At 38.1% G+C, this 403,889-nt stretch overlaps 55 protein-coding genes and 2 pseudogenes across 67 annotated transcripts; 32 read left to right on the top strand and 25 right to left on the bottom strand.

Moving 5' to 3' along the window:
* Positions 1 to 5,306: 5,306 nt before the first annotated feature.
* On the top strand, positions 5,307 to 10,608 carry LOC114528595. The gene is made up of 5 exons (XM_028550261.1): positions 5,307 to 5,403; positions 7,161 to 7,427; positions 8,646 to 8,714; positions 9,056 to 9,222; positions 9,546 to 10,608. The coding sequence occupies exons 2-5, from the start codon at positions 7,260 to 7,262 to the stop codon at positions 9,754 to 9,756; spliced, it is 615 nt and encodes a 204-aa protein (XP_028406062.1). The 5' UTR covers positions 5,307 to 5,403; positions 7,161 to 7,259; the 3' UTR covers positions 9,757 to 10,608.
* A 217-nt stretch (positions 10,609 to 10,825) lies between these two features.
* On the bottom strand, positions 10,826 to 13,401 carry LOC114528488 (17-beta-hydroxysteroid dehydrogenase 13-like). The gene is made up of 6 exons (XM_028550137.1): positions 13,238 to 13,401; positions 12,690 to 12,773; positions 12,213 to 12,451; positions 11,875 to 12,119; positions 11,438 to 11,563; positions 10,826 to 11,143 (listed from the first exon to the last, which is right to left on the bottom strand). The coding sequence occupies exons 1-6, from the start codon at positions 13,362 to 13,364 to the stop codon at positions 11,014 to 11,016; spliced, it is 951 nt and encodes a 316-aa protein (XP_028405938.1). The 5' UTR covers positions 13,365 to 13,401; the 3' UTR covers positions 10,826 to 11,013.
* Positions 13,402 to 13,587: 186 nt separating this feature from the next.
* LOC114528544 (survival of motor neuron-related-splicing factor 30-like) lies at positions 13,588 to 16,368 on the top strand. Its single transcript, XM_028550204.1, has 10 exons — positions 13,588 to 13,652; positions 13,813 to 13,878; positions 14,246 to 14,287; positions 14,413 to 14,534; positions 14,690 to 14,780; positions 14,855 to 14,955; positions 15,039 to 15,105; positions 15,311 to 15,373; positions 15,444 to 15,512; positions 15,837 to 16,368. The coding sequence occupies exons 1-10, from the start codon at positions 13,593 to 13,595 to the stop codon at positions 15,915 to 15,917; spliced, it is 762 nt and encodes a 253-aa protein (XP_028406005.1). The 5' UTR covers positions 13,588 to 13,592; the 3' UTR covers positions 15,918 to 16,368.
* A 41-nt stretch (positions 16,369 to 16,409) lies between these two features.
* Positions 16,410 to 18,701, bottom strand: LOC114528545 (ras-related protein Rab-32-like). Its single transcript, XM_028550205.1, has 7 exons — positions 18,371 to 18,701; positions 17,722 to 17,853; positions 17,497 to 17,575; positions 17,382 to 17,410; positions 17,126 to 17,278; positions 16,906 to 17,040; positions 16,410 to 16,806 (listed from the first exon to the last, which is right to left on the bottom strand). Exons 1-7 carry the CDS (start codon positions 18,371 to 18,373, stop codon positions 16,669 to 16,671), a joined length of 669 nt encoding a protein of 222 aa, XP_028406006.1. The 5' UTR covers positions 18,374 to 18,701; the 3' UTR covers positions 16,410 to 16,668.
* Positions 18,702 to 25,369: 6,668 nt separating this feature from the next.
* On the bottom strand, positions 25,370 to 28,309 carry LOC114528539 (ras-related protein Rab-32-like). Its single transcript, XM_028550201.1, has 7 exons — positions 28,153 to 28,309; positions 27,943 to 28,065; positions 27,242 to 27,320; positions 26,786 to 26,814; positions 26,551 to 26,703; positions 26,258 to 26,401; positions 25,370 to 26,102 (listed from the first exon to the last, which is right to left on the bottom strand). The coding sequence occupies exons 1-7, from the start codon at positions 28,153 to 28,155 to the stop codon at positions 25,968 to 25,970; spliced, it is 666 nt and encodes a 221-aa protein (XP_028406002.1). The 5' UTR covers positions 28,156 to 28,309; the 3' UTR covers positions 25,370 to 25,967.
* Positions 28,310 to 28,403: 94 nt separating this feature from the next.
* LOC114528540 (transmembrane protein 234 homolog) lies at positions 28,404 to 29,926 on the bottom strand. Its single transcript, XM_028550202.1, has 5 exons — positions 29,753 to 29,926; positions 29,367 to 29,518; positions 29,204 to 29,270; positions 28,975 to 29,067; positions 28,404 to 28,861 (listed from the first exon to the last, which is right to left on the bottom strand). The coding sequence occupies exons 1-5, from the start codon at positions 29,778 to 29,780 to the stop codon at positions 28,797 to 28,799; spliced, it is 405 nt and encodes a 134-aa protein (XP_028406003.1). The 5' UTR covers positions 29,781 to 29,926; the 3' UTR covers positions 28,404 to 28,796.
* Positions 29,927 to 30,007: 81 nt separating this feature from the next.
* Positions 30,008 to 38,257, top strand: LOC114528597 (ADAM 17-like protease). The gene is made up of 18 exons (XM_028550263.1): positions 30,008 to 30,121; positions 30,616 to 30,739; positions 30,917 to 31,142; positions 31,226 to 31,314; positions 31,482 to 31,552; positions 31,654 to 31,793; positions 32,290 to 32,388; positions 32,532 to 32,615; positions 33,159 to 33,294; positions 33,590 to 33,685; positions 34,067 to 34,188; positions 34,489 to 34,558; positions 34,716 to 34,842; positions 35,295 to 35,465; positions 35,545 to 35,758; positions 36,229 to 36,399; positions 37,518 to 37,571; positions 37,925 to 38,257. The coding sequence occupies exons 1-18, from the start codon at positions 30,061 to 30,063 to the stop codon at positions 38,075 to 38,077; spliced, it is 2,208 nt and encodes a 735-aa protein (XP_028406064.1). The 5' UTR covers positions 30,008 to 30,060; the 3' UTR covers positions 38,078 to 38,257.
* Positions 38,258 to 40,276: 2,019 nt separating this feature from the next.
* Positions 40,277 to 42,382, top strand: LOC114528382. Its single transcript, XM_028549999.1, has 2 exons — positions 40,277 to 41,313; positions 41,724 to 42,382. The coding sequence occupies exons 1-2, from the start codon at positions 40,277 to 40,279 to the stop codon at positions 42,346 to 42,348; spliced, it is 1,662 nt and encodes a 553-aa protein (XP_028405800.1). The 3' UTR covers positions 42,349 to 42,382.
* A 1,277-nt stretch (positions 42,383 to 43,659) lies between these two features.
* Positions 43,660 to 45,016, bottom strand: LOC114528566 (peptidyl-prolyl cis-trans isomerase-like). The gene is made up of 6 exons (XM_028550231.1): positions 44,809 to 45,016; positions 44,658 to 44,688; positions 44,354 to 44,442; positions 44,149 to 44,242; positions 43,907 to 44,031; positions 43,660 to 43,806 (listed from the first exon to the last, which is right to left on the bottom strand). Exons 1-6 carry the CDS (start codon positions 44,875 to 44,877, stop codon positions 43,711 to 43,713), a joined length of 504 nt encoding a protein of 167 aa, XP_028406032.1. The 5' UTR covers positions 44,878 to 45,016; the 3' UTR covers positions 43,660 to 43,710.
* Positions 45,017 to 45,393: 377 nt separating this feature from the next.
* Positions 45,394 to 47,293, top strand: LOC114528565 (peptidyl-prolyl cis-trans isomerase). The gene is made up of 5 exons (XM_028550230.1): positions 45,394 to 45,559; positions 45,697 to 45,727; positions 46,259 to 46,347; positions 46,577 to 46,673; positions 46,993 to 47,293. Exons 1-5 carry the CDS (start codon positions 45,446 to 45,448, stop codon positions 47,199 to 47,201), a joined length of 540 nt encoding a protein of 179 aa, XP_028406031.1. The 5' UTR covers positions 45,394 to 45,445; the 3' UTR covers positions 47,202 to 47,293.
* A 95-nt stretch (positions 47,294 to 47,388) lies between these two features.
* Positions 47,389 to 49,135, bottom strand: LOC114528564 (inositol polyphosphate multikinase-like). The gene is given in 5 exon segments (XM_028550229.1): positions 47,389 to 47,933; positions 48,018 to 48,278; positions 48,394 to 48,483; positions 48,486 to 48,590; positions 48,972 to 49,135. Coding segments are annotated over 5 exon segments (1,044 nt in total). The 5' UTR covers positions 49,060 to 49,135; the 3' UTR covers positions 47,389 to 47,433.
* A 290-nt stretch (positions 49,136 to 49,425) lies between these two features.
* On the top strand, positions 49,426 to 63,259 carry LOC114528563 (Golgi-specific brefeldin A-resistance guanine nucleotide exchange factor 1-like). The gene is made up of 32 exons (XM_028550228.1): positions 49,426 to 49,710; positions 50,689 to 50,755; positions 50,864 to 50,995; positions 51,091 to 51,318; positions 51,612 to 51,672; positions 51,788 to 51,845; positions 51,942 to 52,255; positions 52,495 to 52,630; positions 52,807 to 53,002; positions 53,087 to 53,171; positions 53,464 to 53,599; positions 53,826 to 53,924; positions 54,092 to 54,286; positions 54,371 to 54,524; positions 54,957 to 55,204; positions 55,578 to 55,780; positions 56,097 to 56,220; positions 56,339 to 56,461; positions 56,636 to 56,718; positions 56,901 to 56,964; positions 57,055 to 57,227; positions 57,664 to 57,940; positions 58,359 to 58,423; positions 58,717 to 58,840; positions 58,979 to 59,050; positions 59,493 to 59,608; positions 59,710 to 59,784; positions 60,064 to 61,180; positions 61,334 to 61,435; positions 61,710 to 61,823; positions 61,989 to 62,328; positions 62,414 to 63,259. Exons 1-32 carry the CDS (start codon positions 49,603 to 49,605, stop codon positions 62,779 to 62,781), a joined length of 5,757 nt encoding a protein of 1,918 aa, XP_028406029.1. The 5' UTR covers positions 49,426 to 49,602; the 3' UTR covers positions 62,782 to 63,259.
* Positions 63,260 to 65,119: 1,860 nt separating this feature from the next.
* Positions 65,120 to 68,080, top strand: LOC114528465 (nuclear receptor coactivator 4-like). Its single transcript, XM_028550107.1, has 3 exons — positions 65,120 to 65,227; positions 66,346 to 67,054; positions 67,222 to 68,080. Exons 2-3 carry the CDS (start codon positions 66,365 to 66,367, stop codon positions 67,888 to 67,890), a joined length of 1,359 nt encoding a protein of 452 aa, XP_028405908.1. The 5' UTR covers positions 65,120 to 65,227; positions 66,346 to 66,364; the 3' UTR covers positions 67,891 to 68,080.
* An 18,776-nt stretch (positions 68,081 to 86,856) lies between these two features.
* On the bottom strand, positions 86,857 to 90,177 carry LOC114528459 (HCLS1-binding protein 3-like). Its single transcript, XM_028550100.1, has 6 exons — positions 90,060 to 90,177; positions 89,090 to 89,252; positions 88,469 to 88,738; positions 87,873 to 88,297; positions 87,176 to 87,640; positions 86,857 to 87,100 (listed from the first exon to the last, which is right to left on the bottom strand). Exons 1-6 carry the CDS (start codon positions 90,080 to 90,082, stop codon positions 86,902 to 86,904), a joined length of 1,545 nt encoding a protein of 514 aa, XP_028405901.1. The 5' UTR covers positions 90,083 to 90,177; the 3' UTR covers positions 86,857 to 86,901.
* A 410-nt stretch (positions 90,178 to 90,587) lies between these two features.
* LOC114528474 (60S ribosomal export protein NMD3-like) lies at positions 90,588 to 95,745 on the top strand. Its single transcript, XM_028550118.1, has 16 exons — positions 90,588 to 90,669; positions 91,033 to 91,167; positions 91,302 to 91,395; positions 91,483 to 91,563; positions 91,721 to 91,849; positions 91,948 to 92,038; positions 92,251 to 92,329; positions 92,413 to 92,509; positions 92,720 to 92,772; positions 92,993 to 93,057; positions 94,042 to 94,175; positions 94,392 to 94,507; positions 94,640 to 94,712; positions 94,811 to 94,923; positions 94,997 to 95,067; positions 95,402 to 95,745. Exons 1-16 carry the CDS (start codon positions 90,623 to 90,625, stop codon positions 95,500 to 95,502), a joined length of 1,479 nt encoding a protein of 492 aa, XP_028405919.1. The 5' UTR covers positions 90,588 to 90,622; the 3' UTR covers positions 95,503 to 95,745.
* Positions 95,746 to 95,922: 177 nt separating this feature from the next.
* Positions 95,923 to 96,848, bottom strand: LOC114528476 (chromatin accessibility complex protein 1-like). The gene is made up of 4 exons (XM_028550120.1): positions 96,706 to 96,848; positions 96,504 to 96,582; positions 96,362 to 96,403; positions 95,923 to 96,232 (listed from the first exon to the last, which is right to left on the bottom strand). The coding sequence occupies exons 1-4, from the start codon at positions 96,835 to 96,837 to the stop codon at positions 96,141 to 96,143; spliced, it is 345 nt and encodes a 114-aa protein (XP_028405921.1). The 5' UTR covers positions 96,838 to 96,848; the 3' UTR covers positions 95,923 to 96,140.
* Positions 96,849 to 97,509: 661 nt separating this feature from the next.
* Positions 97,510 to 99,120, bottom strand: LOC114528475 (programmed cell death protein 6-like). Its single transcript, XM_028550119.1, has 4 exons — positions 99,030 to 99,120; positions 98,345 to 98,710; positions 98,057 to 98,258; positions 97,510 to 97,933 (listed from the first exon to the last, which is right to left on the bottom strand). The coding sequence occupies exons 1-4, from the start codon at positions 99,082 to 99,084 to the stop codon at positions 97,765 to 97,767; spliced, it is 792 nt and encodes a 263-aa protein (XP_028405920.1). The 5' UTR covers positions 99,085 to 99,120; the 3' UTR covers positions 97,510 to 97,764.
* Positions 99,121 to 104,241: 5,121 nt separating this feature from the next.
* On the bottom strand, positions 104,242 to 108,604 carry LOC114528381 (proline-rich extensin-like protein EPR1; the record flags this gene model as incomplete). Its single annotated transcript, XM_028549998.1, has 5 exons — positions 104,242 to 104,794; positions 105,225 to 105,701; positions 105,932 to 106,141; positions 106,329 to 106,550; positions 106,666 to 108,604. Coding segments are annotated over 5 exons (3,081 nt in total), but the record flags the coding sequence as incomplete, so codon positions are not given.
* A 1,370-nt stretch (positions 108,605 to 109,974) lies between these two features.
* On the bottom strand, positions 109,975 to 112,207 carry LOC114528379 (extensin-like; the record flags this gene model as incomplete). The annotated part of the gene is made up of 3 exons (XM_028549997.1): positions 112,113 to 112,207; positions 110,410 to 110,961; positions 109,975 to 110,210 (listed from the first exon to the last, which is right to left on the bottom strand). Coding segments are annotated over exons 1-3 (882 nt in total), but the record flags the coding sequence as incomplete, so codon positions are not given.
* Positions 112,208 to 136,137: 23,930 nt separating this feature from the next.
* LOC114528537 lies at positions 136,138 to 139,573 on the bottom strand. Of its 2 annotated transcripts, XM_028550199.1 has the most exons (8): positions 139,491 to 139,573; positions 139,292 to 139,344; positions 138,601 to 138,675; positions 138,342 to 138,455; positions 138,147 to 138,269; positions 137,717 to 138,012; positions 136,773 to 137,373; positions 136,138 to 136,450 (listed from the first exon to the last, which is right to left on the bottom strand). In XM_028550199.1, exons 1-8 carry the CDS (start codon positions 139,499 to 139,501, stop codon positions 136,215 to 136,217), a joined length of 1,509 nt encoding a protein of 502 aa, XP_028406000.1. In that variant the 5' UTR covers positions 139,502 to 139,573; the 3' UTR covers positions 136,138 to 136,214. The 2 variants fall into 2 exon arrangements, with proteins under 2 accessions (XP_028406000.1, XP_028405999.1); XM_028550198.1 differs by lacking the exon at positions 139,491 to 139,573 and having other exon boundaries at positions 139,292 to 139,456.
* A 1,128-nt stretch (positions 139,574 to 140,701) lies between these two features.
* On the bottom strand, positions 140,702 to 146,462 carry LOC114528447. The gene is made up of 9 exons (XM_028550083.1): positions 146,369 to 146,462; positions 145,430 to 145,474; positions 144,972 to 145,203; positions 144,099 to 144,505; positions 143,297 to 143,650; positions 142,851 to 143,010; positions 142,013 to 142,392; positions 141,270 to 141,482; positions 140,702 to 140,902 (listed from the first exon to the last, which is right to left on the bottom strand). The coding sequence occupies exons 1-9, from the start codon at positions 146,457 to 146,459 to the stop codon at positions 140,883 to 140,885; spliced, it is 1,902 nt and encodes a 633-aa protein (XP_028405884.1). The 5' UTR covers positions 146,460 to 146,462; the 3' UTR covers positions 140,702 to 140,882.
* A 2,456-nt stretch (positions 146,463 to 148,918) lies between these two features.
* LOC114528378 lies at positions 148,919 to 152,187 on the top strand. Its single transcript, XM_028549996.1, has 6 exons — positions 148,919 to 149,142; positions 149,653 to 149,972; positions 150,407 to 150,584; positions 150,964 to 151,688; positions 151,886 to 152,098; positions 152,183 to 152,187. Exons 1-6 carry the CDS (start codon positions 148,919 to 148,921, stop codon positions 152,185 to 152,187), a joined length of 1,665 nt encoding a protein of 554 aa, XP_028405797.1.
* Positions 152,188 to 153,468: 1,281 nt separating this feature from the next.
* On the bottom strand, positions 153,469 to 154,263 carry LOC114528377 (tyrosinase-like). Its single transcript, XM_028549995.1, has one exon. It carries the CDS (start codon positions 154,261 to 154,263, stop codon positions 153,469 to 153,471), a length of 795 nt encoding a protein of 264 aa, XP_028405796.1.
* A 5,718-nt stretch (positions 154,264 to 159,981) lies between these two features.
* LOC114528376 lies at positions 159,982 to 167,078 on the bottom strand. The gene is made up of 6 exons (XM_028549994.1): positions 166,997 to 167,078; positions 164,184 to 164,412; positions 163,100 to 163,416; positions 161,488 to 162,381; positions 160,756 to 160,968; positions 159,982 to 160,058 (listed from the first exon to the last, which is right to left on the bottom strand). The coding sequence occupies exons 1-6, from the start codon at positions 167,076 to 167,078 to the stop codon at positions 159,982 to 159,984; spliced, it is 1,812 nt and encodes a 603-aa protein (XP_028405795.1).
* A 2,019-nt stretch (positions 167,079 to 169,097) lies between these two features.
* On the bottom strand, positions 169,098 to 169,946 carry LOC114528375 (tyrosinase-like). Its single transcript, XM_028549993.1, has one exon. It carries the CDS (start codon positions 169,944 to 169,946, stop codon positions 169,098 to 169,100), a length of 849 nt encoding a protein of 282 aa, XP_028405794.1.
* A 6,606-nt stretch (positions 169,947 to 176,552) lies between these two features.
* Positions 176,553 to 179,954, bottom strand: LOC114528374 (putative tyrosinase-like protein tyr-3). The gene is made up of 5 exons (XM_028549992.1): positions 179,870 to 179,954; positions 179,593 to 179,616; positions 178,040 to 178,858; positions 177,386 to 177,600; positions 176,553 to 176,759 (listed from the first exon to the last, which is right to left on the bottom strand). Exons 1-5 carry the CDS (start codon positions 179,952 to 179,954, stop codon positions 176,667 to 176,669), a joined length of 1,236 nt encoding a protein of 411 aa, XP_028405793.1. The 3' UTR covers positions 176,553 to 176,666.
* A 1,600-nt stretch (positions 179,955 to 181,554) lies between these two features.
* Positions 181,555 to 182,810, bottom strand: LOC114528568 (ubiquinol-cytochrome-c reductase complex assembly factor 2-like). Its single transcript, XM_028550233.1, has 4 exons — positions 182,625 to 182,810; positions 182,291 to 182,356; positions 182,123 to 182,198; positions 181,555 to 181,964 (listed from the first exon to the last, which is right to left on the bottom strand). The coding sequence occupies exons 1-4, from the start codon at positions 182,781 to 182,783 to the stop codon at positions 181,900 to 181,902; spliced, it is 366 nt and encodes a 121-aa protein (XP_028406034.1). The 5' UTR covers positions 182,784 to 182,810; the 3' UTR covers positions 181,555 to 181,899.
* Positions 182,811 to 183,034: 224 nt separating this feature from the next.
* On the top strand, positions 183,035 to 188,912 carry LOC114528426 (myotubularin-related protein 9-like). The gene is made up of 14 exons (XM_028550050.1): positions 183,035 to 183,275; positions 183,651 to 183,810; positions 184,063 to 184,220; positions 184,674 to 184,802; positions 184,989 to 185,145; positions 185,498 to 185,602; positions 185,806 to 185,928; positions 186,019 to 186,121; positions 186,336 to 186,474; positions 187,338 to 187,422; positions 187,910 to 187,979; positions 188,060 to 188,159; positions 188,291 to 188,418; positions 188,839 to 188,912. Exons 1-14 carry the CDS (start codon positions 183,129 to 183,131, stop codon positions 188,909 to 188,911), a joined length of 1,677 nt encoding a protein of 558 aa, XP_028405851.1. The 5' UTR covers positions 183,035 to 183,128; the 3' UTR covers position 188,912.
* A 6,205-nt stretch (positions 188,913 to 195,117) lies between these two features.
* LOC114528427 (potassium channel subfamily K member 3-like) lies at positions 195,118 to 201,419 on the top strand. The gene is made up of 2 exons (XM_028550051.1): positions 195,118 to 196,098; positions 199,088 to 201,419. Exons 1-2 carry the CDS (start codon positions 195,798 to 195,800, stop codon positions 199,747 to 199,749), a joined length of 963 nt encoding a protein of 320 aa, XP_028405852.1. The 5' UTR covers positions 195,118 to 195,797; the 3' UTR covers positions 199,750 to 201,419.
* Positions 201,420 to 206,185: 4,766 nt separating this feature from the next.
* On the top strand, positions 206,186 to 211,250 carry LOC114528409 (60S acidic ribosomal protein P0-like). Of its 4 annotated transcripts, none has more exons than XM_028550028.1 (7): positions 206,186 to 206,313; positions 206,424 to 206,599; positions 206,865 to 207,099; positions 207,212 to 207,320; positions 207,466 to 207,542; positions 207,632 to 207,718; positions 210,899 to 211,117. In XM_028550028.1, the coding sequence occupies exons 1-7, from the start codon at positions 206,260 to 206,262 to the stop codon at positions 211,100 to 211,102; spliced, it is 942 nt and encodes a 313-aa protein (XP_028405829.1). In that variant the 5' UTR covers positions 206,186 to 206,259; the 3' UTR covers positions 211,103 to 211,117. The 4 variants fall into 4 exon arrangements, with proteins under 4 accessions (XP_028405829.1, XP_028405827.1, XP_028405831.1 ...); XM_028550026.1 differs by lacking the exon at positions 210,899 to 211,117 and adding an exon at positions 207,855 to 208,121; XM_028550030.1 differs by lacking the exons at positions 206,186 to 206,313; positions 206,424 to 206,599; positions 206,865 to 207,099; ... (1 more) ...; positions 207,466 to 207,542; positions 207,632 to 207,718 and adding exons at positions 208,361 to 208,584; positions 209,338 to 209,513; positions 209,668 to 209,902; ... (1 more) ...; positions 210,210 to 210,286; positions 210,377 to 210,463 and having other exon boundaries at positions 210,899 to 211,250.
* A 418-nt stretch (positions 211,251 to 211,668) lies between these two features.
* On the top strand, positions 211,669 to 218,739 carry LOC114528408 (pseudouridine-metabolizing bifunctional protein C1861.05-like). The gene is given in 19 exon segments (XM_028550025.1): positions 211,669 to 211,780; positions 211,910 to 212,163; positions 212,716 to 212,801; positions 213,070 to 213,161; positions 213,404 to 213,515; positions 213,756 to 213,862; positions 213,943 to 214,023; positions 214,101 to 214,146; positions 214,249 to 214,369; positions 214,945 to 215,030; positions 215,321 to 215,418; positions 215,514 to 215,561; positions 215,921 to 215,977; positions 216,224 to 216,290; positions 216,426 to 216,529; positions 216,825 to 216,953; positions 217,255 to 217,369; positions 217,474 to 217,939; positions 218,167 to 218,739. Coding segments are annotated over 18 exon segments (2,211 nt in total). The 5' UTR covers positions 211,669 to 211,780; positions 211,910 to 211,972; the 3' UTR covers positions 218,372 to 218,739.
* Positions 218,740 to 220,024: 1,285 nt separating this feature from the next.
* Positions 220,025 to 221,566, top strand: LOC114528410. The gene has a single exon (XM_028550031.1). The coding sequence runs from the start codon at positions 220,528 to 220,530 to the stop codon at positions 221,302 to 221,304; it is 777 nt and encodes a 258-aa protein (XP_028405832.1). The 5' UTR covers positions 220,025 to 220,527; the 3' UTR covers positions 221,305 to 221,566.
* Positions 221,567 to 227,101: 5,535 nt separating this feature from the next.
* LOC114528452 (extracellular sulfatase Sulf-1-like) lies at positions 227,102 to 241,138 on the top strand. 2 transcript variants are annotated; one of them, XM_028550090.1, is made up of 11 exons: positions 227,102 to 227,265; positions 231,804 to 231,838; positions 233,422 to 233,830; positions 236,639 to 236,960; positions 237,460 to 237,783; positions 238,122 to 238,289; positions 238,466 to 238,725; positions 239,163 to 239,449; positions 239,854 to 240,100; positions 240,258 to 240,400; positions 240,484 to 241,138. In XM_028550090.1, exons 3-11 carry the CDS (start codon positions 233,449 to 233,451, stop codon positions 240,655 to 240,657), a joined length of 2,307 nt encoding a protein of 768 aa, XP_028405891.1. In that variant the 5' UTR covers positions 227,102 to 227,265; positions 231,804 to 231,838; positions 233,422 to 233,448; the 3' UTR covers positions 240,658 to 241,138. The 2 variants fall into 2 exon arrangements, with proteins under 2 accessions (XP_028405891.1, XP_028405892.1); XM_028550091.1 differs by having other exon boundaries at positions 231,804 to 231,853.
* LOC114528454 (BRCA1-associated protein-like) lies at positions 233,961 to 236,085 on the top strand. Its single transcript, XM_028550092.1, has 2 exons — positions 233,961 to 235,029; positions 235,254 to 236,085. The coding sequence occupies exons 1-2, from the start codon at positions 234,080 to 234,082 to the stop codon at positions 235,981 to 235,983; spliced, it is 1,680 nt and encodes a 559-aa protein (XP_028405893.1). The 5' UTR covers positions 233,961 to 234,079; the 3' UTR covers positions 235,984 to 236,085.
* A 1,088-nt stretch (positions 241,139 to 242,226) lies between the features above and the next one.
* LOC114528639 (anosmin-1-like) lies at positions 242,227 to 252,285 on the bottom strand. Its single transcript, XM_028550311.1, has 11 exons — positions 251,752 to 252,285; positions 251,568 to 251,603; positions 247,211 to 247,267; positions 246,250 to 246,322; positions 245,807 to 245,944; positions 245,548 to 245,711; positions 245,201 to 245,438; positions 244,541 to 244,777; positions 244,089 to 244,172; positions 243,855 to 243,896; positions 242,227 to 243,565 (listed from the first exon to the last, which is right to left on the bottom strand). The coding sequence occupies exons 1-11, from the start codon at positions 251,851 to 251,853 to the stop codon at positions 243,432 to 243,434; spliced, it is 1,305 nt and encodes a 434-aa protein (XP_028406112.1). The 5' UTR covers positions 251,854 to 252,285; the 3' UTR covers positions 242,227 to 243,431.
* A 3,770-nt stretch (positions 252,286 to 256,055) lies between these two features.
* Positions 256,056 to 270,167, top strand: LOC114528638 (serine-aspartate repeat-containing protein F-like). The gene is made up of 20 exons (XM_028550310.1): positions 256,056 to 256,350; positions 260,612 to 260,705; positions 261,142 to 261,267; positions 261,770 to 262,000; positions 262,106 to 262,303; positions 262,389 to 262,436; positions 262,859 to 263,018; positions 263,118 to 263,304; positions 263,720 to 263,825; positions 263,916 to 264,021; positions 264,175 to 264,551; positions 264,787 to 264,969; positions 265,175 to 266,173; positions 267,346 to 267,487; positions 267,576 to 267,851; positions 267,921 to 268,175; positions 268,304 to 268,497; positions 268,583 to 268,711; positions 268,938 to 269,029; positions 269,187 to 270,167. The coding sequence occupies exons 1-20, from the start codon at positions 256,331 to 256,333 to the stop codon at positions 269,725 to 269,727; spliced, it is 4,464 nt and encodes a 1,487-aa protein (XP_028406111.1). The 5' UTR covers positions 256,056 to 256,330; the 3' UTR covers positions 269,728 to 270,167.
* A 41-nt stretch (positions 270,168 to 270,208) lies between these two features.
* Positions 270,209 to 275,262, bottom strand: LOC114528640 (F-box only protein 9-like). Its single transcript, XM_028550313.1, has 14 exons — positions 275,109 to 275,262; positions 274,146 to 274,328; positions 273,676 to 273,733; positions 273,484 to 273,570; positions 273,277 to 273,361; positions 273,090 to 273,171; positions 272,784 to 272,885; positions 272,628 to 272,689; positions 272,321 to 272,409; positions 271,570 to 271,683; positions 271,286 to 271,401; positions 270,757 to 270,846; positions 270,600 to 270,679; positions 270,209 to 270,482 (listed from the first exon to the last, which is right to left on the bottom strand). Exons 1-14 carry the CDS (start codon positions 275,112 to 275,114, stop codon positions 270,356 to 270,358), a joined length of 1,281 nt encoding a protein of 426 aa, XP_028406114.1. The 5' UTR covers positions 275,115 to 275,262; the 3' UTR covers positions 270,209 to 270,355.
* Positions 275,263 to 277,763: 2,501 nt separating this feature from the next.
* On the top strand, positions 277,764 to 279,547 carry LOC114528373 (protein FAM111A-like). Its single transcript, XM_028549991.1, has one exon. The coding sequence runs from the start codon at positions 277,764 to 277,766 to the stop codon at positions 279,456 to 279,458; it is 1,695 nt and encodes a 564-aa protein (XP_028405792.1). The 3' UTR covers positions 279,459 to 279,547.
* Positions 279,548 to 281,304: 1,757 nt separating this feature from the next.
* On the top strand, positions 281,305 to 285,693 carry LOC114528633. 3 transcript variants are annotated; one of them, XM_028550301.1, is made up of 7 exons: positions 281,305 to 281,494; positions 282,460 to 282,639; positions 283,082 to 283,114; positions 283,270 to 283,317; positions 283,600 to 283,650; positions 283,764 to 283,814; positions 284,545 to 285,693. In XM_028550301.1, exons 1-7 carry the CDS (start codon positions 281,387 to 281,389, stop codon positions 285,676 to 285,678), a joined length of 1,605 nt encoding a protein of 534 aa, XP_028406102.1. In that variant the 5' UTR covers positions 281,305 to 281,386; the 3' UTR covers positions 285,679 to 285,693. The 3 variants fall into 3 exon arrangements, with proteins under 3 accessions (XP_028406102.1, XP_028406103.1, XP_028406104.1); XM_028550303.1 differs by lacking the exon at positions 281,305 to 281,494 and adding an exon at positions 282,193 to 282,367; XM_028550302.1 differs by lacking the exon at positions 283,270 to 283,317.
* A 6,067-nt stretch (positions 285,694 to 291,760) lies between these two features.
* On the top strand, positions 291,761 to 296,425 carry LOC114528457 (protein FAM111A-like). Of its 3 annotated transcripts, XM_028550097.1 has the most exons (4): positions 291,761 to 292,137; positions 293,607 to 293,797; positions 294,348 to 294,508; positions 295,240 to 296,425. In XM_028550097.1, the coding sequence occupies exons 3-4, from the start codon at positions 294,371 to 294,373 to the stop codon at positions 296,407 to 296,409; spliced, it is 1,308 nt and encodes a 435-aa protein (XP_028405898.1). In that variant the 5' UTR covers positions 291,761 to 292,137; positions 293,607 to 293,797; positions 294,348 to 294,370; the 3' UTR covers positions 296,410 to 296,425. The 3 variants fall into 3 exon arrangements, with proteins under 3 accessions (XP_028405898.1, XP_028405897.1, XP_028405899.1); XM_028550096.1 differs by lacking the exon at positions 291,761 to 292,137 and having other exon boundaries at positions 293,562 to 293,797; XM_028550098.1 differs by lacking the exons at positions 291,761 to 292,137; positions 293,607 to 293,797 and having other exon boundaries at positions 293,924 to 294,508.
* Positions 296,426 to 298,092: 1,667 nt separating this feature from the next.
* Positions 298,093 to 306,061, top strand: LOC114528634 (protein FAM111B-like). 2 transcript variants are annotated; one of them, XM_028550306.1, is made up of 3 exons: positions 298,093 to 298,140; positions 298,322 to 298,386; positions 304,221 to 306,061. In XM_028550306.1, exon 3 carries the CDS (start codon positions 304,230 to 304,232, stop codon positions 305,976 to 305,978), a length of 1,749 nt encoding a protein of 582 aa, XP_028406107.1. In that variant the 5' UTR covers positions 298,093 to 298,140; positions 298,322 to 298,386; positions 304,221 to 304,229; the 3' UTR covers positions 305,979 to 306,061. The 2 variants fall into 2 exon arrangements, with proteins under 2 accessions (XP_028406107.1, XP_028406106.1); XM_028550305.1 differs by lacking the exon at positions 298,093 to 298,140 and having other exon boundaries at positions 298,304 to 298,386.
* A 1,861-nt stretch (positions 306,062 to 307,922) lies between these two features.
* On the bottom strand, positions 307,923 to 310,596 carry LOC114528635. Its single transcript, XM_028550307.1, has 5 exons — positions 310,505 to 310,596; positions 310,323 to 310,422; positions 309,399 to 309,707; positions 308,472 to 308,784; positions 307,923 to 308,029 (listed from the first exon to the last, which is right to left on the bottom strand). Coding segments are annotated over exons 2-5 (720 nt in total). The 5' UTR covers positions 310,420 to 310,422; positions 310,505 to 310,596; the 3' UTR covers positions 307,923 to 308,028.
* Positions 310,597 to 312,803: 2,207 nt separating this feature from the next.
* LOC114528486 lies at positions 312,804 to 315,002 on the top strand. Its single transcript, XM_028550133.1, has 3 exons — positions 312,804 to 313,132; positions 313,560 to 313,769; positions 314,285 to 315,002. The coding sequence occupies exons 1-3, from the start codon at positions 312,856 to 312,858 to the stop codon at positions 314,602 to 314,604; spliced, it is 807 nt and encodes a 268-aa protein (XP_028405934.1). The 5' UTR covers positions 312,804 to 312,855; the 3' UTR covers positions 314,605 to 315,002.
* A 1,474-nt stretch (positions 315,003 to 316,476) lies between these two features.
* LOC114528538 (folliculin-interacting protein 2-like) lies at positions 316,477 to 326,609 on the top strand. The gene is made up of 25 exons (XM_028550200.1): positions 316,477 to 316,592; positions 316,701 to 316,742; positions 317,720 to 317,840; positions 317,928 to 318,055; positions 318,178 to 318,249; positions 318,399 to 318,487; positions 318,610 to 318,726; positions 320,069 to 320,205; positions 320,297 to 320,388; positions 320,700 to 320,835; positions 321,295 to 321,351; positions 321,425 to 321,540; positions 321,692 to 321,809; positions 321,887 to 321,939; positions 322,360 to 323,913; positions 324,049 to 324,090; positions 324,190 to 324,237; positions 324,314 to 324,407; positions 324,585 to 324,646; positions 324,779 to 324,823; positions 325,109 to 325,217; positions 325,313 to 325,363; positions 325,540 to 325,607; positions 325,946 to 326,040; positions 326,397 to 326,609. Exons 1-24 carry the CDS (start codon positions 316,528 to 316,530, stop codon positions 326,028 to 326,030), a joined length of 3,501 nt encoding a protein of 1,166 aa, XP_028406001.1. The 5' UTR covers positions 316,477 to 316,527; the 3' UTR covers positions 326,031 to 326,040; positions 326,397 to 326,609.
* A 229-nt stretch (positions 326,610 to 326,838) lies between these two features.
* Positions 326,839 to 329,808, top strand: LOC114528518. Its single transcript, XM_028550175.1, has 2 exons — positions 326,839 to 327,194; positions 328,443 to 329,808. The coding sequence occupies exon 2, from the start codon at positions 328,480 to 328,482 to the stop codon at positions 329,788 to 329,790; it is 1,311 nt and encodes a 436-aa protein (XP_028405976.1). The 5' UTR covers positions 326,839 to 327,194; positions 328,443 to 328,479; the 3' UTR covers positions 329,791 to 329,808.
* A 3,039-nt stretch (positions 329,809 to 332,847) lies between these two features.
* LOC114528542 lies at positions 332,848 to 334,043 on the top strand (annotated as a pseudogene).
* A 477-nt stretch (positions 334,044 to 334,520) lies between these two features.
* LOC114528505 lies at positions 334,521 to 335,822 on the bottom strand (annotated as a pseudogene).
* A 4,468-nt stretch (positions 335,823 to 340,290) lies between these two features.
* Positions 340,291 to 346,396, bottom strand: LOC114528585. The gene is made up of 8 exons (XM_028550251.1): positions 346,154 to 346,396; positions 344,261 to 344,617; positions 343,788 to 344,057; positions 343,020 to 343,151; positions 342,720 to 342,845; positions 342,122 to 342,391; positions 341,448 to 341,701; positions 340,291 to 341,099 (listed from the first exon to the last, which is right to left on the bottom strand). Exons 2-8 carry the CDS (start codon positions 344,495 to 344,497, stop codon positions 340,634 to 340,636), a joined length of 1,755 nt encoding a protein of 584 aa, XP_028406052.1. The 5' UTR covers positions 344,498 to 344,617; positions 346,154 to 346,396; the 3' UTR covers positions 340,291 to 340,633.
* Positions 346,397 to 347,466: 1,070 nt separating this feature from the next.
* LOC114528472 (chitinase domain-containing protein 1-like) lies at positions 347,467 to 352,519 on the top strand. The gene is made up of 14 exons (XM_028550114.1): positions 347,467 to 347,648; positions 347,771 to 347,911; positions 348,734 to 348,819; positions 348,931 to 348,977; positions 349,064 to 349,108; positions 349,426 to 349,532; positions 349,621 to 349,682; positions 349,796 to 349,894; positions 350,001 to 350,099; positions 350,582 to 350,721; positions 351,089 to 351,104; positions 351,210 to 351,293; positions 351,697 to 351,739; positions 351,873 to 352,519. Exons 1-14 carry the CDS (start codon positions 347,532 to 347,534, stop codon positions 351,969 to 351,971), a joined length of 1,185 nt encoding a protein of 394 aa, XP_028405915.1. The 5' UTR covers positions 347,467 to 347,531; the 3' UTR covers positions 351,972 to 352,519.
* Positions 352,520 to 352,927: 408 nt separating this feature from the next.
* Positions 352,928 to 355,434, top strand: LOC114528504 (transmembrane protein 18-like). The gene is made up of 5 exons (XM_028550161.1): positions 352,928 to 353,059; positions 353,426 to 353,543; positions 353,639 to 353,693; positions 354,029 to 354,122; positions 354,425 to 355,434. The coding sequence occupies exons 1-5, from the start codon at positions 352,970 to 352,972 to the stop codon at positions 354,560 to 354,562; spliced, it is 495 nt and encodes a 164-aa protein (XP_028405962.1). The 5' UTR covers positions 352,928 to 352,969; the 3' UTR covers positions 354,563 to 355,434.
* A 1,513-nt stretch (positions 355,435 to 356,947) lies between these two features.
* On the top strand, positions 356,948 to 365,823 carry LOC114528642. Of its 2 annotated transcripts, XM_028550316.1 has the most exons (7): positions 356,948 to 357,043; positions 357,539 to 359,215; positions 359,433 to 359,544; positions 361,984 to 362,044; positions 362,494 to 363,147; positions 363,498 to 363,811; positions 363,904 to 365,823. In XM_028550316.1, the coding sequence occupies exons 4-7, from the start codon at positions 362,032 to 362,034 to the stop codon at positions 364,750 to 364,752; spliced, it is 1,830 nt and encodes a 609-aa protein (XP_028406117.1). In that variant the 5' UTR covers positions 356,948 to 357,043; positions 357,539 to 359,215; positions 359,433 to 359,544; positions 361,984 to 362,031; the 3' UTR covers positions 364,753 to 365,823. The 2 variants fall into 2 exon arrangements, with proteins under 2 accessions (XP_028406117.1, XP_028406116.1); XM_028550315.1 differs by having other exon boundaries at positions 357,539 to 359,544.
* A 135-nt stretch (positions 365,824 to 365,958) lies between these two features.
* LOC114528643 (MFS-type transporter SLC18B1-like) lies at positions 365,959 to 371,878 on the top strand. Of its 2 annotated transcripts, none has more exons than XM_028550317.1 (16): positions 365,959 to 366,266; positions 367,389 to 367,484; positions 368,034 to 368,107; positions 368,225 to 368,372; positions 368,451 to 368,519; positions 368,627 to 368,720; positions 368,830 to 368,904; positions 369,042 to 369,115; positions 369,322 to 369,423; positions 370,227 to 370,315; positions 370,393 to 370,488; positions 370,742 to 370,816; positions 370,906 to 370,972; positions 371,077 to 371,103; positions 371,194 to 371,249; positions 371,324 to 371,878. In XM_028550317.1, exons 1-16 carry the CDS (start codon positions 366,066 to 366,068, stop codon positions 371,361 to 371,363), a joined length of 1,383 nt encoding a protein of 460 aa, XP_028406118.1. In that variant the 5' UTR covers positions 365,959 to 366,065; the 3' UTR covers positions 371,364 to 371,878. The 2 variants fall into 2 exon arrangements, with proteins under 2 accessions (XP_028406118.1, XP_028406119.1); XM_028550318.1 differs by lacking the exon at positions 365,959 to 366,266 and adding an exon at positions 366,804 to 367,268 and having other exon boundaries at positions 371,324 to 371,876.
* Positions 371,879 to 372,126: 248 nt separating this feature from the next.
* Positions 372,127 to 377,361, top strand: LOC114528641 (acyl-coenzyme A oxidase 3, peroxisomal-like). The gene is made up of 7 exons (XM_028550314.1): positions 372,127 to 372,262; positions 372,718 to 373,264; positions 373,621 to 373,845; positions 374,260 to 374,335; positions 374,876 to 375,642; positions 376,681 to 377,078; positions 377,159 to 377,361. Exons 2-6 carry the CDS (start codon positions 372,721 to 372,723, stop codon positions 377,064 to 377,066), a joined length of 1,998 nt encoding a protein of 665 aa, XP_028406115.1. The 5' UTR covers positions 372,127 to 372,262; positions 372,718 to 372,720; the 3' UTR covers positions 377,067 to 377,078; positions 377,159 to 377,361.
* A 4,262-nt stretch (positions 377,362 to 381,623) lies between these two features.
* LOC114528512 (class A basic helix-loop-helix protein 15-like) lies at positions 381,624 to 384,602 on the bottom strand. Its single transcript, XM_028550168.1, has 2 exons — positions 384,034 to 384,602; positions 381,624 to 382,172 (listed from the first exon to the last, which is right to left on the bottom strand). Exons 1-2 carry the CDS (start codon positions 384,560 to 384,562, stop codon positions 382,159 to 382,161), a joined length of 543 nt encoding a protein of 180 aa, XP_028405969.1. The 5' UTR covers positions 384,563 to 384,602; the 3' UTR covers positions 381,624 to 382,158.
* A 1,711-nt stretch (positions 384,603 to 386,313) lies between these two features.
* Positions 386,314 to 389,755, bottom strand: LOC114528602 (nucleoporin-like protein 2). The gene is made up of 8 exons (XM_028550267.1): positions 389,469 to 389,755; positions 388,891 to 389,345; positions 388,679 to 388,803; positions 388,093 to 388,187; positions 387,361 to 387,437; positions 387,196 to 387,273; positions 386,769 to 386,905; positions 386,314 to 386,665 (listed from the first exon to the last, which is right to left on the bottom strand). The coding sequence occupies exons 1-8, from the start codon at positions 389,542 to 389,544 to the stop codon at positions 386,371 to 386,373; spliced, it is 1,338 nt and encodes a 445-aa protein (XP_028406068.1). The 5' UTR covers positions 389,545 to 389,755; the 3' UTR covers positions 386,314 to 386,370.
* Positions 389,756 to 390,152: 397 nt separating this feature from the next.
* On the top strand, positions 390,153 to 396,617 carry LOC114528586 (serine/threonine-protein kinase 3-like). The gene is made up of 14 exons (XM_028550252.1): positions 390,153 to 390,281; positions 390,449 to 390,532; positions 391,526 to 391,654; positions 391,856 to 391,907; positions 392,040 to 392,102; positions 392,181 to 392,263; positions 392,826 to 392,907; positions 392,997 to 393,062; positions 393,284 to 393,385; positions 393,870 to 394,007; positions 394,260 to 394,391; positions 394,484 to 394,712; positions 395,188 to 395,390; positions 395,908 to 396,617. The coding sequence occupies exons 1-14, from the start codon at positions 390,268 to 390,270 to the stop codon at positions 396,064 to 396,066; spliced, it is 1,536 nt and encodes a 511-aa protein (XP_028406053.1). The 5' UTR covers positions 390,153 to 390,267; the 3' UTR covers positions 396,067 to 396,617.
* A 433-nt stretch (positions 396,618 to 397,050) lies between these two features.
* On the top strand, positions 397,051 to 402,839 carry LOC114528573 (myelin expression factor 2-like). Its single transcript, XM_028550237.1, has 12 exons — positions 397,051 to 397,414; positions 398,183 to 398,235; positions 398,992 to 398,999; positions 399,092 to 399,185; positions 399,287 to 399,478; positions 400,464 to 400,515; positions 400,597 to 400,698; positions 401,103 to 401,152; positions 401,338 to 401,898; positions 402,020 to 402,071; positions 402,228 to 402,329; positions 402,607 to 402,839. The coding sequence occupies exons 1-12, from the start codon at positions 397,102 to 397,104 to the stop codon at positions 402,666 to 402,668; spliced, it is 1,641 nt and encodes a 546-aa protein (XP_028406038.1). The 5' UTR covers positions 397,051 to 397,101; the 3' UTR covers positions 402,669 to 402,839.
* Positions 402,840 to 403,889: the final 1,050 nt, after the last annotated feature.

Below are 403,889 nucleotides of genomic sequence, written 5' to 3'. Positions count from 1 at the left end.
ATAGTTTATTGTTATGTTGAAATCAATCATTGAATACCGATGGTTGTTTCGCCTGCGTTTTAGTCGAAATCTAGGCGCTGAATTTTGTGATTTTGCTAATGCAAAGGTTTCACGTTACTTATTTTGATATTCTGCTCCATTTTACAGTGAAAATCGTCGAGGAAAAGCGACGAAATTGGAACAACTCGTGTCTCTTTGTCCAGCCTTAATTGCAATGAATTTGAACAAAGGTATTTGAACCACTTGCCTTCATTTTTGCTCGCGTTAATTTCGAAGTATAGGTCATTAGGTCCTTCGTTAAACAATCTGCCCTGTTGAAACTCGATGCTGTAAATGCTCTAATAAGTCCCAATAACTCAAATAAACCTATAATTCAAATATCAAGAATGTCTCATGATCTTAATTTTTCCTTTTAACAGATGAAGAAAGCGTTGTACAAGTCAAGTCATTCACTAAATCCGCGCAAATGCAAAATATACTAAAAATTTACGGTCAAGGTATATTAGACGTAGTTTAATCTCGTAAATCCTGCTATATTTCGCTTAGAATAAGAAAATTATTTGGCTTAAAATATGAAAATTAGTTCGCTTTAAAATAAGAAAATTATTTGGCTTAAAATATAAAAATTATTTGGCTTAAAATATGAAAATTATTTATACAATCATGCATGGACGTGTCGACCGCTATACACTCTTTTGTTCAGTCCTTATTTTTCCATTTTCGGTTCGTATTTGATTTGTGGCAGACCTTGAATTTGAACTGGTGGTTTGAGCACGGAAAATACAAATGATTGGGGCCCCTCGTTTGTATTTTCTAACGCTCAATTCAACCGGCGGAAAATAGGCGAAATTATGTCGCTTTTAGCGGCTGTTAAAGTGGCTCAGAATTTATTTCGTGATGCATGATAGAAACCAGAGGGAACGAACATTTGAGTGTTGTTGTTGTTGACACGAATGTTTGAAATGAACCTGGCAAAGCCTTGTAACTAAAACATAGCAAATTTGGCTGCATGCATTGGCAAAAATTATACAATTTGCGATAAATTGATTGTTGATCCATAAAAAATATTTAGTCTAAGAGGGTTGTATATATAGAGTCAATATATATGAGCTTTATAAAGACAAAAGGAAAAATGCATGTTGTTTTCGAAGCGGTTTTTTCGAAGTGATTATAATTCATTTGTTTATTTACTTGTTTGTTTGTTTACTTATTCAGTTTGGCAACACGAGAGATTAGAAAGAATGAGTTGAGGTGTTTTATTTCTGCATGTCTGCATGTTTTCCAATGAACAAAATGATACAAGAAAGTGCATGGAGCAATGCTTTTAAACATTGATCATTTGAGCTGCATGGCAACAATTCATGAAAAAAGTTGCGATTATGAATTTATGCTCACGCTTTTCGATGGGAAATTTTCGCCTAAAAGGCCAGCATAGGAACATTTTGCATTTGCGTGCGATGTGAGAATGACTTCGCGAGCTCTACAACCACCACGCCGCTGCCAGCCGGAGATAACTTACACGAGGAATGGATGATTTGGACATTGGTGGCTCATGGCGAGAGATGTATCAACCTGGACTTTACTCGGAGACACACGACAGCTTGAATCATGGAGTATATCTACGCCTATGTGGGCACTGCCTTGGATTGTAAAGATGCGATTAGAAAGATTCGTCGATAATCAAGTGGCCTCGCGTCAAACGAAGAGGAAGCTCATACAGGTTTATATTATAGGTACTATAGGTATTACAGATAGCATGAATCGACTTCAGAACTTTCATAGAAGTAGCTAAATGCATGAATGCATGATATATAGTTATAGTAGTTCTGGAGTCGAGATCGCCTGGTGGTCTAACTCGACCGTAGTTGCATGTTCTCGTGTATAGAATGAATGATACTCAACTAGTCAAGCAGAATGCTAGCGATAACGCGATGCGCGCGCATGATAGATCGGATCTAATCTAGTATCCGATGCAAGTTGCAAACTAAGGTGGTTATATATGTTATATATAAGCGCCCTAGGAAAAAAAATGGCGAAAATTTTGAAGGACATACTTTTATAGCATTGATTTTTTCATTCCCTGCCCATAACTATTATATATTACACTGAATCACATTTCTAGCATATTTTTAGCATATTTGTAGCATATTTATAGCATATGACATATTTATAGCATTGATTTTTTGATTCCCTGCTCATAACTATTATATTACACCGAATCACATTTCTGCTTGTTAGCACATAATTTTATAACACAATTAATACAAGAATACATATTTCAAATATAATTTCGATAAATTTTAAAGAACATTTCTGAATTCTAATCCTTTCAATGAACCAAAAATATTCCTGAATTGTTTGACGCAAAGGCTCGATACATTCTGTCTCTAATCTCCTCATCTTCGATATTCGTTAACGTTTTACTCCGATTTCCGTCAGTTGTTCCACCCTGTCATTTCAACTGATTGCTTCGAACATTGAGTAAACACAGGTATAATTTGGGCCCTCCATTTGTGGGTGTGGATACGGGTTTGGGAGGAAGGGGGGTGCATGTGAAAGACAATATGACTGGATATAAACAAAGACTAAGACACAACAATAACAACAACAACGTCTGACTGAGAACATGATACAGAACAACACAAAAAACTGATTACTTGGAACAAAAACTGCGGAAAAGTCAATTTAAACATACTAATTTTCTTTTGAGTCTTCAAAGGTTTTCAAGGTCAGGATGATGATGTTTGTGAATACAATTCAACTGGATTGTCAATTCAGTTAGTCGACAAGTTAATGGTCCTTACACAGCTTATGCACAAAATGACTGGCTCTCGCCTTTATCCATGGTATTTCATCAGACGAAAATCAAAAACTGTCAGTTGGCGAGTGGTCTAGAAATATGAAGAACGTTGGTTCAAGTGCTGCAGTTAAGTACTGAGGAGATTCCTCGTCCTCTTTTGTAACCAGAACACGAGTATTTTAAATGTATTTTAATTTTAAAGCCCTGCATGTCTATATTGGGTATTCACTTTCTGTGTTTCTTCAATGTTCAAAGCAGCTTATATACGTAAAATTGGCGGTCGCTTTTACAAGGTGGTGACAATTAAATTTGGCCGGAAATAGCTTTACGAGGAGTCTAAGTGATCTTGTCTAGGGCGTCTGTTTCAAATGAAAAAAAAAACGCAAACTAATTCATGATATCAAAACTACTTGTTGAGTAGAACCATGTTTATCTTTAGCTGCAAATTCTCGCTAGTTATCAGTGATTTGAGAATACACAATAAGTTTTCTTTCCAGTAGTATTATCCTCCCAGAAATCATTAGTTTTCGCTTGACAACAATTCACAATACAAGTTGCGATATTGAACAATCATGCATGTTCAGGTTCGATCAAAACTGTCTTCATTTGCTCAAAATTGCAACAGTTAAAAGTAATTGATTGCACATAAAACACAAATTATGAACTTTGTGAGTGATATGTAGATGCATAATATGCGTACCAGCATTTTAAATTAATTTCATCACAAGTTATCATAATTGCAACAGTTAAGAGTAATTGATTGCACATAAAACACAAAATACAAGTTATCATGAACTATATGAGTGATATGTAGATACATAATATGCATACAAGCATTTTAAATTAATTTCATCAACAAGAATCAAGTCGTGTTTCATTTAATCAGTCGCATACCTGTGATGATCTGATAAAAAAAAGTCCGTAGCATCAAAAGTCCTTCACAGCAGCAGCGCGCACGCAGTTTGAAATCAAAAGATATTCAGAGTAAAGTACAATTATATTAACCAAAAATCCAAACTAAAGACTCCACATTAGACCACCAGGATCGTCTGACAAGACCCAAGAATTGCCAAGAATTGCTACCCTCTCTGAATTTGCGAATTTGTTTGATTGCATGATTCCATACGAGAAAATGGCATATTGAGGGATTTGTCAGACGAATATTATTGAATAACCAAACATAAAATATATAAATAAACACCGGAATTCGATGAAAATATAAACCAGTTGAAAACCTGCATGAAGACGTGCGTTGAAACAAAATGGCGACTCAATATGGCGAATCAATAAAGCGACTCGAACGATGCATTAACAGCCGGCCAAAAATGAAGCGTTAAGCAATAAACCAGGAAAAAAAACACTGTCTCATTCCTTCTCACGATTGCGGAATTTCAAAATCAAAAATATCAAATTCGGACCGCCGTACGGTAGTCTGCGAGTTCGCAGACCACCAGGAGGGTTTTTCTCCGGGCACTCCGGTTTCCCTCCATTTCGTTTGGCTTTAAAAAACAGTGTCCATGTCTGGGGCCAAACAAAGATATCAAAATTCTATCCGTTAACTGCGAATAAAAGTTTGAATGCATGGTTTGGCTTCTGGGTTAAAATCCCGGAACACTGCTCCGTGCCAGAAACTTGAAAATCATCTTTGCAAATTGTTGACGCATCTTTGTTTTGAGTGCGGTTTAGACATTTCAACTATGGCTTGGACATATGTTCTGATTTTTATCCTTCCTGGGTTACCCTTTACGCACTTAGTTTTTAACTGTTTTGCTGTGATATTCTGCAGGCTCTCGCACCTTACAGCCACGAACTCCGTGGGTCGGGGCGTCCGGTCCGTCTGCTGCTGGTAAAAGCCTAGATCTGCTGCTGATCCGGGTGGTACTGCCTCGGATTCCCCTTCTGCTACTCTTTCATATCCTGCCCCGTCTCCTGCTACTCCTCCATGTCCTCCTCCATCTCCTGCTACTCCTCCATGTCCTGATCTGCCACCTGCTACTCCTCCAGATCCCTGCTCCATCTCCTGCTACTCCTCCATGTCCTGATCTGCCACCTGCTACTCCTCCAGATCCTGCTCCGTCTCCTGCTACTCCTCCAGATTCTGCTCCATCTCCTGCTACACCTCCAGATCAAGCTCCATCTCCTGCTACTCCTCCAGATCCTGCTTCGTCTGCTGGTACTCCTCCAGATCCTGCTCCATCTTCAACTACTCCTCCAGATTCTGTTCCGTCTCTTGCTACTCCTCCAGATCCTGCTTCGTCTGCTGGTACTCCTCCAGATCCTGCTCCATCTTCAACTACTCCTCCAGATCCTGTTCCGTCTCTTGCTACTCCTAGTGCTGCTCGCCTGCTCCTGTTCCTATCCTAGCCTCCATCGCACATTGGAAAGGAGCCAAACCATTGCATCTTGCGATGACCCTTGCGACCTTTTTCCTTTCATTTCACATTCCTAGCTCCGGCTCTGAGTTTCGCAATCCGCGTCTGATTATTTTCAGCCTGACATGCGGGTTTCCTCACGATTCAAGAATCGATATTCTGCCTAAACAATCTTCTGCCTCGTACTTCAAAGAGATTGGCTGCCGTTGTTTCTAACATCAATTAACTGAGGTGGGTAAAATGAATTTCTTTTAAAACGAATAAAAGGGAAGCAATGAACTAGCGATTTGTAAGACTTCAAATACATAGTGATAAAATCTATAGTGTACGAGTGTTTGGCAGTACTAAAGTTTGCGGGTAAATCGTTATAATCGAATGATAAATTCTTGTTTGAATTTAAGTTCTTTTTAAGGCATGATGAAGCCTTCGTCTTAGCGTTGTTTGGTAGAATATTATGTTAAGATATAAAAGATAATTCTTATTGTGTTTGTGTAGAACTTAAATGTAACCCTGGGAGAGGTAACTTAAATATATCGCAAAATAACAAACGAAGTGTACTTCGTATCACTATCAGTCTTTATTGCGTTAAATATAGTAACATTTGCATATAATGCGTATATTCTCTCTGTATATAAAAGCAATGCATCTTCAAGGCAAATTCTTTAGTTTTAAACTTGGGGAGAATAACTGCCGTGTTTGAATGCTGTGTTGGTATTTTATATCGAAAGAATTTTATGTTTATGTACGCCCGACTGTGGAATTTTAAGGTGCGAGGTATTTTGACCGCGTAACGAAGCGCATTATTACGTACGATTTCCTTGGATACCAAACGCATCTAGTTTATATAAACGCAGAGTATAAACGAAACGCATAAGAACCATCAATGCTGTCATGGTATTATTAGGAGGCGGCCGTATAGCGCTGTTGGAGTCGCTTGCCGCTGAGGGAAACGAATTTAAATAAAATAATTTAGTTGGAAATTTGAAACTAAACACGAATCATAGTCCACGCTTTCATAATGAAATCGTGTTCACATAAGAATGTAATATGACCGCAGGAGCGAAGCTATCAGCTTGAATATGCCGTTTTCAAATCGTATGAACTTGGAATATAAATCTTTGCACGCTTTCCCTCCTTTATATGGTAAAAACGACCAGACCGGTCTTGTTGTATTTCGGTACGGACAGATTACTGGTATTTTAGAGTGTTTTAAGAACTCTGCTTTTGAGTATATCGTTATTTACATCTGCCTAGCACAAGAAATGCAGTTTCACTGCGATATTCTTTAGACAGAATGAAATGGGAATGGAATGAAGTGGGAGATTTCCAGCTTTGACCTTGCGTCTTTTTTTAATCATTCGTTGCGTTCAAAAGATATCTTGCTTATTCGGAATTGCTTTTACTAAACTGTCGGCTGGGCATGGTTCCGTGCAAAGATTTATCTCACAACATTGACAACGCTTTTTGCTCTAAATCATAGAACAAAACATGCTTTTTTTGGACGGTCGTGGTGGTATATCCCAAACTAAAACCAAATGACATAAAACAACTCTATACTGTATATATAGTCTACGAAGTTATACTTAGTTACTCATCCATGGATCATTTCTTGTTAAACCAACTAGAAACTACCACAAAAAACCGTCAAATCAGCCCGAAAACTATTCTCAAACGAGAGAGAAACTTCCCAGGCGATGTCAAATTCCCGCAAAAACTTGTCCACACACGGAAAGTTTTTGGAGCCAACTCATTAATAATGTACATTTGTCTTTTATGCATACTAACCTCCCCCCACTCTTGAAACCCGTATTTCATTGGCGCTTACCACCAGAGCATGTTATTATATGCAAAATACAACATACTTTGAATAAATTCTTTAGTAAATAATTCTGCTAAAAGAACGCTCTCTTTAAGTATATATTTTATCGAATCGCGTCGTAAAACTGTGGCCTAAAATTGTTATATTTTCGCGTGTTTTTCGTTTGTAGCGACGGTGCAAACGCTTCGAAGGGTCGTAGCGAAGCAGTTAAAACAGACGACGGTTTAAGCTATCGTAGTGAACGCGATATACCTGTCACATATCAGCTATGATGAATCGAAGACGGACACAAGAAAGCGAAGGAATATCGCTTAGGATTCTCTTCATTTGTAGCATAATCGTGGGTCTTTTGATGATGGTTTTAGGAGTCGTCTTTCGTGTCTACGTGTGCCATTGGGTCGCGAGGATCTTGTTCGCTATATGGATCGGCATTTTCGTAAGTATCACGCCGTGTCGTGTGAATTATGTGTATGTGTGTAGGTATAGTTGTCTAGGCTTAAACGTTTGAATCCACAAAACCGGACAACTGGTTTGGGGTGTCTTTTAATAGTAAGTTTATCTGAAGTTGATCTGTGGTAAAGTTCTGATAGTGACGATGAAACACAACAAAATAATTCAAATCAATATTCTACCTCAAGCGATAAAGATTTCCTAACAATTTATCACCTTAGGATATGGCTCTTTCGGGTGACCTAGTTTAATAGTCACTTCACTTTACACCGCAAAGAAATATGCTTTTTGAAATTAACTTTTACCGTAAGTTTTAAGATAGTTTGGAAGTCTCTACACAAGAGTCTAAAGGTTTTCAAGGCAGTTTCAGTATGACTTAGACAAACTATGATCGATGTTTAGCAAGGAAATGTTTAAAAAACGCAATGTGCCTTTTAAGAGAAGCAATTTATACTAAGTGTCGCAATCATTTTAAATTCTGCGGTCATTTTCTTTTCTCGTATTCCTTTCGTTTTTCATTTGTGATATTTTCGTGAACATCGTTGTATAATCTTTCGTTTCAAATGCGTTGATATATAGCGAGGTATATACTTACAGTGAAACGCGTAATGATGAATGAATACTGCAAATATTTTCCGCGTAAAATAAATGTTAGCTTACTGCGAATGTCGTTAAATGGTGCGAATCCCTATTCATTGTACTTTATGAATTAACTTAGACTGCAGTTATTTTAATATTATTCAATTGGCTTACATATATCTGAAGCTGAGAGTTTGAATATATATTTCATTATATATAAGAGCGATTGCTCGTCAAGAAGACGACTTCTCGAATATGGTCAAAGATCCTTTAATCTCACATCATCTCAATACATCGTAATAGTCAAAAGAAAAACTACATATATAGATACAGCTATTCCGAATTCCTACGAGAGTACTTCATGGTGACTTATTCAAAATTACGTTTTGAGTTCGCGGAAACACAATGAAAACACCCGCTGTCAACAATATTTCGTATTTTCCAATCTCTTTTATTCCCGCTTTGTATATGTACACGACAAAAACGCTAAAATGAAGACGTTATTATGACATAGATCCTAGAATCGTAAACGAAACAATTCCTCTGTTAAAACACTCGGTTATATCCGTGATTCGCCTCGTATTCTGTGCTCTTATTAAAGTTTTTCTGTATTTTTATAATGCAGGTGATGGTAGCCGCTGGTGTTGGACTGTGCACTCGTGTTTCTCGTGATTATGGACCAAGATACGGAACTGTATGTTGGATGCATTTGTCAAAACCTATCTCGGGGGGACTTTGTTTTTGATTGAAACAGGGCTTTTCCTGATAAAATGATTTAATCATTCTTTTCCTGATGATGATGACTAAAGCTTAGTCGAAACGTCGAAAATCATATTTTTCAAAATGTTAACTCTACGGAGTTTCTATTGTTTTATATTTGATATACTTGTTTGGGGTTTTTAAAGACTTCCTTTTTAGCCGGTAGCCACGTCCAGTTAAACTAAGTTTGGTCTTCGACTTCGTTCAACTGGCATCTCCTCCTAGAAATTTACTTGCATTACCTTCTAATCTTTATTACTTATATATTTGTTATAGCCCTGCACATTCTCATTCGGACTTATAAGTTTTTTGCTCTGTCTTACGATGGTCATATGTTTGTGTTTCTCGATGAGAGATTTCGACGACGACAGGTGGTTTAGACCGGCCAAACCATATCTCGTGGTTGATCCTGACCACTGCGTCGTGGAACGTCACGTTAACGAGTATGTAATCCGTATTTACCATTTTTATTTATGCATTTTCAAACTGTCTTCAGTATAAAGATCATCCCTTATTGATCCAGTGTTACTACAGGAGGAAACCTAAACTAAACTAACTTTATTTATACTGGATAGCTCTATCAGTTCCAAACTGTTCTTCCTAGAGGTCTAGTAAGGATCATCTCTTATTGATCCAGTGTTACTACAGGAGGAAACCTAAACTAAACTAACTTTATACTGGATAGCTCTATCAGTTCTAAACTGTCTGTTATTTGCAGCTTGGGTATAAAGTATTACTAATATTTGGACGCATATTTTCTTGATAGATACTATTACTACGATCGAATCAAGAAACATGGACGAGATGGTCTGAAATTTGGCTCGGTCCTGATTGGTCTAAGTTGTTTGGAAATGGTTCTAATTCTTCTAAGAAGCCTCATCATTGGTCAAATGAAAGGGTATTTTGGTGCAACGGACAAACAGCAGAGACAAGTTAAAATGCGAGGAGAGAGACAGCGCAACGTTCAAAGCATTTAGAAGTTTTTGTTTACGACGGATTTAGAATAAGGTGTTTATATTTTGTGCTCTTTTTTATACAATGCGCATGACAAGAAACTAGATAATGCAAGGCATTATGTAAAGTAATCTGCATAATCGTAGACGTACTCGGCTTGAACGAGTCTACGCACTGACTACATATTTTGCTTAAATTGTACGTAATATATAAGTCTGAACTAAGGACTAACGGTTGTTAATAATATTAAACTAAGAGGAAGGAGAAATTATGTCCTTTTTGCTTTTTCAAACACTTGTTTTTGCTTTGTTTGCAAGCTTAGGTATCTGCTATCGTTCTTACCGACGAAAATGTCACTCATTTACATAGATTTGACTAAACTTAATGTAAACTTTGTCCATTACATCAACAACTATAGATCTGTAGTATTAAAAGGCAGGCAATCTGTTTGGGATTCTTCACTAAATTTATTTACCGAATCGTGTTAGTTTTTATAGAAGTGCATGTATAAGTTTGTAAAAGTGTTTGCTATATTTAAAACTCGTTCAATTGCCTCAATGATTATATTTAGACATGAACCATCATATATGCAATCCTAAGCTGGGAATCTTACTAATTTACTATTTACCCAATATCCAAAGAAAGGTTTGTTAAAGTTCCCCTCAGTTCTCAAAATACGGATTCATGAACGTTGCTCACTTTCGTCTCGTAAGATTAAGAGTTTAGAAAAATCATTTCAATGCCCGCAGTAAACATCCTGGACAATGTATATTTTCAAAAACCTGTAATAATTGTCGACTTCTTCCTAAATATAGTGTGCATTCATGTGAAATTTTGCAGATGTAATTGACATAAATATATATTTTACAAAATTAAATGAAAAAACAACGCAGAACTTACTAATCGTGTTTTTCACCCATCATGAAAAAATAGGTACGTAGAGCGTACGACCAAGCCATTTACTATGGTTTAGCAGGTAGCTGGTCTAAAGGGGTCTATCCCACCCTCTTCTCTCTTGCTCCCCACCTATTGCCAGAGGTCTGACTACCCCTTTGTTCAATCCCCTCAAAACGACAACGAAATTAAAAGATGTAACAAAATATTTTCATATAATTTAAAAGAAAACACACACCAATTTTGAATGTTAAAATATTGCCATTAATTACAAACTAGAGTCTATGGTGTTCCCTATACTGAAATCAAACGCATAATCATTTTAAAGTTGCCTTGTGAATTTCTCTACCCCCCCTCTTCTCTAAGCGATGCAATTCAGTCATTTCTTATCCAGATTTCTTTTCCTCGGCTGCAGCAGCTTGTTCTCGTCTTTGGAACATGGTCGCTGCCGTTTCTTCCTCGATTGATATGCGAAAAAAGTGAAACAGCAGTTTCATTGCATTCACCGGCATGAGCCTAAGAAGAATGAAGAAAAAAGTTGAAAAAGTTTTTGCTATAACATTAATTGGCAGCCCTTTAAATGTTTCACGAACGGCGATACAACTCTGATAATTCCGTAAACACACACGAACCTATTTCAAAATCTGTGGTTTAGTAAAATGCAAAAAAGTTTTGTTCATTTGTGGGGATTTTAAAGCTTTATTCCACCCAAGAAATCGGCAGTCCGAATAGTCAAATTATTGTTGTTTGTTCTGGTGTTGTTTTTGCACTATAACAACCGATTGTTCTGCAATATTTTTGTTGGCTTACATTTGGGATAACAAATGGGCGCTGAGCGATCTCGGCAAGACGATCATAAATTTGTCTCGCAGCATTCCGTCCACCATTTCTTTCGCGACATATTCGGGCTCCAATAGTGGGAACATCGATGGGAACCTGGATGGAATAGAAGAAAATAAGATAACGGCTACGTTACGCTTTCATAAAACTCTGGGAAGCGCCGGAAAAATGGTAAACCACATGGCCATCATAACTTGTTTGAACTTTGAAGTTGATCAAGCCGTTATAATATTGTTTACAAACATGTTTGTGTGATGGCTGCAGCATTAGGTTGTTTTTATCAAGCAGAAACAGTCTTGGAGAACAGCTGACTAGTTGCCACCAGCAGAATCACAAGTAATGCATAAAAACTGGTCTTTTCTCATCCACGTAAGTCGATGGCCTCGTAAAGTCAAGAATATCATTACCTTGCGGAAGATTTTCCAAGCAAAGGAGTTCTCACCATGTAAGGACAGAGACACGACGTCTTCACGCCGGTTTTTCCATTGGCCAGTAGTTCCAGGCTCAACGCTTTGTGAAATCCGACAGCTGCAAATTTCGAGGTGCAGTATCCGACAACATTGTGCAACCCAAATAAGCCTGCAACGGACGCAACAGTCACGATATGACCATGGTTAATTTCCAACATGTGAGGCAGGAAAGCTTTGCAGGTCTAAATATAACATTGTTCAGGTCACTGTTAACCTTACAAGACTACAAGTTGTGTTCAATTTTACATGAAATCTTTTCAAAAACAAATACTTGCCCAGAAATGTGAAACTGTGTTCACTTGCATCTGTTTGGCCAGCTCATCATCAGAGCATTTGAGCAAGTTTCTGGTAATCATAATACCAGCATTGTTAATCAGTATGGTGACATGGCCAACTTCTTCCTCGACTGTTTTTGCAACGCTGTAGACTTCGTCTTTGCTTGTCAGATCGCAGCGGTATGTGTGGACCTTACCACCTTGTTTTCGGAGATTACCAGCAACCCTGTCCATCGCCTCTGAAGATATCAATAGGGACATCAAGATAGCACTGACCAGCATACATCAAGGTGCACACAGGTTCTCATTGGGGATTTTTGGGATAAAATTTGACACACAAATTTTCTTCATGGGTATAAAGTATACCATGACTATATTGGTACCATTCCAACACTATGACTATATTGGTACCATTAATCACCACAAACTATAGTCACAAGCTATATTATGTTTAATTACACAGATTACTAAACTTACTTTCACTGACATCCCACAGAACAATTGTTACATCTTCCTTAATAAGTTCCGATGCAATGCATTCGCCAATTTTTCCACCACCACCTGGTCAAGTAATAAAAACATTATTACTTGTGGTGATTGCACATATCACTCACATGATGAATTTATGTGATGGTGCTAATGCTGAGTAGCACCATTTCTATTGGACTACCAAACCAAAGGTTTGATCTCAACCAAGTCAAGCTAGTTTTTCAACTTGTCAAGTTGGTAACTCAGATCTGAGATGTTAATGTTTAATACATTGGCTTGCACCACACCCTGATGCATTCTACTTCAGCATTTGTATTTTGTCTAATGCCAGATGATTTCAACAATATCCATTAGCCAGTTAACAAAACTATTTGCAATCATCTCTTGCTAGTTAGCTAGTTAGCTTACAATGACTAATGGCTGGGGACTTTACTTCACTTTAATGATCAAGTGTGCAACTTGCAAGTGAAAGTAGGCAATTAAACCATAAACGTTTTAAAGTTACGTTTTTATAGGTTAATGACCATATAATCTACCTGTGATTAATACGATCTCCCCATTTATCTTCTTACGTGGTACAGGAATGATCAACCTGTAAGCGCTCTCAAGGTAAGTCCAGAAAATCCGCAGAAGCAATTCGAAAATTTCGAAAGCAAGACCCATTGTTGTGATACTCTGCTTCAACACCACCACAATACCGATCGACAAGCCGATGTTGCAAAACGCGCGCGTGGAATCGCGTGAGTCACGCGAACGCGAATTTTGCAACATTTTGGCAAATTTCCTCTCGCTGTGCTTCCATTTCACAAAGAAAAACAATATTTCCCAAGTGGATGTTCCGTTCTCTTCTTGCAATGCATCATGGTACTTTCATCTCCGAAATCCTTCAAAATGGCGGAGGCAAAAGAGCTGCAATCCAACTTAGTCAACTATAAAGCACAACTTCAGCAGGTAAACGACGTTTAAGGAATCTAAAATCGTGTTGACCTTAAACTAGGGTTATTGTAGTTTTCTGTAACCTTGTTTAACTTAACCTCTGAGCGTGTTTTAGTGGTATAATATGCAATTTAAAAATGTCTGTATTTAGGATTTCTAATTCATTTTTTTTTAGGTGGAAGCGGCATTGACGACGGAGCCAGATAATGAAGAGCTTATAAAACTAAAGACTGATCTTGAGGTAATTATTAATAAAAAAAAAGCAGCTTATGTTTGTCTTAAAAAACACCAAGCTCAGTACTAAAGTTAGTAGTGACTGAGAACTGAACTGAGTCACTGAGATACATCATACAAAAGTTGTAAATTATAACACTGTATCGTTCGTACAGTACATGCCGTCATAAACAATGAAACAGGGGGAAAGAAGCCAAGCCCAGCCAAACTCACCCCCTCACTTTTTCTTGAACAAAGAAATTTTCTGATTAAATTCCGTCTTAACTGTTGAGTTAAAATTGGCATTCTGATTCTCAGATTCTGCCCCCACTTTTATTAAACAGGCTCTGCGGATCCTCTGCTATACAATGTAAAAATTCATATTTTCTTTGCAGGAAGTGATTGCTCTCACATCAGATCTAGTGCAACTAAATGAGGTTAGTTTGTCATTGTCAGGTAATTAGGTAATAAATTTTATTGCCTAAGAACTAAATGTGTGAATCATGGTTTGAGAAAATTACTTTGAGAGTTTAAGTGTTAACCAGTACTTGGTCATTTAAAGGGTAGCAGCAGCAGTACTGGGAAGGAATCCAAGGAACCGCCTGGAAAGGCGACATCATCTAAGCTATCATCAGGTTGGAAAGAAGGTGACTCATGCCAAGCCATTTGGAGCGAAGATGGACGGTAAGAAAATAACAAAATTTCTTTTTCCATGCAGACGGTTATCTACTCAACCTTCTTCATACAACTGGCCTTGGCATAATACCAGCCTTAATGTCGATTTCTATTAATCAACATCCCTATTCTATTGCACGTGTATAAGTCCTCTTTCTTTTTAGTTATTATGATGCAACGGTAGACAGAATATCTGATGATGGCGTGACATGTACTGTGACATTAGAACCATTTGGAAATACAGAAATAACAAAGGTATCTAAATATAAGCCCATTCTGATGTAGTTTTCATGCCAGAAATTTCAGTTCTCATCTTATTTTTCCTGTAGGTTGCAACGTTAAAGAAACCAGGTGAACTAGGGGTAAAACGAGCCGCGGCTGTGGAGTACGATACGAAAGGAGAAGGCAAACAAAATAAAGAATTAACAAAGTAGGAATATGAAAAAAAAAATAAAAGAAATTTCATAATTATGTGACTGAATATCTTAATCTTATTGTGCAATTTTTTTACAGAGGTGAACGTGAAAAACTTAGAGAAGTTAAAAAGAAAAAAGCATTAAAGAAGAAACAAAAGCGAAAGGTGCAAAGATATACAAGCTATAATAAATCAGGGTGATTGCCATTGACCTGAAGAAAATTTGTGCAATTAGCTTTTTTCGCAATGACAAATGTGCCACCATGTTTGAACTTTTTTGTATTTTTTTGTCTGCAAATTTTTTCCATTTTTTGTTTCGAGCCATAATGAATATTTAAATCTACATGTTTATTTCTTTCTTTGCTGTTAGGAACTTAACGAGGCAAGGGAAAAGGACAAAAGCAAGTGGCTGGATTTTTTCAATGGGCCAAAAGTGAGTACCTTATTAAACCCATGTCTATAAATCCTTGACTTATTCACAAAGCGGTTGTATATATTTGCAGTCTGGTGGAAAAAAGAAGGGAATTTCAAAGAAGAGTATTTTTGCATCCCCAGAAACTGTTGAGGGCAAGGTAAGGCAAGATCGGTTGAGAAAATATTAATAGTTTAATTTACTTTAGAGAATGCCATGTGGATTGTCCCAATTTGGGAAAGCTACAGACAAATTGTTGAAAAAATTGCAAAACATTACCAGTTTTGCAAAGCAGTATTTTTGGATTTTTTTGAAATTCTTTCATTGATTTGAGACAAGTGAAATTTGCAGCCAGGTTTGTAATTCAATGGTGGTTTGATTTTAGCATTTTTAATTCGGACAGTTGTTCATCGGAGAGATCAGAGATACAAGTCAATTTTTTAAAAATATTTTTTATGAATGTTATGTGTTCCCCTTCATCAAGGTTGGTATTGGTACATGTGGTATTGGTGGTCAACCTATGACGACTTTCACACAACCAGATAAACTGGTTTACAGAAGGTGATATCAAATGGACATGTATTATGGACCCCAGCATTCCAACCCCCCACAAAACATTTGCATTTTCTTGTCATGATAAGGCTGTAACCAATAACTGATCAGATAGCATTTGTTTATGCCAGTACTTTTAGCCGAACCAAAATGAAAGGACCGTTCATGAATGCCTCTCATGTAGTATGATTTGTTATATAGAAACAATGCAAAGCAATAAGTGTTTTCAGGGAGGGAGATTGATATAGCAGCCAAACATTGGGGGGGAGAAGACTGACATAGACACATATTACCTTGTTAAGTTATAATGCAAATAGGAATTGCCTTTAAAACTGTCAGCATTTTTTCTTTAGCTTGTTTTGGTTTGGGCTATTTTCATGCCCTTAATATGTACAATATTTAAATTGAAATGTATTGTGAAAGAAACAATTGAATTTACTATATTGAAGAATGTGCAAGTTAACTTCATTTTTTATTTTATTTATTCAATGCAAAATTTCTTTTTAATTTTTTTTTACAAAAATATCACTCTAATTTTCAGATCAATTTATGTACTTTATTATTTTGGGCTTTACTAAGTTTGTGCATAATTGTTGTGCCTTGCTAGGGTGCAAATCTGTGCTCTATATTGTAAATTATATTTGCTTACCAATATTTGTTGGGCTTAATTTTATGAAATGAACAAGCTTACCACAGCTAAATTAATCTACAATAAGTTATGTTCTGATAATATCTGTTAAATATATGATATATTTTCATTTACTTTATCCATCTGCATCCTTCAAAAGTGGTTTTGATTTTGGAAAGTGACATGCACAACAGTTTTGTTCAGGCAGTTGTTGATTGGGAAGTTCCAGACTGTTGGCGTGCCTGGTTGAGAGCGATTCTTCGTTTTCTAAAATCTATAAGAAACAATGTTCAAAAAATCATACCAGATATCCAGATCAAGCAATTAATACAAGTGTGACAATTGACTATAATTTTAATGTTTCTTAACCCACCTTAGTTACTATGAAACTGATTGCTTCGTCAATGCCAATATTTTCTTTTGCTGATGTGTCAAAACTGCACAGAAACCCAAGGTCGTCTCTCAGTTTGTCAATTCTTTCTTTTTTAATTATATATTCTTGATCACACTATATGAATTAAACAAATATTTTACACATAAGGGCTGTACATGTCATCAGTGCTATGTATCATTACCAACAATGTTTCACTTACTTTATTTGCCAATAAGACTGCTGGAATTGGTTGCCCATTAGCTAGGAACAGTTTGCTATCCAAGTCACTTTTCCACTGCTCTACAGCATCAAATGTTGCTGCCCTTGTCACGTCAAATGCAACAAATGCTGCAACAGCATCCCGGTAATACACCTTTACAAAATTGTTTTTGGTATTTATATATTTAAGTATTTTTTTTAGCAATATTTCTAAAATATATGTTAGAGAATTCAATTGATATTATTTACTTTATTACCCTGGTCATTGATGTGAATCGCTCTTGACCTAAAAGAAAATGTTAATGATATTATAGATCGATAGGTCTGTAACCTTAATAGGATTTTTATGAAATAGTTACTCAGTATATATACCTGCAATATCCCATAGTTGCAGTTTTATCTGACAATTTTCGTCCCAATCTATAACTTTCACTGCAAAATCACTGCCAATCTTATTTATGTTAAAGAGGAAATCAACTTGTACTTGAACATGTAAAAAACATAAACAACATAATTCAGTTATCAAAACTAAAAGATCAATTGGTATTCTATAGTTGTTAATAAGGTATCACTTTTGATCTCAAACTGCAAGGATACTGTAGCCTTATAGTTGATAAAGAATTTTTGACTAACATATCTCCGTATGAAACTAGTTTTCCCTGTGCCAACATCACCAAGGACCAAAACTTTAAATATCTTTTCCTTCTTCTTGTTTACTGCTGTGTTTTGCTGAAAGGTGAAATGCTTAATGTACATGTAAATCTATTTCCTTTATTAATATTGACATCACAATTGATTTAATTTAGAATTGTGCATACTGTATGATACATTATGACTCATCTGAATTCTATATAATTTCTACCCAAGTGATTTTATTATAGTATTTTGCAACCACAATTTTTTTTAACCGCACGACAAAGGCCTTTGCATTGAAGATTATTTCTTTGTATTTTTTTTGGTATTTATTTGAGGTTGCATAAAAAACAGGCTAGCCTGGTTGACTAGACTGCTACATTTTTTAGAAGAAAACAGACCACAAGCCATTAATAATGAAAGCAGACAACTACACTAAGTTTAAACTGAATGCAACACTAGAAACTGATCACCAATGAATTGAAGCATTCAGCCTCAGTCAAGCAGTTCCTGATCAAACATAATTCAATAATGATTATTCACATAATTGATAGTAACATTCAATAAATTTTAAAGTATGCATAATGAGATATCAAACGAACAGCTTACTTACCATATTTCTTTAATTTTAAAAAAGACAATATATGATCTCCTAAATAAACTTTCTGGGGAATATCAAACGGTTGACAAGTTGAAAGTCCACGCTGTTGCAGTTTCGCACTTTCGATGTTGAATCTAGATCAACTAGCGAAATACGAAATACGACGAAATACAACAGCGAAACACGACGTTATTTCAATTTTAGCAAATACTGTATTACAGAATACAAACGTGTTTTAGATGATTTATTTCAGCGCACGTTTGTAGGAGATTCTTCATTCTCCAACTATGATATTTACGAAAGTATGTTTATTTTTTAGTATTATGTCATTCATGATAGATACCCAACATGTACAATATGCTTTTGAGAGGTCGTGACACCCCTGTTTAGGTCAAGAGCAAAGAAAAAACGTTTTCAAACTCAATGAATTTCTCCGCTGTTAGGATATTTTTGTTTGCTACTAAAGGCTTCAGAGTTTAGTCTGCAGCAAAGTAATTCTAAAAAGAAATAGGCATAACAATGAAGGAAATTCTTCGAGAAAGATAACGTTAACCACCTTTACAGCATAGGAAAAACCGGGGTGCCTTAAAGAGTTAACGTTCCTAATCGTTTTAATTGTTTTTGCCTGGCATTAGCATGTGACTGTTCAAATATTGGCATGTGACTTTTAAAACTAAACATGATCGCCATTGAGAGTGATTGACCCCTTTGCCACCGGATGTTTAGTCGACGTTCAAAGCGGGAAAAAAATAGCTTGTGTTTTGGAAGTGATTTTAATCCTTATATGATATCTCTTATCTTTCTTTGCCAATAGGGCTTGATTTGGGGCAGTGAAAGTGAACGGGGGGGGGGCACATTTCGCCCTCCCCCCACACCAAATAATGAATGTGGACATTTACCATATAATAGAGAAATAAAGCGTAACTTTGTAGGCAGAATTTGACATAGACATGGCATGCACGTGGACATTGGTGCCTGATTGGTGTAGACTAGGGTCTGTTATACGGTTGTATTGTGACGGTGAGCACCTTGTATGGGACTGTGTGTCTCGTTCGTGCTTTGATTTAGCCGTTTCAGTTTCTACAAATTCCTACAAATGTGCTTATGTTGTTATCACGTAGTTGAGGTTCTGTTTGTCAGTGTTGTAATTGTTCTTACCAGTGTGTGTCTAATCATGTTCAGACTTTTAATAATAGATTTTGTAGAATACTCAATAAAAGGCCTTTGGAGAGCTACGGAGGCCTGTGGAGGCTCATGGAATGTTATGGAGGCTTATGGAGTGTTATGGATGCTTATGAAGGGCTATGGAGGCCTGTGGAGGAATATGGAGGCTTGTGGTCACATTGGTTATGCTTGATCTTAGTTCTGCATTTAACACCGTCGATAATGACATCTTGCTTGGTAGATTGAATCAAGAATTTGGAATAAAGGGACGAATTTTAGAGTGGTTTACTTCTTATGTAAATAAATTTTCTCAGTTTTAATATTTCTGTCAATGGTGGACGATCTAGACTTTTTAATTTATCATGTGGTGTCCCGCAGGGATCATGTTTGGGCCCTCTATTGTTTGTACTATATGTTAGTAGACTGTTCAGGATTGTGGAGAAACATCTACCTGATGCTCATATGCTTTTGCGGACCGCGGACGATTCACAACTCTATGTATCGTTCAAGCCAGATTCGGCCTGTGATCAATTAGCTGCGATTATTGCCTTGGAACAGACAGGAACACTGTATTGATGAGATAAAAGACTGGAATCACTGGATGCTTTCCGATAAACTAAAGGTTAATGCCCCCCAACGCATTTTAAACATTCAATTCAAGATTAAAACAAAAATGCAAAAAAAAGAATTTATATTATACATGAATCAGTAGCGAAGACAGCACGACTATTTGGTCCTGTTATGCAAATTGATAATTATTATCATTATTAAAGGCTAATTTCCACTCCGGAAAACAAGCAGCGGATCGGATCGGATTTTTTTCCGAGCTCGTCCGATCCATGAAGTGATTTCGGATCGGATCAAAAAAAGTTAAAACTATTTGAACTTTTTTTTATCCGGTCTCGGACGCTTTCGGATCAATATAATCCAAAAATTTCAACAGACGGCGCACGCGCGGATTATCTTTCGTTCCGATCCGATCCGATCCGCTGCTCGTTTTCCGGAGTGGAAATTAGCCTTAAAGCGTTGGGGCCCCGATTTGCGGGGCCTCGCTTTTTACATTTTGGGGTCTCGCATTTTCGGGGAGATTTGTACTCTTTGGGGCCGCGAGCTGAAACAGTGAAGTCAAGTCAAATTTTTTTAATAAGAGTAAGCGCAGGGCCCCAACATATCAAACTCTCGCTATACAAATAGTCTATATCGCGTTACAAGCGAGGATACCCCCAGCAGTGCGCAATACAAACTCGTCCAAAATAAGCGCTTTTTCTGTTCGTGTGCCTTAGAAACTGAAGCTATCTTTCACTTACACACGGATTACTAAATTTAAACCTATGCCGCACATTCTTTATTGTTTTTGGTAAAGATTCGTCGTATCCCGGAGTCGGACTTTGGGGGTTGAATGTTGCGGGCTATATAAGAATATTGGTCAAAAATCGCCGTTTAGAGCGGAAGTTGCGGGAAAACTCCTCGTACTGCTTCCACTATACAATATTTCTTTTCCTTACATTCGGAATTGAAATCTACATGTTTTGGCGCGTATTTTGATATGAATTTCGTACATATTCAACGTGAATTAGCTTCGGACCGATGGCCATGAACTGTAGGTATTTTGCGACATTGGTCGGCATTTGCATATGTTGTTCACACATTAATGCAGTCTCTGCTGTTGGTGATGTGAACACAATCAGAATGGAGGCCCGCCGTTTACTTACGAGATAAGCAGGCAAGAGAATTTTATATTTTCACCTTGTATGCTTTAATATAGTACTGTTTAATACCACAGTTGTGTATATTTTGCGTCGGCAATAAATAGCGTCGGCAATAGCCTGCGCTGCTGCAGTACACATTAATGATTTTCTTATTGATATATTGTGTATATATAATATATTATACATATAATATGCTGGAATAAGGGACATTAATATCGTTCACATCGGCTACCTGCGCGTGTAAGGGCGAATTTTAATCAAAAGGTTTTATTGTAATTGTTATTATCGGCTCTATCGTCTATATTGACGCGGCGGCCAAAACACAAGGCTTTTCATGCTGAAGAAACGGGAAATATATTATCTTTGCCATAGCCCATAGGGTCGCCATTCATCAAAACGCGAATCGTATCCTTCAAAATGCCTACGAACACGTTTATTTTCTTGATCAATCTCTTTAATCTCAACCTCGTAAAGGTTATTGTCTTTCGCCTCCCGTTTAAATGATTTTTTCCACATCGAACCGCAAATTCGTGGACAAAACGTTGAGGTTTGCATAATGTGCGCTTTGGTCTAGACACCATATTGTTTTACAAGGCGCGCATTTTGTAACAGAAAAAAACTGGACACTAGTTTGAGCAAATGTTCATCTCAATAGGGAAAGAGTTTGATATGAAAGCGCAGGGCCCGTGGCATATATATGCTGCTTCTGCCATATGCATGGCCGGCCCTGATATTCATTATAAACGTTGATTAAATGGTAAAGATAGTGTTCTTGATTGTTGAATGATTAGGTTATTGATTTTTACGTGGGTAATACTGCCAGTAATCCTTTTGGTAAGAAAGAAGTCAAAACCGTATAGTGTAAAACGAATCAAAACTAGTCATACATATAAACCACTTGGAGGTACCGATTGACTCTTTCCTCGTTTGTTAATTCTAGGTCTAACAAGACCATGTATGTTGATGCAGTGAGCGTGATAAATCTTTAGATAACTACAGGGATTGCGAAGGGTTCTCTTCATTCGGTGTTTTAACAGCCATAGCAATGCATTTTCCGCTCCATAGACATTCATCTCGTAATTCAACTCTGACAGAATAGAATCCTTTATTCGTTGTTTAAAAACAAATACATAGGCATCGTGTGAACCAATATACCTACGAGTTTCACAGTATCCAAGTCTTCCTGTCATATTACACTTTCGTTCCTGTCGCCCACTACGTGTTAAAACGTACGACAGGTTCCTTTCGACAAGATAAGTTTTATTCAATTTGTCAAATCCTTCCCCAAGGTAAATGTCCATATTCATCATTACCACAAGTTTTCCTTGAAGTTGGTCGTTCACGTATTCAAAAAAATCACGGTATTTAGGCATTTTTGCCTTGATGCGATGGGTATAAATTTTGTGCCGGTTTTGGAAGTTGAGTCTGTGCAATCTTTCCTTAGCTGCTGGCTGATTAACGAGCAGATGAACGCTTGAAATTAAAGGATGGTCAAGGTTTTTCTGCAATATTTCTTCTAATTCTTCCTGTCTTTGCGATAATCTAGTTTGGTTTGTCTCTGTTTGCCCCTCGTTCCAAGGTTTTTCGGTCATTATTGCATAGTTTGTAATCACATGAATTTCAGGTTGAGTATACAGATGTTCTTTAGTCAAGCGTCCTAACATAAATTTGAGACAAAAAATCGCAAATGATGCTGTAATGAAGAAGGACATGCATCTTTTCTTCGAATTTACGACGAGCATTTTTAGACGTGGACTGGCTGTCACAAGGGTTGAGGCTTGATTGAAGTGCAAGACTTTCACCGTTAAAGACTCAGGTGCGGTTAAGATATGGCGGAGTAATTAATTCTTGCCACGTAAATTTCACCCGTCGCCACTAGAGGGGGCATCAAAAACAATCTCGTTCCCCGAGCGCGAGATTTTTCTGGCAAGAAAACAAAGACTTTGGGATAATCAAAACCGGAAGCCAGAAACCGGCGATCGAAAAATCCCGCCTAGTGCCTAGTGGACAACCGGCTTTAACTCGGTTATAAGTAATTTAGCTTGTAGGTACACCACGTAAGTATTTAATACTGCAAAGCTTTCGGTCCGTTAACCCCCAGCCTTCATCAGTGCAATATCATGAAAGATATTATTAATATTATTGACACAGAGAAAACAATATTACAGAGCTGGGCCAGCCGGCATCACTGACTGAAATTCGAGGAGCACTGAGCACTCCCTCGAGGAATTATAATAATAGGGAGTTTGACCGACGTGGTTAGCTCGACGTCGCCAGTCAATTATTTTGCTTGAAATGAGCTACAGGAAATTGATTATGCTGCTAGGCTGAAATAATCATACAAACGTTTTAATTGTGCAAAGAACCTTCTGGGACTAGAAAGTTTACGATTCACGACGCAGGCAGCTCAACGACGCGCTTGCAAAACAAAGAAACTCCACACGTGAGACAATAGCTATGCATAATTTGTGGTCCCATGGCAGGGTTGTCATGCTTACGACGCCTCAAACGAAGCATTTTCACGGCCTCTCGATGAGATGAAAGCAGCGGCAACGCGATAGCTTAAATGAAACTGTAATATCAGCTAGATAAAGGAAGTTCTTTGCACAATTAAAACGTTCGTGTTATTATTTCAGAGTCCTAGCAACATATGAATTTCCTGTAGCTCATTCATTAGCGACGTCGAGCTAACCGCGCAGTAGATCGTAAACTTCCTCTTCAGCGCCCTTGGCGGATGCGGAAGAGAGACCCAACATTTTCTCTCCTTCCTGGGTGCGAAGCTGGCTGACCGAGAAAAATCAGTCTTCATCTATGGTGGTTAGCTGGTTACGTCGAAAGATCGCCTTTGCTTTGCTTAGTGCTCGCGTGGTGTGTGTTCGTGGCAGTCGAAGTTGGAGGACTGCGTCCATCACATCAACTAATGACATTACGTTGTCTGAATGAAACTCGAACATTATGGAGTCTAGTTAAGTTGTTTTTGTAAATAGTCTGTAGAACTGTTATACTTAGTTTTAATGCATCATCGATTATTGTAAATTTCCCTAGTACCATTTAAGGTGCTTGAACCGTTGAACGAACTATTCTGACCAGTTCCTAAAATATTCCTCAGAAAATCGATCTCCTTCTCCAAGCCAGCGATTCCTTCGGCGAGAAAGCAGGCTCTAACCCTATGGTCTAAAGGCTAGTTTCCACTCAGGAGAAATCTCCTTTGGATTGGAACGGACAGGAAAATTTCCTTTGTCGGTGAGTTCTCAGGCGGCATTTATACAAAGGAAACTTTCCTGTCCTGTCCGATCCAAGGAGAATTTTCCTGAGTGGAAACTAGCCTTAACGAACACTTGATAACACTTGGAAGAGGTGGAATTTTGTCTGGTATGCGCCAACAATAAGTGCGTGTACTATGTGGCTTGCGCGTGACACCAGTCCAGATGAAACTTTAACAATGCAAGTTCGCTGGTCTGAACTTCAAAATAAAATTGCCTGTTGAAAACAAATCTCAGCAAAATCTCGTTGACTTGCCACATTGAAATCAGCAAAAACCCACTTCCAAGTCAAAAAGAAGCTTTACACCTGCAATTTTTTGGCCAGCGCAGACAAAATTCCCTCCCGTCTTACACTTGGTTCCTTTTTAGTTACCACTAGGGCGTACCGCGATACAAAGTCAAAAACTGCGTTCGTCTCCCTCCTGGTTTCAACTGACCTCTATACAACAGCTGAATGCAACGTTATATATTTTACTATTAAAGTGCCTGGGCACGAGGCTGTACTTGTGGTATATATATTCGTTTTTATTGTTTTTGCTTTTTGCCTGGCATTAGCATGTGACTGTTCAAATATTGGCATGTGACTTTTAAAACTAAACATGATCGCCATTGAGAGTGATTGACCCCTTTGCCACCGGATGTTTAGTCGACGTTCAAAGCGGGAAAAAATTAACTTGTGTTTTGGAAGTGATTTTAATCCTCATATCTGTTATTTTTCTTTGCTGTAAGGGCCAGTGGGGCTTGATTTGGGCATAGTGATTTGGGGCAGTGAAAGTGAGCATTTCCCCCTGACAGACCCCCTCCCTCAATGCCATATATATTGATAATATTCCACACAAATACACAATTCCCAGTATAGTATCAGTAAAGATTTACAGGAATTCAAACATCCTGTTTTATCAATCACAATGTGAGCTTTATTTTAATTATTCATTAGTCACGTACAGACCTGCTTCAAACACCTTAATACAGTCATATGCTATGGTACACACATACTGATTAACCCATTAATGCTCTAACGACTTGTACCAATTATCAGCTAGTTTCAAAACCCATTGCTAAAACAATAAATAAGTTGCATACAGTAGCCCAGTCGCTTCATTTTGACAAAAAATTTACAAGAACCTTTGATTGTGAAATAAAAACCCTTCAAAATTTAGACTTATCATCGTTCAATTGCAAGTGACTGAACAATTAGGTAATATTACACCAAAATTGTTACAATAAAATGACAAGTTTTGCCAACTAGTTCATAAACTCAGAACTACTAAGAAATACCAGTGATTTTAACCAAATCATCTTATAGCCATATTGCAAGTCACAGTAAATTTTCCAGTGGGAACAACACATATGGTGTGATGATAAAATTGATGTCCAAAGTCATGCTAGCATGTATTTTGTATGTATGTCTTCAATAAAATACAACCAATTAAAGGTTCATGTGTAGAAAAAATTAAGATGAATGCAATAGATTCATGTGCAACAGCTATTGTTATCTGGCCTGCGCTGTCCATAAGTTGGTTTTCCTAGACCAGGTCTAATTATTCCATTATTCCCCGATTGTTCTCCTGATTGAGCAAGTTGATTTGTTGATTCATTTTCTAAAATCTAAAATAAAAACAAACAAACATTTCATTGAAATGAAATTGATTGACTGTTGTGTTTGACACACTGGAAAATGAAAGTTTTAAATTCTATAGGACACTTTAAATACACTTAAACAAGAGAAAAGTAATTTTAACTATGAAGCAAGCAAAACTTACCTTATTTACTAAGAATGAAGCTGCCTCATCGATTCCAATATTCTCTTTGGCGGAGGTCTCAAACCAACCAGCAAAACCTTTTTCAGCGCAGAACTCATTCATTTGAGATGTGTTACTATATAACCCTTCAGTAACTTGATCACACTATCACAGAATGATAAATAATTGTTAAGTTAGATGATAGGGTTTTTGAAATTCACAGAACTTTGTTTAAACATTAGGATTGAGTCAGTCAGCTTGGTGCCTGTCAGACCTTTGTTAAAAAGCTAACTAGACTTTTTATGGGCACTTACTTTGTTTGCTAGAAGTACAGCTGGAATTGGTGAACCATTTGGCAAAAACACTTTGCTATCTAAATCGCTTTTCCACTTCTCAACAGCCTCATACGTTGTGGCTCGGGTGACGTCAAACACAACAAATGCGCCGACAGCTTCTTTGTAATAAACCTAGCAAATAACAAAAATGAAAACGCTTTACTTAACTGATGTTATCCTGCAATATTATATGGGCTAAGAAAGCTTAGCATACCCTGGTCATATTTCCAAATCTTTCCTGCCCTATAAAGCAAAATTCAGTATGATTAAAGCTTTCCAAAAAGTTAGTAAAGTTCACATTACTTTTACTGGACCTCTAGGAATAACAGTTTAGAACTAATAGAGCTTATATCCAGTATAAATAAAGTTAGTTTAGTTTAGGTTTCCTTCTGTAGTAACACTGGATCAATAAGAGATGATCCTTACTGGACCTCTAGGAAGAACAATTGAGAACTGATAGAGCTATCCAGTATAAATAAAGTTAGTTTAGTTTAGGCTTCCTCCTGAGGTTATAAGAATATGATAAAGAAATCCACTATGAATAGAGTTAATCTAGGTTTCCTCCTATATATATATAGTATTTGCTCGATCCTTACAGCACCTCTGGAAAAACAGTTTGCAACTTAATTATAGTTGGCAAAACTTGATACTCCACACAAAACAAACATACCTGCAATATCCCACAACTGTAATCTGATCAAGGTATCATCATTCCAATTCAGCACTTTCAATGCAAAGTCAACACCAATCTTAGCTTTGTTAAGGAAACCAAGGGTGCAGTCAATCAAAAGTTATTAATTATAATTAAATTCATTCATGCAAGTGCTATAGTGTTTCTTAAAAGTCTCATTGATCCATAAGCAGTAGGGGATCAACCAGTTTAGTTGTTAAAGACCTTAAATATAATCCAGCAATGGCCTTGAACCAATAATGCATGTCAGTCTAATGTGTATATTTTAGACTTATTAATGTTGAAGATATTACAATTTATACAGCTCGTTTATTCGAGTAAATTGCAACAAATAGAGAATTTAAGATAGTTCAGATGATATTGCATTGGAATGCATACGTATCAAACTGTAATTAGTCTGTGTATATATTTTTGATTAGTTAGGTTTGATTTGAAATTCAATATACGTAATATACCTAACACTGTGGACCGCGTTTATTTACTTCACCTAAATCGTGTAATATGAAGAATTAATTCAGTCAAATGTCCAAGTATAATGCTTTACAAGTCAATTTTACATATTAACCTGTGTATATATTTATAAACAAATCATTAGTATAACAATTTTTCCAGCTGTAAATATTGCAAACATTCCCAAAGCCTGACCGTATTTAATTTACATAGTAATTTGCAAAGGATACCGTCGCTCTATAATGAATCGAAAAGAATTGATGAACATATCGCTTTATAATACTCGTTTTGCCCGTCCCTAGATCTCCGATGACTAATACTTTGAAAAGAAACTCTGTCTTTTCCTTCATCGACTAAAAAGAGCATCAAATCGAAATCAATCACTTTTTATAAAGTCCTCAGCGAAGGTCATTCATGTATGAAATCTGTGTAGATCTTACCATTGTAAAAATAAAGCTCCTGCGATGTTCAACCAGACATTAAGATTTTCTGTACTAGACCAAAGCGATGTTTATTTCTCTCGATTAAAACCGAACAGCAAGTTTATTTAGACCGAATGTGTTTGGTGTTGTAAAACGACAATTATTAAAGCACGTGACAGTCGTCTATGGTAGGTTCAAAATTCATTCAGGAAACCACGGGCGACTAATTTTATTTAAACGAATTCCGTAATGGTAAATTTACACAAATTTACATATTTATTCTTTTACTTCGCTACAGGGTTTGTATCGTCGATATAAACAAAAAACATACACAAAAAATAAGGTAGAACGAAACTATTTTTTAATTTTCGCAATATTACATCATGGAATATTTTAGTGATTACGAAAGTTGCAACTTTCCTGGAACACTTTTGCAACTTTTTGGAATGCTTTTGAAACTTTTCGGAATCTTTTTGCGACTTTCTGGAACTATTTGGAACATATTTGCAACTTTTTGCAACCCTTTTGCAACTTTTTGTAATCACTTCGGAACTTTTTGGAATGTTTCTGAAACATTGATATTCGAAACTTTTACGAACGTCTAGACCAACATGTTCAAATTGCCGTTTATAATCGTTTATAAGCGTTTATTATCGTAGGTATCACGATTTTCCAGCGACGCAAATTGCCACGCCGGTGGTCACAAATACCATACCAATATACGTTTCTGTGATAAAGAGAAAGAATGGTCTTTTTAATAATGTCAATTTACGAAACGTGAAAGATAGGGCAAGCTAAGAAACTCAATTACGTCTATAAAAAGATTAAGAACAGCCTTACCTTTGTTTTCTATACTTTCACCCAACAGTGTTCCAGCCAATATGGTGAACACAAATGTTAAAGAATTTGTGATAGGTACAGCTAAAGATAACTCTATGTGGTAAAAAAGATCACAATATATTTATACAACGGACCATTCCACTTGATGGTCAGGGAAGAATTGTAAATTGTTGCTCAAAGACAGTTGAATTGTTTCAAAGAAACAGGGCATCAAAAGGCTGTTCAATACCTGCGGAAGATAACGTTATGTAAAATACCACAGATCCAAGCTGATTGATGAAAAATGGTAGAAGATACTAAAATGTATCAAAATGGTTAGAAGAAACACATGGAAAGTATGGAAGTTAACAATCACATATAAAATGTACTTTATTTGTCTAAGGTTTTCTTACCTTCCAGTTTGTGAAAAGAAACTTCAATTCTGCAAAAAATTGGCTCACATGGTTTCCTTTCTTGATCGATTCAATGCCAGTTCCTGCTTGCTTTATGAAAGGGTTTGTGAAGCCCCAAAGGAAGGCAACTAGACACAGCCACATTGCATTTACTGGAATATTACAAGGGTGATATAATCTTAAGAGTATTGGTCTATTGGGGTGGTTGTCGGATTATGTGAGTGTCTGCATTAGAGAGACATATGTATTATGGGAGATAATTATATTTAAAGGGATGAAAATTGGACAAAAACATATTTCTAGAGATTTCTATTTCAGAGAGATGTTTGTAGTAGCATAAATAAATCATATATACAATGTCATAACTAATTATAAAGGTGATTTACCAAATTGTTCTGGCAGATGGGAGACCATGATTTGGTGGTGACGTCAAAAAATTACAGTGTCAACATCTAAGTTATAAAATGCATTATTTGTCAAAAAACATCAGTCATGCAAACAGTCCATTTTGTAACATTGTAATAAATAGCAACATTTATACTTCACCAATGCAACCAACAATGTTGCAAATTATAAAGATATCGTTCCAGGCTCCTCGATACATCCGGCCGTGGTGATTCCAATTTCCAAAACAATGCGAAAGTCTTGACTTGCAACATTTCTGTACAATTTTTGAAAAAATTTTGCTTTTGTTATGAAGCTTTTTAATGCTTATTTTGCGTATTTTGTGATGCAAATATGTCAATTGGCATCTGGTAAGTTATTTTGACTTTCTGATTCAAAGATCGACATTAGATATTCAGTATATTTTTCACTCTAATGTTTGGAATTTTAAACTCTGCTATATGTAATGAAGTTAGTTTATTATAAACCAATTCATCTGCCTTTATTTACATTTACTGACAGTTAAGTCTTCCCAAGGCACTCGAAAAGCTATATTTTTATTTATATTATTAAATGTATTGTATATAAAACATCGTGAATTGTATATAAAACTATTGTAGTGAAACTATGAGAGGTCAAATGGTCAATAAATAATATTTATAGAAAAAGATACGTCGTTTATAAATACTTATCAACAGTGAGTGTAGCAGAAATTCTTGACTTTTAATCAAGCAGTGATTCTGGTTAAGAACAGTTAAAATCATAGATTGCCATGTCACTTGGAGTTTAATATAGTCATTTTTTTACCAAGATTTTATAGTGTTGCTTGCTGTTTGTATAAAATTTATCGATTTCATGATTGTAGGTAATGTGAACAAAAAGTTGAAGTATTTTGAAGTCATTTATTCAGAAGATGTGAAACATGAAATTCAAAAACGAAGTCTAAACAAAGATGAAAACAAAGAGATGAAATTATCCATCCTTGGAAGGTAATAAATATTGCTTCAAATACAGCTTAAGCAATAGTTCTATATTTACAAAGTTAATAAAGCTTTCTTATAATCTTACAACTTCTTTTTTCTTTACAATAATGCTTTTAGATCACTTGTTTTGCTATATTTATTTACATGTTTGTGATCCCAGCTTAATTTGTTTTCATTAAACAGGACATTTCATCTGTCATTGGTTCCCAAGCCAGAGTTATTTTCAGATCGTTTTCAAGCTGTTGTCGTTGACGAAAAAGGCGTCCAAACGGAATTTGCTGTTAACAAAAAAGACTTCTATCGAGGGTTTGTCAAAGGTGAAGAAACAAACTCCTCTGTGACGATGGGAATTGATGAAGACATGATCACAGCAGCCATCCACTCTAAGGGTGATACATACCATGTAGAGGTAATGCATGCATATATTTAACCATTTTAATTGAAGTACAATTTAACTAGCTTTTTCATTCAAACTATTCTGTATTTTTTTAGCCTGCATCTGGGCAAATCAGTGGAAACACCAAAAACAAAATGATAGCGTATCGGGACTCTGATGTGATATGGAATGCTACCTTTGCAGGGTATTAAAATCAATGTTGTTTTTCAACATTTTATAGTATTTAAACCAATGGTTAGCTGGTTGTAAAAAACTACATTTTTGTGTAGTTATATCACAGTTGACCACAACAGGCAAGACTTAATGAATGTTTACAGTTAGAGTAACCGCTTCAACTTCAAATCTTTTCAGAAATCATACACAGAAAGATCGTTATTGTGGTTTAGCTGATGCCGGGAACAGAACAGATCATTCTCCTCCAAGTAATGAGAGCATTTATTAAACATACATTAAACTTTTATTTCCCTTGGAATTTCCCCTGTCACTTAGAAACAAAAGTAAGCAAGCACGTTTTCCTTGTCAGGTGAAGAGCGGGAACGAAGATCAACAAGATCACGTCGTGCTACAACAAAGAAACGTGATTGTAGTTTGGTGTTGGTTGCTGATTATACATATTATGAAACTATAGGACAGAAAAGCCGACAAAAAACATTATATGCTATGGTACGCAGCTTGCCTGCAATCGGAAAAGAGCTGCTCGTAATTGATAGAGCTATTCAGTATGAATGAAGTTCATTTAGTTTAGGTTTCCTTCTGTAGTAACACTGGATCAATAAGAGATGATCCTTACTGGAGCTCTAGGAAGAACAGTTTAGAACTGATAGAGCTATCCAATATAAATAAAGTTCGTTTAGTTTAGGTTTCCTCCTGTAGTAACACTTGATCAATAAGAGATGATCCTTACTGGTCCTCTAGGAAGAACAGTTTAGAACTGATAGAGCTATCCAGTATAAATAAAGTTAGTTTAGTTTAGGTTTCCTCCTGTAGTAACACAGGATCAATAAGAGATATTCCTTACTGGATCTCTAGGAAGAACAGTTTAGAGCTGGTGTTTTGCTGAATAAAAGCTCTGTTAGCTGATAAAGATCCTTAGCGAACTGTTTTTTAAATCAAGATATAATTTGTGGATGAATTTTATTATGAAATGTTGATCTTCTAGGTCAGTGTTATCAATCGTGTCGATGACATTTTCAGAGGAACGTATTGGTCAGACGAATCATCTGGGGCTTACAGAAACTTTGGTTTCGTCATCAAAAAGGTTGAACCTTAAGGCCCTGTTACACGGTGCAATTTTTCTTGCAACTTGCAATACAATTTTACTCTTGAGAGATTTGGTCACCACGATTAATAGACCCTGAAACAGCTCCCGTATTTCAATCCATACATACTCTAAACTTATAGATAAGAATCCACGATAAACCTTCAACCACGGGCGACTACAATACAGTTTATAAACCTGCTTGGAGAATTACGCCACTTCTTGAGGTACGATCCTAAATTATCCTCTATCTAAACAGAACAGTTTAGAACTGATAGAGCTATTCAGTATAAATAAAGTTAGTTTAGTTTAGGTTTCCTCTTGTAGTAACAATGGATTAATAAGAGATGATCCTTACTGGACCTCTATGAAGAACAGTTTAGAACTGATAGAACTATCCCGTATAAATAAAGTTAGTTTAGTTTAGGTTTCCTCCTGTAGTAACACTGGATCAATAAGAGATGATCCTTACTGGACCTCTAGGAAGAACAGTTTAGAACTGATAGTTATCCAGTATAAATAAAGTTAGTTTAGTTTAGGTTTCCTCCTGTAGTAACGCTGGTTAAATAAGAGATGATCCTTACTGGAACTCTAGAAAGAACAGTTTAGAACTGATAGAGCTATCCCGTATAAATAAAGTTAATTTAGTTTAGGTTTCCTCCTGTATAACACTGGATCAATAAGAGATGATCCTTACTGGACCTCTAGGAGGAACGTTTGTTTAAAACTGATAGAGCTATCCAGTATAAATAAATTCTTCATTACTTCAGGCATTCAGCCGGGTTGACTGGTCCGAATACTGCTTGGCTCATTTATTCACGTATCAAGATTTCCAAGATGGAGTGATTGGTCTGGCTTACGTGGCCCACCCGCAAGAAAACTCCAGAGGAGGCATATGTAGTGAAGGTATTGCAAGCATCCCAGCCACAATCCTGGCGCGCCAAAATGGTCAGACCGGTCATATTTTGAATGGAAATAGATAATTTCGTTAAGAATGTAGCGGTGAAACTGCATTTTCCGTGCTAGGAAGATTAAATAACAATATACTTGAATGCAGAGTTCTTAAAACACCCTAAAATACCAGTATTCTGTCTGTACTGAAATACAACAGGACCTGTCTGGCCGTTTTTACCGTATAAAGGAACCTAGTGTTCGTACGTCTTGATAAAATAAAAAACAAACTTTACAAATTCTTTGCCAGGTGATCGTGGAATGTGGCACAATACAGGGCTGAGTAGCTCTATCAATTGGGGAAGCAGATTATTGACGACAGAAGCTGATATTGTAACGGCACACGGTCAGTAAACTCTTCTCTTTACTCTGTAAACTGTTAAACTCGAGATAATTTACTTCAAGTCATGTAGATAATCGTCATTCAAGGATAGAGGCGAGAGTTAAGTTATTTTGGCCTGTCTTCATTGCTTTCACTACCATTACGGCTCGCTGATCTATTGCGTCCGTGATTGGTTCATCTGATAGAGTTCTCGTATTTGATTGGCTCATTTTTTCCCTCTCACTAATCTATTCCTCTCGTGATTGGTTCATCTGATAGAGTTCTCGTATTTGATTGGCTCATTTTTTCCCTCTCACTAATCTATTCCTCTCGTGATTGGTTCATCTGATAGAGTTCTCGTATTTGATTGGTTCATGTTCTTCCCTCGTAATTTCGTAAATGTAGAACTTGGACACAATTTTGGTAGCGAACACGACGTTCAGGACCACCCAAGATGCTCTCCCAACAGCGGAGGAAAGTATATCATGTACCCAGCGTCCGTTTCTGGCGAAAAACCCAACAATAATGTAAGCTCTTTGCCTTAATCTAATCCAACCTCTAAGCCAACTAATCTAAGCTAACTAATCTAATCTAAGCCAACCTCGTTCCGTATTGAGTTCATATTGAGTATACCTTGTTTTCAACGACAAAATAATATGGCAAGTTTTATGAGCCAACTTTATGAGTTAGAGTTTATGTTCAGAGAAGTGCAAAAGATGCGAAATTAGGGCAATTTCTACATCAGAGGGCCCTCGCGTTGTTATAAGCAGAACTAATAAATGCACAGAACGGAGTTGACTTTCACTTCAAGTTTTCTTTTCTTTCAGCATTTTTCCAAATGCAGTCGTAAAGCTATCAAAGCTGTTCTCGACTCAAAATCATATCTTTGTTTCAGTGGTAGGTTTCAGAGTCACAAATCAATTTGCTTTGTCAAAAATGTTACACAAATGATGAATGATACTCTAGCTACGCGCACGCCTGACGGGCCTATTTTTACATATCAGCAATCGACTACTACCGCTGACTACCACCGACTGTATTTTTAACCGCCTAGAGTTGAACAAAGGGGCATTCTGTGGAAACTACCGCGTGGATAAGGGGGAGATGTGTGATCCTGGGGATGATGAAAATGATCCATGTTGCGACAAAAATTGTAAACTTAAATCACACGCCAAATGCAGGTTAGGACTGACACATTAATGAGTGAAGCCTTTCTTGTAGGTATGATCCAGACCTCTAGCGCGTAAATTTCAAAGGTCAAATCATAATTGCCGCCATTTTACCTACGAAATTTCCGCGTGGAGGCCTGGATCATACCTACAAGAAAGGCTTCATATTCCGCCATCTTGGCTTCAAATTTTTCGCAGAGCTAGCGTTTCGATCCAGTCTTATTTCAGTTCACAGTTGTGCTATGACAGAGCCACTGTCCTGTATTTATTAGTATATTACTAATATATACACGCTGATCTCGTAATAAGACTGGACTGAATGTACCATTGCGCTGTGATGGAGCCACTGACCTTTATATATAGATATTTTCACTGATATAGTAATATATACAGGCGAGTAAATAAAAGTCCACGGGCGTTATGCAAAGCATAAATCATTAGTAACTGATTTCTCCCAATTTCAGTGACCGTAACGTCGACACTCAGTGCTGCACCAACTGTCAGTATTCTAGTAACGGCACTTTGTGCTCGCAGGCTCAACCTCTCTTGTGTAAGAAAGCTTCATACTGCAACGGGACTTCCAGCACTTGTCCGGAAGAGGAAAATGCCGATGAAGGCACAGCTTGTATCGAAAGGTATTGATCTAGAAACTGTACTCAATTACTGTACTTCATCATTGCAGTATTGCACAGTCTTTGCCCATTTTAATTTCAGAGGAAAGTGCAACAAAAAGGGAGAATGCGAGCCGTTCTGTAAGGGACTGGGACCTGGTATTGTTCCTTGTCTTTGTAAGAACGATGCGGATGCGTGTTACGTGTGTTGTGAAGACACAAGGTTGGATGAATCCTGCAAAGTCCATCGCAATGCTACGTCCGGTAGAATGGCCATGAGTGATGGACGCTTGTGTTACGATGGAGTGTGCAGCAATGTAAGTCGAACTTGTCCGAATTTCATTTCATCTTATTTAAACATTTTTAGGAGCGCCATGCATGTATATTTATTTGTTGTTTGCAAAGCTTTCAGTCCATCAACCCATAGCTTTCTCAATGCAAAAGAACCCGAACAATCCTAGCTTATCCACTTGTTAACATCAATATATCTGCATTACTCCTCAGTGAACAATCATATTTTATCCACTTGATCGCATTAATGTATTATCCATACTACTCCAGAACTATCCCATCTTATCCACTTGATCCACATCAATATATCTGCATCAATCCTAAACAATTCTATCATATCTACTCTCAAATCATTACTCAATTCGATCGTACCTAAAATTGCAGCGCAATTAACAATTTGCAAGTGTTAAAGAAATTAACAATTTGCAAGTGTTAACTGGCTTGCATCACTGGCTTGCATACAACGCTTTTATTGCAACTCCTTTTACTCTTACAGAAAGAGTGTAAGAAAGCAGCCCAAGATATCATAACCCGTCTTCAGGACTTTTTCGACACTCTTGGTGACGCGAGTAAATTTGGCGAGTTTTTGAAGGACAACATTGTTGGCACTTTGATATTCTTTTCTCTCGTTATTTGGATACCAGCTAGTATCGTCGTTAACAGAATAGTAAGTCTGTCTGTTCTCAGCCTTACATTGGGGCAAAAAAACTAGAACATTTGTAAAAAAGCATGGTTATATTGTTTAATGTTTGTATATGAGCAGGAAACATGGGAGCAGAATACATAGGACAAGCATTTGACCATTTAACCAGCGTGGTTATCCATATCAAAATATTTGACATCATAACCAAAGCATTGTTATATTGTTTAATGTTTGTATATGAGCGCCAAACATGCTGGAAACTTTACATAGGACAAGCATTTGACCATTAAAATAGCGTGGTTATCCATTTCAAAATATTTGACATCATAACCAAAGCATGGTTCTTATATTTAATGTTTGTATATGAGCACGAAACATGCTGGAAACTTTACATAGGACAAGCATTTGACCATTAAAACAGCGTGGTTATCCATATCAAAATATTTGACATCATAACTAAAGCATGGTTATTATATTTAATGTTTGTATATGAGCACGAAACATGCTGGAAACTTTACATAGGAGTATGGGACAAGCATTTGACCATTAAAACAGCGTGGTTATCCATGTCAAAATATTTGACATCATAACCAAAGCATGGTTATATTGTTTAATGTTTGTATATGAGCACGAAACATGCCTGCAACTTTACATAGGACAAACATTTGACCATTAAAACAGCGTGGTTATCCATATCAAAATATTTGACATCATAACCAAGCAAGGTTATATTGTTTAATGTTTGTATATGAGCGCCAAACATGCTGAAAACTTTACATAGGACAAGCATTTGACCATTAAAACAGCGTGGTTATCCATATCAAAATATTTGACATCATAACCAAAGCATGGTTATATTGTTTAATGTTTGTATATGAGCGCCAAACATGCTGGAAACTTTACATAGGACAAGCATTTGACCATTTAATGTTTGTATTTGAATATTTTTAGGAAAGGCACTGTTACACCATGCAATTTTCTTTGTGTGACAATGGTGTAACACCGCCTTCACACGAGAGCAAAAAAACTACGCTTTATAGGCTGCACGAGGCTTGTTCAAAGATTATGTAACTCAGCTTTGCCTTTGGTCACCGTTCCACCATAAATGAAATTGGTTAGAATTGAATTGGTTATTTTTTCAGGATAAAAGACGAGATAATCACGCCCGAGAATTAGCCAGATGGCAAGACAGAGGGGTAAGACAGTAATGCATGTTGATCGTTTTTATAACCTGAACTATTTCTCGGTCAACCAAAAAAGGCAAAAGGCAAAAACCAACAAGCGTTCCTTTTTCTCAACGAAGGTGTCCGTTAAATGTTTTAATTTTTCTTGTGAACTAAATTAAACTACTTCCAGTTTAATTTCCAAGACATTATTAAGTCATATTCTGGCTTGTGAAACAAAGTCAAAAAGTGTCGCTTTAATACATACCTTCTGGGTTTTTTAACTAAAACTTTGCCTTGGGAAAAACACAAATTCTCTGATCCATTCAAGCTTGAATTTGATTGTTTACAATTTCATTTACGTAATCTACCGTCTGTAATTGCAGAACCCAGATTTGATTCGCCGTCCGAGCAGACCACGAGATAACTTTGACGTCGTTTTCAAAAAAGATGCAGTTTTCTTACGAGATAGTCGAAAGGCAAAGCCCAGAGGCTCGGCGAGTCCTGCAAGTCATCGTGGACCGATGATGATCGAATAATGGCACCATAATTGGTTTTAGCATGCAAGGACCAGTTTTGTAAAACCCGAATTCTATTTATTAAGCGGCTCGGACTTTTCGCTAGAAATTGCCATTCGTCAGTTTAAGCAATTGGAATAGTGTTCGTTCCTTATATGTGACAAGTCATTGCTTTCTGGGACTAGAAAGTTCTACAATGTAAGTGGGTCCAGGGGCAGGGGGGGGGGTGCACACCGGCGTACACTCTATCCGATTTGGGGTCTTATATAAGTTGAGGGCTATTCCCTTAGATTAGAATACAACTCAATTGTCTGATAATTTGGTAGTTTGATAATTGTATTGCTTTGAAAAAATTAGTCTTTGGCACTTAACAGAAACGGTCACACAGCCATTTTAGATTTAGTTTTAACTTGTAACAATTTATATGTACATGTCTATATATTGTTTTAGTAACGTACTATATATCTAGTATTATTTAAGATAATAATTACGATGAAGAAAACGTATCTTGATCATTGTTTTATACTGTCATAAATTCTGATCTATTATCGGGTTTGTTTATATGTGTAATGACAGGTGGTTGCGGTTTTTTTTTGAGACACCCTGTAGACGTCTTCATTTCCATGCAAATGCATGAATAACGTTTGTTTTTGAAAGGTCAGCATTATACGACTATATTCGACTCTATAGCATATAATTAAACATCGTGCCTATTCTTTTAGCCGCTTGATCATTTCGCACAATATGTATCCTAAAATAAATAGGATATATCTGGTGTATGGCAACATGTGCACTCTTCTGATCGAGAGGCTCCAATACAGCATCATCGCATGGCTTTGACAATGAAACGTTGTTTATTAAAGTTACAAAATTAGTTTCCTGTCAGATTCATCGGACAGCAGAACATTAGAGGCCCAGGATAAAACATTCGCCATAATCACATACAGGCAAGCTTTAGGGCTGCTTATCATTGTAGCGTTTTTTGTGCGTACGTACGTATGCGTGCAGAGGATGATTTGCTGTGTTTTTCTGGCATAAAATTAATTATACAACAACTTTAACGTGTGTGTAGGTATTTTTTCGCGTGAAGCGACTTCATTCTTTTGTATTTGAGCAATTTGTTCCAGATGGTTGCAGTTGAGAGCTCTGAAACAAAAGTAAAATTCTTTTCTCTCCGAACATGTGCGTAGCTTAGCTTATAATTGCTATTTAATTAAAAGTTAAAAATCTTGAAAATATAAGATTGAACGGAAATTGGTCTGTTTCATATTTGTAGTTCCGCGCCTTTGTCAAAACCAATGCAAACATCATTGAGTAATTCCTGTTCTCACATATTGAAGAATGCAAAGGGAAAGTCCAGCATTGGTATTAGCATATTTAGGAGAAAGATTACTTCGCCACCGCAATCACAAATGATGCCTGGAGAGGCTGCTTTCCACTTACGCGTTTTATACGCACGGACAGGTACGGAAAATTTTAAATGCTTTTAAATTTTTATTATTTAAGGTCAACTAATGCATACGAAAAGATGCAGAAAACTAATGTATAAGGTTTAGACTTTTACGAGCGTATACGTGCGCCATGAAAAACGCGTAAGTGGAAATTAATATACCGGCTTGAAAGGGGAAAGCTAAAGCGGTTGGCATATTCAGTATATAAAAAAAAACACTTGAAAAGTAGTTTTGGTTAAAAGTATCATTATCGAAGGCTTGGTCTGTATTACATGTATTCGTTTAGGTTTTTAGAATCAAGATATCATTTTCTCAGAATTTTGTTTTAATTAAGCATCGCATACATGAAGAAATAGACGCGACATCAACATCAACATCAAACCAGCTTGTATATGCAGACAAAGGAAACAGCATGAGGATTCACTTCAAAATAAAGGATTCCGCATGTCTACGAGGTTGGACCTAAACCATGACACAACAAATTATTAGCAAACGTCATGTAACTAAGTCTGATCATGAAAATAGACTACTAAGCAAATTTTAAATTTAGAGTATCTAAAAGCCACGCTATTGGTTGTTGTAAAAAGTAAAGAATACTTTAGCATTTATATCTACCAATGGAATTACTTTAAAGCATTAAAAAATGTTAATATATTCAGTTGTGTTAGGTTCAACTGCGTGGCATATTTTATATATAGTTTATTTTTACTTCACCTCATCTATACATCACGACAGTTTCACAGCTCATGAAATTTTCTGTTGAATAAACATGTCGACGACAAACGTGTACTCTGAAGAAGAGTTGGGATACTTTAGATTGGCCAAAGGTGTCATCAACCATGCTACAACCGCACTAAGGAAATTATTTAGAAAGGAATGGAACAATGTTCACCGTCACAAGTCAGTTTGGCAAGATGATTACAGGAGTGGAACACAGTTGCTAGCCATGGAACAACCGTGTTCGCGTTTGCTTGACCCGAATTTCGCCAGCGATTATCAATCAATAAAAGATAAATTGCAACGAGGTGACACAGAAGATTGGGATGTTACAACGCTAGTTTTTGCTTTGCTTTACTCGGGTGCTTTGAGCGGCATACGGAATAATAGGGACCCTCACTGGAGAAGAATAAAAAGCGCAATATATGAAATAAAGGACATCAGAAACAAGGTTCTTTCCCATGTTGCTAAGGCGTCCGTCCCTCCGAGCGATTACAAGAGAATCTTTTTCAGGCTAGAAGACGCTGTGGAGGACTTACTCTCTCGTTCCGATCCTTTGGTTGAAAAATTGAAAACATTACGGTTAGAGACTGAATTCGTAACAGTCGATCTCATCAAGTACAAGAAGTTACTTCAAGACGACAACAAATCTTTGCTCAGACTGGAAAAAGATCTCGAAAGTTTGGAATACAAAATGAACATTTCTTCGGCGCCGGAGAAAAGGGAAACGAAACGCACGCTTGCTTCATTCGATAACGGCACAATTATTAAAAAAATCAGGCGTCGAGTTGATAGGATAGAGCGGGACTTGTCATCTGGTCCTGACGACTTAACGCCAGAGCGATTCAAACCATCCATTTTTCACAGCGCGAAATATATTCGTCTAATGGATAAGTCAAATTGCTTGGCAAGCAATTTTCGCTGGGAGGAGCTTGGTAATTTCCTGAAAGGTTTCAACGATGGTGAAGACATGGAAGCATTCGCAGGTATTCAAACAGCAGCGGCACTTAGTTACCGCTCAAGAAAAGGTGAATCCCTTAAGGTCCTCAACGATTTGATCCCAAAAGTCATATTTTGCAAACAGTACGGGTAAGTGTAGACTGTTATTTTGACTATATATTATTTGAAGGCCTGTTTCCCCTAAAACTTCCTGCGTAAGTAAGAAAACGATTTTGTTAAAAGCTGAGTAAAATAATTACCAAGACAATTCGACAATAGACAACGATAAACCAAGAATAAGTGCTGAAAACAAAGTAATTCCTGATAGAGTTGGCGATTTTTTTCGCGCCTTTTATATGCTTTCCTAAATAAACTCTATTGAATCTTCAGACGTATTTCTAATCTCCTTTCATTTAGCATGATAATGTTTTGTCAACCTACACGTTGATATAACAACCTATTGTCAATATTGATTTATCTACGCTTGTTCTCCCCGTTATGATTATATTAGGTGATTCATTAATCATTGATTGTTAAAATCATATGAAATTTGTTTGTAGAGTCGTATTGTTTGCCAGGATAAAGATATTCAAAGCGTATTACTTTCACGATTGTCTGGACGACGAATCGGCCATGAGGGAGGCAGACGAGGCTGAGATGATGCTTAGCCTTGGCGAATGTCATGAGGACATGGCTGAAATCCATTGCGCAAAAGCCAATATCATCTTATCGTCAAGGAAAAACAGTGAAGACGACCGGGAACGTATTCTGTATCATTTGGATAAATGCATTCATTTCTGTGAAAAAGCACCCGTTGATAAAAGCTCTGCATCCACTCAAGCCAAACTGCGCAAAGCTCTCTTTCAACTCGGCTATTATCAGCACGGGATTTTGGAAGAAGCGCCGAAACGCTCAGACGTAGACACTGCGAAGACCATTTTGGATCGTGTTGCCCAGCAGCCGGATATTCCAAAAAGAAGCGAGGTTTACTTGAAGTTTGGTCAAAGCCTACTTGCGTATCGTCAGGGGAACAAAGACAAGGCAACTAATATAGAAAAAACGCTAAGGCAAGAATGCAAGCACCTTGAGATCACTTTTGAAATAGAACAACTAGATATGCTAAAAACCTTAATACATGGTCGTACAGGAGGGGTGTCTGATACGGTTCACGGCCTGAAAAAGTGACGTATCATGAATCACAACGTAAAAAATGGCAAAAAATAGCAAAGATTAGGACGAATCAATAAAAACCAGCTATAGATACATATGAAATAAAACTACATATCCCTATCTAATATCAGTATATAAATTATATAACCGAAGATCGTATATTAGTCTATATTAAGACTATTAAAGACTATAAAAGAAATACGTGCTAGACAGACTAACAAAAGAGGATTTGTTCACGTAAAAGAAGTAGTGAAATCACGAATATCGGGGTTTAATTTAAGCTCTTCACGCGTCACGCAAAACGTAGCCGTTACGGATCACGAAAAGTATTTATTTGAAAACACGTTTCTCAGTAAATGAAATGATTAAATCACGTGTCACGAAAATACCCCTGTTAATATAGGAGCTTCGTACTGAAAAAGCTCGTAAACCGCTTCGCCGCATAACATTCGAATTTAGTTGCTAGGTTCAAGTTATTCCTAGTACCAAGGTAAAAAGAGTTTTTTTCGCAGAATTTCATTGACAAAAAGTTTCAACCAGGGCCGTTGCGCGCGTGGGGGGGTGTTGGAATGTGAGGGGTGTTAGCCCCCAGTTTTGGCAAGGTGTTGGGTTAGTAATTAAACCTGGTGTTTCATGTTCGTCGCCCCCCCCCAGCTAGTTAAGATAGCCACGCTACGCCCCCGGTTTCAACTGAGCAGTGAGCCCTGACGTGAAAATATTACAATCGTGTGATTTTTACTCAATGTCATTATCATTCGGCATGTCATCATTACTCATCAACTCGTAATCTTAGGGTGCTTTCCTTTATACGGTAAAAACGGCCAAACCGGTCCTGTTGTATTTTGGTACAGACAAATTACTGGTATTCTAGAGTGTTCCAAGAACTCTGCATTCAAGTATATCGTTATTTACATCTGACTAGCACAGAAAACGCAGTTTCACAATCACCGCTATATTCTTAACGAAATACTCTATTTCAATTCAAAATTGACCATTTTAGCTGTCTAAAGGAAAGCGCCCTTAGAAGGAACTATTGATTAGACATAATAATTGATATACCACCATTTTTCGGTTGAAAAAACTTGTATAATATCTCTAATCTCTTGATAAATTTAATAGTTCAAAAAGACAAAAAATATATATTTGGAAAGCAAGAAATGTAATTAAGAATACCAGGTTTAATTCAGGCTATTAAATCCAGTTTTAATTTCAGTATTTCAGTAATACCTTAATGAAAATTCTATATTACATGTCTATATATTATTCTAGTTACATACTATACATTTGTTATTATATTTATAATAATTAAGACATAAATATATTGCTTATAACTTGATTGACCACATCACTTTACAAAAGTTGTATTGAATCTGTGTTTTATGTAGATTTTTCTATTTCCCCGCAATTAACAATTTCCACTTTGGCTGATGCTCTCCCAGACTGAGAACCATATTCTTCCATTTTCCTGACAACCTATTTGAAGAGAAATGTTGAGTTAAGAGCTCTGCAAGCAGAACTTTTGCAACCACCAAGCATCAAGTCAAGATTCTTCATCTTCGCAACAGAAACTTGCCTTCATTCCTTCAACAACTTTACCAAAGACAACATGTCTACCATCCAGCCAGTGTGTCTTGATGGTGGTTATGAAAAACTGTGAGCAGTTTGTGTCCCCACCTGTGTTAGCCATGGAGAGTATACCTATGTACAAAAAGAGGTAAATTTTACCAATTTTACAGAAGATTGGGGTGGACCAGGTGACAACCATTAAGCAATGTTTCCTTGTTAGAATCCTTCAAACAGCAATGGACATTATACCTGGGCCAGTGTGCTTCAAAGTAAAATTCTCATCTGGAAACATTTTACCATAAATCGATTTGCTTTCACATTCATTTTCAACAATATCACCACCCTAAACAAATTCGCACAAGTTGTGTGTTGGTTACAATACCATACAATACCATGGTTGATGGGTTAAATGAGTGTACCCAGCTCAGGTTAAATTCAGGCTTTCAGCCGCTACCTGGATCATAAATCCTGGAATTATTTTGTGAAATGTTGATCCTTTGTAACCAAAACCCTTTTCTCCTGTGCAAAGAGCTCGGAAATTTTCTAGAAAAACAACACACTTTTATTCATTTGGATTCAAATTTTAGCTGCATTTGCATTCGGATTCTTAGCTCTTAATTCGTCATACACAGTTTGGCCCTAAAAATGTCACAACATGAGAAATGTGCCAGGGGGGCGCGTCCGGATCACGTTACTTCACCGTCCATCCCCCCCCGGAAAAATCCCGCCAAATTTGTCGCGAACTTCAAAACACTTACCAACAGTTTTCGGGACAATATCGGCGTGTAGCTAGAAAGTACAAGGATATTGGATCATTTTACTATTTTTACAGCGATGCCGACGAGTTACATTAAAACAATCGAGATAATGACGATACAATATCAATAAAAACAGTACAATATGGATTACCTCAAAGACGATCCGTCCTAACCGTTTGCCATCGCAATTAACGTCTAAAAAGCACCGTTTTTTAGACATTTCGATTCGAATGTCTCAAAATAAACGCAACTTGTGCTACAAACTGGCGCCCCAAAAGCTCAGAAAAAAATTCTTCTGCTTTTAGACATCAATGCTGAAACCATACGGTGGGATTTTAAGGAAGCCGGGCACTTCAAAATGTAAACAAAACCGCTAAAAACAAAGTTCGAATAAGGCGTGGCTTGTCCAAATTTGGATAGATTCTCTCTAATTTATGATAATTACCATCTCTAATTAATAATTCATTGCAAATTAGAACTTTCCAAGTAATGATGCGAGGAGAAACGCTCGTTTTTTCAAACAACACGAAAATATATCTTTTCTAAAAAGCTAACGTGGTCCACCGGTCGGGCGATGTTAATTCTTGGAAATATTCGGTAAAAATCTCTGAAAAATGTATTGATTATCATAAATTATTGTTTTGATCGCTCATCACTTTCCTACCCCCAGTGGGTAGACCGGGGCGGCCGGGTGTATCCCACAGGGATCGGTCGACCACGTGCTCTGGGAATAGCTTAAAAGGCGGAAACCTGACCCAATCTGTCTCTTGCCACTTGCTTTCATTTTGATGTTTATAAAGTTTCTGCAGTTTGTACGGCAAAATTCAACGATTATGTCTCGACCACGCGTATATTTCGACATGAGTGCTTCCGGGAACCCGTTAGGCCGCATTGTGATGGAGGTATGTACGAATATGTGCAGTATTTGAGTGTTTTTTGGGCGGCCATGTGGTTAAGAAATTATTCCAGCCGTTTCGCTCGCTTTCCGGTTCGTGTTGGTTTTAAAAACTTATTATTTGACTTTCTCTTTTTTAAACAGTTAAGAGCAGATGTGGTTCCCAAAACTGCAGGTATTTTAAAGCTATTTAATCTCGATTCTGTACAATTCTAAGTCAATATGTACTTAAAATTGTACTTTTATGGAATTGTCAATGATCGTCCTGCTAACGGGGGGAGGGGGGGGGGAGTGCATGAATCAAATCTAGGCTTGGTTTGAAAATATTTAGATCTCTTTTTGACAAGCAGAACTTTTAAGAATATCATAAACCTCAGATCTTCAAAATGGTTTACCAATGAACAGTTTTGAAGGGTTTCAAGGATATTACTAAAAAGTCCTTGCAAGATTATTCCTAATGAGTCGGGTTACTCAAGATTGAATGAAGAATTAGATGATTTTGAGGTATTAAAATGAGTCCAAAGACCAGAAAAACAGATACTGTTGTGAGGATGGCAACATGCCTGCCAAAACCATGTTGTATTCTGCTCATTTCAATACCTCAAAATCAGTTTATGCTTCCTTTAGTCTTAAGCTAAACAGGATCATATAAACAGCCCTTATTGGAAAATGTCTAAAATATAAGTAACCTTCTTTTCCCCAATAGAAAACTTCCGTGCTCTGTGCACTGGCGAAAAAGGATTTGGGTACAAGGGTTCTAGCTTCCATCGTGTTATTCCAAGTTTTATGTGTCAGGTATTGTAGAAATTTTTTATATCAGTAATGCCAAAATATTCTAAGAAGTGACTTGCTTTTGTTGAGGTCAATGCTTATTTCTTTCTACTCCTAGCTATTACAACAGATTTTATTTATTATAAGGTTCTTACTGATACAAAGTTCTGTTTCAATCAGCCACAATGTCAAGTAACAGTCATCCAAATTTGTATTTCAATTATTTATTTTAACAATTAAAAATATTCCACAGGGTGGTGATTTCACTCGTGGCAATGGAACTGGGGGCAAGTCTATCTATGGTGAGAAATTTGCGGATGAAAACTTCACATTGAAGCACACTGGACCAGGTATTTAATATTATTGCATTACTTTGAACTTGGTTAAGTTTCTAAGAAATGGGTCCTTGGAAGTGAATGTCGGTGGAACAGGGAAAATATGTCAAAAAAAGATTGTGTCAATATTTTGTAGTAAAAGTAAACTCTTCCAGGGTAAAACTATTCCCGAAATGAATATTTTATGAAATATTCCCGCATCCTGCATATGAATATTTTCAGAGAGTTATGCACCCCCCTGAATTTTGGCCACCCAAAAAATGGTAGAGCATATAAATCATTATTTTTGTTTGTTTGTTTCAATGTGTGATTCCCCTTAAAACCAATTTTATAGGTATTCTGTCGATGGCTAATGCTGGACCAGGTACAAATGGCTCGCAGTTCTTTATTTGCACAGCAAAGACAACTTGGCTGGATGGAAAACATGTTGTCTTTGGGTCTATAGTCGAAGGTATGGACGTGGTCAAGAAAATTGAATCGTACGGCAGCGATTCGGGAAAAACATCAAAGAAAATTGTGATTGATGATTGTGGACAATTGTAGACATTAGGAAATTTCTACCTCTTTTATTATATATGTGCATTAGTCTGTAAGTCTTTGCTTATTATGTTAATAAAACTCATTGTTTGAAAGAATTTGTCTCTGACTATGGAATTCTGGGTGATGGGATCCCATTCAATGTCAAGTATTAAAAACGATGTTGAAACTTTCGTATACTTGTAGGCACAAATTTAATGAAACTATCTAAACATTTCAATGAGATAATGATTAAACACTACCTAGTTCTAATAACTTCTTCGAAATAGTTAATAAGGTTACACAAGCCATAAATGTAATTTTCATCTGGGTCTTTGTGTTTCCCTATGTAAGTGTGAGCAAAGTCTACCAAATGTATGCTGACGTTTGGTTTTTTAAGCTTAATGCCAGTCTTATTACAAGAACTCTGCATGTCTCGACTTTCGTCTGAACCATTCACTTTCAATGGCCAATTCTGCATCAAATCATGTGTTTCTTCACCAATGTCGTTTTTCAGACTTTGGTTCTTTGAACTGTATGAATTTAGCATTTTATTGTCTTTCAAGGAGTTGTCAGGAGAATCTTCAATGCTTTCACCGATGCACCCTTCATCACCTTCATAAATAATTAGAACTGAGCTTGAATATAATCGAAGTATTCTTTGCTCAAAGGCCCAAAATTTAATAGTTTTTAGATGCTCTAGGATTTCCTCAAGATGAGCTGTTCCATATTCATCTGCCTGAAGGAATTCTTTAAGACCTACAAGATAATGTTAGCTTGCAAAGTTTGTCATATTTTATATTTATATTCATATAATTCATATGTTTCAGTGAAAAAAACTACCTGATAACACATCAGTGTGTGTCTTCAAATTCTTTCCAAATGACTTGTCATAGATCTTGTAATGCTTGCAAATTTTATTGAAAATTTTCATGCCAAGAATTCGGAAACCAAACATCTCTTGTTCAGGATATTTGCATATGGCCCGCTCTCGTTTAGCCTGCGTTGCCAAATGGTCTGTAATACATTTACCAATTTTGACATCAAGTATACAGGGCTTGTTAAAATGTCTTGTTAGGTTCTCCAAAACAATATATTTATCTGGTTGGAAATGTTACGGACATTATATTATTATATTTTTGTTGTATTTTCTTTGTCTTTATGGCTTTTAAAGTCAGTGGGATAAAATGGAAAAAAGATTTTAAGTTTTAAAGGATATCTCGGCCTTCCAATGGCATGTCTTGGGGAACTAGATGTTTAATGCCATAATATCTTGGAAGAAATTGTTGAAGTTTTGTTAATGTTGGATCTGGTGTTTATGTTCAAAGACAGTCTGATAGAAAACCACCTCTTGCTTGCCTCTCGGAGGTGCCTGGATTGGTTTGAGTAATTTCCCATCAGAATCGAGCAGCATGCCTGGAATTATATTAATACTTATGCAATCAAATATATTGATAGTGATCATAAATGGTGATTACTGATGAAACTGATCAATAATTAGAAGTAATATTGACAATAATTGATATGCTTAATTGATGATAGGTAACTGTTATCATTATAATCAATATTATGATCAATAATATTGATTGTGATAGAAAATAATTATATTCAATGTTATTAATTATTAATCAACATTAATTTAGAAATGAAAATGTGAAAATCTAGTTATTCTACAATGTTTATACAAATGAAAAAGTGAAAAGATATCCTATCGGATAATTTAATCGGACGTGCTGCTGTTTCAAAACAATAGGGTTAAATATACTTTATTAATATCAACTTAAAAGACTTTAATACCTTGATGTCCAGTCTCAAAACGATGGCCAGCAACCTGATGTCCATAGGCACTATAACCTTCGGGGATTTCTTTGCCATTTAAAAGCATTTTTTCTCTTAAAAACCTTTTAAAACATCTTCAAAATTCTCTTATTTCTTTCATAGACTTGGCTAATTATTTTCCAGCCGACTATCGCCAAAAAATGCCGGATATTTCTGTCTTTTGTCATAAATATCCGGATAAGAAAGACGACGGCTCCAATCAAAGTCTAGGAAATAAACGTGGCCGTAGTCAAGAAAGTATCTCCAGCCGGATTAACAGTGCTGTTGGGGTTTTTTGTACACAAAAACAAGCTAAGAAATAGATTTTAGAAAATAAACAGACTGCACAGACAAACAAACAAACATTTCCACGAAATAATCGCGCGTGCCACGCAAAATTGCCACGCAATTTGGCGCATGCTCACTCGGGAACCTTACGTAAGCAGCGAAGTGTTGGCGAAAATTTCTTAATAAATCCTGTCTCTTGCAAGCACAATTCGCGCAAGAAAATATGAAATTTTTAAGGTTATGGCAGGAAAAGGGCTAGGATCGGGAAAGGTCTATAAACTGCAAGTAAGCTTGAAGCTGTGAGAGGCGCCGATCGCGAAATATGAGCCAGGAACAGCCTCGAAATGGCGTCAACATCGTCCAAGGTGAAATGTCTTTGGTCGTGTCGGCTATGCGAAGAAACGCTCGCTGGGCTTCCCATAGCCATCAGGTATTCCTCTAAAGTTTTTTTTTACGTGTTTAATTCGGGTATCTAGTTTAGGTCTCTGTCGTCTTTGGGAAAATCGGTGAAATTCTAAACACTAAATTTGGTATTTTGTAAACAGCAACATCGAGAGAGCTTTAATTATATTTGCATCTCTTTAAATTAATGTTACTAATATTGTAGCATAAATGTTTTACCGTTAAGTTATTCCTCTATATTTATTTATACTTTTTGAAGCGATTTTTCTTGCATGTGATAGGAAGATTTCACGTTTTTTAAAGTAGATTATTGAATATGATCTAATAAGTGACAGCGTTCAATCATTTGAGCAGCTGTTGTATTTGAAAACTTTTCCAAAAAAAATCGCAGAAAAGGTCATAGGGCTAATGGCACAGAGGGCACTGATCTAGGAATGTCTTTCGAGATAATTCTAAGTATTCCAAGTATTGATCAATGGTCCATCCATGCTTATAGTACTAAGCTCTACTGTTATGATTCAATGCATTTAAAACACTATCTCTTACACTGGTGCATAAATCATTGTCTGCAAGGACATTTATTACATTTAATGGCCTTTAGAATTTGGTGAATTGCCCGCTAAAATAACTTGCTAAAATTTGTGCATGAAATTGTTTTGACTTTTTTTTTCATCTCATTTTCTTATGTTCATTACAATTGTTAAAATAAATTTATACATTATTACGAATGTAAAGTTCTGTTAGTCATTTTAATAGTAAGGTGTCATACACTCCAAGTCTCTTGTTGTTATTAAGTGTTTTGACTGTTATCTAGTCAAGAGGTCTAGTCCTGAAAATTGAGAGCATTTGTGCTTCTAAGCAAAGGCTAGCTCTCGACTGATCTATAAATTGTCTCAATTTAACAAGAGCTAGAACATTTGTTGAACGTAAATTCCCTCAGTGAAAATTGAGTTTTCACTGGGAAATTGAAACAAGCAAAATAATAGAGGTGTATTGTTTAAAACAGGATGAAGAGCAAGACCCATTACTTCACAGCTTCTCACAGCTCAAAGATGTCCTTAGTAGTATCTCAGGTAAACAATTTAATTGCCCTTTTAATGGCATTTATGTCAAACAGATCTGAACTATCTTTCTGTCCATTCAGCCTGACTTTCTTAAGAACAAAACCTGCTCTTGTCTAGATCTCCAAGAGGTTGATGTCATCGCCATTTTGGGGCCATTTCTTGATGTCATAAGATCCGAGGACACAACTGGACCGATCACTGGCTATGCACTCTCCGCTGTTAACAAGTTCCTATGCTATGGACTTATTGGTAAAGTTTGTTTAGAAAACTTCTGAGTACATTACATATGGAAGCATTTCTTAAATGACACTATGACAGTAAGTTCAACTCTACTCCATTCTCAGATCCAGCCTCCACAAGTACCCCATCTGGCATTGAGAGTCTTGCCGACGCTGTGACTCATGCAAGGTTTGTTGGTACTGACCCAAGCAGCGATGAAGTGGTCCTCATGAAAATACTTCAGGTTTTACGCACCCTGCTGTTGACACCTGTGGGCGCCCATCTGACGAACGAATCAGTCTGTGAGATAATGCAGTCTTGTTTTCGAATCTGTTTTGAACTGCGATTGAGTGGTAAGTGTTGGTACATCATTGTATTGGCTTATATTATTATTAAAGGAGCACTTTCCCCTCACATTTTACGATAAAATTTCAATGCGGGCTTCCTTTTGAATTTGTTTTGAACTGCAATTCAGTGGTAGATGGTACATTCCTGAATCTGCTTTAATAAAATATCCTACAGGCAGTGATTTCCTCTGACACTGGAAAATAGATTGTACGGTTTTCGGGATTGCAATTTGCCAAAGCAATTGGTATTGTCAATTACTTTTACGGATATCTAACCAACTGCATTGCTCCTCTTGTAGAATTGTTGCGTAGAACAGCTGAACAGACTTTAATGGACATGGTTCAGCTCCTGTCCTCAAGGTAATTTACAGTTTCCTGAAATATTCCTTGATTACTTAAGTGTTGTTGCAGCAGTTTCTATACCTCGTATACTTTCTAGATTATCTGTTTATGACATCTGTGAATCTTTATTTAGACTTCCTCAGTTGAAAGAAGAAGCTAAATCTGGCAATGTTCTTCCTAATATAAGACGGGTATGTATATTTTTAAAGCAATTTTATGGCAAGTCTCATACAAGTCTTTCTATGTCTGTGTAATACAGTAATGATCTATGATCTAATTTCATCTAGGTTTTTAAACGCTCTGGTGGCATATCGAAGCGGAGCAAAAAATCACCAAGACCCAAACGTGCAAGCTTTGCCGCCGCGGCCCCGGTCGACCCTCCAAACCCACCTACCGCTGAAGCCAGTCCCCCACCTACCACCGAGACTACCTTGTCAGCTTCTCCTCCAGGTGACAGAGTTCCAGCAACTCAACCTGAAGATGACATTGCAAAAGTGGAGGGGGGAGAGTGTCACCCTCCACCACCTGAGGACCCAGAGGGGAAATTGCCTCGTGAGGGATTGGCTCTTGATCTCACTGATCCTGGTGGAACCTCACAGAGGTGAAGAAGGGATATAGAGGGATGATAGGGAAGGGGTAGAAAGAGATGATAGGGAAGGGGTATAGAGGGATGATAGGGAAGGGATATAGAGGGATGATAGGGAGGAGTATAGAGGGATGATAGGCAAGGGGTATACAGGGATGATAGGGAAAGGATATATAGGGATGATAGGGAGGGGTATAGTTCATTGTTTAACGTGTTCCCTTCAAAGCATTCACCTCGAAATATTTCATCTCTAGCGCCGAGAACGATCCTTCAGGCGCAACGGAGACACCCAAGGATCTCTCGAGTCAGACTTGCGATTCCGTTGCGTCGCACTTGATGACAGATCCTCTTGAAGGGGAGCCTGGGACTGAGGATGACGTCATTGATAAGGTACGAAAACCCGGAAGGATTTCATTGGTCGAAGTAGGATGATCGCTAAAAGTCCAAAATGTCCGATCCAGTAGTGATGAATAAAATCATCCATCATGAGACAAAGTTGGGTTTAAAACTAACGAAAGTAGAAATGATTTCGCCTGATTATATTTGTCTATTGTTTTGGACTTCAGGAGGATCGAACTAGCAGCACTGTGACGGATGAAGACAGTGTGTTGGAACATGGTACATCAAGCGAGACAATCGACCAAGAAGAATCTGCGGAAACCAACCATGATGATGTGACTACTTCTGAATCCTTGACTGCGCACGAGGAATATATCAGTACCAAGGGAGTGAGGTTCACGCCAACTGAAGCACATAAGGAAGGTTTGTAATTGAATATCTCCGGCTTTAGTTGATCTACAGACATTGTAGAAAAGCCAAATGATGTCCTAAAACGTCTTATTTCAGGTCAGGGTCCTTTGGTTCCATACGGTTTGCCTTGTGTACGAGAACTGCTGAGATTTCTCATCTCTCTGATCAATCCTCACGACAGGTATAGTTCCTTAATAGTCTATGTTTTAGAAATAAGAATAGCACGAAAATATAAAGGGAAATCTCGGTCAGACATGAAAGTTTTGGAAAGGCGGAAAATCTTGGTGAGGCGGGAAAGCTCGACAAAGCGGGAAAACTTAGCTTGGCGGGAAAACGTCTGCTATAGTCGGGGAATTCCGTCAATCGGAAACATTCGGCTTAGGCGGGAAAGTTTGATTCAAATACTGAATGGGCCCAAATGAAAACCTCACTCCCCGTATTCCGTTTTTTCATTTGTTTTCTTTCCCTGGTAGACATAATTTGGAGCCTATGATTCATATTGGATTGTCATTACTTACTGTGGCGCTCGAGTCAGGAGCAGCTCATATCGGAGCGTTTCCATCACTCATGAATCTTGTCAGCGATGAAATGTGCAAGAACCTCTTCTTGGTAAGAACGGTACCGTTGCGTTTCGTGATTGGCTAATCTCTTTGATATAACGCATCTGATTGGTCCATTTTCCCTTAGCAGTTGTCGAGGTCAAATTTGAATAATACTGAACCAAAACATTTAGTTTTTATTAAAATTTTGAACAGAAGATAACGGATATCAATATAACCTTTTTTTCTCGCCTATAAACGTATTTTTTCGATCAATATCTTGTTTCATTTCCTAGTTACTTCAATGTGACGTTCACTCGTTATTTGCAATGGCTTTGCGGGTCTGTTTCTTGTTGTTCGAAGCGCTTCGAGGACATTTGAAACTACAGCTTGAGGTATGTTAAATTTCTCCGCAGTTCTATCATTTCGAAAGGCGGGAAAACTTGGCAAGGCGGGAAAACCTGCCTGGCGGGAAATTTGACAAAGCGGGAAAATTTGTCCAGGCGGGAAACTTGGCAGGGCGGGAAAAATTTTAATTTAAAATTCTTTTCGTTCTATTTAGTCGTATTTCAAGCGACTCTTGGAAATTTTGTCGTTGGATCATCAAGTTCTGCTCTTTGAAAAACGTGAATTAATCCTGGACAATATAAACCAGTTTTTCCACATTCAAAATTTGGTGTCGGAACTATACGTGAACTACGATTGTGATCTATATTGTGTTAATATATTTGAAGAATTGTGCAAAGCTCTTTCAAAGGTGAGCGGTTTATGATTGTATAAACTTCATGAATAACATTTGCTTGTTGTAAATTTGAGTAAGAGATACCATTCTTCGTTTCAGAATGCATTTCCTGCGGGGAGTTTGACAACTGCAAATGTTCCAGCTCTGGACGCATTACTTCAAGTTGTACATGTTATTGAGGCACATTGTCATCCTACCATACCTGTACCCAGTTCCCCCAAACCGGTTAAAGTGAAGCTGAGTAATAAAACAGGTATGATTGAGTTACTCTGGGATGAATTGTTTACGGATACTTGGGATCTTGTGAGGATAATGGCTGATGATAATGGTTGATTATAGTACATAGTTAATGGTAGCTGATTATAGTGATAAATGTTGATGATGGTGGTGGTTAGTGATAGTGGTGGATAATAGTGGTGGTTAATGATAGTGGTTGATAATGGTGGTGGTTAATGATAGTGGTGGATAATAGTGGTGGTTAATGATAGTGGTTGATAATGGTGGTGGTTAATGATAGTGGTTGATAATGGTGGTGGTTAATGATAGTGGTTGATAATGGTGGTGGTTAATGATAGTTGTTGATAATGGTGGTGGTTAATGGTGGTGGTTACTAGTGGTTGATAACGATGGTTGGTAATTGGTCATAATCCATCTGGGAACTAAAGCATGACCCCTACCCCTGCAGGTGATGATGACTCGGGTACGGATGAAAATGGTGACACTCCACCCTTCTCTCCAACCCCGCCACCCTCCTCCGGGTTTCTGATGGCGAGGAAAATGAAGGTTGGTTGCAGCAATGATTCTCACCCGCCGATCAGTGATGCAACATTTGATCAGGATGACGGTCTCACCCATTCCTCTGCGCTGGCGATAATGTTTGCTTCCTCCGTTCCAACACCCGATGATTTGGCACAGCTTAAACAGAAGAAGAAGGTATGTGGATAGATATGTGTATAGTTTAGTTTAGGTTTTCTCCTGTAGTAACACTGGATCAATAAGACACGATCTTTACTGGACCTCTAGGAAGAACAGTTTAGAACTGATAGAGTTATCCAGTATAAATAAAGTTAGTTTAGTTTAGGTTTCCTCCTGTAGTAACACTGGATCAATAAGAGATGATCCTTACTGGACCTCTAGGAAGAACAGTTTAGAACTGATAGAGCTATCCAGTATAAATAAAGTTAGTTTAGTTTAGGTTTCCTCCTGTAGTAACACTGGATCAATAAGAGATGATCCTTGGAGCTCTGGGAACGGGACCTCCAGGATAAACAGTTTTGATCTTATAGAGCTTCTTTATTTCTTACAGTTGTTACAGGCAGGTTCTGAACAATTTAATACAAAAGCAAAGAAAGGGCTGGAGTTTCTTCAGGAACATGGCTTCCTCAATAAACCAATACACCCAGAGGAACTCGCCAATCATCTTCGAGAGAACATAAGGCTGGATAAGAAAACGATAGGAGATTATATTGGGGACAGGAAGAATAGTAAAGTTCTACAAGCGTTTGTAAAGTGAGTGTATGGTGTTACAGTTTAACGTGGTGGTGTAAATGTTGCTGCAGCATGGTGTGGTGTGGTATGGTATGGTGTGGTATGGTATGGTATGGTATGGTATGGTATGGTATCGTATCGTATCGTATCGTATGGTGTGGTATGGCGTGGTATGGTATGGTATGGTGTGGTGTGGTATGCTATGGTATGCTATGCTATGGTATGGTATGGTATGGTATGGTATGGTATGGTATGGTATGGATTGAGTGGGATGATGGAATATGGTTTCATAGGATATTTTGGTTTGGTAAGTAAAAATGCTACTTGTTCATTTCAGCTCCTTCCACTTCAACGACATGAGAATCGACGAAGCTTTGCGAACATTTCTGGAAACGTTTCGACTTCCAGGAGAGGCACCGGTCATTCAACATATCTTGGAAGAATTCAGCGAAGGATATTTTGTAAGTTGTAATGCTAGACCGCAGCTGAACCTAGATAAAGGCAAATCACTTTACGATGACGAAAAGAACATCTGAGATGGTCTAGTTCAGGTCGTAATATATGTTTGTCTATCAACAGGCGTCTCATTCGGAAGTATTTGCAAATGCCGATGCAGCTTTCACACTGGCTTATGCTATCATCATGCTGAACGTCGACCAACACAACGCGAATATGAAGCAGCAGAAACCTATGACTGCCGAGGTATTTCATTTCAAAACAACTAAGCCTTAAGCAGTGAATGATAGGACGAGATTAATTAGGACTCTTTCGGCGGTCATTGTCAAAAGCTCCTAATATTGTTGTCTTACACTGAAATCCTCTGCAAGGCCGTGCTTCGAAAATACAAAACGTTTATTCTTTTCGAACGATGTGTAGGATTTCAAGCGAAATCTTCGTCGTTGCAATGGCCAGAGTGACTATCCCGCTGAATTGTTGGACGAAATCTATCAAGCTATCAGGTATTAAAATGGAGAATAGCATGTTCACTTGATTGTCACGCTTAATTGTACTATAAATGGGGAAAAAACAACGAGATATTTAAAAACTGTATAAAATATTTCAATTCTCGAATCCCTGACGAATGCCTTTTTCTCAATGCCCTTTGATTGGGAAATTGAGTTTCGTTTTTCGTCGATTTTAGAAATGAAGAGATAGTGATGCCATCGGAGCGCACAGGGCGCATTAAGGAGAATTACGACTGGAAGGTAAGTAAATAGGGACAAGGCTCTTTCTTGATTCGTATCTTTTTAGCATCTGACTGATTCTCGACCATCTCTCTTCACCGATGCGTTTAGGTTTTATTGCGACGTAGCACAAAGCCCGAGGGGAAATACCTGCTCGTGTCTGGCAGCACGTTCGATCAAGATCTCTTTGTTATGATCTGGGGTCCAACCGTCGCCGCTCTCTCCTCCGTCTATGATAACTGCCTGGAGAAAACCGTCGTACAGAAAGCAATCAGTGGCTTCAGGTTGGTTTTCCTGTATACGTGTTAGTTAACCCAGGGATGGGGGACCCCACGCCCCTAGGTGGTGTCCATTAGAGGGGGGGGCGGGGTGAAAGTGTGAACTAAACTTTGTTGGGTTTAAAGAGTCAAGAGTGAGTGTCAACAGTCATGTTTTGCATCGTTAAATAATGTTCAAATGCAGACCAGGAAATTCTTCCTATACAGAAAAAGCGATGCAAAAAGATTCTTCGGTGTAACTTCAGTAGAGACAAATTAAAATGAACAATCATTTCAATAGGATTATCGAGCTTTCGTATGGATGCAAAAACGACATTTGACTTGAATGCTCGATCATCAAAAATGGACGCGAAGTCGATTCAACCGTGCAAGGCATGAGAGTTTACATCTTGTAAAGATATTCAGAGTATTTCGTGATTTCCTTTATCCCGTTGTCCTTTAGAAAATGTGCTCTCATCTCTGCCCACTACGGGCTTAGCGATGTTTTCGATAATCTGGTCATATCGCTGTGCAAATTCACGACGCTTCTCAACGCCCCGGAGACTGGCGAGAACCTACCGCTGTCGTTTGGCGTGAACCTGAAGGCTCAGCTTGCAGCACGAACGATGTTCGCGCTCGCGTATCGCCATGGTGATATATTGCGTGAGGGATGGCAGAATATCCTCGACTGCATGCTGCAACTGTATCGGGCGAAGATGTTACCTACATCTATGGTCGAGGTAAATATCCTCTGGAAAGTTTTCGAAAGTTTCGCTTAGAGCTAGTTTGTTTTATAGGGAATTCTTTATGTTTATTTTGAATATAGTGTAACAAATTCTCTGATAGGGTGTTCACACTGCACAGACAGTCCTTGAGTTTCGTTTTGTAAAATCGAGTAATGAAATATATTCCTCCTATATCGTAAAATTTATCCTCAAAATTCTTGGAAAAAGTTCGAAAACTCATGTTGAAATTAGAAAAAGATCCACCCACAATCGTAGAATTGAACACTTAGTAGAATTCTGTACACTTCAGGATACAGTTTTATTCACAATTAGTACAAAATTCAGGTTGTTCTACCTTTGTTCTGAACACCAACGATTTGTGTCCCTCGTGTTCCGATATGTATCCCCAACATTTACATTTATCCCCTGCAAGGTTGAAGATTTTGTTGATCAAAGCGGGAAGATTTGTCTAATTCGCGAGGAGCTTCCCGTAGCGAGGTAAAAATGTAGACTAGTTATTCAAGGCGCTGGTACACCATGCAACTTCCTTGCAACTTGCAATGCAATTATATTTTGAGGAATGTTAATTTGTAAAGAGTGTTCGAAATGCTATGAAAACGTTAGCGGGTCGTAAGCAATGTACGTATTTGACAACTTTAGATACCTCAGGAGTAGAATTGCATTGCAAGGAAAGTTGCATAGTGTAACACCGACTTTAGACATTTCTGAGTACGTTTACCCGACGGGAATGTTTCACGTTTGACTTCTATATGTTTGTGATGGTTTCACAGACCCGATTCGTCAATTTTCTCGTCGTTCTACCAATATTTCCAAATGAATTCTGAACCGTCAAACGGCCGAAATCAGGGGGGCGAAGATAAAGAAGCCGAAGAAAAGGCGTACACTTGTATCAAGGTTGGTGAAAAAATATTTTTTGAATTTAAAGGGTTCTTCACCCATGCACATCTCTACGAAGTTTTAAGGCTATGTAAAAGGTAGACTCAGTCATTTTGTGGTCATACATGTCTCTTATCTTATTCCTCTGTGTTGCAGGATTGTCGCCCGGAACTGTTGATCATCGAGAGCAAGTTCTTACGTTCTGATTCGCTTCACGAGCTTGTTAAGGTAACTAACTTTATTTATACTAGATAGCTCTATCAGTTCTGTTCTTCCTAGAGGTCCAGTAAAGATCATCTCTTATTCATCCAGTGTTACTACAGGAGGAAACCTAAACTAAACTAACTTTATTTATACTGGATAGCTCTATCAGTTCTAAACTGTTCTTCCTAGAGATCCAGTAAGGATCATCTCTTATTGATCCAGTGTTACTACAGGAGGAAACCTAAACTAAACTAACTTTATTTATACTGGATACCTCTATCAGTTCTAAACTGTTCTTCCTAGAAGTCCAGTAAGGATCATCTCTTATTGATCCAGTGTTACTACAGAAGGAAACCTAAACTAAACTAACTTCATTGACACTGGATAACTCTATCAGTTCTAAACTGTTCTTCCAACGGATCATCACTTTCACAAATAACGATGCATCATTATTCACTTCCTCTAGGCTCTAATATTCGCCTCACAAGGCCCTGACAAACAAGACCACTTGACCAGTGTTTACGACGAAGACTCGGCGGTGTTCTTTCTCGAACAACTCATCAGTTTAACTTTACAGAATCGGTAAGCACCCTTTAGTTGTCCTTTTTTTACTCTTTAGTTGCCTTTGGTTCTACTACAGATGTTACATTATAAAAAGGAATATTCCCACCACGTTCTTTCAGCGACCGGGTTTCTCTGCTTTGGGCAAACGTTCGAGATCATCTGTCAAGCATTATAATCAACAGCACTAAATGCAGGTAAGATGTGGTTAGTATAATTCACTGTAGGAAAAGTAGAACCAACCCTAGCCCCGACCTCGACTAACTTTCCTAAATTACCCGGCAAAGGCCGGTTGTATAAAAGACTAGTTAACGTTTAACTGTAGTTAAAGCCAGAATTGGCTAATCAGGGTCGTGTATTTATGAGTTAACTAGGATTTAACTATGCAAAATGTAGTTAAAGAGTTTTATGTTTTATACAACCATCCCCTGTACTGTAGTTTTGATTTTAATTTTGTTTTTGTCTACTTTTTATAGCTTCCTACTCGAGCGCACCGTCGTTGGTCTTCTCCGTTTGGCCGTTCGTCTTCTCCGCAAGGAAGAAATCTCGGGCCAGGTCCTTGGCGCTTTGCGCGTCCTGCTCATGATGCCGCTGACCATACTCCAAGCATGCGGGCGTCACATCTCGTACGGCCTTCACGAGCTACTCCGGACGAACGCGGCGAGCATCCGAACCGCATGCGATTGGACGACCATTTTCACCCTCCTGGAATGCGTGGGGGCCGGAGTGTGCCCCCCAACTGTCGCCCCTGGTCCGTCTTCTTCGTTCGTGACCCTCAACAAGGACGGTGTTGAAGAGGACTTGGCTGAGCCGGTGACGTCATCGGATAATGACGAAACCAAAACGCTGTCTACGAGCAGCGATAGTCTTACTAATGGGACGAATGGGGATTCATGGCTACTCATAGGGAAAGATGGGGTGGAAGTGTCCTCGAAGAATCAATATAATTTAACTATAAATGAGACGTTGGGCAAACACGATAGCAGGTCTTTCGTGAAGTCGTGCCAGTCTCTCTCGTTCATACTGCGTGACGCGAAACACGTTTCCGCGGAGAACTTTTTGCGTTGCGTGCACGCGGTGCGCGTTTTCGGCGAGGCTCTTGTCGACGGTGGCCAGGGTAAGAGACTTCCCGAGCACCCGACGAAAGTCGTCGATCAACGCCGAGGAAGCTCGTCGAAGCCGGCGAAGCGAACTTCGAGTAAACTCAAAAAGCCGAGCCCTAGCCTGAGAACCCGAAAAGGCGGGAAATCCTTAAATTCGGGCGTCAGCGAAGATGAGGTGGAAATCTGTGAAACTATAAACCAAACCTACGACGCCATGTCTTTGCAATTGATTGAACTCATTTATACGTTACACACGAATGCCTCGTCGTATTTCCCCGAGACGAAAGAGGACGGTGAGGACGAGAACTTATTGGAGGCTTGTTTGCTCTGGACCAAATGCTGGTGTCCGCTGCTCCAAGGTATCGCGCAGCTCTGCTGCGATATCAGGAAGGAAGTGCGCATGTCTGCACTGACGTATCTGCAAAGAGCGTTACTGGTACGAGATCTGCACTCCCTCGGAGCGCTGGAGTGGGAGGCTTGTTTCAATAAGGTAACAGTGAATTGACATTTAAAATTGTGGACTGAGAAAATTGACATGATTCACCACAGTTAGCTTGATTAGACTAAATTATTTTATTCTTGTCCATATATCTATGTCCAGGATGTCCATCTTTAGTTCTTTCTAATTGTGATCTGTGTATAGGTGCTATTTCCAATGTTATCGAAGCTCCTGTGTGTGAGCAACCAGAACGATACGGTTGGTTTGGAAGAAACGAGAATGCGGGCTGCAACGTTGCTAAGCAAGGTAGTATTCAGTTACCCAGCACAAATCATTTAGTTCAGGTTTCCTCCTGTAGTTACACTGGATCAATAAGAGATGATCCTTACTGGACTTCTAAGAAGAACAGTTTAGAACTGATAGAGCTATCCATTATAAATAAAGTTAGTTTAGTTTAGGTTTTCTCCTTTAGTAACACGGAATCATTAAGAGATGATCCTTACTGGACCTCCAGGAAGAACATTTTAGAACTGAAAGAGCTGACACTCAAACTCTATTAACAAACGTTGTTTAATTTTAGGTTTTCCTTCAACATCTGAACGTGCTTTTATCACTGTCAACGTTTACTGCTCTGTGGCTGACCATCTTGGATTTTATGGACAAGTATATGCATTCTGATGAGAGCGATCTTTTGGTGAGATCTTTTGATAGTGTTACAAATAAGACAGATTGATGAGATATATGTATTACATCAGTCAATGTAAATTCAGTCTAGTTATGTCACGTCGGAGAGCTGCATGTTCACAGGAGATGCACTTTACTCAATGTTTTTTGGCTTTTAAATATTTGCCTTCACTAGTCCGAAGCTATTCCTGAGTCGCTCAAGAACATGCTTCTGGTGATGTCAACCGCTGGTATTTTCCACGACGACGATGCCGAGCCAAACGCCTCGACCGCTGACCGACATTATACCGCGCTGTGGCAAGTGACGTGGGAACGAATCGATTGCTTCTTGCCCAATCTAAAAACAGATTTGTTCTTAAACAGGGCGCGGCCATCCTCTCCCTCGCCCCCACCGGCTACTAGGGAAGACAAGGCGAGTGGGGAAGAGGAGGTTAAGAATCCAGTAACTGTTGAGAGTCCAGAGGAAACTGTAGCAACTATCACAGTTACTGCTGATGAGACGCAGGAGACTGAAGGTAGTAAATAATACCTGGAGTGTTGTTTTTTGTGAAAAATTTAGTCTGGGTTTGGTTTATATTTTTGAATTATTCTTTTATATAGCTGTGCCCACCCCTAAATCTCCCCCCACGCCCCGAGCAAGCTCTCCTCTGCTTGCAAATCACGAGGGTATTGGATCACCCTCCCAAGTTTGTGTCGTCCTGCAACCCCCACTGCCCTCCTTGGCTGGCAGTCGGAGTTCCTCCCCTACACAGAAGGGCTCTTTATCCGATGTGGCGCAAACCCCACCGGCATCTATGCCCATCATTCTCGCACCCAGTCCTCTCTCAAGGCTGCCGTTGTCACAGGAGACCGTAATCGGCGTATCCACGAATGAGAGCAGCATTCCTCTCACGGAACCTCTGACGAATTCCACCGAAGATGACAGCTCGGCAACTCTCGAGAAGACGTCGGATATTCGGGATGTTTAGTGAAAAATTCAACAAATTCAATGTTATTTAAATTCCAACAAGGTTTCACGGCTTGCGTTTAAGTCGTCGAACTAAATTCTAAAAATATATAAAAAATTTAAGAAATTTTGTCAAGTTTACCTATCGCTTCGAGATCACGCTAATTTTACAAAATTCTCATATAAATTCATAGAAATTGTACTCTTAAACTAATTTAACATTAATGTATGCACTATTTTCAGGAACTGATACGATACTTATGGTGCGTTTTAACCCAAATCCCGGTAGCATTCTTTCATCTTATGTTAAACTGTTTCCCCATTTGAGTGATTTGACCTGGAATAAGGAAGTTGACGAAACTCCATTGAAAACTCTCGCCTACCAACAAGAGCTTTACAATTTGGCTGCGTCGATTTTAAACCAGCCCAGCAGTAAGGTTAGGTAGAATTTGTGAATTTGAAAATACCTATTTTACTTCTGAGAAATAAACCGTTATTTTAACCACAAATTTGTTAGACTCTTTTTAAGTCGAAAAAACGACGTGTTAGACAGTCTATTTTGTACGATGGATGGTGGGTTTATGCACAGTTAATAGAGACGACATAAAACTACAATACCATTCATTAACTACGTTAAATGTATTTATTATTAAATAATAAAGGAAGTTAATGTTATACGGGTCTTCGTATCGTAGTGTCGCGGGTCCTAGGACGCTTGTCCGGTCGGCTACTTGCCCCCTCCGGTGAGTACAAATATGAGCCCAGTTTGCCTGATCGAGTTGTTAGTTGCTTGCGTGACCCATCCCGCCCCTTTCCCTAACGACTTCACGCGATGTTGTGAACTCTACGGGAGAAGCGTCTTATTAATCTCGCTGGGGTTTTTTTTTGTTAGTTTGTTTTGCAGGATTAAGCACAGTTCTTTTCACACCCGTTTTGGTCGTGGAATGGGTGTTTGGGGTAAAGGTAAATTCATTAATGATCGCCACATTTACAGGGGTTTTTTTTTTGTTTTGTGTGTGTGTGTACTTTGATGTTCGTATCGTTTATTCCACGGTTTCACTTCAGTGACTCACGTGTGACAGTTGATCACGGGATGGAGGAGGTACCGTTAAAATAGCATGGTTCGTTGAGTTATTATCTGCGCCGAAAACAGCAAACTCAAAAGAAACACCGTTTCACCCCTAGCCCGACCGTTTCGCTCGGATACCGTCTCCATCCCTACCGATCGGCAGCGGGCAAAAATATAGTGTAAGAGCTGGTGTGCTATCGTACTGATGTGAGCCTTAGGATCCGTTAGAACGTTAAGGTAGATTTATGCAAAAAATTGTTCCTTTGTCATCACATGCCCATTGTATTTTGCACACAATAAACACGTGACGAGAAAGGAACCATTTTTTGCATAAACCTGGACAACAACATAGTTAATGAGTTGTATTGTGCTTTTATTTAGTTTCCAAACCATGTATATTCTATTAACTGTGGTTTATTGAACAATTTGGTCCCTGCAGATTTGAATGATGATTTGAGAGTTGTGATAGAGAAACAGTTCACTGTAGAGAAGTATGCTCTATGTATGATCTGGGTAGACGTAGTGGTGAACCTAATATTTTTGATGATTTAATAATGCAACGCACGTACCACTGGCACGTACAGGAAGAACGAAATCAATCGAGTCTCGGTTCAACCATCACTGGAATCTACACGTCATACCAAAGCCAAAAATAGAAATAGGAACAAATTTGTTCCTTTATAACGTTCAATTACGTAGTTAGAAGTTCCTTAATCGCTGTTTTTTGCCGACATTTTCGTTCCGTATTTTGAAGAGCTCATTGAACTTCGCGATTAAATCTTCGTATTCAGAAATTGGGGTTCTCTTTTTAGCTTGATATTGAATTGATTTTCCAGCATTCTCGCAACTGTTGAAACTTGAAAGAGTCGCCATCTTTTGGATAGCGCAATCCAGTTTTCGTACAACCGGTTGTTTGACACATTACTTGACCCTGACCCTGACGAGGGTACTTCACTATGGCTGACGTATTGCAAGTTCCAGCACGCCATTTGACGTATAGTGACTTTATCGCCGTAATCAAAAGCCGCGAACAGCTTAATTTTTGCGTAATTTATAAGTTTCCTGGTGGTATATTTGTGGTTCAAAGTCAAACGGTATTACTTCATGTTTAGCATCACGTACAAAATCCGTGGGGTTTCGTACGCATGGTTAAACGCACGTCCGTACCGTATAACGATAGATAACACCTGCGAAATCAACCAATCAGCACATCGAGATCGCTTGGACCAATCAGAAGGCCCTCCAAGTCCAACCTCCTTCCGACCCACGCGATCCCTAACTAACAACACGTACTCACTAGTTCATTCACCGGCTGATAAGAAAAATATATTGAGATTTGATTCTCGCAAAATACTTGGTTTTCTTCGGCGAAATCTTTTGCGGATCGTTTATTTTAAAGGTATGACCGTGTAGTTTATTGCTTTGTGAATAAACTTTGGTAAAATCGAAGAGAAATGTGTTGATTTTATGTGTATATGTTGCGTGCGTGTTTGTGTGTCTATAAAGATTTTAAACCTCCATGCTGATAAACTTTACTATTAGCTACTGGTGATTTAAGTCGCTAAAAATGTCTTACAAAATTAAAATATTTAGCAAACGATGTAATCTTTCTTGTTGCTTTGATTAAACGTTTAGAACCGTTTATATATGCTTTTAGGTCAAATGCTTGCTACTTGAAAATTATTTGTATCATTTTCGTTGTTACATAATTCTAGTATCGGTCATTGGTTTGAATAAAAATAGTTTTATAAACGAAAAGATACGTTTTTCCAACGAGTCTTGGACGATTTAAGCATGAAACTTGCATGTAGATAGCTAAAATCTTTTGAACTTGTGACCAACATTATGGGATTGGATTACAACAATGACAATGATTATGATTATCTAGAGCAAGACAAAGGCCGGCACTGAGCATTTGGAAACTGATAAAAATATTCATGAAAATAAACTATCATGGTTTATTACCGCCGTTGAGTGGCTCTGTAAAATAAATTATCCACACTTTCTAGTTTAAAAATGCTCAATGCAACAGGTTGCCTGCATTGGGGTCATACAGACAGAGGTGTAATTATATCCCAAGTTTGCCCAGAATAATAATCGTGCTCACATACTTTGGAAGGACCCTTTCAAGAGAAATCAGTCATGCATTTATGATTAAACATTCCCACCATAGTTATTACTAAGCACGAAGGAATGACACTAGGGATGCAACAGGCATTATGATGTGAGTTTAGTTTGAAACATGGATAATTCAATCAAATGGTCAGGTTACATGAAATGTTTCAGCTAAGCTCCTGATGTAATCTGAAGCTGGTATAAATTGTCAAGTGGATCAATTTTAGCCAGAACCAGCTACAATAAAATTTGTCATGAGTGCGAAGTTAAACCTGTATCAAAATTTGTTTCGAAATACTGAAAATTTAAAACTTGGTGACCTTTTTAAAACTTTTACATCAAATGCTTTGAATGTCTGTATCAAGTGTTTACCATATTTTGATTGCATTTTTTTATTTTCAGAATTAATATCGACAAAAACATGCCTGAACTCAGCACAGATCTCCAGCAGGCCATAGATTCCATCAGGTCCGCATTAGGGAACACAATCTCTCAAAAGAAACTGTTTCAAAACAACGCCGTTATTGCCAAAAACCAAATCCAAGATGACATCAGCTTCCACTTAGAGCTGCTGAGAAACAGGGAAGTTTGGCTTCTCGAACAGGTGGACATCCATGCTCAGATTAAAGAAGAAGCATTCGAGAGCCACCTTAACAAGCTATGCGTTTTGCTTGCAAAGTTAGAAGCCTACCAGCAGCTTTTGGAAGCACAAGAATTGCGAGAAAACCTGGAGATCATCAGTCAGGCCGAGGAGATCATTTTAAGGTTAAAAAGCGAGGCCTCGTATTTTGATGAGACAACAGGAATTTGCTTTTCCGCCGGTAATTTTTCTCTCTCTGATGCGGTGAAGAAGTTTGGAAAGATATTGGATGCAGAGCCATGCGAGGAGACTGAAAAAACGCCGAAAGGTAACAAGAGGAGGAAAGACACAGCTCGTGAAATCCTTTTCATTCAAGAGCACTTCAAAAGAGTTGCTAATTCTCCGCAAAAGAATTGGCTTATGGCCGGTGCTGTGTGTCACGAGGCTAGAAAAGATTTTGGGACTGTTTGGAAGCACTATGAAGAGCTCAAGAAGTCAGATAAAAAAGAATGGTTGTACAAGAAACGCCAGGTCTGTTTTAATAAGCACCTTCCTTTAGTAATTTTCACCATCTTCGACTGTCCACATTCCTTTTCAACAGAAGCGTACATTCTTTTGAATGCAAAGTGAAAATTGTCCGGCTCAAAAACACTGTTCAGTAAAAACTAACATAGATCTTTTATTATTTTTTAATCTAGCCAATGGATTTGGAAACGGTTGGAAATCGCTTCGAGGCTCATTTTCAAGAAGTGAAATCCACTCCAGCCAATGACTGGCTGCAGAATATCCCGAGCAAAAGCGATGAAAGCGAGATTTCTTCTGGATTTTCCTACCGTAGCAAATTGGATACCTCTGAAAATATCAAAGCCTGGATATTGAGGCCGACGGAAGGTCTGTCGCGTTCGTCAAAAGACGACGACCTTCTCGACGAGGGAATCTCACTTTCCCGCCATTGTAGCGTTGAGCCGAAACTTGTTAGTGAAAAATACCACGGAAAAGCGTCTTGGTTGATGGATGAAAAGCTCTCGAAAAGATCTAAAGAAGATTCGCGGGAAATCTCCACGAGCGACCAGCTCGACGACGATTGGCTGATTGGCGGCTACACGTCATCGATGACGTCATATTCTCCATCCCAAACCGGAAGCTGGCTGCAACGTTTCCGAGACTCGAACGATAGTGGCACGAGCGATTGGCTGATCGTGTCGGAAAGCGAACCCGAGCCGGAGTATTGCGAATGGTTGACTCGGGAGTCCATTGAGCGATGCAAAAGCTGTTCAGCTGACTGCCCAAAGGAGACCTTTGGAGTGTTTCGAAATGTTCTGACCAGCTCGAAAAACGAGTGGTTGGCAACAGCAACAGATTGGTGAAAAAATTTGAACGAAATTTTGAATGAAATCTGCCTGACACGCAGCATATATTTTTCCTTTCTTTCTAGGATTTTGAAAACACGTTTCTCAAATTTACTTTAAAATGATCGGTGCAATTGGGACAAATAATATGTTAACCGGTTGGAAGTTATTTAACATAAAATAGGATTGAAAATACAAATAAAAGAAAAGGAACAAAAATAAAAATGATTACTTGCTTCTTTGGGATAATGTGGGTTAACAAGTTACAAGGTCACTTGTAAACTGGATTGGTAACTCGGTCAAATCGGGTACCAGTCCATTTCCATTGTTTTTGTCGACAAAACAGCCATTTATTTATAATTTCATAATAAAAATGCCATGTTCAGTGAGTCCTGAAATACACGAATTTAATCCTTGGGATTAAGATTAGGATTAGGTTTTAGATTAAGTTAATGGTTAATTAGGGTTAACCCTAATCCTAAATTTAATCCCAACGTAATCTCAAGAGTTAAGTCCGTGCATTTGGGATTTACTGAAAGTGGATTATTAGCAGCTATCGTTCCAGTATTTATAGAGTTCAGTGTTTATACCCTATACACACCCCCTGAACACCCATTTTTGGAGACGGGGTGTATGCAAGTGCTCTACATCAACAGCGGCTCCCCCACGGCCCACGTACTCATAGACTGAGAGTTCTAGGTGGAAGTAAACTAAAGGGTAAACTCGTCATCTACCCCTCGTGGAGAACCCTTCCTCTGTGGTATCGCAATGGTCTGTCCCTAGATCTCTCGATTCTTTTTTGACTTCGAATGATTACAAGACTATATTTACGTCTAATAGCAATATATTCACGTGTAATTGGAATTGCTCCAACCTGTCATTTATCGATTGCCTGGGTTTGGCCACCAAGGCGTTAATAACACACAATTATTGTTGTGTCATTTTGTGATGAAAACAAAATATTAACATTTTTCTTCCTCGAGTAATTGACAGTCATTCACCATCTGTTGACCACAAATCGCTTTGTGAATCGTTGCCAGATCTAAATAAAGAACTTATACCACACATTGATAATTACCGCGCGCCATTTCACAGCATTTGCAAGGTATTTAAACAATTTTCGCTATTTTACAGTCAAATTCATTCAACTATGATAAATTGTTTTATTTCATTTTCAACACGTTTAATGAACATTTTTACCTCTCATTTGTAACACATCAAATATTTGTGTACCATAATTAGCTATTTCGTGGGATGGACGTGTCGGAACGAGCAATCTTATTGGAGGCATTAATTGTTTTCATGTTTGCAACAGTAGGAGGTATATGAACGTAAATATTTCACGATGAAGTGTAGGATTTAGGTCTCTAACAGCATATTGCTTCGTATCATTTGTCAAGTAAATTTTGATCATTGACGGGTAATACATAACACATCCCATATGTGCATTGATTGTGCGTTTCTAATTGATAGAAATATCACTCTGAATAAGTTTAGTTTAGTTTAGGTTTCCTCCTGTAGTAACACTGGATCAATAAGAGATGATCGTTACTGGACCTCTAGGAAGAACAGTTTAGAACTGATAGAGCCATCCAGTATAAATAAAGTTAGTTTATTTCAAGTTTCCTCCTGTAGTAACACTAGATCACTAAGAGATGGTCCTTACTTGATCTCTAGGAAGAACAGTTCAGAACTGATAGAGCTATCCAGTATAAATAAAGTTATTTTAGTTTAGGTTTCCTCCTGTAGTAACACTGGATCAATAAGAGATGATCGTTACTGGATCTCTAGAAAGAATAGTTTAGAACTGACAGAGCTATTCAGTATAAATATTAAATAAAGTTAGTTTAGTTTAGGTTTCCTCATGTAGTAACACTGGATCAATAAGAGATGATCGTTACTGGACCTCTAGGAAGAACAGTTTAGAACTGACAGAGCTATTCAGTATAAATAAAGTTAGTTTAGTTTAGGTTTCCTCCTGTAGTAACACTGGATCAATAAGAGATGACCCCTACTGGCCTCTAGGAAGAACAGTCTGGAACTGGTAGAGCTATCCAATGTAAATAAAGCTAGATTAGTAGACTTCCTTCCTTGTTGACCTTACTGGACTTTTAGGAAGAGAAAATTAGAACTGGCAGAGCAATTCAGTATAATTAAATAAAATCTTGTTAATATTTCCTGTAGTAAAACTGGATCAATAAGAGATGATGCTCACTGCACCTCTGGGACGGAACAGTTTAGAATTGATAGAGGCATAGAGCTATCCAGTATAAATAAAGTTTTTTAACTTTAGTTTCCTGACTTTCCTTCTGTAGTAACACTGGATCAATGAGAGATGTCCTGTTTATAAAAATAGCCTTTAATGATAAATAAAGAGAAGGCGACCTTGATACCCACAGCCTGGTTTTCATATGTCAAAATCCATTAGCGAAATCTATTGTTAGTAGTCGGCACCGCTGATACATCAAATTGTTCTGCTTTGGCAATTTCTTTTTTTACGGATCACATGCAGAGGCTTGGCCGAATAAAATCGCTAAGAAATTGACATATAAAAACCAGGCTTTATATGAAAACAAGCCAAAGTTTACGTAGCCGAAAGGGCTCTCCCCATGCACAACAGGCCTGTCCTTACGGTAAACAAAGTAAGTTCATGTTTCCTCCAATAATTCCATCACTGAATGGCAATGTGATCCAGATGCTGGACCGTCAGTATTTTAGATATATCATTACTCGGCTGTTTTTGATCATGCAGGGGCTCCTAGTGCGTCACATGCAGGCATACGGCATTTGTGTAGACAAATGAACAATTTATGTATTCACCTCCTACATTGGGAAGCAATGAAGTAGCCGTGGACTATTTAGAGTAAACTTTTACACGTTGACAAATAGACGCGACAGGACATATTAAGTAATAGACTATTTGACCGGCATACCGATTATATCCCTTTTTAACCATCGACCTCGTTTGTGTATTCGTTGTGGTCCAAAATAAACTCTAGCGTGTTGCAGATATAGAGATTATATTTCTATGTTTTCGTGAATTAGTTTATTGTTGATCACATGCTTGAAAACAAAGTAATTCGTACACTTACTGAGCTCTCGAAATATGAGCAAGTTTTTGACACGGAAACGAGGCTATTGTCTGGAATGTAACAAATTAGTACCCGCGAAGATATAGCCGTAACGAAATCGTCTGATACCTGGACGATGAAGGTGCGTGTCCGTTGACAAACAGAACCGCACGTTTTGAATGCAATAATCTATTGACCCCCTATCATATCGAACAGGGATATTGCTCGTTTTGATATCGGGCGTTATTATTTGACACTACTGGTTGATGCGTGAAATCTGCGGGGATTTTCGTTCGAGTCGATCACCTCCAGTGGGATAGCGCATTCATACACTACAGCAACACGATAACAATTTAGTTTGACTGTTCAAGGGATGGTTTTCACATCACACTGCCGTCGCCTGTATCATGCGATGTTCAGTGAACGGTTCAGAGATGAAGCAGTCAAGTTATATGCGACAGAAACTCCTCTAGTACAGATATCTCTTTAATGCGGACGTTTTTGAAACACAGATTTTCGCTTATACATATAGATCCATCTCTAATATACAGATGCCTACCTAGTAGTGATCTCTTATACCTTATCAAACCCTCTACTAAAAACACCTCTATTATTCAGGCATCAGCCACAGCACGCTAATACAGATATGCACCTTTCTAATAGAGGAACCTCTATAATATAGGCTACGATACAAACGTCTCTTAATTTAGTGAACTCCCTAAAGGTGTTTACAGACATCACAGGAATACCGACCCCTCTTGAATATAGACTAATAGACATACGTCAAATACTGCTCTAGACAACTTCTTAATAACAAAGAATCCTACTACGGACATCTCTCTAATACAAACACTAAAGACGTCGTTTTGACAGTGAACGGTTCAAGTACCCTATTTGGTCAGCCCCCTTGTACGAAATTGACTTTCCCTTGGCGTGGTATATTCTAAAATTTCTATTCAAAGAAAAACAAAACTGTCAGTCTTGAAAGATTCAACAAGATAGGGACACAAGACCTTTATTGTTCGAAAAATTAGGTAAGGTACGCAACAAACATGTCTGTGTGTCGGGTATGTGACAGTAAGCATGGTCCACTTGAAGTGGCTTATTTATTAGATCAGATTCAGAACTCATGAACTTGACCTCCCGCTTGTGAAATGGTTTTTTTACCAAATATTGTTGCCAAAGAAACCTGTAAACTTATACAAACATTTACAGAGAACATGAGGGAAACTTATCGACGTTTTGCATGCAGAGAATCACGGCGTCCGGTTGAAATTTTCTGCCAAGGACGTAGATGCTGTGACGGAAATCGGATAAGAATGCCATCTGTCGATAACGGCTCATGCCTTTCATCATGGTTTTGAAATTATTCCACCCATCAGATATACGCTATCTGCGCTAGACTGGTAATACGATTAAGAATATGGAAATCAAAATTCATTTCTCTTAGAAGTCCTGAACTAAACTAACTTTATTTATACTGGAAAGCTCTATCAGTTCTAAACTGTTCTTTCTAGAGGTCCAGTAATATATATCAAATTTATTGAACAATGTTCAAACGGAGAAAATGCAACGGGACACGAGATCCCATGCGAGGCATTCTTCCGATCACATATTTACATATACAAAAACAAATAACACACAGAAGAAACATAAGTTATATAGCTACACGCATCGAAGAATAAACATATGCTATGCACAAGCTCGAAAATCCAAAGTTGTTGATTTGTTTTTTGTTTTTTTGTTTTTTTTTTTTTTTTTTGTTTTTTTTTTCATGGGAAATAAAATAAATTTATCAGAAAGAGATAGTTGCCTAAGATAATTTAAAAACCATAGTAATATTTAGAATCAGGCAATAGCATATGTTCTCTTCGCATGTTAATTAAGCTCTATGACATGAACAGGTTCTATGCAATGACCAAGTACAGGGCATGTCGACGTCGTAATAAGACTCGACGTAGTAAGGATCATCTCTTATTGATCCAGTGTTACTACAGGAGGAAACCTAAACTAAACTAACTTTATATATACTGGATAGCTGTATCAGTTCGAAACCGTTCTTCGATTCCTAGAGGTCCAGCAAGGATCATCTCTTATTGATCCAGCATTACCACAAGAGGAAACCTAAACTAACTTCAGTAAAGTCATGCAGGGAACCTAAACTAGGCTAACTTTAGTATAAATCAGTAGGTGGCTATATGGTTTTTCCAAACTGTTCTTTTAAAGACCTAAAGAGGATCAACACATATTGTTTGATCGTCGATTGTCATCACCACTGACTGCAAGAAATAAAAAAATTAGCCATGCAAATGACCATGAATAAGTCTCATTGCACTCCTTCAGATAGACAGATTACGACCGAAAATCCTTCGGCTTAAAATGTTAATATCATGTAATGTTGCTATCCAATTGTAAACATATTGAAAGCAAGCGTTAGCAACAAGACCAAGTTCAATTTATCGTTTTATTAAAACCCAACATGAACTCAATTCTTAAATATAAAACTTTGCACACATGTACATTATTAACATGACTAGACTACAAATTGAAATACGCGTATACGTATTGAAATGTACAAACGTCCCAGCGCATAAAATATATCAATGTTCTTTTTAAAAGCACCAAGGATAATCTTGGTTTGTCAACGTGAAGATTTTTACAAGCAAATGAATTCGCGAATTTAATCCCATACAATAAATTCCTCGAAAGGTTTTCACATCGTGAAAATATGTTGTCTTTAAAGAGTTTGTCCGCGAGTTATTTGAACAAAACTAGACTTAATTAAAAAACCTCATGCCTGTCACTCGCTGAGACGGGATAATTCGAACACTCCACCCACAAAATCTGCATTGAGTCTTTGGCATTCAGTTAAGATCCACAATTTGCGCAGTCGATCATTTTCGCGTGCGCAGTTTAGGATAGCGCACTTCAGGTGTGCAAAAGTAATTTTCCCAGCGTTTTTGAAGAATATTTCACTTTCGACATAGCCTGTGGCTATATGGCTATAATCAAACCACCCAAGTAAGGTAACATATTCGATACACCGAAAAATCTTTGCTTCAACAATTTACCCATAATTTCGTTCAAAGTTCAAGACTATAAAAATAACAGATCTATAGAGATATATGTTGAACTTAATTTGTGTTTTCCAAAATGCGAATTTGCGGCCCGGAAGATACGAAATCACTGTATGATTTATTAAAGCAGTTTTAAAAATCGAAACTGTCTGAAAAAAGATTACCATCTTAGTGTAATCTTTTATGGCCGGGGGACACAAGACATGATAAGATTTTATAGCAAAAATAAATAAAACACGCATTAACCGCGCTAAGGCTTGTTGATAAGACAGTTCACCGGTCGAGCAGATAGTTATACCTAGCCTCGTTTGCATGGGATTAAATGCGAGTCATTTGAGAGTAAACTCTTACAACTCACGCCAGTTTTCCTTCCTTGATACAAGGCAAGAGCTCGCTCATTGCCGGCAAAGCAGCTGTTGTAGTCTCGTGCGATTTCTCGACCGTCTGCAGCCAGCGTAAAATCATTGTATCTTTGCCATCATTCTCTTCGTTATCACTACAAACCTCTTCAAGCGATTCCGTGCTATTAGTTCGCTTTTGTAAGCCATAAACCTTCTCCAAGGAGCCGTCTTTCGCTTCTGAAGGCGGCCTCGGACTCCCATCTCTTCTCAACAACCTGGGACTCGGCGTGCTACTGGAAAAGCAGGAATCGCTGCTGCTATGACTGGTCTGTCGCCGTCTGCCCAACGACAAATTCCCAATCGAATTCCCCACTTCGACCAGAGGAACCAAATCAAGATTGATTCGATAGTTCTTCGGTAGACTTCTGGTCGATTGTTTGCGATTCGAGTTCACTACCAAAGGCGTCAAAGGACGATGCCTTTTCTCAGCACAATTGCTGGACCCTTTACCTTGGCCTTGTACGGATATCGGCGGTAGTTCTGGCTTGTATAACTCTGGCGCGCTGCTCAAACGCGGCAGAGACTTGTTGAGTCCATTCGCATTTCGTTGAAATAATCGTTCATCCTTCTCCGGGATCAAACGTCGTCCGTACTTTGTATAGCCGTTAAGCGGAATCATTTTTTCGTGAGTTTTAATTCCTTGTCCGTTTAAATAGCTGTGTATTCTACCAGCGTCTGGTTTACATGTCTGCAAATGCACTGCTGCTGCGTTGCCTCTGGCAAACATATTTATTCGAGGTGATAAAATAACACTCAAGGTCAGGCAGCAATTTTAAAAAAATATAACAACACTAGCAGGACACCGGTACTTCGTTTAAAACACCAGTTGATATATCGCTCCAAATTCAACCAAGATTTCAATTCTCACAGCGGAATTCTCTCAAAATGGTCGATGCCAAAGACTGAGTTTACATTCGCTACGGTGCCAATATGTAATCGTATTATATATAGCAAACTCGAATCTTGATCCTGTATATTTCGCAAGCAAAGCTCCGTTTTACGCTGGTAATGGTATCTCCAGGATCCTGTGTCGAATTCAAACAAAAATTTCAAACCAGTTGCAGTAAGATATCAAGGATTGTGCACTTAATCTAACCGAATAAAGCCCTGATCTCAAAACCAATAAACCTTTTTACCACGCTCTGTCATTTAAACGTCAAATGTTTTCAAAACAAAAGCAGGCAGACACGCGAACAAATCCGATGCCAAAATTTCGACTTGCACCAGCCAATTTTTAGAAATGCACAGTAATGACAATGTGTACTGTGTGAGGGGCTCTTAAGAGAGGACATTATACTAATACCTTCTAACTCTTCCCCTTTGTCCAATCAAATTTCAGTTCCGTACGGTGCGGTTGTGCACGTGTAAATTGCGTGCTCCTGACCCATTGCGTGATCGATATGTTTTCCGGATTAAGACGACTGAGTTGATAACATGATCTGGAGTGATCAACCTGGATCCACGTCTTCATCTTTGTCGTACTTTGTTTTATTAGCTCTAACCTCTATTCTTTCCTGATGGTACTACAGCGGGAAACCTGAACTAAACTAATTTGATTCATACTAGATAGCTCTATCATATCTAAAGTGTTCTTCCTAGAGATCCAGTAAGGATCATCTCTCATTGATCCAGTGTTTATACTACTGGAGGAAACCCAAACTAAACTAACTTTATTTATACTGAATAACTCTATCAGTTCTAAACTGTTCTTCCTAGAGGTCCAGTAAGGATCATCTCTTATTGATCCAGTGTTACTACAGGAGGAAACCTAAACTAAACGAATTGGATAGCTCTATTGGTTCTAAACCTCGTTCTAAACTGTTCTTCTTAGAGGTCAAGTAAGGATAATCACCTATTCATCCAACGTTACTTCCGGAAACCACCCGAACTAAACTAAATTTTGTCAGACTGGAAGCTCAAAGTCTTCTGAATTCTGCCTGCTCGACAGAAGAAAGGTCTATATCCTTATTGATTCGCCATACATCACCATCAAGGTGAAAACTATAACGGTATAACCTACACTAACTTTAGCGGTGAGGCTTTAAGTCTAGCCTTTCATGAAATATCATTACATATGAGTCCACGTTTCACATCCCAGTTTATATACAACTTATCGCCTAATCTTGCCCATAGCAGTGAATTAACTGATCTTTCTCACCGGAATTAAAGCAACGCACATTAAAATTCGCGAAATGCCACACAGGCACACAGCTTGTTTATTTTACACGTTCAAGTCATTTGTCACTCAGCAATTACCCGAGTTTATCTAAATATAACCATTTACCCAAAGATCTTGCAATGTTTGTAGTTGTATTTCCAAACAATGGGGGTTATCCACGGTCGTTTGTTCAGGGAAAACGCGTCTTTATAAAAGCAGACGAAGCCTATTAATGTATTACTCGGAGATTAGTATAAAGTACGTGTATAGCCGACATAAAAGAGCTTTTGTACACTTAAAACGGTGGCGTTTTATCACACAGAACGTGGGAAAAAAGCTAGTTGATTTTTGAAGACGTATGTAAATCCTGAATGTGTTAGGGTTCGTCTTCAAATCTTCATTCTTCTTCCCTTATTTCGTCACAGTACTAATGGAAAAGTAATCTCTGTAAAAAATCTCATTTGTCAGTATGCAATTTGGTTATCAATTCATTAATATAATCCCCTGGTTTACCCCGGAGCAAATATTGCCAGCGCACACACTATCGGTGACACGAGAAACCTCCAGATGGCATTTGCAAAGCGAACAGAGCTATCTTTTGAGTTTTCCAAAAGGGGTTTTTCAGATCAATTATTTTCCTGTGTGTCCCTTTGATAAAACGAATTTTTTGAGTCAGTTTTTTCATTGGACTACTGCCCTGGACGAATCTATAACCATGTTATTCGATCAAAAAACAAACTCAAAGTGAGGGCACTTGAAGTACTTCACCCACGCGAAGACTGAATATTCCTGTAGCCGACACTCACAGCCTGTGGCGATATAACGGCAGTTTTGAAATCAGGTTTATCGTTGTTCGTTTAAATGCATGCAGTAGTACACGAACACAGCATAAAATCTGATGAGAAAGACTCCAGGTAAAACACAGAGAGTGTTATTAAATCAAGCCATTGTCCAGGAAAACATATCTAAAGAAAACAGTGAAATTAAAACCGCGCTTTTTTCCCGATATTTCCGTGTAAGGCCAGGTCAAGGGTATTGTTCTCAAAGTCCCCGGAATGACCTCCAGCTGGGCTGTTTTCGTCGTTTCTCATCGCATGTTTCACTAATTTTTCATCGATTTCAAGATCTCATTGTCTTCCAGATCATCCCATCACAGTCCAGTTAAATGATATGTTCCATCGTCCTAAGACTACGTTCCAGGCGCCAATCAGCGCTCAAAAGACAAAAGACCAAACGTTTATCGAAATAGAAATCAATTCTGCAGTATTTAATCGATTATATCTTTTGTTATTTTTTATGAAACTTGTCGAAACTTTGCGATTACGTTTGGTTATAAGAACTATAACTCAGATATAAGTTTTAAACTGAAATAAAGTATATTTCAAGAGATATTAAGTTTTTTCAACCGAGAAATATCATCATCAAAGGATCATATCATCCTATGATTCTTTTACGTGTAATTACTTGTCCTGTGTGACACATGCATATCCATTGGCTGATCTCATCTCTCATCTTTATCCGTCATAAAAAGTCGCTAGACCGTTCTTTTTGTCAGTCGCCTGGAAACGAGTACAACAACATCAAGTTTTTTTATTCATCAAAATTTTTCATTCAATTTACAAATGTTCATTTAATTTCATCCTATCTGAAGTACATACAGTTCCAGAATATAGGATGTTTTACAAATTTTATTATGAATAGCTCTATTTCGTAACAAAGAACGAATCATTGAGAGATATGCGACGGAAACGTGTCGATCATCAGAAATTATATATGTCATGAGATCAAAGAAACATTGAACAGAAAAAACACTTGTGGCACCGTGGCTGAATCAAGCAAACAGTTGAAACAATTTGAGCCAAGAAAAATATGAAATAATTGTCAAGATACCAAATAATTTAGTTGTCATAGTTGTCAAAAAAAGAATTGTCAAGAAACCAGCAACCATTTCAGGAATCAAGAATTATGAGAGGGAAGTACACCAAACAACTGAACGAAACATGGATAACACGGAGTTGGAGTTCCGGAGCTTCGGAGTTGGAGTCCCGGAGTCAAAATTACGGAGTCTGACGTAATAATATTGGAAAACACGGAGTCACAAATTATGGAAAACACGGCTCCGGAGTCCGGAACTCCGTCTCCGTGTTATCCATGTTGTGATGTGCAACGTTGAATCAAACTAGATATTTATTTCACCCGCTCCTCGTGTTGCAAAATAAAGTCATCCTATTGGCTGAACAATCCCGACCTGACAGCTCAACATTGCTTCTGATTGGACGAGCATAGTAATTTGAATAATATGATTAATTCTTTCCTTTCATTTCTGATGTTCAGGCTCAGGAGAAGAGAATTAATCATATTATTTAAATTACTATGAACGTCCAATTAAAAGCGTTGTTGAGCTGTCAAGTCGGGAGTGTTCATCCAATAGGATGACTTTATTTTGCAGACACGAGGAGCGGGTGAAATGAATATGTGCTTTTGATTCCAGTTTGAGACATCACTTCAGCGCTGGTCTTCGAAGAATAAAGATGAGTCTCCTCCATGCCAAGAAAATTTCAACAGAAATTTTTCTCAGATGCTATCGTCTTCAGCAGAAGAGAAGTTTAATAGAAGTTTACTATCTCTGACATACTGTCGTTGGTCAGTATTATACCAGGTAATATGCCTTTCCCTTTGCGTGTTTTATCAGCTTGTTTCATCGTGAGCTTTTGGGCAGAGGTTCCACGTGTCTTTAGTTCACGTCTTGTAATGCCTTTTTCGTAGTGTTCGTGTTGTGTTCAGCTTCAAATACAAACTTGTATAAAACTAACGTTGCTTTTTATTCTTTTCATGCAGAATTTTGACGAATTAAAGCGAAGCTAAACCGTAAAAAATTGTGAACAAGAGATTGGCGACCGATGAATGGTGGCTGAACTGGCTCAAGATAACTCGCCTTTGAAGAGAAAGCACGTCTAGGCTTTTTCTGGGGACTTGTTGATGATATGAGAAAGGTAAAATACGCTAAATCTTACTGTTGAGCCGCTAACCTTCGCTCTAATCGCGCACAAATTACGTTTAGATTGAGTTCTAAAGATCTAAGCAGGGAACTAATGGTGCCTTTTATTCTTCCAGGTCTGGAGTTTGAGAGTTTAAAACCAAACTGAATGAATGAAGTGAAGTGGGCAAGAAGTCCGTTACCGTAGCTGAAATTACCCGAGATGACTCGAATTCAACGCGATGAATTGTGGCTGTAATGGCCCAAGATAACTCGTCTTTGAATGAGAGCACGTCTGCGCATTTTCTTGGGACTTGTTGATGATATGAGAAAGGTAATATACGCTAAATCTTGTGTGAGCCGCTAACCTTTGCTCCAATCGCAAGCAATTACCTTTGAATTGAGTTCTAAAGACCAACCAGTAAACTAACATTGCCTTTTGTTCTTCCAGGTGGAGTTTAAAAGCTAAAACCAAACCGAATATAGAAATAAGCTGGGAGGGAAAACCCATTGCTGAAATTCCCGGAGATGACTCGCATTTAAAGAGACGGCAAGTCCAAAGCTGCTCTTCAACACTTGTTGCTAAAATGAACAGGTAATTTTGGGTCTATTTTATTCAAAATAGGATGGGAAAACTTGAAACGCTTGATCAGGAATCATGCGTTCTCTCAACTGAATAGTCACCGCACGTTTTTTCCCGATATTTGAGCTCCCTTCAACGAAGGTAAATCCTTGAAATCGCTGTCTATAACAAGCATTCCTTTGGTTTTATTGCAGGTAGCGATTTAGCGGGTCAAGCCATTTGAAACGACGACAAAACCTGTTCATAATAAAACGTGAGTATTAAGCAATTGAACATTTTTAGATAAACCGAACAATAGGGAGTTTATGCTTCAGGTCAAGAACGACAACGGCCGCATGATAATTGAATATGAATATTAATAATGGCAAGAAAGGAAATATTTGAAATCCCAGAAGGGTTTTACTAGATGTTGTTGTTTTTACAATCCCGATTTTACGCGTGTTTCTCAATAAAAAATATAGTTTTCTCATTTCTGTAATCTTATTTCAGGTTGATGAGTAATAGCCAAAACGACGGCAAATCCACGCCTATAATGTAGGGCAACTTCGACGGCAAATCTACGCCTAATGTAGGCAACCTCGACGGCAAATCTACGCCTAATGTAGGCAACTTCGACGGCAAATCTACGCCTAATGTAGGCAACCTCGACGGCACTCTACGCCTAATGTAGGCAACCTCGACGGCACTCTACGCCTAATGTAGGCAACTTCGACGGCAAATCTACGCCTAATGTAGGCAACCTCGACGGCAAATCTACGCCTAATGTAGGCAACCTCGACGGCACTCTACGCCTAATGTAGGCAACCTCGACGGCACTCTACGCCTAATGTAGGCAACCTCGACGGCACTCTACGCCTAATGTAGGCAACCTCGACGGCACTCTACGCCTAATGTAGGCAACCTCGACGCCTAATATACGCCAAAACTACGCCAAATCGACGCCAAACAACAACGCATCAGCGATGCCCGAGCATCGACAGGTTAGAGTAGCCTGGTGGTCAAAAAATGTGCATGCAGGGGTTAGTCTGTGCATGATTAACTTAACGAAGTTAACTAATTTAGTTAACGAACTTAAGTTAAATTAGCGGTTTTACGTTCAGTTAACTAAGTTCTGGCCACCAGGAACATAGCTAATGCATGATGCATGTGAGCAAACGTTTCTTAAATTCGGTTAAAAATTTGAATCGGTTTTGCGCTTAGGAATGCTCGCTTGTGCTTAGGGCGGCGCTAAGGTTTAGGTTGATAATTTACCTGTTAAAACTAAAAACATATATCGCAATTGTTATACCCATGCATATTTCACATAAGAAATGGCTAAAAAGCCATGCACACTAACACAAATCACAGCCACAAATGGCAGACATAATCCCATAGGTTCTTTCTTCCATTTCTTAATTCTATCTTGTCCTGATTGAAATCATCTTCGGCTCTTGAAATCCGGTCAATTGCGGCTTTCGGAATTAAAATTGTAAAATGATAACTATAGGGTGACTATTCGGTCTGCCTGGGGTTGTAAAATTATTTGAATGTAATTACGTTTCTGATTTCTCAGCAAACATTGTAAATATACGATTATATCTTGCCTTACTATATTTTGTAATTGAACCTATAATATTGTGTATGTATTTATGAAAAAACATGATTTATATCAAAATATGAACAGATACAAAACATCATGCACTATACCTCATGATCTTGTAGCTGCACATAAAATAGACACGCACACGAGTTAATACATTGACGCAAACGGCTATGGCCTATATAATGGCTTCTAGTTTATATCTCTCTCATCTCTTGCATTCACCTAGGGCTACATGCAGTTAATATTCAAGCCAGATACATTGATTTTATACGGCATATCTTATACTGTCTTGCTATAATGCTATTCTGACTGAATACACGAATTTATGCAATCAAAGTTAACACACACATGCTCTCAATTTACTTACATTTACTTGAAGAAAATAATGGGAGGATGGGTGGGGGGTGCATGCTGTTATCTTGAAACGATATATGCCTTATTTCTACTATAGTTAGAAACCAATTACGAGACAAACATTGGCAGTGGCATTGTAACTTTATTATTTTTCCAAGGTCTCTGTGAGATTTCCAATCATTTAGCTTCGTCGAGCAGTGCTTATGAAAAGTAAGGCGCCACTTTTTGTCTGTACTGTTTGTACTTTGCTATGTGGTTCGAAGTGTTAGCAGGTATCTTGGGATATCTAATAACGTTGCAGTGTTATTTTCATTGCTGTTTCTATAAGAGCAGCTTGCTTTGGCTTTATGCCTTAGCTCTAAAAGTTTTTAAACCAGTTTTTCAAAGAAAAAAATGTACTCCTGGGGCTGTTTCTATAAGAGCAGCTTGCTTTGGCTATATGCCTTGGCTTTGAAAGTATTAGTCCAGTTTCTCTGGAAAAAATTGTACTCTTGGTGCTGTTTCTATAAGGGCAGCTTGCTTTGGGAAAATCCCTTGGTTCAAAGAAGGTTGACTGAATTTTTTTGAGAAGAAAATATTTACATTCGACGCTGCACTTGGTTTCGACACTTTGTTGCTTTGACTATATGCCTCAGCCTCAAAAATATATAGTCAATTTCTTGTATTTTTTTTAAACCTTGTTTTCTCCAAGGGCAGCATCAGTGCTCTGGCTACATGCCTCAGCTCTAAAATGTGCAATAAAGTTTTCAAGGACAATATTGTGTATACCTTCATGCTGTTTCTATAAGGGATCATGAAATATCTTCAAGTTAACTCAATCCTTGAAAATGCACAGTTTGACAGCTTAAAACGAAACTATTAGGAACACTGCCTATGATTTGTCAGCAGAATAATTTCAGTTTTTGGACGAACGTAACTTGAATCTAAGTGCTCTGAACTGAGGTATTTTTATGTATAACTATATATTAGGTCGTCGATCTCATAAGCTTTATTCAGCTCTGTACCAGAGTTAGTGGGTTAGGTCTAATAGAACAAAAAAAATACACGATAACTTAGAAACACTTACTTACATGAATGCATGCTTTACTGATCAGACTTGAGCATTAAGAAACACAATAGCACACTGTAAAAAGACATGCACAATTTCATACTAAAATATGCCAAACATTTAACCTGCACTGTTCTATAAATTTAAATGTCATGATCTTAAACGCACTTACTTTGTAACCGATTTTAGATATAATAGTTTAATGTCTCAATCGTATATTAATGATGTACTATATGTAAAGAAAACACACACGCTTTGTAATACATGTTTAGTGAAGTATTAATAAAAATAGGACCAAAATTGTCCGTCTCCTCTCTCTTGATTTCAATATCTTTAACACACACACACTTTGTTGTAATACATGACTTTGTTTTAATAAAATCTCAAACTTGTCTACTTTGTGTTTGATTTCGCGGCTTTCGGTGAGGGTTTTTCTCCAGGCACTCTGGTTTCCCTCGTAAAAAACAGTGTCCGTGTGTTCGGAACCGTGTTTACGGTTGGTTTTCCATACAAAAATTGAACTTTTAACGAGTAAAATTGCATGAAAGCTAAACATTTCTGTTGACAATTTATATCCGCATAATTGGTATGTCTCGTTATACTCGATAAAAAGCTTAGAATATTTTCGTAAAACGCCCTCAGAATACAAAACATAATGGTCTAATGGAAGCTGACTTGTACACACGGTTACTGGGTTCGATTCCCGGAACACTGTTCTTTGTCGCGATGAACTTCATGTTCTTCAATTAAAGCATGCAAAGCTTCGTCTTTAGACTATAATTTCACTTGACGAGTTGCTGATGAGCACTTTACTGATTTTGAAAGACGTGAAACAGCCAAATTGAAATGCAATACTTCCTCATCCTGCATGGTGCTTATAAAAGAACGACCAAATTCGCCAGATACAGTACGTGACTTTAAACGTGGAATATGTGTTCAAGACTTCAAGATGTTCTCTTAATCACCACCTCATCCGTATCATTTGGCTAATTCTCAAGATTAAGACGAGATAGTTAAATATCAATGCGAACGAAGAGACAATCCGATTACCTATAAAGTGATGCTGAAGATTCCTTAGCGACAAAATGATGCGAGCTTGTTAAATCCTTACCTTACCTCCTGAGCCTACTGTGAAGGGGCTTCCTTCTAGAACCAGCGCATGATGCACTGAGATTACATTTTAACTTTATTAAATAAATATTCTTTTTAGTCCGTTTTGTCAGATCAAATTTTGTCTTTATTTATGTTGTCAACTATGACCGCAGGAAAACTGGACGGTAATTGCATGATGTGATAATTTAAACTGATGATATTTGTACTGGTATATGGCATCTTATATATTTTCTTATGTTCACGATCTCTGTTGCTGCCATGCTGGTCTTCCTAGACGAAGTCTGTCATGCAGCCCAAGTTAATTCTGAAGAGTTTAGGATATCATGGTACAATAACACAGACCTTTCAACACAACATGCAGTGTTTTATTAGTGTAAGATAAGCGGTTCGAGACGTGAGAAGTGTTTGTGGTCATAGTATAAGAGTGTCGTAAACTCGCCTCCAAATCAGTATTTACAACACTCAAAAATCTCAATTCACAACACAAAATCTCAAATTCTCTCTCTCCTCTCCAAAATGTACAACCTCATGCTTTCTTGATTGACACATTTGGAAGTCTGTTAAAAATTTGGGAAACACGGAGTTAAAAATTATGGAAAACACGGAGTCTGTTAAAAATATGGAAAACACGGAGTATAAATGTTTGAAAGTCTGCAAAGCTCAGTGGTCAATGACTCAACGTGAATTATGCAAATTTGATAGCGTGTTTTAAACAACATGGCGTCAAATTCGCGAAACATTTTTGCTATTCCGCAAATGGTAAATAAACGACCGAAAAACTTATCCTTAAACATAAATAATATTCCTCAATTTAAATGGGAGGATATTGTAGACAAAGAGGAAATTGGATGTGGCAGTTTTGGTGTGATTTAAGGTGATATAAGGACACGTAATGTAGTTAGCTACAACCAATAATTTTATGACTTTGAGCAAGAGGCATTATAGCTATAATCTTTTGTTACTGTGTATTCTTTCTTTTATACTATTACTGTGGTATAAAAAATTAGTATAGACTTATGAGCGATCCTTCATTTATGAATATATGTATAATTTACGTTGACTCCGTGTTTTCCATGTTTTTGGCAGACTCCGTGTTTTCCAATATTATTACGTCAGACTCCGTAATTTTGAATCCGGGACTTCGGCTCCGGAACTCCGACTCCGTGTTATCCATGTTACAAATATTGCCAACGGACACACTTTCGGTGACACGAGAAACTTACAGATGGCATTTGCAAAGCGAACCAAACAATCTTTTCCAAAAGGTTCTTTTCAGATGAATTATTTTCCTATCGGTGTGTATTTGATGAAAATAATTTTTGAGTCAGTTTTTTCATTGGAATACTGCCCTGGACGAACCTATAACCACGTTATTCGATCAAAAAACAAACTCAAAGTGAGGGCACTTGAGGGCACTTGAAGTACTTCACCCACGCGAAGTACTATTTCTGTAGCCGACAATCACAGACTGTGGCGAAATAACGACAGTTTTGAAATCAGGTTTATCGTTGCTCGTTTAAATGCATGCAGTAGTACACGAACACAGCATAAAATCTGATGAGAAAGACTCCAGGTAAAACACAGAGAGTGTTATTAAATCAAGCCATGTGTCCAGGAAAACATATCTAAAGGAAACAGTGAAATTAAAACCGCGCTTTTTTCCCGATATTTCCGTGTAAGGCCAGGTCAAGGGTATTGTTCTTAAAGTTGCCGGAATGACCTCCAGCTGGGCTGTTTTCGTCGTTTCTCATCGCATGTTTCACTAATTTTTCATCGATTTCAAAATCTCATTGTCTTCCAGATTATCCTATCACAGTCCAGTTAAATGATATGTTCCATCGTCCTAAGACTACGTTCCAGGCGCCAATCAGCGCTGAGAAGACAGAAGGTTTATCAAGATAGAAATCAATTCTGCAGTATTTAATCGATTATAACTTTTGTTATTCTTTATGAAACTTGTCGATTACGTTTGGTTATAAGAACTATAACTCAGATATAAGTTTTAAACTGAAATAGGGTATATTTCAAGATATATTAAGTTGTTTCAACCGAGAAATATCATCATCAAAGAATCATGTTATCCGGCTGTGATTCTTTTACGTGTAAGTGCTTGTCCTGTGTGACACATATCCATTGGCTGATCTCGTCTCTCATCTTTATCCATCATAAAAAGTCGCTAGACCGTTCTTTTTGTCAGTCGCCTGGAAACGAGTACAACAACACCAAGTTTTTTTATTTATTAGCTTTATTTTATTCAATTTACAAATGTTCATGTAATTTCATCCTATCTGAAGTACATAAAGTTCCAGAATATAGGATGTTTTACAAATTTTATTATGAATAGCTCTATTTCGTAACAAAGAACGAATCATTGACAGATATGCGACGGAGACGTGTCGATCATCAGAAATTATATATGTCATGAGATCAAAGAAAACATTGAACAGAAAAAACACTTGTGGCACCGTGGCTGAATCAAGCAAACAGTTGAAACGATTTGAGCCAAGAAAAATAGGAAATAAGTTAATAGTTGTCAACAAACCAGCAACCATTGTAGGAATCAAGAATTATGAGAGAGAAGTACACCAAACAACTGAACAAAATAGATTCCCTGGATCAAGGACAGCAAAAGATTTGGTTAGTGAAAGGAAAATTGAACATGAAATCAAGAAAACAAATCCACTTCCTGACTGTCAACTTTTCCTATATTGCTTTCAATATATTTCGTGATATCGTCAATGTCTTCCACTTCAACGGCTGGCTTGAAAAGATCTTCTTCGTCATCATCAATTCCACTAAACAGATCTGCTTTTTTCGAAGAATTACCAAAAATATCATCAAGACCATCTGACTTTGTCTTCGACCTGAATGAGATAAAAATAGCAGTTTCACGGGTGCCTCAGAGAGACTTTGCTATAAAACGAGATTTTTCTAAATACCTTGAAGTAACGTCTTTAGTCTTCGGTGTTTCTTGAGCCTTTTCGTCTGAAGGAGCCTTTGGTCTATTTCTCGGCTTAGGCTTGGGTGGTGCGGCGGTTTTAACAGGTATGTCAGGTTTTTTCTGATCTGGTTTGACTGGTTTTTCAGGTTTGGCCGGTTTCTCAGGTTTGACTGGTTTTTCAGGTTTGGGAAAACTCTCAGGTTTTACCGCCTTTTCAGGTTTAACAGGTTTGACCGGTTTTCCAGGTTTAACCGGTTTGTCAGGTTTGACTGGTTTATCAGGTTTGACTGGTTTATCAGGTTTAGTCAGGAAATCAGTATCGTCGGTTGACTCAGCAAACCTGGGCTTCGGCGTAGGGCGCGGTTTAAGGTCGGGTTTCGTTGGCGCGCGGGGCTTGGGACTTGGTGGAACTTTCACTGGTTTCTTGGAAAAGTTTAGTAGCTTGTCAATATCATCGTCGATTCTAGGTATGAAACGAGATGAGGTTCGAATTGTATTTAGGATTGGAATGCCCAAAAGGTTTATCAAAGAAGAGTTGATACAAACACATATCTTCGGGCTAGTTTTTAGCATTCTGCTTCTCATGTGTCAAAGGCATTAACGACAGAAAATAACCAGGCAAGTCAACTGATTACTCATTGTTTTCAACGCGTTCGACACATGAAAGGCTCGACTTGTGAAGCTTCAGGGCTTACTGTAGCAAATCAGGATCATCATCGCTAACAAACAGCTTAACATCACCGGATATTTTCGCTTCGTCTGGGATAAACAAATCACTGATGACACTCTCGTTAGTATCATGACTACCAAAGGAAAACTTCCCGCCTGATTTTAGGAAGGCATCTGACGGTTGTTCTTTTTCAGGTGTTGTCGAATTTGCCGTCTGAGAATCGCTTGAACTCGGCTGTTGGTCAAAAGACGCTGATAATGGATCACTTGTCCCTGCTAAAGGGTCACTTGGTTTTGGTTTTTTATCAACGGGTCTTTTCATGTCCACAGTATCGAGATCTTCTTGGTCACTGCTTGAATCGCTCTCGTTATCAGACCCTTCGTATTGTGTCACGCCAAAAATATCGCGTTCATCTTCTGTTTTACCTGTAGTTTCTTCTTTCTCTTCTTCCTAAAACCAAGTTAAACTTCTCAAAACCAAACCAACAGGTTAAACGCGATGTTTACGCAAGTAATCACTGAACTACCAAGAAATACCTTGCAGATCAACTGAATGAATTCTGACTCAAATCAACTTTTCCGTTATTTCAAATTATCCATTTCTAGGAAATATTCCACAAACCTTTTTCTTATCCTGTTCCGGGACTTGCAGCTGATTCTGTTTTATGCTGATTTTGTTCACCTCGAGGAAATTCAAAACAGGCGAACTACTGCAGAGCTTTGGTGTGCGGGCGATCAGGCTGAGCAACTGTTCCAAGAATTTCTTTCGTTCGTTGAGCGTTTTTTCCGTCACGATGAGCGACATTTTTGGCAGGGAGGGGAAATTTACGCTGGGAAATTTGGCGGCGAGTTTTGTATGCAAGTCCTCGACTTCCTCGTACTTTTTTGCGACCTAGATTAGGAATACGAAATGTTGACTGGCACGTGAACAAGAAACACTCGCACGTGAACAAAAAAAATTCAAAACAAGAAAAACTTGCGAGTAAGATATATAACTGAATAAGCGGAAACACTAGCCTATTTTTCAAGTCTTCCAAAATTTAGTCATGCAAAGTGGCAACACGAACCAAATTATTTCAAGGATTTTTGAGTTTTCAATCTTGTGGAGTGGAATGTGGAAACACGTTTTAATTAAAGATGGTGCCATTTTAATATGAGCAGGTATAATTTTAGTTGAAAAAATTATTTAACAAAAATTTAATCTTTTGTGGTCTGTTGTTGAGCCCCATCATACCATACTTACCGCAAACTGTACCAAGTCGGACTCCTTGTGCTGCCTTGTTTTGAAATAAAAAAGCCGAGTGATCACAATGACATGATAGAGAACCGTGTTCACAATCTTTCCAGGAATGATCTGATATTCTGGCACAATGATGTCGATGCCAGTTGTTTTATTTTTCAATTCTCTGCAGTTAAAAGATATGACATTTTAAACCTATGGGGAAGATTTCTTCAGCACTAAATCTGGGTATATCTCAAATGCCATTATAATCCACAAATGGAGATTATTCCCCTGGTATGGAAATGTGTGTACAACTGAATAAATGCTAAGGCCCTAACATGACAAAAGCCTGGAGTCCTGGATGGGTGGCTCACTAAAGATGGGGAGAGGGATGGCTTGGTTGATATATCTCTCAAGCTATTTGGTAGTAATAACTAATTATGATATAACTCTAATCCACTATTGAGGGTACATCAACCAATTCAAGGTGATTAGTCTGTGAGAATGACCAATCACAATTAATGCAATATATATATCTAAGATAGACCAGATGACCATTGTGGTCAGTTAGTGCGGTCAAATATGTGATGTAAAGAAGCCAAATAAGGCACCATATCTTCGTTAGCTAGAGGGCCTTTCCCAGCTTCAGACTACAGCTTATATTGCATCAAACAGATTCAAACCAATTAAATAAATATTAACGTAGCCTTGCTTTAATAGAATGGTAAACAAAAATTGATTATCTTAATAGAGATGGTTGACATTGACAAACAACAGTTTCAGCATATATCCAAATACCAATAGTTCAAAACGTTAAACTATGAGTAAAACAGAATTGCGCATTTCATTCAAATTATTGGGTAATATCAGTTCGATCAACTAAAATGGTAATATTCAACACGAAGTAACCCATCCCAACAGATCGAAGCAGTATTAAGCACGCAAAAATCCTGATTTGCAAAACGCAAATCGGATCGAGTTATTTTATTACCTGTTCGTTAGCGTTGGCGGCATATTTACGTAGTTTTCAAGTCATTTCTCCGCAATCTTTTTCTGGAAATATTTGATTTGTAACAATGATTTTTTCTGATTGTTTCCAAGATACCGGGTGTAAGACCACTACCGGGTTTCTTTGACCCTCCGAACTATACACCCATAGTATACCTATATTCCTAGAAATAAATCTATTTTCAAGAATTTTACAAGTATTGAGGACCTCAATGGGTAACTAAACTAAATTTAGGTTCGCGTAATCAAATTTTTAAAGTCAAAACAGATTAATATTTAATGGCGCATGTCAATTTTCAAACTTGCATAATGTTTCATAATCAAATTCATTCAATTCATTCAATATTTTACGTATTAAACAATGAAAAATATCATTAAACGAGTAATGAATTGCTTTATTGATATTTGCAAACAAAAAAGAGATATTATTTGAAAAAATATTAATATTTTTCAGGTTCGTTTTGCCATACGGTCAAAAGACCGAGGGTGAAATCACCGGTGGTACTGGTTACATGCGGCCATTTTGAAAATTTAAAGGTGAACAGCATGGCGATGGAATATGTGGATTTTTTGTCGACAGGACAGCAAACTATGTGAGTTTAAGGCCTTTGAAATTGTTTTTAGAAACTCTTGATAGTATACTGTCAGTCGTATTGTTTGTATGTATATTAATATAATAAGTAATGGTTTATTGCAAGTCATTGTGAAACACTGGTGTGTCTCTCTAAATCTATATCGAGTACAATAGTTGTAGGACACTGAATATCTGCATTGTTCAACCTTGTTTGAAGGCCTTTGCATAAGAAAGCGGAAAAAATGCTTCCACAGTATTTGAATGTAGTTACAATATGCGCATGTGCAGTCAATTATACAAAAGGACACTCAGCTTATCAACCTGGACACGTTTATGCCTATGTATTGTTGAGAACAGAACTCTATTTTTACTCTATTTTTAGCCTGTGTTGTCAATGTGGTGCGGCTACGCAGCCAAATCCCTCGAACATGTGCGTAGCATGTTTGAGGACCCAAGTTGATATCACCGAGGGTATCCCCAAACAAGTTCACGTTAACTTCTGTAAAGCTTGCGAAAGGTCAGTGATGAAATATTTCATTAAATTCATGTTAAAACCAGTCATCATTACTATCACTTTGCTATCTTCACAATGACCATCTCAAGAGTCAAGACAACCATTTCTTGAACAACCTCTCCATGTTCAACCTACAGATACCTTCAACCTCCTGACACATGGGTTAGCTGTGCATTGGAGTCGAGAGAGCTCTTGGCATTATGTTTGAAGAAACTTAAAGGCTTATCAAAGGTTTTGACGCAGTATTTTAATTTCTTGAAATGTCTTATAGTTTATCATTGAAAAGCAAATTTTCAAAATTTTGTTCCATTATATTAGGTTAGACTTGTTGATGCTGGATTTATTTGGACCGAACCACATTCAAAACGACTCAAAGTTAAACTTACTATACAGAAAGAGGTGTGTGTATATCTAATTTTACTTTAATTACCCATTTAAAAAACATGAGGGAACTTTGAAGAACTTTAAATTGTGTATCAACAGATATTTCTGGTCGCTTTAAAAATATAGATTCCTGTGCTTAATTCTTTGCCAATTTTTCTTCAATTCTCCTCAGGTAATGAATGCAACGATTCTACAGCAAGTGTTTGTAGTAGAGTATGTTGTTCAAGGACAAATGTGTGGAGATTGCCATCGTAGAGAAGCAAAAGATTACTGGAAGGCACTTGTTCAAATACGACAAAAGGTTAGTTGCTGCAAATAATTTTTGAGCTCCCATTTAGGTCTCCCATATTTGAATTATTTTTAAATAAATTTGTTGTTTCATTCTCTTCCAATACTTAGACAAACCACAAGAAGACATTTTTCTACCTGGAGCAACTGATTATAAAACATCAGGCACACAACAATACATTGAGGATAAAACAACAGTCAGGTGGGTCTTTTGCATTTGTGATCGGCTTTGCCAAAGATGGCCTGAGTTATATTGTACGATTCATTGTATCCGTGGTGAACGTGCCATAAGCAATATCCAACTGTCTTGACAGTTGTATACATATGTACATAACACACCCTAATCATGCATAAGTGTTCTTACAGAAATGATGATTCTTTTGTCTGACTCCTTTTTCCAACTTCTGATTTCAGATGGCTTGGATTTCTTCTTTGCCACTCCACAAGATGCAAAAAAATTTGTCTCGTTCCTCCAATCAGTTGCACCTCTGAGGTAAACTTGTTAATTCATCGATCACCATCATCGTCATCAACATCACTTTGCTAACTCCTCTCACAAATTTCCCTCAAATTCAGGAGCAAATTATCCCAACGATTGATATCCCACGACGTTCACACAAGCTCCTACAATTACTCAAACACTCATTCGGTTGAGCTCATCCCAGTTTGCAAGGTAATTGAAAATCAAACTCAAATCTCAACTCTAAAGAGACTGATTTCCAGAGTGGTATAATTTTATCAAAGGGCATTGCATTGCCAAAGCCAGTTCATGGAAACTAGCTGGCCCGGTCGGTAGCCTTGTTTTGCAAAACACTTCCCAAGTAAGTCATGCAACCTGATTTGGAACTAACATATTTGATGGTGTATTATTTGTATTTTATAGGATGATGTTGTTTGCCTTCCACTAAAGCTTGCTCGGTCACTGGGCAATATCGGGTATGCATATCTAACATATAGAATAATAGTTATAATAATTTCATTCAACATTAGCCAGAAGTATTCTTCCGTTTCTTGGCAATAAATCACAAATCTTGTGAAAATTTAGAACTTGCAACTCGCAAAAACCTTTAACCTCCTTATGAGGTTGTTCACTCCTATTTCCTCCAGCCCTTGACAGCTAGTGGTACTATATATTGTCTTATATATAACGTTTTAGACAATTGGTGATTTGTAGTCGGGTTACCACAGGATTGAAGGTTCTTGATCCAACAACACTTAAAAGTAAGTTCTTCAACTAAAAAGTTGTGTAGATGTTTATATTACAAGCATGCGTATCAGCAGAGAAAAAGTAGCGTTATAAATGAAATATGTCAGAAATAGTTGGATTGTAAACACAATTTTGTGGCCCCCACTTTAATAACTTTTGTGGATAAATTTTTGTAGACTATGATAAATTTTGAAGTTTTGTATCAAATAGTGTGTTTCCCTCAATAACCAGCAAAGGAGATCATCTTGCATGTTTTTTGCAAAACTGTGTTTTTGTGGGATGGCTTGTAACAAAAACCGTAGTCGATTGAAATCAATTTGTTCATTTTGATCAGAAATAAAAAAAAAACGTTTTTCTTGCCTCTTTATTAACCGCGCATGCGCGGAATATGCACCCTAACAAACAGAGCTGATGTTGCAGTATATACAACACACAACAACTTGAAATACGACGTATTATAACAGTTACGTGGCAGCCTCTTCGAACAACTTTTCATGATGAACTTTGTTCGTCGATTGAATTTTTATCGGCTCCTCGTTTGGAGGAGCTTTTGAATTGTATTTAAATGTCAAATGTCTAAGTGAGGGACTAATGCCCGGTTTACACTATACCGGATTCATATATGGTCACGATAGTGGTATAAGTCGTTTTAACCGCATCTCTATGACTGTTCTCAGAACTTTTTCATTTAGCAGATCTTGTTAACCGTTACAACGCATGCGTGCGAATATTCACTTAAAAAATCAGGGGGGGAGTTGTATCAAAGACCGCTTAGCTTAAACGGTGGATAATTCAAAATTAATAAATAACACTCTTACAACTTACAACTCTCTTGAATGAGTCAACTTGAATATTATGCACTGAATATGAAAACCTTTCTAATCCTGCGATTTTAAAACCTTTGTGATTACACTATGTAATCGTGTTATATGAAATACATTCCGGCACAATTTCACACTTCGTGTTTGGGGACCCTAACCAAATCATCCCTTCTTTAGCTGCAGAGATATCAGCTAACATTTACTGGCGAACACCGTTCCATAGTTTGTTGAGTTACAAGCAGCTGACGGAGTTCATGGTCTTACAGTCTGAGCCAGTAGATCATTCCCAGCACACATCAACAATATCACAGGTATAGCTATGGACCTTACCTCTGATGCCAAGCTACCCTTGACACTGGGGTATATTTTGGGGAAAGGGGTTATCAAGTTCCCCACTTTTAAACTTTTCAAGATTGCTTGTGTTGTCAATGTTAGAAACTGCTCTTATTTGGGAGGAGTGGAAATTCGAATTGACAGTGAATGTGTTCAAAATGATGTTTCATTTGACCTGTGTTATTTCGTATTAGTTTTGTTTGGCTGATGTTTGGGTGACGCGAACCTCTGAGATTGGACTCAACGATGCGCAGTACCATTGTCGAACATATTTAGGTCACCTTTTGAAGGCTGGCGACTTAGTGATGGGGTAAGTTGGTTCATCGCAGTGAACTGGTTGATCTCAAGTATACCAGGAAAAAGACCAGTTTTAAAGTAGAAATCGCTTTAATTCATTGTGAAACTATTTTTATGACACTTTATACTATACCTTGCTTTTTAGAATTGATTTTACAACATCAAATTTGAATGACGAGAATTTGAACAAATTGGCCCCGGATAAAATACCCGATGTAGTGAGTCCTTCGAACCGCTTATTTTTCGTTATTTTTCGTTGTTGTTTTTTGACTTTCTTCGCTTTACTTGAACAAGCTTTTTTGCTTTCTCTTTTAAGATTTTGGTGAAGAAGGTTTACGGCGATAAGAAGGAACGTAAGAAAGCCAGAAAGTGGAAGTTGAAAACTTTGGAAAAGGACATGGAAGGAGAGAATTTGCAGCAAATTGAGAGGTTGACTTTGAGTCTAGTGTTGAATCAAATCTTCGCAATTCTTGTCGTCTAATTTTACTCTATTCCATGACAGAGATTACGATGATTTCTTGGAAGATTTGGAAGAAGACAAGACGTACCGACAGAATGTGAATATATATAAAGGTACTGAATATCGTGAGTTTTTCATGTCGACTTTAGCAGGGAAACAATGCTCATCAATATGAACCATGAGCCAATCAAAACGGAGAATCTAAAGTATCAAGATGGCACTGAACTATATGTGGATCAGTGGCACATTTAGCCAATCAGAACACAGAATTTAAAGTACGAAAATGGTATTTGACAAGTTTCTTAAAATTTTGACTTAGCACCGCTGAACGCCAACTCTTAACAACAGAAATGTTAAATTCAGTTAGATACATATGGATAGTGATATTGTGACGAGAGCCAGTTCTGTTTTTGTACCAATGCTTTTCTTTGTTTTATTTCCCTACAGATTCCAGCAAAGCAGGTGTATCCTCAAATACTGACGACCTGCCAGAGGTGAGCTTGGAAGAAATGCTGGATGATTTGAATCTTGATGACGTTGACATGTAAGCATCGTTGTGTGAACTGCCTGCACACAGGCTAGAAGGCAGATAAACGTTGTGTGAAGGCCTGGACCCCAGGGTATTGGTTATGTTTGGAATTTTAAATTTCAGCGTTGAAATGTTTGCCATAAGTTCACACCAGTACATTGACAAAGTACTAAACTATTCAAGAGAAACAACTTAGCATCAAATGTGGTATAACAACTGCCTAAAATAGACAAAGCACTTCTCAATGTTTTAACAAAACACTTCTCGGGACTTTGAGAAGCGTTTTGTCTATTTTAGGCAGTTGTTATACCACATTTGATGCTAAGTTGTTTGAAGACGCTGCCATGCTGCTCCCTGGTTATATTGGAACATATTCAAGAAATACAGGCCATTTTGTGTTTCTGAGAACATAAACCACTAATTCTGGGAAAAAGCGACTCTCAAGATGACAAATCTTGGACAAACATATTTCATTGAACATATGAATACAATGCTATTTACATTAGACAAAATGACCACAATGTCTGGTCAAATATTTCTATCCATTGTTGTTGAAGGAAAGAAAGACAGTAACAGTGAACTATGTTGAGATGGCTGTTAAGGTTTTGTGGTCTTGGTGGTTGGACTTGGTAGATTAGGCAGTAGATTGGTCTCTGGTTAGTCAATTTCTATGGTTTCTGTCTTTTTTTCTTGTGATTTCTTTAAGGATGCCAGGTAGTCTTTGGCGAGGACTTTAGCTGGAATAATATCTAGAGTAGTATTTGCATCAAGTTTAGCATGGAATCATCATTCACCCTCTTTCATATAGTATGTTATATTGGTGGTAATTTGAAATATTTGACAGAGATTTGGTAGTGTGTTAAAATTAATCAACCAACCTCCAAGGAATTGCAGACAGTCTTGTTCATCAACAATTTTGGCTAAAGCGTTCATGAGGGAAAGGATAGTTTAATAGGAGTCCTGCAGAAGTTAAAGTTTGCATGTATATTTGTAATTTGTGTTTTATCAAAGGCTTTGTACCTAAGGATTTATAGGAAACTTCAGGCTTCTTTCCCCCTTTCTTGTGTGCTTCTTTAGCGAGGTATTCAACAAACAGCTCCTGTAAATGCACAACAAACGGTCTGAAATGCATATTATACGAGTCACGAGTGTACTTATGACAGTGTCACTGTATCAGTATGTACTTGGGTAAAAAACTAGCACAAATCAGCGGTCCCCTTACGGTAGCTTTTGCAACCATAAATATAGACTCCTGTCCAGCATGATTCATCTCAGGCGAGCTTTTCATTATTGTTTTAATCCTTGCTAAAGGCAAATTCACTAGTTTCCCTTCTATATCACTTTTGTCCGCCATATTGGATTTTTTTCTGCACAAGTCGTGTTTCCACGATAAAACGTAGAAACTTCTTCATCTTTATTGTCGAAATTAGAGTTGGCAACAAGGTCACCCCCCGTGATATAGTACATTATAGTAGTTCAACAGGAGAGGGAGAAAAGAAGTTCGGTTCGACCTTCTAAACATGGCGAACTCAATGGAGTGTTCAAACTCTCCAGTTACAATAGAAGACAGCGCGTCGGACGAGGAAGCCAACCAAGAAAGTCGTGCGTTTTTGCGTGAGCGTTTTCTTCGTGCGTTATTTGCCGTGTCAAACAAACCGTGTACGTTTCGTATGTACGAGAGAACCGTGGTGACTGGAACGTTTCGTTCAACAGACATAGAGACGACCACGTTTCAAGTGTCGAATCTTGTCACACCCATGGGAGTGTTGCCTGAAGCAATGATCAGAGCTTCTGATGTTCTCACAATAACTGTGCCTACAAACTCTGGTGAACAGTTGGGTACCATGTACTAGTTCCTTGGTGGTTCTCGGATCCATACCTGGTTGAAAGGTTACCTGGATCGGTTAGGCCAACCATGAATTGGGACATCTATGAATCAAGGTCGACAGAGGTGATGAATTTACAAGGAAATACCAGGAGAAATAATACTGTTATTTGAATTTGAATTGTATTTTAAATATGGAGAAGTAGTTCAACTTGTTTCCTAAGATGTTTGTATATATGGAATATTACAATATTTATTGCTATTATTATTCAACTGACTGTCTGTTACTGTCTAGTAACATATAGTTATATATACCTATAGTAACATATGCTAAAAGAATTATGTCAACTATGAATTGTATGAAGGAATCTAATGAATTATACTTATACTAGGCTGTTTTTTTATTAGAATCCAAAGCATCAGCTAGACTAGACTAGCATTGTTCTTGTGCTGTGTTCACGCTTTGTTCTCAATCACCATACACATGAAGTCCTCGTAGCTGACGTTGATGACCCCATTTTGGTTGGCATCTCTCATACGGAACGCGTCAGTTAGCAGACGAAGCATTACGCAACATTGGATGAAGCTATCGAGTTTCATACTTCTGCGTGCTACGGTGTCAAACCTGCCAGAAAAGAGAAAGGAAGTTTATTTAGTTTATGTTTCCTAAAATATCACATCAAACTTGAATTGAGATTCACATGATTTTGTTTCTTAGCTGTCTTGGCAAAGTGAACTATCAACTGACCTTGTAATCAAGAGATGTACAAAATTTGGTGAAACTCTGTATCCCATCTCATTTAATGCTGTCTGAAGTTCATTCATTTCAATGGCACCTGATCGGTCTCTGTCGTAGCGATCAAACACCCCTTTCCATTGTTGTATGTACTTCCAAAGGTCGCAGAATTCGGTGAAACTTATCGTCCCTGATTGATCTCTGTCAAACATACCTGAAGTGATAAACTGTGTAGTTAATATGATTTACTTTGGTCTTTATTTGCTTCTGAAGAAGAAATTTGAAGTCAAAACAACTTACTTATCATCAATCGACATGTTTCGTCATTGAATTGTGTCCAATTTCCATTAATCAGAGCTTGCTTCAGCTCAATTGCTGTGATTTCTCCTGACTTGTCAACGTCGACGGTGATGAACCAATTCCAGAGGGTAGGGTCTGCACCAGGTGGTGGTGCTGGCATTCCATGTGGAAGTCCAGGAGGTGGACCTGTTGGGTAACCTGGTTGAGCCGGATATCCCTGCATACCTTGATGTCCGGGTGGTCGTTGTTGGTATCCTTGCGCCGCCGGAAAACCTTGACCGTATCCACCCGGAGCTGTGGGACCGGGCTGTCTTTGGTAACCGGGTTGGTAACCCGGTGCACTAGGCCTGGCTTGGTAGCCCTGCCCTAAATTGAGTCAAAGTTTACAGTAGTTTATGTGAACATTCAACTAACTTGTTTACAACTGCTCAGCATTATCAAAGTAGGGAGTTTTAGAGTTTAGCTATGACTACAATTATGAAACTTATGAAATCATTATTTTATGCTTGTGTCAAACGAAAAAACGTTTGATGTGAGAATGCGACACCGACCGACCCCAATATTGTCAGCCAGTCCCAGTCGACTATAAAATTGCAAATTACGAAATAATACACCGAAATTTTTAATTTTTATTTCTCTGTAGTGCAACTTTGCACTGCAATAAAAATCAATGAGTTCAACTTACCATAGGAAGGTTGATTATAACCAGGTTGACCGTAATTCCCAGGATAATTTGACATTGTTTTGAACGAGAAATTGGCACTTGTCAGTTTAATACAAACTGTTCTAATTATTCTAATGTATTATAATATATTCAAACTCTGATATCGAAACCGCTGATTTTGCGTAAGACGATGGCCGGCTCAAGCTGTTCCCAGTCTCCTGACTCTCTGAAAGAAAAATGGAAATCACACGCGCGGGTGGAGAGAGTTTTGCGCAACTTTTTGTGTTTAGTCAAATCAAATAATCTATTGTTAAATCAATTGTTGTTAAATTAAAATTTGACCCTTAAACGATGTAATAATGAGCTATGAACGTATATACACAATTGAGTCAAACTCTATGCAAGCATTAGCTATTTGTGCATTGTGCAATGCGCATATTTCCGTTAGAACTTTATTTTCATTGCAAATTCATATTTGAGTATTTTCCAACACGGCGTTACACATGAGCGATTTATTAGCTCGCAAAATGAAATGCAGAAAGCATCGAAGATATCGGATTTAATTTCCTGCGAAATATTCGAAACAACACTTATACCAAAATGAAAATAACTAGATTAATTGTGAAGGATGGTTAAAACGTCGAAAGATGTGAACTGTGGAGCTCCCAAAGGCGGAAATATCCGATTTCAAGAGTGGCAATGGCGTGCTTTGTCGTCTGTTTGCGTAGGACCGTTATGAAAAGCATTGTCACGGACAAGAAGGTATTGTTTGATAGCTAAGAGTTTGTATACAATAAGACAAACTATCTTTTCCTTCGGCTTTGCGCAGTTTAGTCAGTATTCAACATAAATCGTTTTTGTGCTAGATACTTGAAATTTACGGAAGTAAAGTGCGTACTAGTGTATTTAAGCTCCTTCCGACAGTACTTCGTAAGCAGTACTGCGATACTGCATCAGTGGGTATAGTTGATTTGTTGCTCATATACATCGTAAGTCAACAGACTATAAAACATCCATTAGAAGTGAATTAGACCCGACAAAATTTAGATTGTGTGAACACTCTTTAAGGCTACGGCCTAAGCGTTTTAACTTACGTTGTAAAATGGAGAGAATCAGTGCATCAAACAAAGCCTTTCTTGACGATGTTTAAAGTATTTAATTCAATTATGCGTTCATACATTAAATTGTAGAACATTCTTTTTTTTAATGTTTTCACCCTGAAGCGGCCATTTCTTTAACTTTCTTCATGCTAAAGCCTAACTTCTTATCAGCACCATGCAAAGTGTTTTTCTTCAAGAAAGTGCCTGGCTTGAATCGAAGATGAAGCTCTTTCAGTCGTTCCTGTTCGGCTGGTTTCATCTTAAAAAGCTTCACAACTTCCTTTCTCAGTTGTACCCAGTCCAATCTCGGGATTTTCTTAATCATATTTGGTAGAGCTAAAGGTAAAAAGTCCAATAATTTTAAAATGCTCACGTAGAAAGCTCTGAAGCTGATGATATATACCAAAAATCGAGTAAAGATAAACTTTGCAATCAAGAATTTGAGCAATTGAGTCAACTTTACCAGACTTACTTAATCCCTGTTCTTTTATACCGCGTTTTATATATATCCTGAATTTTTATATTAAAACGGAACTAACTGAGAAAGCTTATTCACACTGAAGTACTACGGTATATGATTGTGCAAAAGTTGAAGATCTCAAAGTGACCAACCTGAAAGTCGCTGAACCGTTGTAATGACCTCCTTCATTTTTTCATTCGGACCCGCATATCTCACCGCTGTACACCGTGGTTGCCGGCTCAGGTTGAGGAAATCACGCGAGTAGTACTCAGTCGCCGGCATCTTGCTGCTCTGATACAAAAACTCTGGAGAATACAAATGCCGTATACTCTTCTTCTGCCAGTCGTCCCAAATCTTGTCAACCATAGCGTGAAGAAGAAAGAATTCTGGAGCGGTTGCTGAGTCAAATCCGCTCATCGTTCCACCAAATCCGCCGATGAAAAAATGTATGTTATTGTGAAAATCGTTTCTCAGCATCAATTCGAAATCTCGCAAGTCATTTCCCGACGGGAACATGCCCAGAAACTGCTGCAGAGCAATTACATCTGGGAAAAATTCATCGCGAAGGAAATTTCGTTGTAAACATCCGCCCCCCGCTGATTGTATCAGGTTCCACACCCCCTGCCTAAATGGACCATTCTTGACACAAAGTCCTGGAAATCCCTCTCCGTCCCCTCCCAACCCCGCGTCGGTGTTGTTCCAAATCGCGCCCGTGAATGGCTCGCCAGCGGTCAGCGTGAAGTCCCAATAGGGTACGGTGACGCGGCAGCTCACTCGCCTCAGTAAATTCTCGTATTTCAGCAGAAACCATCGATGCCACGGGAGGAAGTATTCAAATTCGTGTATCTGCTGACTGAAGTATGTTTTATGGATGGTTAAGAGCTTCTCGTAGTCTGGTTTGAACCGTGGATGTGTCGAGACCAGTTTCACCGCGCGGACGTACGCCTTTCGGTCTTGTATCGACATCGTGGAGAACTCGCGTCTCACTCGGTGGCAATCGTACAGCCGGCCGTTCTTGCACTTGCATTCACGTCGGCAGTAGTCGTAAACGACCGGAGCACGACATCGTCGCGGGTAAATGTTACGCTTTGCTTTTAAGAATTGCTCTAAAATGAACAATCACATAATTATCAAATTTTATTTACCTATGACCGTATGAAAATAATTATTAACTACATTTTAGGTAGTTGAATCGTAACTACAAGTCCGGCACAAGTCTTGTAGGTTACGGCCCAGGAAACTATCTGTCAATATTTTTTTGTTTAGGCTGTACTTCGCTGTAATCCTCTCAGATGGGCCTACTTCGGTACTTTTTTTACTCCGTTTTACGAAAGACGAAATTTCTTAATAGGTCGCGTGCTAACGTCATTTAAAATGTCTCGACAAAGTTGAGAAATAAAATTGCTCTTGTTAAAATGTCTAAAAATGCTTTTTAAAAACCTTTTAATCCGTAACAAAAGACCACTTGCTTTGAAAAGAAAGACTTAATAATTGAGTAAATATTTCATAAAAGACCCACCTGATTCTGCATCATGTGTTCCATCAGTCGTCTGCCAAAAAAAGACCAACAGCACTGCTGGTGAAATCAGGGTCGCAAGTTTCACCATATTCCGAGTTTGATAACAAATTTCAGCTCAAAATACAGCAGTAATCATTATCTATACCAAATATCACACACAGAACAGTCAATATTTTCAGGTCTTTTATACATAAACCGCCCACGGTCGTTAAAATGTTGGACCAACTTCTTCCAACTCAATAAAGTCTTTCCTGTACGTAAAATAATTACACGGCTTAAAATCACTCAATCAAAGCGAATATCTTTAATCATATTTGCCAAGTTTAAGCACTTCCTTTCATCACTGCTATTTTAAAGTATTGTTGTGCAGTGGTTGGGCATCTTACTAGTGCTTGTTACTTGTAAACTATGCGTAAACTTTCATTATTGTAAACTTGTAAACAGGGGCGTGCTGGGTCTTAAAGAAGAACAACGAATGAGTAACATTTTAGGGGCCCAAGGGCGCGATCCAAACAAAAACAAACTAGACAAACTGTTTTCACTTTACGGTGACGCGATTCTGTAACGAGACGCTAACTTTGGCCACGTACTTGATATGCAAATAAAATAACTCTTAATAATACAGGTCTAGGACATCATGATTTAGCTAATATACAGCTCTTCTATAAAGGTTGCTTTTATAAACTGTTGTGTATTTAACACTTTTTCAAATTTCAATTTATAGTCTAAAGGGCCCATTATGCCAGGGGCCCACAACGAGTTCCCATTGTCTCGACCCTGGCCAGCACGCCCCTGCTTGTAAACTTTCATTATTCCAAGCAGACGTATCTGCAGTTCTAATATCGGCCGAACCGTTATTAGTGTAACTTTTGTGATCAACACTAATCTCCATGCAGATGGCTTGAATTTGGGTTATATTGAGTGGGTGTTTTTGAAATGAAGCAAATTTCATCAGGACCACAGACTTTTCGGAAAGAACTTTAAGTGATGCGGACACAGGTGCATCTGAAACGGCTTCAAATATGGTAATCTGTCCAATCCCCCGCGTCATTTGGAAAAATCTACTTGGCCTATATGACGATTCCTAGATAATGAGGTTATATTCACTTGTGTGTATCTTCGTATCATTTATTCTGTCCTACAAGGGTTTCTTTTTTATATTTGTTTTTTAATTTCAAAGTCTTGCAAATTCAAGGCAAGAGCACTTTCAGTTTATGGCCTTTGTCATTTGGATTTTGAATGCGGGGGCATTTTAAAGAATGGTGCGGTTGAACAGCTGTTGTTTCGGGTAGTGTTGAAGCTCCTCGCAAAAATGATTTTCATTGGCTGAAATTTACAATACATTTCTGTTTCAACCAATAGCATAGCTTCGTTCTTTAGGAAGCATAGAAAAGCATTATCCAATTGGACGAAAGCTTCCGAAAGCTGCGACATGTCCCGTTGTTTCAAAATGGTCAGATTTAAATGACCACCTTTTCTCAAACACCAGGGTTACAACGGCGTGCATGGGGGAAATCTGTAGGGAACCATTTAGATCGTTGATTTGAAAACCAGAGACATCTGCAATATGACACGAGCGAAGCTAACCGCTTGTTTGTAGTATCTGTGATCCAATTTCTACTTGTTCCTATGGATGGCTCATCCATACTTCTGCTACGCGGAATTATACTTGACTTAAGCTCATTTGAAGCCAAGTACTTTCTAAGTGGAGTTAACTGGATCTAGCTGTAGGTCAAGAATTGAATACTTTGAGTGTTAATAGCAGAGCTAAGAGCTCCAGATTACATGTCTGAAGTCACAATTCCTTAGTTTGTTAAAATGTACATCAAAATACTCGCTGGAAGAAATATGAAAATGACTTCTAAGCGATCCTGGCCTATTCTGTCAGCCTTCTCTAGTCTTAAGACTTCTTTTTCTGAATTACAAGGTCTTTGTTTAGGACAAGAGTATGCTAGTTAACGAAAGAGGTTACTTCATTCTAATGCTAGTCGCCATTAAGAGAGAACTTTCGAACCAATTCACAAGAAAAATACTTGAAGAGATTCAAAATTATTTCCGCAATTCCATGTTTGCAAGCGCAATAACACTTCACTTCAGTCATTTACAGCATCATTGATATTAATTTGTTTTGTGAAGAAATAAGCCCGAATTTTGGTGACATTTTTTCTGTAACTTTTACTAACTCCACCACAGAGGCCTGAGGCCGGCTGTGCGAAGCGCTATATATCCACTGGATAGTGATTTTTAGCCGGTGCAAAAATGCTTGAAAAGTAATGATAACAAAATTTAGATATTGAGCTAAGCGGAATAAATTGAGAAACATTAGTTCAAGAATACGAAGATTCGAGTGAAAAGTTCACAATATCCGGTGGGTATCGCAATACAGCCTTCGTACAAATGGCCCCAGACGTAGCTAAATTGTAAGTAAATTAGCTAAATAACTGAATTATTGTTAAAATAACACGTTCCTAATCCTATCCCCCTGTCTTCTCCTTCTGCGTAACTTCAGAGATATCTTTAGCCCTAACTCCCATCATTTTTTCCATTCCAGAGAGTTTTGCAGAAGAATCAAGCTTCTTTTTGGTCGAAAGTTCTTTCTGCATTTCCATCACTTCTGATTCTTCCTTTTCGCTAACACCAAATGCAGTCGCGTTCAATTTGGCCGACTCTTCCCGTGGAATTTTGTCCAATTCTTTGGGGTTCGTTACTGCGAATTGAGGAAGGTAAGGTATTACCTTTATTCAAAGTAATTAAACGTAACTAAACTAACTTTTTTTATACTGGATAGCTCTATTAGTTCAAAACTGTTCTTCCTAAAGGTCCAGCAAGGATCATCTCTTATTGATCCAGTGTTAGTACAAGAGGGAACCTAAACTAAACTAACTTTATTTATACTGGATAGCTCTGTCAGTTCTAAACTGTTCTTCCTAGAGGTTCAGTAAGGATCATCTCTTATTGATCCAGTGTTACTATAGGAGGAAACGTAAACTAAACTCAGCAACTTTATTTATACTGGATAGCTCTATCAGTTCTAAACTGTTCATCCAAAAGGTCTAGTAAGGATCACTTTTATTGATCCACTGTTAAAACTAAGCCTAAAGCAGCAACTTTACTTACAATAAGAATATAATACTTACCGGCCACTTTTTTCAAAATTTTTATAAGTCCCGTCCAGTTTCCGAGGTCAGGCGGCGCGTACCTGACTCGAACCCCACCGGGTAATCTATCGTTCCTTAACAAATCTCGCGGCCTGAGGTTTGTCCCCGGGAGCGTGCCGTTTTGCGAAACCATACTTTTCGGCAAAAGATAATCGTGGCCTTTCGCCTGCCACTCGGACCAGAGCTTATCAGTGAAAGCATGAGTCGGAATGAATTCGGGTGCCAGCGCGTTGTTGTCGGAAAGCATCGTGCCGCCGACGGCGAAGAATATGATGTTATTCAAATTCCCTCGAAGCATCAGTTCAAACTCTTTAAATTGCGAAGAATTCTTTGCCAAAACCTTGGCGACCGCAACAACATCTGGTATTATGCCCGGGAAATTTATGAAAACTCTTTGTAAACACTTCCCACCGGCATTTTGAGGTAGTTTCCAACCACTTTTAATGTCGAACGGACCTGTGAACATAGGTTAATTAATCGTTAGCAATTAGTGATGATATTTCATTGTAATCAGCCAAGAACCCCGTTTGAAGATCTTATTTCAAGAACACTGGATAGAATGTTTGTTGAAAATCATTAGCACTTAGTTCCCATTTCGCACAAGATTCTTTGTTCTGTTATTGTCATTGTCAGGGGTCTGCTAGGGCTGAAATTGACAGCATTGTTTTCACACGGTATCCGCTGACCTGTATTAACGCATGGCGGATCTCCTACGCCATTTCCGCCAAAACCGTACAACTTCCCACTCCAGAATTCGTTTGTAAACGGTTGCGCAGAGACTAGTGACCAGTCCCAGTATGGCACTGTCACCTTGCAGTCAAACTGACGAATCAGGTTTTCGTATCGTAGCAACAACCATCTGTGCCAGGGAAGGAAATATTTATCGGTATCAATACCTAGAAGAAAAAATATGATTCAAGGGTAAGCTTCTACTCAGTATTGCTAACCGTACATGCTAACTGAATTTCGTGGATAGACAATAAACCATTCGCTATTGGGTTTCATAGTGTTAAGATGAAATATATTACCCGTAAATAACAAACTTTTGCAGTTCAATTCACATAATTATGTCTTGTACTTTACCTGAACTTTGGAGATCTCGATGCATTTTCAGCAATGCCTCGTATTGCGTTTTCCAAGGTTCAGTCGTCGATACAAGACGAACCAATGCTAGATAACGCTCTCTGTCACTTTTAGACATGTGTAAAAATTCTCTACGGATTCGAGTGCAATTCTGAAGTTTTCCTTCGCGGCAGATACATACTTGTTTGCACTTGTCCAATAGCGTTTCACCATCTCGACACCCTGAAAGGTAGAAAGGTTTAATGTATCTATCTAATAGCAGACGGGAATGTAGAGTTGGCCAGTAGAGAAGAATATAGCAGGGTGCTGAAAGTCGAAGTCATGCATTTGTGCTTACCTGGTTTCTTGGTTGAACTGAAGGGTATAGTTGTGATTGGTTCTGTAGACGGTTCTGTGCTGGTGAGATTTGAAATCGGAGGTATGGTTGTAAATGGTTCTGTTGGGGGTTCTGTGCTGGTGAGATTGGTAATCGGAGGTATGGTTGTAAATGGTTCTGTTGGGGGTTCTGTGCTGGTAAGATTTGCATTCGGAGGTATGGTGGTAACTGGGCCTGTAGAGGGCTTTGTGCTGGAAGGATTTAAAGACTTGGTAGGACGTCGAGGCTGCACTATGCTTGTCTGGGAAGGTTCTATTATTTTGGTAGAAAATGAAGGCTGCACTATGGTTGAAACTGGTATTATCTTGGTAGAAAACGAAGGTTGCACTATGGTTGACGGTGGCTTTCTCCTGGTAGGAGATGGACGAGGTGGTTTCTTCGTGGTAGAAGATGGACGAGGTGGTTTCTTCGTGGTAGAAGATGGACGAGGTGGTTTCTTTGTGGTAGAAGATGGACGAGGTGGTTTCTTTGTGGTAGAAGATGGACGAGGTGGTTTCTTCGTGGTAGAAGATGGACGAGGTGGTTTCTTTGTGGTAGGAGATGGACGAGGTGGTTTCTTTGTGGTAGGAGATGGACGAAGTGGTTTCTTTGTGTTAGGAGATGGACGAGGTGGTTTCTTTGTGGTAAAAGATGGATGAGGTGGTTTCTTTGTGGTAGAAGATGGATGAGGTGGTTTCTTTGTGGTAGAAGATGGACGAGGTGGTTTCTTTGTGGTAGGAGATGGACGAGGTGGTTTCTTTGTGGTAGAAGATGGACGAGGTGGTTTCTTTGTGGTAGGAGATAGACGAGGTGGTTTCTTTGTGGTAGAAGATGGACGAGGTGGTTTCTTTGTGGTAGGAGATAGACGAGGTGGTTTCTTTGTGGTAGGAGATGGACGAGGTGGTTTCTTTGTGGTAGGAGATGGACGAGGTGGTTTCTTTGTGGTAGAAGATGGACGAGGTGGTTTCTTCGTGGTAGAAGATGGACGAGGTGGTTTCTTTATGGTTGGAGATAGACGAGGTGGTTTCTTTGTGGTAGGAGATAGACGAGGTGGTTTCTTTGTGGTAGGGGATGGACGAGGTGGTTTCTTCGTGGTAGAAGATGGGCGAGGTGGTTTCTTTGTGGTAGAAGATGGACGAGGTGGTTTCTTTGTGGTAGAAGATGGACGAGGTGGTCTCTTTGTGGTAGGAGATGGACGAGGTGGTTTCTTTGTGGTTGGAGATAGACGAGGTGGTTTCTTTGTGGTAGGAGATGGACGAGGTGGTTTCTTTGTGGTAGGGGATGGACGAGGTGGTTTCTTCGTGGTAGAAGATGGGCGAGGTGGTCTCTTTGTGGTAGAAGATGGACGAGGTGGTTTCTTTGTGGTTGGAGATAGACGAGGTGGTTTCTTTGTGGTAGGAGATGGACGAGGTGGTTTCTTTGTGGTAGGGGATGGACGAGGTGGTTTCGTCGTACTGGAAGACGAAGAAGGTGGGATTGTTGTACTGGAAGATGAGGAAGGTGGTATTGTGGTAGTGGAGGATGGGGAAGGTGGTATTGTTGTACTGGAAGATGGACGAGACACTATGCTTGAACTTGTTACTGGAGGTGTCATTGTCGTTGATGAGGAAGGTGGTATTGTTGTACTGGAAGATGGACGAGACACTATGCTTGAACTTCTTACTGGAGGTATTATTGTCGTTGATGAGGAAGGTGGTATTGTTGTACTGGAAGATGGACGAGACACTATGCTTGAATTTGTTACTGGAGGTATCATTGTCGTTGATGAGGAAGGTGGTATTGTTGTACTGGAAGATGGACGAGACACTATGCTTGAACTTGTTACTGGAGGTATCATTGTCGTTGATGAGGAAGGCGGTATTGTTGTACTGGAAGATGTTGATGAGGAAGGTCGTATTGTTGTACTGGAAGATGTTGATGAGGAAGGTGGTATTGTTGTACTGGGAAGGTGTATTGTTGTACTGGAAGATGTTGATGAGGAAGTGTATTGTTGAGGAAGGTGGTATTGTTGTACTGGGAGATGTTGATGAGGAAGGTGGTATTGTTGTACTGGAAGATGTTGATGAGGAAGGTGGTATTGTTGTACTGGATGATGTTGATGAGGAAGGTGGTATTGTTGTACTTGATGATGTTGATGAGGAAGGTGGTATTGTTGTACTGGAAGATGTTGATGAGGAAGGTGGTATTGTTGTACTGGAAGATGTTGATGAGGAAGGTCGTATTGTTGTACTGGAAGATGTTGATGAGGAGGGTGGTATTGTTGTACTGGAAGATGTTGATGAGGAAGGTGGTATTGTTGTACTGGAAGATGTTGATGAGGAAGGTGGTATTGTTGTACTGGAAGATGTTGATGAGGAAGGTGGTATTGTTGTACTGGAAGATGTTGATGAGGAAGGTGGTATTGTTGTACTGGAAGATGTTGATGAGGAAGGTGGTATTGTTGTACTGGAAGATGTTGATGAGGAAGGTGGTATTGTTGTACTGGAAGATGTTGATGAGGAAGGTGGTATTGTTGTACTGGAAGATGTTGATGAGGAAGGTGGTATTGTTGTACTGGAAGATGTTGATGAGGAAGGTCGTATTGTTGTACTGGAAGATGTTGATGAGGAAGGTCGTATTGTTGTACTGGAAGATGTTGATGAGGAGGGTGGTATTGTTGTACTGGAAGATGTTGATGAGGAGGGTGGTATTGTTGTACTGGAAGATGTTGATGAGGAAGGTGGTATTGTTGTACTGGAAGATGTTGATGAGGAAGGTGGTATTGTTGTACTGGAAGATGTTGATGAGGAAGGTGGTATTGTTGTACTGGAAGATGTTGATGAGGAAGGTGGTATTGTTGTACTGGAAGATGTTGATGAGGAAGGTGGTATTGTTGTACTGGAAGATGTTGATGAGGAAGGTGGTATTGTTGTACTGGAAGATGTTGATGAGGAAGGTGGTATTGTTGTACTGGAAGATGTTGATGAGGAAGGTGGTATTGTTGTACTGGATGATGTTGATGAGGAAGGTGGTATTGTTGTACTGGATGATGTTGATGAGGAAGGTGGTATTGTTGTACTGGAAGATGTTGATGAGGAAGGTGGTATTGTTGTACTGGAAGATGTTGATGAGGAAGGTGGTATTGTTGTACTGGAAGATGTTGATGAAGAAGGTGGTATTGTTGTACTGGAAGATGTTGATGAGGAAGGTGGTATTGTTGTACTGGAAGATGTTGATGAGGAAGGTGGTATTGTTGTACTGGAAGATGTTGATGAGGAAGGTGGTATTGTTGTACTGGAATGTTGATGAGGAAGGTGGTATTGTTGTACTGGAAGATGTTGATGAGGAAGGTGGTATTGTTGTACTGGAAGATGTTGATGAGGAAGGTGGTATTGTTGTACTGGATGATGTTGATGAGGAAGGTGATATTGTTGTACTGGAAGATGGACGGGACACTATGCTTGAACTTGTTACTGGAGGTGTCATTGTCGTTGAAGGAATTCTGGTTGTTGGTGTTGGTGTTGGCGTTGGTCTGCATGGTCTGTGACCTACAAAACGTTTGGTGTATAGTTTTATCAGAATTTAATTGCAATTTTAGCATGGATGATGCTCGCTAACAAAAAGACATCATTGTAAAGGCCAAAACGTCTGAAGTCTGAAGGAGTTTATCAATAACATTCCATACGTCAGAAGTTGATTGGGTTCGACAAAATTTGATTGTGTGAACAGATGTTTGATTTTGCTTACCGTGATAGCCATAATAGTACCCCCAGAAGTTTAGTTTGCAGGGGCGAGGTCGACGCCAGGGTTTCGGTCGTCTTCGGCCAGGCCTCGGTCGTGGACGCCAAATTTTCGGAATTTCGGGCGTTGGTTGTGTTGGGTTATATTCATTGGGATATAAAAAAGTTGGTATTGGTTTGTTATAGTTCGGATTCGGTTTATACGGGTTTAAATCTGGAATTATCGGGGCAGTAGGGTTGTACTGATCAGGGTATTGAAATGTCGGAATCGGTTTATTGTAGTTTAGATCCGGTTTATACTGGTTTACATCAGGAATGATCGGGGCAGTAGGGTTGTATTCGTGTGGGTATTGAAATGTCGGAATTGGTTTATTGTAGTTTGGATCCGGTTTATACTGGTTTACATCAGGAATGATGGGAGCAGTAGGGTTGTATTCGTGGGGGTATTGATATGTTGGAACCGGACCATACTGGTTTGAACCAGGGGGGTTTTCCCAGTCTTGTTTCTTGTCTAATTCTCGGTGATTTTGTCTTGTTTTATCCCATGATTTTAGGAAACCTAATTGTGGTTAAAACTAGTTAATATACGCGAATAAAGCTTGGCTCTGACTAGCTCAAGAAATATTTACTCGGTTTGAAATGGCGAGGGGTTTTTGGCATGAAGAGAGTTCATAGTATACGGGTCTTTCACACAGAAACCAAAGTGTTTTTGTTTGCTCTGGTTTACGTCAGTCGCTTGGCAAGTCAAGTGCCTTTCAAGTGGCTCCCATTTACAGTGCAGACAAAGAGGAAATAATCACAAAGGACAAACTCTACGAATAATTTGCTTCGGTTGCATTTGCTAAAGGCTTTTGTTTTGTGAATTTCTAGATTTTTCTTGGCCATGTTTTCAACCAGGCAAAGACTTTTGTCATATATTTCAAGGCCCGAATCTTAGTCAAATTAATTTTTCGACTGTTTTCATGGACTTTCTCTTCACTCCATGAGAATGATCTCAACATTGGAATTTAGGAAGCATACCATGTTGATAGGCTCTCTTTCAGTTATATATTACAAAGTACAAGCTAATATATTGATCGAATTACGTTAAAAACATGCAGTAAACATTAATCTAAAGCAACCAAGTATTTATTGATATACAGTTAGGTACTAATGATTTCTTTGATGATATGAATATACCTACGACCTCAGCTGAAAATTACCAACTTTTCAAACTGACTGAACTTAAGTCATTTGCACTAAACCCGGGCTGTTATCATTCTATACAAAACAGTTTTTCTCAAAATAAAACATCTTGATTGTTACTTAATGTGGCTTGAATCCCCTTGATTGGTGGTGGATAAAATATTGTAGCTATAGTCGTTCCTATTTATCCACCATTTAACGGGAAAGCGAGCGCCAAAACTTCGGCTCGATTCGCACTCCTAATATTTACCAACTTGTTATCAGAATGAATTTCTCCACACAAGGCTTCTTTGCGCCTGGTCGACAAGTTGTGAATGGCTTATCTCAAGCTCAAAGCCAGCTACAAGTCGAGGATATTGCTTACTCAAACTCAAGTTGTTCCGTCAACAACGACATGCAAGCTGTAAATGGCAACCTTCTTGCAACTCGTTTCGAAAGACCGCATTTACCAAGCATTTTAGAATACTGCAAGCAGAATACTGCTCACACGAAATGCTATTTTATACATTTGTTTTGTATGCGTACCTTTCCTTCTGACTGCCTTGGGTCTTCTTGCGTGTGTTTCCAAAACAAGACACAAAATTAAAACTAACACAAGGACGCCATATTTCTTCGTCATCTTTAACAGCATAGCATACCAAGCAACTTTACTGTTCTATTCGTCTCGAAAACCCGCAATATATTTTATTTCTATGCGTAAGACAAAGGTCCTTGGAGTGAAGTATAAGGCTTTACTATAGTTTTGTAGGTTCTTTGTATGTACCCGGGTGGTTTTATTATATACGACAAAAATGTATACTATTAGGGAAAAAATGTTGTTTGATCTTTGACCATTAGGAAATAGCGGTATGATAGCATGAAAGAGACAGTATAAAACATATGAATGAGGGAAGATAATTTTAGTTTATGCCAAAAAGTGTCGGATTTAAGACGACGAAACATGGCCATCAAGCCCATTTCTGAACGGTCGAATTTGGTCGGCTTAAGTCCTCTTCGTTTATCACTGCAAAGTCGACATAATTTTAACTATCAATTATTTTCATTCATTGCAAAACCTTTTATTTCCATGAGTTTTTGAATGAAGGGTTTTGACTTGAAAGATAAAAATAGCCGCGTTGTCTCGCCTTATTCTACTCTCAGAGAGGTCAACATATTGTTGACACTTCACAAAGTCTAAAGGTTCTCACCTACTTATCCCAAAAACCAACCCGCAAGCCCGCTGCGAGTAATTCCGTCCAACCACAATGCTTGACAGTTTATTTTAATTAGATGCAAACACTGGCAGCGAGCCCGCGAATTGATTTTGATTTAGAGCCTTTAAGTCTCCATGGTAACAACTTGTACAACTGGTTCAAAAGGTTTCCTCTAGGTAATATTCATAAAGAATTTCAAAAACTTCATTACATTTCGTTTTATTTATTTAAACACATCTTCGTTCTTAATTCCTGGTATTAGAAGCAAAATAATTATCCTCTACGGGCGATCACTTTCGATCAACCTAATATATCAATAGATTGTAAACAATTGTATTTATCATCCCCAGCTGTGGTAATACGTCGCTAATGATTTGAAGGTTTAATTTCACCTTGATTTTCATGAACTCTACCCGATGGATTTACTTTTATGTGACTCATGCCACGTCATTTGGTCTTATTGTAAATATTTGATTATAAATCTTGTGAATGACTAAACCTGCATCTTATACATTTAGTATCTACTTCCATTGAAAATAAAGCTATTTACATAGCAATATTTCAGCTCAGTTGTTCAATAAATATATCCTTTTGTTTTCCATTTTCAACTTATCCGCCGTTAATGTTTAATTTTAGCTATTTGCAGAGTCATGAAACTATTCACTTTGACACGTTAATAACCATAATTTCCAACAGAGCACAGCGGCGAACTCCACTGCTTCATTTAACCCTCGTGATCAAAACAAAATTAAACTTCGACTTTAGAATTTTACTGAGAAAGAAATGGCCCGTTTACTAAACATCGAGCAAAATTCCAGCCTAGGCCATTCACGAATGGCCACTGAGGAATATGCTCCGATTTTATTAACCGTTTTGCTGTTTTTGTTGTTTTACACTTAAACTCCGGGGTTTCTTCGACACAGTTGGATGCTTGTTAATCGGGTAACGGTGGGTGAACTCTATATAGTCTCGCTACAAATTCTTGCAACACAAGAATACGTGTTTGCGACTTGATTTTGCGATGACTAGAAAAGAGCCTAACGCTATCCAGCCTTCGTACAACTGCCCCCAGGTGATCTCGCCCGTATTTAGAAATGCATTCTACAGTATTTAACAGATTATATCTTTTGGTATTCTTTATTACATCTTGTGATCATGTTTATTGATAAGAACTTTGATATAAATTTGCCCCAATCCGATCAGCTGGATGAAGTTCTCATGACAATAATGGACTTGTACTAAGTCTGTCATCCAAATGGAAGCTATCAGCTTCATAATCACGTTCCATAATCGCTATCTTTTGTTCTCTCTGCCTTTTCTGCCCCAGTTGGTTTCCTGATGACGAACTAGCATAATTCGATGCATATAATGTATAATTATAAACCTTTTCCATGATGATTCTAACCAGACCTCCATTACTCAACTTACGATATTGACCCATTTTTATATTTACAGGCACGAGAAGAGCTTTCTTTGTACATTCGTCGTCTGGTGCGTCTTCTAGTATTTCATACAATGTTTTGTAAAACCGTTTTAGTTCGTCCTCGTAAGTTGTCTCAGTTACAAATATGACTTTTTCTACTATTTTCATCTTTCTCAAAGCAACTAATGGCTCTGTGACACATAACATGGCAACTTTATGGTTTTCGCCTCGCTTTGTTTTTAACTTGTAAATAGGAATCCTATTCGTTTCTATTGCCGTTTCCATTTCTATTTTTTCGATTTTTTCTTTTTCAATTGTTTCGTCGAAGGAAATTAAATCGTCAATGTTCGCAATGTCAGTTCCTGGTGCTAGAAGCAAAATAAGTCTATCACAAGATAGTTTTCTTAGTTTTAAGGATTGACGTGCCCTCAGAAGTTTATTAAAATATTCCAGTTTTTTCTTGAGAGTGTTGAAATAATAAGACCAGGCGAGTATATACCCAGGATACATCTGTTCCTTCTCAATTATTCTCGAAACGACAACTTCAGACGGTGTGTTAAGATCAAGCAACTGCGCGAAAAATGGGCCGACACCGATTCCGCCTACGACATATATGTAATCGGCAACTTTCAAAGGCGCTTTTCTCCCCCAAATACAACTTACTATAACGATGAAAGTGAGAGAAATTAGCGCTCGCGACGAGATGCCGCTAAAACACGATTTGATCAATTTTTTATAACTGTTGTTGTAACGACGTTTGAGTTGATCTCGTTCTTCTAAGACAAGGGAAATTCGATCAACCAGAACTCCGAGTATGATACCTAACAGCCCTAAACCAACATTGAAAAATACTGGATACGTAACTACGTCTTCTTTAGTGTAGAATATCACTTTTGTTTCGGTTGTTTTATTTCTTTCTTTATAGCGAGTAGTTTCTTTATTTATGACGCCATAAGCCAATATTCCAGCGCTACTTATCAAGCATACCGTATACGTCATCCACAATCTTATCTTCTTTTTCTTTGGTGTGTTTTCCCAGTCAGTATCATAACTAGACGTTGGTATCATAACTGGAACATTAAAACGTTTGTCTGGGCTTTTGATTTCGTCCTTGCTATCATTTGAATTATTCGAATAACCAGAAATATGTTTCATATCTTCTGGTTAATGGACTCTCTACCACTAAGTAATATATCAGCTCACAAATACTCTTTACTCTTTCTGTGTTGTCTCCAGAATTAGTCACGGTCATAAATTTTCTTTGCTTAGACTTGGTGATTTATTTAAATCATGTGGCCATAACACTGAGACCAATTTAATTGTGAATCACTTTCTATAAACCAGTATGCGGTGCATGCTGCGAATAACTTCATGTGTTTTTAAGACACAAATAAGAACTATAGTGAAAGTTGTCACTGTTGTAAGGCCTAGGACTTCGAAAGTCTCGCAACATCCCTCATGCGTAGAATGCTTTACGGTAAACCACTTGGATTCTTTAAATTATAAATTCTTGTTTCTAAGATACAAATTTGAAAAAAATATAGTAACAATGTCGCTGTATGTTGTCATGCCTATGTGTTTTTATTAATTTGCATTTTCACAAAACAAAAACGGGACCCACTCAGTAGACTGTTTTATCTTTTTGTTTTGGATTGAAATTTGACTCTCCTGGTGATCATTCGTCATTACAGACTTTGAATACTTCGTTTTATCTTCAGGTCAAAATATTTTAAATAAGTAGGGAAACAAAACATAATAGGTTGTGATAATGGATTAATATTAAGCCGAACAGCCAGCAAAATTAAAGAGGTAATATTTGTGTGTATCATGGTATCCAGCAAAATTTAATTAAGGTGGTTACAATCAAAGACCATAGTTATGTGTGGCATTATATTGCATTCTGTAGAGCTATTCAATCTATCAAAAGCCATAAATATAAGTAAACCAACTCATGCTTTAACGTTTCATCTTTATTATCTTCATCAAATGTGTATCGATGCTCCTGATTGGTCAGAAAGCACCAGCTAGTTTTCAATATTCTGTATTGATTACGCGTAATGTCCAATTTTTTAAACCAATTTTCTTGCAAAAATAAACAATTATTACCGACTCTCTCATGCGCTCTGACCTTGACGGACGAGAATAAAATAAACAAAATGGCTCAGCAGATGTACTCGTTTCGATGAAAACGAGTTTAATCGTTTTATACGTACATTCCTAATGTCTTGAAAATGTATAATAAAACATTTATTGAAGGCGGATAACATTTACCTTGGTCTGAATAACTCTTTATTTCATGCTCATCTTCATCCTATGTAGTATTTAAAAATCGACGCAATGGTCTCGCGTCTTTCGCTCAACCATTGCATTAAGATTGTTTAAAGCTACAGAAAACCTTTTCCTCTAACTCCTAAATTATAAATCCTAATTCTAAAAAAAAATTAAAAAATAAACTCTAATTATACATTTCGTGATAAATAATTGTGTTCTTGGTCATTATTCTATTACGTTTGTCTTGCGACCAAACGTCAGTCCATCATCATTCGGTTCCCGAAAGTTTTTTAATCTCTTTCATAATGATCTCAACCAGTTCTCCATCCGCTAACTCAGTATAATGTCGAATTTTTATATTTACAGGCACGAGAAGAGCTTTCTCTGTACATTCGTCGTCTGGTGCGTCTTCTAGTATTTCACACAATGTTTTGTAAAACCGTTTTAGTTCGTCGTCATAAGTTGTCTCAGTCACAAATATGACTTTTTCGACCCTTTTCATATTTCTCAAAGCAAATAATGGCTCTGTGACACATAACATGGCAACTTTATGGTTTTCGCCTCGCTTTGTTTTTAACGTGCAAATAGGAATCCTATTCTCTCCTATTCTCGTTTCGATTTCTATTTTTTCAATTGTTTCGTCGAAGGAAATTAAATCGTCAATGTTCGCAATGTCAGTTCCTGGCGCTAGAAGCAAAATAAGTCTATCACAAGATAGTTTTTTTAGTTTTAAGGATTGACGTGCCTTCAGAAGTTTATTAAAATATTCCAGTTCGTTCTTGAGAGTGTTGAAATAATAAGACCAGGCGAGTATATATCCAGGATACATCTGTTCCTTCTCAATTATTCTCGAAACGACAACTTCAGACGGTCTGTTAAGATTAAGCAACTGCACGAAAAATGGGACGACACCGATTCCGCCTACGACATATATATAATCGGCAGCCTTTAATGGCGTTCCTATCCGAATTAAAGGTATTAATCCCATTGTAACGAGTAGAAAGACAACAGCGATAATTTTCCACGAGATGCCGCTAAAACACGATTTGATCAATTTTTGATAACTGTTGTTGTAACGACGTTCGAGTTGATCTCGTTCTTCTAAGACAAGGGAAAAGCGATCAAGCAGAACTCCAAGTATGATACCTAACAGTCCTGAACAAATTTTTAAAAATACCGGATACGCAACTACCTCTTCTTTAGTGTACAATATATCTGTTTCGTTATTAGTTCCTTTCCCTTTATTTGAAAAAAAAATACATAGTTCCACTATATACCATCTATCCGTAAATTCTTTATACGTTGTTTCTTTATTCTCAACTGTGCCGTAAATTACCATTGTAAGTGTAGTTATAATGCTTACAATAAGCAATGGCATTCTTATTTTTTTTATTTTCCTTTTCTCTGGTAAGTTCTCCCAATCAATTCCATCACTAGATGCACCACTCTCCGGTCTCCGCACGAAACGATCATGATCATTATGAAAAAGGCGAAGAATATTGCCCATATATTTAATTTTTGGTTGTAATCTCTACCTAATATATCAGCTCACGAATACTCAGTTCTTGATTTTCTGTATCGTCTCCAGAATTAGTCACTTTCAATTCTGTTGAAGTTTCCTTGCTTAGAATTGGTTATTTAAATAATAATGTTGCCAACACATATTTCATGAGTCATTCTATAAATTAAATCACTTTCTATAAACCCAGTATGCGGCGGTACATGCTGCGAATAACTTTACTTGTTTTTAAGATGGCTAACTTAGTTTTTATTAATTTGCATTTTGACAGAGTAAAAAACACGGGACCCACTCAGTAGACTGTTTTATCTTTTTGTTTTGGATTGAAATTTGACTCTCCTGGTGATCATTCGTCATTACAGACTTTGAATACTTTGTTTTATCTTGCTTTGTTTTATCATGCATGTATTTGGTAATATAAGGTATACGTCAATGATAACTATTTTATGAAATTACTACAGTTAAACAACGGGTTAAATTAATACTCTGGTTTAGGGAACTTGCTTTTGATACATGTAGATGTTACCAGGAGTCGGTTGTATCAAGCCCGTTTAGCTTAAACGGCAGATAAGTCAAAATTAAATAACACTCTTACATCTCTCTTGAATGAGTCAACTTGAATATTATGCACTGAATATGTAGTTGAACAGTATCTTTGTATTAAGGTTAAAAACATTTAGTTTGCTTGTTGAATAAAACGATAGACTTGCTTTCTATTTTGAACTTATCCACCATTTAAGCTAAACGGGCTTGATACAACCGGCCCCTGTAAGTCTGTTGGATAAAAATATTAATCGATCTATTGTCACGAGTACGCAAGGCAAATTCCTCTCTTGAAAATTTGTATCTAATAGTACAAATCATGCCGTATAACAACGAAATACCCGGCTGATTTTAATTTTTGTGTTTGCACACAGTCCTGTTACGATCACATGCGGATATTCGTTAATTACAGCTCTCTGCCAACTGTGGAGTGATAATCGATCAAAAAAATGGACATGCAATGTATAAATTGAAATTCTTTGTGAATCTAAATAAATTTCGCAATTGAGCAATTTGTGGAATGTGGGACGCCACTGTGGTGCTTATTATATTGATAAAGCCTAAATGCAACATACGCTTGTTATTTTCACCCACGTCAGTAGTCCTGAGATGGCTTCGGCCTAATTAAGATCTTGGCAGTCGAACGAAATCTTTATCCAGCCTTTGACTCTCTGGCATTTAGGCATAATAAGTATCTAACGAAAAAGCTCAGTTCTAGGAATTAGCATCAGCTGAGATTGTAGCTACGATGTCGATTCGTTATACAAGCCAAACCCTTAACAAGTCAAGGAATTATTTTCCATTTTCACACATTTCTGTAGTTAAAAACTCCACAATTTTAGAAAAAAATATGCTGCGTATGATGCGAATGTGACTGTGTGGGTAGCTATAGTTCCTTCAAAATAACGTGCTGTGAATATTAAAGCCAAAAATATTATGTATGTGCTTTACACACTAAAGCCTGTATTCCAAAAGCTAAATTCTAAATTCGTTTGGTGGAAAAGATGTTGGGAAAATTTAAAATTTTCTTGCTTAGTCAGTGTGTTGAACAGGGACGATTCTGATCATACAAGCGGTTCATGTAACATGTGCACGACCGCTGACATTCGTCGACAACGGTGCTTCCCTCGAGGTATTCTGAATGTCAAAAAATTTCCGTATTTTGTTTTCCCGCTTATATATTTGATATAACAAGGCAAAAAGCTATAGTTTAAGCAAGCTACATATACTAAGTCATGCAGAGAACATGCAGCCTCGTACCCAGGCGCTTTAATAGTAAAATATATAACGTTGCATTCAGGTCTTATATAGAGGTCAGCTGAAAAAAGGCAAGCGCGCAGGGGTGCTTGGGGTTATATATTTTACTATTAAAGCGCCTGGGTACGAGGCTGGAGAACATGCATGATAACAAGATATCGTTACATGGAATTAGAAGCATATTTTTGGCTTTCATAAGCAATTCTGCGGCTAGGTAGAGACGTATATAAAGTCAATCAAGATTCAATTCTGGGCGAGCATTTTGGGAATAACTGAAACTGTCATATACGGACTCTTCGCGGGTCAATTCGCGGGTTATTGCGATGAGATATACAGATTCTATATACAGATTAATTCAGGAAAGTTTGCCGTTCATGCAAAGCGAGTTTACCAAATTGTTGAAGAAATGAAAATAGCTTTAATTATTTCATAAAAGTGACAGTGAATATAATATTAGAACGAAAGAAGACTAATTGGTAACATAAAAGACTACAAAAAGTGAAATATAGCTATATCGCTACTCAAAAACTAGGTATATAGATTACGCTGAGTTTAAACAGGGCCCAGCACTGATATATAAGAATACAAATAAAATACATTCAAAGAGGTTGAGAGATATTTGAAGATAAGTCTCTTCGGTTATTTTGTAATGTCTCAAAAACTAACGTGTTGGGTGATTCGATCCATTTGCTCGACCTCAAGCGTGCGAAATCATTCGCCTGAAGTTCGAAACGGTTTATTCTATAAGGTGCATTGATAACTAATTTGTGCAGTTTGATATATAGCGTGCAATTTGATATATAAGATTTGTGCATTGATAAGAGATTTTGTGCAGTGTTAAAATGCGATATTTATCATTATTTTTATACATACACTATATATTCACATTATGTATGAATATGCTGTATGTATGGATATAGCACATGTGCATTATCGCGCTGCATCAAGAGTTAGTTAATAACGCGTATATAACTGACTTTATATTGCAGAATCAGCCCATGTACTCATGCTGATGCAGGGCAGCCAGAGCTGTTCTGAGATGCCTTTTTTTTTACATAAATTTTACCATTTTTCGCACTTTTGTGCAGTGATAAAATTTCCCTGAAATATATCCTGCAATAAGACTGATATGATAACGCATGCAAAACCACGCCATCAAGATATTTAGTAATCGCCATTAAGTGGAAGGGGGGGGGGAGGGGCTCATATTCATGCTAGCAGATCATAGAACACTAAATTTCAAAAGAAACTAATATAGCTCAACATGAATATATGAATATTAGCTCCCCCCCCACTTAACGATCTTCTGCCATCTATGATATTGTGGTGCAGAATGCCATGAGCGGAAAGATTGATCGTTATTTAAAGGCTCAGATTCTTACATGCATTTTTAACGATGCAAATGATATGATAATATCATGCAGTTTTTCTTACTTGTTCTTTATACAGTTTTCATGAACATGTTTAATTATTTATGCTTGGTCGTCCATCCAGTGTTTGGGTCTGTGCCTGTGCACCTTGTAGGAGAGGTTGTCTTTCTGATGTACTTTCATATGTAGGAATCTTTCTTTTATTTTTGCGATTGACATCATTCGATTCCAATAAGCTATTATTAACTTCAGCCATGATGATTCCAACCAGTCCTCCATGATTCAACTTTTTGTAATTGCCAACTCTCACAGTAACAGGCACAACAAGGCCTTTTCTTGTGCATATGTCGTCTGGAGCATCTTCTAAAATCTCAGTCAATGTTTTGTAGAACCGTTTCAGTTCATCCGCATAACTCCTATCATCTACAAATGCAACCTTTTTCGATTCCTTCATTTTTCTTAAAGCAACTATTGGCTCTCGGACACATTTCATGACAAAACTATGTTCATAGGCATAACGTTTGAATTTGTAAATAGGAAACTCGTCGTTTTCATCACTTGTGTCCAATTTCTCAATCATCTCATCGTAGCGGATTAAATCGTCAACGTTAGTAATGTCAGTTCCAGGTACTAGAAGCAAAATCATTCGGTCAAGAAACAGTTCTTTGGATTTACCAGTCTGCAGTACTTTAGCACTAAAATTCTCAGCTTCTTTCATAAGGGTGTTGTAATAATAAGACCAGGCAAGCGTGTAACCAGGGTACATCTTTTTCCTTTCCAGGATTTTCGAAACGGTGATATTGGACTCGGTGTTGAGGTTAAGAAGGTGGATTAAAAGTGGACCCACACCGATTCCGCCCAAGATATATATTGCATCAGCAACCTTTATTTTCGTTTTTCTTCCTAAAAGACAAGCAGCGATGATGATGCAAGCAACAGTAACAACTGCCTTCCACGAGATTCCGCTGAAACTTGCTTTGAATGCCTCTGACCAGTTTCTTCTGTAACGCGTTTTAAACTGGCGTAGCTCTTCAAGGAACAGGCAACATCGATCAACAAGAATTCCAAGAATGATACCCAGCAGTCCTAAACCAAGGTTGAAAAACCCGGGGTAGGTGTCGTGTTCTTCTCTTGTGTATAATATAAATTCATTTTTGTGACTACATGTTGTGTTTCTTTCCTTGTACATATATTCTTTCTTTTCAATACTGCTATAAACGATTATGCCAATAGCAGTTAAAAGGCACACGATGAATGATGTTACATTAGTTTTTCTTTCACTTGGTATGTTTTTCCAATGAATATCCTCATGTGGCAGCGGTGTTTCAGGAATATCACCATCATTCGATGGTGATATTTCATCAATCCTTGACTCTTGTCTTGGGACTGCTACTCCTTTAGGACTTGGGTTTTGACTATTTTCAGGTTTATAAACATTCGCACATTCGTTGTCATCGCTCATTTCTTGAGACATAACCTCTAACTAGCTTTAAATGACGATGCTTTAAAGGGTCCTAGGTGGAAAAATTAAATTAAAATAGTAACCATATAAGTGCATACATGCTACACACGTATTATAGTTATACATATATGTGTGGAAAGTTGCTCTTGGTTAGTAAAAAACAGGATTGAACATTGCTTCGCTGCACCTTACAAACATGCATGTCGATAATTTAGGCCCTTCGCTATCCGTTGGGGCAATTTTTGTTGTAATTATTTCCCCACATATTCGCGTATACACTTCACCTCTTACCTACACTACACTTAAAAAACATAACATTAATGCTTATTAACTGCAAATAATATAACAACAGGTTGATGTTCGCGGGCATAAATGTGCTTTTGGACAGCTGTGTCAGCTATTACTGTCTGTACCAATTACTGTATTGTAGTACAAACAGTAATAGCTGACCGCGTGCGTAAACAATGCAGTCGCCGGAAGACTGAGTACAAACAGATTTCTGGAAACATGCCGTTTATACTTTTTCAAATTCGATAATATATAGTATTTTAGCGATGTAAATAGCCTTCAATGAAGTTTAATCTGTCCTAGTAAATCTTTGTTTTACACTTGTTCTCGATTAATTACTAAAACCTACTAAAATTTTGATCAAAATTAGCCAAAACCAAAAAGTCGCACTCGGCCGCCAAAATCATAGATTTCGCAATCGTCATGTTTTTCGCTCGAGTAAGCCGCGAAATTCGTGACTCGTCACGCGTGGTCATAAATTTCGCTTGACACCGACTCTGAACTTGCTCATCGTTACATATTGAAACAGATACCAATAATTTTTCACATAATATTATTGGGGAAGAAACTTATACCTATATTCCTTATTGGGGAAGAAATTTATACCTGTAACTTCGACCACAAATTTAGGTGTTACATGGGATAGCGACTTAAAGTACGATGAGCATATCACTAAATTGGTTTCCTCCCGTGTAGGAAGCCTTTAGCGCGACGCGAAGCGTAATCTGAAATCCGCTGATGTGATTGGTTTGCGAAAATATTCGCCGCAAGAAAGTAGAAACGCTTCCTACGCAGGAATAAATTCGCCTGGTATAAAACGAGCTTATGTCAAATTAACAGAGCAAAGCATATATATCTTCGATAAGAAAACACTACTTCGTATATATAATAAACCGAGATACCACCGGTATATAGAAACACCGTACTGGTTTTTAAATGTATTAGAGGCAGCCTCGTACCCAGGCGCTTTATTGGAAAACATAAAGGCTGCATTCAGCGTAATATAGAGATCTGTGGCTGAGATGTGCGAGCGCGCAAGGATTACGCTGAATGCAGCCTTTATGTTTTCCAATAAAGCGCCTGGGTACGAGGCTGTATTAGAGGTATATGACTCAATCATATTTGTGCTCTATGTTTGAGACAAGATCGCAGCTACATAACCTGACGACGACTAAAATCTACAAATACCCTGACGACGACTGGGCAACGTTCCTTTAGTTTAGATACCGTGCCGTATCTATATGGAATAGTTCACCAAATTTCGGTAAAAGAGTTTTTTGAATGGCATAGGAGGGTCGGTAACATCATATTATTCTGGCGATGAGTTAACAATTTCAGAATTGTGTTCTTTATGTTTAAAGAAGCGAGAGATGTGCAATGTATTTGAATTATCACTATCACATGAGTATACTGACAACGCCACCATTATTCACACAAATATTTGGCAATCGGACGGACTATAGCAATTACGTATACGAATTTAAAATCATGTGCGAGAACCAGTTTATTGTTATCGCAATGAGGGGTCTCAAACGAATCTCGAAGATATCAAAAGCTTGAAACTATGCTTTCCGAACAGTTAAAAGCAACAAAAAACAAAATTTGCAATTTTATTTCAAGTCGCCACAAACACAGCGCTGTGTTGTGTCAAGACTTCATACAGCTGTGATGACTTCACCGCGTGTTGATGACATAAAATACTTCAAAAAACACGACTAACACTGACAAAAACTTACCTTTTCAAATCATGAAAGCGATTGTTTCAATAAATGGCTAAAATTTCACAGAAATGTACCAAAATTCGCAGAAGAAGATCAAAGACGGAGACTGATTGTAATTTGAAACCTACAAGCACTCCGTAGAGAGATTGCATCACATACGTTCTTGGTTGACAGAACGTCATTGCTTCCGCAGCGAGGCAGCAAGGCAGCACTCCTAACCTATACATTAGGATTTAGGAAGGGAATCTTGATTCATCGCAATGACGAAATATTTTCTCTAGCCACGCAGCTATAAATTGTTATATGTAGTAGCAGGGTTTCAAACCAATATTGCTAATTTTTTATTGCATATATATATATAGTTTCACTTACAATCTGTAATTCTGGTCTAGTAATGTTTCTGTTACAAATATTGATTTCCAAGGTTACAACGTTCGAACCAACCACCAACGTACCTTCTTGAAGTTATACCTACATGGCTACATTAAAATACGCAATATATATTCCCGAGATTCTATAATACATATATTCCTTTTTATTTCATCTATAGTGTGCCTCATGTAAAGTTATAAAAATTAATCAGTATCCGCACGTATACACATGCGATGTTTAACATGAAGACATCGTTTAAAAAATAAAAATTCGCAATAACATTTATCGCCGCAATAAGCTCTCCAAAGAATGTCAAGTTATTCCATACATATATAAAAATAATCAAAAATAGAATAATCAAGAATATGGATCATATGAAAATAAGCTAATCTTACCTTATTTTGCACGAATTTTGTTTCCGTTGTTTGATGAGTATTGAGTAACTATTTATTGAAAGTATGCTTATACAGTAACGTTATCCCTTATATAGAGACTGTTAGTTGCCTTAGAGACTATAAATTCTATGATTATGTGTATAGTTATGGCGTTGCAGTGTCGCATCGTTAATATTTTGTTGCGGTCATGTGGTGAGCAGAAATATTCCACAACTTTTAAAACAAAGTCGACAAACATCGATTGCCAAGTCAGGGAGAGGGAAATTAAAGCTAATTAAAGCTGTAGAATTTGAAAACCAACCGTTGCGGCGGTCTTCTAACAATTTCAGTTGCATCAAATGTGTTAAAACAACTGCCTAAAATAGCCTGCATTTGTCAGGAGAATGTCAAACTCTAACGAGAAGTGTTTTTTATCTATTTTATTGCCGTTGTTTTAGCACATTTTTATACATTTAATGCGAAGTAATTCCGTTTTAAACCTTAATTGCCTGTTGTGTATGAACGTATATAATTGAGAATGCGTACGTGGAAATCATGTCGTAAAGCGTAATTGCGGATTTGCCCTAGCTCCACTGTTGATATTATTACTGGAAATTGATTTGATATTGTTCCCATTTTAAAACGTTCAAAAATTTATTCACATTACCCGCAATATATTTTATTTCTATGCGTAAGACAAAGGTCCTTGGAGTGAAGTAAAAGGTTTAACTATAGTTTTGTAGGTTCTTTGTATATACCCGGGTGGTTTTATTATGTACGACAAAAATGTATATTATTAGGGAAAAAATGTTGTTTCATCTTTGACCATTAGGAAATAGTGGTATGATAGCATGAAAGAGACTATAAAATATATGAGTGAGTGAAAATAATTTTAGTTTACGCCAGGAAGTGTCAGCTTTAAGACGATGAAACATGGCCATCAAGCCCATTTCTGAACGGTCGACTTTAATCGGGTTAAGTCGTCTTCGTTTATACTGCAAAGTCGACATAATTTTAATTATCAACTTTTTTCATTCATCGCAAAACCTTTTATTTCCATGAGTTTTTGAATGAAGGGTTTTGACTTGAAAGATAAAAATAGATTGTCTCACCTTATTCTACTCTCAGAGAGGTCAACATGTTGTTGACACTTCACAAAGCCGGCTAAAGGCCCTCCTCACTCACTCAACACCAAGCTGCTGCGAGTAATTCCGTCCAATCACAATGCTTGACAGTTTATTTAAATTAGATGCAAACACTCGCAGCGAGCCCGCGAGTTGATTTTGCGATGAATGGAAAAAAGCCTTTAAGTCCCCATGGCAACAAGTTGTGCAAAGGTTTTTTCTAGCCAATATTCATAAAGAATTTCAAAAACTTCATTCCATTTCATTTCAAGATCATTAACCTTATAAATAGGCCCCTAAAGGACTGTTTACACGATTCAATTTGGTATTATGGAATGTAGTCTGTTATTAATAAAGCAGTGCTGCGTTGGCTTTAGTTGATTTGATTTATTTTTCTCCGATATGTGGCAGAGTTGCTGTGAATATATTTTCTTGTGAATTGTGATATAAACAAAAATATCAATATTTCACAATTGCCGCAATGCCTGGCCATGACCTGACGTATTTCAATTTAGCCCAACAAACACTCGTTAATTGGATTTTTTTGTTTTGTTTTCTGTTCAATCCATTGGTCTCAAAAGGTTTCCGTTTAACTCTCTGGGCGATCGTTTATCGAATAACTCAAACTGTGATACGGACTGTAGATAAGTTTTATTTATGTGCCATAACAATATATCTTGTGAAGAATTTTTAAATTTTTTTAAGTCAAAGCCCAAACGTATTCAACATCTTACATTAAGTTGTATTTAGTAGAGTGATTTAATGATGTAGCATAATGTCCACTTAAATACTTCGAAAAGTAAAACTGAAAATAGCGTTAGTAAACTATAAGTTAATAACGAAGCCAAACAACTATCCAACCTCACACATTTTAATTTTTAACCATTTTTAACCATTGATTTCCCACTGAGTACTCATTTTAGCGAACTCATGCACTGCTACAAATACAATTATCCCCAGATCGAAATGGAAAAAATCGATCGACTCGATCAAATAAATTTTAAATGTTCTAAGAAAGATTGGAAATTGGCTCGTCGTTAAAAAGATCGAATATATCATCAATATACTAGTCTATAGGCTATACTCTTTTCACGATTTTAAAGGAATACATTATATGCTGCTTTGCTGTTGATTCAAACTGGGATTATTTTAACACATCTGCATGCTGATGTCATTAACGACGAAGCCTAATTATTTGGACTCATTCGAACCAACTCCAACTTTGTTTTCAATATGTTGTTTTCAGCAATGTTCTTCATAATTTTATCAGCGTTATTTCAAACGTGATCATGTGAGCCTTCATTCCAGGCCCATGAACCACTATTATGTGTAAATCCAGACGTATGCGCACCCGCGTCGATTGTGTCCTGCTCATCGTCAGACGAAATTTCAGTGACAGCGTTTAGAAGTTTTCGTTCGTCTGATTCTTGCTTGTTCATTTTGGATTTTTTCACGTTTTCTTTTATCTGGGTTTTTCTTTTATTTATGACGATCGGATTCATTCCTTTTTTGTCCCGGTGCAGCAGACCACCATCATTTGAAACGCTATTAACCTTTGCCATGATTATTTTAACTAATCCTCCATGCTTTAACTCGTGGTAATGACCGATTTTCACTGTGACAGGCACGACAAGACCTTTCCTTCTACATTTGTCATGAGGTGCTCCTTCTATAATTTTAGTCAATGTTTTGTAAAACCGTCTCAGTTCGTCCGTATAAGTGGACTCGTTCACAAAGGGCACCTTTTGTGTTTCTTTCATCTCACTCAAAGCAACTAATGGTTTTCTGACACATATCATAGCGAATGTTTGGGTTTCGCCTGATTGTAAGGTCAACTTGTAAAGAGGAAACTTACGATCATCATTTGGCTCTAGTTTCTCGATCTTTTTGTCGTAGCTAATTAAGTCATCAATATCTTCAATGTCAGTTCCTCGTGTTAGAAGAAAAATCATTCTATTGAGAGATAGTGGTGTGGGTTGATCTGATTTCAAGATTTTATCGTTAAAATCTTCCATTTTTTTTCTGAGAGTAACGAAATAATAAGACCAGGCGAGGATATAACCTGGACATATCTTTTTCTGCTCTAGAATCGTCGAAATAGTAATATCGGAACCTGAGTTTACCAATGAAATTAAAAGTGGTGTCAGGCCGACTCCGCCTAAAATATACACCATGTCGACTAACCTTAATGGCGTTTTTCTTCCCAAAATAAAACTTCCCGTAGATATTAAACAAATAAAAGCGACTGCTTTCCACGAGACGCCACTAAAGCTTGATTTTACCACGTTTAAAAACCTTCTGTTGTACCGGGTTTTAAACTGATATAACTCTTCAATTACCAGCAAAATGCAATCAACAAAAACTCCAAGTATTACACTGAGGAGTCCTACACTAAAGTATAAGAAAACTGGGTAAGTTACTTTTTCCACTTTTATGTATGTGTATAATGTAGCTGTTCGGTTGTCGTTAAGTGTTCTGTTGCTCTCTTTGAATATAGTGTCGGTATTCTCGATGGAGCCATAAGAAATTATTCCAGCAGCAATTAAGATGCATACTAGAAACGGTGCTTTCCTCGTTTTTCCTCGCTTCAGGATGCTTTCCCAATGGATGTCATCGTTTGGCAGTGGTTTTTCATGAATGTCTACACCGTCCGGATTTGACTCAGATCGAATTGGAAAACCACGAAGACTGTCTGAAGGAGGAATTTTGTCTCTTTCCTTATCTCGATTATTGTTTGAACCATTGGAAACAGTGCTCTTATTTTCCACGTCATAGCCTTTATTAACAGATGTCAAACAAGCTTGAACACTTTTTCTCTCAGGTTCTATACCCGAATTCATCTCTTTTAACACTGTCAATATTTCGTTGAAACACCTCTGGGCGTCACAAAATATACTGGAGAAACGAAAAAAATTCAGTCCCGGCTTAGCTATACAGGCCTAAATAAACAGGGTCTAGTTGTATAAAACGATTAACTGTATATAATAAAACGATTTATTATATGTACATATATATGAGTGTTATTTATATAGAGTTTTACGCCACCGAAAAAAATCGTATTCAAACACACGTAAAAATGCGATATTTTTACGTTTTAGCGTAACGTGTATAAATTTTTTTTTTATAAAATATCATTTCCAGCCGCATGCAGGCGTTTACTTTCTGTATATTTCAACGAGCGCTACCGATTTGTTACACTTATTTATTATGGCACTCGACGGATCTCTAAGGTTCATGTGTAATATAGATTTATAATTTTGAGGCGGGCGAATAATTAAGTGATTTATCTTAATTCCTTAATTAAACGTCAAATTTTTTTGGTTGGCCAAATTTAATAACATTAAAAGTGTATTAAAAGTGATTATATACATTATTATTAGGGGTTAAACATTGAATTAAACCCGTTTTAAAAGAAGTTACGAGAATAGTCGAAGATACATTTGATACATGAAGATACATTTCTATATTGATTATATAGTATATATAAATCTACTTAAAACAATTAGAGACCTTCGTTAGAAATCGGCGGTCGAATTGGTATATATATTATTCTAATGATTTTAAACGGTTTTTCGATTCGTATAAACAAAACAAATGGACACTCATTTCGGCTCGGGTAAAAATGTGTTTTGTCCAAGGCGAGCACCCAAAGTACAACGTATCTGCTTGATTAATCGTTATGAGTGTTTATACACTCATTGCTGTCATCACTCAGGCTGTGAGTATCAGTATATGATGTTATAGTTTTTTTTACTCTATTAATCATTCTATTGCCTGTCCATGCAGTATTAGATTTTATTTCTGTATGCTTGTGCTCGCACCACTATTCAGATCAAGATTGTTTCTGCATTGAGATTCTGGAGTTTGCTCCGGGGCTGATTGTTGTGATGAAGAGGTTGTTTTATTTGTCTCTTTCTGTGTTGCGCTTTCTCTTCTAAATTTATCAACCCGTTTCATGATTATTTTAACCAGTCCTCCATTTTCTAAATCCCCATAATGGCCGATTTTCACTGTAACAGGGACGACAAGACATTTCTTTGTACATATATCATCTGGTGCGTCCTCTAGAATTTCGTCCAATGTTTTGTAAAACCTTTTCACTTCGTTTTTGTAACTTTTCGCAGATACAAAGGGCACTTTTTGTGTTTCTTTCATCTCACTCAAAGCAACTAATGGTTCTCTGACACATATCATAGCGAATGTTTGGGTTTTGCCTGATTGTAAGGTCAACGTGTAAAGAGGAAACTTTTGATCATCCTTTTGATCATCCTTTTGATCATCCTTTTGCTCTAGTTTCATAATCGATATCTTTTTGTCGTAGCTAATTAAGTCGTCAATATCTTCAATGTCAGTTCCTCGTGTTAGAAGCAAAATCATTCTATTAAGAGATACTTGTGTGGATTGATCTGATTTCAAGATTTTATTGTTAAAAAGCTTTATTTGCTTTTTAAGAGTAACAAAGTAATAAGACCAGGCGAGCGTATAACCAGGATACAATTTTTTCGCCTCTAGAATTCTCGAGATAGTAATCTCTGACTCTGTGTGAAGGTTAAGCAGGTGGATCAAAAGCGGGCCAACTCCAATCCCTCCTAGCACATATATGTAATCGGCAACCTTCAATGGCGTATCTCGTCCAAAAATACAAAATGCTATAACCATTACAGTAACAACCACGACTGCTTTCCACGATATTCCGCTGAAGCTATCGGAAAACAACTTTTTACATTTTCTATCGTAGCGACTTTTAAACTGACATAGACACAGTTCTTCGAAAACCAGGCAAAACCGATCAAAAAAAACTCCAAGTATTATACCCAACAGTCCTAAACCAACGTTAAAAAGTACTGGGTAAGTTTTTTTTTCCTCCAATTTGTGAACTGTCATTGTTTCGTTGGAGTTAATTGTTATGTTGTGTTTTTCGCATTTTGTTTCTTTATTCTCGATGACGCCATAAGCTACTATTCCAACAGTCGTCAAAAGGCATACTACGAACGATGTTATCTTGCACTTTCTTTTCCTCGCTAGCATATCCCAATCAAAGTCATCGGAAGGGACTACCATTAATTGAGTGCCCTCAGTTTCCGAGTCAGCGGTATCGCCTTCGCTACCAGTTGGTACTTCACGTAGATTAGTTTGGTTTTCAAGGTCTGTATCAGAATTCATCTCTCTTAATACCGTTAATGTATTCCGTTGTTTAATTTAAAGCTGTTATGACTCAAATGCTAAAAGTAAAAACATACTGATCTTAAAATTTAACCGGGTATGTTCAAGGTACATGCTGTAAATAGTTTTTTTTTGTCAAAAAGCGATCAACTGGTTACACAATTGGCGCTGCATGTTGGCCAAGTTAATTAGATTTTCTTCTCGTGTTAAAACACCACCGTCTTATAGTCTTTGAGGGACGCTTTTTAACTCCCGGGTGATTATTTTTTTAATAAATAATTTTTTAACAAATGCTATGTAGGGGCGGATCTTGGATTCTTCGCACGTTATTCAAAATTATCGGAAGTGAAAACGGGGAGGTGGGTCAATTGCCGTCCCCCCCCCCGGAGTAATGAAATTTCAAAATTATCAACTTATCATCTGAACTCGAAATTTATACAAAAATTATGCGCGAAAAGTACTTGTTTGAAGGTTTACTGAGCCTTCAGTTTTAATAGCAGAAACATGTGTGTCGAAATAACGGGCAATAATAGGAAATTACATCTAGGGAATAAAAACATGAATGCGGTCAATTTGTAAGCCTGAATAATATTCATACCTGTTATAGCATAAGCTAGTATTGCTCCAAGCTATGCTACATGCCAAACATTATGTGCTTAATGCCGCTTACACTTTAGTTTACAGTATAAGAGTCACAGCAGGGCAATATTGTTTATAATGCGCTATAATTGCCATATTGGTTTGGTGGGTAATCATGATTACGTTGTACTGTTTGACATAAACATGGATTACATGATTTTACAATATATAAAATCTTTACGCACCTAGATCTAGTATTATGCATTGGCTGTTTGTTATTCTATTAACTGTGGTTCGTATAAATGGCGAGATCGAGCAGTAGAATCCAACAGATTTTTAAAATCACCCGCTGTCAAACATCCAGAAATTTTTCGATATTGCTTATTTACTTGAAAAAGATATATTTTTTCTTTTAAGACAAATAAAGCAAACCAATAAGAAATCAATATTTTTCTTTCACCAGCCAATCAGAAAGCTTAAATTTGGCGAATAAGTCAAACCCCCGCAAAGATAAGGCAAGTCAATGAAGAACCTGTAGTTAGCCTCCACCAGGCAATCGGAAACGCTTAAATTGCGCAGATGAGATTCGACCTGGAGTTGTGTAATTTTTGACTTAGTCGCGTGACTCATCTGACAACCCCTAGATCCACACCTGACTGATATCATACACAGGCATTACCGCTTGGAAGTGTTAGTGTGAAAATTCCGAAAATCTTAAATCAGCTTTCGCCCGACCATGAAGTGATAATCGATCAAAATTTGACATATGCAATTTATAACTTTCAGAAAAATATTCTGCACTAAAGTTTGTGTCTGTGTGACCGCGCTGTTGCTTCAAAATAGCAATTAACAAAATAAAAATATTATGTGATGAATTTTCAGCCACTCTATAGCTTAACATAACCGGGTCTTACTTGGCTGAAGCCAGTAATAAAACATCTTTTTAATTTTTTTTTTAATTTTCAAGAGCACATTCTCCAGTATTTGATGCGACACTGGGTTGCAATCTTGCTCACGGAAATATTACTTGACATATTACTGCACAGCGTACAATTAATCACTATATTACCTTATTTTGACTTCATTAACTGTGATATAATTAACCATATCATTTCTTGCACACTAATTGCTCTAAGCCACATATTTACAATTATTAAAATATTTGGCACAAAAATAGTTTATATTCCATACATAAATTGTTTTTTCCATCATATTCTTAATATCTGAGGCCTTCATTCCGATCATCTTTTCCATTCCTTCCAACCGTGTCAGAACAATTGAATGTTTCGTCTCCAGGTTTCTTTCCATTTTCCTTGCACGTGCTCTCTCCACCTTGCTCGCTTCGTTAGTCAAAAGCTCTACGCTCTTAAAACTCGTCCCAGGCATTGTTAAATTCTGCGCCAAATAGGACTCGTGAAAGCTGTACAAGTTGCCCTTCGCTTGCCATTCGTCCCAGATCTTATCCACGAAGGAGTGAATCGGAAAGAACTCGGGAGCTACCGCGCTTCGTGAATCCATACGAATAGCCTTACTCGCGGCCTGAGATTCTCACATGCATGTGTAACCATGCAAATAATATGATAATATCAGTTTTTCTTACTTGTTTTTTATACAGTTTTCATGAACATGTTTAATTATTTATGCTTGGTCGTCCTTCACGTGTTTGGTTCTGTGCCTGTGCACCTTGTAGAAGAGGTTCTCTTTCTGATGTACTTTTATATGTAGAAGTATTATATGTCTCACCTCTTCTATTTTGGACATCATTCAGTTTCAATAAGCTATTAACTTCAGACATTATGATTCTAACCAGTCCTCCATGATTCAACTGATGGTAATTTCCAACTTTCACGGTAACAGGCACAACAAGACCTTTTCTTGTGCATATGTCGTCTGGAGCATCTTCTAAAATCTCAGTCAATGTTTTTTAGAACCGTTCCAGTTCATCCGCATAACTCCTATCATCTACAAATACAACTTTTTTCGATTCCTTCATTTTTCTTAAAGCAACTATTGGCTATCTAACACATTTCATGACAAACTTATGTTCATCGCGTTTGAATTTGTAAATAGGAAACTCGCCGTTTTCATTACTTGGGTCTAATTTTTCAATCATGTCATCGTAGCTGATTAAATCGTCAACGTTAGTAATGTCAGTTACTAGAAGCAAAATCCTTCGGTCAAGAAACAGTTCGTTGGATTTATCTGTCTCCAGTACTTTGGCACTAAAATTTTCAGCTTCTTTAATAAGGCATATACTTTTCTCAAGCCCTCCTGTTCGTTTTTTAGATTACAAATGACTGTGTCCTACATTCACAGTACGTCATACATATATCCCTGAGACTCTATAATATTCTTTTATTTCATCTCTCGTGTGCCCAATGTGTATATATACATATAGGTTTTTAAAGGTTCTTAATTTCGAGTGGAATTATACACACTTCAAATTCAAGCTAGGAACAGTTGATAGAAAAATGAGTCAACTATAGGTCCTCCGGCAGGAATCGAACCTACGCTTTTGCGATGCCGGTGCAATGCTCTTGCCACCCTTGCCCTTTAAAAACCTCTAGAATTTACCTGCATCGAGTGAAGTGCCAAAGATCATAATCGATTATATATACTTAAGTCATATTTATCGTTGTCAAAAGAACTAATCAGTAAATGGCGTATCTATGCACGCATTTCATGTTTAAAAGGCATCGCTTAAATAAAAATACGCAATAACATTTATCGCTCCAATATGCATGCAATAAGCTCTTTAAAAAATATCAAGTTGTTGTAGTCATAAAAATAATCTAAAGTAAGATATTCAAAGATTTCGGTCATATAAAAATAAGCTAGACTTGCCTTTATTCCCCGCTTTATAGGAATATTGTTTCCGTTACGTTCTTTGATGAGTAACTTTTTACTGAAAATATGTCTATAGAGCTTTTGCATTGTTGATATTTTGTTACCTTAGAGACCTATCTATGAATATGTCTATATATAGTTATGGCATTGCAACAAACATGGATTGTAAAGTCTGGGGGGGGGATTATAGCTAGAATTATAGGAAAACATGCAGTTGTAGTCTTCCAACATTTTCTACGATTTAAACCTTACCTGTTGTGCATGAACGTATAAATAAAATGCCTGTATATGTGGAAATTATTCCTTAATGTGTAATTGGGATTGCCCCCACTGGCACTGTTGCTATTATAGGGACCAACTTATGTGTACATAGCGCCGAAGCAAATCAATTCTAAATGTAAAAAAAATGAAAGCCCCGCTTGAATTGTCGTATAAAAATCTCAAGCCCCTTTTATATTTTATCTTTTTCGTCACATGAAGATTCTGGAAATGACGAAGATTGTATTGTATCATGTTATAAAGCGGCCAATAGCCCGAAATAATGGGCAAATTAAAGTCTTCTTATTTGCACATAGATTAGCTCCATGAAAGCATATGAAATTTTGTTGAATTTTTTAATTAGTTTATGTAAAGGCTAGTTTAATTTTCCACTCTAAAATTTCCTTTGTCGGTGAGTTCTCATGCAGGTTGGTTTATACAGGTGGCGTTTATAAGGAAACTTTCCTGTCCTGTCCGATCCAGAGGGGATTTTTCCTGAGTGGAAACTATCGGGGAGACTGGCCCTGTATACACATAAATTTTGCATGCATGGTCCTTTATTACAGATAATTGATTTAGTATATTGTTTCCAATTTTAAGACGTTTAAAAATATTGAAATATTTCATTGTGACCCGGGAAAATTGCCTTGTTTAGCAAATTTTCACAGTAGTTTTAATGATACTATGCATTTCTTATATCTTATGGTAATGAAAAAATTCCTTTCACAGTAACCGATGAGCCAAGGAATAACTATTATTCTCCATTCTGATGCAGATGCAATTTGACCGGGATAATAACTACTCCAACGAAACTGACTTATGTACATTTCTTACGCCCAAATAATTGTCTATAATGACACAATCTATACACGAACAGTTTTTTCCATCATTTTCTTAATATCTGAGGCCTTCACTCCGATCATCTTTTCCATTCCTTCCAACTGTGTCGTATCCACTGGATGTTTCGTCTCCATGTCCAGCTCCATTCTCCTCGCACGTGCTCTCTCCTCCTTGCTCACGTGGAAAGCCTCGAATGTCTTCACGTTGATCTTTGCCATTGCCATGCGCGGTAGATCCCGGAGCTTGCCTGGATCATTTTCTGAAATGATGAAAAACATTTGAAGATTTCATAGTCAGCTCATGCAGGTCAAACGAGAACATGTAGGATGACAGTTGACTAAAACTCTTGCTTGTCTATTGTAAAACTGACTCGCTTGAAAAGTTTACATCTATTCCATCTATCTTTTTATTTTAGGCATATAATCTAGAATTCCATAATCTAAAATTTGTTTTGTCCTTAAAAAGTTTGAAATAGCTTAGCTCTGTCATATTTCCGAGTTCGACAATGACCCTTTAAAATGACTTGCTCAGGTTACACAATAAGATAAAATTTAGACCAGCCATCATAAAAAATTTCTTACCAGCCATCTTCTTCAGATCCTCAATAAGTCCTTCCCAGTTCCCTAGACCAGGCGGCGCGTATTTGACCTTGACGCACTCTGGTAACGCTTCGTTGTTCAAAAGCTCCACGCTCTTAAAACTCGTCCCAGGCATTGTAAAATTCTGCGCCAAATAGGACTCGTGAAATCTGTACAAGTTGCCCTTCGCCTGCCATTCGTCCCAGATCTTATCCACGAAGGAGTGAATCGGGAAGAACTCGGGAGCTACCGCGCTTTGCTCGCCGATCATCAAAGCTCCGATTGCAAAATGCACAACATCGTGGAGATTGACTCGAAGCATTAATTCAAAGTCGAAAAACTGCGTCAAATTTTTAGCCAAAGTTTGAGCGACCGCTACAATGTTTGGGACTACCCCCGGTGTTGGTATGAAGTTTCTTTGCAAGCACCCCCCGTATGGGATCGTCCAGTTGTTGAGAATACCGAAGGGTCCGGTTCTCACGCAGGGAGGGAAAGCGATACCGTTTCCGCCAAAGCCGTAGGTGTCGTTCCAGAAATCACTGTTGAACGGGTCTGCGGAGACTAGGGACCAGTCCCAATAAGGCACGGTCACTCTGCAATCGACCTGGATACAGAAAAAAGCTATTTTTAGAGAACGTCAAGAAGTGTATTTACACGAATGAATCTGCGTTTATATTTCAAGGAAGAACAGTTTAGAACTCATAGAGCTATCCAGTATAAATAAAGTTAGTTTAGTTTAGGTTTCCTCCTGTATTAACACTGGCTCAATAAGAGATGATCCTTACTGGACCTCTAGGAAGAACAGTTTAGAACTGATAGAGCTATCCAGTATAAATAAAGTTCGTTTAGTTTAGGTTTCCTCCTGTAGTAACACTGGATCAATAAGAGATGATCCTTACTGGACCTCTAGGAAGAACAGTTTAGAACTGATAGAGTAATATTATTACCTCACGTAAGAGATTCTCGTACTGTAAGACGAACCAGCGGTGCCAGGGTAAAAAATTCGGCGCCTTGTGAATGGGAGTGCGAAAAAATTCCAAATGTAACGCAAGCAATGCCTCGTACCTCCCCTTGTATTGCGCCTGAGTGGATATAGCCTGCACAGCCTGCAGGTAACGCAGGCGCTCCTCCTTTGGGATGTGGGTGAATTCACCACGAACTCGGTAACAGTCCTTCAACTTTCCCGCGTGGCATGTGCATGACCGCTGACATTCGTCGACAACGGTGCTACCTTCGAGGCATTCTGAATGCATAAAATCAGAGAGTGACTAACGACAAGCCATCGTTGTATGGAATTATAGATTATTAGCTTTCATTAGCAATTCTACAGCTAGGCTTATCTTTAACAAGCAATGACAGAAATGGTGGTCAACTTACGAGGTTTTGGTGTCGTTGTTGGTTGCGGGGTTGTCGTTGTTGGTTGTGGAGTTGTTGTTACTGGTTGCGGGGTTGTGCTTGGTTTCACGGCGGGCTTTCTGTATCTGTAATACTTCCTCCATCCTATGAAATCATCGGAAAATGTTTAATAAGTCGATATTCCAAGCATTATCTAAGCGACAATGTCTCGCTTACCGTTATAATAATAAGGGTAAGACGAGCGCCTGAAATAAGTTCTGATTTTCCTGTATTTTCTGTTGCCATAGCGACGACCACGACGCCACCAACCAGAGTATCCCCAGGTTCTCTCTGAACGAAATCACAACAAAATGTACTTCACGGAATAGGCATAGACTTAGGTTATCACTGTAAGCAAGACATCACTGGTCGTACTGGTTATTCTTTGGTTTTGGAACAGAGAGAAGCTCGAAAAATAAATGATAATTTAACCTACTTTCTTGTTTCTTTTCCATTTTATCATCGTCTTTATCTTTCTCGTCGTCCTTCCTTGATTCCGTCACATCAATTGCTAATGAGAAACGAAATGAGAAAATCACAATATCATATCTCCACACTCTTCGCTGGCCTCTATAAAATGCCCACCTAGACTAAAGTAAAACCGTATAACCAGAGTAAAATGGTTTAAGTTAAATGCTCGAAACTCTTCTTGGCTGCCAGGACAAATGAGTTCGCGAAAATATCGGACTGCCTTAGAAATGTCTGTCAAACTGACTTAGCAAATTAATATCACCGTTTAAATATCTTTCATCCGTGAACTTTAATCCACAGTCAAACTCTAGTATTTTCAACTTTCGTGCAAAGTCATTGATGACCGAAGCTTATATTATACATTATCGGAAACTGATTTTCACTGTAACGACTGTATCATATAAATTGTTTAATATATTGTACCACGGTGGGATAATTGTACAGTCTCCAATCGACTTTAAACATTCATGGTCCGTTAAAGTTAACTGCATAACAATTAATCAATTTGTCTATGATACACACGACCTATTAATATTGTGATTCTGCCTAAGGGCAGAACATGTGAATCTCAGTCTTATACCAGTCAGTTTCATGGACACTTTAGTAAAAAAAACACATATCAGTCTATGTGTACATTTAAAACAGTTTATTCGTACCGTCTGGATAAAGATCTAAATTCTCATCATCCTCATCAGCGTTAACAAGATTTCTATCAATTCCGTAAAATACAACGATTAAAACTCCAGCAAATAACAACTTTCGTATCATTTTTTTTATCGATTCTGAATGAATACAACTCGGTCTGAAGGAACGAGCCACTGTGGTTGTCAAATAATATACTTTCCGTTTTATTACATCGAATGCATTGTCAGTCGTTTCCAGAGAACAAAGAAGGTTTTCAATCTGTATTAGACTCTTGGCTTAATTTGAGTACCTCCGGTGCCACTCAGTGGATAAAGCGGCAACTCATAGTAATAATAATTGGACATCTTTATACAAGAATTGAGTTTGTAATTTGCTGTAATATTGTTGGCGATTCACTGATTCAGCTCTGTGTAGGTTGAAAGGAAAAGATATTTTCTTTGTCTATGGATGAGTTGAGAGCGGTGAAGATGACGAATAGTTAAATCTATTTTAAATTAAGGTTGTTATCAAATATACTGCGATTTAAACCAACAGCTATATGTGGATTCACGAATCATTATCGTAACCAATAAACAAGTGTTAATTGAGTTTCGATTGCCTTTCTTCAACTACGACATTAAATATTGGCTCTACCACGACGCATTGTTGTCCCCTTGGCATCAGGCTCAGTGTTGTATGCGACGGAAATATTCACTCTAACTTATGAAGGCAATTTCTAATAGTAACCAAAATTTCTACAATAATAATATCCTGAGTATACTATGGATAAATTATACTAAAACACGATTCTCTTAGTTTGCTAAAGAGGTGGAGCTTTTAGTTAACTTGGTAACCACTGTAGTAAAATTTCAATTCTTTTGATGCTGACGTCATTTGGTTTGGGCCTCGCCAGTCAGCCAATCGCTTTGCGTCTTTTATCCAACCCAGGCTCCTAGTCCAAGGTGGATTCATGACGTAACTATGCAGACGTGCGTATATAATAGTCTAAACCTAAAAATTGATATATTAAAATGCCCAGCAATTTCGCATGAAAACGAACAGCTTATCATCTGTCGACAATCATTTCAAATTTTGAAAAACAAATTTATGTCACCCAGGAAACGATTTCATTACGTGCAGTAAATATGTTGGAGGAAATGCGTTAGTGTAGGTATTTATAGGGTACAGACAAATAAGGTAGTTTTGCGTTCAAAAAGCACCACAGTCCACAGTCATTAATGAGACATTTCCTCGGCTTTATGACTAATTAAAACAGTCAATTAAAACATTCAAACATTGCAAAGTGCAATGCTTAAGGAAATATTCCTAATTTCAAATCAAAATAGAACTGAACTGACCACTTTGCAGAAATAAAAGATGGTTTTTAAATCCGCATGCATATACTTTAAAAGAACACACAGAACTAAACGAGTTAGCCACAGACTTATAGTCGTGTTTATTCATAAGAAACTATGCTTTCTCATTTACTTTAGTTTCTATGGAACACAGTGATTTGAATCTAGACTCTACTCAAGGAAATATACGATACATAGTTTCTTTAATGTTTCCTGAATATTTAAAAGAACCTTTCTTCTTTATTTAGGCCAATTTGGTTTCATCGCCTCAGGCTGTTTTCCCTTTATCTGAAAGACAGAAAGAAAGAAAGAGGTATGCTGAATTATTTGTTTGAATAATAACGTGGCTTGTCAATGTTGGACCAAGTCCCCATGCAAGAGTTATAACAATGACAAGTTGTAAATTACGTCGAACCCGCTCAAGCTGAGCAAAATCTATTGAAAATAAGCTAAAATATTAATTCAACTAATTGAGTTGAACTGAAATTCTAGCTCAAAAATAGAACAGCTTTTTTTAAACTTAATAAAGCAGCTTTGATTCAACCAATTTCACTAAACTGAAATCATAGCTCAAAACCAAAGCCTAAAACTGCTTTTTTCAACTTGATAAAGCAGTTCTGGCGAGTTTAGGAAAGGTATATTGAAAATTCTATACCTTTCTTCAAAATAGCAGCGGTCTCAAAACCAAGATTTTTATCTCTTCCGTGTAACGATGCTTTCTTTAACATCTCATGCGGTTCCATCTTTTTCAGGAGTCTGTGCAAACGATGCATCTCCTTGTCTGTGATTTTGAAAAGCTTCCTTGCACTCTCCGGGAATTTTGGCATAGGAAGTCGCTTGATACTTGCTAACTCTTTTCTACCGGCCTCTGAAAGGTAAAACGGATTTTTAAAACGGAAAAAGGATTTTTAAAACGGTAAAACGGATTTTTAAAACGGTAAAACGGAGTTTTAAAACGGTAAAACGGATTTTTAAAACGGTAAAACGGACTTTTAAAACGGTAAAACGGATTTTTAAAACGGTAAAACGGAGTTTTAAAACAGTAAAACGGATTTTTAAAACGGTAAAACGATTTTTAAAACGGTAAAACGGATTTTTAAAACGGATAAACGGATAAATTCGATAATATTCATTTGCTGATGAGGTTTTCTCGTGTCAACTTCCTGTACGAATTCGTCTTAATTTGCTCTTTAACTTTGAAACAGCCGTTTGAAAAAGCAAATAAACAATCAGTTTGAAGTTTTCCTTCGAAACTTCAAGCAAATATAAATCGAAATAAACATGCAGTTCTTGCAATATTTCAACGGTATAGAACGTGTCAAAAACTGTCGACCATCATGACTGTTTTATCGTAAAACTATGCTACAAAAACGTTTAAAACTATAAGCGTCAACTCACTTTGCAAAGCTGAATATATTTTGCTTCGCGATGGCACGTACTCGGCACAAACGCATCCTGGTTGGTTGTTTAAATCTAGGAAATCTTCAGACCTGTATATGGTCGATGGCATGCGTGTAGTTTGGCTAACGAAATACTCGTGGAACGTGTGATTCTTTCCTTGTTTTTCCCAGTCCCACCATATTTTATCCACGAAGCCGTGATGTAGGAAGAACTCGGGTGCAGACGCTGAGTCTATTGTGCACATCGTTCCGAAGATGACACAGTGAACCAGATCGTGGAACTCAGTTCGTAAGAGGAACTCGAAATTTTCAAAGTCGGACGGATTTGGGGTAAACATGATCAGCATCTTCACTGCCACTGCATTCGGTGTTCTTCCGCTGTAAAGAAAAACAAACGTGAAATTATAGGCAGGTCCAGTTCTCCGGCGTTATTCAAAAAACGTCGGGTTCTTAACATTGAACGCCTTCAGTAAACTGACTATATTAGCTTCTTGTCGTCTGCGCGTGAACTTTTTAAGATCTGACTGGAAAGAGTTGGAATTGTACTTTTGAATGAGGTCGCTGCCCGTAACTATCTTGGACACTGGTTAAAATACCTGCGGTAAATAATAATATATATAAAATACAGATCTATTATATCTGTATGAATATTTGCAATTGTAAATCCCATCCAGATTGTAAATCCCATCCAGCTTGTAAGATTCGTCATCAATTTATAATACTAACTATGCATTAACATTAGCAGAGCTAGATCATCCTACTCCTAGCTAGGATCTTATTGAAGATTAACCGTCGCGCGTTCACATGTTACGAAATTACTGCAATGATAAACGTACTTGAATTGTCTCCTAAGGCAGCCGCCTCCTGCGCTCTGGATCAGAGACCAGACCCCCTCTCTGAATGGACCAGTGTCCACGCAAATTCGCGAGCCGTTTCCATCGCCACCGAAACCGTGAGGGCCTGGATTCCACACATCACTCGAGAGAGGATCCGCACCTTGGTGGAAACAAATAATTAAACTGTCATACTCGGCTTGTTTTAACTGCATTTTAGTCGCATCTTTAGAAACGACATGACAGATAAAATCAAAGATTTTGAAGAATATGCATTAATTTATTTGTGAATTGTGGCCGCTCAATTGGACAACTGTTTACAGAGAGAATATGCTTTTAAGGCCAATAAATTGAAGATTTACCAGGAGATGTGCAAGAACAATTTTGAGCTTATTTTGAACATGATATATTCGCATCTTCGTCTTGTGAAAAAACTGTTTAGGAATTACCTGTTAAGCTCCAATCCCAGTATGGCACAGTTATATGACAATCAATTTCTCTCAAAAGGTTCTCGTATTGCAAAATAAACCAGCGATGCCATGGTAAGAAGTATTCAAGTTCGTGAATATTGCTGTCGAATATCACCCGATGTAACGTGAGCAGTTTCTCGTATCTTTCTTTATAAGCTGGATCCTTAGAGGCCTTCTTGACCGTGTTTATGTAACGAACTCTCTCAGCTGTTGTCATGTCGAGAAACTCTTTTCGTAAACGACAGCATTCGACCAGTCGGCCGTGAACACATTTGCACCTTCGTCCACACTCGTCGACGACATGCCCTTCAGAGTAGCACCTTGGTGGTCGCTCTGAAGAAAGAAAAACAATGAATAAGTTTGATCATAAAATAAGTTCCGATGCAAGCAAGAATAATACATTTCAAAACCACATCTAGACGAAGTATATATTCGAATGTGTAAAATTCCAAAGTTTCGTAGAGACAGAGGTATGTTTATACGATTTGGAAAATATAGTCTTGTGACTTCGCAAGTTTTGCACATTCAGTTTATATTATGCGAGGTAAAAGTATTAATCATTTTTGGAGCGATTGTGGTTATTTTTGCAATGGTAATATGTTATACCACTCTTTATTCTATATTCAATCGAATTTAACAGTTCTTGCGTGATTTACTCCATAACTTGAAGCTTTCGCCTGTTGAACGAGAGCTTGTTCAGTTCAAAACATACAGCGATAATATTTGTAAGTTCAGTTCCTGCTCAAGAATACTTAAATGAAAATAAAAAGGAATCCCTTACCTAAACGCAAAAGATCTCTCACTCTATTAACAATCCTGTACGAATGACCCGAGAGAAGGTACTGTGGCCCACTTGCTATCCTTCGCAGACCATACGATGCCCCCCAGTATCCATATCTGTGGTACCTGTATCGACCTCTGAACCTGCTTCTCTTACGGCCATTTCCGACCATGAAATTATCCCAAAAGCGTGATCTCGTTAAATCTAGAACGACGATCTTAACTCCTTTATACTTCAGTTTGTAAGCGAATTTTATGGCCTTCAGACTACTGCGGTAGTGTCGTCTGGTTATTAAAAGAAAAATGACTTTTTCTGCACCGGCTCGCGCTCCAGTGCTGTTGTTGTGTATGAGATCAGTACGAACAAACTCCAAAGCCTTTGCATAATCTGCGCGACCGCCTAGAGTACTGAGAAAATGAAAGATATTTTAGGAGTAATTTTGAATGGAGGATCCCGAAAATCAGAATGATTGCATATTGACTACTTTTAGTAAAAAATACATTATTTACTATATACCAGTTTAAAAATGTCAATATATCAGGGTAAAAATATACCAGGGTAAAAATATACCAGGGTAAGAATATACCAGGGTAAAAATATACCGGGTAAAAATATACCAGGGTAAAAATATACCAGGGTAAAAATATACCAGGGTAAAAATATATCAACTAAAGGCTAGTTTCCACTCAGAAAAAATCTGCTTTGGATCGGAACGGACAGGAAAATTTCCTTTGTCGGTGAGTTCTCAGGCGGCGTTTAAACAAAGAAATCTTTCCTGTCCTGTCCTGTCCGATCCAAAGGAGAATTTTCCTGAGTGGAAACTAGCCTTAAGACTATATGTATTTAGCGTTGTACTTTGAGCGTTGCACACACCTTAAGCTTTTGATTTTTTTCACCATGCATTCTTTGTTGACGTATCTTTTGAAATCAAAATCCACCGTCACATTGTTGTTGTATGAAACGACCGCCACTCGTGTGTTGGCGGAAAATACTGAAAAATACTCCAGAAGGCTTATCACGAATCCTTTTTCTCTTTTGAAATTGTACCGTCCAACATTGCTTGAGTCCAGTAAGAATACAAGATCAAATTTGGTGTTCCTAGGTCCTTGGAAAAGATAATATATTTCTTACATCGGATAACCAATGCAGTGTTTGCGACAATCAAACTGGACGCATGCGCAATACAGACGATTGAGAAAGATTTTCAACCATGAATAAAGACATTTACATTAACATCGATAAACAAACAAACATTGTATTCATTTACGAACTCATTTGCCGGAAAGAATCTTTCTCTGGTCAAAAGCTTTTGTTCTCTGATTAAAACTTACTTGGTTTTGGACGTTGGTACCAGGACTTTTTTGCCTTTGGTGCGACTAAAATGAGAGAAATTTACCAGTTTTTGCATGTAGAGATAAGAATTCTAGACGGATTCTTGCCTCGGGGTAATTAGATAAAAAAAACTGGTATACCACTTCACTTCCTGACGTTACTACCTCTTGTAACCGTGGAACAATATCGAATATTACATATAGAAAGTCTTTATACTGATATATATTTTCATGCCCTTCCTGCTAAAAATGAATTTTTATAAAGTCTGAATATTTATTAAAACAGACATGTAGACACTATAAATATATAGCTATACAGTTGTTTCCTTGTATACTTTTGCAAAGCCCTTTGGCCATTCCAAATGCAAAAAGATTTGAAGAGAAATTACTCAAGTTTGGGCGGTGAAAAATATACTTTGACCTATGCTTTAAAAGACACAAATACTTTGAAATATTTGTTAAATGGACGGGAATTCGAGCAAAGTACAATAACATTTTTTTCGATATTGATATATCAGGGTAGTTCTAGCATCTAGTTCTTCATGTAAGATTAAGGTGACTGCATTAAGACAAAGACGGTCTGATAAATTATATATATATATATATATATATATATATATATATATATATATATATATATATATATATATATATATATACACTGCAAGAACTAATGTGATTAGCCATGCATTTGCCAATAGAGCTACAAAACATATCAGTGTTGTCCAATATTTTCCTTCATCTAAATCTCCTGACGTTTTAGGTTGAACTGTTTTATATATATATATATATATGCTCATTAAACCTTTATTCATAACTCTACTAATAACTTGACCAATGTCTTCACTATAAATGTCTTCACTATACAAATAACTATAGATTCAGACAAAGTTAAAACATGCAACGATTGTAAAACTTTATTGCTTTATGGCTACTTACAGAAAAAATCATTCTGGACGCTTGCAGACCATCCAATTTCAATAAATACTGCGAGCAAAAAGCCCGCGACGAAAACAAATCCTTTCGTCATGGTGCTTCTGTGGAAATGTGTCCAACGTTGTGAACAATTCTCTTTTATTCTTCCAAAGCAAACTAAATGCATTCAAAAAGACTATATACAAAACCTTTTACTTGCACAAAAGATATCTTTGATAAATACAAAGGTTATTATTATATTATTACACAAGATTATTCTCGGAAGCTGCATGTCTCCAACTCCTCAGTCCTGACAGATCATTGCATGATAATATTTATAACGGGAATGAGTTTTTTACAGTTTTTTTACGTCAATATATATGGAGGGGAAATAACCACACTTTGTGTAGACAAAAATTTTAGAAGAAATTAGGTTGTTTTCAATCAGCTCTGGGGCCGGTTGTACCATGCAAGCCCGTTTAGCTTAAACGGTGGATAAGTTCAAAATAGAAAGCAATTCTATCGTTTTATTTAACAAGCAAACTAAATGTTTTTAACCTTAATACAAACATACTGTTTACAACTACATATTCAGTGCATAATATTCAAGTTGACTCATTCAAGAGAGATGTAAGAGTGTTATTTAATTTTGACTTATCCACCGTTCTCATACTAAACGAGCTTGATACAACCGACCCCAGTAATATATATTTTCTTAGTTATAGTTCATTCGATTAAAGAGGTAGTGATCCACCTTAACAACTATTATTCTAGCTGATCTGTGCTCTTAATAATTATATGTAAAGTGTGAAGTATAACTTTCTGCATGTACTCTTAACATGTTTTTTGAGACACATCACGATGAAGCTTGCTGCATGCAAACATTTCTTACAGGCGAATATACTGCAGCGCCTGCGGTCATTGTCCTGCGGTAAATTTTGTTGCCATTTATCCAATTAATTACCGGCTAACTTGACCAGGCAATCCACATCAGCCGGGTTTGTGCGTAGCCGTAATTAGCACACGTTTCAACTGAAAAAAATGCAAAGAATGAAGTTATTTATACAGGAAGAGATTAACGGTATTTGATTTCGTATCTTGCCAACCGTGATTGTCAACAACGCGTATGGATTTTATCAGTATATGAGCGCCTTTAATCAAATCACTAGTAATAATAATACTCGCCCACGATTGTAGGAAACATTTTCAGCTATAGTTGAATAGCTTTCTTTATATGAAAGATATATTTAGATGAAGGCAATTGATATAAAAATGGGTTTCAGATGTGTTATTTTAATCAAATTATACCTAACCTTCGAATAGAAGTTCTTAATCCAGAGCAAAATGAAATGCTGGCGACTAGGGGTGTTCATTTTTGTTTTCGTATGGAGTGTCCAAGAGCTAAACGCTATGGAAAAGGAAGGTATATATTTTAGTATATTTAGAATTTGGTTTAGCGTTCAATGTTTAACAGTGTTTATACCGAAAAGTTTCCTGACCCCCATGCATGTCTAAAATTCTCTTGAAATATCTCTTCTCGTTGAGTAGAGTGTTCCATGGGTTTTTAATGGCTTTGCACCAGCTCAAAAGCAGATTTTCCTAAGAAGATTAGTCCAGTAGCATCTCTTGTAGGAAGGAAACATTTGGTGTTTTCTCTCGTTAAACGGAAGGACATCGAACGGCAAACCGCAAGCCGCAAATTTCGAGTCACATTTGACATTTGACGGTAGTTTTTGATTTTTAGATGTCGTGTCACGGCCATAATTTGTAAAAGTAGTTAGACTACTTTATGTTTTAACACAGTACATCATTTTTGCGATGGAAACATAGTTTTGTTTTAAAAATACCGGAAATGAATTTTGCCGTTTGTGGTTTGATACTTAAGCCAAACTAAACGTCTCGTATTCAAAGCTCACATGCCTATGCACTAAATTTAACCACTTGTTCTATCATTCACTTGAAATGTATATTTCATATTTGCTTGCGCAGGGGGGCGGCATATATTCAAAAACTAAGGTGTTTGTTCTGTTCTTGTCTGAAAGATATGACACTCAAGTCAAGTACAAACTGCTTGAAGTCTAAGTCTTAGTTTGGAAAAAAAAGAACATAAAGCCTTTTATGATCTACGAACAATCTGATTTCCAACTAAGAACTGCTTGGATTCCATTCATACTTTATTTGCAACCATGTTCGTGATCCACAGAAATTTACAACGTGTGGATTTTCAGTTGCTATAAGCTTTAAGTTGATCTACTTAACACAAACCAAATCGCTGAATGAAGTTAAATCAACTCTTCCTTGAGTCGATCCTATAATATTTCTTTATAGAATCATGACTTATGCAAGTACTTAAAACATATTCAAAAATTCTTTATAGTCTATCTATCACAAGCCATTCTCTTTCATCTGAATCTCAACCGACTTAAAACCACAAAATAAATAATCGCCCCAGTTTGAACCATAGAAAACATGCATTTTTCTAATGGATAAAACCAACCTTTTAGTCCTTTTAAATAGTTTTGTTGTAGTCCTTAAATGATTTTAACATTGCCTTAATGAAATCCCGCAGATCCGATGAAAATTGACGTTGTATTTGTGATTGACAAGTCTGGAAGCATCGGCCGAAAGAATTTCGAGTTTGTTAAAAATTTCGTTAAGATGTTTATCGAATATTTTCCGGTATTTCCGTCTAAAACTCGTGTGGCGATTGTATCTTATTCCACGTATCGTCGCTTGGAGTTTAATTTCAACGAAAACAGGAATAGAAAATGCTTAAGAGGTGGAATTAAGAAAATGAGGTAAGATTACAAATGTTTTGCTATTTATTACAGGGACCGCGGAGCAGGGTGGCTCGCTGGGCTTTAGCCCCACCAATAATTTTCCGTAATTAGTCTTTAATTTTGAATATTTTTTAGTTAGCTCAAATTTACAAGCTAAAACTTACAAGCAATACAAGCGCCAAACATGCTGAAAACTGGCTTTACATTGGACAAGCATTTGACCATTAAAACAGCGTGGTTATCCATATCAAAATATTTGACATCATAACCAAAGCATGGTTATATCGTTTAATGTTTGTATATGAGCGCCAAACATGCTGGAAACTTTACATAGGACAAGCATTTGACCATTAAAACAGCGTGGTTATCCATGTCAAAATATTTTACATAATAACCAAAGCATGATTATTTTGATAAATGTTTGTATATGAGTGCCGAACATGCTGGAAACTTTACATAGGACAAGCGGTGATATAATTCGGTGATATAATTTATTCCGTGATAGATTTCCGTGATTTTACAATTAAGGTACACAAACGGACGCACGTCGACCGGAAACGCGTTGGAACTGGTCCGCACACGTCTCATCTACAACAGCAAGGCTGGTGCAAGGGAACAGGCAAAGAAGTTGATTTTTGTCATCACTGATGGTAAATCTAACCTTGGCATTGATCCCGGTGTTCCGGCGGGAAAACTGAAGCAAAATGATAACGTCAGCATTGTTGCTGTCGGAGTGACAAACAAGATTAACCAGACGGAATTGCAAAGCATCGCTAGTTCACCTTCACATGTAATTCATGTCAAAGATTTTGACGCGTTGAAGAAGCTAACACAGTCATTGAAAGATGGTAAGAGATGGTACACGGTCCTTGAAAGATGGTACTCCTCTAGTCTCAAAACTGTAGAAAATATTGGTAAAATTTAGGCCCGGTATCCTGAGTGTAAAAAGTAATCAAAAAGGAGTTCAAACTATAATTCCAGGACTGAATTAACTATAACTAAACCGTTTTAAGCATACCCACCTTTCGTATCAACTTTAGATATCTCAACGAAAATAAGTGTCATGAAATTACAAAGCTATGTACAAATCTTTTGCACTAGCTTACAAAACTCTTATTCCTAGTTCAGTTAAGATAGTAGAAAAGAAATCCTAAGTTTACCAGCAATTCATCAACGGCTTAAACAAAATTTTGGAATGTCGTGCCGTTAAAGCGTTGTGAAATTCTGTGTATTATTTACCGAATGCAGCGTCCAGTCTAACCTCGTCTTTCTTGTGACCTAGATCTTTCAAAGAAATGTGAAAATGGTAAAACGGTTTTGGACGAATGTGGACGACGTTGCAGATGTAAGGATGGACTGTTAGTTGACTGCTGTAGACTCCGAAAAGAATTCACTCAACTATCAAAAGAGGAATTAATACGATACATCAATGCTGTTAAGAAGGCTTCAACTGACCCGAGGTATGTTCAGAAGTTAACCTCCTTGCAACCGAATGTCCTATTTAATCACTTGAATTTTCATTAATCTACTCCTAATGCTCAACTAAGGTCCCCCAAAGTCGCCTAAATTGTCCCCAAATTGCCATAAATCACCTTATATTTCCCTAACGCTGCACACATATAAACAAAAAGAGTTTCACAACGTTTATTCATAGCTGTCCATGCGATCTTCTATGGCATGCTAATTCTTTTAAAATGGATCTCTGGAGGTTCATTGATTTTAGCTCTGCTTTGATTATCCAGTGTGTTATCAGATCAGTGGGCATGCATAGCTCGCCCAAGACCGCACACCGTCAACCTAAAGCAATCCGAAGGACTGATAAAGTGTGTTCCATCTTAGGTATAAAAGAAAATACGACCAGCTTTTGACGTTGCATGTGGAACTGTTTCGACGAATCCACAAGAAAGATTTCTTCCTAACTTGGCATCGCTGGTTTTTACTGCAGTACGAGAATTTGTTGCGAAAAATCGACTGTCGCGTCACCTTGCCGTATTGGGACTGGACGCTAGTGGCGGGAAAACCATTTACTTTTGGTGAAGGCGACTTTTGGGCCTCAGGCGAGGAAGGATTTGGCGGGAACGGTTCACCCCCCGGCGGTTGTGTTAAAACCGGTCCATTCCGGGAGGGGGAATGGTCGTTGATTCGCAGCGCCGGAGGGGGGTGTCTGAAGCGAAATTTCAACGGCCGGTTCCCAGATCTGATTTCGCTGGCGAGTTTGTTGAAATCAACCTCAAAACCGGAAGATTTTTCAAAATTTGAATCCCAATTGAGGGTCGTGTTTCACAACAACGTGGCTTGTGGAATCGGGGGTACGATGTGCACCAAGCACGGAGCTTCTGCCCCGGAGTTTTTCCCTCACCACGGCTTCATCGACAAGATCTGGTCAGACTGGCAGAAACAAAGCCCTGCGCACAAGTTTCATAAGTTTTTTAAATACCAGAAGGGAGATATGCCGGCGACCAGAGGGTATAGATCCAGGGACTTTCTAGACCTGAGCAATCAACCTGACTGTGTTTGTGTTGATTACGGCGAGGCCCGTAATAATGTCTCTAAACTTATCAAAGGTGGGTTTACTTACAATTGTTATCATTTACAATTTATTTACAACTGTTATATTACCAACTACAGTTGAGGGGACTAAATACAGACACAGACACTTAATTGTCAATAATTTTCGTGGACAAAATGATGAAATTGCAATATTTCCTCATAGTGTCAGTATCAATCGTTTTAAATGAAAAATTGTTCCTTCAATTTTCAGGTCTACCGCTGTCGACATTGCAGAATATACCTCGTCTTTCACTATCAGAACTGAATGCCAACGCTACGACATTATTTCAGACATCAGCGGATGAACTTGAAAAACTTTCTAAGCTTCGAGCGACCATTGCTCCGAAAGTGATTTTTAAAGGTTCTTTGAACGGTACTGATGCCTCGTTTGGCTTCAGAATCTCTGACGTTCTTAAAGCAAAGGGTAATTTCATATTCACGGAGTTGAATCTGAAAACTAAGTGTTTTTTCGCTCCATTCACATATTTTCTTTGCTTTTCTGTTTTAGGCTAAATCATATTTCCTTGCATTCTCCATCGTCGCCTGCTCAAACGAACAAAATAATTCCCAACACTTTTCCCATTTTAACTTTATTATATATCCCAACTACTTCAAGATTATTTCAAGATTAAAATAAAGTGTAGTTTCGTCTATAATTATACTTCACGCCTGATTAAAGCGTTATTCAGTACATTTAAATCATTGCTAAATTTGTGACCAATATGAGTTTTAATGCCCAACTATCAACTAGTTAGTTTACGAGTATATAAATATTTTACTATATCGTTCTTGGAATTATGTATTAGTTATTCGTATTAAAATTATTAAGGTTCGGAGAAATGGAACATGATTATATTTCGTAATTCGGATTGTTTTTATTCTTTATCAGCAAAATATAGTTGACTCTCCATGCCTGAAAAACGGGTCTGCAAAACAAGAGTAAAATTTGAGTCTTAAAATGGTAGAAAACGTACATTTTTATAGTCAATGACTAAACTTGACTTTAAAATAGGTGATCAATGTGTGACCAATAATTATCTTTTCCGGGATTAAAAACATCCCATCATTGTCGGCAATGAGATATTTAGTTTCTCTTTATATATTTACCATATTATAGGCTATCTTGTTAGCCGGAAGCCAAGTATTGCGTCTCTTCCATGTAAGCTACTCGTCGATACAAAACGTTTCGGCCCGATTTTAGCTTGGATTCTTGAAAGTTCCGTCATCTCTGCGCTTGTGACACCAAACAATCTCCTTGCGTCTGCCGATAACGGGGGGATTCGTAGTCGTGGTTTGTGTAAAAGGGTAAAGAAGGACGTAACTGTTTATATTATTAAATAAATATTTCAATTAATAATCTTGTAATTTTGCAAGACGAGATTTAGAACAATAGAAACTTCGTAAAATGCCACTCATTTTAAAAATTTCATTTCATGATAATCACTAAACCATAGCCACCATTATTAAGAAATGAATGATGTTCAAATAACATTATTATAACACCCTAAAGACATGATAGAATTCGTGATAAGTTGGGAAATTTGTACTCGAAAAATGGGATCTTTTTACTGAAATCATTCGTTCTTTCCAAAAATAAAAATTCAAGTTGAAGCAAGGTTAAGATGATATGTACATGTAATAAGAAGAGATGAAGGAGAGATGGTCAGAGATATTATGAAATGAAGAGATCAGAAGAAGATGTGAGGTGGTAGACAAAGAAAAGATTCCTTGGTGGTTGCTTGTATTAGAAATTTCTCTTTAATTATTGGAGTGGTATTTTTGAATTAGAGAGTATCAAAAGTATCCTTGAGACAAACCTTGAACGTTCCTATACGCGGCGCTCCTGGGGTTGACATATTCAGCACACACACAGCCGGGTTGGGCGTTCAAATCCAGCAAGTCTCGAGAATGATAAGACGTGGATGACATGGTCTCGGCTTGGTTTCGGAAGTAGTCGTGGAACTTGCGTGTGTCGCTCTTTTTCTGCCAATCCCACCAGATTTTATCGATGAATCCGTGGTGAAGGAAAAATTCAGGAGCCGTCGCTGAATTATCGGTGCACATCGTTCCGCCGATAGAGCAATGAACACGGTTATGGAGGTCAAGTCGCAATACAGTTTCGAAGTCGTGGAAATGTGACAAAATAGAAATTGCATTTGCAACGGTGATTGCGTCCCGTACGTTGTCATTAAAGTTTCTTCTTAAACAACTTCCACCAGCGCTTGCAGGAAGTGACCACACCTCACGCTTAAAAGGACCAGTATTAACACATCTTCCTTCTGGTACCCCGTTTCCACCAAAGCCACTGCCACCAGTGTTCCATATTGAGCTCGACCAAGGATCGCCAGCTACCAGGCTCCAATCCCAGTACGGAACAGTGACGCGACAATCGATCTGCCGAAGCAAATTTTCATATTGTAATAAGAACCAGCGATGCCAGGGAAGGAAGAAGTCTTTTGCGTGGATTTTATGGCCATAAAAGATCGTTTTGTGTAGTCTTAGAAGTTTGTCGTATCGTGGTTTGTATCCTGGGCTAGTGGAGGCTGTTTTTACAGTTTTGATGTAGCGAACCCGCTCAGCGTGACTCATATCCGTTAATTCTTTTCGAAGTCTGCAGCAATTGACCAATTTTCTATTATGGCATTTGCAACGTCTGCCGCATGCATCATACAGAGTCTGGCCATTTGTGCAAGATTTATGAAGATCTCGGTCTAAATAAATTATGACCAAAATTAGGGTATACGTGAGCAAGCACTATGGCAATTGTGTATACAGCACAACACGTGATAGACCTTTTTCATAATGACGTCAAACGCGAAAAGTCACATGTTACATGAAGTTTGATTGGCTCGATAGTTTGGTGGAGCTAATATAATTTCGTGTAACATCAAACTTTCCGCGTTTGACGTCATTATAAGAAAGGTCTATTGTATCCGACGTAGTCATCTTAGGTGCGATGGGTTGACACGTGAGGTGGTAGGCCAAATATCTAAATTGTGAGTTTTAAAGTATGCTTTAGTCGTAAACTGTCATGAAGACATAAAACTGACAAAGATAGAGAATGATTTGACTATTTCAAATGTAATTTCATGAACTTATTGCAAGGTCTTTTTTGAGAAACTGTTAGTGGGGGAGGTATATAATCCTAACAAGAAATTATGTTTTGAGGTTCCTCTGACTTTATTTCCTGTATTTTGGGGACACTTGCTCCAAATCTTAGAAAATGGCCATTTTCGGGTCTTACCACAGTTTTAGCGCATCATTTTTCATGAAAATTTTGATTATAGGTATCCTTGTTTGACTGCAACGTATATAGCAGCATTTTTTTACGTTACTATTTCATTCAGATCAAACCTGCTCACCTCCGTTTATTCGCTTTGTTATTTCACCCAACACAGAATAACTGGATACATGATGTACTCTGGACGAAGATCCGGCGATTGCCTCTAGCTCACTTTGCATTGTGCTAGAAGTGACTCCAATGACGGAAGATAGCACACCGCGGCTGCGCAACTGTGCTGCGGGTGTGACAGGATTGACTCCTCTGTTGGACTTGCCATCTGTGATCACGATGAGAACTTTTTTCGCACCCGCTCTAGCCCCAGCCGTTGTGTTGAAAATCAGGTTGTTATAAACATACTCCAGCGCTGTTCCTGTTGCTGTCATACCACCCGTGTACCTGAAAACCAATAGCAAAAAAATTGCAAAATGTGAGTGGTAAGGAAGTATTCAATGAGGTTTCTTTCTTTTTTCTCCCTTGTTAAATCCGAACTAGAGAAATTTATTTTTAGAATGATTAACGATTGAATTCACGATGGTAACAACAAGCTAATTTATGGTCATACGGTGTTTCTATACAGTTATAGAAACACGCTTCTCGACCAATCAGCACGCGCGTACTATAAATGTTATATTATAATCAATTTTAGTGCTGGTTCTATACATCATGGATAATAAAACCACAGTCTTTTAACTATCCATGTATACATTTTTTACAAGTTTAAAATAATTTATCGTACCTAATTGCTTCAATTCCTTTTCGTAGACATTCCTTGTTAATATATTTATTAAAATCGAACTCCAGCTTTAGAGACGTTGAATAGGTCAGTGCGGCAACCCGAGTCATGGACGGAAATTTTGGAAAGTACTCAGTCAAACTTTCGACAAATCTTTTTTCCAAGACAAAATCATCTGGCCCGATGCTGCCAGATTTATCCAAAACAAGAACAATATCTTGAATCGTCGTTATAGGAACTAAGAGACAAATATTTAAAATTAGTTCTGAAGTCATCCTCACAACTTCAAGCCTTACAAGCCTCAAAATTCAAAATATATTACTTCTTAAGTGATTACTTGACTTTACTCGTCGAATGAGAAATTCAAAAATACCTCCATTAGCCTCAAATTTAAAACTACTGAAAAAGGCTTGAGCTAAAGCTCTTTTAGAGATCCCTTTAGATTTGAGTCCCTCGCGCAATACGTCTTCCTTTTGGATTTCATCTGCAAACAAAATTCGAATTTAAGTATTAAGTATAGATTAGGACCCTCTCTTCATTTTCTTCACAAATTCGCCTTGTAAAAAACGAGCTTATGCTGTATAACACCCAATACGGTCTCGCTAAAACGAATGTCTTCTATACACTGCCTGTGTTAGCGCAATATTTTTCAAAACCGGTAACTAGCTCCTTAATAAATCTGAAAAACGCCAAGAAGAGGAAACAAAGACAAATTATTAGTTGATTTATGGGACTAAAAATCTTCTAAATCTAAAGCTAATCCCATTCAGCATGAACAATTACTAAATGGTTTCCGTGTTTGGATGCACTGATTTGGATGGCCTGAGCCAAACACGCGCGGGATTGTTGCGGGAGTCAAGAAATGCGCGCCACCCAAACACGGGAACTTCGTGTAACATCAGACTTTCCGCGTTTGACGTCATTATAAGAAAGGTCTATTAAGTAATTGTTTTATAAAATAACAACAACAAGTCAGTGTTCCAAGTTTGATTTCAAAAAGCGAATTAAATTTTCGTGTTTGGATAGCCTGATCCATGGTTTCGACCAATCAGAACAAACGTTATTTACATGTTACATTATACATTATAATACACTCTCCCTTACCTTCACTCTCGTTTACGTTCTTTCAAAAGATAAATTCTGTTAAAGTCATAAAACGACCAGAGCTAAATTCCCGCATCTTGCCATTTCGAAATCAAATAGCATTTTGAAAGTCCTTCGCTGAACGAAGTCACTTATTATGCAATTTTTGCCTCTGACTTCCTTTTCAGCAAAGCTATTGTTATATTGATGATTATATAATTATCCTCTTCGTTAATTATTTAATTTCCTAAAGTGTGGCAGAATCACGTCGGCGGATGTATACAGCATAACAAACTCAACAAAGTACTCTCGACGTTGTGTGTTTCAAACCATAGTTAAAATTCCAAATAACATTATAAATGCCACTCAACCACAGGCAGCACCAGAATGGGATGCTGTCGACCTGTAATTAGTTTGATCTTCCAAAACATGCTACCACTTCTTAAGCTTTTTAACCGATGCATATGCTGATTGTTGACTAGCTCAAAATCTCACGATTGTATTCAGACATACAAACATTTTCATATACACTAATTAGCAGAGAGGAATGCCATGATTAGTGACGCGATGATGCAAAGCGATGCGATATTTTTGTTTCGAGAAGCGAATAAATTTTGTACTGACATAGTATTCAACTCGCTTCGGGTTGTCGCATCGCGGGCATCCGTTTTTTGTCTGCTTTTATAGTAGCTTCTTCGCATCGGTTCTGCCCGTAACAATGTTAATCATAACAGATCGAAGATAATAAAACACAAAGCAAAAGATAATCTATTTCATTTTTGTTCATATTTCACTATATAGTATAACAGAGGCATTACAAGGAAATGGAAAAATGGTTGTTCAGTGTAAAATCCTTGCAATGATTAAAATGAAAAGTGTATAGTGTTATCTGTAGTTATCTTCGAAGCGCTGTGTTCTCATACGCGTAAAATGTGTGCATGTCCTGCATGAAGTATATCATAATATCTTTCATGGCCACGTCTTTTTATGCGCGACCGTTTAGAGCACAACTATAAGCTTACGAATATAATTAAGTTTCAACAAATGATTATATTACTCTGCTGTTTTCTGTTAACGCACTCACTAAAAACCAGCGGCACGTTAAAAAAACCTATAATCTAACTAAATACCAATCGCAAAGGATAAATTATATAATATTCCCGCCTTGCACAAACCGAGATGTTTCAACAGCTGGATGCATTACAAAAACTTTTATTACAAGTTTTCTCTACGAATGCACATGGTTATATGTGCATGAGAGAAAATTAAGAGAAAAATAAGATTGTGCAAAACTTTACCTGCCCCAAATCGGAACTAGTTACTGCGTTACTACTATTTAACGGGAAAGTTCTTGTTATTGTTCAATCGAGCTGAAAGCTGCTATAAGCGCTATGGTTATGGTCGAAATACGATAAACTAATGCCTTTTGCTCGATAAAAAGCGTTGAATATCGAATCACCATGACTATTTTTACGATTTCCAAATGCAACTTATGAGAGCAAAGAATTTTTATTAAGAATTTATTATGGAGAACCAACAGAGCTTCTTTTGATAACATATAAGATTCTCAAATACTGACCTTCATAACCTTCGTTCATGTTTACAAATTCTGTTAAAGCCAAGAGAAGAACCAGCGCAAAAATCTTGCATCTTTCCATCTTGATAGCACAGAGTCATCTGAAAATAGCGTCGCTGGAATAATATAGTTACCCCCTCAGTTTTTTTGAGGTTAATGAGTTACCATTTCTCACAACTTCCTTTTCCGTAAAATTTTACAAGTTTCAACCTGCAAGGTTAGATTGATGATGGACACTTGCTGAACGCACGTAACATTTGCGTTCGTAAAATTCCATCCACACAGCGTTTATTTATAAACCAACCAGCCCAATCACTGGACTGATTTTGAGGGTGAAAATTATTTTACGTTGAATAATGTTTTTCGCCTTTTATTATGCCTTATATTTTCCTTTTTGTGTAATTTATTTGCGCTGCACTTTTCGCAAAAACCTATCATATTTTCGCTTTTCTTATATTACAATGGGCGCCGAAACTTAAAACCAATTATGATAATGTAATATATGTTCATGCATGTTTATGCATATCAGAATTACTATTGTCCTGACCACTCGCGATGAACGAGTTTTTAATTGTTTTCATTAGTCGCTTTTTTTAAAAATATATTTCGAAGTGTCGACATAATTTGAATTCGTTTAAATGTTTCTTATGAAGAACCCAAATAGAAAAATGAACCTAATTTAGTGTAATGTGTACATTTATTTGAATAATGAAGAAGAATTTGAAAACGACGGCTGAGCGGATACAAGTCTTGTGGGTTATACTCAACCTTTTATTTCTATATTTGCGTCAAATAAGTCTTATTTAGGTTATTCTCATCGTGAGTGAAATCTTTACCAATCCTTTACAAATTGCGGAAGTATTTTACGCGAGAAACATGTCCAAAATGTCGGAGTTAAACACAATTTTTTATTCACGACATGCATTTAATAGATACTCAACAACAATATTCAGGAGTTTGTTAAAACAAAGTTCTCATTTTTGTTTTTTACTTTGGATTTGGTAGATCTTTGCTTTGAGTTCGACATCCAACCTATGACACGCAGGTGGAAAACATGAAGGTGTATTGCGGGATCAAATAACTTTAGCGTTTTTGGATCGTTTTTGTGTTTACCTGTGGACGCGGATAAATATTTTTGCGTTTTCAAATTTTACTGGCATCTTGTAGACAGGGCCTTAATCTAGCATACATTTGTTTACATGTTTTTAAGATATTTACAAATATGAAAGTTTTTATCTTGCGAAAGAATTCCCACACGGGGGTGATGAGTATCAGCTGTTAACACAAAATTAATTGTGAGAGCGCGAGAGGTTTGCACTTTTGCCAGCAGGAAAAATGATACATGCATGGATAGACTGTATATTTCTATTTTTATCACGAAGTAACAGGAGAAGTGGTGTTATAAAGTTGCATGGATATAGTCATATAGTTGTATATTTAGTTCCAAATTTTGATTGAATCATTATTCAAACTACAAATTATCAAAAAGTTGGCTGGGCAAATTGCATTTTCATTTCTATTGTATTCAAATTTTGCGACCTAAAAACATTCTATTTTTATATCTGCTACAGTATAGGCTATCGTGTTTCATTATCAAGAAAAATGTACCAATTCTCTGGGGTGTTTTAAGCGTTAATTTTCTTCGTCACCCGTACCAGGAGCACCTCTGAAACCCTGTTTTCCTTTCCGACCAATGGGATGACGTCGACCTGAAGAAATAATAGAAACCAAATAAGAAATGCTATGAAGTCTATGAAACACATGTATAGAATTTCACAATTATATTTTTATATACAGTTAAATCGGTTAGGATAGAGGTTCACCTTTGAATGTGCGTGGAATAATAGGATGTTGGAATGATAGGATGTTGTCTACGTCAGCGGCCCAGCAGGAGACGATAATTTAGGGGAAGTGCTTATTAGCTCCGAAAGGAAGTTCCTATTGAGATGTTTAGGTTTAATAAACCGGGTTTATTCATCTCAATGGGAGTTCACGACGTTGAGAGTCAAATTTGTCAACGGTTTATCATCCCAAGCACTCATTGAGATTTGTTATAAAGTCATTTCGAGAATGAGTCATATTTCTTTGACTCTTAAAATGAAATTTTTTTATTAACTGTTGCCGGTCACGAATCGTTTCGTTTTTATGAAACAACTCTCACTGAATTCTTCATTCGTCTGTGGAAGTGTAATAAATTCATTTCGCCGTCCATCTGGGATTTTACGTAATATTTCTTTACTTATATAAACAAAAATCGTTCGATCAGTTGGGTAGCACTGGCAGTTTGGCACTTACTTAGAAGTCTAAGAACAAAGGCATCCTGTAGTATCGCCTCGCCTTGAGAGGTCACCGGACGTAACCGCGTATGGGCTGCTTAAAAAATCTTTTAGGATTAAAAATATTTACCTGGCTGTCCCACTTGGCTCAATTTGAAACCAAGTTTAGCATCGGCTCCTCGTAAACCGCTCTTCAATACGGTACGTCTTGGTTGTATCTTAGCAATAAGCCTGGTGACTCTTCGTATTTCTGCTTGTGATGTTCCAAACAGTCTTGCGGCCTTGGCAGACAACGGTGGAAGGGGCAGTCGTGCCACGTTCTTAAGTTGGCTGCTTGACGCAGCTGGATAAAATATAATAGCAAAGGTAGTTGAACGAGGTCTTGATTTTAACCTTGATTTAAAACTGTGGATATCAGTTGTGGGCAAGGATCCGGACCCGATAGAGAAGAAAGACTAGGGAAGCAAGTCTGAGATGATATGAGCATGTAATAAGAAGAGATGAAGGAGAGCTGATAAAGAAGATATTATGAAATCGATCAGAAGAAGATGTGAGGTGGTAGAAATCGCAGAGAAGATGAGGGAAGCAAGGTTGAGATGATATGGACATGTAATAAGAAGAGATGAAGGAGAGCTGGTCAGAGATATTATGGAATGAAGAGATCAGAAGAAGATGTGAGGTGGTAGACATTGCAGAGAAGATGAGGGAAGCAAGGTTGAGATGATATGGACGGAATACAAAAGAGAATGAAAATATTTCTCACATGCAGACATTGAAAGCGAAAAAAATAAGTCAACTGCGCAATGATCTGCATTGCTATACGCCCAAATTGATATTATGTCATGCAGGACTTGGAACGTACCTTTAATGCGTCGATACGCGTTATTTTGAGGGTCAACATACTCGGCACACACACAATCTGGCTGGCTGTTCAAATCCAGAAATTCTTGGGATCGATAGGGTGTAGATGACATCAACCCAGTCTGCGTCGTGAAATACGTGTGGAACTTGTGTGCGTTGCTTTGTTTCTGCCAATCCCACCAGATCTTATCAACGAATGCATGATGTAAGAAGAATTCTGGCGCCGTCGCTGAATCTGTGGTGCACATTGTGCCATCAATCATACAATGAACATAGTCGTGAAACTGAAGTCGTAAAGCATCTTCGAAATTAATGAAATCCGCTGCATTTGCATTCGATGAAATCAAATTTTGAACAGCAATGGCGTCCGGAGCTGTACCAAGGAAATTTCGTGTCAGACATCCTCCCCCGGCGCTGGCCGGAAGCGACCACGGTGGCCGGAATGGACCGGTGTTTACGCAGCTCCCCCCTGGGACGCCGTTCCCGCCAAAACCGCCCGCGCCTGTGTTCCAGAAGGAGCTTGAGAACGGGTCTGCTCCGACCAAACTCCAGTCCCAGTAAGGCACCGTGACTCGGCAGTCGATCTGTCGAAGCAAATTTTCGTATTGCAGTATGAACCAGCGATGCCAAGGCAAAAAGAATTGTAAAGCGTGAATCCCATTACCGAAAAAGATCGTTTTGTGTAGCGTTAGAAGTGTATCGTATTGTGGTTTGTACGCTGGGTTTGTTGAGGCTGTTTTCACAGTATTGATGTAGCGGACACGTTCGGTGTAGCTCATGTCTGTGAACTCTTTTCGAAGTCGACAACACTTCACTAGTCGGCCGTATTGACACTGACATCGTCTACCACATTCGTCGTAAACGATCTGACCATTGTAGCAATTTCTGGAAAGATCTGTGGCAATAAATTACATATATTATTATGACTTGATGGACACATATATAAGGAAAACCCTCGCAAAACAAGGAACTGCAATACAGTTTGTGCTCAAACAAGGCAAAATATTTCTGTGATATTTTTCATTGGCATTTTCACTTTGCTGTCTTGAGATACTCTCGCCAGCTAAAAGGTGTTATTTTATCTGCAATGTTGGTGCATCTTTAAAGTGGAAGTCAAGTCCGTTCTGCGCATAGGTTCTGCTCATAACAAGTGTGGGCCCTCTGATGAGAAAATTCCCTAAATTTCGCATGTTTCTTATTTTTTCTTAACATAAACTCTAGTTCATATTAATTTACAAGCACAACGAACCTAAATAGTGTTAGATATTCAGACAGCACATCGTATTTTAAAAAATAGTGAAGTTCAAAATGTAAACAAACCGTTTGTTTACATACGGACTTGACTTCCACTTTAAGTAAAGTTAACGTGGAATTTAAAAGCCTGTTCTTTGTTGCCTAAAAGCCGGTTTATCCATCAACATAACATGACATGCAATATCTCGCGAAATCCTTCTTGTACCTCACTTTCAAAATTTAAGTATAGTTAATTTTAGAAAAGCTCCCGTTACTAAGTGTGATTGCAAAGTTTCAACCAGCTTTATAAATAATCATAAGAAACGCTGTCAAAAATATAATTGTTATCAATTCTACCGATCATTATATGGCCAACTAACCTCCACTGATTTGCGCAGTGACGCTCCTCAATGTCGCAAAACTTGCGACGTGAAACACGTGTGCAGGGGAAGATGCAATCGACAGGAGTTCGCTCTCCCGTACGCTGTTTGTAACACCAAGTGCAAACATGACAACCCTGCTTGCTTTCAGCTGGCCAGCAGGGACAGAAGGATTTATCCCAATGTTGGACCTGCCATCCGTCAGAACAAATACCACTTTCTTCGCCCCACTCCTCGCCCCAGCAGCCGCGCTAAAGATAAGATTGTTTCGAACATATTGTAATGCAGAACCAGTCGCTGTTCCACCGCCCGTGTACCTGAAAAAAGTTTAGATCCGCCTTTGAAAACACTAGATACTGAAAAGTTTATAGAACTCGGCCATGTTATTTGCCTATGGGACAGTGATTTATAACAGCGCCTGTTCTCTATTGCCAAGGTCGAATATATCATATAGCAGTGTATTCGACCTTAACTATTTATTTATTCCCAAGTTCTAATATACCATATAGCAGTACATTCAACCTTGACAGGTTTAATATACTGCCGGGTATATTCGACCTTGGTGGCAGAAAATTTAGTCAAAGCGTAACTATATTTTTAAATATTACGGTCCAATATACTATATTCCGGTATGATTTTTGGCACTTCACTTGATGCAGGTAAATTCTAGAGGTTTAAAGGGTCTTAATTTCGAGTGGAATTATACACACTTCAAATAGCTCAGTGCATTGCAAGAGCATTGCATCGCAAAAGCGTAGGTTCGCTTCCTGCCAGAGAACCTATAGTTGACTTATCTTTCCATCAACTGTTCCTGGCTTGAATTTGAAGTGTGTATAATTCCACTCGAAATTAAGACCCTTTAAACCTCTATGTTCCGGTATATTCGACCTTGACTATATTTTTTGCTACCAAGGTCGACTACACCATATACCTGATATATTCAACCATCACTAAGGTCCCCATGTGTATCGTTTTATTGCTCTTCAAGGCTTCAAGCATTGTAAAAATCAATATATCCCGTGGATAGCGCTATCCAACTTGCATGCTTACCCGGTTTCCTGATAAACGCGTGGGCTTACTGTACCTTATCTTCAAAATTCCTTTCCGTAAACACTCCTTATTGATGAACTTTTTGAAATTAAACTCGAGCTTCACAAAGTTTGAGTATGTTACAACAGCCACGCGAGTTTTGGCAGGAAAGATTGGAAAGTATTCTATTAAACTTTGCACAAATTTCTTTTCCAAAATGAAATTTCTTAGGCCGATGCTTCCAGACTTGTCCAGGACAAACACTATGTCGATTTTACTCGAACCTAAAAAAAAGAAATACTGGCTGAATTCTATATTTGTTCTTGAAATTCAAATCAAATCAAACCCACGTCAAATTTGGTAGGACTTAATTAAATGTAGTTTTAAGCAGCTTTCGAAAGCGGATTTTAGACAAGTGTAGCGGGAACTCGAAAACAAACTATACCTCGAGTTATCAATATCAATAAAAGGAAGGCATTATACCCACTTAAGATGAGATATTCGTATCACTTTCGGTGGTATTTAATTATAACTCTCGGTAGTGTAAATGCTTTTGTATATCCTCTCGTAACTTAGCACCATAAAAACGTTCCTAATATATATTGTTAAATAGTTTTTATTTTTATACGCGAGGTGGTAGGGAGCATCTTTACAATGAATTACTAATGTTCATTAATGCTCCTTTCTCTTCTGAATCGTATCTTCGTCGTTATACTGTTCTGTCTTCGTCTGTTCTGTATTGTTGAGCTTCTTTAACGTTTCATATGGCTTTTACTCTGTTATTCCGGAAAGGTTCGGGTGCTGTGTTTAATTAAGGGCGTTGAAGCACTAGTCGAATTGGTCTTTTGCTTAATAGATCATTGTTAAATCTCGTTCACAACTTAAAATATTTATCATGAACTTAAAGTACAATTACCAAATTATTACTCTGTGAACCATATCTCAAACTTATAAACTATTTTACTAAAAATTTCATCGAATTAAGTTTTTCGTGACGTAAGGCTTCAAGTGCTTAACCGAGCAAAATATAACAAAGAAACGATTGATACAAACTAGTATCCGCCTAGAACTTATGTTCTAGAATCATGACACTCGATCCTTGTACGGCATACTATTGTTTCGGAGGAAATCGTATGGGCTGTCACCTCTCATGACAGGAAAAGTAATTTTGTGATTCCAAAGGGTCATAATAATATTTACTTTACTTTCATTTTATGTGACATGTTCCCCAAGTAATTTCCTCATCGATATATTGACCTTCTATTTTTCACAATGTTAAATTACATTATATATGCGCATTTTGTAACATTATTTTAAAGTGCTCCTCCACTAAGTGTGGGTTGGAATAGAATACTTTGTTATATTCATCCAGGTAGTAACCCAATATATGAAGAGTCTATTTGTCCTTACTTTCCCAACCGAAGTTAAAGTCCTTGAAATAACATTCTAGCTAAATGCGAGGGTGTTTAATATTGGAATAATTTTTCTGGCACGTTCCTGTGTTTTTTGTTTAACTGGCGTGATTTATACCCAGCGAAACGGTGATTTGAAACATCCATTTCATTTATAGATCCGTACATTTTGTTTACCTGAAGAGAATCCTGGGCGTCCTGGTCTCCCGGGCCGTCCAGGCCTCCCGCGCCGTCCTGGGCTTCCCGTTAGTCCAATAAATGTTGCCTTTAATTTTCTGAAGGTTTTTCTTGCGCTTTGCAGCGCCCTTTTCGATATGTCGTCTGCTGTCATTTCATCATTTGAAATTTCTTTCGAACCGTCTTCTTGAAGAAGAAAAACATTTGAGTTACCACAATACATTCATTATTAGCGACTCGTTGTACAGGTGACTAAGAATGAAGTTCTTAAATAACTGAATGAATTGTTTTGTTAATTACAGTCGAGAAGAACTCTTAGGAAGTCTCATTATCTAACAAAAGAAGATTAGATTTCACATGCACTCAAATAGAGCAAAGTTTACCACCAAACTCACCTCTAAATTTTTCTTGCTTAGTATATAAACATAATTAATCTATTGATTAATTGTTCCTGCAGGAGGAAACCTTAACTAAACTAACTTTATTTATACTGCCGGATAGCTCTATCAGTTCCAAACTGTTCTTCCTAGAGGTCCAGTAAGGATCATCTCTTATTGATCCAGTGTTACTACAGGAGGAAACCTAAACTAAACTGACTTTATTTATACTGGATAGCTCTATCAGTTCTAAACTGTTCTTCCAAGAGGTCCAGTAAGGATCATCTCTTATTGATCCAGTGTTACTACAGGAGGAAACCTTAACTAAACTAACTTTATTTATACTGCCGGATAGCTCTATCAGTTCCAAACTGTTCTTCCTAGAGGTCCAGTAAGGATCATCTCTTATTGATTCAGTGTTACTACAGGAGGAAACCTAAACTAAACTAACTTTATTTATACTGGATAGCTCTATCAGTTCCAAACTGTTCTTCCTAGAGGTCCAGTAAGGATCATCTCTTATTGATTCAGTGTTACTACAGAAGGAAACCTAAACTAAACTAACTTTATTTATACTGCCGGATAACTCTATCAGTTCTAAACTGTTCTTCCTAGAGATCCAGTAAAGATCATCTCTTATTGATCCAGTGTTACTACAGGAGGAAACCTAAACTAAACTAACTTTATTTATACTGGATAGCTCTATCAGTTCCAAACTGTTCTTCCTAGAGGTCCAGTAAGGATCATCTCTTATTGATTCAGTGTTACTACAGAAGGAAACCTAAACTAAACTAACTTTATTTATACTGGATAGCTCTATCAGTTCCAAACTGTTCTTCCTAGAGGTCCAGTAAGGATCATCTCTTATTGATCCAGTGTTACTACAGGAGGCAATCACTAACCTGCGTTGGAACTTTCTTCACACAAAGAATATGTTGCAAAAATCACAAGCACAAATAGCACAATTAATCTTGGGTTTGCCATTTCGACTTAACGATGCCAATTAAATCTTGCTTTCTAAATCCGAGGTATTTATGTTCCCCCCACTTCACTAAAACGTTCGCTTGGTCATCATCCTATATTGGACAGGTCCTTGAGTAGTTCCTCTTTTGTAGTGTTACTACTTAAGTAGTTCCTGTTTTTTCGTTTGCCAGCGAGGCTTGACATTGAGTCGTCTTTGTATTGGAATCAAAGCGAACATTCGTATAGCAATGTGTCGCGCTGAATGGCTTAAATTTTTGCCGGAAAATGTGCCGGTAAAGAGTTTATCCTTACTGGACTTCTAGGAGGAACAGTTTAGAACTGATAGAGCTATCCAGTATAAATAAAGTTAGTTTAGTTTAGGTTTCCTCCTGTAGTAACACTGGATCAATAAGAGATGATCCTTACTGGACCTCTAGGAGGAACAGTTTAGAACTGATAGAGCTATCCAGTATAAATAAAGTTAGTTTAGTTTAGGTTTCCTCCTGTAGTAACACTGGATCAATAAGAGATGATCCTTACTAGACCTCTAGGAAGAACAGTTTAGAACTGATAGAGCTAACCAGTATAAATAAAGTCAATCTTAGTTTAGGTTTCCTCTCGTAGGAATACAAAAATAAAAAAATGATATTAGTTCAAACGGCAAGGATTCTGATTCGAATTGTGGATCGATTATCAACTTTATTTGAAATATAATGCTTACATCATTCAAAATTCTACTGCATGCTCTTTATTTGCTGTTTTCTTTCACAAAAAAACAATAAAACTAATCTAACCACACAGCCTTGAATACTTTCTAAAATCACTAACGTCTTTATATTTTAACTATTATCCCATAATCGCATTCTACAGCGTCGTTCCTGAAGTGCCACAGTTAGGCTAGACCATAGTGCTTTCCAGACTTCTTCTTCTTGCAGCTAAAATCAAAGTAAATACATAAAGCCATATTAGCTGCACTGTTTGTTATATCAATCTCAATTTGGTCGCAGAATGGAGTAAGTAGTTTTGGACCTTGTAAATCAACAGTGTGGCAATGCAACAGATTATTTGCACAAGCAAAAACACTCCTTTATGATTTAGCTCGAGAACGCTTAGCTTTCGTTTAAGGAGAGCAAATGATTTTGTTTAAAAAGAGCAAAGAACATCCCGTCCTGGCGTCTGGTGCAAAACAGCCTTTAATTAAGCCGTGATTCCAACAGCGTGTCTTCAACAGTTCCATAACGATTGCTTACCTTTGGCTTTTAGCACGGCGTTGTATTCAAAGCCCAACACAGCATCGCGACCTTTCAATTCACTTCTTGGCACGACATGGTTTGGTTGAAGTTCTTGGCGAAGATTTGCAACTTTGACAAGTTCACTGATAGGTACTTGAAACAATTTTATCCCTCTAAGCGAGATGTCGGGCAGGGGAGGCCCTGGGATGCCTTTCAGTTCTTTCGAAGTTAAATCTAAACAATTCAGAAGAAACTATTTTAAGTGGAATCCATCACTTCATTCAGTATAGAGCTATCCAGTATAGAAAATTAAAGTTTACTTCAGGTTTCCTCCTGTAGTAACAGGACCTTACTGGATCTCTAGGAAGAACAGTTTAAAATTGATAGAGCTAACCAATATAAATAAAGTTAGTTTAGTTTAGGTTTCCTCTTGTTGTGATACTAGATCAGTAAGAGATGATCCTTACTGGACCTCTAGGAAGAACAGTTTAAAATCGATAGAGCTATCCAGGGTAAATAAAGTTTGTTTAGTTTAGGTTTCCTTCTGTAGTAACACTGGATCAATAAGAGATGATCCTTAGAGGACCTCTAGGAAGAACAGTTTAGAACTGATAGAGCTATCCAGTATAAATAAAGTTAGTTTAGTTTAGGTTTCCTCCGTAGTAACACTGGATCAATAAGATATGATCCTTAGAGGACCTCTAGGAAGAACAGTTTAGAACTGATAGAGCTATCCAGTATAAATAACGTTATTTAGTTTAGGTTTCCTCTTGTAGTAACATGCAGTTACTAATAACTATAGTAAAAGCTAACCTTGCAGGTTTTTGAATACATCACTTTTCGGGTCCTCATATACCACGCAGACATTATCAGGCATTTTTTGCAGGTCCAAATATTCACGAGGAAGATACTTTGTGCCGGGCATTTTTGTATCTCTGTTCTTGAAAAACGTATTGAACTTGTACTCAGATCCTTTCTTCTGCCAGTCTGACCAAATTTTATCAATGAAACCGTGGTGCATAAAGAACTCTGGAGCCGAAGCAGAATTTTCGCCAGACATTGTGCCTCCTACGGCCATATGAAAATTGTCATGAAAGTCATCGCGCAAAGAAAATTCAAAATCCGTAAATTTTTCAGCAGTTTTGCGGAGCAGTTTCTGTACTTCAGCGGCGTTGTGGACTACGTTGTTGAATTTGCGTTTCAGGCAGCCCCTCCCTGCAGACTGGATTAGCGAGAACTTGTCTTTTTGAAAAGGACCAGTCTGGACACAATTCGACTTCAAAGGGTTACCATTTCCACCAAAACCACTTCCGCTTGTCGCCCAGAAATCACTTTCGAAAACTTTGTTGGCCACGAGGCTCCAATCCCAGTACGGCACGGTAATGTCGCTGTCGATTTCACGTAAAAGATTTTCATATTGGACTATGAACCGGCGATGCCAGGGGAGAAAATTGTCCTTCTCGTGAATACTTGTCAAAAATAATCTTTGATGAGTAGTTAAAAGTTCTTCGTATCTTGTTTTATAAGTTGTGGTGGTGGCTGCTATTTTGATAGTTTCGATGTAATGCGCTTTCTCTTTATCCGTCAGACCTGTGAGAAATTCCTTTCGTACACGACACTCTGAAATAAGATCCGTGCAAGCGACTGTGAGAAACATGACTTTGGAGAGGAAGCACAAAAATAACATACACTTAGGGGCTGTTTACATGAGCCCAGTTACCCGAGATTCAACAAAGCGTGAGATGATTTTGAGGTATTGAAATGAGCAGATAACATGATCCTGGCAGTCGTATAATCACCACAACAATAGTATGTGCTTGTTTGGTGTCATAAAGACTTATTTCAATACCTCAAAGTCCTCTCACGCTTCGTTGAATCTCGGGTAACCGGGCTCATGTAAACAGCCCCTAAATGCATGCTCCCAAGGGAAATAGTGAGTTTTGTTTTCCCAAGAGTCTGAATGTTTCCCGAGATGAAGTCAAGGGAAACATTGAGACTCGAGGGAAAACAAAACTCACTATTTCCTGAGGTGCAGCGAACATTAAGTGTTTTGTTATATAGGAACAAAAACATACATGTTACACGACAATTTCATTTCAAAAAACTTTGTTATGACAATATGCGGGCAACAATTTTTCACTTGTTTCCCTGGCGGGAAACATTGCATTTATTTAAAGTCATGTGACTACGAATGAACCAATCACTCATACATCATGCACACTCATACGAGTGTAAAGTGCCGATTTTTGTTGGTACCAACCTACCCCCGGCAATGAATAGAATACAATATTGCATTGAGATGAAATTTAAGTACGTATATGAAGCAGTTACGAGAATAGTTATGAGAATGCGTTTTCTCGAACGGTAAATGGCCCACTTGAATTACCTGCTGGTTTGCCAGTTGTAGTACTGTGACCTGTTAGGTAGGATAGATGGAAAAGTCACATTTATCATTAGGTTTCCTACTTAGCGTTTTCTAGCTAACCTTTCAAATTTTAAGTGAATATATTACGTCTAACATTTTTCAACGTGACCATGCTTCAATTTCATGGGCGAAGAGAAATGAAAGTTATAATTGCACTCTTAAGTCTAGGGTCACGAAAGGGGGGGGAGCTCTACACATATACATACGAGTGTAAAGTGCCAATTTTTGTTGGTACCACCCCCCGGCAATGAATGGAATACAATATTGCATTGAGATGAAATTTAAGTACGTATATGAAACGGTTACGAGAATAGTTATGAAAATGCGTTTTCTCGAACGGTAAATGGCTCGCTTGAATTACCTGCTGGTTTGCCAGTTGTAGTACTGTGACCTGTTAGGTAGGATAGATGGAAAAGTCACATTTATCATTAGGTTTCCTACTTAGCGTTTTCTAGCTAACCTTTCAACTTTTAAGTGAATATATTATTTCTAACATTTTTTTAACGTGACCATGCTGCAATTTCATGGGCCAAGAGAAATGAAAGTTATAATTGCACTCTTAAGTCTAATCCACTTAATATAAAACACTCTAGTATTTACAACCAACCAAATAAGTCAATCATTATTCAGGATAAAAAATGTGAATTCTAACACCAGCGGATCTGTTGATTGTTGATTGTTGATGATTACCTATACTTATTTATAATTATTTATCTATTCAAAACTGATCAAACGTATTCACAATTAATGCATGGATGAACTGTTCCTTCCATATCCAGTCGAATATTAAGTGAAACTACATTTAGGACACATAATCATTTTATCACAATGTTTGCTAGGGTTTTATGCAAGATCTTGTTCGTGAAATCCTTAAAACCTTCTCTTTACACGTATATCGTTTGCCGAAGTTCAACACTTAGTTGTAAAGACGAAATTCTTATGCAAGCACTAAAAAATTTTACCATCTATTAATACGACATATAGCAGTAAATATATATGTACCTGCAGGGGGACCAACGGATTTATTCTTTTTTATCGAATTTGTTATTATCTGCAGCAACCTCAAAATTTTATCTAGGATTGAATCTGCAAGAAAAAACATGGGAAATTAATGAAATGTCAACCGTCATGCAGTCTTAAGTTAATCCTATCCTACGATAATTTCTTCATGCAACTGTCCAGATGAAGGCCAGGTTTAACAGACCGGGAGCTTTGTTTACAACAAATGGAAGTAGTGTTTCTACAAGTTGGTGATCTTTCTTAATTTCTTTATTAAAACAGATAAATTCACGTCTTTTTTTACCTCTCTTAGAGATTTCTTTCCCAAAGCAATGTTCGGTTAACGCAATGAACACCAACAGCGCCAAGATTCTTTTTCGTCCTTCCATCTCGTCTTCCTTTTCGTCTTCTGAAAATGATTTCGAACGCAAGGCATTTTATAGAGTCATGCAGTCACGTTTTCTCATCCCAAACCTACTGATGACAAAAACAATTTTTCTAAATTTATCCATTCACAAAGAAAGTACTTAAGTGGACAAAGAAAGATCATTTATGGTTATCACGAATTATAGGAGGAAAAAATGAAATAGTTAAACTCCTGTAGTTTTGAGCCTTGATACAAAATACCCAACATAGATACGATTTTTAAACTTCCCTCTCTATGAAATCCAACTTTTTAGCCTCGTCCAAACGAGTGGTTCAGTTCATACCACCAAATTTATTTGAACGACACTTTCCGTGATATGGTGTGTGCTATATATGGAATTACAACCATCCTTTTAGGTTCTATGGAATATGTCACAATGGCATATCCGACATCGTCGAGCCGGATTTAGTGTGAACGTGCATGGCAAGTTGGCGAGGCACGATCTGGGAATATTATTCCGGAAAGCAATTTTAGGGCAGTGCCTTAATATAGTTGCTACCTTTAATCTATTGATATTCGACCAGGCAGCATTAGAGCATTGCTGATGGATTATTGCATGAATGATAGCCACATGTGAATGTTAGTTTCCTCCCCTCCTGCAATGTGTAATATGTGTTTGGACTATGTGTTTGGTTGCGTTGAGATGAATGAAAATGGTTTCACTCTCAATGGTTTGTTGACGTGAAGATACCTGCTCTGGCGTTAACACGTGACAGATTGAGCAAGTCGGCACTAGAAGTTGACGTCAGTGGATGATGAAAGATTGTTTATGCATGGTTACCTTGAATTATGAGGAAAAATTTAGCTGGACCTCTGTAGTTTTGAGTCGTGATAACGACTGTCAAACCCAACTTGGATACGATTAAAAAATTTCCCTCTCTATGTTCAATTTTTCACAATCCAATTTTTCAAAATCCAATTTTTCAAAATTCAATTTTCAGCCACTTCTAAACAAGTGGTCCCGTTAACACCACCAACTGAGATTTGGACGACACATTCGGCTGGTAGGGTGTACACTACATATACTGAATTACAATCGTTGTTCTATGTCCTATACTATGTCATGATGACTCTAATGGTATCTTCAGAGCCGTCTCTCGTGTAAACGTGGAAAGTGGCACGTTACAATCTGCGAATATTATTCCGGAAAAAAATTTAAGTGTGCAGTATATCCTTATTTTATTATATATATAGAGATTTATGCACAGCAGAATAATGAAATAAAACTCATATTTTTCTGTGTAAATTAATTTTATGTAATTTGATTGAACATGCGATGTTTTTCACGTGTGAAAAAATGCCATACACGGCTTTTGATTGGACGTACGATATTCTTCACATGTGAAAAATTGTCGTATGTCATTTTGGCGGCAATTTGTTGTTTACATTTTCTTTCAAGATGGCGTCGAAATATAGGAGTGAGATTCAAAACATAATTCTCATATTCAAGATATTTTCACATTCAGCACATTCTCAAATCTTTCGGAAAGAATATCTAACTTTTATTGAACAAAATTACAAAGAAACTGAACGGTAGTAAATATGTTTTGATGCATAAAATTTCGATTTTTGTTGCTCGCTGTGTTTTTGCATATTAAAAGCGTGTCGTTTTCAAATTGATCTCTATACACATTTAATAAACAAAATTACTTCATGGTTGGCTCGTTTGTACGATTTTTATCATAAACTCGTTGTGAAGGATCGCAAACTCACTCGTTCGCTACGCTCACTCGTTCGTTTTGCGATGCTTCACAATTCGTGCATAAAAATCGTACGTACTCGCCAACCATGAAGTAATCTCTGTATAGTTGTTACCTTTAATCTATTGATATTCGACCTGGCAGCATTAGGGCATTGCTGATCGATTGTTATACGAAATATATTTTTAGCCACACGTGAATTTTTAATGCCTCCCCTCGTCTAATGTCTAATATGCGTTTGGATTAGTTTGTTGACGTCAAGATACCTTCTTTAGCGTTAACTAAGACGTGCGTGCTATTTTAACCCATTGCAAAGATTACCTCGAGCTCTCTTACACAGGATATCCTAGGAATACTATTAATATACCACTATAATATACCCTGTTTGCCCTCCCAAAAGCCAATCAAATACAAACCAGTAGAACTTCACTTGCAATGTTTTGAAATGATATTCTGTATGAATTCTTATGATATACTATAAATAGAGATTACTACTTCATTATTGCCGAGTGCGTATAGATTTTTATGCACGAGTTGTGAACTTTACAACGAGTTTATAATAAAATCGTACAAACGAGCCAACCATAAAGTAATTTGTTTATTAAATGTGTATAGACTATAGAGATCAATTTGACAACGACACGCTTTTAATATACAAAAACACAGCGAGCAACAAAAATCGAAATTTTATGCATCAAAACATATTTATTACCGTTCAGTTTCTCTGTAATTTTGTTCAATAGAAGTTAGATATTCTTTCCGAAAGATTTGAGAATGTGCTGAATGTGAAAATATCTTGAATATGAGAATTATGTTTTGAATTTCACTCCTATATTTCGACGCCATCTTGAAAGAAAATGTAAACAAATTCCCGCCAAAATGACATACGACAATTTTTCACGTGTGAAGAATATCGTACGTCCAATCAAAAGCCGTGTATGGCATTTTTTCACACGTGATAAACATCGTACATCCAATCAAATTGCATGGAATTAATTTACACAGTGAAAGACGATTTTTTATTTCATTCTGCTGTACATAAATCTCTATACACATATAATAATACAATATATGTGTGTTTTGATATCAACCAAACTAGAAAAACCTTGGCGAGAGAGTATTTTTTATTTACATTAAGAGGTACAATTAAGCTTATATTGTACTGCCTGCTATTTTATACAGTGGAATGCTTTCAAATGCAATAATTATTATGACTTGCAGGACAGGATTGTATCAAATGAAATGAAAGATTTTGATATTGCAGGCCCTCTCTCTGAGCTATTTTATCTATATAATGTTAGCATGAGAGAATGAAACATTCAATGAAATCGTAAAACATGAAGACAGAAATGTTAACTGAACAAAATACAGTTATTCGCGTGTAAAATGAGAGCATATAAAGAAAAATGGAAATCTCAGATTGAATAATAAAGCGCATGCACTGGGTAACTCCGAACTTAAAGTTTCAAGCGAGACACACAATTGTTATCATCAATTTGACGATTTCTCATTCTGGTGCGAGAGATTATTGTTCAAGGTCATTGATTCAGGACTATTTACAACGCACTTTACGCATGTCAGATCGCGCAATTAAGTCATCACCGGAAGATGACGTAAGTGAATAAAGGAAGATTATTTATGGCTATCGTGAATTAGGGGAAAAAATTAAATAGCTGCTAGACTCCTGAAGTTTTGAGTCAGTCAAAATGCCCAACGTCATAGTTTTATACGATTCACAAACTTCTCTTTCCATGAAATCCAATTTTTCAACCTCTTTCAAACAAGTGCTTCCCGTTCACAACATCAGATTTAAACGACACTTTGCTGGTAGGCTATATAGGTTTGATAAAATATAGTTATGGCTATGCCAATCAAAACAGGTGGGCAAATATCGAAAGTTATGACAAGCAAAGTAATATGTCACAGTCACAAGCACGTATCAATCACATTATGTTAAAATTTGGGTTTCTGCATCAGGCAGTAATTTTGAGATGTTGTTCACAGAGGTAATCTTCAAAAATTTTACTAAAAGTTCAGGATAAATATTTTAAATTGTGAACATTTTTAAGTAGTGATGGATTGAGCAAAAGACCAACTCACATTGGGCATTGCTGATCGATTGTTGTACGAAACTATGAAACTAGCTTCGTTTAGGTTTCCTCCTGTAGTAACACTGGATAAATAAGAGATGATCCTTACTGGACCTCTAGGAAGAACAATTTAGAACTGATAGAGCTATCCAGTATAAATAAAGTTAGTTTAGTTTAGGTTTCCTCCTGTAGTAACACTGGATCAATAAGAGATGATCCTTACTGGATCGCTTATAGAGCTATCCAGCATAAATAAAGTTAGTTTAGTTTAGGTTTCCTCCTGTAGTAACACTGGATTAATAAGAGATGATTCTTACTGGACCTCTAGGAAGAACAGTTTAGAACTGATAGAGCTATCCAGCATAAATAAAGTTAGTTTAGTTTAGGTTTCTTCCTGACGTTCCTGTAGTAACACTGGATTAATAAGAGATGATTCTTACTGGACCTCTAGGAAGAACAGTTTAGAACTGATAGAGCTATCCAGTATAAATAAAGTTAGTTTAGTTTAGGTTTAATTCCTGTCGTAAGAATACAGGCATGAAAGAATTGTTTCACGTTCAGACGGCAAAGATTCTGATCCAAATTGTAGAATTGTAGCTTTATTTAAAATAAAATGCTTACATCATTCAGAAACCTACAGCATGCTTTTTATTCTGCTATCTCCATTCTTTAGAAAATCAACTATAGACTTATCTAACGATTCAACCTTTAATGCTTCCTAAAATCACTAAAACCTTTAGACTTTATCTGCCATCCCATTCTGCTGTGTTGTTTCTGACATGTCGCTTCTAGACTCATCCATGATGCTTTCCAGAAATCTTCTTTGCAGCTGAAAATGAAGTAAATAAGCAAACCATATCACCTGCATGTACTGCAGGGACCGCGGAGGGGGGGGGGCTGGGGGGCCCCATAATTTTCTAAATACATGTGATTCCTTTATAGCGATTTTTATCTGGCCATAATAATACGAATAAAAACTCCTTATAGTAAGTTGTGTAATCATAATTATGTGTTCACTATCCGTGTCGGTGAACAATGTTTTCATTAAAGTGTTTACAAGAAAAATATAAATAGATAAGTATGGACCCCCCCGAGCGTTCACTCTTTCGGCTTCGCTAGCCCCCCCCCCAATCCAAAAACTGCTCCGCGGTCCCTGTATTGTAAAGTCAATGCCAATTTGGTCGCAGAACACGAGCTATTCGCATTTGTGAGCGGATATTAACGGAGTTAACGTCAGAGCAGACGTCCTGTTATAAATTAGCCTTCAAGGCCTGCTTCTATGCAATAGCGTGTTATAGTTCATTACAATAAAAGTGGTTATCATACCACTTTCTTGTATCAAAAAACTTCTCTGAAATGAACACTTTCTATAGACAGCATATATAAGTTATGACACAAACGAGATTTTGCAGAATTTGTATATTAACTGCATGTAGAAATGATAATGGGCCATACCTTGACTTTCTTTAACGTACTGTATTCAAAGCCCATCACAGCATCTTGACCTTTCAATTCACTCTCTTCCACCACACGATTTGGTCGGAGCCTTTTGCCAAGATTAGAAACGTTGACAACTTCAGTGCAAGGTTCTTTGAACAATTTTATCGCTGGAGGCGAGAGGTCAGGCTGGCGTAGATTTGGGATATTCTCCAGTACTTTCAAAGATAAATCTAAACAATTTAGACGAACCAATTTTAATAGAAGTTCATTTCATTCACTATCTTGTGCTAACACCTTTATAAATAGTTAACATTTGCCCACTAGACCTCTAGGAAGAACAGTTTAGAACTGATAGAGCTATCCAGTTTAAATAAAGTCAGTTTAGTTTAGGTTTCCTCCTGTAGTAACACTGGATCAATAAGAGATGATCCTTACTGGACCTCTAGGAAGAACAGTTTAGAACTGATAGAACTATCCAGTTTAAATAAAGTTAGTTTAGTTTAGGTTTCCTCCTGTAGTAACACTGGATCAATAAGAGATGATCCTTACTGGACCTCTAGGAAGAACAGTTTAGAACTGATAGAGCTATCCAGTATAAATCAAACTAGTTTAGTTTAGGTTTCCTCTTATAGTAACATGCAGTTAATGATAACTATAAGAAAAGCTAACCTTGCAGGTTTTTGAATACATCACTTATCGGGTCCTCATATACCACGCAGACATTATCAGGCATTTTATGAAGGTCCAAATATTCACGAGGAAGATACTTTGTGGCGGGCATTTTTGTATCTATCTTCATGAAAAACGTATTAAACTTGTTCTCAGATCCTTTCTTCTGCCAGTCAGACCAAATTTTCTCAATGAAACCGTGGTGCATAAGGAACTCTGGAGCCGATGCAGCGTCTACGCTACACATCGTTTTCTCCACACAACAGTGAAAATTGTTGTGAAAAATCGTACGCAATAGTTTCTCAAAAGTCGAAAATTCTTCAGCAGAGTAGCGGAGCAGTTCCTGGACTTTGACAGCGTCCTGGACTCTACCGTTAAACCCGCGTTTCAGGCAGCCCCCTCCCGCAGACTGGATTAGCGAGAACGCGTCTTCTCGAAAAGGACCAGTCTGGACACAATTCGACTTCAAAGGGTCGCCATTTCCACCAAAACCACTGTCGTCTGGCGCCCAGAAATCATTTTCGAAAACCTCGTTGGCCACGAGACTCCAATCCCAGTACGGCACCGTAATGTCGCTGTCGATTTCACGTAGAATATTCTCATATTGGACTAGAAACCAGCGATGCCAGGGAAGAAAATATGTTTGCGTGTGAATACCTTTGTTAAAATAGTCTCTATGAACGGTTAACAGATTTTCGTATTTTGTTTTCTGAGGTTCGGTGGTAGCTGCCTTTTTCACAGTGCTTATGTAATGCGCTCTCTGTTCTTTCGTCAGACCTGTGAGAAATTCTTTTCGCACGCGACATTTTGCTGGTACCTCTGAAACAAGACGCAAAAAAGCCCCATTTACACTAAGCTCAATTTTTTGTACGGTACCGAAAAAAATGGTACGGATGAAATTTTAAACTGTCAAATATAGTTAGTCAAATTTCACCCGTACCAATTCTATCCGTTTACACTATGTTTGATTTCAGTTTTGGTACGGATGTGCTGAGAATGATGAGATTTGGACTGCCTGAATATAAATGGTCCAAATTTCATCAGTAACTATACCAAACCTTGAATTTCACGTGGTGTTAATGGGGCTAAAGATGACTGTAATTTAAGAGAGCAAGTGTGGGCCTTAAGTCGTGTGTGTTGCACCGAACTACCGGGAGACCAATGTTCTACAAATCATGTTGTTATATAGGTGCTGTGTATTTTAAACGTGCTTGGTTCATTCGTAGTCACATGACTTTAAATAAATGCAATGTTTCCCGCCAGGCTATACAGAAAGTTCCCAGAACGGGCGCGTAAAAAATGACTTATTACAAAGTTATTACAAATAATATGATGAGCATGCAAATATAAAATATTCAAAAATATACACTATTTACGATTTCTAAATAGTTCCATCTGTTTATTATCACAATAATAGGCTAATAGCGATAGGCTTTCATGTCTGCCATTATTTTATCAGCGTAAGGCGAAAAAATCAGTTTAACATTCAGTTAGTTTTGATCAGTAAATTAATCGAAGCAAAGTTACATATTAAGCGTGACTCATGCACTTACCTTCAGCATTTTCAACGGCTTTTTCTAAAAAAGAAGTAAATTAAAGAAGTGTCTTTTTTAATGATTTTAAATACTTACGCTTTATTGTATAGGTATAATAATGATGTTTAAATCATGTAAATAATCTAGTTTTGTAATTTATATGCATTGTAAAGTTGCACGTTTGTTACAACTCCATTATTGCAATGCAGTTTAAACAAAAACGTATACATAAATACATACACACATATCCTTAGCATAGGAGATTTATATAAAACTAAACGTCGAACTCAATTACCTTCCCAGAAACCTTCTTCGCAGGAAGAGTATGCTGTATAATATACGATCAAGGAAAGCACAACTATTCTTCTTAGACTTGCCATCTCCACCAAACCAAATGAAGCTAACCTCCTAAATGCGCAGTTTTTATACTCTCTCAAGTCTCACCTTATTAAACGCTCGCTAAATATTTCATCCTGCTTAATTAAGGCAGGCCCCAAACAGTGATAAGTGGATTACAGAAGGGCCACTCAGCAGTGCTAAGTGTGGTCGTTTGCTTATGCAAAAACATGCATTAAACTGTCCAGAAAGCCGGCAAGCGGCCACCACCAGTAGAGCATGTTCATTGGTCAAAAATATCATCAACTGGCTTGAAAGATGACAAAACACATGCACTGATGTAATGGGACTACATTCACATCAAATGGTTTAAATTCAACTCAAGTGGCGGTTCCAGTCCTGTCATTATTCTACATAAAGTAGCAGTTGTTTAGACGAGATGATTGACAGGGGGAATAAATTTCGAGTACCCTATCTTTTGCGCATGTTCCGTAAAGCAATACGGCGGCAACGTGACACGAATGTTGCAATAAGTCTCAGAGGTTTCTTGATATGTAGAAGATACAATGATAGATGTGGATTCACATGTGCACGCTCCTATATATGCAGTGAATTCTTAACCAATCTTTGCAAAATCAGTATTTGGCCTTCTCATTTCCAAACACTTTTTTTCTAATGCGTTTCTCGCAAATTCGCTATCCACAAGGGAAAATATTATACTTGTTTGTGAAATTTTCCTCTAAATTCGTGACGTCACGGTCGAGAAGGTCGCCGACCAATCAGCGTAGCCGTTTAGAAGTGCTCGTTCCAGGTCACACATTTTACCATTATTTACCTCGTATTGTAGATGATGAAAGTAATAAATAAAAATCTTCAAATTGTAAATAACTGAGCCTTATTTGATAATTCAACTTTGGGTTGTAGTTTTTAACCCGAAATTTTAGAGGAAAACGTGCATGAAACGAATATACGAAGAGTGTTTTCGTCTTAGTTCATTTTCTTTATCGTTTCGAGTACAGGAAATAACACTTGTTTATCTGCGTAGCCAGTGTTTGTCTAGAATAATTACATGTGTAGACGTGACTGAACAGTAAAGGAAATATCCTTGAAATGATTGACGGCAAAGCTGTAATGCTCATGCGCACTCTGAAGGTCAATAAACAAGCGGATAAAAACAGACCTCTTATCTTGTCAACGATAATGGAGTGATGATTGACATTTTTTCAGTCGATCAATCAAATCAATTTTTATCACTACTTGACATTGATTGTTGTTTGCGATGCAAAATAAATACGGATAACTTTATTTGCATTCCATTTACGATTGTACTCGGCCAAAATGAATCTATTGTAGCGAATGCCGGCTGGTTTAACAATCACTTTTTTATTTCATCTTCGGAAATCTTTTTGGATGTTTAATGACACTACAAGGCTGGTATAAGTTCTATCAATGAACATCCTTTTGTATCCTAGCGCCATGAAAGTGTTTAATGATGAGATAATCGACCTGGCGCCATCAACCGTGATTAATCCAACTTAAGTACAATATTCCTCAGGAGGAAAAAAATAAAACATCGGTGAATATTGTGTGAATTTGCCAGAAATGGTGCGCACATAGCATGGTGTTGATATAGAAGTTCTCGGAGATGTATTTAAAAAAGTCAATAGGTAGAGTATACATGGGCAAACAGTCATTTAATTTTATACATTTTTTGTATTAGTTCACATAGAAATATCTCAATATGACAAAAAATATACGGATGAGAAATTATTTTCCCAGTGTTCTCAAAAAACGCATATATATATCGTCATCATCTTCCATATCTTTCATATCAGATGTTGTTAATAAATAGAACACTTCAATTATACGCATATAGATTTATATACATGATGTACACAGATGTACATAGATGTCCATCAGGCCACGGAAGAATGCAATTATCAGCCATCTGGAAAATTGTATTTCAATACAAATTGCCAAGTTTTCTTTTCACTTTTTACCAGTAAGTCGAGCGAAAAATCCCGGTCGTTTTTCTTTCACCGTGTTTTGGAAATCTGCAAAGGAATATGAATATTCGTCGATTGTCACATCACTGGTTGCTCTATAGCTAGTTAAAAAACATATAAAGCTGTTTGTTTACATTGCATGATTTTTCAAAAAATTACTTGATTTTTTACTTTCTTGAATATATATGTATATATTTATGAGTTACCTGTGCTCAGAACATAGTTATATGCACCAGATTTTTGCGCTTCTTGTGTGAAAGCTGTTTCTCTGGCCCTGGGATACTACGAAACGAAGACATCACAACAATTCAGAACTGTTTTGTTTTGACCAAAACTGGTAGTCGATTGTAAACACATTTTTGCGATTCCAATACCTTGTTTCTGTAGTAATTTGAACTTATTTTTATCAAACTGTCTAACATCCTCGAAGCTTCTTTTTCCTAAAACATTAGTAGTGTCAAATCACATCAAAACAATGGCTGTGACCATTATTTATTTTCGATATTGTTTATTATTTAACTTTTGCTATTTGTACATTTACACGAATTATAAAACACTCAGCCAGATGGTCCTGACAAATGGTCCTGACTATGTTTTCGTGACAAAATTAGGACTTGGAAGAAAAAACTATCAACCAGACAACCACAAAATGCACAAATCGCTTGATCATTCCTCGATGAAATGTTTTCTCACAATTTCACCGTTTACCTCAATTTGTCTGTCCCTAAACTTTGTCTCAAGGTTTTCCTTGATATGTGATCCAAGGTCTCTGCCTTGTCGCGTAGAATCGATCGGCCATTGCTCGCAAATTTGTAGAAATCTTTGGTAAAGTTGGCTTGCCTGAGCGGCCGACTTTCGAGACGCCATCTTTGTTTTCAATGCTCAAGTTGTGCACCGCTGAACACAGGTATAGCAGTTGAGCCGATTCCAGGAACTCAGAAGAGTTTTCGGCCAGCCAATGACATTAGCTTACACTAACTGGAGAATTAACCAATTAGATTCGAGATTGTTATCCAATCAGAAGAAAACAAATAAAACTATTGTTTTCAGCCGGTTTTGGAATTTGGAGTCTCGTGTGCATCGCGGGATCTCCACGCGTGTGAATAACCTGCATTCAAAATGGCTGCCGCAAATGTCTGAGATTTTAATTTTGTGCAAGTTTGGACGCGAAATTCAACAAAGTGAAAGCGTTTGACGGTATATTATCGAACTATGGAGTTCGCAGAGTTCATAAAAATCCCAATGGTCGATAAAGTGACCCTTGTTCGGCCAGGATTCTCCCGTGTTGTAGGAACTTTGTGTATCACTGGACATCACCTGCTTTTCTCATCTCGTATGCAGGACAGCGAGGAACTGATGGTTGGTTAACTTGGTTTTGTATTTGCATAAAAAAAATGTAGATAGGCTATGCATTGTAACGACCTATTGCACAAGGTATTCTTTACAAGTACAGGATACGCTTTTAGAGTACTTGGTAAACGAAAATAACACCATTTGTGAGACAATTTGGATGATAATTTTCATACATTATTATACATCGGCCGATCGGCGATGGTTATTGCCATTGATCATTATTAATGCATGAAATCCTTTGCCTAACAAAGTTTTTTACTACATTGATTTCTGATGGATTGTATGACAAACCGAGGCCAGGCTTTGAGCCTCACTTTGATGCTTCGGCAAAGCAAAAATGCCAATGGCTCTATGATCCTCTTTTGTTTGTTGACACTATAGCTGCTACACAGCAATGTGGAAAGCGTTGATCGGAGGAGTTCTGGTCAAGAAGCCATTCTCGTGATTGGTTGCAAGAATTTTGATGTGTTTCAACTGATTTTTCCATTCCCTGAAGATGCTCAAAAAGTTCAGGCATCCATTGAACCTTTATCTGTTGTTGGTAAGCCTTATGAAGTCAATAACCCCCACCTAAAATTTTCATACCCCCTGGAAAATATATGCTATCCCTTTCCCTCAACTATATTCTTATCCCATCATAACTCTTCATACTCTCTCATGCCCTATCATATCCTCAAACTGATGTTTTTTAGCCCCCCAAAACTCTCAGTATAGCCTACTTTTTTATCCCATCATATCCTTTCATAGTCCCTGATACCCCTTTATATCCTTTAACTTATTTTTTACCCCTTAGAAACCCTCAGTGTAGCCTACCCATTCTTCTACCAAGCAACAACTGCCGAATCAAAAATGGAAAATGGCTGGGATCTTTTTGGTATAGACACATATTACATGAAAATTGTTCAGAAAACTGAAAACTGGCGATTGTCTTCGGTCAATAAGGATTACAAGGTGAATGATTTAAATAGCTTCATCAGTTCTAAACTGTTTTTCCTAGACGTCCAGTAAGGATGATCTCTTATTGATCCAGTGTTACTACAGAAGGAAACCTAAACTAAACTAACTTTATTTATACTGGATAGCTCTATCAGTTCTAAACTGTTCTTCCTAGAAGTCCAGTAAGGATCATCTCTTATTGATCCAGTGTTACTACAGGAGAAAACCTAAACTAAACTAACTTTATATATACTGGATAGCTCTATCAGTTCTAAACAGTTCTTCCTAGAGGTCCAGTAAGAATCATCTCCTTTTGATCAAAGGTTGGAGAGGGAATTTCACTAACTAGAAAAAGCATTTCATAGAAACAAGCTGGCAACCATTCTCAATTAAGACGAGACCTGTGTGTTGTTTACTAGTTGACAACTGCTAAGCCAATGTCCAATGACAGAATATTCTCGATTGCAGGTTTGTCCAACCTACCCTTCCAGGGTCTTAGTTCCAAGAAAAATCTCTGATGAAGTCCTGAAGAAGTCTGCAGCCTTTCGTCAGCATGGCCGCTTTCCCGTCTTATGCTATGTTCATGGTGTTAAGAAGGTAATTAATGTTATTGTTAAAATTATAGTTCTTATAATCGATCGTTCGACTTTTCTGGGAATTTTTTGAAGTCTGCACTGCGCACGCGCACTGATGCAAACATCAACTTACCAGCGCCACTTTAAATGAACGATTTCAGGCACCATGCGAAGATTTAAACTTCCGAATATCGACTTATTTTCCCAGAGTTGTTTGCTGCGGAGTTCCCAACCGGCGTCGGGCATAACGATGAGAAGGTGCAAAGAAGATGAAAAACTGTTGAATGAAACATTAAGTCCTGATAGCAAAGGTCTTATACTTGATACCAGGCCAGCCACATCGATATATAACAGCCGAAGTAAAGGTAGGTTTCTTTGTGACAGTACATAACAAAGTAAATGAGTGATAAACGATAGCTTCACGTCTTTGTCTTGACTTTTTGGACTAAGGCTTGGTAGCGCTATCCACTGGATAGGGTGTTTTTCAATCGCTCTAAAATCGCTCGACTTCGGTGCAATTTAAATTGAACTTTCTATTCCTGAAGTATTTTTTCTTTCTATTTATTCTTGGGTCAATATGTACAATTTTGTTACTTTTCAAGCACCTTTGCGTTACTTGAAAAAATCACTATCCGATTGATAAAGCTATCCAGCCGTACAATCCACCCCAGGGGTAGGGGCAGGGGCTGTCCTAAACCAAGTCATCATTTTCTGCAGGTTTTGGTATTGAACCAGATTCAAATTATCCACAATGGAGGAAATTTTACGGAAATCTGGCAAGGCACAAGGAATTTACGGATATGTTTCATAAATACGTGGAAGGTGAGAAACCATATTTGCAAACTTGGTCGATTTCAGTTGGACCATCCAGTGAAGTGTTAGAGATCAGGCACTGACCTCGAAATAATAAACTGGATAGCGCTTTCGAAGTCCAATTAGTGCAAAACAAGTCTAACACTTACAATGATGATCATTATGTTTACAAGTTTAGTGTTCTATACTTTCTAAATATCTTGTTTATTTAGCGTGTATTGACAGCGAATCATCAACGAGCACGTGGCTGTCGAAACTTGAGTCCAGCGGTTGGCTCAGACAGTTGCATCTGATTATCAGTGCTGGTAACGTTGTTGCTGCAAATCTACACAAAGGTTCGTCTCCTCTTAGACTTAGTCGAAAGTCGAAAATCTCGCCAAACCCTTGGCTGGGCCTCTCAACACGTTTTCTTTATCTATTTGAAGGTGCAACAGTTCTTATCCACGGTGGGAGTGGCAAAGACACCACCTTGATTGTCAGTTCCTTCGCCCAGGTACTCCTGGACCCACAATGCCGCACCGTGCAAGGGTAAGACTGTTGATCTCAATATGTATCTGGAGTGAGGACATCTAATGTTACTTCTTTACAAGTGAAAATAAACCCATAATTCCGGGTACACTCTAAATTCGAACCGATACCTGCCCTCCCCTTCGTCCTAGGTTAGGGGTGCACCCCCCCCCCTTCCGCAAACTCCCCGGAAACCCAATCCCTGCTCTAACTAGAAGTTTCTTCGCATTTCTAGTTTCAAAAGTTTAATAGTCCGTGAATGGCTATCGGCCGGGCACCCGTTCAGAGAACGCTGTATTAAACTGGGTACTTCTAACATGAAGTACAAGGGACAATCTCCGACCTTTCTCATGTTCCTTGACGCAGTTTACCAGGTCTGTACATTTCCCATCAAGTAATTCATCTTAATAAAAACATCACCACTTACTATTGAGTGTAGTGAGTTTTGTTTTCCCTAGAGTCGACTCACTATTTCCCGAGTAGCGAACATTAAGTATTTTGTTATATAGGAACAAAAACATACATGTTACACAACAATTTCATTTAAAAAAGAAAACCCCTTTACTTTGTTATGACAAGAAGCGGGCAGCAATTTTTCGCTTGTTTCCCTGGCGGGAAACATTGCATTTATTTAAAGTCATGTGACCACGAATGAACCAATCACATTTAAATACACAGCACCTATATAACAATGCTTTTTATACCCGAACTGTTTAAACCTCCCTCTACGCGTGGGAATTTTCTTCCGCGAATTTTCTGTGATGGGAAAAATTAGCATTCCACCTTTTGTCCAAATGCATTTACCGTGACAAATCGCCTTTATAAAATTACTCATTCTCACGAGAAAAATATGTTTGTGACGCGAAGTCAGCTGATCTGAGATCATGACGTTGTAAAGCGTCTCGACAAAACTTAGTTATCACGTTCCTGGTGTTATTTGTCCCTATTCTTCCAACTAATAGTATAAAAGGTAAAAAATTTAAATTCTAATTTACAGTTGGGAAAAATAAACGTGTTTTCACATAAATATAATAAAATTACTTGGGATATTCGAGTCTCGAAGTCATATGCAATGAAGGAAATGATAATTCAGTTTTGTCGAAGATCTGGCTTCTGATTGGTTGAGCTTTATACCCAGATCAGCTGGAGTTAGTTACAAAGAGTCGCTTGTTAATACGATGGTCTTTACCATAACAATCGACATCATTCAAAGATCTTGCTTTCTCTATATTTTCAGGTTATGCAACAGTACCAATGTTCGTTTGAGTTTAACGATAAATTCCTTCAAACACTTTTTGAAAATGCTTACAGTTCTAACTACGGTGAGATTGCTGAAGTCTTCGAATCAGTTTCAATTGACTTAAGGCGCTGTTACACCAATGATGCAACTTTTCTTGCAACTTGCAATGCAATCATAATTTTGAGGGATGTTAATTTGTAGGGAGTGTTCGAAATGCTAAGAAAACGTTAGCAGATCGTAAGAAATATTCGTATTTGACAACATTAGATACCTCAGGAGTAGAATTGCATTGCAAATTGCAAGGAAAGTTGCATAGTGTAACACTGCCTTAAAGGTCTGTTCACACGATCCAATTTTGTTGGATCCAATTCACTTCTGATGGATGCTTTATAGTCTGTTGTATTGCAATGTATGTGGACTGCAAATCAACTGAAGCCAAAACAGTACTGTCTCATCAATAACATACTACATTCCATACGTCAGAAGTGAATTGGATAGTTTGAATAGACCTTTACTAATACCCTAATTCTGCTGCAAGTATTCGACATTCTTTTCAATCTAATATTTAGGAACGTTTCTGGGAAACTGCGAACATGACCGGGAGAAAAATGGCGTTCGGGAGAAAACAGTCAGTCTATGGTAATATTTTAGCCCTTGGTTTTAAAAGCCTTTTGAAGTCCGCTTAATCGTCGTATTTTCCCTCTTTGACATACCTTTAGGAACTATTTGAATGATCCTGAGATATTGAAACCAATGCTGAATCCTGTTTATGAATTAAATGCGTCCGTTTTGAGCCCTTCGGCCGCCTCGCAAACGTTGGTACGTCATGTAATATATCATCCTATTCACTTCTTATGATTTATGTGGGTCACTCTAAAACAGCGTCTATTCGTCGCGATTTGACGCAATTTCTGCGCATGCTCCATCAAAATATTTGTTCTTTCTTCCAGTCAGTGTGGTCGGGCATATTCCTACGAGGTCAGGTCGATCCCAGGATTGATAGCGAAATTTGGGACGAAGTCAGGAAAATTCAAACACAGAATAAGGAATTGAAAACCAAAGCTCTCGAACTAAGAAGGTGCAGTTACTAACACACAAACTATTAAATGAAGCCCTGAAGGTAGTTTATTGGAAGCGCGGTTATTCGAAACCTTTTTACCAAGTGATCCAAAATGGCGGGATAGGACTGTGACTAGTTGTAAAAAGAAATTTCTTGGTTAAAAAGACTTTAATATCTCTTGAAATATACTTTATTTTTGCTTTAAATTTATGTCAGAGCTATAGTTCCTATAACTAAACATATTCACAGAATTTCGACTAGTTTCTTAAGGAATAACAAAATATATAATCGATTAAATACTGCAGAATGGATTTCTATTTCGGCAAGACTTTTGAGCGCTGTTGCCTAAAATATGATCAACTGTTTGGCTAAAAAGTGTAAAAGTTTAAAATATCAGATACAGCCGACTCCCAACTAATTTTACGATCAACATTCTAGACAATACGTTGAACTTCAAGCCAAGGTCAGAGCTAAGTTAAAAATGGATCGCAGACCACAAGCGACGGCTTGAAGAAAATTTACTCCGCCGCAACAAGAACTTCATGTAAGTACAATTTTTGCGATAACGTGTATATTTTGTGCACATTGTGTGAAGGCGCTGCTGCCACGTGATAGGTTAACGAAATAATCTGTCAGTTTGACGGTATCTTGTTAGATACTCATTATAATAAGCTCAATACGGGATTTTCTTTGCTATTTCATTCTGACTATTACCAGACAAAGTCGAAGTAAGGGTAATTCTACTCGTAGCGGATCTAAAAGAGTGCCAATATATCTCTGCAATAAGTATCTTGTTAGATACTCATTATAATTAGCCCAGTATGGGCCTTTCTTTGCTATTATTCTGACTATTACCAGACGATTTTATTCTTCAAAGTAAGGAAGGGTACTTCTACTCGTAGCGGATCTAAAGAGTGCCAATATATCTCTGCAATCAGTAAACACTGGTTTGCATACGCACCGCGCTAAAGAGAAATCGGTTTACACTATTTCATATCCACCACTTGTCGAGTTTAACTGCGGACTACGACCAGAGGCAAAAGATTTACGCTTTCACTCAATAACATGATTCCTCTTTTACATCTTGTCTCTGAGAGCATTTTAGAAGAGCTCTGGCATGCCACGTGCACAAAGTTTTATTGCCAATGTCACTGTATCCATGATCGAAAATAACAAGTAAATTACCATGAATTTAAATACCCGAAATTTATGGCATATCATTCCGCCAAACGGCAGATTTTACTCGTCAATAGAAGAGTCGTGCCACGTGAACAAAGCTTTATAACAATGTCTCTTAATTGTATCCATGCATTATCGCATATTTACAGTATCAATACAGCGAACTTGAAGCGCTCCGGTTTGAGTTACCCGGGCTGAAACTTAGTGTTGTTGTCATGTAATCGTAAATAAACTTAAACCCGGACAGAAAAATTCGCCTTCACAATGCTTTTTCGTTTGTTTATTTCATTTTTATGTGCAGTCATAGTCTCTTAAAGGTCAGGTTATTGTCATTCGGGATTTTAAAGCGCTCGAAGAATCGAAATAGGTCCACTACCAGCCTTTACAAACTCAGCCCGGGCTGAAATTTCAGCCCTGGTTTTAAAATAATTCTGACGTGTCATAACACAACCCGGGCTGAAACTTGCCATGTAATTGAAAAATACTTTGGCCCCGGTTTGCCGGGCTGAAAAGACGCCATGTAATCAGCCCCTTAATACAAAAAAATATGATAATTTCAGGCGCATGCAACGTTTACTACGCCACGCGCTCTCATACACACATTTACGTCTGTTTAAACAGATAAAGCAAGCTGTTTACTTTCGCCATTTTTTGTTTGTTATTCATATCAATCTGCCAAGAAATATTGACATAGCGGGCTATGCCTATGTCGATTCCAACGATTATAACATTAATAATCGTTAGCGCCGTATTTGCCCCGAAAATGCCAGATAAAATACAAATCACTGTTCTCGGGTAACTCTCTTCTAAGCCGAAGTTATGAGATTTTCCAAATTTCCGCGAAATACAATAATTACACCCAATCGAGCTATACCCAAACCGCGAAGAATCTATGGACTGTTTAGATGGGAATGAAATAATCATTTGTCCCTCCAAACAGTCCATAGGTGCTTTGCGGTTCGCGAGTCGACCCAGTACCCTGCTCGATTGGGAAATGGCTAATTCAGTTGTCGACAATTGCAGTGAATTTTTATATCCATGCAGCAGCAATTATATTTCATACATCAGTTAAATTGTTCAATTTTCCGGGAAATTATATTTTAGGCCCTTCAAAATACCCTTCAAAAAAATTGTTTACCAGGGGCCGGTTGTATCAAGCCCGTTTAGCTTAAACGGTGGATAAGTCAAAATTGAATAACACTTTTACATCTCTCTTGAATGAGTCAACTTGAATATTATGCACTGAATATGTAGTTGTAAACAGTAGCTTTGTATTAAGGTTGAAAACATTTAGTTTGCTTGTTGAATAAAACGATAGAGTTGCTTTCTATTTTGAACTTATCCACCGTTTAAGCTAAACGGGCTTGATACAACCGGCCCCAGATCCTAAAAATCTAAACCTCAATCTTAAAATGACTACTTTCAAAGTCACGACTATCTTATGCTTCGAGAATTTTCCATAACTTATTTTGCGATATTAAAAATCGGAAACTTTGATTATAAAAAAAAGTTAAATTGAGTGGAAAATTGTTCTTAACACCAGGGGCCAGTTGTATAAAAAACCGGGCTAGTTAACTTCTAACTGTAGTTAAGGGCAGAATTGTCCCGTCAGAGTTAAACTAAGATTTAACTATGCAAAATGTAGATATACGTTCCAATATAAATAGGGAGCAGCTTGCGGTGCAGCGTCTTCAAACAACTTAGCATCAAATGTGGTATAATAACAACTGGCTAAAATAGACAAAACACTTCTCGAACTAATAACATAGCTACTAACTCTCCTGACGAAGGCCCTCAGGTCGAAACGTCGAAAAGTGTTTTTGTTTATTTTATTTTAGGCCGTTGTGATACCACATCTGATGCTAAGTTATGCAAAATGTAGTAAAAAGGGTTTTATACAACCGGCCCCAGAATTTCCTATTCCTCACGGACAAGGTGAATGGTAAACACTCTTGCTCACTCCTATTTATGGATCATTATTTGCTTGAATGAAATGTTTCTGAGCACCTGCTTCAATATTATTTTAAAACGCTTTAATATTTAAGTGGAAATTTTACAAAGCATTTGCATGCATTCCTGTTTGTCACGAACGTTATATGAATTTTCGTAGTTCTACTAGAGTAAAATATGAATACTAACTTTATTTAAACTGGATATCTTATCAGTTCCTCCTTAAAGTCCAGGGGCCAGTTGTATATAAAACTCTTTAACTACATTTTGCATAGTTAATCTTAGTAAGCTCAGAAATACACGACTGATTGGCCAATTCTGTCCTTAACTACAGTTAAAAGTTAACTAGTCTTTTATATACAACTGGCCTCAGTTAAGATCATCTCTTATTGATCCAGTGTTACCACAAGAGGAGACCTAAACTAAACTAACTTTATTTATACTGGATAGCTCTATCAGTTCTAAACTGTTCTTCCTAGAGGTCCTGTAAGCATCATCTCTTATTAATCCAGTGTTACTATACAGTAGGAAACCTAAACTAAACTAACTTTATTAATAATGGATAACTCTATCAGGTCTAAACTGTTCTTTCTAGAGGTCCAGTAAGGATCATCTCTTATTGATCCAGTGTTACTACAGGAGGAAACCTAAACTAAACTAACTTTATTTATATTGGATAGCTCTATCAGTTCTAAACTGTTCTTTCTAGAGGTCCAGTAAGGATCATCTCTTATTAGTTAACATGCACCGAAGACCGTAAGCGACGTTATATTCAGTTATGCAAATGTACGAACGTAAAAGTTCTAATTGTGATTGGCTAGATGTATAATAATTGCAAATGAGACGATGTATGCATGTAAGCATGTTGATGTTCGTTAAAAGTAAATAGTCGATTGCAATGTTTTCAAAATTCGTTATATTTTCGGTATTTTCCATAAATTTTGTAGCATAAGATTGTCGAAAAAACATCCCATATACCTGCACCTGACACTATTAATTTTTATATGATGGTCGCGAAACAAGCACAAGATTGTGAAATGTTAGAAAACAATTATAACTCGCATGCAATGCCGGTGTAAATTTTCATGTCATAAGATAGATCAAGACTATTAGTCCTTTGGGACATGCTCTCTCAGCACAATAAATATAGAGATATAAAGCAATCTTTTACAAACAAACATTTATTTAGTTGAAATTACCAAGGTGCGAGAATAGATGAACTTTTAGTATAGAACTAAAAGTTTTACTGCCTTCAATGAGAGGACGCAGGGTAATCCATGAAGTCGAGCGAATTTTAGGGTCTACATAATGTCAAATGAACTTGAATGTACATGCATAAGCTATATAATTTTATAATGATCGATCAGTGTAAGGCCTGGATCACACTGGCTCCTAAGAATCGGGGATCCATTGTATTACTTTCCGATAGTCTCAGAAAAGCATTTTGCACACCAGCGGTCAACTTTGTCTGAGGACAAAGCCCAAAGGGAATCCCAGACATGTGTAAACTAGGCTTAAAGGCGTTTTAAGATTAGAATATATTTTAAGCATTCAACTTGCGTTGAAAGAACTTATGCCAAACAGAACTGCAAACTTATTTTCGATTATGAATATATCATACCTGACACTAAACGTTCAACCAATGAGGGCCTGGCATTTTACGGTAACGAACGAATTTGGCAGTCCCAGCCAATAGGGAACAATGATCTTAACGTAAGTTTCGTTCGTTAATGAGGTTATAAGTCCTTCGGTGCGTGTTAACTATTGATCCAGTGTTACTACAGGAGGAAACCTAAACTAAACTAACTTTATTTATACTGGATAGCTCTATCAGTTCTAAACTGTTCTTCCTAGAGGTCCAGTAAGGATCTCCTTTTTTTTTCTCGTTATTTTATGAATTCCAAAATTATAAGTCGCTCGTAGAGATAAAAAAAACAAGACTTTATTACTGACTATATTTGTATGACATGCAGTAATCCATTCACAAGAGACTTGACTACAATTGTCGCATCCCACGTTTTACTGAATCACATATTCACTAAACGCAAGCTGGTCTTTTCCCGCCTAATGCCTGTATATACAGCAGGAATCCAGCATTGAAAGCATAAAGCCACTTAGGCGGGAATTTTTATCTGTCTGAGTTTGCTCTTGAGACGTTCCGACTATAATAGACTATTACCTTGTCTAAATATCGACGGAATAAAGACCCTGCGTCAGTTAAGGATTCGACGGCAAGTGAAGCTAGCCGCATTGTTCTGTTCGAAAACACGAGAAAATGATTCCGAAAACGTGTCAGAGTTGCAAGGAGACCGCTCGCATAATCTTTTCAGGCAATATTTAAGCCTTAAGACACAAACAACGATTGCTATATTGAAATCCGTTATCTCAAATCACCATTATGTGAATAATTTGTAACGTTTTTTTATTGCCTCTAAAAGCCTTCCGCCAAAAACGTACAGCTGAAATACTCCGAAGGGCGGTTTTACTATAGCTATTCGCTGTCGTTTGATGTTTTCCCGAGCAAGTTACGATGCCCCACACTTCACACATATATCCCACCGTTTTGGGGTATTTGCCGTTGGGTGCCTCATACATTGGCAATAACTCGCATGCATGCGGCGAGTCTAGAAGTATTCCATAGCAGGCTACCTGTAAAAGACCTGTCGTTTCAATATCGCAAAGTGATGCCGTGCAGTTTAAATGCATTTACCTATCGTATCCCTGCTAACGTATTTATGACACTTCCTTAAAGAAATCATCCAAAGTAGATCCGTGTTTTCGTGGGAAAAGCCTATTAATTTGAGTAAACTAAGGGATAAATTATAGAATTCCTTAAAATGATTTCGGCTGTTCCTCAGTTTTCCTTCGAATTTCGTCCACTAGTTGGCAAGTCGCTTATAACTCTATAACTTATACTGTATTGCTGTATACCCAGTAAATAAAACCACAAAAAATGGCCGATTTTGCAAACGAAACACAACTTTTCAACACCACTATTTTAACTATTTTATATGCTTCTTTATTTGTTTTTGAAACGACGAAAATTTGCATTGAAGACTTGTTTTTCTCGTTTGGCTGTTGAAAATGCAAACGCTTCAACCCGGCTGGGAAAGCGTACTATTAAAAGTTGAGAATCGCTACGGAATGTTGTGAAAGTTTAGTTTCGAAGCTCGCGGCATCTGGACTTTGCCGGTATATTGGACGTTGAACTGTACCGCGCTTTCGGCTTCAAATGTGTTAATTATAAGTAAGATTTTTCGCACGTCGTACAAAAGTAAACTACAACCAAGAGCATAACTCTTCACAATAAAAACTTGACCGTACTTATGAATTTCAGCGTGCGCTCTTTAGCAATGAACGATTCACATTTTTATATATTATAAAATGATCCCAGAATGCAAATCGCCGGCACTTAACGATGTCAGGTTTCTGGCAGTAAATATGCAGTAAAATTTCCCGTTTTTCAAAATCATCTCAAAAATCATTCCGGTCTGAATGTTTTTGTATATTTTTGATACTGCATCTTTGTTAGGCAATATTTTAAAGCATTGAAGGTCTAAAGTAGTGCACATCTTATCTATCCATTTCCCAAGCTAATGGTTTAACGAGAGGCATTCGCGATGTTTTTGGAGCCATTAGCTTGCAATATATTTTTACCGATGTATGAATTAAACATCTCAGTGCATTACTCGCTAATGGCTTTGCAAGAGACGCTGCTTAAGGTCGGTGATGTTTTTTAAACCATCAGATGGCAGAAATCGTCAATATCTGATGAGAAATCGGCTGGTGTTAGACGGAGAATAATAGCAAGGTCACACGCGGGATCGTGCGAATTCGAGGTGCTCGCATTGTGCCCCTTCACATGATGATAGCAGATAAAATTTGCGTGGAATGTCATGCGTATATTCATAGGTAAAAAAACCCGAAAGCTTTCTCACAAGTCCTGCTATCGAGGATAATTTTTTTCGATGTCACTTGGCTGTCAGCAGCTGTTTTTAAAAGTAGCGCAACTCAGCAATGAGACGAAACAAATGACATGTCGATTGTTAATTGCTAGCCGACCTATCACGACGCGTTCAGCCAATGGGAGCGCTCCCTCGCGCTAGAAACCCCGTTGTCCCGCTTCGCATAACAAAGAACTACACTTGATAACTTGACTTTGAACGAGTGAGTGAATGTTGAAAATTTCGGGGTGACTAAACGGATCGTAGATTGCCGCCTGTACTGAACTAAATACTCGCTATGATAGTCTGTGATGATACGGGGTGATGGTGAAACGTTGTATTTCTGAGAACGGTACACGGACTGTCTTGCTTATAATATGCTCAATAAGCTATCTGCTCGTTGGCGCTGCGGTATTCAGCGCCTTAGAGTACGAGGAAGATCAGAAAAGACGTAAACATATTCGTCAACTTTTCGAAAGCTTCCAAGCGAAATACAACATCAGCAAAGATGATTTCGACAAGTGGGCCGAAGTCCAGCGATATCAGCGAAGCTACAATTCTAATGTCGAGCAATGGAGTTTCGCCGGTTCCGTGTACTTCGCTACGACTGTTATAACAACTATAGGTAAGCACCGAATTACAGCGAACGATAATTATGCAGATAGATATAGTGTTATGGCCGCTAAAATGCACTGCTAAGTGAATGGCATATTCGCGACAAACTAATAAACGTTGCAAGCGAACGTTTGTTTGTCTTGCTACGAGATAACGACAGTATTTGGACATTCAACGCTTGACAGCTTTCTGGAACTATGAACATGCATGTGAGAGTCGAATTCATATTCGGTTTGCCTTGGCTTGGATGCAAGACAGTGTAGTTCCAAAGATGTCTTGTCGAAACGAGTGTCTGTCTATACTTCATAACACTTAACACAACTTTCATTTCACGTCAAATTTGAACTTATAGTCTGATGGATCGGTCAGTCGCTTAGTGACATCAGCGACATGGCAATTTCCTAGCGTAACATATTATAAATTTATGTTCAGTAAAATTACTGTTTGTATACGATACAGTTTAACCATGGAAAACGTCGTACAGTGTCGTTCCTACTGTATATATTCTCTCACATACGTTTTTGTTGTCGTTATTGAGAATTACAGTTTGGGATGTTTGGAAATGCCTACGCGGCTTAGGTTGAAAAAATGTCAGAGTAAACGATTAGGCTATCTATAAACATAAAGAACATTGTACCGAAATTTGCATGCGTAGGCCGCACGTTGTAAATAGCGTTTGTGATCATTCTTCATGCGTTACTTATTCTCAGGAAAAGCGACGAACTTACGAAAGGATTATAAAATATTAAGGTATTAAAACTTTCAAATCAATCGTGCTTCGAGTTTTATACTACGTGGTTTTATCGGGTTTTTTTAAGAAGCACGTATTTTTCGTTAAGCACTTCCCAAGCGTCTTCAGCGCTGCGATTTCTATAAATTGCCGTTGCAAAAGTTGCAACATTTGGTGCAGGCAATGTTAATTTGCTACATCGAACCGAAAGGCTTTTGTGTCAAATAAATATGTTCGTATTTGTTTAACAGAGGTATATATATATACATATATATCCGCATTTTGCTACCACTAAACTGATTATATTCCTTTTAAGAATATAACACATGCAATTTGTTGATTTCACATTTAGGAAGCTCGCATAGTTTAATAAAAGATGCATCCTTTAAAGCCCTATTACTTTCAAAAATAAGAACAGTTTTTTAACATTAAAACGAGAACTTTGAAATGCCTCACTATTTGATTTCAGAAAGCTCTCAACCGGCACGGTCGTGTGAATATGTCGAACGATTATTGTGACTAATAAATGTTATTTGTTTTACGTGTTTTTTTCGAAGTTCTCATGCAAGCGACACAATTTTAACGCTGAAATCATTCTTCTACTGCGACAGGCTTGCCGTGTAATCATTCATAATCATACCCGCGTTGTTAATGTTGTATATAGCATGTGAAATATCAGCCGTTCCGTGCATTTTTTGAACGCAAATAGGAAGGGAAATCAAGATAAGAGGACAAAGAGCTCTATTTTTGCTTCGTGAGATTTACCGAGTCTATTTTATGCAATAACGTTTATATTCCAAAGCTTATTCTCAAATGCACAGGAATCATTGGAACAGGAACAGCTGATGCAAGCTATGAAACAGTAATTTGCAAGTGTCATCGTATTTTCAACCAATATCTCAAAAACACTTGTTCATCATCGACTTGAAATTTTAGCTACGAAACAAAGCCCGTAACTCAGAACCCTTTTTATGCCAGGGCCTTTGCAAGAGAAGTAATAATGCCCGATGTGCGCGTATAGTTTTGATATGATCACTTTTGAAAATCCCCATCGCACAATGCTTGTATTATCCACGTTTGCGCAAATTGGAATGTGCGCAGATTATCGTCAGGCGGTTACGCGGCATTTAAACCTGAACAGGTATATCAGACGCGCTCTTTTTGGCATGTTTTTCAAGTGGAATTTTTCAAGCGAAAAGCCTTTCCCAAACCCGTTGAGTCAACATTTACAAAAGCTAAGTAATGTTGAGAAATATTTTATATTGCCATTAATTTATTTGTTCTTCAATGTAAGCAGAATGATGCGGCCCAATTTTCGAATGGCATTTTTAAGGCATGCAGCGATTGGCAAAAATTGGCAATATTGGCAAAAATATCGTATGACTATGTACGAGGAAGATCAGCGATTTCTTGTAAATTCAAATGAATTTTGTACACAACATGAAATTTTCCAAACTTTTCACATGACATGCACTTGTGGCTGTATTATTGTTAGTCTCGGTGCTATCAATTTTAATATTGAAAAGCACTTGTATAATTGCAATTTTGGCGAAGAAAACACATTCTGAATTTGAAGTTATTAAATTTACTACTTCAACACCATATCGCATTTCGCTGTAGGCCAAATATAGTCACGCGAACTCAGTACAGGGCGAATATTAGCAGCGCGCGAGATTAGTGAAGAATTCTCAAGGTAAAAATATCGATACAAATATGTCGTTTGCCCATTAACTTGCGACAGCCATAGCAGGTACCTGCATTAACATTTAATAACTTTTATTTAGTTACTCAAATACGCATTTCATCATTTCATTTGGTCCATGTTTGGCTTTGCCCTGAACCTCATTTAGACTGCATTATTTATACTGGATAGCTCTATCAGTTCTAAACTGTTCCTCCTAGTGGTCCAGTAAGGATCATCTCTTATTGATCCAGTGTTATTACAGCTAGGAGGAAACCTAAACTAAACTGACTTTTTTATACTGGATATAGCTCTATCAGTTCTTAACCATTCTTCCGGGAGGTCCAGTAAGGATCATCTCTTATTGATCCAGTGTTACTACAGGAGGAAACGCAAACTAAAATAACATGCGTAGTTAGCTCAATCATTCAGTTCCAAACGGTTTTACTAGAGGTTCAGCAAGATTCGTCAGGGAGTGTTTCGTTATTTCTTGCAATTGTAGAAGGATTTTGAAACCGCATCAATTAGATCAAAGAGTCACATCTCGTTCTTCTTGAACTAAAACATGCCATTTGTATTCCTGTCTAGGCTATGGGCATACAGTTCCTCGTACGGCCCGAGGGAAGATATTCTGCATGATTTACGCTACGATTGGGATTCCTTTGGCTATTACAGCGCTACAGTCGATCGGGGAACGGTTCAATGCGCTGGTTAGATACAGTTACCGAATAATTATGCGACGTTTCGGAAAGAAACGGGAAATTAGCACAAACAGCATGGCCGCTGTTGGACTAGTGGGCCTTGCCATTACAGTTTGTTTTGGAGCGGCGATTTTTAGTCATTACGAACGATGGGATTACTTTCTTTCGTTCTACTACTGTTTTGTTACCCTCACTACGATCGGTTTCGGCGATTACGTTGCTCTTCAGGACAGCATTGAGGAACGCTTTGGAATTTTTTACATAAGTCTATCGATGATTTTCATTTTCATCGGCCTGACGATAGCCTCGTCGTTTTTGAACTTGCTCGTTCTGAGGATGATGGAGATTAGGAACAAAACTTCGAAGCCGAAGGAAAGACTTCTCCCGGGCGCGTTGGAAAACTGTGAGAACTGTCAAACGCACTCGCTGAATGAGACAACTCAAGTCACGGATGTTGACTACGTTTCCGACCTGCTGCGGCATTTTGAAGATGAAGTTACGTTCACTACTTATAGAACTATGTATAGTCGTAAGCGAGCGTCGATTTAACATACGATGGCATAGGAAGGCGCGCGCGTTAATTGGTCTAAACGCGGACCCATACCAGCAAAACGCCGTACGCTTTTCAACGCGTGTATACTGCATTTTGGGTGAAAATTTTGCCCGAGGCAAAACACAAAACAAACTCCTTGTTGAAGGAGGAAGGAACGAAATGAAAACAAAAAGCTTTTAATCTGATTTCAAAACATTCATGTGTCCGAAGTTTGACTTATTGCTTTTGTCTGGGCTATATTAAACACTTCGCTTTTTCGCTCTTCAAGAGCAAAATGGTTTCTACTTGGAAGCGAAAAGAATTTATTCGTCCTGAGCGCTATTGCTGTTAAATGGCAAATTATAATGCCGTGCCATTAAAAAATATTTTGTAGCAACAATGTTTCCAAGTTTGTCCAGCTGTTTAAATAGTCTCGGGATGGTTCACTCAAAGCGGTGAATTTCGGTAAACAGAAGGAAAACGAACCTTGCCGGCGTCGTGCGATTTCGATCCGGCAGAAAATGCGACATTTTTTCCACCCATAATGCAGTATATTGCACGTGCGAAAAGCAAAATGACAATTTTTAAGAAAAACTGTAGCAATTTCGCGATGCAAAAAGTCGTAGCCGTAGGATAAACATTCGGGGTTTAAGTGTGAATTGTCGCTGGCATGTCAAGCAAATGAACTGATGATAATATTGAGAGGATAACGGCCCAAGGGCCGCGGAGGCATCTCAGAGGGGTACCCTACCCTGTCCCACTTTTGAAAACCAAAAAATGTGGTCCTTTTTCAAGCGAGTGCGATTTTCTTCGAAGCCTCGTTACTAGTATTAAAACTCAATTTATCGGCATGGATTGAGTGTCGTGTAAGCGGGACTTTAAGTCTATATACCTCGCTGTTTTCACATTTTTTTGGGTAAATAACATAAGCCGAATTCATATTAGGGACGGGAAATTAATCTTAGATGGGAGAGTTGATAGCAAAAACCCGTCTGAATATGAATAGGGTGGATACATTTATACGTTTATGACGGGTCGGGTAATGTTAAAAAAGGTATCCTAATTATTGCGATATAATCATTTTGTTTATTTGCTCTTAGCCTTGTTCCGTCCTTGACCGTGTTGATATTTCAGAAACTCGTCTGATTTATCCGTCTAATGCGGATTTAAGACAAGTTTCCCGTCCAACTTACCCGTCTGTTTAGACAGCAAAATTTGGACGAGAAACCCGTCTTTGACCGCATTCACATCAGACGAGTTTCCCGTTTAAGACGAGTTTCCCGTTTAAGACGAGTTTCCCGCGTCTCTATAAGGATATCCCTATTAACCGAAAAAATCCTTTTTGTCGATATGGATCTCATTTTTTAAAGTTTCCGCAGCCCTTGATATAACCGACCATTCTCAAACTAAATTTTACAAGCAGTTGAGGCAAGTTATCATATATGTATATCTGCATGGTGTCGCATTTTGGGACGCCTTCAGGGTAAAATCAAGTCGCAATATAATATTATAACATGCTTGCTACTTCGTATGTAGCTAGTGTATTATTATTAGGCAGTTATCCTTTCTTTGCTGTCTAGCTAGCGTATATATAAATATCGAAGAATTGAAAAACTATATTTTCACTGAATCAATTAATCGTTTACAAAAATAGGGGCAGAGAGTGTTTTGTATAATAAATTTTGACTTGCTTCTCTGGTGTGTAAAGGCAATATTTATACCGGTGGCATTTTTGATGCAATTTTTGGTATACAGAACCGAACTATGCTGAGTTAACGTGAATCTGTCGATTGCCGTTTTGAACATATAGGTATGCCCAAAACGAAAAAAGGTGAAAGGGTGTGCACCTGAGGTTATTCCAGAAGTAAGAAGAGAGGTGGGGGTACCTTGGAGCTTATGACTTCCCCCAATTTATGTTGTGGTGGGAAAACTACCCTGTTTTTTGAGCGCACGTTTTCGCCAAGTTTAGACTTCTCAATTGTTATAATGAGATCAAGCAGGTTGACGTTGCCCCTGTTTAGTCAAAACATAACTTTGTGCAGTAATTGCCTTGAAAAGATGTTCCATTCTAACGCGTCCGTCCATACAAATTCGTTTTCATTTGGGCAAAAGATTCCGTACGGATTAAGATGGGCTAAATATACATTATCTCCTTCGCAATGAAAAAGTTAACTTTTAAAATGACCACTTCAAAATACGACCGAATTAAAACTAGCCCGCATGCAATGCCATCATGAAAACATTTAGGATACACCATAAATTTGAGAGCTTTTGAAGTTTAAAATTGAAAAGACTTCGATGTATTTTCGTCAGTTTACAATCGTTATGCATCGTGTTTGCTTAGCGCGTTTAGCGAGGCCATCCCTAATTATTAAAATTGCTCGAAATAACATTTTTACAGTCACATCACGGCGATTTTCGTCCCTGCATTTATTCATGCTTCTTTCACAAATAAAAATTCGCGCCAAGAAGACGCCTCGCATTTCATAAGATCAAACAAGATTAATTACTGTTTGTGCCTTTCATATATCAACGAACCATCCATCCTACTCTAAAAACTATTCAATATTCTTGATTGGGCGTGTTATTGCACGATTATTATTATTCAATGTTTGTATAGAAGTGTTTGTTCAAATATATTTTTACTCGAATCGCCTTTTATACACAAATTAAAGGCCCCATGCCGGCTTGGCGACCGTATTATTTTGAGACATAGAAATCCAATCTTGCCTGTGATACATCCAATTATGCAAGCATTGCAAGTAAAGATTGTATTCGGCTAAATGCAGTTTATATAATACTTTTTAAAGTAGCCCAGTTGTACATCTTTCGTTATTTTTTTACCTAAACCAGTCTAGTTGATAGTAATGATTCAAGTGATTTGAACTGAGTTTGTCCCAGATTGCACTATAGACTATAGTCGTCTATATACCGGACTAATTCAGACCACGAAATCTTAGCATATCAAAGTTTAGCATATCAAAATTAAAAATCTTCAAAACCTGTCATTATCTATAGCTACAAATTTCACTCTCGACACTAGAGATCTGATAGAGCATAAGTCCTCGGCCAGGACTTGAACTTAGTATGTCACACATTGTGTTCTTACTTTTAGCTGCGGTGTTTTGCAACGTTATTGAATCCAGATCAGTAGTTGAATCCACAAGGAACGTGCAAATTTCGATCATTTTCAGCCACAACACAAAGTAACCCCGTCGACCCCGTGAAGAAAACCGCTAATTTTCGCTGCGGCAAAATCGTTCCTCTAATTAGCCTACCCTTAATCATTTTGGCAAACAAACCGCTCGCCTTGGCAATAATAATGCCTGATTCCATTCTCCTTAAGAATCGTAAATATTGGACTATGCTTATACGATCTCCTGAACTAGGCCGATTGTCGGTTGTTCACGATGAGTTTGCCAAACAATATCTGCCTAAAAAACCTACTATACATACGCGTGTAGATACGCTGAAAGTCTTGAAATATCCATGGCAAAGAACGCGACTTTTTAACATGTAACTTTGTGCGGTTTCAAGGCTTGGCAAAATGTATCCCTATAGAACTGTGAATTTACGACAAAAGTTGAATCTATCGCAATATTTCCCTTCTAACCGCGTGTGAAATATGTCCAAAACTTCTGTCAAAAAGCGACACTCACGCTGTACAGAAAGCCTTTAAAATTATGTCGCAAAAATTGTCCTTTCAATTGTAGATTAAAAAACGATGCCTGCATTGGCAAGTATATCACTCAACTAATCGAATTTGATGGCACTCGTTCCTGTGGGGGAATTTTTTATCTTATCCGTATGTTTCTTGTTTTCCACGTCAAGTCATAGGCCATGGATGAGAGAGTATAGTCTATGGACAGTAGAGCATAATTATTTTTTTAAAACCAACAATCTTGTTGTGTTCTTTCACTTCTTTATATGTTTACATTAGTGATAATGCATAGGCTCTTGAAAGTTTGACTAAGCCTGTTTGCGGTTGATAGCGACAAAGAAACCGAGATACAGCTAATGTACTTGCCGAAAGCCGATGGGTTTACCATTATTGACTTTTTTTATAAAACAGCGATGTAATCAGTTTCCACAAAACAGTAGCTAGTAGAATATTCTCTTGTGTATGCAAAAAGGAAAACTATGATCATATGATCGTACTATCGATAAAATTGCACAAACTGCACGCAAATTGTCCATGAATGTCTCCGCGAAGATAACTATAGGAGTCGTATAGTAAAAATAGGAGCAGAAAGTCGGTTTTGACTCTTATATCTACTCCTAGCGTATGGCATCTTCTGAAGATGGCGGCCAAGAATTATAATATTCGATCATGCTTCCATGTCTCAATTTCGGCAATCAGAGAGAAATTTTCAACATTTTCGAATAATCGAAATCCCCAAAATTTCCGTGCATGTCACAATTTTAGCCGAATTGTGCATTTCACTAACAATTCTAGATGACCTTACCAAAAGATTGCATGAAAAATACTATTGTTTATTTCAATTGCTTTCTCGCTCTTCCTATTAAAACAATCAATGGTTACAATAATATAATAAAAATGTTATTCCCTAAAAGGTAGTAATTTAGCAGCGTCCCTAAAAATGAACTGTGTTGTTGTTCGCGCCGGAGAACTGTTTAGGTGACTTTAGACAAAGTTTTAAGACAGTTATCGTTTTCAAAAAAACGATTTTGACACCTTTTTTGCGAGATTCAATTTCATTCAAATGTGTAACAGCGGACTTTGATTATTGTTGGATTAATCATTTATGTAAATAGATTTAAAAATGCTATTTATTTTGCTAGTTTCCTGCGGTTTAATCCATCACAGATATATTGCTCAATTATTGACGATTGTTCGAAGAAATAAAACAATTTAGTTTGACCTTTTCTGGACTGAAAAACGCAATAAGCTAATGCAGGTATTGTTGGGCTAATTTATTTTTCCCGAAACTCATTACTTTCAGTATTTAGGTCAAACAATGTAGAATTTCTAGCCGGCACATTTTTTAGGAAAAAAGGCCAACCACTGTGTCATAATGTGTCACAATTAGGCTAATTTATTTCTTCTAAAACTTATTACTTTGGTATTTATGTCAAACAATGTAGAATTTCTAGCCGGCACAATTTTTAGGGAGAAAAGGCCAACCACTGTGTCGTCATGTGTCACAATTAGCCTAAATTGATACCTGCATTATTTGAATTATCTGATAAAATAGAAATATTCTTGTAATTTTGGATGGTGACATCAAATTATAAGTAGATTAGCTTGTGCTAGTGAAAAGCTTTCGGCCAAGGCGTTAACATTTACACGTCACGTTTATCTGATTAAACTATTTCTATGGATTAAATAAACCACAGTTATTAAACGCAGTGTAGCCTGCGTGCAGTCCCAGACTTCCAAAGGAAGAAGGAAGTCTTTGGAAGTCTAGGACTGCACGCAGGCTAACGCAGTGCGGATCTGGGGCGATGGCGATGATGGCCGAAGACCTTCTGTTTCTGTGGTGTCCCGGAAGGACCTGGGGCCAAAAATTGGGTAAATTAGCCTTTCTCACGATGACAAATATCCGCCATTTTTGGGGTACTTTCAACTTTCTCAAATGCGTTTAAACAATAATAGCAATGTAAGAAGCATTTTTAAAGACAGCTGCCCTGACAAGGTCTTGCGCTCACATTTTAAAAAAAGTACCCCAAAAATGGCGGCACGTTCGTCATCGTGAGAAAAGCTAACTGAACTGCTGTTTGTCACTGCATCGGCCAATCAGAATCGTGTATTTTTCAAGTTTATTGTACGACAGAGCTGAAGGCCTGAGTTCTAATAAGCGTGTCCCCATTGCATTGTGGGATTCGTACAAAATTCTCTTCTTTCCACGTTGTCTTTAGGTAAGATTGGCTTCAAAATTCGATGAAAAAATCCCCTTGGAAATGTCTCGTTTTCCTTTAGAATGGGAATTTTGTGTCTTGCTCTGAAAATATAGATCAAATTCTTGAGTAGAGTCGATTGATCCGCCCGTGGGAATGTTTTGATCAGTTTCAGATTGCCTTTTAAAAAATTGTGTCGGATGATATTTTTAATGTCTTGGGAGTGTAATTATATAAGTTCCCTATTAAATTATTAAATTGAGTCAAGCAAAGTGTATTTGGTAGTGCAGATATCTTTTATTCCAAGCTAACAATTTCTTCAGATTAAACCCTTTGAGTGGATAAATATTAAATAAATCTGCATAAAATTGAAGTAGACTTCGAAACAGCATGTCACCAAAGTCTGTCTTTGGCAAACTTTTGTTTCTATATGCTATTTGAATAGTAAAACACCAATTTGTACATATCAAACTCAACCAACCACATATTTATACAAAGTGTGTATTTACATCAAAAAGTATAGTTTAGTTTGATCCACAAAGTACTAGAGATCTCTCAATTATACCTATATAAAAAGAGCAAAAACTTTAAAAAATTACACTGAACATCTTGCTGTCTTTTGCAGTGATTCTTTAAACGTTTTATACGCAATCCTTTTCTAAATCAAAATGGTGAGGGAAGATAAGACAACATGGAAATCAAACTATTTCACCAAAATTATAGTAAGTTAATTGAAAGATTTGTTGACATCAATAGCAGTTTACTAAGTATCTTGATATTAGTTATCTAAGTATCACTGCAGTATTAACAATAGTTCTATGAAATTTCGTAGCAATTACTAGACGAGTACCCAAAAGTATTTATTGTTGGTGCTGATAATGTTGGGTCAAAGCAAATGCAACAGATCCGTATCTCGTTACGAGGCAAGGGTGAACTGCTGATGGGGAAGAACACAATGATGAGAAAAGCAATCCGTGGGCATCTTGAAAACAATCCTGACCTTGAGAAGTGAGTTCTTGTTGATGTAGCTTGTGCTACTGTATGAAATATTTGAAAAAGTTGTAACTTAGTAATGTCTTTACTAAGTTTCAGGCAATGCAACCCTGCTTGAAAGTTTTGCAGGCAAATTCTTGGCAAAATCTTGTGAAAGAGTTTTTCTATATAAGGGACTAAAAATATACATGTTCTGCTATACTTGTTCAAAGTCAATTCATTCTTTTTTTAGCAAATCTTAGAATTTTCAAATTTTATTTGCCTAATATTTTATATTCAGGCTACTGCCTCATATCAAGGGAAATGTTGGTTTTGTATTCACCAAGGAAGACTTAAACGAAGTTCGCGATGTCATTCGAGAGAACAAGGTTGAAGCTCCAGCCAAAGCTGGAGCAATTGCTCCAATTGATGTCAAGGTGTCTCCAGTCAACACTGGTCTTGGACCAGAGAAGACATCTTTCTTTCAAGCTCTGGCCATTCCAACCAAAATTACCAGAGGAACAATCGAAATCTTGGTAAGACAAAAAAAAATTGCCAGCAAGGTGTATAGTTAGAAAGTATATCAGTTCTTTCAGTTATAAGAAGTGTTTGTGAACTATATTTAATGTCAAATTTGTTTCATTTCAGAGCGAAGTTCATCTGATCCATAAAGATGAGAAAGTTGGGGCATCTGAAGCAACTTTACTTCAGATGTTGAAAATCTATCCGTTCTCATATGGCTTGCAAATACAACAGGGTAAGTGAAATATGTGACTGTTTCTTGAGTAAAATTGTGTTCAGTGGCACTTTTGACTAATCTCTAATGATACAAACCCTGATCTTTTTTTTAAATTTGAGTGAGAATTTATTGAAATATCTTGATTGGCTTCACTTCTGTTTAGTGTACGAGGCTGGAAGTGTTTTCTCACCTGATGTTTTGGACATCACTGAGGACGACATTATGTCCAAATTCATTCAGGTAAAATCTATTCACTGTAATATTTAATAATGATTTTTAGCAGAAAACCTTTGAATTGCCCATTTGATATTTTGTACTTCAATTTTTAGGGCATTGCTAATGTGGCGTCTGTCTCTTTGGCAATTGGATATCCAACAGTTGCTTCTGTTCCTCACTCTATTGCAAATGGATTCAAGGTAAGATTCTGAAATTAAAGTGGGGATGTACAGCCCTGTGTAATTCAAGTGTACAGCCCTGTGCAGCCTTTTCCTCCCCCTAAAACCCCACCTCTGTTGGTGGCCAACAATTCCATTTGATTTCTTCCTGTTGTAGAACGTTATTGCAGTTGCTTTGGAGACTGACATCACGTTCCCTGCAGTTGAGCAACTCAAGGCATACCTTGAAGATCCATCTGCCTTTGCGTCCGCTGCCCCGGCAGCATCTGCAGGTGGTGGTGACGCCGAGGCTGAAAAACCTGAGGAAAAGAAAGAGGAAGAAGAAGAAGAGGAAAGTGACGATGATATGGGCTTTGGATTGTTTGACTAAACATTCGCATTTGAAGCAGAAAATAAATAAAATTTGAGCAAAACAAACTGCTTGTTGTTCTATCAGTTCTAAAATGTTCTTCCTAGAGGTCTAGTGAGGATCATCTCATATTGGACCAAATGTAAAATAAATCTAAACCTTAAATCCAATAGGGCCAATGATTATACAACTCCAAACACACATATGATCACTTAAGCCTTAATCTATAAACCCCCATCATAAAACTAATTTTTTTTAATCCAAATCACAAAACAAACCATTCAATCAAAAGTTGCATGCAGGGGGGGGAAGATGACAACTTGTCTTGTCCTGCAATCGTGAACAATCAAAGTAAAAAGGTTTGTACCAATTGGTACAAAATATTTTAGAGGGAAACATGTTTTGTCTTGATCTAAAGAGATGAAGCATTCGTGTAAAATTTCTTCCTTTGTCAGGCTAGAGGCTTTTCTAAAAACCAAACCAGCGATGGCCTTAGCATCGACAAAAATTACACATGGAGTACCCTTTCTACAAAACCGTAAGTTCAATGATTTGCATGCAGGAAAGCGTTGCATATTAGATCGAAGCTAGCAGGAATTACCATTTATACAGTTTACTTTTTTCCGAACAAGAACTTCAAAATTAGGTCATCCTAACATATATTTCAATTCATTGTTCATATATTTCAATTGTATGGTGCAACAAGCCCACTATTAAAAACACATATGTATATAAAGTATATATATATAGCTAGTAAATTTCCTATTTGTTCAAATTTAAACCGTATAAGAACTTTTTTTACACAATTAGCCACATGAATTGACATCAGTGTGGACTTTCTTTTGAATAAAACTTCAAAACAAGACTATATCCTAATGTATTAATTTTGATTCATACATCCATGCATTTCAAGCCTATGGTGCAACACAATAAACAACATATGTATATAAAGATTGTGTACATGTATATAAAAGAATTGCAGTTGGAATTGGCGACAAACATCAGAGATCTTTCAGTATCATATTTATCAGCACGCAAAATTCTTAAGGTGCTGACTGATAGCGCTGCATGAACATCTTGCTGTCTGTGGCAGTCATTTTTAAACATTTTAAACAGAATTATTTTCTGATTCAAAATGGTCAGGGAAGAGAAGGCAACATGGAAATCAAAATATTTTACCAAAATTATTGTAAGTTGAGAGGTCTGTTGACATGCATAGCAATTTACCTGAGTGTCTTGATAGTAGTTACCTGTTACTGTAATATTAACAATAGTCTATTAAATTTCATAGCAATTACTGGACGAGTACCCAAAAGTATTCATTGTTAGTGCTGATAATGTTGGGTCGAAGCAAATGCAACAGATCCGTATCTCGTTACGAGGCAAGGGTGAATTGCTGATGGGAAAGAACACGATGATGAGAAAAGCAATCCGTGGGCATCTTGAAAACAACCCTGACCTTGAGAAGTGAGTAGTTTGTATTATGGGATATTTAAAAAAGGGGTAATGATGTTCCAGCTAAGTTCCACTTGTGATTGAATCTTGCCTCAACTCTAGTTTTCTGAATTCTGAGGTAATTTTTCTTTTAAAGAAATGTTCTCTTTCATGCAATATTTGTTAGGCTACTACCTCACATCAAAGAAAATGTTGGTTTTGTATTCACCAAAGAAGATTTGAAAGTAGTTCGCGATGTCATCCGAGAGAACAGGGTGAACGCACCGGCCAAAGCTGGAGCAATTGCTCCAATTGATGTCAAGGTGTCTCCAATCAACACTGGCCTTGGACCAGAGAAAACATCTTTCTTTCAAGCTTTGGCCATTCCAACCAAAATTACAAGGGGAAAGATTGAAATCTTGGTAAGACAAAAAAAAATTGGCAGCAAGGTTTATAGTTAGAAAGCTAGTATATCAGTTCTTTCAGTTCTATACAAAGTGTACGAACTGTATTTTATGTTATATATATTTAATGTTTCATTTCAGAGGGAAGTTCATCTGATCCATAAAGATGAGAAAGTTGGGGCATCTGAAGCAACTTTACTCAAGATGTTGAATATTTCTCCATTCTCATATGGTTTGCAAGTACAACAGGGTGAGTAAAAAGTGTGGCCGGGTCATACAAATCATGGTTAAGAATTATATCTGAATGAGCTTGGCGTCTGTTTAGTGTACGAGGCTGGATGTGTTTATTCACCAGATGTTTTGGACATCACTGAGGACGACATTTTGTCCAAATTCATTCAGGTAAAAATCTATTCACTGAAAAATTTAACAATGATTTTTAGCAGAAAACCCCTGAATTGCCTTTTGAAATTTTATATTTTTTATTTTTAGGGCATTGCTAATGTGGCATGTGTGTCTTTGGCGATTTGCCATCCAACAGCGGCTTCTGTTCCTCACTCTGTTGCAAATGGATTCAAGGTGAAATTATAAATTCTAGGTGGAGTTTGAGCATGTAAACATGCTATGTTGTGAGAATATTTTATCTTTAAATCAAGTTCAATGAGATTAAAAGTCACCAAGAGTTTACGAAGAGTTGATCTTTACTCTATAGCAAAATAATATCATTCATAATGTCTAGCTTGGTGCAATATTTAAAATGTAAAAACAGTATAGTCCCTTTGATGAAATCTTGGTGACCAAAATCCACATGGATGTACACCCCTACGCACCCTTCCTCCCTCTATGCACCCCTCCTCCCCCTATGCATCCCTCCTCCCCCTATGCAACTGTCCTCCCCCATGCACCCCTCCTCCCCCCATGCACCCCTCCTCCCCCCATGCACCCCTCCTCCCCTCATGCAAACCTCACCACTGTCAGTGGTTAACATTTTCATCTCATTTCTTCCTGTTGTAGAATGTTATTGCAGTTGCTTTGGAGACTGACATCATGTTCCCTGCAGTTGAACAGCTCAAGGCATATCTGAAAGATCCATCAGCTTTTGCACCCGCTCCCCCGGCAGCGTCTGCAGGCGGTAGTGATGCTGCGGATGAGACACCTGAGGAAACAGAAGAGGAAGAGGAAAGTGACGATGAAATTCCTAATATATTTTGGGACTGAAACTTCAGCAAAACAAACTGCTTGTTATCGTATTGTCCTCATAATATATTTAGCGGCTGGTGTGTTTTCTTACATACTGGATACTGGATAGCTCTATCAGTTCTAAACTGTTCTTCTTAGATATATGTCCAGTAAGAATCATCTCTTATTGATACAGTGTTACTACGGGAAGAAACCTAAACTGACTTTATTTATATTGCATAGCTCTATCAGTTCTAAACTGTTCTTTGTTGTATTGTTTCTGGTGGTTCATTTGGACCAAATGAAAAATAAATCTTAACTTAAAAAATGCCACTGCTGGATTAATCTTCCCTGGGCCAGAGGCATAAAAAAGGGCCAGTCACAGCTCACAAAAATATAAATATTTCTTAGGTGGCTGCAAACATTAAATTAAATCTGGAAACAACAACTATCTCTTGATTTTTTTTGGTGCCAGGGCAATTCCCTTTCTCTTTGCCTCTTTGTTAATCCAGCACTGCATCAAATTGCCTGGCCATAAGGTCAATGAGTGTAAAACTCGAAACACCCAGTTTATGACTTAATCCTTAATAAATAAATCTAATCTTTTTAATCCAAATCACAAAACCAACCTTTTATCAAAACTCGGGGGGGGGGACATGATTGTTCTTCAAGTCAAGTGTGAAGTTTAAAAATGGTGGACTTTATCCATATAAAAAGGTACTACAATAAAATCGACTTTTACAAATTTGTACGATATATTTTTTGAGGAAACGTGTTTCGCCTTGATCTAAAGAGATGATGAGACGTTTTGGTTACATTTTGTGTCAAATTTCTTCTCTGTTTCAGTCGTGTTTGCCTGTGTTTGGAGTTGAAATGCATTTGATATGAAAGGTTATTGATAAGTCCGTCATGTTGGGTCGCTGGAGTTGTATTAATCGTAGTCGATATCATCGCTCTTTTGTAAAGTACTTGAGCAGCTCATGGAAGTCCAGGACCGTCGTTCACAAGGAAGTTTCTGAGGCCTTGCTAAAGAACAAGCCAGTGGTAGCCTTGGAGTCAACGATTATCACACATGGAATGCCATTTCCACAGAACATCAAGTAAGTTCAATCGTTTGCATGCAGAAACAGGTCGATAGGGGACAATTAAAGCAAATGAGCAATTATAGAATACCATGCCAACCCAACTCTTAACAGTGAATGCCATATAGTCTTATAGATAAATGTACCTTGTTTTATGTTTCTTAATGCGTGAATTGGACTCCAGGAAGCAAGAATAAACACTATTTTTAAAGAACGGGGCAATTCTATACTCTTAATCCTCTAACAGATCTTTAGCATAATGCACTATTGGCAGGGTATTCTATAATTGTACTGTGAAAATATATCCTGCCCAAGTCCTGCCAATGATAGATTTTAAGATACGGTAACATTAAATAGATTTTTGGCCTAAGAAACCATGACTGATGTTAAGGACTTGTTACTGCACATAAATATCCGAACTAAACAAATGAAAATGACTACATTGGCCTTAGAAAAATTATACTGGTGTCCCAACCAGCTATGAAATTTTGTGGGAAGGATGCAATGCCAGTCACCCTGTGGTTCTCTGTCTGAGTTTTGCATCCTGATTGCTGTTTGTCTTTGATGTAGAACCGCTAGGTCTGTGATTGAAGTTATCAGACGAAATGGTGTTGTTCCTGCAACAGTTGCTGTGTTAAATGGAGAGGTTCACATTGGTTAGTATGCTTTGTCTGCATGATAGTATTATATGGTTATGCATGGTAGTATTATATGGTAGTTTGATCTGCATGGTAATATTCTAAGGTAGTCTGCATGGTAATCTATGGTGATGTTTATAGTGGTATTCTATGGTGGTCTTATGGTAATCTATAGTGAGGTTCATGGTAGGATTCTATAGTGGTCTGTATGGTAACCTACCGTGAGATTCTTAGTAGAATTCTATGCTGGAATGTCTCATACCCCAACAATCTTCTCTTCTTAAAGGTTTGACAAGAAGTGAACTGGAATATGTGGCAAAGATGGGAAAATCTGCCATTAAAACATCCAGAAGAGATATACCAGCTGTTCTCAGTAAGGTAACACACTCTTTTGATAAGAAATAGACCTTCTTATTCCTCTAGATATTACCACACTATATATCCTTCTACCTCCCCTGCCTTTTCACATTATTTTCCCTCCTTTATCCCATTATATCCCTGTCATTACCTTGTGTCCCGGCCTTTTCCTTCCCTGTCTATCCCTCCTTCCCTATCACGTCATTCCCCTTTTTACATGAAGTGCTTCAGAATTCCTACCCAAATTTCTTATGCTTCTGAAGGGTTTAGTTGGTGGTACAACCGTGTCTGGCACAATGGTTGCAGCTGCAATGGTCGGTATCCCAATCTTTGTGACCGGGGGGATAGGTGGAGTGCATTACGGGGCTGATAAAAGTAAGTGTCAATGGAACAATGAATATCAATAGGGGCAGATTAGCCAATATTAAAATTTAACTCCTCTCCCACCCCCAAAAGTAGTACCTTGTGTATTTGTGATTATGCTCTAGATTGCTATATATAATGGAGCATTAGGTATTGCAGAAATACTGAATGTTCCAGTGTGCCCCTGTAAGTAATTATTCATTTATCTGTCAATCTATTAACAATCTTGCTAAATTCCATTCAAATTTTAAGCGTTTGATGTGAGTGCAGATTTAACTGAGCTTGGTCAAACACCAGTCACAGTGATCTGTGCTGGTGTGAAATCAATACTGGACATCCCTCTAACACTGGAATATCTGGTAGGCAAGGCTAACCTTTAACTTGGCATCTTATTTTATTTTGAAAATGATATGTTTAACATAGCTCATAATAAATTTAGGAAACTCATGGTGTAACAGTTGCCACGTTTGGGGATACTCTGGATTTCCCAGCTTTCTTTACACCAAACAGTGGTCATAAGGTAGGCACTGTTAGATCATCACGGTATATCTCTCCAGGCAAAGTTTAGCCCCAATATCCACATTGTTTTACTTTCAGGTTCCTTATAATGTAAAAACACCAGAAGAAGCTGCCTCAATGATAGGTTTGTAGATCAAAATCTGCTGCGTCTTTTGAAAAATGTTTGTGAATTGATTCCTTAATGAGCTGAGCTCAAGAAATAATCATCCATATTTTTCCTTTGTAGAGTGCAATATTGAAATGGGTTTAAAAAGCGGTATGGTGATAGGTGTTCCCATCCCAGAATCGCATGCGGTCCTTGGAACCCAAATCGAGGCTGCCATTCAACAAGCCTTGCAAGACGCCAAGTATGTCACTCGATTCGACTTTATTTGTGGTATACTGCTAATAATAATCTTGTGTTTTATCTTCAAGTAAATAGTAGTTTTGTTGTTATCCTTTTCCTAAACTCAACAAGATGAAAAAACGCACGTAAACGCTTAAATATATTAAAAAGCGTGATTTGCGCATTCTAAAAGCAACATTTATTCTTTCGAATACGATAAAGTAACAGTAAACGTTCTAGAACATTCCAAAATGTATCAAAAGTATTCTAAAATGTGGCAAAGATAATTTGTTCCAAAAATGTATCAAAATGTGGGAAAAATCAATTAGAACGTTTCGCGTGTGAAAAGAACCTTTTCTTCGTGGGAAAAGAACTTCCTTGATGAAAAAGAACTTTTTTGTGGGAAAAACTTCAATTCGAGCGTTTAGCGTGCGAAAATGATTTAATATACACGTTTTAAAGAACAATAAATTGTTTTTTTATTGAAACGTTACCAGAGGCAGATAATTATTGATGTCACTAGCTATTTTCTCACCTTTCAAGTATATTTAATCGAATTTGGTTTTTCTAAAAGGATGCGCTCTTAACATTTTTCAGAACTAAAGGTGTCTCCGGAAAAGAAGTCAGCCCATTTGTTCTACAAAGAGTCAATCAACTGACAAAGGGGAAATCTCTGGAAGCCAGTATCCTTATGTCTGTATCTTAATAAGCCGTCCACAACTATATTATGAGAGTCGGCATCTGGGAAGAACAGTTTAGAAGTAGTAGTATTCTTGTGTACGTTTGCATGGTGACATCAAATAAGTTCATCAGGCCCGGGTTAACGGACGAAAGCTTTGCAGTATTAAATACTTCCGTGCTTAACCTATGTACACAAGCTAATTTAGAGGTAAGAAAAATTAGATATTTCTTTTCGTCTAATCTTAATCTTGATCATTAAGATTGTAAAAAACCTTGATCACACGCAATGTAGATATAGCGCTGATTCAGAACAACGCGCTGGTTGGCAGTCGAATAGCTTTGGAACTGAGCAAGTTGAGAGACGTCAAGACTCTTGGCCAACCTCAAACGGTAAAAATTTCAACGTTTTTGCACATAACTGGCATTGGCATTCGTGTGTGGAAGTATTTCTAGTCTCACCAGGATTTTTCTTTTATGCTTTTCAGATACCTAGTATTTCTGATGAGCTTACCCCGAAGACGGCGAAACAGCCGGTAAATATTCTTCGGAATTTTTTTGATGTTCTTAGAGGTGGGGATGAGGGTGAGGTGAGGATGGAAGGGGAAGAGGATGAATAGATTGGGGCATATATGGTGAGCGTGAGGATGACAAGGCTGATGAAAGTGAAGTGGGGATGATGAGAATGGGAACTGCGAAGGTGAATTAGGGATGACGTGGGTGAGGTAGGGATGTCGTCGTTGTAGTGAGGATCATGATTCAGGGATGACGACATTGTGCTGAGCGTGATGAGAATGAGATTTATGAGGGTGAAGTAGGGATGATAAGTGTGAACGAGAGATAAGGAAGATAACGACGTACATTGAAACTCGACTAATTAACTCATTATTCACAGGTAGTTATTGGAGGGTCGAATGTTGACTTCACAGCAAAAGCAAATTCTGAAATCACGGTACGTTTTTTAATCCATCAACTAATCGTTTGTAAACTCCACCATAGAACTAACTACATAGAACTCAACAACATGTATCCTAAATTGAATGAGTAGGTCATGTATTCAGAGCCAGACCAGACCTAGATACAGTTGAACTCAGCTTTGCTTCTATCCAAAAACATTTCGAAACTTGACCAACATTCACTCTCTTAACCACTATTCTCCCGGGCACCAACTGCTGTATTTTATGGTATTTTTATGTAGTTTCATGGTGCCACGAACGTAGGAAGAATTCAGCAAACGTTTGGTGGGGTCGGACGAAATATCGCAGGTACGAAAAGACGGAAAAGTTGACTCTAGAAACAAGGCCGTGAATCCCTTAAATCATGCGCGGAGTTCGCTTTGAATATTAGCTTGTGAGAAATCTCAATCGTGCAGTGAAATACTTGTGTTTTATATCGTACAGAGTGTATCGCTCGTGTTGGCCACTGCAAACCATTGTTGATCTCAGCCGTAGGCGGTGATGACTTGGGTGAAATGTTGTTAAGACAATTAGAGTTAGTCCGCGTGGTATGTGCTTTTGTTGTTCGTAGGATTTTCCAAACACTATCAACTAATATCCCTCCTCATCATCGCCATGTGTATCCCCATCTATCATCGCGAAACACTCCTTGTCACACTTCTATCATAAGAAACACTAATTGTACAATACTACGTTCTATCACCATTAAACCCCCATTGTCTTCATCTTCAAAGTCAACAATAGTGTCTAATATCACCATGTTACCCTCATCATCACCATTCTAGCCATAACAAACACCAGCCCAACATCATTCACTCTGCTTGCGATCATTTTTCATTCCAGTCAACCTATGGGGTTCACATCAGCAAGAACAGTAACACTGCCACCTACTCTGTTGTTTTAAACAACCAAGGTGAAGTGGTTGTCGGGATTGGTGATATGGAGGCACATGGAGAGATTACAGCTCAGCTGGTAAAAATAAAATCTCTAGGAAGAACAGTTTAAAAACTGACAGAGCTTTCCAGTATAAATAAAGTTAGTTCAGTTTAGGTTTCCTCCTGTAGTAACACTGGATCAATAAGAGATGATCGTTACTGGACCTCCAGGAAGAACAGTTTAGAACTGAAAGTTATCCAGTATAAATAAAGTTAGTTTAGTTTAGGTTTCCTCCTGTAGTAACACTGGATCAATAAGAGATGATCCTTTTACTGTTGAAGTGGTAATATTCTGAGATAAGTGTTGAAATTATAAATGTTCTGAATCTAATCTTAAGGTGTCTGCATTTGAAGAAACAATAAGCAGCGCTCCTATAGTAATAATTGATGGAAACATTGGAGAAGAGGTCATTAACTATTGTATTGGATTGTGTAAAAGACATACTATTCCTGGTGTGTATATTTTCCCCATAATTTTCAACTGCTGTTAAAAAAATTATTTGTAGAAGTATTATTTATCCTGGTTATGGATGTATTATATTTTCTCTGTGTTGCAGTGGTTTATGAGCCGACTTGTTTGATGAAAGCAAAGAAGCCTTTTGAAACAGACGCTTGGAAGGACATCACGTTCACCACACCGAACTTCGACGAACTTAAAATAATGAATAAACTCGTCCAAAGTCGCTGACACGAAGAAGTCACGAACGAATCCGAGAGTGGGCCGAACGGGCCCGATGATATGCCTGACGAGAAGTCAAGACCTTTAGAGGATGTACTTCGAGAATGCGTCGAACTTTGTAGGCCATTAATGGAACATATTTCTACAATAATTGTGACATTGGGGGAACACGGGGCGTTGGTTTGTAGGGACGTGCCTTTTGATACCCCGTTTGTAGAAGACGGGAAATTTGTGGGGGTTGGAAAAAGGAAATTGAATGGTCTGGCTTCTGCGGTATATTTCCCCGCCTACGGAAATGAGAAGGAGCAAGTGGAAGTTGTTTCTGTGAGTGGTGCTGGGGACAGGTATGAAGGGGGGGGGATCCTCTCGGAAAGAGAGGGGGTGTTCCCTTTTATTATTAAAAGGTCGTAATTTATATAAATCCCTGGGTGACCAGCATAAATAGATATACGTTTATTTCATTCTTTAGTTACTTTTTTTTAATCGTTTATTGAAATTTAAAATATCTTTTTGTATTTTTTAACTGAAATGTTTTTAACGTTGATATCAAATTTGAAATGTCTTTTTTTAGTTTAACGGGAGCATTTATTTCCAGTGCTCTGGCTGGTTATACGCCAGAGGTTTGCGTGAAAGCAGGTCTCATGGCGGCCTGGTACTCAGTCCAAGGCTCCCTGGCCGTGTCCGCGTCAGTCATCCCAGAACAATTTACTATCGACAAGATACAATTTTGGGCTCCATGGCAACCAACCACATTGGATATTGAGGGAGGCGGCTAGGACATCTAGGAGTATCAATGCAAAGTATGGATATGATGTGATAGATTCATACTGATGGGATTATATATATGTCGGTGCTCTCCTATTCAAAGGGAAATTTGACCCTGGGGTGATGTGTCCTACTTATTGAGGGAATGCAAAGACGCGAGTTTGTGCCATCAGCGCAAATGTTCGACTTTACATGAAAAAAAAACAAGAAAATTAAATACTTTTAAATGCTTTTATTACAGTACAATGTTCCAAGTCGTCATTTTTAATTTATTCACAATACCAAACACTGTAACTATGGTAATAAAATTAACGTTTATTTTAAACTTCGTGATACTTAAAGTAGAAAATTTCAAATAAAAACAACTGTTTTCAAGTCACATACCAGTTCATGACTAAACTGCGGTCAAATGTTCAATCATTAACTACATATTTACAACAACAAAACTTTAAACATCTGTGGCCGTTGTATTAAGCCCGTTTAGCTTAAACGGTGGATAAGTCAAAATCAAATAACACTCTTACAACTCTCTTGAATGAGTCAATGTGAATATTATGCACTGAATATGTAGTTTTAAACAGTATCTTTGTATTAAGGTAAAAAAAATTTAGTTTGCCTGTTAAATAAAACCACAGACTTGCTTTCTGTAACCTAATTTAGATACACATGATAATTTGATTCCGACTTTAAGTGGATGTTACTCGGAGCATCTTTTGTTGAGCTGAAAAATATAAGTATAACATCGCCTTTAAAAAAACACGCCAAAACAAGAACCAAAACAGCGAGAATTTGAAACATCTTGAGCAATGGTAGTGAAGATGTGTCTAGCAGGTGGTTGTTGATCTCGGTCTCGCGTTCGTCTTCAGTCGTCGGAGTATTTACGTCAGGCTCGGCCAGTGTTAAACCATCCAATTCCGCGATGTGTCTTGGATTCGAAAACGACGCCATATTTCCAGTCAAAATACTGTAAATTTGAACGAAATCTTTGCAGTAATCCAAACAGTCGAATCGCCTGCCACGGCTGTTGTTCCATGCTAGCATACCCATGATAGCTTTGATTCCTGGAAGAGATAGACGCATGATACCAACATATCGACACTCGCGAAACTCAATTCGTTGACCATGTTTCACTTTCTCGCATTCTGAAATAAAGTTGCCGTCTTCTAGAGTTTTTACGCGAAAAGCGTACACAACGGTATCTATTTTGACACACTGGCTGGCGTCGTAATGTGCCAAATGGTCTAGATCTGTCACCCTTGCAGTTTTCATAACATCACATTTGATTGCCAAAATCTCTGATTCTTGATCACGAAGCACTATGAAGTAAGCCCACTCATTCTGTGCTTCTTGTGAAAAGCTATAACTTTAAATACTTCTGTATTCAGACTCGTCGCTTCTCTCATTAACGATTTCCCAGATGATTTCAACTGTAGCTTCATCATAGCCAGTCAGCATTTCTTGGATACGCATTCGTTGTACATCAGATGACCGTGCCATGATATATTTCAGCGCGTTTCAAACTTTTAAGGAAACTATGTTCATATATCAATGTGCATGACGTGTCACTGCAATTAGAAATGGTAGTACTCCATTTCATCAAATAACAGTTTTCCACCAATAACGGGAAAAGTATTTTAAAATACCTCCGGTACCAAGAAATGTATCGGCATTCTGGGTACCTATATGAGCCTGTGGTGTTTTGTCAGTGGTAACATTAGCTTTCGTAACCACTTCGTTCTCGTGAAATACATACATTGAGCAGATTTCAAGCCGAGGAGCGCTTTGTTTTTCAATCCAGCCACGGTCGCAATTCGCATGGGCAGATTTTCAAAAGCAAAAAGAATCGCCCTTAGTATCGTATCGGTATAAACAAATGTTATTGGTAGGTAGCGTATCGCTCATTACTGATTTTTCGAAGAATGGCTGTCTTTAAAACGGAGAAGAGGGAATCCTGGAATCGCCGGCGAATCCCAGAAATTGAGGATTCTGAGAATATTAAAACCATGCATTACCTTCAAGATAGTGTAACGAATACTAATAAAATACTGTTCCGAAGTTTTTATTAAATCTATGATTTATACGAATTATTATATTAGACAGCATAATTTATTCATCCGACATCCTGACCTCTTCGTTGCGAGAACAAACGCTTTATCCACGGGCAATAATGGCGAACAAACAAATTCGCAAGCGACAGTTAGAGGAAAAACTAGGCCTGGCTCAAAACGATATCATCAAGAACGGCTTCGACCAACAAACGATTGACATCATTTGGGATATTGTTCATCAGAAATGCGATGGTCTCCGAGCCCATCCCTTAATTTCCCAAGACGAAGCTTCGTGGCCAGACTGGGTATTCTTTCTCGTAGTACACAACACGCACGCGGCGATTTGGGCTATCGAAGAGAAACACTTAAGTACAGTTGAAATGGTCAACCAAGATTATCTCACCCCATACGATGTGAGCGAATGTATAGGAACAAACTCTGTCATTCATCGATTTCACGTCGTAATACGGGAAGACGGCAGATATTATGTACAAAATGACGAGTTGAAATTTCATGGAAAGCAACCGGAATTTGATGTCAGTCTTTATGTGGGAACAATAAAACTTTCCCTTCGAGGCGTTCGCGTTGTAATGGCTATGATTGCGAGAGAAAACTATCTCTTGCTGCAAAGCGATTGCCTGGGTTACTGCAAAGATTTTGTGATGATGTATTTTGAGTTGATCGAAGAGGAACTTACTGAAGATCATGTGAAAGTCTTAGAAGCCTTGACAGTCACAACAAATGCATTGTCGGCCGCAAGTGAGCGAAGTGGAAGACAAAATCCGACCTCGGGTTGGTCGCTGCGGTCGCTTCTTACATCAACGTTTGTTCAAGTGTACATCGGGACAGTTCTTGGGGGAGCAACACTGTTCCTCTTGCGTCGCGTACTAAGTTAGGAAGTAGCTTACTCAATCGTCGTAACAAATATCCTTTTGTAGCTATAGTGAAGCACTTTCGAGCTTTCTAGCTTTACCAGACTATCCTAAATGAAGTGAAGTTTTGTAGACCCGGGTACATCGCACTTCTCATCGAAATCAAGGTGTTTCCTACCCCTTCTATATAAGGCTATATTCTGGGATGTTACATACGTTATGCACATGTGGCCATATCATATGAAATGATGATACGCCTGGCTTAACGTCAAACTTGAAGCTTATATTGAAATAACAAGAAATTCAAGTCAGTGCGAGGTTAGCTTAGAAACTAGAAAGTTTAGCCGGAAAGAATTGATGGGTTACAGCGAACTGATCTTTCTTAACGAAATGATCTGTGATAATATGGTGATAACAATAATAATCAGCTTTGAGCGAAAATCAAATGTAGCAATTTCAGAATTTCTCGTTCGTGAACTAAGGGCATGCACGCTTGCTTGCACAGACAAACTTCAAACAGGAAGCCTTTTGACTTTATATAGGAAGTGAATGTTATTATAGTTTCAAAACTAATCTTATTCCAAACTATTAAACTTTTTTAAAGTTAAATTAATATCGTATTGAAACAATTGTATTAAGATCTAAATAACTTGCACTGTATTTTTTCAATATTTTGATAGTGATTATAAGGAGCTGATGAATGAATGATTATTATAAACATTTAATACCAGGTTTCCTGCAGGAAGCGTAATCTTTAGTGGACCCAGGGTTTATTGGAGAGACACTGTGTCCTAGAATAACGTTTCGTCCAATTAAGGGGGCTCATCCCCTCCACTTCGCCTTTCAGTATACTGGTTCTCAAAGATCGCACAAGGACAGTGTTCGAAACTGTTTATTGAGCGATTTTAATTTGCGCACAAGTATATGACTTAATTTGTTTCTATAAATGCATGTATCCTTAATCCTTCGTTTTATTAGCTTTCACGCATCAAAATAGTGTGTCCACACTTTGTGTGTCAGTGTTAAAGGTGAATATGTTGCTGTAAGTTGAAAGTCTGTACTCTGTACGTGAAAATAATGGCCGGGATAATTGTTTGAAATAGTTTCAGTATGATAATTTCAAATGGTTTTGTCTGCGTAGATAAACTATAGATACGACACGCTTTGATTTCAATTAGTGTCATTATAGTGCTAACTTTTGCTCTGCCATTAACGAGCATCGCAGAGCCCCCCCAACTTGATAAAATTTTTGCAATACCCCATACCACTGATAGAATTTTGGGTATAATCTGAATTTAAAACAATTTAAAAATTAACAGGGACCGCGGATCGTTTTTCGTATTGCTGGGGCTCATATACAAACATTAAACAATATAACCATGCTTTGGTTATGATGTCAAATATTTTGATATGGATAACCACGCTGTTTTAATGGTCAAATGCTTGTCCTATGTAAAGTTGCAAGCATGTTTTGTGCTCATATACAAATATCAACCAATATAACCATGCTTTAGTTATGATGTCAAATATTTTGGTATGGATAACCACGCTCTTTTAATGGTCAAATGCTTGTCCTATGTAAAGTTTCCAGCATGTTTGGCGCTCATATACAAACATTAAACAATATAACCATGCTTTGGTTATGATGTCAAATATTTTGACATGGATAACCACACTGTTTCAAAGGTCAAATGCTTGTTCTATGTAAAGTTGCAACAATGTTTCGTGCTCATATACAAACATTTAATAATATAAATATAATATTCGACCATGTCTTATTCGCCTGAAAACGACTAATTCGACCATGGTCGCGTATTCGCCTGAAAACGACTAATTCGACCATGGTCGTATTCGCCTGAAAATGACTAATTTGATCATGGTCGTATTCGCCTTAAAATGACTAATACGACCATGGTAGAGTTTGCTGGAAAACGACTGATTCGACCATGGTCGAGTTCGCCGGAAAACGACTAATTCGACCATGATCGAGTTCGCTGAAAAACGACTAATTCAACCATGGTCGAGTTCGCCGGAAAACGACTAATTCGACAATGGTCGAGTTAGTCGCTTTCCGCCGAACTCGACCATGGTCGAATTAGTCGTTTTCCAGCGAACTCGACCATGGTCGAGTTAGTCGTTTTCCGGCAAACTCGACCATGGCCGAATTAGTCGTTTTCCGGCGATGTCGACCATGGTCGAGTTAGTCGTTTTCCGGCGAACTCGACCATGGTCGAGTTAGTCGTTTTCCGGCAAACTCGACCATGGTCGAATTAGTCGTTTTCCAGCGAACTCGACCATGGTCGAGTTAGTCGTTTTCAGCCGAACTCGACCATGGTCGAATTAGTCGTTTTCCGGCGAACTCGACCATGGTCGAGTTAGTCGTTTTCCGGCGAACTCGACCATGGTCGAATTAGTCGTTTTCCGGCGAACTCGACCATGGTCGAATTAGTCGTTTTCCGTGGAACTCGACCATGGCCGAGTTAGTCGTTTTCTGGCGAACTCGATCATGGCCGAGTTAGTCGTTTTCTGGCGAACTCGATCATGGCCGAATTAGTCGTTTTCCGGCGATGTCGACCATGGCCGAATTAGTCGTTTTCCGGCGATGTCGACCATGGTCGAGTTAGTCGTTTTCCGGCGAACTCGACCATGGTCGAGTTAGTCGTTTTCCGGCAAACTCGACCATGGTCGAATTAGTCGTTTTCCAGCGAACTCGACCATGGTCGAGTTAGTCGTTTTCAGCCGAACTCGACCATGGTCGAATTAGTCGTTTTCCGGCGAACTCGACCATGGTCGAGTTAGTCGTTTTCCGGCGAACTCGACCATGGTCGAATTAGTCGTTTTCCGGCGAACTCGACCATGGTCGAGTTAGTCGTTTTCCAGCGAACTCGACCATGGTCGAGTTAGTCGTTTTCCGGCGAACTCGACCATGGTCGAATTAGTCGTTTTCCAGCGAACTCGACCATGGTCGAATTAGTCGTTTTCCGGCGAACTCGACCATGGTCGAATTAGTCGTTTTCCGGCGAACTCGACCATGGTCGAGTTAGTCGTTTTCCGGCGAACTCGACCATGGTCGAGTTAGTCGTTTTCCGGCGAACTCGACCATGGTCGAGTTAGTCGTTTTCCGGCGAACTCGACCATGGTCGAGTTAGTCGTTTTCCGGCGAACTCGACCATGGTCGAGTTAGTCGTTTTCCAGCGAACTCGACCATGGTCGAGTTAGTCGTTTTCCGGCGAACTCGACCATGGTCGAATTAGTCGTTTTCCGGCGAACTCGACCATGGTCGAGTTAGTCGTTTTCCGGCGAACTCGACCATGGTCGAGTTAGTCGTTTCCAGCGAACTCGACCATGGTCGAGTTAGTCGTTTTCCGGCGAACTCGACCATGGTCGAGTTAGTCGTTTTCCGGCAAACTCGACCATGGTCGAATTAGTCGTTTTCCAGCGAACTCGACCATGGTCGAATTAGTCGTTTTCCGGCGAACTCGACCATGGTCGAATTAGTCGTTTTCCGGCGAACTCGACCATGGTCGAGTTAGTCGTTTTCCGGCGAACTCGACCATGGTCGAGTTAGTCGTTTTCCGGCGAACTCGACCATGGTCGAGTTAGTCGTTTTCCGGCGAACTCGACCATGGTCGAGTTAGTCGTTTTCCGGCGAACTCGACCATGGTCGAGTTAGTCGTTTTCCAGCGAACTCGACCATGGTCGAGTTAGTCGTTTTCCGGCGAACTCGACCATGGTCGAATTAGTCGTTTTCCGGCGAACTCGACCATGGTCGAGTTAGTCGTTTTCCGGCGAACTCGACCATGGTCGAGTTAGTCGTTTTCCAGCGAACTCGACCATGGTCGAGTTAGTCGTTTTCCGGCGAACTCGACCATGGTCGAGCTAGTCGTTTTCCGGCGAACTCGACCATGGTCGAGTTAGTCGTTTTCCGGCGAACTCGACCATGGTCGAATTAGTCGTTTTCCGGCGAACTCGACCATGGTCGAGTTAGTCGTTTTCCGTGGAACTCGATCATGGCCGAGTTAGTCGTTTTCCGGCGAACTCGACCATGGTCGAGTTAGTCGTTTTCTGGCGAACTCGACCATGGTCGAGTTAGTCGTTTTCCGGCGAACTCGACCATGGTCGAATTAGTCGTTTTCCGGCGAACTCGACCATGGTCGAGTTAGTCGTTTTCCGGCGAACTCGACCATGGTCGAGCTAGTCGTTTTCCGGCGAACTCGACCATGGTCGAGTTAGTCGTTTTCCAGCGAACTCGACCATGGTCGAGTTAGTCGTTTTCCGGCGAACTCGACCATGGTCGAGCTAGTCGTTTTCCGGCGAACTCGACCATGGTCGAGTTAGTCGTTTTCCGGCGAACTCGACCATGGTCGAATTAGTCGTTTTCCGGCGAACTCGACCATGGTCGAGTTAGTCGTTTTCCGTGGAACTCGATCATGGCCGAGTTAGTCGTTTTCCGGCGAACTCGACCATGGTCGAGTTAGTCGTTTTCTGGCGAACTCGACCATGGTCGAGTTAGTCGTTTTCCGGCGAACTCGACCATGGTCGAGCTAGTCGTTTTCCGGCAAACTCGACCATGGTCGAGTTAGTCGTTTTACGGCGAACTCGACCATGGTCGAGTTAGTCGTTTTCCGGCGAACTCGACCATGGTCGAGTTGTCGTTTTACGGCGAACTCGACCATGGTCGAATTAGTTGTTTTCCGGCGAACTCGACCATGGTCGAGTACTCGAGTTAGTCGTTTTCCGGCGAACTCGACCATGGTCGAGTTAGTCGTTTTCCGGCGAACTCGACCATGGTCGAATTAGTCGTTTTTCGGCGAACTCGACCATGGTCGAATTAGTCGTTTTCCGGCGAACTCGACCATGGTCGAATTAGTCGTTTTCCGGCGAACTCGACCATGGTCGAATTAGTCATTTTCCAGCGAACTTGACCATGGTCGCGTATTTGCCATTTTCCGGCGAACTCGACCATGGTCATATTTGCCATTTTCCGGCGAACTCGACCATGGTCGTATTTGCCAATTTCCGGCGGACTCGACCATGGTCAATTACGCCGTTTTCCGGTACACTCGCGACCATGGTCGAATACGCCGTTTTCCGGTACACTCGACCATGGTCGAATACGCCGTTTTCCGGTACACTCGACCATGGTCGAATACGCCGTTTTCCGGTACACTCGACCATGGTCGAATACGCCGTTTTCCGGTACACTCGACCATGGTCGAATACGCCGTTTTCGGGTAGACTCGACCATGGTGGAATACGCGTTTTCCAGACTTGTAACAAACAAATGAAAAAATCAAATTGATTTTAATGAAATTAGCAACAAATTTCAGTGATAAAAAGCTTTAAAAAGTCTATTTGGTCTCTGAAACAAAGGTTATTTTCAAATCAATTATAATGTAAATTGGTAACAATTATAGTTTTTTTTTAAAAGCTTAATTGATATTATCTCTCTATGGGTCGAACTGTCGAGACGTTTTTGCATACATTTTATAGGCGGTTGTGGCAAATTTTACGGTGAAAACTATGTGAAAAAATACGAAAAGAATATACGCTTTGCGAAACTAAGAGGTTCTTTAATTACGATGGTTATCTTTTTGGCACTGAGCGAAACAAAAAATCTACCATCGAAAGGAAAATTCGAAATGTCGGCGGCCAAAAGTCGCTTCAAATCAGCACAGAAAACTCACAACAGGCGATTTTTCATTAATCCGCGGCTGTTTGAAAATTAATCCCGTTTGACCTTCCTCGTACAAAGGGCGCGGGCTATAAAATAATTTGATCCCAGACGGCATGTTAATTTGCATCCTTTATATGTTAATTAGAAAGCAACCATCAGTTCCTGTGTTTCGACTTCTGTAACTGCGAATTTGACAGACGAAACGGATAGCCGCAGTGAGTGCAACAGTAGCACAACAAGGCTATAGATTGTCGAGGAAGGAGGCAAGTTTATGTAAAAAGCTGCGAGATTCAAGTCGTTTCTAAAAGGTATTATCTTGTGACATTACTATAAATTCTTGTCGTTTTGTGTGTGTTTTGATTGTCTGTGTATGAGAGGTTCGAGTCGAGAGAGTGTTTAGGTTTGTCTAGCAGACACTATCGGATTTCGGATTGTGTGTATACGTTTAATTGAATACCAAGCTTCGCTTATTTATAGCAGACCGAACATCTTTTGCCAGATTAGAAGAAAGATGCTGTTTATCGCGTCTGTCATTCGTAGTGTAAACGCAATTGCTCGCGCGTAGGTGGCATGCAAACGACCTTTCTGATATTTGAATTGTAAAACCAAATAAACACATGGTTGTTGCTGGGATTTGAAAAGTTTCCGAAGGTATTTCAGCCAAACTGGCTGTATAAAAGCTGACACGCTGTGCTTGGCAACAAAGTCTAGTTCAAGGTCTAGTTCGTGTTTCAAGGAGTCAACAGATACACGCATTGCCAAACTTTCAACCGCAATTCAAAATTGAATAGACTGGTTGATTGACTAATTGTCTGAAAAGGAATAAACACGGCGTCAAGTCAAGCCAAACATGAATGGACGCCTAAAACACTACCAAACTACACAACGCCAAAAGGAGCTCTTCTTGCCGGTAAATTCGCGAGAATTCCGGATTGAATTGTATTTACATTTTAGCGCTTAGCGCACGATTTTTAAACCCCTAGTCCATCAGGCGAGAGGGTTTCAAATCTTGAATCTACTCAATTCCATACCCCCCAAGTTCGAATTTAAAGAGATGAGACGTTTTCAATTCCGCAAACCGCATTGAAGATGAAGATACATTATGACGCACGTCGTGTTTGTTCGCTAATAACTTGATTAACAGAAGATTTCTGGGTTATTTGCTGTCAGATTTGTGCGCGCATTGAAACATATTAATTTGTGAATGCCGCATGTATGTGTTTATGTACACAATTTAGCAGCTGATGTTAGGAGAGAATTAACTGAGATCACACAATACGAACTACATATATTCACGCATGTTTCAATGACTTTCCAATAGCAATTATGAACCGCTTCATTGGGGTCTCAATTCTTAATTTCAAATGAGAGGTGATTAAGGGATTCGTGTTCAAATCCTTTTGTAGTTTTGACATTTAGTTTTGAAATATCGCGTTCTTTTCAAACCAAGAACAAACAAAAGAATCCACAAACATGCAGTTTAAAAATGGACGCTATTTATTTACGTTTTTTTCTTGTCAAATTGCTGGTGCGATTGGATACCAAAACATGTTTTTTTGCGACTCTTTCCATTCAATCACGCACCATTTTTTTTCTCCTGAGCGGTTCTTTACGCACGAATTTGGTAGATTTCAACAAGTAATATTACGTACAGAACCGTTAGGTCGGCAAAAGGCCAAAGGCATTTTCGTCATAAATTTTCTAGAATTCATCGCTCGTATGTTTTGCGCGTGATGGAAATAAACAACACGTTCGAACGATCTGAAGCGAAGTTTAAATCTATTTTTAACATGGTAATAACCCTACTATATATTCATATGGCGTTTTATCTGCTGTTCAAACTCCACATGGGAATTCAATAAGTTTGAAATACGATATATAGGCGTGTGTGGAAGGAAATCACAGATGAATTGCATGCCAGCTTGCGTCCATGCAAGGTCTGGAAATTCTAACCATGACCACATAATTAAATCATTCGACCGGTTTTTTGACAGTTGCAAGAGAGTTGTATTTTTCATCACAGCAAAGCCAGAAACCTGGAAGTTATATGCGCTGTACGTGCATGTTAAGGCCCGTTTACACTTGCGAGTTTTGCTGCAATTTTCGGTGCGATTTTTGACTTTTGATGGATGAAAACGAGTGAATTAGTTACTGATGTTCAAATAAGAGATCGTACACATTAGAGCATTCGTAACTAACTACTCGTTCACATCTACCAAAAGAAAAAGATCACACATAAAATCGCCTTAAATTTGGTTGGAATTTTACCAAGTTGTCTTGTTCATAACAGGAATACAGGATGTATATATTCGATGAACTCTGACGTACCCTTAGGGGAATAAGAAAGGGTAATATTAACACACTCTTAACATATTCCCATCCTTCGAGAGTTCGAGTATTTCGAACTTATCGTGTTGACAAAATGATGAAGATTTAGAATGTCAAGTGTAAACATTGCTTTGTCAACGCTTATATAGTTTTGCTTTCTCTAAGCGCTTCCACTTGACTCAAAAGTCTCCAACGTCAAAGCCTGTTGACATAATCGCGTATTATAATATCATTTAAGACTTGCAAAACTTTCCGCAATTTTCTCATGGCCAAAGCAAAGCTTTGGGGAAATGATATTTGAAATATGAGTATTTAGTTCTTGTCTCAGCAGCAAGTGTCACCTAGGCTTTCAAAAATCCACTTTGCCAAGGTATTTGACAGGATTGTGTAATAATTGTTTTGAGATAAGATAAGATTTGTGAGATGAACGGAAATTAAACTTTTTTGCCAAAGGAATTCGTTGCTCCAGCCTCCTTTTTCTCATGTAAATACAACCTTATAAGTTCGACAATAATCTATATTCCAGTTCCAACAATACAGTTATATAGATCAACGAATCACGTGCAGTGAAAGTGTGAAACCACGTTAAAATGACGAGAAGCTGTCAGCAGGAACTATATAGGAACATGTGTACTTCGTTAAAAGTTTGTTTCATTACCGATTTATTGCCCATTAAGAAAAAATATAAATAACAGTGACATGCACACATATATAGGTCATGCAAGCCTTCTCCTAAGAACGTGAAAGTGTGTTAAATGCAATATATTTCTGACGTACGAACTATATACGAAGTGCTTGCCTTTAATGCGTATGTTTTGTCTAATCGTTGAATTCAAGAGTCTATTTTTATGTAAGTGATATTATATTTGTTTGGTCTGGAGGGTTCGAGAGTTTAATGGGGTCATCCAAGTTTAGTTTCCCCTTACTGATGGAGATTTGATGGCATTAAAAAGATCGCAATTGATAGCTCATACCATAGCTGACAAACGCACGAAACAGCGACTTCAAACTGGCATTTTTTAAGGATAATACTTAACTATTATCTCAGATAGTTTTCCGCTAATTTTGGCACTATTCCTTAATAAACACGTTTATTCCTTAAATAAACGTTAATACAGAATCCTGACCAGCAAATCTCCGAGGTTGACATGAGATGCTCGAGTAATCATCCACAGATGTGCTGTGCAGTTATCATACAAGGACATTAATCTAATTTGCTATATCTTGTCCAGTGTAACCGCAGGGCGAACGATAAGTTTATAGTATTTTAGATAAGCATTCACACTCCTAATGCTGCTTAATCATAGCTCGTATGTGTAGTAATGTCAGTCCCTGAGACTTTAAAGAATTTTAGAACAAGCTGAGATAAGGCTTCCAATTATCGATGCAGTTTGTTTCAGATATGCAGACACATCTATTTAATATTTTAGCTTGTATAGTAGCTAAAACACCTCGATTACACAGGAATCGCTTTGATAAAACATCTCTCCCACAAAACATCTCTCTAATATAACGTCTCTATAATACAGACGTCTCTCTAATGCAAGCATTTCTCTAATACGGACCTCTCTATAACTAACACAAGCACCTTTTTAATACAGACACCTTTCTAATACAAACACCTCTCTAATACAGACGAAACTTCTGTGATACAAACATTTCTCTATTAACGATATCCTTCTAATCCACACATCTCTCTAACAACACAGACATCTCTTTTACAGTCAATATTATAAATACGCCGACATTTTTCTATTTTTTTCGTGTATATTTTTTTAGCTCATATCTGCACCACTTTGACAATCCGATGCTCTTAATTTGTCACATTCTAAACCCTTAATGTCTCTTGAGAAATCTCGAAATCGAGGTAACCTGTCTGGTTGGGATTTCGCCAAAGACGATTTGTGGTTTTACGGCGAAAACAACTTGAACTTTCCTTGGCATCATAAAACGCATGATCTTAAATATAGCCACAATTCCCTGTGGTCATCTTTTCCTGCATGGAAAAAATACACCGCATTCCCTCCTAAATGGGCCATCACATCAAAATAGGAAATCCCAACACTTCGACAACAAAAATTTCAACAAATTCCAATGCCCGAAGGGAATTTTTTGCTCTTAAAATCGTGTGTATAAACCATTTTATCACCCAATATGATCACAAGGTAAAAAAGATTAATGTGCTTAAGAGATTAAAGATTAATGGAATAGCTTTTTAATCCTTTCGAATGAATCCAAGGTCACACAAAATATGTCACGCACGTCAGTTTATGCGAGCAGGAATTAATATCTTTATTTCCCCATTTTCCTTAATTCCTGTTTTGCGAAAGCGTGGTTGCGTCAACCGTACATGACCTTGCCTTCGAAAGTCTGCAACTTTAACAACGTCTTAAGCCCGTTATATCCCAACCTCGATCCTCAGACTAAAGGTAACATTTCGGGGTGAATATGGTCATAGCAATTAAGTCACCCAATTTATCCCCATTCTCCATTTTAATTCTAAGCTTCTCTCTTATAGATAAAGTTTAGGATCCCCTGAGCCATACTACTGAGGTACGTCCATATAAGGTAAAATTCTGCAAAATAAGCTGTCCGCTGTAAGCTTCCTGTGCGTACGAATTATACCAGATCATGAGAAGATATCATAGAAGGGTCTGGTATATTGAAACAAGTAAATAAAGCAATATTACACAACGTATTGCATTGTTTGTGCCGAAAACGAGCTAAAAATATATCTCATGCTGAAGAACTGATACAGCTTTACCTATAATGTAAATACTTCTGGTTTAATTTAGATTTCCTCCTGTAGTAACGCTGAATCAATTCTTACTGGACCTCCAGGAAGAACAGTTTAGAACTGATACAGCTATCCAGTAGAGCTATCCAGTATAAATAAAGTTAGTTTAGTTTAGTTTCCTCCTGCATGTAGTAACACTGGATCAATAAGAGATTATCCCTACTGGACCTCTAGGAAGAACAGTTTAGAACTGATAGAGCTATCCAGTAGAGCTATCCAGTATAAATAAAGTTAGTTTAGTTTAGTTTCCTCCTGTAGTAACACTGGATCAATAAGAGATTATCCCTACTGGACCTCTAGGAAGAACAGTTTAGAACTGATAGAGCTATCCAGTATAAATAAAGTTAGTTTAGTTTAGGTTTCCTCCTGTAGTAACACTGGATCAATAAGAGATTATCCTTACTGGACCTCTAGGAAGAACAGTTTAGAACTGATAGAGCTATCCAATATAAATAAAGTTAGTTTAGTTTAGATTTCCGCCTGTAGATTTCCTGAAGAGGTAATCTTTACCAGAGATTTAGAAGAAACAGTTTACACTTGATAGAGCTATCTAGTATAAATAAAGTTAGTTTAGGTTTCCTCCTGTAGTAATTAACGCCGGATTGTTCAAGAGATAATCCGTACGTGCTGGTAGACCTCCAGGAAGAACAGTTCATAGAACTCGGATATAATTAATAGTTTTAACGCCATTTCAGTTAACTTGGAAAACCGCGCAAGGCGACAGCCGACAAGCTGCTTGAAGTGAACTCGTGCATAAAGCCCACTGAGTCCAATCTTTGATCAAACAAATTCCAAACGCAGCATGCCTTCTACCTTATCTTTCGCAGCATGACCGGCGCCAAGCCATTTCGGTCAACACGAGTGCAGTACTCACGGATGAAAGCGGAAGAAATATTTTCCAGATTTGCCTTGATGTTATTAACCGTCAATTGTAATAACATCTTGCAGAAAGGGTTGGCAGGAAGCAAGGGCGGCTGCCGCCACCTCTGATTAGATTTTAATGATATATGATTTGATGCGGAATGTGTGTTTATCAAGGAAAAAAAAGCCATGTAATCTGTTCTTCCAAGAGGTCCAGGAAGGATTTTTATTGATTCGGTGTTATTGCTGCACGGAACCTTAGATAAACTGAATCTGTTCACAGTTGATTGCTCTATCAGTTCTGAAGAAGGCGGAAACCTAAACTAGATTAAATTTAGACAGTCAGGCACTCAGGGTCCATTGTCTTGGAGTTGTCACACGAGTATATACCTCAGTCGGTTTTTATATTTGGAATAGACAACCGAGAAAGTTAATCGTTGATATTTTTATAGCAATTCTGTCTTTCGTTATTTCTCAGGGATTAACTAAACCCAGGATTTCTGAGATGAACCTAATCCTCTCGGTTTTTCTCCTGGTGTTATTGACTTCGTGTCAAAATGGCGTCCACGGCAAAAGAAGGAAAGACAATAAATCCAGGCGGCCAAACATTATTTTTATTTTGATGGACGATCTTGACGTTCAACTCGGCTCGATGCAAGTGATGACGAAAACGCGCAAGATGTTCGAGAGGCATGGTACAGAGTTTGTAAACGCATTCGTCACCAGTCCCATATGCTGTCCTTCGCGCTCGTCCATTCTGACCGGCATGTACGCGCACAATCACGGGTGTTTGACAAACACGATAAACTGCGCTTCCATGTCCTGGAGACAAGGACCCGAGAGACGAAACTTTGGCCATTATCTTCAGCAAAGTGGTTATAGAACAGGTACGTTTAAAGCGCTTAATCCTGTTCATCGCTGTGCTATTGACGGTAATCGCTGTGAACGCTTAGCGTTCCTATTTTTTATCCAGCGTATTTAGTCCAGGTTTCATAGGCGAGTCAGTTTCCGTAAAAATTTGCGCTGCGACAAATTTGTCGACGGACAATCGAACGCAAAGTTGGAAAGAATGAGTAATGTTGATTTGATAAATTTCTTAAAGTTGTCTTAATTTCAAGCGATTTCTCTGATGATCGATGGTTGTTTCTTTAATGATCATCAGTTTGGTGGTCGAAGAAGGTTTTCCAGTGACTGAGGACCTCAATTACGTTGCGAAAAGTTTCAAATCGAGCGATTTTGAGCGAAAGGTTTTGCCAAGCAGTCGGCCATCTGCTGAGGGGAAACAGTCTTTTGACAAGAGAAAATTTGAAGAGATTACTATTACTACGTACATGGCGACAGAGGCTGAAGGCTTTTCTACTCCTATGGCGGAAAGTGGCGGCAATAATCCGAATAAAACCAAAGAGAATCTGGCTAAAGTTGGTTTGGATGGAATAGATATTGAACAGAAACCATATTTTTCTGGGAATCCTGCTGTAGAGGTCACAAAAGGCATTCTACATTTGTACAAAATAAATGATAGTCTATCGCAGAATAGCATTGCCCTTAGCAACTTACTGTGCATGCTTTCTGTTCCGGCTAAAATGTCCTGCACAGATTTATTAAACTTTGTATCAACTTTCGACAAACATATTGAGCATGTGAGGATAATCAGGGATCCCACACCCAATCTATACATGACCTTACTAAAGTTTAAGACTGATGAACATGCTCATGAATTTTACGACATGTTTAACGGACGACCTTTTAACACCTTGGAGCCAGAAGTTTGTCACTTGGTGTTCCTATGTAAAGTCGAGTCTGCGAAATCTTCAGAGAGCGGTTTTCTGCCTCTGGAGGGGGCGACCGAGTTGCCGACATGTCATATTTGTCTAGAGAGGATGGACGAGTCAGTTGAAGGGATTTTGACAGTTCTGTGTAACCATTCGTTTCATAGTAGTTGTTTGGTAAAATGGCAGGACTCAAGTTGTCCAGTCTGTCGATGCCTTCAGACCACAGAGGTTTTGCAGGATAATAAGTGTTTTTCATGCGACTCTCAAGAGAGTCTTTGGATATGTTTGATATGTGGTCATATTGGATGTGGAAGGTAAGTAAATGCTTTTTTTAAAACTTGTGGGTCTCCAGACATATATATAGTTGAGATGTCTTAAGGAAGATTCCTAGTTCCTAGAATATGAGGAGGAACTCACAATTTACATTGAATATTAATAGTAGAACAAAAACATGTTCAAGTCAACACATTTAGTTGAACTGCAAAATGTGATCATTCCTAAGCATTATATTAATAAGTTTATATTTGCTTGAATTCAGATACCACGAAGGACATGCTCACAGGCATTTTCGTGAGACTGAACACACATATTCCATGGAACTTGAAACAAAGCGAGTGTGGGACTACACTGGAGACAATTATGTTCATCGATTGGTCCAAAACAAATCCGATGGAAAACTGGTCGAATTTGACGCTCCCCCCGGGCAGGTCGCTGGCGAGGAAAAACTGGATTCAATCACTCTGGAGTACACTTACCTTTTGACGAGTCAACTGGAATCGCAGCGCCTGTATTTTGAGGAGAAAATTGCATTTGTAGAGAAGGATGCTTTTGAGCAAATGGCGGCCGTTGTGGAAAAGTCTAAAAAGACACTCGAGGAATGCCAAAAATACGAAAGATTGCATTTGGAAACTGAGAAAGAACGAAGGAATCTCGAGAAGAAGAATTCTCAGTCCGTTTCGAAGTTAAAAAGCGTTGAAAAGGAACTCAGAGACGAGAAACAGCTGAACGAATGCCTTCGGAGAAATCAACAAGTCTGGCAAGAGAAGGTCGCGGAACTTGAGATGAGTTTAAAGCAAGTGGAAGCACAAAGGCGACAGGAAGTTGGTGATTTACAAGAACAAGTCGGTGACTTGATGAAGCATTTTGAAGCTCAAACTGCAATCGAGAAAGCTCCGGCTGATTTGCAGCATGAAATTCAAGAAGGGCAGATGTTTGTTACACAAAATCAAACTCGGGGTCATCAAAAACAAAGGAAAAAACACAAATAGAATATTCTGTAATATTTTGAGCATTTGCCTGAGAATATGCTGTATATTCCAAACTGTGTAATAATCAAATATATTCAATTGTTTTTTGGGCATTTCAATGCTAAAATAAGCAGATGACTTCTTCTCGGTAGCTCCTGCAAACATTGCTTTCATTTTGACGTTGTAAACTAATGCTTAACCCTTTCAATCCTTCAGCTGTAAGTCACAGAATTCATGTGGGGAGGCCCAAAATCAGTAGGAGGGGGTCAACCGTCAAGTACACAAGCTCTCAGGGAGCGTGGGAAATCATTAATTGGGAGAGGGCATATATTCATGTTAGCAGACCGTAAGAACAATCAAAACCGCGGCTCCTGCAAGCAATACACATGGGAATATTGCGTGGTTTGATCTCCGGCATCTCAGTTCTGGATAGCCTTAAAAATCCGCCACAACCATCTCAGTCAATATATGAATTTTCCCTTTGCCTGCTAGCAGCTTTCTCCATACCTTAGTCGCAGAGGTGAATTTCTTGACTTCCCAAAAACACGGTCCTTGTTGATCCTTGAAATGTTTACAATTTCACCCATGTTTTGAGTTCAACAAAGCAAAAATCTTTCTTATTTACAACCAGATCAATCTACCCGTGAACTTATACCTCGTTTTTGATAATTCATAGGATACTTTGGCAAATATTTAAACAACTACGATGGTAAATGGGTTCCGAATGGTTGGGACAACTGGTCGGCGCTGTTGAAAAACAGCAAATTCTACAACTACACTTTGATTCGTAACAGAAGGTTTGAGAAACATGGCCATGATTATGGCAGGGATTATTTCACAGATGTTGTGACAAACTATAGCATAGATTTCTTTCTGAAGTCGAAAACCAACCAACCCAACAAGCCTGTGATGATGGTGGTCGGAATGGCCGCACCTCACGGACCTGAGGATCCCGCACCACAGCATAAAGATTTGTTTAGTAATGTGACCGCTCCAAGGTGAGTTCTGAGAACCCATACTGGTGAATAGCTCTATCAGTTCTAAACTGTTCTCCCTAGAGGTCCAGTAAGGATAATTTCTTATTGATCCAGTGTTACTACAGGAGGAAACCTAAACTAAACTCACTATATTTATACTGATAGAGATTATCAATTCTAAACTGTTGTTCCTTGAGGTGCAGTAAGGATCATCCCTTATTGATCCAGTGTTACTACAGTAGGAAACCTAAACTAAACTAACTTTATTTATACTGGATAGCTCTACTGGATAGCTCTATCAGTTCTAATATGTTCTTCCTAGAGGTCCAGTAAGGATCATCTCTTATTGATCCAGTGTTACTACAGGAGGAAACCTAAACTAAACTAACCTTACTTATACTGGATAGCTATATCAGTTCTAAACTGTTTTTCCTAGAGGTCCAGTAAGGATAAACTCTTATTCATCCAGTGCCCACTGTCTACCACTCCATAGCGTCTAAACCTTCTCATTTTTGTCAAGGCATCCAAACTTCAATGCCCACTCCAAAGACAAACATTGGATAGTACGATACACCAAACCCATGGACAAACAAAAGGTTGCCTTTTCTGACCTGCTTCACCGCCGACGTTTGCTCACATTGCTTTCTGCTGATGACGCAATTCACAGATTGTACAAAAGCCTTGAACAGCGTGGAATGCTGGACAATACCTACATATTCTTGAGCTCGGATCATGGCTATCATTTGGGACAGTTTGGAATGGCCAAGGGGAAGTCACAGCCGTACGAAACAGATATAAGAATTCCGTTCTACGCTTTGGGACCAAATGTACCGAAGGCCAAAAAGTAAGTGAAATACGATCACTGTGTTTGGTGCAAAAACAGCTTAAAATAAACAAAAAGAACTTCTCTACGTTTATTTCGATTAACTTCTGATGGATGCCATGTAGTCTGTTGACTTGAAATGTAGATGGGTGCAAATTGAACTTAGCTCATGCAGTACTGCTTTATTAATAATACACTATATCCCATGCGTCAAATGTTATTGAATTTGACAAAATTGGATCGTGTTCACAGTTCTTTCACCAACTCTGGGAAAGTTGTGAAAGTTATTTGAAGAAGCTGATGTTGCGAATCATCTGCTAATTGTAATATATTCTTTCGGTTTTTTCTCGCCTATCAAGGGTGAAAGACGTAGTGTTGAACATTGATCTGGCCCCAACGTTTCTCGATATCGGGGATGTCCGAGTACCGAATGGTATGGATGGACGATCTGTCTTGGGGCTGTTGGAATCTTACGAACACAAGAATAACAATTTGAATTGGAGAGACTCTTTCCTTGTTGAAAAATCGTAAGTAGATATCAAACAGAGATGATCCTTACTAGACTTCTAGGAAGAACAGTTTAGAACTGATAGAACTATCCAGTATAAATAAAGTTACTTTAGGGTTTTTACCAGCAACAACCCACATTCAAAGAAACTATCCAATTATGAAGGTAACAGCAATCTTTCTATTCTATCTGTAGCAAAAAGTTTTACTCGAATCAGAAGAATACAGCGAAGACCAAATTAGAATTGATTAACGAGAAATGCCGGCGCCTCTCGTATCCACGCTCTTGCAAACCTGGTCAAGAATGGACGTGTACGATCATCAAGGGACAGTTGAGGCTTCGGAAATGCCGACGGAATTCGTCGAGTCGCGGAAGTACTCCGAGATTGCCCCGAGGCTTGAGTGGAAGATACGGTACGAGTTCCAAACGATGCAAGTGCCCGAAGAATGAACGAGGTTTGTCAATGATACTCTTTGTGAAATAATATTCCATGTGGCATTCCTTTTTTTCTGGTAATATTAATCTGTAGAGTTCAGTTCTAAACTGTTCTTCCCAGAAGTCCAGTAAGGATCATCTCCTATTGATCCAGTGTTACTACAGGAGGAAACCTTAACTAAACTAACTTTATTTATACTGGATAGCTCTATCAGTTCTAAACTGTTCTTCCTAGAGGTCCAGTAAGGATCATCTCTTATTGATCCGGTGTTACTACAGGAGGAAACCTAAACTAAACTAACTTTATTTATACTGGATAGCTCTATCAGTTCTAAATTGTTCTTCCTAGAGGTCCAGTAAGGATCATCTCTTATTGATCCAGTGTTACTACAGCAGGAAACCTAAACTGAGTTCTAAGAGCATGCTAAAGACTTTTGACCTTAATTTTCTCGGACAGGGCGAATGGATCGCTTCAGAAGAAGATACGTTGAAGACCAGCCTCGTGATATCTACCGCTGGTACATGAGATCGCAGCAGGAGCGAAGAGGAACGAAGAATCCCGACAATTACGACCGCCATCTTAGGAAGGAAATGCTCTCAAAGTACAACAAAAGAACGATGAGTAGGTTGATGCAGGATAAGATGAGAAAGCTTAATTCAAGGATCCAAGCTTCACGAGAGCGTCTATCTCAGCTCAGATCAAAGAAGATATCGCTGGTCGCAAACATGATGAAAGAACCGGAGGTAAGGACCCTGCACCCTGTTGAACCCTACACTCACAAGGTATTTTGATAAGGTGTTTTTTGCCCTAAGTACAATTTATTTGTCACAGCCCATTTCTTACGGGGGTGAGCGGGTATTTTTCAAATCACTGGATATGAACCATGCTAGTTTACCGCTGTCGTGGAGGTTGATTAAACCGCAATACATCACAAACAATCATTGATAGTTTTTCAGCCAGAATCGTAAATACAAAGTTAATATTCTTTTGCGATCAAATGCATATATCATTTTCTTTTATTTTCTTTGATCTATTATTCTAATTTGTTTAAAAGTACCTAAAACGTTATACAGTTCGTCAGAGTCACGTATAAGTTGTAAATTTAAACCAGTATGGTTAAATAATTGTTTATTTTTTCATTCCGTAGAGAAGAACTTCTTGTCGTTGTGTCAATGGTAGAATGATTCAATCCGAAAGAGTGAAATTTGCGAATAGAAAAAGCAGCAACAGTTCTAAACAGAACAGAAAATCAGGAAGGAATGCGAAGAAGAAGACGAGAAGAAAGGATAGGAAACGACAATATCGATTGAACAAGAAAAAAGTTTGTTTAGCTCCAGGATTAAACTGTTTCAGGCATACAAATCAGCATTGGAAGACAGCGCCATTTTGGAAAAGTAGGTTGCAGTTCTCCGAGTGCTTATTATGGCATATATATGCCAGGCAGGTCACAAGCCCCTAGAATTTACATTGAGTGAAGTGCCAAAAATCACAATTGATTTACCCTCATATATATGGACATTTCAACACGATGACACTCGGAATTTTTTTTAGATGGTAGCTTTTGTTTCTGCCCGACGTCCTCCAACAACAGTTTCTGGTGTTTGCGAACGATTAATGCGAACGAGAACTACATTTACTGCGAATTTGTGACGCAATTTTGCGAGTTTTACGACCTCAATACCGATCCATATCAGGTAAAAGATAGCTTGCATCAAGTCGTGCATATTTCACCCACGTTTCGAGTAAAACTAATGTCGCAATTCATCTGCCATTGCAGCTCAACAACACAGTGTCCACGCTCTCTCGGACGTTTCATGCTAAATTGCACAATAGGCTGGGAGTTTTGACTCAATGTCGTTCAAGTGGCTGTGAGATGTATCCAGGCAGACGTATACCACGAAACACTATAATTCCACTGGAGAAATCATGTACAAATCGAAAATACTTTTGATAGCAGAACGTAGCCAGGTACTGGGGAAGTACATAACGGGATCCGGGAAACATAAATGCTAGGAACGCGAGTTCGCTTCGTAAAAACGTGATCTATATCAGCTGCATTTAAACCGTGACATGTAACTATGAATAAAAAAAACCTTGCATGCAAAATTAATTCGAAGAACGTTTCGTTTTTAACTCAAGGTAGGCTGTTTTTAAATGACGAAGCTTGAGACAAAATGTGCAAGAAAGGTAATTCAAAAATGGAAAGCAATACATAATTATCAAATGCGGATAAGTAGAAAATGATTCGATCTTTTAGCGATAAATCATGTTGCGGTTCAAATGCAATTTAACATGATGTAGAGCATAACGTTTTCAGGCGCAGTCAAAATTCCGAGCGCAGGCAAACGAGCTTGAAAAAGAGTTTAAAATAAGTAAGTTTAAATAAGTTAGCATCAAATGTGGTATAACAACTGCCTAAAATAGACAAAACACTTCTCGACGTTTCGACCTAAGGGCCTTCGTCAGGAGAGTTAGTATGATCGAGCGTATCGTTTGAGTGTACCGTTTTCCTGCATGACGAAGGCTCTCAGGTCGAAACGTCGAGAAGTGTTTTGTCTGTTTTAGGCAGTTATACCACATTTGATGCTAAGTTGTTTGAAGACGCTGCCACGCTGCTCCCTGGTTATGTTGGAACTTAAGTTTAAATAAGTTTTAAAATTGTGTATTGTGAATGCATTTTCTGGGAGTGGCTTAATAAATTCGGCTACTTTTTTCAAGATCCGTTGTCGAACGTTTTGTTTTTATATTCAGTCTTTGGCTGCATGAAGTAGGCTGTTAATGCCTGGACTGGAATGTTTTGTGAAAATATTTATATTACGGGGGGAGGTCGTGATGTTGGTTTTTAATACCGGGGGGAAGCACAAGCGACGATTTTCTTCAAGAGAATATTTTGAACATTCGTTATAACCTAATCTCCACCTGTGATTTTGTTACTCGAAAATGCTGGGAGAATTAGGTTTGAGTAATGAAAGTAACAAAAAGCTAATTTTTTAAGGAAATTAGTTATTCTTAATTCTAGGAAGTCTCGCAAGAAATCATTCAATATGATTTTGCTACTTTTTATTGTTTATTCGAAGTGCGGCCTGGTCCTCTGCAAATGGACTTAAAGTCATTCAAACCTTTCTCATAATAACGTCAAACACGGAAAGCCTGATTTTATATGAAGTTTGATTGGCCCGTTAGTTTTGTTGGAACCAATCAAGCTTCGTGTAACATCAGATTTTCGGGGTTCAAGTCATCATGAGAAAGTTCTATAGCCAAATTGTTTTATTCATTTATACTAAATAGTTCCATTGAATATTAAATCGATGAAATCATAATGTTGTACATCTGTTTTATTTATTCATTAAATGATCGATTTTACCATCAGTTTTGTCTTGATAACAAATTCGTTTTCGGCAAGAAATTATTCCAAGGTAAATTCAAAGATAGCTGCTTTAGAGGTTAACTGAAAGAGCGCGCAATATGCAAATTATTATAACCCGGCATTAATACTAACAGTCTGTATAGAAAACTAAGCTAAAATTTAATTAAAAGCTTTATTCGTTCACTGAATAAACTACACCATTAATCAAAATATGATTGTCTTTCTCAAATATGTTTTAGGGTTGCTTCAACCAACAATATTTATAACAAAATATATATACTTGTAATATCTCAACATCTTACCCAAGTACGGCCACTGATCTGAAATGTAGACTGAATGCGAAGATCTATTGTTAGCCTTTTAGCGAAAAATTTAACCATTTTAAATTCGATGAAAAATTATCGGTTTTATTCCGGGTTTCTAGGTTATTTTAAGCACAATAGATACACAATCCAGTTTCTATTCAAGATCAGTTGTTGTAAGAGAAAAGGTCCAGCTTTTCTCTACTTGCCATGCGCGGCAAATTTCAACCAAACGCGGTCGAAATTTTGCATGGTTTGAAACTTGCCGACTTGAGCTTGATGCGAGAGTTTTATTGACCAAGTGATCAGTTGTCTATAGTTGTCTAACTTATACTAGTAAATCCACAGATTTCTTTAAAATATTGAGCTTGATCGCCCCTACGTCTTTTCTCTTTTGCAAAATACTCTTTTTACTTTTTAATCAAACGAATTATCAAAAAAACGTCAGAATTTCACTACTTATAATACCATATTTTGATATTTAATTTTGCACCCTTAAGTACACGGTACAAAGGGCCATATCTTTAACTAACTCAACATTCAACACGAAAATCAAGTAAAACTTTTCGACGAAATTCTGAAGTTTTCCTGAACTCATTTCTACGAAATTTCCAACCGGAAACACTGTACAATTTCTCGGAATTTGCCAACATTACTTTCTCGTTCCATTCTCCCAAATCAAATGCGGCGCCCGAAGCCGTTGGAAGATTTGTTACTTCGCCCTTTAAATATCTAACTTTACAAATGTTAAAATTGCTAACTTTTTATGTCTCTAAAAGTTATTTGTTTGACGGTTTGTGCAATCGGTGAAGATACCAGCTTACTCGCTGTATGAAAGGCTTGCTTCGTGAACAAATTTCATTCAAAAACGGACACTTTAACTGCATATAAAGATGAACGCCGAACGGAATCGCCAACAGACATATTTACACGTGTTTCAAATTTGGTGAGTTTTACAGCTCTATACTCTTTCGTAATACGCGTAGCTTTGTAGGGACGGCATTCTGCAGCTGTGTAATACAACGCTGTTTATTTTTACCGTGCTTTTATTGCGGTTCAGTTCCTCCAGAAAGCTAGCATATAAAGTATTGGCAAGGTTAGTGTTAACCATTCATCGAGATGCCTTCGAATGCCCGAGTTCACGGGCGATTTGTTTAGATCGACGCTTGGCGATGTCGTAGCTGTTGTGCCTGAGAAAACAAAGTGATAAAATGTTGTAGTTCTCATTGTTTCATTTTGATAAAGTTCATTAAAAAATGTACAAAGTGTGTTTGATATATCAAACCAGGCTTTATGTATGGTAAATGGACAAATGGTGAATGGTGACCGCCTTCAGGAAATATTAGAAGGAAGATTGGGCTGTATGTATATCTCAGTGGATTCTCTCTTTAACTACTTTGTATTTTTGACTGCTTTGCATAATGAAAGAAGTGTTATTTTTTCTATGGGTTATTTCATATTTAAAGTTCAGAAACATACCATTTTCCCTCTCAACAAGGACATTTATATTCTTAATTTCATCTAAAAATTAATCAAAACCCATGTTAATGTTTTGTCCTAGGACTGCCTGAAACTTAATCTGCTTAGATCTAAAAGATCTATCTTAAAACTGTTCTCTTCTGATGATGTTAATCATAAACCATAGATTGTTGGAATTGCACAGTGAATAACATAAGATTGTTCACAAACGCCTTGGCAATATAATTTATCTACCGTAATATCTTGGTGGGTGATTCGACTTTTCCTTTTTCGTTTTATTCTTCGTGAAATACACGTCTATTGATCCCTTGCCATTGTCTATCAAAGGATTGTATCATAACAAAAGTTTCATATTAGAGAGAGGTATATGTATTAAAGAGAGCTGTGTTAGACGTAGGTGTTGGCATGGAGAGGGGTGTCCGTATTTGAGAGGGGTGTGTTAAAGAGAGGGGTGTCTGTATTAGAGGGGGGTGCGTTGAAGAGAGGGAGGTCTGTATTAGAGAGGGGTGTCTGTAATAGAGAGGTGTGTTGGAGAGAGGTTGGCATTAATAAGTAGTGTCTGTATTTAAAGGTGTGTGTGTTAGAGAGAGGTATCAGCATTAGGTGTCATTGGGGAGAGGTTTCAGGATCAGAAGGCTAAGACAATGTATCTACATCAGAGAAGTGTTCATCATAAATGGTGGTACCTTTTATATGCCCTGTTGAAACATTTATTTCAGCTTTTGGGCCTTTTAATTTTTTCTTATTCCAAAGACACATGGCTTCGATTTCAACCCTGTACGTCGTATCCGGTTTAAGTTTCTGGATGGTGTAATTGAGCTGAGAGCCTGGGACCTGGGTATGCATTTTGGTAAGAACAGCAAGGTCTCCTGTGTCCTTTGTTATCTCTCTCCAATAAATACGATACTTGCGCACCGGAACATCTAGGACGATAAGGAAGGGTTGAATATTAATAATGTTAAACCACGACAGCTTATTGTAGAATACTACCTACACTAGACCACCACGTTTGAGATATCTTTTTGAAGTAGTTCAGACACAAACCACGACAGCTTATTGTAGAATACTACCTACACTGGACCACCACGTTTGAGATATCTTTCTCAGTTAGTTCAGACACAAACCACGACAGCTATTGTAGAATACTACCTACACTAGACCACCACGTTTGAGATATCTTTTTGAGGTAGTTCAGACACAAACCACGACAGCTTATTGTAGAATACTACCTACACTGGACCACCACGTTTGAGATATCTTTCTCAGTTAGTTCAGACACAAACCACGACAACTAATTATAAAACACAACGTCTCTTATTTTGTGACATACGGCATGTTCCACTTACCTAAAATTGCTGGAGGCTTCCATTCCAAGGTGACACTAACTGACTTCAAAGAAAAACTTTCCTTCATCACCCATATTTGCTCGGGTGCGCTTGGTCGGCTTGCGTTGAATAGGGTCCTTATCACAGGCGTTGCTGGCCCAATACTTTGCAAGCCACTGCTGTTAACGATTGCAACTCGTATCTGTAACCTCATACCAGACTGCAAAGCAGTCAACTTGACTCCAACGATTTTTACTCCCTGGAAATATAGAATTTCGCGAGCTGTACTTACTGCGATATACTTGCGATGCTTGTGGTTCTCTTGCATCTTATTTGCAGTCACCTAAATGCATGAAATTTCAAAGTACCTGTTGTATTTGTTCCCACGGAGACCAGTCGTAATCGTCGTAGTATATAGACTTGCTGTCGAGCTCACGAAGTTGTATAATGTACACTGCATTGGTAATGTTACTCTCATTCCATCTTGCCAACAAGGACGAGCTTGTTATGCCACTAACTGCGACTTTTATTTCTAAAACGATAGCAGATATTTGCTAAATACTTCCACTTCATCTTCGTTTGTCGTTTAGAGTTAAAACTTTGAAAAGGTATTTTTCGTATTCTTACCTTCACCATAAACAACGATGTCTTCACAATTGTTGGTTTTCGAGCAGCATTTCCTCAACTCGTCGCATCGGACATTTCTATCGCAGTATTCGTGGTCTAGGAACGAACCTTTTGACACGCATTTCCCAGTTCCGTAGTCTGTTAAGAGTAGGGTATAGTTGATTGAATTGTTAGTAAGATATTATTATTGTGGTTGATCGAAATGTTGAATGATGATAGCGGTTTGGATGGTGGTAATCGATGATCACTGTAATCTATAATAGTGTTATAGATGATGATAATCATTGATGATATCGTCGATTATAATGATCGTAATCATCGATAATGATATAGATCGATAATGATGTAATTGATGATGATCGGTAATTGTTGGAGACCGGTGATGATAATGATGGATGATAGTGGTTGATGATGATGATTGTCGTGACAAAACTGAAACTAACCATCGCGGTAAATCTGTTTATATTTTTTGCATGAAAAATGGCAAGGTGCTGCTAAATCATCTCCCCAAGATTTCTAAGAAAAAAAAACATTTACATATTCGTTAGAACAGAGTGTCGATAAAGCAAAATGAAGGATTTGGCATGAAGTGCTCAGAGGCGTAATATTCCTCCGAGCTACAATACATCACAAGAATCCAATTCAACTTCGCAGATACACTAAGGAAACATTTGGTTGAACAGACATTTGTTTTGAAGAAAAGTTGGTAGAGCAATTGTCTGGCAAATCAAATGTCCCAGTTCAGTTTTGCACCGTGGGCATAGAGGTCAGATGCATGAAACATTACTTTAACTGTAAAGTTCTATAAATTTTCTTTACTAGTTTCCAAAGCACTCAAATCAGTGGGAAAGGCGTCAAAAAACTTTGGAAAGACATCATATATCTCTATATTCAACTTGGCCACAACTCGTATCTCAGACTCAGGTAGGTGGGCACTCATGAACTTCATGCTAAAGCAATGATAGAAATGACATACTGTCCTACTAAATTTAAACAAAACTACTTTTTCTCTATGCCAACATTCGATAGGTGTGCCATTTGCACGTTGAACTTCATGCTAAAGCAATGATAGAAATGATATACTGTCCTACTAAATTTAAACTAAACTACTTTTTCTCTATGCCAACAGTCGATAGGTGTGCCATTTGCACGTTGAACTTCATGCCAAAGCAATGATAGAAATGATATACTGTCCTACTAAATTTAAACTAAACTACTTTTTCTCTATGCCAACATTCGATAGGTGTGCCATTTGCGCGTTTAGTCGGCATATTGTATTTAAAAAAAATTCTTTCAGCTCTCAAAATCACTCGCTCTTAACATCACGCACTTACAAAACCACATATTACAAGTGAATAACGTACGTCAAAGGCTAATATATAGCTTTAAAGAACGCCTACTTACGCAAAAATCTCTACAGCTGCCTAATTTGGCGTAGTCCTGAGCACACGGCGACAAACACTAAATGAAAAGTTAAGTACGTATTAAGCTAATTGACAAGAATATAACACTTTGATTTCCTGATATAAAATCGGCTGCATTGCTGCATGCGACTTGCAAGTTTGGGAAACGAATGATGAGGTAGACATGAGAATGGTTAGATTTCCCTTTGATGTTTTTGTGAGCAAGAATTCAACTTCGTTAGATATTTTCTCGCTAAAATAGCCTACAGGCAACGAATATTTGACTTTTAACAAGAATGATGATAATACCTTTATTTGTGCATGCGCGCGGTTAGCTCTCTGTGTTCGGTAATAAAGAAGGGTTATACCAAAGTAAATACACACTATAGCTATATAGCATTATTAAACCATGCCTAGAGGGAAATAATACCAAAGCTAGCGAGTAGCGTGTATAATGGCCTTTTTTTCCAACGCGCATTCCGACATGAAAAAGTGGTTTTGTGTTCAACAATAAAGAAGCCTTATTCCGAAGAATCACGCCATCTCATCTCGTCTTGGCAACGATTCCTTGAAATTACAGCCATGCATAAGAGCATAAACTGAGTTTTCCGGCCTGTCAAATTGACCCAAGCCAATTTTCGTTTGTTACCTTCGCGAAAATCATTCGAATTGCGTTTGAGCATTTCCGTAAGTTTCAAGTTCAGGAAATGAAATGGATTTTGATTCTTAGGCCTCTTAAAAACATCTTTATCTTCCGAACTTGTTGGCTCTTGACAAGCTAGCACGCAAGCGAATTGCTCTTTTGTGCATGTTTGAACACATTTTCAAAGCTTTCGAGTGTTTCGGAAAAAATTAGAATACAATACACTCAATAGGTTGACATTCATGCATATATATTGAAAACGTTCAAATTTAATCCAATAAGATATAATTGTTGTGCTATCTTTGTAGTTGGTTGTGTGTCATCCCTGAAATTGCCGAAATGTTTTCGGTAATCGAGCAAGATTAGGAATCGAGTGTTATTCTTCGTTGAAAAACATGTCCAAAACACAAGCAACGAATTTAAAATCGACGAAACAGAACGTGATTTGCTAGCATTGCATTTCAACGAAAAACTTGCATGCATGCCCTGACGTAAAATATACAAAATCAAGCATATTTAAAAAGCTTTTCCACCAAATAATTTTGCAAAACTCAAAAGAATGTTAAAACCTTGTATACTCAAATTATACAAGATATAAAAAGCAAAACCACAACCAGGTATAGTATATTTCGACTGGGTATAAGCTTCGCTGCTGTCTTGCACCTTGAATTTTTGTCGTTATTTTTTTTAACGACACATATCCTGGTTTACAAATCTTATATCGGAGTGTTTTTTTATTTAACCATATCGATAAGCATTGATTTTGAGAGCCTGTTCCAGAGAGAAAAGCATTATGGGGTGGTTTTGGGTCGTATGGTTGCATTTGCATACATGGTTTAAACCCTGTATATCTACTTTGGCTAATAACTCGTGCAAGTTTTTATACCCATGGTTCTCTCATATTTCCCGACGTTTTTGAAGGGAATGGAGCCACAGTAATTAGCTAATGTTATTATGGGTTTCCTGCTTTCAAACTCGTCAAAAAGCCGCGGGTGATTTTGTAAGAGGCACATGCAGACTATAAAGACGGAATTTCTATACCAGCTCATGTCCGCTGTTAAAAAATGATTTGGATACTCGATAGAATCGCGATTATATTTTTTCATCTTATTCTACTGTTACTGCTTTTTGGACCGGCTGTGGGTCCTTATCAATCTTCAAGGCTTAGCTCTTGAATTCCGCTTACATTAAGAGTTTTTATTTATCCATTAACCGAAATATATTCTCAAAAAGTGCAGTTTCTCTGTTTTCAATAAACTCTGTGTTGGTTGATCTATGTGAAACGAGGCAGGCACGAATTTGTGGACATCATGCAGACAAATATACGTTATTCCAACCTGTCGAAGTACAAATCATGATATATAATTATGAAGTTTAACTGAGTTCGTCTGAGGCATTGCAAAAGCTAGCACGATGGTCACAGACACGCGCTGGAATAATGTTTTGAGTGCAAGTAAAAAAAACCGTCTTGCGTTTGAGGAAGATATCACAAGAAGAGCTTGTCTGAACGCAATACCAAACTAGGATAAGGCGTCTCTCGGAAACCATGTTAACAAGAGACACCGACGGAACAACGTTGTTTTTAACTAAGAGCATATTTTTCAAACGACATGAGCAAAGTCACGTAGTGTCAGCCGATGGGGTAAACACAACAGGTGACAGGTGTCTTCATGACTTCGTCTCTCTAAATTGAATACCATTCCAATGGGCTTACCAAAGGCATGCAAGGGGCGTGTCGGCAGTGGAATGAGCAAACACCTGATATTTCTCGAAGCAAGTCCGAATCCTTAATTCTACGCCTGTCAAGTGTTGATCGCAACGAGACTTTTAGGCCCAGAGGGGGCAGAAATTTTGACGATTATAGATTCAGTTCTAAATTAAACAATTACGCTATTCAAATACCGAGATTCATTGCGCGTGTTTAATATTGGATATTACACGATCAATATGCGCGATCCGTAAGCCTCTCAAAAGTAAATCAACAATAGTTTGACATCGAGATTTTGATATTGAGATATTAACATTAAAAATTGCATAGCAAGTTCTGGCGTTCCTTTGTGAAAGCTTTCAGACAATAAGCTGTCACTACATGCAAGCTACAGACAGCTTCAAATAATTTAATTTGTATTAAACACGCCTGTCCAAATATATTGAACCAGCATTGGCTACGAGCCACATTCTTTATTGTCCCCACGATACGGTAAAATGACTTCAATCAGTCAAAATTTTAGCTGTGAAACTCGAAATTGTAAACAGGTTTAAACGTTGCACGCAAGTGAAGCAACAGCTGGAGGCAGGGGTATCAATTTTAACGAAAAAAACAACGAATCCATGCAGCTGTTCGACAAAATAGACGGCGCAAAACGCCGCCTACGAGGCGTGAAAATTAGGTAATCTGATACCTGAGCGTGGTTGGCACCATTTCAAAACATTTAACCTGCATAATATGATTTTTGTACAAGAAAATGATGAACTCGATGAACTCGTTTTAACAAAAGCGAACCCCACAACGCTGTTTACGAATCTGTATTACCTTTCAGACAAACAGAAGATAGGATTGAAAAGGGAATTTGAAAGAAAATAATTATAGTTTGGGCCAACAGTGTTAGGGCATTATTACAGGGGCCCAGCTAATCATTTATCGCAGACGACAACGGGAAATGGTTAACAATAGTTCAGACCTCGGTCGTTAATAGCGACAACCGAAGTGCTTGGCAAACGAATTTTTTTTGGACATGGCTATACAAAAATAACCATTTGACGATAAACATACACGTTTGAAACGCGTTCAATGACACGCTGCGGTTTCAGAAAGCGATCGAATTTGAGATTTGTTTAAAAATATCAAATTTGGCAAAATCCCCATAACCACTGAAACGGAACATCGCCTCATTACAAGACAGTCGAGTGATAATTCACCGCCGTCTTGCGAAATACCGTCCATAGGATGTTTTTATCGCGTAATTGTGTGCCGAAGATGTTCATTTACGAAACAGTATTTTTTTGAAACACAAAAAAACGCGTGTCGAACTTCCACGGGCATAGATTTAAAACGTGGATTAAAATCCCGACTGTATATCACTTGGTATTCTATGCAAATCAGATCCATGCAAGTCAAAATTGACATATGTTGCAAAATATATACCCCACTTCGCCGATTTACAACGGCCCAGGCGTTCGATGTAACAAAACGACTGAAATGGTTACATTAGAAAGACGATTAATATACCGTGTACGCGACTTTGAAAATTGGACACATTTTTAGTCGTTTCATATAACACATGTTAGTCATACAAATGCCCAAGTATCATGGAATAATTACATACGCGAGAGCGGCCTTAATTTTGTATTCGAATTTGCAAGTGTTAATTTGGACGCCTAATTTCAATTATTCGAAGTCGCATGATAGCACGCCATCCTCTCATAATGTACAGTGCTATTTTGAAAACCATCCATCAAGCTTTCCGTGCTTCCAAAAGCCAAAATCCCCAATTCAAGATACCTATTCAAGCCGTGCATTATTCAGGGTTTAGAAAGTGAGCTTCGAGTATTCTCCGCCAAATTACACTTGAATGTTTGAAAACAAAAGGTAATCAACCATCTCAGTTTCAACGCCTTTGCAACAAATGTCCATGTGTTGAAAATACCTCAGAATGATTACGGATAATTTGTGCATATTTTCGATCCCGGTAAACTGTATAATTTTTAAACCTACCTGCAATAATTTCTGCTGATCTTTGCGTGTTTTGTACTAAAGAGAAGAAAGATATACACATATTACTCGAATGCAGGCCAACCGAATAGACAGACCGTCTGTGGGTAACGGATTTCCGACGCGATATATTATATATTTGAGTCAAAAGAAGCTATACGTTTGCTGTCGACTATAATGTACTCACCAAGGAATGACATCTTGAACGGCACTGAGCGGTGTATATAATCGTTCCTTCGGAAAGATATAGCGTCAATAGAACACACGTGAATGTAATAAGCGAGGACATGATCGAAACACCGATGTCTCGCTCGTGAAATATTGCACTGCAATGGGTAAATCCCAGGGGACGCTTTTTAAGCTAGTATCGAACGAAATGCAGTCTCGGCTCGAAATACTCAATTCGTGGGGGAATCCGTCGTCGTTCATTGGTCGTCCGCGATCGACCCCCAAGGGCCATATACGTGTGTCGATCAGATTTCCGTAAATTTGATATCTTCCTTAAGGTCAAATCGCCTGAATATCGAATTTCAAATAAATATCCCTAACAAGATGCTTCCAAATGCTTCCCGTGGACAGCTCAAAACGGGAACCTCGTTAACTAGTTGGAATAAAGATGAAAGTCTACGTTCATTCGTCCTGATTAACACTTGAATTCTCCTCTGGAAACGCATGTAAATTTCTTTGACATGCAAATTACCCTGGAACAATGTAAAACATCATAATACATCGCTTGTTGTATTTTAATTGGTGCGCTCAATTTCATTTGCTACATTACGTTAGCGTGATCAAACTTGCCTACGAAAAAAAAGCTTTCTCATCAAGTTTTACTTTTAAGAGAGTATTTATAAACTGCATATTAAAATGATTGGGAATTAACAAAGTCTCTTTGTGCTAAATGTTTGCCGTGATCAGATTTTGTTGTGATAAGACTAAAGATTTGCTCAGGATTGATTCACCGTTTTATTTCATTAATGATTTTTCTTAAAAGAGAGTTTAGAAGTAGAAGAGTCGGGGAAATGTCAGTTTTCATTGCTAGTCTGGACTTTGATCTGCACTGTGTTGACTGTTGCTACTAATACTAGCCTGACTAGTCTAGTACTTACTGCTTTGCAATGTTTTATTCATTAGTGTTTCTCTTTCAACCTTCCTCAATGTCAGTTGATCATTGCAGTACTGCTAGTCTGACTGAGTGTTGACCGTTGCTACTAATACTAGCCTGACTAGTCTAGTACTTACTGCTTTGCAATGTTTTATTCATTAGTGTTTCTCTTTCAACCTTCCTCAATGTCAGTTGATCATTGCAGTACTGCTAGTCTGACTGAGTGTTGACTGTTGCTACTAATACTAGTCTGACTAGTCTATATAGTACTTACTGCTTGCTTTGCAATGTTTTATTCAGTGTTTCTCTTTCAACCTTCCTGAATATCAGTTGATCATTGCAGTTCTGCTTGTCTGACTGAGTGATGATTGTTGCTACGAATACTAGCCTGACTAGTCCAGTACTTACTGCTTTGCAATGATTTATTCAGTCAGTGTTTCACTTTCAACCTTCCTCAATGTTAGTTGATTATTGCAGTACTGTTAGTTTGACTGAGTGTTGACTATCGCTACTAACACCAGCCTGACTGGTAGAAACTCGGTATTTTTCAATCAAAATCAAAGCTGTACAAGCGGAATCCCCCCAATTAGTTAACAACCCGCAATTTTGGAAAGAATCTGAGAGGCTCTTTTGATCAGAAAATATTATCTGGAATCCCCCACCCACAAAAAAAAACTAGAAACGTGTAGAATCTATTTAGACGTATCGACCTCAACTAATCAGACTTTAGAAATCTATGTAAGATGGCCGCTTTTAGCTTTATTATTCAGAACAGCTTCGCGAATGAGTTACAATTGATATCAACACATTTTAGGCAACCAATGAAAACAAGGTTTTGATCGTGGGCGTGGCTGTCATGACGTCACTGGGAAGTAAGTAAGCTTTGCTATACGTCATTTATGATAAACATTGCGCATTGATTTCGTGATGACGTCATAAGATGCGTAAACGGTCCCGATATTCACTTCCATCCCTGATTTAGACCAGAAAAAACTGTCATGTCTGTTGTGGTGATAAGATTTTTGAAACCTTATGACACAAAGTAATTCATTTCTCACTTCAATCACGTAATTTCTCAACGTGACGACATGTAATACAGAAATACTTAAAAAGGAAATTTCATATTTTTTCCTCCCTGCTGCGAAACTTATTAAACTAAAGCGAAACAGAAAAGCCAAGAAGAGCTTCACAACCTGATTTTTCAGAAAACTTATGACACTTGTGTCGTAAACACATCGTTCTGTTTACAAATTGTGCTAAATTGAATTCTTAATCTAGTTATTCTTGTTGAAGGTTTGAAGTGCCTCTTCTGACAATTTTATTGAACATGTCGTTTTTCTTGTGTGTTTACCGCCAAACACAAAGATTTCCCCCAGCCTTGGCCTTTCATCACAGTCAAGGTTAAACACTACATGTCCCATCGCAATGACGTCATATCTTTCAATCATTAGGAGATACGTCAAACTTTATGAATATTTGTTTACACATCTCTTAAGAATTTGTGTGAAGGATTTCCTCCTGTTGTAAAACATGATCAATAAGAGAGATAACCCTTGACTGGGCCTCCAGGAAGAATAGTCTAGAACTGAAGCTATCCAAGTTAGTTTAGTTTAGGTTTCCTCCTGTAGTAAGACTGGATCAATAAGAGATGATCCTTACTGGACCTCTAGGAAGAACAGTTTAGAACTGATAGAACTATCCAGTATAAATAAAGTTAGTTTAGGTTTTCTCCTGTACTGGGCCTCTAGGAGTTGCAGCTCCGAAGTGATAGTGATAGAGCATATTTGAATACTAGTACTAGTTTCATTCATGTTTCCTCTTACGGTTTAACTGGATCAAAGAGCGATGATTCGGCATGATTCGAACATGTCAAGGTTGTAGATGTGAAATTAATATCCGACTATATCTCATCGGTGAAAATGGCTTGTTCACGAATCACGACAATTAAGACGGAATGGAAACTAGGCTTTAGTGAACCTCTGTAGGTCTAGTGCTACAAAACAATTGACCGCTAAAAGTTATGTGGAATACGTCACGGTCATCTCCAAAGCTCTGATATGTACTCTATAATGTATATTGAAATTCCGTGCAGTATCTCACAGTTAGACATACAGTGACAGTAATGACATCTGAACTCCAATATCAACCGCAAAGGCAGTATTTACATTATCGTTGACCTTGGCTGACAGCAATGCCTTGTTGTTTTGCGGCTGAAAATAGCGCAGAACAGCACTCAGACGCTTTTCCTATTAAATTTGAATAGTGAAATGATTTTTAATTACATTATACAAGAGAGGAAAACGATTGCACGATTTGCACAAAGCATCTTATCTTTCGCTTTTGAAAACACACAGCTAAAATGATTAAGCATTTTAAAGTTTTTTTTGTTTCGATTTGAAAACGTGTGTATTTTTATATTGCTCGCCAAATATGGCGATGCGTTTTTTTAGCAACGCCAAACTCCAATTTTCTTATATTGTCTTTTGTCCCGACTCCCGACAAAGGAGGTGGCTTGCACTAGCATAATGGCCGAAACTTTTATAGATTTTGCTCAGTCCGAAGGCGAAGCGATATTGCAACATGTGAATAAATTGTTTTGCTCCTCTTTCAACATTCCATTAAGTTTGAAATCGTTAATGCGCTCTGTGGATCTGTTCTATGCTCTCCTTCATAATATTATCACAGTCAGAGCTTCGCACTTCCCACCCCAAACCCAGCGTGAACGTCGGGACTTATGCGATTCAATTGATCGAATCAATCCATATTTCAAAGAGCTAAAAATACTTTCAAAAGAGTGCTCGTTCAAGCTATTAAACTGATTGCGTTCTCAAACACTGGCCGCGGATGAATACCTCTGCAACCTTGCTGAATGTCTGCTAGAACTATATTCCAATCTTTTGAGATGAGGGATTTAACCGTTGAGTTTATAAGCTCAGCCGCATGCATTGAACTCAAAGAAACTGGAACGCTACATGGAATGCAGTCCTGCACGAAAATGTGAAGCCAAATTCAAGTCGCACCCAGTCAACGGAAAACGCGGTTTTTTAAAATGCTCGAGATGGCGAGTATGTCTCAGTAGTCTCAAAATGGACACCCAAACTTGATAAAAGCCAAATTTTACCTCAAGTCAGGAGGTAGCGCTCAGATCTTTCAGTTCAAGGGCCTCATATGGCCTCATGTTATATCGGTTTCTCTTGTGTATAACCGCTGCCCGCGCGATACGATTTATCCAGGTTGTTTATTTCGCTCTGGGGTGTTGGGCAAAGCCCGCAAAGACCAGAGGGAAGGCCACTGAGCTCTATGTAATATAGAGGTCAGTGGGATTAATAATATAGAGGTCAGTTGGGAAGGCAGAAATCTCCCCTAGCAACCAAAACATGGCCGTCATGGCAACGACACAAAAACCAAAGTAATTTCAACGCGTTTACACAAGTTGTGCTTTAAATTTCTCGCCGCAGACTTTCACGAGAATACGATCGGATATTTATTTCTTTTGCAGGCATGCTTGACTGGTATTGTGAGCGCGGATCGGAGATGAAATCAAACTCGACGTAACATTTGAGCCCGAAATAGTTTCGCAGTTGAAGCCAATATTTTGGTCTGAGCTTGGCTGAAACTCAGCCAGAAATTCGTGTTTAAACAGCATCGATTTTCCACGGAAAACATGAGCCACGCGGAACCAGGGTAGGTACTACTTTGAGACAACCTTTAACGAGCGAATTTATGCATTGATATATGTCATATTTTGACAAGATATTTTAAAATTGAATTTGCTTTAATAAGTTGTTAAAATTACATGTATCATGTTGCAGTGTTTTGACCTATATTGTCGCATTGTTCATGCTTTGTTTTATAATTGAATTTTTTTGGCAAGTTACCGAATATTTTTATTACATACTTGTCTAAAAATTCTACATGAATTGTAGTCGAAAAAAGGTAAATAATTTCCCTGACGGAAACAATTTCTGTTTTGTATTAGTTCAAACCATATTACAAGTAAATATAATGAGTAGTTTCGTCCTTGTGGTTATAACGTAAAATACTTGAAGACACTTTAAAATGCCTTGTTAATTTCATTTCACATATATCTTTTGTTGTTTTGAGTTAGTTTTGTCAATACTATATAATAGGACTTGGTTTTCTTTTCAATGCGGCTTCATTTCTTAAAATATTTTATTCCATGTACAATGCATCAAATATTTATACCAAGACATAATTATCTAACATCTTGGCTTCAAGTATTGTTCATCTCTCCCATGGGAGTTCCTGGCATGAATTTAAACAAAACTTCAACTTGTATAATTCTGAAGGCAGATGTGGATTCATTGATTTTAGTGTAGACATTTTTCTACAATGTAAGAAGGATTGTTTGAGAGCTAGATCCAACTTCTAAGTGTGTTTCTAAACTTCCAATCTGAAAACATTTGATTGTTTCAAGTTTTTATAATATTCCTATAATTTTGCATGGCAAGCAATAACATATATCACTGTTAGTTTGTCAGCACACTGTATGTGTTGTGCATGTTACTGGGAAGTTTTGCATCTTTCACTCTGCTGATCGATGAAGGCGGCCATATTATTAATGAACTGAAAGTTTTACAGTGATAAATCAATCCCATGTAGATGGACATGTGGTCTACCTGAACAATTCTATAGTTTTAAAGTTAAAAAGAAGTCTGTTGCGGCCAGAACTTGCATCGTGCAATTTTTATACAAAGTTTTAATTTTGGTAAATTATTTTCAAAGTTTATAGTTGAGATAATGGGCCTGTTTAATTTTTAATGAGAATGTGGGTTTAATTTTTTAAAAGCATTAAGAGTATCTATGATTCTATGTGTCCTTTTTGAACAAAGTTTGTGTCTTACTGGTTCTTATATCAGACCAGTTCATATCATTTCTGGTAAAACTACAGAAAACTTTACCATGGAATATCTGAGGAAAATTTGAAATTTAATAAAGTAATGGCAATTGGAAGCTATATCAGTACCCAAATTAATGCCAATATTTTGACAGACAAATCTCGACTTTAAAAATACACACACAAGGGTTTAACTAAGGAAGGCTTGTTGTTTTTTCTCAATATATTTGCTTAAGTTTGCAGACCTTTTTATATCCAAACTACAACAATATTCAGGTTGACAAATTAAATCTAATGTGATATATACGGTCATTTTGACCTTATCTGGCATAAGTCATCCTCATGTTTCACAAATACAATGTATTTTTAATAATGCAAGCAATTTTAATAAAAGCCCAGTATTCCTATGTAAACAGCAAAATGACATGTTTACATTAAACTAAGCTGAACAAAATTAAAGAAAATTTGTCTAGCACAATGTGTTCATATCTTACTTTTATTACATCTTAATTGTACATCATGTGTCCATCTGGGTCCACAAATTAAAAAAGTGGAATTCTCCGCTATTTGATTTGTAAAAAAAATCCAAACTAGGTCACATCTGGGTGAATTGTTAGTATTTAGGTTAAAACTACAGACACTTTGTTAATCACACTACGACTAATCAGTGAAATCGTCTGCCGTTAAACAGAGTAAAAAGCAGTAAGCCCAAACCCTTACAAATTCGCCTTTTGGGGCTAGTTGTGTGAAAGCCGGATAGCGCTATCCACCGGATAGTGCTATCCACCGGATAGTGGTTTTTTCAATCCCCTCAAAATCGCCCGTTGTTTGGTATAACTTCGATTAAATCTTAGTATTCCTAAATACGGATCCTCTAACTATTGTTGGTTCCAAATTTTATTGCTATTCAAGCATCTTTAGAACCGTTGAAAAAATCAATATCCGGTGGATAGCGCTATCCAGCTTTCATACGACCGACCCCAGTTGGAAAAGACTCTGGGAGACTCTCCTGTAACCGATGTGTAACTTTCTAAAGGCCTGTTTACATGGAGCGAGTTATCCCGGCTGGGCGAGGTAAAAAGCGCATCACATCAAAGGCTTAACCTGATTAGTCTTTCATTAGTCTTTCATTATATGCAGTTTTCACCTCGCCCAGCCGGGATAAGTGATGTAAAGACCGCATTTCTAAAATTCACAACTACTAAACCAATTCCTAGTGATCTCTCTTGCAATTTTACCCATGTATAGTCCAACGTTCGCTTCTTAACGTCCTAATGTAGGTTTTGTTGAAGGGTTAGTTGAAATAATTCATTTATCACTCAGTATATGCAAACAAATGAGAATTGTAAACGTGTAAACAAATGGTGACAAGGAAAATATAAACAAAACCAAATATACTAATCTTGATAGTCGGTTTATCATTAGAATTACAAGTTCAAGTTGTATCAAGTTCAAGTTATATCAGACCAGAAAAATATCTTTCTTCAAAGTACTAGAATTAGTTGGTTTGTAAGTTTGTAACTATTTAAATTTTGCACGCTATATCACCGTGCTCTGACCAGCAGAATTCGGCTTGTTTGAAGACGAATAATCCTTTGGAGACGAGTAATCCTTTGGAGATTCTTGTAAAATGATTTTTGATTGATTTGGTTTTCCAGAAGAGTGCTTTAAGGATTGTTTTTTTAGTGATTTAGATGATTAACTCGCTTTCCGACAAATGTTGATGATTCTTGACATATTCACTAAATTTTTCGGAGATTTCAGGAGATAATGAAACTTCCTCAGCCGGGGACATACGAAGCTAGTGCGAGACTATTATAGTCAAGTATACATATTGCTTTTTGTTGTTAAACAAATAAAGACAATATACTCGTAAAAACACTACTTAAAACGGTGCCATCAGTCTGTGATATTTGAATCATATAGCGGTTGTTTACAAGCGAGAAAAATACACGCCAATTCTTAGGCTCGTTTGTTGGCGAAAACGTTTGCCAGGTGCTCTCAAACTCAGGAAGTCAGATTATAGATTCTGGCATAAAGTGTAAACAAAAGTAATGCTATTTATACGAAAAGTTGCTTAAGAGTAAATGCACTTGTATGTGTACATTTTTTAAGCAAAGTTTGACGATATTGTATGCTTAAAAAATTTGCTTACGTTCGTCCATCCTTCACAATGGCGCCAAAGGTCTGACCTGTAGGATGCAACAATTTATCGTGGCGAAAATATCGAATTCCTCTGCTTATTAACGAACGATTAGAATCTTCAGCGATGTCTTGAAACTGTTATTTTAACACCTAGATTAATAGCTATTAAAGAACTTGTACACTGATGATAGTTATTTCTGAAGCATTCTCAGAAATATGAAATTTATATAATTATTAATCTATACATCATTATATGAAATATTTGTATAACAGTAATTGTGTAAAACTTAATCCTACAAAGGAATATCAGAATATACACACCGAAATCCTGGGTGTTAAGTGCTAGCTGCGTTTATTATATAAACTTCTTCATAGCTACATCACTATCAGACATAAGTGATAAGATAAAAATCAAATTACTACTATGCCTATCGCTGCCTAGAAGCATTCGTCAAAACTGCTGTTTCACTAATCCTGATACACCACTGAGAATTTCAGAAGCATTTAAAAAAAAATGATTGAATGGCTTTCAAATTAATCTATGAATGAAATATTCATGTTTCATTATGTCAAATATAAGCCCACAAAAATATATCAAAATATGCCAATGAAATCTTAACAGACTGTATTTATTTACGTTGAACAAATTTATCAGTTTGAAAAAATAATATGAATATCAGTCATTCAGTTTCCGATCGGTAAAGAGAATCCCAAATGAATTAGGTAATATTTGAGTATAGTTGAAGAATAATATATTCTTGTGGCACAGGTAGCTGAAATTTTAAGATTAAGAGATTTACAGATGATATAACCAAAACAAATTTTACATTACATTATGTACAGTTCTAATATCGACTCCGTAAGTTGCATTAAACAATGAACACCATCGAATTAAGATGAGTTATCAAACTCTCTAAAATGCCTCGTCAATTTCTTCTCCAGTCCTCTCGCCTCCTACAACAGCCTCCAAGATCCGCACTTGGGTGGATTTTTCTCCAATACCAGGATGAAAAAGCATCTCGAGAAATCTGGACTGGTATGTGATGCATTCTTGATACGAGAGCATGTTTTGAAATACTAAACTATTGTCAATTTATTTTGACTTGTGAAAAAATAATAAAATATAGTTTTGTCTTTCATGCTTTCTCCCCCAAAACACTGTTTTGAGAACTCGTAAACAACCGTCCTATATTTACAAACATTGCTCTCTGTGATCCTGATAACCAGTTCAACCAGAGGTATAACCCTGGGATATTTGCATCAAGTAGTCCCAGACTCCATCGACAACTACGCGCTCCAGTGTCACATTGCTGTCAGTGACCGTGTATACTATAAGTCTACGTACCTCACTGACCGCAATACTAACCTGGACTCAAATGTTTCTGAGTTACCTCAGCTGGGTGCAGATATTAGTGTCTTTCATTCTGCGAGCATCCTTAAAAAATTTAGACTTTTAAAACGTTTTGTTACAGGTGACAAAGTCCGGCAAAGTTGTGAGCGAAAAAACTTACCGGCTAAAAATGGCAAAGAAGGAACATAAGGATCACGTGAGAGATCTCCTAGCAACCGCTATTGTTCACAAAGCACTGGACATGGAGGTATATAGGCGCTCAAGATATATCCAAGGCTAACTTAAGATAAACTTGACTCTGCCTCTCCGAAGCCAAATCTAAAGACTCCAATATCAGTCTTCAAAACAGTTTGTTTGTCAGAAACTTCAAAATCATCAAAACACAAATCCGGCAAAATGCTCATTTTGTGTGATTTTACATTTGGACCTAGCTAAATAACTATTTAACAACCGAGTTGATGATATTAGGGAGCTTTAGCAGAGACTATACGAGTATAAGTACGAACGTTTGTCCACGCCATCTGACGAAACCGTAGTCGTTTGGCATTGAGTATGAATTTAATCAGCAAACTCGTGCTCAAAAGCTCGTCGACTACGAGTTTTGGCTGCATGATGGCGTGAGCGAGCAACGCGCTAAAATAACTAATCTTGTACCTGCTCGAAACCTTCAAAACGAAATTCCTTTTTGTTGGCCGACAGTAATCATTATAATTGTTGTGTATTCGAAGATGGGATGTTTTATCTTGCAGAGATCCAGGCAGCATGAATTGAGAAAGAGACTGGACGATATGTACAAGGTTGAGCTGGTCAGGAAGGTGAAAAGCGATCGTGAGAAGAAAGGCGACGAAGATGTTATGTCGCTGCTTACGACGCGAGAGAAAGTGAGGAAACGACGAAGACCAAGAACAGCTCCTACAGGACACGTCCTTGCTCCGTCTGAGCTGGGATACGATGAAGAAAGAGGAAGACTTTATTACAATGTGAGTTCCTCTTTGATTCGTGTACAATTGTCAGCATTCCACTTCACTAGTTTCAATAAAGCTCAGTTCAAATGCAGCTAAATTCATTCATTGCTCTACCCTCAGGTCGCTCCCTCCGACACGAGCACTGGGGATGAGATGAACTCCCTGATATCGGGCAACGGTTACAACCCGTATTATAAGCCGTATCCACCCGCAACGTATCCTATGCCCGCACCTCCGCCCACGCGTTCTCCACGCGAGGGATCGCGCTCCAGATCTGCTCCGAGCAGTCACAAGAAAAGCAAGCTGAAACTTCACAGGGTAGGCCGACGAAATATTTGAGAAATTTTTGAAAAATTAGCAAAACGACGTCATGGCGACTAACTCTTTTTTTGTTTCACTCCAGTACACATATTTAGCTCACTCGGAACCAGCTATTGCTCACAAAGTTCAGGTTAGTAATTTACACTGAATCAGAAATTAAGCCTTTTTGAATTTTCACTCCAAAATGCACGACTCCGGATCGCCAATTTTGTCAGTCACTATAATAGCCAAAATTCAACTTTTTGTACAACCGACTCTGAGCTACCTCCAAAATACACGATAATCTGACTGGCAAATTCTGTCATTAACTATAGTTTAACAACCTTCATTCATATAACCCGTAATAACCGACCTCTGGACTGTATTCTCTCAACCCATTCTTTTACTCTATATGACATCGTTTTATACCGAGTCAAATCGCTTTGTGCTAGACAGTGTAAAAATGGGGCGATAAACGGCGAAGGTATAAGCCAAGACCTGCTATATGTTAGAGGAGATAGAAGGAGGTTTTAGTAAAAACAGTCTCAATTTTCAACTTTTCTTCTTATGTAGTTACAGTCCATGGCGGAGGTGACGATGAGGTTTTTAGGCCCAAAACTGCAGCTGAAGAATGACATGTTCCCAGACGAACGTCTCTGTGAAGTGATGGTTCTACAGCAACACTGTGGAGGAAGCTCGCTGTGTGTTTTCAGAGAACTCCTGCCACCAAATAGTAAGACGAAGATAAATGCATGTATCCGCGGCAATTTGATTTCTCAGTTCTTACCATTTGCCTGCTACATGATGTTTACTTCTCGTTTCATTTTTCTAGCGATATTTACGTTTATCTCGCGGCGTCATCGTGGAACGCCATTTGGTCTTACCTTTTACATCGACAGCATGCAGGATATCCGTCTCAGTTCATGCTGTGAATATAAACACAAACCAGGGCATATCCTGGGAGGAAAAAACGGACATTTCCAGTTTGTTAATGTTGAAGGAGCAGCCCCTTGTTATCGGTGAGTTTTTACGTAGAGCTTTTGCTCAGTGTTACTACAGGAGGAAACCTAACTAAACTAACTTTATTTATACTGGATAGCTCTATCAGTTCTAAACTGTTCTTCCTAGAGGTCCAGTAAGGATCATCTCTTATTGATCCAGTGTTACTATAGGAGGAAACTTAAACTAAACTAACTTTATTTATACTGGATAGCTCTATCAGTTCTAAACTGTTCTTCCTAGAGGTCCAGTAAGGATCATCTCTTATTGATCCAGTGTTACTACAGCAGGAAACCTAAACTAAACTAACTTTATTTATACTGGATAGCTCTATCAGTTCTAAACTGTTCTTCCTAGAGGTCAGGAGGATGATCTCTTATTTATCCAGTGTTACTAGATGAGGAAACCCAAACTAAACTAACTTTATTTTTCCAGCTGTCAAATAGCATTTTCAATGAAAGAGAGAAAGTCTCAAAGTGGTAAAAGCAAAGTAAAAGACAGAAAAGAGAAAGAGTCTGATGATGGAATGGCTGGAACAAGTGTAAGTGCAAAAACGAGTTTACAAACACCATCGTCAACAATCGTCTAAAAGGTGTACAGTGCACAAAACAGTCGTCCTTCTCTTTTATAGCACGAGACCGCTGAACAGCATCACCCAGGCGACGATGATGAGGGAAATGACGTCACAGAAAGGTTTGAAGTCACTATCACCCGGAAAATGGAGAGCGAAGATGACGGTAGGTTACAACCCGTGTCATGAAAACCTAAACAAAACTAAAGTAGGTTGGACTTGCCTTCTCATGCCAGTAACCCCCCCTGAATTAATTCTATTCATGTTTTGCCTTCCCCCCGGCAGTATTTCAGTTTTTAATTGCTCTTTGCTTCTTCAGACTCAGCTGTTATGGTAGACACGACCACGCAGACGCCACGTGACGATAGCGTGACGGAAAATCACGACCCTAAGAGCACCGGTGATCATGAAGGTACAACAGGAGACACAGAGAAGCAGAAGGAGGAAGCGGAGGCTGGTGAGAGCACCAAAGACTCGGGGATACATCAGGATGAAGATGGATATGACGAAAGTTATGCTGATGAAGAGTTCGAGGAAGATGATGCCCAGTCCGTCGTCGATAAAGAAAGTCCTAGAGAGGAAAATAGGGAGGGAAATGAGACAGATGAAGTAGTGGAAATACCACCAGATGTTGACGATGATAAAGTCGATGACGAAGACGAAGAAATTGAAGATGAAACTGAGGAAGGAACCAAGGTGCCTGAACTGATAGAGCTATCCAGTATAAATAGAGTTAGTTTCAGATTTCCTCCTGTAGTAACACTGGATCAATAAGAGATGATCCTTACTGGATCTCTAGGAAGAACGGTTTAGAACTGATAGAGCTATCCAGCACAAAGTTAGTTTAGTTCTGGTTTTCTACCATAAAGGCTTTGGACATTTCGTTAAGAGCAATTCACTAAAAGTTGTTTCTTTCTTTGACCAATCACAGAATGTTATCGCAGTCGCAGCATCAGAAGCCGACCAACCTGAAGAGGTACACAGCGAGGATGATAGCGGTGACGAGAAGGAGAAAAAGAAAGACAGTGATAGTGATTCCAGCTCAAGTTCCAGCGATAGTGAAGATAATGACAGTGAAGATGAGAAACCTGCTTCGAAAGTTGCGGAGAAAGTGGTGTGTATGATACGTTAATAAAACCATTCATAAGTGATCTAAGATTTGGAAAATCCGAATTTTAAAAGATTAAGTTGATCAACTCAGTCCCCTTACCCACCCTACCCTGTCCATCTGCTACTCTTCACTATGAAAAAGGACCCGGGATTTTGAGAAAACTTTTTAGAACTGAGGAAACTATTGAAGTCCTTGCGTTTATTTTCAGGATTCTGATGTAGAAAGCAAGCATTCCAAGACGTCTGATCAGGATTCCGAGAAATCGGATTCCAGGAGAAGTTCGATCAAGGATGAAACAGACCACACCTCTGACAACGAGTCCGTCTCGTACGGAACCACGTCTGAGACGGATCTCGGAAACAATTCGGTGGAAAATTCTGCGACCGTTTCCAAGAACGAGCCAGAGACTATTAAAGAGGAGATTGAAACGTCGTCGAATGCAAAGAATGGTTCTGACGGCAGTATTTCTCCGAAATCTGTTGAAAGTGTAAAAGAAAGTGTTAAGGATGAGAATTCTGATAATGCGGAGTCTGATCGGCATTCTGAGAAATCCGTTGAGTCTGAGAAAGATTCTGATTCCGAGAAGGAAGATGAGGACGTTGACTCCGATCGAAAAGTTTCGGAGTCTGAGAAAGATACGGATAAAGACGACGATAAAGATTCAGATAACGATCACGAATCGGAGCCCGATCGAAAAGGATCGGGCACTGTTCGGAACTTGTCGGACTCTGAAAACCAGGCGGAGAAGAACGACGATACTGGCATCGATCAGAAGAAATCTCGATCAGAAGAAGACCAAATATCAGATAAAAAAGATAAGAAGGGACCTGTTTCCGAGAACGAGTCCGATTCCGAGAAAGGCAAGGAATCCGGTTCCGAGAAAGGCAAGGAATCCGGTTCCGAGAAAGACAAGGAATCCAGTTCCGAAAAAGATACGGATAAAGACTCAGATTCGGACTCTGATTCTGACTCAGATAAAGATTCCTCGAGCGACTCCGATGACGATAGTTCCAAGAAAAGTAGCGGGAAGGAGTCGAGGAGCGGGTCGGACGCCGAGTCGGAGAAGAGCAGCAAGGGATCACGTAGGTCAAGTAAGGATAGTGCTGATGACTCGAAAGGATCGCGTAGGTCTAGTAAGGATAGTGGAGCTGAAAGCAAGCCAAGACCTGATTCTGCTGGCAGTGGAATACTACGAGATCCCAGCAAGGTAGTCAAGCGTTTCAAAAATGTTTCTTTCCGCTCCTGAATGAGATCGTATTGTAATGTTTTCTTTTGTACAGGAGGTAATGGGGTTCACCCTGTCGAGTTTTGCCAAAGACTAGCATATAGCGGTAAATGATCGATAAATTGAATAGGAATAAACTCTAGAATAATTTGTAAAATGAATTAAAAAACTAAGTAAACATCTTTAAGGGCCTGTTTACATGGAGCGAGTTATCCCGGCTAGGCGAGATAAAAAGCGCATCACATCAAAGGCTTAACCTGATTAGTGACTCATTAGTCTTTCATTATATGCAATTTTCACCTCGCCTAGCCGGGATAACTCGCTCCATAAAAACAGGTCCTAAGACCCGTTGACATTTGGCAATATTAGCGATTTTTCACTGATATTCATCTTTTAACTGATGTAAACGAGTGAATAAGTTATTTATATTCATTTAAAGACACTTCAACATAAAATATCTCATAACTATTAGCCCGTTTGCACATATGAAAGAATGAAATTTCAAGTGTAAAAACGGGTCTTTATTAATAATGGTATTGAGTCATTGAAATTAAATTAGGTAAAAATTAAAATACTGTTAAATAATTTAAAACAGTTAGAATCTAAAATGTTCATCATAAAATAGTACTTAATTTATAATAAATGTTAAATCTATTGAGTATTAAGAATAAAATCTCATTTAAAACCATGAAACACACAAGTCTAAAATTCTTGTGCAATATTGCGCTAACTAAACATAAATTAAACCAATTCTTAAATATATTCACGGGTTAGTGATTGTCCGAATTTAACAGGCATTCTCCTTTACTCAGCTTTCCTAAAGGTGATCTAATTTGTCTTCCATCCCCATTTCACCCGTCTTGTTCCCAAATGCGCGGGCAGGCGGGTGTCTCCATGCAGGCTTGGCAAATTTGAGAAGCCTGCACCAGTGAACTCAAATAAGACTGGAACGCTCATTCGCGCCAGAGGCCTGGATCATACCTACAAGAAAGGCTTCATGATCCGCCATCTTGGCTTCACTCATTAATGAGGGAAAGTCAGAGAGTAAGCGTTCCAGTCTTATTCGAGTTCATTGGCCAGCACTTTGCAAAAAGAGCACAATCCTTGTATACAAAATGACCTTTATTAAACTTACGTGCTGGTGTTTCAACTAGACTCCAGACCTCTCCGATGACGAGAGCAGACCCAAGAAGACTGTTTCTTTCAATGAGGAAGTCAAAGTGTATGTTGGTGTTGGGGAGACTGGTGATGAGGAGGATATCGAGGGTGATGCAGTACACGACGCTACAACTGGGGGTAAGTTTGACAGCTTACCCAATCTGCGAGTTAATCATAGGTCTTTTCACGGGTCCCGTCTTTAGATTTTGAACTTATTTTCTTACAGACGATGATGGGGAATTAGAGGAGAGCCCTGAGACGGAGACTGTGGATAAGGAGAGCGATTTAGCTACACAGGGGGATAATGAGGGAGAGCAAGGCTCACTTGAGAATACAGAAGTTCACAAAGAACCACAAGAAAACGAGAAAAAGGATACAACCGTTGAACCTGGAAAAAATGTAGAAGAGGTGGAAATTCAACAGGCTTCTCCACCTAGTGGGATAAGTGAGAGTAGTGAGGACACTGAGGGGTCACTTGGGAAGGATGTGGACCTTGAAACAGGTAATTTGACCATGAATTCATGAGACAATTTTTCAGTTGTTACTAAAGACACGGCTCTTACCATTTCAGGTGAAGATGAAAATGAAAGGAACAACGAAGGCGATTCTGGTCTTACAGCTGAAAATACCGAGAAAATCGGTGATGAAAATAAGGAACAAGAGAAGTCTGGAAGTGGAAGTGATCGTGATGAGGTGGATGCAGGCTCGAAGGAAGCTGCTGGCGATGAAGATGGAAACACCGCACAGTCCAGCCAAGAGAAGAGCATAGTTTCTCTTGAGCCCAGTGACAGCGAGAGCAGTAGCAAGCAGGGTGAATCTGATAAAGGTACGGACTTTGAACTAAACTCAATCGGTTTATCACTTGTTAATCCAATCTAATCTAATCTTAATCAACTTTATTCATTCTCGATAGCTCTCTCAGTTCTAATCTGTCATTGCTATTTTTCACCACAGAGTTGACCGATACCGATCAAGACCTGGACCCTGGAAATGACCCTGACTCCGTGGGGAGTGGGGAGCCAATCCCAGAGCGTGCCCTGAAAGCAGTGGGAACAAAACCTGGGGTGAAACATGAGGGATCTGTGAAAACGTTGATCGAAGACCAGAAGGATCTGGAAATTGCGAGTGTTGCACTCAATCCTGAACAGGTAGGGGGTTGTTGCTGTTTTCATGTTGCTTTGAATCTTTCCCTTTTAACTTCGTGCTTGAAATGTTTATGAATGAAATACTCAGGTCGAAGAAGTGGCGTCGATGGTTGAAAACAACTCGGAAGTTGGTTCGTTAACATTACGTAATGTTTCTCTGGGCGACGACGGTGTGAAGCAGCTGACCAACGTATTGAAGACTAGTGCAAATGTTAAGGTATGAGATGTTGATCCTCAGGAACCAACCATACATGGTCGTAGTCTTTTCTGATTGAGCACCGCCATGATGATTCTGTTTATCGAGTGTCGAAATATATAGGCAGACCTAGGACAGCGGAGAAATAGGAAATGTTTAACCAGCACGCGCGTATGTTGTTAACTCGCTGTCATCCAGGAAAACCAGCTTCTAAATCATTTCATAGGAACATTTCATCTCATTTTAGATGCTGAATCTGAATGTAAACAACATTGGACCAGATGGTGCGGTTCATGTTGCTGAAACCATACGTCACAATACCGCGATGAAAATGTTACTGTGAGTACGATACGATCACTTTAAATTAATTTTAAATTAATTTTCTAAAGTGGAAGCGAGTCTCGAGCTTGATATTGACTTGATTACGCTGAGAAAACAACCCGTAATTTTTTACACCAAAATGGTGCGTCTAATTCCCGTTGTCTTTCTCTCTTAGCCTTCATGGCAACCCTTTGGGTGACCAAGGGGTGACGTCGATTGTCGACGCCATTCTTGGAAACGAGGCTTCGGCCTTGTCGACGCTGGACGTGGGTGACTGTGGGCTCGGTGACCTTGGCGCCACGCAAATTGCGCGCCTTCTCGAGAAAAACAATACAATATCCGATCTAAATATAAGCGCCAATCAAATAACGGTTGACGGTTGGCGGGAAATTTCGAAGGCTCTGAAAGTGAACACCAAACTTAGAGCGTTAAGTTTGGACTATAATAAAATCAGCGACGAGGATCTAGCGGTTCTTTCCGACGGATTCCGACATTCGGTGAGCCTGCGTTCGGTAGATCTCGAAGCCAACCGAATTCGCGACGAAGGCGGGCGACTACTTCTCGACGTTTTGCGTGAGAACGAAAAAATTATCGATCTCACGCTTATGCCCATGAACACGATCGACGAAGGCATTCTCGAGGAAATCAAAGATCTTCTCGACAACAGAATCTGTTCACGACCGAGCTCGGCAAACTCCGAGGATACTTCATCATGACTGCGTGAGAACGTTGTCTGACAAAGCGTGCTCGCGTAAAGCGTGATTGTGTGATACTTTGTGTTGGAGAGTGTGTGACCTCGCGTGCTGAAACAACTCATATGAGATTGTCTACGAAGTTCAATTTTTTAAATTTTCCCCTGTTATTTATTTCTTTGATCCTTCTTCAAATGATGTTATACATATCAAGCATTTTAAATTATTTAAATATGTCTTTTGCCCTTGTTTTCTTGGATGCGATTTTTTTCCCAGAAAGATGCGCAAACACGCGCACACAAATAGGCTTATTTAGAAAACGTTTATTGCTGTCATTCGTTGCACTACAAAAATGATTGACACACCATTGAAAAAAAAACAAAGAAAATTATGTTTACAACATGTTCACAATTTTAGGATCATAGGCTATGTTCTTCATTCAAAGAAATTTTAAACTACGATATATTTATGCTTGAGATCAACTGAAAATATTAAAAATCCTGTGAAGAGTTTCACTGTTGAAAGAAAAACAAATTTTCACGTGACAAAGCAAACTGTTCACGTGACAATGAAAACTTGTCATATCTATTTACATATTAGACATGTGATATATGTTCACATAACACGTGATCATTGTCCACGTGAACACACTTCAAGGCCCCTCCAATCCCAAAGGGGCGGACAAAGACGTCTCATAACTTCTAACACGGGAGAAATAAAATGGACAAAACTGTTCGTTGTTGAGATCAAATTGAGAAACCGTCGTAGTTTCGGTACCCCTTGAGAAAAGAAGATCCAAAGTTAGGTTTTTAGTTTAGGTTTTACCGTGAGGGGTAGGAATTTTCAGGTACCACAGTGGTTATAATAGATGGGTTATGGATATCTGTGGTCATCACCTGGAAAATGTTTGACAGGTGTACTGCACCCAGGTTAGTTTGTTATTTCGTTTTTTCTTCGTGTTCTCCAGCTGAAGCTCCTTTAAGCAACAAAAATGATCTATATGAGTTAGGTTAGAGTTCAGTAAAGCATTAAGAAACAAGATGTGTCGTTTACCATGTGAAATACTCTTTCACTGCCCGACTGTGCTGGTCTTCTGCCTCTTCTACGCGATGGATAACCCGTTCGCTGAATCACCAGCAAAACCTAAGATGATGGAGCATTTGTAGTACATAAGCCAGGCGAGAGATCTCAGAGGGCTTTGTGGATATAAGGGGATTGCCAGGATTTGGGATGAAGTCAGACACAAGAAAGGGAGATGTCGCAGTGCTCGGAAGCTTTCGTCCAATTGGATAATGCTTTTCTATGCTTTCTAAAGAACGAAGCTATGCTATTGGTTGAAACAGAAATGTATTGTAAAGTTCAGCCAATGAAAATCTTTCTTGCGAGGAGCTGCGACACTACCCACAAGAAATGCTGGTGATGTAGCCAACTCTTCCAACACGACAAATATTTGACGATCTCATGAGAGATCCTCGCATGCATAAGATAAAAGAGGAGATCTCTATGGAACCACACAGGTTCTGGATGTTCAAGCCTAACTAAATGAGAGGCTTGTCTTATTTTCTATTTCATCCTTTCTTACTTTATCTCCAACCAGTCTGCAGTTGCCACGCCATATGCTGTTGTTCTCGTTCTTCAACGAGAGTCGTGGAATAGAAAGATGAGGTTCATCTGGGCTCGTGAGAAACAGCACTGATCCTGAACATAAACATAAATGTGACTCACAACTTGTCAGAAGTAAAATTTTGAATATATACGGCTTTCCATTACTGGACCTCTGGAAGGAACAGTAGAGCGGAACAATAGACCTATCCAGTATGAAAAAGAATAATAAGTTCAGGTTTCTTTAACTCTTTTGGCACTTACCGTCAGTGAAAAATCGAAGGTAACGATAGTAAATGATCAGTTGATAGGGAGTGTAGTGTTGTTCAAATGTTGGTTCACTTGGCCTGGTGTAACTGACCTTACTGATGTAAACGCCTGGAAACAAGACATAATGACACGTTTTTAGCAAGTCAGGGTTGGATATTTGCGGGGCATGTCGCAGTGCTCGGAAGCTTTCGTCCAATTGGATAATGCTTTTCTATGCTTTCTAAAGAACGAAGCTATGCTATTGGTTGAAACAGAAATGTACTGTAAAGTTCAGCCAATGAAAATCATTCTTGCGAGCAGCTGCGACCCTACCCATATTTGCAGCTTCTTGATTTGAACTCTACTTAAATGTTAAGTAGGTAGCGTACCGCCGCCGTAATGGACCTGTCGTGACGAGCATGTATGCAACTAGCCTACGCGTAGACTCAACTTAAGTTATAAGTAGAGTCTACGCATCAGCGTTAAAAAGCTTGTTCAATCACGTGGCATCCCCACAAATGTGGGGAACGCTTGTGATTGGTCAGTATCCTGAATATTTATCAACTGACCAATCACAAGCGTTCCCCACATTTGTGGGGAAATCCACGTGATTGAACAAGCTTTTTAACGCTGATGCGTAGACTCTACTTATAACTTAAGTTGAGTCTACGCGTAGGCTAATGCAACCCTTATTTATAACAACTGGTTCTAGCCAGGGCAGTGATAACGTAACGTGCCACAAACTACAATAATATAGTATTCTGACCGTTGTACAAAATGTGAGCTCGTTTCAGATACATCTCCCTCCAGGATCCATTCCACGATACTGTCGATCCAAGATTCACACCCCATACCCTACGATATCATGCGAGAATCCCCATTATATACTCATTCACACAGAAACAAACAGCAGCGAATACCATTCAAAGTATATAAGTGGCTTCTTTAGCAAATTACTCGCCAGGGTGCTGTTACATGAATGAAATGGTGGTGCCTTAGGATGCAGTGGTGAAAACATCTTTGGTAGCTAAGAGAGATTTTCGTGCCTTAAATTATCAAGTTATCAATTTTACCTTAGACAGGCCAACCGCCAAATCTCCGTGTCTCTGGCCAATGCGTAAAAACCTCTACAGACCTAGCAAACGAATACCAGACTTTGATCAAAATGCTTCGTTAACAGTTCTTCTTATTCCTATAGTCGTGAGATTAGATCAACAAGTATTTCTTACCTGACCTAATCTCTCTAGCGATCTTAGGTCGAGATGTAGAGATACAACCCATTTGAAGATGTACATCAAAAGCTCGGCAGGCAATGCAGATATGTGAGTTTTCTTTAAAACAAGAAATGAACGAGATTTTTAAGCAATTATCTTGCAAATATGGCGAGGAAATAACGGGTCTTCCTGGGGAAATCAGACAACAACTCTCTACTCTAGTTGTCTTAAAACGTCGACGTCAATCGATAGCTTTGCCTTTGGCTGCTATTAATGGCTTTCTACAGTTTGAAAGGAAACAAAAGATATCCTATTTCATACAGTTGTTGGAAATTCTGGTTCACAAATCCCTTTTACGCTCATTTTATCAAATTCCTTGACAACACATTCCAGTTCCTTTGACCTATAATTGAATTTGAAAAAAAATTATGCTGAAGAATTTGATCCAAAAGAATCCGCCACACAGAGCTCACAAACACAGAACGCAAAAACCAGAAGCGTTTCTTACCTGTAAATATTCATATTGTAAGTTGCTAATGTCCCATCTTCGTCATCTTCGTTCATATCCTGGAGAAATATCTCTTGAGGTGATTCTAGTGGGAAAAAACCCGATGAATTCTCAAGATTGACGATCATTGATTCATTCGTCCAACTCTAACGTCATCATGCTGGCTCAAGCAATTCTTCAATTTGAAATTGATTTTGATAATCTCACCAGTTTTTGGAACAAGTTCGTTAAAATCAGAAATCCTGTTTTCGATGTCTGGTAGCAACTGAATAGCCTGACGATAATATCGAATTGCTAAGAAAAATAAATAATATAACAGCGTTAGTAGGTCATGGTGGATGATTTGTCAAATAATACTAATATTACTCTATTGATATTACGCGAAAACTTTCAGCTAACCTTCAGGCATTCTTCCTTTCTGTTCCAGGGCAACGCCGGTCAAAAAGAGATATTTTGCCTAAATGTTGCAAGATAAAAATTTTGATGCGTTTTCTGATAAAGCGATGTTGATGAATTACGATCAGCCCGAAATGTGTGAACTTGATTGAGTTTCACTTTTGTTATTTTTTCATGATTTTTTCTTGAAACTATTGTATTATCCGCAATTCAATTTGATGGAAAGAGTGGATGAAGTTGATTGTTGTATTGGGTTAATGAGGACAAATGTATGGCTCATTATAGTTAAGGGAATTTCTAGGAAACCAAACTTTATATTTCAATATTTAACAATTATATTTTGAGCCAGAGAGTTCTTTGAGATGATAAATTATGTGTCAGAGAAGTCAATGAGAGGTTTGAAGCATTTTGGCTGTTTACAGGTGAGGAAATTCTTGGTTATTTGGTACCCGAACAAAAATGCTGATACGCACCCTATTTTCAATGCTCTCATCTGTGTTTGCTGGTTTAAGACATTGGTTTTGAGATGCAGAATGGTTATCAGTTGGGCTTGGTTCTTCTGGTATTTGAGGCGAGTTTGATCTGCTGCGCTGTTGCAATTCCTCGTGCCATTGTCGACGAAATGATGACAACTCTTCCTGGAGGTTATCTTTGTTCTGACATAAGCGTAATTAAAGACAGAACATGAAGGTAGAGTACTAGAGTACTTTCAATCAATACCACTATACCCAGATACAACCATATGGTTCTACTCAATAACAGCGAAGCATAATATGGGTAGGGAAGAAGTGGGCAGGGTTTCCACAATCCAAGGAAATTTCCTTACAATTGGCAACCACAAGGGAAGGAGGGGTCTATTTTGATATAATATTTTATGCATTCTTTTCAAAAGTTCTGTGTTTCTCTCTTTTGTCATTGCCATCCCCCTAAGAAGACAGCCATATGCAAATAAGTTGTGGAAACCCTGGAAGTGGGTGCAACCAACAACCTAGCTTGGTAGCATGGACCAGTGTACCAAAAAATTGACAATGTGAATTTCTGCCTATCTAGTGATCAATCAGTCCTGTGATCAGTCTAATCTTAGGTAAAAGGCAAACCTAAACAGCCCCAATACAAAACATAATCGAGATATTGACATAATATAGACATTTATAATGTCAACACGAATAATAATTAACCACCCGGAAATGAATTGCGTAGCCGTAGATAACACGTATATGACTTGTAGATGCAATGAATCTCGCGATCGGGTATTTAAAAATATAAACTACATGAAAATATGTGAAATAGTTGTTGTCAAAGAAAATTTTTCGCGATCGTTTTGAGCAAAAATATTCAAATACTTTGCAATGTTTACATATGACATACGTGAAAGATCGGGTGTTTTTCATATAAACTTTTGGGAGGCATTTGATATAAGATGAATCCGTTCCTACCTCCATCTTATAGTGATCTCGTGATGCCGTAGTTAATATAGCTCAAAATATTCTTGCCTGCGTAAAAAAATGGATAAATTTTGTTCACTTTTGCAAACGGTGCCATATTCTTGTCGATTTCAAAACAATAACAAATAATTCCAAGTGTTTCCATATAAAATGTGGAAGCGGAAATTTTCCAAAAATAACTTTGGTACTTCTCGAAAGTGAAGCGCAGCTCGTTTGTAAGAATCCGGAATTATGTCGATCGCCAATCATATACGTCTTTATATTCAATTATTCTAATCAACCAATAATATATGCCCTTATATATAAATTATTGTAAGCGCCAATCGTCGTCGCCCACGAAAAATTGGCGCGAATTATAAAATCATTACACAGCAGAAATTTTGTTCTTTCCCGAAGCATCGTAGCGAAGCAAAGGTAGGTTTACTTTGAATTTTTGACTATAACTCCAATTTTTTGCGCCATATAACCCTTAAGTACGTTCACAGAAGATAGTGGTTGAGGAATATCTAAAGTACGAGCAATTTCTTGCAAATAACCGGGCCAAAAATATTGAAATTGAGCGCCCGAGTGATGCGATCAGCTGGTGCACTTATTACAAAGTGAAAGCTAAATTTTATAGCTTGTCTTTTGTTGTTTGTCGTTTTATAGGTAGAGAAATAGTCGTAAAACGAAAGAAAGGATCTTTTAGTTCGTAAACAAGACTGAATTGGTAAGAATTGACATTAATTTGAAAGTTTTGCGAGGGGAATTACCCGCATTAGTGAACCGCGATTTTATATTTGTATTATACTGACGAAGTGAAAGTTTCATTGCATTTATCGTTTGTCATTTGATGTTTCTCTTTTTATAAATAGTGGGATATACTATCAGGTGTTAAAAACAAAGTATTGGTTTAAAATAGGAAAAGATCTAAGACAAAGTTAAAGTATATTTGTCTGTTTATAATCCGATATTTACATTTTATTTGCACCTGCACAACACCCCCTAGGGGGGGAGGGGTAGTTTCATAGGGTAGATATAATTTTCAAATTTTTTATCAGCTTAGCAAATATATTGCCTTCCTCGTCCCCAGTCGCTTGCAATTGCAAAAATAGAGATCAGTGCTGCTGTGAGAAAGCTGTGGCCGCGCGGGAAGCATGGGAAGGGGAGAGAGGGGGAAGGGGAATCCTCACAAGTAACCCATGCATGCCAATTAGCGCGCGCGCACAGGTGAATGACTGTGGAAGAGTCAGATATATTGCCATCGTCTTGTTCACTCTTCACTTCTAGCCAATCAACGACTAGTATTATAAGCATTACGTCATTTTACCAGTAAAATTCCGCTTCACCTGATGATTGTCGCCGCGAAATAGATCTATCGCGCTTTCGATTTTCTTCGTTATATTATATTTCGAGTTAACGCTATTTTTGGTTACAATTTTAATTTGGAGGATCTTCCGTGTTTGCAGTAAGTGTTATAATCATGAATTCTGAGACATTCCGCTGTGTAAATTACAGCAAATTTTGTACGAAATCGAAACGATCTCTTCGACTTCGCCGGGCAAACCAATTTCTTCCAAATTTGCTAGAGAATAACATAAGTTAATCCTGTTGATTTGTTGGATTCAAAGACTATTATACACATATAAGTCATTTTTATAGCAATTTATTTACACATTGACACACATTCAATACTGTTGCCAGAGATGTGGGCGGGAAGCGTTTCGGTAAATAAATATTAAAGCCCAACATGGTGCCTTTAGTAAAGCCATAAAAGACAATTTCAAAAATTTAAAAGTAATAAAAATATTATATTAGATACATACAACATAGTGCTTTTAGTAAAGCCATAAATGACAATTTCAATAATTTAAAAGTGATAAAAATATTTGATATTGACGTTTCGTCTTAAGACACCTGCAGACTAAGTCATAAATTACATGCAAATTTGAATATATAGATGTAAGTACGTTCCAATATAACCAGGAAGCAGCGTCCTCGAACAACTTTTACAACTGCCATCGACGTTTCGACCTGAGGGCCTTCGTCAGGAGATTAAGTATGAAAATAAATAGGGAGAATACATGTTTTGGATGGGGGCAAACACGTGATAAAAATATGACTCCATTTCTTTGTTTACATCAAAACTGTTTGTAATATATTTTCGTTGCTGATCAGGCTTCCCCTATTGCGGGCTATTCTTAACCCACAATCAGGCATTTGTTTGGCAACGTAATATATATTCCAATTTGTTTTGATTTTTTGTTTTCCATTGGCCCATTTTTATCACGTGTTTTGCCCCCATACAAAACATGTGTTCTCCCCTATTTATTTTCATACTAACTCTCATGACGAAGGCGCTCAGGTCGAAACGTCGAGAAGTGTTTAGCCTATGTAGATATAACGCTGCCCTTGCTTTCCCCTTTGAAAATTGATACCTTGTAAATATATTATTGGCATTATTAGACTACATTACTAGATTATTATTGACTAATAATATTATTAGTCTACATACTAAATTAGCATGTAATTTATCACTTAGTCTGAAAAAGTCTTTTATACATAAAAAATATAGCAAATCGCATAATTGTGGGCAGATACATGTACGCTTAGCAGACCTATTTTATATATTTTTCTCAAAAGCATGTAATTTCTTTTTAAGGCAAAATGGAAAAGCCACATGATAGTCCCAAAGTTTGGACAAGTTCATATTTTGAACAAACCGCAAATCCAACACTGATTGAGTCACCCACACTTACTTTCACCCTGGAGGATGCAGTCGCCAATGCCAAAGGGAAAAGAGTCCCTTTTGAAGACATTATACTCTTTGGTGAGGTTAAAGATAATGTGGTTTCTGGGGAGGTTGCTATCTCCCCGCAAATTTTTTGCCACCACTTGAAAGAAGGAGGAAAAATCAGATCCAGGAAGAAGAAAGGTGCGATAAAGAAAAAGACAGGAGAAGCCAGTGATCATGAATATGGCCTAGAAGATGAAGAAAATAGGTATTCCGTGAAGCAGCAAAAGTTGTTTTATGTCAGCAGCACTAACTCCGGAATAACTAAAGTAGTGAATACCAGTTATGAAGGCAAACACTTGTGTGTCATATCATACGTTGGTGACAAATTGAAGGACGCTATTTCAAGGGATGGTCGTTTCGCAGACGAATTAAAGCTGTTTACGAGCGATGACAAACAGTCTGAAATTGCAATGCATTATGAAGCATTGAATTATTGTGGAAAAGTTCTTTTGGCTAAGAAACCACCGCCGAAAAGAAAACTGGCCGATGAACCTATTGGAGACGAAGCATCGGAAACAAGGGGGGGCAACCAAAGCGCTATTTCGTTGCCCGATAATTTATCCGACCCCACCACGGAGGACATAGCCAGAGCGATGATGAACGAGGCAAGAAATGATGCTCTCGAAGCGTTTGCAGAACCTGGGTCCAAAGGCAAGGCAGATTTTCATATCAATAAAATGGTGAAAAAGTTTGGGAAAAAAGATTCCTGTTCCATTCCTGCACGTATTTCAGATACCTTATCTCAAGCCAGGGGTTCTGTTGGCTATCTCCATTGCGGTGATTATGGGGCCACGTGTTGGCTGTTATGTAAAAATGTTGTTATAACATCTCGACATGTGTTTGAGGATATATCTAAAATAAGGATGGAAGCTACTGACGAGGAGATAAATAAAACGATTTTTGTAGACTTCCATTTTGACTCCCCGGGACAGAGAAGCAAAATCGAATTTGAAATTGATGAAAAACGAAAAGGGATATACGGGCAAGGAAACCGAGACTACGCGATTCTTTTCTTAAAGGATTCTCCTGATCTTAATAATATGCTAAGCCTAGGGTTGTTGGTACGGCTTCCCCTTCCAAGCAGTGGTAGTGTTGTACTTCTGGGCCACCCAGAAAAAAGACCTAAACAAATAGAAATTTGTCAGATCATACCAGGATATAAATGGTACCGGACACTTTGTGAACGGAGGAACGACGCCATCATGGCGCATGATTGTGAATCAAATCCAGAAGAGTGTATGCTGAATCCCAATAATATATATTCCGACAAAATTGTGGAATGTATCCATATGTACCAGGGTAAAGAACTCAACCCAGCTGATCATTCGGACCAGATACCGTACGACACCAGCTTTTTTCATGGGGCTAGTGGTTCGCCTGTCTTCAATTCCTATGGTCATATTATTGCAATGCATACCATGGGTTATCCATTCTCTCAATCTCAAAAGAAGCATAGTCTGATGGAATTTGGCATTACCTTAGCCGCCATCTATGATGATATAATACAGCAGGAAGGCCCTACTTTAGCCTTCACTCTGTTTCCAGAAGTGCAAGTGTCGGAATAACTGATGTGCGATTGCAACAGTGATTTTCGTGATACTTTTGGCTTCCACAAAAGGTGTGGTCAAACAGTATATTACGTAATATAAGTGCAATTTTAGAATAGAACCCATCCTTGTAAATAAGTTTAATTGCTCTGTAGATGTTGTGAACAATACAACAAAACGTTAGCGAATAAATTTACCGCTTTTATGCCTTGTTTGTAAGTCATTTGCCGGATGACTTGTTTGTAAGCCATTTCTAATGTCTTTTGACTTGTAGTGTTTATGGACAGCAAATCAGAGTTAGTCAGCCAAAGGTAATGCAGTACTGTTTTATCAACGTCAGAAGCGAATTGGTCCGACAAAATTGGATCATGTGAATGGTCTTTAAAACAGAGTTCTGACTCTTTGAACGTGATCACAACCCCTGCCCCCTGGGTTACTCCTTATTTGATGGAAATTCCTTTCAAAATGACAATAACAAGGCACGGAGGGAGGGATCTGCCGGTGTTGTTAGGCTCTTTTCAAAAAGTTTGTTTCTCTTTTTACATTTCTTTCCCCCTGTGAGTCACGAGGACAGTCATGCAAATTAGCTATGGAAGCCCCCTGGCCAGCTAGGAATTGAAGAATTGCACAATTGGTTATTTCTGGTAAAATCCGGTTGCGACCACTCTTGGTGTATTGCCACAAAAACTGTTCAATGCGATTATGTGATATTGGCGTTTTCTTAACGTGACTGATAAACTGGATTTATTTGCTGTTAATTATTTATACTCCATTGATCATACATTCCAATATAACCAGGGAGCAGCGTGGCAGCATCTTCAAAGAACTTAGCATCAAATGTTGTATAACAACTGCCTAAAATAGACAAAACACTTCTCGACGTTTCGATCTGAGGGCCTTCGTCAGGAGAGTTAGTATGAAAATAGATAGTGGAAAACACTTGTTTTGTATGGGGGCAAAACACGTGATAAAAATGGGCCAATAGAAAACAAAACAAATTGCGTTACGTTGCCAAATACATTACGTTGCCAAAGATACGCCTGATTGTGGGCTAAGAATAGCCCACAATGAGGTGAGCATTACCAACCATTAAGTGGTGTAGCAATGGGAACTAAAATGGGTCCCGGGCCAACTACGCCAACTTGTTTGTTGAACAGTACACTTGCCCTCTACCTGATTACCTGAGAAGGTACATTGATGACTGTCGGTACAGCATCGTGTTCTCGTGCTGAGTTGGAGCACAGGTTGGAGTCTGGAGAGATTCATCAAATTTGTTGATAAATTTCATCCAGCACTCCAATTCACATGGGAGATCAGTGAGACTAGTGTATCATTCTCAGATATCCTGGTTTCCATCAACAGTAATAAGCTCACAACCTCTCAGTGTTATTCAAGCCCACTGATTCCACACTGTACCCATAGCTACTTCTTATATTCTTTCTTCCACCCTGGCCACACTAAGAGCCTGGTCTATGCCTTTCTCGCAATTCCTTCGTCTTCGCCGCCTTTGCAGTGAATATCTTAAAAAAGTTCAATTTTTCTTCTGAATACGCATTCTGCAATCTTTTGACAGCTCATCATACACATCCGTGACCCCGCTGTGAAATGGCCATTTTGAGGCCACACAAGGTTATTAATTCGGACGATTCGTTTTTACCGTGTGCAAGGTTCAAATCTTTTGTGCAAGACATATTTTTTAATATTTATAAATCTTTTTTCTCACCAAGTTCGAAGTCTAAGTATTGAGAATTGCGGCTAAGTCTATACCAGTTCCGCGGTGTCACACCACATGGTTCCTAGCCGGTGTCACGCGAAATTTATGACCGAATCAAACCACTTTTTTCCGGTTCAAAAACTGCGACGCTTGTCTCCCTAGCTGCTCTTCGAAATTTCTACTTGCATGAAGTGGTTGATAAAGTAAAGCATTTAAAGCAATATTGATCGTCATGATGTCAATGAGCCAACGATGTTCAAGAGAGGAAAAAGACCGTCGTGTAACACTTGATGATACTGGCGGAAGGCGAACATTAAATGATGCACTTAAAGTTTCGGTGGTCAGTCAGTAAAAAATATGTATCATTTGAGACATAAATCATAATACATCGTACTAATTTTATTTTAAGTAAATTAGCTTGTAGGTACACCATGTAAGTATTTAACATGCATGCTAAATAGTATTGGTTTCTGTCGTAAATATATCATGTTTACCAACCGCGCAACAAAGTACAGTATGTCGCCCAGTTTTCGGACAGTACCAGTATTCGGACAGCTGAGTTTCATTGCTAAATTTTCTTTTCTTAAACAAAAAGAGAAATTCAAACAATATGTTCCGATCATTTTATGATATGTTGCGAATGTTTTTGCGCTTTGACGTGTTTTTTTATTTGCTTTCCTCGGAGTTATGCATTTTTAGCGAAGGTAGGTCAATAATTTTTCTTTCAAAATCGGGTAGTTTACCGCGAGACAAATTTGTATGGATACTTCAAAAACTAATTTCATAGTATTACAATTTTTATATGAAAATGAGTTAAAAAACCTCCTTTTTGTTTGAGGTAAAAAGGTGCGACTCTTTCCGCATATTTACGATGTAGTGAGATTTTGAATCTTCATGCCATTTTTGTATATCGAGTACGACGAGTACGAGTGAACTATATAGAAGAACTAGATATGACTGCTGTGCACTCTAAAATTTGAAGTGCCATAGACCAAATGCCAGAAAAGTAACGTTAACTTTAACAATTGTTTAAAATAAATTGTTATATTTATTCTACATTAAATTTCAATAGTTAATATCAAAATTCTGCTTACCTGAGCGTCAAATCACGATAATTTGAGCGTATAAATTGCCCGTCACTGGACGAACTGTCCGAAAACCGTCCATAATATGGATGATGATTTTCATCAATCTCAAGAAAAATAACAAAGCTGTGCGTATTTTCTTTTAACATAGGTTTCGAAACAAATATGGCAAGAAGAACATTAACATATCAAGTTAGATTTAAACTCATTTAATTCATAGGTTGCATTAATGGTAATTGCTCTACTGCTTCTAATGAATCAGATACTGATTATTGGTCTGAGGATAGCAGTGTACCTTCTTATTTTGAACAAACTATTACTATTATTTGCACTGGTGGAGAGACAGGAGAGTCTTGCTGAATCATCAGAAAATACAGATGCTTCTAAACTAAAGAGAAAGGTAAGATTACATGCATGCCATTTTAGTAAACCGTAATAAGGTGCAAGTTTTCTGTTGATATAGTTTTGTGTGGTTTAGTACTATAACCTAATTCCAATTATGCCATTGTCACTCCCAATGCAGAACTATTTTGTCCAAGGAAAGGAGGCCTGGCCCTCTGACCCTTGCCAGATTGATACACCTTTGAAGTGCATCAAATGTATATTTTTTACTTTCAATAAGAGCATCATGTTTCCATTCATTTTCCTTTTTGATATTTTTTGCAATGTATATTTGGACCATGGAATGTATCTTATGAGTTAGTGACCTTATTAGTTAAGCACCATTAAAAGTATGAAGAATTCATGAAGAATTTGTACCTAAAAGAAATACATTGTATCTTCTTAGTCCTTAAATAGAAAGTTTTGCTTTCTCTCCTCAAACTGAATCTTTTATTTTCTAGACATGTTGGGAGTGCTTCTGTTTGCGAATCAAGGTTTTTAATAAGCTATATCATATACTTTAGCAAGAAGCCATACAACTTGCAAATCTCAAAATCTACTTTCTGCTCTGGCTAATAGTTGACATTAGACACAGGAAGTGGGTCGTTTACTTGATTTTTGCTTGATCAGAGACCATATTTTTTTTTAGGCGTTAGCAGTAATGGAGACACAATGTACTAATCTGTTCCTTAGCTATGTATGTGAGAAATTACTTAATTATTCCATTTTGTTTAAATCCTAGCATTTAAAAATTAACGCTTCTCAACACTGACACAGTTTAGAAATCAAAAGCTACAAGTATATACTTCACAGTTTAGCAAAAAATGTTCTGTTTGGACGTTGATAGTACAGACACATGCATAGAAATTTAGGTCCGGATTAACAAAGCAAGAAAAGGCATTTACCCCACACTTTAATATGTCTGGTTTACATTTAATTCATTATTGTATTGAACAATCCTGTTCACTCATTATTTCAGGTACACACTTTTAATCTCAAAGAACACATTTGCCTTCTACAGGAAAACAAGGTGTGTAAAAGGACATGCTATTTAAAAAACCTGATATACTTACCTTCTTTTTTCAACTTTAAATATATAGGCAATTTTTCACACCTTGGAATTCATAATATTTTAAATTGCAGGTAAAATTTTCATTCAGCACAGATGAAAATACTCCACAGTCCACTCGAAAGGTAAATTCATCATCGATTGTCTTGTATCGCACCTCAGAATGTTAAAACAAAAATGTTAATATTAAATGGTCTGTTAAAATGTAGATTCTGTTGACATACAATAATATAGATATCCTTCGAACTTTATATTTTTCACTAAATGGATCCATACTTGATCGATCAACCTGTGCACTCTAGAAAGATCTTGCTTTTACCCAGTGGCATAGGAAGGGGGGGCACTGGGGGCACGTGCCCCCCAAGATTTTTCAAGGGACCAAAAGTGCCCTTTTTGTGAAAAAAAAAGCCTTTTTGGAAGCGAAAAGAAACAAAAAAATATCTACTATTTCCCAATAATCCTTAAAATTGAGAGGGATTTGCGGCCATTTCAGAGGCCTATATCTCAAAATTTTATCGGGGGAGCATGCCCCCGGAACCCCCTAGCAGTACGAACCCCAAGAAATACGAAAAATGCTCTGCGGTCGGCGGTCCCTGAATCAAACCGTCCCTATATATATATATATATATTTTTATTAACCATTTTAACCGCCATTTTTTTAACCAAAAGTGCCCCTAGAAGTTGGTGCCCCCCCAACCTTTGGATGCTTCCTACGCCCTTGCTTTTACCTTCAGTTGTATTCAGCTTAGTTTTTGCTTCATACAGTTTTGTGACAACAAAATTCTCAGAGCGTGAATGTTTTTGGATGAAAGCCCTGAAAAATAATCCAGGTGCTCTATTTCATTTTCAAACTAGAATGACCACCCAGGAGACGAATCAGATCATTCAGATGATCAGTGCTCTTACCTTCCCAGTAAACTTCCCCCCCCTGGAACGAAAGTCCCGCTTGTCGAGTCCAGTTTAATGCCAGATGATTTAGATGGTGCCCGCCAATTAACCGCGTCCGCGGTAAATGATGTTAACCCGAATAAATTAGCAACTATTGCATCACTTGTTGCTGAATTTGGTGTTGGAGAAAATGAAGGTGACCGCATTCGTTGTCAGAATACCCCGGAAACGTTTGGAAAAGATCCCTCTGCAATGCCAACACGGATTCTCAACAATATAAAGAATGCCAGCAAAGCGGTTGGGTATCTTGTGTGTGGGAACTATAAAGCTACCTGCTGGTTGTTAGCCGAAAATATTATCATAACTTGCAAACACGTATTCCTCGAAATAGACGAATTCAGGAATGGGAAAACTAACTCAACTTTATATGAAAACATCTACGTGAACTTCGAATACGAATGGCCTGGGGAGTTGCAATTGAAGCGAAGGGAAATTGATCTAGGAAGAAGTCCTGTCTGCTTTGGCAAAGCCGACGGTCTGGACTATATTATCCACCATTTGAAGCCCATCCCACAAGAATCCTCTACAAAGATAAAACAACCTACACCACTGCGTTTGCAAACAAGGTCGAGAATTCCGCCAAAAGGCCAGGTTATTTTGGTAGGCCATCCTGACGGGCTGGATAAACGCTTCGAAGTTTGTACGATCGTACCGAAGGAAAATCGTAACGAGTCTATTTGTGAACGCGTAGGAGAAGCTGTAAAGTGTTGTCAATCTGACCCATCAAGATGCCGATATAAAATCGGTCCGTTTGTTTCATGCGTCCACGATTACAGTGACGGAATACTGACGGACAACCATTACCGAGAATTGGCGTATCATACGAGTTTTTATGAAGGTTCCAGTGGCTCTCCTGTGTTAAATGACGATGGTCATATCATAGCTATGCACACAGGCGGCTACAAATACAAAAAAGGTTCAAAGAAAGAAAGCCTGATGGAGTTTGGACTCCCGATAAGAACTATTTATGAAGATGTGGTAGCGCAACTAGGTCAAGAAAATGCAACGTGGTTGTTTCCGAGCATTTTCAATTTCTATTAAAAAGCAGTCAATTCATTTATTTTGCACCATTCTCTAGTATTCTTTATAGTATATTACCTTCAAAAGGTTAATCTGGTTTTTACGCCTGTAACTTAAATGCTAACTCGTACTCAAACTCATTGGCTGGGAGATTTTAATCTTCTCATAACGTTTCCTAAGCGGTATTTCCACTCGAACATTGCGAACAAGAGCTTGATTTTCAGGGTTTTACATTAAATCTTTCCATTGATTACATAAAAAAAAACTTTCTCATTGATCAGTAAAAATAAAATATATTCTATAGTATTCTGTAATATGGAATAATAGAAATGAATAGTTTGGGAAACAGATCTGATAAACTAAGCAATACGTTGAAATATTTTTAGCCATATTTTACCATGAATCGTATGGCCATGATTTTGTGTAACTTTTCACTGTAGTACTTCACGTAAATATATTGAATAGTTTGACTTCATGCACGCCTTTGGGAGTTGATAATTATATTATAAAGTACAAATAAACCGCGTATAAATATTTTAAATATTTTTAATTACCGTCTCTACAGATCTATAATAATGACACAAGCTTTTTTGCTGTTACAGTCCAGTATTTTGGTATTAAACTCTGAGTAGCACCGTCACAATAGAAAGGAACATGTTCAGCTAACCTTCAGGCATTCTTAATTCCTTTCAGCTCCAGTGCAACGCCAGTTAAAAAGAGATATTTAGCCTAAGTGTTATAAGATAAAAACTGATGCATTTTCCGGCAAAGCGATGTTGATGAATTACTGATTTTGGCAGAACTTCTTGGAAAATTGACATGATTAAGTTTCACTTTTGTTGCAATTTTTCATGACTTCCTTCAAACTATATTTGTATAACTGCAAGTCAATTTAACGGGAAAGTGTGGAACAGAGTAAGATTGATGTACTGGATAATTTGGATTGTCTAAGTGAGGACAAATGTATTAGAAATTGCTCAAGGTATTTCTAGGAAACCACATTTTTATTTCGTAATAATCTACGGAGATGTTTGAGCCAGAGTTCCTTGAGATGATAGCTGATGTGTCACAGAGGTCCAAATAATAGTTTGAAACGTTTTGGCTGTCTACAGGTGAGGAAATTCTTGGATAATTGGCACCAAGAACAGAAATGCTGATACGCACCCTATTTTTAATGCTCTCATCTGTGTTTGCTGGTTTTAGACATTGGTTTTGAGTTGCAGAATGGTTATCAGTTGGGCTTGGTTCTTCTGGTATTTGAGGTGAGTTTGATCTGCTGCGTTGTTGCAATTTCTCAAGCCATTGTCGACGAAATGATGACAACTCTTCCTGGAGGTTATCCTTGTTTTGATATGAGCATAATTGAAGACAGAACACGGGATCATTCATATTCTGGGGCACTGATGAGGGTAGGCCTAGGTACTGTACTGTGCTTAAAGATATATGTAGTAATCATTAATTTGTAGTGTACCCAGACTGGAACATAGAGAAGCTGAGCAGTGGCATATACATCATTGATAATTGGGGGGGGGGGGGTGTATTCATATATTCATGTTTTGTGTGACCAATCCTTTTGAAATTAATTGTCTTTACAGTCTGCTAATATGAATACCCCCCCTAATTATAGATACTAGCTACACCAAAGCACAATTTGGGACTTTTTTTTAAACACTTTCTCCCTGCAACCTTGGTGGGGCATTACTCTACAACTTTGGTATGGGGACTTTCCACAAGCACCCTAGATCAATGCCACTATATCGTTCTACTTAATAGCAGTGAAGCAAAATATGAGTGAATGCAAGTGCAACCAATGTAAATTCCTGCCTATCCAGTGATTAATCAGTCTTGTGATCAGTCTAATCTTAGGTAAAAGGCAAACCTAAACAGCCCCAATACAAAATATAATAGAGATATTGACATAAGGTTCGGATACTTAAACATATAAACTACATTAAAATATGTGAAATAGTTGTTCAAAGAAAGTGTTTTGCGATTGTTTTGAGCAAAAATATTCAAACACTTTGCAATGTTTACAATGTTTACATAATTATGACATGGTCACATAGGCGAAAAGATTCTCCATGTAAAACTTTTGGCAGGCATTTGATATAAGATGAATCCGTTCCTACCTCCATCTTATAGTGATCTCGTGATGCCGTAGTTAATATGGCTCAAGATACTCTTGCCTGCGTAAAAAAGTGGATAAATTTTGTTCACTTTTGCAAACGGGACCATATTCTTGTCGATTTCAAAACAATAACAAATAATTTCAAGTGTTTCCACACTCGAATCGGCAATCTCGTTTCTGAAGCTCGCAATGCGCTCAGGGAACGGGAATGACCAATCAGACGCCAGAGCGAAAAAAGCGCGAAATTACACATCGTTATTTGCCGCTCTCAAAACTAAAAGGTAAGAGTTTTTCGTAATTCATACTAAAATTTCCCTATTTTAATACCTTTTATTGCATTGTTATTGCTCATGTATACATGAAAGGTTCGTTCAGCTAACCGTCATCGAAGGTTGTAAAAATATCTGGGAATTTATCCTAAAAATTGTATGATTTCATCTGATCAATCATCAATGTCACGACAATGATGACGACATAATAATGAAATATTAATGACAATTTACATAGTGAAAGTTAAATAGCATTTACATATTTTATTATATAGTCCAGCGTTTCCCGCAAATATATCGCTAAAGAAGGATTCTGTGTTTTACTGAAGTGATTTCACAAGACTATGGTAGGAATACTTGTCATAATATTAAGATTATGGTACGAATTATTAGACATACAGACTAATACAGTTTAGTATACACCCGACTATCGTCTATTACAAATCCTACATTCTGATTGGCTACTCAACCATCGTCTATTCGTGATAGTGCACGTTTGGGAAAAATTCGCTCGCGCGACCGTATAAAATTACATTAATTAAATTATTTTTCGGTGTAATTTTGCGGTGTATCGATTATTTCCTCGAAATTAATATATCTATGTACAGGGTGTATACTAAAACAATTAGACAACTCGCCTTCGTTGCCTATGAGCGGATAGTCAACTCAGGCTTCGCCTTCGTTGACTATTCGCTCATAGACAACTCGGACTCGTTGTCTAATTGTTAAATAGTCAATACTGAATAGTGTAATACTTATCATTTATAGACCTGGAGCGAGGGGAATTCGACGAAATATTACCCCCAAGGGAAGATATATCCCGAGGGCTTCGCCCGAGGGATATATCTTCCCGAGGGGGTAATATTTCGTCGAATTCCCCGAGTGGAAGGTCTATAAATTATATGTTATATCGAAACAACGTGTAGGCAGCGCAAAAGCTGGGTGAAATGGCTTCTTTTGCATCCATTTTGAAATTGTTGACAACCTCGAGTCGTGTGCGAGGCATCCACGCGTGGTACACGCAAACTCGAACCCCTGCAGCGGGGTATTCGAAGTCGACTTTTATAGCATAATGTGAAAAAATTCGATGGAACTCCATGATTAATTTACTGATCACGTGGTACAAATCGAGCTTTCTGATTGGATGATTTAAAGTTGAGATATAATATTATCATTTATTATTTTATGATATTTTACGAGAGCTTCTATCATTATTGAGAAAAATGTTTTGCCGAATCCCTCGAGCGAAGGGTCTATAAATGATATACTATTATAGTCTATACGGAAAAATATTGTGTGCTTGTATTTGTAGGCTGTAGAATAGCCAAACATACAGTACAAAGGTTCGGAAGAGTATTTCTTTAAATCAGTCAGGGGTCATCCTAAGGCCTCCCATTTTTCAGTTCCAATTGAAGAATGGGTAGTTCTAAATCCTAAAATGGGCAGTTCTAAAAATTAACTTTTGGAAAGAGAATATTGAATTCCCAAACATGAAAGGGTCTAAAAAGGCGATATCTATTAGGCGATATCTACAAAACAAATAAACATTATTAATTAAAGTCTCACGGTTTCAAGTAATTTATCCTGTTCCAAAGTTCAAAATATTCTTTTCTTTTACACTATTCTATTCAAAATATTTTATAGCTAGCTTGTTTGTTAACTTTGTTTCTATTACTTAATACTTCATGTAACTTTTGACAAACAAATTCCTCATTCTGAGACCTTCGTTTATTGACCTATATTTGTCATTGCAGTTTTTGTTTTTGTTTTTTTCATGGATTTTGAAATAGATAGTTTTCTAGAAAGGAAATATCCATGAAGGGCTAGGTGACTTTAGTAACTTCCCAGCTTAATTCTGATATCACAAAATGTGCCATTAAAATTTTTTTTGGAAACCTAATTTTCTCCCAAAAAGGGTTCTCAGAATGCTTAAAATGCCATTTAAGAGATCTCAAATTTCAAATATTTTCGGCGGAATGGTAAATTCCACACACGCCCAGTGGGCTTGTGCCTACAACACATGTTGCATTTTGAGGCAGCGATGAAATGGGCAGTTCTAAATTTTCCTTAGGATGACCCCTGAAATCAGTAAAGGTACACGAAGGCGTAAAGGCGGTTTTCTGTTTGTCTTTTGTCGAGAATACGGTTAATTTTCTCGTCAAAATTGCTAATTTCTTGATTTTAAACGAACAACAACAAGCTAACAACAACACTATTCCCGCCATTTTTTCCGTGGGTGCGTGTAGTCCTCGCGAGACGTCGCGTAAGATAAATCTGATATCACAGTGTGATAAATTTAATGTCACACGCCAAAGCTCGGAAATAGGGGACTGGGATGCGATACCGTGCTGCATTTGTACTGTAATGTAACCTCATTAAACTCTCCTTAGATAAAGCAATTATATTATATAACTTCTGTAGGCAAATTTAAACGATTCAGGCTACAGCAGTCCGCGACCAAAATGCCTCAATGGAGACGAAAAACTTGTACTACGCGTGGTAAGAGGAGGCTCCACTGGTGAAAAAGTAACTGCGAATGCATATGATTTCCTAGCGAGTGTTCTTAAACAAAAGTATCCGAAGATGAATGTTGCGAAAACACTCATCTGGACGGAAATACGTGGTCACCACGGGAAAAAGTGCGTGAATCCTTTTACCCTTCCATGTGGGCTTATTGGACCCGATAAAGAAATAGAAATGCAGGATGTGAAAAAAATTGTCTGTGAATATATAGAGAAGTTGCAGGATACTAAGCCGTATTCTAAACCTCTCGGCTATCCCTTTTTCATTTCCATTCGTGATCGGAAAGGCAAAGCAATAATAACAAAAATCCCGTATCATGATTTTAAATACAACGACATTTGTGTCGTCGCGAAAGAAGAGCAAACTCTTTATGATGCCCTCGAAAGTGATTCTAGGTTCAAAGATGTGGATCATTTCACTCTTCGTGAAAAGAGAACAGGGGACAGTATATCAATAAACGAGCGATCTTGTCATCTCAAAACAGAATACGTTTTTGAAGTAAACAAGAAAAAATTGACCCAAACGCGTAGTACCTGCAATCCCACTACAGTAAATCCTAATAATTCTCCGGCGACCTCAACAGCGGAGCATCCCGACTCGACCCCAATAATTCGAAAAAGTATCAACTTTGATAAGCTGGCTGAGAAACTTGTAGAAAAGCGGGTCGTATATGACTTTTCTAAAGAAGCCTATGAATTAACTGCGCAGGAAATACTCAATGAGATGGATGGCTGTTTGCGGGCACGTGCCTGGTCGTCATTAATTGGCCCAGAGGACAGAGCAGGCAGTAGATACAAAAAAGGCATAACGAAGATTGCTGAGATACAGTTTGCCAACAATTATATCACAGCGCGCCCTACTTCATTTTCGAAAGCTTTATACCCTCTATATGATTCTATTGGATACATTAAATGTGGTGGTGTTGTCGATGGCACATGCTTTTTGATAAGCAAATGTATGATTGTTACAAATTGGCACGTTGTGCAATGTGTCAACAAGGACCGCAAGGATGTTCTCGTATACTTTGACTACGAAGAGCATGGTAAAAAGGGAGCCGGTGTCAAATTGATGCCACTTTCATATTCGGAGAACAAGTTTTCGAAAGAGTTTGATTACGCATTCCTTTATCTTCAAGATGCTGTTGAGTCAACGAGGCGGAAACCTTTAGGGCCATATGTTCGTTGCCAAGTGCCAGAATTTGGCAATACCTGCATCGTTGCTCATCCAAATGGTAAGGAGAAGCAGGAGGAATTGTGTCCTATCATTCCCCTTCACGAAAGCAGAAGATCTTTGGAGCTTGAGCGACGTCTAGCAGAAAAAGAAGGCGCGTGCGCCGAGAATCCAAATTCATGCACATTGACGACTGGTGCGAGAGAATGCATATGCGTCCACCTCTACAATCAAAATATCAAAAAACTTTATGGTGATAAATCAGTTATGACATACGATGTTGGTTCGATGTTTGAAGGATCGAGTGGAGCCCCGGTTTTCGATATGAGTGCGAACATTGTTGCACTTCACACAAGAGGATTTCGCCTGGAAACCACGAGTGTCGTGGAGGTTGGTATTACCTTCGAAGCCATCATAAATCATTTAAAAGCATGTGGGTGCGATGACTTCGTCAAAGAAAATTTTCCATCCTGCTTTGACGAAGCTATGGACTTCACCAATGAAGATTTGTTAGATGGTATATGGTGTTCTGAGCACTGACTTTTTTTACTTACGCTTTTGCAACCGTAAAAGGAAACTTTACATGTTGCAAGGGGAAAGGGCGGAAAGGATACTTTTACCTTTTTTTTTCTAGCAACAGGCCGGTTCTCGCCTGTGAATTTTGTTTAGACTAGAACGATAACTAACGCTAATTTCGGCCATTATCTTTTTTAAAGCCGAATTGAGTGCCAGTGCAATCAGTTATTTTGCCAGTTGTGCAGTTCTGCCAAAAGAAATTGACTAGCACTGAGATTTTCGAGAACCACAGAAAATTTTAACAAAATATTACAATCCAATATATATAGCATCCTCGTCCCCATGTTTTTCGCGTTCTGTGAGCAATCACGTATACATATTCGACAATAATAACGTTTTGCATTGTTATATGATTTTGTACCGGTACCAGCGTATTAGAGCAATTCTAATCATGGTGATATATATCGCATAGCCTAAAATAAAAAAAATTAAATCGAGTGGTGTTAATCGGCATGAAATTGTTATTATGATTATTAAAGATTTTGGTAATGTAGTTTACATGATAGTACATATTATATGACAGCTATATGTAAACGGCTATGTTTTGCATTTTGAACCGTATGATTTAAATTTTAGCTACCTGGAAATGGTATAGATTTTTAAAGCTAGATTATAGTAATGTGTAGTTCAGCTGAAAATAAAATCTTTTACAAGTAATATTTATTAGCGTCCGTCTTTCTGAATCAATCAGTATTTTAAAAAAGTCCTGCAGATTTCGATGGCAATTGTTTCACTGTTTGCAACTTAGGACCTCTTAAAATAAAATGGGTAATAAATGTGGAAATAAGCAGAGATTCAATACTCTTCTTAATCGCCGTGGTTAAATGAATTGTAACTGATTTAGTTATGGTCAATATTAGACGGTCTGAACACACGATTGGGATTCCTATGGTCAATCAAGTGGCCCACCCATTGTTATTACACTCATCCGCCTTACCGGTATGCTGAAGTACAACTGGGCTGTATTTTCTCAGTGTTATCCGGTCTAACCAGTTTTTTCCGGTTGCGTGCGTCAAGGACTACGAATTAAGGGGCTGTTACATGCGCCCGGTTACCCGAGATTCAACGACGCGTGAGATGATTTTGAGGTATTGAAATGAGCAGATAACATGATCCTGGCAGTCCTTTAATCATCACAACAATAGCATGCGCTTGTTTGGTGTCATAAAGACTTATTTCAATACCTCAAAGTCCTCTCACGCTTCGTTGAATCTCGGGTAACCAGGCTGATAGGCTCATGTAAACAGCCCCAACTATATCAAGTCTTCGTTGTTTGCATCTAGTCTTGGAAATTTATACCTACGTTACATGGTCGATAAAGTAAAGCACTTACGCATTACTGATCGCCATAATGGCAAGTAAACAACGTTCAGAATGTAGTAGAAATTCAGCAAAAAAGGGCCAAGACCACAGTGCAGAATGGAATTATGGTGACGGAAGAGCACTGTTAATTAAAATACTGGAACTTTCGACGGTGAGTCAGCAAATCTATCATATCATCCAAATATATCTATCATCTAAAAATATCACTGATCTACCAATTAATATCATTGTATCAATTAGGGACTATGAGGCTTAAAAGCAAACATCATTTGTAAACGGTCATTCAACGATTATATCAGGGCCGCGGCTAAAAGCTTGGGATGTATATATATTCCCCCTATGATATGTAAATGTAATACTTGCGGTCTAGCTACGACCCTGTCAATATTTGTTTTACTATTTTGCAATTTTTAAAGGAAATGAAAAGTAAAAAAACGTAGCAAAAGTTCAGAAACAGAGGCAAACTTTTAATTTATTAATGTTAATTAATTTTATAGCTATACCATTGATATTTGATATATAACTACACTTTCTATATGATATAAGAATGCATCTGTTCAGACTGTTCTGTCATGGTCATCAGATCATGCTTACCAATTTTCCAGCCACAAATAAAGTTACTTAACTTTCATCCTAACAGATCATGTTAGATTTATACTCATTTAATATTTTAAGTAATTCATAGGCTGCATTTTTGATAGATGCTCTGGCAGTTCTGCTGCCAATGTTTAAGGCACTGGTTTATGGTCTGAGGATGGGACTGGGCGTTCTTTTTTTCCACAAACTGTCTCAATTAGAGCCAATGTTGAAGAAGTATTTCAAATCATCAGAAAAGAGAAATGCTCATAAATTAGAAAATAAGGTATGCCATTTTAGTATACTCTAATACAAGTCTTCTGTTGATAGTGAAAGGTTTGGTTAATGTTTCTTGCACCATAGTCCAAGCAAACAGTGGAGCATGTTTAAAAATGGCTGGGCAAGGAATAAGACATAATGCAAATGTAACGCCCAACACATAATCAATTGTTTTGACCAAGGAAAAGTAGGGGGGGACATGACCCTCCCATACCACAAATGCAAAATTTTGTTTCTGATTTATTTTCTTGGGATTTTTTGCAATATATCTTATTAGTATTAATATTTCAAACACCATTAATGAAGAAATTGTAGCTAAATGAAATAATACATTGTACCTTAAATAGCATTTTTTTTTCTCTTACACTGAATCTTTAATTTAATAAACATTTTGTGAAAGAATCTGTTTGCTGTTCAAGGTATTTAACAAGCTATATCATAAAATTTAATTTGTAAAATGTCACACTGTACCAAGTCAAAATCTACTACTATATTTAACTTCTGGCTAATAGCTAGTTGACATTAGACAAAGTGAAGATTGTGTCCTTTACTTAGCTGCAAATATTTGGTTGATTTGCGGCATCTCTGACTTTGTCACATTTGAGAAAATAGTTTTTTGATGTGGTTGCAGTGTAAAGTCTCAGTGTGATATAGTTAATCAGAGTTCTCAGAGCACAGTTGTTTTTAGATGAAATTCCTAGAAAATGATCTAGGCGCTCTGTTTTATTTTCAAAATAGAACGACCACAAAGGAAATGAATCAGATGATCAATGCCCTACCCCTCCTGGGAAGAAGCTCCCGCTTGCTGAATCCAGTTCAATGGCTTCAATGCCAAACCGCCCAAACGATTTAAACGTTGCCCAATCAACGCAAGGATTCCAAGGAACTGCATCTGTGGTTAATCATGGCAGACCGGACAAATTAGCGCCGGATAAATTGGCGCCGGATAAATTGGCAACTGTTGCATCGCTTCGTAGACGTAGTGGAAGAAATAAAGGCCAGGGTATACCAGGGACATTTGGAAAAGATCCCTCTGCAATGCCGTCACGGATTCTCAGCTCCATGATGCAGTCCTGCAAATCTGTGGGCTATCTTTTGTGTGGAGATTACAATGCAACCTGCTGGCTTTTGGACGAGAATGTCATCATAACTTGCAAGCATGTCTTTTCTGATATCGATCAAATAAAGAGCGGGAAAACTGGCGGAGAAACATACGAAACCGTTTACGTCGATTTTTCCTATGAACACCCAAGAAGTCTAAAGTTTTCGCACGGGCAAAGGGTAATTGATAACAGAAGGTACCCTATCTGTACTGGCAAAGACTTGGACTATACTATCCGGTTTTTGAGGCTTGCTCCACGACAATTAATTACAATAAAGCCAAGTAATATTGAACCTAGTGAGGCTAGTCCTAAACCATTGCTTTTGCAAACAAGGTCGAGAATTCCGCCAAAAGGCCATGTTATTCTGGTAGGCCATCCTGACGGGCTGGATAAACGCTTCGAAGTTTGTACGATCGTACCAAAGGAAAATCGTAACGAGTCTCTTTGTGAACGCGCAAGAGAAGCTGCAAAGTGCTGCCAGTCTAACCCATCAAGATGCCGAAATAAAATCGGTCCGTTTGTTTCGTGTGTCCACGATTACGGCGACGGAATACTGACGGACAATCATTACCGTGAATTGGCGTATCATACGAGCTTTTACGATGGTTCCAGTGGCTCTCCTGTGTTCAATGACGATGGTCATATCATAGCTATGCACACAGGCGGCTACAAATACAAAAAAGGTCCAAAGAGAGATAGCCTGATGGAGTTTGGACTCCCGATAAGCGCTATTTATGAAGATGTGGCAAAGCAAATAGGTCAAGTAAAAGCAAATCAGTTGTTTCCGAAAATTTTCGATTTCTAAAAGCAGAAAAGGATGTCAATTTCTCAATTTCTTTTGCACCGAAGCGAATCATGCGATAATAACCATTTTCTAGTATTCTAGTATTGAGTGGCCGAGATCTCAATATTCTCAAAACGTTTCCATGACGGCATTTGATTGTACATTGATTCTCAATGTTTCACCATAAATCTTTCCATTGATTAAGAAATAACATTCTTATTGAGCAGTAAAATTCCTGTTACACTCATTAGAGAGAAAACTGAGGCGAAATATATTGAAATTATTTTTAGTCATATACCAGATTGGTAAAATACTATTGATTTAATGAATTATATGGCCAATGATTTTGTATTTTGATTTTGCAAAACATGATGTTTGCATGTGTAACTTTAGATAATTGTAGCTCACGTAAATTTTGTGAATAGTTTAAGTGACCTCACGCCTTTGGCGGGTGACAATTACAGTAATATAAAACGATTGTATGTTTAATAAATATCGTATCGGTTGAGACTATAGCTTATGCCTTATAAGTAGAAATGAACAGTGTATATAAACATTTTAAATATCTTTTATTACCGTCTCTATGGATCTATAATAATTACACATTCTTGTTACAATAGTGAAAACTCTGTTGCATCATTTTTTTTTAATCTAGAAAGATAACAATATTCAAATGAATTCTGCTGCGCCCGAGATCGTAAAACCTGGCGCAATACGATGTAGCTTCTTGATGATTTGAAATTGACTAAACCTGGGACCATGCGTAGTTTTAATTCGTTTTTTCACGCGAAAAAAGGAACGATTACACGGGAAAACTTTCCAAGCACAGAAAGCAAATCAATTAGGAAATCTGAACTTATATAAGTTACTGGAAAGCAAAAGGCTTGAATGTAGTAAGAGGCAATACTAAAAGAGAGTGAAAGCCGTGATATCCCGTCATGCAACACATTCAGTGAACTCTGTCTGTGAACTGGAACCATATAACTTGGTCGCCATCTTTGAAGCCAAAATGAACGACCAGTACCAGTCCTTTTCTATTGTATTTGTCTTCACTGTTAGTGATCGCACCGACATTACCGACATCAACAATATAAAGGGACTGGCACTGGTAATCAATTTGGCTCCAAGTATGGCGTAGTTCATTAATCTGATCTTACCATTTTTTCCTGGTATTTCCTCTGTTTCCATTTTCTTTATTCCCATTTCCTCGAACAAATTCCTCGACTTCCCTTTTGGGCGGTTCACTGCACCTGTATTTGACCGTCATCTCGCTCTTGTTGAGATCACCATGTTGAGATCACCAAAATGTAAATAAACCGCATGATACATTCACTTTGTCTTACACTTTGCCTTTGGAATTCGTGCTTATATAGTTATATTTTAATGTCAGAGCAATTCGATTACGCTTTTCTTCATCTCCAACAACCTCACCTTTGTTCGAGACTGAATGAGCTGGGCCTGGGGAAACGGGTTCGTTGCAAAGTACCTGATTTCGGTAATACCTGCATCGTTGCCCATCCAAATAGTGAAAAAAAAATTGCAAATTAGCCATAAAAACGAATAAAAATTCAGTCTTTCAGATGTTCCAGGTGTTCCAGATGTTCCATTCCGCGTTTTAGACTATGCCGGGCCTAATGACGACTCATGTGTCATGTGGGTGGACACATGCGACCAATCACACACCAGAACAAGAAAAAGCGCGAAATTCGAACTACATTTCGAACGAAATTTCGTGTTCTTCAATAAACGAAGGTAGGTATTTTTAATTGAGATTTGGTGACATTCTTATACCTTTCGTATCTTGGTAAAGCTCCGTGATGTTGGAGTAATATTATATGATGTATGCCGATCAATGTTCACATGATAACAATTACTAATTACGAAGTGAAAGTTGCAATTTATAGTCCTAATGTTGTTGTTGTTCGTTCTACAGAATTATAACCGGAATGCAAATTGTGGATTTCAACGGTGATTAACGTGATTTAGAATATTAAACAGGTAAGAATTGCTTTGTTTGTTATTCGTCACCGATTATACCAAGCCCAGTGCGAAATTAGTTATATGGCTAGTCAGACTGGAACGATATTAGCGCCGCTTATGTCTGTGCTTCGAATTCGGGGAGCTATACGTATGCGAACGTTGTACGTTCAATATGTGATTGTAATTGTCGCATATTTTATGTCATTAAACCGCATATGATGTATTTATCACTTATATACCCTAAGTGCGGGTGGACGGAGTGGTTTATCGCTGAGAGTGAGTAATTTTTGTGGTGCGATGAAGTATTTTGTGTACTAATTCGCAAGGCACAGACTGAAACTACACCAATATTATGTTCCCCCTGACGGATTTCTTTTGAAATAAATACATCGGGCAGAACGAATATATGAATATTGAGTCTTTATAGAAATATTTTTAGACACAACAATCGCGTGTCTTTATATGATTTGAGAATTATATTAAGATTTAAGAATATACTGATTATTGACTAGGAGTTGCTATTGCAAGGAGATTGCTGCCTTCAACGTAAATACATGTTATTTGCAACTTCAATACAATCAGAAGAATAATAGAGCAATAGTCTATTTTTCCTCTGTGATAGTTCAGGTAGCCAAAAACTATTTGTGTCCAAATACTTTTGAGCTACCTGGGGTGGTACAATGTAATTGCAATTTTTTAGCACAGGTGGCAAAACAATAGCACTATATCATGGGTCGTGATGTACTGCTGTTGTTAGGCTACTTTGAGATGTCAAAATTCCTTAAAGCATTAGCAAAAAACACTCAAATTTTACATCTTTGCAATAATATTTGAAGTTGCAATAGAAATTGCATAATGTAACATGGCCTTTAGATGATAAGTTTTGGGTTTAACACATACAAATGCAAGCAAACTGGACAGAAATAACAAAAAAAACAAATAGTTTATCAAAATATACAGGTAAGTATGGCTTTATTTCTTTCTGCTGATATCCATCAAGGCGATGAACTTTTTAGTATCCTTTCTAGAGGCAAGCAATGAGCTTTTATGAGTTTATCGGCACTTAAACCTTGACAATAATCACAGCCAAGTCTTTGGGGTATCTTGGCAAAGATGTTGCAAGTTCTGTAACATTTTGTGGCAAGTTAATACAATGCCCTGAATAACCTCGTTGACCACCAGGTTTAACATACACTCTCATTGGCAAAGCACGAAAAATTAACATTTCCTCAACCTGAGTTAAATTTTGTAATTCATCTGGAACATAAGAAGGTATTATCAAGTTTTCACAAGAAAATTTTTAGGAGATTTTCTATCTCTAAAGCATCGTGAACACATATATGGTGAACTAGGTTTAGATTTTATTGGCCATGCCTCATGGCAAACTGTACACTGAGCAACAGTGTATTGCATTGACTTATGAAACTTGTTTATATTAGCTTTTGCCCAACATTGCTCCTCAATTCTACCATTATTGCCTATATCAAACAAATTTAAGTAATCCTCTTGATTTATTCTGTGTTGCGGCTTTGCCTGCTTTTGTTTTTTAGATAATCTGTCTTTGTCAAGTCTTATTTGCCTTTCCCTGTCAGTTTCTTCTGACCGCCTCCTTTTTTTACACTTGTTTTCTTCTTGAAGTCTCACTTTTCTCTCACTATTAGTTTCCTCAGACTGCTTTCTCATTTTAGACTCCTTTTCTTTTTGAAGTCTTGTTTTTGCTCACTGTCAGTTTTTTCTGACTGTTTTCTTTTTTTATACTCATTAGCTTTTTGAAGCCTTAATTGTTTCTCACAAGCAGTTTCATGAGACTGCTTTCTTTATTATACTCATTAACTTTGTTAAGTCTAGCTTGTTTATCATGATCAGTTTCTACTGAATGTTTCATTGTCTGGTATTCTCGATCTTTTACACATTCATTGTTTTGATCAGACATTTTACACATACTGAATTGCACAGGTACAATTTCAAATAAGTTGGCATGTAGTCCAACTGACAGACAATACAAATATTACTCTAATTCCAGAATATTATAAAATTTCATGACAACAGCAGTGCCATTATGATCACGCATGCCACTAGAATCTCTAGCATGCGAGTCAATAAGATAAAAATCATCTGTTTCCTTAATCAAGGCCATCATATAACCTAATATAATAATAGCATAACTTTCATCTAAAAATATGTTTAACAGTGCAGTGTGAATGTCATAGTAGTGGCACTCAATTTCTCGATCTGTTATAACAAGACCTTGAATTTCTGTTCCATATGTTATGAAACATTTTGTGCCTCAATCAGCTCCACCACCATGGGTGGATCAACAATATTTTGTGCCTCAAGGGTTTCACCACAAATATGACAATGGGCAGATGATATTCAATGAAGCATTCACAAAAATCGGTAAATTTCCCACAGACAAAAAATCTTCATCCGATTCTAACATTATAAAGCCACTATTCAGCGCTTTTAGGTACATTTTGTCTCCTTGTAATAAGACATTATTAAATGTAATTTTTGACCACGACGATAAGGGAAAATTTCGGGCTGTAAGAAGCGCCGATAAACTCATAAAAGCACATTGCTTGCCTCTAGAATGATTACTAAAAAGTTCATCGCCTTGATGGATATCAGCAGAAAGAAATAAAGCCATACTTACCAGTATATTTTCAAGAATTTTTTCGTACAATCGGCTTTGTGGTTTGCATTCGGACTTAAGCATGTCGAATTTGCATACGCAATAAAAATTATTCGAAATCGAATCCCCCCCTATATCTCCCAACATACTTGAAGCTTAATGTATGCCCCCGGAATTACGACAAACATCTTTCCGGACAGACACAGATCCAAATTTTGACAATACATAAATCGGCGCAAAAGCCTGGGTCGACTGAACTCTGGAGAAACCTCAGAATGTCAAGAATAGTGTGCTGCCTCGCTGACGCTCGGCAGCAATTACTCAGTACAAAATTGATATAATAATATGTACACCAAACTTAGTGTGTAGAAAAAGTCTACTCATATTTCGCGTGTCATATTTCCAAGTCTTGCAATACAAATTTACCGCAAAGTTTTTCTTCGCCTGCGCTTCTTGTATTCTTAGATTCGTAATTAGGAAGCATCAGTAATGGAAAGTATATGTTCTGGGACATCTTTTGAATGCACTTTCGTTTGAAAATAATTCTTATTTCCAATGGCACTTTTCGCTTATTAAATGTGGGCGACTTGTCCAGATTTATATGGAAGAAACGAGCCGCGCGTGCAGTCTCTTGCAGAAAACTGGCTCTAGAAGGTACTGCGCAGGTCTATGCCTCAAGGTAGCGCCAGAATTTGAATCGTCGTCAAATTCCGCGTATTTTGATAGTATATTTATGCATATTTTCGACGATTTCGGAATGGCAAAATGAGCGCAAAAATGTGGGTTTGGATATTGTTTGGCTGCTCATTATATATTCAAGTGCTTGTCGCTGTATCCCTTGTAGTGAATGCGCAACAAGTTTGTATCACGATCTAGTTCTCGTACCTCAATCTCGTAAAGACTTTTATCATTTGCGGACTTTTTGGAGCATTTAAACAAAGGCTTAGAAGTGCAGTCACCGTATTGTTCGGCAAAACGTATCCAGTAGCGTAGCCAGCCTGTCGATTTGTCCCGCTATGCTAATATCTTCGTGTTCACTGACTGTGAAAACAATAGATTTCTAAAGAAATGAATAATTATAATAACTCGAAATTTACATAGCGGGACAAAATCGTCAGGCTGGCTACGCCACTGAACGTATCGGTTGAAGTAAGGTTCTCTCATGCCTTTGCGCCCATAGAGATTATAAATAACACTATAGGGGTCATCGAGGAGAAATTGGGGAGCGCGTTAATGGGGGGCAAATTCAAGTCCCGGATGTTCACTCATTCACGATGTCCGAGGCCAAAATAAGTCGTTTTTAACAAGTTTTTTCGGTCTCTAAATGTTTTTTTGCCTAAAATATCATTTCAGGATGTCTAAATTAGTAAAACCAGTTTCAAAAAGCACTGTTTTTCCTTAAAAAACCGGCAAAGCGGCCTAAATAACGAATATAATTTTTTTAAAATTGTTGCTAACGTGGTTGCTAAGGAGGCACTGATCTAGCCAATCAGCGCTTGGCTTAGCATCCGGGACTTGAATTTGCCCCCCATTATCGCGCTCCCTTTTTTGACTGATGTTTCTGATACCAATGCCTCCTCTAGTGTTATTTATAATCTCTATGTTTGCGCCATCTTGTTTACATATGATTGTCATATTGCGCGTCATTCACAGCGTGTGGGGCACTGGACACGAATGTGATTGGTCTATTGAAGGAAACACATTTAAAATAACAATGTTCAGTAAAATGTTTTACAGGGACGCGGGAAGCCGAAAATTCAAAAATTGGAATGTTTTACAACAGATTTTTTGATTGGGCAAAATTCAGTTGTGGTCATTGTGAAAAATAAGGAAATATGTTTGACCAATCAAAAAATCTGTTGTAAAACGTTCCAGTGCAGTTTTTGAATTTTACTGAACATTGTTAAAAATGTGTGCCCTTCGATACATATTTGTTTTTGAGTTACAAGAATTGTCGTTTGCTTATATTTTGTTCATATAATAAACAGAATATTACATGGTTGCTTGGAAAGATGGATTCATTTCTCGACAACACTCGAAATAAATTCCATATTTCCGCGCAACCATATAATATTCTCTCTCTCCATATATATACATGCATTTAAGATTAAAAATAGTCAAACAGACATCTATTTACAAAACATCGCCTAAATCTTTCAGTTCTAACTTTAGGCAGAATAAGAGGATGATGAATGTGTTCAGGATTACCTAAAATCCTGTGAAGTAAAACTCTGTCTCTTGCTTTAATAAACCCAGACATTTTATACTGCTTTATTACATATATCCGATACGGATTTGCTCGCTTGAAAAACTTGTGAATACGTTCTAAGTATTTCTTTTAAAGGGCCGAACCCCAGACTTCGATACCGTACAGAAACAACGATAATATAATTGATTAAAAAAGATATAAGCTGTTCTTTTTGGTATCCATATCTTTTGCATATACTCTTAGAATATACATTCGACTCCTAGAGCCTTTGTCAGTAAGCCATTAACCTGCAGGTCAAGAGCATCTCCCAAGTTTTTGATAGATTAGATTCTGTTGATTCTGTTTCTCCTTGCCCAATTCTCAATATCCTCACTTACATTTCTGCGGAATCACAATTTCCCTTTTCTGGTGCCCTAACTTTCATATCATCAGCAAATTTAACAAACTATTAGTTAATTTCTAGTTTTTCGAGTTTTATGTCCATGCCATAAGGGCAAATAGAAAAGGACTAATGACCGTTTCCTGTAGCACTCCTTTGCTAACAAGGAACTTAAGCATGTAGGACGGAACATGACGACTGCAGCTATCAATACAATGCTTCATCGAAAAGAAATGAACTATTAAAGACCTATGGGAGTTTTAGACGTGATCTACCTTCTGTTTACAACGGCGAAACGTCGTTTATTACGTCCTATGTTGAGCGTCTGCATTTCAGGACCCAGTGAGCCGCTACCTCGAATTAGGCTCTTTAGAATTGCATGTCCATAAACGTAAAAACAATGTTTTAAACGTCTTATATATCTCATTAAATTGGTACAGTTGATAATATAGAACAACGCTTTACCATAACATTAATTTAAAGGAGTATTCCAAACACGTCGTCGTTGTAGTTGCCTTACAACTTGCTTAAGGTCACTAATATCCACATGAGGTATTCATTTGTTATTCCACCCCGGCACCCCCAATTATCGCATCTATTTCGTGCCTGAATAGCATATGAAACTCTTACAGGGAAAAGACATGGACGACTCGGGGTATGATTCGCCAAACGCTCACGGGAAAAAGGTGCATTTTGTCATAAAAAGAAAAGAATCAAATTCGCTAGTTAATGTAATTGCTGCAAGCGACGAAATTTTAGCAGATGCAGTGCGACGAAAGAACCCGAACGTAAACATGAAAAGCATTGTCTTTGGAGCAAAACTGCGTGGCCACGATCGAAATACTGCCGTAAATCCGTTTCTCTTGCCATGTCATTTCATTCAATTCGGCACAGAAGTTTCGTGGCAAGATTTAGGGGACGAAACAAAGTTATACGATAAGGACCCGGGACTGAGTTCAGTGTCGAGTTGTACTAATGCCAAGCACGGGCAAGCTCCGTTTTTTGTATCAATAGCTAACCAAAAACACAAGGAGAACATAACGCATATTAATCGCCAAAAACTCGGACCTTTCGAAGATATTTGTGTCGTTGCCAACCGTGGTGAAAGTTTCGAACAAGCATTGATCAGAGATGGTCGATTTAGGAATGTTCAGCGTTTTACTTTAAGTCGTAAGCTGCCTGGCGTAGTAATAGGATGTGAGATCGATAAAACCGATGAGCGCGATGATTATGAAGAAAACTTGGTTCTTGAAGTTAAGTTAGCAAAGTCGACAAATACTGAGTCCAAATCTCTCGGCCAGAACAAAAGAAACTGCCTTCTTTTGACTTCAGAAATTGCATCAACAAGTGGTGAGACGTCGACGGCAACCACGATGGAGGAGGAACCTAGAAAGTACGATCATACTAGTTTAGATCAGTTAACTGAAAAGCTGTGCAGGGAAAGCGGAATATATTATTATTCCGAAGACTTTTGCGAGTTGACGGCTTCCGAAAGACGACTTGAAATGGAAAGGTGCTTACGAGCTCGTGCAATGTGTACCTTGCTGCCCCCGAATGAGAGAAAAGAAAACCATCTCAAGAGTTCCCTTGTCCAGCTTGTTGCAACTCATTTCTCGAACGTAAACATTGTAGCTCGCCCAGTAGCATTCTCGAAAATAATATGCCATTTCTACGATTCGGTGGGCTACTTGAAGTGTGGAGATGTTAATGCCACGTGTTTTTTGGTCAGTCAAGATATGGTTGTCACCAATTTTCATGTTATCCGTCAAATCCAAACAGCGCGTGAATCGTCGACTCCAAACGACCACTCGCATATATACGTGTACTTTGGATATGAAAGACCAGACCAGGAGTCTCGAGAGCGATATAAATTGGCCCCACTTCAATGCGAGGGCAATATTGTATATTCTGATGCGTTTGACTATGCATTCCTTCGCACGGAGGAATGTGTTGAGGGCAAGTTAACGCTGGGCCAATTCGTGCGTTGCAACGTGCCACGTAGTGGAATTGTCAGTATTGTTGGCCATCCTGGCGGGAAGGAGAAACAAGAGGAATTATGCGCGATCTTGCCTTCATCACATCAGGACAGAATGTCGTCCAATGACACGTTATTTATGTATCGAGAAAATTGTAGAAGGGACCTCAGTGGTATTGCCCTGACGTACGACGTTGGTTCAATGTTCGAAGGGTCCAGTGGGTCTCCTGTGTTTGATATGAATTGCCAGATCGTTGCTCTTCACTCTATGGGCTTCCAAATTGAGAATTCCAGGCTCGTCGAAGCTGGCGTGACATTTAATGCCATAATCCTTGATTTGCATGCAAGAGGATTTGATGAGTTTGTGAGAGAGCATTTACCATATTGTTTTGATATTAGTATGGACATTGATTGATTTTAAGTGTAATATTAAGGCTAGTTTCTACTCAGGAAAATTCTCCTTTGGATCGGACAGGACAGGAAAGTTTCCTTTGTATAAACGCCGCCGGCCTGAGAACTCACCGACAAAGGAAATTTTTTCTGTCCGTTCCGATCCAAAGGAGATTTTTCCTGAGTGGAAACTAGCCTTTATTATAGGTAAGCAGTGGCGGATCTGGGGTTAAGCATGTAGAATAAATTACACGGCTTTAAATCCAAAAAACGCTACTGTTTATGGCCGGATTTTCAGAGAATATTTTCAAAAATCTATCAACGCGATTGCGATTTTAAGCTGTAGTAATTTATTCGGCGGTCAGTGTGGCCAAATATGGTAAGTTCTCTTACCAGATCCGGTCGGATGCATGGATGCACGTAGACAGCAAGTAGACTAGTTAAAAATTTGCATATATATGGTCACACTGACGCAACCTTAACCTGGATCCGCCAGGTAAGAAAAGCATGTTTCGGCCTTCGGGTTCTATAATAAACATACATGCAGGCTCCGGTGAGTCTGAGGGATTTACGCGCCGAGGAAGACTGGAAGTTTTCCGACTCACTGAACCTGTAAGTATGTATATTATAGAACCCGAGTTTTTAACCAAACCCAGTGAACTCAAAAAAAGACTGGAACGCTAACTCTCTGACTTCCAGCTGATCTGAGATTATGACGTCATGAGGCGCTTCGACAAAACTGAGTTATCATGCGCCTGAGCTTATTTGTTTCTGTTCTTCCATCCAATGCTATTAAAAGGTAAAAAAATTGAATTCTTATTTGCAGTTGGGAAAAACAAACGTGTTACGGCATGAAAATAATAGAATTATTTAAAATTTCCAGTGCAGAAGTCATATGAAAGGAAGGAAATGATAATTCAGTTTTGTCGAGTGTCGGGCTTCTGATTGGTTGATTTTAATACTCAGATCAGCTGGTTTCTCTTATTAATGAGTGAAGCGAAGATGGCGGATCATGAAGCCTTTCTTGTAGGTATGATCACTATTATTGATTGCTTCCAACAAGTCACAATTGCTCAAAAATTTGTTCTTCAGTCTTTGCTTAACATCTTTAGCTTCCTAAGGTTAAACATCGTAGTCAAATAAATAGTAGAACGAAGTTTATATTGACAAAACAATGTATGTTCAATTTAAAATTGAATTCTATTGTATTTAATATAATTTTTTGTGTAAATATGTTAGTATATGACATTATTGGCATGTTTCAGATTTTCAGTCAAATGTATGAAGCATTCCCTTGGTGCCTTATTTTTATCCTTCGGAAAACACGATTAAGTAAACTTACATTTAGTTTCTGGTAAAGCGGTAACCCATGTTTCTCTCGTCATTTTCCATGTTTCACGCCTGTTACGTCTACATGATCTGGTTACCTGAGGATTGAAAAACGTGGGATGATTTTGAGGTATTGCATGAGATATGTCTTTTTGAAACAAAACAGGGACGGCGGAGCGTTATATCAAGTGCAGGGGCTACACCTTTAATCCTACTTATGATGTTATAAAAACGATTCCAAATACTAAGCACTGCTCAGTAAATAAGAAGTGTAAACATCTTTTGGTTTTACTGTAAATACAAAGTCGGGGGCTTTAGCCCCTCAGCCCCCCCCCCCCGGCTCCGCCGTCCCTGCAAAACAAGCACTTGCAATTGTTGCAGTTACTTCCAGGATCATGTCATTTACTTATTACCTCAGTCGTTTCACACTTCGTCTAATCCAGGTAACCAGGATCATGAGAAGAATCATTTGCATGTGAGTTCAATTCTTCAGTCTAATATCTTTCGCCAAGCGTTTACAATTTTTTTAACTAATCTTTTAGTGGTGAACGTTTTGTAATTTCAACCATGTACAAGATAGCGGTAATATTTTCATCAATTAAATAACTAAATAAAAACGCGTACGAAGTAAGATGATTTTTATTTTTGATTTATTTTGTTCTACAAATACTAACAAGCTTTTATTTCAGTATTGTTACAATGTTATCACACTGTGCACTAACTTACACTTCATCATATCACAGTTCTCTACAAAGGAAACAAAATTTGAAATGAATTCTGGGCCACTGAGCCGGTTGTACGCCGCCAAGCTAGATAGTGCTATTATTCACCGGATAGTGAATTGCTCTAAAATTGGTCGTTCGTTGTTCAGTATTAACTTTAAAGTATTCAAAAAAATTCTCTTAGCTAAAAAGCAGTAGAATATCAGTGCAGTAACGAATGAAGATATTTTGTAGTAAGGGGGCTTAAATTCTGTACGAGGGTGCTTGCTTAACTGCGAGGGATCGTGGGCATTCTTTCCCAAAGAAATGTGAAAACTTGAGACTTTGAAGTAGCGTTTCTGCACACAACTTATTACATTTCCCCTTATATTCTAAAATAAGTTAATGTTTTTGTTCTACTATGCGAGCCCCCCCCCCCCCTAGTTCAGTCTTTATAGAGTTAATTAACTGGTTAACATTGTACGTACCATTTTTTCCTGCCTCTGTTTCCATTTCCTTTATTCCCATTTCCTGGAACAAATTCCTCGACTTCCCTTTTGGGCGGCTCACTGCACTTGTATTTGACCGTCATCTTGCTCTTGTTGAGATCACCATCTCTCTTGATCTGACAATGACCTCCCCCCTTTCCCTTGGCCATGTTGTCAATGTTTTCCATGCTGCATTTTGCACTGATCGAAACCACGTCAACACTGCCCTGGTTGGCCAACGAGATATCGATTATTTCTGGGACTGCCTCCTTGTTGTCGCATTTGATGTTTATTGTCCCTTTTTCCTTGGAAACTAAATGATGATTTTGTGGTTTGTGTTCAAAGAAGCCAGACATCTCTCTAATACAAACACTCTCACATGCAGACATCTCTCTGATACAGACACCTCTCTGATACAAACACACTTGAATGCAGACATCTCTCTAATACAGACATCTCTCTAATACAGACACTTCTCTAGTACAGACACCTCTCTACTACAAACACCTCTCTATTACAAACACTCTCGAATGCAGACATCTCACTAATACAGACATCTCTCTAGTACAGTTACCTCTCAAATACAAACACCTCTATTGCAGGCATTTTTCTAATACAGACACCTCTCTATAATACATACACTTCTCTAATACAGATACTTCTCTAATACAGGCACCTCTCTAATACAGACACCTCTCTAATACAGACACCTAGCTCTAATACAGACACCTCTCTAATACATACACTTCTCTAATACATACACCTCTCTAATACAGACACCTCTCTAATACACCTCTCTGACACAGACATCTTTCTAATACATGCCGATGTCTTCATAATATAGAAACATGCGTATAGCTTTATTGTTTTACCATCAGTTAATAAATGTGTCTGTCTTTACATTATTCATGCAATGCACCAACTCACTAGTTTTCTCTGCGCCAGATGAGTCTCCCTGACCCTTCTTCCTACAATCAAATGTCACTACTTTATCCATGTGATCAATGGAGCCATCCTGAGGCAACGCGTTCATCGACACCTCGCATTTTGCTGGTTTACCGTTTGTTTGAACGAGAGACGCGAGACATTCCTCGTTGGAAAGACGCTCGATATTTGGCGCCAGAGAACTTGCTATTAGGATATCAGAGCCGTTCATTAGTGTCACGCCACGTATTTCAATGTATTTGTGTCTGGGAAAAGGACACTTTAATGTCATTGGCAGGACGTTTGAATGCTCTGAAATTAAAATAAATTTAATTTTTACTGGATAGTTCTATCAATTGTAAACTGTTCTTCCAAGAGGTCCAGTAAGGATCATCTCTTATTTATCCAGTGTTACTACAGGAGGAAACCTAAACTAAACTTACTTTATTTACACTGGATAACTCTATCAGTTCTAAACTGTTCTTCCAAGAGGTCCAGTAAGGATCATCTCTTATTTATCCAGTGTTACTACAGGAGGAAACCTAAACTAAACTAACTTTATTTATACTGGATAACTTTATCAGTTCTAAACTGTTCTTCCTAGAGGTCCAGTAAGGAACATCTCTTATTGATCCAGTGTTACTACAGGAGGAAACCTAAACTAAACTAACTTTATTTATACTGGATAGCTCTATCAGTTCTAAACTGTTCTTCCTAGAGGTCCAGTAAGGAACATCTCTTATTGATCCAGTGTTACTACAGGAGGAAACCTAAACTAAACTAACTTTATTTATACTCGATAGTTCTATCAATTGTAAACTGTTCTTCCTAGAGGTCCAGTGAGGATCATCTCTTATTGATCCAGTGTGTCAGTAATTTGCAATGTCGCAATAAAACCATAGAGGGCTTTTTTATCCTTTCACTTACGAATTTCGAAAATATTTTCAGTTGACGGTACAATAATGTCTTCGCAGTTAACAGACAGAGCTGCGATAGCAAACAGAATGCTAGCAAAGCTCGTCATTGCCTAAAACGATAAAACGCAGTCAATACAATTGAAAGTTACATAATATTCTTCCATGAAATACGGTGACTTATTTAAAGTTTACCTTCACGTTTGTCTGGATGAATTGAGAACGTTCACAGCGAATCGCTGTATCTAACTTTTATTCGCTTAAAGGAAGACAAACTGTATATCTGTCTAGTGGCGACTAAATACATATAACTCGCGTCTTTTGAAAAATTGATATTTTATTGACCTACGGTAAAATTAGTTTTATTCAATTAATGTTTATTAATATTGTTTTTGCTGGCCAATTAAATTGAAAAAGTCAAAATTAAAAATACATTCAAATAGTAAAACATTTGCATAACACTTAAATTGATCAATTTTGTCACTATCGCTTTTTAATTGCTTTTGGATTAATTAAAATGTTGTAATGTAAGAAATTGAACGTTTCTCATTGGCTGTTGAGTGCGCATGAGCATTGAAAAGCCTAGAGAAGAGACCTGCTGTATTTATTCAATATAGCGTATTTGAATATGTATGTTTGTGGCCTGATTTATGGACGAATTTCCACAGAAATGATATATCCTTGGAGTACTTTTACTTTCCGTATCTTAATTGTGGGAGTTTTTCAAACAATTCCTATTTAGAACGATAATATTCTGCGATCAATAACATGTATTATGACATGAAATCATGTATTAATAAAATGCAATTCAATTATTGCAATTAAATGAATCCATATATTTCGGCATGGTTTTATTTTTGGGGGTTTTTTTTATTTATATTATATCATCAAATGCGGGAGACATGAAAATTAAATATATACAATTAATCTTCGTTAATTTAAGAACTATGGACAAGGCTATTTTCTCATTTAACGCGTTGCCATGGACGTGATATTGTTAAGACAAATATTTCTGTTCTGAGACTGAGCGAAATATAGATTAGATTTTATTATATACAGGAAGCAATTAGCTATGAAATCTTTAGGTTTAAAGCTTTATCACTAGTGCAGTTTAACATAACTTTAATTGTTGTGAATTGTTTTATAAATATCTGCAGCTTCTGATGTTCTTTTTTAAAACGGATTCACAAACGCTATATACCTTTCAGATAATGTTTCTCCACGAAATCTGTTCTCCACAGCAGAACTAGAAGGATTTTATAACGTGGAGTGTTGCCGTAAAGCGAGACGAATTTAGCGACAAAGCTTAGTGTTTGCATATATGTAAAGACTAAAGTACTAATTCTGCGAGAAATATATTTCTTGCATGAGAAACATAAAATATATTCTATGCTTTTTTAAGGTTTGATATTAAATCGCATCGCATGCAGGTTGTATTTTATTACTCTTCGCTGTGGGCTGGATTGTGACAAACTAACGATTCTTTGAGTTGCGAAAGTTATATATTTCCGCGGTATATACTCCGAGTTTCTTTCTCAGAAAGCGCTGATCAGTGTTGAACTAATTCATCCATCAAATGCATCACCGCCAGCAGTGCTTCCTCTAGTCTACGCATAGACGGAATATGGCGGAAATACCCCCTTTTTATTCCCCGCCTTTCTATTTCGGGCATGGGTCTGCGGCGCAGGCTATGCTTCCTCTGAAAGTGGATAAAACAGGAGTCATATCACATTACAATGTCAATGTGAATGACCGCCTAAAAAGGTTCTTTTGACAACGTATTTCAATTTGATCAAGTTAAGCTGTTGGTCTTCGTAATTTAGTTTAGTTTTTCCAAGTACAAGGATGTCAACACGAAGCTCGAAGATGGTTTAAAGTTGTGATGTATTGCATCCTTTGAAACAAGCCGGAATTAATCAATATATTTTATGAAATTGATTAAAGAAATCAATAGATTACTATACTCTATAGTAAGTCCTATACTGAAAGCTATATTTTGAATGGCGCGAAATCAAAAAGATATTAACGTCTATCACTACTCCTTTTTATTTACGATAAACACGTTTTGTCATCGATTTTGTGTTCCTTGGTTCGAGAATTTTTTTGTAAAACAAGACGACTCGGCTATAAGGCAAGTCAACTTCTGTCATCCACACAAGAATATATATGCACAAACACTGAAGCGAACTTGCTCCGCTTAACTGGCAGAGCATAACATTCCGCTCATATCCTTGTTCAAATAAACTTCTCAAAAGGTTTTGCTTTGAGCGAGAAACTTCACCAGGCATTTTTGAATAAGCGTGTAGTTTGATATATACACAGATCAATTACAATGACGAATTCAAATGAGAAAGATAACGTTAATTCAAAACAATGCAATAAAGGACACAAAACAAATTCCATTTAAAACTACTCCCGTTGCCAAGTCCACGACACTGCCAACGTTGTCAAAGTCGTGTCATCACGTTGAACCGTTTCTTGCTCTATAAAAGCTGCCTCGCAAATCAGCGTTCTCATTCGTCGGTGGCAAAAGAAGAGAACTCAAGATGGCTTCGCTAAATTTTGCTCTGGAACTAAGCGTTTTCGCTTTACTGGCGTGTGCTGTTCAGGGATTTTTCTTGGGAAACGAAAAGGAAGGAACATTTATTCCTCTGGAGAAGCTCAAAGATTTTGGATTGTCGCGCGATCACAAAGTTTATTCGCATCTTGTTATTCCACCCTGGAGCAGACCTTTCAAACTAGGCTATTGCGAGAGCTGGGAATGGCACACTGACCCAAAATACCGGGCTCAAAGAATGGCAATCTGTAAAGAACTATCTGAAGGTTTGTGTGAATGTTTTTCATATTTATACTTTCATGTTTACGGGCTAAATAGATGCATACGTGGATAGCTCTATTAGTTCTTCCTAGAGGTCCAGTAAGGATCATCTCTTATTGATCCAGTGTTACTACAGGAGGAAACCTAAACTAAACTAACTTTATTTACACTGGATAGCTCTATCAGTTCTAAACTGTTCTTCCTAGAGGTCCAGTAAGGATAATCTCGTATTGATCCAGTGTTACTACAGGAGGAAAACTAAACTAAACTGAGTTTATTTATCGATAGTTCTATCAGTTCTAGACCGTTCTACCAAGAGATCCTGTAAGGATCATATCTTTTTGGTCAAGTGCATGTTCAAAGAGACACTGTAGCTCCTATCATTTTCTTCTACGCAGGCGATTCATGCATATTTTCACTATGCTTCCACAGGTATCCACGAATGTGATTCTCCATCCGGGTTCTGCGAGGACAAGTGTCCCTACACTAACGGCAGTTACCCATTCTGGAGGCTGCGCAATTCCGCCGAAGTACAAATCGTCTGGACAGTGTCGAGTATTCAAATGTTCAGCTCCTCAAGTTCCAACAAGAATCTCGTTGAGAACCCAACCAAGGCTTACGCCAGCAGCTACTTCGGTCCAGGTATGTCAGCGGATAATCACCGTCTTAAAGCCTGGTTCCCAGGTTCCCAGTAATCACCGACAGTCGATGATGTATTGTTGGCGGTCGGTGACGAAGAACATTTATACAAAATAAAAAGCACTTTATTCTTCAGTGACCACCGACAATATACACTGTCGACAGTCGGTGGCTTGAGAACCAGGTTCAAGAACTCAATGCTATCAAAATGCCCCCCTTAATTCAACTGAAACAATCAGAGCCATTTCTTCCTGTACATTTAACAAACCGCACACGCAACAAACTGGCTTCATTTTGGGATATCACTCGTTATATTTCTTACAACTATAACTGAACTACTGAAGAACTTACAAAAGTTTTCAGTAATCACCATAGACAAAACTAAGGCAGCGCTATATCCACCTTTCGTGAAGAACAGGTTCCTGCATTTCAAATAATATGAGATATATTGTGTTGCTGCCCCTAGGCCCGTCTTCAAACACAACGATTCCTTTTTTTATTCTTTGTCTCTTTCTTAGGTTACTATCCTAGCAACGCATTCGACAACAACCCAGAAACCATTTGGGTCTCAAATGGTCAAGCACCCCCCGGAATGCAGTGGATCGCCTTCGAATTCGACCACCCCGTCTCCATCAGTTCCATTCGTATCGCTTCGGAAATCGACAAACCCGAACGCGCGCCGACTGAGATCTTCGTCGAAGGCTCGTGCGAGAAATATTTCCGCACTTTCGAGACCATGTGGATATTGCGCAATCCGACGCAGAGGAGCGACATCCGAGTCAATGGCGAGGTGAAGCGACGGGATGCCGGCAAGCCACGATTCAGGCGATACCGTTAGCCGGTCAGGAAAATACACACTTATTCAACCTATATAAAGTTACTTTTTTAAACAAGCCTCTGTGGTGACGATTTGCGTTGTTAGCTTCCAGTTCTTATTCTATAAACCAATTTGAAATGTTTATTCATATTTTTAACACTCACCCTAAGAAATTTCTATTCCTGTCATTTCTGAACTAGATTACTTTATATTAAACTTAATATCAAACTTGTGAACTAAACGCATTTTCCCTCATCCTTGACTGATTATGCGTGCAAATTAGCTAGGATAGTCATCTTGTAGGTTTAAGAGCGGTAAACAAACTAATAAATGATAAAATTTATACCCACAGTTTAAATCTTTGTTAAAAGTTTATTTTACAACTAAACTGACCAACTGTTACAGGAAATTAAAATGGAAATAAAATCACAGAAAACCATGACCAGGCGACAATTTAAAAAAGTAAACTGTAAAAAACAAATTCCGAATAAACAGGACATCTTGAGAGTCGAAATATGAATCAAGCAAGACACAGGTTGAAACTGTAACTTTATTTCAAAGTATAAAGTCGAGAATTTACAGTTTCAACCTGTGTCTTGCTTGATTCATATTTTGACTCTCAAGATGTCCTGTTTATTTGGAATTTGTTTTTTACTTCAAGATCACAGAAGTTCGCAGAAGGAAAGATATATGATATGCTTTATAAAGTGTGGCGAAGCCAAGAATGAATTTTAATCAAATTGACCATATAGGTCTGTGTTCTACATTGGTGGGCTAGACGTGCAAATATGCACACCTTACGTCAGATGCAGGGGGAGTAGTGCTGTAGTGGGCTATTTTGGGAAGCGTGGGTTGTGTGCCAAGTACCTCCCCCGGAATCAGTGCAAGTATAGGCTTAATTGAATTCAATTTGAAGGTAGTTTTTTCGCGAATTTTTTTATTTGAAGAAATATCGGAAGTACATGTCCACTTTTGAATATACTTTCTGGTACTATCCCGACCTACGGTGAAAGGTCTGCTTCACTTTTACTGTAACAGTGGCACCTAACAACCTGGCGGATGTGATAGAGTGACAATATATCTCTGCGATATTGGAAGACTAATTAGCATATACGACGACGTAAAAAACAAGCTAAACTCACACAGTTTCACATCCACCACACGACGGGTAAAATTGACTAGCTTTTTATAATGAGCGTGGGAATGGGAAATCGCGTCTGAGTTCGTAGACTTCTACAATCAACATAAACCTCTTCGGCTCATCCCACGTTTTCTCAATCAGAACTTGAGAATAATTAATCCTTAGCAACAGGAGAACAGACTTCCTGCTAGACTGATACTGTGTATATCAAGGAGCACTGTGCTTCGATAAATCGTCATGTCCAAGCGAACAATCTACACATCTCATTTCTGCTTCAAAATGCTATCTATTTCTGTTTCCGATTACGCGAGTCTTTGCCTAAAAAGCCGTTTCGTGTTTATACAAGCAGGCAGTGGGCTTTGAAAAGCGGCTGATTCTTCCTGTCATCATACGGTTTCCGTATCATCGGGCATCATGAGACGGTCTTATGACTTCTCACATGCAGACGGCATTGTTGTTATCATTCTCGAATCTGATTGGTTCAGGCAATCAGCCGACAAAATTCCGAATCGCAAGTTGTTGCAATTTCTCAAAATAAACGCGTGTTTTTAAGGTTTTCGCATATAAAATCAATGCTGGAGTTAAAGAAAGAATCCCGGAGTTCCATGTTAACAACAACACTCTTCAAACGATTCGAAACAACCTCAAAATCGGCAAATTTTTGACATATTTTATTTTGGTCTTTAAATACTATACTTTCTCCCGCGATATTTCTTAACCAATCAGATTGCTTAATTGCCTTCATGTGACTTATAACAGCACCGTAATGGCTTACTCCTTGCAGTCATAACACAGCGAAAACGATGTTTTCCAAAATCTTCAGATTTGGACACAGAAAACAGGCGAAAAAAGTCCACGTTTCTGACAGGTACGTAAGATAAGTATTATATCGATCACCTTGCAAAGTTACACGGAAATCGGGAGAGTTTTGAGACATGAATTAACACCAGACACTTTGTACTTTTTTCCATTCTAGTGATGATGATTCTTGGCTTGAAAATTTTCACCTAATCGAAAGGTCTGTTCGATGTATTTTGCAATCAGATGCGTTTAATATTATGCATTTTATATGTTGTCTTAACTGTTGTAAGATCGTGTTGTTTGCAGTCATTTGCCGCGCTTGTGAATTTGTGTTTATTTGCGGGTTAGCTTGAGTTATTTTGCATTGAAAAGTATATCTACCATTTTATAGTGTCTGGGCGATCGTTGTTAAAACTAGGTTGCTTGAACACCTTGTATTGAATACACAGCAGTATGTAATGCACGAAGTGAATAAATCACATCTGTAAATTTTAAAATTCAAGTGTTGTACTGTTTCAAATTTCGAATCGTTTACAAACTTTATAATTCTCTGCGTATAGTCAGGTGACATACGTACAAACTGTTATGAAACATTTTCGTTTGCATTTTGGACTTCAATTTGCTTCAGGGGGCAATGTCAAAGTTTTGTGAGGCTTAATGAAGCTTTGTTCTTGAGGAAGTCATTTAAGATTTTCGAATCTGACAAAAGTTTAAAAGGTCATGACAATTTAGCATGCTTGATATTATTTGCTGACAATTGAATCTCAGAAAAATTGCATTATCATCTTTGGTTGAACATACCCTGCTAAAAGCATCAAACTGGTGTTCATGTGATTAGTTCTGCTTCATGCAAGCTGGTAATTGGTGATGTAAGCTAAACAGTGCTCAGTTATTTGACCAAATATGATTTTGAATTTGTATCAAATTTGAAATATTGCCCACCTATCAACCATTAATGGCACAACCCCATCACTGACATTCTGTTGCTTAGCATCAATAATAGAAAGAATAATTCACTAAAATTATTTAAACACATTTTCACCAAATAGTTGAAATTGAATCAATGAATTTGGATGCAAATCTCAACTAATCTCATAAAAATTTTCATGCCTGATTGACATCAAATTAAGATAAGTTACGTTATTCTAATATATGCATGCCACATTGATAATTTGTGGTCACTTTTTTATACAGAGGACTACCAAATCTCGATAAATCTCAAGTTCGAGTGTTGGTGTACAAAGACCACGACAAGAGAGGAGATAAGTTTGTTCTCTTTGATTCCAAAACTGATATACAAGATGAAACAGAACAGGTATTGTGGAATAGTTTGAGAAAATTTGTTCTTGATTAGTTTAAAAGTTGTTGCTTTTTCTTTGACATTCTACTTTTAAATTTTAAGCAATGGAGTGGAGCCACTCGTCCTACGAGGAAACGAGTCAGCTCCGATGCTCAGCTGCTGGGAGAAATGATATTTGGGTCAGTTGAGATGACTTACAAAGGGCCGACAGTTAAAGCTCATTCAATCAGGTAAAACTTTCCGAAACACATGTGAATTATTGAAATAAGACCCAACTATTTCAAGTACCTTTAGGTAGTGTTTGCAAACACATGTTTCATTGATTTAACATATGATTACTGTTGTTTTCCAGGAACCCTCCACAACTACTTCTGACCAAAGTGTTCGCCTTGAACAGACCCAGAGCATCGCAACATGGTGGCAGGTATACTGTTATCAATATCATGGTACACCCCCTGTGTCTATCCTGGTTAACCAGGGTAGATTAGATCTGGAAAGTCTCCTCCTGTATAAAAACCTTCACTTGTAATCCAATATTTGCTAGCTTACACCATTATTTATTTTATTATTTAGCCCAACATCCAACCGTTCATCTGAAAGTTTACGGTTCAGCGAATCCATGTCTAGTGTTTCCTCTTTGGCCTCCCCTGTCACAAGCTCAGGTACTGAGTACTACTGCATGATTGACATTTAAATACGAATGCTCTTTCATTATTTAATAACAGTATATCACACTTATATTTATATATGCCCCAAAAAAACAAGCTCTTTTCTTTCACTCCAGATAATGAAGAGAGTTCAGTTGTGGCACAATCGGTCCCAGTCCCTGGAAATTTCAAATCCTTGCCACGAACACTTCAACTTCAAAACTTTGCCGAAGGACTTTCAAATTCCATGTCAGGTAGCAACATGTATAGTTTACACCACACAACGATTTATTTTCATTTGCATTGAAGTGTTTTGTGCCAAACTGATAAAACAACGGCTGCTCAGCACGTCTCCCTTAATTCCTTGGGGTTAAAGAACTCACCAGCTAATTCAATGCAATGCATCTCCTGGGTTAACAAAATACACTAGTGTTTGTGCTGCTGGTTGATATAATTTAACTTACCAGCGTTTCTCGTCCAATTAGCCTTCCTCACGATGAGGAATATCCGCCATTTTGGGGGTACTTTCAATTTTCGTACTTTCAATCCGTTTAAACAATAATAGCATTCTAAGAATAATTTTTTAAGAGTCCATAGACCATTTGAACAATAAGGTAAGACTAAAATTAATGACAGACGCCCTGACAAGGTCTTGCGCTCACAATTAAAAAAAAATTACCCCAAAAATGGCGACACATTCGTCATCGTGAGAAAGGCTAATTTGACGAATAATTGTCCTCAGAAATTTATATACTTTTTTAGTGCACGCGGAAATTGTTATCATTTTCAGCAAAAAAGTGGAGCCAATTTCCCTTGCGCAAAAATATATAAATTTCGAAATTTGCAGGCTATATTTTCCTCATTTTACAATATTTCGCCGTCAAACCTTGCAATTTTACTTATTTTAACATGCATGCTCTTTCTTGAAATATAATCTCTTCTTTCTTCGCCATAACAAAGAGTTAATCTAACATACTTGAAAACTCGTGATTGAGATAATCTCTCGTGTGCTTTAAATGCAAGGATTTCCGTTTACCTCACATGAAGCACTCGTGATAAACATTAGCTTATTTAGCTGTAAGAGGAGATTTTTTATATGTCGTGTATTTTGGCGGGAAAACGTTCAAAACATAAAATCTTTTCGGCGTACCACTCAAAATTCATTTATTTTAACTTTATTCTTTAGATTTTGTAGTGAACTAAGCTTTGAACTGTATTTGGTGGTGATTGTTAAACACCAAACGACAAGGGTTTTTTCAAAATATAACGCGGCTATCCACAATGTTATAAATGTCAACGCCATTATAACTGAAATGAATACAAAAGTAGCTTTTCAAGTGTGAATTTCTTGCTATTTCAGTATAGCACAATCACAATATTAGCTAATTCATACAACAGGGACCGGTTGTATAAAACTCGTTAACTTCATTTTGCATAGTTAAATCCTAGTTAACTCAGAAATACACGACTCTGATTGACCAATTCTGTCTTTAACTACAGTTAAAAGTTAACTAGTCTTTTATACAACTGTGGCTCCTGATTCATATGCATGCACTATCACAATTCAATCCCTTTCTGGCTTTCTACCAACTTCAGACACCAGTCGCTCGCTGACATTCCCAAGAACCTCGTCTGCCAACACCAGCACCAGTTATCAAAGACGATGGATGCGAAACCAAGTGACACGTATGGAATATGGCTGCAGCAGACGAAACGAAAGCTTCAGCGAGGAGGTAACTTAACTAGACTTTATGTTTGTTTCTTGTTCGAGGTGAACACAGTAAAAGTTGTTTAGGTTTTTCTAATTTTGGATTCATCTTTTAGATGTCAATGAGATCAAGACGTCGACCTAAAATTGGAATTGGAGTCTTATTTACACTCTGGGAAGACAAGAACTCGTCGGAGGAATGCAACAGGTAAATTTGTGAAAGAGATTCTTGATACGTGTTGTAGCTATAATAATAGATCGACCTACGGAATATCTCTTTGGAAGTCGTTTGTATAGATATTTGCCCTGGAGATTTCTTGTCGTATTGAATATTTCTGATGTAAACAATGACATCATTCCCAAGATATTGTTTCGTGGTAATTTAGTGAAGTCTTGTCTGCCATCTCGCAAGAGGCTCCCTCCTGATGAAAACCCTTCGGTCGAAACGTCATGAAGTGTTTTTGCCTATTTTAGACTCTTTAATACGACATTTGATGACAAATTTCTCTTTTTCTTTAGACTGTTTCAAAATTTCGTTTTCTCTCATTTCCCTCTGTTCGAGTCCCACATTCACCGCTTAAAGAGAATGGTCGAAAAAGCCTTACTACCCTCGGTCCAAATGTCTGGAAGTTCTCAAGATGCTCTTCTGAAAATTGTACGTGTCTTTAGCTAAAAGGATACAACATTTTATCAAGTCTGACTGTCTTTACATACGATTCTACTCTGTCTGATCCAATTCACTTCTGACGGATGTTTTATAGTCTGTCGACCAGTGGCGTAGCCAGCCTGACGATTTAGTCATGCTATGCAAATTTTCTGTTATTACCATTATTCATTTCTTTAGAAATTCATTGTTTTCACAGTCAATGAACACCAAAATATTAGCATAGCATGACTAACTTGTCGGGCTGGCTACGCCACTGCTGTCGACTTGCAAAATATATTGGCAGCAAATCTACTAAAGCCAATACAGTATTGCTTTATCTATAACAGACTACATTCCATACGTCAGAAGTGAATTGGATCATGTGAACCGACCTTTAACACGTCACATCACTGAGATGTAGCCATGTCCATCATCGTTTTATCCAATTTTTACAATTCACCTTTCTAGGCCGCCAATACCTTTGCTGAAAATATCCTCAACCTGTACTACGCGCCAAGAATCAGGGTGAGGCTATAAACAAATCACTTTCAAAGCACTTCAAATGCAAATTCTTGATAAATACTCGGCTGTATTTCAGAACCCACTATGGTTGACGATGCTATCCGAACCTGATCAATGCAACACAATATGCGAAGATCTTGTGCCTCAAATCGTAAACGCTGTTGAACTGTACAATACAAAACAAACAAATTAGTAAGTTATTGAAATTTTAAACGAATTAGCGGTGATATAAATCAATTTATTGATCGAAACTTGATAGATTTTGTGCTCAAAAAACGCTCAAAAAAGTGGCAAGGTGTAATTAGAGGTTAGTTAAGTCTGCAACTGTCGATTTCTGTTTTAGTTTCTTGTCTACGTTGTTGACCGCTGTTTTGACGTTTCATGTTGCCTGGGTAACCACAGTGACACCGTCATCTGACGTGGCAAGGCGAGCGTACCTGGACAAGCATTCTTCTGAAACAGTACGTTCTTTAACTAAGAATCTCTGTAAGCCATTGCGCATGCATAATGTTGTTGTGTTTTCCTTTTTATTTTGAAGCTTAATGTCCTTGGGGAATCACATCCATACAATCCTCTGTGGGCACAGTTGAGGTGAGTTGAATCAAACCGCAGAACTGATAGAGCATAATAGAGCTATCCAGTATAAATAAAGTTCGTTTAGTGTAGGTTTCCTCCTGTAGTAACACTGGATCAATAAGAGATGATCCTTACTGGACCTCTAGGAAGAACAGTTTAGAACTGATAGAGCTATTCACTATAAATAAAGTTAGTTTAGTTTAGGTTTCCTCCTGTAGTAACACTGGATCAATAAGAGATGATCCTTACTGGACCTCTAGGAAGAACAGTTTGGAACTGATAGAGCTATCCAGTATAAATAAAGTTAGTTTAGTTTAAGTTTCCTCCTGTAGTAACACTGGATCAATAAGAGATCATCCTTACTGGACCTCTAGGAAGAACAGTTTAGAACTTACAAAGTATTCTATTTTTGATCAATGTTTAACGTATTTCTAGTGAGCTCTACGGGGCTTGTGGCAACCCAACCAAAATGGCAAGAACAGTTATCCTCGGTCAAGACCAGCAAATTGTCACTGTAGTTCTACACATCCTCTCATACTTCATACGCTGTAGCGAAGTCTTTGAACAGCCACTGGAACAATCGCCCAGCCATTTGACTGGTTACCTTGACTCGCTTGAATGCCAGTCGAGAGCCAACGAATTGGAAAGAGAAGACGAAACGCAAGTTAGACCAAAATGTGACACAATCGTCGAAAACTCTGAGGAAGTTATAACAGAACCTAAGCGAAGCTCCCAAGAGGAGATTTTGAACAAATATTCTGCACTTATATCGCAGAGTTCAACTAGTTATTTACAAGTGCCTTCCGAGAAATTACCGATGAATTCCAACAATGGTATCGGGTGTTCCGAAGTCTCGGATTGTCCGGAGGAAAATGTGGAAATTTCTGAGAATTCTCAAACGAAGTTACCTACGGAAATTGTCGACTCCTGTGGTGAAGATTCCGGAATTTGCTCGACGGATTTTGATAGCTCGATGGAGGTACCCAAAAATGATACAAATTCCGGGAATTGTGTGCGCATTTCTAGGAATTTCTCAAACGGGGATTTGAAAGATTCTGATAATTGTTTTAACGATTCTATAAATTGTCGGACGAAATCTGAACAAAGTTCGAAAAATCTCCTGTGTAATGGTGAAATACCAGTTCAAGATTGCAGGAATTTATCCGGAGATTTGAAGAAGTGTTTGGAAAATTGTCGCGATTGTACTGACGATTCTAGACGAACAAACGAAGAAAAGGGATCGGTTAACTCTTTAACGTGTTCGGACGAAAGGTTATGTGAAGAATGTGAAAATGTTGATTTAAGAAGTGAACTTTCCGGCGATATTTCACAAGAAATAAATGAACATTTGTGCCATTGTAATGGCGTGTGTAGAGGAAACACGAAAGAACACAAAATGTGGACGTCTTTTTTAAGAACATCCTGTTGTAACAGAAACGCGAGGAGTCTGGACAGACGCTGTTTATCAGCGAAATCTTTTGACGAAACTTTGAACACAAAATCCAGAGAGGCTCGAAGATACAGCTCTGAGAAAGAGTCTCATACCAAAGGTTCAAAAGTTTGTGTTCAAAAGGACGGGAAAATACTGTCGCTGGATCGACAAAATGTTTTAAATATGTTTATATCGTCTTATCCACTTTGTCCCTTGTGTAAAGGACAATTAAACTTTGCCGAACACGATTTTAAAACTCTCACGAGTCAATCTAATGGCTGCCTGTGTCAGGATTGCGAGAAAATTAAGTCGTGTCGCTGTCGGGTCGTCGAAACGGATTTTGGCGAGAACGGTCGTTGCTCGTCGTCAACTACGTTGAATTCCGAAGGTTACTCGAGCGGGATCTCGGTGCAATCTTTCGGAGCTGAACGCGGGTCGTTGAGCAGTCTGTCGACTGATTCTGGCTTAAATGAACATTGTTTGCAGTCTGATGAAAGTTTTACTGGGAACTTCGGCATTGAAGATCAGGCGTGCATGTTAGAGTTACCGGAGGCTCGGTAAGTGCTTAGGAACACTTGAAACTATGAAGTAAGGGGGGGGGAGAGAATGCAGAATGTTTTTCAGGGAGGTTACAGCGGCTCAAAATTCTCTCAAGATGTTTACTAAGACTGACTTTTAAACTCCACATTTAGACTTGATGAAGAGTTCACAAAAGATGATGTGTCTTGCAAAACGTAAGTTCATTTCTTTTCATAATAATGGTTTTAATAATGGTAAAAAAGCCTCTGTAAAAAAGCCCTGTCCTATATTTCTGTGTATTTATTTCCACATAGCTCTCAGGACTGTCAACTCTTTAGTTTTGGAAGATCTCTGATGGCTGGGTAAGTTTGTTTAAAAATTTTTAGCAATCGGTAAGCAAACGGGAAAATGTAATGTGAAATCATCTTCCACATGCAGGTATTGTAATGAATATGTTCCGGACTTTGTTCTTCATGGTACGGACCGCTGTACAGAAGAGCAGGCGAAGCAAGGCCTGCATATATCACTTGAGGTAACTAGATATATATCGTTTCCAGTTTGAAGTTAGTTTAGGTTTCCTCCTGTAGTAACACTGGATCAATAAGAGATGATCTTTACTGGATCTCTAGGAAGAACAGTTTAGAACTGATAGAGCTACCATGAAGTCTAGATTAGGATATTAACTTTTCTAATTTTTTTATCAACCTAGGAACCAGTTGTGGACAGTCCAATATCCGAATCTGTCATCATTACTGGAGACACAGACAAATGGTTTGTTAATTAACCTTTTGAAGATCTTTCGGTCCGTAAACCCGGGCCTTCATCAGTGAAATTTCAACCAGGCTATTTGTCCTCATAAACCTCGTGTAATCCCTACTTATGTCTTCTGCTTTTTATTACCAGGGAATGCACGATTAAGACACTATCAAAACAGAGAAAAAGCACTGGGTAATGTCATAATATTCATTACGTAATGTGTCATTTCAAAGTTAGGTCCACTGAACTGAAATAAAGACTGGAACGCTAGCTCTGCGAAGAAAAGCTAGCTCTGAGGGAAAGTCAAAGAGCTAGCGTTCCAGTCTTTATTTCAGTTCAATGGTAGGGCTGTTACTACGTATTACTAGCAACACAACGTAAATTCTTGTCAACAAAGGTATCTTTTTGTGTCGCTATCTACTTCATCATTATTTATCCATCAACTAAATGGTCGTTTCAACTTTAATTTACCTACAGAAACCATCCAAGCGGAATTCGCTCAAAAAAAGCCGAGCGGTCAACATTAGTTCACAATTTTCTCACATCATTTTGCGATCTCTGGGAGTTAAACATGCCCGCCACATTTGTAAGTAAACAAAACGAACTTCATTTTATATACTGGACTGATATCCATGACACGATTACATTCTGGTAACAGTTTCTTTTCATTTTAAAACTTAGTGTCTGATGCATCTCGAGGACAAAATGAAAGAGTTGTATCTACGAAGCAAGGTGCGATTTGAATTCTGTATTTCCTGATTTTCCTCGTCGTAAAATTTGCTGTAATCCCTACTGTTTCATATTGTGAAATATTGAATATAGGGCAATATACATATTCTATGAGCTTCCCTTTGAAATGAACCAAATTTAACTGTCTATTAATGATCGATGAATTTTGTTATTTCCAGGTCGTCTCGGAGTATTTACTCACACAAAAGAAATATGTAACAATGCGAGATCTTATGTCGACATTTGGGTAAGAGTTTTTATCAGGAGACGATTAACTGCATATGTACATGCCCAACCTCGTACCCAGCGTCTTTCCCACAAGTTAAGACCCTGGGTACGACGTTGGCCCATGCCCAGTGGCGCCGGCAAAGCCCAAGAGGAGGGACGCCCTCCCCCCAATAATTTTCCCACCGGATTTCAGATTTTTTTAATTCGATAAGAAGGTTCGGGCTCACAATTCTTGTTTTCTCCCTCAAAGATTGTTCCTGCCGAGCCCACTGACCATGCTTAAATTCGTCTATAACAGTATTTAACTTCATCAAAATGCAAACGTTTTTACATGGATTTAATTTGACGTGTTTTTAGTTACGGCGAATGTGACCTCGCATTGATAATGAGCATTATTGGAGTGCACTCCCCCCTGGCAGTCTCACGTATACCACTTCCCTAAACGAGCACAGGTACGATATATCGGGGGGGAGTTCATGTTAACTTTTTGCTATCGGGGGGGGAGTTCTATGTTAACTTGTTCCTATTGAGGGGGAGTTCATGTTAACTTTTTCCTATCGGGGGGAGATTTTTATGTTAACTTTTTCCTATTGAGGGGGAGTCTATGTTAACTTTTGGGTCTGTTTGCCCGGTTTTTTTGTTCCATTCCCAAACGTGTGAAGGAGGTCAAGATCTTATCCCAAGAATTCCTTTGATTTAGTGATATTTCCCTGATTCTTTTTGTTACTTTCGGAAAGTTCCTTCATTACTTGAAACTATTCTAGTTATTTCCTACAAATATCACAGAAAGTCACGTTGTTTTCTTTAGAATTCAACAACCGTTCAAGCAATTTGCAAAATTCACTGGTGCATTAAAAACTGTCATCAACTCTTACACCTAGTATTCAATGTCAACAAACTTCAAAAGATCATGATATAGTCGCACTGAATGCAATCGGAAATTATATTCTTTAACATATCTGTAAAATGATGGGCACAAGAAATAAGACAAAGTTTAATATCTGTGATCGTTCTTTTAAATATACCAACAAACAAGCCTTGTTGAGCTGAGGCCGGTTGTATCAAGCCCGTTTAGCTTAAACGGTGGATAAGTTCAAAATAGCAAGCAAGTCTATCGTTTAATTTGTTTTATTCAACAAGCAAACTAAATGTCGTTAACCTTAGTACAAAGCTAATGTTTACAACCACATATTCAGAGCATAATATTCAATTTGACTCATTCAAGAGAGATGTAGCTAAGAGTGTTATTTTAATTTTGACTTATCCACCGTTTAAGCTAAACGGGCTTGATACAACCGGCCCCTACATGTGGAGTCAGAAATGTGAAGATCGTGTAAAGAGTTTTACACAACCGGGCCCAGATTAGATTCCCAGAATTATAAAATCGGTTTTGTATAGTCATGTATAAATTAGTTTTCATGACGTATTGAAGCACTTTGCTGAACAAAAACACTTAAGCTCATAAGTCCGTCGGTTTCAGGTTTCTGTTAATTAATCTGTTTCACGTGGTTTCACGATTTTGCCACCTTTTGATTAATTGATTTTTCTCGAGCGTGCTCTTGAGTAAGCGTCTAAGCAAGTGAAAGCCTGCCTGAAACTCTGAAAGGTATGTTATAACTATGTATGTTTTGCTACCACACAAGATTCGTCATTCTCAACTCTCAAGTGTTGTTTGCTTACGCCATCAATTCGAGTTTTGGCTGATGGCGTATGCAAACTACGCTCGAGAAGTTACGTTTATTTTACTAGTACTAGAACGCGCGAGAATGACGAATCTCGTTACAAAAGTTCACAGCTGTCTGGTATGTGTCGATGACAGGCGCGGATCTAGACCGTATCGAACGTGGCTCGAGCCACGGTCAGATTTTCCCATCCAGAATTCTCCCATCTGCAATCTAATATTCACACATTATTTAGAAGTACATATTAATTCATCACACCAAAATTAAGGAAATATATGTCTAAAACAAATTATGTGAGCAATATCTTTCGTAATCGTTGTCATATTACCAATTCCTGCTAAAAGTGGGAACAAATTCCCAATCATTATTTCTTGTTTCATATTATGTTTGTTCAGTTAACACTGAACTATAAAATTCGCCGAAAGCTTGCCGAATTGTACCGAGTATGTCCGGAAGCTAGTCGTGCATTCGAAGCTGCGATCACAGCAACTAGTTGACACGGTCAGCGTGCAGATTATTGCGCAATTGTTACTAAATATAGTAACGTTCGGACACGATGCAGTGTAGCAAACCAATCACAGGGCAAGCTTTGGCCACGTGAGCCACGGTGCGACACGGTGGCCTGTTTTTGATTGCGCAATAAGCATGATAAACAATAAAGTTCCACACTTCTCGACTTCGAACTCGGATATAGTTTATACATAACACATTAAATTGGTCTGTTTCAATTTAAAATATGACCAGTCTGACATTTTTGGCGGCTTAATGGAAAGCGCCCTATGATACAAATTTGCATTTACGCTGTAGTTTGTGAATAATTTGTGTATGCAAAATTCACGTTATGTTGAGTGTGAATGAAATATCGGTAAATACCTTATCTAAAATTTTGAAAATGGTTTTGTGGTTTTATAAAAGTACACGGATTGTTTCGTAGGGTCCATAGCCCCTTCGCCATTCGCCCCATCCCTCCCCCCGACCGGAAAATTTTTGTCCTATATGACCACTCCCCCCCCCCGACCGGAAAATTTTTAGTCCTATATGACACGGTCAGATTTTCGGCTGTATCCGCGGCTGGATGATACTGGTCTATGGTTACTTACAGCGTAGGTTTGCTATGGAATGCACATCGCTAATTTGGCCGTGTCTCAGTGACTTTGTGTTTGTTTACTTAGTGAACTGAACTGCTTTGGCAATATTCTCCAGCGTAGGATGTCTGAAAGCTCTGAAAGTCAAGCGAGGGGTTGGCTTATCGCCACGTGTGTTGTGATTCAAACCGTATTCGCCGTCTTTGCTGCTTTATACATCAATTATATTTGGGATAAAAAAAAAAGAAAAGAAGACAGAGAGATGGAAAGACTGGAATCCGATAAAAAGAATATCGCTGCAGTTCTCTCCCAATATTACGACGAGGTAGAAAAAATTCATCACGACCTAAAGAGCGAATTAGAAAAGTTGAAGAAAATAGTCTTTATCGATAAAGACGAAGGTGAAGATGAAATCACAGAATTCGATGTTCTCCTGTATATGTGTCATCCAGATAATAGGAAAAGATTTCAGCAAACCGCAGATGCAAGGAAGGCCGCCGGTGAGAGGGGTTTATCCTCGGTTTTATCAGACGTTGATAAAATAATAAAGTTTTTCAATGAACTCGGTCTTAAGTTGTCCACCAATCTTAATAAGAAATGTCCAGATGATTTGAACAAAAGGTTTGGTAAAGAAATTAGAGACATGGCTGAGTTTATCCATCCTTTTGTGACACGTGCTAATAGTACACTGAATGTTATTGATGTGGCAGAGTATTTTAAACAACCGGAAAGTGGACAGAAAAGTCAGGCTTCTTCCAATCCTGCAATTCAAAACAGACAATCCCGGGGTCAGAACGAGGTTTCTCTGCTACTTCAAGGGAATCAACCGGACCCAGACTCCCCTGGGCAAAACGGAACTGCTTCAGGAAATCAACCGGACTTTGATCGCATACGCGATGCGATTCCATATATTAAATCGTTGAGGTATGAAAATGGCAAAATACGATGCGACATTGAATGCGAGTTTTCCAATCTTAAAGCTCTGGGCAATTTTTATGAAGACTTGCAACCTACAATCACAGGGAGAGAAAATGAAATCCTGGAAAAAATCAAGGAACTTTTTGGTGAAAATCAGCCGATAAGTAATGATTTACGTCATGAAATAAGAAAGATTATGTTCAATCTATCCCAGTCGCCCAATCCTGAATTATTAAAGCCCGCATATCGTGAACTCGATGAATATGTTAAAGATATTCTAAATGCATCAGAAAATCTTAATCTGAAAGTAGAAGAAATGCGTAGTGAACGTGCATTGGGAGATATACAGAAGATGTGTAAAGACCACAAATGGCTACTGAGTGAGCCAGACACTCGTGAAAAGTTGGAAAAATTTTGCGAGGATCTGGACACGTTTATAAAAAAAAAAATGGCCCAATCCCGCTCTAACAATACTGAACCGAATGACGGTGAGCAAGCTGGAACATCTTCAAATTGATCGGACAATCTCATTATCTTTGAACGTTATTAATTATTACGTAGTTTAATTTAGCATGCATGATCCTATTTGATTCAACTTTTTTGATTTGCATGCATGTGAAGTGATTGAGTTAGTGACTATAGGTGTTATGTTATGTTAACAAACCTGGTACATGACTAGTGAATAATCGTGAGTATCATTGTGAAACAAGTGTATGGGAGCTAATATGTGTTAATATCTATAATGATTTTAGCTGTAATTTAATCTGAATCCAATCCATTTAGAATGCATTAAAATATTACGAAAAATCTCCATAGGATTGTGTGTGATTTCGCCCAATTGGAAACATCAAACATGTGAAATACTGTTGAACTAATCCTTAATATATTTTTATATATTAAGAAAAGCTGAAATAATATTTTTTCTATGTCGCGTAAAATGTGTTCAAAACTCAGCCTTCAGGTACATCATCATGCAACATTATTCAAATTTTCAACGCTAAAAACGCTTCGGCGGTTTTGCAAACCCCAAAGAGATTTCTTGTAACCCCAAAGGGATACGTCGACAAGAAAATGAAACTTGAATCAAAGCAACATAAAATCTAGTTAAGCTACCTCCTCGCTGAAGCTTTCGTTTCGTCTGCTGCAGCCATATTCCATACGTGTCACTTGATTTCGCATCCATCTTTGATAGCTGGTGTTGGCAGACGAGGCTCTTGGGAATGTCAGCGAGCGACTGGTGTCTGAAGTTGGTAGAAAGCCAGAAAAGGATTGAATTGTGATAGTGCATGCAATGAATCAGGGGCCACAGTTGTATAAAAGACTAGTTAACTTTTAACTGTAGTTAAAGACAGAATTGGTCAATCAGAGTCGTGTATTTCTGAGTTAACTAGGGTTTAACTATGTAAAATGAAGTTAACGAGTTTTATACAACCGGTCCCTGGTGTATGAATTAGCTAATATTGTGATTGTGCTATACTGAAATAGCAAGAAATTCACACTTGAAAAGCTACTTTTGTATTCGTTTCAGTGATAATGGCGTTGACATTTATAACATTGTTGATAGCCGCATTATATTTCGATAAAATTCTTGTCGTTTGCTGTTTTACAACCACCAAATACAGTTCAAAACTTAGTTCACAACATAATCTAAAGAATAAAGATAAAACTAATGGACTTTAAGTAGTACGCGGAAAAGATTAAAATCGGTTTTGTATATAGTCACGTATAAATTAGTTTTCATGACGTATTGAAGCGCTTTGCTGAACAAAAACACTTAAGCTCATAAGTCGTCGGTTTCTGTTAATTAATCTGTTTCACGTGGTCACAGTTTGTGACGTGTCACGATTTTGCCACATATCGATTTTTTTCGGGCGTGCTCTTGAGTAAGCGTCTAAGCAAGTGAAAGCCTGCCTGAAACTCTAAAAGGTATGTTATGACTAAAATAGGTTATTTTATGATTGAACGTGCAGATTGTTTACAATAAGTATATTCAGTTATGCCAATGCAAACTGAAACCTATGACTATAATGTTTGTCTGTTATAAAAAGGCAAGCTGTATGAAATAATTTCCGGTAAATCCGCCACAAAATTTGCAGAAAGAAAAGTATGGTTAATCATCATAGATTGAAATATTCGATCTTGTCGCACCAGAGACAGTAGGGAGCTTTAGCAGTAGGGAGCTTTAGCAGTAGGGAGCTTTAGCAGTAGGGAGCTTTGGTAGTGACTACGAGTACGAGATTCGTCATTCTCGCGCGTTGTTTGTTTACGCCATCAGCCAAAACTCGTTGTCGTTAAAGTTTTGAGTACGAAATTCATCAAAAAACTCGTACTCAAAACTTTAACGACAACGAGTTTTGGCTGATGACGTAAGCAAACAACGCGCGAGAATGACGAATCTCGTACTCGTAGTCACTACCAAAGCTCCTACTACGAGTACGACTACGACACAAGATTCGTCATTCTCAAGTGTTGTTTGCTTACGCCATCACTACGAGTTTTGGCTGATGGCGTATGCAAACAACGCTCAAGCACGTTTATTAGCGAGTTTAAGATTCATCAAATCTACGACGCGGACGTGAAGTAATACCGTTCTAAATTCCACATTTTTCCATCATTACTGGTTTTCTCACATTAATTTTCGCTCCAATGCAAAAAATAAGGGTGTTTACACTGTGCCGATTGCAACGTTTCGCTTTGTTGCCAGCTCATCACTCTTTGATGTTGCCATAGAAACAAAGCCAGTTTCTTGCCAAATACTGTCTGAGTCATTCTCGTAAGCCACGACTTCGCTTGCTAAAAATATAAACGCAAGAATTGCAACACAAGACTAGTTAACTTTTAACTGTAGTTAAAGACAGAGTTGGTCAATCAGAGTCGTGTATTTCTGAGTTAACTAGGATTTAACTATGTAAAATGAAGTTAACGAGTCAGTTATACAACCGGTCCCTGGTGTATGAATTAGCTAATATTGTGATTGTGCTATACTGAAATAGCAAGAAATTCACACTTGAAAAGCTACTTTTGTATTCATTTCAGTTATATTGCCGTTGACATTTATAACATTGTTGATAGCCGCATTATATTTCGATAAAATTCTTGTCGTTTGCTGTTTTACAACCACCAAATACAGTTCAAAACTTAGTTCACAACATAATCTAAAGAATAAAGATAAAATCAATGGACTCCATGTAGTACGCGGAAAAGATTAAAATCGGTTTTGTATAGTCATGTATAAATTAGTTTTCATGACGTACTGAAGCGCTTTGCTGAACAAAAACACTTAGGCCCGTTTCATACGCCGTACTTCACATGTGCCGAATTAAATTCAGGAATTAGGCACGGCAAAAGTTCGACGTCTGAATCAACCAAATTAATTTAGTGCGGCAAAATAAATAAATTCGACACGTTTAGTCGCATGCGACTTTGGTGCGGCAGCTGATTTAGACGGCGTATCTCACATGTGCCGAACTTAAAGCATAAATTATAAATAATTAAAAATAATAATTTTTCCCATAATACACTTGTTTTTGCACTAAACATGGCGAGCAAAGCGTGCTCTTCGTGCTCTCTTGATACAAAGTATGCTTGTATCGAGTGTAAAAAGCCAATATGCAACCTTTGTGGAACTCCAGAGATAGACGAAAATACGAATGGTTGGATCATGGGAAAACAAGTGGCTTATTGCTATTCATGCGAACGGAAAACAAACCTTTCAAAACGAAAGTTGATTATTGATGGGGCTGTACCTCGTGATAAAACTGATAATTTGGAAACGCAGACTCTTGTCACAGATAATCGCACCAAAAGTGTGAAAGATTCATTTCTTACCAGGTATAAGATCGGTTCTATCATCTTTTTCAAGATTTTTTGCCAGGTTTTTATGCACTATAAAATTATATGAGTGTCGATCTTGTCATAAATTTTATAGTATATGACAACACCCAAGTATAGATTAATATTTATGAAATTTGTAACAACTAGATGTTAATTATGAACACATTCAGGTCACCTAACCCTTTAGCCCTTGATTTAGTGATCTTAATGATGATCTCGAATCATCAGCAAGTGAAGATGATCCCATCATACCACAGGAGGAGTGCAAAAAGAAGAAAAGAGGTAGAAAGGCTAAATGGAGCCAATCAATACTTGATGATCTGGTAGACATAATCATTTCAAGTGAGCAGTATAAAAAGAAATTGATTTTTACCAATCAAAAAAACCAAAGAAATGGTGATATTTATGAAAAAGTGCTTGCAGAGCTAAAGAAACGTGTTGAATCAAGGGGAGAAGAAGTGCCATTTAATAGTAACCAAGTTCGAACAAAATTCAAAAAATGTATTTCAGAATGTAAAAAGTGTAGCCCTAACAATCAAAACTGCTACTGGAATCGACAGATTTATTGAGCAAAAGGACTATGGAAAATGGTTTAATGACTTGTTTGCAATAGTCAAAACTCGTGATGCTTGTAGGCCAGAACTTGCATTGCAACCGTCTGGTTCAGAAGAAAGCTTAACAATCCTGGAAGAAGATGAACCTTCAACATCAAGTTCATCTGGGAAGAAGGAAAAGTTAGTAATTAATAAACGCAGTAGAAAAAGAAGTAAACAGGACATGGTTAATGAAACTTTGAATCTTATTAAGAGTGCAATTGAAAAAGATCCAACAAAGGAGGTGTTGTCCTTTTTAAAGGAAGAGTCTGAAAAAACTCGAGAATATGAGTTAAAAATGATGCAAATGCTCAATCAAAGCTCAGCTTCAGCTTCTCAACCACCTCAGCAGTACAACATACAATATCCTGATAGAAACTGCTCAGTTTGGCAATACAATGGCCAATCAACACCATCAGCTAATCAAGAAAATGAATGGACACAGGGTTTCTTTCATGCACCACCATTCAGTTGAATGCATATGTGTACAGTTTACTAGTATATGTGCTACAGGTAACTTGTTGTAGTTTGTGTTTGAAGGGTTAAGCATGCAAGTGTACATTTTAAACATGTCACTAGTAGCATGCAATATTGTTTGATATTAACTTTAGAATGAGATCAGTATACATCTAACAATAACATTTATTTGATAGCCAGTAGAGTATCAAAGTATTGTTCTTATAATTTTGGCCTTATAAACAATAAATAGGTAACTTTGTGACAATATATATTTTGAGATTATTTTTACATTATTGTTGTTCTGTTATATAAAACTTGATTGTAAATAAACGAAATGGTCAAGTCAATTCAAACAGTTTCATCAGTTTAAAACTTCTCTCCACAGTTTGTCTGCAAGAGCATTTCTTACTTTATTTGCTTGTGCGTTGGAATTTCTTTGGTTTTTTCTACACTTGCTCATGTGTAATTCATCTCTAATATCTTCACTTGATTTTCTGGCATTGGTAATTGGGTCAATGGTAAGGTCCAATGCAGAAGAAATTGCATCCCCCCTTGCAATACAAATATTATGCAACACCATGCATGATAGTGTATTTATGGTAACTTCTTCTGGAGTGCTTTCATTCTTTCTCATCAAGATTCTCCACCTTTCTTTAAGTTGTCCAAATGCTCCTTCTGTAACCATTCTAGCCCTGCTTAGTCTATAGTTAAAGTTTTTCATTTTGTCATTTAAAACAGCTTCTGTAAATGACTTTAATAACCATGGTTGTAAAGGAAATGCTGAATCAGCTACAATTAATGGAGGAATAGTTATATCTGCTTCCTTCTTCCCAATATCTGGAACAGCTCCACGATTCTGAATTTTATTTCACATATCCGTAGCCTGGAAGATAATAGAGTCATGGGAGTTCCCTGGAAAACCACAACTACCCCATATGAATCTATAATTTGAATCAACCATAGCCATAAGAACCACAGAATAAAAATTTTTTAAATTGTGGTACTCCTTACACGCCTCGGCTCCACCAGGTGGGCTTTTAATCGGTATGTGACATCCATCCAGCGCAGCCCAGCAGAATGGGAATTGCCACATAGTCCACATACTATCCATCATCTTCTGAAAGTCTGCCTTATCGGTAGGCATCATACTCGATATAAACTCTGTCCACAGGTTTTCCACAATAGATTTACATACTTCTGAAACTATCCCATGAATCGTCGACACACCCAAACCTGCCATCTCTGATATTGTGTAAAAATAATCGCCTCTTGCTAAGCGGTACAAGCAAATTCCAAGACGACATTCTGGGGATATTGGACATTCATTGACAGTATCCCGTTCAAGCTCATTGCGAATACGACTCAATATAAATATAAATGTACCTTTTGATACCCGAAATGTTCGCTTAAATCTTTCGTCAGAATAAGCATTCCATACCAATTGCCACCATCCGGTGTTTCTTCTCAGCCGTCGACAGGAACGCTGTATTTCTTTTTGTTGCAGAAAATTCTGCATCAAAGCTAAAAGACTTAGTAAAACTTGCAGACGCCTTTTTTTCATTGCCATAAAGAGCAAAGACATGTTTTTCAGCTTTTGCCTTCGCCGTCTGGCATTCAGTGTCAAAATTTTCATTAGATATCCAGCTTTTCCAGGACGCGCCATAGTGAAATTGAATTTCGCGTCTTCGCGGGCAAATCGCTTATATCCAGACCCCTTTCCGCGCAAACATTTCAAATAAATTAAGTTCGACCGAATTAATTACGCCGTATGAATCACTTGCCGTGCCCAATTCACATTGAGCCGCACTCAATTCAATTTAATTCGGCACATGTAAAGTACGGCGTATGAAACGGGCCTTAAGCTCATAAGTCGTCGGTTTCTGTTAATCTGTTTCACGTGGTCACAGTTTGTGACGTGTTTACGATTTTGCCACGTATTGATTTTTCTCAAGCGTGCTCTTGAGTAAGCGTCTAAGCAAGTGAAAGCCTGCCTGAAACTCTAAAAGGTATGTTATGACTAAAATAGGGTTTTTTTATGATTGAACGTGCAGATTGTTTACAATAAGTACATTCAGTTATGCCAATGCAAACTGAAACCTATGACTATAATGTTTGCTTGTTATAAAATGGCAAGCTGTATGAAATAATTTCCGGTAAATCCGCCACAAAATTTGCAGAAAGAAAAGTATGGTTAATGATCATAGATTGAAATATTCGGTCTTATCGCACCAGGGACAGTAGGGAGCTTTAGCAGTAGGGAGCTTTAGCAGTAGGGAGCTTTAGCAGTAGGGAGCTTTAGCAGTGACTTTGACGAGTTTTGGCTGATGGCGTATGCAAACTACGCTCGAGAATTACGTTTATTAGTAATAGAACCACAATTTAAGGATATATCCTTAAACCACAGAATACCTAACAGAAGTAGAACTCTATACTATTTTTTCGTAAGTGTGATTCGTCATGATTCGTCACTTAGCAAGTGCATTTTTTTGAGGTAGTCACCCCCCTGCCAATGTCTAAAATGAACCCATATTTAGTATAGTAATAGCATATTTAGTAAAAAAGTACAGGAGTTCTACTTCTGTTAGGTATTCTGTGCTGAAACTGTGCTAGAACGCGTGAGAATGACGAATCTCGTTACAAACGTTCACCGCTGTCTTGTATGTGTCGATGATACCGGTCTATTGTTACTTACAGCGTAGGTTTGCTATGGGGTGCACGTCGCTAATTTGGTCGTGTCTTGACTTTGTGTTTGTTTACTTAGTTAACTGAACTGCTTTGGCAATATTCTCCAGCGTACGATGTCTGAAAGCTCTGAAGTAATTCGTGGTTGTAAACGTGCATTGGATGATATACAGACTAGTATAAAACACCTTTGTGAAGACTACAGATGGCTACTGAGTGAGCGAGACACTCGTGAAAAGTTGGAAGAACTTCGCGATGATCTGAACACGTTTATACGCGAGAAACTGGAGTCACCCGGCTCTAACAATACTGTGAACCGAATTACGGTGGGCAAGCCGGAACATCCTCAAAATTGATCGGACAGTCTATTATCTTTGAACGTAATTATTTCGTAGTTTAATTTAATTTAGCATGATCCTATTTGATTCAACTTTTTTGATTTGCATGCATGTGAAGTGATTGAGTTAGTGATTAGGTGTTATGTTAACACACCTTGCGCAGGACTAGTGAATAATCGTGAGTATCATTGTGAAACAAGTGTATGAGAGTTAATATGTGTTAATATATATCTATAATAATTTTAGCTGTAATTTAATCTGAACCCAATCCATTTAGAATGCATTAAAATATTACGAAAAATCTCCATTGGATTGTGTGTGATTTCGCCCAATTGGAATTGGAAACATCAAACATGTCAAATACTGCATGTTGAACTAATCCTTAATATATTTTTATATATTAAGAGAAACTGAAAAGATATTTTTTTTAGTGTCGCGTAAAATGTGTTCATGCAAAACTCAGCCTTCAGGTACATCATCATGCAACATTATTTAAATTTTCAACGTTAAAAACGCTTCGGCGGTTTTGCAAACCCCAAAGAGAACTCTCGGGGTACGTCGACAAGAAAATGAAACTTGAATCAAAGCAACTTTTGTATTCATTTCAGTGATAATGGCGTTGACATTCATAAGATTGTTGATAGCTGCATTATATTTCGATAAAACTCTTGTGTCGTTTGCTGTTTTACAACCACCAAATACAGTTCAAAACTTAGTTCACAACATAATCTAAAGAATAAAGCTAAATCAATGGACTTTAAGTGGAGTGCTGAAAAGATTTTATGTTTTAGACGTTTTCCCGCCAAAATACTCGACATAAAAATAATCTCAAAGAAGACGAACGGAAATATCTTGATAAACAAATGGGAATGAAATCTCAACTAATTATTATAATAGTCACAAACACATACATTGAATATGTAAGTGTGAACTTTCATATTTGAAAACAATAAGGTTTTTATTTGTTTGCATCCATGTATTGCAAGTGTTGAGAATTATAGTTAATACATCAAAGAAGGTTTCCCTGCTGAAAAAAAGTGACACATCTTGATATTTTCAACTGATGTAAACACTCCGGTCTAGATAGAACTATATCACCGATATAAAAACCGTTGCCATAGTTTTAAACTTGCCTAATATAGGCAAGACATCCTCCTATGAACTTGGTCGATAGATAAGATGAGTATCTTGGTTTTAACTTGTACCTGCCGTTAACCTGTTGTGAAACTAAACGATGCAGAAACCATTTGCGGCTGAAAAGGATCAACTAAAATGGCAATGCATATGGGTGACACGAAATCGACAAATTGGATTTATTTGATTTGCACAGTGGTTCAAACCCTACTGGCCATCTTCGGTTTGTTCTCGTGGCATCGTAAAAACGAGAAAGAAGATGAAAGATTGGAGGAAGAACGAAAGGCGAAAGAACAACAGAAAACTAACCCGGAAAAAGTCGCCTCGGTTCTTTACCAAAAATACGACAATGTTGAAATGACTTTTTGCAACTTCAAAAGAAATATGAATCGATTGAAAGACAATGTTATTATCGATGGAATTACTGAATTTCATGTGTTACTGTACATGTGTAACCCGGTCAACAGAGCAGGATTTGATAAATCAAATCAAATGATATCGGAAATTGAAAAGATCTCGAAGTTATTCATCGATTTTCGCATCCATTTGTCGTCCATTCACGAGAAAACACGTCCGCGTGAAATTATCGAAGAATTTTCAGACAAAATCATGGACATCGCTCAAACCATCTTTCCTTTTGTATCGAACGCGAGAAAACAAGTTATACAAAAGGTTTTGAAGTACTTTTCTCAAGAACTTGGAGAAAACGACACTTCACTGGAATCAATTGCGATCTATAAGGATGTAATTCCTTACATCGATTTCTTCAAATACAAAAATGGTAAAATGGCTTGCGAGATTGAATGCAGGTATTCTTGTGTTAAAAATCTCGAAGCTTGTGTCGCGATGAAAGCGCTTGATATCGTGAAGAGGGAACACGATATTCTACAACGAATCAAGAAGGTTTGGCCAGGACAACTACCTGATGGAAATTTATTGCATGTGGTAAGAACAATCATGATTCACCTTTCACTGAATCCCGAACAACGAGAATACACTGTGTTTGTTGATCTTGTGAAAACTATCATGAATACAGAACTGACGATGAATGGTCATTCAAGTGGTACGCTTAACGTTTGGCAGAAAAAATGAAGTTGAATCACTTCTAGGTGATATTTGGTAAGAATCAGGTCCGCTTGGATCTGATAAGAATCAAGATTTCACAACACGGCTAAAATTATCGATTTTTTGTCACTGAGCAGCAACAGCAAAAAGTTATATTTTTGATCGGGAAGTACTTCTAGTTTTAAAAGCCTATTCGCTATAGAAAGAAACGCTTTAAAAGGCTTTGAACAATTTATTTTTCATATATATATAATATAACAATTATCATGCTTTCTAAATATGCTTTTGACAAGAAACTACTCATGCAAACTATACAAATATCACAATAAAATTCTCTAAAATCTACATAAAATATTCTTAAATACATTGGTTGTGTTTGCACCAACAACACCAGCTGAACAATATATATTAATATTATACTCACATCTGTTTGAAGACGTTTTCACCAAATAATTCTACAAAATCCCATTCACGCTATAAATAACCTACTTTAAAATTATTAACATAGTGATTTCGTATGTAAATAAGTTGAGAAATGATTTTTTGTCGACAAAATAATTTGCTGCGAATAGCACAACATTTAAACCTATTGTAAAAAGATATTGTAAACGCATCTATGCTACGTATATATATACTCTAAAGTATTGTATAATTTCTATTTAAAATTCACTTAAAAATCAATGTTTTTTATATCAAACATCAGAAAGTGTGTGCTTAAACCCATAATCATTATGACTCGCGAATCCTTTCCCCTGTATTTGCTTAATGCTTATAATGATGTCAAACGCGGAAAGTCTGATGTGACACGAAATTTGATTGGCTCCACAAAACTATCGAGCCAATCAAACTTCGTGTAACATCAGACTTTCCACGTTTGACGTCATTATGAAAAAGGTCTTACGATATCTTTCTTTCGGGACGCCTACTAAAAAAACAAAGGGGTGTACGCGTGTCATTAAAGATTTATGTTTAACCAAATACTATATAAATACGTTGAAGTCGGATTTCAATTACCGTATATTCTAAATCATTTTTAAAAGAACGACGTGATCTATATTGGGAATAATTACTCGCAATTCAACAATTTACAAATCGCATTACATGCATAAATATATATAAAAAATTTGAATCAAAACTTATCAGAATTATCTCTGGGTGAGAGTCCTGATTGGGTAAAGGGGGGGACCTTGAACCCCTGGTGGAGATTTGAACCCCCACCGCCCAACAAGAACGGTTCTCGCATGAACAAACTAACTTACATTCCGCAGTTTTCAACGTGATTTTTATGGGCCTCGTTATCATCAAGATGGATGCCGCAGTTATAACAAACAAACAGTTTGCCGTTGCTCACGTTGTGACCGGGGGGGAAACGACCAAAATTCGAATCACCGGTGTTGCCACTTTTTGGAATCGGCATGGGAAAGAGGCTATTCTCGTCGGCCGTGCTGGTAGGGGCCTGAGGCTGGAACACCTTATCGTCCGTGGCGAGAGGCGAAGGACTGGGCCAGACATCGAACGAAGACTTGGACGTGGGAGTCGCCAGAGGCGAGGGCGGAAATCGGAATATTTCATCTTGTCCCCCCGGCCAACCCTTCTGAAAACCGGGAGGTTGTTGAGGGGACCACAGCTCGGTTCCGGGGGAGGGAAGCAACGTGGGACTTGGCAGCGGGGAAGGGAAACGTTTCATCTGTTTGTTCTGCTTGGACCAATCAGGAGGCATTCTGAAATCGACATGACATAAAAGATGAGCTTTGGAAAAACTCGTTCCCTCTCTTGGATTATTTGATATATTTGTGAAGTTGTTACATCTTAAGCAAGGTTGTTTGACGACGCTGTCCCGGAGACATGTCGCATTGCTCGGAAGCTTTCGTCCAATTGGATAATGCTTTTCTATGCTTTCTAAAGAACGAAGCTATGCTATTGGTTGAAACAGGAATGTATTGTAAAGTTCAGCCAGTGAAAATCATTCTTGCCAGGAGCTGCGACACTACCCCTGTACCGGGTTATACTGGAATGTGTTTGCCTAAAAATGTCTACAACGGAAACACAATATGGCGAATGATACTTACACATAATCCTTGATTGCATCTTCAGTAAGAGACGAGCGAGATTTGCGTGAGAAACCTGGTTTACCATACTGCTTGTCGTAAAATGACACGTCAGGCTGGTCTGTCGCCATGCCAGCCAACGATGGCGCACTGCTTGATGATGTCATACGGTGCATGTTGTTGTTATAGTAACCGTTGTTGGTACGACTTTGTTGCTGTTGGTTTCTGCGCCAGCCGTCTTCACCAGCGGTCATTGGTCGTGGCATCCTGCTATCCTGGGCAAATATATAATTGGTTGCTATCACAATATGAACATAGTACTATACCATACCATACCATACCATACCATACCATTCTGTAGCGTACCATACCATACCATACCATACCATACCATACCATACCATACCATACCATACCATACCATACCATACCATACCATACCATACCATACCATACCATACCATACATACCATACCATACCATACCATACCATACCATACCATACCATACCATACCATACCATACCATACCATACCATACCATACCATACCATACCATACCATACCATACCATACCATACCATACCATACCATACCATACCACACCATACTATACCATACCATACCATACCATATCATACCATACCATACCATACCATACCATACCATACCATACCATACCAAAACCTACCATACCTGCCATTGGCGACCACCACTGAAAGGCTTCTTTTCATTTCTGCCTGAAAACTTTGGATCACCAGTGGGCGCGCTAGGGCTGACGGGATTCATTGGTGACGTGAGACTATGGTTGATGTACTGTGTTGCATTCGGCCCGTACAACTTGCAAGCCTCGCTGGCGCTGATTGGTCGACTGTTGCTGGAATCGCTAACGGAAAGTGGCCGGAAGGGAGACGACTGTTTATACTTGTTTTGTAGAAAGTATATATGCTCGCGATATTTGTAGACCTGCGACAGAAAAAAAAGATACATCGGTTGAGACAACGTCTACCAATATCTTTAAAGATGAAAAGTTGTTCATAAGACTTGCAGAAATGCTATTTAAACAAATAGTCATCAAAATGTTAATACAGCGTGTCCCGAGCTTGCAGTCAATGGCTTGTGATGGTTGTTCTAAAAAATCACCAAGTTTTGAACAACGCGAGAACAATCAAATAAGACTTTTCAGTTCAATAGCGAAATCACTTCACGTTTTTGCGGGTGAATCCGTCTTGAGGATGCTGTTATTCTTATGTGGAACTGAAGATGGGGATAACCCCATAAATGCATCCATTACCTGTTCTTGTAAAGAAGCAATTCTTGATTGAGCTGCTTCGTGTTCTCGTTTCATTTTATCCTTTTGTGATTGAAGCCTTTCCCTTTCCTTGCGTTCTGTGAAGAACTCATCGCGTACATTATCAATCTTAGAAAGAAGAAGATGAACTCTGTGTTAATAGTGTCAATAGCGAAATGATAATCCAGACGTCCATTTTTATTGTTGTTTTGGTGATAAATCCTGCTGTTTTACAAGCAAGTTTATCATGAAATAGCACGTTTTAAAGAAGGAAAAACAAATGTTTGTAGCTACGGTTACTACCTGGCGTTGAAGCAACATAAACTGCTCGATATTTGGAAAACCATTTTCCTGAATGAGAGTTTTGAGTCTTGCCAATTCTGTCAGCTTCTCATCCTGTTGTCGTTTGTGTTTCACCAGCTCGTCGTTTTCCGTCTGCGAAAGAATTTACTCATGAAATATCTCGGCTTTGCCCTTGTTAATTCAATACACAAGGAAAATTGAGAACAATCACGTTCTACAAATGACTTTTACACAACTTTTAAATACTTTGCCATATGATCATACCCCAATTCTAAACGGCTTTCATTCTTATCTTCGTGGTTTGGTTCAACTGCAGTAATATACAACCACAACGCATGTTTCAGTTCGCAAATAATAAACGGCCAACGTTGTTTGAATATTTCACTGCACGCCAGGAGTGAATACTCAAAATTTAAACAAAAGGATTCTCTGAACATTTTCTGATGTGCATCGAAATAGAAACAAGCGCGAATTTTGGACAATAGCTGCTTTTTAACGGGTACAGGAATGTTGAAAAAAGCGAGGTATAAAACCAAATTCTTTTCGACTATAATGGAAACATTATGCATAAAAGCCGCGCAGGGGCGCCGGAATATCGATAATAACGGGGGCAGATATTCATATATTCGTGTTCTGCATTATTAACTCTTTTTGAAATCGATTGTTTTTACGATCTGCGAACACGAATGTATGAATATCTGCCCCCGTTATTATCGATATTCCGGCGCCCCTGAAGCCGCGCATCATGAGATTCTGTGCCTGAATTACCTGTAACAAAGTCATGGCTTTTGTTAATTGCTCGAATCGTTCTTCTCTTGATTTACGGTCTGAAAGAACGTCCATTTTTTCCCGTCTTTCCCTTTCCACGACCTCCCTTGCCGTATTTAGTGCCGAGTCCACCTCGCGCTTTCTCGTCTGCTCGCTGACTTGATATTGACCAATCATATCCTCGTATTGCTTCAAGCTTTGCTTCAAACTGGCTATCTGCGCCCGCAGTTCTTCTTCGGTTTCATGGCCGTTTTGTTTTTCCAGCGGTAGCTGAGTGATATGCGAGATGTAAGAATTTTAAAACGCCCAAAACAGGTCAGCTATAAATCGGTTTGGGTAAATCGGTTTGTAAATAAAACGGGCAAACGGAAAAAATAGCTCGACCCAAAAACATGATTAACTCGATAATCAAAATAGACAAACTGGGCGAACCGGACAAACTAGAATGATACAAAAATGATATAAAGTCTCACTTGTTCATTATCAGCAGAAGAGCTGTCGTTCTTATCAGATCCAGACTCCTCGCTCGATCCATTTCCCAAGTGACTTTGCAAGGCTCCGTCTTGTTTGGGGATATACGGAACAGCTTTGACGTTTAGGGATAATTTTCCCATTGCGGGCAGGACTTCCTCGTTACTTCCCCCAATGTTCTCGATATCCCCTTGTTTTCTGTCTTTCTGCTTGTCACATCTCGCTGGCGAGGTCGACATCGTGTTTCATTTCAGCTCTTCGGTGTTTTTCATGCATTGACGATAACGCCGCAACTCTGCTAAACAGTTTTCTGTCCAACGGGACAACTAATCACGATCGTGGTCAGTATAAATAAAAACCTTTATGGCAAAGCGGAAAATAAAGTTAGTTTATTTTCGGTTTCCTCCTAAACACTGGATTCTTACTGGACCTCTAGGAAGAACAGTTTAGAACTGATAGAGCTATCCAGTATAAATAAAGTTAGTTTAGTTTAGCTTTCCTCCTGTAGTAACACTGGATCAATAAGAGATGATCCTTACTGGACCTTTAGGAAGAACAGTTTAGAACTGATAGAGCTATCAAGTAATCCAGTATAACTATAGTTTAGTTTAGGTTTCCTCCTGTAGTAACACTGGTCAATAAGAGACGATCCTTAGATCTTATGGTTGCTATCCAGTATAAATAAAGTTAGTTCCGTTTTAGGTTTCTTCTTTTAGTAACACAGGAAGAAATTATAATCTCTAATAATACTGGACAAAGTCCTTCGTGCATCCTGATCACGATTATTCATCTCAAAATTTAACGGGTCAAAATAGCAGACAGTTTGCCTCCCGCGGACAAAGTATGAGACGAGCTATCTATTGTTCCTCTTAGGATTACGCAAAAATTTCGTGTGGCTGAACCTGCTAAAATTCAAACCAGAAATTGATAGGTTATCACGTTAAATCAAGCGTTAAAAATAGAAAATCTTGATAAACTAACAGTCCCGCATATAATTGAACCCATCGTTTTTAATCTTCCAAAGGAATTCATTATTCCTATTAAGTATCGTAGTTTATTTACCGTTTTAATCTAATAATGTAACCATAATTCACCCACGATTAGCTGGAATGATAGGATGTAAAAATGCACCCGCGATAGGCGAAGTTTTTTCAAGGTACTGACGCGAATAACATCGAATAAATAAGCGTTTTTTGCATGCGAGACCGAGTGAAAAGTGTCGCAATATTTCAGCAGCAGGAAACCCGAGCGCCTTAATATACGTCAATTTCTCCCGGGTCAATCAAGAAATAATACAATATATATTTATTGCATGTCACTAACGACATGAAAGCTTTTGCTTTTCCTCAGCTAATCATTGCTATTCTACGTTTTTCACCGGTACGCTATGTTCCTAGAAAAGAAGCAATATACCACAGTTTTTCGACAGCTTCGGGTGCGAAATATTTCTAACCTAAATACGAAAATCTAATAAAAGTTTCGAAAAGACTGAGTCTAATTTCAGGACCGTATTGACGGATTTATTAACCAGATGTGTTTCGCATTGTTTGTCGAACTCGTATCATTGTTCCCATACGCGAAAACTGTTTCCGAGACCGCGAAATTTGTATTTTGAAGAGCCCCTAGTTTGAGACATCCCAAAATGTTGACAAATAGCAACTCTCGTTTGTATTATATATTCAAATTCTTAAATGCATCAAATTCTTTGACAAACAAGCCGTTTAGATGCCCATAATATGATGGGGCAGAAACCCTACCTACAGTCACGAATTTAGAAACATTTGCATTTCAAACGTCGATTTGTAACCGAGGTTATGTAACGAAGCTTTAACAACGGTCAAAAATGCATCTCAATGCTGCGTTCGCGTAAAAATACCGTGATTAAACTGTCCCACCTGTTGTAAATTTGTCGTGACTCTTTGGATGATTTCCTTCGCCGGATTTTGTTGCTAGATGAACTCGTCGCAGGAAAGTGCGAGTCTTTGACGTTTGCGGATCTTCTCCAAATGCCAAAGAGCTTGAAACGTCGACGTGTTTGTTTGAAAAAGGCCTGCAAGCCCCTTGCTTGTCTCAACGCTTCCCCGAGAGACGCTTTGTAGCCTTCAGACGGAAGATTATTGTTTGCAAGCGCGATTATGAGATCGGGTTACATCTAGTGTTTGGTTTTGCCTTTGCTCAATGTCTAAGGGTCAATCAAGTGTATGATTAGTTAGGCGCGAAACCATGGCGTGCAAAAGAAGGTCAGTTTACTGTGGTTTATCTGACCGCAGTTGGGTTGTGCTTCCTGCTTCGACTGTGAGTATGTGACAGTAAAGTACTAAAGTTACCATCCTTTTTTGAAATGAAAATTTTGGACGTTTTTAGTAGGAGGAACAGTTGTTAGAACAGAATAAAACCTACATTGCAATTCTAGGAAAACTTTTATCCAGTATAAATAACGTTAGTCTAGTTTAGTTTAGATTTCCTCCTGTAGTAACACTGGATCAAAAAGAGATGATCCTTACTGAAACTCTAGGAAGAACAGTTTAGAACTGATAGAGCTATCCAGTATAAATAAAGTTAGTTTAGTTTAGGTTTCCTCCTGTAGTAACACTGGATCAATAAGAGATGATCCTTACTGGATCTTTGGGAAGAACAGTTTAAAACTGATAGAACTATCCAGTATAAATAAAGTTAGCTTAGTTTAGGTTTCCTCCTGTAGTAACACTGGATCAATAAAAGATGATACTTACTGGACCTCTAGGAAGAACAGTTTAGAACTGATAGAGCTATCCAGTATAAAAAACCAGCGTTTTCCCCCAGGCAAGCGGGTCCTAATGCTCCTCTTAAGTGGGTCAGAGAAAGTGTCAAGGCTTTATCACCAGACTCCAACCTCTAGGAACTAGGAAGAACAGTTTAGAACTGATAGAACTATCCAGTGTAAATAAAGTTAGTTTAATTTAGGTTTCCTCCTGTAGTAACACTGGATCAACAAGACCTTAACGCATGTGGTAACTCACTGGTCTAAACGTTTCTAAATGGTCTCTATAGAAACACCCTTTGTTTGCGTGACAACGTGGAACTGTTCGAGGGAGAAAAGAACACGTATCTTGAATTATATCAAGTATTGCGCGTCACGCAAGCGGCAGCGGCTGACCAGGATTGACAATGACAAAATCGATAACATTGTTTACACTGTGGGCTCGCTTCGTTAAAAGTTCATGTATTATTCCAAGTCAGTTACAAGCTTTATGCCTTATTGTGCACTTTTAAAGCTTGTTTCTTGCACGGAAAATGTCGAATTTTTCCGTGTTTTTCTTGCTGTTGATTCTCCTGCATGCACTTGCTGTCGGAGACGGAACGCTTTCAAAATCGTCGAAGAAAAAGGGCAAGAAAAATGGTTCTAAAGAGGCAAGTATCTTCAAGTCGAGGACTTATGTTGGACCTTGCGTGTCCACCGTCCAACAAACTCTACAATGAAAACCAGCTGGTCGTGTTGAATATTTCAAATAAAACATATTTCTTCTATGCAGCTTTCCCTCAAGACGGTTTTCGAGCGAGGATTGGTTGCAGAAGAAGTAAAACCGAGGGATATCTTGAAGAATTACGAGGCGTATTGTACTCGAACTACAGCACAAAGAAATATTGAAAACACCTTGGCTTATGTTACCCCTGTAAGATTATATTAAGTTCGTATTAGTAACACTTTTGTTTATTGATAATATCAAAGTTATATAATCCAACTTTTGATATTTAATCAAGGTTGCAACGAAATAACTTTAAAAAACTTTAGGAAAAGTGTGAAACAACTTATATCTATAAATTCCCAGAGCCATCAACGTATGTTATTTTGCTCCAACAGTCTAAACGCAAAACTTAGGTTCCTAATTTTTTTTGTCTTTATGCTCCAATTTGCATAATTTTTAGTTCTAGCCAAGCAGCTAATCCATAACAGATCTGAAAATTGTCCCATTTTGCCAGAGTAGTTAAAACCCAGATATATGTTCATCTTTGAAAGTACAAAACTTGTAACAAGTTTGTAGACAAGTAGTTACAAGTTTGCTTCAAAGCTGTTGACAAGCTGTTTCTTAACTCTTGTTTCAAGTTCTTGTATGCCAACTCAATACAAAGTTTCTTTTACTCTGAATTCAGACGAGTAGTGTTTAGCCAGCTATTGGTTCCAGATTTAATATTGAGTCTCTTGTATGTTGGGATTGTAGCAGAGAAAGACAGTTCAAACCACTTACAGTGAACTGATAAGTGAACTGCTTTAAAACAAGTCAACCAAAGCTACAATTGCAGAATATGCTGTGAACCTGACTACAATTACATAATAAGACAATGAAGATCTCATGCAATTGTGTGAGGTTTTCTATACAATCAAACTTCAGATTGAAATTATTTTGAACCATTTTGGATTGGCATTCATTGCACTTTTCCTTTTCCCCTGCGAGGCTTGATTACTGTCATGGGATTCAATGTTTCTTCCTTTACAGTGGAACAACAAAGGCTATGACATTGCGAAAATGTTTGCTGGGAAATTTTCATATGTCTCACCAGTTTGGCTACAAATAAAACGAAGGCATGTAGATAATTGTTATATTGTTTACTTTTACTATAAAGTTTCATACAATTTTAATCAAACATTGCATATAACGAGGCTAAACCATCTTCTTTGAATCTTTCCTTGCAGACGATCTGGAAACTTTGTTATTGAGGGAACGCATGATATTGACGGAGGTGATTTGTAATATTAGGCATCTTTATTTTATGTGAACTTTTGTTCAGTTGGTTTACATGTTGACAAACATTGTGTGTCATTTCAGATTGGGTTAGTTCTGTTCAATCATCTGGGAATAACACAAGAATAGGTAAGTTGAAGGGATAGTTGAAATGAGATGTCAGGATGTAAGAGATTGGTTTGACTTGGTTTATGAAGTAATATAGATTAATTATTAGAGGGGATAATCATAGTTAGAAGTGGAATGGTAGATTGGTTTGAATAGAAGTGGAGAAAGAATAGGTGGAACATAGGAAGGGCATGAAAGGAAGAAAGGGAAAATTTGAAGGATATGACCGAAGGAAGGAGAGGATGAAATGGAAGATGTGGAAAATGAAAGAATTGATTAACTAATTGAGTGGAGGATTAGGTGAAATGACTACTAAAATATTCATCTCTCATTGCTAGTACCCAGGCTGCTGTTTGATAAATGGAGTCAGTCTGATTTTCACGCAATCTTCAGTAACGAGAATGCAATGAATGACTTAGTCGCTTCTGTTGTTAACTTTATAAAGGTAACCAGCTAGTGCACATTCAATGCAACAATTTTCTACCATCATATGTTGTCCTAACTCACCCGATAACGTCTCCCCTTTCATGCAGGCCCATAACTTTGATGGTATTGTCCTTGAAGTTTGGATGCAGTTTCGTGGTGATTCACGGCAGTAAGCTTGTCAACAGTTGTTACAATTGATTTGATAACTCAAAACAGACAGCACTACAAATGAAAAACTGATCCATTCCAGAATTTCCTAAAAATTTGGGGTTATTTTTCTAGTGAGTTATATCTTCTTGTAAGCAAGCTAGCCAACGCTCTACATTCAGAAGATCTCCGGATAATTCTAGTTGTTCCACCCTTGGCCATGAATGATATGGCGTGAGTAAAATTTGAATTTGTTCACTTTTCCCTGTTCAACTAACTGATCCAAATACTAAACTGGACATATTACTCATGTGATAGAATTTGTGTGTTGGGTTTTCAGCAAAAATCGTGGAGTATTTTCAAGGGAAGATTTTCAACTCCTTTATCCGGTAGTGGATGGATTTAGTTTGATGACTTATGATTACTCCTCACATGGAGGGTGAGTTTCCTTGCAGTTTAGAACTGATAGAACTATCCAGTGTATATAAAGTCAGTTTAGTTTATGTTTCCTTCTTTAGACACTTGATCAATAAGAGAACTGATAGAGTTATCCAGTATAAATAAAGTTAGTTTAGTTTAGGTTTCCTCCTGTAGTAACACTGGATCAATAAGAGATGATCCTTACTGGACCTCTAGGAAGAACAGTTTAGAACTGATAGAGCTATCCAGTATAAATAAAGTTAGTTTAGGTTTCCTCCTGTAGTAACACTGAATCAATAAGAGATGATTCTTACTGGACCTCTAGGAAGAACAGTTCAGAACTGATAGAGCTATCCAGTATAAATAAAGTTAGTTTAGTTTAGGTTTCCTCCTGTAGTAACACTGGATCAATAAGAGATGATCCTTACTGGACCTCTAAGAAGAACAGTTTAGAAAGGATAGAGCTATCCAGTCTAAAAACCCAGCGTGTTTTCCCCCCAGGCAAGCGGGTCCTAATGCTCCTCTTAAGTGGGTCAGAGAAAGTGTCAAGGCTTTATCACCGGACTCCAACGAACAGAGAAAGAAAGTTTTCGTTGGACTTAATTTTTACGGAATGGATTATTCCCCCAGCGGAGGATCAGGTAACGGACATTACTGATACACTTTGAAAACGATGGTCAAAAGAATACATTTCAAAACTCGCGAGGGTAACCACTGGAAAATTTTAACAAATTCATAGCAGAGATTTCCACCACAGCTCTTCCTGCAACTAGTATTAGCGAGGTTTAGATTTGACTTCCAGTCTTCCACTACCACTACCGAGACCTTAAATGGGAAATAAACCAATCAGATGCGACCAGTCTACCTGATTAACCAATCACATGCTGAATAGGTCAGCAAAAGGTAGCGGTAGTAGTAGTGGAAGTCAAATCTGAACCTCGCTATTGATGGTCTTAATTCGTCTTAAAGGTATCTAATTTTTATATTTTATTATTCGTTATCCTTTAGCTGTCGTTGGAACGAGGTATATATATAATTCGTGTTGCGCCTTTTTTTGCATTTGACTTTGTTTTTTCGATCGGGTGAATTTCGTTTCCCAGGCTCAGTCTCATTTTTTCCTCCCAACCAGGTACATAGAGCTGTTGACGAAACACAAATCTGACGGCAAGTTTACTTGGGAAAAAGAAATTGGGGAACACGCATTTTATTACAAGTATGTAGACAACGAAGGCCTTTTGGTAAATCAATAACAGATGGCCTTAACGTTAGTTTAGTTTAATTAGTTTAGGTTTCTTCCTGTAGTAACATTTGATCAATAAGAGATGATCCTTACTGGACCTCTAGGAAGAACAGTTTAGAACTGATAGAGCTATCCAGTATAAATAAAGTTAGTTTAGTTTAGGTTTCCTCCTGTAGTAACACTGGATCAATAAGAGATGATCCTAACTGGACCTCTAGGAAGAACAGTTTAGAACTGATAAAGTTATCCAGTATAAATAAAGTTAGTTTAGTTTAGGTTTCCTCCTGTAGTAACACTGGATCAACAAGAGATGATCCTAACTGGACCTCTAGGAATACAATACTGTAAAATTCAACATCCTTAATCGTTTTTTCAGAGCGGGTGGTATCACTAGAGTCGTGTTTTATCCAACACTAAAGGTAGGTACAGTCTAAAAACTATTGAACACTGGGATGGTTGGTCACCTTGACGACCTCGTCATCTCTTTCTCATTCCTCGAAGGCCGAGCAACTATGATTAGACTTACATGAATTTTTGCTTTCATTCTTCAAGTCAATCAGCGAAAGACTGAATGTGGCGAATGAACTAGGAGTTGGCATCGCGATCTGGGAGATTGGGCAGGGATTGGACTACTTCTATGATTTATTATAATTGATTATAATTTATGTCTGAATGGGCTATGTTTAGACGGTTTTTAGCATTAGGATAATTTCAAATTTTAGAACATTTTTTACATGCATTTGCGTTCGAATTTCGAAAACACACGAATAGAACCACTCGAGTTCTCATAACTTCGCCAGTCCGTTTGTCCGCGAATCCTATCTTCGTATGCTTTTTCCTCACTCTCTCGGGATTAAAAGAGTTATATTCGCACGAAAATTTCCATTTATTTTAGACGAAAATGCAACTTTGAGGGTTCAACATCTGCCCCATTTCGCTTGAAGTAACATTTTAGTAAATTATTCTGGCTACCTGCAAAAATAGATGTAAATTTTCGTTCGAGTATTCTACTTTTCAATCACAAAATTCCACGAAAAAAACTGCTTTGGCAAGAGAACGAATTTTTTCTTATCGGGTATTTTTATTGTTGAAACTTGAGTCAACTTGGGATTGGCTCTATTTAGGAATTAGGAAACAAACTAGTAAAATTACAAAGGGATGTGTTATTTAAAAAATAAATATTATAAATTAAGATTTCCTTAATATATTAAATGGTGCTATCTTTGTGGTTTTTTTTCCTAAGTTGTTAAAACTATCAGTTCCGAATTTTCTGTTACTATATTAGTGTATCCTGATATAGCCGTCCCCAGAGCCTTGTGGGGCGCGCGACTGCTAAAGTAGTAACAAAAAAGACCCTGGAGACGAAAGAGCAATAGGGTGGCTTGTGGCTGGTAACAATTTCATGATCAGGAAATCCTAAATACAGCTAAATACACAAATTAAAACCTTGGTTAGATGGGATTAGAGCTTAGAGTTACGATTAGATTTATGGCTGATTAGGATTAATCGTAATGACGTAATCCTAATAATCACGCGGCGTAATTTTGTATATACCCGCAGTTTTCTGTCCACCTGCCGAAGCCCCCCTAATACACTCTGCCCGCACATCCAGAAAGTCATTCTTTCAAAGTGTATAAGATCAAAAAATAATGGCAAATGGCGAACAAATAGTGCCTGAATTTCATTCAAAATGGATCGCCACAGATCAGATCGATGGAGTACTTGAGTATTTAAAAGCAGTAAGTAATCCTCCGCGATTGTGCCTGGCGTGTTTTGATATTGAAACCCCTCTTTATGACAGTGTTTTTGTTATGAATTTGCATGATTCTGTGGCATTTAAATCTTTAAGACTTATCTTTAAGACTTATCTTTAAGACTTATCTTTAAGACTTATCCAAACCATAAAGACGCATCTAGTTTAGTGACTTCTATAGTAGTTTTAAAGTGTATTTTTCTATATGCTTCCAATCTAGTGTTAGTTTTTGCTGCCTGTAGATAATGAGTTTTTAATACTGTAGTTAAATGTTTTCCCATGGTCAAATAGTCAATAAAGTGCAAGCTGTAAACCTGTAATCTTCATCTCATCTTACATCAAACTCTTTCAGATTGACTGGAGTCAAAGATGGCTCATTGCATTGATGATCATCCACGTCTTGATATTTCTCACCATAGTTTTAAACCAAAACAGAACCAATGTGTTGGTGGTCATATTTGCAATACTCTGTAAGACATTTCCACTTTTTTGGTCATTTCATATGATTTCATGATCACGACCCTTGAGGGGTGAAATATATCATCTTCCTGTTTTGTTTTAACAGTGGTGTCTGTATTTTTCTCGGAAAAACTAAACTCTTTGGCTGCAGCGAATTGGAAGTAAGTGATAAGATGTAGAGATGGCACAAGGGGTGTTTGTGTGTGGAGCCCCTTTTCTTCCGGCTCTGAAAGAGCTGGACTCCCTATTTACTTTAGAAAATCGATAATTTATTATGCACAGTATATAAGCAACCCTTGACTACATCTATTTAATCAATTCTAGAAATAAAGGTCATTACTCAATAGGTGCTTAATTATGAGTTATGACTTATCATCTCTGAGTCACCTTAATAAAGTTAATATGTCGTGAACATCTATGATGTCATACAATTACTTCATACATTTTTTCATACATATACAGAGCCAAACGTGACAATCCATTTGTTTTATTGCAGATTATTTGCAAGTGAACAGTATTTCGACTCATCTGGGTTATTTATATCTGTTGTTTTTTCAACGCCAATTTTATTCAACAGCCTAATTATTATTGTAAGTTAAAACATTAATGTGTAACTGATAAAGCCAGTGATCTGTGTTGAATTGAATAAACCTGAATTGTGCATTGCTAATGTACAGAAATCAAATTATGAACACCCTTTTGTACAGTACATGACAATATTGGTACTAAAGCTTCTGTACTCTGATTGGCTAGATTGGTCACTGGTCTATATAAAGTCCAGTAACTTTGTGACTGATAATTGAATGTCCAACCTCATTCACTGACGAATGTAATTGCCAGCAATGATAATTGTGTTGTATTCCCAGGGGTAATATCAGTCATATATTTTCAGGTAATATGGTTGTGGGATTCATCCAAAATGGTATCCGTCGTTACAAAACATCGACGTAAGCGCTACCAGCGTGCTCAACAAGCTGCAGAAAAAGATGAGAAAGCCAAGTCAGTTGATGAGCAAAAGAAAGATAAGTAATATTATTACACCATATGAACTTAGTTTGTGAACAGGGTGGAAATTAACTCCATAGAGGGTCTTAAAAATTGTTTTCCGATGCTGGATAGTCAAGTCCTTTGATCAATTGATTGTTTTAAACAACTTATAAATGTAGAATGACGGTATATATATGCATACATTGTGTTACATATTTATCAAAAAGACCACATTACACTTGCAATTTTTGCTTTAATTATATGTGCAATTTTCTCCTTTTGACTGATGCAATTGAGTGAAAACCTCGTGGATATTTACTTAGGGAAACCTATACATGAATTACATCAGAATTAACATTCACTATACACAAACTATTCACTCATTTGCATCTCTCAAGAGAAGCAAATGCTGGAAAAATGCTTCCACTGATAAAAAAGGTTAAGAACTGAATCTAAGACTGGAAACTCAGCCCTATTGGAACTAAATTTACAAATATGAACTACCATTATATGATTTCAAATTGTTATATATCTATTTAATCCTGGATTTTTAACAACTTTGAGAAAAGGGAAACTTTAATCTTTAACTCTGGTAAGCTAATTCAGAAATTGTTTAAAACTTGGAAATGAAACATAATTGTATATAAATGTTGGTGAAAACTGGGGTAGTGTTATTCATAACTGATTCAACTAGTGCTTATGTAAAACAAAACAAATTCAAAACTAAGCAATTCATTGAAAACTAAGAAAGTTTCAGGGACCGCGGAGCGTTTTTCGTATTGCTGGGGCTTGGAACCGTGCGCCTGCTAGGAGAGTTCGGGAAAAAAATCGGTCTCTGAAATCGCCTCAAATGCCTCTCAATTTAAGGATTATTGGGAAATAATAGATGGTATGTAAAGTTTCCAGCATGTTTGGCGCTCATATACAAACATTAAACAATATAACCATGCTTTGGTTATGATGTCAAATATTTTGAAATGGATAACCACGCTGTTTTAATGGTCAAATGCTTGTCCTGTGTAAAGTTTCCAGCATGTCTGGCGCTCATAACGAACATTAAACAATATAACCATGCTTTGGTTATGATGTCAAATATTTTGATATGGATAACCACGCTGTTTTAATGGTCAAATGCTTGTCCTATGTAAAGTTTCCAGCATGTTTGGCGCTCATATACAAACATTGAACAATATAACCATGCTTTGGTTAATGATGTCAAATATTTTGATATGGATAACCACGCTGTTTTAATGGTCAAATGCTTGTCCTATGTAAAGTTTCCAGCATGTTTGGCGCTCATATACAAACATTAAACAATATAACCATGCTTTGGTTATGATGTCAAATATTTTGACATGGATAACCACGCTGTTTTAATGGTCAAATGCTTGTCCAATGTAAAGCCGGTTTCCAGCATGTTTGGCGCTTGTATTGCTTGTAAATTTTAGCTTGTAAATTTGAGCTAACTAAAAAATATTCAAAATTAAAGACAAATTACGGAAAAATTATTGGTGGGGCTAAAGCCCAGCGAGCCACCCTGCTCCGCGGTCCCAGAGTTTTGGACACCAGAGACCTGATTCAGACGTCAAATTTTGCACGTATTTTCGCAACAAGTGCAGTTCTATTTTAATAGTTCTTTTTAGAACTATACTTGCAGATACTCGAAGATAATCCAAAGCTTGAATCGTCCAGCTAAATCAGGCTATCTTAGGATTCGTCTATCGTCACGTACTTGTCATGAAAGATGCAATGTTTGATAAATTGAAATGAGCATCGTTTTAAATTTGAATGAAAACACAATCATAGTTTGCAAAATCGATTGTCATGTTCAATTACATCGCAACCATATTATATATAATGACATTTTAATAACATCATTAACATTTTACTGCAGCCAAACCGCCGATATTCTTTTTACATTAGTTTGTTTACTCTGTTACAATGTTTAACCAAAGTTTCGTTTATCAAAACCGTGCTAAATTGCATTAAAATGTGTACAAGCGTATTGTAAACAGTTCGCAGTTTCTCCCTCGGCTTTGGAGATTTGTATACAACTAAATAGCAAGAATTCCTTGTTCAAAAAGATTGCAAGAGGCTTGTGTGATATACCTGCCACGGAATTAGTTATTTCGGTCTGAGAATCGTGAGAATTTATTGATGGAAAGCTCGAAGATTTCTGTAGTTTCCGTCAATTCGGACGGTCGCAAAGATTACAGGGCACCAAAGTGTGCCCGATGTCGGATACACGGCGTGTCGTCGCTTTTGAAAGGTCACAAACGGTATTGTCGCTGGAGATATTGTAGCTGCCATCAGTGTAGGTTGATATCCGAGAGACAACGAGTGATGGCTGCCCAGGTCGCTTTCCGAAGACAACAGGCACAGGATGATGAGATGAAGGCAAAGTTTGGAGCAAGTTAGAGTGCGAGGGAGGGCTTTGTCGCACCAGGATACTTGCAAGGTTTAGCTGGTTGCTCCGAAATACGCCAGGATTATCCACTGCCTGGATCAGGTCAAGACTTTGACAGTAAGTGCTAAACTAACTTTATTTATACTGGATAGCTCTATCAGTTCTAAACTGTTCTTCCTAGAGGTCTAGTAAGGATCATCTCTTATTTATCCAGTGTTACTACAGGAGGAAACCTAAACTAAACTAACTTTATTTATACTGAATAGCTCTATCAGTCTTACACTGTTCTTCCTAGAGGTCCAGTAAAGATCATCTCTTATTGATCCAGTGTTACTACAGGAGGAAACCTAAACTAAACTAACTTTATTTATACTGGATACAATAGTTCTATCGGTTGAACATAGGTATGTACAATCGTGAAAAGGTTTTACAATTCGGAATATAACTTTAATTAAAAACGGTCATGGTAGAAATGATTAATGTTTCCCAGTTATTTTGCGGCTTCACTAATGATCCTTCATTAAACGCTAATGAAAGCAGCTTTGAATGACTTTTGTAAAAAAGATTATCTGTGTATTGATTTTTACACGAAAGTTATTTTTGTCTCTGTAGTAAATGGAAATGTGCTGAACTTTGAGAATATTGAAAAAGAAAGAACACCACCCGTCGAATCGGAAAACGGCGATGAAACTTCGCGTGGAAATCGTCCCGATAGTATTCCGTGTTCACGCAACGAAGATCTTCCCGAACATTCTCCGAGTTCACAATCGCCAAGCTCCGCACAGACTTCGTGCACTGCCATGGAAACGAATGTCGTTTTGTTAACAAAAGTGTTTCCACATGTCGAGAAACATATTTTAATGATAACCCTAAAAGCGTGTGGAAACAACTTGTTCAGAACAATTGAAACTCTTGTACAAAACAACAAGATGAGACAATGTACATTTCTATCCCCACGGGTACCTAATATACAACATCTACACCCAACAGTCCCTTCTCAATGCTTGTCCATGTTTCGACCGTTACCTTACACTCCTGGATTTACGAGCCCGCGCATGCCACCAACCAGCGGCCTCCAGTTCAACGCCTTATCCCACGGTCACGTGAACCCTCGTGGAACTAATGCCCTAGAGCTCAATTCCCGGATACTCAAGAGCCCGTACGCCTTCTCCGGAAACAAAAGTCCGTGGCGTCTTGCATTTTCTAATCAGCTGTCGTATAAGAGACCGTTGCTAGCATGGAATGTTGTCACACCGACTGGTCTAAGTGAAACTGGAGTTACAACAAACTGCATTGCATGTTTCAATGTTTTGAATGTTGGCGACAAATTCTGTATCCAATGTGGGAGAATGATTGCGAAGAATTATTAAAGCTTCTCGTGAAAGTTTTGTAAAGTTTGTTCAAGAATAAACGACGTTTTTTTGATGCGAGTCTCATTTTTTTGCATGTGTCTTTCCTGCTTGAAGCTCAAAAATAAAGCGTTCCTGCGAGCAGAAAATTTAAAGTTTTTTTCGTGAATTTCCTGTTAATCAGTTCAACATGTAACCTTCCAAACATTTCACTTCGTCGAAAGAAAGACCGGAGATAATTTCCTCAGAAAAAAAGCGAGAAATTCCGTCGGGAATTTTGAAAAACGATGCATGAGTGACTAAGAGTACTATTGCATTTAATTGCCTGAAAAAAGTGCCTTTAATGGTTTTAAACCGCGTAAATTTTTCTGTTTCACCAACAAGATTTTTAAATGACAACAAATAAGTTGGATACATCGTTGTTTTAAATTCTCGCATATGTAAAATTGCGCAGTTGCCTTTTTTGCGGTTGTTTTAAACCGTCCCACCCAAGAATCGCGATTTTTCATTGATGCAAGTCGAGCGTTCGCGTAGAATGCAGTTACTTCAAGCCTGGGGCTCAATATATTGATGTAAAGTTTATGAAGAAGATTTCAGAAATTGCGGACTTGGTTTTCGACCAAGTTCCGTATTATACGATTCACGCATCACATTCACAACTCATACCCCGGCTGGTATGCTGAGCTCCACTTCGTTCATGGCATCTTTTAAATGATATCCACTTTATTTATAAAACTATTCACTTCAGCGCTTGTGCTAAATAGGTGGGGTTCAGCTAACGAAGGGAGTAATTACGTTCTCTGCTTGAACGCCCGTGATCAGCTAACCATGAACAAAACGGTTAAACCTGAACGCTCTTGTGAACTTGCAACCAGCTCGAAACGTTCCTTTGTGGCAGCCTAGTTTACTTTCTACTGACATGTTCACTAACAAAATCAAGGTAAGTTCGTTAAGCGTACTCTCTTGAACTGCGAAATATTACTTAGATTTCTCTACTCGTTTTTAAGGTGAACTTTTCGCCTTAAAATCGGCGACAATTCTCGTCGCACTAATTTTAGTTTTTGAACGGAGCTTTCCTCTTATAATTGTATCAAGTACTAATTACCCCCCTAATTGAGAATATCAACCGTTCTAATCTGTAATTGTTACTTTTTTAGAACTCGTATGCCGTAAATGAAACGGTTAACTCGACAGACCGCGGCCACAAACAATTTTGCTGAAGCAAGTTTGCTTTGATTCACGGGGTTAACGAGTGCTCATTGAATTGTGGTGAGTCTAATTCAATTCCACTTTTTGTAACAATGCAACGAATAACAACAACGCTGAAATAATTCGACAATTTTTTTTAACTATTGTGCAAAGTATGCTGCCGCCAGAAAACGGGCCGATTTTCGCCGCGCGGGATTTTCACATATGTGATTGACAATATTACATAGTTTTGAAGAGAGGAACAATAGCTTTTCGGTTTTGTAACCTGTTTACACTTGCAAACGCACCAGTTTTGTTTCAACTTCTACCTGTTTTGAAAAATTATCCCGAGCTCTTTGACGGCGTTCGAGAAATCGCAAGAACGCAAGGTTTTGCGCGAGATTTCAGCGACTTTTATGAAACGTACCGCTGGGATTTGTGATTTTTTTTTCGAAGCAATCGCATCGAAGTTTATGTTTGTCGCAATCGAAGTTGAAAATTCATTGAAGCGTTCAGGCGTCGTATGGTCGAGCTGAGCAGCTTATGAATTATAAATTAGCCGATAAAAAGCCTTTCAAATGTTGTGATGTTAGCCAACCGTAGGGAGAAGGCATTATGCCATTAAACAGCAACAAAGCTGCCTTAAACGGGGCAGCGTGACGATCTAAAGGATGGCTTAACACGAAATAAAACGCATGGCATGGCTTAAGGTGTTTCAACAACGCGTTTTTCTCGGGAAGAATTGCTTAATATGGTAAAAATCTTTGTGTCGGCTTGCTTAATCTCTTGCTCTTGAGGTAAGCTGTAATTTTTTAAAATATTTTTGCCTAATTCGCGTGACTTTGCGTCGAACTTTTTTCGTATAGACGTTTGGGGGAAATTTGGTTGGTTTATACGAGAAAATCGAAAGCTTTGATTTCCCTCATTTACATAAGAATACCATTTGGCAGGACCTGACAAAGTGTCAGCAGGTTATAACGATATCTCAACTTTAACTTTACCGTTTGAGTGTTGTAAACTTTACAAATCACAATTTTTACCGAGAAATTGTACGCTTTGAATACTACTAAAAGAAAAAAATAGATTTCCGCTGGATATCCATAAAGAACTTGGTAAAAATAAAAATATGATTTAAATGAAATCAAAGTGGTATTTTTAGCGGCTTTCTATTTCATTAAAATAATTTTCTGTGTTTCGTTTTTAAATTTCATTGTTCGATGTCAGGTTTCGAAAATTAATGAGAAAACCCACATACTTTCTTTAGTATTTCTTACAAATGGGGACTTTATGCTAATTCGTATGCAAAGTAGCTATTTATGTGACAAAAGTATTATCGATAGTTCTATATTTTGTTTTTGTGACCTACACAACCCGCTGTGTCAGCAGGTAGTCCGAGCTACCTTTGATTATTTTTGTTTTTGCGTTTGTTTCTAAATCTTTGCCGTTTGCTTTCGCGCGCGAAACGCTACAATCTTGGTCTCCGAGGAATATAAAACCATCTCGCCATAGACGGAGTAAGATGCGAAGTAGATAGTCCTATATCGCTTTGCTATACCATAGCTATTATGGGTTACCTAGGATCTACAAGATACAGTGGAATATCGTTTTGTTTATCTACTAAATAGCGAAACTTTCAACCAATGGATCGAGTCCTTAAGGCCCTGTTACATGGTGCAATTTTTCCTGCAACTTGCAATGCAATTCTTCTTTTGAGAGATGTAAATTTGGCAACTACCAAACTTTTGTCTTTATTACACTCCATGGCGTATCTTACACTTACATTTTGAAGACTCTTTACATCTTTTAAAAGTAGAATTGCATTGCATGTTGCAAAAAATAATTGCGCCGTGTAACAGGGCCTTTAGCATTGGTTCGAGCAAAATTCAAAAGTATAGTTCATCTGGATACATTGCAAGCCAAACGAACAGGGCACTTTCAAATAGTTTTGTTCACTCGTCCAACAACAGCGCCGTTCCACTGTTGAGTAATTTCGTCTAGTATTACGCGAAAACTATAAAACAGTAAAGCCTCTTCTCCACTAGGTGAATTTATTCGCGCGAACAGATAAAAAGTAGGAAGCGATTCTACTCTTTCGCGGCGAATTTTTTTGCAAACCAACCACATCACCGGATTTCAGATATCGCTTCGCGTCGCACGAATAAATTCGCCTAGTGGAAAACGGGCTTAAAGTATGTGGACATTAGATCTTATATGGCAACTGTCAATCATTCATGGTACTCCGTACTTAGTAATTGGCTTGCGCCTTGCGATAATCTGGGGCAATCCTCTGTTACTCTGGTAAATTCTTAAATATGTTTGTTTAAACCAGAAATGTTTGCTTTAAGTCAGATTTTTTCGGTCATATCTCTGTCACATTGAAGTTAATCTAATCCAAGACTAATCTTGGCCGTGAATCCGTTGTTTGTGATTAGCATTTGGGACGAAATGGATTTAGAAATAATGGTTAAACTCCTATTTAGGATTAGAGCTAAACTAGTGTTATAATCCATTCTGTTGTAGATTTCAACGACGACTACTAACGAGAACTCAGGAGCTGCTGGGAGGGGAATGCCGCATCGTGGTACGAGATAAAACCCTATACGATAATAGCTGCTAACAAACCCCGCGACCTCGACTACAACTGGAACGATAAAAAGGAACACTTAAACACTTATAATGGCCAAATATTTGCCGTTTTCGTCATGAGTAGTTGCTTTTTCGATAACGACTTCAAATTTCTACGCCAAATAGCAATTTTCAGTGGCTTCTGTTTGATGTGCGGTCACTCAAAGTCAAGTCTTTTAGTTAAAAAATCCGAAAAACTATTTTGGCTTCAGGCAAATGTGGACATTTTTATCACCAGTTGTTTCGTTCCAGTTGTGTCAGAGTTGAACGAAAGGGACTTGAATTTACCCTTCGTCGTTCCCTCTTTCACCACCTTTCTATCCCAATATCCCCTTTAGTGTTCTTCACAATCCCCAATAGTCTCGTTGTTCCCAAATGTACCAAAATATTTTTCTTTCTCTCAAGGACCCGGCGGAGTAAACCAACTCGGAGGCGTCTTCGTCAACGGCCGGCCGCTGCCGGACTATATGCGTCAAAGGATCGTAGAGCTGGCGCATGTTGGCGTACGACCCTCGGAGATATCTCGGCAGCTCCTCGTCTCACACGGTTGCGTTAGCAAGATCCTCGGCCGGTACTACGAGACCGGTTCGGTCCGGCCCGGCGCGATCGGAGGCAGCAAGCCCAAAGTCGCTACGCCGAAGGTAGTCGAGAAAATCCTCGAGTATAAGGACAAGAATCCTTGCATCTTCGCCTGGGAGATCCGAAATAACCTTCTCAACGATGGCGTCTGCGAGAAGGCAAATGTACCGAGCGTCAGCTCTATAAATAGAATATTACGCAACAACGTGGCGGAGAAGGAGGCAAAAGCTGCGCATGACAAAGCGAGGGCTGAAGCTCAAATGCAGGCTCAGATTCAGCAGATCCACATGCACGCAGGCGCAGCGTCCTTTCCCCAGCAGCAGTTTAGTTTCACCCTCCCGCAAAATATGTTCCCGAACGGGCTGACCGCCTTTGCAAACAGCGCATCCCTGGACTCGAGTCAATTACAGCAGTTCCAAACCTCTGAGCAGGCGCACAATCCTGAGAATATCGTACATGAAGTATCACGTGCCCTGAAACGTAAGTGTAATTGTGTTGTTCACGCATATGATGGACTCAAAGGTTTGGAGGGCATTTTTCTCACCTGAGTTTGCGTACACTGAGAAGCAGATTTAGAGCGAGTTTACTTTATTTCAAGCCTTTTTACACGATTCAGCTTTGTCGGATCTAATTCACTTCTGACGTATGGAATGTAGTCTGTTATTGATAAAGCAGTACTGCATTGGCTTCGTTGATTTCCTTCGCATATATTTTGCAAGTCAACAGACTATAAGGCATCCATCAGAAGTGAATTGGATCCGACATAATTGGGTATGTTTAAAATTGGGTTTAATCTTACATTAACTGGGGATTTTCTTTGATATCTTCAGGTGATCACATTGAAAGTGGTCACGGTCAGATTTCGCCCACCTCTCGCAAGGATAGTGACGATTCTGACGACACGGCAACAGGGAGCCCGGGAAGCAGCAGCGGCAGCAGTAGTACGAGTACCGGCGAACACGTCCGAGAGAGGAAACGACGACTGTCGACGAACAGCGACGAGGACGAACACGGATTAAACGGAGATCTGAACGGTAATGACCTCGTGAAGGTCACGCGGCGCTCGCCAAAGGAACACGTGGATAGTGGCCACGAGACTAAAAGAATAAAACTCGATGACCAAACGGCTAAAAATAGAAATGAGGTAAGCATTTTTGGGATTGGAGATGAAGAAAATACTCTGAGGTTTTTGAGAGATTTTTCAAACGACGATGTTTATTTTTTTTATTCAAACAGAGTACCCAAAAAATATCACCGACGTGGATCAAGTATTTCCCAGCAGGTATAGCGGTCAATGGAGGCAGTCTCAATGGCTTGAGTCCGCTGAGTGACTTCCAAGGCCTGGGCAGCGGTCTAAACGGACTAACAAACGGCTTTGCTGGAATAAACACGATCAATGGACTGGGGACGATTAACGGCTTAGCGACGATCAACACAACCGCTGGTAATTTTGCTATTAATACTGCTGGCGGATCTACAAATGGCATAAGCCCGGTGAATGGACCAAATCAGGCGCGGGTCAATCAAATAAACGGGTTTGCGGGTTTGAACACGATCAACGGGATTACTGGTGTTAGTGGTCTCCAGGGGATCAACACGATCAACGGTATAGGATTGAATGGGATAAACGCGACTTTCGGGAACGGTTTGAGTAACATGTCAACTTTAAATGGTCTGAGCGGGTTTCAAACGGATAATGGGAACACTAATGGACTGAGCGGTACAGGTGAGGGTATCCAATGGTCGCATAATCCTATTGTTTGTTTCTCTGATGCAATTCTCACAAACGGCAACGCGCAGCAGCCGAGTAACGGTGGGGCACGAACAACGACGATCATTCCCGAAGTACAGTTTCCATTTGCGCTCGCGTCTCGCATGGACGCGCAAACAGGCTCCAATACGTCGTGCACCTCGGTTTACGCTCCCGTAAGCACGAACGGAGGAAAAACAACCACGTTTGCTGTATCGAATCAAATCGCAAACGGATTTCCAACCGTCCAACTCTCGAGACAAATTGGAAACGATTTTAATGCACCAATCATGAAGCTTGTCAATACACCGACATTTTTGCCTGTGAGACCATGAAATTACGGTTAAATGTCGCTAAATGCTAAAAATGCGGTTGGGGCTAGATGTTTTCTCTTGGAATGTTTCCTGAATGTTGGCAAATAAACAAATATCACGGGTTTTTTCACAACAGAGAATAGCTTGTAGAATAATGCGACGTAAATTAATATCAGAATGTTCTCGTGTTTTGTAATTTGTCCTTTTGCGAGCTTATCAAATAGTTTTTTGCCGAAACAACTTGTTAAAGATCTTCGAATTTCGACAACTTCAACGCTATCATGAGCCTTAAAATATTTGCGCAAAATTAGCATAATCTACGGTAATCATTTTCCTCGTGTTCCCACGTCACGTGTGGGTCCAAAAACGGTGAAAAACCAAACCTTTGCCAGCAGACAATAGGAAGAAACATGTTTCGAGAAAAAATATGTTTTTCGGAGCATGTTTCTTCCTACGTGTTTGGCATTTGCTTCATTTTGGGAAACATGGCTAGGAGGTAATATTTTCAATCATTGGCCCTAACTTGCCGAGGTTTACTCTTGGCTTTTGTGATATTGTTACTACATAGACTGTAGTGTAGCGTGTTGAACAGCAAATAACATTGTAACTAGCAAACGAAAAACACAGCAGAAATAGGGAGATACGGTCTCCAAATTATGAGAAGAATTTACACATTGAAAGTTTGTTCGGAAGTAAAAATCATCTCCGATCAAATAAAACAAAAATTTTAGTATGAAAAATAGAATAGAATATATTTTATTACAAGCCTTAGCGAGGTCTTATTTGGTAATAATTCCATGCTCGGTCAATCCTAAATACACGAATTTAATCCTTGAGATTAGGTTAGGATTAGGGTTAAATTTAGGATTAAGGTTAACCATAATCAACCAGAAACCTAATCTAAGATGTAATCCTAACCTAATCCTATTTATTGAACATGGAATTATTACCTTATTTCTTCTAAAACGAAGTAAATTTTAAGGTAATCTCAATGATTATCAAGAATGTAGTTTTATGGTCCAGTTTCTTGATACTGGATGCGACTCAGCTGAATGTGAATGGAATAAAGAGATTATTTTTGCATCGATAAACGTTAGTATAAATTTTAGTGCTTTATCCCTGTTTCCCAGTATGTGACTAACGGTAATCCAATCCTTGGGTACACTTTAATCCCGGATTAAAATTAATCGTCATTTTGAAGCGTCCTGCCATCCATGAGCGTCACGTGCTTCTATTAATCATAACAACGAGTTAAAGAAAATGGCAGGAAAAAGAGGGTCGTAACTCGAAAGGTGGACTTTTAAGATTTTATTCAATGTAACTCGAGAAAATCGATGGAGGAAGATGATGAATTGCTGCCCGCCGTTTCAAGCTCGCCTCTGTTTGGTATTGCCCACAGAGAACATCTGCTTTCCTTGTACGATAGTCAAACTCTCAGAGACAAACGTAGACGGTTGATTATCGCTACATTTGCTGTAATATTCTGCTGCATAACAGCTTCAAATTCTGTCCTAGGTCCGTTCTTTCCTCTGAAAGTAAGTGAATTGTCTGTGTAGCTTCCATTTGCTTTATATTTGAATTCTTTCAGATTATTATTATATGAAGTGTAAACTTCCTATTTGCTATCCACATCCTGGTGTAATAGAGGTCAGAAGGGAAGCACTTACGTTCCCTTCAAGTGGGGACACATAAATTTCCCTCAGATTTCACTCCATTTTTACACGCATTTTTTCCATTTATTTTTTCATTCTTGAAACTTCGGATATGGAATTTCTTTCTGCGTCTTTTAGGTAAATATTAATAGCTCCTTTACCGCGATATTGAGCAAAAACACCCGCCGAATTCGAGCTAAATAAGAAATATTTTTGTTCGTCAGGAATTCGATTGCATAACTTCACTATATAGATCAGGGGCCGGTTGTATCAAAGCCGGATAGCGCTATCCGCCGGATAGTGATTTTTTCAACCGTTCTAAAAATGCTCGAGAAGCGATAAAATTTCAGCTTGGAAGCAACAATTATTGAAGAGGATCTTCAATTTAGGAATACTAAGATTTAATCAAAGTTGTAGCAAATAACGGGCGATTTTGAAGCGATTGAAAAAACCACTATCACTTCTTTGTGTCACTTCGAGTACCCCACGCGTGGTATTTTCCCGCGGGCGCGAAGCTGGATTATTGCGCAACATCAGAATTTGGAACACGATTTGCAACTTTTGTTGCACCACAACAAAGCAAGAAGTGCCAAGAACGACATCCGTTGCAGCGTCGGATGAATTCTGCCTTGTTGCTTGTAAATTGATAAAAAAACAGATCATTTTCTGCGAGTTTTAAAAGAAAATATGGCAGACAAACATCGCGGGAATGACTCAATCGTTCAAGAAGAGGTTGAACCGCTTTTGAACAAAACTCCAGCTACAAGGCAGCTCTCCAAGAACACTATTAAAACAAGAAAAAAGTTAACGGTTCTAACATTTGCAATCATTTATATAACTATCGCAGCGTCGTATTCGGTTATCGCTCCTTTTTATCCCACAGAAGTGAGTTCATGATGTACATCACGTATTTGACGTGAATTGACTTGAAAGTGTTCATCTCGACACGTGTGTTTTTATTTCTTTTTTACAGTTTTGTTCACGTTTAATTTTCTTCATCTTCAGGCAAATGAAAAGGGTGCAGGTAGTAATGTTGTCGGTTTTATATTTGGTATCTTTGCGCTGGTTAGTGTTATCGTTTCCCCGTTGGTCGGCAGTTGGGTATGTTGCATTTTTCAAATATTTTTGTTGTGCCACAGACCCTATATCAGCTGTTTTGTTCTCTGAATCTTTGCCTTATTTTTGGAAGAGTTATAATATCACTTTGGTAATACATGTGTTCATGCATTTTAATTTAAACTGTCAAAGACTCAGAAATGCCAGGGTGCAAACCTCAACGTTTGGTGCTCTGAGGTTGCTGTCCAAATAAGATTAACTTGTGTGCCAGAGGCTTATTTAGATGCTTTGATGAGTTTATGGGTGATTTCGTAAGGGATGTGGAACAGTGGAAGACCTTTTGCGAAAAAAACCAACATGCAATGCACCTAGGGATAGTTATTGTTCAAAGGCTTTAACAACTGAGCAGTACTTAATATTATTTCGATTTATCCACTGTACTGTTTAAGCTGTTTAAGCCTTTGGAACAACAGTGGGCCATTGTCATTAAACATGCAAGCAAAGAATTCAAACATGCAAGCTAGCACACAACAACTGGTACTATGAAGATGAAAACATTACTCTTTCCCTAATTTCTTTTGATATTTTTTGAAGATACCAACAGTTGGCATCCGCTTCTTCTTGTTCAATGGGATTTTTATCATTGGCGTCTCTGAGTTTTTATTTGGGTAAGGAAAACTACCAACTCAATTTATTCCTGTTGTCCTGGCCTTCTTAAAAATGAGAAAACAAGGGTTAGAATCCACCATCTTTTTTGTTTAGTCTTTATTTTTTTTTATTAAAAGATTTTTAGATAAAATGCCAAACAGGACTCTCTTCATAACATTCTCATTTGTGATACGAGTGTTCGATGGCGTCGGTGGTGCATGGGCAATGACGGCTGCTGTTGCGTATTTGGCTCAGTGCTTTCCAGACAATGTTGGCAGCGTCATGGTAAAAGCAAGATTCATTACTTTTCCCTACAATGTCCCCTTAAACTTCATCCTATTTGAGTTTTGATTTGGTTTCTAGGGCAGTCTAGAATTATTCAGTGGACTTGGCTTAACATTGGGGCCACTTATTGGCGGTGTTTTATACGAGGTATTAGAGGCTTAAATTTGACATAAAAGCAAATACATTACGATTTTTTTATAAGAATTTGTATTGCAAACAGTTTGTGAATCTTATACTGTACATGTGTTTTATAGTATGGTGGTTTTGGAACGCCATTTTTTGTCCTGGCGGGATTGATTCTTCTCACACTACCTGTGTGCATATGTATTCTTCCAAAGGTCCATGATGGTATGATTTTCAAGAATTAATTCAACAATGATTTGTGATATACCAATTCCCATTTGATTGCATTATCAAATGTGTTTTCATTGGTCACATGTGTTTTCATTCTCAACAGCTGGTGAATCAGAAGAGGGAAGTACTGATGCAACCCTTTGGAAGTTTCTTAAAATACCAGCATTTGATATCATAGGTAAATAGTATGTTGTTTATGTACATTGTGAGCTAGAGGAGTCAATTAACTTCTAGCAAGTTCAACTCTAAAAAACTATTCCACTTATTTCAGTTTCTTTAATAGTTTTGACTCCTTTTCATTGCCTTTTTTTGTAGTTATGACAATTGTAACTGGAGGAATGGCAATTGGAATTATTGAACCCACATTGGCTCCTCACTTGAAGGATGAGGTGAAGCACTAAACAATGTTCATTACTATCCACCTAATACCACCATATATCACAGGATACTATCATATGATCATTATGATTGCCATTGTGATTGCTATCTTTCACCTTGTGAAATTCTACTTACCATTCCACTCATAAACATTCATTATTTGTATAATGTCGTCACTGCTACCTACTTCATTACTATGTGCTCCTGTTCCTTGCAGTTCAACATAACAAGCAGTACAAAAATTGGTTTGCTTTTCTTCTTGTTCTGTGGTTGCTATGCATTATTTGCCCCATTATTTGGATGGATTGCTGATAAGACGGTTTGTATGATTTTGAAATTTGTCTTCATTTATACTGGATAGTTTTATCAGTTCTAAACTGTTCTTCCTAGAGGCCCAGTAAGGATCATCTCTTATTGATCCAGTGTTACTACAGGAGGAAACCTAAACTAAACTAACTTTATTTATACTGGATAGCTCTATCAGTTCTAAACTGTTCTTCCTAGAGGCCCAGTAAGGATAATCTCTTATTGATCCAGTGTTAATTACTACAGGATGAAACCTAAACTAAACTAACTTTATTTATACTGGATAGCTCTATCAGTTCTAAACTGTTCTTCCTAGAGTTCCAGTAAGGATCATCTCTTATTGATCCAGTGTTACTACAGGAGGAAACCTAAACTAAACTAACTTTATATATACTGGATAGCTCTATCAGTTCTAAACTGTTCTACCTAGAGTTCCAGTAAGGATCATCTCTTATTGATCCAGTGTTACTACAGGAGAAAACCTAAACTAAACTAACTTTATTTATACTGGATAGCTCTATCAGTTCTAAACTGTTCTTCCTAGAGGCCCAGTAAGGATCATCTCTTATTGATCCAGTGTTACTACAGGAGGAAACCTAAACTAAACTAACTTTATTTGTACTGGATAGCTCTATCAGTTCTAAACTGTTCTTCCTAGAGGTCCAGTAAGGATCATCTCTTATTGATCCAGTGTTACTACAGGAGGAAACCTAAACTAAACTAACTTTATTTATACTGGATAGCTCTATCAGCATCAGTTCTAAACTGTTCCATATAGCAGCAGATCCAGTTTAACATTTTATTTCTTTTCCTCAGAGTCCAAGATGGGTGATGTTGCTCGGGAGTTTAGTTTGTGCGTGTAGTTTCTTTCTCTTGGGCCCAGTACCATTTTCGTTCATGCCAAAGTAAGTTGCCCACAAAACCATTCATAACACTAGATTTACCTACCATCACTTATTCAAGACTCTTTTTATAAAACCAGAAAGCTGTGGTTGGTCGGCCTATCGTTAGGTTTGATGGGATTATCGATTGGCCCGATGATGGTTCCCGGCATATCAGAGCTAGAGAATATTGTCAAGTATGTTAAACACTCAAAGTTTGTTTCGCTATTCATGCGAGGGGCCAGCACCTCCTCTGTGCCAGCACTTATCATGATATTCGCTGTCAATCATTTCCTATCAGGTTACGGGTGTCCGGGAGGTGTACATACCAGGAATGTGGGGGGGGAAGATGTCTTTTTTAACTATGTCATTATATTCACGCTTCCTTATAAGAGGGAAATTATTTCTGAACCAGCATCATTCTGACTTTTAGTTTTTCTTTTATACCAGAGCCCGTGGTTTCTCCATTGATCTTGCAACACACGGGATTGTCTCAGGCGTATTTGGATCGGCATTTAATGTCGGGTAAATTTTCGCACGAAATTTATATCGTAACTGTGTCATGTAACCTGTTATTAACCAGCTTCTTCCTAACCTAATTTCATCTCGTTTAGCGCGTTTTTTGGCCCAACTTTGAGCGGCGTTTTTACTCATTATCTTCACTTCAATTGGACGTGTACGGTTAGTAAATTAGTTAATAGACTTGATTCATTGTAGTTAGGCTACAAAACCTTATGTTCATGTCTGACCAGTGAAAAATCTATCTTTCTCTTTGTTAAATAAAGGGCTTTGGCTGTATACTTTTGTTACAGGTTTGTGATTATATTAAGTATGAACGTAACTGTATTATTGGTAACTTGATTTTTATGATTTATAGCAATTGTTTTTCGCATTCATTTTAGACTGCACTTCTTCTTGGTCTTATATTATCTGGAAGTTCTGTACCTTCTAAAAAATTGTAAGTTGAAACATGGTGCTAAGTACCATTAGGTTACCATTAATCTCGATAACACTTCACTATCATTCTGGCAGGGTGGTACCAGAAGAACCGACTCGGATAAGTCGCAGCTAACAGATGGTCGCAATTCAAACACTGTTCAGACGTAGCCAGTGGACGCCAAGTACTAGTGTTACAATTTTAGCTAAGTGCCGTCAGCAGCCCTGACGGAATAGTTCAAAATATTTTATTAATAATGCGCTGAAATCGCACACCATGTTCGACAGACGCCTCACAGCAAGGTTTAGCGTCACTGACATTGTTGTTGACTGCACTGGCAGGCTAACGATGGTTGATGAAGGATGTTTGAAGGGTAGAAGAAGTAATGACAGAGGACATTGAATGTTAATCAATGCACGCGAGGGGATAAAGAGGGAATTATTTGGATAAGCCATACTCATTCATATATTTGTACTTAAAATATATTTTGAATTTAGTTATAAAGATTGAGAGAAGATCGCATTCCTAACCTCGTTATGTATTTTAAAACTATGTTGCCGGGCATTATCCAAATTGGTAAAGGAAAGAAGCACCTAGCTCCGTATTTCAGTCGATGTCCGCCGGAATGTTTCGGAATCACGTGTGACATAAACTCTGAACATGCGCATTCCTTGCTGAAAATAAAGGTGCACATTTTTAGGGAATCTTTGCTGCTTATTGCCAAAAGAAAATGTTTTGGAAAAATGCTTTAAAAAGCAATAAAACTGCAGTTTTGGAGCTTGCAAACTATTTAAGAGGATCCTCAGTATTGTAATACTTAGACTTTTCGACCATAATGAGAGATAATGAGACATTGTTTAAGGATTTAAAGGGCGGTGAAATTAATTAAAGGACTTTGTATTTTGGCCCCCAGTCTCGCGCGGTTTTAATTGTTGGCAGTGAGTTTGTAGAAGCAGCTCAAATTTGTTCATTAATTTGTTGTTTTTTTGCTTTAATTCTTTGACGATTTTGCTTGTTTTTTCCTCAGCAAAGCGGTAAGTTGTATTGGAAGAAGAATACGTAAGAAAATGTTGCTTAGGTAGTATTTCTTGTGCGAAAAGCGTTTGAATTCAGGTGCCCGTATGCAATATATATTTAAATCTCGTATTATTAAACTGTTTTTTGGTACTTTTTTGGCGAGTAAAAGTTTGTGAAAGCCCTTAAAATAACTGTATTGTAGAAATGTGCATATTAGGATCTCAAAACGTCTAAAACTATAGTTCACCACAATCAAAATGGATTTAAATTCGTGGTCTATATGCAAGGCAGGTCAAGCACGCAATTCAATATAAACAAAACATAACGAAGAATTAGACAGTTGCAGATATACTTTTTGGTAGAACTGCAGGGAGATTTTTGGAGGAACCTCTTGTTCAGAACTACTGTTTTACTTGGCAATTAAACCAAGCCCTATGTATAGTGATGACCATGTTTATGTCTGTCCTTTCAGACAATGCAAAGGTTACTTCACTTGCCAAGGGTATTTTCACTTGGTCGTCAACCAGCAAGAACGTATCTCAGACCAGCTTCCCTACAAATTTTCCAAACTGCTCCTATCAATCATCAAACTCCACCATCCCATCGCCATGTCTCGACCACCCCAACCCATGGAAACCCGAACCCCAAAGAGCTCCGGGATGCCTGGGGGAAACCAAGCTTTGATGTCGCCGAAATGAAACACGTCTTGGACCACGACAACCATGAGATGCGCGACAGCTGCCGAGAATTTCTGTCAGGCAACCTCATGAAACCACAATACAACATCTCTATTGATAAAGAGCGAGAATTAGCCTTGCAAAGACTTAAGGCAATGTGTGATAATGATTACATATCGGTTCTAGACTTTCGTAACAACCCGTTGCGGATTTTTGCCGCACATGAGCTCTCTGCCGTGGTTGACCCAGCCATGACAACAAAAATGACAGTCCAGTTCAATTTGTTTGGTGGTACAGTTCTCAAACTTGGCACGGAGCGTCACCATGAAAAATTATTACCAGGTACTGTATCAATCCTTGGGCCTTATATTGACTGTATTTTAGGCACAAAATTAATACGTACTTTTTTAAACATGAATTCTGACTAAGAAGTGCTGTGTCATCTCATTCTCAACAAACTTAATATTCCTTGCCCAACACCCCCATGACCTAGATATGCCAAACACCTCTACAGAACCACAATGGATCTACTCATTTCTGCTTTTTTTAGTACTTTATTTAACTCCTTCTTATGTGAGATGATTTTACTTCAATAGAAAAGCACTGCCATCGATATCTAGTGGGTTAACTTGGGTAAACAAAGGTAAATTTGACAATGTTTACCAAGTTAATTTGTCATTTCACTGTGTAACTCCAAGGTATCGACACTTTGGAAGATGTTGGATGTTTTGGTCTCACAGAACTTGGCTATGGAAACAATGCTGTTGAAATGGAGACAACAGCCACATACGACAAAGAGACGCAGGAGTTTATAGTAAACACACCCACAACACTGGCTCAGAAATACTGGATCACCAATGGTGCATTACATGCCCAGCACTGTGTAGTATTTGCACAGTTGTTGGTTGGTGGTGAAAATCATGGTAGGTTGGAGGTAGTTCGGATGTTTAGAGTAATTCAATATATTCTGATGTTTAGAATAAAGTGCTTTGCCCTTCCCTTGAAATTACTTTTCCTCACCCCCCTGCCCAAACATGCATGGCCTTGGCCCCTCCCCTAAAACAGTTCCTTTCCTCCAACTACCCCCTGTCTTCCCTATAAAAGTTCCTTTCCTTCAACTCCCCCCCCCCTTTCAGATGTGCCTTTTCTCCAACCCTGCAAAAGTCCTTCGCATCCAACCCCACCCCCCCCTCCCAGAAGAATTGCTTTGAACTTCTTGTCCAACCCCTCCCAAAACTGCTTTGTCTTCCACCGGGTGTTGGAAAGTACTTTGCTAAGAGATATGAAAGATGAACCAATCGGACATAATAACAGGTTCTTAATACATTCTATGTTAGGAATTCACGGTGTGTTGGTGCGAATTCGCGATGATGATCTCAAAACCATGCCTGGTGTGCGGGTGGAAGATATGGGGTAGGTCACCTTCCAGCATCATTTTTTATTCCGTTATTTTTCCGCGTTTGACGTCATTATAAGAAAAGTCTATTAATCAGTGCACAGGTACGACAGCATCAGTGTGACCATATATGGATATTTTATAACCAAAGCTGCTCAAAATCTAGTTAGTTGCTCCCTCCTGGTATAAATTTTGTAATTATTAAAATCAGGTTTGGCCGTTTATGTGCATCTGACCGAATCTAGTGATAAAAATTACCAGATCTGGTCACACTAGACAGAATATACCTTATCAAAATCTCGCAAAATCTAACAGCATAATATATTACGTCTAGAAGAATGTAAGATAATGGCCGACCAGTTTTTACTGTGAAAATAACGCAAAATATGACAGCATATATTTTTTTCATAAAAGTGAAACTAGTTTGACCCCCGGAGATGACTCGAAAAATGACATAATATAGTTTTTCCGGCAAGATCATCTTTGAATGTTTTTTGTTTTTGTTGGATGGATAATAAAACAGCGTTTTATTGATGTTTCGCTACTGTCATTTGCAGACATAAAATGGGTCTTAATGGCGTGGACAACGCTAAATTGTTCTTCGACAACGTCAGAGTTCCGCGCGAAAACCTGCTCAACCGGTACTCTGACGTCAACGAGGATGGCTCGTTCCAGTCCTCTATCAAGGGGAACCGCTCGCGGTTCTTGACTGTCGCTGACCAACTGTTGTCCGGGCGCATATGCATCGCCAGCATGTGTCAAGGGGCCGCCAAAGCCTCGTTGACAATCGCCACGAGATACGCGTCAACTCGGCTCACCGTCGGTCCCCGAGGTAAATCCGACACTCCCATTCTCAACTATCAGCTGCAACAGCGCGCCTTGCTGCCGCTTTTCGCAAGGACTTATGGGATAAACTTTGCACTCGACTATGTCAAAGACCGCTGGGCCAACCAAAAAGCTGACGGCTCGGAACATCCAGAAATTGTTACCATGTGTTGCGTCATCAAACCGCTGGCTTCATGGAATATCGGCGATGTCGTTTCGGTGTCACGTGAACGCTGCGGGGGGCAAGGTTTTCTCTCCTGCAACAGGTTCGGCACGTTCCTAGGCAACGCTCATGCGGCGATGACCGCTGAAGGAGATAACAGCGTGCTCATGCAGAAAGTTGCCAAAGAGAGGTTGGCTGTTTTCAAGCCTCAAACGTTGGGGCAAAGCAGGGACGTGGATTTGCAAGATGTTGATTCTCTTCACTTCTTGTTGCAAAAGAGAGAAGATTTGTTGTTTATGCAGTTGGGAAAGAGGTTGCAAGCCGCTGGCAAAGAGGGTAAGAGAAAGTGAGGTTCATATGTAGTAATGTAGAGAGTAACTACTGTGTTTGGTAGAGTCAAACTAGAAGCAGTCTTCTCACATGTGACTGAGGTGAAATTATAATCACACAACTGCATATTACAGGAATCAAACCTCAGTCACAGAGATGAAAGACACATGTACTAACCACTGTGTTTGGTAGAGTCAAACTAGAAGCAATCTTCTCACATGTGACTGAGGTGAAATTATAATCACACAACTGCATATTACAGAAATCAAACCTCAGTCACAGAGATGAAAGACACATGTATTAACCACTGTGTTTAATAGAGTCAAACTAGAAGAACTCTTCTCACATGTGACTGAGGTGAAATTATAATCACACAACTGCATATTACAGAAGTCAAACCTCAGTCACAGAGATAAAAGACACATGTATTAACCACTGTGTTTGGTAGAGTCAAACTAGAAGCACTCTTCTCACATGTGACTGAGGTGAAATTATAATCACACAACTGCATATTACAGAAGGCAAACCTCAGTCACAAAGATGAAAGACACATGTATTAACCACTGTGTTTGGTAGAGTCAAATTATAAGCACTCTTCTCACATGTGACTGAGGTGAAATTATAATCAGACAACTGCATATTAGTATATTACAGAAATCAAACCTCAGTTCACAGAGATGAAAGACACATGTACCAACCACTGTGTTTGAATAAAATTAATCACCCAACTGCATATTACATTAATTTTAATTCTCAGAAGACCTACTTAAAGAGATGAAAGATGAATATATTTGAAAGATACATGCATGTGGTTGCACATTCCCGCATATGGTAGCAATCAAGCCTCGCTAATATTAATTAACCATATATTATGATATTGTCCATTAGCTGCTAGCATTCAACATTGAGGACTTTTGAAGGACCTTTCATAGTTGTCTGGGTTCTGTGCAAACTTCAGACACAATAGTATTTCACTGGCGTGTGTTTATTTCACTTGGGTCGTTGATGAAATCTGCTGTAACTAATTTTTTTTCATTTTTCAAGGCCTCTTCGAAACCTGGATGTACCAGGCGAGCGACAACATCCAAGCCGCAGCGAGAGCTTTTGGTGAGAGATTGATCAGCGAACGGTTTATGGCTGTCGCAGAAAACGCCAGCGCAGGCAACAAACAAATCGTGAATCTTTTGCATCGCTTGTACGTCATCGATATACTGGAAAAAGATCTCGGTTGGTGCTTACTCGCCCAAGTCCTTCCCGCCGCCGAGGCTGCCAAGGTCAACGAAGAGGCCGCTGACCTATGTGCACAGCTGGCGCCGAACGCTATGGCACTTTGCGACGCGTTTGCTTTGCCCGATGAAATGCTGTCCGCGCCCATCGCGAGAGACTGGGTCGAGTACAACGTCCACGATAACCTTGGGGAGTTGTTGTGAATGACGTAATCGGTAAGCTACGTAAATGACGTCACCTTTGATGCAGTAAACTTGCGGTGTATTGAGGATTTCTCCTCTCTGTTTTTGTACAGGTTTTTTCGTGTGAAACGAACTCAAACGGACATTAGTTAAATGCACATTTTTTTCTTCACGTTGTCTTTGACGTCACAGGAGCATAATCACGTGGACGTGGAGTATCCCAGTAATATTTACTGTCTAGAATTCATGTAATTCTCTTGTATAGGTTTGCAATGTACTACGTAGTTTCAATTAAATAAACGTTCTGTTGCACAAATTTCCTTTGCGGGTGTGTGCGGGTATTGTGTGCGGGTGTGAACAAGGCTGCGGGCATGTGGGTACCCCCCCTGGGGATATTTTGCTATATTCGAGGAAGGTTTGATGACGGATCCCATTCAAAGTGGGTAATAATTACTCTCAAATAATTGTATGTACGGTAAATCCTGACTACACCACTTGATTCTTAATTTTTTTTGTCCAAAATCATGCGTGTAATGCAAGAATAGACAATGAACTTCCCAGGGTTATATTTGCGCATCTTACAAGATTTACAATCAAACTGGGGCCGGTTGTTCGAAAGGCGTTTAGCTTGACGGTGGATAAGCCAGAGTTTAAAATTACTCTCATACATCTTGTGAATGACTCAATCTGCATCTTACGCATTAAATATGTACTTCCATTGACAATTAAGCTATTTACATCGAAATATTTCAGCTCAGTTGTTCAATAAATATATAGTTTTGCTTTCCATTTTGAACTTATCCACCGCTCAAGCTAAACGCCTTTCGAACAACCGGCCCCTGAGCAGTAACACTTTAAGTTGTTCGTTTAATCCACTGAGCTATAATGTTTAATCGTTTTAGTTGTGGCATCTTTCTCATGCTTTAATGCATGCTAACGCTAATCAGGCATTAATGCTGATTGCTGAAACCATTTAATCCATTTTAATTCTATAAGGTGACATCAGAACCGGTGAATTAAGGTTGTAAGTTTTATCCTTTTATAGCAAGAGATATATCACGCTTGCGTACTATATTAAATCAAGGGTAATAGGTCAAAGAAACTGCCTGAGGTCGGTTGTTATCAAGCCCGTTCAGCTTAAACGGTGGTTAAGTTCAATGATAGAAAAGTAAGTATATCGTTTTATTCAACAAGCAAACTAAATGTTTTTAACCTTAATACAAAGATACTGTTTACAACTACACATTCAGTGTATAATATTCAAGTTGACTCATTCAAGAGAGATGAAAGAGTGTTAGTTTAATTTTGACCTGTCCACCGTTTAAGCTAAACGGGCTTGATACAACCAGCCCTTCAATTAAAAAAACCCGAAAGGGTCTTTTGATCCCGGTGCTAAACTAATGCGTGATTTACCGGATTATCTGTGACTGTCCTAAGTCTCACGGCGAGGATATGAAAATATTCTCCAACCCGGCATCCGTCAAAATATCAAATATGGCATGCGTGGAATTAGTGATAAAACAATCAAGCTTTCATGCCATGAGGCCTGATCTCACTGAAACTCAAAATCCAATCTCTGGCTAAGATTAAAGAAATTTCCGAAACGACTTGAAGGGCAAAAGTGGCAACCATCTGTCGGCGGAATGCGTTTTTTTTTTAAAAAAACTTATTTTGACATTGCCAAGCTTTGAAAGCTGCTTACGGGAGCATGAATCTCCCTTTTGCCATGAATTTTCGTTCTGGAAAAGGTTTTTGAGGGTTTATCGAGTAAAAACAATTAGAAGCTGTTATTTCCGCAACTTAGCACAGCTTTATTGCCTCGCTCAATTTCATGTCAAAATTATCGTTAGTAAACCCCATCGATGATTGAGATGTTAATTGCGCGTTCACTGAGGCAATTAACTCATTTGCATATTTTCCATCACTTGATTGTGAGTTAATATTAGCGCGTGAATTATCGTTTGTACATCGAGCATATTTGAACTCGCGTCTTGCATCAAGCATTTGTACGAATGTCTTATAAATGATCCGATACTTCGGGCAATCTGCGATCGTACGTGGCCGAATTTAGCGGGACTTTTTTATCACAGATTATTTTTGTGAAATGCGCGATTAGAATCAGTCAGCGCGCTAAAGTTGACATGACGTCTTAATATCAAAACAACGCTATTGCGATGAATTTTTTGCTTTTCTCCTAAATTAAACCTTAATGAAAGCGATAACCCGCTATGCAGCGTTGAGTAATAATGTCGATAATCATTTTTGGTCGCCTCCCGGGGAAATTTAGTGTAAGCGCGCATGATTAGCTGAGCCGTGTTGACATTATGATGAACGAGGAGACACTGTGGGAACATGCCTTCAATCTGAAGGAAATCTCAGAAGCACGCGTCAAGCGCAAATTCACCCAAAGCTAGACGTACGTGTGGTCTAGTGAAGCTAGTTCTCTGCATCGATTGAAGTGGTCTCTGAGCGCACTTGAGATATCGCACGCACGTTTGAGACGACTTTTCCAGGTTGTTGAGATGCCAATCACGACAGTTCATTGTAGAATGTATTTATTTTGTTGTGGTTTGTCTTTGAACTACCTGAAAAAGATATCTCAAACGTGTTAGTCCAGTGTAGGTACTGCAATAAACTCTTGTGGTTTGTGTCTGAACTACAGTGGAAAGATATCTTTTGTGTGGTGTTCCAGTGTTGTGGTTTGTGTCTGAACTACCTAAGAAAAATATCTCAAACGTGGTGGTTCAGTGTAGGTTGTATTCTACAATAAGTTGTCGTGGTTTGTGTCTGAACTACCTGAGAAAGATATCTCAAACGTGGTTGTTCAGTGTAGGTAGTATTCTACAATAAACTGTCGTGGTTTGTGTCTGAACTACCTGAAAAAGATGTCTCAAACGTGGTTGTTCAGTGTAGGTAATATTCTACAATAAACTGTCGTGGTTTGTGCCTGAACTACCTGAGAAAGATATCTCAAACGTGGTGGTCCAGTGTAGGTAGTATTCTAGAATAAGCTGTATATTCTCTGTTGTGTTTTTGAACTGACAGAGAACTTCCTGCATAGATTTTTCCTCTTTTGAAAACGAAATGCTTTGCTCTTAACATCTTTTATCATACTAATTTACGAATCTTACATGTTTTAATTGCAGTAAATTCCTTGATGGCCTTTCATATTATCCACAAACCACCTCTTGAATGTATTTACGCAATTAATGCAAATTGCGCGGATGCGCGCCGATCCAGACTAGGACGAGAAACGGATAGCTGAAAGAACTCGAATAGACTGCTTCTGGTGGGAATGTGTCATTTTATCAAGAACTGTCAACAATGATCTGACCATCACGTCTATTAAGTAAGTACCTTACGATTATAGTTTTTATTAATGCTAAAATGCGCAAATCTGTATAATATTGGTGTATCTATTTCATGCAAGGCTGACACAACGTGATTAGATAGCTCTAGTTTGTTTTTGAACTGCACATATGAGATAAAATATCATTTTCAAATTTGAAACGGTTCAATTGACCTTAATTCTAATCCTCCAATCCGTTTCGGGATTATGAAGTTGGCAGGCAATAACGACGTCGTTAAGAAATCGGCCGCGTTTTTTGCACAAAGTTAGCATTTGGCATATCGTGCTGGCTGGTATTTGCAACACCTTACTCTATACTTTTTATTAAACCTCTATTTGGCCTCCACTGAGATTTCCGTGTGTTGCCCGGGTTAATGCGAAATTTGCAAAGTGGTCTTGAATTGCCGTACTTAATTTTTGTCGCTACGGAAGAGAGGGTACGTTTGAAAGACATTTGTTTGGCAAACATTTGATAATGACATTGCTTTTCCAAACAGCTAAGGTAACAAGATTATGCCTTAATGGGCACAAGGTGTCGGCCATTGTTTTTAAATAAATTGCGTTGCATGCTGCATGAAATTATTGACCTTCTTATCTGAGGAATTAAGATGATATATGCGTATGTAATCCAGAAAGATTCACCGTTTTTCATATCTGTTAGAAACCAAAGGGAAACACGAGAGGCCCTCAAAAACCTTTGTTCAACAGCCCCAGAGAAGGGCCGTAACTAGAACGGTAATTGGGGAGAGGGTTGTTTATGTATGTACTCAGTTCTGCGCTACGGATTTCTACTCTAAGCTATTGCACTTACAAAAGAAATCCGTCGTGCAGAATTGAATATATGAATAAACACACAACCACCCCCCCCCCGCCCCCAATTATCCTTTTAGTTACGGCGCTGTCCCCGAGAGAATCCGTTTATTGCCCATGGCATCGACTGTACAAAACACGGGTATCACAATCCATCGGATGGAGTTTTTAAGACCCTTTAAACTGACTGCTTTTTGTCGTGCAACCTATCTAAGTTATAGCGACCTCTTTTTATATAGTTTATTGGCTTTCAAACATTTTCAAAACGGTTAACGGGAGAATCGCATTTAACTCCAATGACCACAATGTTACGATACACGTCACGAAATGATCGAACGAATGCTTCATGATTGTAGAACAACAAAAGCAGGGCTAATACCTCATGTTCTTGATTACATTTTATTCATTATATACATTCGCATATCGATGTTACCATCAAGTTCTATATGCTGGAAACAACAGTTTAATCTATAAATAACAACGTTCATTTCTGCAATACATCGTCCACTTTGAGTTACACAGCTGAAGCAATAAATATTCTCATTTCATTTGGCACAGATTTCCCGAGGAAATTAAAGCATTTCGAACTGAATTAGCATAAATTACATCATGGCAAAATTAGCATAAATTACGCCGGCACGCTTGCAAATCGAAGTTCAAAATATTGCTTTTTTACATGAAGGGTGAATTTTCTTATTCTGCTCAACAATTTCCGTTGCAAACAATGGCTGCATTATTTTCAGGTCATTTCCTATACCACTTGCGCGTTTAATCTCCCCATTCTAACGTTCCGGGCAGAGTTTGCTTTACTGATTACATTTTTTAAATTCATATCAGCGTTTTTGTCCAATTTGCCACATTGCCATTGGTTTCATTTGCCTTAATATTCTCCTGATCCTGTGGACGTCTTCGAATTTGCGATTGAGTATTTCTCCTTTTCTCGGATAGAAAAAATCACTGGTAGTCTCCTAAAGGAAACACACTTACATTAGTTATATAACCCTCAACATTTGACCACTTACATTGAACATTGACAAAAGCACTATTATATATAAAATACATTTTTGCGCGTAAATAAACCAGCAATTCTAAACCTCCCTTCTGTTAACTAGTTCAATTGGGCAGAGACAAATATGAGCGACACAGATTTCACTGAAAACTGAACACCGATAAGCTGTTGTTAGTTTTAAGCTTAGACCGGCTTAAATGATGCGCGAAAATAAGTGCTGATAATCTGGTTTTGGACATCTTGGAAAGATTATATGTCGTACGACTATCATTAGCTTGTACAACCAGAAATTCTTTGATTTCCAATACGGGGAGTATTAGGCTGGTAATCTGCCAATCTGGTCGCTGTTCTATTTTAAACAACGCTACAAAACAACCCATATTTGATCTATCGATTTCCAGCATAGTTGGAAATTGAATTCAAGATAAAATTAGGAGAATACGCGGTTAAACCCAAGACATAATGTATATTTTGAGCGAAATTTTGTCAACTTTTTTTTATCTAAACACGCTCTCAAATGGTAGAAACTATTAGCAGGATATTGCCCAAGAGCTGAGTGTTTTTTCACAGGTTTTATTAGGTGTCTTAGACAATCCTTTGGGCGTTAAACTTGGCCGACGAGACGAAAATGCGAATCATGCACCTATGTTTAGAAAACATGATAAGCTCTATGTACTTTTCTCGTTCGGCAAGAGGCGATGTTTCGTTCAAATTTTGAGAACAAAAATCACGGAGAACAATATTTTCAGATACGCTAAAACAGAAGCATAGTATCCTTGTGCAATGCTAGTTTTTCAGGCAAAGAAGGAATGTAAACAGCTAGAAATTCAGAGATCTTCTTTGCGTGACCTGGTGTTTACTGTTGTTTTGCTCTGTTGAGCGACGAAAGACGCAGGTCGATTGTTTCGCAAATTGTATTGTACATTTATTCATTTCCACGCTCACAAAAGCCTGGTATCCTGACACTTTACAAGGGAAAGGTTTCGTAGCAGAAAACGATGCATATTTTAAGTTTGTTTTTGCTAAATGCGAAGTATAATCGTTTGGTTTCACGACATATGGTTCACACTGGCACAATATACGTTTAAAATTCCGTTTCTCGTTGCTGGCAGAAGACAACGCTCTTCACGCATTCAGCCCTCAAGAAATGATCGATCGATTTTTAATAACAGTTCTCTACTAAATACCTCTCATTGCAAGCATATAAGCATCAATGAAACTCGTTTTCAAGGGGATTTTTCAAAGATATCCGATTCGAGAACCATTTTCGGCAAGGCCAAACCAAGTTATACCGTTTTGCCTTGGGGTATTAGAATGATTTTTATCCCTTAACAAGAGTTTTTTCGCATATGTTCTACTATCCCGTTTTATTCGTTTAGATTAAGCACAAAACAGCATATTTAAAGCTATCAGAATAAACGAAAGCTCTCCGCTTCTGTGGATACAAGAAGGCTTGTTTTGTTTCGGTGGAAAACAACAGGTAGTCACCTCGTGATTCGTTCACCAGGACATCGTTCGTGTCTCTTCAAGTTGAAATAATCGAAATTTCGAGCATCAAAAAAGAATTGTTAATCTGGGAACATTGAAAGTCTGATATTTAGATAAATTTCGTAAAGTTTTCGTGTGATTTAACCATCAAGCTATCAAATTTTTCGAATTTGCAAGATCGTATTTTATTCTTGAACCCGGAAGAACCTTAAAACCTTGCTGGAGATTTCAGTTTATCCGAAAGCTAAAATTCAGTTTTACAAAATAGCATTTCTCCTCGTGTTCAAGGACATTCATCTCAAGTAAAATGGGTGAAATTAAAGATGACCTACCCGGCAAAAACCAGCCAAATTCATCGACCACGCTATCGATAAGCCTCGCCAAAATGTCCGATTCATCTTCAATCGAACTCGACGTGTCTTCGTCCCCGCTGTTCTCTGTGCTGTGTTGTGGCAGAACTTCGCTTTCCATTTTTCCGTCCAAAAAGTCGGTAAGCATTGCGATGTAGTCGATGGCTAAGCGTAGAGTGGCGATTTTCGATAACCGTTCGTTGTTAGAATCGCAGTTCAATTTCGGCACCACCTTCCGAAGCTTATCGTACGCCTTGTTCAGCTTATGCATTCGAGCTCTTTCTCGCCTTGTTGCCGATGCACGAACGTGCGATCTCGGTCTTTTCGCTGCCTTAACCTCGCTCGAATCACTCCAGTATTCCTCTTCGTCGTCTTCGCAAATAGCGCGCGCCATCCGAGCCATTTTGCTGCGCGTTTCACGAGAGCGTTTGCGCAATTTGTACCCCGCTGAAGAATCGTGCGCGCTTCGTTCTACATCGTCCGATGAGCAGCCACTAAAGCCCAAAGACATTTTTTCAATGTTAATCTTGTTGCGCACTCGGTGGGGTCGTTTATAGCGTTTCTATGACCCGAGCTTTTGATACGCGCATTTTTATACCCGAGAAACCGTGTCCCCCTGCGCGTCCCGATGCTCCGCCCGTCCAATCACACCTTGTTAGCAACCTGACAGGCAATTACATGACGTGTGAAGTTTCCAATCAAAGACGCCCAACTCAATTCAGGACGCTCTTGACACTTCGTCCCTGGAGTACAATATTGCCGTCTTCGGTGGGGTCTGCGAGGGGGGTTTTTACTAATGTACACGCTTGTACACGTCAGGAAATGCGCAATTCAAGTGGGGCATTTCGTGGAAATATGTTTGAAATGCGTCTTCAAGACAAATTCACGCTTCGCTGATTGAGGCCCAAAAACGCTCAAACGATGATTCCAATTATGAGGACTCAATTTTATTCGCAAAGTCCAACACTACAGCTAGAGAGAGTGTCTTAAAAATGCCAGTAAAGCTGTAAAATTTGGCTGCTAGATATTACAAGATTTTGAGGAACTTGGCTCTGATTGGGAGTTGGTACTGCGCGCTGACAAAATTTGCGAATATATCAAGACTAGAATTTTCACATTTTACAACATTTTTTAAACCAAACCTTGCAGTTTCACTCATTCCAGACGCCCTTTACAGCTGAGGCATTAGATTTTGTTGTTTTGGAAATAGAACAGAAGTCTTCGTTGGCATATTTGTAGGACTTTTTGATCCCATTTCATTGTGTCGTTTAATGCACTGTCATTAGTTTCAACACTCGCGACTATTTTTAGTCACACAAACGGTTGACATGGCTCTAATAAAAACACAAAGGATATTTAAGGAAATCTACTTTTCCTAACAAGCCTCGTTTTCCGCTGAAGCACTTCCTCAATGTAATGAAAAATTTCAATGTTTGCATTAAAAGAAAGTGCGAAGGCAGCGTCCGGTGTTTTCATTGAGATCTTGTTGATATGTCGTGATTGTGTACTAACAAACTTAACTTCTATCATTTCAAGTTAAACAGGACCCCACGAAGTTATCACATGGCAAGCTGGTCTCTCTTCCTCACGTGACGTCACGAGCTCGAGAAGGGCCCTTCGCGGAGGAACTCTTTATATATCTGGACTACTTTACCTCTCCTTGAATGCGACCGACTCACAGCTGACTCACTGGGGCTGGTATCATGGTTAGTACTTTTCTCATGGGGCTAGGTTAGAACTTTTCAATTACCTTAAAAATGAAAGATATCTGGGGCATAGTTTGCCCGAGGCTATCAAGATTGTATAATACTTCTGCCTACATTAAACCACCGCGTTTGAGATATCTTTCTCAGGTAGTTCAGACACAAACCACGACAGCTTATTGTAGAATACTACCTACACTGGACCACCGCGTTTGAGATATCTTTCTCAGGTAGTTCAGACACAAACCACGACAGCTTATTGTAGAATACTACCTACACTAGAACACCACGTTTGAGATATCTTCCTCAGTTAGTTCAGACACAAACCACGACAGCTATTGTAGAATACTACCTACACTGGACCACCACGTTTAAGACATTTTTCTCATTTAGTTCAGACACAAACCACGACAGCTATTGTAGAATACTACCTACAATGGACCACCGCGTTTGAGATATCTTTCTCAAGTAGTTCAGACACAAATCATGACAGCTTATTTTTTAAAGGACGTTATCATGTCGTAAAGATTTCAAAGTGAATTGTTTTATTAAATATCATACACATGTTAGTCTAATATATACATATAAATTTTATATTCTAAATTATATAGATCAGTCAACAAAGTTCAAGAGGTGGCGGGCATTCAGGTATGGCACCCATTACAAAATATTCCGCCTTAAATGCCTTCAAGTCTTCTTCGCTGCATCGTAATGACGTCATTGTAACCGATGGCGTAGCCCCATCGGTAGAAGTTTTAGTGTTGGATAAGTTCCCATCAGGTCGACCAAACATAGATGTACTCGACGGGGTATTATTGGATTGTGCGGATCTAAAGGGAGTAGACGAGGGTGCAAAGAGGGTAGAAGAGGTTGTCGGGGGATTTGAGGGAACTGCCTCTGAAGTAAACATGCTAAAATATAAAAACAAATATTATTTTAACATTTTCAGCTGTCGACAATTCGAAACTAGCGCCGGGTTAGATTACGATTGATTGATGTCTCGAATGCGCTCACCTTTGTGGACTGGGTCCTAGTATGCTAGTTGACGTCGTTGACATATTTTCACCAAATATTGAGGACTCCGCCAGGTTACCAAATAATCCACCAGGAACTCCAGTATCTGCCTGAGATGATCGTGATAAATCTTCTTCCTACGTTTAAAGCAAATTTTGATATCAATTGTGAGGGTTAGTATCGCTCTATTACTTCTAAACTGTTCTTCCTAGAGGTCCAGTAAGGATCATCTCTTATTGATCCAGTATTACCACAGGAGGAAACCTAAGTTAAACTAACTTTACCTAAACTAAACTAAACCTAAACTGAACTAACTTTATTTATACTGGATAGCTCTATGAGTTTTAAACTGTTTTCTCTAGGGATCTGGAAACTCGTATGTTCTTCCTAGACCTCAACCTCCGAGAAATGCTTCGTTCCTACTCACGAGCGTCGAAGATGAGATGGTTGCCAATTCTTGTCTTCTATGTCTTTGCCTTCCCAAGGTTTGTTGAAGTGATTGTGCCTGGATTTAAATTGAGATTGTTTAAACTACTTAAATCAACATCCACTTCGCGGCTTCAACGCTAAAATTGGCCGGTGAAAAACTCACATAAGCTGCAACATTTCCATCAATATTTGCTTTATAAGCATCGCTTCTCATCTCCTCTGGAGAGATGTCAAGAAAGCCTTGAAAAAAGTCACAAAAAATTGTTTCTTAATATTATCCAAGAAATTATTTTCATGGTTAAACGGCTAGGGGCAGTTGTGCAAAAACTGGGTAGGGTTATTCAAAGAAACGTGTAGTAACCTAGATTAAACTTTAGCATTTTCAATTTAGAGATTCACTTCAATATTGCTGGCTTCATTCCTGTAGTTAAATTGATTTTCAAGCATTTAACAGCGAGTAAAAGAAACACCATCTTGTGGGTAGCATTAAAAAGGCTTATTACATCCGTCCTTCATGCAAATAAGGTAAGAATATGGAGTGTTCAGAATTTCAGCTACTTCAGGTTGTACCAGTGAGCTCTATAAAACACTGGAACGATGACTAAAGCCCTAGGATATTTTCCCGCCAACTTTGAAGACGATTTGAAGCCGAGTTGAGGACCAGTGCCAGTCTCTCTCTGCTGCGCGGTCGTAAACCGTCAAGAGTCTTCGATTCGTTTTCAGCTTCGAAGATTGCAACCGAGTCATCGTTCCAGTTCAAATAGAGTTCACCGGGTGTTACTAGTCCCCCACGTGTGCTCGGCTCTCCTAGTCACGGATCTCTATGTAGTACCTGAACGCGAGCTTTAATATTCTCAAAAAACACCTGGACAATAGTTTACTAAATATTTCGTACCATTCAAACATTGCTCGTTCACAAACGGAGCATAACAAGACAATGGCCATTGTCCGCTCTCGTCCCAGTCTTTCATATCTTTCCTTATTCTGTCGCTAAAAAATGTCAAAATTGCAAAACCTTTGAAGACTTGGACCAATAAAAGTAGAATGTGTCAAATGCTCTAAGACAGTTGAGGATCTAGGATAGGTATATTACTACAGCTCCAAATTGCTATTATATTGGTAGATTTGATGTAAAAGTATTTGTTGAAAATGAAAAACCAATTGCGTTGTCATTAAAGCATTTTAATTTAATGGGCTGTTTACATGAGCCCGGTTACCCGAGATTCAACGAAGCGTGAGAGGACTTTGAAGTATTGAAATAAGTCTTTATGACACCAAACAAGCACATGCTATTGTTGTGGTGATTATATGACTGACAGGATCATGCTATCTGCTCATTTCAATACTTCAAAATCATCTCACGCTTCGTTGAATCTCGGGTAACCGGGCTCATGTAAACAGCCCCTAAAATTAGGCGAGTGTGTAATTTATTCTGACTTAGCCTGCATCTGCCACGCCTCTAAGATAGGTGAATAACATACACTTTCTGATCAAGAGGTATTGAGTGCTGACTGGTTGTTGAATGTGTTCGTCCTCGCTGTGGTCTGTTGCTATGGAAACTTGGTGGTTCTGGCTCGGGCTGGTGAGTTAATGCAGCAAACCTGTTCTGTGAAAAGGAGAGCTCTTGATCACCGTCACATTATCATCACCAGCTACCTTTCCACCACCATGACAAGATCTAAATACCACCTACCTTATCTCTGGCATCATAGTGGTACCTGTCTTTGCTGTAGTTTCGCCCACCATGACTTTCACCATAACTCCGGCCATGACCACCATCACTGTAACGATCACCATCATGGTAACCACCATGACTTCCACCAAAACCATGGCCCTGACTACCATCACGGTAACGATCACCATCATGGTAACCACCACCATCACGGTAACCACCACCATCACGGTGACCACCACCTCCACCGTGACCACCCCTGAAATTCCCTCGATCTTGCTGATAATTTTTCCTGGAACCTTGATTATAACTACCACCAAAACCTCTGGCATCATGACCAGAACCCTTGTCATAATGACCACCACCAGTATTCCTACCGGCGCCATCACTATACCGATCACCATTATTATAGCCACGGGAACCTTGCTGAAAATTTCTCTGGTTACGACCGCCTTGGTTATACGAGCCCCTGTTGTCTGCGAATATACGATCAATAAAGTTATATTATTGAGTATTGACGCTGTATTACCCTGTATGCAGTTTGATGTAATGGAACTTGTAACCATGAAAATATATGGAAATAAGAATTTTTAACTTGCCTTGTTTGCGATGCTCGTTTCGACATCGATCGCCAAATTTACACGTCCCTTTCAGAAAGTACTGGCAAATAACCATAATTACCAACAGGTTTGTAGGATTTCCGATTTCAACGTTGTGAGAATACTAATTCTTTCCACTAAGAGTTCATCGGACTTTTAGATCACCACCAACGCAGTTTAATATCTTAGAGGCATACCAGCGTAACTTTATCAAAGGATAACTGACTTTTACACAAGTTAGACTCGAAAACAACGTTGTTTGTTTATATTTTCACGGCGACCATATTGGAAAGATTTCACATGTAGAAGCTACAACATGAAGTTTCCCCATTAAGTCGACATTCAACTGGAAATTCCTTTTATGCAGAGGGCTCAAAAATTTAGATTCGAAGTATTTTCGTGTTTTTTATTAAAACTTGTGCAATTAGCAAATGTTTTTTTCAAACAATTTTTGAGAAATTTCATTGCCTTTTTAATTTTTTTGCTATTAAATTATGGCAATATCCTCAATTCGGCAAAATTTGTGTATTTGTGTGTGCATCATTGGATACCAGTGCTGGATATTACGGGACACGTATGGATAATGCAGGTACACGAATTCACTGTAAGCAGGAAGTCACATGTATGGAATAACGTGATCTGATTGGCTGATTGAGCTCCTAGAATGTTTTCGACAAACTAATATGGTGGAAGACGACTATAGTCTAAAAATGAAATCCTACACAAATGGCTAGTTTTTTTCGGTTTTTCTGCCCCGAAGAGATGATCTGATAACCTTGATAGGCAGTATACACAAAACATGTCTTCTAAAGGGTAAGTTTTTTATCAAATTACATCAATCGCGCACGAAATGACCCTAATTTCTCTGCTAGTTTTGGGAGACGTGTTGGAATTCTTTGTGGGCTATTATACCGTCCGGTTGTTCTGTTAACAATTTTATATTCCGCTTTTTTAACGTGTATCTGTTTGTAATTTAACAGCAACGAGCTTCGAAAGCTCAGCGAAGAAAGCTTGCAGAGGCAACCTGAAGAAGTTTTCGATGTTTTAGAGAAACTAGGCGAAGGGTAATTTTTAAAAAATTGTAATTTTAATAGTTCTTTAATGACAAGATGGCTTGTGAAAGTTTCATGTGTTCACGAGCGTTTATCCCCGGACGCTTTCGAAGAATATCGGCTTCCGTTTCCAAGGTGAGACGGCAGGAAAGAATAGGTGCATACATGGCAGCGATGTGCTTTTCTTTGTAGAAATGTCATGCAAACACAGGGTAGCAATGTTTTGTTTACATAAAGCTATAAATAGCTTACAGTTCAAGTCGTACCTTTAAGCCGCAAATGGCTAGTTAATGTTTTTTAATTTGTGGTCTCGTAATTAATGATAATAAATTAAAATCAAATTGAAAAGCTATAGTGCAAACTTCACACAAAGGTGATTGAGTTTTATATTTTTATTTGAAATATAAATTTCAACTGCAAGTCATTTTTCTTTGTTATAAAAATTACTCATTATTCTGGTAACAGCTGCATAAAAACCTTCTACAAAATATTTGGAGCTGTTGACTATAATAGAGAAAAAATATCCAGTAGCCTTTCATCCCATTTCCTGTCATATCGCTTGTAGTGTGCGTATTTTATTAAGATTTTGTGTCAAAGTTTTAATAAACCAAACTAAAACCAATTTCCCAAATATATGTACCATTTACTCAAAAAGTGTACAGTATAATATTGAGGGTTGAAATTATAAGGCACATTTGCTAAAAAACTTCAATGTTCAAGATGAGTTGTCTCATTCCCTCTAGTTTTTTAAATTTATTTTTTTTAATAAACCTGGGAGTATTGTATATATGTAAGATAGACCCGAAGGTCCTTTCTCATAATGATGTCAAATGCAGAGAGCTTGATGTTTCACAAAGCTTGATTGAGTTATCAGTTTTGCAAAGTCAATCAAACTTTGTATGACATTTGCCTCCCACATTTTACGTCATTCAGGTCTATTCCCCAGTCAATGCTGGACTTTAATTATACATTGAATAAATTGTTGATAACCAATGTATTTTGCAGTTCATATGGCTCTGTGTTTAAAGCAATGCATAAAGAGTCTGGGCAAGTTGTTGCAATCAAACAGGTTCCAGTTGACACAGATCTCCAAGAGATTATCAAAGAAATAAGCATGATGCAGCAATGTGTTAGGTGAGTCTCTGGACATTTCTCTTGAAGATGAAAAAACAGATTTATAAACCAGGATTTTGATTGGTTGAAACAACGCGGGTTGTCCAATCAAGAGCTATGTAATGAACCTTAATTGTTACTGCTGTTTGGACTTTGCAAAGACGTCCAAAGGAAAGATAGAGTGTTGCTTTTTTATGTTAAATTGACAAATTAATTTTGTAGCCCATATGTTGTGAAATATTATGGCAGTTATTTCAAGAATACTGACCTCTGGGTAAGTATTGCAGTACGTACATAAAGTTAAATTAGTTTTGCTGGAGTATCATGTAAAAACTATAGTTGTAGCTGTTATGAGGAAGAATGGCCTCAAAGCTTCAATATGAATACAGTCTATTTGTGTGTTCAGATTGTGATGGAATATTGTGGTGCTGGGTCAGTCTCAGACATAATGAAACTTCGAAATAAAACTGTGAGTTTTCTGTGTTTTGCTTTGAAATGAAATTCATTCTATGTCAGCTGTCTCACAATGAGAAAAAAATTCTTTCAGTGTTCAGAGGATCAGATTGCATGTATGTTGAGTTATGCTTTGAAGGGATTAGAGTATCTTCATTTACGAAGGAAAATTCATAGGTATGCTTACAATACATCATCCAAAAATTCTGTTCTTGTTACAGTTGATTTCATAAAACTTTGGCCGCTCCTGTTCCGAACTATGTTTGGAAACTGTCAAGTGGGTGGGAAAGTTGTCAATTCCGTTTTTTAATAGCAACGAAGTTCCAAAGTTCAAATCGAACTTCGGAATTTCAAATCGAACTTTGCGGGCAATTTGGCTAAGTCTCTATAAAATGGCCACTATAAAATACCAGGGCAAAGCAATTACAATATATTTCTTTACTGCATTGTAATTGCTTTGCCCTGGTGTTTTATAGTGGCCATTTTATAGCGATTTAGTCAAATTGCCCGCAAAGTTCGATTTGAAATTCCGAAGTTCGATTTGAACTTCGGAACTTCGTTGCGAACTACAAAACAGAATTGACAACTTCCCCGCCCACTTGACAGGTCCAAACATAGTTCGCAACTGGAGCGGCCAAAGTTTTATAAAATTAACTGTAACATGGAAACATTGACACAAACTATCTGATTTCCATCACCATATTTGAATTGATAAATCCAAACATCTTTTTTTGTGCAGGGATATAAAGGCTGGAAATATTTTATTAAATACTGAAGGACATGCGAAGCTTGCAGATTTTGGGGTTGCTGGACAACTCACTGTAAGTTTGGCAGTACCTTGCTGGATGGTTGGAATTGGATTGAATTGTGTCGAAGATTATAAGTTGACCTCTTGTTTAATTTTTATTAGGATACAATGGCTAAGAGAAACACAGTAATTGGGACACCATTTTGGATGGCACCTGAAGTTATACAGGTATTGAAGGATAGTTAATTTTAAGAAATTTCTTCCTCAAAATAATTCACATAAGAACTATTCTGAAAATATGGAAATATACCACAGTGCTATATATTGCATTCTGGAGTGGTGTTCATTACTGAATGAGAAATGACGAAAGCCATGATATAAATTCATTGGGCCATAATGTTTTAGATTGTGTTATGACACTTATGCTTTTAGTTTGGTATCTTTTGCAGGAAATTGGTTATGATTGTTTAGCGGATATTTGGTCTTTGGGCATAACTGCAATTGAAATGGCTGAGGGCAAACCACCTTATGCCGATATTCATCCAATGAGGGTGCGTAATATTATTTTGATATAACATACGCAGGGGCGCTGGAAGCAGTTTAGGGCAGCAGGGGCAGAGTTTTAGAAAAGGGCACATTCATTTTACCTTAGCAACTCCAAACTCAAATTTACAAGTACATGCGAACTTGCAAATCCATGGTGGAACGCATTTTCAATTATATTACCAGTTAGTTTTTATGCGAAAAGTGGGTATCATCATTAAATGTTGAATTTATTATACTTTATGTGGTAGCAAAGGGGGGGAACTGCCCCTGCTGCCCCTGTGGTTCTGGCGCCCCTGAACATACGGAAATTGTCGAACTCTCATCTGTTATACAATCTTCATTTCTTGCAACGATGGAAATAACTTTATCTACTATCAAGTTCAATGTTAGAATAATGTTGAATTGAGGACTTAAATTGCTAAAAACTACATTACTTTCTTTGTGTCGATGGATTAAAGTAAATTTGGGTCCATTTTTTCCCCATTTTAGGCTATATTCATGATCCCAACAAAGCCACCACCATTCTTCAAATACCCTGACAAATGGTCAGATGAATTTAAAGACTTTGTGAAAAGTTGTTTAGTCAAAAACCCTGAGCAAAGAGTCACTGCTCAGATGCTATTGACGGTGAGAATTAGTTTAATGTCTAATGAGATTACTAAATGCTTTAGGTTTCCTTTTGTAGAAACATTATCCCTTACTGGACCTGAAGGAAGAACAGTTTAGAACTGATAGAACTATCCAGTATAAATAAAGTTAGTTTAGTTTAGGTTTCCTTCTGTAGTAACACTGGATCAATATGAGATGATCCTTACTGGACCTCTAGGAAGAACAGTTTAAAACAACCAATTCAATATTGACAATCCATATTTATTTCAGCATCCATTCATAAGAAAAGCAGGACCATGTACGACACTTCTTGGTATGATTAAAGAGGCTCTGGATATATTAGCACAGGAACCCAAAGATGACGATGAAGATGATGTTCCTGATGGGAATGACTATGACGAGGTGAGGGATGATTGTGTACCCATGTTGATAGCTGTTTACTATTTGCCATAAATTATAATAGATTATAATATTTTATTGATGTTGTTTCCCAGGACGAGGATGATGATGAGGTTGAAACAGAGTCTGGGACGATGATTGTAAACAAAGATATACTTGATGGGACAATGGTTGTCAATGAGGAGGGAACTATGGTGATAAATAGTGATAGTGATGGAACAATGGTGATAAATAGTGATCAAGAGACACTCAGATCTGGTATGGGAACGATGGTAATCAATGATGATGATGATGATGATGAAGAAGAAGAAGGCACAATGAAACGTAAGTTCATCCAGATTTTTAAAGCTTGCCTGACTAGTCTAGTACTTGCTGCTTTGCAATGTTTTATTCAGTGTTTTACTTCCAACCTTCCTCAATGTCAATTGATTATTGCAATACTGCTAGTCTGACTGAGTGTTGACCCTTGCTACTAATACTAGCCTGACTAGTCTAGTACTTGCTGCTTTGCAATGTTTTATTCAATGTTTCACTTACAACCTTCCTCTATGTCAGTTGACCATTGCAGTACTGTTGTCTGACTGAGTGTTGACCCTTGCTACTAATACTAGCCTGACTAGTCTAGTACGTACTGCTTTGCAATGTTTTATTCAGTGTTTCACTTTCAACCTTCCTCTATGTCAGTTCATCATTGCAGTACTGTTGTCTGACTGAGTGTTGACCCTTGCTACTAATACTAGTCTGACTAGTCTTGTATTTACTGCTTTGCAATGTTTTGAGTTCTTTATCCAACGTCCAGGAATAGGCACGACAGAATCAAAGGAAGAATATCGGCCATCGTTCATGGATCATTTCGATAAGATGTTTGAGTCACCACAACAAACTAATCATGTCAATGAAAGAAAAGGTTCAGATAGTTCAACAAACTCTCAGGTTGTCATGAGAAGAGCAGAATCACCTTTTAGTCCGCCAAAGAAATTTGGACCAGGAGATTTCGAATTTGTAAGTAATCATTTCTGACAAGGCGTTCCTTACTGGACCTCCGGTAATAACACTGGATCAATAAGAGATGATCCTTACTGGACCTTTAGAAAGAACAGTTTAGAACTGATAGAACTATCCAGTATAAATAAAGTTAGTTTAGTTTAGGTTTCCTCCTGTAGTAACACTGGATCAATAAGAGATGATCCTTACTGGACCTCTAGGAAGAACAGTTTAGAACTGATAGAGCTATCCAGTATAAATAAAGTTAGTTTAGGTTTCCTCCTGTAGTAACACTGGATCAATAAGAGATGATCCTTACTGGACCTCTAGGAAGAACAGTTTAGAACTGATAGAGCTATCCAGTATAAATAAAGTTAGTTTAGTTTAGGTTTTCTCCTGTAGTAACACTGGATCAATAAGAGATGATCCTTACTGGACCTCTAAGAAGACTTTAGAAGTGATAGAGCTATCCAGTTAGTATAAATAATGTTAGTCCACAAAGTTTAAAAGTATATTATATTTAAATCCTTTTTAGTTAAGAAGTTTATCCTTCGACGAACTTTTGTCCAGAATGAACTCACTCGATTCTGAAATGGAAAAAGAAATCGATTCTTTGCGTAAGCGCTATCAGGGAAAACGACAGCCTATACTAGACGCGATGGAGGCGAAAAAACGACGTCAGCAAAATTTCTAAAATTTTATAAGGACCGGCCGTCAAAGACTATATTTCATTCACCGTTCGTGATTGGCTAGGTTTTGTCAATGACAGTTTGAAAACTGATTTAAATGTAAGCACGTGTACAAAAGCACTTGAAGCACAGAGATCTCGTATTTATAATAGTCCGCAAGCACCCTTTCAAAAGCTAAGAATTGGGGGCTAGGCGAAAAAAAGCTTTTTAGGGAGGGAATTTTGTATTATCAATCTGCTGTTATTTTAATAATGGAGGAAGATAAACCAATCTTGGCGCCATTTTTTCGCTGTGATTGACTGTTTATCTTCAACATAAATCAGGCTAGTCAGGCTAGCTTTCCCTAAAAACGTCGGGTGCTCCACACACGGACAAATCTAACTTAAGATTGAATACGGTATTGCGAAAAGAGGTGCAGAAAAGTAAACTGCATTGTGTATGCCTTGGCGAGGCCCAAGGCGATATTAGGTGTTTTAGTTTTGTCTTGCTTTTATTTAATATAATTAGAAATAAATTTAGGACAGAAAAGTGACCAAACCTGTCCCCAATTGATTCAACCTGAACTTTTTGTCATTTGATATCCTTCTGAACCTATTTAACCATAAAAAACCCACGATGAATCCTGTTTTATCCTATTTAGTCCACGTCACTGGTCCCAGTTTCTTACAGGCCAGTTTTCACTCTCTGATAGATGTGAACGAGTGCATTAGTTTGGGAGACTCGTAGATAAGGGCACTTGTACAACAAAGCATTCATAACTATTCGCTCGTTTGCATCTATCAAAAGAAGATAATTGCACTCTTTATGAAACAAAATCCTATTTCTGTCCCTTGTTACCCAGTGATATAACGAAATATAACCCTTTACAGCTCCAATGATCCATCAATTCTGTTTTATCACCCTATTTACTGCGTCCAATTCCTATGTAACCATGCTAACCCCTGACCTTTGTCAGTGCCCCTGTTAACCCTGACAATCCATCGTTTGTCTCCATCAACAAGAAAGCGTGCATTTCAAAGGCAACTTCATCGAAATATATCATGTCTTATCAGTCGGAAAGAGACAATCTTATGTCGGATAGCGTTGAGAAATTTAAAGAAATTGCACGGCAGATTGAGAACGAAGAACATGGCCGTGGAGATGACCGGGAAACGAGCAATGAAAGAGAGTTTCATCGTAGTAATTTTGAGAGGGAACGCAATTTGGATTCCTCTCACTCGCATCGTTATCAACCTTACAGCACTTCGAAATCTGATCGTGAATCGAGATTAAACAAACGAGAGAATCGCGTTTACGTGTATAACTTACCCTTTTCTTTAAAATGGCAAGACCTCAAAGATCACATGAAGAAAGGTATGTAAGATTTTTGTGTTTTTCCAGGGCAGCGTTGTCTGAAAAACGAAAGCAAATCAACCTGTTAATAACCTAAAAATGCTGCAGTTTCCTTTTGAATTTTCACACGATTTGTACTCTCGATCTTGAAATTGTCGCGTTTGAAGAAAAGTTCGTTTAAGGGGGTTGTGTTTGGCGTAAATTTGAGCGAGAAGTTTGTTTTTTTTTTTATTTTGAGGCTAAAATTTGAGCTTTTTGTATATAAATGGCTTCTATGCTCGGTTGTCAAATTCTAACAATAATCTCTTGTAACTGGATTAAGTTGAGTGATTTTCAGGAAACAAGCAGGTGGTGTTAATGTATGTCTACATAATTTGTTTATTTCCTTTAGTTTTTTCTCCATTAAATTCTGGAATTAAGGATTTGTGGCAATCACAATTTTCCATATGCAAATCTATAATCTATATTGATGTGGAAAGAAATTCTTGAGCAAATATAATACCCAGATTATTCCAGATCATAATACAATGCAGCATTCAAATTGATGCTCTTAACAATGCAATGGGCTTTGTTCAGAAAAACCTTGGTATTTCATTTAGTGAAATTCTCTCTGACAAAAAAAAGTGCTAGGTTAATTTGGCCTTGACAGTTGACAATAATATGATATTTTCCAAGTCATTTCCTGAGGCCTCAGCAAGCACTTTAGTCATATGACAGGGGGTTTTGTATATCATATGGAGAAATGTTGGCTGTTATTGGTTAAAAAGCTCAGTTGAATTCGTTGTGTAGTTGGCGATGTTGTTTTTGCTGAAATTATGGAGGATTCTTCAGGACGGTCCAAGGTTAGTTGGGAATGAACTGGGGGTGTTTGGTGAAAATGGAGCCGAAAAACCTTCATAGGTGCACTTAGCTTGTTTTCCTGATTTCGTTTGTTGGGAAAAATGTTCCTTGCTCACAATGAAATTCACCAATTCAGTTGGTAAATGTTGCATTTTTGGTAGATATTCTAGTTTCAATAAATGTCAGGGAAGAATGCTTCAAAATTTTCAAATTCAGGCTAGTTTTGGATGTGAGAAATTGTGTTTCCTTTGTTGAGCTGTTATTCTGTAATTTGTATGTAGCATTTTATTTAAAGTTGAGTGGAAAACAGCATCTGGTACAGGCTGGAAAGTATGAATGTTGTTAAGTGAGCATTTTCAACAGTCCAGTTTTGAAAAATTTGACATTTGGATACTTTGGTAGAAGTAACTGTTTCCGGTTTCATAATTTGTGAATATATGCTTCAATTAGCCTTTCTCATGATGACGTTTTGGGGTACTTTCAATTTTCTGAAATGGGTTTGAAAATTATGTGTAAACATCAAAAGCAATTTTTTTAGAATAAACAGACCATTTGAAGAATAAATTCAGCCTAAAATTAAAGACAGTCGCCGTTACCAAGTCTTACGCTCACGGTTTTTGAAAAAAGTCCCCCAAAAATGGCGGCATATTCGTCATTGTGAGAAAGGCTAATTAATCCTTGTAAACACTACTCATTGTAGCAAGTATGTTTTCGCAAATATCTATTATGTTGACATTTGTTTTTCTTTTTATTTCTAGGGCTGTGGGTAAGTAAAACTTCCTCATATTTTTACGAGATATTGTGCTATCTAAGTCCATATTGTACGTAATGTTTTACAAGTGCTATTTTGTTGTTCAGTGTTGTTGAGTTTACATCATCAGAAGATGCGCAGAGGGCAATACGAGAGTTGAATGATACTAATCTTGGAGGACGACTGATGAAAATACGAGAGGTTAGGAGAAAATGATCTCCGCAACCCTGTGGCAGACCTTCAGGTTTTATAAAAATAGCAAATTTTCTTTGCATGATCAAAAATAACAATTTTTCTTGCAGGATCACCAAGATCGAGACGAGCGACCACGAAGACCTCGTGAGAGAAGCAGTCGTGATAGAGACAGCAGTAGTTCATCTGGTAACCTTGGCAGTGTTGCAGGATTGAGCATGCTGGGTCTCGGGCAACTTGGTCTTCTACAACAAATGAGTTCCAAATCGGACGCCGCTTCCTGTTCTGTGTTTGTCAGCAATGTACGTTGTAGACCAGGGGTGGGGGATGAGGGGAGTGTGGGGGATGAGGGGAGTGTGGGGGATGAGGGGAGTGTGGGGGAGGGGGAGTGTGGGGATGAGGGGAGTGTGGGGGATAAGGGGGTGTGGAGGTGAGGGATGAGGGGAGTGTGGAGGTGGGGGATGAGGGGAGTGTGGGGGATAAGGGGGGTGTTAAGGTGGGGGATGAGGGGGTATGGAGGTGGGGGTATGGAGGTGGGGGTCAAGGTGGGGGGGTACAAACTTAGCCTAGTCCTGAGAAGCTGCAAATTTAGGTGTGAATTCAAGTTTGGGACCAAACATCATGCAAACCCCTTGGAAGCGTCTTTCTGAGTGTGTAACTATTTCAATATTGCTAGCAATAAGATCTATTATTATATGGCAAGCGCTTGTTTTGGTGCAAGCGCTTCTTATTGCCCTGTGAAAACAAGGCAAAACTCACGGCAAAAACTAACTAAATTTAAACTGAAAAACAGATTAAATTCTTAAACGGAAAATAATGAATTTGAAATAAAAATAATAAATTTATATAAATAGAGTGAGATTCAAAATAAAGCGGTTTTTTTCACTTTAGGCCGATGTTTTGGTGTCGTGTGCCCAGATGAGACTGATCATTAAAATTACTCATAAAGAATTAATCATTACAATGTTTGCATGAAAAATGCCATATAATAAAAAACTTACTAACTTCGACTGTTCGGTCTGTACGGTAAAATATCAAACCTCGGTCTTGGTGTATTGACCTCGCTATCGCTCGGTCAATACGGCACGACCTCGGTTTGATATTTTACCGTACAGACCTCACTCTCAGTCAGTAAGTTCTTAGTATTTTTTCTCTTCTCTAAGTTGTTACTATATTCAGGGTGTAAACAGATCAATGGTTGCGGTCTGTTCAAGTGAAGTAAAGTAAAGGCTGTACAAATCTTTCATTTTTTATCTACAAACTTGTATTTTTTTGTATCTTTTCTAGCTTGATTACAGAGTAACATGGGCAAAGTTAAAAGATACATTCAAGGCTGCAGGTAAAATTTTTAAAAATGGATTTTGTCTAAGCTCATGTGCATAGAAAAAAGAATGATCCTACTTTCTTTTTTTCTTTTCAGGAAGAGTTGTACGAGCTGATGTTGCAGAAGATAATGACAAGAAGTCAAAAGGTCATGGCACTGTGCAGTTCGAGACACCTTTAGAAGCAATTAATGCTGTCTGTATCCTTTCTAAACGTATAATGAAGCAATATAACACAATGCCAACCATGACTGATATGTTTGTGGGCTACAAAGAGCATTCTGGAATTTATTTTATTTATTATACTTTGCCAGATATACACAAAAGTATAGTACAATAATAAGCACAAATGATATACAATTACATGGCAGGGTATACGCTACAGCTTACGCCAATTACTGTGGCCCTTGAACAAGAGGTCCCACCAAGACTAGTTAAATAGTTAAATAATGATATTTCTAAGCTCCCAGTGGGCAGTGGCAGTCGAAAGTAAGACAGTGACTCAGAGTATATCGCCAGTTCTGTATACATAACCTTGGAGAATGACGAGTAAGCTAACCTATTTTTTGTTTACTTTGGTTTGAAAGCCTTAACTTGAGTATAGTTATCATGAATGGTAAATCCATTTACGACAGGTCAATGAATGTTCGACTGGTAAGTCATCACCAGAACAATTCTGTTTAAAACATAATTTTTTGACATGTTCGTGAATACACAGCTGATAACCCAATAAATTGCAGTACTTTCCTATTAAGAAGTAAAATTTACTGGCATTAGGCACAGGATTGAAGAAGGTGAAATCTCTGCTTCATTGAAGAATGTATTGTGCATTTGTTTAGGACCGTGAGTCGCCATTCTTTAGCCTGTTTGGTGGTCATGATGGTGGGAAAAGCACTTCAAGTTTGTCAGCTGCAGCTGGCCTGCAATCAAACATGCCTAGCTTGTCCAGTTTGACAAGTTTAGCAGGTTTGAGCAATATGGGTGGCCTAGGTGGGGGAATCAATCCTTTGGCTTTGCTTCAACTTCAGAACTTGCAAAGTCAGATGAACAATATGTCTGGATTGGGTAGCATGGCAGGTCTAGGTAACATGGCTGGCCTCAGTGGCTTGGCAGGCTTCGGTTCGGCAGGGATGAATCTTGGCACTGGGTCGGGCACCAGTTCTCTGCAAAGTTCACAGGCTGATACTTCATCGTTGAGTTCAGCAGCTTTTCCAAATGCCAGTTCAATGAACACTGCTAATGGTAACATGGTTGGTGGAGCTAGTAACCCCTACGCTCTCTGGATGCAACAGTTGTATGGTATGCAAGGTTATGGTGGCTTTCAGGGCTCGTTTGCAGGAACCGATACACAACAGCAACAAAACAAGGGTGATCCAGCAAAGCAAGTGTTTGTGCGCAATGTAAGTGGCATCTCTTAGTCACTCCTGTTTGGCTCTCTTTTGTTTGTGGGTGTGGGGGTTGATGAGGGCTGTTTTGAGTTGGTTATGTGTATATCATGAATCATCTTGTGTTGTTTTCCAGCTTCCTTGGAAAGTGACCTGGCAAGATTTAAAAGACAAGTTCAGAGAAGCAGGTAAAAATAGCAAAGGTTTCCTCCTGTGGTAACACTGGATCAATAAGAGATGATCTTTACTTGGCCCTTTACTTCAGGAAATATAAACCTATTTAGTTCAGAACTTTTAATATTTGATGCAAATTGTGAATTGATGGGTATGTTTTATTTTCATAGGTCGTGTTGTTCGGGCAGATGTTTTAATGGATGACAGCAAGAGATCCAAGGGTTGTGGAACCGTTTTGTTTGAGTCCGAAGAAGAAGCTGCTCGTGCAGTCTGTATCTTTTAAATCATGACCTATTCTACAATCTACAAGGTTGCATTCAGCTGCTATATAGAGATCAGTAACCAGGAAGGGCGAGCACGCGGTGGTGCTTGGGTAGGTTTTAACTTCAGTCCTTCCCAAGCACCTTTGCGCGCTTCCTATTGTTAGGCACTGATCTATGCATAGAAACTGAATACAATCTTCATGTTTTGCGGGAAGAGATGACCCTCGCGTGGTTCGAGGAACGTAAAGTTTAATGTTGAGATGTTCATCCTTAACTTTTTCTCCAGCCTCTTTCAATGGTACGATGATGGACGGGCGTGAAATTGAGGTCAGAATGGACCGCGGGTGACCACAGGCTGAGTATTCAGGCATTCAAGAAGAAATGTAGAAAACATTTTGTTTCATTGTCTTTCCTCTTAAAGTTCCCGAGAATGGTTCGAGAGTAAAGGCCATGTTACACGGTGCAATTTTTCTTGCAACTTTCAATGCAACCCTATTTTTAAGAGATGTAATTTAGTGCAGAGTATTCAAAATGTAAGTGTAAGAAACGTACATGGAGTGTAATAAACATAAAAGTTTCGTAGTGGCCAAATTTACATCTCTCAAAAGTAGAATTGCATTGCAAATTGCAGGAAAAATTGCACCGTGTAAGGCTTCTTTTCCACTCATCGTAAAATCAACTCGCAAGATCGCTGCGAGTTCTTGCATCTAATTAAAATAGACTGACAAGCATTGTGATTGGACGAAACTAATCGCAGCGAGCTTGCGAGTAAGTTTTTGCGATGAGTGGGTGAGGACCTTAACATAGCCTTAAATATGATAAATAAGAGATAATGTTTGTAGTGAAATCTGTCATCCCGAAGAACATTGGTACGCAAGACAGTAGACGTTGAATTTTTAAGACGATGCATCCTTCGTTCTTCCTGTTGAGCCTTTAGTGTGGTTGTTCTAACGCAGTAGAAACTGTGACACTTTTTAGTTCGTTAACTTCAATTCAATGTGAATTGTAAAAACTTAAAAAGACTATTCCTACATGATACATGATCAAGAGTTTTAGAAAATGTAAATAGATTTACAGTAAGTTACACTCGTGATATATCATCATTGTTCATGATTTATTTAATTTGAAAAAGGATTTGGTGAATTCTGTAGTTTGATCATTGTTTTTTTGTGTCCACTGTACCCTTCGTATGGGTGGCCGAGTTCTAATCTAATGTATAGGTCGTCACATCTTGCAATAATACCCTGGATTCCAGATTTGGTTAGCATTATGAAAGGGGGGCGTTTTTAACATCAAATATTCGTGGTGTATTCAATTTGTTACATAATCTGGCCTGACTGACTTAGCGCTCCATTTACGTGGTGAGATCAGGCAAATCCTGGTCAAATCCACTGGTCAAATCAGGAAACATACTTGTACTTTTGGAGGACACCCTGTACTTTCGGCAGATACGTTTTTAGGGGGACACCTTCTCTACAGGCTCTATTCTTGAGGGACACCACTTGAGCTAAGTTTTAATGGTGTACCCAATGGTCCACGAATGTACCGCAAATTTATAGGGTAATAAGT

The sequence above is a fragment of the Dendronephthya gigantea genome, unplaced genomic scaffold, assembly GCF_004324835.1.
Source record: "Dendronephthya gigantea isolate DGI-Jeju-01 unplaced genomic scaffold, DenGig_1.0 000050F, whole genome shotgun sequence".
Lineage (NCBI taxonomy): Eukaryota > Metazoa > Cnidaria > Anthozoa > Malacalcyonacea > Nephtheidae > Dendronephthya > Dendronephthya gigantea.
This window is presented reverse-complemented; position numbering and strand designations above follow the sequence as displayed.

Excerpts from the sequence above, each read along its gene's own strand:
- LOC114528376 (XM_028549994.1), bottom strand. The coding sequence starts at position 167,078 with ATGGCAAACCCAAGATTAATTGTGCTATTTGTGCTTGTGATTTTTGCA. Across the intron at positions 160,969-161,487 it reads CGCGTATCGACGCATTAAAG|CTGCGTCAAGCAGCCAACTT; the intron begins GTACGTTCCAAG and ends TATTTTATCCAG. Across the intron at positions 160,059-160,755 it reads GAGCCAAGTGGGACAGCCAG|GTCGACGTCATCCCATTGGT; the intron begins GTAAATATTTTT and ends TTATTTCTTCAG.
- LOC114528545 (XM_028550205.1), bottom strand. Across the intron at positions 17,576-17,721 it reads TTATCAACTATAAGGCTACA|ATTGGCAGTGATTTTGCAGT; the intron begins GTATCCTTGCAG and ends AACATAAATAAG. Across the intron at positions 17,279-17,381 it reads GATTCACATCAATGACCAGG|GTGTATTACCGGGATGCTGT; the intron begins GTAATAAAGTAA and ends AATTTTGTAAAG.
- LOC114528382 (XM_028549999.1), top strand. The coding sequence starts at position 40,277 with ATGTCGACGACAAACGTGTACTCTGAAGAAGAGTTGGGATACTTTAGA. Across the intron at positions 41,314-41,723 it reads ATATTTTGCAAACAGTACGG|AGTCGTATTGTTTGCCAGGA; the intron begins GTAAGTGTAGAC and ends ATTTGTTTGTAG.
- LOC114528378 (XM_028549996.1), top strand. The coding sequence starts at position 148,919 with ATGAAAATTGACGTTGTATTTGTGATTGACAAGTCTGGAAGCATCGGC. Across the intron at positions 149,143-149,652 it reads GGTGGAATTAAGAAAATGAG|GTACACAAACGGACGCACGT; the intron begins GTAAGATTACAA and ends TTTACAATTAAG. Across the intron at positions 151,689-151,885 it reads TGTCTCTAAACTTATCAAAG|GTCTACCGCTGTCGACATTG; the intron begins GTGGGTTTACTT and ends TTCAATTTTCAG.
- LOC114528377 (XM_028549995.1), bottom strand. The coding sequence starts at position 154,263 with ATGAGTCACGCTGAGCGGGTTCGCTACATCAAAACTGTAAAAACAGCC.
- LOC114528586 (XM_028550252.1), top strand. Across the intron at positions 390,533-391,525 it reads TTAGAGAAACTAGGCGAAGG|TTCATATGGCTCTGTGTTTA; the intron begins GTAATTTTTAAA and ends TGTATTTTGCAG. Across the intron at positions 394,392-394,483 it reads ATGGGAATGACTATGACGAG|GACGAGGATGATGATGAGGT; the intron begins GTGAGGGATGAT and ends GTTGTTTCCCAG.
- LOC114528563 (XM_028550228.1), top strand. The coding sequence starts at position 49,603 with ATGAGCCAGGAACAGCCTCGAAATGGCGTCAACATCGTCCAAGGTGAA. Across the intron at positions 50,996-51,090 it reads CCTATGCTATGGACTTATTG|ATCCAGCCTCCACAAGTACC; the intron begins GTAAAGTTTGTT and ends CTCCATTCTCAG. Across the intron at positions 59,609-59,709 it reads AGTTTAACTTTACAGAATCG|CGACCGGGTTTCTCTGCTTT; the intron begins GTAAGCACCCTT and ends ACGTTCTTTCAG.
- LOC114528474 (XM_028550118.1), top strand. The coding sequence starts at position 90,623 with ATGGCGATGGAATATGTGGATTTTTTGTCGACAGGACAGCAAACTAT. Across the intron at positions 93,058-94,041 it reads TGATCCAACAACACTTAAAA|CTGCAGAGATATCAGCTAAC; the intron begins GTAAGTTCTTCA and ends TCCCTTCTTTAG. Across the intron at positions 94,176-94,391 it reads ACACATCAACAATATCACAG|TTTTGTTTGGCTGATGTTTG; the intron begins GTATAGCTATGG and ends ATTTCGTATTAG.
- LOC114528518 (XM_028550175.1), top strand. The coding sequence starts at position 328,480 with ATGTCTGAAAGCTCTGAAAGTCAAGCGAGGGGTTGGCTTATCGCCACG.
- LOC114528566 (XM_028550231.1), bottom strand. The coding sequence starts at position 44,877 with ATGTCTAAAAAACGGTGCTTTTTAGACGTTAATTGCGATGGCAAACGG. Across the intron at positions 44,243-44,353 it reads TTCCAGGATTTATGATCCAG|GGTGGTGATATTGTTGAAAA; the intron begins GTAGCGGCTGAA and ends GAATTTGTTTAG. Across the intron at positions 43,807-43,906 it reads AAGTTGTTGAAGGAATGAAG|GTTGTCAGGAAAATGGAAGA; the intron begins GCAAGTTTCTGT and ends CTCTTCAAATAG.
- LOC114528427 (XM_028550051.1), top strand. The coding sequence starts at position 195,798 with ATGGTGAAACGTTGTATTTCTGAGAACGGTACACGGACTGTCTTGCTT. Across the intron at positions 196,099-199,087 it reads GACTGTTATAACAACTATAG|GCTATGGGCATACAGTTCCT; the intron begins GTAAGCACCGAA and ends ATTCCTGTCTAG.
- LOC114528459 (XM_028550100.1), bottom strand. The coding sequence starts at position 90,082 with ATGCCGCCAACGCTAACGAACAG. Across the intron at positions 89,253-90,059 it reads CCGCCAACGCTAACGAACAG|AGAATTGAAAAATAAAACAA; the intron begins GTAATAAAATAA and ends TTTTAACTGCAG. Across the intron at positions 88,298-88,468 it reads CGGAACAGGATAAGAAAAAG|GAAGAAGAGAAAGAAGAAAC; the intron begins GTTTGTGGAATA and ends ACTTGGTTTTAG.
- LOC114528538 (XM_028550200.1), top strand. The coding sequence starts at position 316,528 with ATGTTTTCCAAAATCTTCAGATTTGGACACAGAAAACAGGCGAAAAAA. Across the intron at positions 318,727-320,068 it reads ACTTTCAAATTCCATGTCAG|ACACCAGTCGCTCGCTGACA; the intron begins GTAGCAACATGT and ends TACCAACTTCAG. Across the intron at positions 325,608-325,945 it reads GATCTTATGTCGACATTTGG|TTACGGCGAATGTGACCTCG; the intron begins GTAAGAGTTTTT and ends ACGTGTTTTTAG.
- LOC114528472 (XM_028550114.1), top strand. The coding sequence starts at position 347,532 with ATGTCGAATTTTTCCGTGTTTTTCTTGCTGTTGATTCTCCTGCATGCA. Across the intron at positions 347,649-347,770 it reads AGAAAAATGGTTCTAAAGAG|CTTTCCCTCAAGACGGTTTT; the intron begins GCAAGTATCTTC and ends TCTTCTATGCAG. Across the intron at positions 349,109-349,425 it reads TGGGAATAACACAAGAATAG|TACCCAGGCTGCTGTTTGAT; the intron begins GTAAGTTGAAGG and ends TCTCATTGCTAG.
- LOC114528640 (XM_028550313.1), bottom strand. Across the intron at positions 272,690-272,783 it reads CGCTAGAGAGATTAGGTCAG|GTCTGTAGAGGTTTTTACGC; the intron begins GTAAGAAATACT and ends TTCGTTTGCTAG. Across the intron at positions 270,847-271,285 it reads GCAGACTGGTTGGAGATAAA|GTTTTGCTGGTGATTCAGCG; the intron begins GTAAGAAAGGAT and ends CCATCATCTTAG.
- LOC114528457 (XM_028550097.1), top strand. The coding sequence starts at position 294,371 with ATGTTTAAGGCACTGGTTTATGGTCTGAGGATGGGACTGGGCGTTCTT. Across the intron at positions 294,509-295,239 it reads CTCATAAATTAGAAAATAAG|AACGACCACAAAGGAAATGA; the intron begins GTATGCCATTTT and ends TTTTCAAAATAG.
- LOC114528635 (XM_028550307.1), bottom strand. The coding sequence starts at position 310,419 with ATGACGAGCTTTGCTAGCATTCTGTTTGCTATCGCAGCTCTGTCTGTT. Across the intron at positions 309,708-310,322 it reads TGAAAATATTTTCGAAATTC|AGCATTCAAACGTCCTGCCA; the intron begins GTAAGTGAAAGG and ends TTTTAATTTCAG. Across the intron at positions 308,785-309,398 it reads ATCTGGCGCAGAGAAAACTA|TTTCCAAGGAAAAAGGGACA; the intron begins GTGAGTTGGTGC and ends ATCATCATTTAG.
- LOC114528544 (XM_028550204.1), top strand. The coding sequence starts at position 13,593 with ATGGCGGAGGCAAAAGAGCTGCAATCCAACTTAGTCAACTATAAAGCA. Across the intron at positions 13,879-14,245 it reads AACTAAAGACTGATCTTGAG|GAAGTGATTGCTCTCACATC; the intron begins GTAATTATTAAT and ends TTTTCTTTGCAG. Across the intron at positions 14,956-15,038 it reads CAAAATAAAGAATTAACAAA|AGGTGAACGTGAAAAACTTA; the intron begins GTAGGAATATGA and ends ATTTTTTTACAG.
- LOC114528540 (XM_028550202.1), bottom strand. The coding sequence starts at position 29,780 with ATGGTCTCCCATCTGCCAGAACAATTTG. Across the intron at positions 29,068-29,203 it reads CATAACGTTATCTTCCGCAG|AGTTATCTTTAGCTGTACCT; the intron begins GTATTGAACAGC and ends TTTACCACATAG. Across the intron at positions 28,862-28,974 it reads TGAAAGTATAGAAAACAAAG|AAACGTATATTGGTATGGTA; the intron begins GTAAGGCTGTTC and ends TCTTTATCACAG.
- LOC114528504 (XM_028550161.1), top strand. The coding sequence starts at position 352,970 with ATGGCAAATGGCGAACAAATAGTGCCTGAATTTCATTCAAAATGGATC. Across the intron at positions 353,060-353,425 it reads TACTTGAGTATTTAAAAGCA|ATTGACTGGAGTCAAAGATG; the intron begins GTAAGTAATCCT and ends AAACTCTTTCAG. Across the intron at positions 353,694-354,028 it reads TTGGCTGCAGCGAATTGGAA|ATTATTTGCAAGTGAACAGT; the intron begins GTAAGTGATAAG and ends GTTTTATTGCAG.
- LOC114528475 (XM_028550119.1), bottom strand. The coding sequence starts at position 99,084 with ATGTCAAATTATCCTGGGAATTACGGTCAACCTGGTTATAATCAACCT. Across the intron at positions 98,711-99,029 it reads TTATAATCAACCTTCCTATG|GGCAGGGCTACCAAGCCAGG; the intron begins GTAAGTTGAACT and ends GACTCAATTTAG. Across the intron at positions 97,934-98,056 it reads GTACATCTCTTGATTACAAG|GTTTGACACCGTAGCACGCA; the intron begins GTCAGTTGATAG and ends CTTTTCTGGCAG.
- LOC114528568 (XM_028550233.1), bottom strand. The coding sequence starts at position 182,783 with ATGGCGTCTCGAAAGTCGGCCGCTCAGGCAAGCCAACTTTACCAAAGA. Across the intron at positions 182,357-182,624 it reads TTAGGGACAGACAAATTGAG|GAAAAAGAAGCTTCGAGGAT; the intron begins GTAAACGGTGAA and ends CTAATGTTTTAG. Across the intron at positions 182,199-182,290 it reads CAAATTACTACAGAAACAAG|TATCCCAGGGCCAGAGAAAC; the intron begins GTATTGGAATCG and ends TTCGTTTCGTAG.
- LOC114528602 (XM_028550267.1), bottom strand. The coding sequence starts at position 389,544 with ATGGTTATTTGCCAGTACTTTCTGAAAGGGACGTGTAAATTTGGCGAT. Across the intron at positions 387,274-387,360 it reads ATGGAAATGTTGCAGCTTAT|GCACAATCACTTCAACAAAC; the intron begins GTGAGTTTTTCA and ends ATTTAAATCCAG. Across the intron at positions 386,666-386,768 it reads CTAGGACCCAGTCCACAAAG|CATGTTTACTTCAGAGGCAG; the intron begins GTGAGCGCATTC and ends TTTATATTTTAG.
- LOC114528539 (XM_028550201.1), bottom strand. Across the intron at positions 26,815-27,241 it reads ACAGTTGTGGGATATTGCAG|GGCAGGAAAGATTTGGAAAT; the intron begins GTATGTTTGTTT and ends TTTGCTTTATAG. Across the intron at positions 26,402-26,550 it reads CTGTACTTCTAGCAAACAAA|TGTGATCAAGTTACTGAAGG; the intron begins GTAAGTGCCCAT and ends ATTCTGTGATAG.
- LOC114528633 (XM_028550301.1), top strand. The coding sequence starts at position 281,387 with ATGATGTCAATGAGCCAACGATGTTCAAGAGAGGAAAAAGACCGTCGT. Across the intron at positions 283,115-283,269 it reads GCTTCTGTTTGCGAATCAAG|GCGTTAGCAGTAATGGAGAC; the intron begins GTTTTTAATAAG and ends ATTTTTTTTTAG. Across the intron at positions 283,651-283,763 it reads GCCTTCTACAGGAAAACAAG|GTAAAATTTTCATTCAGCAC; the intron begins GTGTGTAAAAGG and ends TTTAAATTGCAG.
- LOC114528452 (XM_028550090.1), top strand. The coding sequence starts at position 233,449 with ATGAACCTAATCCTCTCGGTTTTTCTCCTGGTGTTATTGACTTCGTGT. Across the intron at positions 237,784-238,121 it reads AATGTACCGAAGGCCAAAAA|GGTGAAAGACGTAGTGTTGA; the intron begins GTAAGTGAAATA and ends TCGCCTATCAAG. Across the intron at positions 238,290-238,465 it reads TCTTTCCTTGTTGAAAAATC|CAAAAAGTTTTACTCGAATC; the intron begins GTAAGTAGATAT and ends TTCTATCTGTAG.
- LOC114528634 (XM_028550306.1), top strand. The coding sequence starts at position 304,230 with ATGGACGACTCGGGGTATGATTCGCCAAACGCTCACGGGAAAAAGGTG.
- LOC114528597 (XM_028550263.1), top strand. The coding sequence starts at position 30,061 with ATGAAGCTTTTTAATGCTTATTTTGCGTATTTTGTGATGCAAATATGT. Across the intron at positions 30,740-30,916 it reads AAATTATCCATCCTTGGAAG|GACATTTCATCTGTCATTGG; the intron begins GTAATAAATATT and ends TTCATTAAACAG. Across the intron at positions 31,553-31,653 it reads AACAGATCATTCTCCTCCAA|GTGAAGAGCGGGAACGAAGA; the intron begins GTAATGAGAGCA and ends TTTCCTTGTCAG.
- LOC114528488 (XM_028550137.1), bottom strand. The coding sequence starts at position 13,364 with ATGGGTCTTGCTTTCGAAATTTTCGAATTGCTTCTGCGGATTTTCTGG. Across the intron at positions 11,564-11,874 it reads CTTGGAAAATCTTCCGCAAG|GTTCCCATCGATGTTCCCAC; the intron begins GTAATGATATTC and ends TATTCCATCCAG. Across the intron at positions 11,144-11,437 it reads GCCCATTTGTTATCCCAAAT|GCTCATGCCGGTGAATGCAA; the intron begins GTAAGCCAACAA and ends CATTCTTCTTAG.
- LOC114528454 (XM_028550092.1), top strand. The coding sequence starts at position 234,080 with ATGGTTGTTTCTTTAATGATCATCAGTTTGGTGGTCGAAGAAGGTTTT. Across the intron at positions 235,030-235,253 it reads GGTCATATTGGATGTGGAAG|ATACCACGAAGGACATGCTC; the intron begins GTAAGTAAATGC and ends GCTTGAATTCAG.
- LOC114528476 (XM_028550120.1), bottom strand. The coding sequence starts at position 96,837 with ATGGCGGACAAAAGTGATATAGAAGGGAAACTAGTGAATTTGCCTTTA. Across the intron at positions 96,404-96,503 it reads AGTTTCCTATAAATCCTTAG|CCAAAATTGTTGATGAACAA; the intron begins GTACAAAGCCTT and ends TGAACGCTTTAG. Across the intron at positions 96,233-96,361 it reads CTGTCTGCAATTCCTTGGAG|ATATTATTCCAGCTAAAGTC; the intron begins GTTGGTTGATTA and ends ATACTACTCTAG.
- LOC114528512 (XM_028550168.1), bottom strand. The coding sequence starts at position 384,562 with ATGTCTTTGGGCTTTAGTGGCTGCTCATCGGACGATGTAGAACGAAGC.
- LOC114528410 (XM_028550031.1), top strand. The coding sequence starts at position 220,528 with ATGGCGAACAAACAAATTCGCAAGCGACAGTTAGAGGAAAAACTAGGC.
- LOC114528641 (XM_028550314.1), top strand. The coding sequence starts at position 372,721 with ATGCAAAGGTTACTTCACTTGCCAAGGGTATTTTCACTTGGTCGTCAA. Across the intron at positions 374,336-374,875 it reads GTGCGGGTGGAAGATATGGG|ACATAAAATGGGTCTTAATG; the intron begins GTAGGTCACCTT and ends TGTCATTTGCAG. Across the intron at positions 375,643-376,680 it reads GCAAGCCGCTGGCAAAGAGG|GCCTCTTCGAAACCTGGATG; the intron begins GTAAGAGAAAGT and ends TCATTTTTCAAG.
- LOC114528373 (XM_028549991.1), top strand. The coding sequence starts at position 277,764 with ATGGAAAAGCCACATGATAGTCCCAAAGTTTGGACAAGTTCATATTTT.
- LOC114528447 (XM_028550083.1), bottom strand. The coding sequence starts at position 146,459 with ATGACGAAAGGATTTGTTTTCGTCGCGGGCTTTTTGCTCGCAGTATTT. Across the intron at positions 143,011-143,296 it reads CTGGGATTGGAGCTTAACAG|GTGCGGATCCTCTCTCGAGT; the intron begins GTAATTCCTAAA and ends GTTTCCACCAAG. Across the intron at positions 141,483-142,012 it reads AATATATTCAGCTTTGCAAA|AGGCCGGTAGAAAAGAGTTA; the intron begins GTGAGTTGACGC and ends TTTACCTTTCAG.
- LOC114528573 (XM_028550237.1), top strand. The coding sequence starts at position 397,102 with ATGTCTTATCAGTCGGAAAGAGACAATCTTATGTCGGATAGCGTTGAG. Across the intron at positions 401,899-402,019 it reads AGCAAGTGTTTGTGCGCAAT|CTTCCTTGGAAAGTGACCTG; the intron begins GTAAGTGGCATC and ends GTTGTTTTCCAG. Across the intron at positions 402,330-402,606 it reads AGAAGCTGCTCGTGCAGTCT|CCTCTTTCAATGGTACGATG; the intron begins GTATCTTTTAAA and ends CTTTTTCTCCAG.
- LOC114528375 (XM_028549993.1), bottom strand. The coding sequence starts at position 169,946 with ATGTTTCTCACAGTCGCTTGCACGGATCTTATTTCAGAGTGTCGTGTA.
- LOC114528537 (XM_028550198.1), bottom strand. The coding sequence starts at position 139,403 with ATGATACGAAAGTTGTTATTTGCTGGAGTTTTAATCGTTGTATTTTAC. Across the intron at positions 138,456-138,600 it reads AATGGAAAAGAAACAAGAAA|AGAGAACCTGGGGATACTCT; the intron begins GTAGGTTAAATT and ends GATTTCGTTCAG. Across the intron at positions 136,451-136,772 it reads GGATCTGAAGAAGATGGCTG|AAAATGATCCAGGCAAGCTC; the intron begins GTAAGAAATTTT and ends TCATCATTTCAG.
- LOC114528426 (XM_028550050.1), top strand. The coding sequence starts at position 183,129 with ATGGAGTTCGCAGAGTTCATAAAAATCCCAATGGTCGATAAAGTGACC. Across the intron at positions 184,803-184,988 it reads ATGTTCATGGTGTTAAGAAG|AGTTGTTTGCTGCGGAGTTC; the intron begins GTAATTAATGTT and ends TTATTTTCCCAG. Across the intron at positions 187,423-187,909 it reads TGCTTACAGTTCTAACTACG|GAACGTTTCTGGGAAACTGC; the intron begins GTGAGATTGCTG and ends TCTAATATTTAG.
- LOC114528465 (XM_028550107.1), top strand. The coding sequence starts at position 66,365 with ATGCCTGAACTCAGCACAGATCTCCAGCAGGCCATAGATTCCATCAGG. Across the intron at positions 67,055-67,221 it reads GGTTGTACAAGAAACGCCAG|CCAATGGATTTGGAAACGGT; the intron begins GTCTGTTTTAAT and ends TTTTTAATCTAG.
- LOC114528374 (XM_028549992.1), bottom strand. The coding sequence starts at position 179,954 with ATGGCAAGTCTAAGAAGAATAGTTGTGCTTTCCTTGATCGTATATTAT. Across the intron at positions 179,617-179,869 it reads CGAAGAAGGTTTCTGGGAAG|AAAAAGCCGTTGAAAATGCT; the intron begins GTAATTGAGTTC and ends CTTCTTTTTTAG. Across the intron at positions 176,760-177,385 it reads GTACGTTAAAGAAAGTCAAG|CTGCAAAGAAGATTTCTGGA; the intron begins GTATGGCCCATT and ends CTTCATTTTCAG.
- LOC114528639 (XM_028550311.1), bottom strand. The coding sequence starts at position 251,853 with ATGTCCTCGCTTATTACATTCACGTGTGTTCTATTGACGCTATATCTT. Across the intron at positions 251,604-251,751 it reads GTTCAAGATGTCATTCCTTG|TACAAAACACGCAAAGATCA; the intron begins GTGAGTACATTA and ends TCTTCTCTTTAG. Across the intron at positions 245,439-245,547 it reads CGTGGGAACAAATACAACAG|GGAGTAAAAATCGTTGGAGT; the intron begins GTACTTTGAAAT and ends CTATATTTCCAG.
- LOC114528638 (XM_028550310.1), top strand. The coding sequence starts at position 256,331 with ATGAGCCACGCGGAACCAGG. Across the intron at positions 263,305-263,719 it reads GGAGCAGCCCCTTGTTATCG|CTGTCAAATAGCATTTTCAA; the intron begins GTGAGTTTTTAC and ends TTATTTTTCCAG. Across the intron at positions 268,498-268,582 it reads TTGCACTCAATCCTGAACAG|GTCGAAGAAGTGGCGTCGAT; the intron begins GTAGGGGGTTGT and ends TGAAATACTCAG.
- LOC114528409 (XM_028550026.1), top strand. The coding sequence starts at position 206,260 with ATGGTGAGGGAAGATAAGACAACATGGAAATCAAACTATTTCACCAAA. Across the intron at positions 206,314-206,423 it reads ACTATTTCACCAAAATTATA|CAATTACTAGACGAGTACCC; the intron begins GTAAGTTAATTG and ends GAAATTTCGTAG. Across the intron at positions 207,100-207,211 it reads GAGGAACAATCGAAATCTTG|AGCGAAGTTCATCTGATCCA; the intron begins GTAAGACAAAAA and ends GTTTCATTTCAG.
- LOC114528643 (XM_028550317.1), top strand. The coding sequence starts at position 366,066 with ATGGAGGAAGATGATGAATTGCTGCCCGCCGTTTCAAGCTCGCCTCTG. Across the intron at positions 371,104-371,193 it reads GCTGTATACTTTTGTTACAG|ACTGCACTTCTTCTTGGTCT; the intron begins GTTTGTGATTAT and ends CATTCATTTTAG. Across the intron at positions 371,250-371,323 it reads TCTGTACCTTCTAAAAAATT|GGTGGTACCAGAAGAACCGA; the intron begins GTAAGTTGAAAC and ends TCATTCTGGCAG.
- LOC114528486 (XM_028550133.1), top strand. The coding sequence starts at position 312,856 with ATGGCTTCGCTAAATTTTGCTCTGGAACTAAGCGTTTTCGCTTTACTG. Across the intron at positions 313,133-313,559 it reads CTGTAAAGAACTATCTGAAG|GTATCCACGAATGTGATTCT; the intron begins GTTTGTGTGAAT and ends ATGCTTCCACAG. Across the intron at positions 313,770-314,284 it reads CAGCAGCTACTTCGGTCCAG|GTTACTATCCTAGCAACGCA; the intron begins GTATGTCAGCGG and ends TCTCTTTCTTAG.
- LOC114528595 (XM_028550261.1), top strand. The coding sequence starts at position 7,260 with ATGATGAATCGAAGACGGACACAAGAAAGCGAAGGAATATCGCTTAGG. Across the intron at positions 7,428-8,645 it reads CTATATGGATCGGCATTTTC|GTGATGGTAGCCGCTGGTGT; the intron begins GTAAGTATCACG and ends TTTATAATGCAG. Across the intron at positions 8,715-9,055 it reads ATGGACCAAGATACGGAACT|CCCTGCACATTCTCATTCGG; the intron begins GTATGTTGGATG and ends TATTTGTTATAG.
- LOC114528642 (XM_028550316.1), top strand. Across the intron at positions 363,148-363,497 it reads AGTATCACGTGCCCTGAAAC|GTGATCACATTGAAAGTGGT; the intron begins GTAAGTGTAATT and ends TGATATCTTCAG. Across the intron at positions 363,812-363,903 it reads CGGCTAAAAATAGAAATGAG|AGTACCCAAAAAATATCACC; the intron begins GTAAGCATTTTT and ends TTATTCAAACAG.
- LOC114528565 (XM_028550230.1), top strand. The coding sequence starts at position 45,446 with ATGTTTATAAAGTTTCTGCAGTTTGTACGGCAAAATTCAACGATTATG. Across the intron at positions 45,560-45,696 it reads TAGGCCGCATTGTGATGGAG|TTAAGAGCAGATGTGGTTCC; the intron begins GTATGTACGAAT and ends TTTTTTAAACAG. Across the intron at positions 45,728-46,258 it reads TGTGGTTCCCAAAACTGCAG|AAAACTTCCGTGCTCTGTGC; the intron begins GTATTTTAAAGC and ends TTTCCCCAATAG.
- LOC114528585 (XM_028550251.1), bottom strand. The coding sequence starts at position 344,497 with ATGTCGACCTCGCCAGCGAGATGTGACAAGCAGAAAGACAGAAAACAA. Across the intron at positions 341,702-342,121 it reads GTGGTGGTCGCCAATGGCAG|GATAGCAGGATGCCACGACC; the intron begins GTATGGTAGGTT and ends ATATTTGCCCAG. Across the intron at positions 341,100-341,447 it reads GATGCAATCAAGGATTATGT|AATGCCTCCTGATTGGTCCA; the intron begins GTAAGTATCATT and ends TGTCGATTTCAG.